This window comes from Podarcis vaucheri (assembly GCF_965113315.1).
Source record: "Podarcis vaucheri genome assembly, chromosome: 7".
In the NCBI taxonomy this organism is placed as follows: domain Eukaryota; kingdom Metazoa; phylum Chordata; class Lepidosauria; order Squamata; family Lacertidae; genus Podarcis; species Podarcis vaucheri.
The window spans coordinates 26,859,255-27,434,533 of NC_138765.1; the positions used below are offsets into that span (position 1 = coordinate 26,859,255).

Here is a 575,279-nt window from a genome sequence, read left to right on the forward strand (position 1 = left end):
AGGTGAGTGGGGCTGAGAGACTTCACAGAAGTGTGACTGGCCCAAGGTCACCCAGCAGCTGCATGTGGAGGAGTGGAGACGCGAACCCGGTTCCCCAGATTACGTGACTACCGCTCTTAACCACTACACCACACTGGCTCTCTCAACAGCTTGGTTTGCCATTCCTCTCTGCTAGGGACTTGGTCTTCTTTCCTTCTCTGGGCTAGTAGCATCAGTGCAGCTGTAGTTGCATACATAAAAAGTCTTTTCTGCTCCTCTGGGATATCGGTACCTACAATTCCTAATAAATTCCTAATAAAAAAGTTTTTTTTAAATACAGGTTATTTTAAACATTTTAAAAAATTCATTATATATCACCTCCCAGAATGCTTTTATTTCCTTACACGACCACCACATATGGTTAAAGGTACCTTCTTTCTCTTTACATTTCCAGCAGGTATTTGTACTTCAGAAGATCCCTGGCATCTCCATGTAGGGCTGGGACTATCCTCTGCCTGAACTCCTGGAAAGCCATTGACAGCCAGCGTAGACATTACTGATGGTCTGACTCACTGTAAGGCATATCCCTATGTTCCTAGGTACAAAAGGCAGCAGAATGTGGGACTGCGGTGGCGTAGTGGGCCGGGCCAATGCAAATGGAGGAGGTGCCGTTTTTGAACACTCCTTCATGTAAAAATTTACTGCAAGTAGAAAATGAGTCCATGAAGGAGAAGGGTTCTAGTTCTGTCCTCCCCCTGCTGTGCTAGGTTTCTATAGAATTATTTCTGTTTTTACATAGGGACACATTTGTATGCTTCACACCCACCCACTCCACTGGTCATTGGTACAGCATCACTAGCTTCTCAGGGGTCCCCCACCTCATTCTTCCAGCCGTAAGTGTAATCTGGCGGGTATGGTGCAAAAACACAGCCATGCACTTGAGCAGGTCAGCCAGAGCTTGGTTCACCTCTGGATTTCAGCGGTGTCCTGGGTGATTGGTTTTTCAGTGGGCTCCAGTCCTCTTGGTACCATGCTGCCCCCTCCCCTATGAGCCACAGAACCAGAATTTAGCATGTAAAACAAGCAAACAGAGGCCAATTTTATCTTCCCCCAGGCCCCTCTGTGAATGAAGTGAGAGGTGAGCAGCTACTAGGAATAGGCCTTTTCAGTGATGGCACCCTGCTTATGGAATGCCCTCCCCAGCAGTGGCGGAGCTTCAGGCTCAGGCACCGGGGGGGGGGGGGCAGAGAGCAGGCAGGGGTGGGGCTGGCACACATCCTGGGGGTGTGGCGCACCGCCCACAGGGGCGTGGTGGATGTCCTGGGGGCGTGGCACGTCAACCACAGGGGCGTGGAACACAGCCTACGGGTGTGTGGTGCCCAGCACTGGCAGGGAGCAGCCACGATGGCACTCCACCAGGATCATGCTGTCAGGGGTGGTGCGCTCCCCCCCTACTCCTCTTCCTCCACCACTGCTCCCCAGAGACGCTCACCTGGCAACAGGAAACCTGTGGCCCTGCAGCCGTTCCTGGACTGCAACTCCCATCATCCCTGACCATTGGCTATGCTGGCTGGGGCAGACGGGAGCTAGAGTCCAAGAATATCTGGAGGTTTGCCAGGTTCCCCACCTCTGGCTTACACTATGATCTTTAAGCTGCCAGCTTGAGGACCTTCTGGTTCTCCCAGGTTCTTTGCAGCACAATCCCACCCAGCTCTTCAGTTTCTGCACCAAGTTCCCCCTTGCTGGGATTTATGCTGCTTTTATTTGTTACAGTTGCTGTGCTTTATGCTTATTTTAGTTGTGCTCTGCTTTGCCAGGCTTTTGTTGGTTTCATAATTTATCTTGATTTTAGAGGTTCTTATTGAGAACTGTATTTTATTCCTTACAGAAACCGCCCAGAGCACTTAGGTGGATGGGTGGCATAAAGATGAAACGAATGAATGAATTGGTTTCATTTATACAGGTAGGAGGCTCCTTTTGCCACTGGATGACACATAATTGGGATTGCCTTCCCCCATAATTTTCTTTTTTCATCTCATCTCGCCTGTTTATTTGTATGTTGTTTCCCCATGAGATTGTGCCCAAAGTGGCCCACAACAACTCAAATAAACCGCAACAACTAAAAAACATGAGAAACAATTACAAATCATAATATAAATAAATGTGCACACACAAAAACCAATCCATGCAACATTTTGAAAAACAATGCAGGTAAATTACCATATTTTTCGCTCTATAAGACGCACCAGACCACAAGACGCACCTAGTTTTCGGAGGAGGAAAACAAGAAAAAAAAATTCTGAATTCTGAATTCAGAAGAATCTGAATCTGAAACATCAAACATTAAAAACTTCCCTAAACAGGGCTGCCTTCAGATGTCTTCTGAAAGTCAGGTAGTTGTTTATTTCCTTGACATCTGGTGGGAGGGCATTCCACAGGGCGGGTGCCACTACCGAGAAGGCCCTCTGCCTGGTTCCCTGCAACCTCACTTCTCACAATGAGGGAACCGCCAGAAGGCCCTCGGCGCTGGACCTCAGTATCCGGGCTGAACAATGGGGGTGGAGACAATCCTTCAGGTATACTGGGCCGAGGCCGTTTAGGGCTTTAAAGGTCAACAGCAACACTTTGAATTGTGCTCAGAAACATACTGGGAGCCAATGTAGGTCTTTCAGGACCGGTGTTATATGGTCTCAGCCGCCACTCCCAGTCACCAATCTAGCTGCCGCATTCTGGATTAGCTGCAGTTTCCAAGTCACCTTCAATGGTAGTCCCATCTAGAGCGCATTGCAGTAGTCCAAGCGGGAGATAACTAGAGCATGCATCAGTCTGGCAAGACAGTCCACGGGCACAATTCCCAGGTGGCGGGAATTTGGATGGTGCTGGTGATGAAGCTCACATTAGCCTCCCATCCTTACTGTCACTTATATTGCTTTCCACAACATGCTTTTCTTCCCAAAAGCCAGCCCAGGAGGATGGGCATGCAGTTCTTAGGCAGTCCTCCATACAAACATTGGCAAGTCTGAACTCTACTTAGCATCAGGGAGGATTTCATTAAGTGGTTTGAGGGCCTTCTCTGCACCTAATCTGCCGTGCAGATGGATGGGCAATGGACCAGCAGGAACTGGAGCTCCAAGCCCTGAGCACATCTCATCTTGAATGAGAGCCTTGTGCAGACTGCAGAGTAAAGCTCAAATCTGGAGCCCTGTGTGGATATTCACTGTTTCCATGAAGGGGTGGATGTCACAGACCCTCCAAGTGTCTCTATTTTCCAGAGACAGTCCCAAATTTACAGAAGCCATCACGGTTTCTGATTTGAACCCATTTTCCCTTAAGGTGTCCCTATTTTCACCGGAGAAATGTTGGAGGGTATGGAGTTATGCAATCTCCAAGCCAAGGAGATAAGGAACTATATATCCTTTAGAAGACACCTGAAGAGAGCCCTGTATAGGGAAGTTTTTATGTTCAATGTTTTATTATGTTTCTATATATGATGGAAGCCACCCAGAGTGGCTGGGGCGACCCTGTCAGATGGGCGGGGTATTATTATTATTATTAAAAAGGACTCATATTCCTATTTTCATAGCAGAAATGGGGGGTTGGGGTATGATGCCATGGCCCAAAAGGAAACGAAGGAAGCAAGGAGGAAAACAAAGGGCTGAAGTCAGAGCTACAATTCCCAGAGTGGTTTAACAGGCATTCCCACTTCCCATGGGAATTCTGGGAATTGTGCAGCTCTGTGATGGGGGAAAGGGTCTCCTAACATGTCTCTGCACCTTTAACAAGCCACACTTCCTGGGATCCTTTGGGGCAAGAAGCCACGGCTGTTTAAAATACCGTATTTTTTGCTCTATAAGACTCACTTTTCCCCCTCCTAAAAAGTAAGGGGAAATGTGTGTGTGTCTTATGGAGCGAATGCAGGCTGTGCAGCTATCCCAGAAGCCAGAACAGCAAGAGGGATCGCTGCTTTCACTGCGCAGCGATCCCTCTTGCTGTTCTGGCTTCTGAGATTCAGAATATTTTTTTTCTTGTTTTCCTCCTTCAAAAACTAGGTGTGTCTTGTGGTCTGGTGCGTCTTATAGAGCGAAAAATACGGTAGTTTAATACTGCTTTAAATGTATAGTGCAGATGGGCGCCTAAGAAGAAGGAAGCTGCTGATTGTAAATAAGAAGGCAGGCAAGCAGGCAGGTGGGACAGACTGAAGCTGGTGATTTCACCCTCAAGGATCAGCCACAGCTACTGCCCTGAGCTCTTTCCCTGCAGCCTGGGTGGAAATTACAATAAGGAATTGCATCCTCCTCTGGATGGCTTTTTGCTCAGCCTGGCTCTGTTCAATGGTTGTGGCTTTTTGTCTCTTCATTACAGCTCAGGCTTCTCCCTCCTCCAGATTTCACTCTTTCTCATCTCCTTTCCGCACAAAAAAAGGAGACTTAAATCAAAACAAAGGAGTTACGAGCACAATTAGCAGAGCAAATGGAAGTGAGGGAGAAGAAAGCAAGAGAGCTGTGAAGTAGGGGGTGTCTCCCCCTTTTTCTCTCTGCTGGCAAGAGTGTTATTAGGCACTCACAAAGATTCCTTATTAAATGCCTTTTGACATCAAGTAGGAAATTATAGGACGTGTGCATTCATTCACTCACTCAGGTGACAATTGAGCCCTGGCTGCCACACTCAGGGAGGGGGGGACGTGGGGGGAGGATAATAAAGGAGATACTGGAAGAAAAGCAAAAGACAGCAGGTTTATAAATCATGTTTCCAAAGCTTTTTCCCTCCATCGAGCAACAATACCTCTTAGATCCGAAACAAGAGATGGAAATGAGAAAAGCCGGTGGCGGCTTAAGCACAACACAGCATCTCTGTATTTATTTAATCCTTTCCAACATCAGATGCTGCCTTATGCATGGGGCTGCCCTTGAAGACTGTTCAGAAATATCGGTTGGTTCAGCCCTATTATCTGCGGCTACACACATCCCATATATTCCAACCACATGACTTCATGCAATCCTGGGAACTGCAGTTCACTCAACGCAGAGTTACAATTCCCAGCACTCTTCACAAAACAACAGGGTCCAAGATTCTTTGGGGGAAGTCATGTGCTTTAACTGCATGGGGCGTAGGTGCCAACTCCCTGGGGCCCTGGGTGCCCGAGCACCCACAAAGGTCCCCATGAAGGGACAGGGCACCCACAATTTTTGGTGCCAGGGCCATCCAACCTGGGCACACACAGTTGTGGGGCCAAGTTGGCACCCCTGGTATGGGGTATGAGCAGCAAGAGACTTGCTGGTCCAGTTCTATTTGGCCTTTGTCAAAGGAGCTTCACTGGCTTCCGGTGCATCACTGGGAACTATCTGAGGTGTTCGTTATAATCTCACAAACCCAAAGCCACAAGGGAGAACCAACCATTTCCCCTTTTCCATTTAAAAAAGGTGATCAGGGAGAGACAATGCAAGAGAAAGTCTACCTCCACCTGCCACCCAACTCCAGCAATGGAATGTTCTCTCCAGTGAGGCCTGCCTAACATCGTTTCAGCTCCAGGTTCAGACCTTTCTCTTTTCCAAGGCATATGGTGGATTGTGACAGTTTATCATGACTCAGAGACCACTGATCATTTCACTGGTGCTACTGCTATGATTCTGATGCTGTTATTCGTTAGTGCACTGATTATTGCTATTTTCTGTATTGTTATTCTGTTTGTAAGCTGCCTATAGACTATTTTTGTATTAGCTAATAAACAAAATAATAATCATCATCTTCTGTTTGGGACCTGGGCACTTGAAATAGCTAACATTAAAAAAGAATTATCTGCTGCCCCATGATTTTAATTGATCAATGAACCAACTAAATCCTGCAGCCTTTATTGTTATGTTGTGCCTTTTTTGGCCACTGCTTACAGATTTTTAAGTATTAAGCATCTTAGAAGCTTTTTTTAAATATAAGACCCCATCTTAGCACTATACATACATTTAAAGCAGTGCCACACCACTTTAAATAGATGTGGCTTCCCCCACAGAATCCGGTTTGTTAATGATGTTGAGTGTTGTGAGGAGAGCCCCTGTTCCCCTACAGTTGCCAGTTAAACCAATTCGGAGAATGGAATGGGGGGGGGGCAGCAGCCTTAGCAAACTACACTTCCCAGGATTCCTTGGGGAGCGTGGGAGCCCTGACTTTTAAAGTGGTATGACACTGCGTTAAATGTACAGTGCGGACGTGCAGTGGCGTAGCGTGCGGGGTGCAGGGGGGGCCGGCCGCACCGGGCGCAACATCTGGGGGTTAGGGTTAGGGGGCGCAAATCCACGGGTTAGGGGGCGTAAATCCACGGGTTAGGGGGTGCAAATTACTTGCCTTGCCCCGGGTGCTGACAACCCACGCTACGCCACTGCGGACTTGACCAAAATTAGTAAACATATGGTGTGTGTGTGTGTAAAAATTTCAAACGGTGAGGCGAGGGGGTCAACGAAAGGCAGAAAAGTAGGTAGCGATTGGGCTCCTGACGACGAAAGCACCGATTATGGAGCGGAGGCGGGTGGATCTCCCAGCAGCCCACCCCGCCCCTTGCGCCGCTTGAAGCTTCATCAGCCCCACCCACCAGTTTTACGTCACACTTCCCGCCCCTTGGCCCCGCCCACCTCTTGTCCCGTGCCTGAGAAAAAAGTGGAAACTGGCTACTTACTTGCATGTGGGTAGCGGTGGGGCGCCCCGTTGTTGAACTGCGACGCCATGCCTGGTCCTGTACGGATGCCCTCTCGGGAAGAGGCTCTGCTAGGCAGATCTGAGGCAATCGTAGTGTCAGGTACGGGAAGAGGGAGACCCACGCGTGTCCCTGTATTTTCGTGGGGTGGGTGCAGCCGAGGTGGGAGGGGGCTTAAGAAATCCCCACCCACCATCATCAGCTATGCTTTCTGCCCTTTACCCGCCCAAATCTATCTCACAAGGCACAAGCGCCTTCCTGCTAGGAAAAAAGGGAACGCCAGTCAGTTAAGGCAGGGAAGTTCCCCGTGGGGTTTGCTCCCGCGTAGACCTGCACGGGACCGGCAGAGAAGAGCAAGGAGGAAGGCATCCAACGCCGTGTAGCTCAAGAGGATCGTTAGATCCCAGGTCCTGAGTGCGGAGATTGCAGGAGGGATCCTGCGCGCGCACACGCGCGCACTCCCGTGAGAAGTTTTGAGCCTCCAGGAGCTCTTGGAATGTGCGTTGTTTCGTGGTTTGCAAATTGGCTCTGACGCATGACGCTCCCGGGGCAGAGAAGTCGGAAGCTGGGATTTGCACCCCAAAATAAGTTACGGGCGTGCAAGCTTCCCTTCGTTATCCAAGCTGCTCACGTGTCTGTGTAGAATAAGAGGCTGGGTGCATGGGCTTAGCCAAGAGATGGCAGGGAGGGGCAGCTGCCCCCCCCCATCAATAAAAATATATAGCAAACGGAGGTTCTGCCCCCACTAACAAAAGGTCTGTGCCCCCTAACAAAAATCCTAGCTATGCCCTTGGCTGGGTGTTGAGAGACTATGGTTCTTCCCAAATGGTGGGTCTAGGGGAGAGTGTGGGGGGCCCTCCTCCTTTTCCAGGCTGACTATTGTCCTTTGCATGTTACCTGCAAAGCTGAACTTTTTGGTGGAGGTGAATAGTATGAGATGTAGAAGACTTCTTCCTATAAAAGACTGATGAGTCAATGTGGTGTAGAGAATGTCTCACAGGTCACATTAGTGCCACCATACATTTAGAGCACATGACTCCCCCCAGTGAATCCTGGGAGCTGTCGTTTACTCCTCAGAGAACAGTTCCAGGAACTTTGAACAACCCAAAGGTTCCCAGGGTTCTTTAGGGGAAGTCCAATGCTATACAGTGGATGTGACCTCAGACTATGGCTGTGGGGAACCCAGGTCCAGATCTCCGTGCCCAGCCACAGAAAGCTCACTGGATGACTTTGGGACAAGCTACCTTACAGGGGTGTTGTGATATTAACACTGAGAACCGTGCATGCTGTGCTGATCTCCCTGGTGGAAGTGGGACAGGAATGGAAAGCAGTGTAATAAAGTGATTTTTGATAGGAAAAGTGCAAAAGCTGAAGTCCAAGGGAGACGGCATGCTTGACCTCATTGCTTCCTGAAGCTCACACAGTCTAAAGTTCTAGTTTGTGCATGCAGTAGATAAGATTGTAAAGCCTCCTTGTCTGTTGCATTTCTAATTAGCACTAAGGAGCTGCCTGGTTAAATGTTTCCCCATTTGGCAAAGAAGGGATTTTACACATTCGAAACAATATCAGGGAGAAGGCTAAGCTAGAACTCCTCACCCTGATTTCTAGTTTGGATCCCTCACCCAGAGAAAAGTAATTCATCTCTGTCCCACCCCCTGCCGCCATCTGAAGTGGTAGATTCCAAGAGTTGACCATAACATCAAATGCTTATTACATTTTTTTTAAAAAAATCCCACCTTTTCCCCAAGGAAATGTAGATCATGTATAGGACCGGGCAATATCTGGTTTTCAATATCGCGATATATCACCAGCTAAGCATCGCGATATACCAATAGATCATGATGTCGGAAATAAGGATGGAGCTATGTAGAGGCATTGGCTGGCTTCACAGTTTCCCCCACATTGTGATTTCTGCATAACAGCCTTGGTCCAGTATACCTGAAGGAGCGTCTCCACCCCCATCGTTCTGGACTGAGGTCCAGCGCTGAGGGCCTTCTGGCAGTTCCCTTGCTGCAAGAAGCCAAGTTGCAGGGAACCAGGCAGATGGCCTTCTCAGTAGTGGCACCCGCCCTGTGGAACGCCCTCCCACCAGATGTCAATGAGAAGAACAACTACCAGACTTTTAGAAGACATCTGAAGGCAGCCCTGTTTAGGGAAGCTTTTAATGTTTAATAGACTATTATATTTTAATATTTTGTTGGAAGCTGCCCAGAGTAGCTGGGGAAACCCAGCCACATGGACGGGGTATAAATAAAAAAAAATATTATTATTATAACACACATGCACACACCGTGATTCATGGTATATTGCTAGGTCAAAAATTATGAAACAGATATCAAGATATAGACTTCCTATGGACTGGTTTTGGATGAAATATTGCCCAGCTGTAATGGTGCTCATGCCCCCTTCCCTTCTCATTTGCTCCTCATGGCAACACTGCAAGGTGGGTTAGGCTAAGAGATAGGAAACTGCCTCATGCAAAGTGCACATCTAGCTCATTGTTTACACCAGTGGTAGTGAACCTCTGGGTTCAGCTATGCTCACTGGACCTCCCTGTTTGGCCCGCGAGGCCATTTTGGATAAACCGCACCCACCTGCCACACACCTAGTGTCATGTATGCTGTCAGAGGCAGAGCTGGTAGCGCTTTGTGAGACCGACTGATCCGCTGATTTTCAGGGATTTGAAGTGCCACAGAGGGCTGTATGCAAGCTCCGACCATCACCCGATAGTTGGGCTTAGACCTGCACAGCTTAGGTGCACATCAGATGAGCGAAAATGGATTGCTTGATGTTGCTGCAAAGTCAGGTGATTGGTAGGTGGGCAGCCTTGCAAGGGAGAGGGGAGATAAGGATCTGGTCTGTCAGCTGAATCCAGTTCCTAACCCCTGGCCAAACCCTCAATACCAAGGATAGGGAACCTGTGGCCCTCTGGCTCCCACCAGCCCCAGTCAGCATGGATGTCAGGGACGACAAAAGAGTCAAGCAACATTGGAAGGACCAAAGGTTTCCTAGCTCTGCTCTTCCTTGGCTGGTAGCTCTAAAACCCTAGAAGTCTTCCCTAGTCCTGCTTAAGGGATACTGGGGCAGTCTGCATGCAAAGCATGTGATTTGCCATGCTTACTCTGAGATGGTGTAGCCACTGTGCCACACTTCCTCTGTGCTTATAGAAGTTAGAACCAATTAGAAAGCAAAACTGGCCTTTCAGAGCTTGGTGCCCCAGTCTTCTTTTGTCTGTGCCTTTGTAGATTGGGTCTCAGCTTGCTTTCTGTTGAGGAAGGTGGTGAAAAGAGTGTGGCTTTTATTTTTTAATTTGCTCACGTTTCTATCCCGCCCTTAAGGCTATCCTAAGAGTCCTGATGGAGCCAGGCAAAGGCTTATCCAGCATTCTGTTTCTAGAGTGGGCAACCACTGGGTACTTGTGGGAAGACCCTAATAATAATAATAATAATAATAATAATAATAATAATAATAATTTATTATTTATACCCCGTCCATCTGGCTGGGTCTCCCCAACCACCCTGGGCAGCTTCCAACAAAGTATTAAAATACAGTGGTCTGTTAAACATTAAAAGCTTCCCTAAACAGGGCTGCCTTCAGATGTCTTCTATAAGTCTAGTGGTTGTTGTTCTCTTTGACATGTGGTAGGCGGGTGTTCCACAGGGCGGGTGCCACAACCGAGAAGGCCCTCTGCATGGTCCCCTGTAACTTGGCTTCTCACAGTGAGGGAACCGCCTGAAGGCCCTCAGAGCTGGACCTGCAGAATGATGCAGGGCGGAGATGCTCCTTCAGGTATACTGGACTGAGGCCAAGCAGGACATGAATATGAAAGCCCTCTCCCACTGTTGTTCTCCAGCAACTGGGATTCAAGAGGGATATACCGCCTCCGATCCAGGATTTGGTATGATGAGCCATTGTGATGAGCGCCCACCGATATAGCCTTGAGGTCCATGAATTTGTCTAATCCTCTTTGGAAGCCTTCCAAGTTGGTGGACATCACTAGCTTTTGAGAGGGCAAATTCCATCATTGAACTATGGCACTGTGCAAAAAGATGCTTTCTTTTCTCTGTCCTGAATTTTCAGCTTCATGGGATGATCCTGAATTCTAGTATTACGAGAGGGGAGGGAGGGAAACCACTCTCTTTCCACTTTCACCACACCAGGCACATTAGTTTTACAGTGGTACCTCGGGTTACAGACGCTTCAGGTTACAGACTCTGCAAACCCGGAAGTAGTACCTCAGGTTAAGAACTTTGCTTCAGGATGAGAACAGAAATCGCACAGCGGCAGCTGGAGGCCCCATTAGCTAAAGTGGTACCTTTAGCGGACAATATGCAGCTAGATGGACCGGTGTTCTGATTCTGTATGAGGCAACTTCCAGTGCTCTTAATATTTTCATAGCATTCATTAGCACTGTGACTGAGCAACATGCTCAAGAACTGTGTGTGAAAGTAATGTCATTATGAGCTGGACAGGGTAGATTGGACATGTGCTCTCAGTAGAGGAAAAGCTCTGAGCTACATTGCTTCAGATCCTGAAGGTCCAACTGAGTTCTTCTTACAAGCAATAAAAGAAAATAATGACTTGACCATCATTTGATGCCCTTTGCATTTCAGATAAGCTTTGTTGATCACCTGGAGATGGTGTGAGCATGTTTTATGCTCGCTCCATAACTTCTGGTATCTATTATTATTATTATTATTATTATTATTATTATTATTATTATTATTATTCTACTTTGTGCTGGAATGAATGGGTGGGTGGTTATATGCACCAGGGTGGGGGGAACTGCTTGCTGATTTCCCAGCTGCTCTTCCCAAGAGAGTGTCATCCCTGTTTACATTCTGAACATGTGCCAAGGGCCTGTGCTATGGAATGATACTGATTGGGGATGGGGTATACTGCACTCTCCATGGCAACAGATAAGTGTTGCTAGGAGACAGCAGAGGAATAAAAGGCTGGGAGGGATGCCCAGCAGCCTTCGTACCCCTCCTCCTCCTCGTCTTCCACTCTCTCTCCCCAAAGTGTCTTTTGGAACAAGATTATTCCTGAAACGTGGCAACTGTCATTGCAACCATCACATGGTAGCGTAAGGCGGTGGAGGAGTTGGGAGCATCTGAAGACTGGGTTTCTTTCTTTGCACATCTACCATGCAATGGTGTCAGTCGCCATTAACCCCTGTAGTCTTGCCTGGTACAAAGGCACTTGTCTGACCTTCTGCCATGTCTGTAAGAAAGGAAAAGGTGCTCATCACAGGAAGCTGCCTTCTGCTGAGTCCCATTGTCTACACAGGCTGGCAGTGACTTTCCAAAATTTGAGGCCTAGAGTCTCTTCCATCACAACCCAAAGATGTTGGGGACTGAACTGGGCACCTTCTATAAGCTGAGCAGATGCACACTTAAAGCACCCTTTAATATTTTTTGTTGGAAATTGTAGTTTATCCTTTACAGAGCTACAATTCCCAGTGCTCTTGAAGACTACAGTTCCTATGATTCTTTAAATGTATGATGTGTATGCAGCCTAAGTATTTGCATGGGAACTTTGGAAGCTGCCTAACCCTGAGTCAGACCATTGGTTCCTCTAGCCTAAAGGGACCCCTGACCATTAGGTCCAGTCGTGACTGACTCTGGGGTTGTGGCGCTCATCTCGCTTTATTGGCCGAGGCAGCCGGCGTACAGCTTCCGGGTCATGTGGCCAGCATGACTAAGCCGCGTCTGGCGAACCAGAGCAGTGCACGGAAACGCCGTTTACCTTCCCGCCGGAGCGGTGCCTATTTATCTACTTGCACTTTGACGTGCTTTCGAACTGCTAGGTTGGCAGGAGCAGGGACCGAGCAATGGGAGCTCACCCCGTCTCGGGGATTTGAACTGCCGACCTTCTGATCGGCAACTCCTAGGCTCTGTGGTTTAACCCACAGCGCCACCCGTGTCCCTATTCCTCTAGCTTAGTAATGTCTAAATTGACTGGTAGTAGCTCTCAAGGGTTTCCGGCATGGAATCTCTCCCAGTCCTACATGGAGCAGGCAGGGTTTGTACCTGGGACCTTCTGCATGCAAAATTAGATGCTCTGCCACTGAGCCACAGCCCCCTTGTTTTAGATTATGAATGCAATGCAGAAGATGATGCTGGGTGTTGCTATAGTTCCGTTGACCATAAGATGTACCCTACTGAATTGGAATGGAGGTCCATCCAGCCCACCGTGGCGTTAGATTATTCTGTGCTTTGCAATGGAGAAGATTCCTAGCTTTAGTTCCTGGCATCTATAGATAGGGCTGGAAAAGACCTTCAGTTTGGACCGCTGATCACTCACAGTTTGGCTCTGCCTCACCTTGAACTGCCCAAGTCAGAAGGGGGAAGATGAGGGTCTGCAGAGTGGATGTTTGCTGAATGCAAGGGGCATGGTGGTGAATTCAAGAGCCTTGCAGAGGATGTATGTATTGCCAGATTAAAAACTCTGGAGACTGATGGAAGGGGAGGCTGGTGAAGGCACAACAAAGCAGGCCTGGGAAGGTTTGTAGCTCAGTGGCAAAGCATGTACCTTGCATTCTGAAGCTTCCTTGCTCAACACTTGGTGGAAGCCTAGGCATGGTGACACAGAAGTAGGACCCAGGGTGGTCACTGAGACTTGTTCCAGGTAAATGTGCCTATGATTGCAGCCTCCAGTTTTTTGTTGCAGCTGACTAACACAGTCAACTCTCTGGAACTCATAATCTTGAAACAGCACCGGTGCTCTTTCTACTCAGATGGCCAGTTTGCCACCTCGACAGTGCAAGAAGATCTTGGAATGTGTCTCAGCTGAACTGGTTGCAAACTGACTTTGCTCCTCAGTCAGGTTTTTTCCCTTGCAAACAGACCCGGTTTTTTAAACCAATAACAACTCCCTATTCTGGTTACTCCCCTGTTTCTTAGAAAACCAAACCAAACTGCTACTTTACTCTCAAGCAAGTCATGGAGCGTTTTGTTTCATATGCTTATCAGTATTCCTAGACTTTGGAACTCCCTCCCTAAAGAAGCTGGGCTGGATCTCTCCTTGCTGTCCTTCTGACGGCAGGTGAAGACTTTTTTGTTTCCACAGGCTTTGAGGAACTGACTGCTTTTAATGACAGGGCTGGTGCTGTAGTGTTAACTGTAACCATCCATATGGTTTTAGATCCTAGATATTCAGCAGGTTCCCTCTGTGCCAACTTTTAAATGCCTGCCTTCTCTGTTCCGCCAGGCCTATGCAGGATAATACATCTCCCACAATAGTTGGCTTGTTTCTTTTTTCCTTTTTTCTTTTAACTAAAAAAAAACAACTTTTTATATTGTTTGGCTTTCAGTTTTTGCATTGTTGCAAACTGCTTTGATACCCCCCCCCCCGATACAGCGGTATATAAATGAATAAATAAATAAAGCAAGCTTTAATTCTACCAATGTTTAATTGTGTGTGTTTTTTAAATGATTGGTTTTCCCCCCTGTGTTTTGAGTTGTTCTAATTTTTACCTTCAGGTCCCGTATGGGAAAAAGGCGGGGTATAAAAAACACACACAAATAAACAAATACTTTATATTTCCTTCTGTTCCCCTGGGTACAAAACTTTGCAGCAGTGCCAAGCAAAACAGTGTTACTAGTCTGGGAGAGATTCATATCAGGCCCTTAGAGCAAGCAAGGTATGAATTTGTTATTGAAGCGGCCCCGGTCAGCGTAGCCGCCAGGGATCAGGAATGATGGGAGTTGTATTCCATCTGGAGGGCCACAAGTTCCCGACCTCTGCCTTAGGAAGAACTATTAGCAGCTTGGTGTTTTGGCTCCTTGGCTAATCCTGATCTCTTCTTCAGTGTGTGTTGTCTGGACACACAAAACACGCGTGCGCATCCTGCCGCAGAACTGGCATGTTGAATGTAAATTTGCTCATTGTCTCCCCTTCTCCTCCTGCCTTTACCGAGTTGTTCTTTCTCTCTCCTCCCTTTCTCTTTCTCTCGCTTTCTCTTGGTCCCATGATGCTTTGCACCTCAGCAAGCTGATGCCATATAAAAAGAGTGGCTGTTTTCCTGCCCGTTCTTCTGATGGCAGAAGGGGGGAAGCAACCCTGGCACCGTTTGGAGGCGAAAGTTGCCAGGCTTCCGACAAGGTCCTCCTTGTCTTGTTTTCTCTGGCGTTCTTTATCTCCCTCCCACCCCTTTCCCTGACACCCAGAACCTCTTGTGGATAGAGGGCACGAGGCGGGCACCCACAGGAGTCCAGGGCGGGTACTGGCCTGAAGGAATTGGGGGACCATGCACCAGAGGAGGTAAGCTTCTTTGCTTCTGCTCTGTTCTTTTCTTTATCTCTGTGGGTGTTTTTAAATAAATAAACTAGTTGCTGTGAATGTTTGGATCTGCCTACTTTTTTTTTTTTGGCTAGCTTTCTGGGTTCCGCCAGGCAGGCGTAGAGCGAAAAAGGGGGGGGAGGGTGGCATAGAACCACTCCAGTTGGGATGAAGGTTGGCAGGGAAGCCGTGAGACAGAGGGAGAGAGAGAATAAAGCTGCCACGGGCTGGAGGTCTGCCAAGGATGCTTGGCAGAGATGCCATGGAAGACTGGGGCAGCCTGGACGCGGCGATGTTGTATGGATGGGAGGTGAGGAAGAAATGGTGAAACGCAGAAAGGCAGAGAATAGGAATTGCAGGCTACTGAATTGGACATTTTCTTGCGTCTACATTTTTAATTTTTTTATTATTTTGGAGGGGGGATCCATTTCATATTTGATATTTTTCTCGTGGTGGCTGTTGGTTGGCTCGTTCTGTTTTGCAATATATTTTCAGGCGGAGGGGGGGGTTGCGTTTAGGGAATGTGGCAGTTCCTATGCTGATTGAATTGAATCTGGGCCAAGGAAATTATGTAGCCTGCTTGTTCCCGCTCGGAAAAGGGAGTGAGAGTGAGAGAGAAAAGCAGAGAGACAGGGAGGAGTTGGCTGGGAGCTGCCGAGCTGCCTGGCCACTTTGGCAGCCAAAACATCGAGCCGATCCAAGCGGGCCTCCGTGCCTTTGGACTCCTCCTTGGCTTATCTGCTATCTCCCCTTTTGTGGCTCCCCTGCATGGCCCCGGCTTGTTGGGCTCCTGAATGGGCAGCGTCCGGAGTCTGTGGCAGGTAGCTCGGGACAGGTAGGAAAATCGAGGACCAACTCACACATGATGGGACTCTACCATTTCTTTTTGTTCTGCATGCCAGATGGTTGGGTATATGATTGTGGGCTGGGCTGGCTGGGTCCTAGGAACATATGATGCTGCCTTGTACAGAGTCAGAATCTTGGTCCCTTCTAGCTCTATATTGCTTACACGGACTGGCAGCAGCACTCTCCAGCGTTTCAGATGGTGTTCTTCCCAACCCTACTTGGAGATGCCAGGGATCGAACCGGGAACCTTCAGCTTGCAAAGCAGGTTTTCCACAACCCTTCCCAAGCCTGCTTTGTTATTTCTCGACTGGCATCCATTATTCTCCTGATTTCTGTATTTGGCATTGCATTATCCTCTCCATGGCCCTTTTCCTGGGCAAATTCCACCTTGCAGATCCCTGATTTCCCAACCTTTCCCATTTGCTTTGTGCACTCTGAGGTTTAGGGGCAGTGGAGGCAGCACCACAGACATGGCTGAATCTTTTCGGGTTTTGGATTGCCAGTGCAATGCACTGCAAAGCGTATCAGGTGGGTGTGGTCCAGAAAGCCAGAGATAAAACGGGGAAATAGCTCTCTGCTATAGGGCAGCTTGGGTTGGCTGGAATTCTCCCAATGCAGACATGTGTTAAGGAGAACGTTAGAAAGAGAAGAGAACCACAGACCTTCCCTCAGCTCTTCTTTACATGTTAACACAGTGTTGATTTATTATATATAGCCACCACCCGGCTTGTATGCTATATCCTGAGGTACAGAGAGGCTGGGATGCTTTGAAATGCTAATTTCTCTTTCACTAAGTAAGGATTTAAGGAAGCTGGGCAGGCTATCTTTTTGGATGAGCCTTACCTTTCTGTGACAACGCTGATTTCCTGGTGCCTTTCTTGCCTCTGGAAAATCATGCTTCCTAGTTGTCTCTTTAAAATTTCTCCTTTACAATGAATTCCCGCATGCTGGAGGCCTCGTTTTTTGAGGTTTCAGCCTGCTTGTTTAGGTTTCTGGAAAATTAAATGGGTAGGTAAGGGAGCAAATTCATGTGAACTCTTTAATATTCACGTATGTAATTGCACATGCATTAACTCAAGGCATGGATGGTGAACCAGCTATCTATATGTCGATGGACTCCAGCTCTGATCAGCTCCAGCCCCTGTGGCCACGGGGTCAGGGATAATGGGCTCTGGAGTCCAGCAACATCTGGAGGGCCACAGATCCCATATCTCTGCATGAAGGCAACATCATCTCCCGCCTTGTACAGCGGGCCATTTCACACTCTGCAGCTGGCGAGTTTCCTTTTGAAGTGGGGCGTGCTGTGGCTTTGCAGTGTACACGTAGCCAAAAGGGAGTGCAGACAGTTCCTTTGTTGTTGTTGTTGTTGTTTTTTAAAAAATGGTATGACTAGACCAGGATGTGGCTCAATTGAAACTTTCTTAGCTGTCCAAACACACAATGGCAAGGCAGCAGTTTCCTACAGAGGCACACAGTGAATTCTTGTATTGCCTCTTGTTTTGGTACTCGGTTCATTTTGTTTGTTCGTTTCAGCCATTTGTTTTATGATTCATGCATAGAAACCATATATTTTCTTGCTCGCATTTCTTTTTGCCATTTCTTTCTTGTGCCACTTTTTTTTTTAACCCCTGCCTGCAGTGGCAGCAGCTTGGCTGATCAGGGAGGCAGGAGGGTGCCTGCTTCTTGCAGCCACTGATGTATTTACCCAGAATCCGCTGTGCTATGACATTGGCACAGGGAGGGGGGGAATTGTGGCAGGTGGTGTGGGTAGGGGTAGACCACTTTTGATGGACGGGGGGAGACCACTTTATTTACCTACAGTGCCTGGAATGGCACAGATGATGAGAAGCCTCCCCCTTTGCTGCCAGAGCAGGTGAGCTCTCCTACCTCCAACCGACATGAATGAAAGCGATGAAAAGAATATCCATTCATTCCCCAATGCATTTGCTTCGGAACGAATGAAAGACTGAAACTGATTATCCCTATTCATTGATTTCAAATATGCTTCCTCCCTCCCCCCCCAGTTTTCTTTTCATATCCCAGTACATTCAGTTCCATTCTGATATTTAATATACTTTTAAAATTAATAAAGCTTTTAAGCACAGTTTGCTGACACACTGCTTCAAAAGCCACTGCAGGTCAGTCTTAACATTGTGTGATCTTTTCTATAATACATAGTATTTGTTATTAGAATTGTTCTTTGGGAATTTGGGAGGAAAACACTATTTTATTTGTTACAGTTGGCATACTTCTCCTCCCTTCATTAAGCCCCACAACAGCCCTGTGAGGTAGGTGAGACTAGGAGATAGTGACTGGCCCAAGTTGACCCAGTGAGCTTCCTGGCTGAGGGCAGATTCGAACCCTGGCCTCCCAGGTCTTAGTCTGCCACTCTTAACTGTTATACCACACTGTATCGCTTAATATTTTACTATATAAGCCAGCTTGGATGAATTTTTATTAGGAAAGGAAGCATGCAGCTTTTTAGTTATGTAGTAACATTTAAATATTAGCTTTCCTCCAGGGACATTAAAGCAGCCGCTGTGGCCCTCTCCCCATTTTGTCCTCTAAGCAACCCTGTGTGATAGGTTAATGATTGGCCTCAATTTCACCCAGTGAACTTCATGGCTGAGTGAAAAAAGCTCAGAATGTGCTGTTGGGCAAAGGTTCTTAACTTCTTGAGAATTGTGTGTTGTGTTGTGTTGTGTGTGTTTAAAGAGTCCCATTTCTAGTGTTCTACAGCTGTGAAGATTTGCAAAGTTTGGTGGGTGGGCTTCAGACTCCTCCAGCAGGTCTCAAAACCCCCATGACTCAAAATCAAAATAAATAGTGCAAAAATAAGAGAAATCATGTATATTTTGCACTGATGTTTCTCAACCCACATCTCTTCCCTGACTACAATGTTTGGTGTTATTCAGAATGACCACATTGCGTGTGTGAAAGGCGAGCATTGCATGGACACTCAGCCTTCTGCTGTCTTTTTGGCTCCTGGAGTCATGGCCGTTATTAAGTGTAAAATTCTGTAAAACAGTTCCTATGATAATTTTTTTTTTACCTGATAACATGGGTGTATGAATTCCATGGACTCTGCTAATTTCATCCAATAGTTGTTTAAAAGTAGTGATGTAAGAAGACAGAGTTTTCCCTTCTGTCCTATATTCATCACATGCAGTCCTATTCCTTTTCCATTTCATCTTCCACCAAAACCTGTCTTGTTCGTCTCACAGTCTGCTGTGGCAACATTACAATTAATCACAGAAATCACACTGCCACTCAGTTTCAGTGCAAAGGGTTGGGGGGACGTGATCAGTTACATGTCGTTTGTAGACTGAAAGCAACAACAACAACAACAGTGAATGCCAATCACATTTGCTGGATTGATTGCTGTTCTGTACATGGGGCAGATGAAGAAATGCTGGCAAGTTCCCTTCCCATTTCCCATTTTTGTTGGGATTCCCCAATCTCCCTATATAAAATATAATTGGAAAACATTGGAATGCATGTTTGTTTACCGAACAATTATGGCTCATCTACACAATGCAGGTTATGAGACTGCAGAGCTGTGTTCTGGTTTGGGTTGACTAATCAGCTGTTTCCCTCTTACATGCCTGCTGCCAAACATTGTCGATCTTCGCTTTCTTCTTGCATATCCTCCTTCGGCCAAAGCCCATTCCCTCCCCTCCGTCCCCTCCACCATTACATTCTGCTCCTGCTGCTTGGGTATCCTAGAGAAAGACTTCCTGCTTCTCTCTAAGCAAGCAGGCATTGTGCCCCTTGGCACTGCCCCTTCTCCGCTGATCTGTATAATAACCAATGGCGCTTAAGGTCAGAGGAAGCAACGGGGATGCCCTAACTCACAGGGCTGAGTTATGTGTGGCTGCCCACATTGAGAACGTCCAGGCTAATCTTCCAGGAAGGTTTGCGGACTCCCCCTCCCTCCCGCTTCACCTCGGGAGGCCCCAGCAAGCAGCACTAAAGCCAAGGCAGGACTCGGCTGATCTGTCCCAGGCCGTCTATAAACATAGCCTGCTTCCATCTGTTGGGGTTGGAAGCTGCTCATGAAGCAAGCCTTCCTGCTGATTGATCACGTGCCGTTGGGTAGAGTCTTAAAATAGAGATCTGAAGCGGAAAGAGGACTGGGGCGGAGTGCAGGTGAGGAGAGAAACCAGTCCTGGGCTTTTGTAGCCTTAATCTGTGATAGAGGGAGTGTATAACTTGAGTGTGCATTCCCTAGAGATGCTGGGGTTTGCCTGTGGATTCAGATTAGCAGGAGGCCTAGTTTCTTGGGCTGTGCGGCTGCGTGGCACTGTTCTGACAGCTTTGTTCCCCAGTGGTGCAGTGGGTCAGTGCGTCTGGCTGTTAACCAGAAGGTTGGTGGTTCAAACCCTCCTAGGGAGAGCTGTGGGCAGGATTCTGCATTGCTGGGAGTTGGACTAGTTTGGTTCCTTCCAACTTCTACAATTCTGTGGTTCTATTCCATGAGTGGTCTGACCCCAGGCTCTTGGCATTGGGACCTGCACCCTCGTTCAACTACCTGCCAGTCCCCCCTCCTGCTGACAACCCCCTTTTAAGGAATCTTTGGGGCTTTTTTCTTTAAAGCAGTGGTTCCCAAAGTAGGTGCTGCTATCCTCTGGGGGGTGGCGGTGGAGTTACCTAGGGGGAGTGTTAAGAGGCAAGCAGGTGGCAGGGAGGAGGTGGAGATGTAAAAGTCTTTCAGACTTGGAAAGGTTGGCATCATGGGATCAAGGTCACCCATTTTGTTGAATAGTCTTGATTTGATTTTGAATAAACCTGAAATTAATTGCTACTGTTTTGGTTTTTTAAAAAAATAATATTTATTACTTTCCCAACAATTTAAACACTACAAAAAAGAACAATACAATACAAAGACACTACATAACACTAACACATTAAACTAACAAAACAAAACAAAAACCATTTAAAACACATTAAACAATTTCAATATCTTATCTTTCATTCACTTATTTCAACGACCTCCTCACACCTCCCTTTTTGTATTCCACTTCTGTTAATTGTTTCAGCAATTCCTTTCCATCTTCCTCTGTTTTCTATCCTATAATTATCTTGACACATTCTAACCTTATTTTTTCCTTTAATACTCTATTAATCTATTTATACTTAGTTCCTTATAACATTTCTGCTAAAGCCATATAACTTCATTCCAACATTTTTCTAACATTCATTAATTTTACAGTATTTCTGTAAATAGTCTTTAAACTTTTTCCAGTCTTCTTCCACCGACTCTTCTCCCTGGTCTCTGATTCTGCCAGTCATTTCCGCCAGTTCCATGTAATCCATCACCTTCATCTGCCATTCTTCCACTTTTGCTCTGCTATCTTAGCCAAGAGTCCAAATGGAAATGGTGTTGGAAGGGCACCACAGCATAGGGACACCCATGGGCACTCTGTGATTGAGAGCCCACAGAAAACGGCAACCAGCCCTGCTCCACAGAACCCAGAAGCGATCGGGGCCACTAATCGAAGGGCTTACAACAACTTATTCTCAGCAGGACTTTTAAAGGGATAAGACAATTAATGGAGGACAAAGTTGCCAATGGCTACAAGCCATTATGGCTATATAATACCTCTAGGATCAGAGGCAGCATAGCATTTCTTTGGATACCAGTCCCAGGGGAATAACAACAGAAGAGGGGCACTGCCCCCCTTGCCCTGCTGCTGCACTCCCCACAAAGTATATACTTTGCCAGCCATATACTTTGGGGTTGCGGCGCTCATCTCGCTTTACTGGCCGAGGGAGCCGGCGTACAGCTTCCAGGTCATGTGGCCAGCATGACTAAACCGCTTCTGGCGAACCAGAGCAGTGCACGGAAACGCCGTTTACCTTCCCGCCGGAGCGGTACCTATTTATCTACTTGCACTTTGACGTGCTTTCGAACTGCTAGGTTGGCAGGAGCAGGGACCGAGCAACAGGAACTCACCCCGTCTTGGGAATTTGAACCGCTGACCTTCTGATCAGCAAGTCCTAGGCTCTGTGGTTTTTAACCCACAGCACCACCCACATCCCTTCTGAGAGTTGTTAGGAGATACCTATTTCCTTCACAGCTACAGTTCTCAGAGTTCCCTGTGAAAAAAGGGATCAATGGCTAAACCATTCTGGGAATTGTAGCTCTGGGAAGGAGAACAGAGGTCTCCTAGCTCGTCTCAGCCCCATAATGAAGTACAGCTTCCAGAATTCTTTGGGAAGAGCTTGCAACTATTTAAAGAGGCTCCCCCACTTTCCAGTGTTCTGACAGACAGTGATCCTTGGATGAAGGGTGGTATAGAAATTTAATAAATATAAATTTCAAAAATTGGAAAGGGAACTGGGGAGATACCAAGCACTCAATGTAAAGGAAATCTTGCTGGTCCACGAGAAAAGGAATAATAACCATAATAGAATCATAGAATCATAGAATCATAGAATCCTAGAGTTGGAAGAGACCACAAGGGCCATCGAGTCCAACCCCCTGCCAAGCAGGAAACACCATCAGAGCACTCCTGACATATGGTTGTCAAGCCTCTGCTAATAAGAGATACATCCATGGAGGATAAGGCTCCGCTGTTGGTGAGCCTTTGGCCTGGTCTCTTTTTATGTTCTTCAGTACATTCTGCATGGCAGATCTTGAACTGGCAAAGCGGGTTGGAATAGATGACCCTCAAGATCCCTTCCAAACATATGATTCTATGATAGTAGGTGTATACTGCAAGGATAGCCAAGGTGATACCTTCTGGATGTTGTCAGAATAAAGTTGATCAACACTGATGATGGTCCATGCTGTCTGGGACTGTTGTGAGCTGGAGAGAGCAAGAAATAACAACAACAACAACAACAACAACAACAACAACAACAACAAACAACTTATAGTGGCGGGGCCTCCCCAGCCACTCTGGGCGGCTCCCAACAGAATATTAAAAACAAGATAAAACATCAAACAATAAAACTTCCCTAAATAGGACTGCCTTCTAAAAGTTAGATAGCTGTTTATTTCCTTGACATCTGATGTAAAGGTGTTTCAGAGGGTGGGAGCCACTACCGAGAAGGCCCTCTGTCTGGTTCCCTATAACCTTGCAGTGAGAGAACAACCAGAAGGCCCTCAGAGCTGGACCTCAGTGTCTAGGCAGAACAATGGGGGTGGAGATGCTCCTTCAGGTATACTGGGCTGAGGCCATTTAGAGCTTTAAAGGTCAGCACCATTTGCTACCCCTGCGTATAGGATTGCAGTGTGCAGTCTCAGTGGTGTAAGCCCCACTGCACTGTTTTGTGATCCTTGTTGTGACCCAGCTCCTGGAGACTTAGTGAGGAGATTTTCACATCTTTTTCTCTTTCCTCCTGCCAGCCAGCCATGCCGTCAACAAAAATCCAATGTACCCACCATTCCCGGAAGGAATGCAGATGGCAATATTTGGTACGTGACTGGTTCTTGCTTCGTGGCCAGGTTTGAGTACAATTTCTCTCTGCCCCCGTTGAGTTTCAGTACTGGCTGTCCTCAAATCTTGCCCTAGAACAGAAAGTAATGAAATGAATCCAGAAATCATTTGGCCCACCGATGGACAGCTATGATTTCCCTGCAAAGAGAACTGTAGCTTACCCTCGCAGTTGCAGTTCTTGACACCCATAATCAGTGATACATGCCCCAGTTTCTTTGGGGGAAAGCCATGACTTTTCAAAGGGCATAAGAGTCCTTTAAATTTATTGTGTAGGTGTGACCTGAGACAGCCATGGTGTGTTTGCTGAATGCATGAAGCATGCTCACTGGCCCTGCCCACTTCCTCTGCCCCTAGGTGTTGGCGCTAGTTTGAAAGGAGCCTTATGTGTATTGACACCCCCGTCATCCCTGACATTGAATCTGCCGTGGTTGGGGTGGAGCCAAGAGACATGGTCCCACCCCCTTCTGCATATTCAGTGAACACATTGCCTGGGGCGGGGAAACATCAGCACACACCCTTCATAGCAGTGATAAAATGCTGGAACAATTCAAAATTCCAAGAATTCTTTCTGCAGCCTATTCATAATGTTTGGGTTTTCTCCTACCTCTTTCTCTACCCAGGCATGGGGTGTTTCTGGGGAGCGGAGAGAATGTTCTGGAAGCTGCCGGGTGTCTTCTCCACCCAGGTGGGCTTCTCAGGAGGGTTTACCCCCAACCCTACCTACAAGGAAGTCCGCAGTGGTGAGTGCTTTTTCTCCCCACCTCTCTTAGTCCTTGTGGAGGGTTTTGGTTATGATCTTCTTGCCTAGTTAACCTGCGAGGTAACATCCCAACATGCAGTTGCAATCAAAATTATCCAACCTCCTTTGCAAATCCAACCCAATTTACATGCTTTCAACTGTTTGCAATAAGCAAATCAAACAAACGCAATTGAAATGAGCAGACCAGGTCTGAGACTCTAAAGCAGGAGACTTTAAATCTTATGGCCCAGCAGACATTGTTGGACTCCCATCATCCCCAGCCAGCATGGCCAATGGATGATGGGAGTTGTCCAGAAATAGCTGCAGGGCCACATGTTCCCCACTGCCAGGCAAGCCTTTCTGGGGAAGGCATTGTGTAAGCAAGATGCCAACAAAAAGGCTGTTTTCCTAGCAGCCACCCACTTCTCATTCCATTGGGCAAGGTATCTAAGGAAGATAAAACCAGCATATGTTTGCATGTTTTACGTACTTAATTCTGGTTCTGGAGCCCACAAGAAGTGGCAGGCTGCCCTTCCTCTGAGGTTTTTAAGCAGTGGTTGGATGGCTATCACTCACGTATGATCTAGTTCAGGCATCCCCAACCTTTGGCCCTCCAGATGTTTTGGACTATAATTCCCATCATCCCAGACCTGTTAGCTAGGGATCATGGGAGTTGTAGGCCAAAACATCTGGAGGGGCGCAGGATGGGGATGCCTGATCTATCTGATATTCCTGCATTGAAGTTGATGACAACCCTACAATTCCATGACAGTTTGGTACCCAGAAGACTGGAGCCCCATCTCCTGCCTATTGGTAACCAGTCGCCTGGGACACTTCTGCATTACAGAGGTCAACCAGGCAAGAATACCAATCTGCTAAGAACAGGCATAGGACTCAAAAGTAGAGGTGGGGACCTCTAGGGTTGTTGGGACTCTCAACTTCCATCAGTTCTAAAGTAGCACAGCCAATGGCCAGGGTTGATGGGAGCTGTGGTTCAACAACATCTGGAAGGCCATGTTTTGCCTCACCTCTGCTCTAACCGAGAGGTAGCCCTCTGGATATTCTTGGATGATAACTTCTATCATGCCTGACTGTTGGTCCTGATGGGAAACTAGGAACGTCAGGAGTGTGCACTTCACTGGCTAGTCCTGCTGGAGAGAAGAAGCTGTTGAGGTGCCCCTCTTCCGAAACATTAGCATCAACTTGCATGTTTGGCTTGGTAAAGGGAAGTCTCCTTGGCCTTTATTGGGCCTTCCCATCAGAATCTGGAGCAGCTGTGGGAGGTGTGAGGGCCCCCCGTTGTTAATGAGAGATAGCACTACCCATTTAGTAATATCAGTGCAGGATGTGGCTGCCCCATTTTCCCCTCGGCACGCCAATGCATTTATTGGTGAAGTTAATCCCCCCCGCCCACAACATCCCCAACCTGGATCAATCAGAACAGACGGTTTTGCAGCTTATCTGTGAAAACATTTTGAGTGCTGGTACAGGGGATTATCTGTCTGCAAGAAATATTATCCACGTCTGTTGTCTACATTCTGGGTATTAACACAATGCAGCTGGGAAAAGGAGGGGCTTTAATTATTTTATTTATGGGAAAGTATTTCTAGGCTGCTATATTATAAACTTTCAGGGCGCGATGTACTGTGAAAAAAACACGGTTTAAAACAATACAAATAACCATTAAAGGGACTGGCTAATTAAATGGATGAAAAGACCTATTGACATAATAATAATAATTAATAATAATTTTATTAATTTATACCCTGCCCATCTGGCTGGGTTTACCCAGCCACTGTGGGTGGTTTCCAGCAAAATATAAAAAAGAATGCTATGTCAGACATTAAAAACTTCCCTGAATGGGGCTGCCTTCACATGTTTTTTAAAAGTTGTGTAATTCTTCTATCTCCTTTTTAAAAAATGCTTTTTAAAAATGCCTGAAAGTCCAGAGGGAATATATGTGCTGAATCTCTGCTAAAGTTGTCTCCCACAGCAAAGGGTGGACCACACTAAATGCCCAAACTTTCAGTTGAGGCCATTTTGGTTTCTGTAACATGCACATAAGCTTACAGCGCTCCTCCGGATGATCTCAGTGATCGAGCAGGAATATAATGGCTCAGGTTTTCCTTAAGGATCTCTCTCTCTCTCTCTCTCTCTCTCTCACACACACACACACACACACTTACCCCCCCCCCCAGGAAGAAGTAATCTGAAGAGATTACAGTGGGTCATGCAGGACTCGGAGTGAATGCCTGACAAAATTTTCATGTAAACCAACGATAAATATTCGTTGGATTTTGGATAGCGTTCTGCCCACAGCTACTGCTGTCTGGTTGGCAGCCATTTTTGTACAAATGTAATTTGATTCTTTCTCTCCGGTTCCGACCATAGACTTGACCAAACCTGCCTATCATAGATAAACTATGGAGTTTGTTCCCACAAGAGGCAGAGATGCCCACCAAAAACATGGGCAAATCTATGGAGAACACGATGGTTCACCAGCATGGAAACCCATGCTCTGCACTGCTTTTTTGGGCAGAGCTGGGCCCAGAGGGTGCCCAGGAGGAGGCGGCGGCTCAGGCACCCTGCAGCCTCAAGTGCTGCTCAGGGGTGCCATGCCCCCCTTCCTACGCAACTGCGGTGGCTACTAAACCGCATGGATATGTTTGGAGGTCATGTGCGACTGAATACCAGCTGCTGGAAACTGCAGGAGGATTGGGTGCTGTGGCGCACAGGTCCTTGTGGGCTTCTCAGGGCATCTAGGGAGGTTGAATAGCAGAAGAATGTTGAAAGTACTTCTCCATAGATTTATGGAAATTGCTCCCACAAGAGGTTGTAGCGATGACCACCAAATTTGAGCAGCTTAGAACAATCTTTAGAACAATCCACTCCTGAAGCCAGCAAATACAGGACTCCTCATAGTATACTCACAAGTCTGGCAGGGAAAAGCCACCTCTTTTTCCTTAGTATCTGTTAACAATTTATATTTTATCCTTGCTTTCTTCCCCTGCCAGATAAATTTTGAAATATCTTTCTGCCATTGTTTGAAGTGTCCTGCTCCACTGATTACTGGAATTGACTGGAATAGAAAAATAACATTATTGGCAATACAATCATTTTTATTACTGATATCCTTCCCCACAATGATACATTCATCCTCCCCCATACCTCCAAATTTCTCTTTATTTCTTTCCAAGTAGCTATATAGTTGTGTTCAAAGATATTTATAGTCTTTGCTGTCAACCATACCCCTAAGTATTTCACCTTTTTTCTATTAACAGTTCTGTTTTTTGTCATAAGTCCTTTTTGTGTTGTTCTGTCATATTTTTTTACCAACACTTTTGATTTGTTTTTATTTAACTTAAAGAACGAGAGGATTAGACAAATGGAGGATGAGGCACTCTGTGGCTTCTACACACAATGGCTGTGTTCTACCTCCCCTGGCAGAGGGACAAATCGGAATCCCAGTCACTTGGTGTCAGAAGTGGGGAGGGAGCTGCTGCCCTCAGGTCCTGCTTGCTGCATCCCCATCGGCATCTAGTTGGTCACAGTGAGAACAGGATGCTGGTCTAGAGGAACCACTGGGCTGATCCAGCAGGGCTGTCCTTATCTCTTGCCCTCCTAATGAAACGGTAGTCTTGTTTGCTATTGCTGTGCTTGGCTCTTTGGGGTAGCAGCTCTTTTGCCCGGCCTTGCTGAACACACCCTTCCCAGTCGACTCTCCTTCTCTGCTGGTTGGCTGGCTGCAGATAAAAGAAGGCAACAGACTCTTATCTCTTCATCCTCCCCATACATACATACTGTGTTGGGCTGTAAATGTAGCAGAGATGCATCTGATTATAACCTGTCTCTGAGCTTAACCCTTCCCTAACTGGGCTGAGATGATGCATCTCCAAAGAGAGAGAGAGAGAGAGAGAGCGCGCGAAGAGTATCCCTCTCTTGCTTTTCAAATTTAAGTCTGTATCTGCTCCCTGGGTGCCATCTGGGAGGAAAGGAGACTAGGAGATCCTTTGGCATCTCTGGGGAGGAGAAGCGAGGCCTGATCTTAAGTAATACTGGTGCAGATGTTAAAATCCCCAGCTCAGGATTAAATGTCTTATTTTTGGTTAGGACTCAGATATGGGGAACCTGTGGCCGCCCCCTGGATGTTGCTGGAAAACAACTCCCACCAGTCGCTGCAATGACTCCACATATGGCAACCAAAAAGGGATAAATACTGTATTGTGTTAAGTGAGTAGGGAAGGAGGCTCAGTTGCCTTGCAGGAAACCACTTGGTGTTAGCACCCTATAGAGCTTTCTTATCTAAAGGGGTCAGTCGGCATCATTTCCCTTGCCCATATTTACAGTCAGTGTCAGTGTCAAAAGGCGGCTTCGTTGGGCAACTGCTGAAGCCCACCCACACCCCTACAAGGGTCCTGCTGTTTCCACCCAGGGCCTCACAGACCTGCTCTTCCTCCTTGCTTTTGCTACCTGGCTTATTACAGAATGCAGCCTATGCACAAACCAGATGATCTCGTCGCCCCAAGCAGGGCTGGCATCATGAGTTGGCACCTGGCAAGCCCCTCTCTAGTAGCAGGGCTGTCTCAGCTTAGCTCCCTATGGCCTGTCTTCATTGCCTCTGCTCCACATTCCTGTTCGACTGCCCTCTCCTGGTGCACAAGCAACGACAAGAGCAGCAAGCAGCCTCTGCTTGCTTTGACCTCTCCATCTGGATAGACTGGGCCTTGGAGGGTGAATTGGCAGTGATAACAAATGAATGGACAGGTGATGACAGGAGCAATAGTACTGGATTACTAGAGTAGAGAGGGCCTGTCCCAGAATCTGGGTTTGGCCCAGTTCTTTATTACCACTGCAAAATGGTCAGGGCATAACCCGGTGGTTTATTTTACCCCCTGCACCCCCAGTGCAGTGTACCGAAGGACCTTCTCCTTCATCCTTTACCTACAGGTAGTTTTGCAGCAAAGCTCAATCAGCACACCCAGGCAGGCAAAACTGGCTTAACTGTGGCTGTGCTTCAGATCATAGTGGTGACATCAGTTCCCCCCGCCCCACCCTGCCCTGGGCTTGTGCCTATCCGTGCTCCTTCTGCTTTTGCCTTTCAAGGCTGTTGGAGGAAAAGTTTTGCCAAACAGTGTAGGGATTCTGGCGTGCAGCTATGCAGTGCCTCCTTGGGTGCAGCAGAGGGCAAGAGATGCATGGCCGTGCGCATCGGCACGCTGCAGCAGCCTCGAGATGCAGGCCTATTTTGAGGCTGCAGCTGCAAATCCCTCTCTGCCGCAGGGGAGTGTGATTCTCAACACACACACACTTTTGTGTGTGTGTGCTGGAGGGAGGAGTGTTGCTTTACTAGCATGGCTGCTCCCCGAGCCACACATCTCCTTGCTCTGCCTGCAGACCTTGGCCTGCCAAGCAGGAGAGGACGGGGAGCAGGGATGGGAGTGGGAAGGCTTTGCCCTTCCCTTCTGCTTGCGGTCCCCACCTTAACGCATCCTGGGCAAAAGAGCCTGTGGCTGTTCCCCATCTGCTCCTCCCCATCCGCCTGTATATAGGGCAGCTCTCAGCAGGCGCTAGTGGCTCGCTCTGCTGCCTTGCTCATCACATTGCATGGTAGCCCCTCCTTTTCCTCTTAATTACCGTGTGAGGGGCAGCAGGTTTGCTTGAGCAAAATTAACTGGAAACTGCTCAAGGGAAATGGCCTCCCTAGAAGCATCTCCAGCCCTGTTGGGGTGGGAGGGGTGGGGGAGGTGTTGCGGTAGTGAGCACCGCTCTCCCCCATCCCCATCCCGACTTTTCAGCTACTACCAATAGGGAAGGAGGCTCCGGGTTAACCCTTGCAGCATTGCTTGCCGTGGTTCTGTCTTCCCTAATCTACCCGCATGCATAAAATTTTGCTCAGTACTGTTAAGGCGGATGCAGGATTTGTTTTGCTTTGGGGGGGGGGAGTTCAGCCATCAGTTGTTTCAGAGTTTGGAGATTTGGAGAATATCGGGGTGGCATGCAGAAATGCGATGCAAAACATAATGCAGATCATAGAACAGTTTGGTGAGGCTTACTCCGCGTAATGCAGATGCGGTCCTATACGCTGGCATAGCGGGAGAAGAAGGAGGGCCTGCTGGATCAGGCCAGTGGCCCATTAAGTCCAGCATCCTGTTCGCACAGTGGCCAGTCAGGGAAGCCGGCAAGCTGGACCTGAGCACAATGGCCACATTGCCTTCGCTGACCTGGATCTTGCGTAGCGCTAAGCCAAACTGTGCTGCTGCCATGCTGTTGAGGGCTAAGCTATGGTTTGGCTTACTGTCACGCCCGAAGCCAGGTTCGTGGTTTGTCTTGCTCCAAATGCCTCACAATCTGTAAGCGAGACTTGTCCTTGGCTTGCTTCTCATGGTTTGTTTTCGGGAGACCAACCATGAGCCTAAATTCAGATATGAAGCTAAGCCAAACCATGGGGTAGCTGTCGGTATCACGGTGGCAGCTGGACCAAGGGAAGAGCAAAGCGGCTATTTTCTAAATGTGCATGCTTGCACGTTCATGCTTCTTGGTGCTGATCCCAGCGGCCTTGCTGTAAGCTCTGGTCAGCCACTAGGGGCAGATATCAGCTGTTTTGGCCCACAGGCCAGACTTCCCAACTTGGAATTCTGTAGCGCAGCTGAACCCTGCCCAGAACAGGCTAGTTGTGAGCACCAGTCAGCTGATGGGCACTACAGCAATCCCTCCTGGGAACGGCGCTTACAACAAGCCACTGTGCTAATCCAAAGGAGCAAGGGAATTTTCAGGCTTACGGAATAACAATCTATTCCTCCACCTTCTTCGTTCCCAGGGATGACAGGACATGCGGAAGTGGTCAGAGTTGTGTTTGACCCACAGATCATCGGCTACGAGGACCTTCTCAGGTTTTTCTGGGAGAACCACGATCCAACCCAAGGTAACATCTCATGTCGGAGGAAAGGGAATGAATGAGAGCTCTAACTGGCCTAGATAGAGCAACTTTCCCCAACTCAATGTCAGAATTGTGTACCATGACCAACATCAGCTTGCAACAATTTCAAGCAAGAACCTTTCTCAGCCCAACCTGGAGATCCCTGGGATTGAACCTGGAGCCTTTTATGGGCAAAGCCTGTGCTCTTGTCACAGAGGTACAGACTTTCCATTTCTAGATCTGCAAGAATCTTAGTGGTCTGTAGTTATTTGCTGTCCCAGCACCATGAAGGGGGAAGCTGGGACAGTAATCTTGTAATGCTGGAGGCAACCTGTGGCCCTCCAGAAGTTGCTAGGCTGCAATTCCCATCATCCGTGACCAATGGCTGTGCTAAGTAAGCCATTTTTCTAAGTAGGGTGCCACCACAGAGCAGGCCCCGTCACTGGTTGCCACTCGCCTAACCTCAGGGTGGCGGCAGCCAAAGCAGGGACTTAAGGAATAGTCGGCTTCATGTGGGAGAGGGCAGATCTTTCAGCTATACCTTGCTCCCAAACCAAATAGAGCATTGTGCATAGAATGGCATGGAAGCTGATGAAGATGTCCTCGCCATGGTTTAGTAGTAGAGCACACCCATTGTCCCTGGTTTGACCCTCGACATCTCCACTTAGAAGAATCGGGTGATGTGAAAGACCTCTACCCGAGACAAAGGAGGGATGGAGCAATCTATTTCTGACATATGTCAATCCTGCATGTGTTAAGCCATAATCTGTTCTGCTCCACTCATCTATGATTTCCTACCCCTTTAAAAGAAGACCTGCATGAATATTCCCACTTAAATTTTCATTTTAACTAGTATTTACGTATTTTATTATCAAAATTGCATCTTTAAATGTTTATCCTTCTATATTGTGCAGCTTTGTTTCACCTTAAAATCACACATTTTAAGATTCCCCCCCCCCTTTTTTGAACAGAGAACTCTCGTTCCAGAATTCGGGAGATGTGACGGATAGTTGCATTGTGGTTTGCTCATTTGTCTGGGTAGGAGCAGAACAGGTTGGTGTGCATGAGGGTTCTATATCACTCGTAGATTCCTCAAGCATCCTTACCTGAGACCCTGGAGAGAAGCTGTCTGTCAAACCAGACACTAGTTGGGTTAGAAGTACAAACGATTTGACCCGGTCCATGGCAACTCCCAGCGTTCCTCAGCTTCCTTGGCTCTTGCTGGCAGGGGGACACGTGATGCGGCAAAGCTTGCGGATACTGTGTGGGTCTGGATCTGGGCAGAGTCTGGTTGGGCACTGCCTGGGAACTCCACCTCCGTCCCCTTGAGTCAGGCTATTCACCCAGGGAGGTTTTGCTAATGCCTCTTCTACGGGGTGGCTGTGTTTTGTTCGCAATCCTATAACGAAGCTTGTCAGGCTGCCTCCATTTTCAACCCTCTGCTTTTAAGGTAGTTGTCTCTTTAAGTGCCTTCCAGTCTCCCCCTCCCAAACACAGGGGTGAGGTGGGGAATGGTGAGGATGTTGAAGGGAGGGGGGCCATGGAAGGAGAAGGGAGATCAGTTGCAAAGAAGAGGGCAATGGGGACTTTTAATGTTCTCTCCCTCCCTCCCTCCATGTTAATAACCAGGAGGTGTGGGGGGGGAGGCCTGTTTGAAACCCGCCTCACGTCAACACTGAGTGACAGCAAGGGATAGGGGGAAGGGTTAGAGGCTTGGGGAAGGCTGAGCCTTTTTTTTTTTTTTTGTAATGAAGTGTAATTTTAATGAGGAGATTAGCATTCTCTCTGTGTCACCGGCAGGGCACTCCTCTGGGTTCGTAATTGCGTGTGGGTGCTTTAATGAGTTGTGTCTGCGTCGATGGCTTTATTTATTTTTTTAAAAAACCATTTATATCCCGCTCTTCCTCCCCAAGGAGAGTGCACACAGACACATACATGCATTAATATGTATACACATATATATGGTGCTTTTTTGTTGTTACAGTAAGTGCCACACTTTTAACATTTTTTGGGTGTGTGTGCTGGTACTACATACCTTTGAGTACCCCCAATGATATGATGATACGAGCATATGACATGACAAAGCTCACAGCTTATTACGGGGGCAGACAGTATTGAACTCAGACAGAGCCACTGTTGGACTTTGCAAGTTTGGAGAAGGTTACTGCCCACCCCGGCATCTCATAATGGTACCTTGTGACACCTGTCCACCACCTAACCACTAGGCAGCGCTGCCTCCAGCTTTGCTGACTCATCAGGGAACTTAGGAATCTGCCTTATACAGAGTTAGATCATTGGTCCGTCTAGCTCAGTATTGACTACACCGGTGTTTTTCAACCTCGGGGTCGCCAGTGTGGGTGGACTACAGTTCCCATCATCCTTTATTTACCGTTGCGCTAAGCAGACTGTGGATGATGGGAATTGTAGTCTACCCACATCTGGGAACCCAAGTTTGGAACTGTAGCATTGTAGAGTTGGAAGGGACCCTGAGGGTCATTTAATTCAACCCCCTGCAAACATAGGAATCTCAACTAAGGTTGCAGAACACTGCTCTACACTGAGAGGCAGCAGCTCTCCAGGGCTTCGGGCTTCCATGTTTATCTGTGATTCTCACAAAGCCTGCATTTAAACACATATTTTTGAATGTATTTTATGTCACATTTTGAAGTCATTTTGCTGTTTTTTTGAGTCAAGAATTGCATTGCAAAATTCAGAGCAGTATGAAATTCCCACTTGCCCGAGAAAGCTACATTCTGATCCACGCATTAGTTTAGGAAGTGCAAATGAGGTCATTTTTGTGCAGTATCAGGATTTGCAAAAAATGAATTCTTCAAGCAGCCGTCGGCATAAGAATGACTGATGTGTCCCTTAAGACATGCCTTAATAAATCCTTGACCATGAGGCCTAGGACGCTGTTGATATTCATTTAAAACTAAAACAAGTAAAAACATTCAAATACATCTGCAACCCATCATCATAATTCAACAAATAAAATCTTCTCCTTGAAAAACTGCATCAGATTAGCTGACCCAATTAAAATACCGGCTGATTTTTAAAAAAATCTTGGCAGTTAAAACAGAAAAAAACCTTCTTAAAAGTCTGGAAGGAAAGAAATGGCTTTGCTTGGTGCCAAAAAGAATTGCAAAGTTGGTGCCCAACGATCCTCTTTAAGGAGAGCATTCCACAAGCACGGGGCTACTACCGAAAAGACCCCTCTGCTTTTGCCACCCCCCAGATCTCAGCATGAACGGTACCTGGAGGATAGTTTCAATGCGGAGTCCAGGCTCCCTCGATATTCCACAGCCAGGCGGGCCCCGGCAGGCCCTCTTATAGCAGCAGCGGGCTCCGGTGGGCCTTTTGGAGGGTGAGACAGGCCCCTTTAGTCCTCGTCCCACCGTGTGTCTCACACACATGCTGTGTCCCCACCACCAGCAGCCTTGGGCGGTACCCAGGATGCCTGGTGTCCATGGATGACCTTAGGGCCTGGATAGCTTATATGGAGAGAAACTCTCCATAGGATATTGGGCCCTCATGCTGTGTTAAGACAGCACCTTGAATTTGGCCTGGGAATGTAATGGCAACCAGTGAAATCAAAGGCAGGCACAATACGTTCCTGTTGCCTAATCCCTGTGGGTTTACCTCGCTTGCCTAGGCAGATTTGTGCAGTAGCATCCTGGAAACGGCAACGCTGGTCCATGCAAACTGCCAGCTGATGGCTTCTTCCTCATGGAAGCTGTTTTGTAGGAGCGAGCCCAGCTCCTTAGTCCAGAGCTATAAGCACATGCCAGGAATACCATTGTTACATAATAAGAGCTGTGCTGGATCAAGCCAAAGGCCAGTCTTGCTCAGCATCGTCTTCTCACAGTGTCCAACCAGATGCCTGCAGGAAGCCTGTGAGCAGCAGCAACTCCCCCCCCCCCCACTTCTGGTATCTGGTGACTGGGATTCAGATCTCCTCTGCCAGTGGGAGTAAAACAGAGCCATTGAGGCTAATGGACATCAATAGCCTTGCCTTCCATGGATTTGTCTAATCATCCTTTAAAGCCACTCAAGATTGAGGTCATCACTGTGTCTTGTGAGAGCGAATTCCATAATTTAACTCTGTGCCTTGTGACAAAGTATTTTCTTTAATCTATCCTGGATCCTCAAAACACAGTCAGCTTCGTTGGTTGCCCCTGAATTCTGGTGTTATAAGAATTCTCCCCATCGTGCATCAATTTATTCATCTTTTGCATGTCCCCTCCTTCTTGCCTTTTCTCTCTCAACTAAAAAGACCCCAGTGTTGCAACCTCTCAAGTCACTTCAGTTCTTTGATCATTTTGGTTGCTCTTTCCTGAACCTTTTCTAGCTCTACAATATCCTTTAAAAAAAAACAAAAAACCATCAACTTTTCTTTAGAACTATGTATGGGTAGAAAAACAAATTCTAATTGTATATATTCTTACTAGAGCAAGAATAGTGCTTGCAAAACTTGGAAAAGGAATTTGAGCCCCAACAGCATTGGGATCAAACTTGAAATCGTTAAATTGCCTATATGTGTGTTTGTGTGTGAAATTATAGATTAAATTGGCTCAGCAGGGACTCAGTAAATCAGTTTATAAGGCTAAATTTGGCTTTAAAAGAAGAATTATATGATTGTGATAACGGGAAAGGTTGGGGTGTTAAATTTGGAGTTAAAATCTATGAAAAAGAAGAATGATACTGTGTAAATAGTTGCCAAGTAGTGTTTTTTGTCATACGATAATATTTTTTTAAATCCGCTTTTTCCCTACCATGAGCGATTGTATAGACCATTGCCATGTCCTTAAGGAGGAGTACCATGAAGAGGAGTTCAGGGGATTAAAAAACAATAATAATTTTACAAGTTGTGTGTCTCTGCTTCTCAATTTGTATTTTGTTATTTTATGCACTGTGACTTGCTGCTATTTTTATTATAGTCTAGAAGTTATTTATTGTAATTGTGAAGAGTGAATTTCTGTTTAGCTATTTTTGGGTGGGGCTGATATTTAATTTTACTGCGTACTCTTATATCCTAATGGATTATTGAATATTACTCATATCAAATAAAGCAATATGAGTTGTTTATTTTAAAACTATGTTTTTATTATGACGTCTCTGCATTGGATCGGAGGTGTGCAATCTTTGTTGCTTCTTCAGCTTGTAAAACTGCCTCGCACACAATCATACAGAGAGGCAGTGTACAAATTACAAGTGAAATGGAAGTGAAATGAAATGTCCTCCTTTATTGGCCTACAGTGTCCCTGGTCCAGATAGGCCAGGCATAGGCAAACTTGGCCCTCCAGATGTTTTGGGACTACAACTCCCATCATCCCTGACCACTGGTCCTGTTAGGGTTGGGGGTGCCTGATCTGTTTCATATTCCTGCATTGAACCTGGTGACCCTCAGGGTCCCTTCCAACCCTACAATTCTGTGACAGTTTGGTACCCAGAAGACTGGAGCCCCATTTCCTGCCGATTGGAAAACCAGTCACCTGGGACACTTCTGCATTCCAGAGGTCAACCAGGCAAGAATACCAATCTGCTAAGAGCAGACATAGGACTCAAAAGTAGAGGTGGGGACCTGTAGAGTTGTTGGGATTCTCAACTTCCATCAGCTCCCATCATCCCTGACCACTGGTCCTGTTAGCTAGGGATAATGGGAGTTGTAGCCCCAAAACATCTGGAGGGCTGAGTTTGCCTATGCCTGAGATAGTCAGAGGGCTATAACTCAGTGTTAGACAGCATCTGATTTACATGGAGAACGGTGTAGGTTCAATTCCCAGCATCTCCAGGTAGGCATGAAATCCTGGAGAGCTACTGCCTCTCCATGTAGACAGTACTGAGATGGACAGAGCAGTAGCAGCATCCTGGTTCCAGCACACCACAAGAGTCCTTCCCTGCCCCATCTCTGGTAACATTGATCTCTCCAGTGTGGTGCTCCCTCCAGGCACTGCTTTCTCCCTGGGCTCCATTCTCTGTGTTCCAGATGAGGGCTTCGTAATATATTCACATTACGCAGACACAGGATCGGCTGGGCTGACAAGTCACACAGTGGGCACAGTGGAGTTGTTGTGCCTAGGTGATTAACAGCCTTTCCCATGAGAGGAATAGCAATTGTTTGCTCGTGGCTGGGAGGCAGAGGGGGCAGGGGGAAAGTGCGTCTGCATGGACACATGGGGGCAGGCCAGTGTTTGGTGAGGACGGTCAGCCGGGGGAAGAGCACAACTCAATGGGAGAGTATGCCTTTGGTTGGCTGAAGGTCTCAGGTTGAAAAGGAACAGTAGACCAGCCTTCTCTAGCCTGGTATCCTCCAGATGTGGTTGGACTCCAACTCCCATCATTCCTTACCAGTGGTGATGCTGGCTAGGGCTGATGAGACCTGGAGTTCCGCAACATCTGGAGGGCATCTGAGTAGAGAAGGCTGCTGTAGAGAATCCTGGGCTAGATGAACCAATAATCTCATCCCACCGTCCCTGACAATTGACCATTCTGACTGTGGCTGATGGGAGGGTGCCGCAATGGCTGCCCCGGCTTATACCCACAGACTCAATAGTTGGCTTAAGTGCAGAACTCCAGTTTTTATCAGTTGCTGCTGAACAAGGGTGGCTACCTTGCAAGTCTGCTCCCTTTAACAACGGCTTTCTTTCCAGGCATGAAGCAATATGAAGATGTCGGCACCCAGTATCGTTCAGCCATCTATCCCATTGGAGCTGAGCAGCTGGAATCTGCCCTGAGATCGAAGGAGATGTATGAGAAGGTATGGGAGATATGGGCATTTGGATGGGGGAAGGTTGGAGGGTAAGGACACCTTAAGTTGCCTTATGTGTCTGTTTTGCCCCCGTGTTAGCACCCTAAGGTCTGAGCCTAGGACCTGGGTAGATCATCTGCAGCTCCCATCAACCTCAGCCAGCATGGCCACTGGTCAGGGATCATGGAAGCTGTAGTCCAGCTACATCTGGAGGGGCTACTCCTGGGTTTGGTTCTTTTGCAGCCCAGCTATCTGACATCTTTCAGGTAGAGATTCCTGGGACTGCACCCAGGACTTGCGGTATGCAAAATGTGTCCTGCTATTGTCCCACTGTGCTCATACTCCTTGAGTCTGGTGCTAATGAAGAAGCCTGCTTAACAGCGGTTGTGACCCATAACCCTAAAATAAAGAGCTCAGCAGCTATTCTGCAGCCATGAAGCAAACCCTGAGAATGTATCTCATTTATGATCAAGGACTTTGTATACACCAGTGCAGAAACCCATTCAAGTGCAAAGTAAGATCTTGGTTTCAACACCCATCTTGCTTGCTTGCAATTATAATTGTGAAGATGGTCTTTGAAATATACTCGGAGTCGAGAGTGGATTTCATGCTCTTTATTCAGCTCATAGTGGTGAGGAGGAATGGAAGTTCCCCTAGAATGACTGCTTTATATACATTATTTACACAATGGGCCCAACGTGATTGGCTAATTCCGGGATTCTCCTGTTGGCCAATCAGGTTTCGGATTCACTTACACCTAGAGCTGGATTGGGTGGCTCCTGTGGACCAATCAGACTGCTGCATTCTGGATCCTATTGTTCTCGGAACAATCAGACTTTTGCATTCTGAATCCTATTGTTCTAGGACCAACCAGACTGCTGCATTTTGAATCCTATTCAACTCAGTACATAACAGTCTTAAAAGTGTGTGGGAAGGGAAGTTAGTGGAGCCTTCAAAACATTCATCACTGTGAAAGGTTCTCAGTCTTTGGCCACTTCCTGATACACATCAACAATGCTGCCTCTGTGGCAGATGGACGGGGTCTAAATATTAATAATTTATTATTATAATATCTTCCTGCAAAGGACTGCCATTGCCCCACACTGAACTGCCAATGCAAGCATTCACTGGCTTCCTTTGAGCTTTGAGGCCGTGAGCCAAATGCGCCGACCCACACCCCAATTGGCCCATGTTATGCTGGATGGGGCTGCTGGGACCTGGAGTTCAAAAAGGCTGCCTTGAACTGTTTGTGTCCTGACTATCCTGGGAAAACACACTTCCTATCCAAACTGCCAGGAGACTTAAGATCAGCAAATAAAGCCTTGCCGAGAGAACCATCGGGTGCAGAAGCTAGGCTGGCTGCTGTAAGAAGCAACATCTTCTCTGCAGGGGTCCTGGACCACTTGGACAATTCTCATCATCCCTGACCACTGATCCTGCTGGCAAGGGATGATGGGAGTTGTAGTCCAAAGACAGCTGGAAACGCAAGTTTGGGAAACCCTGCTTTAGAAGCTTGTGAGAGTCCATCTGTTGTCTTTTCAGGAGGCAGGGGGAAGAGGTTTCTGTTTTGCTGTGCCTTTGAGGGGCGGGGAGCAAAGCTCCTGTTAGCAGGATCCTGGTGCTGGGATCCGCCCCCCCCCCATGGCTTGTTCGCTTGTTAATATTGCTTAATATTTTAATCCCCCTTATGTAGGTTGATGTTGCCACCTGTTTGGGAAACCGGTGTTGAAAGGCGGTTTATAAAATCCCGTAAATAAAAGGGTCCCAGGGGAGATATTTGCCCGCTGTTTTGTTGCTGACATTTTCATAGGACCTGAGATACCAATGGGGCTTTTTTGGGGGGGGGACACAAACATGCCTTGTTTCTTTGCCCTCTGGTGAATAGGACTTGCCCTCTGAGCCATGCCCACAACAAAGGCAGGCGGGAGTGCGTGCAGATAATTGCTCCTCCAAGGCCATATGTGTACTATGGGCTGGAAAAGAGGGGTTGCGCCGGGGGCGGGGAGAGAGAATATGTTGGTTTCCTTGGCAACTTGCCACCGCGGCAATTGGCAGCTAGGGTGCAAAGGTCAGCGGCACAGGCAGGTGTAGCCTCTCCACCCACCACCCCTTTCAATGTGATTCATTGCTGTAAGCCGTTTGCCACCCCCCCCCCGGCCGCCATTGCAGAGGCAATTAAGGGCAACCCTGCTTGGAATCGGCACGTGCTGGGCAGACGTCGGCGTGTGCCTGAACTGGGGGGGGGGAGTTTGCGAAGATAGATGGGGCGCAGGGTGTTGGTGAGGGGGGTTTTGTAGGCAGAGCTGGTTGAACAGCAGCCTCTGGTGAGGAAAGAAGCTCCACATTTGAGGGCTGTTGGGAAGAGGTGAGATCAAGGGCAACATGGAAGACTTTGGGAAGCTTCCGTCTTCCTAGGTGGAGCCACAGTGAGATGCTTCTGATCATGGATGGACAAAAATCGGCCAATTTCAGTTTCTTAATATTTTCAATCTTAAGGTCTGTTCCCCACATTTCCACATCAGCTTGCAAATTTCAGTTTAATGTCCTCTTGGGTAGGCAAACTAAGGCCCGGGGCCAGATCCGGCCCAATCGCCTTCTAAATCTGGCTCGCAGATGATCCGGGAATCAGTGTGTTTTTACATGAGTAGAATGTGTGCTTTTATTTAAAATGCATCTCTGGGTTATTTGTGGGGCATAGGAATTTGTTCACCCCCCTCCCCAAGTTTAGTCCGGCCCCCCACAAAGTCTGAGTGACAGTGGACCGGCCCCCTGCTGGAAATGTTTGCTGACCCCTGTCCTAAATATTCACATTTTTGTGTGTGGTTTTGCCAAACGTGCATCTTTTCAAACAGGTTTTCCCTAATACGATGCATCTTTGATCCCCCGCATCTTCAGGTAGAAGGGAGAGACCCTCGCCTGAAATCCTGGCAAGCCTATGCTCCTAAGTCATAGCTGTCAACTTTTCCCTTTTCTTGCGAGGAATCCTATTTGGAATAAGGGAATTTCCCTTAAAAAAAGGAAAACGTTGACAGCTATGTCCTAAGTGCCAATGGGCTGCATCGAGTTAACCCTAGCTATAATAGGTTGGTTATTCTTCCATGCACCCAGAATATCTTCTTTTTTCACGCGTGTGTTTGTTTGTATGTGTCTCTGGCTACTCGGCGGCATAACTTTGAGACCAGAAACTGTCTCCGTCTTGGTGATCCCAAATATGACATGTCGCTCAGCTCTGCACTGCTGGCAGGTTTGCTTCCAACGGCCCATTAGTCATGCTAAGATATACCCCACCGGGGAGAAAATATTCAATAGCCCCCGTCCCAGAGGGTAGTGGGACAGCATGCTGCCTCTAGGAACAATCTGTTATTTATATATTCTGTTCTCCGCGGAGCCTAAATACTAGGCACTTTGCTCCCTGCTCCCTGGAGGGGCCCCTAGAGCTTTGCTCATCTGAGGCCTGCATGTGGCAGAAGACACATCTTAGCATTTATTAATAGCTCCAAGGGCAGGGAGCCTCCTTGCTGTCCAGAGCCACCTGGGATCCTGTCTCAATAGCATTGCCTTTTCCTACGGGGGCGCCTTCCCAACCCTGCTCTCATTTGCTTACTTAAGACCATCTTTATGCTGCTTGATATACCAGTAAAATAAAATAAAATTCTAAAGTGTGTACTGCAAATTAAAACACACATACGCACATATCTTTCCAAAATTTACAATAAAAGCATTGTTACAAGTCACTAGGAATAGTAGTAAAAAAAAAAGTACAGAAAAGCAATAAAGCTTTCCAGTTTTCAGAGAAAATGCTTTTGGAGGTTGGAGCAGGAGGTGTGTCTTCAAAAGATGACCAAAGCAGGTAACTGATGCTGATGACAGAGGCAGCAGCATGGAGGCAGGATCTGTGTTTCCCATTGGCAGCTGCTTGGGTGATCACAGATGGAAAAAGACATGGATCTCGAACCTTTAAGTGGTTGGGCATAAAGGGGGCACGGAAACCTCTTGCTTCCACCAGCCAATCTTGTTTGGCTTAGGGGTAAAGATGCAAGATACATGTGTTCATACACCCCCCACGCATCTATGCGCCCCCACAGCCACATGGCTGTTTTGGTGTCTGAACCAGTGGTGCATTATGCTGTTGAGAGTGCTTAATTGTACAAGGGCTTATGGCAGTCATTTATATGCTGCTCCTTTACTCCCTATAAAGCAGGGATCAGCAAACTTTTTCAGCAGGGGGTCGGTCCACTGTCCCTCAGACCTTGTGGGGGGGCGGACTATATTTTGAAGGGGGGGAATGAATGAATTCCTATGCCCCACAAATAACTCAGAGATGGATTTTAAATAAAAGCACACATTCTACTCATGTAAAAACATGATGATTCCCAGATGGTCTGCGGGCTGGATTTAAGCAGCTATTAGGCCAGATCCGGCCTCCAGGCCTTAGTTTGCCTACCCATGCTATAAAGGGCCTCTCTTCAGCAATCTTTGCTGGTGGCTGGTAAGAGATAGGTGGGTGATGGGCAGACCAGCAACATTTTTAGCTGCCACCAGGAGCACTCAGGTGGGAATGGGAACTTTGCATAGGTTCAAAGAGTTGCTCTGGGATGTTCTAGGATAGCGATAGTGATGCACTCCCTCCCTCATCCCCAATTTAGGGTGTGTTCTGTGTAGGCTAAAATATGGATTGTTTGATTGGTGGATTTCAAGGCTTCTAAACTGATTGTGATGCATAAATGCAGGCCCTGCTTTCATGCCATTGGATACCAGTTGCTGGTGGGCATCCTTGAAGCATCTGATTGGCTAATGTGGGAAATGGAATGGTGACTAGCCAACTCTTTGATGTGGTCCAGTGGGGGGGGCTCTTCTTTTGAATCTGACCCTTTATAAGAAGGGTAGGGACCCTTGGCCTAATGCTTTTCAGAGGAGGAGTCTGGAGGTAGGGAAGAAAGGTTGCGGGGGGGGGATAGGAAACAGGCAAACATGGGTGGAGTTATTGGGGTGGGGGCAGAAATGCCTCTGCAAGCATCTAGTTCAGGCTTGAGACAAGAGCAATTTGTCCTTTCCCTGGTAGCCCATGGGGTGGGGAGGAAGAACAGGCATGGGGGAGAGAAAGCGGGTAGGGGGGGGGAGAGAGAAGGTGGCAGCGAGAGAGAGTCAGTGACACACAGAGAAAGTGGGTGGCAGAGCGAAAGAGAAAAGGGGGGTGACACACAGAGAGAGGCGGTAGGGAGAGGCAGCGGCAGAGAGTCAGCTAGCAAGCAGGGTGGATGTATCCACTTCTATTCATCTCCACCCACTATCAGCATCCTGAAATGTGGCCCCTAATAGTTAAAGGTTCCCCATCACTTGTTTATGCCCTAGTGGTGCTTGTATGGGAACAGATGTACCTCCCAAAGCGCTACAGAGAAAGCAGTGCTGGATGAGGGAAAGTTCCTGGGGGCTGGAGATCAAAGAGGTGAGCTTTTCAATTAGTTCCGCCCATGCCAATCCTGCTAATAGAGAGAACAGGGGAGCAGGTGGGGGGAGGAGGAAGAAAATAAATTCCTTAGGATCTATGACCCCTGTAACATCCACAAGCACCCACATCACCCTGCACATTCTCTCTGTCTCTGCAAGCCTGCTTTCCGCTGCTCTTTTCCCGCTGCAGCTTCTCTGCCAGCACCAGGCCCAGCTGGGTTCCAGTTAATTAACTGTGTTGTCTTATCGGCTCTCTTGCACGCACCATCCGTGATGCCTGTGAATTAACTCTGCCTGCGATAAGCCTCATTGTTCTGAGCCCTGGAGAGCCATGCGCCTCCCTCCTCGCCTGCCTCCCTCTCAGCTGTTACGCACCCCCGCCCACCCCCCCACCCCGCCCAAAACATGTGCAGCCCAGTGTTGTTGGCTGGAAGCCCTCCAGAGTTGGCAGAGCCTTTGAAGTGGGCAGCATCCTTAATTGCATTTAAAGAGATGGCTGGGAAGCTGGGCTGCGTCTGCCCTCTCCCCCCCCTCCACGTTTCTCGTGATGCAGATCCCTCCCACTACTGCTGAAGACATCCATTGGCTTCTCCTCTCTTTCCTTACCATCACCTCCCTACGTGAAGGCCGCCAACCAGGAGGAGAGGGGGAAGCTGTACTTGGCACCAAGGCTTAAGAGGCTCGCTACCTCTATCGCTAAAGGGGAAAGGGTAGAGGAGATGCGGGAGGAAGCAGGCCAATCCCTCCTAAGCCCATCGGACGGAAGTAATTCGTTTTGACAGCGTCTGTCTCCTCCTACCTCCTTGCTTGAGAATTCGCCTAGAAATTTCAGTGCCGCTGAGTGTCTCCGAGCTTGACAGGGAGGCCCAAGATGGAAGTGGGAGGCAACGGCTTGCCGCCACTGCCGTTCTGTGGTCTTGCGGCAGGCGGTGGCTGCGAGCTGCCTGCCATTTTAATTATCCACAATGGCATTTATGGGAAATTTAAAATGGCGGCCAGCTGCGGTAAGCCCCAAATCCAGAGAGGGAAGGGAGCAATTTCAAAGCAGGCGTCGGCGCTAGTGGGCCCTCCTGGGGCATCAGAAGCTGCCTGAGGATGCAGAGTGGTAGTGCCAGCCATGGGTTTGAAGGCTGACTGAAACTTCAGCTATTGCTCTGCCCAGGTGAAAGCAGGGCACAGAGCACCACCCTAAATTTGGCACTGAAGAGTGAGTTAGCTTGCAAGGGCTACCAGAACAGTGATGGTGCTCTCCAGGCTGTCAGTGGACCCATCCACCCTGAATTTGTCCAATCACCTTCTAAAAGAAACGTGGTCGACCTGTGACCCCCACAGATATTGATGGAGTCCAGCTCCCATCAGCCTCAGCCTGACTGGGATGGTGGGATGTTGTTGTCTGGCAACATCTGGAGGGTCACAGGTTCCTCACCCCGTTCTAAAGTGATTGGAGTTACTGATCATCACCTCACTTTGCCAAAGTCCATCCTTCCCTATGCATTCAAGGTGGTTTGCATTAAACTGACAAAAATACAGTGGTACTTCGGGTTACAGACACTTCAATTTACAGACTCCGCTAGCCCAGAAATAGTACCTCGGGTTAAGAACTTTGCTTCAGGATGAGAACAGAAATTGCACGGCAGCGGCGCGGCAGCAGCGGGAAGCCCCACTAGCTAAAGTGGTACCTCAGGTTAAGAACAGTTTCAGGTTAAGAATGGACCTCCGGAACGAATTAAGTTCTTAACCCGAGGTACCACTGTATTCAATGCAAAAATAATAATGTTAGTCTACAAGACCTCGATAGTTAAAACACAAATTTGTAATAAGACGAGACAGACATAAAAAAATATTAGGCAATACCAATCCATTAAGCAATTCATCAAAACGTGCAATTTATAATTACTAGATCATAACATTTCCAGGCAACGTGAAAACATAAGTGACAGGCCGAGAAGTAACTCAATTAATGCAGATTGCAGGAGAATCAATCATGTAACAAATCCACAAGCCCAAAATGCACAGGAGCCACCGAGATTAAAAATGATATTAACTTAAGATTCCATGCACAAACCCCAGCTGATTAAATGTGCCGTGATATCCTCATCTTTCCTCTGTTCTCACCAGACCCCAACCATGTGGCAGTGAGTTTCACTGACTGAAAATGTGTTCTGTGAACAACTTGTATCTTGTCTGCCCTCCATCTACTGCAGGGGTGGGAAACCCTCTCCAGAGTCATTCCTTTCTGGATAACCTGCCAGGGCCACATGCCAGTCTGCGACCAGAGGCCAACACTGAGCAGAGCCTGCAGGATCAGGGCAATGGCCCATCTAGTCCAGGATCCTCTTCTCAAAGTGCCTGTGGGGAACCCTCAAGCAGGACCTGAAAGCAGGACCAAGAGAAAACCCTCTCCCCTCCCATGGTTTCCTGCAGCTGGTGTTCAGAAACATATAGCCTCCAACCATGGAGGCAGAACACAGCCATTGTGGCTGGTAGCCATTAGACAGTCTCATCCTCCATGAATTTGCTCAGTCCTCATGAAGCCATCCAAGTCGGTGGCCATCACTGCCTCCTGCAGGAGGATCAGGGACGCAGCTGGCACTGTGGTCTAAACCACGGAGCCTCTTGGGCTTGCCGATCGGAAGGTTGGCGGTTCAAATCCCTGCGACGGGGTGAGCTCCCGTTGCGCTGTCCCAGCTCCTGCCAACCTAGCAGTTTGAAAGGACACCAGTGCAAGTAGATAAATAGGTACTGCTGCAGCGGGATGGTAAACAGCATTTTCGTGCGCTCTGGTTTCCATCATGGTGTTTTGTTGTGCCAGAAATGGTTTAAACATGCTGACCACATGACCCAGAAAGCTGTCTGTAAACAGATGCTGGCTCCATTAGTCTGAAAGCGAGATGAGCGCTGCACCACATAGTTGCCTTTGACTGGACCTAACACTCCAGGGGTCCTTTACCTTTACCTTTTACCTGCAGGAGGAACAGGCTCGATAGTTTAATTACGCACTGTGTGGAGTATTTTCTTTGGTCTACCCAACATTCCGCTTCATTTGGTGCCCATAAGTTCTAAATTTTATAGCCTTCTGTCATGTCACCTTTCCCCTAAAGTCCTAAATGTGGCAACCTTTCTTCATAAGGAAGCCACTCCCATCCCCTTGACCATTTTGCCTGCTCTTTCGTCTCTTTTCCAGCTGTCCCGTATCCTTTTTGAGCTGAGGCAGCTAGAACTGTGCACAGTATTCCAAGTGCAGCCACCTTCACAGTCACATGGGCCATAAACTTGTGTTCTTTTCACGTGTGGTGAAATTAGCATAAGCATCTCGATGTTTTATATCTCCAGCACCAAGCTTCCAAAATTTGACGGATGCTATGAAGGCAGTGGTGGCGTAGACTTGTAACTAAAGATCTTGCAGGCAGGTGGGGGAAGGTCATACATAGCTCATTAGTAGAAGACATGCTTTGCAAAGCAGGTGGTTTCAGGTTCCAGTACCCGGCATAGACTCATAGAGTTGGAAGAGACCATGAGGATCAACCCTCTGCGAAGCAGGAATATGCAACTGCCCCATACAGGGATTGAACCTGCAACCTTACTGTCCTCAGCCCCACGCTCTAACCAACTGAGCTATCCAGGCATCTCCAGGCCTAGCTGAGGAAGATCCCCATCTGAAATCCTAGAGGGTTGCTGTCAGTCAGTGTACTAGGCAATAGTGAGCTATGGCCCTGCAGATAATGGTTGAACTCCAAATCCCATCAGCCTCAGCCAGTACAGTCCTTGGTCAGGGATGATGGGAGCTGTAGTCTTGACAACATCTAGAACGGTGCATGTTACCTATCCGTGGTTTGCGTTATGCTCTAACCACCCTGTTGGGAGTGCTAACTACCTGAATGTCTCTTCTGTTACTGTCATCCTTTGGCAGGAGCTGTCTAAGAAGCAACAGGGACGGATAACGACCGAGATCCAGGAGGCCAGCAAGTTCTACTACGCTGAAGATTACCACCAGCAATACCTGCACAAAAACCCTGAGGGGTTTTGCGGCCTGAAAGGCACTGGGGTTGCCTGCCCCATTGGCAAATGAGAGCCCGCCTCCTCCAGAGGGGAGTGTTCTTGGGAACCATGGTGATCGGAACCCTTCAGCAGTTGCCATGGAAACCGAAGCAGCCTAGCATCCTCCTTAATTCAGCTGTAATTTAGCAATTGGGGCTGTCCTTTCCTTCCTTTGTGTTTGTGGGATGCTGCAAGATTTGGGGAAGGAGGCAGACAACGGCCAGCCTGCCAGGAGACCGTCCTGTGCCTTGGATAAGATACAGCTACCCACCTATACAGGCCTCACATAGGAAAGGGGTGCCTTCTTCCTGGTTGCGGCCTCTTCAGATGTGCAGTCCTGTCTCAGAGAGGGCCAATGCAGAAAGACGAGACTGCCATTGCTCTGAGGCTGTGTTCACACTGAGGCATTAACACATGCGTGGGCCGCCGTTTCCATGTACCTGTTGTCGCACCTTGGTTGTCCGCACACAAATGCCTTCGATTTTCTCTGCAGATGTTTCCCATCCACAATAGCTGGGCACTGCTAGCTGGGTTGTATTTGGGCTGTGTGTTGTTCTCTATGCCCTTCCATTAGCACTGCCATCACTTCTGAACACTTGCGGTTTTTGTGTTTTTTTAAAAAATAAATACATTATTGGGACCAACTGGGCCAGTTACCTATTGAAACCCTTCTGTATGCAGAGTCAGCAGCATTTGGCTAGTGAAAATTGGGCTAGAGAGCAGACTTTGTACCAGTTGCCATTGCCCACACAGAGGTGCTTGCAGCTAAGAAGGCAATGAAGTTGTTTGTTGTAGGAAATCTGTAACTTGGATAGAAAATGTTCTAGTCTAGAGAAGAATGAGGCAGCCCTCCAGAGGGGCAGAGAGAGGAAAAGGGTGGATGTCCATGGCACAATGCTCACAATCCCATTGGCCCTCACCAGTAAGGAGCCATCTGCAGCTCTTCTGGAGACAACCGAGACAACCTACATTGTAAGTAGGTGGTTGTAGGGAATTGGCAAAAAACCAATTCCAGTGCAGCTGCATTTAAAGAAATTCTTGACTTGTACCAAAAGTTGTCGGGAGAACTACTGGAAGCCAGACAAGAGCCATAGAGGAAGCAGGGCGTGTGGAAGTCGGAAAGGGATTTTTTCCAAAAAAAAAAGTTCTAACAAGCCAACCCACAAAAAAAGCCCCACTGCAGTGTGTCCAGCTCACTGATGGCAGTGAGGTAGCCTTTTCAGATTGTCCCAGGGATAGGGGGACTCTTAAAAGGAGGCTGGCATGTGGATGATGGGCCAAAAATGTAGGTTCCAGGAGCTTCAAACACATGTTAATTGCTACAGTGGTGAAGCCCGGAGTGTTTTGGCAATGGTTTTTGCATCAAATACTATCTCTCCTGTGCTTTCCTTTGTAGCGTTCTCTTTAGGTCACCGTGACTTAGAGAGGCTGCCAGGAACTATGAAATATTATTCAGGATTTTCCACATCTGTGACCTGTGACTAAAGCCAAGGCCTTGTTTTCTCCCTCCGCTGTGTCTTATGGGCACACAACAGGCCAGCTGCTATTGAACGCAGCTACGCAGCTACTTCCTCATTTCACCAATCTGCAGCGAGAGACAGCTGGCCTGTGTCTCTCCTTCCCATTCTTTCTACCCATTGGCTGTGGCAGGCTATGCCACACTCACAGGGCTCTGATTGGCTCCTCTCTGCTCCTGCCCCGATTGGCCACGGGACCATTTATAACGCCACTCTGTTTTCAAGTTGCATTTCACAGCCCAATGGTTAATGGCGATGGGAGTTGTAGTCCACCCACATCTAGGGACCCAAGGTTGAAGAAATGGCACTAGATCACAGATCAACTGCTTAAATGTCTTCAGTGTGTGTAGTGGGATTGAGAGAAGAGTCTCTCTCAAAGGTTAGCTATTAGGGTTGTTTGTGTGTGTTGGGGGACGGGACTCATAGTATCTCCATCTTATGGAAGTGTCGTCTGCCCTCTGATGTTCATGGTGGTACTGGGGCCAGTGTAGGCATCAAGTCACTGAATTCAAAGTAGATCACAACCGGGGGAAACAGCCCTACTTCATCACCCTCCAAAACATCATAGAGTAATGCTGCTAGCAACACAGGCGCTTTTTTCAAGTTGCTACTGCTTCCAGAAGAATTGAGGGGGAAGGGGAGAAGTGGAGCAGTAGCTCATCTGCATATGCTAATTGTACTGTTCCAGTGACTGGCGGTGCTTTAAAAAGAAACCCAACACCAGCCAGGCAGCTGTAAAGCAATCCATGTGTCAACATATACAGTGATAAATGCATTTAGTGGGGGAAAGCATGTGTTGTGGGGGGTGGGGAGGGGATATGTCTAAGGCTGCAATCCTACATAAATTTACATGGGAGCCACATTTAATTCCCATGTGTCCTACATGCAAAGGATTGGATTACATGGAAGCACACACCCATTTTAGAACATAGAAAGAATTGAGGTGCACAGGATCCTGCCTTATAACTGAATCAGATGATTGGCCTATCTAACTCAGGTCTGCCTGCGCTGGCTGGCAGTGGCTCTGCGTTTTCAGACATGAGTCTTTCCTAGCTGTACCTGGAGATGCTGGAGATTAAACCTAAATCCTTCTGCATGCAAAACGGAACTGATCTGCCACTGAGTTCAGTAAGGCAGCCTTCTTATATGCAGTTAACCCATGCTCCACTGAACGTAGTGGGACTTGCTCCTGGGGGAACCTGCAAGGGGTTGTGTTGCACATCCCACTGAATTCAGTTTAACTCCCCCCCCACCTTAATGAAAAGCAGCCTTAGAAGGCTGTCCTTTAAAAATAATTAATTAAACAAATAGGAGAAATACAGAACACTCTGGCACATCAGTGTTTCAGTGTATGTCCCTGTATTTATTTAGCGAGCTTATTTTTGTCCTGCCTCTCTGTTGGAAAAGGAGCCCAGAGTGCCAAGAATGATAACCCAGACTTTGTTTCTATTGTGCATTCATGACGATGTGCTCGTGGTGGTATAAAGGGGAGCTGGTTATATCCTGTTCTTCTTCCAATACTGTTTCTGCCTTCAAAAGTTTTGGGTCTGCCCTCTTTCTTTTCTGCCTTTGTAGCTGTGTTCCATGAGGATGCCAGCAGGGGGAGCTGCGACATTAATCAGAGCGTGCTGCATGCACCAAAATAAAAATAAAAAGGCATAACCAAATCAGCCTCTCCTGGTCAGCATCGATCTGGCGATTGAGAATGAAAGAGAAAGAAGTAATCCATGCAAAGGGGAAAGGGGTTTTTCAGGTGGGACCTGATGCAAAAGTGAAATGGCTGATACGAAACGGGTTGGGGCCATAAACCACAAACACCTGATCTGTGACTGGTGCCCATTGGGACACAAGAGGCAGAAGGCTCGGAGCCCAACAGTAGGTGGCGCCAGAGCCAACTAAACCCTAGTTTTGTCCCCATCCTCCCTGCTGAGTTCTACAAGGGCAACACTGAGATGGAGGAGGAGGAGGAAGTTGGCCTTCGGGGCACAGTGAGGTTAGTGGGGGAGCACCCCATTTGTCCTAATGGCCAGGATAGCTTGGTTGGTTAAAGTGTGGTGATGATAATGCCAAGGTTGCAGGTTCGATTCCCATTTGGTACATCTGAATATTCCTGCATTGCAGGGGGTTGGACTACATGATCCTCCCAATTCTACAATTCAATGGCTCTTGTTTAAGTGTCTCTGTGAACAGTGGCAGACCTTGGGGTCTCAAATTTCAGCTGTTCCCTGCGCAACACCAAAACCCAGCGCCCCCATACCTCTCACTTTCCATCCAAACAATAGTCCTGGACAGCTGCTGGCAATTCCAGATGGAGTCCCCACCTGTATTTTAAGTCAGGACCTAGCATGAACTTTCTATTATCTTTACCTACCTGGGTTACCCTGAAACAATGACTTTTGGCTCTGAACTGGGAAGCAGCTGTATGGAAGTGAGAACTGGACCATAAAGAAGGCTGGTCACTGAAGAATTGATGCTTTTGAATTATGGTGCTGGAGGAGACTCTTGCGAGTCCCATGGACTGCAAGAAGATCACACCTATCCATTCTTAAGGAAATCAGCCCTGAGTGCTCACTGGAAGGACGGATCCTGAAGCTGAGGCTCCAATACTTTGGCCACCTCATGAGAAGAGAAGACTCCCTGGAAAAGACCCTGATGTTGGGAAAGATGGAGGGCACAAGGAGAAGGGGACGACAGAGGACAAGATGGTTAGACAGTGTTCTTGAAGTTACCAGCATGAGTTTGACCAAACTGCGGGAGGCAGGGGAAGACAGGAGTGCCTGGCGTGCTCTGGTCCAGGGGGTCACGAAGAGTCGGACATGACTAAATGACTAAACAACAATCTTTACCTATCAGGGTTATCCTGAAACAATGACTTTTGGCTCTGAACTGGGAAGCAGCTGAAGAGCTATTAGAGCTGCATGTTACAAATTCTATTTTTGTTTTTGTGTTGCTGCTTTGTTCACTTTATGGCAGTGGTGTGGAAATGTTGCTGGACTCCAGCTCCCATCATCCCTGACCATTGGCCATGCTGACTGGGGCCGATGGGAGATGGAGTTCAACATAACACCTGAAGGGTCACAGATGTTTCCCCGCCTCTGCTGTACCGGTATAGGCAAAGGGGGCCGTTCCAGCCAATCAGAGATCTCACAACAATGAACAGGACAACTATCCATAAGCAATCGGATTTGCCTATGTGACGGTGAGCAAGGCACTGGGAATGAATAAGCTAATGGTTTTTCCCCCCCAGATAGGGCAACTTAACCACCTTTCTTTCCTCTCAGCCTTTTGAATAATTTTTAAATCTTTCATTTGTTAGTGCTGTTGGTATTGCTTAGTCTGGCTGATTAATTTTAGCGGCGGTGGTGATTACATGGTTTGTGTGTGTCTGGGTTGTTATTGTTTGTATTAAGTGGTTAGCGATGTTGTGTTTCCGTTTTTGATTGCTATTTACAGTGCATTGGAAGGTTTATTGCTTTTTAATTGTATGTTGCCTTGAGGTGCACCCACAGGCTCATGACAGTGGGTGAACCTGGGTGCACAGCAGAGGAGGAGCCATTTTATTTTTTTTAACCTCTCATAGTAATACATCTAAGGCCAGCCCTGCAAGTTACACCAAAATAATGAAAGTCAAAATTAATTAAAATTGTAAAAACCAGAATTCAGTTAAGATGCCTGCTGGAATTTTAAAAAGTATTCAGTAGGTACCAGTGATTCAACAGGGAGGGGCCCTTTCTGACCTTGACTGGAAAGGAGTTCCATAAAATTGGCCCCACCATACTGAACGCACAGCTCCTGGAGAGTACAAAACATCCATCTGAGCCATAGGGGACCAGTAACAGTGACTCTCCCAAAGATCTCAATGAATGGGCAGGGATATAAGTGACTGGTGGGTCTTTGAAGTATCCTACACCCAATTTGTTAAGGCCCTTGAACCTGGACTGGTAGTGTATGGACAGCCAGTGATAATAATAGGATTTATTTATTTTCGCTACTGAGAATATTTGTGAAGAACTAAGAGGTTGTACCTAACTAAGTTCTCCTTGTGAGTAGACCCACTGAATTATCGGACCTAAGTTCGTCATGTCCATTAATTCCAATGGGTCTCCTCTGAGTAATAATAATTATAATTTATTATTTATACCCTTCCCATTGGGCTGGGTTTTCCCAGCCACTCTGGGTGGCTCCCAACAGAATATTAAAAACACGATAAAACATCAAACTTCAAAAACTTCCCTAAACAGGGCTGCCTTCAGATGTTTTTTTAAAGATAGGATAGCTGCTTATTTCCTTCGCATCTGAAGGGAGGGTGTTCCACAGGGTGGGTGCCACTACCGAGAAGGCCCTCTGCCTGGTTCCCTGTAACCCCACTTCTCGCAGTGAGGGGACCACCAGAAGGCCCTCAGAGCTGGACCTCAGTGTCCAAGCAGCCTGTCTACATCCAGGGACGCGGACTTATAAAAAATATTGGGGGGGCCCGGGAAAGCTCATGAATAATAAATAAGCTCATGAATATGCAAATAAAGTGGCGCCGCCTCCTCGTGAGCGAATAGGGGAGAGCGTGCTGCGCCTATTAATCAGCTCCAAAGGAAATTGGGTGGAGCTTTTGCTCGGGAGGGAGGGCAGGAGGCATGCAGGCAGCCTGACCCTGTGCATTTTGGGCTGGGGGAGGGGTGGCGATGGCGCTCTGCTGGAGGGGCGCCGGAGATTATTGGGGGGCGGAGCCCCCCCAAACGAATTTTTGAGGGGGCTCGGGCCCCCTCAAGCTCCATGGAGTCGGCGCCTATGTCTACATCCTCGGAGATAACAGATTGGAATTGATCCCATGCAACTTGACCAGACAGGACTCTAGCACTCTCCCGCTCTGGCCCTGCTCCCACAGTAGAGTCTACCTCTTTCCAAATGTGAGCAACTTTATCCGAGTAAAAATAGCATTGGTTGCGACCCTAAGTTACTTCAACTCAGTGCCAGTTTTAGAAGTCAGTGGACATACTTCTTGGTTGCTGATGCTGCTGAACCATTTGCTGTGATGAATCACCATCCCTACCTCTGCTGCAGTGTGTGGAAGAACACATCAGGAGTCTCCAGATCCGCAGTCCGCATTCCCAGAGTGCCATGGGCTCCAGCCACTGTTTGATAAGATCTCTGGTGAACTCCTTTATTTCAAAGTTCAGTGGAGTGAGCAATCTGCCTGCCTTGAACCTGCAGGTGATTCACTGAGGGAAGTTATTTTAGAAACAGGTGCAAGAGGGTGGCTCAGGACACACAGGAACTGTGTGAGTCAGGCAGGGAGGGAGGGAAATGCCTGCTTCCAGCTGTCTCTTAAGGTCCTTCCTTGGTCCAGTGGTACCATCAAAACAAGGCCTGGGGGCAGAGGTCGAGGGCCCTGCTTTGCAGAATTAAAAAAGGGCCTTAAACAAACTGAATAATATTATAATTTTAGAATACCTAACTGTGAAGATACATAGAATGAAAGGGCTTAAGGTCAGTGAGAAAGAGGAGGATTGGTTTGAGAAGATATTGAATTATTTTGTTAGGTTTGAACAATTTGGGGCAATTCAAATGTTAAAAGTTAAACCTTGTGGAGGGAGGAGTGTTAAGGTATATAGAAGTGTACATATGGTCGATTTGAATATGTTATTAGCAAATATTATTGAAAATGTATATTATTGAATATGTATATTATTGAATGGGACGTGGGTGGCGCTGTGGGTTAAACCACAGAGCCTAGGGCTTGCCGATCAGAAGGTCGGTGGTTTGAATCCCCGCGACGGGGTGAGCTCCCATTGCTTTGGTCCCTGCTCCTGCCAACCTAGCAGTTCTAAAGGACATCAAAGTGCAAGTAGATAAAGAGGTACCGCTTCGGCGTGAATGTAAATGGTGTTTCCGTGCACTGCTCTGGTTTGCCAGAAGCGGCTTAGTCATGCTAGCCACATGACTCAGAAGCTGTATGTCGGCTCCCTCGGCTAATAAAGCAAGACGAGTGCCACAACCCCTAATGTCTGCAACTAGACCTAATGGTCAGGGGTCCCTTTACCTTTACCTTTACCTTTATATTATTGAATATTGTATACCCAGTGTATCAGCTGCCTGGGGGGGTTTCACTATTTGTGTTTTGGTGGTTGGTAAAAAATTATATATATTAAAAAGGGCCTTAAAAACACATCAGGGCTGGCTTCCCACATTGGGAAGTCTTAAGTCCTTAAGTCAAACTATGGAACTCGCTCCCACAGGAGGCAGTGATGCCCACCAATTTAGATGGCTTTAAAAGAGGATTCGATGAATTTGTGGAGGGGAAGGCAACTGATAGCTTCTAGCCATGATGGCTATGCTCTGCCCAGTGGCGTAGCGTGGGTTGTCAGCACCCAGGGCAAGGCAAGTAATTTGCGCCCCCTAACCCGTGGATTTGCACCCCCTAACCCTAACCCCCAGATGTTGTGCCCGGTGCGGCCGGCCCCCCCTGCACCCCCCACGCTACGCCACTGGCTCTGCCTCCATGGTTGGAGGCAGAAATGCTTCTGAATACCAGTTACTGGAATCCACAGGAGGGGAGAGTTCTCTCGTGCTTGAATCCTGCTTGTGGCTTTCTCTCAGGCATCTGGTTGGCCACAGTGAGGGCCGGATACTGATCCACATGGGCCACCGGCCTGATTCAGCAGGCTCTTCTTATGTTCTTACCTCACTGGAGAGCCAGCACCTGCTATTTCCCTCCCCGCGTTTTGCTGTTGAATCTGCTCTTGCATAGTTTCCTTCTCTTCTGATCGACTTCATCTCACGTGCTTTTCATTATTGGGATTTCCTGGACAAAACAACTTACCCACATTTTAAGAGGGGAAAGATAAGCTTCGCAAGAGCTGAAATGCTGAGTCAAAGCGGAGCTCTTTGCAAGCCCACAGAGAATGCGACCCTGCGCATGTTTACTCAGAAGATGGAATGGGGGAGAAATTCCATTTGGTTCTTGCTTAAAGGCAAACCTATTTAATCTGCACTTTCTGGAACAATACAATGGTGCCCCGCAAGACGAATGCCTCGCAAGACGGAAAACTCGCTAGACGAAAGAGTTTTCCGTTTTGGAGGTGCTTCGCAAAACGAGGTTTTGGAGGTGCTTCGCACCGTTTTGGAGGTGCTTCGCAAGACGAAAATGTCTTGCGAGTTCCTGCAGGTTTTTTTCCCTTCCCCCCCTTTTTCTAAGCCGCTAAGGGGACGCGGGTGGCGCTGTGGGCTAAAGCCTCAGCGCCTAGGGCTTGCCGATCGAAAGGTCGGCGGTTCGAATCCCCGCGGCGGGGTGCGCTCCCGCTGCTCGGTCCCAGCGCCTGCCAACCTAGCAGTTCGAAAGCACCCCCGGGGGCAAGTAGATAAATAGGTACCGCTTACCAGCGGGAAGGTAAACGGCGTTCCGTGTGCGGCTCTGGCTCGCCAGAGCAGCGTTGTCACGCTGGCCACGTGACCCGGAAGTGTCTCCGGACAGCGCTGGCCCCCGGCCAATAGATGTGAGATGGGCGCACAAACCCCAGAGTCTGTCAAGACTGGCCCGTTCGGGCAGGGGTACCTTTACCTTTAAGCCGCTTATCAGCTGTTCCGATAAGCCGCTAATAGCACTAATCCGCTAATCCGTCAATGGGCTTGCTTCGCAAGACAAAAAAACCGCTAGACGAAGAGAATCACAGAACGGATTCTTTTCGTCTTGCGAGGCACCACTGTATGTGAACTGAAATGCAGCCATTCATCAAAAGTTGCACTTCTCTGAATGTTGTGATACTTTTCTCCAGCCAAGGAATGGGTACAAAAATGCAAAAATGGTTATGGTGTGCATAGAAATGCATGTTAGGAATAGTAACATACAAAAATGCATTATACTGGGAGGAAACGCTTTGCAAAGATGCATTTATTAAGGCAAAATTGCATACAAAAATGTGTACATGAGGAGAAATCAAAAAAGGTTTATATGAGGCTTTGTTTTTAAAAATCACAAACTGATGAGAAAATGTGGAGGACCGAAGACTGGAAAATGAGAAACGGAGTGAAACTGAAATGGACAGATGGACAGTCAGAAGTAAAAATGAACCGTGCTCTGTGTGTGTTATTCCCTTGTATACTTCATTTTTACATTGAGGTTATTCATTGCATCTATCTCTAAAGAGAAAGGGTCACCTAGAAGCATTAACAAACAAAAACAAATTTGGGATTACAGCCCTGCAGCAAAGTCCTGTAAATCAGGAACAGGGAACCTGTGGCTCTCCAAAAGACTCCATTTCCCATCAGCCCCAGCCAGCATCGCCCAATGGTCGGGGGGGGGGGTTGGGAGTTGTAGTCCATCATCATCTGGAGGACCACAGGTTTCCCACCTCTGCTTTACACCACTACTCAGAAGCAAGGATCCTGCTTTTTAGGGGGGGGGAGAGAAGCATCTGGTAGGAAAGGGATTTTCTTTTAAACAAGAAATGAAAATTTGCCAGAATTTTTGTGTGGATTTTGCCAGCAAATTTTTGTATGGAATTTTGGCTACTATACACATTTTTTTTGCAGAGCAGTTTCACCTAATATGATGTGCTTAATATGCTATTTTCATACTATATGCACTTCTATGTGCATTTTGCTGAAGCACGTGCATTTTTTGCACGTATTACTTGACCAAAGAACCTCCCTTGCAAAATTTGGAGAGGTGCGGATTTTGAAGGATGGCTGTGTTTCAGCTCACATATTGCTTTAGAAAGCGGAGATAAGGTAGTTCACCTTCAAATGCTAACCGAATTACATTTCTCCCCCAGCCTTAATGCGGGCATATGTCTAGCATGTGATAAAATCCACAAGGCCCTTGACTTCCTCTAATCATTTTAGCTGAAATCCTGCCCTCCAATTAGCCGCCTAAAAACAGTAGCTAAGAGAGCCATCCCAAAAGGTAACAGTGCCAGGCCTTCTCAGGCACACACAAGTTTAGAAAAAAATGTAAGAATAGACCTTCTGAATCGCAAGGAGCCCACAGGCAAGTTATGAGCACAGGACCACTTTGCCCAGCTGTACATCCCAGCATCTGGTTTTCAGAGGCATAATGTCTCTGACAATGGAAGTAGAGCAGAACTTCCACATGGCTAGCAACCATTGATCGCCTTCTCCTCCATGGATTTGTCTGATCCTCTTTGAACCCATCCATGTTGGTGGGTCTCCCTGTCTCCTGTGGGAGCCAGTTCCATAGTTTAACTTTGTTCTGTGTGGAGAGGGACTTTATTTTATCTGTCCTGAATCTTCCAACAGGACAGGAGAGACCTGTCACAGTGGCTATGATCTGCCACCACTGTTGGAGGCCACAGGCCTCGGAAACCCAGTTGCTGGGAGCCACAAGTGAAGAAAGTTGCTCTCGCACTCAAGCCCTGCCTGTGGGCTTCCTCTGGGCATCTGGTTGGCCACCATGAGAGGAGACGGCAGGACTAGATGGGCCATTGATGCGACCCAACAGCCAGGCTCTTCGAATGTTCACACAGGGTTCTTTGAGCCCTGCCTGGGCCACCTGAGCTGAGGGAAGGAGAAGCATCTGGTAGCAAAGCTGTTTCCTTCCCCCACCGCCTCATGTCTCTTGTTGTCTTATCATCATTGGCTTGTGTGCTTTTTGCCCTCCCTGCTGCAACTGGGACATGCTTGGTCAGGTGGGCGGGTGTTAATGAGGAAACAACAGGAAGCATTTCGGGTCTTTTATTAGCTGCTGTGCTGTGCCTCGCAGCTGGAGGTGAGTAATCTGATCTCTGCGGTGTCCTGTTTGCCACTCCTGCTGCAAGCCACGTTACCCCATCCCAGTTCACCTGGTGCCGGACCAGCCTGCAGCTCACCCTGATCTCGACACCCACACCCGGGCCGCCCTTCCTCTCCTCTCCGCCCACGTTCCCCCAGAAGCTTTGTTGCTCGCTGTTAACAAGCCGCCGACCCAGCTCCGGCACCGAGAGCGGCTAGGTATGTTGTCGTCTCTGCCACCTACTCACGTCCTGTCTGAAGCACAAGTCCCCAGCTGCACATCTTAAAAGTGAGGATCATGCTTCTGGGCTGGGTTCAAGTGAGGCTTGTTTTGCTGAAACACCACTATGCCTCTGTGGCCCTGCATTCCAGGGGAACAGTTTCTGCTTTCAGAGCTTTCCAAGTAATCGGTGCACCTATTTTTGCATCCCGGTTCCTCAAAGCAACCCATTTATTGAGAATGCATCCGAATTTGCTGGTGCAAAAGTTACGCAGAGGTTAGATTATAGGTAAAGGTAAAGGGACCCCTGACCATTAGGTCCAGTCATGGCCGACTCTGCGGTTGCGGCGCTCATCTCACTTCATTGGCCCAGGGAGCCGGCATACAGCTTCCGGGTCATGTGGCCAGTATGACTAAGCCGCTTCTGGCGAACCAGAACAGCGCACGGAAACGCCGTTTACCTTCCCGCCGGAGCAGTACCTATTTATCTACTTGCACTTTGTGCTTTCGAACTGCTAGGTTGGCAGGAGCAGGGACCGAGCAACAGGAGCTCACCCTGTCGCGGGGATTTGAACCGCCGACCTTCTGACCAGCAAGCCTTAGGCTCTGTGGTTTAGCCCACAGCGCCACCCGCGTCCCTAGGTTAGATTATACCCACCCTCTTTTGGCTGCCTGTTAGCCACTAGGTTAAGTTCAAGGTGCTAGTTTTAGGAAACATAGGAAGCTGCCTTGTATTGAGTCAGACCATTGGTCCATATAGCTCATTACCGTTTACACTGACTGGTAGCAGCTCTCCCAAGGTTTCAAGCAGCCATATTTCCCAGCCCTACCTGGAGATGCCAGCTTCTCTACCATGGAGCTACAGCCCTTCCAAACCCCTATGCAGCTTGGGACCAGGATACCTGAAAGATTGTGTCACCCTGATATACCCAATCAAACACTGCACTACACCTCCCAGGATTCACTGAAGGAAGTCATGTGATCTTAATGTGCAATGGATGTGCTATAAATATATGGGGTAGATCTGCCCTGAATCTTTTAACAACCTCTAAATATGAGACAGAGGAGACCTATTATTAGGATGGATAAAACTGCTGTTTTTCATTCTCTACATTTCTCATTTTTCCTATCTTAAATTCAGTTCTTTACTTTTCTGAAAAAATGGCATGCATTAAAAAAAAAGTCCTCATGGAAATTCATTAGCATTTGAGGGCAAATTATTCACATTTTTATATACATATTTTTACAAGCAATTTCCCCCAGGAAGATGCCTTTTTGTATGTAATTTCACAAGTATTCTATACTCATATTTGTACTACATCATTGGCTGGAGAGCTACACCACAAAATTCTGAGAAGTACAGATTTCTTAGGATAGCTGTGTTTCAGTTTGTGAGTTGATTTGAGAAGGGCGAATGAAGCACTTTCTCATTAAAATGTAAACAAAACTTTCTCCTCCATCCCTCAGGTTTGCATAAAAAAACCAAAAACCCAAGAAACTTTTCCTCCCACATAATGGTCTCACAACCAAAATTCCCTCTCTGGGGCAGTGTGCAATACATTTTGCTGCCTGAGGCAAAGGAAGAGATGACACCCTCCCCCATTCTAGGTTCAGAGGTCAACTGGTTTGACATTTTAAACTTACTTTAGTATTGTTGACAAGGCAGCCTCCTCCACTGCAGTTTCGGGATGGGCAAGACATGTCATCCAGCCCAGCCAGCTCTGCCCTCCCACAGAGGGGAATTCCCATTGCGCTTAAGATGAAAGTTAGCGTGGTGTAATAATTAGAGGGTTGGACCTGGGAGGTCAGGATTCAAATCCCCATGAATGGGCAAGAGAAGAGACTCGTGTTCACCACCTTGAGCTCCTTGGCAGAAAAGTGGGATATAAACAATAATAAAAATAAAAATAACTCAGCACTTGCTTCCTCACTCTGCCTAATGACAGGGCCGGCACTAATCATCTCGTTGAAGATGCTATTGGAGAAGGTTCTGCTGGTGCCAATGTGTGGCTTGCTTTCTCAGCGCAAACAGTAGCCTTGGCAGGCCTATGGTGCAAGAGGAAGTGGGCGAACCTCTCCTACCCACATGCTGTGGTCCTGATCCTCCCCCCTACATACTATTGCATTTAGAGGTTGTCGCTTCTTTTAAAGGAGATTTATGTAGATTTAAGTGATGTGTTTTGCATCATGTGTAGCCAGGGCTTCAGCTATCCTTTCAACACCAGGAAAAAACAAGCACAAGTCATTCATCTTTCTCTTGTAAAGTCGGCTACACTGAACATACATGATCAACATGTCTTCCTGTACATTTTGGAGCATCTTGTGTGTTTGTTTGTGGGGAAACGAACAGCATCAGTGCCCATTCAACAAGTGGGATCTATCGGCAAGTATATCCATGTTTGCAAATGTATTGTCTTGCATGACAGAGACAAATTGCGCATCCCGGACGCAATGGGCTACCAATGCAGTTTTCAAAAAGGTATCTTCGATGTCATCTAGTCCACCCCCTTTCAATAAATTATCTGTACTGCAGAACACAACTACAGCACCTCTGACCAACAGCCACCAACCCTTAGTTTGAATGCCTCCAGCAAATGAGAGCCCACTAGCTCCCAAGGAAACCTGTTCTTATCAGAAGGGTTGACATGTGGGAAACAAGAGCAGGCTTGTTTTCTGTTGCCCTAGAAGGCAAGGCAGGGATCAATAGACTGGCATTGCAGGGTGGAAGATTTTGGCAGAGTATGAGGAGACCCCTCCTAGTGATGCAAGCTGCTCTTTCACTGGAGCAACTGAAAGAGAACAGGTGGCTGCCTGCCAGGGGTGCTGAGGTTGCCCCCTAAACTACAGCTCTGACAGTCAGCAGCAGTTTGGACTTGATGACCTCTAAGACATCTTCATATTCCATGAAGGAGAAAGGAGCAAGCAGCAAGGCTGGAGGCAGGTCAAAGGTTGCTAGACCATGGATAGCTCCCAGTGAGCAACTTGCTGCAAAGAAAGTCAGGGGCAGACTGGGCCTTTTAAGTACAGTGGTACCTCGGGTTAAGTACGTAATTCGTTCCGGAGGTCCGTACTTAACCTGAAAGTGTTCTTAACCTGAAGCACCACTTTAGCTAATGGGGCCTCCTGCGGCCGCCGCGCCGCCGGAGCACGATTTCTGTTCTCATCCTGAAGCAAAGTTCTTAACCTGAAGCACTATTTCTGGGTTAGTGGAGTCTGTAACCTGAACCGTATGTAATCTGAAGCGTATGTAACCCAAGGTACCACTGTATCAGTCTCCAGTCTAGCTCCTCCACACACACACACACACCCTTTCTAGAGAACTGCAGAGCCTTAAAGGGCCAACCCCCTGGCCTGAAGTCAGACACTCTTCCTCCGCCCCACAGCCTCCCTCCTGGTGCTCTCCCTGCAACAACAATCTGATAATGGGCATTAGGAGGCACCTGGTTCCTCAGGGGAAGGTGCTTGTGAGGGTCAGGGCTCTGGTCCCATAAGCCCTGGTGGTCTAGGAGGTTCCTCTGGGGGCTCCTGTCCAACAGACTCAGGTGCAATGGTCTCCATCCTTTCTGCACTTAGCTGGGAGCCATGAACCTGACCTGGTGAGCCTGCAGTCTACAACTCCATGCCTGGATAATAATAATAATAAAATTTATTTATACCCCTCCCCAGCCAAGACCGGGCTCAGGGCGGCTAACACCTGGTATAAAAACAAATTGATTGAAATAACTTAGAAGGAAGATTAAAATACAACATTAAAACATTAAAATACAGCTTCATTTCAATGGAAACTCAAATCAAAAACTTTTTGGGGGACGAAAACGTCAAGTCTTCACCAAGGCTAACTTTCCAGACTGGTCCTACATGGGCCAGAAAAAAGCCAGGGAAGTCCCCAAATAGGAGTTCCATCACAAGAGGGGAAAGGAAAAAAGAAGAGGGGGAGGGAATCGATTCCAAGCCAAAGGCCAGGCGGAACAACTCTGTCTTACAGGCCCTGTGGAAAGAAATCAAATCCTGCAGGGCCCTGGTCTCATGAGACAGAGCGTTCCACCAGGACAGAGCCAGTGTTGAGAAGGCCCTGGCTCTGGTTGAGGCTAATCTAACTTCCTTAGGGCCCGGGACCTCTAAGGTGTTGCTATTTATGGACCTTAAGGTCCTTCGTGGGGCATACCAGGAGAGGCGGTCCCATAGATACGAGGGTCCTAGGCCGTGAAGGGATCACTGCTAGATTCAGGGATCATGACAACAGCAGACTGGAGATCATAGGTCGGTGTCGTATCGTCTAGTTTGGCCATGAGTAATGCCTTGTTGTGAATATCTTATGCTATAGATCGCCCTGCGCATTGCCTACCACATCAGCAGCGTCAAAAATGATCTTCAGGCCAGTCTGCAGAGGGTTTTGTTTTGTTTATATTTTTAATTGCTGTTCTGGAGGGATCTTGATTTACAAAATTCCAGTTCCTTTGACTCACGGTAATTTAGAGTGATAAACCTGCAGGTGTACAATTGAATTAGCATATGCAAATGAGAAATGGCTGGTGGGGAGGCTTCTGTTCTGGGGCAAGGTCAGGCCCAGTCAAAGAGGCGTTGCATTGGCAGGTGTGCTGACTCACAGGAAGTAGCCCATTTGGTTGATTCATCAGCCCCAGAGGGTTTCTATCTTGCTGTCTGAGCTTTTCCCTGCCGCCTTCAGTTTGCATGCAAAACATCGCAAAAGTTCATGGCAGGCCCTGGAGCATGAGGATTGCTCCTGGGGCATGTTCTGAAGTCACGTGAAGCCACAAACTTGCTGCAGCGAAGCTGATCTGGTCTGGATCTGGTTGATGCTTGGTGGGAGACTGCCTTGGGCCATTACAGTTTCTGGAAGCTGCCTTATATTGAGTCAGACTGTTGGGCCGTCTAACACAGTGTTGTCTAGGCTGATGGGCAACAGCTCTCCAGGGCGTTCCCAGCCCAACCTGGAGATGCTCAGGAATGAACCCAGGAGCCTTTGCATCCAAACCAGATGCTGTGTCCCAGTTCTAAGGCAGTGTTTCCCAACCCGTGTTCCGCGGCACACTAGTGTGCCGTGGAACGTTGCCTTGTGTTCCGTGGGAGGGAGGCGGGCGAGTCGGGCGGTGAGAGGCGGGGCAGCGGCGGCGAGCACACGCGGGGCGGCGAGCGAGCGAGCTCCCACATCCCATCGCCGCTCGCTACTGGGCCTGCACTTCCGGGCCTGCCCCAGGAGGTGGGGTTGCGGGCATCACGCCCTTCCCCACGTGAGCGGGGAATCCCATCCGCCCCCACGTGAGCGGGGAATCCCATCTCAGCCCCCGCGAGAGCTGGGGAATCCCATCCGGCCACGCCTCCTGGCCAGCCAATCGGCTGGCTGGAGGGGGCGTGGCTTGCCCTATTTAGGGCCGGAGCGGAGGGGGCTCGCCCTCTCTTCTCCGGCTAGCCCCATCGCCGCTCGCTACTGGGCCTGCGCATGCTCGGCGAGCACACGCGGGGCGGCGAGCGAGCAAATCCCATCCGCCCCCACATGAGCGGGGAATCCCATCTCAGCCCCTGCGAGAGCAGGGGAATCCCATCCGGCCACGCCTCCTGGCCAGCCAATCAGCTGGCTGGAGGGGGCGTGGCTTGCCCTATTTAGGGCCGGAGCGGGTGTGCCGCGAGATTTTTTTCATGAAACAAGTGTGCCTTTGCCCAAAAAAGGTTGGGAAACACTGTTCTAAGGGGTCTCATAGAATCATAGAGTTGGAATAGACCACAAGGGCCATCGAGTCCAACCCCCTGCCAAGCAGGAAACACCATCAGAGCACTCCTGACATATGGTTGTCAAGCCTCTGCTTAAAGACCTCCAAAGTAGGAGACTCCACCACACTCCTTGGCAGCAAATTCCACTGTCAAACAGCTCTTACTGTCAGGAAGTTCTTCCTAATGTTTAGGTGGAATCTTCTTTCTTGTAGTTTAGATCCATTGCTCCGTGTCCGCTTCTCTGGAGCAGCAGAAAACAACCCCCTTCGCAGTGCAACAGCTATACCCAGTCATCCAATTTATTAAATATTTAATTAATATTTTTATTTCCAGCACTTCTTACCCAAAAAGCCCAGGCTGGGTTACCAAAACGAAAATGCTGTGCAAAGTAATACAATCGTTTGCAGTACCCAAGTGACCTACCTGGGGCACAAGCCTGGGCAGTGTGTGTGGAGGTCCTGGGCTGCCCAGATGGCAAGACCTCTCAGCTTCACTGATGTGGGCCAAAGGAAATCAGAGCAATGCATTTGGTACCAGCTTGGCTGCAGGAATTGCCAGAAGGAGGCGTACAAGGTGCCGTCCGACCAGTGGCGTAGCGTGGGGGGTGCCAGGGGTGCCGGCCGCACCGGGCGCAACATTGGGGGGGGCGCGTTTGGCTGGCCCTTTGCAAGACGAAAGTCCATAGGGAAATCTCCGGGACAGCGGGGAAGCGCAACGCGTCTTCCCCACTGTCCTTGGACCTCCTCCGAAGGCTGGCGGTGGGGCGGAGAGACCTCCTCCCGCCGCCAGGCTTCGGAAGCAGTGGCGTAGCGTGGGTTGTCAGCACCCGGGGCAAGGCAAGCAATTTGCGCCCCCTAACCCTAACCCCCAGATGTTGCGCCCGGTGCGGCCGGCCCCCCCTGCACCCCCCACGCTACGCCACTGTTCGGAAGGATGCTCCGAAGGCTGGTGGCGGGAGGAGGGCTCGCCGCCCCACCGCCAGGCTTCGGAAGGCTGCTCCGAAGCCTGGCGGTGGGGTGGGGAGACCTCCTCCTGCCGCCAGGCTTCGGAAGGCTGCTCCGAAGCCTGGCGGTGGGGCGGAGAGACCTTCTCCCCGTGCCAGCCTTCGGATGGCTGTTCTGAAGACTTGTGGTGGGAGCAGTGGCGTAGCGTGGGGGGTGCACCTGGCGCAACATCTGGGGGGGCGCGGAAGAGACTCGAGTGCTAAAATCCACGGGTTAGGGGGTGCAAATTACTTGCCTTGCCCCGGGTGCTGAGAACCCACGCTACGCCACTGCGTCCGACCATTTAAGGACTCCACTCTGGATTTGTGTAGGGTTTATTTCTTAGCATTTTCCTCTCCCAAAAATGTGAAACAACAACAACAATCACTTTGAGACTTTTTTGGGGGGGGGTTTGCAATCAAGCTGTATATCTATATCTATCGATAAAACGAAAATAAATTAGGCCATACAGTGGTACCTCAGGTTAAGTACTTAATTCGTTCTGGAGGTCCGTTCTTAACCTGAAACTGTTCTTAACCTGAAGCACCACCTTAGCTAATGGGGCCTCCTGCTGCTGCCGTGCCGTCGGAGCCCGATTTCTGTTCTCATCCTGAAGCAAAGTTCTTAACCTGAAGCACTATTTCTGGGTTAGCGGAGTCTGTAACCTGAAGCGTATGTAACCTGAAGCATATGTAACCCGAGGTACCACTACATGTTCAAAACACATTCCTTCCCTCAAAGAATTCTGGGCAGTGTAGCCAATCACAGAGCTAACAATTCATAGTAACCCTTAACAAACTACAGTCCTTTTGGTAATCAAGACAGGGGATGTTCCCACCCCATTGCATTGCCGTGCCTAGAAAAAGTGCACCATTCTTGATTCCTGCTTGTTAGGCAAACGCTGAAGGCACAGAAGCCCCATCCTTCTTGGAGGGGGGGGAAGGCAGAAGCATAAATTCCCAGTGGCAAGCATTGCTCCTGGGCTGTACAAAAGGAACAGCTTGCCCCCCACCCCCAGGCAACAACCGCAACATAGATCCTCCCTTCTGATTCCCGCCTGCTTTGTGCGCAGGCCTGCCGCCTCGGGCCGCTGGACCTGAAGGAGGACTTGGGGCTTGCTGGGGGTTGGTGGGGAAATCGAATACAAAGAACTGAAACCAGCACATTGGCAACTCAGCGCTTTCCCAAGGGAGAAGCAGCCAGCCCACATTCCCTTCCTCTGCCTGCACTTTCCCTTTCAAGGTTCTCAGGGTAATTAGTACTTTGCTAATGACACACCTTTCAAGCGCTTGCCCAGGTGCGAGGAAATGATTGCTCACTCCGCTGCCTGGGCCGTGTCCCCACAAGCCGAGGGGGAAGCAGGTTCCTTGCCTTTCAGAGCAGGGGTTGACGGGCTGTCATGCAAGCTGCTTTCTGGCGATTCCACCGCCATGCACAAAGGCACACAGAGAGCTACTTTCTTCGTGCACTGAACACCCATGTGTGATCAAGGCTAATAGTGCTTTTTTCTCTGTGCAGGGATGCCTCAGGTACACTGCCATGGGGAAAATTGGGGATGGGGGGGGTCACCTGAGTAGAGTGCATGCAGGTAAACTCATTCATGACTGTTCACACATGACCTTCAACTAAGGTCGGGCAAACTCCCAGTGTGTCCCCTTCAATCTGTGGCAGGCAGCACTCATTGGAACTACTAGAGTAAAAGCCAGGTGGCCAATAGGAGGTGGAACCAGAGCCTTTGACAGGTAAAGTGACCCCCTAAGTAGTTGTGTGTGCTGGATATTTAGAACGCTATTAGACACAAAGTGTGAAGTTGGAAGAAAATTGTGCTATTGGAAAGCTGATAATGTGCAGTTTGAAAAATGAGGCGGGGGTATTAGACTTGTTATGTGCTTATTCAACACTTAAATGACAGGTGGTGTCTGGGACAGGATGTACACAAATTAATATGCAACCCCCAATCTCAGGAAGTTTTAAATGTTTGATGTTTTACTATGTTTGTATATATGCTGTAAGCTGCCCAGAGTGGCTGGGGAAACCCAGTCAGATAAGGTGGGGTATAAATAATAAAATTGTTGTTGTTGTTGTTGTTGTTGGGCAAAACACAGTCAGTTCTCATATTTAAAACATCCCACTGAAATCATATTAAAACACCTTTTTTTCTTTTTGGTGAGAACTTCCTCTTCTTCATCTTCACCCCTACGCAGGTAACACTTCATCACATCCCAATAAAAACCCTTAAACTATTTCTTTTCTCTGTGTGTGTTTCTGTTAGTTACTGAACTAAGGCAGGCACAGAAACGAATCATTGCTGCATAGTAGGTTTCCTACTCCTCCATTGATGCAGTGGGTAGACCAACTACATAGATTGAAAAGACACAAGACACACATTTTAAATATATGATCCCCCCAAAAAAATATATATCCTGGGAATTGTAGTTTCCCCATAACAGTGCAACAGTTCTCAGTACCCTTTACAAACTACAGTTCACAGGATTCTCAGGGTGGGGGAAATCATGTGCTTTAAATGTATGCTGGATGTGCTGTAACTGTATGGTGTGCATCTGCCCATACAGTCAAAATGGTGGGTCCCAATTGAGAAACAGCATTGTAAACGATTGGTTTATTTCGCTTCAAGGCATGCTGCCCATCGCAGGAGACAGACAAGTCCTCCCAGGCCATTTCTAGTTATCCAGTTTGTCCAAATGTCTGATTGCACTGGACTGTATCGTCGACTTTCCACTAGAGGCCTCCCTAATAACAGCATTTGGAATTTGGGAACCTTTGCTCCACAGGGAGCAGGAAAGAACACAGTATGGGTAATCAGCTTCCATTGACATGCAGAGGATCTGGGGCAGCACAGTGAAATCTAAAGAAGATCCAAGGGGAGGTCATCCAGACCACCTGCCTGATTTCAACTGATCTGGAGAAGTTTTACATTGATCACACATGCAATTGCAGCATTTTGTACAAGGTTTCCTGGGACTGCTGTCCGTGAAATGTTATGTTTACGAATGTGCTTCAGAGGTCACATTCATACCCTACATTTAAAGCACTGTAATACCACTTTAAATAGTCATGGCTTCCCCCAAAGAATTCTGGGAACTGTAGTTTGTTCAGGGGTGTGTGAGTTGTTAGGATGCCCCTATTTCCCTCACAGAGCTACAATTCTCAGGAGTGGTTTAACCATCAGCCCTTCTGAGAAGGGAAGAGGGACCTCCTCACAACGCTCAGCTCCACTAACAAACTGTTGCTGCCGGCATCCGTCTGTCTTGGGAGATAATGGAAGAGTGGGGGCGAAGTCAGACCGTTGGAGAGTTACAGCGCCTGCTGTGGCTGTAGAGACCAACCTAGGAAAGAGATGTTTTGTTGCAGCTGGGGCAGATGACGGTGTCTGGTTGTGCTGCTGTAGACGCACCATGGCGTTACTTCTCTCTGCGCTCCTCCCAAATGTCATTCCTCCTCTGGCCGCTGCTGTGTTTACACGACCTGACTGATTGTCTTCAGGCGCTGTGGTCATCTGCAAAGGAGTCCCACATGGCGTGGTTGAGGTAGCCAGACTTCATGAAACATTTGCAAACATCTCTGTAATGCAGAGTGGGTCTACCAACTGGTCTGGTGGTGCCTGAAGCCAGCTCCCTTGGGGATCCTGCCATCTCATTCTGTGGACATGACCAAATCAGCATAGATGTCTCTGAGACAGCATTGCGAACATGCTGGGAATGTGTAATTGGGAGAGCACACCTTTTTTGAGACTCTGTCCTGCCATGCGATGCCCAAAAGATGTTGAGGGCAGTGGCGTAGCGTGGGGGGTGCCAGGGGTGCCGGCGGCACTGGGCGCAACATTTGGGGGGGGGTGTTTGGCCGGCCCTCCTCGAGGAAGCAGGAACCCCACTGTCCTCGGACCTCCTACGAAGGCTGGCGGTGGGGCGGAGAGACCTTCTCCCCGCGCCAGCCTTCGGATGGCTGTCCTGAAGACTTGTGGTGGGAGCATGGGGGGTGCAGGGGGTAGCGTGGGGGTGCAGGGGGGCCTGCCGCACCTGGCACAACATCTGTGGGGGGCGCGGAAGAGACTCGAGTGCTAAAATCCACAGGTTAGGGGGCGCAAATTACTTGCCTTGCCCCGGGTGCTGAGAACCCACGCTACGCCACTGGTTGAGGGCGTGGTGCTAACGACCAATAACAAGATGAAGGTCTAACAGGAATGCATGTTGAGCACACCACTTTATGGTAGTGAATTGTGGGCAATTTATACCCTAACAAATGACAACTCCTAGGATTTTTGCAGGGAAGGCAAACAGCAGTTGCTGTGTCATTTCCTGAGTATTTTAAAAATTGTTATTATTGTTACATATACTCAGTGCTTTTTTGGGGGGTATGCAGGGGTACGCATACCCCTAAACATTTTGTGAATCTTTGTACTGTATTTATTTTTCCCCATTTGAACTATAACATGGTGATGTTCTTGAGTCAAAATGAGAGTACCTCTAAACATTTTTTTTAGAAAAAAAGCACTGCATATACAGTTGTGCCTTGGATCCCGAACAACTTGCGAGTCGAACGTTTTGGCTCCCGAACGCCACAAACCCGGAAGTGGGTGTTCCGGTTTGCGAACGTTTTTTGGAGCCTGAATGCCCGACACAACTTCTGTGGTTTCTCATTGGCTGCAGGAACTTCCTGCAGCCAATCGGAAGCCATGCCTTGGTTTCCAAATGTTTTGGAAGTCGAATGGACTTCCAGAACGGATTCCTTTCGACTTCTGAGGTACCGCTGTACTGCCTTGTGAACCTACAGATAATATAAATCAGATAATTTCATAGCTAAGCTGTAAGACAGGCAGCTGTATAATGATGATCCATAACTGCTCACTTATACCACTGATTTCCGTGTGGATCCCTGACTTGCCCAGTGACCTATGTCTAGGCAAGCTAAAACAGCTGTGTGATTCAGTGTGACATTGGCTTTCATTCCGGTTCCAACTTTAATGCCAAACAGTTATATGTATATTCTTGTGACGGACATCCCCTTCTTTGCTCTGAAATATCTTGTCTTGGGGGGGGGGGAGTGTCTTTAAAAAGTCTCTAGTTGAGGCTTGCTCTTTCTCCATCCATCCGCCCAGTGCTTTGGATTGGGGCAGGAGATTGTTTGCAGACTGAGCAGGGCACAGCCCCCTTTCGAAGGGTGACATTCCAGCGGGAGCCTTTGGCTGTCTTTGATATGGGTTCCAGATGGCAGAACAGACTTGCTGGAGTCAGGCGGATGCCAAAGTGTTACAGTCAGTTGAGCTGCTCTCTTCCAGGTGGAAGTTCTCAAACTCCCCTTGCCCTTAAATAAACCTTTCCTAAGCTGCTTTGCAAAATTGCAAGCTATCAGTTTGGATTGTTGTCAAACAAAAGACTTTATCACCCACTCCCCAGTGTGTCGATGTGGGCTATTTGTAGGAAGATGTGGGTCCCCAGCAGCAACTAAAGGGTTTGCCACACCTGATCTCCCTTTTTCCATTTGGCTGCAGGGAGAATGCAAGAATTCTCTCTCTCTCTCTCTCTCTCTCTCTCTCTCTCTCTCTCTCTCTCTCTCTCTGTTCTACAAGGAACTCTGCATGTGCTCTGAAACCCAAGGCACTGTTGAAGCAGGCTCTAACAGAGGAACAGATGGGACTGCAGGGCCTCTCCATCAGCTGCACAGAGAAACCAGAAACTTTTGGCTCTCCTTCTCCTTGAACTATTTCCAATCCAGCTGCTCGTGATAAGAACTTTGTACCAAAAACTGATGTATGAATTTGCTTCCCCCACCAAAAAACCCCCACAACCCTCCATACACATTGCCTTTTTATTTATTTTATTTAGGAAAGAAGTAGAAATGATTCAATAAAATAAATAAAATATCCAAGCAGTGTAATGAAATGATACAAAAGAATGATCTGTAATATGCAGATAAAATCAGCAAATGTTAAACAAATACCGAATAGGCTTGCTGAAATAAAGCAATTGTTAAAGGCAGGTTTCTACAATGGCAGAGAGAAGGTGAAAGGAAAACTTATTTCTTTTTGTGGTGTTTGTCTTCATCTGAGTCCATATTTTAGTCTACAGCCCATGCACACTGAGGTCTTGGTTTGTTTGTCTTCTACCCAGTCCACGCACAAACTGGACCTATTGCCAATTTTATGACCTCAAAAAGTGCTTTCCCCTCCCCTGCAAACTTTGTTCATTCTAAAAAAAATGAAAAGCCCATGCAGGTTCGTTCTGCATCCTTTTCACCACTGGGATTGTCCTAAATGGGCTACTAATGGCCCATTGCTCCCTGGCACCATGGGTTCAATGACCCCATTGGCTGAGGGAAACCCAAAACTTATTCCTGTTGTCCCATGGCAAATGATCAGGGTGATCTCATTAAAAGCCCCATTTCTCTTTAGGCTCATCAGCATAAGAGTGTGTGAAGAGGGGATGGGCTGTGTGATGCCAGCTGGCCCATTGAGGCAAATGAGACACTATCCCACTGCCAACCTCCAAGCCCACCTCCTTTCTTACTTGCACCCAGCCCAGCGGGTGACACTGCTTGCCATCTCCCACCTTCATAGGCCAGATACTCGCTCGGCTAGTTTGGAAAGCAGCATGGCCACAATCTCTACCTATCCTGGTCATTTCTTGGGAAATGCTGAATTTTCAAAAGAGCATCTCTATTGAATTCTTAAATAAACTATACAAACATAATAAAATATTAAAGCAGACAAGGACAAACATACACTGGGTGTGCACCCACAAACTCTGACATGACCAGGAAAGCGAGAGAGTTGGAAATCGTTTTACATAGTCAAGTATAAAAATTAGCAGCACTATATAAGCCTCGTGACCTGATTTCATCTCAGCGCCTGTAGTTTTAAGCGAGCAACCAATAATGCATGGGAATTGTATTCAGCCACATAGAATTTTTTGGTGGCAGGTGGAAGAATCTGAACTAGTGGTTGGGTCAACTAAGTTATAGGACAGTATCCATGGACTATTGGTGTGACTTCCCTTAAGCAGCTGGTGTGTCCGTATGCAGGGCCGTAGCTAGGGGGTGGCAAGGTGGGCCCCCACCAAGGGCGTAGGCAATTGGGTGTGTGTGCAAAATCAGCTAAAGATATGTCCAGACTATAAATATCAATTATTGCCTCATAAGAAAGGTTTTTAATAGAGGGTGAATTGAATGGGTGGAGGGGGGTTGGAGGAAGAAGAAGAAGAGTTTGGATTTGATATCCCGCCTTTCACTCCCTTTAAGGAGTCTAAAAGCGGCTAACATTCTCCTTTCCCTTCCTCCCCCAAAACAAACACTCTGTGAGGTGAGTGGGGCTGAGAGACTTCAGAGAAGTGTGCCTGGCCCAAGGTCACCCAGCGGCTGCATGTGGAGGAGTGGAGACGCGAACCCAGTTCCCCAGATTACGAGACTACCGCTCTTAACCACTACACCACACTGAAGAGGTGGAAAGAAGAGCTAATTTGTCCGTGGCTAGGGGGTGCAATCTGCACAGTTCTGCCAGGATCGCAAGATCACCTAGCTACGGTTCTGTCCGTCAGCAACACTGACTTTTCCACTACAGCCCACCCCCAAACTTTGTTCCACCAACCTATGAAATAAAATAGCATATGGTATCTCCAGTGATGCACATTTTCTAATTGGGCTGCTCCTAACTGGAAAAGAAGAAGAATTAATTGCTTGTCAGTTATATTCTGCAAAAGGAAGTTCTGCATTTTGAAATGTCGGGGTTGCCCTTGTAGAGCTCAGCAGGGAGAAGGGCAAACAACAGAAGTAGGCTCTGCCTGCCATTGGCTCTGGATCCACCTACTGCTGGTCTCCTTGCTTTTGCCCCACTGGGCCCAACAACAAAGCCACTTCCGGACCTGGCCCAGCAGGTGGGGTTGCGGGCTTCACGCCCACCCCACGTGCGCGGGGGCTGGTTTCAGCCCCCGCGAGAGCAGGGGAATCCCGGCTGCATCGTCCACCCAGCCAGCCAATTGGGTGGCTGGGGGGCGTGGCCTGCACTATTTAGGGCCGGCGCAGCTGGGGCTCGCCCTCTTTTGCCGGCTAGTCTTGTGTCTTTATTTATCCTTGGTGGGGGGTGGGAACTCGCCACGCAACAACAACAACAACAACAACAACAACAACAACTTATTTATACCCCACCCATCTGGCTGAGTTTCTCCAGCCACTCTGGGTGGCTTCCAATCAAGTGTTAAAAACAATACAGCATTAAAGCACCGACCACCACTTTCTCTGTGTGTGTGTGTGTGTGGAAATCATCATCATCATCATCATCAAACCTTTTACTGGCATCCCATACAAACTTCCAAAACTAATCAATACATAATTACCACTTCCTCAGTGGCACAAAACATTTGCTAAAAGAAAGGAGGCAGAGCAGACTATCATCACATCTCTAGGTCTCCAGGGAGATCAGACCTCTGCAGTGTAGTTTGACGACAAAAAACCAAATAGAGATATTTAGCCACTAACTTGGTGAGTTCCTGATCATCCCCCAGTAATAGAAAATGTATGACCTCCGACTCTGATTTCCATTTGGGGATACAGAGTTGATCTAGAAATTGCTGACGGAGATCAGCATATATTTTACAATTGAGAACCATATGTGTAAGGGTTTCCACCAGGTGGTCTTCACATGGGCAAGTTCTTTCTCCTTCCACCCTGCCTGAGAACCTTCCCCAAAGGAGGTTTGATGGATTTGAATTAAACCTAGCCAGCAAAAACGCCCTTCCTTCTTGAGGGTTAAGCAGAAATTCAAGGTAATTGTGGTTAGTTTCATGTGCCCAAGGAAGTTGAAAATAAAGAGGGGAACATGTTTTCTCCGCTGCTACTGTTAGTTCTTGGCGTTCGATATCCCGTGTGTGGAAATGGCTAATAATGGATGCTGCCTGTCCTGTATGACCATTTGATCTGAAATGTCACTTAAGCTGCTGACCTCACACAAGAAGATCCCATCCCAGACCTTGGGTCAACCAAGAAATTTGACTGCCTGAGCATGGAGCAACAAAACAACAGCCCCTCAATGGTACAGAGTACCCAGGGGTGATCAAGTTATTCAGTCAGCTGAGGCAGAAAACCCCCCAAATGCCTCTTCCCCTTCCTGGCAGTAAATAGATGATGATGGCAACAAATTAAAATAGCCAATAGTTCCCTACCCTTTTGTGACACCAGGCAGCTGCCTCGCCTTGTCTAATGGTAGGACCGGCACTGCACAGGCCCTCAGGTTCCTGCCCTTGCATTCTAATTCAAACGTCACCTCTGCACGGGTGGGGGATTGTGGCATACTCCTGATATTCTGCTTTCCGCCTGAGTATCTAATTCAGGGTTGTCCATAGAGCAGGAGAGGAGACCCTCAGGCCTGGGAGTCAAATGCAATTTCCGAGCCTCTCTGTACACCCCTCTGAATGTTCCATAGACAACATATGCTTCCCAGGCCACCCTCCACACTGGACTGACTCAATGCCTTCCTCAGGTGCTTTTGCCTGGCTGGAACATGTCCTTGTATAGAACAGGAGTGAGGAAAGCTTTCCCACTTGGCCACATTCTCTCCTGTGCAACCTTCCAAGGTCCACATGGACATTGGCAAAAGCGAGTGGAGTGATGAATGCAAATTTAATCTTTGTATGTAGGCTAGTTTCTATGCATACTTGCACATGCCCTCCCTAGCTTCCAGCCAGAGAAGCATTATCAAAGTTTAAGGACACATTCCAGCCAGGTACAACCGCTCAGTACTGGCCAGTAGGAGTACTGGCTCAGATGGGCCAGTAGGGGTGTGTGGCCAGAGGTGTAGCCTGAGGAGAGTCTCAAGGGAGACTTGGAAGTAGATGACTGAGAAATTTGATTTGGATTTCATTGAAAGCCAAATCTATCAAATCTGCACTTGCAGAAATAATGTAGGGACTGGGACACAGCTATCTGTCAAAATTTGCACTTGCCTGAATTTTGTGGTGCAGTTCTCCAACCAAATATAGTTTACAGAACTGCATCTATTGGGGAAATGTCTGCATAAAAATGAATGTTTTCATAAAAACAATATTACACAAATGCTTTCTTTTAGGGGAGATTCCTTGCAAAAAAAAAGTGTACATGAATCAAGACTGCATACAGAAGTGTGTTTATTAGAAGAGATTGCATTTAAAAAATTGTGAATTGCTGCTGAAATGTAGAGAAATGCATTTAGCTTTGGAAAAATATGACACTAAGAGGACCGAAATTCAATGGTATTTCCATTGCTACTTGCAGGGAGGCAGGTGCAGTGTGAGATAATTGTGCGTGCATTCACTCCTGTTTAAAGTGGTACCGTCCACTCAACCACTTCATGATTCTACCACTGCACAGACTTGGGTCCAGCTCTATGGGCAGATCAACACTATCATTTTCCCTCTCACAGAGCTACAATTCCCAGCATCCTTAGCAAACTACCATCTCCAGGATTCGGGGGGGGGGAGAGAGTCATGTGCTTGAAATGCATGGTGTGACTCTGCCCTGCCTGCTACTGCAAAGATCTACTTCTCAGGGTCTCAGCCACCAGTTTGCATCTGCCAGAAGGCTTCTGCAGCTAGTACAGGGTGCCTCCAGTGAAGCCACAGCTGCACCGTCTCAGGTCTAGATTAAACTCTGATGGCACTTCTGCATTTTTTTTCCATCTTCCTCTTCCTCTGTTGTAGAGCATCACAGGTGCAAAGCAGTGAAGGGTAGCGACGGAGATGCAGGTTGTAGCTGTTAAAAGGCACATGCTGCTGAATTCTTTTGCAGGGCCACAGATAGTGGCCTCAGCAGCAATCTGTAGAGCAAGACTGATTTGCATTGGCCGAGGCTCTTCCCCATGGCTGTTACAGCTGCAAGGCAGTCGCACCTCTAGCAATGAGCCACAGATGTTCTATGCCAAGGGCCTAACATGGATCATATCCCCCATGCCTGTGGCACCATGCGCCATTGCTTTAATTTGTGCATGCTGTGTGTGGTTGCACAGTCGCATCTCAGCTCTGCCTCATGCTACTGTTCAAGCTCCTCTTCACATGGTATAGGGAGGTGGCTGGTGTTGCAGCCCAGGCAGATGAGCCAGGCACCCCATGCTGTCACCCATTGTACAGAGGCAAGGCTATAAATAGGTCCATAGGTCAGGTCAGGAGCATCCCAGACCCTGAGGCCACTGTAGAGGCAGGCTTGGGAGGGCAGATCCAGCCTCCAAGGAGCTCAAACCTCCAATAGCCCACACCTGAGACCTAAGGGAGGCCCCATGTGATGTCATGGAGATGGGCCCTGGAGATGGAGGCTAATTGGGAGAAGGGAGGAGGGCAGACAGCCTTAGTGTGTCTATGCTATTATTTTCAGCTGGCTCCTGCTGGGCTAAAGCTTGCAAGCTGTGTGCACAGTCTTCTTCTTCTTCTTCTTCTTCTTCTTCTTCTTCTTCTTCTTCTTCTTCTTCTTCTTCTTGCCCACCTGGAGATTCAAGCCACCTGGAGAGGACCAGGCAAACCGGGAGACTTCAGGTCAGACCTGGAGGTCTGGCAAACCTAACAGCTATCAATGACGATATAAAGGCTATATGCTACCTCCAGACAGGGCCGGTCCACTCATGAGGCAAGTTGAGGCAACTGCCTTGGTTAGCAGGATCCACAGGGTCAGCAGATCTGGCCTCCAATGAATGAATGACCTGCTGCTGCTGCCATGATGGCAGTGACAGCTGCTGTGAGTTCCTTGTAGGCTGGATCTGCCCTCCCAAGGCTGCCTCTACAATGGCCTCTTGGAGAATAAGAGGCACTGCTGGTCTCCTCCCAACCTGGTTCTCCATGTAGTTATTTATTCCCCTCTTGTTTCTAATGTAAACAGGGTGCCAACTTGAATAAAATGTTGAGAGAGGCACTGTCACAGTTCAAGGAGACATTCCCAGCCAGGAAAAAACTCTTGAGGAGAGTGCAGAATTCCAATGGGGAAAGAGAGAGGTCTGGGGGGGGGGTCACTGTCTGTCTGTCTGTCTCTCTCTCTTTCTCTTTCTCTCTCTCCCCATTACTGTATATGATTGCAATAAATGAATGATAGCATCTGCCACCTGCACTCCACAAATGTACCAAATGGTATAGATCACATGAAAATAGTTCACATATACATAAAGCTCTAGGGGTTTGGATCTGCACTGCAAGAGGATGGAGGCAATAGCAAAACCCCCACGCACATGCAGACGCAGATTACCTTCACCTGCCACCTGTTCTTGGGTGGATGGAAAACTATATTTCAGGAAGGAAATTGTGTCACAGAGGCCAGCATCATCTGCACCTCTCTCAGAGCATGCGCCGGAGGTCTCCTTACAGCCTTGGAGAGGCCGTCAAGAATCAAGAGAGGATGGGGTTTCAGCACCTTGAATGGTGGTTCGGAAGAGGAAGCCTGGGCAGGTGTCAGGGCTTGCAAAAGGGGCTTCCTGCTCTCTTGCGTTTAGCCCTTTGACAGATCACTGGAAGGAAAGGAAGCAGTTCCTGAGGAATCGTTATCAAAGCAGCACATATGCTGGATGGGAGAGAGGTTGCTTGCCCCCCACTCTGTGCCGCTGCCTCAGAGCTTGCAAATCCCATGCCCTGCCAAGCGAGCTATGGGGAGCAGATGGCTGTGGCCTGTGCATGGGGTGGCAATGCAGCCCACAGGGGTCTGATGCAAGTTGTTTCCAGGAAGGGGGCAGAGGTGAGAAAAGTGTCAACTGACAACACTTCCTTTTCTAAACTGCAATTTTAAAAACTCAGAATGTGGTGGTCTCATAGAGAGCATAAGACCTAAGAGCAGCTCTGCTGGATCAGGCCAAAGGCCCATTTAGTCCAGTATCCTGGTATTGCAGTGGTGGGCCAGAAGCCTATGGGATGCCTAGAAGCAGGACCTCAAATACCTGGGTATCAGCTTATCTTGGTGACTTCTCATCTTTTAAGTTGTTTCCTTCCTCCAAATGAAATGGTCTCAAAATAGATCACAACACAGAAAGGGAACACAGCAGTGGTGAGCAAACAGTAATCAATAAAAAAGTGTTGTTGAGTTCTGAGAGGGATGGGGAAGCAATGGCCCCACAAATGTTGGACTGCAACTCCCATCATCTCAGACCAATGGCCATAATGGCTGGGTCTGATGGGAAATGGTGCACAACAGCATCTGAAGACACCAAATTGGCTGCTCCCACTTTAAACCTTCAGGTCTGGGCATTTGAATCTTGAACGTGGGGAAGTAGGCCTTCATCTGTCAGAGACAAGGAACTTGTGGCCTTCTAGATGTTGTTGGACTAGGACTCTCATCATCCCTGACCACTGGCTATGTTAGCTGTGGCTGATGGGTATTGGGGTCCAACATCATCTAGAGGACCGAAGGTTGAGGAAGGTTGCTTTATGGTATGGGGAGAGGGTTAGCTGTGGTCCTCTGGAAGTTGCTCATCATCCCCAACCGTGGGCCATGCTGGTTGGGGCGGCTGGGAGTGGAAGTTCAACAATATCTTGTTCCTCATCCTAAAAGATACAAGAGTTGGTGCAAATGACTATTCCTGGGCAGAATATTCAACAAACGACACATCAACCCCCAAAGAAAGGTCTTATCTCTGGTCATCACCAAGAGCCCCAAACTCAGCCCTCTCTTCAGCATCTCCAGACAAGGGTGGGAAAGACTTCTGTCTCAAAAACCTGGAGAGCTGGTCAGTAGACAATACTGAGCTGGTCAGTTCAATTGCCTGAGTTGAATTTCACTGGCGGCTCTGAGAAAGGAGTAGCCCACAATGTGGTTAGAGACTCCCATTCTCTGAGGGCTAGTTTTACATTAATACAGTAGGCCTGCTTTGAGATTTATCCAGAACAAGGCAGGCCTCCTTGATTTGAACAATCAGGTCTCATTTGTTGAGTCAGGAGTGTTGGGGTTGGATCATCCTCCTTTGATGTAGACCAGAGGTTCTTAAAGTGTGTTTTGTGAGCTACTGGTGGTCTCCCATTCACATGGTTTAGGGGAAGTCTCAGGAACTGCCATGAAGATCTGCACATGGTCCTGCACTTGATTTGTTCTGTTTGATGATGGAGAATGAGTTTCTTTGGACCAGGGCAGAATGATCAAATAGCTTAACAAAACCCTGGTATAGGGCCAATTATTGCCCTACCATGACATTGGGGCGGTCTCCTCATCCCCTCCACAAATATACCACTCGAAATGGCTATACTCAGCTGCTTGGCTTACAGTTCATGAATTTCATAACACAGTGCTTGATACCAGTCATTGTAGCAACAGGTGCTACTTCATTGTTATTCATCAATCACATTTGAAGGACAAGACTGTGCTTAAACATTATATATATTATTTAATTATTTTGTGGTCTAAACCACAGAGCCTAAGGCTTGCTGATCAGAAGGTCGGCAGTTCGAATCCCCGTGACAGGGTGAGCTCCCATTGCTCAGTCCCTGCTCCTGCCAACCTAGCAGTTCGAAAGCACGTCAAGTGCAAGTAGATAAATAGGTACCACTCCAGTGGGAAGGTAAACGGCATTTCCATGCACTGCTCTGGTTCACCAGAAGTGGCTTAGTCATGCTGCCCACATGACCCAGAAGCTGTCTGTGGACAAACGCCAGCTCCCTAGGCCAGTAAAGCAAGATGAGCGCCGCAACCCCAGAGTCGTCCACAACTGGACCTTAGATATATAGTGATTTGTGAAACATTTTTTAATTACCAAGTGGTCAGTTGAGACCCCAAGAATTATTATTTTTTTCTTAAGGTTTGAGAACCAGTGATGTGTATGGTAGAATTTGGTTAGTCTCTCCTGATAGACTTGATATGGCATGGTAGACTTAACACCTGAATTGGTGAATTAGAAGGTAAAAGTTGGACCTTATACCTCAATTTTGTTCAAGAGCAACGATCTGCATGGACGCTCGCATTTTAATATATTTTTCAGTGAACTGTTCATTATTAGAGTTAGAGTGACACTCATTTTTTATGGTTCTGTACTTTCTTATACTTGCTTATATTTGTGAACTGCTTTGAGCACATATGAATTTCTGGGAAGTGCAGTATACCAGCAAACTGGTTACCTGTCTGCAATTGCCAGCCCCCTTTTATTCCTTTGGGGCTCAAGCAGAAGAACTTCCTGTTTGGCTTTTGCACTTTGGATGAGTAAAACTGTGGCTTCTGCACTTTCTCAGAATGTGCGAAGCTTCCGCTCCGATCACTTCTGGACACTGCTTTGGTGCAAGACACGGGCAGGAAACCAGGAGGCAACTACGTGCAGATGAGAGTGGAAACAAAAATAGTTCTTTTGAGATGGCTTGTGCCTCCTATCTAAAAATAAAAGTAGGTTATTAGAAGCTGATAAAGACTGAGATAAAGCTGGCACATTCTACAACCAGGGCTGCAAGATATGCAAAGCTAGCATTTGAGTGATGCTTGTGCCGTATCCTGAGTGCTAGAGGTGGGCAGAGCAGAGAGGCAAAGGGGAGAGTCCCCTGACATATTGATTCATATTGCCGAAAACTAACGTGTGGGATGTGGGGAAGTTGTGCCTGCCCAAATATTCCACCTTTGATCTTCAAGGCAATGGTTTACAGCACAATCCCAACCATGTCTCCTCAGAAGTAAGTCGTCTTACTCCCAAGTAGTGGGATAAGGATAGGGTTGCAAGGCCTCCAGGGCTGAGCTAAAGTCTCCAGGTTTGCCTGACCCACTTCAGGTGACAGGGAGAGGGGCTGAATCTCCTGGTGCGCTAGAGTGCCTTTTATAAAAACACTTTTAGAAAATAAAATAAAGTAGGAGGCCGTGCATACAGCTTGCAGGTTTCAAGCTTCAGCCCAGCACAGCCAGCTGCAAATTATTGCATAGATTCTCTGCCCGCCTCCCCTCTCCCAATTAACCTCCGTCTCCAGGGCTCAGTAGTGCGCCCTAGGGAGTCACGTAGGAAGTCATCTATTTGTATGTTAAAAGAAGATTTTAAAAACCCTTTTTTAAAAAAAGCACCTTAGCTCTGCCCCCCTGAATTATTTTGGGGGGTAGATTTGCGGTGCAATGGGTGACCTCTAGAGCATCACAAATCAAATAGGCCTGATCCGAGGGATGCAGATGGGGACCAAAGGGCAGATTGGAGCAGCAGGAGACAACGATGGAGCAACAGCTACCACAGGAGATACAGAAGCTGGAGGGAAGATCTCATGACCCAGCAGCTACTTGGGATAATCTTCACAGGCTTTTAAGGGATGCTGATAGGCTGAAGGGCCCACCTCTAAAGACAGTGGTTACGCCTTATATCCCGTGATTGCTCTGGCTTGACTGTTTCCAACACAATTGTATGTTTCTTTCAAGGGGCCACAGGACAGAGAGCATTGTGTGCCCTGTGTGTGCTGCGTTGCTCAAGCTGGAAACAGAGCAATTGGGATAGGATTTAATCCCTTTCTTTAAAAATTAACATTCTCCTTATTTATCTGGGTCAAATACCTCAACTACTTGAAAGCTGCCTGATCTCTTTAATTCTCCCTGGAATGTAATACTTCCCCCTTCTTCTCTATCTTAAAAAAACACACCCCACTATGTATTAGCTATGCTTTTGTTTCTTTATAAATTGGTTGAACTAAGTCTGATGTTGGTACCCAGTACCTGCAGCTGCCAGGCTCCAAATGCCTGGGCAAGGTTCAGTGGTGGCGATACCTGCCTTGAGCCTTCCCAGCAGAAGTCAAAGGTCTCCACAAGGCTTCAGCTTGCCTGGCCTGCTCTGAATGCCACATTAAACCATGGTTTGAAGAAACCCTAGTGGGTAAATCATGGCTTAGCATGACATCTGAATCCAGCACAGTGCCTTAGCTATGGTTTGTGAAAACAAACCATGGTTTGTTGTTGGTTTACTGGCCTTAACTGCAGCTTAGCAATACATGCAAATGCAGGCACCGTCTTAACTATGGTTTAAATGTGGCTTGTTTCATCACTGTGCCCAAATCAGCAGCTGGGGGGAAATGAAGCCACTATGGTTTAACGTGGCATGCAAACTGGTGCAAACTGGTTTCAAGAGGTGCCTGTTCTTCAAAGCAATAATTGCCCATTGGAAGGAGTGCAATTGACAAGCGCTTCACTTTGGCTGCCTTGTTCCTTAAGAGACCAGCTGCCAGAGAAAGAGAACACTTTTTCCACCACGGTGTGCACGGAGAAAGCACAGGTTATGCCCCACAACCAGCTGCCCATTGTTCTAATCTCTGTTAAAATCGAAAGACATTCTCCTCTGAGTGCTCGCTGCCCACACAGGTGTGTGTTTGTGGTCTGGAGTAGCAAAGCATGAAGAGTGAGCAGTCAGCTAGATCTAGTCAAGAGGTTCCCTGTTGCCACGGACACCAGCTCTCCTCTTTTGAGAGATCCCCATCCTTCAAAGCTCTGCCATAAGTTTAAAAAGGAGAAAAGTAGTGATGGCAGTCAGTTAAACTATCAATGGTGCTTACAAATTTGTGCTTGATTGTGGCTGATATCCTCAGAAGCTGCAGAAACCAAACATGTAAGCAGCCCTCCAAGCCAGTGTTATGAGTTTGGCCGGGGATGTGAGTCTGGATGATACCTTGGCTCACCTTCCAAACCTGGAATCCGGTAAGTGGGATAGAATCTATAGGAGTCCCTTTGTTACGGCGATGGTTTTGGCTGGCTAGTTAAGCACCACATTTTCCAAATCCAAAGAAGTTACTCTGTGCCATAGAACAAATACACCCTCCCCTAGCAGTACGAGAGCGGCTGGGGAAACCCAACCCAATGGGTGTGGCATTATTATTATTATTATTATTATTATTATTATTATTATTATTATGGTAGTTGTGCATGAGTGAGCTGGAAGCGGGATGGAAGCTGGAGACACAGAGACATGTTTGCTCTGTGCTGGACATTGAGGACTCCCCTGGAAACGTAAGGGGAAGTAAGATCTACGGGGGCATTAATGCTGTGAGCCCCTCCATCCAATGCTCTGGTTGTATATATGTGCAAATAAATCCATATATGCTAAAGTCACCAGAGCCTCCACTGACCTTCATCCCAAGGAAACCAAACTCTGGGTAACATGCTTGGAGCCCCCAAAGTCTCTCGCCACTCAGATATTGGGGCGGCATGTAGCAAAAGAACAGCATCCCTGCATTCGTACACAGCAAAAAGGCTTCTATCTCATTGAGGTAGTCATGCAGGAATAGGGAGCCTGTTGCCTTCCAGGTGTAGCTGGGCTACAGCTCACATCACTCCTGGCCCTTGGTCCTGATGGCTGGTTCTGATGCCAGCTGGAGTCCAACAACATGGTTTTATTTATTACATTTATATACCCCCTTTATCTTCTAAGGATCTCAAGGTGGTGTGCATGGTTTTCCTCCTCCTCCCCTATTTCATCCTCACAACAACCCTGTGAGGTCGGTTAGACAGGGTTTCCCAAACTTGGGTCTCCAGCTGTTTCTGGACTACAATACCCATCATCCCTGACCACTGGTCCTGCTATATTGAATGCACTCTAAATGGTGTGGATCAAGCTGAAGATGGGCTCCCATCAACAATGCACCCAGATGCTCTTGTAGGCATCACAACAACAACAACAACGTTAGAAGTGGGGGAGAGCAGGAGACGGAGTGCCTGCAAAACACTGGGAGCTTGATTCCCCCCCCCCAGCACTGACCACCCTCTAACAATGCCCCTGATCTCTTTGCCTGCAGCCTCTGTGTGAGGTAGCTGCTGCTGCCAGCGCCGCTGGCTTTTGAATCGATGGTTGCTGGTCCCCGAGAGAGGATATCGTAGGAGGAAGGGGACGGCGCATTCTGCTGCGCCTGCTGCCACTCAGTCAGTTACTTTCTTCTGAGTCACCCATGGGCCAGCACCTGTGCGTGACCTCAGGCGAAGATCTGGAAATAGACTAGCTGAGGCTAACAGGCAAACACCTGCAGGGCGCTTGGTATTTTCTCACTCTGCTGACACCAAAACCAATTAAAGAAAAATAGAAAAATAGAGGGCTCCTTTTCCCTCCACTCCCCCTCTCCCTTTGCAGCAAAATCCATCTCCTGTCTTTGACCTTATTCACCCAACTGCATTCTCAGGTACAGTCGGGGAGATCTGGGCCTGTAGAGCATCCCCTTTGTATTCTGCCCTTCTCCCGAAGCTATCAGGGCACCACACAGAGGACTAGCCTCTTCTCTTCTCACAACAGTCCTGTGAGGTAGCACAGCCTGAATGATAGCAAGCTTCATGGTGGAGCAGGGATTTCGACCTCAGCCTCCCCAGTCCGAGTCTAACACACCATTCCCTAACAACTAGTTTTACTAGTAAGGCCATTTTGAAGAAGGATGGCAGGCTGCGAAACCCCCACTTGGTAAGTTCCCTTGGCCAGAACTACTGTGTTCCCTACACGCACACACTTTTCCTCTGAGTTGGCTGCTGCATGGACCAATTGGCATAATTCAAGGGCAATATTTGGCCTTGGGCCTGCCATTTGCTAAACCTTACACTATGACACACCGAGTGTCTTATTTTCAGACGTCGGCACTTTTGCTCATTTCTCTCACCTGCTTGGGTAGGTGTGGTACATGCCTTTGGCACAATCAAATGCACCTTCACAACCCCCTTCTAAGGAAGAGGATAAGTAGCAGTGTTGCACTACAGTGCTTTTGTGCAACAAATCTTCTCTTCCCGCCCCCCAGCAAATTGACTTTTTTGTGGTAAGAAAAGTGATGGAGGAAAATGTCGAATAGCTACCACTGGAGCATGACATTGCATAACCTCTGTGCAAATCTTGTGCAAACAAATCAGGATTGGGGCTTAATGGGTCATCTGGGAGGGACTAAATTCAATGTTATTCCATTATTTGAATGGGAGGGGTACTTATATGCTTCTTGCGACATTCTGCATAAAGGCAGGGTAGAAATTAAATGAACAGACAGTTCTTTACCTGTGTTCCAGGCTCTCTCTCTCTTTCTAATTATCTGTTTCTGCACAGCTGGTACTTCATCTACAGCTCTATTTATTATCTTTATATTTTGAAGTTTTGGAACAGGCTTTATCCAAAGTACATTAGGGTGTGGGAAGAATCTTCAAGGTCTGCACTTACACAAAGCACACACATACCCCCCCGCCCTCGCTGCTTTACACACACACACACACACACACACACACACACAGTCTAGAACTGTACTGGCAAAGAAATCTGAACTCCTTATAGAGAAGGCAATATTTTCATATCTCTATTTATTTACAGTATTTCTATATTGCTTTTCAGGCTGATTTCACCAAGCGGTTTATGTAAGATTATTGCATCAAGATTTTTAACAGTAAAATGGAAAAGAAAACTCGCTTCGTTAGAAGAGGCTTCTGCTGCTGCTGCTTCTCACTCGCCTGCAGGACAAGATAGTTCTGCAGAAGCCCCTGTACTGACAGCTGAGGGAGGAAGCAGTCCACTGTGGTAGATAGATGATGGCAATCACCTCCCAAGTTTCTTTCCACTCTCCTCTAGGCAAGATGGTCCTTCAGGCATCCCTGTGGTAGCAGCTGAAGAGTGCCCATTCGATGAAGGACAGTCTACCTCCTTCTGAGATGGTCCATTCCACTATTAACAGCTCTTACAGTCATAAACGTCTTCCTAATGTTTAATCCAAATCTCCTTTATAATGTGAATCAATTGGTTCAGGTCCTACCCTCTGCAGAAGTAGAAACCAAGCTTGCTCCATCTTCCATGGGACAGCCCTTCAGATATTTGAAGATGGCTATTGTATCACCTCCCAGTCTTCTCTTCTCCAGGATGAACATACCCTTAATCATCTTGGTTGCCCTCCTCTGCACACGTTCCAGCTTGTCAACATCCTTCTTAAGTTGTGGTGCCCAGAACTGGACACAGTATTCCAAATGTGGTCTGACTAAGGCAGAATAGAGTGGTACCATTACTTCCCTTGATCTGGACACTACACTTCTGTTGATGCATCCTAGAATAGCATTAGCTTTTTTTGCTGCCGTGCCGCATCACACTGCTCTCATGTTAAGCGCTGCTTCACACCCTCCTTGAGTGCTTTTGCCTGGCTGGAATGTGCCCTTGAACAGTGGCAACATCTCTTGATTGGATGGAGCAGGGAGAAAGAGAGAGAGGTGTGTGGTCATAAGTGCAGAAAGAAAGTCGTCTGCTATACAGAGGGACAAGCCACATCTGTTGCTCTGCCTGCTTATCACTCCGGCCCTGCCCACCAGTAGCATGCGGCCCCCAGAAGATTTCCCATGAGGGACTGCATCCCTTGGGCTGACAAGAGATTCCCTCTGCCCTGCCCTGCTAAGGCACCTTAACAAACAGCGCAAGATCCCGTGAGATGTTCACATGTGAACATAGCCAAGATTTACAGCAGCAACATTCCGTCATGCGCTAAACGGCATCGCCCATTCAGGGGGATATAAATATATGTGCCCATGCTGCGTTGGGACGGCAGGTCAGGAAGATGGCAGAGACGGAGAGAGGGAGCAAAGAGTCATGGGAAAAAAAGAGGGCTGTTTTGCTTTGCGGTTTTCTGGGCTGCTCCAAATGCAGTTGGTTTTGAGGAGTCCAGCTGTCCCTCCGGCGGGTCGTGAGAAAGAAGGATCAGGCCAGAGTCCCGGTGCAGGAAACAGACTGCTCAGGAGGCAGAGGGGCTGTGGAGCAGGGGGGCGGTGTGCTGGTACCACATCCTTCAAGATGAGCACATGAGATAGCAGGGCTGCAGGAAGCAGCTGTTAGGGTGTCCCAACAACGGACGCTGGGAAAATTGGCCACCAGCTGCTAACATTTGCTTAGCCCTCTCTCCTCCTCCCCACCCACTCCCCAACCTCTCCCTCCTATTCTTTTTTAAACGGGAAGGAAAAAAAATGTGTCTGTGTGCGCAGAAAATAAATAAATAACATTTGTATCTGCTTCTGCATTCCCTGATGGGCCCATCTGTTTATTAGTTGCATGTGAGATATATATATATATATCATCCCTCGTTTGAGTCCTAGGCCAACAGATCTCGGCCTTGAGATGCAGGCCTGCGCATTAAGATGCTGTGAATCACCTCCCTGGCGCCAGCGATCTGCAGGGCTGAGCGTTTCACATCCTGCCCGTTCTGACACCTTGCTGGCCTTCCCGGATTTAAAAATGGTAACACTCCGTCTCAGGCCAGTCCAGAGTTTGGTTATGACGATTGTCCCACAAGCTGCCTTCAGGCCTTCTTCTTCCCATCCTTTATCCATTGTCAAGCCTAGAAAAGAGGTGCCTAGAAAAGCCAGTTGGGGTGCCCAGCTCTCTCGGAGGGCTGGTTGTCTAACTCCAGAAGCCCTTCCATTGGGCGAGCCTCTCGGAATAATGTCTTGAGTGGGCCTTCCTCCAAGGAGGTGGCTGCTTCTTCACACTGAAAGCTGTTCTATACAGTGGTGCCCCGCAAGACGAATGCCTCGCAAGACAGAAAATTCGCTAGACGAAAGAGTTTTCCGTTTTGGAGGTGCTTCGCAAAACAAATTTCCTATGGGCTTGCTTCGCAAGACGACAATGTGTTGCGAGTTCCTGCTGGGTTCCCCCCCCCCTTTTCTAAGCCGCTAAGCTGCTTATCAGCTGATCCGATCAGCAGATAAGCTGCTAAACGCCGCTAATAGCACTAATAGCGCTAATCGCGCTAATCCGCTAATCCGTCAATGGGCTTGCTTCACAAGACGAAAAAACCGCTAGACGAAGAGAATCACAGAACGGATTCTTTTCGTCTTGCGAGGCACCACTGTACATGGTGCAGAACGAGGTTTCTGGACTATTCCACTTCAGACCGCTGGTGGAGGGGAGCTGGGTTGTCGTATTTCTCTGGATATTCTCCCCCACACACACCTTGTAAAAAATTTGCCATGCATGTAGAAAATCAGCACATCAAGGAGATGACCATATGAAGAGCCTGCTGCATCAGGCCACTGGCCCATTGAGTCCAGCACCTTGTTTTCACAGAGGCCAGACAGACGCCAGCTGGAAATCCACAAGCAGAACCCAGGCACCAGAGCAGCCTCCCCTCGTGTTGTTTCCAGCAACTGGTATTCAGAAGCATTGCTGCCTACAACTGTGGAGGGAGAGCAGAACCATCATGGCTCCTCCATAGGTTAATAATAATAATAATAATAATAATAATAATAATAATAATAATAATTTATTTATATCCCGTCCATCTGGCTGGGTTTCCCTAGCCACTCTGGGAGGCTCCCAACAGAATATTATTATTATTAATAATAATAAACAATAAAACATCAAACATTAAAAACTTCCCTAAACAGGGCTGCCTTCAGATGTCTTCTAAACATCAGATAGTTGTTTATTTCTTTGACATCTGGTGGGAGGGTGTTCCACAGGGTGGGTGCTGCTACTGAGAAGACCCTCTGCCTGGTTCCCTGTAACTTCGCTTCTCACAGTGAAGGAACCGCCAGAAGGCCCTTGGAGCTGGACGTCAGTGTCCGGGCAGAACAATCAGGTGGAGACATTCCTTCAGGTATACTGGAACGAGGCTGTTTGTCCAGCCCTTTTTTGAAGTCATCCAAGTTGGTGGCCATCTTCGTTGACACTTCATCCCCTTCATCATTTCGATGGCCCTTTTCTGAACTTTTCCAACTCTACAATGTCCTTTTTGAGAGGAGGCAACCAGAACTACACACAGTACAGTCGTACACTGGAAGTCAAACAGAATCTGTTCTGGAAGTCCGTTCGACTTCCAAAACATTCGGAAACCAAAGCACGGCTTCTGATTGGCTACAGGAAGTTCCTGCAGCCAATTGGAAGCTGCGGAAGCCCCGTCGGACGTTCAGCTTCCAAAAATAGTTCACAAACTGGAATAGTCAGCAGCGTTCGGGAGCCAGAATGTTCAAGAACTAAGCTGTTCGAAAACCAAGGTATGACTGTACAGTGGTACCTCTGGTTAAGTACTTAATTTGTTCCGGAGGTCCGTTCTTAACCTGAATCTGTTCTTAACCTGAAGCACCACTTTAGCTAATGGGGCCTCCCGCTGCCACTGCGCCGCCGGAGCACGATTTCTGTTCTCATCCTGAAACAAAGTTCTTAACCTGAGGTACTATTTCTGGGTTAGCGGAGTCTGTAACCTGAAGCGTATGGAACCTGAGGTACCACTGTGCTCAAACACAGTTGCAGCATGGATTTTGCATAAAGGCATTAAGATATTGGCAGTTTTATTTTCAGCTCCTTTCCTGCTGCTGCGCTCTCAGTCGACATTTTCATCAAGCTATCTACTAATGTGAAACTTTTCTACCTGATATAAGTTTGCTACATACAAGCACCTCTGAATGGGGGAAATACCTGATTTCTCCCTACCTGCAGTCTGTAGTGGAGCAGTCCTTTCCAGCTGCTTAGGACTCTACCACTTCTCCCCATCTTATTCTGCTGCAAGAGTAGCTCCAGCCTCAGAGCTGCCTCATGCCATGCAAGCCACAGGTGACTGCAAATAATGAAAAGGGGGGGGGGAAGCACCCTATGGCGAGTCCTCCTTCTCCTGAGCATATTTATCATATGACTCAGTGTTATCAAACTGTGAATTTCCCCATCCACCCCTTGCAGTGTCAAGTGTGGGTGGTGTGGGTGGAGCACGTTACAATGAGCTGTCTCTATGTTACAAGGTCTTCTTCTTTGGTGATCACTCGTAGCCAAGTAAGATTGTCTTCCATAAACACCATTTTAACAATGAGTCCGTAAGTGACTGTGGGGGCCAATTCTGGATCCACATGTCCTTCCACAGTGGGGACATTGGTTTCCGGGCGGGAGTTGATCATGGTATGGATTTGCCAAGCGTGCCTTCCTCTTAGCACGTTTCTCCCTTGCGTCCTGAGTTCGAGTGTCTTCAAAGTCCATGATGGAAAGCTCTTGAATCTGAGCAGGCTGAAAGCAGAGTAAGGTTACTGTAACTTCCATCATAGAACTTCAGTATGCTGATGACAACGTAGTGTGCGCACGCTCAGAGGATGACCTCCAAACCATCCTAAATATCTTTGCAGAAGCTTACGAAAAGCTTGGCCTGTCGCTCAACATCCAAAAAACCAAAGTGCTGCACCAACAAATACAAAATAACCCCTCTGCAGCACCACAAATCCAACTCAGTGGTGTAACATTGGAAAATGTCGATCACTTCTCCTACCTAGGCAGTTATCTTTCCACACGGGTCAAGAATGATGCCGAAATCCAGCATCACCTGAGCTCTGCGAGTGCAGCTTTCTTCCAACTGAAGTGCAGAGTGTTTGAGGAACGGGACATTTGCAGGGAAACCAAAATGCTTGTTTACAGCACTATTGTACATGGTTACATGGTAAGTATTCCTAGGTCATACACATACCATACCTTTAAAGCACTCTAATACCACTTTAACCAGATGTGGGGGAAGCTGTGGCCATCCAGATGTTGCCAAACTACAACCCTCACCAGCCCCAGCGAACATGGCCAATGGCAGGAGGGCCAACGCTTTTTCACACCTGACTTTTTAAGTGGAAAGGCGAAACCTGGGAACTGCAGTTTGCTAAGGGTGCTTGGAATTGCAGGTCTGTGAAGTCAGCACTTTGAACAGTACCTAGGAGGGTTTTTTTTTGGGGGGGGGAGCCATGACTGTGGCATAAGAATGTTTCAAACATATATATTTATTTGTTTCATAAAATTTATACATCGCTTGTTTAAAAAAGACCCTCCTTTACAAAAGGATAAAACCAGGCAAAATTTACAATACATTACAACACGCAAGAAGTTCAAATACTAAAACAGATTAAAATTACTTCAGGTTTTTAAGCTTCTGGGTAGTCTTGCCTAAACAAGAACATTTTTAGCAGAGGCCAGGAAGAATACAGCGAAGGCGCTTGCTTGATCTCAATAGGCAGGGAGTTTCAAAGTGTAGATATACGATTGAGTTCTGTGGGCACCTGTGGTGTATGGCAATCTCATAGGTAAGCAGGTCACAAGTTATTAAGGGCTTTGTGTACTAATAGCAACACCTTGAACCTGGCCTGGCAGCAGATCAGCAACCAGTGCAGATCTCTGAGCATGGGTGTTATATGCTGGCAGTGCCTTGCTCCTGTCAGCAATTGTGCTGCAGCATTCTGCACTAATTGTAACTTCCGGATCAAGCATAAGGGAAGCCACACATAGAGCCAGTGTGGTGTAGTGGTTAAGAGTGGTAGTCTCGTAATCTGGGGAACCGGGTTCGCGTCTCCGCTCTTCCACATGCAGCTGCTGGGTGACCTTGGGCCAGTCACACTTCTCTGAAGTCTCTCAGCCCCACTCACCTCACAGAGTGTTTGTTGTGGGGGAGGAAGGGAAAGGAGATTATTAGCCACTTTGAGACTCCTTAAGGGGAGTGAAAGGCGGGATATCAAATCCAAACTCTTCTTCAACTTCTTCTTCTACCCAATGCATGAACTACTGTGGCAATAACTTTCTGGTCCTGGAATGGCTGTAGCTGTTGAACCAACCACAATTGGTAAGAAGCACATGCAGCCACTGAGGATGCCTCGACCTCCAGGGTCAGAGATGGATGCAGAAGCACCCCGCAAACTGCAAACCTGCTCCTTCAGGGAGAGCGCAACTCCATCCAGAGTAGGCAACTGGCCATTTTCTCAGACACGGGTGCTACTCACCCACAGTGCCCCTGTCTTGCCAGAATTCAAACTCAGCTCAGCTTGAATCCTCATCCATGTCATCACTGTGTCCAGACAGTGACCCAGGGACTGTGTGGCCTCTCCTGATTCAGATGGTATGCAGAAATGGTTGAGCATCATCAACATACCAATGGCACCTTGCCCTGAAGCCCCTAATGATTGCTTCCAATGGCTTCATGGTGATATTCAATAGCGCTGGAGATAAGACAGTCCCCTGCAGCACCAAAAAGCACTCTCCCCATGCTACTCTCTGGACTTGGTAGGATTGGAACCACTGTAATGCACTGCCCCCAATTCCCATTCCCTGGAGCCGGTCCAGGAAGATACCATGGTCAATGCTATCAAAAGCCTACGAGAGATCAAGAAGGAGGAGCAAGGACACACTCTCTGTCTCCTGCTGTCTGCAGATGTCATCCATCAGGGAGGCCAAGGCCAGCTCAGTTCTGTGCCCAGGCCTGAACCTAGATTGGAAGGGATCTAGATAATTTGTGTCCTCCGAAAATGCTTGCAGCTGCCCCACCATGGGGCCCTCTCCACCACCTTCCCCCAAAAGGGGGCATTGGCAACTGGTCGAAGGTTGTTCCAGTCCAAAGGGGCCAGAGTTGCTTTCTTTGGGAGTGGTTTCTTCAGGTGCTGATGCGACCCTAGATCAAGTTTGGGGAACCTTTGTTCCTGTAGATCAGGTTTTCCCAAACTTGGGTCTCCAGCTGTTGTTGGACTACAACTCCCATCATTCTGAGCTAGCAGGAGCAGTGGTCAGGGATGATAGGAATTGCAGTCCAAAAGCACCTGGAGACCCAAGTTTGGAAAACCCTGCTCTAGATGTTACTGAACAACTCCCATCATCCCTACCCATTGGCCATTCTTACTGGGGCCCATGGAAGTTGTAGTTTGGCAACATCCAGAGGGACACCTTTGCCTCCACGTTTATTTTAATGCTACCCATGGTTTTTTTGCATGGTAACCAATGCTGAGACTATGAATTGATGAAGGGCAGGGCAGGAATGGACATAATAAATAGATAAACCACTGTCAACCTGCACGAAGCCTGCAGAGTAAGAACAATTGCATATATGTATAAATAAGAAACTGTCAGTGTTGGCCCATGGAGGTGAGCTAGGAACCAGACGCCATGAGCCTGAACCTGCAGTCAAGACTGAAGGGCAAATTAGGAGTCAGGGGCAAGGGGCAAGGGGCAAAGGGCAAAGGCAGCAGAGATGAACAAGGAGCAAGTAAAGTCAGAAGTCAAAACCCAAAGGTCCACTGGGGATGGGCTGTAGCTAAAGAGCAGAGATCTCCTGTGCAAAGGCCCAGGAGAGGCCCCTTGTCTGGAAACCCTGGAGAGCTGCTGCCAGTCAGTGCAGGCAATACTGAACTAGGTGGACCAACACTATAAGACACTATGAGCTCATTCAAACTTCCTCTTTTCCTGTGGCTTTCTCCCAGGGAAACCCACTCTTTAACACTCAGTTGGAGCAAACAGCCATTTGGGTTTTCTCTGGATAGATGTTTGCTCCAACTTAGCACCAAAGAATGGGTTTTCCCTGGCAAAGGAGATGGGTGAGGGGGAAACTGCTCAGACTCATGCTTTGTAGACATGGGACAAGCGATAGTGTGACTGAGCCCCATGTTCTTAAGAAGTCAGAACCAAAGGACAAGGCAGTGGACCAGAACAAGCATATTGTAGTGAATAGACTAGGATCTCCAGGTTTTTGAGCCACAGTGCTCTGGTTCATTTTGTATTCTGTTTTGACCTTCTGCCTGCTTCCCCCTCTACCTTTTCTTCCTAATAAAGTTTCTTAATTTGACTGCTGAGCGTGTGCCAACCTCAGGACTCCAGAATCCCCACGTGTCTAGACGCTTGAAGTTCATGCTACTAAAAGTTTTGGAGCAGAGTTGTAAGAGAACAGCACATTCTTATGAGTATTGGTAAAGATGTGGGGATTGTGGGCTACGATTCTCAACATGGCTTAACAATCAATCTCCCCTCCAAAGGAACTTTGGAAACTGGGGTGGGGACAGGGGTCTTCTAAGAACTCCCACCACCCTTAACAAAACTACTGCTCTCCGAATTCTTTGGGGAAGCCATGACTGTTTAACATGGTATCACAGTGCTTTAAAAGTATAGTGTGAATGTGATCTGAATACATGACTATCCATTTAAACACAGTGAGATGAAAATTGATTTTCTACATAGAATAAGAGGGTGAGAGATTTTGGAGCATTATAAAAATGCCTCAGTAAGTTACAATTTATTTCTATTTACCATCCAGGGCTTTCTGTTGGACCCTGGATGGGTGTGATACAACTTCACAGGTCCTAGGCTCCAGGAGCCCCCTGTCTCAAATCCTGTATCTCACCAGGGTCCTATCTCAGTGGTAGAGCAGAGGACATGCCGGTGACCAGGAGGTCCCAGAATCCTTCCAGGCTGCTGCTATTTTCAGGTGGGATTCAAGCAGAGTCTGGGAAAATCAAGTTGTGCAATTAAAGTCGATTATTTGATGTTCCTGCACAACAAGCTGGCTTCCCCCTCAAAACCAAACTTTTTGCAGGTTATGGGGCAACGCACTGGAAAGTGTGGCATTGATGCAGCAGCATCCGACCTCTCTGCAACCAAATCAGAATGGATCCTCATTAAACACCCAAGCATCGTCAATTATCCCTGAGTAATTGGTACTCAGACCCAGGGTCATAGCCATCACCCCCAAACTCAAAGTTGTCCGATTTGCTCCAGACCAGTGCAGTTTGACAACAGTTTTGAAGGGAAGCTATAGATGTTGGCTTTGGCTGCTGGGAGGTTAGGCAGCCTTAAGTCAAAGCAAGCCTTGTCCCACACTTCCCAGTGTGTTTGCCCATCACTTTCCTTACTGCAAAAGGTTTAGGGTAGGTTTGCTGCGTAACAGCACAAAACCAACTTCTATTGTGCGATCTGAATTTGTCGGCATGTGATGGAATCGCACGACAACAGCGACGGCCCAGAAGCACCCTTAGAGGGGAGAAATCCTCTGAAAAGTTTGCCCCAACCACTCCCTCTGACGTGATGTCACAAACTGGGCTGGGACGAAGGGCCATGTCCTGTCCCTGGAAGGAGCCAGGGGCTCCTGGGCTGGACCGCCATGCCTGAGAAAGAGCTGGCCCCTTTCCATCGACATTCTATTTTCAGAGTTCCACGGCTAACGGATTTCCCTCCGGCATGCCTGGGCTCTGGGCGGCCTCCGTCAGACACTGATGCATTCCTGGAATGGGATTTGGGGAGGCGGGGGTGGTGGGACTAGGCCCCCTCCCCAAGCACATCAAGGTAGGACAAACACACACAGCACACATCTGTTCATGTGAGGCTGGCTAAGCCCCAAAGCATCAATGGAGCAGTTTTACACACACACCCCCACCCTTAGCACACATACACACACACACACACACACACACACACACACAAACACACTTCCTAAGCTTCTACATCTCTGGCAATATGGCTATTAAAACGACATTCCTTCTATTCCGCCCCCCACCCCAAATACATAGGGCAGTCTCAAAGACTCCCCAGACACTCGTGACGCTGCCTCTGAACCCCGCTCCTTCTACTCTTGGCCAGAGTGCCTCCCCCTCCCCAAAATCGCCAGCCCCTCCTTAATGCCTGAAAAGAGATGCTATTTTTTCACTCTCCTCTTTAATCTGTTGTTACCAAATAATGCTTCTTTTGTTTGGGGGGGGGGAGAGAAAGAGAGAGAGAGGGTTGGAGGGGAAGGATGGGGAGAGCAAAAAGCTTCTGTGAAAGCAGCCGAGGGGTCCTGATTGCTAATTATGCATGGTGAATGTTGATAGCTTGATTGTGTGTCCTGCAGCTGCATAGACGGCGAAAGGGCGGGGAGGGAGGGAGGCAGACTAGCTGACGCCAGCCTTAAAACTCTCCCACCCATTCGCCAGAGCTTCTGGTATTGTTTTCAATGGCCTTGCCCCAGCACCTGGGTTCAGCTTGCAAGCCCAGCAGGGACGGTGCTGGAATCTAAGTTGGGGGGGGGGGGGACAAACAGAATTTCTGTGCAGGGCGGGGGGGGGGGAAGAGAAGCAAACCTCTCTGGATTAAAGCTGTTAACCTTTTGCTTTGGAAAGAGAGCCGGGGAAGAGGGGCAGGGGCTCCTCCGGGCAACGGAGGCTGTTGCTGCCGCCGCTGCACCCTGGGCCCGGCATACCTTGAGAGGCGTTGGGACAATGGACAATAGCTGCGATTGTGCCAAGAAAGAGATCCACAAAAGTCTTAAGCACCTAGGTCGCTGTTTAAAGATGTTGGACCTAATGGTCTCATGTCCCCGCTTGTTTAAAGAGCCAGCAACATCATTTCACTTAGGGACCCTCTAGAATGGTGGACTCCCCTTGGAGGTGTTTTCTGCAAAGTTTCCCCCCAGCATAATACTAGGACATCCGAGGAAGCTGGAAGATTCAGGGCAGATAAAAGAAACGTATTCACACAATGCATGATTAAGCTATGGGACTCTCTCAAACAAGAAGCAGTGATGGGCGCCCACCTACATAGGCTTTCAAAGAGGACTAGACAAATTCGTGGAGGAGAGGGCTATTGATGAGCCAGTGTGGCCTAGTGGTTGGAGTGTCGGACTAGGACTTGGGAGTCCAGGGTTCATAATCCCCACTCATCCAGGATGCTCACTGGGTGACCCTGGACCCAACCTCACAGGGTTGTTGCGGGGGTTAAATGAGGAGGAGAACCACGGAAGCCACCATGAGCTCTTGCTAAATTCTGCAACTTTCCATACCAGGATTTGGTGGGGATTTTTTTTTGTTCTGCTATAGTGCAAGGGTATCCCTCCAGACAGCAACAGTGCAGTAAGGTTTGGGCAGCATTGCAGGACAAGTAATACAGTGGTACCTTGGTTCTCAAATGCCTTGGTACTCAAACAACTTGGAACCCAAACACTGCAAACCCAGAAGTAAGTGTTCCGGTTTGTGAACTTTTTTTGAAAGCCAAACATGCTCTGTTTTGAGTGCCACGCTTCCGATTTGAGTGCCACACTTCCGTTTTGAGTGTTACCCTGAGGTCTGTGTTTTTGCAATTTATTTTGCGTTTTTGTTTTTGCGGGGTTTTTTTTAGTTTTTGTGACAGTGTGGAACCCAGTTCAGCTATTGATTGATTGATTGTGCGACTGCAGTACATTGTTTATTGCTTTCATTTTATGGATCAATGTTCTCGTTAGATAGTAAAATTCATTGTTAAATTGCTGTTTTAGGGGTTGTTTTTAAAAGTCTGGATCAGATTAATCCAATTTTAATTACTTTCTATGGGAAAGCGTGCCTTGGTTTTGGAATGCTTTGATTTTGGAACAGACTTCCAGAACGGATTAAGTTTGAGAACCAAGGTACCACTGTATAGGGCAATGATGTGTGGACAGTCAGGTACAAATCACTGGTGCAGAGGTGTCCCTACCTGGAGATCCCATGGATTGAACCTGCGGCCGTCTTCATGCAAGAGATGCCCTGCCTCTGAGTTATGGCCCTTCACTGAAACACAGAAAGCTTCCTCATACCAAGTCAGTTCATGGGTCTGTCTAGTTTAGTATTGTCTACCTGACTGGCAATGGCTCTCCAGAATTTCAGGCAGAAGTCTTTCCCACCCCTACCTGGAGGTGCTTGGGATGGAACTCTACCACTCAGCTACAGTCCTTTGAAGCTCATGAGGACATTGATCTTGGGATGTCAGTCCCACATTCGATCTCTGGTATTTCCAGTTATTTAGCTAGTAGTTAAAATGTATGTCCCATTCTCTCCAGATGCAATGCAGCTAGCAGCTAAATAACAGCTAATTCAAAACAAGCAACCATAAAGCAATGCAAGAACAAACCCGAGAATTGCAATCTAAGAAAGATCAGGAAGTGGTCAATGGGAAATGCCTCTTCCTTAGACTCTGGAGAGCTGTTGCTAATTAGAGTAGGGCATGGACAAGGAACATCTTCCACCCCATTCCCTTCTGAGGGCTACATGTGAATGGTGGCCAGGTCCAGAGGCAAAAGGGGACAGTGCAACAAATACGAATTTTTCCACTGTACAGTTGGCTGCATTTGACACCCACAGCCCTCTCTCCTCCATCCAAGCAAGTGAGAAACATTATTCATAGGTTAAGCCAGCCAGGCAAGAACCATCAAGGAAGGTGGAAAGTAGAGCTGGGGTGGGATGTGGCCTGGGGAAAACCCCAAGGGTCAGATTGGGAGGCTTGCAGGGCGGCATGTGGCGCCCTGGCCTGAAGTTCCTCTTCCCTGGAGTAGACGGACAAAACTGGCAGGGTGGCCATAAAAAAAGGAGGTAGGCCATCACCAAAAATGAGGACATACACATGCATAAATAAAGTGCCTATCCTAATTTATGCATTCTCGCTGTAGTGGAGAAGACTCTGACCAGGTGATGTGCATGTCTGCTCAGCCTGTTGTCCAGAGGCTATCTGCAGATGGTCAGTGTCAAAGCCCCTTGCTGCTTTTCCTTTCGTAGGGGTCTTGATCTTTAAACATGACCTGGACCAGAGAGCCCTAGCAGTGGAGGGTGGCCGTCCTAGCCAACAACCTTCCAGCTCTAAGGAAATCAGAAACTGAGTACTAGGCTCTGTCGGCCAAAACAGCGGTAACAATATCGAATTGGGTACAACTTGTGGAAAGTACTACAGAGTGTGCACACTTACCATCATGGACCCAGGTGATTCTGACGTCGTTAGAAGCATGCCGTCGCAAACTAGTGAGAAGCAGACATTGCTGAACTTTAAATTTTGTGTAATAAAACTGGTTACAAATCTGAAAGGGAAAAAAAAGAGGGTCCTCTGTAAAGTAAGGCACATGACCACAAATACTGGAATATATTAGGGATGCTAGGTCAGGAGCATCCTAGAGCCTGAGACGATGGTAGCCAGGCTTGGCGAAAACCAAAAATGAACCCAGAAAGCTGCTCATATCTGGTTAGAGCACTGGTTCATTGGGTTGCCAGACCTCCAAGTCTGGCCTGAAGTCTCCAGGTTTGCCTAGCCCCCTCCAGGTCACAGGCTGGGGGCTTGAATCTTCAAGTGGGAAGAATGCTAATAATAATAATAATAATAATAATAATAATAATAATAATAATAATGGAAGAGAGTGTGCATGCAGTTTGCAAGCAACCCTAGACTAGATGGACTAATGCTCTAACCGGGTGTACACAGCTTTCTGTGTTCATATTTGGTCTTCGCCAGGCCTGACTACTGTCATCTCTGCCTTGGTGACCTTGAGATTAGACGACTGCGATGTGCTGTACAAGAGGCAGTCTCCAACACAAACCAGGTTCTCTGATACAGAGAGTGACACTTCGCCCACCAGAAACAAGGTCACGAGAACATTATCAGTAGCAGAAGACAGTGTGATTGTTTTAAATTGTTCAGTTCCAGCTCCGCGCTGCAGCCTGACGGATTCCTGACCAGCGCAAGGAGATAGGGAAGACAGTATCTTTGAGAAGATACGGGACAATCGAATTCAGCAAAAGGTTTTAACGCCAAAACACTTGAATGCTGGGGAAAGAGGGAGATAGAGATAGAAATGATGCAAACGTAAATAGTGATCCTTCATTGTACTCAGGGAGAAACAAGGTCAAGCCCAGGCAAGCCCAACTACTTTCCCCCTCTCCACCCACCTCAGCTTCAAGTCACTAGTAAGAGGTGTACCTTTGTCTGGCATGAGCTGGGTGCCAGGAGGAGCCTGAGGATGTGGGCAGCTGTGCCCCTCTCTAAGTCTAGGGGATATGGAGAAGCTGGAGGCAAAAGAAGTTCGAAGCTCCAAGTACTGTAATGTAGAATCTGCATTGCTGGAAGCAGTAGTTGGCCACTAGGCTCTAGGTCTAGCCAATCCGAAGGCTTCATACTGCAGTGGCTCCCAGTTGTATCCTCCTTCTCATCCATCCTGCTCCAGTGTTTTGAGACAGGGGTTGGGAATTTCTGGCTCACAAGCCAAATTAGATTCAGCACAGGTCCCAGTTTTGGCCCACAAGGCACAGGGAATTTGTAGAAGTGGTTTGGCTCCCAATGGTGCCTGCAAACAGACGTCAAGAGGATCGCTGTGGACTCAAATAGGCTCCTTTGAAGTTGTTCCTGATGTCATGATGATGTCAGCTGATTGACAAGTAGGTGGCCCACTCATCGGCCAGGGTTGCCTCACAGTGAGGTGTAGTTGGAGTGGGTAATGAAAGAACCTGGCCCACTTACTGGATCCACTCCCCCAGACTTGCTTTAAGAGTAGGACCCATTCTGGGATTTGTGTGCGAGGGGTCTTCTTTGGATCCCTGTAACATGGAATAAGTGAGGCATGCAGTCCTTTTAACACGAGCCTTCCATGAAGGCCTCCTTGACTGGTCTTAGCAAGTGACCGAGAGTCTGCTTCCAATGTTGCCACAGCTTTTGCACACACACCCCAGCCCAACCTGCAATATATTGACCAACACTGCAGGGTTCTTGTAAGAATGGCAAATGCTGCTCTGCATCTGGGCTGGAGATGGCAACTCCTATCAGCCCCAAACATTGCCCATGCTGACCAAAGCTGTTGGGTGTTGAGGGCTCCCCAATATCTGGAGGGACACAAGGTCTATGAGAAATGCATCAAGCACTTGAAAATTCCATTTACAGTGGTACCTTGGGTTACATATGCTTCAGGTTACATACGCTTCAGGTTACAGACTCCGCTAACCCAGAAATAGTGCTTCAGGTTAAGAACTTTGTTTCAGGTTAAGAACAGAAATCGTGCTCCGGTGGCGCAGTGGCAGCAGGAGGCCCCATTAGCTAAAGTGGTGCTTCAGGTTAAGAACAGTTTCAGGTTAAGAACAGACCTCCAGAACGAATTAAGTACTTAACCCGAGGTACCACTGTACTTCTTTACTCAAGCTGCGTACACACTATACCTTTAAAACACATTCCAAGTTCCAAAGAATTCTGGGAACTGTAGTTTGTTAAGGGTTACTGGGAATTGTAACTCTGGGAGGGGTAAACCCAGAATTCTTCAAAGGACAAAATGTGCTTTAAAGGCATAGCACGTACAGCCCCAGTGTCTCCTTTGACCCACATTTTTTGAGCTGTTTGTCTAAGTTGCTGATATGTATCATCACACAATGTATTAGATAAGCTTTTGGTGGGTTTTTTCTCCCAAGGTCTGTAGCACTTCTGAGTCATGCAACCTAGCTGAGGACCTCAAATGCTGAAGGTTCAGTTCCTGCCCTTTATCTGCCCAGCTCTGCTGGCAGAATGCAGGGCAGCCTCTCGGGTTGCGCCAAAGCCTTGAACTTCTAAAGGGGTTTGGACCAGAACCCTTGAAAACTTGTGATACATACAGCCAGTCAATAACAGTGACACCTTATTTCTAACTGGGGCAGCCATGGGGAATCTCCAGCCCATGGGGCAAGGCTGTTTTCCCCTCCCCCAGCCAGCCCTGCCTTCCCCCACATCGGACATTGGTTTGGAGGGCTACTGCCCATCAGGCCAGAGAGTGTTAGATCATATTAACTAATATTCTGACCTAGTGTAAGACAACTTTATACTGAGGCTGGGCTACTGTATTGCTCTCTGTGTGGGGCTGCCCTTGGAAGCGCCAGCTGATGCAGAATGCGGCAGCAGCCAGACTGCTGATGGAAGCTTCTGGTCAAGAACAGGCAACACCATTGTTAAAACAGCTGCACTAGCTGCCCATCTGCTAGGTTCCAAGTCCTTGTATTAATTGGAGGCCCTGAACAACTTTGGTCTAGGCTTCCCCGGGGATCACCTTAACTCTTATACCCCAGCTAAGTCTCTGAGATCATCTGCAGGAGCATCGTCGGCCATCCCCGAGTTGGCGAGCTTCCTTCGACAACAACAAGAAACCGAGACTTGAGTGTCCTTGGCCAAGTCCTCTGGAACACTCTGCCAAGAGAGATTCAGCAGGCGGCTCCTGTGCCAACTTTTATACACCCGCTGAAAACTTTCCTATTCCGCCCGGCCTACACAGGCAATTAGGGACACATCCTACCGCAATTTGTTTATTTATTCATTACATCTATAAAACACCTTTTTATAGGATCTCTAGGTTGTGTACATTGTTCCCCTCCTCCCCATCCCCAGTTCATCCTCACAACAACCCTATGAGGTAGGTGATTGGCTCAAGGTCACCCCATGAGCTTCATGGATGAGTGAGGGATACAAACCCTGGTCTCCATAGTCATAGTCCAACACAGTTTTTTAAAAAAATATTTTATTGCCGTTGGGGTTTTTTGTTTGTTTGTTTTAAGGGCATAGCAGTTTATAAAATATTTTTGTAAATAAATAAGGAAAGTTTACCCATTCACTGCTTCCACCTAATTTACCAGGTTGAAGATCCCACATTAAATCATCTCTAGGTAGGGCTGGGATATTCTGAAACCATGAGAAGCCACTGCCCATCAGTGGAGACAAGGCTGAGCTAAATGGACCAATGGCTCTGCCTCAGTGTAAGGCAGCTTCCTATGTTCCTGGGTTTAGGGTCAAGGACAGTAGCTCAGTGGTAGGGATTCTAAACCACTGAGCCTCTTGGGCTTGCCGATCAGAAGGTCAGCGATTTGAATCCCTGCGATGAGGTGAGCTCCCGTTGCTCTGCCCCAGCTCCTGACAACATAGCAGTTTGAAAGCACGCCAGTGCAAGTAGATAAATAGGTACCACTGCGGCGGGAAGGTAAACAGTATTTCTGCGCACTCTGTTTCCATCACAGTGTTCTGTTGCACCAGAAGCTGTTTAGTCATGTTGGCCACATGACTTGGAAAGCTGTCTGTGGACAAACGCCAGGTCCCTCGGCCTGAAAGCGAGATGAACACCACAACACCATAGTCGCCTTTGACTGGACTTTACCGTCCAGGGGTCCTTTACCTTTTACCTTTTTACCTGCATGCCAAAGTTCCTGCAAACTTTTTTCATGCAAAGCAAAATGCTCCAGTACTGGGCTATAGCTCTTCCTGGTTCCACAGCTTCTACCACTTCTCAGTACAACAGGATGGATGGATGGGAGAGAGAGGAGGAGAAAAATAGCTCACTCAGGAGAAGATGAGACTCAGGGTTATGGGTTTCAGCCCCACATTGGGCAAAGGTTTCCTGCATTACAGGGGGTTGGCATAGATCATCCTTGTGTTCCCTTCTACTTATATTTCTATAAGCCTAAACCACAGGCCAAAGAACTGGCTGGGTGCAGCAATGAGCATGAGAACAGACTGCGCACACGTGAGCCTTGCATTTAAAGGAGCGTACAGACTCTGCGAGGAGATGGCCTTCAGAACATGTCTCCCCAGATCCGAGGCCAGCACTGCCTTTCTTGTCCAGATCACACCGGCCAAAGGAACTGCCCTCGACTCTGCTTCAATCAAAGCGACCCACTGATCCCGGGGTGCGGTGGCAGTGGTGGTGGTGGGGAGAAGCAAGGAGAGCCAGAGTGCTGCCGCATTTGTGCCTCCCCGCCCGCCCTCGCGCTGCCCCGACATTTCCACAAGTGTTTTGTGAAGGGTTAATCCCCTCTTCAAACAAGCTGCCTGAAAACTCTCCCTGGGAAAAGATTTGACATTCCCCAAGGCTGGCTCCGGGTTTCCCAGAGACGGGCAGCCTTGGCCATCTTCTGGGCCCAGGGGAGATAATAACAAGAGTGGATGCAGCTGTGTGACATGGATGGGAATCGGTGGAGCCCGTCACAAAGAGTGCTGGACCACCCCTAATGAGAGGGAGAGGGAGAGGGAGAGAGACGGCTCTGGATCACTGCCGGGGCGGTCTTTGGATTCAGCAACATTTGCCAGCTAGGAGTAGCTCTTGATGGGAATCCGACTCCCAGATCTCCCTTCTCATCATTTACAGGAAGAGAAATTGCTCAAACCGACCAAAGCAGGCCAGCGGAAGATAAGGACTGCAGCCAGGGCTGGCGTCGACGGTAGGAATGGTTGGGTACCTGCCAAGGGTCCACCTCCCAGATGGGGTCCCACGGAGAAAGGACCCCTGAACCGGCTGCTCCTCTCCACCACTGCAGCCTCTGTGGTCACTTGCCTCTCCTTCTGGCCCAGAGGGGATGGGGGAGCCAACACAGTGGGGGTGAGAAGAAGCGGCTCTGGCTCAGGGCCAGGTAGAGATCTTTCGAGGCCCTCGGCACTGCAAAGGTTATGGTGCCCCGCTCCCCAATGTGTAATTAAAAAACCCCACAAAAACACAATACTCAACCGTAAAATGCAAAAATTATCTTTCGAAATGACACAAAGCAGACATGTATGGTGGAATCAAAATAGCTACTTTGCAGATTTTCAGATTGCAAAATTCTGGGTAAGTTTGAGCTTGTCAGCTGCCATACACAGTAGGGAAAGTGAGCCGAGTCTGTCCCCACAGAGGTCATATATTCTCTCATATATATATATATATATATATATATATATATATATATATATATATATTTTTCAACATACAGTGGTACCTTGGTTCTCGAACGTTTCAGATTGCAAAATTCTGGGTAAGTTTGAGCTGACTCAACAAAGCTTGTCAGCTGCCATACACAGTAGGGAAAGTGAGCCGAGTCTGTCCCCACAGAGGTCATATATTCATATATATATATATATATATATATATATATATATATATATATATATATATATATATGCTTTCGTAGATTTTCACGGGTACAGGAATGCAGGTTTTGGTGTCTTCGGGTGTCTTCCCGTGTAAGAGTCGGGGTGTCTGTGCGACGTTTCGACGAGGTCTCACTCGTCATCTTCAGGCTGGTGCTTTCGGCTTCTTGTTACTGGAACAGAGCAGAATCTGGTGTTTGAGTTCCTATAAATACTGTTGAGGGGTGTGGTGTATAGCCTCCAACGTTCTGGGCAGAGAGGAAGTTCCTAGATTAGTGTGCCTCTTCTTCTTTTGTTCCTTAATTACTTGAGGGATATCTTGAGTGATTTCATGAGTGATATTCTGAATACCACTGGGTGGGTCATTAAGTGTAGATTAGTTGCTAAAGCTTTTGTGTCTTGACCTCTTGAGCTTGTGAAGAGTTTTTCTGAGAAGATGGCTGTGCTGCATTTAGTTGTGCTCTGGCTTGGCTTCGTGTATAGGGGCGAGCTGTGGTTTTGTGCCTTGTGCCAGCCAGATCTGTGTAGGGATTGCAGGGGGGTGCAGCATCCGGAGGTGCCACTATAGTTTGGCTACTGGATGGAGTCTGTAATATGTCTGTGGAGAGGGTCTGGGTTTGGGTCTGGTGTGGTTGATTGGTGACGGCGTTCTGTGTGCCTCTGGTTCTGGTGTCGGTTTTTGTGGGGAGGGCTAATTTCCAGATGTCTGGCAGGCGGAACGTGTCGTCACGCTTGTTCATGTTGTGAGGGTGTTTCTCTATCTCGATGGCTTCCATGATTATTCTCTTGTGGTGATGTTCCATGTTAAAGAGCAATTTGGAATCTGCAAAATTAATTTCGTGTCCTGTTTCTTTCATGTGTTGGAAAAGAGAGGAAGTTTTTTCTTCTTTTTTGACGGCATTCTTGTGTTCTGCGATACGTGCATTTATTCGTCTGTTTGTTTGTCCAATGTACGTGGCTGGGCAGACTTTGCAGGGTATTTCATAGACCCCTTGGTTTTCCAGCTGGATTTTGTCTTTTGGGTTTCTGAGGATATTGGCTATTTTTTGGTTGGTGCAGAAGGCTGTTTTGATATTGTGTTTATGGAGGATTTTGCTGATTTTGTCTGTAGTGCCCTTGATATAAGGAAGGAGGGCCATGCCATTGTTTTCTTCTGTGTCTTGGTTTTTGGGGGGTGTTTCTTTTTGGATTAGCTTCGTAACCCTGTTTTTCTGGTATCCATTGGCGATTAACACATTTGAGAGATTCTGTAACTCAGTTGTCAAGTGGTCTTTGTCAGCCAGGCGTTTGGTTCTGGAGATGAGAGTCTTGGCTACGGAGTTTATTTGTGCAGGGTGGTGGTGTGATTGTGCATGTAAGTAGCGGTTGGTGTGTGTTTTTTTCTGGTAGATAGTGTGTCCTAGGGAGCCATCAGGTTTTTTGTAGATTAGGACGTCAAGAAAGGGGAGTTGGTTGTTGTCTTCTATTTCCATAGTGAATTGTATTTTGGGGTGTAGGCTGTTGAGATGTGTGAGGAAGCTATCTAGTTTTTCTTTCCCGTGTGGCCAAATTACAAAGGTGTCGTCAACATATCTGAGCCAAAGTTTGGGTTTGTGTTCTGACTTGTCTAAAGCATTGGTTTCAAAGTGTTCCATGTACAGATTTGCGATGACCGGTGAGAGGGGTGATCCCATAGGTGCTCCTTCTATCTGTTTGTATCTTTGTCCATTGTGGATGAAGTACGTGTTGGTTAGGCAGTGGTTGGTCAGGTCCAGGATGTATTTGGGGGGGTTGTATTTGTTTTGAATGGCTGTCAAGGCTTCATTAATGGGCACTTGAGTGAAGAGAGATACAACATCGAAGCACAAAATCAGCAAAATCCTCCATAAACACAATATCAAAACAGCCTTCTGCACCAACCAAAAAATAGCCAATATCCTCAGAAACCCAAAAGACAAAATCCAGCTGGAAAACCAAGGGGTCTATGAAATACCCTGCAAAGTCTGCCCAGCCACGTACATTGGACAAACAAACAGACGAATAAATGCACGTATCGCAGAACACAAGAATGCCGTCAAAAAAGAAGAAAAAACTTCCTCTCTTTTCCAACACATGAAAGAAACAGGACACGAAATTAATTTTGCAGATTCCAAATTGCTCTTTAACATGGAACATCACCACAAGAGAATAATCATGGAAGCCATCGAGATAGAGAAACACCCTCACAACATGAACAAGCGTGACGACACGTCCCGCCTGCCAGACATCTGGAAATTAGCCCTCCCCACAAAAACCGACACCAGAACCAGAGGCACACAGAACGCCGTCACCAATCAACCACACCAGACCCAAACCCAGACCCTCTCCACAGACATATTACAGACTCCATCCAGTAGCCAAACTATAGTGGCACCTCCGGATGCTGCACCCCCCTGCAATCCCTACACAGATCTGGCTGGCACAAGGCACAAAACCACAGCTCGCCCCTATACACGAAGCCAAGCCAGAGCACAACTAAATGCAGCACAGCCATCTTCTCAGAAAAACTCTTCACAAGCTCAAGAGGTCAAGACACAAAAGCTTTAGCAACTAATCTACACTTAATGACCCACCCAGTGGTATTCAGAATATCACTCATGAAATCACTCAAGATATCCCTCAAGTAATTAAGGAACAAAAGAAGAAGAGGCACACTAATCTAGGAACTTCCTCTCTGCCCAGAACGTTGGAGGCTATACACCACACCCCTCAACAGTATTTATAGGAACTCAAACACCAGATTCTGCTCTGTTCCAGTAACAAGAAGCCGAAAGCACCAGCCTGAAGATGACGAGTGAGACCTCGTCGAAACGTCGCACAGACACCCCGACTCTTACACGGGAAGACACCCGAAGACACCAAAACCTGCATATATTTTCAACATACAGTGGTACCTTGGTTCTCGAACGTAATCTATTCCAGAAAACCATCCAGGTTCCAAAACATTTGAAAACTGAGGCGCAAAGGGCTGTCTGCAAATTCAAATGATTAGATCTGCTGTGCTAGATGCTGTAATGATTTTAAATTGCATTTTTATTGTTTCTTTCCATCCCTATATATTGTATTTTATTGAATTATGGTCTGAATTCTATTGAACAATCTGAAAAACAAAAGAAACTTTAAAACATACAGTTCAAAATCAATGTGAATATTGAATGCAATGGACGTGCCATCTCCCATCTTCAACCACATTCCACTCATACAGTAGAGTACCTCACCAAAGCCCATGGACCAGAGTTTGATCCTTCCCCAATGGTTGGTTGGTTTGTTAGTTTATTCACTGCCTTATCACCCTGATCGGACTCAAGGCAGCTTACAGATGAGAAAGAACTGCTAAAAACATTATTAAAAAGCAATTAAGCATTGATAAACTTAAAAGGACAAGCACAGGACCACATGCATGGAGCATGAGACTCTTAATCTCAGGGCTGTGAGTTCAAGTCCCACATTGGGCAAAAGATTCCTGCAATGCAGGGGGGTTGAACTTGATGACCCCCGTGGTCCCAACTCTACGGTTCTATGATACAAAAGCAAGGACCAGTCTTGTATCTCTAGGGAGTTCCAAAGTCTGGGAGCAGCCACTGAGAAGGTCCTCTCCTGTGTCCCTACCAAGTGTGCCTGTGAGGGTGGTGGAACCAAGAGGTGGGCTTCCCCTGAAGATCTCAGAGCCTGGGTAGAAGGAATACAGCTTTTCAGATAGCCTGGACCTAAGCCATGTAGGGCTTTGTAGGTCATAGCCAACCCAGAAACAGACTAGAAGCCAGTGGAGCTGTTATAACCAAGGAGTCCTATAACCAGCCTTGGTCAACAATCTGGCTGCAGCCCTTTGAGCCAGCCAAAGTCCCTGAGCCCTTTTCAAAGGCAGCTTCACACGGAGAGCATTCCAGTAATCCAAACTGGATGCAACTTAAGGCATGTGTCAATGAGGTTAAGTGATGTCTGTTTTAACTTTTTATGGCTTTATTGAATGGTTTTATGGTTTGATTGCTGTAAAGTGCTTTGATATATTTTTTTATGGCACAGCGGCATACAACTATTTTTAGAAATAAAATACAGTCTAACAGGGGACCCTGCAAGAAATGACCGAAGGCCAGGCCTTACGCTGTTGACGGTGGAACCCAGGTCCGTGGAACGACACAACAGAAGTCAATAATGGTGACTGTTGTTTCCTGGTTCCGTTTGAATGAAGCTGTCAAATATTATCCTACTGGCACGCCCATTATTTTCTGTCTTTGAAATCATCCGGACTCTTTGGGTCTGCTTCTTCTCGGGCCTCCGCTGGCAGATATCCACCCATGTTTGCCTTGCCTTTCCTGCTTTGTACCAGCCTGACCAGAAAGGGGACTGGGGCCCTTTTGTTCCTCCTAGAGATTTATGATCCTTCACTAAGCCCTTCCCGTCTTCTCCTCTGTCACCACTCTTGATGACTGAACCACCTGCCTATCTCAGCTTCCTTGTCCTCAATGCCTTGACTTCAGGAGGAAGCCCATTAGCAAACAAGAGAGATACCTGAGACAATGGGACTGGGATAAAAATAAAAAAAGCTTGATAAAACCTGGTGGCAAACTGTTTCCCTGAGCCTCTACCTGTTGTAACGCAAACACTCCCTGGCACCAGGAATGTTTGCCTGTCTGAGTGACTGGTAACAGGATGAGCCTGAAGTGGAACAGCTTTTGAGCTAGTTTGCACTTGGCTTAAAGGTATTATTGGTCACCAAAGGAAACTGTTGTGGTGTTACTGCGCCCCTGAGAGGCAGTGGGATTAGCTAGAGGGGTGCTAAGACGTAAGGGGGTGGCAGTGGGAGAGAGCGCTGGAGGTGTAGATGACCATCAGGCTTTGAAAAGCTGGTACCACTGGAACAAGTTCATCAGCATTTTTGAATTAAACGAAATAGTTTGAAATGGATTTTGAATAAATTGCTACTGTTTTGAATTCTACTGTTTTGAATTCTGAAGAATGTTTTTTTTTTTTTTTTTTTTAAATAGGGTAGAGTAGAGGGCACTAGGAATGAGTTTATGGAACCAAGAAGGCAGCGGTCCAAAAAAGTTTGGGAATCACTCCTCTACAATTCTTAGAGAAGAAAGGCACACTTTAAATCCTCTGGATGACCTGCTTATTTAGCATGCATCCCCATTTCCTTACACAGCGCTCACACTGACGTTTGATTATAAATAGTCTTTACCAAGCATTTGTTCTGACTTGTTCGTGAGGAGGTTATATGGCAGCGAGCGTTTGGTGTGATTTCCTTGCAGAGTGTTTATAGGTCATCCCGTGAATCATTTGTTCATTGTTCACTTTTCAATGCATTCTCTGGTCCCTTTCCAGACTGCAAAAAGTCCGTTTTTTAGAGTGGGTATGTTGTCCTACCAGCCGTGATGACTATGTTCTACCTACATTATCAGAGGCAGTGATGCTTCTGGAAACCAGTTCCTGGAAACCAAAGGGTGGGGAGAGTGTTTTTGTGCTCAGGTCCTGCTTCTGGGCTTCCCATGGGCATCTGGTTGGCCTCTGAGAACAGGATGTGGAACTCGTTGGGCCATGGGCCTGGTTCAGCAGCGTTCTTCTAGTCTTAAGGCAATGGCCCAGGCCTCAACAAGGTGCAAAACCTTGTTCTGTACTATGTAAAATTGTAGCTGGGAACTCCCATGGTGGAATGCTGTATCTCTCTCTCTCTCTCTCTCTCTCTCTCTCTCACACACACACACACACACACACACACACTTCCTTATTATTTTCATTATCTATTCATTATCATATACAGTGGTACCTCAGGTTAAGAACTTAATTTGTTCCGGAGGTCCGTTCTTAACCTGAAACTGTTCTTAACCTGAGGTACCACTTTAGCAAATGGGGCCTCCCACTACCACCGCACAATTTCTGTTCTCATTCTGAAGCAAACTTCTTAACCCGAGGTACTATTTCTGGGTTAGTGGAGTCTGTAAACTGAAGCGTCTGTAACCCGAGGTACCACTGTTAGAAGGTTGCTCTCTGGGTAGCTCACAGAATTAAAAAAAGAAAAAGAAAAATACAGCCATACAATACAATAAAATAAATACTTTTTTTTTCTTCCAAAAAAACTAGTAGCAGCCATTAGCTCTGGGATAGCTCAGATGGTAGAGCACGAGACTCTTAATCTCACGGTTGTTGTGGGTTCAAGCCCCACGTTGCGCAAAAGATTCCTGCATTGCAGAAGGTTCTCAACCTGTGGGTCCCCAGATGTTGTTGGACTACAACTCCCATCATCCCTGAGCTCTGGCCTTGCTAGCTATGGGTGATGGGAGTTGTAGTTCAACAACATCTGGGGACCCACAGGTCGAAAAAGGCTGGGTCACTAGAAGATCCTAGTGGTCCTTCCAACTCTATGTTTATGTGATCATTTTGTTTCCCATGGTGCCCCAGAGCGATGCTATGTTAGCAATGCCCCATTATCAAAGTTCAATGAGAGATTATGGCAGGCAAAAGCATTGGGGGTGCAAAACAGGGCTGGGGAGGGGTGCTGTGACCAGGGGAGAGTTCTGAGGGCTATATAAGGAGGTCTGAAGAGCCACATATGACCCTCTGACCATGACATCCCCCCCACTCTAGATCAGTGTTTCCCAAACTTGGGTTTCCAAATGTTTCTGGACTACAGTTCCAATCATGCCTGACCACTGGTCCTGCTAGTTAGGGATGGTGGGATTTCTAGTCCAACAACAGCTGGAGACCCTGATCTAGATTATGGGAACTGCCTTTCTCCTTGGAATTATGGGAGAGGAAGTAGAACGCCACAGTCTTATCTCCCCATTTTCTTGAGGGGTGTCCTAAATACTGTATAAAATAGTATAAAGGCGTCCCTGCATTTTCCAGGGATGTCCCTGATTTGCGCCTTTCTATTTTTGTTATTATTATTTTTTTACGAAAGCTTCTCCCTCTGTTCCTTATTCTCCTTCCTAAGTCCATGGCTCAGCAGCTGCCCGTCAAATCGGTTTGAATTCTTTGGAATTTGCTCACAGCTGTGTCTAGATAGAGACCATTGTAATGACCATGGAGGTCACAGTGAAGAGGGTCTTCTTCACTCAGCTGCAAGCCGAGGAGCGGGACTGGGGGAAATAGCATGACTAGTCAAAAAGCACAATGGTTGCATTAGCCCGGTCCGGACAGTGCAAGACTCTGTATCACTCAGCCATCATTTTATTTAGTGTGAAGCAACCAGCCATCTCCTTCCTTAATACTGCACCATTGTGTCCCTTGATTCAAGGTCGATCTTCTCTGATCCCAGCCCCTTTTGACAGCTTTTGTTCCTCATTTGTAGAGTCAAAGTTTGAGAGTCATGAAGCACAGGCAAGGGAGTGCACTGTGTTGCTTGCAGGGAGGTCACTCGTGATCTGACTACTCCAGAAATAAACTAGGCAATGCAAAAACTGCAAGCAGATTCTCAGGGCTTTCTCAGAACGTTGTTGTTGTTATATTTGTACCCTTCCCATCTGACTGGGTTGCCCCAGCCACTCCGGGTGCCTTCCAACATGTTTGTTTGTTTGACTTATTAGTTACTTAAAGGTATCCCTGACCATTAGGTCCAGTCGTGGCCGACTCTGGGGTTGCGGTGCTCATCTCTACCTCTCTTTTAAATCAGAACCAGTGAAGGCGGTGAAGGTCCTGTGTGAGTGCCTGGAGGCGGTTGGAGGATGGATGGCGGCTAACAGATTGAGGTTGAATCCTGACAAGACAGAAGTACTGTTTTGGGGGGACAGGAGGCGGGCAGGTGTGGAGGATTCCCTGGTCCTGAATGGGGTAACTGTGCCCCTGAAGGACCAGGTGCGCAGCCTGGGAGTCATTTTGGACTCACAGCTGTCCATGGAGGCACAGGTCAAATCTGTGTCCAGGGCAGCTGTTTACCAGCTCCATCTGGTACGTAGGCTGAGACCCTATCTGCCCGCGGACTGCCTCGCCAGAGTGGTGCATGCTCTGGTTATCTCCCGCTTGGACTACTGCAATGCACTCTACGTGGGGCTACCTTTGAAGGTGACTCGAAAACTACAACTAATCCAGAATGCAGCAGCTAGACTGGTGACTGGGGGCGGCCGCCGAGACCATATAACACTGGTCTTGAAAGACCTACATTGGCTCCCAGTACGTTTCCGAGCACAATTCAAAGTGTTGGTGCTGACCTTTAAAGCCCTAAACGGCCTCGGTCCAGTATACCTGAAGGAGCGTTTCCACCCCCATCATTCTGCCCAGACGCTGAGGTCCAGCGCCGAGGGCCTTCTGGCGGTTCCCTCATTGCGAGAAGCAAAGCTACAGGGAACCAGGCAGAGGGCCTTCTCGGTAGTGGCGCCCGTCCTGTGGAACGCCCTTCCAGCAGATGTCAAAGCGATAAACAACTACCTGACATTCAGAAGACATCTTAAGGCAGCCCTGTTCAGGGAAGTTTTTAACGTGATATTTTACTGTATTTTTTGTTTTTATGGAAGCCGCCCAGAGTGGCTGGGGAGGCCCAGCCAGATGGGCGGGGTATAAATAATAAATTATTATTATTATTATCTCGCTTTATTGGCCGAGGGAGCCAGCATACAGCTTCCGGGTCACGTGGTCAGCATGACTAAGCCGCTTCTGGCAAACCAGAGCAGCACACGGAAACACCATTTACCTTCGCGCCGGAGCAGGAATCTACTTGCACTTTGACATGCTTTCGAACTGCTAGGTTGGCAGGAGCAGGGACTGAGCAACGGGAGCTCGCCCCGTCGCGGGGATTCGAACCGCCGACCTTCTGATCAGCAAGTCCTAGGCTCTGTGGTTTAACCCCCAGAGCCACCCGTGTCCCAGTTACTTACTACAGTACTGCCAAAAAATATGTCTAGGAGAGCAATCCAAACCACCCTGCGGTATGTGTGTGGTTTGTGCAGAGGTGTCCTTCCTGCCGGCTGCTTCTTAACAGGCCATCCATACCTCAACTCCTCGGACTGGTGAATGTAGCTCTACAATGTGAATTTTCAAAGCCCAGGAAATCTCTGAATTTAGGGAAGAGAAAGGGTAGGACAGCACTAGTTCGAAGAGGAGGAGAAGCCTTCATGGATGAGGGTGTTAACAGTCTGCATTAAGCTGAGATATGGACAGGCTCAGAATGACACAAATGACTGCCCACCAAACATGCAGGCGTGGGCAGTGGTATTGGTGCCCGCTGGGGCAGGTAAATCAGAAAGCAGGGAGCCGGACAGGAGTCAATAACAGGCAGGGCCCATCCTCCTCTCTGCTGAGTTCTGCCAGGGCAAAACTGAGGGGGAACTGGACTCTTGTTAAGCCACCCATTGTTAAGTAAGAAGGCAGGCATGCAGGGGTTGGTTGAGGGCAGATTGAGGTTGATGGGGCAATGCGTTGTTCACCCTAGCAGACCAGCCTCTGCTGGGCATGTGGAAATGCTGCTGGTGGGATTCCTATGCCCATTGACTAGCAAAAAGCCCCAGAATGTGGCATTCAAGGGGAGAAGGTGGGAAAAGAGGGTGAGGCAGCCCAGGATCCACTGGATCCCAAACCTCTTACACTGCTCTCATGGGACAGCATCACTGCCCTGTCCTAGCTAGGTCCTTGATTGCAGGGGACAGGGACACTCCAGATAACTAAGACTGCCATGGGCAAAGACAGCAGCAAAGTCAAAGGCCAGACAAGGTTCGCACAAGAAAGTCCCCGAGAGAGGTTGGGATGGATGAAATTGGGAGCAAATAATGCACTCTCTTAACAGGACGCGGGTGGCGCTGTGGGTTAAACCACAGAGCCTAGGACTTGTTGATCAGAAGGTCGGCGGTTTGAATCCCCGCGACGGGGTGAGCTCCCGTTGCTCTGTCCCTGCTCCTGCCAACCTAGCAGTTCAAAAGCAGAGCTGGTCAGTAGACAATACTGAGCTGGTCAGTTCAATTGCCTGAGTTGAATTTCACTGGCGGCTCTGAGAAAGGAGTAGCCCACAATGTGGTTAGAGACTCCCATTCTCTGAGGGCTAGTTTTACATTAATACAGTAGGCCTGCTTTGAGATTTATCCAGAACAAGGCAGGCCTCCTTGATTTGAACAATCAGGTCTCATTTGTTGAGTCAGGAGTGTTGGGGTTGGATCATCCTCCTTTGATGTAGACCAGAGGTTCTTAAAGTGTGTTTTGTGAGCTACTGGTGGTCTCCCATTCACATGGTTTAGGGGAAGTCTCAGGAACTGCCATGAAGATCTGCACATGGTCCTGCACTTGATTTGTTCTGTTTGATGATGGAGAATGAGTTTCTTTGGACCAGGGCAGAATGATCAAATAGCTTAACAAAACCCTGGTATAGGGCCAATTATTGCCCTACCATGACATTGGGGCGGTCTCCTCATCCCCTCCACAAATATACCACTCGAAATGGCTATACTCAGCTGCTTGGCTTACAGTTCATGAATTTCATAACACAGTGCTTGATACCAGTCATTGTAGCAACAGGTGCTACTTCATTGTTATTCATCAATCACATTTGAAGGACAAGACTGTGCTTAAACATTATATATATTATTTAATTATTTTGTGGTCTAAACCACAGAGCCTAAGGCTTGCTGATCAGAAGGTCGGCAGTTCGAATCCCCGTGACAGGGTGAGCTCCCATTGCTCAGTCCCTGCTCCTGCCAACCTAGCAGTTCGAAAGCACGTCAAGTGCAAGTAGATAAATAGGTACTGCTCCGGCGGGAAGGTAAACGGCATTTCCGTGCGCTGCTCTGGTTCACCAGAAGCAGTTTAGTCATGCTGGCCACATGACCTGGAAGCTGTACGCCAGCTCCCTCGGCCAATAAAGAGAGATGAGCACCGCAACCCCAGAGTCGTCCGCAACTGGACCTAATGGTCAGGGGTCCCTTTACCTTTACCTAATGCACTTTCTTTATTTGGTAACTACAGGGCATCTGGCAGTGCTTTTCTCCCAGCACATTCCTTGCGGAGAGCAGTTTCTTATAACACAAAGCAGTGATATTGTTGTAAAATTTGAAGTTTTGGACCAGGAGAAAGCTTAGTCATTTATTTGCAGAAGTATTTGTCTAACATCAGGGTGATGTACCAACAACAGAAAAACAATTAAAGCAATACCAAGCAATCATGATAATGACTGGCTACTCAAGAGAGATTTTAACCAATTGCATAGGCCTTAATTGGTACCCAGCACCTCCTGGAACAGGGAGTGGGATAGACACTTCCTGTCACCCCAGCTGATCTAGGTATCTGTGTGTGAAGCAAAACTGGAATTAGACACTGGAACTTTAAGAGCATCTTAGTAAACTGGCTGCAGAGCTCAGACAAAGGATCAATAGGTCTTGGCTATGTGTTGGGTTTAAACTCCACCTGTGCTCAGCCGACACATTTATAAATTTTGCAAATAATTTATTTATTGAGTTACTCTTTGCATTTGCTACCTCCCAACAGAAGTCGGCCAGGTGGTGAACCATAATTAAACCTAGAACAAAATGAAAACATAACATAGGTAACAATAAACATATTTGACCCTGAAATCCCAGAACCAGCACAGAAACTTAGAATAGAATAACACCAATGCATGCCAATAAGGCTGCAGTCCTAGCCATGTCTACTCAGGTAAGTCAACAGGATTTAGTCCCAAGTAAGTGGAGTCAGGATTGCAGTCTTAGCCCAGGCTTCCTCAACCTCGGCCCTCCAGATGTTTTGAGACTACAATTCTCATCATCCCTGACCACTGGTCCTGCTAGCTAGGGATCATGGGAGTTGTAGGCCAAAAACAACTGGAGGGCCAAAGTTGAGGAAGCCTGTCATAGCCTCTAGCAACCTCCTTCCAAGGGAAATCAAACCTGGACAAGAATTTCTCACTGCCCAGAGAAGTGGGATAAGGTAATATCTTGTTCTGAGAAAATTATCTATTCTTTCTTCTCCACACAGTGTTACAAAAATAAAAGCTACTGTACTGTCATATTTAGATTATCACCACTATTAGACCACAGTGGTCTACTGAAGTTTGTTTTTAATTATTTTGGTTTTAACTTGCTTTTAACTTGTTACGACTTTTACTGTTTGGTTTTATAATGCTGTAAACCACCGTGATATATATTTTATGGCACAGCGGTAGAGAAATATTTTCATAAATAAATAAAATAAATTGGTTAGCACCACTGGCTGCCAATTAGCTAGCGGGCTCAGTTCAAGGTTCTGATTCTGGTGTATGAAGCTCTATACAGCTTGAGACCAAGGTATCTAAAGGATCGTCTGACCACTTGCATACCTTGTCGGTCGCTGTGCCCTGAGGGAGAGGTCCCTCAGTTCAGGAGGTCCATTCAGCACCATATAGGAATTGGGCCTTTAGTGCTGTGGCACCTGTCCTTTGGAACTCCACCCTCCCTTGAATCTCTGCATTGTGGGGGGTTGGGTTGTGGGTCCCTTCCACAGAACTCTACTGCTTCTATGCAGTGCTTTTTTCTGGGGGGACACATACCCCTAAACATTTTGTGAATCTAAGTTTGGCCTCCTTGAGGGGCAGTATTTCAATATGAGTAGGAATATGAGAGTACCCCTAAACATTTTTAAAGGAAAAAAGCACTGATTCTAGGTACACTTGGGTTGCAAACACACTGCAAACACTTCCTGGATGGTGCTAGTGCACTTACTGACAGTGAGCAAAACAGCTCCCTCTCTCCCCAATTTTGTGAGCACAATTGACAGTTTTCTGCAGGGCCATGCCGGACGTTTATCCAGTGTTTCCCCACCACCACCATTCTCAATCAATTACAGTAGTGAGAAAAGAATTTACATAGGGGGAAAATCAAAAGTGTTGTTACCATTTTTGTTGTTGTTGTTGTTGTTGTTCCTGTTCTCATAGTTGTTACCTGGGCCTTCATCATGGTTGCCTTGCTTTTGAGGTGGCCAAGGGCTGTCTGTGAATATTCCTTTCACTCCAGGTCCAGTGCAAGAAGACCTTTTGGCACCTGAGACAAACTACAAAATGGCGTCCCCCTGCCACTGCCAGGGAAGAAGGGGTGAGTGAACTTCCCTTTCGGTCGATTTCACCCCAATCAACTGCAATTTATACATCCCAAGCCCAATTCCTGAAATGCCAGGGGAATCTCTGCAGTACAAGTCTCTTTGTAAACACTCAAAAGTTCAACGGCGCCTACTCTCTGGTGGAGAGGGTTGTGGGTATGAGAGTGAGAGGGTAAAGTTAGCCAGGTTTTTTAAAATAGTTTGTGCGGTTTCTCCTTTTATAAAAGCAAATGATACAATACATTGGGCAAAACCACCTTTCCTTTGCACCATACCCATTAATTACATGGGGAAATGGATAGCCCACGATAACGGATTTGCGGAAGGACCACACAAAGAAAAGTACTATTGGGGTATATTTTATGCTAGGATTGTTGCAAAGTCCTGTGCTGCCTTTTAGGATGTATTAAAAATAGCCAAATTCTTCTGATATTGCTAAAATGTTCATCCCTAAGCTCAGACAACCAAACATCAACTGCATTTAATTTATGCAAATCAAGGGAATCCGTGTTTTGGGCAATTTTTCAATGCAGCGCTGTCAACAACAATAAATATAATAAGGGACTTGATGGGAAAACACCATCGTGTGAGGTTCGCAGTGTTCCTTTTTAACTGTGATGGTTACAGCCGAACGTGGTTTAGGTACAGCCCAGCACTGAATGGGAATTCTCTGAGAAGAAAATGACATGAGATGAATTGGCCGAAGAGGTTTTATGTGTCCCCCCCCCCCCCACCATTCTTTCCCTCTGGGTTTGGAAAAATAAGTAAAATTTGGCCTGCCAGAAGTCGACAGATCCTTTGAAAGCCAGGCACTTTTTTTTCCAAGAGAGAAAGTTAATCCAGATGACTATGGAGGAAGAAGTTCCCTATTTAGAGTTTGCCAGGGCTGGAACCATTTCTCACTTGTATTTAGCATCATTTCCTTGGTTGCAAAACTGCCAGGAATCTTCAGTTTTTTGGAGCATTGCGAACAAGAACTCTCCCCCCCCACAACCGCCAGAGCAGGCATCCCTTTCCAAGAAGTTGAGGTTAGACTGGTATGATCAGCATCTGCTGAAGATATGTACTCCCACTTTGCTGCCCTCTCTTATTGTCTTCTGCTTTCCACTCCAAACCTGCCAGTCAAAACCTTCTGAAAGAGGGGGGGGGGGAGGGATTGTTGGAAGGGGGTGAAAAATCCATGATTGCATTTGGAATCCAACTGTCTCGAATGTGTTCATATCCTGCCCCCTCCATACTTTTTGCTTTTAAACATTTTAGGAGGCTCTTAAAAGTCCGCTTGTAATACAAGGCCCAGCTGGTCACTTTCTAGTAACATTTGAAAAAAAGAGATGGGGGGAGATTCCTATTGAGAGGCAATTTACAGAACATACTTTTTCAGAGACATAGTTGAGGGTAAAGAACAGGGCGGCAAATGGACTAGGGCAGAGAGTTTTAAGATTTTGAAAGGGGACGGGGTCAGTGTTAAAATATATATAGGGTGGAGAAATGGCCGGACAACAGGACAGTCAGCTGCCGGCTAGAAAGCAATTCAGAGAAAGGATCTGGGTAAGGGGGGAAGGAGTAGATGCAGATTGTGCTAAAGAAGGCTGCACTTATGTATACAGTATATGTATTTTAGCTAGTGGAGGGTCTTGCTTTCAGGACAAATCGCAGTTCTGCAAGCAATACAGACTCCTCTCCTGGCGAGGCAGCCTCGCTGTTCAGTCATTGTACCCTAAAGCCTTGGAGGCAATAGTGGGACTATCAGCATCACTCCAGAAGCCAAGAAAGCGAAGTTCACGCTTTGCCAAACTGACCTAAATTTGCGTGTGGTAAATGATAAAACTCATAATTCTGGAAAATATAGAAATAGATGCCCATGCTATCTGCCGGGTGGAAGAGATGCTCTCAAGGAAAAGGGAAAATAAAGCCTCAAAAAATGGTTTTTATGGCCCCAACAGACTGTCTAGCTTTTTTCCTTTATAAAAAAAGAAAAGAATTCAAAGCTTTTAAGAAGAAAGGCGCAAGCCATCTGCGAGAAAACCTCCCTCGACTTATTCCCGGCCACGCCTCTCCCGTTCTGCTGCTCCGGTTTCCTCCCCCCGCCCCGGGGAAGCCCCGCCCCTCGAGCCCCGAGGCCCCGCCCCGGCCTCTCCTCATTGGCCCTCGCGGCGAGGTTCCAGTTCGGTGCCTATGGCGGCGGCGAGGTTGCCTTGGCCACGCATCCCTGTGTGAACGCATGACGTTCGCAAGGCTGGCGCCAGGCTGTCTGGAGCTGCGAGTTAGATCAACACAGCTGGAGGGACAGGGACACAGCTGGGCAAAGGGAGCGGATTCCTCAACAAAAAATAGGATTGTGAGAAAAGTACTTAAACAAAAACAGTTCAAACAAAAGCCTTAATGACATCCTTTCATAAAAAAAGAGAAAGAAAGGGAGGGAGGGAGGGAGGGAGGGAGGGAAGGGGGAAACGCTTGCAGGATTGGGGGAAAAGGGAGCTGGCAGTGGGAACAGGGAGTTCAGATGCACTGAGAAGCAGCCTTGCTAAACAGCCAAACAAGCGCGCTCACACAGGCGCGCGCACACACACACACACTTCGGAGCGAAGAGGAGAGGAAACTTGGGTTTGGTGCCATCAACCCTGAGGAGATATTTCAATCTGATCACCCACAAAATTAGAAGCGAGTTTTATAAAAGATTTGAGGCCTCGATCCTATGCACACAGTGCAAGCCCCCTTGCACGTAGTGGAATCTTGCCTCCCAGTAAACATGCACGGGGTGGGCTGTGCTAAAAATAATAATAGGAGCATTGTGTGCAACTGCATGGGATTCCTGTCACGCTGCATTTGTAGGGCTGTTCTAGGCTTATGGATCAATTTCATTTGTAGGCCACCTTTTTCTCCCAAGGAGCTCAAGGTAAAGCACATGGTTCGCCCTCTCCTCATTAATCCACATGACAACCCTGTAAAGTAAGTTAGGCTGAGTGAGAGCAGTCGACTGGCCCGAGGTTACCCGCCGAGCTTAATGGCCAAGCGGGGATTCGAACCCTGGTCTCCCAAGGTCCGAGTCCGACACTATTAACCGCTACACCAAAGCGGCTGTGTGGAATGGGGTAGGTAGTCTTAAGGGTTTCAAGGAACAATGGACAGTAATGTGGGTGGGATAAACCCACATATAAAAATATGTAGCAAGTATTGTATGCCTGGGTTTAGGAACTGACTTGATTCGAAAAGCTGCAGGGCTGTAATCCTACGTCTGAGGAGCGACTTCCACTGAAATCAACAGGACTTCCAAGTAATCATGAACAGGGTTGTTATAAAATCCTTGTCCTCACAAGCGGAAGAAAGCGCTAGATTATAGTTTTGAAAGGTAACAAACAATGCAAGAGCATACAGAATTGGAAGTTGTGATTTCCACTTGGAGAGAATGAAGGACCTCTAGATATAAAATTGCCTCTTTGGTTAGGAGTTATACAAAAAACAAAAACTGGCAGGATCTAAGGAAAAGAATGGAAGAAAGAGGGATCTGTTGGGTTACCCCAAACCCATTCATTGCTTTGGACAGCAAGTTTGCATGCTAAACATTCTTTTAAAAGTTTGTCAGTAACACAGACCCAGTCATTTAGGAGGAAGAGTTTCTCTCTCCCCCTCCCCACTGCACCAAAGCACCCACCAAGCAAAACATGATTTTTTAAATTGCAAAATGTAAACAGGGTAAAAAATATAGAAATTGACCACGATTAATTGTATACACAATGTGGTCTGTGTGTGAGTGAGAGAGAGAGAGAAAGAGTGCAAGCCTGGCTAAAAGAGGAACTGAATCCCAAAAAGAAAGAAAGGGGGAAACTTTGGTTTGTTTCTTTTTTTAAAAAAAGCCAGCTGTGGGATGGGATAGGAGAGCAGTTGGGAAATTAAATTTGAGTTTAGGTATTCTGGTGAATGCTCTACTAGTGGGCAGGCATAATTTATTCCAGGTGCCTTTTCCTTCTTGACTCTAAAACAACATTTTCAAAAGTTGTCTTCAGCCAGAGGTGACTACCCTGTGTCTCTAATCCTGGACTACAACTCCCATCAGCCCCCGGCCAGCATGACCAGCAGTCAGGAATGAGGGGAACTCTAGTGCAACATCTGGAGGGTTGGGTTCCCTGTCTCTGGTTTAAGCTTCTTAAATTTCCAGATGCCTGATTTGTATTTATAGCCAGTCATGGTGGTACGGCACAGATGCATATTAATTATACCCAAGAGGCAAATGGCCTTTGGACACTATCCCTTAGTCTGCGATCTAGGATCGGTTCCTATATGCACTCTGGAGACCAGAGGCCTCCCTTAATTACATCCACGTGTTCTGGGAGTCTCTACTTACCAGCAGCACTGGCTGTCACTGCCCTTGAGACATTGACGCCCCCCTCCCACGGCTTATTATAATATCTACCCACCTCCTCCAGCTGTCATTTGGATGCCCAGAACCTGCAGGCTTCTCCTGCCAATGCACAGGAAAAACCAGCAGGAACTAAGGAACCCATGGACTTGTAGTTTGTGGGAAAAGACAGAGCTAGGGAACCTGAGATCTGGGGGCCAAATGTGATCCTTCGGGCCTCTCTGCCCGGTCCTTATTTTATTTATTTAGAGCTCTTTGACCAATATGGTGGTACCTCAGTTTTTGAACGTAATCCATTCAGGAAGACCATTCGAGTTCTGAAACGTTCAAAAACTGAAAACTCAGTACAGAAGCCTCAAAACGGAAGGAAAACTCAACACGGAAGCCGCATTTCCGGTTCAACTTCTGAGGCGCATTTGAAAACCGAAGCATTTATTTCCAGGTTGACGGCGTTCAAAAACCGAAATGTTCGCCAACGGAGATGTTCGAAAACCGAGGTACCACTGTAAAGTTTTCCAAAGTGCCTTACATGAAATCAAAACAAGACACTCCCTACTCACAAGTTTACGTTCTAACTAACTAACTAACTAACTAACTACAGTAACTAATTAGCAAGCAAGGGACAAGGGACAAGGAGGGAAGAGGAAAAATAAAACTCAAAATGCAGGCACTGATTTCTATATAGTTGTTCCATATAAACCAGCTGGCATAGTTCAGAGGCAGGAGGCTCCTGATGGGCTGCAGCAAAGTGGATGCAATGAACCCTGCTTCCTATCTCTCACACTGCGGCAGCCTGGTGAAAATGGCTGCCCCAGGTGGCAGTTGAGGGGAGAGGAGGCCTGTGGAGCCTAGCCTGGCTCTGCTCCTCAGCTTCTCAGTGCTTACACTTTAGTACCATGGATGCTGCTGCTCTGTTCAGTTAGGATTAAGCAGGGTCAGCCACAAAGAGGCAAACACAAAATCCAAACCCAGGACTCCAGCCCGCCCCTCTCTTCTGCTGCATCCACTTCCCCCAGACCAAACCCCATCACCAGCCTTGCTTCACTTCCCCTGGAGTGTTTTTGCCTGGCTGGAATGTGTCCTTGACTCAAATGACGACTGTTTCTTGCCTGGATAAAACATTTGCGGAAATTAGCCTACTGTATAAAGTTAAAATTTGCTATCATGGCTCCCTGGAATTTTGCCTCCCCTGCCATGTGGCCTCCCCGAAAGTGGATGTGCCCCTCAGGCTGTAAAAATGTTCCCAATTCCTAATGTAGGGAGTTTCGCTTCTCACTATCTTGTTGTTGTTTAGTCATGTCTGACTCTTCATGACCCCATGGACCAGAGCACGCCAGGCACTCCCATCTTCCACCTCCTCCAGTAGTTTGGTCAAACTCATGCTGGTAGCTTCAAGAACACTATCCAACCATCTCATTCTCTGTCGTCCCCTTCTCCTTGTGCCCTCCATCTTTCCCAACATCAGGGTCTTTTCCAGGGAGTCTTCTCTTCTCATGAGGTGGCCAAAGTATTGGAGCCTCAGCTTCACGATCTGTCCTTCCAGTGAGCACTCAGGGCTAATTTCCTTAAGAATGGATAGGTTTGATCTTCTTGCAGTCCATGGGACTCTCAAGAGTCTCCTCCAGCACCATAATTCAAAAGCATCAATTCTTCGGCGATCAGCCTTCTTTATAGTCCAGCTCTCACTTCCATACATCTCACTATCTCCCAGGTGACAAATCCTGGCATTTACTGCATCTATTGTTTAGGCCACTTTTCTGGGCGAATGCCCATCCTTGATGCGGGATCTGCTCATTGTTCAAAATGTGAACAATTAGGTATGGTGAGGTGGAGGCCTCAGGTAGCTGCTCTTAGGTGTCAAGACAGGTAAACTATTATTGTTGTTGTACAGGCAACTCCCCATTTGTGTGAGGGTTGCATCGTCCGGGTCATTGTGTGTGTCACACGTAAGCTCATTCCACCCCACCCGGTTCTGCCCCCTTCTGGGGCCAAAAGCAACATGTGCAGCAGCAGTTGCACGTCAATTGGACATGTGCAAAATGGACACCACCTGTATTTTTATCCCATGGAAGGTGTTTTGAGGGGTTTAGGAACATGAGAAGAGCCTGACAGATCAGCACCTGGTTCTCACAGTGGCCAACCAGATGCCTATGGGAAGCCTGAAAGCCTGCTTCATGTGGAAGTGAGTTCCATTGTTTAGCAATGCGCTGTGAGAAGAATTGCTTTCCTCTTGTCTCTGCTGGATCCTCCCAATTTTCAGCTTTAAGTTTTTCTCCCTCAACCTGGCTAGCCTTGTACCCTTATGAGGGTGCCAGATGCAAATGGGACAGGGATCTTGCATCTTTTAACCATTGCTATTTCAGCAGGTCATGCTTGTAAATGAACAACACCTACTAAAATTCCCCATTGCAAGTACAGTCATACTTTGGGTTACAGATGCTTCAAGTTGTGCGTTTTCGGGTTGCGCACCGCATCAAACCTGGAAGTACCAGAACAGGTTACTTCTGGGTTTCAGCGCTTGCGCATGCACAGAAGCACTAAATCGTGCTTTGCGCAGAAGTGCCAAATTGTGACCCGTGCATGCGCAGATGCGGCGCTGCAGGTTGCAAATGCTCGGGTTGCAGACGTGCCTCCTGCACGGATCATATTCGCAACCCGAGTGTCCAGTCTAAATGTTAGAAGGTGCCTGGTCTGCCCTAGGTGCAGTGTATCTCAGCTTCAGGGGGTGGCATCATTTGCTGAGCTGCCCTACATGGCCTGCACTGTCTGTCCCAATGCTGCTTCTGAACTAAAGGCTATACGTTTGTATCGACATCCTCAAGCAAGTTCTTCAAGAGAGTTGGGGGGGGCAGGACTTGTGGCCCTCCAGATGTTGTTGGACTCCAACACTCATCAGACCCAGTTACCATGGCCAATGGTCAGGGACAATGGTCTGACAGTCAATAAGGGTTCCCCATCCTTAATTCCTTGCAATAGTGGGCTTTCAAGTGAGGCTGAATTGACCCCATGCAGTGTGAAACCACTTAGAATCATAGAATTGTAAAGCTGGATGGGGCCCCCAAGGGTCTTCTAGTCTAGTCCCCTGCAATGCGGGAATCTCAGCAAAAGCATCTAAAGCACGTTAAACAGCCCCAATAATTTTGGGAGCTGTACTTTGTTAAGGGCACCGAATGTTGTTAAGAGACCCTTATTCTCCTCCCAGAGCCACAGTTCCCTGAGTGGTTTAACAATGAATCCCTCTTCTCAGGGAACTGTGGGTCTGTGAGGGGAATAGGGTGCTGGGAGTTGTAGCTCCGTGGGGTATAAACTACATTTCCCAGTTAAAAAAATGGGAGGGGGGAGAGCTTTCAATGTATGGTGTGTACATCTTAATTTGACTCACTTGGGTGCCTGGTGAAAAGATTTGTATGAGCTTGTGCAAGGTGGAACAGCTATTGCTGCAGATTCCCACATAATGGCCAGTTGGACCTGCTTGTTCTGTTGAAAACTCATGATGGCCATCTGTTATGGATGCTTTAGCTGAGATTCCTGTATTGCAGGGGGGCTGGACTAGATCACCCTTGGGACCCCCTTTTAGCTCTACAATTCTATGATTCTGTGAGTCTCAAATTCATTGTGACCCAAGTCCCACTGACTGGATACAACCCAATATATTCACAAAGCACCATCCTTTTATTTACTTTATTTAACAGAAGCTATATACAGTACCACTTGATTGTACATAGAAGCTCTACGTGGTCAACACGAGAGTTAAAATAGTCAACAAAGAAAAAGTTTAAAACATGTATTTAAAAATATGATTAAAATCAACAGTTAAAGTGAAAAGCAGATTTAAAAGCACCTCTCTCTATATATACCTGTCTACTTGGAAATAAACCCCTATGAGATTTACTTCCATGCAAATGTGCACAGGATTACAGCCTATTTAATGGGTTCCCAAACACATATATTGTTCAGGTATGTAGGACAGGGAATTCAGATGGGCCAAAGTTCCTCTCTCCTGCCCGCTTTTTCTTTTCAGTCGGAAAAATGATCCTGTTGTCCTAAAATATCTTAGCAATGTCTTGCTTGGATTTTTGTGCGCCTGTTTATTTGTTTATCAAGTAAATTATGACTTGTAAGTAATTTCCCCATAATCTCCTCCGCCACCCCCCTTTCCCTCACACACGTTTCACTACCATTATTGCTGGCTCAAATCTGCTTTCTCCATCGTAGCCTCAGCTTTCCCGCAATTAATTTTTTTTTTTTTTTAAACTTGGTCACAAGATAATTCCTGACGCCAGAAAGTCTGGAGGTCATATGAGTAGCAAATTGAGGAACAAGGCGGCACTAAGTCCTTACAAGATTCCCTCCCCCAAACCCTGAAGAGGAGGAGGAGGGGAAAAAATCTAAAACCTTGGGAAATTTCTCTGCCGTGATGGGATTTATGGCTCCTGAACGTTTTAAGGGCTGGGTGAAGGCAGAGAAGCAGTAATAGAAAAATGTGCCCTTTTCTTCTCGGCACAAGAGCTTTCCCTCCCTCCCCCTTTATAAGACTAATAATCATACCCAGATATAAGAATTAAATCGGACAAGGCGAATGGCACACATTTCGAATTTAACTCTGTTTAATTGAATGGAATAGAGAGAGCGAAAGGGGGAGGGAAGGAAGGAAGCGCTTTTGATAGCTGGCCCCTCCTTCTTTGTAATCAGAGCTTCCTCATTCCTTTGATGTCCTCTGCTATTCGGTGTCAGCCGAAGTCAATAGAAACCTGTTTTGCAGTTTAACCATCTTGTAAACGTTCCATTCCAACATTTTCGCTGTCATCAGAGCGAAGGGGAGTGGGAGGGGGAACGCGGTGGCTCATTTGCATCAGCGGGCGGGCTTGAGCGCTCACACTTGGCTATAAAAGCAGAGCGGGGTGACAGCCCTCGCTTTTTTGCAAAGAAGCATCTTCTGTGTCTGCACAATAGAGAATTAACCAGGCAAGCAAGCAAGCGGCAGTATCGCTCGCTCGCTTCTCCGCCTTAAGGAAGGAAACCTTGCCCTTCTGCAAAACCCTCTCTCCTCCTTCGCTGCCATGAAAGCCATCAGCCCCGTCAGATCGGTCAGGAGCTGCTACGAAGCCGTGTGCTGCCTCTCGGATCAGAGCCTCGCCATCACCCGGGGAACGAACAACAAGAGCCCGGCTCTGGAGGAGCCCATGAACCTCCTTTACGACATGAACGACTGCTATTCCAAGCTGCGGGAGCTGGTGCCGGGGATCCCGCAAGGCACCAAAGTCAGCCAAGTGGAAATCTTGCAGCACGTCATCGACTACATCTTTGACCTGCAGATCGTGCTGGAGGAGCAGGCAAAGAAGGGGCAAGATCCGTCCTCAGCCGAGACTTCCCTACTCTCTTTAAAAGTAAGGAGATTTCCCTTAGATGGAAGAGGGGGCGAAAACCCAGGGAGCCTTCGTGGGCGCACACGGCACGGGGGGGGGGGAGCCGGGGGAAATGCTGTTACTATAGACGCGCCATCTAGGCTAATTTGGGTTATGAGTTACAGTAATGGTCTAACGGGCGCCAGTGGGAGCCGCGTCCTGCCTGCGGTCCGCAGAGCGCTGTAAGGCAAATTGCAGTGGGTTGCGAGATAATCCGTCCTTTGCGCTATCCAGCCTTGAGCAAACTGCGCGCGCCTCTAAGGCTGTGGGGTCCTATCGCAAACGGGCTGCGGGAATACTTTGCTTGCTCTGGTATAGGCGCACAGTTGCGCTCTTCTCTGCCATATGCGTGGGGAGGGAGGGATTTATGGACGCTTTTGGTTCCGCTGACAGCTGTGCCGTCAGTGGGGTCTAAACTGCGATCCTAAACGTTTTACCTTCAAAAGAAGATCCGCTGTATTTATTTGTTGGGGGTGTTTTTAATTTTAATAATCTTTTTAATCTTAATAAAGTGCTTGGAATCATAACCAGTTTCAGTGGGACAACTTGAGCAGGATCCAAGATAGCAATCTTGGGTTCTGATCCTAAGGACCCCATGCTAAACACATTTGATGTAAATTGAATTGGCACTACTGTCCATTCAGGCTGCAATCTGAGGCATTTTCCTGGGAGTAAACCCTGTTGAATGTAGTGGGACTTCTGACTGGGCTAGGTTTGCATTGTCAGTCAATAGGTGTTGCTCAGCAGAAATCCCACTGAAAAGTCAATAGGATCATGGTGCTGTGTGCAGCAAACCCATTCTCAAAGACTACTCACTGTTCCCGATCTTTATTTTTTTTTGGTATCATGTGGCGTATATTAAACTGTGAACTCAGTATCTCCTTAACACTTCTCTCCCCTTCTCCTCTAGGCTGCAGAGCTGGCATCAGAACTTTGCTCAAAAGAGGAGAGGAATCTCTGCCACTAACCTCTTAAAACAGGTAACAGCCAAGAAATACCCAAATTATTTTCCCCCCATCCCCGATCTCAACCAGCAAGACACATCCCTGATCACCAAGCAGGTTTTTATTAAAAAACAACCACCAAAATATTTTTTAAAAACCCTACAGTCAGTCTAGAAATCTAGATTTGCACCCCAATGTTTACTCCAGAGTAGTCCTACTTGACTGCCCTCCCTGGAACAGATTGTGGTCTTTAGAGTCCCTTGTCACTGCTTGGCAATAAGGCAGCAGCCTCAGATGCCTCCATGCTTTTGCCTGTAAATGGAGTCATTATTTTTACAATGCCATTCTTTTTATAGCTTTAAGTCTCTGCAGCTGCTTAAACAGCCCTGTTGAAATCAGTGAATCAAGAGGCACTCTTCTTCTTTCTCTCTCCCTCTCTTCTCCCCCCTCTTCTTTCTTTCCTTTCTTTTTTTTTAAAGTCGGGAAGACACCACTGAAGAGTTTGTCCCCTCCCTCGGAATCTGTAATTTTAGATACATCTGCAGAAAGTTAGAAAACAGAAGGGTCCATTTCATTCCACCCTCTGCTGCCCCGCCTGCTTTAGATTTTTGGTGCCAATTAGCAAACCTCCAGCTTAGAGTGTTGGCTCCTGATTCCTTATCAGCTGGAGGTAAATAGAAGCTTCCTCCCTGGCGCCAGGATGTCTGCAGACCTGCCTCTGATCTGTTGCTGAAACTGACATGTCTTTCTCTCCCGCCTCCTCCCCCTCCCTCCCTCCCCCTTTTTTCAGACTGCAGGTGTGGGATCCTGACACTTGGTTCTCTCCAGTGAGACAGAAGATAGGAGAAGAGGAGAGAGAGAAAAGATATTGAGTGGGGAAAGGATCTGACGTTTTAACCCCGTGCATCCAGTAATGGAGAGACCTCCATCATTATCTTCCAGATAAAACTGTGGAACATGGGTCTTGCCTGGCAGTTTCAGATGCCTTGACTGGTCTTCCAGAAACAACTTTCTGCCCTCAATCTGTTGTTCTCTTCCAACTGCCTGAAAACAAAATTTGCAGGCCAGAGGAGGGGGGCGGGCGGGTTGAAAGCAAGCCCACCTTTTAATCCACTCTCAGATTTAACTATCGGATTGCTGTATTGCACAAGAAGAAACTTTGTGGGGTTTGTGTGTGTGTGTGTGTCGGGACGGTTTTTTTCTTTTAAAGCTCTGAGCCATCAGATTTTTCGCGTTGATCCTGGTCGGGAGATTTCTTAGTGAAATCGCACACTTCCAACATTGCAACAACTTGTGACACATGTGGACCGATCTGTTGTTTGCTCAGAAAAAAGGGCAACAAAAAAAAACTTTGCAGATATGCAGCTTGTATGTATATTTTGGATTATAGTTTTTTAACATCATTTTTTGGGGGGGTGGAAGGGGACTTTCAAGAACATGAAAACTGAGGTGTCTTGGGGCTGTTTCGCCTCATGGTTTTTATTGTTGAACTCTATAATAGAGAGAACACATGTACCTTTTTTTGGCAGGAAGGTTAATTTCTGCATCCATGAATTGTACTTCCTTTGGTTAAAAAAAAAAAACTTTTTATAAAAGTTTCTTACATAATAAATTTTAAGCTGGTTTTTTAAAAAAACATATCTGAAAACTTTTTGGGAGGGGGAAAAAACTTCTTAGACCAGACCACCACCATCACCTTTCACATCTCTTGAGGTATTCTGAGCCAGCCCTGGCCCAACCTGGTGGCCTCCAGATTTTTTGGACTACAATTCCCATCAGCTCTGGCCAGTATGGTTGTGTTGGCTGGGGCTGATGGGATCTGTAGTCCCCGAAATGGGACTCCCACCAGGTTGGTGATGGCTGATCTGAAGATCCTACAGATTATAATCCCCTTACAACTTGGAAACTCTTGTCTTGCAGCAACTGCCGTTTCCTAAAATAGGTGCAATGGCTGCTGCCTCATTTTGACAACTCCAGTAGCCTTTAACCACTACCAACACAAAAAGAAGGCAAATGTTGATGAGTGTTGAAGCCTTGGAGGAAAACATCCAGTTATCTGCTAGGTGGAATTGGCCGCACCAGCTATAAACAATATTGCAAATGTTATTGGTGGTGTTAAAACAACTTGTGTGCACTGTAGGCAGCAACCGAAGGTGTTCTCCACTGAAACTGTTTAGGGAGCTGCTGAGGCAGCTGGCGCTCAACAGAGATGCCATTCTAATGGAGTTGTGTGGAAATGGGACAAACAGGGCTGTAACAGCTGCACAAACCACCCACATAGTTGCTTACGGCACCAATATTTTTGGGGTGCAGTTGGGAAGCACAATTCACACAGCTCTCCAAGGGATCTTGGGATGGGTATTATAGAGTCATGGCTTGTGGAAGCAACATATAAACAACTGTACAGTTAATTCATATTTAATCCAGAACGCTTGATGGGTGAGTTAAACAGTGAGAAGTGTTAACAAGCAAGCATAAAAAAGGCAGTCTTGAGCTGGTGTTGGGTGATGAAAAAAAACGCTGTCAAGAAGTCCCTGGTTTGAATCTCTGAACTCACTAGGTAATCTTAAAACAATTGGGTCTCTGCCTCAGTCCTTGCATCTGCAGCATGGACATAATACTAAGTGATTGCATTTGACCACTTACACATAACACTCCAGACGTCAACATTGTATTTCTTTGCTTCTGTCCTCTACCTATGCATGGGTAAAACTTGATAATACAGCCTCTGTAAAGCAAAGTAATTTCTCTTTGGGGTGAATTCCACTGTGACCCCCCCCAAAAAAAAACCCTAGTTTGAGCTAGTAAATCATTCTCCCATGCTCAAATGGCAAAGCTGAGCTAGATCCCAAGGTAGCTGCCAGTTGCAGGCTGGGAATTTACGCCTAGTTGAAAGTTGGCAAAGCAGCCGGCAGTTACTGATCTATTGCAGTTCTTCAACTGAGCATCTGCCAGTCTTAGCCTGATTGTCTTGCTGGCACAGGCCAATGCAGAGCATACCTCTCTGCCTTTGCAACACTTTAGGTTATTGGAAGTCAAAGCTTTTTCACTGCTCTCTGTGGTACACATGATTGCTTAAGGTGGGGTGGTTTTGTTTTTTTTAATTAAAAAAATATCATCCAACCAGTACTTGTACTTGATATGCTTGTGATTCTCTGGAATCACAGTATATTCTGAAGCCACGATGGTCAGTTGTGCAAATAGATCTTTGTTCCAACCTCTGCTTAGCTAACATTCAGTGATTAGTGCTAAGCAGGTCACTCCAGTTTCAGTAGGGATTGTATATGTCAGGGATGTTCAACCTGTCGATCACGATCTACCGTTTGATCTCTGGGCGATCCTGTTCGATCACATGCTCCTGATTGATCCCCTCCCCCCCAAAAGCTCAACAACTTTGGGTCTTCCTCCCCCCAAAAAGCTCAACAACTGGTCAATCCAGTGTGTAGATCACTGCCAGTTTTTTTTATAGTGAGAGTAGATTGCAGTCTCTTGGGAGTTGGACATGCCTGGTATATATCAAGTGGGTAGACTGGGATCTACTGGTAGACTTCTCTGATTTACAGGGAATCTGCTTAAATTTATGACTCTTGACAGGTTGAACAATAGGGCCTTGTTTTGTTTTGTTTTCAATTAAATTTCTGGGATGGCTGATGTTCTGCTAATCACTTAGCCTTGGTGTTGCTCACCTGTAAAATGGGAGATATTGCAGCGCATTAGGATTACTCTGAAGTCTCATTGAATTTACTCTCAGGTAAGTGCAGCCAGGTAAGTGCATTAACTAAATCACATTAAGTGCTGCCAGGTAAGTGTTGCAGCCTTTCAGTTAGTCCTTGCACAGTTTTAAGAGTTTTGAGGTGGAATACCTGATCCGCAGTAACTTAAGATGTAGATACACACTTAATGTGTGCAGCTTATGGGATGTGGAAGGAAAGTCGCTCTGCCCCATTTGCATCTGTCTCCACCTTCATAGCCACTGTTTTCGCACCTGGATGTAGTTGGTGGACCTTGGTGTCGCTAGTGAAAACAGCAAAGCAGATTCTGTAGGCTGGTAAAGGAGACTCTCTGGGCCAATACAAAGGTGGTCACCAGCTAGACAACAAGTTAGTGCTTATGGACATGATATGGCCCCTGGGTTTAAAGCAGACTGCCCAGGTGGCCTTTTCAGAAGAGAGGGATACATGGTTAATGATGTGTTGGAATGCTGTTTCTCTGCGGCATAAAAGCTGCAGGACTTCAGAGACTGAAGAAGAATAATAAATAGGACCCTGTTCACATTTGTCTAGAGCAGCAGTCAGCAAACTTTTTCAGCAGGGCTCTGGTCCACTGTCCCTCAGACCTTGGGGGGGGCAGACTGTATTTTGAAAAAAAAAAATGAACAAATTCCTGTGCCCCACAAATATACCAGAGATGCATTTTACATAAAAGGGCACATTCTACTCATGTAAAAACACACTGATTCCCGCACCACCCACGGGCCGGATTTAGAAGGCGATTGGGCCAGATCTGGCCCCCGGCCCTTAGTTTGCCTACCCATGTCTAGAGCCTCTCCCACCCACTTCTACTCTTTACCAACTGAAGAACATAAGAAGAGTGCTGAATCAGGCCAGTGGCCCATTTGTTCTGCATCCTGTTCTCACAGTGATCAACTGGATCCCTATGGGAAGCCCATAAGCGGAACCCAAGTGCAACAGCTCTCTCCGTGCATGGGATTGCCAACAGCTGGTATTCCAAGGCAGACTGCCTTCCAACAGTAGAGGGAAAACAGAGCCATCAGCATTAGTAGCCATTGATAGTCTTAGTCTGAAGCCAGCGACATGCCTGCTATGTTATTTATACTCCAATGCAATTGGATTTAGATGGCATTCATGATTATTTTGCAACAGCCCTCGTGCCACTCAGCTGGGGGCAAGAGCAATGGCTAGAAACAGACATAGCTCGTCCCCCTTTATCTTATGTGTTCAGTGAGGGTTGATGAGATTTTGGCCGGTTCCTTCTTCTATCTTTTGATATAAGGTTTGCAGTTCAATCCTACACATGCCCATAATCGGAAATAAGTCACACTGCATTCTTGGATAATTAATCCCAGATAAAACAGGATTGCAGCACCCTTTCTCTCTCTCTTTTTGATGTGCCCTCATCTCTTCTGACACCCCTGAACACATGCAGAAGGTTCTCCCTCCCTCTTTCCATTGCTTTATCCCATTTCACCTTATTTCTCCTCTCCCTTTCTCCTCTCCTTCTGGGCTTCCCCATCCCACATAAAATTAGTTTGAGGTCTCCACTTGCCCCACCCAAAGTGTTGATTTATTTTGTGTAAGCTATTTGTCTGCCATCCTTCATAAAATCTTATCCCAGGGTAGTACAATTTTTTATTTTTATTTTTTAAAAATCATAATAAAATATACAATAAACTTCAGAAAATGGTAAAACTGCTTTTTCTGAAAAACTAGTTATGTGCAGAGACACAGCCTCACTGCTTCTTTTATTTTTTGGGAGGGGGATTAGACAGCAGTGTTGGGAGGGGAAAAATTTGGAACAGAAATACAACACAGAGACTACAGTGGTACCTCAGGTTAAGTACTTAATTCGTTCCGGAGGTCCGTTCTTAACCTAAAACTGTTCTTAACCTGAAGCACCACTTTAGCTAATGGGGCCTCCTGCTGCTGCTGTGTCGCCACCGCGCGATTTCTGTTCTCATCTGAAGCAAAGTCCTTAACCCGAGGTAATATATCTGGGTTAGCAGAGTCTGTAACCTGAAGCATATGTAACCCGAGGTACCACTGTAATTGCTTAATCCTTTACCCTCCACTCCAAATCCTCCCGCTGGCTGCTTTTCCCTTACAGCAGTGGTGTCCAAACTTTTTTCAAAGAGGGCCAGATTTGATGAAGGGCCATGAGGGCCGGCCAAGGGGCGAACCAAAGCTGTTGACCTTTTTTTAGGATTGAAGTTGTTGAGCTTCTTTCTGGGCTTCTCCATCCCACATAAAATCCAGTTGCCCTTCTTTCTGGGAAGAAAAGTAACCCACAAGTGGGTAATTTTGAACGGAGAGGTTGTGAGTGCAGAAGTAGTTAAGCGCCTTCTTGCTGTTGCTTCTCGACTGCAAACTTCCTCCCCAGGCTGCTTTTCTTCAATGTTTTGTAGATAGTGAGCACAACTGATACAGCTGCATCTCTGCTATGCACCCCGTTTTGCATGAACAGTTACCTGCAGCTACACTCCTTGTTGGCAAAGGCCTGTTGAGAGAACCACCTTCACTGCATTTCAGGAGTGCGTTGTTTTTCAAACCTGGAGCTATTAAAAAGATGATCAGCCAATGGAGGGACAAACCGTAATCCTGATACCTCTTTTCTACCTGGCTTTCAGGATTCCTTTTCTCTCTCTCACTGTCATAATTTCCCAACCCATGACAAGTGGGGAAGTTCTTCCCAGCTGTTTATTCTATAGTTAAGCACATGGAATTCGCCCGCACAAGAAACAGGCACCAACTTGGACGGCTTCAAAAGAGGATTAGGCAAATTCATGGGAGAGAAGTCTATCATGGAATCAGTGTGTGCCTCTGAATACAATTCTCTTGGAAAAGCTGCTGTTGTGCTGAGGTTTTGCTTCTGGGCTTCCCATGGGCTTCCCATGGTTGGCCACTGTGATAACAGGATGTTGGCATGTGACAGGCATTTGGTGAAGGGTCCTTCTCCTGTTCTGACTACCCAGCACCAAACAGGATAGGAATATCACCTGCTTCCTTTCCCAACTCTTCCTAATGACGAAGAAAGTTTAGGCAAACAGTGTACAAAATGGTACTGAAATCCAAGCAGCAATTTCTGCTTTGACACTTGTCACTTTGTTCTGTGGTCACATTCTCACCAGGGATTTAAAGCACTTGGCTTCTTCCAGCAAACTGTAATCTTACCCCTCACAGAATTGTAGATCTGGAAGGGACCGTGAGGGTCATCTAGTCCAACCCCCTGCAGTGCAGGAATTTTTCACCCAACATGAGACTCGAACCCACGAACCTGCGATTAAGAGTCTCATGCTCTACAAACTGAGCTATCCCTCCCTTAACACACTACAGAGCCAGTGTGGTGTAGTGGTTAAGAGCGGTTGACTCGTAATCTGGTAATCTCCGCTCCTCCACATGCAGCTGCTGGGTGACCTTGGGCCAGTCACACTTCTCTGAAGTCTCTCAGCCTCACTCACCTCACAGAGTGTTTGTTGTGGGGGAGGAAGGGAAAGGAGATTGTTAGCCGCTTTGAGACTCCTTCGGGTAGTGATAAAGTGGGATATCAAATCCAAACTCTTCTACAATTCCCAGGATTCTTGGGCAGAGGCCATTTTGTGCTTTAAATGGACATTCAAGATATAGTGTGCATGTGGTCTATAAATGGGCAGGACAGAGAGCATGCAGAGAACTAGCAGAGGAACCACAACAGAGCTCACCTCAGTATGAGCAAGTGAACCTATTTTCCCCCATCCATATTCATCTATTTTAAAGTATTATTACCTTAAACATTATCCTGTCTTTCCTCACTTAGCTGTCCAAGACAGCTAACGGCAATAAAGCACACACAGTTACAATAAAAATGAAACCAGCAGAAGGAAACAGTAGCCAACATACAAATCACACGTGACAAACAATAGATTCGTGCAACGTATCACAAACTGATGAAATTTGCTATTGCAAATGGTGACGCCTGCTGGCTTAAATGGTTTAAAAAAGAGATTAGCGTAATTCGTGGGGGAGGAGATGTCTATCATTCACGCTGTTTCCAATGTTCAGGTTGGAGTGCCAATGCCAATGGAGCCAAAATGGAACCACACACACAGAGAGAGGAGATTTTGGCATGTTTGGGGAAACCCTGAGGTTTGCAGAATACTGGAGGCAGGCAGGGAAGTAAGGAAAAAAGTCTTAAAATGAGGATTACAATAAAAACAACAACGGACCAGCAAGGACTGTCAGTGCTCAGTGGCAACGAGATCATGACCTGAGTCTTGGAGGGGAAATGGAAAACTGGAAGTGGGGGGTGGAATGGAGTATCACAGGAGGGGATGGCTGGCTGGAACTCTGGGCAAGAGCATTTCACACTTAAACATTCTGCTGCCAGTCCCCCTAGGAGGTAGGTTAGGCTGACAGATGGTGACTGGCCAAGGATCACCCATTGGTGAGGATCACATGGAGAGGGAAGGGAGAACCTGAAGGTATGACACCTTCAGTTCCCTGGAGGGAAGGTGGGATAGAAATACAATAAAATAATAAGCTCCCAAAATATTAAGGGAAGGCAACAGTGTGGGGAGAGGGCTACTTTTGTGCCACACTGGGTGGGCTTCCCAGAGGCACCTGATTGTCCATTGTAAGAGACAAGATGTTGGAGTGGATAGACCACTGCCCAGATCCAGCAAAGCCCTCCTGATGTTTGTCTCTGTCAAGGGACCCACTTGGCAACAGAGCCTGCAGGGAAAGAAAACTGGCTCAAATTAAAGCAACTCTCTCACTTTGGAGCGGAGAGACTGTCTGTTCCACCCACACTTTCCCCCAAACGTAGGCATGAAAGCTGCTTCCCGGGCGCAGATGTTGGTACCTTTGAACTCTTGTCTTCCTGTCATCAGTTGGATGCCTGGCGGGGTGGAAAAAGGAACATTAGCCTTAAATCTCTCCTCAAACAGGTGAATGGAGAAAACCTCTGTCTCTATAGACCTCTCCACAACAGGTGTCCTTCCTAGCAGATGAAGGACCTGCCACTGCCAAGATTTTGCCTTCTTCCGCTCCATCTTGGCAGTGTGGGTGTGGGTGTGGGTGTGTGTAACTCCCCCTGTGAATTTTCTGCAACTTAGATAGATCCTACATTTATATGCATTGACACCAGATAAAAGGAGGGCGGGCGGTATATGGAACCAGAAGTAATGCGCCTATTTTGCCTCTTCCTGACCTAAGAGCTATATTTCACAAGGGGTTTGCTTCAGAACAGGGCAGTGTGTTACAGATGAGCAAGCAAAGGAGACACGTCATTGCCACATATTCACATGTAAGAATAAGCCAGGGTCATGATTATGCCATTTCACTAAATGTTTAATTGCCTGATGATATCAATTGTTCAATCACTAGTGGTTAAATGTTTGTTTATTTTGAGTATTTCTACCCTGCGGTTCATATTTAAAAAGCTCTTTCAGTGGCTGACATACAATCAGTTGAAACAAAACAGCCTGTGCTCACAGGTTTACAGTCTAAGGATATGTAGACATTAGTGGCTGGCTTATGACACAGCAAGGTTGTTGTTCCCTCCTGCTGCATCTCAAGTCACATTTGCACTTGTTGCACACATCAGAGACGGAGGTGGGGTGTCTACACTCGATTCACATTACCCAATTTGTTTCCGCAAGCCTGCAACCATCCTGAGCTTCAATTCAAGGGAGTCGAAATCTGAGCATACACTCTCATCTGCACATGTGCAATGGCTGTCTGAACTGTATACACCTTGGCTTAACCTGAACCTGGAGTTTTCAAATCAAATGGAAGCTGGTTTAATGGGAAACGCATCAAACAGCGTTCTCAGGAAATGACAGCATGCATTATGGATTGTGGCTGGCATCATGTATAAAGGTAAAGGTAATGGGACCCCTGACCATTAGGTCCAGTCGTGGCCGACTCTGGGGTTGCGGCGCTCATCTCGCTTTACTGGCTGAGGGAGCCAGCATACAGCTTCCAGGTCATGTGGCCAGCATGACTAAGCTGCTTCTGGCGAACCAGAGCAGCGCACGGAAACGCCGTTTACATTCCCGCCAGATTTATCTACTTGCACTTTGACGCGCTTTCGAACTGCTAGGTTGGCAGGAGCAGGGACCAAGCAATGGGAGCTCACCCCGTCACGGGGATTCGAAGCGCCAACCTTCTGATTGGCAAGCCCTTGGCTCTGTGGTTTAACCCACAGCACCACCCGCATCCCGGCATCATGTATACTTGACTGCAAATGCCAGCGGTTGGGAGTGCACTGGAGCTGAAGGAAACGGGAATGTGTACATAGCTGAACAGACATGAAAGGAAAAGGGGACAGGGAGGGAGGAGGAGAAGCGGTTTTCATTATTTACCATTCTGTTACTGGTTTGTCAAAACTGTGCTTTCTTTTTGATTGCTACTTTATATTTAAACTTTGTATAAAATTTAATAATAATAATAATAATAATAATAATAATAATAATAATAATAAGCAAAGGCATTCCCCAAAAGCAAAATAGGAACAATGATTAATCAGGGACAGATAGAAGAAAATAGGGGCTTTCCCTGTTTAGTAAGGTAAATTGGGAGGGATGCAGATAACAACCCTTGTGGGTGAGATTCACAAGTCAAATGTTGCACTTTACAGGAAGGAGCATGACTCAACTTTGCTTCTGCTCTGTACACAGCATTTCCCAGAAACCCAGGTCCAGAGATACACAGCTGAACAGAGCAAACGCCTCAGAAATCAGCAGGGGAGGACTGCCACAATCCTGAGGGTTGGAGTCTAGTGGCTTAATTGTCGGTGGCTGCTGATTCAGGGATTGAGTGTCCAGAGGAAGATGGCATAAGGGCATTTCCACTGTTGTTATTTTCCAGTGGGATTAAATAACATCCTGGCAAATCCAGGTTGCACCATCAGAGTTGGAGTGTTTTGTGCACACACACAAAACCCCCCCAAAACCCCACACCTTATTAATAATGACCCCTCTCCATTCTGTCCTCACTGCAAACCTGTGAGGGAGATTAAGGTGAGAGACTGTGACTGTCCCAAAATCACCCAATGAGTTTCATGGTGGCCTACTAGGGACTTGAACTCTGGTCTGCCAGCTCCTGGTCTACACCCCAATTGCTGCACCACACTGGTTTATGATCTCTTCTATCTATTATCACGTCTTTTTGTCGAGGTCTTTTCTGAGCTGGAGCCCACCCTGCCACTTGATTGACTAATTGATGGGACATTGCAAGTTTAATAAGGAGAGAGTCAACCATGAAAAACTGACAATTGAGAACTGATTAACATGTTCATCTGGAAATGTGGCGTAGACCTCCACTGGACTATACCCCCTTTGCAATAAAGAGGAACTGTGAGTGTGTGGATGTGAGTGGGTGTTACGTACCACTGCCACTTCCCCCAAACTCAGTCAAACCCTTCCTGCAAACTTATAAGGAACACTAGTGCTATAACTCTTCCCTGGAGCAGGGAGGTCAACAGTACGTACAGCCAGAGCCAAGAACAAGTCAAACTGACTAATTCTAGGTTTGTCCATTCCACTCCTTGCTGAGTTCTACAAGGGCAAACTGGGAAGGAAGCTAAAAGGCCGGGCCACCCGCTGGACAGGTGATATGATAAGAGTTTATAAAAACTATGCATGGCATGGAGAAAGCAGACAGAGAAGTTTTCTTTTCTTTTTCTCATAACACTAGAACTCACGGGCATCCAGTGAAGCTGAATGTTGAAAGGATAATCAGGACATTAAGGATTTATACAATTTGGCAACATGCAGAGAATAGCATTCATAGAGAAACCAAAGATCGGAAATGAGGGAAGTCGGGGGGGGGTTATGGGAGGTGGGGGGGAGGAAGGAAAATGGGGAAAAATTAAGGATGTTATGTTTTCAGATATTATGTTATGTTTAAGTTTCTAATAAAAAATTATTTAAAAAAAGGAAGAAGAAGAAGAAGAAGAAGAAGAAGAAGAAGAAGAAGAAGATCAGGACAGATAACAAAAGAAAGAATTATCTTCCTGCGGTGCATTGTTAAACTATGGAACTCCCTTCCACTAGAGGCAGTGACGGCCACCCATTTAGTTGGAGGGCACAGGGGTATCAATAGCTCCTGGCCATGAGAGCTATGCTCTGCCTCCACAGCTGGAAACAGCAATGCTTCTGAAGACCACTTGCTTGAAGCCATGGGAGGGGAGAGTGCTCTGGTGCTGAAATCCTGCTCGCGGATTCCCCTGGTTGGTCCCTGCGAGAACAGGATGCTGGACTAAATGAGCCATTGGCTAATCCAGCAGGCCCTCCTTTTCCTTTTATGTTGTGAGAAGGGAGGCAAGTAGGAGCCGACTGAGGCAGGCTTGAGGCTTGTGGGGTAGTGCCCTGCAATGGACTAGTCCCACATCCCCCAACTGCTCCTTTTGCCTGCTCCCTCCTCACAGCCTTATGGTTTGGTCCTCGCAGAAGAGGGGAAGCGGTGAGAAGGACCTCTGTTGTAACTCGAAAGCTGACTCCTCCTGAAGAATGTGGTTCAGGAGGCAGAACGTCACGACAGTGCTTGCTTTGTGTAACTTTAGCTTCTGGGCTTAAGTGACTTAGTCAAAGTGAGTCAGGTGCCCAGCTGGGACTAGAACCTCGAAGTCTTGGCTGGTCTCCTGCAAGAACCTGAATGGCTGGTCCCGAAACTGCCCCTCCTCCCACATAATAACCTGCCATGAGCCAAGCGACTGAATCCACCCACTGTGGCTTGGAAAAGCACCTGCCTCTCTGTTTCTGCCTGGCGGCGGCGGGGGGGGGGGGAGTTTGAAGGGGAGGCTAGGTGCACACAGCCATCTCTTCAGCCCTACTGGGATCTCTCTCCGCCCCCCTTCTTACAGCAGAGGGAAAGTGTGCCCAGAGAGGAAGCAAGGTGACGTGGTGCGTGGGATGGCACACGCATCAGGCACAAGCGCCGCTGACGCAAGAAAGGTATCCACGTTCCCCTTGTTGTGCTTGTGGTGGGGGGCGTGGGATGAGACAGGAACAGGGGTCCCCTTGATCTCAGTGCTCTGAGGCAGCCTGGAAACCAGAGTTAAACAGTAAATTGTTTGCACTGAAAGCTGGGCAGGATACGGTGATGTGAGAAGGGGGTCTGTGTGAAGTACATTGTTTTGATTTCTTATGTGTTTATCCCACCCTGCCTCTAACGTCACTTCCATAGGATCGTAGAATTGTAGCGTCGGAAGGTGCTGATATAAGTAAAGTCCAACCCCCTGCAGTCTGGGAATTACAGATAAAGAATCCCTGCCATCCAATCTCTGCCTAAAAACCGCCACTTTCCAAATCCATTTGATAATAGAGAGAAGAATCTGTCCATTTCATTTCTCTCATTTTTTCCAGTTTCCAGTTACTCAGATTTCTGCAATTAATTCAGAAACTTAAAAAAACACACAACCCACACAACCCCATCATGAAAATTCTTCAGCATTTTAGTGTGGATTTCAACTAATTAAACACATTTTTGTATGCGGTTTTGACTAATGCACACATTTTGCCCGTTTCTCCGACTATACAGTGGTGCCCCGCAAGACGAATGCCTCGCAAGATGGAAAACCCGCTAGACGAAAGGGTTTTCCGTTTTGGAGGTGCTTCGCAAAACGAATCTCCTATGGGCTTGCTTCGCAAGAGAACAATGTCTTGCGAGTTCCTGCTGGTTTTTTCCCCTCCCCCCCTTTTTCTAAGCCGTTAAGCCAATTATCAGCTGATCCGATCAACAGATAAGCCGCTAAAAGCCGCTAAAAGCCGCTAATAGCGCTAATCCGCTAATCCGTCAATGGGCTTGCTTCGCAAGACGAAAAAACCGCTAGACGAAGAGAATCACAGAACGGATTCTTTTCATCTTGCGAGGCACCACTGTAATTCCTTTTCGTGTGTTATTTGCAAAGGCAGGTATCTCTGCACAGCCAGTGGACAAGCCCAGCTTCCTGGGCCATGACTCAGTGTTGGGGCCTGCAGAAGATCCCTAGGTCAGTCCCCCAACAACTGTATTCACAGCTGGGGAAAACATCTGCCTGAGACCCTGAAGAGCTACTCAGCATAGGTGATACTGAGCAAGATGGACCAATGGTCTGACCTGGTATATGGCAGCTTCCTATGTTCATGGCGATGGGACTGGAGAAGGTTGTGTCTGGCTGTTTGGATGGTGGGTTTATGGCAGTGGTGGGGAAGCTCAGAGCAGTGGACCACCAGGCCCACCTTGGGCAAATTTCCAAGCCAAAAGGCATTCCATCCTACCCAATCTTTGTCCTGCATTGATCAGCTGAGTCCCTGAATAAGTTAGCTAGCCTGCATTCCCATTGGAATGAATGGGACTTAAGCTGTGATTAAGTAGATTCGGTGATTTCTGTGGGACCTAAGTTGTTCAGCTAAGTCTGGAGCCAACTAAAGGACGTTTATGGGTACATTCCTCAACACTGGCACACATCTCTCTGTGTTTTAAGGTATCTCCTCTCTGTGCTACCCCAGGAGAGGTTAAAAGGCATTTTGTCTGCATATCAGACAACAGGAGCACATCCTAGTATCCCGAGTATTTAAATCAGGGGCTGCTAACCTGCTGTTGACCAACAACTCCCATCATCCCTGACTGTTGGCCGTGCTGGCTGGGGATATTGGGGCTTGGAATCCAACAAACATCCAGAGAGCTGCAAGTTAGAGCCACCCTTGTTTGAAATGAAGCACTCGTGTGATGATCTGCCCTTGTACTTTAGAAGGCCTGAGTTCAAATTTCAGTCCAACAGCAAACACTCCAGGTAGCCTTGTGTGCAAACTGCTGCCTCTTAATCTCTCCTGCCTGTTTGTCGCATGGAACTCTCTTTTTTTTGGGGGGGGGAGTTTTATTAAAAGGTTTTCTTGGGTAACAATAGAACATTCAGAGACTCTGTTTTCAAGTCACAGAATCATTCAAACAAATCAGTCATATTCAGAGTGAGACATTACTGTTACAGGGGTTGAGGGAAAAGAAAAATAGGAAGGGAGAGGGAAGGAAAGGAAAGGGCAAGACAGTAAAAAATCATTCTTCTACATAGTATATGAGCAAAGCTTTTGTGTCAGTGTCATATAAACAGTTACCTTATTCTTGTTGGTGGTGCAAGAGACCAGAGGGCCCAGGGCATGGTTGGTTGTGAGTTGGTTGCACCATGTTTTGTCTGTGTGCCAGAGGGGTGTGTGTTGTTGGGTGGATCAAGTTAACCATATTGATTTGTATGCTGTCTAGGGGTGGGGTTGGTTATTGTCTTGCTGGCTTGCATATGTAATAAAGGGGTGCCACATCGGGGTAAAAGTGTCCTCCTATGTTTGTCCCCATGTTAACTTCAATTTGTTAGTTAGCTTTTCTAGCTGGGCCATTTCCCATACAGTTTGTGTCAGGCTTTGGGGAATTGGCTTCCTTCCCCATGGCAGTAAATAAAAAGATCAAACGAATGGAACGTCTTACCAGATAAATTCTTTAATAATCACAGTGAGAGATAAAAGAACACGTCTACCTAAAAATGGTGGTGCTCCCAATTAAGGCTCACCCCCCCCATTAATCTACATCACTCCTATGTCTTGTAATCTGAGCTTGTTCCCTCTGCACTTTCTGTTCTAACACTTTCTGAGCTCTCCGTGTCTTTGGAGATGGGGGATGAATGCTGTCCAGAGACTGTGAGTCTGTTTACTCTCTCTTTTCTAGTGTTTCTTCTCCTACCTGTCCTCCATCCAGTATTCCCCAGCTTCTGCTTTCTGAACCATGCCCCTCTGCAGCGGCGTAGCGTGAGTTGTCAGCACCCGGGGCAACGCAAGTAATTTGCGCCCCCTAACCCGGGGCAAGGCAAGTAATTTGCGCCCCCCAACCCCTAACCTGTGAGTTGCCACTGGCGCTGCCGCCCAAACGACGCCGCTTGCCCGGAGGAGGAGGGGGGCAGAGAGGCGAGGAAAATGCAACGGCCCAGCAGCTGCAGCAGCACCGGCGGAGGCGGGGCTGTGAGGAGGGGCTGCCTGGTGCGTCCTCCGCGGCGAGCGCTGAGAGCCGCTGCCTGCCGGGCGCCTTCAGCCTGGACGCGCGCACAGCTCGTCGGTTCCGCGAGACATGCGGCTCCGCTACAGCCTGCGCCCGAGGTTCTTCGGCGACTCCGGAGGCAGCGAGCGCGCCCCCCCAGATGTTGCGCCCGGTGCGGCCAGCCCCCCTGGCACCCCCCACGCTACGCCACTGCCCCTCTGCAAACCACTGTTCCAAATCTATACTGTCCTCCTGCTCCTGGGAAGATTCAGGATATGGGGGAGGGGGTGGCTCCCACCATTCTTCCTCAGTGCAACCCTCCTCAGCATGGTCTCTGACAGTTTGGTACCAGTGGTCCATGTTCACTCCCAACAGATCCTTCCTGTGTCTAGTTATGACACTCCTAGCAGCTGAGAGTAAGTGGTTTGTGACTTCTTTGTCATGTGAGTGCACATAATTGTCTTGGAAGATATTAAGTAGGGCCAGTTCTGGAATTGTTTCTATTACCTGTTTTGTTATTTTGCAAATTTCTTGTAAGACTAATATCCGAAAGGATCGTATTTGGGGGCATTCCCACCACATAGGGAGGAATGTGCCCATGGAGGAACAACTTCTCCAGCACCTAGGTGAAGTTCCTGGATGTATCAATACTAGCTTTCATTGTGTTAGGTACCATCTATAAATAAGTTTCAAAGCGAGTTCCCTTCTTTTGGCTGAGATATATTTAAAGTGTGACTTAGGCCAAAGTTCTGACCATTGGGTTGAGTTTATTTTGTGTCACGTTCCCATTGGTCTTTGATTGTGGTGAAGGGACCTGTAGTGGTGTGGTATTTTTGTGTGTTGCAGATACCATCCCTTTGCTGAATCCCTCTGTTGTCAGAAGAAGTTTTCCAAAGTTAGCCAGCGGCCTGGTAGCTGCCGCCTTGGCTACCTGGTTCTTTAAAAGGCCATGTAGTTGGTGATGGGTCAGCCAGGGGATTTGGGTGTTTCCTAGTTTCACATGGAACTCTTGACCTACCTCGGAGGACAGAAAGAAAAAGATAAGGGAGCCCTATGTAATTAACGTAAGCCTTATTCCCAGAAGGGAGCAGGGAGCAGGAGGGAAATGAGCCACCTACGCACACACGCACCCAGCTGCACAGCTGTCTTGCTCTTGTTGTGAAACAACTCTTGATCGATGTCACAAGTCAGCCTGGAGCATCTTGAGACCGGGCAGTCATTTGCAATGCTTTAAAAAAAGAAAAGAAAAGAGGGATAGGAACATCAGAGCAATTTCTCCATAGAAAGGATTGCCGGTCTAATCAGCAGCAAATGGAATTCATGTTAGCATATATATGAAAGTGCTCTTCCTTCTGCCTATGCAGTAGTAGCATATCTATCTATATATGTATATTATGCACGCATGCACATGCACACAATCTAGGCATGTGACAGATTGCTGTTCTTAAAATCACAGATCTTCTGAATCTATAGCTATATTAGAGCTGCAACAGTTTAATCCCATGGTTCCCAAACTACCCCCTCCCCCGCCACAGACCACTTGAAGATCACTGAGGATCTTGGTGGACCACTTAATAGCTTTTCTGCTTGCTGTAGCAATTGCAATGTGCTGTGTGCTAAATGCCATATGATCTTTAATTGCATTTTTTATTCTTTCTTTCTTATATATTCTATTCTATTGTATTAGGAGTTAAACCACATGGAATTTAAATGACAACACAACAGAACACAGTGTAAGAAATAGAAGAAGCAATAAAAAATACAACTGAAAACCAGTTTTGGATATTTAACATTGGTGCGTTTTTTTCTGGGGGGACGCAGGGGCATGCATACCCCTAAATATTTTGTGAATCTAAGTTTGGCCTCATTGAGGGGCAATATTTCAATATGAGTAGGGAAAAAAACACTGTTTAACATGATGGGCATCATGTATTGTGTCTTCAACCATAAATCCACAGACCCGCTGCTGCGGACCACTTCAGTGAAGCTCACAGACTACAATTTGGTTTAACTGATTAATAAATTTTAGCTTTTTTCTCTCCATTCTCCTCTCTGTTGAGTCTTACAAGGGGAGAATTGAGAGGAGGAAGAAGCTGGCAGGTATTGCCACCCCCTTGGTCTGGACGGACATAGAAGGAAGGAAGATGGGGGTTGGCTGAAGGCTGGCTGAGATTCTTGGGGCAGTGCCTCACTTGCCCTAGAGAACCAACATCAGCTGGGGAAGGCACCTTCTGAGTCTAAAGATGACATGGCCACATCGTCATAAAAAAAGCCACGTTCAGAAGGTGTTCTATGATTCATCCTCATCCCCTTTCAGTTCTACAAGGCCAACCCCGAGACTAAGTAGGAAGCAGGGAACCTCTGCACCCCTTGGACTGGTCACAAGGAGGAGGCAAGCAGGCAGGGGCTGGCTAAGGACAAGCTGAGCTTGGTGGGGCAGGGCACCATTTGCCCTCCTGGACCAGCCCTCCTCAGCTCTCTTGGAGAGAGCTACGGTTTGCTATCACCTTCCGCCGGACCTGTGTGGAGGTTAGGGAGGTTTGATGGAAAGGATTCCAGAGTTCCTGAGCCGTGTTATGAATAATACTTTTATTACAGTACTTATATGCGCCCATCCAACTCCTTTCCCTCTCTCCCTTCAGGCCTTCTCCAGCTTCAAAGCAGCTCCCTGTGTAAATACAACAGGAAGTGCCCACGGGGATTCTCGTAGATCATCACCCTCTCTTAGCTCATGGCAGTGATGTATGTGTACAGGTGTCTCTTTCTAAACCCCTATATACCCAGTGGAAGAAGAGTCTGGCTCAGCATAACATGTGGGAGATATTAAGTGGGGATGAGGGGGGGAAGAGGGCTCGATGGGGGGTGCCTGCCGTACTGGCTGGGAAAACTCAAGGAAAGCAAGAGCCCCCACCCTGATTTCTCCCAGGCAGGAGCTGCTCCTGCTCCTGTGTACATAATCACTGGCTACGAAAGGCTCGTGATTGATAGCAAACAGCCTGGAAACACTCCCTCAAGAGCACCTGGCTTGAGGCAGGCAGCTTCCAAGCATGTTTGGTAAAAGCTGTGAGGCAGTCGGATGCAGGCCGGCATGACTTCCGGGAGAGGAAGAAGAAGCAGGGGTCTCCCAGGAGGAATGTTGGGTCCCTGGGCTTTCTGAACTTGAGTCACCATCAGGGATAAAAGGATCCTGGTGAAAATGAACAGGCGACGTTCCTGAAAATGGGCCTCATCCCTGCTCCATGCTACAGTGGTACCTCAGGTTACAAACACTTCGGGTTACAGACTCCGCTAACCTGGAAGTAGTCCCTCAGGTTAAGAACTTTACCTCAGGATGAGAACAGAAATCGTGTGGCAGCAGCAGGAGGCCCCATTAGCCAAAGTGGTACCTCAGGTTAAGAACAGTTTCAGGTTAAGAACGGACCTCCGGAATGAATTAAGTTCGTAATCAGAGGTACCACTGGAATGGAATTTAGCACAAGGGTGGTCACTTATGGATGGTGGAAAACGAAGATGCAGACTTTCCTGATCCATGTGGGAAAGTTGGGGTGGAGCAGGCATGCGCCCCCACACAATCTCTTCAGAACATCTATTGTGTTAGGTAGAATTGGTGGGCCTTTAACAACATACCTTCCAACATTTCTCAGATGAAAATAGGGATGTTGTTGTTGTTGTTATTACACCCATTTGACCGGGTTGCCCCAGCCACTCTGGGCAGCTTCCAGCATATATAAAAACATAATAAAACGTTTAGAAAACTTCCCTATACAGGGCTGCCTTCAGATGTCTTCTAAAGACTGTATAGTTACTTATCTCCATGGCTTGTGGGTCACATAACTCCATACCATGCAACATTTTTCCAATGGAAATAGGGGCGCCCTAAGTAAAAACCAGACATTTTGGGATCAAATCAGAAACTGGGACGCCTTTTGTAAATCTGGGACTCTCCTTGGAAAACAGGGACACTTGGAGGGTCTGTAGCAAGCCATGGCTGGTGCCCATTGAGACTTGTGGGGCATATGGGAAGTAGCCCAACAGTAGGTGGAGCCGGATCCAGACAGAGGCAACTAATTCTAGTTGTCCCCATCCTTCTCTCTGCTGTGTTGAGCATTATTTAATATTTATATGTTGCTTTTCAGCCCTCAGTGAGACTCCCAACGCTGTACATGAGCATGATCAAACCAGAACAACCCTTGTGCATTCATGATCGGGGCAGTTATACGCAATCCCACTTTCAATACCATTTCATCTGCAAAGGTTTTGGGACGGACATGCTGCTCTGTTTCCATTGGGACTTGTCCCATAGCATCCTAGTGAGATTCTATACCTTTTCAGGCCACAAATCTTCGTGTGTGTGTGTTGTTCTGCTTTTGCTGCACTACAGTGCCCAAGTGCCCTTGTGGACAGCAATAATGCAGTAGCACTGGGAAAGCAATGCAAAACAACTAATAAAGTGGGACGATGTGTGGGTAGTCCAATATTAATCCATTGCTAAAGCATTATTATTGCATCAACGACATGTTGCAGAAGATGCCTCCAAACAACAACAACATCAACGACAACCTATCAATCTGGATTGCTCCAAAAGCTCAACTACACTCTACTTGCCATCTTCCCTGAGTTGCATTCAACTAACTTTTACTCAGAGTAGGTCTACTGAAATCAATGGCCATGATGACTAACTTTAGCCCATCATTAATGTCAGTGTATCTGCTCTGAGTAAAATTAGCTGAAAGCATCCCCAGTGTGTCAATATTGTTGTTGCTATCTCCCTGGATTGGGGCCACTACAAAGATATATTGAGTCACAGGGAACTAGTTTTCATTTTGGGTTTCTGTCTTTTAAGCTGTCTCTTGAGGATGGCAAGAGAGGATTTGGTTTTGGGTGACTCACATATTGTGACCAGCATATCCTGTTGGCGTTCTAAAGGCTGGAATAAGGCTACAAGACGCATGCAAACCAAGCACAATAATCTTCCCACCCCCCACCCCACCCCAGCTGTAGTAAATGGGATGCCACAACTTGTGGCTCTTCTCTAACACGCTTGCACAATGGGGCAGGGTTCCAAATGGCAGCGCTGTTTATCATCCATTGAAGGCATCCAGCTCACTGGAAAAAACCAAAACAAAAAACCCCAACAAACCTCTGAATGCAGATCGTTATTTCCTGCATTATTGAGCTGGGAAACTGGATCCAGGCCCCGGCCAAGAATGGTTCACTAACCCGTAACATTATGCAGGGAGACAATGATCCTCCGGGAATGACGCATGAGGCTTTAGTAGTTCCCTGTCCTCTACTGTTACAGTGGAGACATCCATAAGGGCACTCACTGGCTCCTCTTCATGAGAACCAATTTCAGTCGATGGGCAGAAATTCAATTTTGTTTGCTTTTCCATGAGAAACTTGAATCAGAACGTGAACCCAAACACTTCCAAGTTCACACGTCTCTGAATTTGGCAACACGGTTCTCCAAACTGGCTATGTGGACCAAAAATGAGTGCATTTGGGGAAAGTGTGTACGTTAGTGAAAATATCATACAAGGGTTCATAATATGAGGGGAAATAGTAAGTACATTGGTCAATACTGCATATAAAAAATCTGTTCATTAGAAGAAATTTGTACTAAAATACTGACAGCTGTTTTGAAGGGGGGGATCTGTAGTAATGTGCAAAACTGAGATTAAGATTGGAAAATTGAGAAACTGGGTGAACCAAAGCTGACAGATTTGCCAATCGCTAACCATGGTATAACCTTATATTTCAAGGGCTGAAGCAAGTGTAGGGGCAGCAGAGGTGGCCAAGGTTCGTCAACCATGCATGGCATTTTGAAATCACAAGACGTACAGTCAACATGTGGATATACATCGATCTGCAGTGCAGTGGTAAGATTTGGGTTGGGAAGGCTGGATTCCAATTTCTGGTCAACTCAACCTTGAATCTCACTGGGTGGCCTTAGGTCAAGTACTTTCTCTGTGACCACAATCCCCATGTAAACTTCCCTTGGGGAAAAGGCAGGATACGACCGCGAGAAACAAATCAAGAAAAGAACCATACATTTAATGTTCAGGAATGATTCTGCTAAGTGGCTAGAGGGACATTGGTTTGAAGATGTGGTAAGCCCTGCAGCCACATCCTATGGGTGCCTTCTAAGATTTGCCACATCAGCAATGGCAGGAGTCAGCGTTGCATTCCTGGTCAACATCCTGTGCTTAATTTTGGGCTGTGAGCTTTTATGTTTGGTTCTATGAGACTCAATATGCACTTTTTTTCGCTCACAACATTGAATGGGCTTAAAGGCACAGCTCAGCTTGATGTGTTGCCATACTGCAAAGGATTCTGGGGCATGTGCTAGAATGCACCATGGATGGAAGGCACTGCTGTGCCCAGTTGCTCTCATCCTGGCTCCTATGTCAACCAAGACTGCACTCTGTACTTTGCCTGATATTTTTGTACAGCTTCCTAAAATCCTAGAATTGTAGAGTTGGAAGAGAGCATAAGGGTCCAACCCCCTTTTTGCCCAACATGGGGTTCAAACTCCTAACCCTGAGATTAAGGAGTCCTGTACTCTACTGACCAAATTTCGAATGCAGAGGATGATTGGGAGCAGTGGCCAATGCTCCCACACCACTTCAGATTGCAGAGAAGGATCAGAATGGCAGTGCAACCATTCTCAAAGGGCAAGCATTCTCTGCGACTCTGCAAGGCATGGACGCTAGCCCTGGTTGCCATCCCATCAGTTGCAAGCAACATTCCCATGCAAATCTGAATTGTGGGGCAAGAGTAGTCACAGGGAGTGCTGTGGAACACTCCCAAGGACTCTTGAGAACTATATCAGAAGGCAGCCCTAAAACTCTTTTGTAGGGCAAGAGTGATAGGGATGCACAAGAGAAGGCCAGGAATGTTGGGCAACACTCCCTTAACCCCTTCAGATTCCCAAGGAAAGATCAACATTGGCAGGCAAGAACTTTTAGGGAGATTTGCACACCCATGTCTGAACCTCAGAACACTAAAGAACGTCCGATAAACACTCAGTAACGGACCCCTGCTCCCCTCCCAAAAACACAGCTTGGAAAACCACCAGACAACATCTAAGGAAGAAAGATAGTCAAAAGTCCGATTTTATTATTGCACAATTGGTAGCAGCCGTCTCTGCTTTCACATTCAGAGGCGGGAGTGGTTTCAGGTTCAAGGGCACCTGGGCAAAGCAAATATTTGTAAGCCTCTCTGGATTCACCTGGGAGAAGCAGTCACAGCATTGCAAACAAGCCACACTGGGTGGCTGCGCCTGGCAGCCATTTTAATTGCCCACAATGCCCTGGAACAATGCTGTCCTAGAGCACTGTGGGAAATCTGACATGTCCGCTCCACCCAGCCCACCAGTGTTGTTCAGAAGGCTATGGTGAAGAGGGGTGTGTGTGTGAGAGAGAGAGAGAGCGAGCGAGAGAGCGAGAGAGAGAAATTAAAAGGGGTGGGCAGGGCTGGTATCAGCAGTGGTCCGCGCTACAGTGCTGGCAGCCCAAGGCTGCTGGGCACCAACCCAGCCCTGCTCTTCGGCAAACCTAACCCTGCTCTGATCCACTGCACTGCAAGGGCACCAGAAAGGGCAGGAACCTACTAGTTGGAGTGTGGGGGGGCGCTCAGATCGATAGCCCTCAAGCTGATCCGGCTTGGCTTTTATTCGTTCAGCCAGTGAGACTCTTACTCTGAAGCCTCCCCCCACCTGTTTCCCTCCCCCTCCCTTTTTGTGCTGAAAGGGGGGGGGGAATTAATGCAAAGTTGCTTTAAATTAGAAAAGGAAAAAAAATCCTGACACAGAGAACAACTCTGGCCGGCTGCTGGCTGGTGGGTCTTGGCAGGCTTTGGAAACTGATGCAATCAGCCGTGATTAACAGTGGGGAGAGGCCTGGCTTGACAGCACTCCCCCACCTGCGTTTGCCATTGTGTTCCTGTTAGCTGCTCGCAGGTGTTTGTTGGCGCCAGGCTGTCTGAGCTCCCAGCCTCGGCTCCTTCCCCCGCCCCTCCCTGCCGGCTGATCTCTGCCTCTCCGCTTCCAAGTCCATTCAATGCGCCTCTCTCTCTCTCTCTCTCTCTCTCTCTCGCTCATTCACACGTCTGCAAACAAGGCCCCACATAGAAAAGGCCCAGCCGCTTGCTCTCGCGCTTAATAGCCCCATTCCAAAAAAGAAAAAAGCACCATCTATTGCTCTCGAAACGCCAAAAATCCTGCACAAATTCCTGCCTTAATTTCTCTGCAAGTTCTCTCCCCCGCCCCTCCCGCCTTCCTCGCGCGTGGTGGTACGGGGAATACTCAGAAGTCTTCTCTTTGGTCCTCCACCCCCCTAGCCCTTTCCCCCTGTTTATTGCTCGCTCTCGATCGGGCCAAAGGGGGCTTTTGACCGCGAAATAATTGAAAGAATTTCATTCCTCTCATCTCTCTCCCTACCCCTCTCTCCCCCCCCCCGCCCGTCTTTCCTTTCTCTTCCCACCCGACCTTTATAGAGAGGAAGAGAAACGTAGAGGCCGCTTCCAGTTTTCCTCGTGCACTGAGATCTGTTTAATCGCTCCTGGAAACCGGGTAGTTGGGGGCGGGGGGGGGGGAAGAAATGTGCCGAGCCCTGCCCTTAAGTGATTTAAAATCATTTCCAAGAAAGGGGGGAGGGGCGGTATGTAAAACAGGGTTGCTAATAATATTGCTGTTGTTACTTTGGCAGGGCTCCTGTGCCTTTTAACAGCTGCCCAAGCTGAACTCCCCACAGGTAGTATTTCCCCCCAGGGTTGCATGTGCGGGGCAGGGAGCGAGGTTAGGGGTTCACTTGTTGAGCTTGTGCTGGGAGTTGGGGTGGCACCGGCCACCCTCTGTCAACACGAGTGTGCGGTAGCATTTGGGTGCAGAGGAACGTAAGCTGCGGCTCGGGGGTCTCATCCTTGCCCCCCTCCAGCTCAGCATTTTCCGCACTGAATAGCAGTGGCTTTGCAGGATTTTTAGACCTGGGACACTCCCAGTCCTATCCAGAGATGCCAGGGATGGAACCAGGGGCCCTTCCACCGACCTATAGCTTTTCCCCATGGAGGAGGCCTGCCTGTGAATCACCTGTGAACCTGTGGCCCTCTAGATGTCTTTGGACTCCAACTCCTATCAGCCCCAGCCAGTCTGGCCATAGCTCAAGTATGGTGGGAGTTGGAGTCCAGCCACATCTGGAGACCCACAGGTCCCCCATCCTTGGTCTGTTCTGACTGGTAGCAGCTTTCCAGGCTGAGGTTGTTCCCAGTCTCTGCTCCCTGGCTGTTTTAATTTTCTATGCCAAGGATTGATCTTGGGACCTTCATGTTCTCTGCCACTGAGCTGTGGTTCCTGCTGCCCTTGAAAGCCCTGCTAAAGAGAGAAAACATGGGATATCAACCCATCAGGCAAGCTCTCCTCTTCCTCCAAAATGCTGTGAAGAAGAACCACCCAATCTACATAATGAACTGCTGTATATAATGGCAACATGCTGGTCCCTACTGCATCTGGGGTGAAGAATCTATGGATCTCCAGATGTTGCTGGACTCCCAACTCCCATCATCCATGACTATTGACCACGCTGGCTGGGGCCAATGGGAGCTGCAGTCCAACCACATCTGGATGGCACCAGGGTCCCCACCCTAGCTGCAGCAGTTACCAGCATGCTGCCATTACATGCTGTAGCTTACTCTATACTTCAGACTTCTCTGTCGTTGCAGAAAGACCAACACAAAACAAGAGGAAATGGCGTTTGTGTGTGTGTTGTGTGTAAAAACACACTTAAGAACTTCGTAAAATTTCCCAAACCTAAAATAGACTGAAGGAGGCCTTCAGAACAGAAGAGTCGACTCTCAAACAAATCATTCACATCTTTTACTTACACTCACTACCAGCTTTTGGAATCAGGCATAGCCAGTGGAGAGGGGAGGATGGGAGTTGGATGTCCAAGAACCCCTGGAGAACACCGTATTGGTTCCCCCGATTTAGAACATCATCTCCAGGATCACTGATTTGGCCTGCACCACAGCTTGAGCCTTCTGGTGTGGCTGGTGTGCACCATCCCAATCAGGTTAAGGCCAGATCTGGGGGTTGGGGTGGTTGAACAGCCTAAGAAAACTGCATGCACACATAGCACTGAAAGTGAAAGATGTCTAGAAGAGGCCCAGATCTTTTATAGGGCATTCACCACTTTTCTCCACTGCTACAATCTCATCCACCACTCCGCCTGCCTCCACCCCCGGCATTCCCTCCATTCTCACCGAACGGCAGAGTCTTAGATAACTCCTGCTGCTCTCCAGGCCTTTCCCCCCTTCTTCTTAAAGGTTGCCAGATGTTCACTGTCAATAGGAAATGGACATGATTTCAGAAACACCTACGAAACAGCCAGCTCTATCCTTATCTCAGTAGAGACCTGTAACAGACAGACACGCACATGCCTCCACAACGGACAGGCCTCATAAAAGGGAGACACCCTGCCCCCACCTTCGATTCTTCCAGAGCATGGATGGGCAATTTGTTTGATGCTGGAAAAGCAACCATGACCACAAGGACTCCAAGCAATTTGATGCCTGTATGATTGACATAGTTTGCACAAAGCTGGCGTGTTCAAGCCCAAAGCTGATGAACACATAGCATTTCCTCTGTGCACTTACTTGTGCCATTTTTAAACTAGCCTGCACATACCCACTCTCACAAAAAGTCCTGAATTTGTTCTTTGGAAAAATCATCAGCTCAGATCCTGATTTATACTTAAGACACAGTAACGGGAATCCTTCCTGGCAAATAAAAGATAGCTTTGGTTTTCGGAAACTGCAAGCCTGAATAGCTTTAGGAAACGGGTTTTGTTTACATTAGGAAATGTGATGAATCTCACCAGCTTCAATCTCCCAGCCAGCTGAGATAAGCAGGAGTTGCGTGGCGAGTTCCCGCCCCCCACCAAGATAAATAAACACACGAGACACCATAATTAAGGTTAATTGGGCGAATTAGGCCACAACTTTATTGAATTCAGGAATGAGAGGCATTGGCTTAGGCATTGGTCCTAACGACTATCCGGCTCCAGCCCATTTGCTGGAGACACGGTGAAGGGTTAACACTGCGGGGGAGTCTCCCGCTGAGGCACGTCGGCTAAGAGCTCCCCCGGGTCACCGCTCTGGGGCGTGCCTTTGGCCCACACCTCCATAGGCTTCGGACAGGGCCACGCCCCCCGGAGTCCTTTAACGGACCACCCTTCGTTCACTGGGGGGAGGTGATGGCGTTCCTCCCCCCCCCACATCCTCTTAACCCCTTCTTACCAATGCCTACCGCCAATGCCGAAGAGTTGTGACGAGTTGCTACGAGGTAGGCGAAAAACCAAAAGGCTGGAAATTGCCAATTGGGAAAAATTCCTACCATGCCCCTTGCGGCGACAGGCCGAAGCCCATAGCAAAGTCAGACCTACCTAAAGCCCAACTAAAGGGAGGGAGGGTGGGGAAACGTGGGGCTAGCCGGAGAAGAGAGGGCGAGCCCCCTCCGCTCCGGCCCTAAATAGGGCAAGCCACGCCCCCTCCAGCCAGCCGATTGGCTGGCCGGGAGGCGTGGCCGGATGGGATTCCCCTGCTCTCGCGGGGGCTGAGACCAGCCCCCGCTCACGTGGGGAAGGGCGTGATGCCCGCAACCCCACCTCCTGGGGCAGGCCCGGAAGTGGCTTTGCGGAATTGCTTAACCCTGAACCTCAAAGAACCTCCTGGGTCAAAACAAATGAGATCTGTAAGGTTGGGGTCTACATGCCAGTGGTGGGTGGGGCCATGGCTACATCATCATCATCATCATTTGTTAAATTTACATTTGGTCCATGCAAAACCCAGAGGTTCCTGCACACGCAGTAGACACAAATGCCTCTCCATCAAAAATCACCTCTCCAAGAAGCATTCTGGTTACATCAACACCTTCCAACTAAAGCACATTTATGCCACTTTTACTGTTATGGCTTCCCCTTAAGAATATTGGGTACTGTAGTTTATCTCCTCATTGAGCTACAATTCCCAGTGCCCTTGACAAACTGCAGTTCCCATGGTTCTTTGAGGGAAGCTGTGTGGTTCAATGCACAGGGAGGACGCAACCTATGACAATTAAAAGGCGCATACCAGCCAGGCAAAAAGCACTGAAGAAGGGAATATAACGGCCAGTGAGGATATGTGGTTGAGGAAGAGCCCCAAGGGTCTGCGAGAAAGGCTTGGGGGGCGGCTCATATACATCCTTAGCATATGTCATGAACTGGCAGGATGACAGGGAAGAGGAAGAGGATCCTGCCAAGAGGTGTAGCTGGGACTGGGAAAACACCTGGGCAAGCAGGGGATGGGGAAGGAAGTACTCACAGGGTGATAGAGGATGACAAGGGGATGGGGGTCAATGCACAGGGACCAGAGAACAGGACCCATCACCAGAAACAGAGGAGCCCCTGTCTCCACAAACACACAAGGGGCGCTCTAGGAGGCTGAGACAGGCAAGGGCCCACAACCCAGCACACTAGCTGGCTAGGTGGGGCTTGCTAGCTCTGGGAAGAGGTGTGATTCCTCAGCTGCTGTAGGCTTGGAACAGGTGAAAGGCACCTGCCTCCTCAAGCCCAGATGCTGCAATCAGCATGCAAACTACCAAAGGGAAGCAGAGCTGAGGTGCTGTGTTTGCTCAACTGCCCATGTCGATGGACCTTGTTTTGGATGCTCCTGGACCTCCATGGGACTGCACTTTGGGTTTGACTCTGGACTGTATCCTGACTGCTGGACTTCAGCCTTGGCTACTTGGATTGACCCTGGCCATTTCCTGACCTTTGGACTTTGGGTTTTGGACTTTGCTTGCGTGGGTTGATCCTTGCACTTTGAACTTTTGACTTGGCATGCTGACTTGCTGCCAGGTAGGCCAGGGGTTCAGAACAGCTTAGTGTGTGAGAGATCCCAGGCATCTCCAGTGCTCTCTCTTCTAAAGGAAACCTGCCCTGTAAAACGGGGGTCCAGGAACCTTTAGCCTTTGCAATGTGCTAGACTATATCTCTCTGCATCCCTGATTGCTGGTTTGCCTGCTGGGAGTTAGAATCCACAAACTAAACAACTCTGTATGTAGTTTATAATATAATAGTGCCAAAATAATAATGGCATGTGCAATTCAGTATCTCAAAGTTGTGCATGCCATTATTATTTTGGCATTATATATATTATTTGAGATTTAATGTAACAGAAGGTGTTGAAATGCTGTATATTATTGTTAATGGGTTTTTGTAAACTACATACAGAGTTTGTGATTTATCTCTCTGTATTCCTTGGGTGTGGTATGGGAGTTAAAGTCTGGCACCTTCTGCAGTGCTACAGGTTCCCCATCCCTGCTGAAAAGACGGGCTTGCAGTTCCTCTTGGGGGCACGCAAGACCCAGTTATTTATTTATTCTAAAGTTTTATATCTTGACCTTTTCCAAAGCTTTCCAGGACTGTTTACCAAAAAAAAAAAAAAGCACCCCAAAAAAGCAAGTCACACAGGCAAAACATTATAAATAGCAGCATGCAAAACCAATGCAAAATTGTTGGGGATTTGCATACGGGAATTCATTGATGTGTGATGGTATCTTAACAGCTTTGGCAATCCAGCTGTAAGGTCTTTGAGCTGATCTCCAAGCTGAAGTTTGACACGCAGAGGAGTGTGATGGGCATGTTAGGCTTGCCGTACGCCAGGAAAATGTCCTGGTTTTCGGGCGTAAAAATGGCGTCAGGGGGGAATTTTGCTGAATTGGTAAAATGTCAGGGGAAATCTGGATGTAGGGCAATGCGATGGAAAAAGCAGCGAAAACAGCTCCAAAATCTTAAAATCATTATTGTTGGGGGAAGTTTCCCCCCCAAAAAAAAAGCTCAACAATTTAGGTGGGTTCCTGGTGTCAGGAATGATACTTTTTGAAACATGGCAACCCTAGGGCACGTTGCCTGATTTGTAGCTTGCTCATGGCTGCCTGTGCAAGATCTACTCCTGGCTGAGAAATCTCACCACCCCATAGGCAAAGCACAACCCCTGAAATGCAACGTACGGATGCAACGTCCATCTTTCGCCAAGCTGAAACATCACCATAATATGACATTAATAACATTTATTATTTTTATTTCATTTATGTCCCACCTTTTTCTCAAAGGAGCTCAAGGTAGAGCACGTGGTTCTCGCCATCCTCATTTAATCCCCACCACAACTCTGTGAGGGAGGCTAGCCTGAGAGGCAGCGAATGGCCCAAGGTCAGCCAGTGATCTTCATGGCCCAGTGTGGGTTTGAACCGTGGCCTGCTGGGTCCTCGTCTGACACTCTAGCCACTACACCACACTGGCTCTCAAACTCAGCCGTCGGAGAGTGGGGGTGGTGAAGGAATTTTAAAATGTGTATCTTGCAACTTGATGTTCAAACCATGAAATGCAAATTTAATGTCAAACTTGTATCTCTGTGTCATCTTGAATGACGGCACCCGCATTCCGTGGCTAACCCTAGATTTGGTGATGGATTTCACTCTCGCCTGAGACAAAGAGGCTCATTCAGGAGATGAAAAGGAAGAAGTGCTTTCTGCCTCTGATGCAGAAGAGTTGTTATGGTCACAAGAAAAGCCCTGCTGCATCAGACCAGAGGCCCATCTTAGTCTGGCATCCTGCTGACCACAGCAGCCAACCACAAACAGGACATGAGTGCAGCAGCTGATTGCGTTTCCCAGGAACTAGTATTTATAGGAACATAGAATCATAGAATTGTAGAGTTGGATGGGACCCCAAGGGTAATCTAGTCCCATCCCCTGCAATGCAGTAATCCCAACTTAGAGCATCCATGGCAAATGGCCACCCAACCTCTGCTTTAAAAAACCCAAGAAAGGAGAGTCCACAACCTCTCTTACTGCGAGATTATTCTTCCTGGTGTTTGGTGGGAATCTCCTTGGTTTGGGGGGTGTTGTTGTTGTTAAGTTAATTAAATTTGTATACCTTCTATAAAGGGACGCGGGTGGCGCTGTGGGTAAAACCTCAGTGCCTAGGACTTGCCGATCACATGGTCGGCGGTTCGAATCCCCGCGGTGGGGTGAGCTCCCGTCGTTTGGTCCCAGCTCCTGCCCACCTAGCAGTTCGAAAGCACCCCCAAGTGCAAGTAGATAAATAGGTACCGCTTTATAGCGGGAAGGTAAACGGCGTTCCGTGTGCTGCGCTGGCTCGCCAGAGCAGCTTCGTCACGCTGGCCACGTGACCCGGAAGTGTCTCCGGACAGCGCTGGCCCCCGGCCTCTTAAGTGAGATGGGCGCACAACCCTAGAGTCGGACACGACTGGCCCGTACGGGCAGGGGTACCTTTACCTTTACCTTTTACCTTCTATAACCATAGATCTCAGGGCAGTTCACAACATAAAATTGAGATATTAAATACATAGTAAAAACAAAAGCAAAGACAACCCAATAACCCCCAACTTCCACAACACATTTTTAAAAGGGCATCAGAAGTCATTCACACAAAGGCCTGGTTAAAGAGAAATATTTTTGCCTGGTGCCTAACGGTGTATAATGAAGGTGCCAGGCAAACCTCCCTAGGGAGAGCGCTCCATAAACAGGGAGCCACTGCAGAAAAGGCCCGTTCTCATGTTGCCACCCTCCAGACAAAGGAGGAAACAAGCTTGCTCCATCTGACAGCCCTTGAGATATTTGAAGATGGCTATCATATCTCATCACAGTCTGCTCTTTCCCAGGCTAAACATACCCAGCTCACTCAACTGTTCTTCAGAAGGCTTGGTTTCCAGACCCTTGATCATCTTGGTTGCCCTCCTCTGCACACATTCCAGCTTGTCAACATCCTTCTTAAATTGTGGTTCCCGGAATTGGACACAATATTCTAGGTGTGGTCTGATCAAGGCAGACTAGAGCGGGACTATTACTTCCCTTTATCTGGACACTCTACTTCTGTTGATGCAATCTAGAATAGCATTAGCTTTTTTTTGCTGCTGCATCACACTGTTGGCTCATGTTAAGACTGTGGTCTACTAAGACTCCAAGATCCTATTCAGATGTACTACTGGCAATCCAGTACTGGTAGAGTGAGAGATTATTTATCTCCTTAGAATCATAGAATTGGAAGATTGGAAGGGGCCCAAGGGTGATTTAGTCCAACCCCATGCAACACAGGGATCACAGCTAGCACAATGTGTTCAGATTAATGTAACATTCTGTCTTTATATTTCTCTCTCCAAACTTCTTCTTTCTAAAATGTCACTTTTTTATTTATTTGACCTATATTATTGAAATGTAAAGTGTGATGTTTATAAAATAAAAAAGAAAGGAAATTGAAATATGTCTTAACACTGACTCTAACCATTGACCAGTTGGCTAAGTGCTGTCTACACTGGCTGCCAGCAGCTGTCCTGGGGTGTCAGACAAGGAGTCTTTTTCAGACCTACCAAGAGATGGCAGGGATTGAACCTGTGTTCTTTGGCATGCAAAACAGGTGCTTGCCTGCACCATGCTGCCTCTTATTCTAAATGGAATGGGAAGATGATGACTAATAGCCATTGATAGTCTTGTCCTCCTTGAATTTGGCTTAAAAGTCATTAGGCATCACAACAGAAAACTGGAGGGCCTTTTGTAAACAAATTATACTGTTTCCTCCAGTACTTTGTTCGCTGTGCCTCTTTGTCTCCCACAATTGCCCTGCTGGATTTTCACTAAACTGCTTCCCCCACCCTTATAAATGCTCAAAATGGTTGTCTGTGCACCATGCATTCAAAGCATGTTTAATGCACCCCACACAAAGAACATTGGGAACTATAATTCTCACAGAACAATGATTCCCAACACCCAGTGCGAGCTGTAAATGCATGGTGCGACACAGCCAATGTGCAGCCAACAATTTGTGAGCATGACTTTCTCAGGTGCTGGTGGCCTTTTGAGTTGGGATTTGAAACCTCTACATTCCAAACTTAACTTGGTGGTGTTTCTTCAATCAGGACAATGGCCATGTTTTGGCTGGGCGGAGTCGTGGTGCTGCTTACTTACCACCCTCTCCTATGTGGATCCATTGGCTTCCACCTGGGCTTAGATTTGCTGACCCACTCCAAGCAGCCCTATAAGCAGGGAGGTTGTCAGCTATTTAAAAAACTGGGGGGGGGGGCACAGGTCCAAATTTGCATCAAGTGACACACATTGGCATAAATTGTGCATATGCTAGTTTCAGCAGGGGCGCGTAACCTCAGGCCTTGGGAGCCAAATGTGGCCCTCCAGACCTTTCTATTTGACCCTTGCAACTTTCCCTAGACTAGAGTTCAGCAACCTTTTTCAGCCATGGGCCAGTCCACCGTCCCTCAGACCATGTGGTGGGCTGGACTATATTTTTTTTTGGGGGGGGGAAATGAACGAATTCCTATGCCCCGCAAATAACCCAGAGATGCATTTTAAATAAAAGGACACATTCTACTCATGTAAAAAGACCAGGCAGGCCCCACAAATAACCCAGAGATGCAGATTAAATAAAAGGACATATTCTACTCATGTAAAAACACGCTGATCTGTCCATGGGCCGGATTTAGAAGGTGATTGGGCCGCATCCGGCCCCTGGGCCTTAGTTTGCCTACCCCTGCCCTAGACCCCATCCCTCAACTGGCGCAGCCTCACGCCCTGAGTGTTATGCTTGGCTGGAATGTGTCCTTGGACTCTGATAATGCCTCTTGCTTGTCTTGTTGTTGGCGCCCATCTATCTCGAGAGAGTGTGCCTTCAGAGACGAAGTCAAACTGCATAGTAACCTCTCTGGGGGTGCAAGCCTGGGCAGTGTGTGTGGAGGTCCTGGGCTGCCCAGATGGCAAGACCCCTCCCCTCTCAGACTCGCTGATGTGATCCAAAGGAAAGCAGAGCAATACATTTGGCACCAGCTTGGCTGCAGGAGTTGCCAGGAGGAGGCGTACAAAGTGCCATCCAACCGCCTTAGGGACTCTGCTCCAGATTTGTGTAGGGTTAACTCCTTAGCCTTTTCTTCTCCCAAATATGTCTTGCTTGCCTGGATGGAAGATAAAGAAGGGAGTTTGTGAGTGTATGAAGAAGCTAGCCTACTGTACAAAGGTGTTGTTGTTTAGTCGTTTAGTCGTGTCCGACTCTTCATGACCCCATGGACCAGAGCACGCCAGGCACTCCTGTCTTCCACTGCCTCCCACAGTTTGGTCAAACTCATGCTGATAGCTTCAAGAACACTGTCCAACCATCTCGTCCTCTGTTGTCCCCTTCTCCTTGTGCCCTCCATCTTTCCCAACATCAGGGTCTTTTCCAAGGAGTCTTCTTTTCTCTTGAGGTGGCCAAAGTATTGGAGCCTCAGCTTCAGGATCTGTCCTTCTAGTGAGCACTCAGGGCTGATTTCCTTCAGAATGGAGAGGTTTGATCTTCTTGCAGTCCATGGGACTCTCAAGAGTCTCCTCCAGCACCATAATTTGTACGCGGGTGGCGTTGTGGGTTAAACCACAGAGCCTAGGACTTGCCGATCAGAAGGTCGGCGGTTCGAATCCCAGCGACGGGGTGAGCTCCCGTTGATCGGTCCCTGCTCCTGCCAACCTAGCAGTTCAAAAGCACTTCAAAGTGCAAGTAGATAAATAGGTACCGTTGTGGCGGGAAGGTAAATGGCGTTTCCGTGTGCTGCTCTGGTTCGCCAGAAGCGGCTTAGTCATGCTGGCCACATGACCCAGAAGCTGTACACCGGCTCCCTCGGCCAATAAAGCGAGATGAGCGCTGCAACCCCAGAGTCGGTCACGACTGGGCCTAATGGTCACGGGTCCCTTTACCTTTACCTTAACATGTATAATAATTGTTCCACCCACCTTTGTCTCTGGCCCCGCCCAGCACTGACATGTGGTTCTCAGAAAGATGAACAGAAGGGAATGTGGCACATAAAAGTTCCCCACCTTAGGGATAGGAGATCTGGGGGCCTGGCAAGAAAGACCACCTGGTGTTTGGGCCCTTGGACTACCCCGTAGTAACACCCCAGCCTACAAGCTTTTTTCTGCTTGGGGGCAAAAGATGATTCATGCTGCTGACTGATTCATTTCCAGGCCCTTCCTGGCTATTTTCCCACCTCTCAATCCCATCTGGTTTCCAGCGCTTCTTCCTAATGCTGACATCCACCCCACTCTCTGTCCCAGCAAGAGTTCCTCAGGTCGAGGAGAAATGCTTGGGGGATGAGTCGGAGAAGGCGATAAAACTGTTCAGACAAACCTTTTCTCTTTCTTTCCATTTTTGGCATTGATGCTCACCAGAAGAAAAAGGACCTGCTTCTTCTCAATGGTTCAGCCAGACTAGAATATAGGGTGTGTTTTTTATTACAAAAATTTAGGAGGCTGTGCTTATTCCCTTTCTAATATGGTCAGCCAAGCAGGAATTTCATTTCAAAATGGGTCATAGCTCCATAGTGGAGGGAATGTCCAAGATGCTAGAGATCTGAAGTCCATCTTCGGGTTTTGTTTTTCTGTAAGATCAGGTAGTGCAGGGGTGGGGAACTTGTGGCCCCCAGAAGCTGCTGGACTCCAGCTCCCACAAGCCCCAGATGGCATGGCCAATAGTCAGGGATGACGGAAGACGTAGGCTTTGTACCCAGTATCGTTGATGCACTCTCACTGCCAATGTCAGAAGCAAAGTACACATGACATCGCCCACAATCCTTATATACATCTTATAGTTTCACCCCATGTCACACGTCCAGCTTCCCAAATAACTAGTGTGCACAGTTGCTCCTTCTGATGCCCTTGTCTCCAATGAGAAATTGCATACACCATGCATCAGGCAACATTGCTGCAATTCCTTGGAAGGGCTTTTTTTTTTTGTACTTTCCTGATTCCAGAAGCTATCAAACTCCTGCAGAACCACTTTCCCATTGACAGGGCTTTCTAGCCAGTTCTGTACAAGTTCGCTTACCATCCTCTCATCTAGGCTGTTCTCTATTTTGATGAATCAGCGGTGAAATGGAAACAGGAGGCCCATTTCCCAAAGCTGTGGACTTCATGAGAGTCAACCAAGTTTGGGCCCCTTGGAGCTTTTTGGTGGGCCAGAGCGTAACTCTTTGTCACCATCTAGTGGGCGAAGCAAACAGTTGTCTCCAGGCCAGGGCAGCATCTCATGTGAGGAGGCTGCATTACAAAGCAGTCCCAGCGCATCTTCAAACAGGACGTCAGCTTGCCACAGACCCAGTTCCTCCCTAAATGGCCTCTGTCCAGTATATCTGAAGGAGCGTCTCCACCTCCATCGTTCTGCCCAGACACTGAGGTCCAGTGCTGAGGGCCTTCTGGCAGTTCCCTCACTGCGAGAAGCCAAGTTACAGGGAACCAGGCAGAGGGCCTTCTCGGTAGTGGCACCCGCCCTGTGGAACGCCCTCCCACCAGATGTCAAAGAGAAAAACAATTACCTGACATTTAGAAGACATCTGAAGGCAGCCCTGTTTAGGGAAGCTTTTATTGTTTGATGCATTACTGTATTTTAATATTTTGTTGGAAGCCGCCCAGAGTGGCTGGGGAAGCCCAGCCAGATGGGCGGGGTATTATCTATCTATCTATCTATCTATCTATCTATCTATCTATCTATCATTATATCCCACCTTTCCTCCAAGGAGCTCAAGGTGACATGAACAGTTCTTTCCCACCCCAATTTTATCCCGACAACAGGCCCTGCAAGTTGAGAGGCGGTGACTGACCAAAAGTCACCCCATTGGAAGACCAGGGTTCAAATCCATACTCAACAGCAGGACACAATGTGTGCCGGGAAGAGTGTGACCTAACCACCTGTGGGGTTGGCCCGGCCTATAATACTTTTTCAAGGGTCTCAGTCTACCACAAGCTTAACATGAGTCAACAGTGTGATGCAGCAGCAAAAGATGCTAATGCTATTCTAGGCTGCACCAACAGGAGTATAGGGTCCAGACCAAGGGAAGTAATAGCACCACTTTATTCTTCCTTGAATCTGGAATCCTGTGTTCGATTTTGAGCACCACAATTTAGGAAGAATATTGACAAGCTGGAATGTGTGCAGAGAGGGGTGACCAAGATGATCAAGAGTCTGGAAACCAAGCCTTAGGAGAAAACAAGCTTGCTCCATCTTCCATGTGACAGCCCTTGAGATATTTAAAGATGACTATCCTATCTCCTTGCCAACAAAGGTCCGTATAGTAAAAGCTATGGTTTTCCCAGTAGTGATGTATGGAAGTGAGAGCTGGACCATAAAGAAGGCTGATCGCCGAAGAATCGCCGAAGAATTGATGCTTTTGAATTATGGTGCTGGAGGAGACTCTTGAGAGTCCCATGGACTGCAAGAAGATCAAACCTATCCATTCTGAAGGAAATCAGCCCTGAGTGCTCACTGGAAGGACAGATCCTGAAGCTGAGGCTCCAATACTTTGACCACCTCATGAGAAGAGAAGACTCCCCGGAAAAGACCCTGATGTTGGGAAAGATGGAGGGCACAAGGAGAAGGGGACGACAGAGGAAGAGATGGTTGGACAGTGTTCTCGAAGCTACCAGCATGAGTGTAACTAAACTGCGGGAGGCAGTGGAAGACAGAAGTGCCTGGCGTGCTCTGGTCCATGGGGTCACGAAGAGTCACGAAGAGTCGGACACGACTAAATGACTAAACAACAACAACAACATCATCCTATCTCCTTTCAGTCTGCTCTTTTCCCAGGCTAGTTTTCTCCTGCTCTGGAGGGTAGGACCCATACCAAATGGATTCAGGTTACTACAACAGGAGATTCCGATTAACTTTCTGAAAGTTCCGACGAACTTTCTGAAAGAGCTGTTCAACAGTGGAACAGATTCCCTCGGGGTTGTGGATGTTATATTCTTATTTCATGGAAGTTTTAAAGCAGAGGTTGGATGGTCATCTGTCATGGATACTTTAGCTGAGATTCCTGCATTTCAGGGGGTTGGACTAGGTTGCCGTTGAGATCTCTTCCAACTCTACAGTCCTATGATTTTATGATACTCCTGTTATGATTATTACTATTAGTTTATTAATTGCCTTCTACACAATAGTCTCAAGGTGATGTTCAATAAAACCAAGAAAAAACACTTGAAACCACACAAAAACCACAGATACCTTTACAAGAAAACAAAAACAGTACAAAACCGACACTCATGGCATAGACCCATTTATCCAGCTGGAACTGCCTGTCAGAACAAGAATGTCTTCAATTGTTTCCGGAAAGTGCAAAGAGTGGGAGCTTGCCGTATGTCAAGAGGAATGCTATTCCACAGAACAAGGGCAGCCTGGAAGTCCCTGTTTGACAAGCTTCTGAGATCTTTGGAACTTGCAGGATATGTTCCTGCAGACCATAGTGATCTACTGACTATTTAAGGGGTAAAGCGGTTTATTAAGTAATGGGCCAGCCACCACTGTGACCCCACACAAAATGCCTCTGCTAAAGGACTCTGTACATAACATCCTTCTTGGGTCATTGCTGGGAGAAACAATGGCTTGGGGCAGCCATTTTGCCACCGCCCATGTCCCTGGCAGGTCCTGACTTTTGTTATAACCATGAAAGCATATTATGTTTGAACGTTCCATTGCAGTTTATCAGTAACGGGTTGGGGGGAGAGCAAGTAACACCAGCGGCGTAGCGTGGGTTGTCAGCACCCGGGCCAAGGCAAGTAATTTGCGCCCCCTAACCTGGGGCAAGGCAAGTAATTTGCGCCCCCTAGCCCCTAACCTGCCGCCGCTGCCAGCTTCTTCTTGCTGCTGCCTGGTCTGGTCTGGTGTGGTTCTCTCACGCGCTCAGCGCTGCGCTGGGGGGCCACTGCACTGTCCTTCCCCCAGATAGTCCCTCGCTCTCTCTCCGCACCGCACGCCTGGCACCCACCCCCTCCACAGTGGGCGGCGCCCCAGCGGCTCAGATCGGATTCGCACAGCCAGCACTGCAGTGAGAGAGAGTGAGTGAGCCAGGTAGGGGCAGAGAGCTGCGAGTGCGAGCGCCCCCCCGATGTTGCGCCCGGTGCGGCCGCCCCCCCTGCACCCCCCACGCTACGCCACTGAGTAACACATCTGCCTCGAACAATCAATGACTCAAAAGCTGTGTCAGTTTTCGGAATCCGTAGAATATTCCAACAATCCCCTCTTACATCAGCATGCTTAAGACTTTGCCATTTACCTGTGCCTCTTTTTAAAAACTGGCATTTTTAATTCCTGCCTTCTTGTTTGTCGGTTGGTGTCCTGCTGTAACTTTAAAACAACAACAACAACAACAACAACACATTTTTATTTATACCCTGCCCTCCCTGGCCAGGGCTGGGCTCAGAGTGGCTAACACCAAATGTGAATTACAATAAAACGTAATAGAAAACAACAAACAAACAAACAAACAAACAGTTAATTAAAATATGGCTTAAAATACAGCTTAACTGCGATTCTCGGCATCTGCTTCAGACTGACTTGGGGAATTTGCTTGCACCATTCTGCTATTTTATAACGGGAGCAGCTAATAAATCGTTTCAAGGAAATGAATAAAAATAGATGCCATGGACTTTTAACATGCCCCTTGAGAAGAACTGGGCCCCAAATGGCATTCGCCACATGCAAAATGTGGGATAAACTGTTTGCATTCCACTTTGCCATCAAGAAGACTCCTGAGAAGTGGCTCTTCTGTTGGGTGGAGGGCTCTGGTTTGCTTTTTGCTGTTTTAGGGAATGGGGGGGAGGGGGTGGTGTTCAAAGGCGCTGTTGAAGCCCCATGAGCTGGAAGATGCAGTCAGACCGTAAACTTGGGTGGTGCAGCTCTCTGCAGCTGGGACACCACCCAGGCTTATAATTATCTCTAATTCCTCCCCTGCTGCTGCCACTGTGTTAACGATGCCCGCAGCTGCATGCTGAAGGGGCAATTAATTGCCTAGCCCACGTAACCGTGGTTACGGGAGGGATATACAGCCGGTGGGTAAAGATGGAAATCGGTTGATCTGAAGCAGCAACAGAAAAGACCGACTGACTCCAGGACGGAGCTGGCAAGAGCTGTTTATTACCAACGGGAATCCTTGCGCAGGTTCTCAGCCTCCCTTTGAGGGAAATCGAGGTGGCAATCAGGTGAGGCTGTATCGTGTCCAGCTGGTGTGGACGGGCTCCGAGCATCTGGGATCCACGTTCCTTTTTCCTGGGACCCTGAAATCCACCAAAATAGTGGCTTGGGGCAGAGCCATGTGCAAGCTGGTGGCTCAGGGGGTGGGGTCAATTCCCTACTGCAGTGTGCCTTACAAACCATGGCGCTGGGATGCTTTGCAGATACAGGATGCTTAAAACACTGCCTCGCTCCCTGCATACCCTAAGAGTTCCTATGTTCTGCAGGAGAGGGCCTTCACAGATACCATCAGGAGGCCCATTGCAAAGTGCTGAAACCAGGCCTTCGGTGTGCTACAATGGCAGATCTTGGCGCCTCAAATTTCAGCAGTGCCTGCCCTGTGCGATGCCAAAATCCGGTGTCCCCAGCTTCTCGCCTTCCATTGGAGAGCCCATCAGACAAATGTTTCTCCTCCAATGCACCATCTAAAACTTTCTCCCAGTTGGTATCTGTCTTTAGTCTGAATCAATTTTATGTATGCGCTATTGTTGTTTTAAACCACAATTCTCTTTTTTAAAAAAAAGAAAGAAAAAGTTTTCCATATGCAGTTGTTTTACGTGTGCTATTGCACATTGCTTTGGGATGCCTCACGGGAAGTGATTCATAAATGAAATCATCTCCATCTATTACAGATCAGGAATTCCAATCGCCTCTTTTTGCCCTGGGGGAGGGAGGGGGCTATTTGTAAACAACTGGAAGTCAGAACTCCTGGCAGAAAATCCCCCTGCCATGTACCAGAAGAAGACAATGATCTGTCTCCTGTACAGCGCGTTGTGCCATTCTCTTTTATATATATATAATGTGCTTTTTTCACATATGCTGCAGGTGTGGTGGTCTAAGGGAGAATTTCTTCAGAAAAAAGAGCTGATCCCAAATCAGAGGGCTAAGAGTGGCTGCTGGAAGCCCCCTAGCCCCCTGTGCCACCTTACAACTGTTAATCTAACAGTGCAGCAAGCAAGGTGCCTAGGTATGGTTGCCAGGGCAGAGTCTACTATCCAAGCCAGGATCTGATTTCCTTGCATTATTTCAGCCTTAGTACAACACCCCTTAGGGGATGCGGGTGGCACTGTGGGTTAAACCACAGAGCCTAGGACTTGCCGATGAAAAGGTCGGCAGTTTGAGTCCCCATGACGGGGTGAGCTCCTGTTGCTGGGTCCCAGCTCCTGTCAACCTAGCAGTTTGAAAGCACGTTAAAGTGCAAGTAGATAAATAGGTACCGCTCCAGCGGGAAGGTAAACGGCGTTTCTGTGTGCTGCTCTGGTTCGCCAGAAGCGGCTTAGTCATGCTGGCCACATGACCCGGAAGCTGTACCCGGAGGCTCCCTCGGCCAATAAAGTGAGATGAGCGCCGCAACCCCAGAGTCGGCCATGACTGGACCTAAGGGTCAGGGGTCCCTTTACCTTTACCTTACAACACCCCTTGGCTTAGGTGGGTATAAGAGAAGTGGAAAATTGGGGAGCAGTGTGCAGTGGTGTGTAAGGAAGTCTAACAAAGTTCTGATTTCCCAGCTGGGATAGCTCAGTCAGTACAGCATGAGACTCTTAATCTCAGGGTTGTGGTTTTGAGCCCCACGTTGGGCAAAATATGACCCTGGTGGTCCCTTCCAACTCTACAATTCTATGCCTCTGTGATTCCCCCCACTGCTTGGATGCTGGTCAGTAAGGCTGGTTAGAAGTGTGGCGTGGCTTAGGGAGATCGAGAGGTCAGGAGGCCAAATTTGGTCCCTGGGGCTGAAGGTCCCCAAACCTTCTTTAAATTAATATGCTGCTATGCCCCCTTTCTGGGCAGCATTAGAGCAATTGTACTCCAAAGCTGTTTCTGCAGAAAAGCTTTAGATTCAGCACTAAATTAGAGGCAGTTTTTGTTGTTTTGTTTATTTAATAAATGTATATCTCAAGTTTAAAAAAGAAAGAAAAAATGAATTATTCATATTTTGCAAAGCGCATACAGTGGTACCTCGGATTAAGTACTTAATTCGTTCTGGAGGTCCGTTCTTAACCTGAAACTGTTCTCAACCCGAAGCACCACTTTAGCTAATGGGGCTTCCTGCTGCTGCCGCGCCACTGGAGCCCGATTTCTGTTCTCATCCTGAAGCAAAGTTCTTAACCCAAGGTACTATTTCTGGGTTAGCAAAGTCTGTAACCTGAAGCGTCTGTAACCCAAGGTACCACTGTAATTCCTTAGGATCTGTTGTTTTGACTGTTGTTATGCCTTCCAGCCATACTGCCACAGGCTGTGGGTCATGAGACTCTTAATCTTAGGGTCCTGGGTTTAAGCCCCACATTGTGCAAATGATTGCTAGATCATGGTCCCTTCCAACTTTACAATCCTATCATTCTGTCATGTGCATGCTGACAGTCATATGATGCACTCCGCAACTGAGTTGTTTCTGGTTAAAGAAATGTGAGCGAGGGAGAGTGGTGGCTGGTGCCCATTGGGGCTAGTGGGGTGGAACATAGAGGGGCTAAGAGAAGGTGGAGCCAGGGCCAAAGATAGGTGGAGCCAGCTAATAGGTGGAGCCTGCTGAGAGCAAGGAAGAGGAAGCCTATTGGCAGTGGTACCTCCCTGGGGAGGCAGGTGGGGGTTGGCTGAGGGCAGATTGAGTTTCGTGGGGCAGTGCCCCTCTTGCCCAAATCGACCTGCCTCCACTGCTGGCACCTGACTGCCGGCAAAGCTAGCTGAGCCTATGGCAGCATTGACAAAACCACCAGGGCCTGGTTGAAGAGGAATGTTTTCTCCCTGTTTTGCACTCGTCACTTTTTTGTTGTGAACTGAGATCCACAGATGAAGGGCAGTATACAAGTTTAATAAATAATAAAATTAAAAATATCCATACATGCACTCCCCCAGCCAATTACTGTACCTGTTTCTTCCATCCTTCCTAGTCTTTTCTATTCACTACTTTCTTTTTATCTCATTCCTTTCTATTTACAGCTTCTTCACTTCTTCATCACCACCACCATCGTCAGGAGCAGCAACAAATCTTTGTCTCTTTTCCAGATTGCCTTTAATCCCTCCTCTGGCTTTTCCCCCTCAGAGCAGGGAGACTTTGCTCTCCTCCTTGACCACAAACTCCTCTGTCTCCTGGCTACCTTTACTCAGCATAAAAGGGGCTGTTGGTGCTGGCATTAGTCCAGCCAAAAGGCTGTGGCACAGCCCCAGAGTGTCAGGCAGGCAAGGGAGGAAGCCCTGGGCAGGCTGTGGCACTGCGAGGCCCTTGCCCCCTGAAAGTGGGAAGGGTGAGGTCAATGAAGTATTTAATTCACTCTTCATGGGATCAGACGGATTTGCCTAACAAGGCTCAGACAGCCCTGGAAAAGCGGCTTCCATATTATTTCTTGGTCTCTTGCCTCCCCTTTGTGGTCAAAAGGTGCAAGTGCAGAGCTGTCAAATCTGGGAGAAAGCATGCATAATGACGAAATGTTAGGCTTCAGATGTGCTATTTTAAAGCACACCTGAAGCATCATCATTCCCTCAAAGAATTCTGGGCAAGGGAAGTTTACCTGTTCACCGAGTTACAACTCCCAGGAACCCTTAACAGAGCTGGTCCACCTCCTTCACTTTGGCGTTGGGGAAGAGGATGGGGTCAAAACTAGAATTAGTTGCCTCTGCCTGTCATTGGCCTCCTCCCTTTCCATCCGCCCTGCCAGCCCCGTAGTGGTGGCTGCTCTGTTTGCGTAAATGGGGCTCTACCCCACTAACCTCACTTGGCCTTCTGCCAGCACCCACCTGCCTGACTTCCTACTTACCTCCAGTCCAGGGGGGTGGGGCTGGTTGCAATCTTCCTCCTCCTAAGTCTCAGCATTGCCCCTTGTGGACTTCAGCAGGGAGAAAGGGGACAGAGACAAAACTAGAATGAACTAGTTCTGCCCGCTATTGGCTGGGGCTCCACCTGCCATTAGCTCTGGCGCCCCCTACAGTTGGGCTCCCTGACTTCTGCCCTATCAGTCTCAATGGGCACCAGCCACTGTTGATGTTCCTCCCACCTGCCATTTTCTCTCTTATCCCCCTCTCTCCTTCCCCCTCCCCCTATAGTTTCCTGTTTATTCCACGTAGCAGGAGAGAATGGAGGCTTCTGTGATGTCATGCTTACAGCCAGGATTTCATGATATTAGAATGCTGAGGTCACAATGCAAGAGGGAGGAATGGTTTCGTAGGTGGTGGACTTGACGCTGCAGGCACAATGGTTGAACGTCGTAAGAGCTCTCTGGTGAGATCCTGGGGGTTGATTTCTCACAACTTCAGGAAGCCGGCGGGGTTTGCCCTCCTTCTCTTTGTGGAGCAGCAGAAACCTTTCTGCCCGCTGACCTTTCTTCTCCCCAGAGAAGCAGTGGCAAATTTTGACTGCAGGACCTCATCTCGAAAGCTGCTATTGCTGCAAGGATTGCATGTCTCCTTAGGTTCGAAGCTAGACTAAAGTTGAAATTAAAAGTTTTCCTCATTTTTGTGGCATGACTGCAATCCGATGCTTAGTTACCAGGGAGAAAACAGGCCAAGCTTTCTGTTAGGAATGCTAAAAAAACCCCTCAAAACCCTGTTGCAAGGAGGTCTCACCACTTACACTGCTAGCATGAAGCAGGAACCCCATCAAATAAAAGGAAATCAGTATCCGGCTTCTACTGGATTGCTTGCTTATTCTGTGACTTTGAGCACTTTCAGACTGCAGTAAATTTGCAGGTGGGATTCAGTGGCATGCCAGCACATTCGGGTTCCACAGTTAAGGTGAATTTGCAGGCCTTGTGCAACCAATTCACTTCCCTAAAAATAAAATAAAACCCAGATCTTTTTGCAGTAAGGAAAGTGGCAGGGAAATGCAATGGGAAAATGCTCAATAAAGAGGTGATCTGGAAGTGACCTTTCTCTGTGCTAATCTGTCACAAGCCATAGCAAAACTTGAAGGCCTCATTAGCACCTTCTTCATTTGCTAGATAAAGGAGGGCCTGGCAGTTGGCCTGGAGATCCTATGGATGATGCCTTCACTCTTGCTCTGGAAACAAGTCCTGGAACTGCAGTTCCAACACATTTCCCTTCCATTACCCCAGTTCTCGGCTCCCATCCCAGCACAAAACACATTTGATATAGCTGAAATCCTTGTATCTCACTCACCTTCCAGTCCTTCCATCTTTCTGATGCTCCCCATGAGGCCAAATGATTTTTGTCGGGCTGGAGCAATTTGGAAAGAGGGATGTGAAGTTCAAGCATATCCTCCAATGGATGGAAATAGGGGCACATCCTTGTAATAATAATAATAATAATAATAATAATAATAATAATAATAAAATATTTTATTTATATCCCGCCCTCCCCAGCCGAAGCTGGGCTCAGGGCGGCTAACAACAATCAAATAATCAAACAGTCAAATAGTCACACAATCTAAAAATATTTCATTATAAAAATTAATTAAAATCAAATTGATGGCAACCAATTAAGCAAAATTCTGTGCAGGTTGCCAGAGGAGGGAGTCAGGCTGCGCCCTGACCAAAGGCCTGGCAGAACAACTCTGTCTTGCAGGCCCTGCGGAAAGATGTCAGGTCCTGCAGGGCCCTAGTCTCTTGTGGCAGAGCATTCCACCAGATTGGAGCCGCAGCTGAGAAGGCCCTGGCTCTAGTTGAGGCCAGCCTAACCTCTCTGAGGCCTGGGACCTTCAGGATGTTATTAATATGAGGATTATTTTATTATTAATGAGGATTATTATGTTATTATGAGGATGTAACATCCCAGTTCTCATTTTACCAAGGATCATTTCCTCAACCCCCAGCATATTACACATCACAAAAAACCAGGTCCTGTCTGTTGTATGCTGCATATATTGACCCTACACTTGCCTGTTCTCCACTGACATAAAAAACCAACCAACTCTGTGCTTTGCATTAGAGATAGGTCAGAAAAACAAAGTCTTAGTAGATTGATTAGAAGGTTGTCATTCTCCTAGTAGGGATGGGGACCCCCAGGCCCAGAATGTGGCCCTCAGGACCTCTCTGTCTGGCCCTTGGGACTCTTCTCTGCCTCCCTGCCGCCACCACCCGCCACTGGTCCTGTTTTGCAACCTCCTTGAGTGTTTTCGCCTGGATGGATTGCAACCTTGAACACTGGCAGTGCCTCTTGCTTGCCGGGATGGAGGGTAGAGGTGTGTGTGTGTGTGTGTGTGTGTGTGTGTGTGTGTGTGTGTGTGTGTGTAAAACTCACATTCCTTCCCCTGCCTGGAAGGAGGATGTGTGTCAGTGTGTGTAAAACTAGGCCACTGTTCAAAGGTAGAAATGGCATTTATTGCTCCCACACACTTTTGCCTCTGGCCCTGCCCTCTACTGGCATTCACCCCCCATCAGGAATGTGACCCCCAATATGAAAAAAGGTACTCCCCTTATGATACGCACGTTCAATATGTTTAGCCTGCTCCCACAAGAGTCTCTGTGTTTTCCTGTCTCCCAGGTGGCTGACGTAGGCGGTCAGGGACTTATTACTGAAGCAGAAGTCCCCGAGATCAACTGCAGATATGTCACTCGTAGTCAGGTATTCTTCTTTCCCTCCCCCCCTCCCCTGCCTCTCCTCTCCAAGGCTCAATCTCTTTGCTTGTTGTTTGACTTTATTCCAGAGCTCCCTGAACTTTCTTTTCCCCCCAGGTTTTGTTTTTTAAAGTTTTTATTCAGTTTTATTCAGCATTAATACACACATATTGCGAATATACAAGCATACATTTCAATACATTTCAATAAATTACAATATACAAGCATACATACAAGCATACATTTCATACAGTCCTTAAAAATGTTCAAACATACCTACACTCAATCGCACAGATAATTCCTTTTCCCATCACCATCTACCACCCCTCACCCCACCTTTGTCTTAGACTTCCAATCTACTCAATTGCAATTTCTTTCCACTTCTATTGCTTTCTTTCACACACCTTTAACCTAATTTCATGCTTCTTTTTCTATTACACATTGTTATCCATCTTATTTAGTATTTCAGTATTTAAAACGGAACTTGTTTATTCTAATAGGAGTTCTGATTTTTCGATATGGTTTTGCAAGTATCCTTTAAACACCTTCCAGTCCCTGTCTATCTTCTCTTTTGAGATCCTTCCAAATTCTCCCATTGTTTTGGATATATTGTAGTACTCCAGTAATTTGGCAAGCCACTCTATTTTTGTCGGTATAATACCACTTTTCCAATTTTTCTCAATCAATAGCCTTGTTGCTACTGTTGTGTATAAATATAATGTCTTGTCTTCTTCCTTTAGACTTCCTGGTACTATTTCCAATAGAAAACCTTCTGGTGTTTTCCTAAATGAATATCTGAACATTTTTTTTCATTTTGTTATATATTGTTTCCCAAAATTGTTTGATGTTTAAACAATTCCACCATATATGTATCATAGTACCTTTTCCAGTGTTGCATCCCTGAATTTTCATAAGAGCTCTGCTCCATCTGGTCCAGTATCCTGTTTTCCACAATGGCCAAGCTGTTGGCTATTTTTTTCTAAGTCCTGCAGAGTGATTCAGCAGTTTTACCCTCGAAGCCCTAGGGATGAAGTAGATGCCACACACAAGACTTTGATGATGACTCTTTACTTGCAGGATGGCATCTATTTACAAGCAGTGTCATACATATATACTAAGTCCGATGCAATGCCTTTTGCTCTCTTGAGCCCAAGAGAGTGTCTTCTTGCTACTTACTGTAAACGCTTGTGAAGCAGTCCAAGCTATAAATTACTGTATAGCTCTTCTGTCCTCACCAACTCCTCCAGACACAACGACTTCACACTCAGAAAAACATTGGCAAAACGGGGGAACAACCAGCCTTCCTCCAATTCCCACACCTACCTAAGACACACACATGCTCACTTTTAAAGGGAGTTAACAAACTGACAAGGCAATGATTCAGTGTTTCTGTGACCTTAGTTGGAGTCACAAGATTTTGCAGCTGTTGCATTGCATTGAATTGGTTTTCTTTCCCCCGGTACAATTTATTCTTTGTAAAATACATTTTCTAATGAATACAGTACAAATACTAACAGTGGCCAAGCCAGAGTCGGCTCAAGATGTTTTGCTGCTTGAGGTGAAATAAAAGGTGGTTCCCTTCCCCAAGGCACAGACAGAAGCCAACTGGGTTGGTAAAAGGTAAAGGGACCCCTGACAATTAAGTCCAGTTGTGAACGACTCTGGGGTTACGGCGCTCATCTCGCTTTACAGGCCGAGGGAGCCGGCATTTGTCCACTTCTGCAGACAGTTTTTCCAGGTCATGTGGCCAGCATGACTAAGTCGCTTCTGGCGAAACCAGAGCAGCGCACTGAAACGCCATTTGCCTTCCCACTGCAGTGGTACCTATTTATCTACTTGCACTGTGTGCTTTTGAACTGCTAGGTTGGCAGGAGCTGGGACCGAACAACAGGAGCTCACCCCGTCACGGGGATTTGAACCGCCAACCTTTCAATCAGCAAGCCCAAGAGGCTCAGTGGTTTAACCCACAGCGCCACCCACATCCCTCAATGGGGTTGATAGCTGACTATTATTCCAATAGTGGGGAAGGGCAATGCCATCTACTGCGGTTGATGGCAGCAGTCTAGCCTAGGGGGTACATAGCACTACAGCTCTGGACACTGCACAGACATCAGAATCTGCCACCTGAAGCTGCTGCCTCACTCTGCCTCATTGCAGGGCCAAGCAGATGTCCATGGGAAGCTTACAAGCAGGACATGAGCTGGTGTTCCCCAGCAACCAGCATTCATAGACATGCTGACTCAGATACTGGAGGTATTGCACAGCTATTGTGGGATTTTAATAGGCTTCATAAAACCAGAAACTCAGTGCAGGAGCCCCCCAATCATCTTCAAATGCAATGTCTGTTGAGTCATGCATGTTTCCTCCAGTGTAAAAAAAAGAAAATAAAGGATATAAACAAACCTTTTCAAGGACCACTTGGTTTGATCTCTGGATTTGCTTTACAGTAAAATCTCCTTTTTTACCAGACCAGCTGGAATCATTTAACTCTTTTGCTAATACCAAGGCGGTTCTGTTGCCTTCCCTTGCTGTGTTAAGAGCTAAACTCTTGTCAACATGCCTATTATTCTGGGAGACATATTATGCAGCAGATTACATTGATGATAGGAGCAAATATTAGGCTTTTCCCAATGTTGATAATATTTAATTGGACTGAGGACGGTGTGTCTGCACAACAGATATCTTAAAAAAAAGAAGTCTTATTGAAGTTAGAGTACTATGGGTGAGAAAATGGAAACACCCTCATGTCGCATCTATATGGGATGGCTACTGAATAACCTTGAATCAACGGAAATGGAGAGGCTGAGTTAGTCCATCAGAGGAATGACACCGCCTATACAGTGGTACCTTGGTTCTTGCACTCCCGAAACTGTTTGAAAACCAAGGTGCAGCTTTCTATTGGCTGCAGGAGCTTCCTGCACTCAAGCAGAAGCCACGTCGGACGTTCGGCTTCCAAAAAAGTTCACAAACCAGAACACTTACTTCCGGGTTTGCGGCGTTCAGGAGCCAATTTGTTCAACAACTAAACCATTCAAGAACCAAGGTACCACTGTAATACGAACTTGGTTGATTGGTGGTCATACTTTGTAAATTATTGTAACACAAATCTGAGAAATATTAGGCTTGAAATATGTTCATTTATGTACATAAGATTTGTGGAACTCTCTAAATAAATAAATAAATAAATACAATAAAGAAGAGATCTTCTTTATGCAGCTCTTAAGTGCATTGCACTATTTTGTTTTATTTATTTTTTAAAAAAAGGTTTGCTCAGCTTCTAGCTGTTGTTGGACCCAATACGTCAAGTTAAAAACAAAACAAGTTAAAAACAAAACAAACCTTGGACTGAGAGGGTGAGGCAAATAAAACTGTTTTCAAAAATGCTTTACAACCACTCTTGAACAAACCAATTTTTGAGTGAAATCTAAGCAGACCACCTTTCTCGTTTGTTTGTTTATTTATTTATTACACTTATAAACCTCCTTTTCCTCCAAGGAGCTCAAAGTAGCACCCATGGTTCTCCTTTCCCATTTTATCCTCACACAAACCCTGTGAAATAAGTTAGGCTGTGAGGCAGTAGCTGGCCCAAGGTCAACCCAGTGAGCATCATGGCAGAGTAGGGATTTGAACCCTGGGTTTCCAGGTCAGAGCCCAGCACTCTAACCTTTACACCACACTGGCTAGCGACAAAGGCTACATAGGCAAAGAAGATCCATGTAGGTAACTAAACAAGATTCACTGACGCTTCAAGGTTTCTGTTTTGTTTGTAAATGTAGCCATTAGGACAAATCTTGATTCAGGGAGAAGTTCTACTTGGTGCGAGCTCAGTTGTCATAATCGGCTCTTGAAGAGTCTCCTAAGGTCTTCCCTTCCCAGGAACCGCTGCAGCCTCCACCTGTGCTGTAGTATCGCCGACCTTCTGTCTCCACCATCTCAGGAATAGCCACAGCTCCACCCGCTGCCTCCAAAATAGCCACCTTTGTATCCACAGGAAGGTCTCCCTGCATGATCACCTCTGATCTGAGGCCCATCACCAGACTCTCCATCGGTAGTGCAGTGATAAATTCAGAAGGGACCATGCTACAGAGGAAGACAGAATCAGGCAGAGAGAGACGGGAAGGTGCCGTTCCTATGTTTTGAGTTCCTATGCCCAGCCTGACTGACACCCCCACAATTCTGCTCCTTCCTCCAACAGGATGACTGGGACGTGGAAGAGTTTATCTCGAAAACATGCATGGGGACATTCCTCCATCATCCAGCCTTCAGGCTGCTACTGGCCAGCTTCATCATCCTCAATGCCATCACTATTGCTGTGCGAACAGAGCCAACGTTAGAAGAGGTGAGTTTTGACACACCAATCCAGTGCAGGGCCAAAGGACCACCGAGTGTTAAATGGGCACAGCACACCATCGACTCAGCCTTATTCCCTCTTCGTTATCCCTTTGACTCTCTATTTCAGTGGTAGGGAACCTGTTGCCCTCCAGATACTGCTGGACTACAACTCCCATCATCCCTCACCGTGGGCTAAGCTGGTTGCGACTGATGGGAGCGGGAATCAAATAATGTCTGAAAGGCCACAGGTTCCTGAACCCTCCAGTGGACTGTATAAGTTGCATCCAACTAGGGCTTTCTCAGAGTAGGCCCATTGCAATTAACAGAGCCCCCTATTGGCACTCTACGTTTAATGCAGTCTCATGCCACTTTAAACATGTATAAAGGTAAAGGGACCCCTGACTATTAGGTCCAGTCATGGCCGACTCTGGGGTTGCGACGCTAATCTCGCTTTATTGGCCAAGGGAGCCAGCATACAGCTTCCAGGTCATGTGGCCAGCATGACTAAGCCACTTCTGGCGAACCAAAGCAGTGCACGGAAACACTGTTTACCTTCCCGCCAGAGTGGTACCTATTTATCTACTTGCACTTTGATGTGCTTTCGAACTGCTAGGTTGGCAGGAGCAGGGACCGAGCAACGGGAGCTCACCCCGTTGTGGGGATTCAAACCAGCAAGTCCTAGGCTCTGTGGTTTAACCCACAGCGCCACCCGCATCCCTTTAAACATGTATGGCTTCCCCTGTATGGCTTCCCCCAAAGCATCCTGGGGAAAGTAGATTGTCATGGGGGCTTCTGAGAATTGTCAGGAGATGCCTATTCACCGCCCAAAGCTACAATTCCCAGAGTTCTTTAACAGTCACACCCTCTTCCCAGGGAACTGAGATTTTAAGGGCCAGATAGAGAGGTCTGGAGAGCCACAAATCCTGGGCCTGAGTTTCACCACCCCTGAGCTACACCTTCTGTTTCCATGTTGTACCTGAGGCTTTAGGGCACAGGTGGGCAACCCTGTTCAATTTGGAGGCCATGTTCCCATTTTGGGCAACCTTCCAGGGAGCACACAGCAGTGGTAGGTGGGGCCAGAGTCAAAAGTGGGTGGAGCAACAAATGCAAATCTTCTAGACAAGGTCACACCCCCTCCATCTAGTTCAGGGGTCAGCAACCTTTTTCAGCCATGGGCTGGTACACCATACCTCAGACCATGTGGGGGGCAGCGGACTATTTTTTTTTGGGGGGGGGAATGAACGAATTCCTATGCCCCACAAATAACCCAGAGATGCATTTTAAATAAAAGCACACATTCTACTCATGTAAAAACACACTGATTCCTGGACTGTCCACAGGCCGGATTGAGAAGGCAATTGGGCCAGATCCATCCCCCGGGCTTTAGGTTGCCTACCCATGATCTAGACAGGCAAGAAAGCTCAGGGTTCAAGGACACATTCCAGCCAGGCGAAAACACCCAAGGAGGATGTGAAGGAGGGCTGGCAAGGGGTGTCATCTGGAGAGAGGGGTTGTGGCTGAGTTGTGGCATGGGCTGAGTCCAGAGGGCCAGACTGTGAAGCTTGGAGGGCCACACCATACAGTACAGGGTCCTGCACCATACACCTCACAGTGAGAATGAGAAACATGACATGGAAAATGCCTATCTGCTGCTGCCTTTGTGTTGGAAGAAAGACCTGCTTCCTGCTGCAAGGCCCATTTTCACCTGGCCTAGGGGCCCAAACTCACTCTGAATAGCTAAAAGAAGCTCATGGGAGGCCACTGGGACATTGCTGGAACAAACCTTAGGTTGGGGCAAGTGGCTAAAATGTTTTCAAATGTTTTAAACGGTTATAATTTTGGTTCCTCTGTTCCATTTTTGTCAGGTTGGTGTTGGTTAAATGTTTAGTTGGGATTGGTGGTTACTTTATTTTGAATATACAGTGGAACTTTGGAAGCCAAACACCTTTGAACTTGAATGTTTCGGCTCCCAAATGATCAAAACCCAGAAGTGATTGTTCCGGTTTCCGAACAATTTTCGGAAGCCGAACGTCCAGTGCAGCTTCTGATTGGCTGCAGGACACTCCTGCAGCCAATCAGAAGCCACGCCTTGGTTTTCAAACTGTTCTGGAAGTCGAACGGACTCCTGGAAAGGATTAAATTCAAAAACCAAGGTACAACTGCAACTGTAAACTGGTTGTTGCTGTTGGTGGTGGTGGTTTTTATTGATTTGTTTGTTGCTTGTATAAGATATCTTGTTTTTTAATGTTTGATATTTTGTTGTGTTTTATATGTTGCAAGCCACCCAGAGCCAGATGGGCACGATATAAATTATTATTATTTAATTATTATTATTTAATTATTATTATTATTATTATTATTATTATTAATCTAGGGAGACTGCCAACTTTGTTCTTTCCTTCCTCTACTGTAGAAATACTTTGGGTTCTTCTCAGCCATAGATATGATTGTCATGTCTCTCCTTTTCTGCGAAGTAATCCTCAACTGGTACTATGGCTTCTCCTTATACTGGAAGGTGAGAACAGGGCACCTGCCTCAGTGCATAGATCAGCTTTGTCTGCGGGTGCTTAGTTACTCTCAAGAGAAAATAGGGTGTGGTGGCTGCTTGAAAAGGCAAATTCCATGCTAGGGATCCTTAGGAAAGGAAAACAAAATGGCTGACACCTTAATGCCATTGTACAGATCTATGGTGCAACCATGTTTGGGGTACTGTTCTGGTCGCCTCACCTGAAAAAGGATATTGTGAGTTTGGGAAAAAGTTTCAGGAAAGGGCAACGAAAATGATCAAGGGGACTCCCCTACAAAGAATGGTCTCAATGTTTAGAACTTTTCAGTTTAGAAAAAGGGCCCGTAAGAGGTGATATGAACCCTGGTCTCCCAGGTCCCAGTCCAGCACTCTAACCACTAGACCACACTATGGCTTTACACTATGCTAAGGCGTGCAGAAAAATGCATACTGTATATTAGAGGGAAAATGCATTTAAAATGCATTATAATAGGGGAAATTGCAAAACTACATATAAGATGTGTGTATTAAGAGAAATTTGTACTTAAATGCTGGCGAATTTCACACTGACTTAAAAAATAATAATCACAAACTGATGCGAAATGTGGAGAGCTGAAATTAAGATGGGGAAAATGACAACTTGAGATAAACTGACATATTATCCCACCCCTATGCCCAACATCATCCTGAGGTTCTTCAAGGAAGACAGGTATCACAGGAGTGTGCCGGTCAGTAATAAAACAGTTCAAAGATAGAGTAAATTCTTTATTAACAGATTTGATTGAGTGTCAGGCCTAATGAGCAGAGCAGCTCATTCCCGATGGCCTTCCTCCATGAAAATCAGTTGTCAAGACTTTTTCCAAGCAATCAGAGACAGCAGCTTCATGCAGCCAATCTCGCCTCCACCCTTTCCATGTCCCTTCCGGTTCTGGGAGACATGGGGGTGGGGGTTCGCCTTATAGTAGGAGAGGGAGACACCCCTGACTCTTTGCCAGCCTGACTCATCTCTGCCTATTGGCCTCCCACATCCTACTCTCCTGCTTCAGCTTCTGCTTTTGTTTCTTGACTGCTCTCTGCCACAGACTCTCCCAGCTCACTAAGCCCTCTCACTTCTCCAGCTTCCAACACATCTTCTTCCCAATCTTCTCCCTCTTCTCCTTCTGACCACTCACTCTGAAACTTCTTCCCTAAGGGGTTCCCCAGCTGGTTCCCTCCACCATTCCTCTGCATCCAACCATTCCATGACAGATGGGATATAAATGTGGGAATTAAAATAAATACATTCCTTTGAGATCTTCCATATGACAATTCATTGTTCCCTGTTTCTTAACTCAGGATGGCTGGAACATAATAAATTTTTTCATTATGCTGCTTCTGTTCCTTGGCCTGATCTTTACCGCACTGAATGACAGAACAATTGTCCACATGCTCAGGTAAGAATGGAGGGCTGCCTTTGTCCCCAAAATTCTTAGGAGGTGTTGTTGTTGTTGTTGCTGCTGCTGCTGTTGCTGTTCTTGTTGTTATACTCCTAAAGGAGCCCAGAGCAACAAAAAAAGGGGGGGAGCAGCAAAACAATATTATTAGAAATAAAAATAAACATCTAAACATGTTTAAAATCAATCGTACATCCTTGCAGCTTGAGATGTAAGAAGGAACCATCATTTTCTGTTCTGCCCTGTTGTCACTGCAAACAGCTCCGTTTCTTTTCTGCTGCAGTTTATATTGTGCTAAAAATGACGTTATGCATCTTGCTGCTCACTGTGCTGAGCTTCTGTAACTTACACTGTCATTATATTACAGTGGTACCTCAGGTTACATACGCTTCAGGTTACATATGCTTCAGGTTACAGACTCCGCTAAGCCAGAAATAGTGCTTCAGGTTAAGAACTTTGCTACAGGATGAGACCAGAAATCATGCTCCGGTGGTGTGGCAGCAGCGGGAGGCCCCATTAGCTAAAGTGGTCCTTCAGGTTAAGAACAGTTTCAGGTTAAGAACGGACCTCCGGAACAAATTAAGTAATTAACCCAAGGTACCACTGTATTCTGCCTCAGACATTTTCAGTGCCAGATAAATGCAGCAGAAATGGCGGGGAGGGTAACGTAGTCCATGATGCATTGCTTTCCGGATTGGAAGCCACAGCAGCAAATGCCAAAATTTGGTGAAATGCGTTCACCAAATTGAGTTCTATCCTGGACAATGGGATGAATAAGCGAACACCAGCAGTTTCTGCTCCTGTTTCCATTTTGGGCAGAGTTCTTCCACATGCCTACTCATGTCCCATGATTTCAAGGTTTCAAGGTTTTTGGCTCAGCCATTAAGTACCTGGGTGAACAGGGGAGCTTTTCAATTTCTACTGAATGTTAATCATGAGGGACACAGATGCGCCTTACCAGGCAGGGCATTCCACAAACAGGCAACTGCCACTGAGAAAATGCGGGCTGCATGCTCCATTCATCCTCTCTCATGAGGTCTGCACTCTGCACATGGTAGAGAGAGGATCCAGGTTGGTCAGATGATTTGGCCTAACACTTAATTTAGCTCTTCATCTAGGGGTTGCCCATAGTGAGAAGTTGATGTTGGACTCAATGGGTCATTGGCCTGATCCACCAGGCTCTGCTTCTGTTCTTACATCACTTCTGAGCAAGTGAGTAGTGAGATGTACGTTTCCAAGCACAATTCAAAGTGTTGGGGCTGACATTTAAAGCCCTGAACGGTCTTGGCCCAGAATACCTGAAGGAGTGTCTCCACCCCCGTCGTTCAGCCTGAACACTGAGATCTAGCTCTGAGGGCCTTCTGGCACTTCTCTCACTGCGAGAAGTGAGGTTACAGGGAACCAGGCAGAGGGCCTTCTCGGTGGTGGCACCCGCCCTGTGGAACGCCCTCCCACCAGATGTCAAGGAAATAAACAACTATCTGACTTTTAGAAGACATCTGAAGGTAGCCTGTTTAGGGAAGTTTTTTAATATTTGATGTTTTATTGTGTTTTTACTATTCTGTTGGGAGCCGCCCAGAGTGGCTGAGGAAACCCAGCTGGATGGGTGGGGTATAAATAATAAATTCTTCTTCTTCTTCTTCTTCTTCTTCTTCTTCTTCTTCTTCTTCTTCTTCTTCTGTCCTGCATGCAGTCTGTGTGCTCTGCCCCTGAGCTTTAAATGCAAGCACATCATTATTATTCCTCTGCTTTCCAGAGTCATGAGACTGATGCATGTTTGCACCATGGTGAGTGGTCTGGCACGGATGATCCAGGTGATCCTGCAGTCCATTCCTGACATGGCTAACATCATGATCCTGCTTTTTGCCATCATGCTGGTGAGATGCTGTCAAATTCCTCTTAAGTCAGGTTGCGGTGCATGGGAATGAACTGAGATCCCTTCTGTCTCCTACATCTTCCTGCACCCACTCAGTGCTCCTTCATTTTGTTCTTTCACCGCTGTCTTTTCTTTTTCATTTTGGCAATCCAGGCATATGTATGATGTAGGAATGAGGGATAAAACCAGTTCTGTTTGCTTTGAAGTTGACCCGAACCAATTCACACTTTGCAAAACAATACGCAAACTGAAACAAAGGCAACTTTGAAAGTTGCGTTTTTCTGAGTTTTTCAGTGCGGCTCACCAGCAGAGGAATGTGTACAAAAATGCCAGTGCTAGGGTAAAGTGTGCCTAAAAATGCATATGTTAGTGCAAATAAAACCCGGAAACCTTCCTTATTTTTGCATCACCGTTGCTTTGTCCTTTTGCAGGTCTTCTCTGTGTTTGGTGTTACCCTCTTTGGAAGCACGGTCCCAACGCATTTTGGGAATATGGGGACTGCTTTGTACTCCCTGTTCATCTGCATAACGCAGGATGGGTGGATTAACATATATGACGACTTTGAGTGAGTAGCTTGCAAACCATGCTCAGCCACAATGAACAAGGGTCACTGGTCTTTCTCGGTAGTGGCACCCACCCTGTGGAACACCCTCTCTTCAGATGTCAAGGAAATAAGCAGCTATCTTATTTTTAAAATGCATCTGAAGGCAGCCCTGTTTAGGGAAGTTTTTAATATTTAGCGCTGTATTGTTTTTAACACTCGATTGGGAGACGCCCAGAGTGGCTGGGGAAATTCAGCCAGAAGGGAGGGGTATTATTATTATTATTATTATTATTATTATTATTATTATTATTCCAACAAGAGGAAGTAGTGAAACCAGATGCCTGCAACTTCTCCAGCTGCAGTGAAACATGCATCTCCCATTTTGGTCTCTACAGCCACAGCAGGTGCTGTGAATCTCCAACAGTTTAACTCTACTTCTGATGGTGCACACTTCTGCTGTCTCTCGAGACAGGCGGATGCCAACAACTGGTTCTTCATTCCAAACGAGAGGAAGGGCATCATGCCAATAAATGATGTTCTGAGTTGCAGCCATGTTAGGCTCAGCATAGTCTATGCTGACTGGTAGCAGTTCTTCAGGGATTCAGGCAGGGAGCATTTACAGCTTTACCTGGTAATGTCAGGAATTGAACCCAAGACCTTCTGTGTACAGAGCAGGTGCTCTTCTACCAAGCCCTTCCTCAAGCTTACTGTCCCCTATGGTCCAATAAAATCAGAAGAAATCCTGGAATAAGCCAGCAGGTGGGACCCAGACTAGGTTAGTCCAACCAGGACTGGCCCTATCATTAGATAGAGTGGGGCAGTGGCCTCACATGGCAAATAATGGTGATCATGGATTGTGAGATTTCTGCCAAAGAAGCCAGGTTTTTGCCCCCATCATAGGAGTCAATTCCTAGGGGCCGTGGGGTCTTATGATAAAATATTATAATTCATTATATTATAATATTATATAATATATAAATACATTCGTACCTTCGTTCTCAAATGGAATCTGTTCCGGAAGTCCGTTTGACTTCCAAAAATGTTCAACAACCAAGGCACAGCTTCCAATTGGCTGCAGGAGCTTCCTGCACTCAATCGGAAGCCATGGAAGCCCTGTTGGACTTCCAACAGGTTCCAAATAACTTTTGCAAACCGGAACACTCACTTCCAGGTTTGCAGCGTTCAGGAGCCAAAACGTTTGAGTTGCAAGGCGTTCGGGATCCAAGGTACGACTGTATATTATATTTGAGGCGGTCCCCTCACATATTTTATTGTATTCTAATATACTATATTATAATACAATGAAATATATGAGGGGGCCACCTTCCCCCAAGTTGATGAGCATTGCTGTTCAAATGGTATGTGTGCACTGTGTCATGTGATCAGTTATGTGGGGCAGGGCTTACCTGCCTCCCCCCATATTTTGTTCAAGCTGGTACCCCTGACCCCCATTGATGGTGGCTAGTTGCAAAAGAGGGACAGGGCTTCTGCACATTTAATAATAAGCTATATCTGCTGAAATTCTCTCTTCTCAACAACTTAAAGGGGCAGGAGACCTGTCTTCTTTTCTTCACCAAGCCATTCTAAATGCATCCCAGATGACATTTAGGCTGGCAGTGAAAACATTCTCCTCCTGGGTGGCCTTGATGTTCATAAAGAGATGACTGAAGGCCTTAACTCTGCTTCTTTTGATTTTAAAGTTTTTAAAACTTTTAAAGTATTTGCTTTTGTTACTTGATGGCCATTTGACTTGCTTTAGTTCTTTTATGTAAATTGCTGCATTTTTTGGAGGGAGTTTCCTTTTTTTGTGTTAGAAAAAGAAGTATAAAATTGATTTGATGAATAGTAGAGCACTGGTCCCAGGCTCATCCACACTGATCTTTTGCCCAATGCTTTCTAGGCACAAGTCTGTGCTTTCCTGGTGCACGCCAAAGTGCTCTTCTCTCCTTTTGTCCCACTGCTTTCCCCAGGAAAAGCTGCTCTTTAATGCTGAATCAGAACAAACAGCAGTTGGGGTTCCCCATGGATTGCCGAGAATGTTGAAGAGCTGGTCTTCACTGGGAAGTAGGGGAGGTGGGTGAAACTCTTGGACGCAGATCGGAAAAATACAGACCTGCGCCTAGGAATCGCAGAGGAAAATTATTCTGCATGAGCCTTCAGACTGACATCAGAGCCCTAGATCAGGAATGAGGAGCTTGGTGCTCCCCAGACACTACTGGACTCCAAATCTCATCAGCCCCAGCCAGCATGGCCAGTAGTCATGGGATGATAGTCTAACAATATCTGGAGGGCCTGCAAGGTCCCCATCCCTGGCCTAGAGAGAAAAGGATATGGGAGCCATGGCCCCATCCTCAGAGTAGTGGCAAAGGGTTCCCGCCCACCCGCTTTGGTGATGAATGTTATGTACTGAAGTTCTCACCCTGGGCCAGCAGGGGGATACTGTAGATAGTTTTCACTCAGGTCCACATATGCAAATAAGGGATTGAAAGTGACGTTCAGTGATTGGATGCTTACAGAAAATGGTTACTGTTGCGTTCTAGTGGAGCTCTATATAAGCAGGCTGGCTGAACCCTTCAGTTCAGTTCTGTTCTGGCCTGTGAATAAACAAGAGCTGTTTGAAGAATCGCTGTGTCTTCTGATATGTTCACCGACAACTTAACAATGGCATTCCTTCTTTCCTTTACAGAAAGGAAGGTCTTGCTTTGGAGATAGGTGGGGCTCTCTATTTTTTCATCTTCATCACATTTGGGGCCTTCATCTTTGCAAATCTGCTTGTGGCTGTGGTGACGACGAACCTAGAACGGTCTGTAAGTGAATACAAAGAGAAGAAGCAGACGGAAGCTCATATCCCTGTCAATATGACCGACGCTGGAATGGATGTGAGTATTAATTCAAGGGCTGGAGAGGGAAGCCAGGTGGGAAATTGGCACAGAAAGATGCCATTTAGGAGCCTAAAAAAGTAAAAAGGCCTCATTCACCAGCATTTTACTAATACAGTACAGTGGTGCCCCGCAAGACGAATGCCTTGCAAGACGGAAAACTCGCTAGACGAAAGAGTTTTCCGTTTTGGAGGTGCTTCGCAAAACAAATTTCCTATGGGCTTGCTTCGCAAGATGACAATGTCTTGCGAGTTCTTGCTGGTTTTTTTCCTCCCCCCCTTTTTCTAAGCTGCTAAGCCGCTTATCAGCTGATCCGATCAGCAGATAAGCCGCTAAAAGCCGCTAAAAGCCGCTAATCCTTCAATGGGCTTGCTTCGCAAGACGAAAAAACCGCTAGACGAAGAGAATCACAGAACGGATTCTTTTCGTCTTGCGAGGCACCACTGTATACCTATTTTGGCATGGATTTTTGTTTAATATTGATTTTTTTTGTATGCTTTTTTTGCATGTATACACATTTTGCTTTTTTTTGCAATATAGAAATTTTGGTATGCAATTTTGTTTAATATAGACTTTTTTTGTCTGCCTACTATACTTTTTTGTATGCAATTTTGCCCAACGTACACAGTTTTGCCTAGCCACTTCCCCCAATGTAAAACATGTTATTTTCACTAATATATCCATTTGTAGGCACACTTTCCCCTCAAAGATGCATTTTTGTACACATTACTCAACCCGAAAAGTACATTGAAAAATTCAGAGAAGTGTGAGTTTTGAAGAGTTGGCTATGTTTTGGATTGCATATTATTTTGGAAAGTGCAAACTACTTAGTTTCAACTTTCATGTGAACTGAATTTCAGCCCTATCCCAACTCTCAGCTTTATTCAGTTTGCCCTTCAACATCAATAAAACAGACACAGTTATATTGTCTGAACCATTTAAAAAAATATTTGCAATCAGTCCTGTGGAATTCTTTGATGAAAACCCTAAGAAGGAAGACTTTACCACTATATGGTTGTTCCCTCCTCAGGGTTCCAAGTTCTGGTGTGTGATTCTCATGGCTGCCAGCCAATGTGGTGTAGAGGTTAAAGTGTCAGATTAAGACCTGGGAGACCATTGGCTCCCAGTACGTTTCTGAGCACAATTCAAAGTGTTGGTGCTGACCTTTAAAGCCCTAAATGGCCTCAGCCCAGTATACCTGAAGGAGCGTCTCCACCCCCATTGTTCAGCCCGGACACTGAGATCCAACACCGAGGGCCTTCTGGCAGTTCCCTCACTGTGAGAAGCCAAGTTACAGGGACCAGGCAGAGGGCCTTCTTGGTAGTGGCACCTGCCCTATGGAACGCCCTCCCACCAGATGTCAAAGAGAACAACAACTACCAGACTTTTAGAAGACATCTGAAGGCAGCCTTGTTTAGGGAAGCTTTTAATGTTTGATGCATTACTGTATTTTAATATGTTGTTGGAAGCCGTCCAGAATGGCTGGGGAAGCCCCACCAAATGGGTGGGGTATAAATAATAAATTAATAAAAATTAATTAATAATCAAGGTTCACAGCCTCACTCAGCCAGGAAACTCCCTGAGTGACCTTGGACCATCCAGTGCCTCTTAGTCTGACTCTACTTCATAGGGTTGTTGTGAAGATAAAAATGGGGAAACAGAGACCCACATATGCCACTTTGAGCTCCTTGGAGGAAAGGTGGAATACTGAATGGAGTTTTGAAAATTTTTATTTCAATCCAGGGAGACACCAGGGGAAAAAAGCTCAGTGGATTGGGATGGCCCCTGTCATTTTATGACACTGGAACAAATACAGGGACCTAACTATATTCCTCCTTGAGCAGGAAGGCAGTGATGATGATGTTGAACCAAGTCACCAAGAACCTCTGCATGTAAGAGAGGTCATGCGTGCTACACCCATGGTGCACCACCAGAATTTGCTTAGCCTTGGAAACTTGGGCAACCTGAATGAAGGCACCTGCGAAGAACTCTGCGTTGTCCTGGAAGCAATCCACGAGAACCTGAAGGCATACCGGGTGATCCGGGATGAGATTGACCAGTAAGTCTTGCCTGTTCTCCTGAAGGTTGAGAAGCACCTCAAATGTCACTTCCTAACTGGAAGAGCTGACTTGACCCCATCCCCAAAGCCAGAGTAAGGCAACCTGGTGGCCTCCAGGTCTTTGGTGGACTCTAACTCCTAGCAAACCCAGCAAGCAGGGTCAGTGGTCCAGGATGGTTGGAGTTGTAGTTCAGCAGCATCTGGAGGACACCCCACTGACCCTTCCTGAAGGGGTAACTTTGCCCCTGAAGGACCAGGTGCGCAGCCTGGGAGTCATTTTGGACTCACAGCTGTCCATGGAGGCGCAGGTTAATTCTGTATCCAGGGCAGCTGTCTACCAACTCCACCTGGTACGCAGGCTGAGACCCTATCTGCCTGCGGACTGTCTCGCCAGAGTGGTGCATGCTCTGGTTATCTCCCACTTGAACTACTGCAATGCGCTCTACGTGGGGCTACCTTTGAAGGTGACTCGGAAACTACAACTAATCCAGAATGCGGCAGCTAGACTGGTGACTGGGGGCGGCCGCCGAGACCACATAACACTGGTCTTGAAAGACCTACATTGGATCCCAGTACGTTTCCGAGCACAATTCAAAGTGCTGGTGCTGACCTTTAAAGCCCTAAACGGCCTCGGCCCAGTATACCTGAAGGAGCATCTCCACCCCCATCGTTCTGCCCGGACGCTGAGGTCCAGCGCCGAGGGCCTTCTGGCGGTTCCCTCATTGCGAGAAGCAAAGCTACAGGGAACCAGGCAGAGGGCCTTCTCGGTAGTGGCGCCCGCCCTGTGGAACGCCCTCCCATCAGATGTCAAAGCGATAAACAACTACCTGACATTTAGAAGACATCTTAAGCTAGCCCTGTTCAGGGAAGTTTTTAATCTGTGATATTTTACTGTATTTTTGGTTTCTATGGAAGCCGCCCAGAGTGGCTGGGGAAACCCAGCCAGATGGGCGGGGTACAAATAATAAATTATTATTATTATTATTATTATTATTATTATTATTATTATTATTCCTCTTGAGCTCTGGCCCATCCCGGGGAAATCTGTGATCCTGTTACTTTTTTCTTTTTCTTTAAAGCAGCTAAAGTGGGTGGAGCAAACTGGACCAGGAGTGCAGCAGAGGGAGGGAGACTTTTAAATTCCTCCCTAACTGCTTCCCTGGCCTCCCCTTCCCTGCCTCCCAGGAGCTGCTATTTGTCACACATCTCAGGTGTCAAAGGCCAAGGTAAAGAGATATGTCTTCAGCATAGAATTGAAAGTATAGTGAAGGTGCCAGGGGCACATCTTCAATGGATGAAGCAAGTCTCCAGCATTCTTTCTTCTGTGGTTACTCTCCACAGAATAGTCGATGAAGTGAGGTCCATCAAATTCAATGTAGATCAGGAGCAAGAGGTGGTTCTGCGAAACATCCGTGGATCTAACATCTCGGAGAGTATGCTTAATGCGGATCCCATGCAACCAAAGGGTGGCGATGTTCTCAGTGCAATGTTTAGCCTGGAAAAGGTATGGTTGCTTTTTCATGCCTTTGAAGGCAATGCGGGGAGCAGGTCATTCCACATCAATCAACATTACTTCTATCACAAGTCATTCTCCTCGCTCAAGGGCAGCCAAGGTGCTGCCTTCCATTTGTCATTGGGCTCCAACTCCCATCAGGCCCTGTCAGGGCCAGCCCACCCATAAGGCAAGGTGAAGTGACTGCCTCAGGTGTCAGGATCCACAGCAGCAGCAGATCTCAATATAGATACTCATGCCCTCCCTCCTTGTTCCTGATGTAGATATTCACTCACCCCTTCTTCCCTCGGGGGAGAGGACACCGTTTTGTGGTCCACCTCAGGTGCCAAAATGTCTTGGGCCAGCCTTGGGCTCTGTGGTGGGTCTCGGGAAACTGATAAAAAAAAACAGAGCTTGCAAGCCCAAAGTCCTAGAGGAGTAGAAAGGAACAGGTTGTATGTCTTGCACTGTTGGAAAGGGACTGGGAAGCACTTTTGTCTGGTGAGCCATTATGCCAACAGGCTCATCTCTTGGCATCACACAGCACAGGTAGGTTCAAGCCTATCAGAAAGCAGTAGGGCTTGAATGCGCTCTGAACAGAAACAGTGTGGAAGGCAAGAGCTGCTACCAAGGAGCTATCAGGAGTGCATGGCTTAGAACACATTCCCAATTGTCGCTTTGCACAATTGGGGCTGTTTAAATTTGGCGCCCTGTTGTTTTGGCCAGCCTTTCAGGCCGAATTTGGCCCATGGGCTGAAGGTCCCCCTCCCCTGTGGTAGAGATCCTGTCCTCAAACCCAGTGGGCTTCAGACAGCCTGCCCAACCACTTGCCACACTCTTTGAACCCATTTGCACTCTTCATCTAGAGCAGTATCATACTGCTTTAAAGAGTCATGGCTTCCCCCAGATAATGATGGGAACTGTAGATTGTCACGGATGCGGAGAGACACTTATTCCTCTCATGGAATTACAATCCCCTGAGTGATTTAACAACTAGTCCCTCTTCCCAGGGAACCCTGGGAATTGTAGCTCTGTGGGGATTTATTGGGGGAAGCCATGGATGTTTAAAGTGGTATGAAGCCAAATCCATCTAAATCTAAATCTCAGGTTCATGGGTTTGAGCCCCACGTTGGGCTAAAAAAGATTCTTGCATCGCAGGGGGTTGGACTAGATTTTATTTTGGGGAGCCAAAGACCCCCCAGGAGTTGGCTCCTATGCACAGACCTCTCATTTGCTCCTGCTCTGGCTCACCAAAAACCTCCATCTCTTTTACACATCGAAATGGACACAGGTACATGTTCTGGGTCCCCAGTCTAGACATGGCCACTGTACCTCTGTGGCCCAAGCCAACAACACACACACACACACACACACACACACACACACACACACAATTCTCTCTTAAAATTGCCCTCATTCTTTGCCTTCTTTCTCTGGCAGATGAACCCGGACGTGGAATTCCAAAAGGGAGGGGTGAAATCAGCTGCCATGAGAGTACGGCGCCAGTCTGTGACTCCGGTAGGTAGATCAGCAGCTTGTGGTCCTTCTCATGTACCGCAAAAGAAACAGGTCCAAGGGGAACTTCTGCACACAGTGCAAAGTTAGACTGTGGAATTCCTACCTCCTCCTCGCAAGAGGCCGTGACGGCCACCAGATTACATGGCATTAAAAGAGGATTTGATAGTTCCAGGCTATCAATGGAGACGAACTTTGATGGCTATGGTCTGCTTCCTCTGTCTGAGCCAGTAATATTCTGAATGCCAGTCGCTGGACGCCACAGCGGGGGAAAGGGCACTTGAGCTCAGGTCCTGCTTGCAGGTTTTACACTGGCATCTAGGGCTGGGCAGTTTTCAATATCGTGATGTATCGCAAGCTAACCATTGTGATTTACCGATATAACATGACCTCAAGGTCTGGGGCTGTGGAGGGAGGGAGGGAGGGAGGGAGGGAGGGAGGGAGGGAGGAAGGAAGGAAGGAAGGAAGGAAGGAAGGAAGGAAGGAAGGAAGGAAGGAAGAAGAGCAATCTCCCGGTTGGGCTGTCTGCCCTGGCATACCCAGCAATCGCCTCTTGCAGTGGCTGGGCATGAATGCTTTGTTTTAAAGCTCTGTCTGGTGATATATTGTCATTCTGAAACAGTCGTTGCAATCTGAACTTAAAATCAGTTTCAGACAATTTATTGATATACCACCCACTCTGGTCGGTCACTGTGAGAAGAGGATCCTAAGTTAGGTGGCCCATTGGCCTGATCCAGCAGGCTCATCTTAATTTCCCTTTTCGTGTTATGCTCTAAGTAGTTTTCATACTGTGAAATCACAACATATATATATTATTATTTATATACCACTTAATTCTCGAAACCTCTAAGCTACATACATAAAATACTCATTACAATACTGATATAATCAGATGTGCTGCTCTGTCCCAGTTCCTGCCACTTGATCCAGAAGCTGCAGTTAGTGCAGCTCTTTTTTGGTGGTTGCTAAAAACATTCCTTTTTTGACAAGCCTGCCAATCAGAAGGCCAGCGGTTCGAATCCCCACAACGGGGGGGGGGTGTCCCTGCTCCTGCCAACCTAGCAGTTCAAAAGCACATCAAAGTGAAAGTACATAAATAGGTACCACTCCGGCGGGAAGGTAAACGGCATTTTCGTGCGCTGCTCTGATTCGCCAGAAGTGGCTTAGTCATGCTGGCCACATGACCTGGAAGCTGTACACCAGCTCCCTCGGCCAATAAAGCGAGATGAGCGCCGCAACCCCAGAGTCGTCCGCAACTGGACCTAATGGTCAGGGGTCCCTTTACCCTTTACCTTTACCCAGATGCTTAGAAAGCTTAAGCAATTTTAATCTGCTTTAGTATTTTAACTTTTGTATGTTTTAAAGGAGAGTTGTAAATTTTTATTGATTTTACTGTTTTGTTTTTTGTAAAACACTTTGAGGGGTTTGGGTTGTTTGTTCATTTTTTACAACTGAGTGGTGTACACATTTTATGAAATAAATAATAAAACAGCAGGTGGAAAATGTATGCAGATTTATCTTCTTTTTCTAAAGGCATTTCTTCTTTTCTGGCAAGCCACAAACAGTGACCCTGGAAGAGGAGAACACCAAGCTGGGATTAATTGGTCATCTCCGGATACCATTTAAAACTCTCCCCCCACCCTCACCCACAAATAAGCTAGTCAGGGTGCATAAAGCTTAAATAATATTCCATCAGCTGCACTCTTTTCCCTACTCATGTTTCATATTTTTCTTGTTTCTCCAACAAGGTGGAGAAGGCAACAAGACCTCCAAAGCCTGAAGCTCATCGGTTGAGTTTGGTAAGACTTAAGAAACCTATACTGTGGATGCTATAACATTCATTATTCATATCAACATACAGCTTTCCCATGTGTTCCTGTGAGTGACAGAGAGGGTTTTCAAGCTGCTTGCTGAGGGCCCCCTCTAGACTGGAGTGAGGGTGTTTGTGGGTGTCTTCTGCAACATTTCATTGCTTCAATAACACCGCATTGTTGTTGTTTAGTCATTTAGTCATGTCCGACTCTTCGTGACCCCCGGACCAGGCACTCCTGTCTTCCACTGTCTCCCATAGTTTGGTCAAACTCATGCTGGTAGCTTCGAGAACACTGTCCAACCATCTCGTCCTCTGTCGTCCCCTTCTCCTTGCGCCCTCCATCTTTCCCAACATCGGGGTCTTTTCCAGGGAGTTTTCTCTTCTCATGAGGTGGCCAAAGTATTGGAGCCTCAGTTCAGGATCTGTCCTTCCAGTGAGCACTCAGGGCTGCTTTCCTTCAGAATGGAGAGGTTTGATCTTCTTGCAGTCCATGGGACTCTCAAGATTCTCCTCCAGCACCATAATTCAAAAGCATCAATTCTTCGGCGATCAGCCTTCTTTATGGTCCAGCTCTCACTTCCATACATCACTACTGGGAAAACCATAGCTTTAACTATATGGACCTTTTATATGGCACCATCAGCACATCATTCCACTTTATCTTAAATGCTTCTCTGATGATACTCCTTTATTGCCACCTGGAGGGGCACTGTGGTTATAAGTGATCACACATTGCAAGATCTCCCACGATGGGAGAGCAGCTGCCCGTCCTTCGCCATGGGTTCTGACAAGATTCACAAATTGTGCAGAGTGATCAGAACGGTGACAGAAGCTGGCGGTTGTGCCCTAGTGTCTCTCCCCCCCTCTGGAGGTTACATTCACATAGAGCTTTGAGGACCAAAGAGGGCTTGTACTCCAACATGCTCTGTAGGAAAATAGGTAAGACAGTCCCTGTTTAAAAGACAGCCTCCAATGACCTCGGAGCACAGGAACCAGACCGAGGCATGCAAATGTAAAGAAATGGATAAATGAAATAGAACAGAAAACCTCCACTCCTTCAACCACATCCCTGGCCTTGGTTCTTACTTCCCACATACAGTAACCCTCTTGGAGGGTGCTCCCAGTCTACGTGTCTGGAAATTGTGTGACTGGAAAATTGGGACATTCGTGCCAGCCTCATACCCCAATGTCCATATGTCTACACAATGTCTAAAGGGGAGCACGTTCAGCTATAAATGCATAGGCTCCTCTTTTAGTCATTCATTCATTCAATATCCCACCTTTCTCCCAGTGCGGGATCCAAGGTGGCTCACAGCATAAATCAAAACAGATAACTAAATACAAACAATTTGAATATATATATATAGAGAAAGAGAGAGAGAGAGAGAGTAACCCTATTAAAAATTGAACAGAAAAACCTTCCTCCTCCAAACATAAAATTAAGAATATCATCCACCTGCACGAGACACTGCTACAGCAGCCAGTTGGTGGTCAAAGACCTTCCAGTGAAAGGAAAGCAGAGAGGGCCTAGCTTACCATGGAAGGGAGCTTCACATTCTTGGAGCCACCACCAAGAAGGCCCTTGCATTGTTGCCAAATTTTCCTGTGAAGGTGGCGGGGCTGAGAGAAAAGCCTCCCTGCAAGGTCTCAAAACCCAGGTGGGCTCCTATAGGGAGGTATAGTCCTTCAGGTAGCTTTGGCCCAAGCCATGTAGGGCTTTGTAGGTCATCCCCAGCACTTTTCAGATGGGGGATGTGCCGTGGTGGAGCCAGCTGGTGTGGTCCAGGCTTTTCCCTCCACACACTCCTTGATTGTAATGGGTTGGGGGTGGCTTTAAAAGGTGGTTGTGGCAGAGCCAACACAAGTTTTCTTTGGCGGCACACTTTCCCTTATACCTTGTGTTTCTCTTCTTTGCTCCACCACACTGTAGCCATCAGAGGCTCCACCGAAATCTCCGATCCATCGGTTGAGTTTGGTAAGGCTGTAGGAACGTATAAGTTAGACGATGTACAGTTGACACCTTTTTGGTGCATGCCTGTGAATGGCACAGTGGGATATTAAGCTGTTTGGCTTAGGGCCTGGAAGGGACCAAGTCAAGCTCGGCGCCAACAAGTGGTGGCATTTTGGTCAACTTGAGATCCAGTGGATCCAAGCCCACCATAGTCACTCCCTATTCCTGGAGTGCCCAGCTGTGGGGTGAAGTCTCCCAGCAGTACTTCACACACACCCCTTTCCCTGGTAATACTTCCAGGTGACTGGTGGCGGCTGCCGAGACCACATAACACCAGTTTTGAAAGACCTACATTGGCTCCCAGTACGTTTCCGAGCACAATTCAAAGTGTTGGTGCTGACCTTTAAAGCCCTAAATGGCCTTGGCCCAGTATACCTGAAGGAGCGTCTCCACCCCCATCGTTCTGCCTGGATGCTGAGGTCCAGCGCTGAGGGCCTTCTCGGTAGTTCCCTCATTGCGAGAAGCAAAGCTACAGGGAACCAGGCAGAGGGCCTTCTCGGTAGTGGCATCCACCCTGTGGAATGCCCTTCCATCAGATGTCAAAGAGATAAACAACTACCTGACATTCAGAAGACATCTTAAGGCAGCCCTGTTCAGGGAAGTTTTTAATGTGTGACATCTTAGTGTATTTTTGGTCTTTGTGGAAGCCGCCCAGAGTGGCTGGAGAAACCCAGCTAGATGGACGGGGTACAAATAAATTATTATTATTATTATTATTATTATTATTATTATTCCACCCAGTACTTCTGCTCCCTTTCAGCAGGCAGAACCAGGAACTTCACACCAGTGGGAAAACACCAACACCAGTCCATGGGGCCGTGGAGGCTAGTGGAGCTCCCTTCACTGGGTGAAGGGAAACCTCTCCCTCAATCAGAGCAGTGAATTGAGGGTGTTGGATTGCACCCTTACTATATGATTTCCCTCAATACCAGGGGTGGAGAACCTCTGGCCTGCCACCAGTCCATCTTGGGCAAACCTTGCCCAAGAGGTGCAGACTAGAAGCCTTTCCTTATATTTCGGATGCGACTCCCCCATTTTACAGATAATGAAGGTCTGGTGGAAGTGGAGGCTGCTCCATTAGGGAAAGAGGGGCATGCCCCACGAAGCTGCCTGCCTTCTTACTTACAGCCAGTCAGAGGGTAGCTCTGCCTGTGATTGGCTCCACTGACCAATGGTTTCCCCGCCTTCTGCCCTACCAGTCCCAATGGGCACCAGCCAGTACTGACTGGGAAACGGAGCAATAAACGGACAGGTTGGGGGGAGCAGAATTCTGTCGTGCAGACAATACTGAGCAAGATGCAGAGGTTCTGATTCTGCATACAGCAGCATCCTATGTCCCCATGTTTTTGGATATTCACAACATGTTGGATTGTCATATCAGAGTTGTCACATGTGAATGTCAACATCTAACTTTGGATGTACCGTCATATCAGAAATGGTGTGCTAAGAAAAGGGTGTGAAATGTTTTGCAAAACCTTTTACTGGATTCTTTTTTTTACTACATTTTTATATTGTGCATTTACGTTTTGCTTGTGGTTTTCCTATTGTAATTTAATGGTGTTGTTATATCAAACAGCATATACCGGTAACTTAAAGCCATAATAATAAAAGAGGGGTGTGTGTTTATGTCTTCAAAAGGCGGCTGTTCCACACGAGAAGCCAAAATGAGCTTCCTTTGCCTGCACGATTTTCCTTATTTAGGTTTTCCATTTTTCTCTTCTTTTTTTTCTCCACACCCCCAGCCGGGACCATCTGTACCAAATGTTCCAAGTACTCAGATTAATTTGGTAAGTCTGTAGAAACATATATTGCAGAAGATACCACTTTCATTATTTACCCCCTTGGCAGCCTTTTAGTGCATGTGGATGAGTTGATGAAGAGGAGCTTAAAACTGTTTGGCTTTGTGGATTAAACACAGGGCGCAATGTCCTGCTTGAAATGTCCTTTGTAACCTCAGACTGCAGATGAGGAAGGGAGGCGGGGAATCACAATTTTGTATACTGCCCTAGGTAAAATAAATAAAAGCCTTCAGCAAAAAACAAAGGCACCCCGTTTGTCACATTTCCATCCCCTCACATGAATTTCAAATTCTCACCATTTAGATAACACAACGTCAGGTGTGGGAAAGCTTTGGCCCTCTAGACATTGCTGAACTACCACTTCCCAGCATCTCTAGCTGTTGTCCATGCTTGCTTGGGCTGGTGGGAGTTGGGAGTTCAGCAACATCTAGGGGGCTAAAGCTTTCTGGCACCTGCACTAAGGGCCCACCCACACCCCCAACGTAATGTGGATTGTGAACCCCTTGCACCTCCTTTTGTTCCCTCTCTGCCATGTGGCATTCTCCTCCAACGACCGCTGTCCTCCATTTTCATTCTGGGGGTATGGCAGGGGTGGGACCAGAGAGGTGAGGAGACTGGATCCTAAGCCTGTTCCGCTCAGGTACATGATTGAGCAACCTGGCCTATTTTAAAGGCTTAGTTTTCCCTTTGCCAGGCTTTAGGGAACAGGGTTTGGGTCTTGTAATGTGTATGGGTTGCTCGTGCGTAAGTTGCCGCCTCTCCAGGCTTTGTTGCCTTGCTAAACCTTTCAGTCTGGGCAGCCCTTCACTTCGTGGCTGCCTCAGTCGCTAGCAGAATCCGTCAGTAGGCGTTTCTTAAATCTTTTCCAACATAAAAGTTGTTTGACACCCAGTCTCCTCCTACTCTCTCTGCGCGGAAATCTTCTGCGCAGGGTGGGCGTGGGTAGCGGAGGACCCGTGCTCTCCCCGCTGGTGTCCGGTGAAGAGTCCTGGAGCCCTCTTGCCGATTCCCCCATCAGCCCCTCTATATCCCTGGTGTTGCGCTGATTTGCTTCCCCATCTGCGGAGCTGCCTCTCTCCCTGCTGGGCCCTTCTCCAGCATCATTTGAGAGCCTTCCCTCCGCCTCTAGCTCTGATGTCGGTTCCCTGACAGGTCTGGTGTAACATTACACTGGATTAAGTTTCACCAGCTTGGTTTATGCCAGTTTCTTGCACGTAGGATTGCTCTCTTGGTCAGTGTGAATTCTGTTCTATGCCACAGGCACTGGGATGAGGGAGTAGAATGGACTGACTTGCTTCAAACACAGGCGGGCAGCCACTTATCCCACAATGTAGCAAACAAGAAAAAAACAACCACCCTGCAAGTAGAAAGCTGCTTCATTGGGAGCAGCTTGGTTGCACTTTTTCTCCCTGCTGTGCTTGTTCTTTACTTGCATGGAGACACAATGCTCCCCCATGTCTTGTTTTGTTTTCAAAGGCATACTGAGAGATGGCGAAGCAACCAGGTGCTATTGAACTGCAAATCCCATACCACCCCTAACCGCTGGGCACACCAGCAGGGGCTGATGGGAGTGCAAGTCCAACACGAATCAGTATGGCATCGTGGTTCAGGTGTTGGCCTGGGACAGGTGTGGGGAACCTTGGCCCTCCAGATGTTGCTGAACTACACTTCCCATCAGCCCCAGCAAGCCTGGCCTGGCCTAGTCTCAAGACTATTGTAAGATCAAACAAGTATTAGATGGGAAACAGCTGCTTTTAGAGATCTTTCAAAACATGTGTTTCCCCTAGCTCTGGGAACACAATGGAGGCTGGTTCCTTTGGGTCAATGGAACACTGCTCCAACTTCAATATGCCCCCTTCTGCCTGCCTTCTTATTTACAACCAGCCCAGGATGGAGTGGCAGCACTCCTGTTAGCTTCCTCCTCAGCCTAAGTGTCACCCTTGGAGAAATCAGCATTGGGGTGGGGGGGTGGGGAGGGGACTAGAATCAGTTGACTCTGCCTGTCATTGGCTCTGGCCCTACCTACCACCCTGTCAGTTCCAAAGGGCACCAGCCAATACCGCAACAATGTGAGTTGTAGTGCAAGGGATGGTCTCTGTATGAAAAGAGCATTTGGAAGCCTCTGATCTTTGACAGCCCTGTATCTTTGATGGCCTCTGGTGGCCACAGGAACTAGATTTTATTGGGTGTGGGGGGGGGGGGTAAGAAAGTGCAGGGAGGGGTGCAAATGCAATCAGATGTATTTAACAGAATCCAGGGAGCCTCTGGAGTTTCAGCCCCATTCCAGCCCGACCCTCAGTGTTGCACATTAGGAGCCAGGAAGAACCATTGTTGGAAGGGATCCCAAAGGTCATCCAACCCCCTGCCATGCAAAGAGTTTTATTGCTGCCTGTACACATTCTTACTGGTGTTTTGCATTTTCTTCCTTGCTTCTCCGTCCCCCAGCCACCAAGGTCGGCGGACAGCAGCCGCAAGCTGCCACCAAGGTCTGAGGACAGCAGCCGCAAGCCGCCACAAAGCTCAGAGGACAGCAGCAGCAAGCCTCAGGATAGCTTGGTAAGAATGTAAAGCCAAACACTGCAAGATGAAACAACATTGGTCAGCAATCCCCTAAGCAGCCTTTAACAGTGGATGCACATCTCCATTGTCATATTTATCAAAGGAGAAAGATAGGAGATAGACTATTTTTTTCAAAAAAATAAAATAGCACAGGGAAAAGTATAATAACAGCACCCACTGTCAGCTCGCATTGAGAATGCAGTAGCGACCAGTACTTCCAGCTAAAATTGGACATAAAAATTGTTATAAGTCCTCCAGATGTCCAGAGAGGAACCCACGTGAAACTGGTTTTTACAAAAATATATTCAAATGTAGCAAAGGTGGTGAGGTCCTCAGACTATTGCCTAATGGATGGTGGGCATTTATCCTTCCAGGCTCAAAATTTAAGTCTCCTGGCAACCACAAGACCTCACCACATTCACTTTTGCTGTCTTGCTGTTTATCCTCACACAACAGGAATATAGTTAAAAAGAACACGGTCATCCTCCAAATGTCAAAGGTTTGGCCAGTGTAAGATTTATATGGACAATAGCTTCAGACCAAAAATAATATATCACTCGAGATGCCCACATCATATGCCTTGATGAGGCCTTGTCAGCGCTGAACTTCCAGCACATCTCTGCACGAGAAAGTGCCTTCCTATACAAATGTTGTGAAGTACAAGCTACCAGAAACAACCAATTTTGCCTGTTCAGTCTCTGTTTCATATCTAGAGAAGCCACAAAGCTCACCAGGTGACTTCCAGCCCATTGCTGTATCTCAGCCTAAGCTGCCTCACAGGGGCCTTGTGGGGATAACCATGAAAATTCAGAGAGCTATGGACACCATCTTTAGCTCCTTGGATGGAAAGTGGTATATCAACGTAACAAATGTAATACATAAATAAATATCATTATAATCAATCAACCCATGCCACTCGTCCCCAGTGCAGAATGGGACCACAGCAGATGCAAAGGGTTAAAAATGTCCAGAAATATAATTTTAATCTTTATACTGGCAGCATCTCAGAATTCTGGTGTGTGTTTTTTTTTATTATGGGATTACTGTTGCCATTTGTAGGTGTTTGTTTTTCATGCTGATACTGTATTATTTAATTTTGTGCTCTATTTTATTTTTTAAACTGAATTGGACATAGAATCATAGAATTCTAGAGTTGGAAGGGATAATGAGGGTCATCTAGTCCAACCCCCTGCAATGCAGGAATATTTGCTCAATAAAGGGCTCGAACCTGCCTCTCTCAGATTAAGAGGACTAAATTAGTACGTGACTAATAATGTAAAGAATAGATCAATTTTTAAAATGAAAGCCCCACCACCACATGGCCTGGGGTCTAGCTGATGGGGAGGAGGAACATCTACAATTCTAAATCCTGGACAAGCCCTATATTTATTACAATACTAAACGATGAGTGAACGTTCCTATAGTGTCGGGTTTTATTTCTTTAGAGAGCCAGTGTGGTGTAGTGGTTCACAGCAGTAGTCTCGTAATCTGGGGAACCGGGTTCGCGTCTCCGCTCCTCCACATGCAGCTGCTGGGTGACCTTGGGCTAGTCACACTTCTTTGAAGTCTCTCAGCCCCACTCACCTCACAGAGTGTTAGTTGTGGAGGAGGAAGGGAAAGGAGAATGTTAGCCGCTTTGAGACTCCTTAAAGGGAGTGAAAGGCGGGATATCAAATCCAAACTCTTCTACATTGTGAGCTTTCCACCCAACTGGCAAGGTCAGGGAGCTGTCCAGTGAGCTAGTGATCAATAGGTTTCAGATAGCAATGGAGCTGTCCAGCACAGCAAGGTAAGAAGCTGCATCAGCAGTGGTTAGACCCCCAACTAAGCAGCCCTACAGCTAGCTCTGCTGTTCCATCCCTAGTCTTGTGGCCAGAATGAGAAAAGGCTGCCTAAATCCATCTGACATCAGGACCCATTAAAAGCAGAGGAGAGCAGGAATATGTGAGATAAATTAAGGTTACCTGATTTTTTTCCAATGAATCTGGGGACACTTTTCAACTTCAATAGGAATGATAGGATTTTGTCAGGAGACTGATTTGTAAATCCAGGGACTGTCCCTGGGAAACGGGGACGTCTAGTAACCTAAAGATAAATGCTTTGACCCATGGACACTTTCCCAGTTGTATAGGGAAGTCCAAAGTGTGCCTCCTTGCTTCGGAGAGGCATTCACCGGCTTAAAGCAGGACTGGGGGACCTGTGCCTCTCCAGATGTTGTTGGACTCCAACTCCCATCAGCCCCAGCAAGCATGGGCAGTGGTGAGGCATGATGGGAGTTATAGTCCAGCATCTGGATGGCCGCATCCCTGGCTTAAGTATGGAGGTGTAGACTGGAGGCAGGGCAGTGGGTTCCTGATAAAGCTATCCTAGGCATGTCTACTCAGAAATCAGTCCTATTGAGTTCAGTGGGGTTGGAAACCTGTGGCCTTCCACTGGAAAACAGGAAGAAATGTGGTAACTGCCTTATACTGTCAGGCCAATGGTTCATTATAGCTGACACTGATTGGCAGTTGCTCTTCAGGGCTTCACATGGGGAACTGTCCCAAGTCTACCTCGAGATGTTGAGGATTGACTTTCTGCATGCAAGGCAGACGTTCTACCACAGAGCCACAACCCTTCCTCTATTATCCCCCAGATGCTCTTGGACTCCAGTTCCCATAAGCCTCAGCCAAAACATCCAATGGTCAAGGATGATAGGCGCTGTAGTCCATCAACATCTGGAAGGCCACACTTCCCTGTCCCTGCAGCAGAGGATTACAACCAGAAGAAGCTGTTTCTCATACTTTTAGGGGAAGGCAGGTTCTAGGATCCAACAAGAGCTGTGAGGGAGGAGGGGGAATTTGTTTTTTCAATCCCACCTGCTGTTGAACCCAGTGGAGTTTTGACTATACGCAGTTTCACATATACCTGAGAACATAGCCCCTGCAAAAGTGGGGAGATTGTATTATGATGATTTTTGTAGTGCAATTGAAAATGAATCTCCTGCTGTTTGTCTTTTAGTATCCCTTAATTTCAGTTGATTTTTCAGTAATAGCTACGGACCAGAATTGACAAAGCCACACAAATCCTTATTTATCCCTTTAAAATATTTCTGTTTTCTTACCATAACCATCCTGACTGAGTTAGTTATGAATATAAAACCAATGCTTTATCCAAACTGTGTTCATTTGGCTCATCCTATATCCCCAGTAATGCTAACAATGGGATTGGTATCAATTCTTGTTTGTTTTTCATTTCCATGAACACCACCTCCTAAAAAGAAAGGGTTTCACGTATTCTGCCTCCCCCCCCCCATTTAACCTTTTCTTCTTTACTTCTTCACACCATAGGCTGTCAGGCCAGGACACAGGGCTCGCAGGCGTCGGGAAAGCATAGTAAGACTTGATAGACATATGTATTTCAGATGTATATTTTTATATTTACATAATTATTTTTATATTATTTATATTGCTGCACACCATGATGTTATATTGTATGAATTGGCAGTATATACGCGGGTGGCGCTGTGGGTTAAACCACAGAGCCTAGGGCTTGCCGATCAGAAGGTCGGCGGTTCGAATCCCCACGACGGGGTGAGCTCCCGTTGCTCGGTCCCTGCTCCTGCCAACCTAGCAGTTCGAAAGCACATCAAAGTGCAAGTAGATAAATAGGTACCGCTCTGGCGGGAAGGTAAACGGCGTTTCCGTGCACTGCTCTGGTTCGCCAGAAGCGGCTTAGTCATGACCCGGAAGCTGCACGCTGGCTCCCTCGGCCAACAAAGCGCGATGAGTGCCGCAACCCCAGAGTCAGCCACGACTGGACCTAATGGTCAGGGGCCCCTTTACCTTCAAATTATTTTATAAATAAACTCCCTGCAGGGTTGCTCTGCGAATTGTCTGTTAAAGAAAGAATGAAACAAACAAACAAACAAACAAACAAAAACAGAGTCTCCTGTGCCACTTTAAAGATTAATGAATTAGGCATAAGCTTTCATGGACTAAAGTCCACTTCATCAGATGTTCTCTGCTGGCAGCAATATATGTTGGGAGGGTGGGGTATAGAGAAAGAAAAAGGTTAACAGTGGATTCAAACGGCTGTAGAATGTAGAAAGTACAGATTGTGACAATTGAAAGCTTAATCATCTGTAAAATAAGCACTGTGATCAATGGGTGATACACAGTTATCCTAGCACTGGAAGGACAATAAAAACAGTACTGGGAGTGGAAACCATGGTCTATATTGATGCCCAGATGAATATAATCAAACTGTATTTGCAACTCCAGCTCATGCTGGAGTCTGCCCTTTGAAATAGCTCTGTAGGTGAATGGCAGCAGTTTTATTCTTAGTCATATTTTGTCTTCTTCTTCGTTTCTTCACCACCAACATCCCCAGCTGGGAGTAATGACAACAGGATAGACTTTCTGGTGCACCTGGGGGCAAGATGATGGTTGGGGGGGGCAAATAGCACACATGGGGTTGTGTCCAATGTTAGTCCTACTCTGAGTAGAGCCACTACTAATACAAAGAACATGAAAGAACACGGCTAACTTTGGTCCGATAGATAGATAAATAGATAGGTAGGTAGGTATATTCTGTATGGAACTTCACTGGATACGACTTGCAGGTCTGATCTCCAATAGCTGGGGAAGCAGTAGCTGCTTCCCCAGCTTCTGCATCCTGTAGTGGTTGCCTCAGTCACTTTGCCTAACAGTAGGGCTGGCCCCAGTTGTAACCCTGCTGTGAAAAAGGCAAATTCCGTGCTGGGGATCTTTAGCAGAGGAACTGAGAATAGAACTGCTGGCTTCATAATGCTGTTGTAGAAATCTGTGGTGCAAACATATTTGGAATACTGTGTACAGTTCCGGATGCCTTATCTCAAAAAGGATATTGTAGAGTTACAGAGATGGAAGAGCTTCAGAAAAAGGAAGCCCAAAGGATCAACTCCCCTATGGAGAAAGGTTGCCATGTTTGGGACTTTTGCTTTAGAGAAAAGGCCAATAATAATAATACTGTATACTTTTTGTACCCTACCCACATCTGACTGGGTTTCCCCAGCCACTCTGGGTGGCTTTCTAACAGAGCATAACAAAAGCACAACAAAACTAAACACTACACTACACCTTAAAAGAGGCGACATGATAGAAGTTTTTTTAATAATTAGGCACGGCATAGAGAAGGTAGATAGAGAAAAGTTGTTCTCCCTCTCTCATGACACTAGAACTCACTGACACCCAGGGAGGCTGAATGTAGGAAGATGCAGCACTTTCATGCAGTGCATAGTTCAATTATGGAACATGCTTCTGCAAGAGGCAGTGATGGCAACCCGCCTGGGTGGCTTCAAAAGAGGGACAGGCAAATTCATGAAGGCTGTCGATGGCTACAAGCCATGTTGGCTATGCTTCTGAATACCAGTTGCTGGAGACAGTGGCCTTGTGCTTGTGGGTTTCCCATGGGCACCTGGGCAGCTGCTAGGAAATGAGGAGGCTGGAATAAATGGGCCAATGGCCTGATCCAGCAGGCTCTTTTTACTTTCTTGCTTTTTCCTTCAGGGGACTTTCTGAAGCCTCTTGATCATTTTGGTTGCCCTTTTCTGCATCCTTTACAGTATCCTTTTTGAGGCCTTTTTGAGAGATCTGTGAGCCTGGGCACGCACCCCAGGTTATTAAAAGTTTCCAAACTAACCACACATTTTTATTTTAATACCAGAAACCCCCTGAAAAACCAGGAGAGTGAGGAGAGACAAATACACAATCAGGACTACAGAGACTTGCATATCATGGGAAAACAGCATCCAAGCGGAGAATGCAAAAAGCAGGAGTCAAGTGGAGGGAGAGGCTTCTGAGTGGAGGCTGCATCTGAAGAAGTGTCAAAAGGGGAAGGGAAGAACAGCTTCAGCACTCATCACCCGGAGAAGGAGCTATCAGCATACGTACCAACCTCCAGTGATATCCCTACTGCTAGAGCATCATTCCTTGGACGTGGGCCACAAAGGAACTTCTCTTTGATCCTCAGTGTGTTCACACTTTGCTTCAAATTTCCGGCCCTTTCCATGTTGGCATTGAGTAGGAATTATGCCCAAGGTAGTGCCAATTTGGAGGACATGCCCCTGGCAGCAGCCCAGATCATGGCATAGCATTGGGTTGCTTGAATTGTGGACAAGTCCAAGAACAACATACACAGCTTGGCTCTGGCCCATCAAGAAAGAACCCAGGACACGTTCCTTAGCCAGGTTCTGGGTCATTTTTTCTGCTACATACAGAGATGCTAGCGGGTCTTTTCAGTAAGACCTTTTGATTCCAAGCTCTTCTCTTCCAAAGCCTCAAGATGTTTGTTATGCTCTCGGCCCTGCATTTTCCAATGCCACCTAGGATCGCGTCACACGCAGAGGAATAAGGAAAGCTCACTTGCTGCTTTGCATTCTCTGGATTTGGGGATGCCGCCTAGTTCAGTTGCCCTTTAAAATGAACTTTGCCCCAAAGAACTTTGTGAACGTCACAAAATAGATGGGGGGGGAATAGATGCAGTATGTTAATCAACTTTCAGAATTGTGCTGGCTTCAGAGTCGCAATAGAAGAATAAAATACTGAATTGAGTGTTAGACCCTTTATGTTTATGAAAAATTGCTGCTTATGCACCAATGTGTGTGACTGGATCCTGGCCTGTATATTTCGAATGGAGGTATTATAATAAGTTTTTTAATTGTACAGTAAACTATCACAGGATAACATGTTATGCAGAGTGGTATACAAATACTTCGAATACGATTTCTACTACTACTGCTACTACTGCTACTACTAATTAAAACAGAGTTTCCCAAACTTTGGCTCTTCTGGATCCTCCAGAAAACCTATTTATTGAGCATTCATGGCAGAACATTTTTTTCCTACTTACTGTAAAAGGGAACTAGCAGAACTTCAGCCAGGCAACATTACGGTAGCAAAAATAAGCAGAAACTTGAATGAGAGCAAAGGTTCATTTCTTGCCTGCTGGTCTGCAGAGCAGTTAAAGAGCTACAGTTTTAAAGACATGCATAGACATGAAAAGAGGAAAACGGCACCTTTGAAGTCCACAGTGCAAAGAGCAGCTTTGAGGGAGGGCTTTTTGGCAGGAGGAGCAGGGGGGAAAGTTACCGTACGTTCCCTCTCCCTGCCTGCTGTGATCCCGATATTGCTCAACACCTCCCCTTTCCAATAGCTGCTATTTGCATTTTTGAAAGAAAAGGAAAAAAAGACCTTCACATTACATGCAAAAAGAGATATTCACCTCCTGTCTAGTATGGCCCTCAGTGTCCCTTGTGGAAAGTCCTCATTCAGAGCAGCACAAAGAATAGGGAACATGATTGTTGCAACCAGCAGAGGGCAGTAGTGCCATTTGAGTCTTGCTTACAAACAGGCCAGGGGGTGGCAGTGCCTGTCAGCATCCTCAGTCTCCAGTGTTTGGTTGGCATCCGCTTGGGAGACAACGGAAGAGTGTTGTCCTGGTATATCTTAGCAGGGAGGAGGATGGGAACCAAACTGGACTTTGTTGGCTCTGAACATCAGGGGCTCTGCATCCAGCTTTGGTGGTCTTCCTACCAGCCAGCCACAACCACCACTTGGCATTCAGGAGTGCAGCTGCAGAGATGGATAACCTGTGGTCCTCCAGATGTTGATGGACTCCAGCTCCCATCATCCCTGGACCTGATGGCTATGCTGGCTGGCACCGAAGGGAGTTGGAGTCCACCAACATCTGGAGGGCTGCACGTTCCCCACCCTGCTTTGAGAGCCCACCCACTCAACTTTCCTCAAAATGAGACCTATTGTGGCATAAATGTATCAGGATAGATAGATCAACCACAAAGTCAAACCCCACTTCCCCATATTGACAAATGGAAGATGGAGCCCCTATAGCTGAACTTCAAGTGGTGCAGGGGCTCACATCAGAAGTGGGATGTGAGGGGGGCAACATAGGCAGCTGTCAGATAATGAGACAGACCACTGGGCCCTGGCTTAGTAGTCTATACACGGGCTGGCAGCAGCTCTCCGGTATTTCAGACCCTGGAGATGGCAGGGATTGATCCTGCGACCTTTTGCACGCAAAGCAAATGAGCTATGGGAAGAACTTCGATAACCCAGCTTTTCAAGCCCGTTTATGAGCGTGCACCCCCTCACCATGGGCCTCTTCTTTGTTCAGAGTCCACCGGGCGGTCCAGCGCGCCTCTCTTCCCCGGTCACCTTGCGGGTTTCGAGGGGCTGGCGGGGGAAGCGGGTAGACGGAAGGCCTCCCCCCCCCCAATTCGCAACAGGTAAGATGCGCCTGCCTCCCAGGGAGCCCGGCACCGGGGATCCCCACTGCCAAAGCCTCCGCCGGCCGCTTTAAGCGAGAGCAAGCAAGGCGTGCAAAGGGAGACCATCCCAGGGTCAATATTTGCATAGCCACGCCCACGCGCCGTGAAGGGCGGGGGGAGCCGGAGCTAGCGGCTGGCTGGAGGCTCTTGGGGAGCGCGGGCCGCCACGCGCTTCCCCTTTAAGAGCAGAACCTCCGGTCTCGCCCCTCGCCTGGCAAAATGTATCAAATCCGGTGGGCGGGGACGGGTTGGCGCGGCGCGGACCAATGGGAGCGCGGGGTTTTCCGCGGGAGATCCGAATTTCGCGGCACGTAGTTTGGCGCTTAAAAAAAAAAAAGCGAGAGAAGGAGGAACGGAAAGAGAAAGGGCTGGGCAGCCATCGGGTGCGCTCTTGCCCCAATCCAGATCCATCCTTGCCCCAGGCGGCCCTGGCAGCGGCCCGGAACCTGGCAGCGGCCCAGCCGGGAGCCCCAAGGAGCCGAGGGGGCCAGCATTGCAAGTCGGCGGCAGCTCCATGAAAGGCGCCGGGGCCGCGAAAGGATCCAGGGCCCGGACTGGCTGCTTGAGCCCGGCCAGGATGCTTCTGCCGAGCCCCTCCGCCGGCCCTGGGATCTAGGCACCGGGAGCCGGAGCGGGGGGCAGCCAGGGAGAGAAATCTTCCGGGTGGTGTTTTGCAGAAAGAAAGAAAGAGCAGAAAGAAAAAGCACCCGAGCTTTTGTTCCCCCGATTCTCCGGCTGCGATTTTTTTCCCCCAGCCACAAAAGCTGCTTTCTTTGCTGGGGGAGGGGATGTGCAAAGCTGATCTGTAACCTTGCAAAGTCTCTCCAGAAATCCTTTATTTTATGTTTTTGGAAAGAGGGCCAGTGCAAAGTTGATGTGTCTCTTTTTTTATTCTCCGCGCTAAGCGTGCATCATTTATTTATTTATTTTTGAAGTCGAGAGCTGGGGTCATTCATCGGTTTGGAGGAGGAGGAAGTGGGGGGGGGGAAGCCTGCTTGGCCGCCCTATGGCTCGCTCCCCTAGCAAAGAAAGGCTCTGGAAACAGACTTTGATGAAAAGAGGGAAATTGGAGTCTGCATGAGCCATTCCTCCAATACCAAAAGTCAATATTGCAAGCTGTTTCTTCCAGGTTTCTTTTTCTTTGAAGGATGAATTTGTGATTATTATTTTTTTTATGTTGCATTGGGGCTTGACCCCTGGGGAGCAAGCCAATGGCAGTTTTTTAAATGGCTAAGAGTACATTTTCCAAGCTACCTCTCAGGATCTCTCAAAATAAGAACAGTTATTGCCACCATCACTTGTTTTTGAAGCTCTGCTTGTTCCTTTGTGGCTTTTCGGAGAAGGCTCAGCCATGTTGAGAATCCCCAAAGTTGGGCCTCCTGCCCCTGGACGGGCCCCCCCTGCTCTTGGACCCCCCCAGCAGCAAAAAAAAGTCATGCCTGTGATCACCTCTGCAGAACTGGTGGTCTCCAACCTCAGCAGCCCCCAGATGCGAGCTCTCCCAGCTACCTATTTCACTCAGGTGTACCCTCAGACTGCTGTGGTTGCCCCATTGCCTAGGGGCAGCTGCCTTTATGCCACCCCCCATGGACCCGAGATCAAAACCATGCGATCCGCTTCCACTGGAAAACTGCCGGTAATACCGCTTTCCTTTTTCTCTTACTTTTCCTTTCTGTTTCTTTACCAGCTCGTTGGCTTCTGACACCACTGTTGCACCTTTATATGGATGCAACAAGGTGGGTAGGGTTGGGGGGCTGGTGGTTGGCCCTGGGTTGCACCTGGCTGTGCAGACCCAAGGAACAAGGTGTACTTCTGCCAATAGCTCCAAAGCCAAGGCTACCTTATGGAAACCTTGATTGCTGGGTGGGCTTTGTGGGGTTATGCTGTATGGGGGCGTGTAGATGGAGGTGTCCTTTGGGCTAATGCCCAAAGATTCGTGAATCTCAATACAGTACATTGTGGCTCATGCAATTTCTTAACTTCCCTGTACTTTGCCCTACAACACTTCTCCTTTTTGTTATTGCAGAAATCCTAAGGCTGCTACGTCATGCAGAATGCCATCTGTGACACTAAAAGGATAGGGGAAGCATCTTTAAAAACAAGATGCTAAGGAGAAGAATTTCATGTTGCAAAATTCCTCTCCTGCTTTGACATGGCAGTTTGATACATTTCATCACTATTTCAGCCGACTTGAGCCAGGCCTCAATGAATCAGTTCCAGCAGCCTTAATCTTTCCCCCCCTTTTCCTTTGATCAAAGCCTTGTCTCTTCCGCCACTCACTCTCTGGGAGAGTTCTGATTTTGACAGAGCTTTTATCTGATTCGATAGCCTCCTGTACATGAATCTAAAGAGCCATGCCTAAGTTTGATGCCTCCTCTGGCAAAGGAATCCTAGTAAGCTGGACCATTCGCCCATCTAGCTTAGGATCGATTAGCAGGGGCATTTCCCAGCTCTACCTAGATATGACAGGGATTGGATGTGGGACCTTCTCCATAAAAGCCAGATGCTCTTCACCAAGCTGCTCCCCAAAGGGGAAAACCAGTTATAAGGAATTAAGGAAAAGTCCAAAGGCCCGCCTAGTCCAGCACCTTTTTTTCACAGTGGTCAGCCAGGTGTCTTTGGGAAGCACACAAGCAGGAACTGAGCGCCACATCCCTACTTTCTTCACTTCTGATTCTCAGCAACTGGTATTAAGAGGTATTCTACCTCTGGCATTGGAAGTAGTGCGCAATCATTGTCACCATTTAAATAGGGGATGTTCAGCCATGCAGGAGTCTTGCGCTTGGCGCTGTGAACGATGAGGATGTTCTTTAAGAAAAAATTAGTTGTTTCAGTGCGTTTTTGTGAGCTGGGGGTTGTGCCCTCTGTCCAAGTTTTTCCGCACTTCTGGTGTGCGCTGCTTTTGTGTGGGTGTGAATTGACATCGGAAGCACTCTGGTCCCAAGACAGGGCTGGACGGAAGCACCCAGCATTGCCAGATGGACCCTGAGGACCCACGGGTGCTTAAGCCAGGTTGTTTCCCTTGTCTTTGCTTTTCCAGGGGATCTGGGAGTTGGGTCTAGCAGAATTAATCTGAACCTTGAGAAGCTTGTAGAGCAGAAAGAGGAAGTGGGGGAAAGTGTTGCACTTCCAGCTTCCTCCTTCAGCTCTACTTTCTGGTCAAGAGAGAAAAAGGTAAGCAGCTTCTGCCCGATGACTGAGAGGGCAGTGGGGTGAGGGCCTCAGAGAGTTCATGGGCGCCATGGAACAAATTCAAGGGGGGTATTGCACCCATGAGCACTGCATTGGCAACCGCTGATGTAGGAGCAGGTGGGTTAATCCAGGTGAGCAAAGCATTCATCTTAGAAACAGAACACCCACCCAGATCAACCTCTTGGCCTTTGCACGGTAGATCTAATTGCAATCATCCTGAAAGCGGTTGCTGATGTAGTGTTGTGGCTTTGACTTGGGTTCATGGGCCCCAGTTTCAGTCTTGTCTCTGACATGAGTTCAGTAGGTGAACATAGGAGCCTTGCTGTGTTGGGTTAAAGCAGCTTTGGCCAGCCTGGTGCCCTCCAGATGTTTTGGACTACAACTGCCATCAGCTCTGACCATTGGCTGTGGGACTGATGGGAACTGCAATAGAAAAAGCCTGGAGGACACCAGGTTGGACTAAGAGATGGCTTCATGGGTCATGGTGTTCACTAACTCCTTCAGTTCATCACTAGCCATTTCCCACAACACACAATGAAAAAAATAAGACTAGCTCAAACCAAAGGCCCATTCAGTCCACCATCTTGTTCCTCACAGCAGCCAACCAGATGCCTACGAGAAGCCTACATGCAAGGCTTGAGGGCATGAGTGCCACTGTTGTTCTCCACCTGGTATTCAGAAGCAACGTTCTTCCAATTCTTGAAGCAACATAGAGCCATTGGGACTAGTATCCACTGATGGCCTCATCCTTCATGAAATTGTCTGGCTTTCTTTTCTAAATGGGAATCCATCACACATCTTGTGATAGCAAATTGCATTGCATAACTTCAAAGAAGTACTTCCCCCCGTTGAGCCTCATTGGATGAGCCCAAGTTCTAGCCAGTGTTATTCCCATTTGGAATATGGAAGATAATAGTAGCGGCTTGCTTAAAAGCAGCAGTGGAGGCACTGTGCCCCTCCAGATGCGCTGAACTACAGTTCCCATCATCCCCGGCCATGCTTCGTTGGGATGATGGGAATTGTAGTTCAGTAGCATCTGGAGGGCCATAGGTTCCCCACACCTGCTTTAAAGGGCCACTGTAAGGATTTACAACCAGATGGTGCATGTGAAGTTCTTATGCCTTGATTAAATATTGTTATTAATCCCTGCATGGCAGTGCTGTCTGAGCCTGTACATTATGTGGGATGGATGAGCCACAGGGTGGGGCATAGCGTGGAGTGATACCCTACATGATGGCTGATAAGGCAAAGGTGTAGAAATGCTCATCATTCTGATTTAACCAGTGCTGTTGTTAGTAATTGTATTACCTGTGTTTTCAGGTACACTGGTACCTCAGATTACATACGCTTCACGTTACAGACTCCGCTAACCCAGATATAGTGCTTCAGGTTAAGAACTTTGCTTCAGGATGAGAACAGAAAACGTGCTCCAGCGGCGCGGCGGCAGCAGGAGGCCCCATTAGCTAAAGTGGTGTGTCAGGTTAAGAACAGTTTCAGGTTAAGAACGGACCTCTGGAACGAATTAAGTACTTAACCCGAGGTACCACTGTAGAACTATAACCCCCTGCTTTCCTGTTAGGGACTTGGGGGCGGAAGGGAGCACCAAAACTACTCCTGTACCATTAGTGGTACTTGGCTTGGCCATATACTAGAAGCAAACTGGATGTCTCCATTGGCGCTTCCACACACCTTTCTCTCCCTGCCAATCTACAACCTTACGCATGTTTACTCAGAAGTCCATCCTGCTGTGTCCGAGGAGACATATTCCTTAGTAAGTGTGTTTTAGGAGTGCATTCCAGTGCCCTCTGAGTCTCAGGCTGCTGCTCTAAAGCGTATTATCTTGTAACACCCCCCATAATAATATAAGAAGGACCTTGCTGGTTCAGACCAAAGGCCCATCTATCCCAGCATCCTAAACTCGCAGTGACCAATCAGATGCCTGTGGGAAGTCCAAAAGTAGATTTACCTTAGTGGCATGTGTGGCACTTGATCATCCAGTCCCATGGTGAGCTTGCAGCTAGCTATTGAAAACCTGTCTTTCTAGGAACCTCTTGGTCCCAGGTTGGACTTAGTTGTCTGGTAAGATTCTGATGCTATAAATCATGCCTCTGAACACCTGTTGTTTGGGAGCACAAATGGGAGAGTGTTGCTGTGCTGGCCTCTACTCAATAATGCACACCGAGTGGCAGTGGCTCTCCGGGGTCTCTAGGACTGAACTGGAGATATTTTGTATGCAGTGCAGGGTATGAGTTCTACCACAAAGCTATAACCTCTGGCCCAAAGGGAAGTTGAGTTGCAACCGAGGTGAGCGGCAAGGCAGAGGCACCTTAAGGGCTTCCATACCTCTAAGCACCGCATGGAAAAGGGCATTTTGTCAGACATAGCAGCTTTCCTCATTGCATTGCTGTGATGCTTATCCCTGGAACATAGGAAGTTGTTTCATATTGAGTCAGATCGCTGACCCATCAGTATTGTCCAACAGAAACTTCTCAGGGGTTCTTCCATGGATTTAACCAAGTTTTTCCCATCACCTGCTGCCTGTTCATTAGAACTGAAGATGCCTTGGAGTGAACCTGTGGCCTTCTGCATCCAAGGCATTGCTCTAACACTGAGCTATGCCTTCTCTCATTCCTTCCACGGAGCTGTGGCTCTTGTCCCTGCTCTGACATCCCTTGCGCTGCTGTTTCTGGAAAGACCAGAAAACTCATCTGGGCTTGTCTGATAGTTCTCTGCCTCTGGGGTAGAGGTGATGTTGATGTTTCTGCTTGGGGCTATGTCTGCTCCCAGGGAATTTGCGAATTGCACTCCTTCCCTATAGTGCCATGGGGAGGACAGGAGGGCCATCGCTCATTGGTAGAGCACATGACTTGCCTACAGAAGGTCCCGGGTTCAGTTCCAGGCATGTCCAAGTAAGGCTGGGAAAGAGTCCCATCTGAAACTCTGGAAAGCTTCTATCCGTTAGTGGCTGGGTATGCACATCTTGCTAAGCCAAACTATGGCTTGCTAACTTGCGAAGTGGAGATCACAGCTGCCTTGCTCCTCTCCAGTACTTTTAGCTCAACACGCGGCACTTAAGCCAATGTTTGGCTCAGCGTGTCATCTCAACATGGAGTTGTAGTTAAGCTCCCTCCTCCTTAGCCATGACCTGTAACCAGGAACAAACCTTGGCTATAGATTGTGGTTAATCCCCCATTCAGAGGACACAATGAGCCAAACCTTGGTTTAGCTGCCATGCTGAGCTGCAAGGATCTGGGAATGAGCAAAGTGGGTGAAATCGCCTCCTTGGGAGCCAGCATGTTTGCGCTAAACCATGGTTCATCTTAGCATAATGTGTGAGTGCGGATGGTGTGTAGACGGTGCAGAGTGTGGCAGACTGATGGGTTCAAGAATACCTTCCTCAATACAATCTTGCTCCGCTGTTTTGCAACTGTTGATGCTAGGCCTCCATGGCATGCTTGCTGAAAGCTTTGACCAATGCTCCTAATTGGCAGAGAAGCCTGGAGTCATCACCCCCCCCAACTTTCCCCAAGTCCTGGGAACTATTCCAGCTTCTGCTGTAACCCTCTGTCCTCCCAAGGGCTGAATCGAATTTCAGATTTCTCTATCTCCCCTGCTGAGTGTTTGACGCCTCCTGACAGGTGTGGGCTTTGGGATGAACATCCCCTTGTGGGTCTGTAGCTCTCCCTCTCCCCTCCATACTTTCTAGTTCTTGGAATTCCTAATCTGGCTGAGCAACTAGGACCTTTGTGCTTAACAGGGGCCGAATGCCAGTTTCTCTAAACAGCCTCCGCCTTATGCTAGAATAATATCACCTGCTTTCTCTTTCCTGCTGCGCATCTGTGCCTTGCATTGCTCTCAGAGATGCTTTCCCTCCCCACCCCCAAAAGAGGGAAGGCACCATCTAAACCCCTCCCCTCTTTTGTTTCCCAGACTCCTTCTGAAGGCATGTCTCTGTCAGGGGCACCATGTCCCCCGTGTTATCTGCGCAGAACAGGAGCTCTGGTGAAATAGACTCCTCTTGCATTCGAGGAACAAGATCTTTCCAAACTTAAGTCCTTTATGATTCTATCCTGACTTGCATAGGCATGTCGCTGCACCAATATAGCCTTGTCTTTTACAGCTTGTCTGGTACTTGTTTATATGTGACCATAGGAATTCCATGCAGGTGAGTGAGTGGATGATGGATAATGGACACATTGTGCCATCCCTCCTCTGCTAGGCTCCTTGGTTTCTAGGTTAGCTGTAGAAGATGAAAAATCACCATGACCAGCACAGCACAGATATGCAGTGGGTTGGTGAGGAAGAATGGATCATCCCATCCCTTTTCTATTAGTTTGCTTGGTAAAAGGCCTCCCCCCCCCCAGCCTCTAAGTCAGGCATCCCCAAACTCGGTCCTCCAGCTGTTTTGGGACTACAACTTCCAGTCATACCTAGCTAACAGGACCAGCGGTCAGGGATGATGGGAAATGTAGTCCCAAAACAGCTGGAGGGCCGAGTTTGGAGATGCCTGCTCTAAGTGGCTAGTGGACAACCTTTGGCCCTCCAGATGTTGCTGAACTACAGCCCCCATCATGCTAATGTTAATTTCTAATGCTTGCTCTTAGCCTGGGCGTATGCCCCATTAAGTTTCTATGTAGACATGTATCGGATTGCACTGTAAATATGCTTGGTAGTTGCATCTGAGAAACTTGTTTCGGAAAGCCACTTCTAATATAAGCTTGTGCGTAATTTTTAAAGTGCAGGTTGGGATAAACTTGCAAGTTGGGTCAATGTTGTTTTGGCTGCTCGGTTGATTATGGCACAGCAGTTTTCTTCCGGGCTTCACAAGCAGACTGTGGCTATGATTCAACTTCCAAACAAGCTACTCCATTTGTTTTGCTAAGACCAGTTAAGGCTGCTTCGTAAGCCCCACCCAGGTACCTGAGCTCACAAAACAGGGGCACTGCACGAGTCAAGTCAGATATGATTGTGCTGGGGTTGGCAAACTAAGGACCGCGGATCGGATGTGGCCCGCTGGGCTCATTAATCCGGCCCGCAAACCTTGCGGACCCTGCCGCCCGCTCAGTCAGTCCCTGCGCTAAACCAGTGCGGCGCAGAGGCCTCACTGTGCAGGGACTGACTTACGCGACGCGGCTTCTGATTGGCTACAGGAAGCTCCTGGCAGCCAATTAGAAGCCGCTGACACCTGGGCTGCGTCCTCCTGCTCAGCCACCTCAGCAGGAAGGAAGGGGTGGCGCCCAGAGGCCGCCAAGTGGGAGGGAGCGGGAGGAAGCGGTGGCGGCGCGGAGGCTGCCTCTGCCGCCCAGGCCAGCGGAGACGAGGCGGGGGGGGGGGTCCTTTCGGGAGAGGGAGTGCTTTTCGGAGGGGGGGTCCGGCCCTTCACAAGTTTGAAATTTGCTCTGACTGAAAGCCCACCCAAACTTTTACTGCATTGCTTGATGATGCAATCAGATGCAGATGCCTAATGCAGGTTACTTATGGCACATCAGGTGCCAAAAAGGTGGCAGCAGGGCCCAGCTTTCTTCCAGTGACAAGCAAGAGGTTGTTGAAAAGCCTGGTGTATGGTTTCAAAAAGAAAAGCCATTCTCTTCTTTTTGAAACCATAGCTGTGGTGCAGAGCTCCCAGTAGGTTTCCAGGCACAATTCAAAGAGTTGGTGCTGGCCTGTTGTTGTTTAGTCATTTAGTTGTGTCCAACTCTTCATGAACCCATGGACCAGAGCAAGCCAGGCACTTCTGTCTTCCACTGACTCCCACAGTTTGGTCAATCTCATGTTCGTAGCTTCGAGAACACCGTCCAACTATCTCGTCCTCTGTCGTCCCCTTCTCCTTGTGCCCTCCATCTTTCCCAACATCAGGGTCTTTTCCAGGGAGTCTTCTCTTCTCATGAGGTGGCCAAAGTATTGAAGTCTCAATACTAGGTCAGTATTGGTGCTGACCTAGTAAAGCCCTAAATGGTCTCAGCCCTGTATACCTAAAGGAGCATCTCCACCCTCAGCGTCCAGCTGAGATCCAGCTCAGAGGGCCTGTTTAGTAAGTACAGCAGTGGAACACCCTCCCATCATATGTCAAGGAAATAAATAACTATTTGACTTTCAGAAGACATCTGAAAGTTTTTTAATGTTGGATGTTTTATTGCGTTTTTAATATTTAGTTGGGAGCCGCCTAGAGTGGCTTGGGTGACCCACTCAGGCTGCCAGCATATAAATAATAAAATTATTATTAGTATTATTGCATGTTTTGGCTCTGCTTATTAGCCAGACAGCCCTACCTCCGAGACACATCTTACAAAAGTTAAGTGCAAAGTGTGATCTAGTCTCACTCCAAGCCCCTTTCCCAGCTCACAGAGAACATGTGGGAAGGATGGTTGCCACCAGCATCCTGGCTAGTGGATTTGAGGAGCTTAGCTCTGGAGGGCAGGGAGAACACTGAGCTGCTGCTTCCAAGCATTTTGAAGGGATAGATGCCTAATCATACATGATCGTAGGTTTGAGCTCCAGTTGGGGCCAAAAAAAAAAAAAGATTCATGCATTGCAGCTGGTTGGACTAGATGACCCTTGTGATTCCTTCCAACTCTGCAATTCTATGAATGTGGCTCCTTCACAACATCTGGCCATCTTATAAATCTGCCTCTAGTTTCTGAGGTTCAGCAGGTATTGCCCACAAATTCAAGCATGCTTTTGTAGCCATGAGGGCTAAATACTTGCCTTGCCGGGTGTGTGTGTGTGTGTGTTTTTATTATTAGGAATCTTTGGCAGGATCAAGGATTGTGCTGAATTTTGGGGAAAAAATTCTTTTAAAAAAATATCAAGTAAGGCACACCCACACTCAACATTTGAATGGCTGTTGCATAGATCACAGAGCAGATTCACTCCCTTGTTGCCCCAGAGCAGGCATAGGCAAACTCGGGCCGCCAGATGTTTTGGGACTACAGTTCCCATATCCCTGACCACTGGTCCTGTTAGCTAGGGATGATGGGAGTTGTAGTCCCAAAAAACACCTGGAGGGCCGAGTTTGCCTATGCCTGCCCCAGAGGGTAAGACCTGAACCAACAGCTTCAAATTATTAGAAACTAGATTTCATCTAAACTTTGCAAAGAACATCCTGATGGGCCGAACTGCTTGACAGTGGATCAGACTGCTTGGGATAAGCCACCTATCAGTGATGCCCTAGGCTGGATTTTCCTGCATTGTCTTGTGGGGGGTGGTGTTGGTTGGTCGGGGGAGGGAAGAGAGAACATTTCCAACTCTGATTCATAGGCCTTAATCTCATTCTCTCTGTTTGCATGCATGTACCCAGGCATGATTTCTGGGACCCTTGACAGGTTAGAACCAGTTACAGATGGGTAGCCGTGTTGGTCTGCCATAGTCAAAATAAAAAAAAATTTTCTTCCTGTAGCACCTTAAAGACCAACTAAGTTAGTTCTTGGTATAAGCTTTCGTGTGCATGCACACTTCTTCAGATACACTGAAACAGAAGTTGCCAGATCCTTCTATATAGTGAGAAGGTGGGGAGGGGTATTACTCAGAAGGGTGGTGGGAATCGGAGATTGGCTGATAGGTGAGATGAGCCTGATGAGCCCGTTGACGACTCTTAACGACTGTAGTAGGTCTTACAGGAAAAGGCAAGGGGTGAGAAGGTGAGAAGTGGCTTAGTCATGTATAATGAGATAAGAATCCAATGTCTCTGTTCAGACCAGGTGTCTCCATTGTTTTAAGTTTGGTAATGAGTTGCAATTCAGCAGCTTCTCTTTCCAGTCTGTTTCTGAAATTCCTTTGTAGTAAAACAGCTACTTTGAGATCTTGTATAGAATGTCCTGGGAGATTGAAGTGTTCTCCTACTGGTTTCTCTGTTTTGTGATTCTTGATGTCAGATTTATGTCCGTTTATTGGTTAGAACCAGGTAGCAGAGACCTTTAATCTTATTGCCTGGGCTCTCCCCTCCCCACCCCCATTTCACTCTTGTTCCAGGCTGCCCTTTGAGATGATGATTCAGAGGACTTAGCAACACAGAGTTCTTACAGGAAATTGTTTGGTCAGCATTTGAAGTGCAAGTCACTTCGCTTTAATTGCACAAAATGCAGCTGCCAGGATGGGCGTGGTTTGAGGGACAGTGAGTTCATCCTTTTGGGCTTCTTCCTGAAGGTGGCTGCAGCCTCTTCTTCCCTGGGGCCATATTTCCGCACATCTGTGGAAAGGGCGGACCATGCACAACTCAAGTGGACGGCACAGAACATTGGCATCCCGAGAGCCTTGGCTTAGAGAGAGGGAGAGAGGCAGAATGCTAACTCTGCCTTTCAGCAGTCAAGATTTGGTGGTCTAGCGCTGCAAAGTTGGTGTTCACACACTTCGCTCATCATAGCTTTCATTCTTTCTGCTCTTTCCAAAAATCTAAGTTTTATTTAATAGCCTGAAGAGGTATAAATGCACTGCGTCTGCATTAACACATTGGTACTGGGAGCCTAAATTCATGCAGAGCCCTTTAAACGTCCCGACTCCTGAAATGTTGGTATCCATTATTAGTATTATTACAAAAAGTGGTCCTGGAGCGCGGACTGTTTCGATTCAGGGTTCCAGCCAGCCATGCCCTGTGCTAGGAGATTCCATTCCATTTCCCCCTCCCCTTTTGAAAATGAGTATAATAATAGTTCTGCTGTAGAAGGCTTTATGCAGCTCATTGCAGAGCTGCCCTCTTGGAACTGGAACATAATGTCCTGATCCTTTATCCACTCCTTGTGGGCTGTTGCCTTTCCCCCCATGCACTGTTATCAATGGACATTTGGTCCATTTGGATAGGCAGTCAGATGCAGTTGGGCGTGATGCTCTGCTCTGTTACTCTTTAGGGTGTACTATATCATAGCTTAGTGGTAGAACACGTGCTCTGAGTGCAGAAGGTCCCAGATTAAATCCCGGCATTCCCACATAGGGTTGGAAGCAGTGTTAGAAATCAGCCAGGTGCCAGGCACGTTGCAACTAGCACAGGTCCAAGTGTGACCACATGGAGATCCCTTGGTGCCAGATTGGGGACTGACATCTCCATCTAGCTGTCCCCTCCAGCTTTCTTAAGCAGAATAACTTATTTATTGTATTTATATCCCACCATCCCACATGGTTCACCCTCAGTTAATCCCTACAGTGACCTTGTGAGGTAGGGTAAGAGACTGTGACTAGCCCCAGGTCATTCAGTAAGTTTCATGGCCGAGTGAGGAATTGAACCCTGATCTCCTAGGTTCTGTTCCGACACTCTAACCACTACACCACATTGGCTTCTTAGAGTACTTCTGCTGTGGGGCAGCTATATAAATTAAGCAGATAAATGAATATGGGAGAAGCAAAATGTCACTTAGCAAAGGATCTGAAATATTTTCCTTTGTTTTGTTCTGGATTGTTTGATTAGATGTTTTAACGTGTTGTAAATTGCCTTGAGATTTTTTTTCCTTTAGAATATAAAGTGGCATAGGAATGAAATTAAGAGTAATGATAACATTAAATGTCACTGCAAAAAAGGGGGGCGCTCCTAGGCATTCCATTGTGGCGACTGTAACCTAGGCTTAAGGTGCCATTGGGCAATTGACTTACAGTGGTGCCCCGCAAGACGAATGCCTCGCAATACAAAAAACTCGCTAGACGAAAGTTTTTTCCGTTCGCGATTTGCCTCGCAAGACGAATTTCCCCTATGGGCTTGCTTCGCAAGACGAAAACGTCTCGCGACTTTTTTTCTTTGACTAAAAACAAAGACATGTTTTGTTTATAAAGTTAATTTATTTTCCCTTAAATTTTTGAACTGCTCTTTACAGTATGTGTGACTTTAAAGAGCAGTTAATAAACTGTTGTTGTACCAAATTTGGCTTTGTTTGGACTTTTTTTGATCATAGGAACGCATTAATTGATTTTCAATGCATTCCTATGGGATTTCGTGCTTCGCAAGACGAAAAATTCGCTAGACGACAAAAATTGCGGAACGAATTAATTTCGTCTTGCGGGGCACCACTGTATATTTTTGAGTTTCTAACACTGGTTGGAAGAGAGCTCCCTGGAGAGCTGCTGCCAATCACGGTAGACATTATTGAACTAGATGGAACCAGGGGCCTGACCTGGTGCAATGCAGTTTCCTATGTCACTTAAGAGGCCGTGGACTGCATCGGAATACAAGCCACATTGTTTGGGGCAGGCAGGCTTTGATTTGAGGGCTGCTGTGCAGATGGGCTTCAGAACGTGAAAAACACTTCCTGCCTTTTCTTTAGGTTGCCGATGTGTGCGCTGCCTAGTGGGACCTAGCTTTCAGGGAGAGGCCCCGACCAATGTGACTCTGCAAATTTTCCTATCTATAGCAGGAGAGGAAACTGAGGGCTGGGCAGGCAACTCCCAAAAGAGAGTCTGATAAAGTGTGAGGAAAAGCCATCTAAGGACATTCGAAGCTGTATGTTTTCCCATCTTTGCAGGATGTCTGTGCTGTGACCAGTCGCTAGTTTTGATACTGCCTTATGGTTCCTGCCCATTGAGCTTAGTTTACAGCATGTAGCTTTTGTGGGTTTCCTCTGCCATTTCGTCATAGAGCATCTTTCCCAAGTAAAGGTCTTTGCAAGTAAACTCAGCAATGGAGAGAAGGTCCCTCTGCCATCACCAGTCCTCCTGGCACCTACAACTGGCTGTTCTTTAGAAAGTAGCACACCATATTTCAAAAAGTAGGAAATCACCAAAACTGTTGAGAATTTTTTTAAACCCCCCCCCCAAGTGATTGTCTTGCCTAAGATCCAGGACAAAGTGCCACCTTTAAGAAATCCCCCCTGGACATCAATTCCGCCTTTGAAATCCTGGCACTGTCCAAGAAATTCTAGCGTATGGCAACCCTATGCTAGGTCAGTGGAAGAATGAAGATCTGGGGTGGTGTGACTTCAAGAAAAAATTAGATGATATTTTGGTTGTGTTTTGTTAAAAAAGCTAACTAACATGTTATAAGCCTTGCTGTTTTTCTAAAAACAACAACAACACACCACTATATCCATGACCTGTCAAACACTTTTGGTTAAACTAGCGGGCATAGGGGGATCACCAGGCTACCCAAGCTATGAAGGGAGTTTTTATGGTGGGATGTTTGTAGTGTCTATTTGTTCTGCTCCATGTTGCCAGATGGCGATCCTGCAAGGAGCCATGATCATTTGGCTCGGAGTCACAGCTATGGCTGCAGTGGAATGCCAGGTTTTCACTGCTGGAGAGAACTGTGCTCCCTCGTGCCCCTGCCAGTGCATGATGAAAGCTCGCCAATGTCTGGCTATTTCTTGGTCACAAGGATTCCTCCATTCTGCACAATGTACACTTATTACGTGTCTTCTGCAAGAGGGACACTGCTACCCACTTGGCAAAAAGGTCCAATTTTCAGTTATTAATATTGCAGAGAGGTGCAGGGTATAGGAGGCACCTGCAGCAATTATACTTTGAGGATATGGTAGAATATAACCTCTCCTTATGGTAGAACATAAGAGCCTGCTGGATCAGGCCAGTTGCAGAGGCAGAGCATAGCCATCATGGCTAGTAGCCACTGATTGCCTTAGCATTAATGTCTAATTCTCTTTTAATGCTATTCAGGTTGGTGTCTCCCACTGCCTCCAGTGGGAGCAAGTTCCATAGTTTAATTAATTGATGTGTACTTTTAATTAAGCGCTGAAGTACTTTTATCTGTCTCGAATCTTCCAATATTTGCTCCATCCCTTGATCACCGGGTTTCCCTTTTCTGAACGTCTTCCAACTTGGCAATATCTTTTTTGAGGTGAGGCGACCAGAGCTGTGTTCCAGATGTGGTTGCACCATAGGTTTGTATGATGGCCTTATGCTATCTGCAGTTTTATCTCCAATTCCCTTCCTGCTGATCCCTCGCATGGGATTTGCCTTTTTCACATCTGCTGCACAGTGGATTGATGCCTTAATCAAGCTATGCACTATGACCCCAAGGTTTCATTCCTGGTCAGTTACTGCTATTTCAGACTCTATGGACATATATGTGAAGCTGAGGGTCTTTTCTTGCCCTGGCATGCATTACTTTACACTTGCTTACAATGAATTGCATTTGCCATATTACAACCCATTCATGCATTTTGGAGAGGTTCCTTTTGGAACTTTTTGCCATCGCTTTTTGTGTTAATGATCCTGAACCAATTTAGCATCATCAGCAATCTTGGGCACCTCACTGGCCACCCTAATGTAAAATTATTTATGAACAAGTTAAATAGCTCAGGTTCCAATACTGATCCTTAGGGGACTCCACTTTTTACATCCTTCCATTTGGAGAACTGTCCATTTATTCTTACCCTCTGGATTGGTTTCTGCTGAACCAATTCCTGATCCACAAGAGGACGTCATCTCTTAGTTTTTGTGGAGATGCCTTCTCAATAATGTTTTGAAAGTCTGAGTGCACTGTGTAATCTGTGGGCACATCCTCATTTGCTGGGCATTTGAGTGGAGTCCTGAGATGGAAAAGCTGGTCATTAGTGCAATATGCTCTTCCTATGCTTTTTTCCCCTGGGGCCAAGCTGCTTGTATTCCCTATTTGCACCAAAAATTTTCCCATTACAAAAGTTCCTGCTTGCACACTTAAAGCTTACTTGACATGGGGACCAGAATGATACCAGTAATTGCCTTCTGTTATGTACCCTATCCGAGTGTTGTGGCTTCCATTGTTGATATGTTTTAATTGGCTGCAGAGTTAGTTGGCATCCTGTGCTCAGTTGTGGCTGAGTGGGAAGCAGCCATCTTGGTCTCCCCATTGAGCCAGTGACTGTGTAGTTGCTTACAACAGCTCTTTTGCTGTTTTAATGTTATGCTGGTGGTGGAGGCAGGATTTTGGCCGGTGGAGGCTAGGATCTGTGCTAAGCTGCCCTTTCTGTCAACTTAACCAGGGTACTGTAGAACTTCACATTGGCATAAAGTTATACTGCTGTCATGACGCTGGAGATGTACGTTTGAACTTTGTCAAATAAATCAATTGTTTGGAACTGGCTGGGAGCCCGGAGTCTTATCTATGGCCAGCTGGACAGCACTAAGCCTCTGACATGGCCCTTCAGATATTGTAGGCTTACAAATCCCATTTACCTGACTATTGGAGTTGGAGTCTAACAACCTTGGTAGAGCCAATGTTGGTTTAAACGAAGTTTATTTACTTTTATTTATTTATATAAGCATTTATATACTGGCCTCGCAGAACATCAGGGTGGTATACAACAGCACAAAAACATTTAAAAACAATACAAAGCAATAAATAAAACCAGTTCCTTCTGATACCCTGGTGCCCAAGTTGTGTAGGGCAAGTAGTAGCTGGGGCCCATTGGGACTGCTAGGGTGGAAGGCAGAGTGATATGCAATAGATAGAGCCTATTCTAGCCCTGTCTCCTGTCACAAATCCTCCTCCCTGTTATTAGGTGCAGCGCCCATCAGGCTGGCCAGTGTTGCCAATGGCCAGGGATAACTGGAGTTGTAGTTCAACAACACCTGGAGGTTCCACGGGTTAATCACCGCTGAATGGGCCCCGTGCATAGTTTTCAGGGGGTATAAAGATTTCTGTAGAGGGCTGGATTGCCTTGGGAGGTGCTGTTCTTGTTTTTTCATGGTGGAAATCCTGTTCTGTCTGTGCATGAAAGAGAGAGAAGGAGAGAGTGGGTGTGTACCATAAACGCTGTGGTATTCTGTGATAATGTAGCAGAAGGGTTCCCACGCCCTGGAGAGGGTGTGTGCATGTTTTGGGGAAAGGATCGAGGGGGGGTTGAGTTCAGGGCATGACATATCTGCCTGGGCAAGGCTAGAGCGTGGCGGGGCTCTGTTCACAGTTCTGCTACCAGAATCCTCTCTCCTCCTCTTTTTAAAGAAATGTAGGCCCCCTCGGGGCTGGGTTTGGCCTTCGTTTTTGGCTGTAAATGAAGGGAATGCTTGTCTTCCGACCAGGGTCTTTTCACCTGTTTGAGGCTCCCGCTTGTCTTGCCATCCCTCCCGTCCCCTTGCCCCAAGGGATTGTGGGAAATTTGCCAAGGAATGCCTGGCTACGTTGAGGCCTAGTAGTCAAATAAAACGTTCGTTGATAATGCCATTTGCTGGGAATGAAAAGGTGGGGTGCAGGATCCTGTTCTCCACCTCGTCATTTTTTTTTTTAAAAAAAGAGCCCCTGAAAAAGGAACTTTCACCTTCTTACATACCTATAAATCAATCAATAAATGCAAATGTTTAATAAGAACTATGCCATGTACAAACAGGGCAGGGCATTGAAGCCTCCTTGGCTTCCCACTCCGACCCACCAGCAACTTCCTTTGCCTTAGCACCAGCCGTGGCCACTGCAGAGGCAGGGCATTTCTCTCTCCCCAACTCGGCTGGCTTCTCTCTCCCTCTCCCTCTCCCTCTCCCTCCCTCCAGCCCCTGACACCCCCAATTCCTTTTGGCTATGGGCCTGTCAAAGCTGAGGAGATGGGGAAAGGAGGAGGACTCTTCTATTCCATTATCAACGTGGCAGCTTGGGCGGCCAGCTGTCGTGCGGCTAATCCTGCTGGTGGTGGGGGAATGACAGGATCGCGCTAGGTTGGGCCAGGCAAAGCAGCTGCTCCCTGGCCTGCTCTGCTACTTCCTTTTGTCCTTTCCCCACCAAACGCCCTCCTCCCCTCCTTGGGGACTTGTGAATGCATCCTTCTCCCTGTTTCGGAGGCGGCGGAGGGGAGCGGAGAGGCGGGCGCTGGGGACTCTTGCCTTGCATACATGGTGTGTGGATGGCTTGTGCAGTCTTGACCCCTCCACCCCCTGCAGATGTGGGGAACTTTTCCTGTAGGGCTGCCATACGTCGAGGTGTGTGTGTATGTTTCCCAGAAGGAGCCGGGTTGTCTTGGATCTTCAAGTAAACCAAGAAATCATGGGGGGGGGGTTTGGGGGGGTTGTCTACTTCTTGAAATATGGCAACCCTATTTTCCTGTCTCCCATTCTTTCCATAAGGCTGCCGTGGGGACAGGCCATAGCTCAATGGTGGAGCTGCTGCTTTCCATGCAGAAGATCCAAGGTTCAATCGGGTTGGGAATGTCCCCAACCTGAGACATCAGAGAGCAGCTGCTACACAGCATAGAGAATTACAAAATGAGGTTGGCCCATGTTCTGACTCTTTATAAGATGACTTCCTATGAGGGCCTTTCAGCTCTCCATTCTTTGAAAGCACTATCGTGCTACTTCAACAACCCCAAAGAAACCTGCCTGGTGAAGAGAGTGCCCAGGCAGAAGGCAGAACCCCTTCCCAAGCTCTCATTTGCTCTTGTTGGAACCGGTGAGGAAAGACAATCAGACGCATTCTCTTGCCACCAGCAGTTGAAAAAGCTCTAGCTTATACTTAATCTCTTCAGACTTGGGTGCAAAAATGGCCCTGCCCCTCTCTTCCTCTTGTGTTTATTTTCTGGAACTCCCATCACCTCTGACCACTGGTCCTGCTAGCTAGGGATGATGGGAGTTGTAGTCCAGCAATAGCTGGGGACCCAAGTTTGAGAAACACTGCATTAAGGGATGCCAACTAGGGCTTTAAAAGTATGCAGTACCCACACCAGACATTTAAAGCACTATGAAACTATTTTAATAGTCATGGCTTCCCCCAAAGAAACCTAAGAGATGCAGTTTGGTAAGGGTGCTGAGACTCAAAGAAGATGCCTATCTGCTTCAGAGAGCTATAATTCCCAAAGTTCTCTGGGAAGAGGGATTGACTGTTAAACCGTTCTGGGAATTGCAGCTCTGTCAGGGGGATAGGGGTCTCCTAACAATTCTCAGCATCCATAAACTACAGGTAGACATGCAGCATTTCAGCTACATGGCTGAAACTACATAAAAACCACCACCTCACAGTTTTGGATGCCACACATTCATTCAGCTTTTTAAGCAGCTAAGCTACTGGTTCCAACTATGGGGAAATGCCAGCATACAAGTATCATGTGGCAGTCTGCATTGCTCTAGACGTCTTAGTTTTAGGGGGTGGGTGAGATGGCTAAACTGGGGGTTTCCAACATGGGGACAGAAATCCTGATTGACCAAGTTTCCATTCTCCGTGTTGGAAACACTTCCTGAGTAGAAGCACGTATTTCAGATTAATCCTGATCGCACGTTGGCTAGGGGTGTGCCCATCGTGCTTTGCTGTTGAGCGGCTGGAGCTTGCCTTGCACATTCTCACTTTCCCCATAATGTGCTTGCCCTTGAATTCCTTCATAGGGCTAGATGATGGTCTCCCAGTGTAGCTTTGAGTGCCAAGCAATACAGTGTCCGTTGCAGGGCTTTTGGCTTTCTGGATCTGCCTTTGATGGGTGTTGCGTTTGGGGCCAGGTCAAGGGCCATGCTAAGCTGATGATCTCTTCCATTTCTCATGACCTTACGACAGGAAACGAAAGTGCGAGCAGCGGCAATAGCTCTGCTCTGCACGTGCCCCACCACCTTTCTGAGCCTTCTGCTCTTGACTGTTACTGTTTTGCAGCTGGGATGTGCAGAACTTTGACCACAGCTGGTGTGGCGTGCAGCTCCTCTCCAAGCAAATTAAATGTAGGGCAGTGCTATGGTAGCGGGCAAATGGCTTCACGGCAAATGCTCTTTGCCTCTCAACTGCTCACCTGGGAGCCGTTGCTGCCGTTGCAGCTGCCAGTCCGCTGGTGAGTGTTTTGTAATGTTTACTACGATCTTAGATGCCTGTTATATTCATCGCATGAAGGGTTGCCATGTGTAAACAAGCAGTAACTGAATGTTGCAGACGATTCTGAAGGAGGCGAACAGAGAAAGCCAAAAGGGGTCACATCATTTGTCTCTGCTTATGTTATCTGTCCTTTGGGCGGCTAGCTCTTTAGCTGCTTAAGAAGCGGTGGCTGGTGCCCATTGGCATGGGGGGGGGGAGGAAGACAGGGAGCCCAAACAGTAGGCGGAGCCAGAGTCAATAACAGGCAGAGCCAAACATGTGTTTTGTCCACATCCTCCTCCCTGCTGAGTTCTTCAGGGGCAACACGGAAGCTAAGTGGACAGACAGAGCCACCTCTTGACCTGCTGTAAGAAGGCAGGTAGGGGTTGACTGAGGACAGTGCCCCATTCACTCGATAAGGGAGCAGGCTCTGATCCTACTGAAATAAAGACAAGCATTGATAGATCCAGGAAGACAAGTGATAGTTCTGTGGTCCCCATTGGATTTATTTGCCTATGACTGGGTGGGGGACCCTTTAGAAGTCACAACAGCCTGACTTACACATGGCTAGTTCTCTCTGGGGTGTGTAATGTTTAGCCAGGGTCTGACCACCTTCCCTCTTTTTCACCTTCTATAAAAATCATACTGGCAGGAGCATCCTAGAGTCCAGAGGAGGCCGCCGTGGGGTCATCAAATTGCAGAATTGGAAACAGTGCTAGAAACTCAGATATAGAAGCTGGGAACCCACTAGAGCAGCCCTTGATGTCCCTGCATTGATTCAAGCACTTTCAGGTGTCTTGAAGACTTAAAAAAGAAAAAGAAAAGCTGACCAGCCAACGCAGTTGTCAAATTTTGTTTTTGGGTAACTGGTCATTTTGTTGGTCTTCATTGGCTTTTAAAGGTTTTTTACGTTGCTGTATGAAGCCTTGATGTTTTGTGAGAGGGAGGGTAGATCAATACTTTTATTAATTGATTGGTTTTTTTAAAATGCAGCCGTTTGCAGCAGGGCCTCGCTTGTTCGCAGATAATATGCATTTCTCTCCCCTGGCTATCAGAGACTAGCGGGTGGCAGGAGGCGGGGAGGGGAGCAGAATAACTTTGCAAAAGCATCTTTCTATCTCTCTCTGAGTGTGAGAGAGAACAAGAGAAGCACAGAGCCCATTTGTCTCGCCTTGCACTGTGGGAGGAGGGTTGGCATCTTGACTTGGCGGGCTACTGGACCCCTCCCCGGATTGTCTGCCCTGTCAAAGCCACCTGTTGCTCTGCGGCCTGCAAGTTTGTGGCTGACAGATGCACCGCATGGGGAGCAGAGGGAGCAGAAAGCGTTGAGACCCCAGAGAACCCTCCTTGGCTCTGATCTGCCAGGCTTGGTTTTTTTTAAAAGGCAAGCAGGAGAAGGTGGTACAGTGGATTCTGCTGCTTGGGGTGATGCTGTTTGCTTTGGCAGGTGTTTCCCGTACAGCTGGGTTTAACCATATGGGTGCCCACAGGGACTTGCTGAATGAAAAAGAGGAGGATATCCGTATCTCGGTTCGCTGTGTTCAAACCAAAGTGATATAAAGAAATCTGCAAGCCCGCTTGTGCAGAAACCTCTGTGCATACTTTATTTTAAATATTAGGATTTCTTTTCAAAACATAGAGAAAAGAGCCAAATATCCATCCTGGCGGCAGGAGGAATTATTATATTTAGTTTTGTGTGTTTTTTGTCTAGCCCTCTCTGTGTACATCGAAGACAATGTTAACTGAAAGCTGCACCGTGTATCCATGCAGAACACACAAGCCTGACCTGTAGACTCGGGACACTATTGTGTGTGTGCATTCTTCACTACAACCATGCTAGAGTCTTGACCCTTTTTTAAAAGAAAAGGAAACGAATTTTGCAGGAATCAAATGCTGCCCTATAGCTAATTTCTCTCTGAAACTGCAAGACATGGGTAGGCAAACTAAGGCCTGGGGGCCGGATCCGGCCCAATCGCCTTCTAAATCCGGCCCACAAACAGTCTGGGAATCGGCGTGTTTTACATGAGTAGAATGTGTGCTTTTATTTAAAATGCATCTCTGGGTTATTTGTGGGGCATAGGCATTTGTTCTCCCCCTGCCCCAAATATAGTCTGGCCCCCCACAAGGTCTGAGGGACAGTGGCTCGTCCCCCTGCTGAAAAAGTTTGCTGATCCCTGCGTAAGACAAAACAGTGGCAAATGTGGGTCCCCAGAACACTGGGGAGCTGGTGCACATGATAAGCCGAACATATTGCAGAGCCAAGTCAGAATTCCTGTGTCTTTTAAAGGCTTCTACAGAAGAGGGAACTTTAGCCAGTGGCACTAGTTGTACTGGATTGAGAAAAGCAAATCTGGTGTTGTGTAGGGGTTAAAGTATTGCACTTTGACCTGGGAGACCAGGGTTCGAATCTCAACTTGGCCACGAAACTCACTGGGTGATCTTGGACCAGTCACCATCTCTCAGCCTAACCTGTATCACAGGGTTGGTTATATCCATTTATTTGCATGTGTGTGTGTATATATATATATATATAAATTATATACCGCTGTGTCATAAAAATATATATATCACAGTGAACCTGAACGCTGGAAGATTCAGGACAGAGAAAGGGGGTATCTTTTTCACACAGTGCATACTGCCTCAAAGATGTGGGCATGGCTGCTCCCTTGAATGGCTTTAGAAGAGTCTATAAGTCATAGAGAACAAGGCACTCAGTAGCCACTTTGCTCCATCTTCCTCCCAGGGACTGGCTTGCCCTGTTCTCTGCTCCCATGGCTCCCATTGGGCCGAGTGATCCAGTAGCAGGGAGGAAGCACTTGAGGAGAAGGGCAGGCAGCATGGGAGCAGTCTGGCTGCTAGGCAGGAAGTGGGCAGGAAGCGATAGGGGAGTTGGCTGACTTGGGCCACTGCTGCCTGCCCTTATTTTTCCTGTCGGCCGTCTTTGCATATTGCTGCTGCTTGCATTTTGAATGCGGTTAAGGACAGGTGTCCTCCCATAAGTTGGGGTTCATGCCTGCGGACCCTTTCTTCATCTTTTCGGTGGCCAGCCCTTAGCTGAGCAGCTGTGAGATTTCAGAACCTGCCTTTATAACGACTGTAAATTCTATGTCTTGATTCAACCTCTCTCTGGTACTAGAGAAAATGCTTTGTTTGCTTGCTTCAGTTACATTTCCATCTCTGCAGAGCTCTAGGAGGCAAACATGGTTCTCCCCCATCTCCTTTAAGCCCCCCACGACAGCCCTGTGAGGTAGATTAGGCCGAGAGGCGGTGAGTGGTTCAAGCTCACCCAGTGAGCTTCATGGCTGAGTGGGGATTTGAACCCTGTTCTCCCAGGCCGACCCTCTAACCACTACACCACACTGGCTGTCTCACACAGTCTTTGTTGGTAGACCTGGCCCTGCCGTGCTAGCGTCACAAAGGTCTTTTAACCAGTGTTAGAAATTAGCCTGGTGCCAGGCGTGTTTTGCAACATGCTAGCTGTTGCAACTGCCCTTCTGCTCATGGTAACTTCCTTTGCCAAAATAGCAAAAAGTCATATTTCTGTGCTCTCTGTACCTTCTAAGCCTCATGGACTCATTGTACACATTCATCCTTGTTGCATTTCCTCTCTTCTCTGTCTGTTCTCCCCCTCCTTTTTTTTTTTGGCAATTCCCCCATTGGGATTCCCCCACTGGAAAACCAAACTCCACCCTCACCCCAATACTAATAGCAGCAGCCAGGTGTCTGCTTGCTTTCTATTTAAATTGGTCCCTCTCCAATGTGGTATAATAATTAGGTTGCCTCAGACCAGTAGAATCAGCTAGTTGCTGCAAGCTGGGAATTAGTGCTACTCTTCTTTGTAGGAACGCTAAAGGAAATGTCTCCCTTCCTTTTGCTCAACAAGGTGCGTTGTGTTCTCTTTGAACTTAAAACTCGCTAGTAGCAACCTGCTTCAGCATTTAAGATCTGCTGCTAGCAACTTCAGCTGGTCCGACTTGGTGTCTTTTGCCGTATTTCCATAGGTGTCTCTCATCTTGAACTGCTTGACTACCACCTTGTTATGACGGGGACCCTTTACCTATGTTCACTGGCAGAAACTTGCAGCAAAGCTGCTCTGACCTCCCACTCTCCACCCCCACCCCACCCCCCAAAAAAACCTGCTGTTTCAGCAGACATGTTTCTCTGCAGGGTTGGGCTGAAAGTCATATAGAAACATGTAACAATCCATCAAGCAGTCAGTCCTAAAGCCTGCCCTGATAAGATCAGGCCTTTTCCCTTTGCTTTGGCTGCTAGCCAGGTTGGTAGCAAACATCTCTCAAGAGAAACACTGTATTCTTGAACCACTTGTGTTCTTTGATAATAAGAACGTACAGCCCGTGGCATGTATGTCTCAAGGCAACTTTTCCAATGGGTTGTCGACAAGTGGTGGAGCCAGTGGTTGAAACTCAGGTATATAAGCTAGGTTATGGTTGCGACAGCAAGGCCCTCTTGGGCCCTTCCAGTGCTACAGTTCTATGATCTCGGGTACATTGCTTGCTACTTGCTCTTTCAATAATTCACTTGTTCCAGTATGCAAGGAGGAGAAATAGACACAGTGGAAATGGTATTAAAGCAGAGGTTTTAAAACTGTGGTTGCGAACCCGGCACCCAGAAATCTCCACATAGTCCCATACCAGTTGCAAAAAGCGCCTGGCACCTGGCTAATATCTAACACTGAGTGAGAAGGGCAGCAGGAGTGAATTTCTTCTTCCCCTTTTCTGTCCTTGGCCTGGTTAACAAAATGAACTAGGCCTGTCCATGCACTGAGATCAGCAGAGGAAGCCCTGTTTTGGTTTGAACCATGAACCATGGCTTAATGAACTAGAATATGAACAATCAGCATGTACCTGCAAGCAGCTGCCTTGTTCTACACAAGCGAGGAAACGAGCCAAGCAGTTGCTCTTAACCATAATTAGGAAACTATGGTTAACAGCTTCAAAACGTGAGGATTTGCATGCCAGCTTTAAACCACGATAGAAGTTTATAGAGTTATGCATGGCATGAAGAAAGTGGATAGAATTCTCCCCCCCCACGCCCTCTGTCACTGGAACTTGTAGACATCCAATGAGGCTGGAAGTTAGAAGAGCCAGGGCAGATTTTTTTAAAAAGTACTTTTTCTTGCAGCGCAGTTAACTGTGGAACTCACTTCCACAAGAGGCAGCAATGGCCACCAACTTTGATGGCTTTAAAACAATATTAGACAAATACCTGGAGGAAAAGGCTTTCGGTGGCTACTGGCCATTAGGGCTATGTTCTTCCTCCACTCTCAGAGGCATTACATTGCTGGAAATTGCAGGTGGACAGATTGATGTTGTGCTCATGCCCAGCTTGCAGGCTTCCCACTGGCATCCAGTTGGCCGCTGTGAGGACAGGAAGCTGACCTGCATAAGCAGGCCTGGCTCATGTTCTTATGACGCAGGTGTCTTTTGTTGAATTATTCTATTATCTCACTGTATTTCTGCCCCACTTTTCTATGAACTATTTTCACAGCAGCTAACAGTCTGAAGGGACACGGGTGACGCTGTGGGTTAAACCACAGAGCCTAGGACTTGCTGATCAGAAGGTCGGCGGTTCAAATCCCTGCGATGGGGTGAGCTCCCGTTTCTCGGTCCCTGCTCCTGCCAACCTAGCAGTTCAAAAGCACATCAAAGTGCAAGTAGATAAATAGGTACTGCTCCAGTGGAAAGGTAAACGGCGTTTCCGTGCGCTGCTCTGGTTCGCCAGAAGTGGCTTAGTCATGCTGGCCACATGACCCGGAAGCTGTACGTCGGCTCCCTCGGCCAATAAAGCAAGATGAGCACCACAACCCCAGAGTCGGCCACGACTGGACCTAATGGTCAGGGGTCCCTTTACCTTTACCTATAACTGTCTGAAATGTGGTCATACTTGAACAGAGGAAAACCAGAGAGAAGCTCCAATGGGCTGCTCTTAAATTAGGAATCTGCCATACACCAGGTCAGACCACTTGGCCAGTATTGTTTCGGTCAGTATAGTTCACACTGACGGGCAGTGGCTCTCCAGGCAGAGGAGACTCCCAGCCCTACCTGGAGATGCCAGGGATTGAACCTGGAACCCTTTGCAGGCATTGTACTTTCTCTGCCATTGAGCTGCAGAGAGGGCTCTTCCCCAAGGCTCTAATCATCAAGAAGTTCAACTCTACTCATTTGGGTCCAAATAGAGACAGTGGTATGGTTTCCCACTGCAGATGTTCTTTAACTCAGCAACGCCAAGCTGATTGTTTTGTCCCCTACGTTTGTTAGTGGCCACCTGTTTGCTTGTGCCCTGTTCTGTTCTTTGAGGCCAAGGGACGCTGGTGGTGCTGTGGTCCAAACCACTGAGCGTCTTGGGCTTGCTGATCAGAAGGTCGGCAGTTCAAATCCACACGATGGTGGTGAGGTCCCGTTGCTCTGTCCCAGCTCCTGCCAACCTAGCAGTTCGGAAGTGCAAGTAGATAAATAGGTACCACTGTGGTGGGAAGGTGAACGGAGTTTCTGTGCACACTGGTTTCTGTCACAGTGTCCTGTTGCACCAGACGCAGCTCAGTCATTCTGGTCGCATGACCCAGAAAGCTGTCTGTGGACAAACGCTGGCTTCCTCAGCCTGAAGCGATATGAGCGCGGCACCCCATAGCCAGCTTTGATTGGACTTAACTGTCCAGGGGTCTTTTACCTTTTGCCTTTTACCTGTTCTTTGAGCTCCTGTTGGTAACTTAGCCATGGCAATCTTTCTCTCCCTTCTTTCTAGGCCAAAAGGAAGCTGGATCTGGAAGGAACAGGCCAGCAGTGCATCCCAGAGTTCCGAACCCCAAAGGGCAAAGGAAGGACGCTTCCACACATCCCCAGTCCCAAAAGTAAGTGGAAGCAGAAGTCCTGGGTGGAGAAAAGGTTGCATTCTTTTATTTTTAGTTGCCATTTTTTAACATCTAAAAATCAAGTTTCTAGCCCTTATGACTGATTAGCTTGGAAGTCATGTGGGCAGCGTCCCAGAAAGCTGAGAAGCTAAATGTGTATGTACTGATGAAATAGAAAAAGGTAACTCAGTGTACAAAGTCACTTTTTAACACACATGTGGCTGTACTGTATTGCAAATCATAGAATTGTAGAGTTGGAAGTGACCCTGAGGGTCATCTAGTTCAACCCTCTGCAGTGCAGGACTCTTTTGCCCAATGTGAGGCTCGAACCCACGACCCTGAGATGAAGAACGCTAGTATATGTCACCGCAGGGTGTGGAAGAAGAGAGATCAAAACCTACAGGTGGATTGGCGGGTGGTTTGTGGCTGTTTAATAACAGGGATAACAGAAAGCTGGTTTCCCCCACCCCTTGTCTAAATTAGGCTGTTAGAATCTCTGGTCTGTAGTAACTCAGATGCAGATTTATGCCTGCAGGTGCAGGTCACTCCAGTGTATGGCAGCAAGTAGATGTTTGGCTGCTCCCCGCAAGCTACCATTTCCCACCTAGCCCCGCCCCTGCTGTGATTTTGCACCTGGCAGGGAAATTGCAGCGCTCTTTCCTCGGCGTCTCTCTGTTGAAAGGCACTTCCCTTCCCATCCGTAGCAGAAGGAAGAGGAGGCAGCGATGACAAAGGAGCAAGCAAACGGGGAAAGCAAGCACTCCTTCCTTGGGCAACTAGATAGAGGGCACTTTCCAAAAAAAGTGAGGAGATGCCATCTGCCAGCGTTGAGTCAGGGAAGTCTTGCATTACTTTCTTGTAGCACACAAGCGGCTTAGATCTTGGCAGATCTCAGGAAGTTGCTTTCGCAGAGTCGGGCTATTGGGCAGTGAGTGAGGGGCAGCTGCCTTTCCCTCTCCACATACAACTGTCCTTCCCATTGGGACATTTTATAGGACTCAGAAGGGTCGAGCGAGAGGCTCATTGTAGCTTGAAGCAGCAGCAGAGCTTGTCCCATTTTAAAAGGAAAGGGTTTATATTCTCTCCTGCCACATCTCAATGGGATGCTTAGGTTCATCTTAGGTTGGGTAGTTCGCAAGTCTCTGTGGCTTTGTTTAATGTTTTGCATTTTTCTCAGAAGGTTGATAAAGTATGTATAATTATTGTTCTGTGTATATTAATTGCCAGCTTGTTGCATGAGTCGCACTACATCTCAATGGGAAGCTACCAGGGCCCTGTCAAAATTTACAAGAATTCAGTTACAAGAATTCTGTGTGCAGGCTATGGCAAATCTTCTCTTTTGCATTTTTAGCCCCTAAGTCACCTGGGGAGAAGACCCGCTACGACACGTCGCTGGGCCTGCTAACTAAGAAGTTCATCCACTTGCTCAGCGAGTCAGAGGATGGTGTGTTGGACCTGAACCGGGCTGCCGAGGTGCTGGATGTCCAGAAGCGGCGCATCTACGATATCACCAATGTCCTGGAGGGGATTCAGCTCATTCGGAAGAAATCCAAAAACAACATTCAATGGATGTAAGTGTGTTGGGGAACTGGGAGCAGACCCACGCTGCCCAGTGCCTTAGCTGCTGGACCCCTGGTGAAAAATGACAGCTAAGGGAATTGCAGCCTTGCGCAGTGAGGTTGGCAGGATACGATAGGGACAAGAATAATAACCCTCCCCTTTCTCCCCAAAAGGGCTAGAAACATCATTAGGGGAATACATTACACCATAATTGTTTTGTGAGTATGTGGTGGTGCTGTCGTTTGAGAAAGTTATCAACAGATGCCATATTTCAGTAGTCATCCAAGTTTCACCCAATACGGCAACCTTGGTTTGGACATAATTTACTTTTAGGTGTTCTTTTCTTTTTCTTTTTTTACACAGTTGACCAAATTTGACCAACATCCTTCTAAGTCCAGTTTTGTTCAAAGAGAGCACACAACTAGGTCATTGGCGTAAAGCAGAATGGACACTTGCCAAGAGAGGGAGAAAAGTCCCAAGTCCCATTCAGGACTTTAATGCGTTTGGCCAATTTCTCTACCAGCGGCACTGTCCATACCATTTGTCTCTTTAGTGAAAGCTGCAGAAGATCCAAGTTTTAACTTCTTTTTAATTACAGTCGTACCTTGGAAGTCGAACAGAATCCATTCCGGAAATCTGTTCAACTTCCAAAACGTTCGAAAATCAAAGTGCAGCTTCAGATTGGCTGCAGGAAACTCCTGCAGCCAATTGGAAGCTGCGGAAGCCCTATTGGACGTTCAGCTTCCAAAAATGGTTCGCAAACCGGAACAGTCATTTCCGGGTTTGCGGCGTTCGGGAGCCAAAAACTCTCGAGAACTGAGCTGTTCGAAAACCAAGGTACGACTATACTGGTTCTAACACACTTTCTATGTAAACTGCTTAGAGCTATTGACGATGAAGTGGTATATAATAAATCCTGTTGAAGAAATTAAAATAATGATAAAGTTCTCGTTTGAATGCAGCAAAGTGCAATTCTGCGCTCATTCAGTGTATCTTTTTATTTGCTACCCAGGGGAACAGGGATTTTTGAGGACTCCTCTGTGGCAACGAAGCAGCAGGCATTGCGGCAGGAGCTGACGGAGCTCTCCAAGACTGAGAGGATGCTGGACAAGCTCATCCACGAGTGCACACTTCAGCTGAAGCACCTGACAGATGAAGAAACAAATCAGAGATATCCTTTAGAGGGCCGGCAGGTTCTGGAGAAGTTGGGTGGGAGTCTGGAGAGCTGGCTTCTGTCCTCAGTGAACAATGCGGCTCAATGTGGCTCTCATGAGAATTGTTGGATTCCAGCTTCCATCAGCCCCAGATAGCATGGCGTCAAGGGTGCTTCCCAGCCAAAAGAATACTCATGGCAGATGGTCAATAATAATAATAATAATAAATTTTTATTTATATCCTGCCCTCCCCAGCCGAGGCCGGGCTCAGGGCGGCTAACAACAATAAAAGAATACAACATTCTAAAATCATTTCATTAAAAAATTACTTCAAATCAAATTGATGGCAGCCATTGGGCTCGAGTTCTGTGAAGATTGCCAAAGGAGGGAGTCAGGCTGTGCCCTGGCCAAAGGCTTGGCGGAACAGCTCTGTCTTGCAGGCCCTTCGGAAAGATGTCAAGTCCCGCAGGGCCCTAATCTCTTGTGGCAGAGTGTTCCACCAGATTGGAGCCACCGCTGAAAAAGCCCTGGCTCTGGTTGAGGCCAGCCTAACCTCTCTGTGGCCTGGGACCTTCAAGATGTTTTTGTTTGAAGATCGTAAGTTCCTCTGTGGAAGAGGAAGGTCCCGTAGGGTACAAGGGTCTTAGGCCGTATAGGGCTTTAAAGGTTAAAACCAGCACCTTAAACCTGATCCTGTACTCCACTGGGAGCCAGTGCAGCTGGTATAGCACTGGGTGAATGTGATCTCGCAGCGAGGACCCCATAAGGAGTCTCGCTGCGGCATTCTGCACCCGCTGGAGTTTCTGGGTCAGTCTCAAGGGCAGCCCCACGTAGAGCGAGTTACAATAATCTTATCTGGAGGTGACCGTCGCGTGGATTAAGCCTTTATTGTCAAAGATAACACAGTCACTTCTACAGCTCTGGATACCTATGCACCCCAATCCAGTTATTCCCGGGTCCTCACTCTATAGAGCAGTAGCATCAACATGGGTCCACTCCCCTCCACCAGTTTATATATCTTCCCCCGGTGGGCTGCATGCATGCAGCCAGAGACTGTGCCTGTGTGGCAACTTCCTCTGCTCCTCTCTTTTCAGTTCCCTCCTGGTTCTAGGGACAGTGGTGCAGGAGAGGGTGGGGAAGCACCTGGCCCTTCACTTGCCTGATCTGCCGCTTCCTTGTCTTCCGACCCATCTTGTGCTCCACCCTCCAGCACTGAAGCTTCCCCTGCCTCTTGTTTCTTGCCTCCTGGCTGGTACAGGTGCCCACAGATCACTGTGTCACTCTCCTGCTAGTACTCCCTGATGCATTGCCAGGCATGATGGGAGTTGGAGTCACGTTACATCTAGAGAACATCATGTTGGCTTACCTCTGCCTGAGCTGATTCTGGGTATGGGTGCCTGGTGTTTTCTTTAACTTCTGCCCTGCCCTACGCTAGCATATGTCACGTATCAGGATATCCGTGCCATCAGCAACTTCAACGAGCAGACGGTGATTGTGGTCAGAGCCCCACCAGAAACCCGGCTGGAGGTGCCAGATGTTTGCGAGGTGAGACTGCAAGACTGGGTTGTGGGGCAAGAGTATAAATAATGTAAGAAGAGCGTGCTGGATCAGACCAATGTCCCATCTAGTCCAGCATCTTATCTTCAGTGGCCCCACCAGTTGCCCATGGGAAAGCCCTCCGGCAGACCTGAGCAGTTTCCAGCAACTGATATTCAGAAGCATCCTGCCTCCAGCTGTGGGGCTAGAGATATCCCTCAGGGCCAGTAGCCATCAATTGCCTTATCCTTTATGAATTTGTTAAGCCCTATTTTCTTTCTTTTATTAACGTTCTCATGTCACGTTATTATATTAATTATATTATATTATAACATCATATTATATTACATATCATATTATATGTAATATCATATTATATTACAGGGCATATTATAATATAATATAATTTCCAACATGCATACAAAGTTTATATACCAAATTTATGTACCTAAAGATAGAAAAAAGAAAAAAGGACATAAAGCCATTTCAAAATAATATTTGTACCAACACTACGGACTTCCTGTCAGTCTCGTCGTATATATTTTTTTAACAAATGAATGCACTCTTATTATTGTATATTTCTTTACATTTTATCTAATACATTCCTATATCAATATATACCCTTAATCTTGTTTCTCAACTCAATTTCTCTCCAACGTCAATCGAATGCTAGCATAGATAGCGAACCTTTACTATATTTTTGAACATATATCTTATATCTATCCCATTTTTCCATAAATTTTTGTTTTGAATTTCCTCTCAGGCTATTTGTCAACTGCTCCATTTCAGCAAATTCTTGTAGTTTATTATGCCAGTCTGTTATTGTCGGGGCTTCTTCCTTCCACGCCTTTGCCACCAAAGTCTGGGCTGCAGCCGTTGCATATAAAAATACGTCTCTAAAGGCCTTTGGGATGTCCCTGCCAACAATACTCGTTAAGCCCTTTTTTCAAACCATCCAAGTTGATGGTCCCCACTGGCTCCTGTTTTTTTGCCTGCCTCTTGGTAGCATTAGAATACTAGAATTGTAGAGTTGCAAGGTACCCTGTGGGTCATCTAGTCCAACCCCCTGTAATGCAGAAATCTCTACTAAAGCATCTGTGACAGGTGGCCAGCCAGCCTCTGCTCGGAAACCTCCAATGAGGGAAGAGTCCACCACCTCCCGAGGAAGTCCATTCCACTTACTGTCAGAAAGTTCTTCCTGATGTTTAGCTGGAATCTCCTTTCTTGTAACTCAAACAGTGGCTTCACAAGATGAGAGCTAGCATAGCATTAGTGGCTAAGAGACTCCTCTGTGCATCAGGAAGTCCTGGGTTCAAATCCCACCTCTGTCATGAACTTACAAGGTGACCCATAGGCATGCCACTTTTATTTCAGCCTCAGTTTCTCCTCCTCCCTTCCGTAAATGCAATATCAGAATAATGATGCTTTCCTACATTGCGGCATGGACCCTATTACCATGTCATTGACAGCTTGGTAGGGCCCTGTTGCCTAAGTAAAACGTAGCCTGGTAGAACATAGGAAACTGCCTTGAACTGCCTATTTGTCCAACTACCCTAATGTTGTCCACTCTGACTAGCAGCTTCTTCCTGGGTATTGAAGCCTTCCCCATGTAATGTGGCCTCCTGGGGGAGGGGTGTGTGTGATAGCTTACCTTCCTAGCCTCTGCCCCAGATCTCAGTGAGTTGTGTTTGGCTTGGTAGGTGACAGGTTGTTCTCTAGTCTCACACCGCTTTCCTCTTTTCTGGCCAGGAGAACGTCCAGCTGCATCTGAAAAGCAACAACGGCCCCATTGAGGTATACCTCTGTCCTGAGGAAATCCTGGAGGAGAGCCCAGCCAAGGAAGGCAGCTTCCCTGCTCCTGCTCCAGCACCCCAGGAGAGCAGCAACCCCCCAACAGTGAAAGGTAAAATCTCAGGGGTCTGGATAACCAATGCCTTGGCACTTTTGCACCAGTGGATTGTATTTTGGTTTCTGCAAGGTGTCTCTGCAGGACCCCCTCCTTTCCAGCAATACTCCCCAAACTGGCTTGCTTGCTTGTCTCAGGGCAGAGCACCCTGGGCCAAAGCATCCTTCCTTGGGTCCCTTCCTGCTTAACCCGGCAGCAGTACCCAGTAGTTGGGTCTTGTGGCCACCTTTTTCGTTTCCTACAATGCCCTGCACTCTCGCACCACCCCAGAGCCTTGTGAGGAATTTAAACAGCAGCTCCTGAAACTGCTAAACAAGACAAGGCAAGGAGATGGGTTAGGAGTCTCCAAGGAACTCTTGCCTGATAGCAGAATCCGCATATAAAGTCAGACAGTCTACAGATCAGGGAATAACACAGAGCCAAGGGTCCAGATGGAGAGCAGGAAGCAGCAAGGTAGGGCCGGGAACTACAAGCATTCCAGCGTCTGACTGTTGCTGTAAGCTCTGCTTCAGAAGGCTGAAGCCAGCTGGTTCTCAGCAGTGCCTTCTCTGAGTCCTTGAAGGCTGATCAGCTGCTGGTGGAGTCACTCTGCCTTCTCCCCCTTCAGGCTGCTGTTCAGCAGGTAAGGCTGACTACTGGCCCATGACAATTACTGCCTCCGATCGTGGAGACAGAACATAGCCATCATAGTCCATAGCCATGAACTTGTCCTCCTGTGTATTAGTCTGATCCTCCATCCAAGTTGGTGGCCATCCTTGCCTGTTGTGGGAGGAAGTGCCATCATTTATGTGCTGCAGAAAGAAGGACTTTTATCTGTCCTGAATCTTCAGCTTCACTGGATGTCCACGAGTGTCTTGAGAGAGGGAGAAAGCCTTTTCGCTCCCCATTTTCTCCATGCAATGCACAATTGTATAAACTTTTCTCATGTCACCTCTTGCCTAAAAAAGCCCCAAGTGCTGCGACCCTTCCTCATAGGGGCATTGTTCCAACCCCTTGAAACTGTTGGGGCTCCCTGCCTTCTGCTCCTCCCAATAATAATAATAATAATAATAATATTTTTTTATTTATACCCCGCCCTTCCCGGTTCAAAAACTGGGCTCAGGGCGGCTAAAAAACAAATTTAAAACACTTAATTGTAAAAGCAGCATAAAACACAGTATAAAAACATGAATAACAATAAAATTCAAAAATCAATTAGATAATCCCTGGCTAAATTGGTCCTACTTGGGCCAGCTAGGAGGCCAGAGGAGAATTAGCTGTGGGGTCTCAGAGCGGGTAATCTTCATAAAAGGGGAGAGGGAGGGAAGAGAAGGGTAATAAAAGATCGGGCTGAGTTCAAATTAAAGGCCAGGCGGAATAGCTCTGTCTTACAGGCCCGGTGAAAGGAGGTTAAATCCTGTAGGGCCCTAGTTTCATGGGACAGAGCATTCCACCAGGTCGGAGCCATCACTGAGAAGGCCCTTCTCCCAGTGGGTACCAGCCACCACTCCTCCCTTCTCTTTGTGTCTTTCCCCAGTCGAGACTGTGAAGACTGAGCTGCCCAGCTGCCTGATGGAGGGGGAAGACGGCTTCCTGGAGCTGCCCCACCACCTCCTGCAACAGACCGAGGACCAACTCCCTTCCGCTTCATATGGTGACGTGGGGCCCTTTGTCACCTTCTCCCCTCCCCTCGACCAAGAGGACTACCTGTGGGGGCTGGAGGAGGGCGAGGGCGTCAGCGACTTATTTGAGGCCTACGACTTGGGCGACCTGCTAAAGAACTGAGCCCCCAGGATCCCCAGGCCTTTCTCATGGTGCTAATTCCCTCCACTCCAGAGCCTCGGGGCTTTTCTGCCTTGGAGCACCTGCTTGCATTTGGGCCCAGTGGAACCTGGCTGCCAAGACCTCCACAAGCAGCTCTCCGAGAGATCCTTATTCATCTCAGACTTTTCTGAAACCGTCGTGGACGTTGTGCGTGACACTCTCCCCCCCCTTTAATCCAATGAGAAGTGCCAACAGCTGCCATAGGGGGACCCCCCTCCCACCCCTTTTCCTTCTGCAGAGGTTGCAAGCTGGATGATTATCCCTCCACTCCACTCATGGTGCCAGCAGCTAGAATAGCCCATGTCTGTGACTTTCCTAGGGACCCTTGAAACCTTAACCCCATGATGCTTCCTTGTTTTGCTCCAATTTCTCTCCAAGGCAGAAATGGTCCATTTAGGGCCGTATCGGTAGCACCAGGTGTGATTCTGGCTGGCAAAGCAACTGCGCTAATCCCAGGAGCAGGAGATGTGCAAGTGAGCCCTTTTCCTTGGCTTTGGCACCCTGAAATTATGGGCCAATCTGCCGGGAGAAGTAATATTTTTAACAACTGCTTGGCACAGGGTACTCTCCTGCTACTGCTGCGATTCCTCTCCAAGTATCAGTCCTGTGGCACGATGTGTCTGAGCTAAAAGCCCATCCTGGTGAAGCCGATTAAACTTGAAACTTCCTTTCCAGTGCACTCTGGTATGAAGCTGCAAGGTCGCATGCTTCCTCCTGAGAATGCACCATGTGATACTCTAAATCTGAAATGTACGGCTGGGGAACCTGTTGGACTGCAGCTCCCATCATTCCAGGCTGGCTGGGGCTGATGGGACTTGTTGTTGAACACTGGGAGGACCACAGGTTCTCTACTGTATCAGGAGGGTAGGGGAAGGTTTTCTTTGTCTCCTACGGTAGCTAGAACGTGAGGTTGGCTTATTTTTTGCAGGCTGAGTTCTAAGTAAGCCGTGCACATGCCTTGCTAAGACGACTATGGAGAGGCTAAGCTGCACTTTTTGGACTTAAGCCATGCAAAGTGATCTGTCCTCTTCATTTCCAAGGGTAGCCTCATCCTTGGAAATGGAGCCATTTTCTTCTTGGCAGAACCCTGCTCCTTGTTTCAGACGGTTCTGCCTTGGGCAAAGCATTCTTTCTTCCGCTAGAGTTGTCAACTCCTCCAGACGTTGTCAGACTCCAACTCCCACCAGCCCCGATCAGCAGTGTTATTGATGAGGGATGATGGGAGTTGGAGTCCCAGGAACATTCAGAAGGCCAGAGGGTTCCGCATCCCTGCACTGTAGCCCCCCTCCCAAATTTAGGTACACCAGAGGATGTAATCTCTCATCATTCATAATCGCCAGATGAAGTAGCTCAACTTCTTTGAGGTGTTGGAGGAACTCAGCTGGAAAGATTGGAACTCTTAAAGCAGGGATTGGGGTACCTTTGGCCCTCCAGATGTTGTTGGACTCCCAACATCTGGAGAGGACTGCAGATTCCCCAACAATGCCTTATTGGTTCAGTTCAATTTTAATCTTCAACCTCACCATTGTCACCAAATCCTCCTGCCTAACAGAGCCTTATTGTATTGGGGCTCGTCATCTTTGGGTATCAAAGGTGGCTGTCCAGTTCCTTAATTTGGCTTAGTAAGTGAGCGAGCAAGGCCTTTTCCTAAGCTTGTCCCATCCATGACCAAGAAATATAAAACAGGGAAGCTCCTTTGGCTGGACCCATTGCTGTAGGAGCCTAGGAAGCTTTGGAGCTGCATAGAATTTGCCTGGCAAGCACAAAATCTTGCTGGTTCTTCTTGCTGTGTTCATTGCCCTCTAAAAGTTGATATCCCGCCAGCTCTTGTTTTTTTATGTCCTTGCAGAGCTAGACAAGACACAGGCCAGTCCCTGAAAATACCATCTTTCTCTTCTCCCCAGAAACGTTTAGTGAAAGTCTCTGAACATCACATTATGTGGGGAGCTTTCCCACCTTCGCTTCATGCATTGTCAGCTGCGAGTGTAAAATAGCAGCATGATGAACCATCAAGCCCAAGCATCCAGTTTCTCTAGATGATCTATGAGAGAAAGTTGGGGTGCAATTTAGATGCATCATTCTTGATGACTGACCTTGCTGTCTGGGTCTGGTGGGAGTGGTGATCCCAAAACATCTGGAATGGCCACAGGTCCCCCATCTCTGCTATAGGGGATGCATACTTTCTCAGGGAACAATGGTTTCATTTGTTCTGATGCTCCTGACCAAATAACATGCTGCCTTTGGAGGTGCTGCTGCTCTGAAATGTTCCTTGTCTCTCTCTCTGCCTCTCTCTCTTTGTCTATAACACACACACACACACACAGAGAGAGAGAGAGAGAGAGAGAGAGAGAGAGAGAACTTCTTTGTGGAATGAATCAAGAGTCTTGGAACCAAACATTTTGCTTGGGTATTCATGGTAAGTGACAGTGCTGACCGTGGAGATTTGGAAACACTCCTCCTTGCAGCCTCATTTACTCTGAATCCAGGATTAGAGGTGTAGTACTTTGATTGGAGCTCTGTCACCATGAGTGCCGTTCATTCTAGAGAGCTGTTCAGGGAGAACTGGGCAGTTGAACTTACAGCAGAGGGTATACAGCCATCCACCAACATGTCTGGTGCCTGCCTGATCTTCAAAGCACAAATTGCATCCCAGTTTGAACAGATCCTCAATCTCACATACTCCTTGTCCTCATGGTGCATGACACCAAATTCCACGAATAAGTTAAGCTGGTCTTTAAATCATAGGATTTGAGCCATGGGTTTGCCTCCTGATGATCACTTCTTCCATGGCTGAATTAGGCTTAGTTTTACTGGGGCAGCAAACCTGCATCAGGTCTATAGCACTTCAGGCTGCAGGAGGAACTTGCATAATACATATTGTTCTCCTGTGTTTATTTTTAAAAGTTCCTGCATGTGGAAAATGGGATGTTAAGGGTGTGGGCCTGCCCTTTTCTTCTGGCATGCTAATTTTCTGCTTTCAAAGACTTGTTTTGTTGTTGGAGCATTATGTCATGGCAGTCCCCACCAGCAGTTTGCCATGTTGAAATCTAGGCGGATGGAAGTGCAATACCTCAGTAAGGACTAGGAGTTTGTCGTAGCACTGAATAATCAAGCAATAGCGTGAAGGTGTGGATTGCAAGAAAGTGAGACTGACTAGTTGCTGCCTTGGACTGTGTGGCCTGCTGCTGATATCTGCTGTTTCCACTAGCAGGGATCAGCTTGACACAGTCCCTGCACGACAACAAGTGTGTTGAGTGAATGCAGCCCTCCTTTGCAAAACATTTTTTCCTGATACAGCACATTAAAATATCTGGAAAGTGTTCCATTCCCTAATTCATTAGGGAAACATAAAAGGGTGAAAATTGTGCTTTGAGGAGAAGATTTCATGTACATTATTTATCTTTTTCAGTGAGTTGTTTCTTCCCTGCAGCTACTGTAAAGAAAGAAAGAAAGAAAGAAAGAAAGAAAGAAAGAAAGAAAGAAAGAAAGAAAGATGGGCTTCATCCTAAGGTGGCCCAGCCAATTAGGGCTTACTTTGCATTTTGAAATCACACCATCATGTGACCAAATACACCAGTTGCGTGGAACACCGTTCAATTCTTAGTACCCTCCCAAATTAACGGGACACAGAGCATGAATTCATCCTGGATTCAACCACTGGGTTGCCAGTTGCCAACCTCACTTTAAACTCTGGTAGCGCTTTAATATGGTATAGATTATTTTGAGGTTTGTCTGGAAAGCTGGGGTGGGGGTGGGGGTGGGGAATGGGCATGAAAGCCTTGGGTAAGAAATGCCACAGTGCTATTTTTTTGGGGGGGTAGTCATTCCTTTTCTGCGACAGAAGGACACTTAAGGGCTATCTGTTATATACCTGTTTGAAAATAAGCTTTTGGAACTGAATTGTCTTAAGTGATTTATTTGCATAGACGAGGTTCTTTACTTTGTACATAGCAAAATGAGTTGTGAGTTTGGGGCTTCATCAACCCTTCTGGGATACCAAATTTCTGCAGCATTCAGTTGCCTGCAATTGTTTCGAAACGTGGTCTGGTGTAGACCTGCATCTTCTAGGTGTTTTGAACTACCAGCACAGTTGTTGTCCAAAACATTTGGAGTGCACCAGGTTGGGGGAGGCTGTTTTGTAGAATAATTATTTCTCCATGTTCCTGTTTCACTGGATGTTGTTGGGTTTTTTTAACCAGTTTCTGAATCTAGATTGTAATATGGGTTGAGCATGTGCCAACAATGAAATCGCAGCTCAACTTTAGTCTTAATTCACCATATGTTCAGAGAAGAGGGAGGCCTGTTTTGATTCTTCAGTGCTTCCCCCTATGTACAAGGCCTTTAACATGTTATTTGGGCCCAACGTCGTCCCTGGTCCTGTCTTAAATATTGTAAAAAGTTGTATATAATCATTGCACTGTATTTATAATGGAATCCCTCTTTGACACTGTTCTGCTGTGTGGCTTTTGTTTGGGACTGAGTATTTAAAGACTTCTAGGTTTTCTGTAACTTTTGGCCTGGTGGGTGGAGATGTATGTGAGGGTTCTGTTTTGTTTTGTTCTAAACTTGAGGCACTTGGTGATGTGTGTTTTGTGAACAACAGCAAAAAATGAAATAAAATGTTTGAACCAAGCAGGGACCTATTTTGAGTTCTATTTCCATGGTCATTAGGCTTTTTTTGTATTTTGTTGTGGGGGAGAGGGTAGATATTTCTAAGCATGCCAGACTAGGACCTGGGAGACCAGGGTTCAAATCCCCACTCAGCCATGAAGCTTGTTGGGCGACTTTAGGCCAGTCACAACCTCTCAGCCTAAACCACCTCACAGGGTTGCGGTGGGGATTAAATGAGGAGGGAGAGAACCATGTGGGCCACCTTGAGACTCCATGGAAATAAAGGTGGGAGATAAATGCAACCAATAAAGAAATGCATTACTATGTCCCAAACTTTTAACTCAGGGTTCACTAACATGATGCCTTCAGGCACCAGTGTAACTCTGGTAAAGGTAAAGGGACCCCTGACCATTAGGTCCAGTCGTGGCCAACTCTGGGGTTGCGGCGCTCATCTCGCTTTATTGGCCGAGAGAACCGGCGTACAGCTTCTGGGTCATGTGGCAAGCATGACTAAGCCACTTCTGGCGAACCAGAGCAGCACACGGAAACGCCGTTTACCTTTCCGCCGGAGCAGTACCTATTTATCTACTTGCACTTTGACGTGCTTTCGAACTGCTAGGTTGGCAAGAGCAGGGACTGAGCAACGGGAGCTCACCCCATTGCAGGGATTTGAACCGCCAACCTTCTGATCAGCAAGTCCTAGGCTCTGTGGTTTAACCAACAGTGCCACCCGCGTCCCTGTGTAACTCCTGTAGGTCTCTGTAAATGCTAAAAAAATCCACAGTACATGAAAGACTGTTGGCTCCTCCTGTTCAGTTCCTGGTTGCAGTGGCTCAGCCTCTCCTACACTGAACCAACCCCATTAAACATGCCCACACATTGCGGGACGCTGACATTTGATGACCACCCTCCCAGTGCAAACAGAGGATAGGTGCAAATAATTTCTTTCCATGAACTGATGTGATAGTAATTGATATAGGTGCTTTTCCCACCCCCCATTTATTTGGGGTTGGGCAGCATGCTGACACCATTTTACAGTCCTGCCTCCTGTTCTGCTCTTAAATGTGGCAACCATTATGCCACACTTCCCCACAGGCAGCCATGTTGTGATCTGGGACACTCCCTGTGGCAGCCATTTTGTGATTGCCACCCATAGCACTGACTCACTCGCTGCTTTTGCAGGAGCTGCTGGGCCGAGAACAGAAATCTTCAGCGTGTGTCCCTTGCCCATACGGCAAGCCACCAGGACCGCTGTTTCCTGGTTAGCCGACTGTTTTCAAGTGCCATTTCCAGGCTCCTTCCTCACTAGAGTAGCCATTAGGTCCTCCTGGTCGGGAAACGTTTAACCAGCCTTCCTATTTGGCTGGGACTAGTAGTGGCTGGTTCCCATTGGGGCAGAAGGCAGGGAACCCAAATACGTAGCAGATAGTAAACAGCTAGAGGCAATGACCGGGAAAGCCAATTCACCCCCTCTGCTGATTTTCCTACAGGACAACACTGACAGTGCGTTCAGACACAGGGATTGTTCTGCTAGCTTTCCTGATTGGAAACGCAAGAATTAATGATCCTTGCCAACCTAGCAGTTCGAAAGCACAAAAGTGCAAGTAGATAAATAGGTACCGCTCTGGCAGGAAGGTAAACGGCGTTTCGTGCGCTGCTCTGGTTCGCCAGAAGCGGCTTAGTCATGCTGGCCACATGACCCGGATGCTGTATGCCGGCTCCCTCAGCCAGTAAAGCGAAATGAGCGTCGCAACCCCAATGTCATCCTTGACTGGACCTAACGGTCAGGGGTCCCTTTACTTTCTCACCTGTTGCCTTATGGGACTATGGCTTTTGAATCAATATACAGTGGTGCCTCGCAAGACGAAATTAATTCGTTCTGCAAGTCTCTTCGTCTTGCGAGTTTTTCGTCTTGCGATGCACGGTTTCCCATAGGAATGCATTGAAAATCAATTAATGCGTTCCTAGGGAAACCGCCTTCAGACCAGGTCCGGGGACAGTCTGTCCCCGGACCTCTTCTGAAGGCTGGGGGGGGGACAAGGGCTTTTCTTCCCACCCCCAGCATTTTAAAAAACCCCGGGACAGCGGAGGACTTCTCCGCTGTCCGGGCGATCTTAAAATGCTGGCGGGCGGCATTTTAAAATCGCCCCGGGACAGCGGAGGACTTCTCCGCTGTCCGGGGCGATTTAAAAGCCCCTGGGGAGGCAGGCAGGGGGGACAAAGCCTTTCGCCCCTCGCCCGCCTTCAGAAGGTGTTCCAGCCCCCCCCCCGCCCAGCTTCGGAGCAGCGTTCCGAAGCCGGGCGGTGGGGGAAGGTGTTCCCTCCCCCCCGCCCGGCTTCGGAGCACCGTTCCGAAGGCGGGCGGTGGGGGCAGGTGTTCCCAGAAGCGACTTTTTTTACTTTGTGTGAAAGATCACAAAACCTGAAAATTTATCAGGAAAATGGAATAAAGTGCTGTCTGAATGCAGCCTGAGACGAAGCTGGCAGTCAAAGCCACTTTCAAGTCCACAGAATCCTGAACAAGACAAACAAATCCCCCCAAACTACTGAGGCTTTTTGGAGAAGTATTTGGGATGTATTGACATAGGCTGCCCCCATGTGGCTGTCTGCTGAACAAGGAAGAACAGAAAATACTTTAAGGGCAGAGAAATGGCTGGATTTACAGCTACTCCAAGGAATCTGCTTTTTAATTTACTTCCGGGGTGGGGTGGGGGGATTTCTTGCTGCCACTTGCTATCTTATTTGTAGGTGTTTTGTATGGATTTTTTTTTTAATGATATATTGTATTAATGTTAATGTTTTTCAAACATTTTGTAAGTCCCTTGGAGACTTTTGGGCAGGAAGTGGTTAACCAGGTTGCCGCTGCTTCATCTATAGATTATTATGTAGATCAGGGATGGGGGGCAAATGGTTGGCTAAATATAGGACTCCCAAGTCCTGTCAACCCCCTGCCAACCTGGCCAACAGTCAGGAATGATGGGAGTTGTAGTCCAGCATCATCTGGAGGCCCACAGGTCATTAACGCAGACCTGCTAATCTTTCTCATTCTCATTCTCTTTTTCTTCTTCCTCTTTCTCTAAGCCATGTCAGGCAATGATGAAAATGCTGGACTTGCCAGTGGCCTCTCCCTCAAGGGAGGTCAGCCATGGGTCAGGGTTGCTATCGCTTTGGGTTTCCTGCATTCAACAAAAGGTTGGACTGGATGGTCAGCAGGCGTCACTAATGTGGTGCCCATGGGGGCCAGTGTGCCCACCAGTACCTTCTAAGGTGCCCAGGTAAAGGGTAAAGGGACCCCTGATCATTAGGTCCAGTCGTGGACGACTCTGGGGTTGCAGCGCTCATCTCGCTTTATTGACTGAGGGAGCCAGGGTACAGCTTCCGAGTCATGTGGCCAGCATGACTAAGCTGCTTCTGGCGAACCAGAGCAGCACATGGAAATGCCGTTTACCTTCCCGCCAGAGTGGTACCTATTTATCTACTTGCACTTTGACGTGCTTTCAAACTGCTGGCAGGAGCAGGGACCGAGCAATGGGAGCTCACCCTGTTGCGGGGATTCGAATTGCCGACCTTCTGATCGGCAAGTTCTAGGCTCTGTGGTTTAACCCACAGCGCCACCCGCGTCCCTTCAAGGTGCCCATGAAAAGTCTCAGTAAATACCTTCTAAAAAACCCACGATGTCTGGGAGACTTTTTGCTTTTCTTTATCAGCTCCTAATTGCAATGGCTTGGTCTCTCCTGCATTACACACACACACACACACACACACACACACACACACACACACACACTTAATCCCACCCACATTTTTTGGGGGGGATGGCAGGATTGAAAATCCACCTTTCCTGAAGGGAGGTAAAACAGCGTCATTCTTGGAATGTGGTGGTAGTTAATGCAGGTACCTTCTCTCTCCCCCAATGTGGGTGGTTGATTGAAAGGAGGGTCATACCTACAGCATTTTCTGGTTCTGTCCCTTTTTCTGCTTTTTTATACATCTTGCGTTATGTCACACCCCACAGCAGCCATTTTGTGACTTGCACCCATGGCACTATTCCAAAATACATGTGCCCACTGGCATTGAAAAGGTTGGCGCTTCCTCACCTACAGGGCTGCCTCCAACTCTGCTATGCTTCTATTTCTGTTCTTGCCGTTTTGAAGAGATTTATATCTGCAGCTTGCTAGGAATCCTCTAATTGTACCTGAAGTTACATTAGCAGAGTCCCTTTTGAGCAGCTGAATTAAGAGGCTTCCTCAAGGGCAGGAGCTGCCCTTTGCTACAGAGTCTGGGCCAAGTGCCATAAGCAGGGGGAATTCCCCAAGAAAGCCCACAGATAAGGCCGGGTCCATGCCTGTTAAGTGTTACGGCCTTTTTCAGCAGCAGTGCTTCTGAGGGAATGCTTCATGCTAGCACTTTTTGAGTTTACAATGCTTAGATAGCATCAGTGTACGTGCCGCATTCAGGCAGTCCTGGCTTGCTGCACTATCAATTTAAGGATTCAAGAGCGACCTAAGCTGAGCAACAAACTTGAGTCATACTCAAACGTAATCTGCTGTGGAGAAAGTAGATAGTGATAGGTTTTTCTCCCGCTCTTGCAATGCTAGAACTCAGGGCCATCCAATGAGGCTGAATGTTGGAAGATTCGGGACAGATGAAAGAAAGGACTTCTTCATGTGGAACTTGAGATCACAAGAGGCAGTGATGGCCACTTGCTTGGATGCCTTTGAAAGACATGACTGGTAAGGCTATAGTTGCTAGCCAAAATGTTTTGTCATTGGCACGGCCAAAAGCAGCATCCCCTCTGGATGCAAGTTGCTGGGAATTACAGGTGGGGAGAATGCTGTTGCACTCAGGTCATGCTTTTTGGCTTCCCATTGGCACCTGGTGAGGATGCTGCACATAACCAATGAAAACAGGGACATCCTATTCCATCATATCATCCTTGTTGTTATACCCCACCCATCTAACTAGGTTGCTCTAAGGCAGCCTTTCTCAACCTGTGGGTCCCCAGGTGTTGTTGAACTCCAACTCCCATCACCCCTAGCTAGCAAGGACAGAGCTGAGGGATGATGGGACTTGTAGTCCAGCAACATCTGGGGACCCACAGGTTGGGTGGGAAGTGGGACATTCCAGGATCAAATCAGAACTGGGACTGTCCTCGGAAAACAGGGGCACTTGGAGGGCCTGCCAGCAGGCTCTGTCTTATGTCAGGGGTCAGCAAACTTTTTCAGCAGGGGGCCGGTCCACTGTCCCTCAGACCTTGTGGGGGGCTGGACTATATGGAGGTGGGTGGAATGAACGAATTCCTATGCCCCACAAATAACCCAGAGATGCATTTTAAATAAAAGGACACATTCTACTCATGTAAAAACACACTGATTCCCGGACCGTCCGCGGGTCAGATTTAGAAGGTGATTGGGCCGGATCCGGCCCCCGGGCCTTAGGTTGCCTACCCATGTCTTATGTGCTTATAAGGTCAGATAGAGTTTGATCATATAGCATTTCCGGTGAACCAGAGGTGCTATGCAATGTGTTCCAGCACCATACTAGCATTGGACTAGATGAGCCATTGGCCTGATCTAGGTTCGTATGTCTTTATGTGTTTGTGGCACATAGCCCTCACATCTTTGTTAATAATAATGGTTTTATTTGACCCTGCCCATCTGACTGGGTTGCCCCAGCTACTCTGGACGGGTTTCACAGTAAGGCTTTCAATTGCAGAAATAATTTGCTTCGAAAGCATCACGCCTGCTTCTTGTGAGAAAAGGAGACCACTCCAGATGTTGTTGAACTCTAGCTCCCATCATCTGTATCCAGCATACCCAATGGCAGGGGACTGTGGGAGGCAGGGATGGTGGAGAAAGTTGATTCAATTTGCACGTTGCCTGATTTGCACCTCCTGAAACAATACGTGACCTGAAAGACAACCATCCTTTGAAATTCAGAGTTCTCCTAATTTTGTAGTGCAGTTCTCCAACCAAGGAATGTGTATAAAAATGAATGTACAAGGGTAAAGTATGCATTAAAATGCATACATTAGTGAAAACAGCATACAAAAAATGTATTGCATTAGGGGAAACTGTTTGCAAATATGTGTATATTCGTAATATGCACTAAAATGCCACCAGATTTTCATGGAAATATTTAATAATAATAATAATAATAATAATTGCAAACTGATGTGGAAATGTGGATTACTGAAGAGAAACTGAAAGAACTTCAAACTGACTGTTCGCCCATCCCTAATGGGAGTCAAACTCCAATAACATGTGGGATTCCCCATTCCTGTAATAGGCTGAGGAGTTTAAAATCTCCCTAACCAGAGAGATGCAAATGACAGAAGCAGGCTGGGAGGTCTCCCTGTTCTTTCCCCAGCTCCCTTTTTACATTTGGAGGTTGTTGGGGTTCCCTCATCCATCCACCCAGGTGGTCTCGTTCCCCCCCCCCCTTGCCAGAAGAATGTGATGAATCCAGGGTTTTTGTGCAGCATTTTCTGTAAATCCAGACTGGCTGCCCCGTCGCCTTCCCAGAACTCAGGTTTCCCCTCATCTCTCCAAACAGGAATTTCCATCTGTAATAAATTAGCAGCGGAGGGTTTTTAGACCAAGGACTTTTGCTGGAAAGCAGCAGCAGTAACCAAGGGGAGGAACTTGCAAGCAGCATTCCCGGCATCTGGGAGCAACGGCACCGAGTAGAAAACTGCCTCTTTCCCCCATAATGCCCCCAGTTGTTGAGCTACGGAAAATGCTACCATCTCCTCCAAGTCTGGACCTCTCCTCTCAACCGTGCCCTGGTGATCCTCAGATGCATGCAAAAGCAAATGTTAGGATCCACCAGCCTCCTATGCATAATTTTAGCAAACTGACCATAAAATGAGACAGTGCTGTATACACATCCAGCTACACAAGCCAGGGCATCACAGCTAGGGCTGGCACCTCGTCAACCTGTAGTGCTTGAATGCCACTTTCTTTTGTTGTTTTTTTAATTTTGTTTTTATTCAAAATTAAAACAAAACATGTTATCCAAAAACACATCATCCTTCTCCCCCCCCCCATTTTTCCTCCCTCCCCTCACCCTCCCACACAAAACCCACCCACTCACCCCCCTGACTTCCCTCTGTTCCAGTCTTTGGTTTCTCTGAGACTGCTGTTTTCTGCATGTTACAAAGTTGTATAGATCCTCAAACTATTTAGCTGATTATTATCAATAAAAGGTTTGTGAATGTTTATTCAAAACCTGCCAAGGAGACCAGTTCACTTTGTTGCATCTTCAGATACTTTGTAAAGGGTTCCCCTTCATCTTTAAAGTCACAGTTATCCTTGTCCCGTAGCTTATATGTCAGTTTTGCCAGTTCTGCATAGTCCGTCATTTTTTCTTGCCATGATTCTTTAGTTGGGGTTTCTTCAGTCTTCCATCCTTGTGCTATAAGAACTATTGCAGCCGTTGTCGCATACATGAAGATGTTTTTCAGCTTTTTTGGCAGGTCTTTCCCTACAATCCCTAACAAAAATGCTTCAGGTTTTTTAACAAATGTTAAATGGAACATTTTCTTCAATTCATTGTATATCATTTCCTAAAATTGAATGCCACCTTGTCAACTGACCTCTAAGTATACTTAAATGCACCCTCATCAACTGTCCTCAAAGGTTACTTCCACGTGACCTGCTCAGTGAGCATTTGGTCTGATTTGTTTGCAGAGAGATCAGATGACCTTTGCCATTTAACAAGCGTTCACCCTGATTTGTTGATGGGGAGGATGTTAGATGACGTTGCGTTATTTCACTCTTCCTAGTGCATTTTTCTCATGCTTTCCTTTTCGCAAAATGTCCAGTCTTCTGGGGAAACGGGATTGTTTAGCGAGAGCACCCAACTCAGCTTTAATTGTGCAGCCTAGATTTGCCAGGATGCGACTGAATCCCACCCGAAAACTGACCATCAGGAAGTGCCCCAAGTACACTTGAATGGAGAGTATAGAGGAGAAGGTCCCTGCCCTGAGGAGCCTACAGTCTAAAACTTGATGTCAGGGCTGCTTCCAGATCCCAGCTCACAGAGGATCACGCTAGCCAGCGTTCACTTTATAAAAGCCTTTATTAAGTTACAGTTTCCAATTCCAAGCTGCAGCGTGCAGCCCTACGTCTTAGAAGCTAGACCGGCGAAGCTCCGTCTGAGTCCCCGCCTCCTGTACACCAACTTAATACCCTAGCCTTACTCCACCTTTTCCGCCTGACCGTTCTTCTCTGGGTCCCTCTGCCCCCTGTGGTCTCTTCCTTCCGGGACTCTTCTGACGCTGACCCCCCGGACCCTTCTGTCTCCTTGCGGCGGGCTTTAGGACCTGGCTCCCTTTCCGGGCTGCTTACTGTGCCGCCTTCCTGTGCATTTGAACTTGGCGCGCGCGCCCAACCTTCCACTTTCCGCTTGACCGTTTCTTCGCTCTCCGATGGAGGCGTGGCCACTCCTGACTCATGCCCTCCCCCCTGCGGCAAGCCGCCGGATCCCAATGCCTGGCGCCCTTCCTCCCCACTGCGCTCTGTTGGGGACGTTGGCCCCGATTTCCAACTGCTGCTCTCTGAACCCCCTCTTGTCCCTTCTTCCTGGGGTGTCCCCCTAAGCTCCCCCCTTGCTCTGGTCACTGGCGCTCCTTTCTGTGAATCTTCCGATTCACTGGACAGACTCGGAGACCTCGGGTCGTCGTCATCGCTCATCTTTCCTTCGGACTCCTCCCCCTCGCTCTCTGTTTCCTCCCTTGCCCTCGCCTCTGCTCCTGAACCCCTGACACTTGATGATAAAGGAAAAGTGAGGGGTAGGGACACAGGGTTAAAAAGAAATGCCATAAGTTGCTGTTTCGCCTGTTCAGGCTTAGCTACCTCATCCAGCCTTGGCTTCCTGATACAGTGGTACCTCAGGTTAAGTACTTAATTCATTCTGGAGGTCCATTCTTAACCTGAAACTGTTCTTAACCTGAAGCACCACTTTAGCTAATGAGGACTTCCCGCTGCTGCTGCCGCGCCGCTGGAGCACGATTTCTGTTCTCATCCTGAAGCAAAGTTCTTAACCCGAGGTAATATTTCTGGGTTAGTGGAGTACGTAACCTGAAGCGTTTGTAACCTGAAGTGTATGTAACCGGAGGTACCACTGTACTGTTGTAACAGTGTGGCGTCACACGTTGCAAAACCAGGAGAGCCCAAGAAAGAACAGGGGGAAAGAGTGATAGGAAAGTTGGCAGGAAATCTGGGTTTAAGAGGGAACGTAAGAGGAGAGAGATAGAAAGTTATCTTTCAAAACAGAAACCACAAGTAATGGCTATTAATCTTTCTGTATAAACATTAACATTTCCTCCTTCCCGTGCTGGCTTCAGCCTGCAAAGCATTTCTGGGAGCTGGAAGTGAGGCCCATGCAGAAGCACAAATGAAGAGGAATGTAGGCTCCATTCTGTATTTGTGCTTCCACAAAGTCTACCTTCCCTCAGTTACTGTGGAGCGTCAGACTCCTGCGTTCTTGCACAACTCTCTATCCTGCAATCATTTCCCCGAAAGGCCTGTGGGAGAGGGGGAGGGGGGAGAGAAGAGGAGAATGCAGCAGCCAGCAGGTCCCAAAGTGATCTTGGCAGTGGGATCTCAGCTCACATACAGTGGGATCACCTTCCCTTCCCTTCCCAGCCCAAACCTCATACGATAGCGAAAGCCACTCTGGCAGTGGCAGTGAGCCCAGAATTCCTTGGAACTGCTATGGAAGAAAAGCCCAGTCATCCTTGCTCAGGTTTTGTTGTGTTTTGTTTAATCTTTAAAATCTGCATGATAGGCTCACTTGCATAGTGGTGGCAACAGGACAGGACTCTGGGACAGAGGTCGAGGGCTCCACTAGGCAGAATGAGCAGGAGGAACACAGAAAAGAGCAGGAGCCAGATGTTTTGGACCACAACTCCCAGCAGTTCGGCTAAAGATGGGAATTTTGATCCCAAACATCTGGAGGGGCAGCAGATTGGACAAGGCTGAAAGTGCCACTGCAGTCAGGCTGGCAAGTACCAGGTTAGAGAGATGGATAATTAGTTTGACCTGGTATAAGGTAGCTTTCAGCATTCCTATATTGGATTGTTCAGCCCTCTTAAAGCTGATTGAATCCAATAGGATTGTTAAGCGCGTGCCCTTAATCCTTCTGGAATAATATTTAAGGCCACATTCCAAAGCAAGACTCATTTGGAAGTAGTCCAAGGGGAAGGGCTTCTGAGGAAACGTGATTACCCACTGTGAGGAACATGGTCAGTCCAAGTATGTGGCATACAAAGGAAGAAATAAATAACTAAAATGATGAGGAACAGACTAAAACTCTTTTTCTGTTGCACCCTATTAGCAAAGTCACTTCAATAACACAGACACAAGCCCAGTGAGAAAAGTCTTTAAAACACTTTACTAAGCAAACAGAACAAAAGCAATGTATAATTTGAGGAGAAATAACTAGAGAGGTTTTGTCTTTCTTTGTTCAGGCCTTGCACATAGCAGGGTGACACTCAACCAAACATACAGAAAAAAGTTCCCTCAGAACTATGCAGCCAATCAGAACACATGTCATCTAATTGAAGATCGCGCCACTCGCCTGGTTGCTAAGCAAACCTAACCTGTCCCCCTCTTTTTAGTTGACTTTAACACTAACGTGCTTAACCCTTAAGTTGCATGCTGAATGACCTCTCTGCTGCTGTACTTCCATCATCTCCGGTGTCTGTGTGTGTGTGTGTGTGTGAGAGAGAGAGAGAGAGAGAGAGAGAGAGAGAGAGAGATTGTAGAGTGGGCAAATATGAATGGGGCAATATGTCCTTCAAGTAAATCAGTCCCGAGCTGTTGAGGGCTTTATATACCAATAGTAACACCTCGTTTTCTGGTCCATAAACAGCTGCATAACAGGCAGAAACTGAACAGCTGGAGATTTTCCTGGTGGAAGATAACATGGTTGGGAGAGCTTTCCCTGGTGAACTTCTGCCTCTTACCCAGCTGTCAGAGGCCTAAAGAGCAGGGGCAGTGAATCCCTGGCAGACTGTTTCTGTCTCTCCTTGAGAGTCATTTATTTGGGTCCATGCCAGAGTCATCCTGTCTTATTGATTGGCTGGGCAGGGAGACCTTGAGAAGGCGCTCTGTCGTCCACATAGTACTTTTGGCAAAAAGAAAACAAAAACCCAGGGCATGTCTGGGGATTTGCCCTTGTAGAGAAAACTCTTGGGTGCAAGATGCAAATGCAGGGAGAAAGGAGTGTGAGAAAGGAACAGGGGAGAAAGAGATCCTGGTTGCAGTCTCCTGACCTTTTGCTCTCTCGCACAAGCTGCAATGGCTAAAGAGGCCAAACTGCCTTTTCCACTTTAGAAGAGCCTTTTAAAGGAGGGAGGACAACAAAGCCAGGTTAATGACTGAGAGACCACGCCCAGGCTTGTTTTGCCCACAGGAAACAATGTCCTGTACAGAGTGATTACACACCCTTTGGTTCAAGGAGACAAAACAGTCCCAGATAATCTGGAGGCTTGCAGGAATCGACTGTGAGTGGCATGCCATCAGCACTGGCACTGATACAAGTCTGGCAGCATCATATTCCTAGTTGGCATCCTGTGGTCCTTCTAGACATAGCCAGAAGCAGAGGCTGGCTGATACTGAGTCTACAGATGAAGTATGTGAGGTGGGGTGGGGGCACCAAATCAACTTCACCACAGTGTTGTCCTCAGAGTATTTGCACCTGGTAGAAAGAATCCTCTTATACAGCTAAATCCTCTTATGCATGTTTACTCAAAAGTAAGTCCCCTGGAACTTTATTGTCTGGAGCATAGGATGGGAATTTGCTAGACTACAGGTCCCATCTACAGGACCATAAAGAAGGCTGATCGCCGAAGAACTGGTGCTTTTGAATTATGGTGCTGGAGGAGACTCTTGAGAGTCCCATGGACTGCAAGAAGATCAAACCCATCCATTCTTAAGGAAATCAGCCCTGAGTGCTGACTGGAAGGACAGATCCTGAAGCTGAGGCTCCAATACTTTGGCCACCTCATGAGAAGAGAAGACTCCCAGGAAAAGACCCTGATGTTGGGAAAGATGGAGGGCACAAGGAGAAGGGGACGACAGAGGACGAGATGGTTGGACAGTGTTCTCAAAGCTACCAGCATGAGTTTGACCAAACTGCGGGAGGCAGTGGAAGACAGAAGTGCCTAGCATGCTCTAGTCCATGGGGTCACGAAGAGTCGGACATGACTAAACAACAACAAGGTCCCATCATCCCTGAGCATTGACCATGATGACTGGGGCTGATGGGAGTTGTAGTTCAAAACATCTGGAAGGCACCAAGCTGAGGGATTCTGGGCTACAAATACGTGATGGCATTGTTTTCAATTGCTGCAGTTTGTATTGTTACTGTTTTGCTCTAGGTTTTTATTTATCTGAGGTATTTCTGAACTGCCCTTCACTAAAAGATTCCAGGACAGCCAGTGTGCAAATGGTGGCAGCTGTTAGCTGACCTGGGAATGTTTTTGACACTGAAGGGCAGTGTTCTAAATGGATTGCACGAGTTCCCCGTCTGTTTCTAGGCTCAAGTCAAGGAGCTCACACTAGTTTAAACCACAAACTTCTCAGGCCCCCAAAACCTGAAAGATTGTCTCCTTCCCTATAGACCCTCTTAGGAGTTAAGAATGGCAGAAGAGGACGTATTGTTTGTTCTACCACTTTCAGAAGCTGTTGGCCTGGGAGAGGGCCTTCTCAGTGGCAGCTCCAGAGTTGTAGAACTCCCTCCCCACTGAGGTGTGTTAGGAATCTTCATTATACAGTGGTACCTCGGGTTAAGAACTTAATTCGTTCTGGAGGTCCGTTCTTAACCTGAAAGTGTTCTTAACCTGAGGTACCACTTTAGCTAATGGGGCCTCCCGCTGCCACAGCGCTGCTGCCGCCGCACAATTTCTGTTCTCATCCTGAAGCAAAGTTCTTAACCCAAGGTACTATTTCTGGGTTAGCGGAGTCTCTAACCTGAAGTGTATGTAACCCGAGGTACCACGGTACAGCTTTGGGCAAAGGCTAAAGAAACACCTCTTTCGGCACACTACAGAGCCAGTGTGGTGTAGTGGTTAAGAGCGGTAGACTCGTAATCTGGTGAACCGGGTTCGCGTCTCTGCTCCTCCACATGCAGCTGCTGGGTGACCTTGGGCCAGTCACACTTCTTTGAAGTCTCTCAGCCTCACTCACCTCACAGAGTGTTTCTTGTGGGGGAGGAAGGGAAAGGAGATTGTTAGCCGCTTTGAGACTCCTTCGGGTAGTGATAAAGCGGGATATCAAATCCAACTGTTTTCAGCATAGTGTTTTAGCCGCTGTAACCTGCTCTAGGACATTAGTGTTGGCACTTAATTAATTAATTAGTAAAAATAAGAACAGAATGAATGGACAACTTGTTCTTTTATAGATAGGTAGCCGTGTTGGTCTGCCATAGTCAAAATAAAAAAATTCCTTCCAGTAGCACCTTAAAGACCAACTAAGTTAGTTCTTGGTATGAGCTTTCGTGTGCATGCACACTTCTTCAGACACACTTTTTCAGATACACTGTATCTGAAGAAGTGTGCATGCACACGAAAGCTCATACCAAGAGCTAACTTAGTTGGTCTTTAAGGTGCTACTGGAAGGAATTTTTTTTATTTTGTTCTTTTATATTTGCTACTGTGGTAATGGAGGCTGCAAATGCTATGTTCACTGTCCTGAAACAGGGTCCCTTTGAACTGAGAGGGGAGGGCTTTACTTTCATGTTTGTTCAGGCTCTTAACCAATAGGCAGGTAGGTAGTTATCCATGAAGGTTGACAACTATGTATGTTTTCTCCAGTATAAATGTGCCTGCGCTCAGTTGAGCTTCTTCCCAGTTAAGCATGTACAGGGTTGCTATGGCCGGCACCTATATATTTTTTGTACATTATAGACATAGCAAACTGATTCACACAGCATTTGGTGGTATCAGCTGGCTGGAAGGAAATTGGGAGGTGATATTAATCTTTCTCTTTTACACTGTTGAAACATATATATATATATATGGACTTGTTTGTGAAGAAGAGGACAGGTGTGGGGAGTACAGACACTGCCTAAAGCAGCACTTGCCAAATTGGTGCCCTCCAACTGCTTTGGACTACAACTCCCATCAGCACATGCTGGCTGAGGCTGATGGGAGTTGTAGTCCAAGCAGCTGGAGGGCACCAGGTGGCCAAAGTCTGGCCTAGAGTGTTCAGCAACCGGCAATGAGATAACTAAACGTTTAAAAGAAGACAAGAGCTTTGCAGTGCTGGAACAAGCCACACCTCTTAAGTGTATGTGTTTCTCCTTCCCTATGAAGGGATCCAGATTTCAAAAGCTGTAAATATTCTGTGCAGGAGAACTGGCTTTACGTACCTGGGTGCGCACTATCCCTTTTAAAGCACATTCAAAGCACATGCCGCGCCTTCAAAGAATTCTGGGCACTGTAGTTTGTTAAGGGTTGAGGGGGAATTGAAACTCTGCGAGGGGTAAACTGTGCATAAAATGGGGCGCCTTTTCCTGAGCAGAATCGCGTGGCAAAACTTCAACATGTTCCTTCTGGCTCTTTGAAACGCTGAGCAGCTCTTGAGAGCGTATGTGAAACCGGCAGTTAAAAAGCAAAACAAAACTGGAGAACCACCAAAGCAACAGCAAAAACGCTCCAGCCCTGAGCTCTCTTGGAGAGTAAAGCCCCGATCGCTAGGGCTGCAACTGCAAGAAGGCTGCGCCTTTGCAAACTGACTCGGGAGTAAGCCCCATTAAACTCGACGGGAACTTACGTGCGCGTAAAAAACGTGCTGGATCAGGCGCACCGCCTTAGCTCTGCGTTGATAGGCTGCTCGTTTTTCCAGAGAGGAGGATCTCCGCAGCTTGGGGAGAAAGGGAACAAGGGCAACTGGGTGCACTTTGTCTTTAACAGGCTCCGGGCCAAAAATCCGCGCTTGCAGGCTCGCAGGCAGCGGCGGCGTAACAATATCCCCACGTGACTGCCATGAAAGCCTCTGTTCCAACCAGCCAGGCACCGAGGGAGGGAAAGAAACTTACAAGAGGTCGGAGAAGAGGCGCCGCTCGTCATTTACGCACTAGAGAGAGAAGCCAAACCTCGGGGATGTGATACGAAATTGACCAGAAAGGGCTGGAAAAGACGGATTTGGCCACGCTTCTGCCCTCCCCTCTTTTCTCTCCACTTCTCCGCTGTTTCGCTTCGCTCTCCTGTCACTCTTAACTTCTTCTTCCTCCTTCCTTCGAAGGCTCCCTTTCCCTCGCCGCCCTCTGCCTTACTTTTGGATGACTTTCTCCCCCACAACCCCATCTCCCTCCCTTCTTCTCCCCGGCTGCAACTGCGCCCCGATCTCCAAGGTTACGCCTCTCGCAGCAACATGCCGGAGCAGATCAGCGTCTCCGAGTTCGTGGCCGTGACTTCGGAGGATCTCAGCTCGCCGGCGGCTTCCAGCTTCGCCTCCAAATTGCAGAAGTGCCGGGGGGCCGTGGTGGCGCTGGAAGAGGTGAGAGGGGCGGCGGAGGAAGTGGGGCTTGTATGGGGGGGGAGGAGAGGAAAGGCTCTTTCGTTGGGGGAAAAGGCTGGAGAACCGAGATGGTTTCCCTACACCCCCCCCATCTAAAAAATAAAATAAAATCGCGCCTTTCTTGCGCGTAAAAGTGGGCGCGGTTGTCTCCTCGGCGCGGCGCGCACCTGAGCCTTAACGTATTTACTAAGAAACAAGCCGCCCTAGTGCTCAGTAGGGCTTGCTGGCAGGTGATGATGCAGAAGGCGGCAGCAGGTTTAGTTCCGCGTTCCTAGCTCTCGCCACTTTCTCTAAATTTTACGGCTTCCTTCAGTTGGGGAAGGGCCCAAACTCGGCGGGGGAGCGTCAGTCTTTGTGCGCAGAGGATCCCTGGGTCCATCAGGCTCCAGGTCGGATCAGAAATGGCCTTCGCCAGAAACTAAGAGTGCTGCTACCCGGCATTGTAGACCACATCCAGCTAAGTGGCTCCAACGTCTGCTCATCTATGTCCTCCAAGAGAAGGGGGGTGGCCAAGGGGACTGCTGCCGCCTGCCCCTCAGCAACTGTCATCTGAGGCAACCACCCACCTTTGTCTTATGGTAGGGGGCCAGTCCTGAAATCAATGGTACCGTAAACTTTCTGCCTGAAAGGTCTTGAGTTCTGAGGCAGGCGCTCACAAAGTATGGCACAGGGAACATCTGTAGAGCCAAGATTGCCCCTGATCTGCGCCAACCCAAGGGACACCTGATGCAGCCCAAATGCAGCCCCAGATAAATGTGGGTGCAAGGCTAACGTTCCATTAGGGGTTTTTAAAACCCCAAATAAGCATAGGGTTAGGAGGGGTGCAGGAGCAGATTCTGTGCCAACCCCCTCCCTTCAGGAACAGGAGGGGGTCAACCCTGCAGGCTGCTTCTTTGCAAGTGCTGTTGCTGTTGATAGAGCATGAGACTCTTAATCTCAAGGTCATGAGTTTGAGCCCCATGTTGGGCAAAAGATTCCTGCATTGCATTGCATGGGGTTGGGTTGGGCTAGATGAGCCTTGTGGTCCCATTTTAAAGCACTGGCAGAAGTAGAATATGAATTTGCTGAACTAAATTTAAAAAGGGATACAAAAATGGGAGACGTGAGGAAGTCAGGAAAATAAGTTAACTAAAGTGGAGATAAGAAAGAGGGAATTTTTGTTCTTTTATATGTGTTTTCTTTTTTCTTTTTTGTGTTTAATTTTTGTATTTTGTATTTTGTATTTGTTTTGTTTTTGTTTTGTTTCTCCCCCAACTTTTCTATCGATAAAATCTAACAAAATATTATTATAAAATAAATAAAATAAAGCACTTGCAGAAGAGCACCCTGCAGCCTGCAGGATTGAATCTGCCACTCACCAAGAAGGTGAGTGGAGGAGGATTAAATTCTGAATCCCTGTGGAGAGCACTCAGGGAAGCAGATGCCTTGCAGCCTTCTCACCTCATGCCCTGCCCCCTGACAGTCCCAATTCACTCTGGACAACTCAGTCTGGCCATGGCTGTCTTGATTTGGCCCAAGCTGAGATCCCCACAAGTAGGTTTGGTTTCGACTGGGCTTTGTCCAAATCAGGCCCACTTGCCCTACTTTGTACTTGACAGATTCAGAATCCATATTTATCCTCCTTGTAATTATCACTCCCAGCCATGCAAGTTCTTCTTCTGCTCAGAATGTAAGACAAGATTCTGAGAGTGCACGGTCAGCATTCAGGAGGCCACTCTTCCCAAGCCAACCTGCTTCATAGGTGCTCAGGCTATGTAGCCCCGTACTTTTTCTTGTTTGCTGTGACCCTGCTAGGTAGCCGTGTTGGTCTGCCATAGTCAAAATAAAAAAAATTCCTTCCTGTAGCACCTTAAAGACCAACTAAGTTAGTTCTTGTTATAAGCTTGGTGAAGAAGTGTGCATGCACACGAAAGCTTATACCAAGAACTAACTTAGTTGGTCTTTAAGGTGCTACAGGAAGGAATTTTTTTTATTTTGTTTTGTTGAGCCTCTTCTCCACTTGGATCAGTACTCCATCTGCATTTGACATGATATCATAGTTGTTCTCCATCCAGATGTCTCTCTCTCTGCGTTTGTTCTGGGAGGGGGACTGTGAGATTTCCAAGTGACTCTTCACCAGGATGCTAAGATGCATGCATTTGGAATGATTACTTCACCCATTTCTATATTATGAACCAGGAGAGAATTCCTGGGAATGGGGACAAGAGATGAGTACCATTTTCGGAAGGCTTATCATTAAGGCAACTACGTATCCTGTTTTACAGAAGACAGTTTTTTGTTTGAAGGCACCCTCCATTGGAAGGGCTGTCAAGTCCCAGTCTAGCTAAAACATAGGAGAATAAGAGGAGCTTGGCTGCTGGATCAGACGGTGAAACATCTAGTTCAGCACCCTCACTATGGCCAACCAGACTCCCTAGATTAGGGGTCAGCAAACTTTTTCACTGTCCCTCAGACCTTGTGGGAGGCCAGACTATATTTTGAGGGGGGAAATGAACATATTCCTATGCCCCACAAATAACCCAGAGATGCATTTTAAGTAAAAGGACACATTCTACTCATGGAAAACCACGCTGATTCCCAGACCGTCCGCAGGCTGGATTTAGAAGGTGATTGGGCTGAATCTGGCCCCCGGGCCTTAGTTTGCCTACCTATGCCCTAGATTTTCCAGCAAATGTTATCCAGAGGCATAGCATATTTGACGGTGGTCAAACATAGCCATTGTGGCTATTATCCGATAGCTGTAGAAATGCCCTGTTATCAGTGTGAGATAAGTAGATTTTTCTTTTTTTAGTTTTTATTGTTAAAACAATTCAGCATTAATACACACATATTGCGAAGGTTGTTATTGTTTAGTCGTGTCCGACTCTTTGTGACCCCATGGACCAGAGCACGCCAGGCACTCCTGTCTTGTTCTGATGGTAGCCTAAGGTTATTTCTGCAGCCCTCAAACTCTGAGTGTTTGACACATGCCAGTAAAAAGTTCCTCTGATCCATGCTTATTCCAGATTGTTTGCAGAGATGAATGTTGAGGTAGACCAGAAATAAGAAGAATCAGTTTTGGAATAGGCTAGCAACCCCAACATATGTTTTATATTTGCAGTCTAAAAGCAGGAAATTCAAAAAGTGGGTTGTCATATTCAGACTATATCTATTTAAAATCAAAGGGCAAGTTAATGGCTAACCTAAATCCATTAAATTCAGTGGGACTCCTCTGAATTTGACTTATCTGGATACAACCCAGTATGCTTTAGTCTTGGTTTTTTTAAAACACACACTCTTACACAGAAGTCTTTCTAAAGAACATGGTTAGAGGCCGTTTCCACAAACGATGCTTTTCTTACAATGTTGGAAGTGAAACATCCTTCAGCCAGAATTGATGCCTTCCACACTGAGTCACACACTCTTTATTAAAAATGATATTTCTTAATCTCGCTTGTTAAAGAATGCTTTGATTTCTGTCCCCACACCTCGTCCAAGAAACCACAAGGCGTGTAATCTTGGATGATAATGTGAATTATCTTTTTGTCAGAATTGCTGCCTTCCACACTGAGTAATGCACTCTGGATTAAAAGGCAGATTTGTTAATTTGTCTTGTAAAAGTGCTTTGATTTCCAAACCATGAGAACTGCAGTCTTGGGTAACGATTCCATTGCAATTCCTCAATCTGACATTATAGATACCTGTTCACTTTCTGAATTCTTTACAATCCCCAAGGCAGCTCTGAGAACTCTACATAATGGAGACACTGCAGTGCTGAAGTTGGGCTGGAGACCTCTTCTGCTCCAAAAGTCTCTTCCATTATGCTGCTGTGCTATACAGTGCCTTTTCTTGTGCAGCACCATGCAAAGTATCTGATGAGTTCTGGGAAATGGGAAAGCTTGCATGTATACACTTTGGTCCAAAAAAACCAAAAAATTGCTTAGACTTTCTTAGTCTCTTTGGCTGTGTTCTTAATTTTCTTTCAAAACTGCTTGTTCATGTGACCAATCTTGCATCTGCATAGTTCTCCCTGAGTGTCCCCCAGAGATGGAGTCAAGCTGACTCATGTATGTGATGACTCCCCACCCCTAACCATAGGGGCAGTTCTCAGGAATCATCTATATTTGGGGGTTGGGAAGTCGTGGTCTTCCAGATGTTGTTGAACTCCAACTCCCATCAGCCCCAGCCAGCATTGGCAATGGTCAGCGATGGGAGCTGTAGTCCAGCCACATCCAGGGAAGGTCTCACATTACCCACCCTGTATATAATTTTATAACTGTAGATCCTGCCTTGTTGCTAAGTCAGAGGCAGTAATGCTTCTGAATTCCAGCTTCTGAATTGCAGGGGGAAGTGCTCTTGCACTTGGGTCTTTGCACAGACACCTGCTTGGCCACTTTGAGAACAGGGTACTGGACTAGATGGGTCATTAGCCCAATCCAACAGGCTCCTCTTACATTCAAGGAGTGTGCTTGAAATGGATCTTGGATCCCTCTCCAGTCTGAAATAGTTGTTGCTTTATGATTGGAAATAGCTCCATGGGCTAATTTTTGAGGTCACCGGGAAGCAGAATATAAAGGATATTAGTAATATAAACAATGTTAGCAATGCAAAATAATCATCATCATGCTGTTGGGTTGTGTGCCTTTGAGGATCATTTGCTACCTGGCTGCCTTGCATATCTGATTCATACACATTGGATCCCTACACCTCACCCGTGATCTGCTGCTTTGTTGCCTCTTATCAAATGCCAAGCTACACAGCTGGTGGTCAAAGGGCACCTGCATGTTGTCCTGGCTTATGTGTATGTTTCCACACTCCAGTAGCTTTCAGACTCATATATATGCCTATAAGGCTCTCAAAGCATTTTTCAAAATGAGCAGAAATCTATTTGTATTTATTTTTAATTAGTAGACATTTCTGTACTGCCCTACGCCCAATTGGTCATGGGTAGTTTACAAAGAAATAAGGTAATATAGAAACGGATTAGAATACATAATGAACAAAAACCATTCTCCTAAGTTCTGTAAATAGCATAATTTAAAAACACCTTTAAAATGACACTATCCCATCATCTGATAAAAGCTCAGTGAAATAGGTGGGCTTTTAATCTGGTGCCTGAAATAATACAAAGTTGCTGTGTGACACACATCAGTGGGGAAGCCATTTCAACACCAAAAAGGGGCTTCCGTGGATCCCTGCAATATACACCTCGGTCAACGCAGAAATCACCAGGAGAGTCTCTTCCACTGATCTTACAACAGGGTCAGGTTGATAGGAGAGAAGGCCTTGTCTAAGATACTTGGGCCCTCGGCCAATTCAGGGCTTTAAATGGCAACGTAAGAGACTGCATGAGATGGACGACTGGCTGCCTGGGACTGGCGTGAGGTAGAGTCCATCATCATCAGGATAGCTTGACCACAGTTGCCCATGCACTGGTACCCTCATGGCTGGATTACTGCAATGCCCTCTGTGTGTGTGTACCTTGGGGGTTGGCCTGGAAGCTGAAGCTGGTACAGAACATGGCGGCTAGGTTGCTTGTGGGGGCAAACTATGGGCAGCATATACACATTGTTTTCAGGATTTGCACTGGCTGCCGATCTGCTATGGGGCAAATTCAAGGTGTTGTTACAACACATAAGGTCCTGTTAAGCTCATGACCAGGTTACAGGTCACCTTATCCCTTATACACCCAGTAAATCTTTGAGGTTTCACTTGCAAGTTCCACAGATATCAAAAGCTTGTCCTGCAGTAACTCAGAGCAAGGCTTTTAGTGTGGCTGCTCCTGTTCTGTGGAATTGCAATCCAGCTGAGATATGACAGCTGCCCACTATCTGCATTTTGTTGAAAAAAAATGAGGACATTTTTGGTCCAACAGGCTTTTCCAGCTGTTTTAGTTTTTCTTTAAATGTATCAGCTGCTTGGGGTGTTTCTCACTGGGTTTTCTGCTGCTTTTATTGTATATCACATTGAAACAATTGTGTAGAAGGTGATGAATAAATTGATCATGATGGCAATAATAATGTCTAGGGCCACAGACTTTCCATCCTTGTTCGAAAGCATTTTATGGATGACTTCATGCTTCAATTTCTCCTACTTGGATTGCGCGGTTGGATGAATTTTAGTTGGTTTGGATTTTGTTACTTTTCCCTGTGTCTTTTTGGTAAGCTGTATTGAATATTGGTGGAAAATAGTTGGGCGTGTGGTCTAAGCCACTGAGCCTCTTGGGCTTGCCGATCAGAAGGTCGGCAGTTTGAATCCCTGCGATGCGGTGAGCTCCCATTGCTCGGTCCCAGCTCCTGCCAGCCTAGCAGTTCGAAAGCACTCCAAAAAGTGCAAGTAGATAAATAGGTACTGCTCTGGCGGGAAGGTAAACGGCGTTTCCATGCGCTTCTCTGGTTTTCAGTGTTCCGTTGCACCAGAAGCAGCTTAGTCATGCTGGCCGCATGACCCAGAAAAACTGTCTGCAGACAAACGCCGGCTCCCTCGGCCTGTAAAGCGAGATGAGTGCACAACCCCAAAGTCGTCTGCGACTGGACTTAACTGTCAGGGGTCCTTTCCCTTTCGCTTTATACTTGTTTTAAAGAGAAGGGGCTTTGTGGGGCAGACCAACTTGATTAAACCCTTCAAATACATTTGTGGCCTGAACTCTGTGAGGTATAGAAAAATCTGGAGGTGAAACTTTAAAAGTGCTTCTCTCTTCATTACATTTTTATTTTGCTACATGGGGCTGATCTTCTTCCTCATTTTATCCTTGCAGCGACCTTGCAAGACAGGCTGTGCCCGTGAGGTGGGAGAGTGATGACTCAAGGTCATAGAATCATAGGGTTCCTTCCAACTCTACGTTTCTGAGGGTCGTCTAGTCCAACCCCCTGCAATGCAGGAATATGCAGCTGTCCCATATGGGGATCAAACCTGCAACCTTGGCATTATTAGCACCATGCTCTAACCAACTGAGACAGGTTAACTTCATAGTGGCTGAGTGGGGATTTGAACCCGCCCCTTCCGTCTGCCGCCTTCTGACCAGGATGCCACTGGGCACAAGCTTTCCTGTTGACTAGATGGAAACTTGCTATGCTACACTGCTGTCTGTCATGTCATTTGTGCAGAATAGCAGGAGGCTGCTGTCCGTTGTATTGCTGGTCGTTCCTGTGACACTTTTGCTAATGCAGCCAAAGTATCAGTTGAACTCCTTCCAACATTAGCATCGTCCATAAAAATAGAAGCCGTGTCCAAATGGCCATCCGTAATATAGAGCCCTTGATACTTTGTTGCAGCTTTTTTCTTCGAGTGGGCCGTTGCCTTAAAAACAACAACAACAACAACAACAACAACAACAACAACACCAACACCAACTGCTTGCTACTGTGATCTGGCACTATTCAGGGTGGAAATGAAGCAATAGGATGTTCCTGAATAGGCAAACTGCGGAAGATGAGGAGCTTAATTGCCCAACAGACACGTTGTGGCCCAAGAACTCTGCAAGATGCACATTGTGGTGGCAGCCTCCCCAGGGCGGTTCTAACACTATTAGAGTACAGTTCCTCTCTTCAGTATGGTGTTGACACACATTTGGAGAGGCTGTTGCATTGCACCTGTGGTTCACCAGAAATGCTTTGTAATTAAACTGTCTGACCTCATGAGAGCCAAAGAAAAGCCCTGCTGGATCAGCCACATCTAGTCCAGCATCCTGTTCTCCCTGTGGTCAACTAGTTGCCTGTGGCAAGCCTCCAAGGAAGACCTGGACACAATAGCAGTCTTTCCTCTTGGGATTCCCAGCAACCATCATTCAGAGGCATGCTGCCTCCAAAGGTGGGCGTAAGGCCCTAGCCACTGAGTCTGCTAGCCATTGATAGCTTCATTCTCCAAGAATTTGCCTAATCCTCATTTAAAGCCATCCAAGTTAGTGGCTTTTGCTGCCTCCTGTGGGAGTGAGTAAAGGTAAAGGGACCCCTGACCATTAGGTCCAGTCGTGGCTGACTCTGGGGTTGTGGCGCTCATCTCACTTTATTGGCCGAGGGAGCCAGCGTACAGCTTCCGGGTCATGTGGCCAGCATGACTAAGCCGCTTCTGGTGAATCAGAGCAGCGCACAGAAATGCTGTTTACCTTCCCGCCGGAGCGGTACCTATTTATCTACTTGCACTTTGATGTGCATTTGAACTGTTAGGTTGGCAGGAGTAGGGACCGAGCAACGGGAGCTCACCCCGTTGCAGGGATTCGAACCGCTGACCTTCTGATCGCTAATCCCTAGGCCACCTGCTTCCCTCACATGGGAGTGAGTACTGTAGCTTAATTATGAAAAAAAAGCTTGCTTTTCTGTCCTGAATCTTCCAACATTCAGCTTCATAGGATGGCTCCTGGTTCTAGTATTATGGGGGATGGGGAGAGAGAAACCTTTTTCACTCTCTCCACACTTCACAACAGTCCCCTCTAGAGTAGGCTGGTTATTCTTCATTTGTACAGAGCTAGAAACAGGTTAAGAAGTCACAGCCACCCTGCAATTTCATTCCCAGACAAAGCTTTGCAATTCTTCCAGATCCACTCTTCCCATGAGCTCATGCTGACCTACTTCTAGATCATGCTTGGAATTCTGTCTTGGCCTCATGACCTCGTATAGTTTCTGTTGGTTTCTGCTCTCTTCACTGTGCAGCGAAGTGCTTGTCACAAGACAATGTTTACATTCCACAGTCAGAGTACTGTTGGGTTTTCCCACGGGAATGGGAAGCTGGATGTGACGTACACTGGTTTCCTGTTTTTCACTGTTCTCTCGGTGTTTCTTCATTCCGAGGAGAAGGACGGTTGCTTCTCTGCTCCCGCAGAGGCAAGATGCATGTTTGTAATTTCTCAATATTGAATTGAAAATAAAGCAACTTTAAGCATGTGGCACGTACTGTTCGTCATTCCGTTGTGCAAAGGACTCTGCAATCACAACATTTTGGTTATCGGGCCCAGAAAGACGTAAATCAAACTGAAGATTAAAGACTCCAGCAGTCGAGTCGGAATGCCGGCAGAGGAACAGAGGAACGGATCGCGTTATCTGCTCTGCGCGTCAAGTTTGATTGATGAAGGTATGTGCTCATGCTGCCCGGAGCAGCCTGCCAGTTTCTAATTTATGGCTTTATGGCTGGACTTTGAACTTTTAAAGCCGTTTTGCCGCGATACAGGCTATGAGGCACAAGCTCACAGGCTTGTGGTGGCTGGGAAAACGAAAGTACTTTTTACAAGTGCTTTTGGAAGTTGCTATACAGTGACGCAGCTTGATTAAAGCAGCAATAATGGCTAATGCAAAGCTGATTGAAGCTTTTGGGATTCCTAAGCTCAATAAGAAAAATTACACGGAGTGGGTGCAGTATGCAGAGGCAATTCTGCGGAAAGAAGGTCTGTTTAATGTTATTACAGACAACCCCCCCAGCTCCAATTACGGCTGAATGGACTGCTAAGGATTCCAAAGCAAGGGGAACGCTTACGTTGATAGTATCCCCAGAGGAGCTCTGTCTGTTGCGTGGCAAGACCACAGCCAAAGAAATTTGGAACACTTTAAGAGAGGCTCACTTGAGGACAGAAGCTGGTTCCTCAATGTACTACTATGCCAAGCTGCATGGTATGGCTCTTGCTGAAGGTGGAGATGTGCGTAAACATCTGATGGAGATGCAGAATCTGAGACACGAGTTGCAACAGAGAGGACTCAACTTTCCAGAGGCTGTGTATTCCTTCATGATACTACATTCTTTGGGTCCATGTTGGGAGTCCGTTGCCACTCAGATTGCTGTTCAACCAACTGCTCAGTTCACAGTAGCCTACGTTACTGCCGTGATCCAGAATGAAGCAGATCGCCGGGGTGCTAGCTGCATGGATAAGGGGGAGTCTTCACAGATGTCATCCCAGAGTGCAGTGGAACCACCAGAGGGCGCCAAAGCTTTGAAGGCAGTGAAATGCTACTCATGTGGACGTCTAGGCCATATGAAGAGGGAATGCAGATATCCCAGGGCCAAGACAGAGCAGCGCAGCGGAAGTTCATCGCGTGGAAAAGGCAAAAGCAAAGGCAAAGGTCCGGTGTCCAGGACAACGCAGCACAAGGCAATGGTCTCACGCTTCACTCCAAAGGTCGCGAAGGTCCAGAAGACGTCCAGATCTTTCTTCGTTGTTGATTCAGCAGCTACCCACCACATGTGCAACGATAAGCGACTGTTCGTGTCTTTTACACCGCAGGAAGGTGCGATTCATCAGGCGGATGACCACACGATCCCCAGTCAAGGCTACGGAACTGTTGTTCTTCACAGTTTGGACTTAGAGATACATGATGTACTGTATGTTCCGGATGCCACACACAATCTTCTAAGTGTGATGCAGCTGAATGAACGCAACATTGACGTTTCCTTCAAGAACAAGAAATGCACCATCACAAAGAAAGACGATTATGTATTGCATGCTGAATGTGTTGATCGTTTGTTTGTTTTGTATTATGATGATGTTGTGCAGAATGATACTTGTTGCATTGCAGGTTCTAACAAAAGTTTGCATGCAGGATGTATTCATGATTTTCACAGGAAATTTGGTTATTTGCATTTTGAGGCAGTATCTAAAATGCCTACCTTGGTTGAAGGTATGACTATTAAACCCTGCAGGTACCACATGAAGTGCAAGGCATGCGCAGCAAACAAGGTGAAAATGGCTGCGAAAGGTAAGGTGTCTAGTAGGCAAGCTACAGAACCATACCAGGTTGTTCATGCTGATTTAGTTGGTCCACTATCGCCCTCTTTGGGTGGCAATAGGTTCTTCATGGTTCTCATTGATGCATTTTCCAGGTATATTTACGTGTACAATCTCAAGCAGAAATCAGAGGCTTTTCCAAGGTTCAAGGAATTCTGTGCTTGGTTGGAAAATGTGCATGGTAAGAAGATAAAAATTCTTTTCACAGATCGCGGGGGAGAATTCACTTCTCAGCAGTTCGAAGCTTTTCTGACTGAGAAAGGAATTCAACACGATTTGTCCAGTCCTCGCTCGCCATGGCAGAATGGGCTTTGCGAAAGGGCAAATCAAACATTGCTTCAAGGGTTAAAAACCTTGCTGCATGATGCCAATCTTCCAGAGAGTTATTGGGCCGAATCTCTCTCATGTTTTGTTTACAGTTACAATCGCAGGTTATCTTCAGCGATTGGTTGTACCCCGTATGAGAAGATGTTTGGCAAGAAACCATACATCAAACACATGAAAATTTTTGGTTCTGATATGTGGATTCACTCACCACAAAGCTCCAAATTAGGCAAACGTGGATTGCATGGTATCTTTCTAGGTTATCAGAAAGGTTCTTACAGAATAATGATGACTGACTCTAAGACAATTAGGCTCACAAGAAGTGTTGAGTACAATGCCAAGTGGGGGGAGAACGTGGGAATTTTCCAATGTTATCCTGATGACAGTGATGAGACTAAGGATAAGCAACAGCAACCCACACCCACTGATGAAGGTTCTGATTCTGAGTCTGAAACTGAATCGGATAATTCAGAGGATTTCAAGAGTGCGAAAGCCTCTATGCGACCCTCTGAAAGCTCTGATCAGGAATTGGAAGAACCATTGTTCACAATAGGTCACTTTTCTCCTAAGAAGGAAGAGGAAAGTGTTGAAGACCAAAGGCTGATTCGCAGGTCACAAAGAGCCACAAAAGGCAGACCTCCAAAGAGATTTGCTGATGAATTTGCTAAGACAGCAGTAGCAGCTGTTAAAAGTTCCAAGAAGGTATTTGAACCTTCAAGTTTCCAAGAAATCCAGGATTTGGATTCTAAGGAAGCTGAGCCATGGTTAAATGCTATGAAGGCTGAGCTTGATTCCTTAGAAAGGAACAAAACTTGGGAGCTAGTTCCAGTAGTTCCAGGAATGAAACTGCTTGGAAGCAAATGGGTCTTCAAAGCGAAGACTGATCAAAATGGCAAGATAGTCAGACACAAAGCCAGATTGGTAGCCAGAGGTTTTGCACAGGTACCAGGTGAAGACTATCACGAGACCTACTCACCCACAGTGAGATATGAGAGCATTAGGCTTATGCTCAAGCTAGCTGCAGAGGAGAATCTACACATTAGTCACCACGATGTAAATACAGCGTTTTTGTACGGATCTCTAGGTGAATCACTTTATATGCTTCCACCTGATGGCGTACAGGTAAAACAGGGATTTGTTTGTGCTCTGAAAAAGTCCCTTTATGGTCTCAAACAAAGTGCACGGTGTTGGCACACAAAACTCACTGAAGCATTGTTTTCTCTAGGTTTTCAGCAAGGGAAAGCTGATCCATGTGTATTTGTCAAAGAGGAGGGGCAAAAGAAGCTGTATTGTTTGTTTTATGTTGATGATATTTTATTCTTTTGGAAAGATGTCACAATGTACAATAACGCCCTAGCTCAACTGAAAGAGCACTTTGACATGAAAGATCTTGGTGAGGTAAACAACTACCTATCTCTGGAAATAGAGAAAGATCAAAGTGGTAACATTCTAGTACACCAGTCAAGGAAAATTGCTGATGTGTTAAGCAAACTAAACCTGATGGATGCTAACCCTGTAGACACACCGATGACAACAGGTTATCAGGTAGAAGACACTGAAGAAGCATTTTCTGACACTACACTGTACAGAAGTGTGCTAGGCAAGCTAAACTTCATTGCCAGATGTTCAAGACCTGATATTGCTGTTAGCTGTAATTTGCTAAGCAGACAAGTCAACAATCCTACTATTAATGATTGGAAAGCTCTGAAACGCATAGCGCGCTATTTGAAAGGCACTATGCATTACAGACTAAGATTTAACAATCAGAAGTCTGGTGGTCTTGAGATTTTTGCAGATGCAAGTTTTGGAAGTGACACTACAGACAGGAAAAGTACGTCTGGAGTTTGCTACATGTACAATCAGGGTCTATTTGATTGGTCATGCAAGAAGCAAACAACAATTAGCTTAAGTACTTGTGAAGCTGAACTGAATGCACTGTCTTATTCACTTAAGGATTGTGAATGGTTGTTACAATTGTGCAAAGACATGAAAATTCCTGTCAAATGTCCAATCCAGGTTTACCAGGACAACAAAGCATGTTTGGCTTTGCTGAATTCGGAAGGTTGTAAGCAAAGCACGAAGCACTTGCAATTGAAGTTGCAACATGCTAGGGAACATATTCAGAAGGGACTCGTAACGGTGTCCTATATGCCACGTAATGAAATTCCTGCTGATGTATTGTCCAAGATTGTATCAAGGGATCAACACTGTACCTATGTACAGAAGTTGGGTTTGTACTGATATTGTACGAACACGCTGCCCAGTGATGTTCACAGAAAGGGGGAGGATGTTGGTTTCTGCTCTCTTCACTGTGCAGCGAAGTGCTTGTCACAAGACAATGTTTACATTCCACAGTCAGAGTACTGTTGGGTTTTCCCACGGGAATGGGAAGCTGGATGTGACGTACACTGGTTTCCTGTTTTTCACTGTTCTCTCGGTGTTTCTTCATTCCGAGGAGAAGGACGGTTGCTTCTCTGCTCCCGCAGAGGCAAGATGCATGTTTGTAATTTCTCAATATTGAATTGAAAATAAAGCAACTTTAAGCATGTGGCACGTACTGTTCGTCATTCCGTTGTGCAAAGGACTCTGCAATCACAACAGTTTCCAGGTCAGGTGCTGGAAACAAAAGAGCTACACCTTCCATTGGTTGTACAGTGCTGTATTTTTTAAGTTTAGATTTGCTGGGAGCCTAGTGATGCTACTCTGGCACCCCATCTGGGAGAATCCATTTGACTTGGGGGAACTGTTTTGCCCCTGAAAGTTTTGCCTATAGAAGTATATACTGAATTGTGCTTGCTTTTATATCACTGCTTTCTCGACTCTTTTGGCCTGTTGGTTGGCTTGTGTGCATGTGCCCTGCATTAAGCAAATGAGCTCCGCTTCCGCATAGTTATGTCCAGAGCGATACATGACCTGTACGTTGCCCATTTTAGCCGGTTAGACAAGATCCCAGGAGACACAGCTTGCAGTTATTTCCTGTAGTTAAGCAAAGTGCCATTGGCCTACATGCATGTGTTTGGGAGACGTCATTTCCTCTGTATAGCAAACTCAGGCACTGAGTGCCAGTTGGATTGTAGCCAAATTTGGGACACTGAGGAACAAGAGAGGATATATCATTATGCAAGGTTTGCAGAGGGATGAAAATGTATGTCAATCATCTGAAGTCATAACGACACTCACTTGTCAAAGTTGGCCCACAGGGATGGGGATCTGGCCCGTTGGTCTAAAAAGGTTCCCCACCCTCCACCGGAAGTGAGTGAAGTGGTTGAGGATGCTAGGACTGAATTCAGTGAAAAATAAGCTAGTGGATATTGCCCCATGCTACAAGAATGGATTTCAAAATTTGGTTTCCTTCCTGGGCCAAGGTCAGAAACTCTCCTTCACCTCCATCCACCCTATTCTGGGTCTGCATAGGCTGGATTGAAATGTTGTTTTCAGGAGAGAAAGAAAGTCTCATCATGGAGGAAGAGGTGAAGTGGAGGAGGGACACTGCACAGACATGTCTGGGCAAACTTCAGACACTGAAATGGAGAGCTAATTGAGCCTTGTGACAAAATTTTTCAAAACGCTTGCAAAAGCAAACAAACGTGTGTGTGTGTGTGTATAGGACATCAACCTTGGCCTCCAGTCTATGAAAATAATTGAGAAATCCAGGATTTTACTGTAACTCTATCCTGGGCAGTAGTGAGTCCATCCTAAAACAAAGGGAGGGAGTGAAAGATAGTTTTAGGCTGTTAAGTAGATTGCAGCAGTAACTGGGGAAGGGGTGATTAATTGCTTTCCCGCCCATGGTGGATCTCAGGGTGGGTTGTTCCTGATAGTATGAATGTTTAAATGTGTATATTTTATGCAACCCTTGCATAAAAGGGTTTGAAACCCTTGTTATTGAGAGAGAGATGGGTGTCTGTTCTTACCTGTTGATAACATTTCTGTACTTGCTACGATGGATAAATAATGGCTGCAGTCCTTAGAATACACTGCTCACTTTTAATCTGGAATCAGTCCAAGCACAGGGATCTGAATCTTAGTCGCTGTAAATCTGAAAATCTTTTGACCCCCTACCTACCATCTGAAATAACGGTGCCTGGTCTTTCACTGAATGTAGTGCAGTATTGCCAGCTTGAGGAACTAATGAAAGATCTACAGCAGGGGTAGCCGACGTAGTGCCCTCCAGCAGGATTTGACTACAATTCTCATTAGCCACAGCCAGGATAGCCATGAGCGACCATGTTGGCTACCCAGGATCAAGACTTTACGACTCACGAAACTAGAGTTATTTCCACAGTTTAAGGTCATCAATGAGGAAAAGTGGGGCTCTTGTGCCTTGAATCGGGCAGAAAATCAACTGATTAAGCCTTTTCTAGTATGGAAATAAAATTGCAGGGAAAACCTTGCCTGTTGACACTGCCTGCCAAGCATCTTAGTACTTGACATGTGACCCCCCCCTGATTTAATTCTGAGCCTTCCACGCCACCTGCAAGGAATATGCAAATTTGCATGATGCAAAGTACATACATTATTTATGCAAATACATGCCCTCTTTTGCAGGTAGGGCAGAGGGCCCAAATCCACAGACAGTGTATTGGCCTCAGAAAATCTTCTTGGCACCCCTGACTGAATATCTTTTTTTATACTCTGCTGCTCCTAATTTTAGATTTCATAGCTGCCCTTTTCAGGCTGGGCTTCCTTAACAGTTGGCTGTGTTTTATAGCCGTACCAACCAGTTCCCACTTCATTGAGCAGCTCTGCAAAGTGGAGAATGGCTCTCATTGATCTTACTTAACAACCAGCGTGCAAAAGAAAGGGCGATTTCCAAAGAGGCACTCTCTTTCTGACAGCCAGCAAAAGATTCTGTCTGGCTAGCAGGGCACATTTGGAAGGAATTCAAGGCTGATTTTAGAATGCAGGGTGTAAATTAGACAATTGCACAGAGAGGCTCCGTGGGGTCAGTGATGGGGTCTAATGCAGTCACAGATGGAGGCTGTGTGAGGTCACCACCAGCTACAGGTGCAGAGCTGTCTCCTCTCTCTCATTCTGGAGACATTTCCCCCTTGCATCTCTGCATCTGTGGCTGAGCTGATTATCCTCAAGGAGGGGGTGTATATCTCTCAGAGATTTTGGACTGCAGCTGCAGAAGTCCAGTGGGGCGTGCATAGCTGCCTGGCTTGGCTTCTGCTGGCATGAGCTTGGGGATCTTAGAAAGTAAAATAAAAAGCAGTGTCTTTGGGCAATTGTGGAATTTGGTCTGTAAGATGCTACAGTATTTTGCACACCAGGAAGGCTCTTTTTGAACTGTTGCTAGACCTAGGGACATAGGTAGTTACCTTGGATGGAGTCAAGACTCCTGGCACATCTAGTTTAGTACTGTCAACACTGATTGATGGAGATGCTCCACAGCTTCAGAGGGGGACATTCCTAGTCCGTCTTGGAGATTCTGAGGATTGAACCTGGAACCTTCTGCTGGCAAAGCAGATGCTCTGTTACTGAGCTGCGGTTGGATTGTTGACAGTGGGTTGTGGGATGGTGATTCTTCCTAGCACTTAGTCAACCCATGTGTGGGGAACCTAGGACCCTCCCGATGTTGCTGGACTCCCCTCAGTCCCAGCCAGTATGCTGAATAACCAACAGTAATGGGAATTATAGTCTAGTGCACTGCTTCTCAAACTCGGGCCCCTAGCTGTTGTTGGACTACAACTCTCATCACCCCTGATCACTGGTCCTGCTAGCTAGGGATGATGGTATTTGCAGTCCAACCATAGCTGGGGATCCACAAAAGGTTTCCCCACACTCTAATCTAACTTCCTTGCCTTAAAAAACAAAGGTACAGGAGAAGTTGCTGGAGAGTGGTAGTGACGTCCTCTTGATGTTGTTAGACAACATCATCCCCTGACCATTGGGCATGCTGGCTGTGGCTGATGGGGATTGTCCAACGACATATGGAGAGCACCACATTGCGACTCCTGCTGTAGAACAAGAGAATGGAATTCAGTACAGGCGACTCTCAAATTATGCATGGGTTATTTTCCGGACAGTGTTCAAAATTCGGCAGGAGCCAGGCACATTTTGCACCTGGCTATTAACCACTTAGGGACGCAGGTGGTGCTGTGGGTTAAACCACAGAGCCTAGGGCTTGCCGATCAGAAGGTCAGTGGTTTGAATCCCTGTGACGGGGTGAGCTCCCGTTGCTTGGTCCCTGCTCCTGCCAACCTAGCAGTTCAAAAGCACGCCAGTGCAAGTAGATAAATAGGTACTGCTCTGGTGGGAAGGTAAATGGCGTTTCCGTGTGCTGCTCTGATTTGTCAGAAGCGGCTTAGTCATGCTGGCCACATGACCCGGAAGCTCCCTCTGCCAGCTCCCTCTGCCAATAAAGTGAGATGAGCGCCGCAACCCCAGAGTCGGCCACGACTGGAGCTAATGGTCAGGGGTCCCTTTACCTTTACCTATCAGCCACTTGCAACCAAGTGAAGATGCCTGGGCACTAGGATGGCACCTGACATCTCCAGCATCTGGAGGTGATGCCTGGGGATCACTGGATCTTGACTGTTTTCACACACTAGCAACACAGCCTGCAGAATTCTATCTGTTATATTTTATCTGGACAATCAGAATGAATTCCAGGAACCAAGAAGTCACATTGAAAAATATGACTTTCAAGCTGTCAGGCCCAACAATAACAACTAGGCATTCAATTTTGGGGACTGGTTTAAGGAGCTGTATGCCGCCTAGCTTATATATCTGAGTTTGTAAATGTGAATATGCACAAGTTGCAAGTTACCTGTACACGGTACAGCAGACAGGTGAGCTTTCATTGTTGATTGGAGGAGTGGGGCATAGGTCTTGGCTTGAGAATAGGCATGTTTACATATGTTTCGACTGAACAATGCTAGAATGCTTGCAAGAACTTCCAGATCTTTGAAAATAGGAAAGTGAAGGAAGGGGATGTTTCTTCTGAGATGGCAACAAAATGCAAGGGTGTGGCCTCATTCTTAGCTTTTTGAAAAACAAAAAACAAATCTGTTTGCTGCAATTGAGAATCTCGTGCTACTGCGTATAATTAGCAACATGCAGTCTGCCTTTCACCTGTGTCTGGTCTTCCAGGAACAACGTCGGTGTTTGTCCCTCCTGCAGCTCCCGAGACAGGCTCAGGCCTGCCTAGGACACTGTAGATGCTGGTGGAGCCCTGCTTCCGTGCCTAGGTGGATTCCTGACTGTGAGGTTCATGCTGTTTTCAGGGAGCAATCAGAGGCTGACTCAGGGGGCAAATCCAAGCACCTTTGATGGTTGCAGGTTCAAATTCGTTTATTTGCAAAGGTATAACCCACACTTTCACAAAAATATAGCAAGGTGGAGTACAACATCTAAAGATAGAATCAACGAAAAGATCCATAAAAACAGAAATGGATATCAGTAGATACTGATTGGTTAAAAGGAAACCACCCAGAGATTAAGAGCTCTACGGACTGAGCTATCCCAGCTGTTAACATCAGGTTTTAAAGAAAGAGCTACGGGTGTCTTCCATGCATGCTGAGGGTTGTGTTGGGATCCTCTGGGTTGTGTGTGCTCTAATGCAAGTGCTGATGATGTCCCTTCCCTTAAGAAGACCCCTTTCCCCCAGCCAAGCTCCCCTCCCCTCCACGGTTTTCCTCTGACTCCATCCCATTTTAACAAATGTTATCCCTTGCTTGACCCTAAACAATTGCTTTCTCCCCATCCAGATGATTACATCCTCCAAGTATTTTTCCAGCACTGTTATCATGACTGAACCTCAGCCAGGCTTCAGGTTAACTCTTTGCTGCTCCGTCCGTCTCTGCAACCTGTTTGATGGTTTGTGGCAGTGCTGCTCTCTTAGATGAGCAGGTAAACAAAGACCCTGGCAAGTTGGGATGCGGGAGAAATAAATTCAGTTTGCCGTGAAAATCTGGCAATTAGCCCTGACAGAAAAATTAACCACCAAACTCTCTCCTAAAGCAAGTAATAAAACTGTTAGTCTTAACCTTAATCCCTGTCCCCTGACTTGCACTGACTGGCTAAGCCAGGCTTTCTGATATTTTCCTTCCAATCCCATTCTAAATATACCCATCCCATGCCAAAGGCTTGGAGTGGTAATATCTACAGGGGAAACATGTTTATTGCTACATCCCAAGCTTTGATTTATACAGCCAGGGCATCACATCCCATTTGCCGCTTGAGGTGGAACAGGAAGTGCCTCCCTGCCCTGCTGCTGCTGCTGCTGCCGCTGACGCCAACACCATCCGCTCTGCTATCACTGCTATCACTGCTAATTTCAGTGAAGATCACACCAGTTTTGGGTGAGATGGTGCCACCACTTCTCTTGCTTCTGGAGGAGGCAGTGGGGTAGGTGGGGTGCCTGCAGGAGTGCTGCCTGGGGGACTTCTGGCACCTGAGGCAGCCTCCTCCCCCTGCCTAATGGCTCTGCCAGCTGCATACAGCTAAGGTGAAAAGCTACAGCGTGCCGGCATTGCTGATTTAGGGTCAATAGCTTGTGGTCAGGGCCGGATTTAGGTTTGATGAGGCCCTAAGCTACTGAAGGTAACCGGGCCCTTTATTTGTCCAGCTGTCCTTTGTCAGCAACAAATTGTCACTGTTTTTTTGTGTTGGATATATGCTATATGGTAATTTATGGACCTAATAGGTATCTAAAGCCATTTGCACATAACAAATAGGAGCCTACACAACACAAAGCACTGTTGCTGTATGTAGGTTTTGTTTTATTTGTTTTTTATCTTATATTTTCCTGCCAACCTAGCAGTTCGAAAGCATGTCAAAGTGCAAGTAGAAGGCGGGAAGGTAAACGGCGTTTCCGTGTGCTGCTCTGGTTAGCCAGAAGCGGCTTAGTCCTGCTGGCCACATGACCCGGAAGCTGTACGCCGGCTCCCTCGGCCAGTAAAGCGAGATGAGCACCGCAACCCCAGAGTCAGCCACAAACTGGAACTAATGGTCAGGGGACCCTTTACCTTTACCTGTCTTATATTTTGGAAATGTACATCCAGTTGTTGTTTTTCTTTTAATTTTTTTGGGGGGCCCACCCAAGAGAGTGGGACCTTAAGCTACAGCTTGTTTAGCTTATACATAAATCCAGCACTGCTTGTGGTTGTTCCTTCTTAGGGAAGAGCTGTGCGGTAGGGGCTGCCCTGATCTCAGAGGTGGAAGGGAAAGAATGCTTCAGGAGAGCAAGACAGATGGAACCACTGCTAGCTTCATCTGTAACTTGAAGAACTTGCTTTTCCTTCCTCCCTCTCATTACTTTCCCCCTGTGTGTCATATCTCTCTTGAGTTGTGAGCCTGAGGGCAGGGGCTGTCTTAGTATTGATATTATTATTTTGGTCTTGAGAGACTTTTTGGCTACAGGGGTGGTGTGGAATTGCTCATTAATAAGAATAAAAATGCAAAACTCATGCAAATTTGCAAAGCAGCTGATCTCTGGAGACCCTCTGGGTGTGGATGAGCACTTAACAGTAATGGACATTTTGCCTCAAACGGCCAAATAGAGAGATGTTGAGGCTGGTGCCTCTCCTTTTTACTGTGGCAGAAAGGCGTCTTTAAGATCCTGCTTTGTATTATGATTCTTTGTTTGAATCCCTCCCAGCAAAGGCAGAAGGAAAGTTGCTTTGGATGGAAAGGAGGGCTCAGGAGATGGACCTGTTTCCACATTCACAGAGGCTCCTGTTCGGCTGTCGGGGGCATTTTACACTTTTGGTGCCTCAGCCCCAGCTGCCTTCTTTCTGTTCTCCATGCATGCCAATAGCTTGGTCGGTAAAGCATGGGTTTACATCAGTCAGGGTCATGGGTTCGAGCCCCACACTGTGCAAAGTATTCCTGTATTGCAGGGTGATGGACTAGATAACCCTCATGATCCCTTCCAACTCTACATTTCTATGATTCTACGATTCAGATACCTTCTGTGTGCATTTGTAAGGACACAATTCAGCAGAGATCTCTGCCAACCTTTTTAGCCTCAGTGGCTAGCTGCTTGACTTCTCCTTTTGCATGAGTGAGGTGAAACAAACCAAGCAGTCTTCAGTTAACCATAGTTTCCCATTTTCTCTGAACCAGGAAAGATTGTGACATCTGAATTACACCACTGACAGTTGGTTTCTAAACAGTGAAATACCGGTACTTATGCACTAGGAAGTAATAGCATGCACGACAAAAGGACAAAATGCTTTGCTTTCTTTAAAAAATACAATTGACTGACCTTCTTTGGATGACCTTGGCTATCATTTTATTGGGCAGTATAAAATGTCACTGGAATGGATGCTCTTAAATCCCACTGTAGTTTCTCTGGTGTTGCAATTTAAGTCTTGAATATCTCCTCGAACAGGCCTTTTAAACTTTACTGTGAACCATTTCTCCCCCTCACTCCCTGATACCTGAAATTATACCCCTGGATGGAGAGGCACCTTCAGGGATACTGTAACCATGGGCAAATGACTGAAGGGGGAGTATTTGGCCTCCAGAAAGGAAATCCCTTCCTACTATTAAAGGTTCCTAGTCTTGATGGCTATTTGCTGCCAGCCAGGATTAGAGACAGGCAGCATGCCTGTGAATTCCAGAGAGGGCTATGATTCTCCTGCCTCCTGCTAGGCAAAAAGGATACTGTAGATATTCTGATAGGGCAACTAAAACGATCAAGGGGTGGAGTGCAGGGCTTTGAACTTTTTAGCTGAGAGGAAAAAGTGAGCAAGAGGTGACATGACCGAAGTTTCTAAAATTATGTATGACATGGAGAAAGTGGAGAGAAAAGTTCTCCCTCTAGAGACCCTGGGGACGTGCAATGAAGCTGAATGTTGGAAGATTTGGGGCAGATAAAAGAAGGCACTTCTTCACATAGTGCATAGTTAAACTATGGAACTTGCTCTCATGGGAGGGGAGGCAGTGATGGGCACCACCCTTTCTCACCATGTCTTTGATTCAAACGGATGTCTGTCTGTACTCTCCCTGAGCGCAGCCCAATTCTGTAATCGGCTGTGTCTTTTGAAACATACAGTGGTGCCTCGCAAGACGAAATTAATTCGTTCCGCAAGTTTTTTCTTCTTGCGAGTTTTTCTTCTTGCGAAGCACGGTTTCCCATAGGAATGCATTGAAAATCAATTAATGCGTTCCTATGGAAACCGCTTGCCAGGCTGGCGGTGCGGAGAAGGGCTTTTCTCCCCACCGCAAGCCTTCAGGACAGGTACGGGAACAGAGGGGAAGGGGCGCAGCGCTTCTCCTCTGTTCCCGGGGCTTGCGGTGGGAGGAGGCTTTTTCCTCCCCACCGCCAACATTCAGAACAGCATTCTGAATGTTGGCGGTGGGAAGGAAAACCCTCCTCCCACCGCAAGTCTTCAGGACAGCCATCCGAAGGCTGGCGTGGGGAGAAGGGCTTTCCGCCCCACCGCCAGCATTCGGAGGAGCCTTCCGAAGGTTGGCTCGGGGAGAAGGGCTTTTCTCCCCACCGCCAGCCTTCGGAGGAGCCTTCTGAAGGCTGGTGCGGGGAGAAGGGCTTTCCGCCCCACCGCCAGCCTTCGGAGGAGCCTTCCGAAGGCTGTTGCAGGGAGAAGGGCTTTCCGCCCCACCGCCAGCCTTCGGAGGAGGTCCGAGGACAGTGGGAAAGACGCGCTGCGCTTCCCCGCTGTCCCGGAGATTTCCCTATGGGCTTTTGTCTTGCGAATGAAGCCCATAGGGAAATTCGTTTTGCGAAGCACCTCCAAAACGGAAAACCCTTTCGTCTAGCGGGTTTTCCGTCTTGCGAGGCGTTCGTCTTGCGGGGCACCACTGTAGTGGTGTTTTGACTTTGACATCAGAGCCAACTGCTAGGGGCCGAGGTCCCTTCACACCCCCAATAAAATATTTGAGGAGGCTGGGTCCCTCCAAACCTGATGGGCGTTGCCATTCAGATGGTGAGTGTGTGCTGCATCTTGTGATCAGTTACGCAGAATGGTGCTTACCTGCCCCTCCCCGCCTGTTTTGTTCAAGTTGGCACCCTTCCTTGCATAGTTTTGCTGCTGCCTTTGCTGTGCTGCAGTGCAAGACTATTAAATAAGTGGATGCTATGCTTAATGGGTTGTTGCCTGGCTCTTTTATTAAGAGGCAAACCAAGAGGAAGCCAGATAACTTTCATTAGGTGGAATTGCTAAAAAAAGAAAAAAAATTCCTTCCAGTAGCACCTCAGAGACCAACTAATACCCAGATATTTATCTGAAGAAGTGTGTATGCACACGAAAGCTCATACCAATAACAAACTTAGTTGGTCTCTGAGGTGCTACTGGAAGGAATTTTTTTCTTTTGTTTCGACTACAGCAGACCAACACGGCTCCCTACCTGCTCAAAAAAGGAAAGGCTTCGCAACCTCGTCCCAAAGCTTCAATTTTCGTTGCCAAGGATGGGGTTTTAATACTCTGCCTAACTCACACGTGTTGGAGACTGGAGAGATAAATTGTATGTAGTATGTCCTCTCCTAGCCATCAATAACCCGTCCCACAGACACATCAGAAGCTCCTGTATACCAAGTCAGACCATTGGCCCATTTAGCTTGTCTGCAGTGTACAGAGCACACTTGAGTGGTGCTCTCTATACTGGCTGGCAGTGTCTCTCTAGACTTTCAGACCCTACCTGGAGATGCCGGGATTGAACCTGGGACCTTTTGCAAGCAAAACCGTTGCTCTACTGCTGAGCTGAGCTCCTCAACAGACCACATTCCAGTCTCAAGACAGAATGCAAGAGAAGGCAGCAGACATTCAAATGAGGCCCTGCTAGGTGCTTAGGCAGGTTTCAGGTTGCGCCAGGGGCTGCCTGAATGTCTTGTGCCGAGGTCTTCCCCATCATTTGATACCTTTGATCCTTTCAAACTAGAAGCGCCTGTGATCTTCTGCATGCAAAACGTGTTCTTTGCCACAGAGCTATGCCCTTGTTGCAGCCAGGGAGGAGCTGGCTGGAAGCCACACCTCCTTTTCTGCGCTGTTCCATCAATGCATTTTCTCTCTTTCACTCTCAATCTCTGCACAGCCCACCCACCCCCTCCCCATGCTTGGGATCTCTCCACTCCAGATTCGGGTAGCCTGGCAGCTGCCTTGCACATCTGCCACAGGCCGGAGCTTCAAAGAGACTTTGTGTGGCCTGGCAATTCCCTCTTCCCGCCTCCCGGCTTGGCACTGCCCAGCAACTCTGACAAACCTTTGTGTCTTTTTCTCTCTCTCTTTTGCCTCGCAGAGCCTGGATGGAGACCAAGCCATTCTCCAGCGGATCAGGAAATATGTGAAAGCTATTCATGCTTCTGGGCTCAGTAAGTTAATGCTCTCTGCGTGCTGGTGTGGCCGCCAAGGGGTGGGGAAGAGTGGGGGGACACCTTGGGGAGAACGGGTAGGTTCTGCCAGGTGTGTGCAAAGTGCAATCTGACTCCCCTGTACAGTGTGAGCAGTGTCATTTGAATAACCCAGAGTCGAGAGAGAAAAGAAACTTTACTGGGCAAACTGAACAAAAGCAGTGCATAACTTGAGTTGAAATAATCAGGGTTGTGGTTTTTTATGTCTTTTAGAACAGGCCTCCTTCAAAGCAGAAAGATATTCAACAGTGCATACTGAGGGAAGGCGCCCTCAGAACTCCCACAACCAATCAGGGCACAAGGATCATGCCATTCTGATTGGGTGCTAGGCAAACTCTTCCACTACCAGCCCCCTCTTGATTGGCTGTCTTAACTGTCATTAGAATGAACCCTTAGGCTACTAACCGAATGATCCCTGCTGTTGTACTTCAAACAATTGGGGAACTTGGGAAGCTGCCCTACACAGTCAGACCATTGGTCCATCTTGCTCGGTATTGTTCATGCTAATAGACAGTGGCTTTCTACAGAGTTTTAATGCTGGACTATTTCCCAGACCCTGCTTCTCCAGCTTCTTGGTTTTCTGATTTAAGCTCTGCCACCAAGTTGTTGCAGCCCTTCTCTTCTTCTGGATTTTGGAGAAAACCCCTTTAACCTCTTTCTTAGCATTTCACCCTGGTCTAGTTCACAGTCCGTCACCCGCAAAATCTGGTGACCTTACAAGATGACTCTCTTTGGTGGAATATATGAATTGAGATCTGGATTTGACTTCTCCCAGCTTGCCCCATCACCAGACTGACCTTTTGCTTTCCCCACAGAAGCTGTGCTGTTAGTAAACATTCTGTGACAGCCTCCTTCGCAGCTAAACATATTTGGCGATTTTATGAGGTTGCGCTGGCAGCAGGAAGGCAATTTGCCTTGGTGCATGGTTTAGCTGACGTCAGCCTTGTGCAATCCGCTTTCAAAATATATAAATTGCAACACAAGACTTCTGGATTAGGATCTCTTTGAATGCGAAGGCATAACAAAATCTGCACTGAGCATTCTTGCCCTAGAACAGCACATGTGAAGGATTTAGAACCTGCGGCTCTCCAGATGTTGCTAGACTACAACTCCCATCCTCCCCAAGCTGTCTGGGGCTGATGGGAGTTGTTGTTCAACAACATCTGGAGGGCAGCAGGTTGGTGAAGGGGGGCCCCTAGCCCATGATGATGATGATGATGATATATATGCCGCCCATCTGACTGGGTTGCCCCAGCCACTCTGAGAGGCTCTCAACAAAATGCTTAAAACACACCAAAACCTCAAACATTAAAAACCTCCCTAAACAGGGCTGCCTTCAGATGTCTTCTAAAGGTCAGATAGTTGTTTATTTCCTTGACATCTGATGGGAAGGCGTTCCACAGGGAGGGCGTTACTACTGAAAAGGCCCTCTGCCTGGTTCCCTGTAACTTCACTTCTTGCAGTGAGGCAACCGCCAGAAGACAGTTGGAGCTGGACCTCAGTGTCTGGGCTGAAGGATGTGGGTGGAGAAGCTCCTTCAGGAATACTGGCCCAAAGCTATTTAGGGCTTTAAAGATCAGTACCAACACTTTGAATTGTGCTCGGAAACGTACTGGGAGCCAATGTAGGTCTTTCAAGACCAGTGTTATATGGTCCTGGTGGCCACTTCCAGTCATTAGTCTAGCTGCCACATCCTGGATTAGTTGTAGTTTCCGAGTCACCTTCATAGGTAGCCCCCAGTCCCTGTATATGCCACACATGCACCTCAGATTCATTCAAGGGGCCTAAAGGATGGTGTTGGAGGCAGTTCAGGTTTCTCTCGCTGCTAATATTCTACGACCCAGGAGCTCACGGACCACAGTGTTGGGCCGTGCCCTTTACTGTTGTAAGCAGACTGGAAGTGCTCAGGGCTGTTTTTTGCCTGAGGCCTCATTCTAAATAAAGCTCGCTGGATAATCTTGGGCCGGTCACAGTCTCTCATTCTGATTTGTTGTGAAGGTAAAATGGGGAGGAGTATGCCACCTTGAGCTACTTCAAGGAAAGAGGTGATATACAGTGGAACCTCTACTTATGGACATAATCAGTGCTGGAGGTCCATCTGTAAGTTGATCCGGGTCGCTGGTAGAAGTGCCGTTGTGCGCAGGTGCATTCAGCGGCAGCGCACTTCTGCGTGTGCGCAAACAGCAGAAACCGCTTCTGCACGTGTGTGAATCACAGGAAAGCCAGTATTTACTTATGGGTTTGGCGCGGTTGCAACTTGGATCGGGCCCAAGTAGAGGCAGTCGTAGAGGTTCGGCTATAAATGCAGTGCAGTGCAATGAAAGGAAGGAAGGAAGGAAATAAATAAATAAATAAATAAATAATCTGCAGTGTGGGTGTTGGATGTTGCTGGAGATGCAGTGGAAGAGGCACAAGTATGCACCACACAGCCCTCTCCTCACAGCTGCTGGTGCACACCCAGCACTACTGCCACAAAATTGCTTTGCACAATTCAGCACATGCCTACATAATGCCTGCCAGTTGGTGTTCCTGCTGGACTATTAATGGGTGCTGGTCATGATGGATATATATTACCTCCAGGATCAGAGGCAGCATGCCTCCAACTATTCGTTGTTGGGGAACATGAGCTCTCTTGCCCTCACGCCCGGCTTGTTGGCTTCCCAGAGGTGTCCGCTTTGCCACGGTGAGAAACAAGACGATGAACTACGACAAATTCATACTATACATTTAAAACACGCTGGCAGCACTTTAAATAGTCGTTGCTCCCCCCCCCCGGTGAATTCTGGGAACTGTGGTTTGTTTAAGGGTGCTGAGACTTATTTTCCTAACTGAATTACATTTCCCAGAGTTGCCTAGCAAAATGGTTAAACTACTCTGGGACTAGTAGCTCTGTGATGGCAGCTCTCGGCTCCCTTAACAAATGACAGCAGAAGCCACGACTGCTTAAAGCGGTATCATAGTGCTTGAAATGCATGGTGGGAATGTGGTTCAATATAAAGCTCTTGTCTGATCCTGCAGGGCTGTCTTTATGTTCAAATTCCACACACTGCTTTGCTTCTTCCCTGACTTCTGTGGGTATCTGGATCTGGCAGAAACCTTCCTTTCTACTGATTTTTGTGTCGTCTTCCTTAGCGCATGTGGAGAACGAGGAGCAGTACAGCGAAACTCTGGAGAACTTTGGCAACAACCACCTTTCTCAGAACAATCATGAACTTTCCACGGGATTCTTGAATCTGGCTGTCTTCACCAGGGAAGTGACGGCACTTTTCAAAAACCTGGTAAGGGGCGGCATTAGGTCTGCATTTCTTTTCCGTCAAAGATCTCCACTACATTCTTCTTCTCAATCCAAATGTGTACACCACCTATTTAGAGAGAGGGGATATTCAACCAGACTCGGCATTTTTAATATGGGACCCGCTTCTTTAAAAGAAATGAATATGCCAATCTTCCTTAACCTCTACAACTCCCATAAGCCCCAGTCCAGTGGTTACTGTTGCTCACTAGGGCCACATTTGCAGCATACCTTTAAAGCACCATGGTGGGAGAAAACCATGACTTTTTAAAGTGGTACCACATTGCTTTAAATGTACAGTGCGGATGTGGCTAGAGTCTTTTCTGCAGCCCCTTTAAAAAGATCTTTATTATTCTGACATTAATGTCGGAGGCTTTCAGTCCTCTTTCTCATGCGCATCTGATGAGGTGGATTCAGACCTGCAAAAGCTTACGCCATAATTAATGCAATTACGTTCTTCAAGACTTTAAGGGAATCTGTTTCAGCCGAAGCAACACAGATAACTCCCTCTCTGGAAGGTGATGCAATTGTGAAGGTGCCGGTCTTGTTTGGGGCAATAGGTTCCTATATTTCAACCACTGTATTTCCGTAAGGTGTGTTTTCCTTACTGCTGTGTTTCCAGCTATGTGTCCTCTGTTGATGCTGGGGCCCATTATCACAAAGCGGGCTGCTGCTACGAGGCGGTCTGTTTGAGGGAAGGATTTTTATGAATATGGTGGGAACTTTTGAAAGAGCTAGGAGTGAGTGAATCTGTCAATTTCTGTTTCAGTTGTTTATTTTTACAATCTACAGTTCAGTTCTCCATTTCCACATCAGTTTGCATGTGTGTGTGTGTGTGTCTCCTCATGAAGATTCATCATCATCTTAGTGAGAATTCATTGTACAAAATACAAATTTTTATACAGTGGTATCTCGGGTTACATACGGATCAGGTTACAGACTCCGCTAACCCAGAAATAGTACCTTGGGTTAAGAACTTTGCTTCAGGATGAGAACAGAAATCGTGCTCTGGCGGAGCGGTGGCAGCTGGAGGCCCCATTAGCTAAAGTGGTACCTCAGGTTAAGAACAGTTTCAGGTTAAGAACGGGACCTCCAGAACGAATTAAGTTCTTAACCAGAGGTACCACTGTATGCAGTTTTGCCCAACATACACAGTTTTGCAAAGCTATTTCCCCTAAGGAAAGCATTTTATTCCATTATTTTCACTAACTTAGGCATTTATATGTGTGTGCTTACCCTAGTATATGCATTTTTGTACATATCACCGGGTTGGTGATACTCGAAGTACTACAACCTTTGGAGGGTGGCTGTGTTCTGGTGTGCAAATTGTTCGAAAAGTTTGCCTTCAAATGCAAACTCAACTCTTTTCTCACCTGTCCCTAAAAAGGACCATTAGTGTTTGTATTTGTACTGGTTGGGCAGAGGGAGAAGGAACGTAGGCTGCATCTGTGTGACTTTGCTGCTTGTTGCCACTAATGGTGGTCTCTTCCTGCCCCCCCCAGCTTCCCCCTTTAACGTGAATCGGAAACCTCTGGGCAGTGGCTGTGTTGTTTATGGCTGGGGACTGAAGGCACTGAGCAGTGGGTTCTGTGTGCTAGAGCAGGCTCTGGCTGGGTATGTTTGGTTTAAACAGAAGCCCCATGTCTCATATTACAGCCCCCTTGCAAATGTGGAAGGAAAGAAAGAACAAATAAAGACGTGGAAGGAAAAATGTGGAAGGAAGGAAAGGGGGGAAAAACCTGTTTGATATGGCCCTAGCGGAAGAGCACATGAAAACAATGCTTGGGTATGTGCCACTTTAGACTAGGGTAGCTAATATGAGGCCCTCCAGATGTTGCTGGAAAGCAGCTCCCTGACCTTCCAGCTTCTAACCCTGATGGTTGTGGTCTGCTTCCATTGTTGGAGGCAGTAATGCTTTTGAATGCCCATTGCTGGAAGCCACAGGAGGGGGAGAGTGCTGTTGTGCTCAAGTCCTGCTTGCAGGCTTCCCATAGGCAATCTGGTTGACCGCCTTGAGAGCAAGTGGCTTGATCCAGCAGTCTCTTAGGATATGTTGTTATTTTTCACTATGCTGGCCAGAGTTGATGGGACTCCAGCAATGCTTAAAGGGCACCATGTTGTCTACCTAGGGGTGAACCTGTGTCCTGCTTTAGAGAGGACAGCCCTGTAGGTTTGAAGAACTGTCCAGTCCCAAGCTTGTGTCACAGGCATGGAATGTCAAGAATTAACTCTTTATTGTCAAAAGGACACTTAGAAGTTAGGAAAAGGCACGTCCATCAATCCTACACCTCTCAGCTACCCCTAGGTGTGTACCTGATGATGCAGTTGCCGCAACAGAGAGGCCCACCCACCGACCTCAGCTTATGTATCTCCTCCACCCAAGCTTCGTGCAAGCAGGTGAAGACTCCACCTGCATGTGACCTTTTGCTCCTCCTGTTTCATTTGTCTTCTGGTCCTAGGAAACAGTGGAGCAGGAGAGGTGGGATCAGGAGGAGGAGGAGAAGGTGTGGAAGCCCTTGAGTCTACACCAGCTTGACCAATCTCTCCTTCCTCCTGCTCTTGTTCTTCATTCTCCAATCCTGCACTTCTGACTCTCGTCTTCCAGCTGTTACAGGTTCCCCCAGTTCCCTTCTTCCAAGTCAGTCTCCAACCTCCGCTTCTCCCAGTGCCCACGCCTCAATAGCCAGCCAGCACTCCTCAGTATCCAGCCAGTCCCTGACGTCTTGGTTTAAATATCAAGAGCTCTAAGAAAAGGAGAGCAGGAGGGGCCTTGAAGTCACTCTTCTGCAGTTAGATCCTGGACAGCAGACTTGAGCTGCTGTGCTGGACAGCACACAGGTCATATGCTCAAAGTCTTATGGTGTGATGGATTGTATTTCTATTTAGATTATAGTAGTTATTTCTAAACTGGCACACCTAGGCCTGTAGCTCAATGACAGAGCATCTCCTTTACATGTAGAAGATCCCAGGTTCAATCCCTGGCCTCTCCAGCTCAGGACATCTGGCCTGGTGTCCTGTTATCGCCATGACCAACCAGATATCTATAGGAAACACGCAAGCAGGACCTAAGTGCAACAGAACCTCTCTACTCTTGCAGTTTCCTGCAGTGGTATTCAGAAGCGTTTCTGCCTGTGACCGTGGAGGTAGGACTGGGAATGTCCCCTGTCTGAAACCCTGAAGAGGTGCTACCATCCACTGTAGGCTTTGCATTGAGTCAGTGTTTCCTCAAACGTGGGTCCCCAGCTGTTGTTGGACTACAACTCCCACCATCCCTAGCTAGCAGGACCAGGGGTCAGGGATGATGGGAGTTGTAGCCCAAACAACAGCTGGGACCCAAGTTTGAGAAACACTGATAGAAGGACCCAACAGTCTGTCTAGGTATAAGGCAACTTCCTGTGTTCCCATCCATATTCATATTCAAATTTTGTTGTTGCATAAGTGGCCATCCTATGACTACTCCCGCCTTAGGCAGACCCAGCATCCTGATGCAAAACGGTGACATCACAGGAGTGGCTGTTGCCTTCTGTAAAGTTCTTTGAACAGGACTGGTCCTACCATGAAGCAGAATTGAGGCAGCCAGAAATGCTGGTTGTCAGGGAGTGGCAGCAAGGTCCTGGAGGTTACAGAGCCTGCCCTGCACTCCCTAACCTAGCTGCCCACCCCTGGGGGCAGGGGAGGAGAATGCCTCACCAGGAATACTGTTCTGCAAGGTTCACCGAAACAAGCTGAGCACCCGATGGCCCAGGAAGGGCCGTAGCTCAGTGGTGGAGCATCTGTATTTGCATGCAGTATAAGGCCGATTCCTATGCTCTTCAGAGCTGCGCTGTGGTTTCTTCAGCTGTGCCTGTAGCACATCTGTACTTGATCACAATCTACAGCCGTGGTTCCATTTTGCTTTTTCTGAGTCAGCATGTCAGTGGGTGGCACTGATTTAGTTTCGTGTGTAGGTTCTTCAGCACAGCCACATAAAACTCGCAGGGTGGATTTTCTTTATTTTCTTCGCTCCTCCTCTTCCCTCCCAAGAGAGGTTGGTCCGAGACTTAGAATCATAGAAACTTAGAGTTGGAAAGGGACCCCAAGGGTCATCTAGTCCAACCCCCTGCAATGCAGGAACCTCAGCTAAAGCATCCTTCACAGATGGACATCCAACCTCTGCTTAAAAACTTCCAAGGAAGGACTTCTCGTGGGAGTCTTTTCCACTGCTGAACAGCTCTTACTGTCAGAAATGTTTTCCGAATACTTAGTCGGAATCTCCTTTCTTGCAACTTGAAGCCATTGGTTCGAGTCCTATTCTCCAGAGCAGGTGAAAACAAGCATGCTCCCTCCTCCATGTGACAGCCCTTAAGATATCTGAAGATGGCTATCAGATCTCCTCTCAGTCTCCTCTTTTCCAGGGGCAAAACATACCCAGCTCCTTCAAGCGCTTCTCATAAGGCTTAGTTTCCAGACCCTTGATCATCTTGGTTAACCTCCTCTGCACACATTCCAGTTTATCAATATTCTGCTTAGATTGTGGTGCCCAGAATTGGACATAGTATTCCAAATGTGGTCTGGCTAAGGCTGAATAGAATGGTCTGGACACTATGCTTCTGTTGATGCAGCCTAGAATAGCATTAGCTTTTTTTGTTTTTGCTGCTGCATCACACTGTTGACTCATGTTAACCAAGACCCCTAGATCCTTTTCACATGTACAGTGGTGCCCCGCAAGACGAATGCCTCGCAATACAAAAAACTCGCTAGACGAAAGTTTTTTCCGTTCACGATTTGCCTCGCAAGACGAATTTCCCCTATGGGCTTGCTTCGCAAGACGAAAACGTCTCGCAACTTTTTTTCTTTGACTAAAAACAAAGACATGTTTTGTTTATAAAGTTAATTTATTTTCCCTTAAATTTTTGAACTGCTCTTTACAGTATGTGTGACTTTAAAGAGCAGTTAATAAACTGTTGTTGTACCAAATTTGGCTTTGTTTGGACTTTTTTTGACCATAGGAACGCATTAATTGATTTTCAATGCATTCCTATGGAATTTCGTGCTTCGCAAGGCGAAAAATTCGCTAGACGACAAAAATTGCGGAACGAATTAATTTCGTCTTGCGGGGCACCACTGTACTGTAGTAAGCCAGGTGTCCCCCATCCTATATATGTATCTGGTTCTTCCTGCCTAAGTGCAGAACCTTATGTTTGTCCCTATTGAAATTCATTTTGTTAGCTTGCACCCAGTTCTCCAATCTGTTAAGGTCATTTTGAATTCTGATTCTGTCTTCTGCGGCCTTCGCTACTCACCCAGTTTGGTGTCATCTGCAAGTTTGATGAGATTCCCCTCAATTCCTTCATCCCAAGTCATAAAGACATTGAACAACAACAGGCCCTGGACAGAACCCTGGGGCACCCCACTTGTCACTTTTTCCGGGATGATGAGGAACCATTAATGAGTACTCTTTGGGTTCGGTCAGTCAACCAGCTACAAATCCACCTAACAGTTACCTTGTTCAATGCACATTTTACCAGCTTCCTTGCAAGAATATCATAGGGGACTTTGTCAAAAGCCTTACTGAAATCAAGATACAGTCATACCTCGTGTTGAAGTAGCTTCGGGATAAGTATTTTCAGGTTGCGCAGTGCAGCGACCTGGAAGTAACGGAACGTGTTACTTCTGGGTTTCACCACTCGCGCATGCACAGACGGTCAAAATGACGTCACGTGCATGCACAGACGCGGCGAATTGCGAGCTGCGTGGATGTGGGCTGCATTCGCTTCTGTATGTGAACGGGGCTCCGGAACGGATCCCGTTCGCATCCAGAGGTACCACTGTACATTATGTCCACAGCATTTCCCTGATCCACCAAGTTTGTAATTTCATCAAAAATGGAAATCAGATTGGTCTGGCATGACTTATTTTGGAGAAACCCATGCTGGGACTTAGTAATCATAGCATCCTTTTCTAAATACTCACAGACTGAGTTTTTGGATGCTTGGGAGATAGTCCTGTAGGCTGTCAGGTCTCCAACTGAACCAGGCTTGTTCCTTTTGCCTCTGGTCATGTTACGGTTTTGGCCATGCGATGCTCTCACCTGACTCCCCCCCCCTTCCGCTTTCCAGCTGTGGGTTGTGGCTTTTGCAAGGCGGGGAGAAAGGGCTGACTTGCCTGTGGTTTTTGTGGCAGTGGAGGAGTAGATGTGGCTTGTGGGCAGACCAGACATTTTTGTGCCTTGCAGCCATCTGAGGCTGCCCTGGAGTCTCCTGCACAGGAAGAGGATTATCTTGCCGTGAGACAAATTGGAGGAGATTTAGCATCTTCAGTCTGTCTCCCCACCGCCCACCCCACAGTCTCTCCCCCCCCCACTGTTTCCATATCTGCATGCCATCCCAAATCTGGCCTGCTTGAGGAGTTGGGGGGAGACGAGCAGGAAACAATATTTACCTTAGTTGGAGTGAGGCTTGCATAGTCCAATAAATAAGAGTCCCTTTCTGGACCTGCCTCTGCAGATAGCAGGGGTGGGGAACCCCAGACACAAACCCCACCTGGCAGGGAGAAAAAAAATCTGGGGGGTGGCACAGAAGGGGCAAAGCATATTTCTAGTTAAGTATGCTGTGTCCCACATGCTAAGATCTCTGAAAAGAACAAGTGTTAATGACAGGATTCCAGCAACGCAGGATGTAAATAGGGGTGTAAGCTCTTTGGTTTTGGGGGGCCCCTCACCCCCTGCCCCATCTTGTGCCACACATGTTCCCCATCCACACCCCATCTGCCCAAGCTGTGTCCCCCACCAGCCCTGATTGCACCCTGGTTGAGTGCATTTGCTTGCCTGGAATAACAGAACCATACAATTTTAGGCTTGGAAGGGTGACCCCAAAGGTCATTTAGTCCAACCTCCTGCAATGCAGGAATCTTTTGCCCCACATGGGAATGTGCCCTTGGACTCCGATAATGCCTTTTGCTTGCCTGGATGGAGGACAGAGAGGCGTGCATGTACCAGCCTAATGTACAAAAGTAAATTTTTTAGATTCGTTGCTTTGCCTGCTTTTGCTTCTGGCCCCAGCCACCACTATCATGTGGCCTCTAGGTGTTAAGTTGTGGGTGAACATATCAGACGACACAGCGATTCTTCAAACAGGTCTTGTTTATTCACAGGCCAGAACAGAACAGAACTGAACTGAAGGGTTCAGCCAGCCTGCTTATATAGAGCTCCACTACAATGCAACTGTAACCACTTTCTGTAACTATCCAATCACTGAATATCACTTTCAATCCCTTATTTGCATATGTGGACCTGAGTGAAATCTATCTACAGTATCCCCCTGCTGGCCCAGGGTGAGAACTTCAGTACATAACACTGGGAGACTGCCCAGAAGGTCATGTGACCCACAGGCTGTAAAATGTTCCCACCTCTGGCACATTTGCTGCATGCTTTGGAGGGAAGAGTGGGACTGTGCACCTTCTCTGATGTCACTGTGCCCTGCAGGCTCCAACGCCAGTTAGCTGTGAGGGCTAAAAGGGATGCCTAGATATGCATGTCGGACCACACTCTGTGACAGAGATGGGGAGCCGTGGCCTTCTGGATATTGTTGGACTCCCATCATGCTTTGCCAGTGGCCGTGCTGGCTGGGGCTGATGGGGATTGGATTCCCAATGACACCTGGAGGGCTGCAGGTTCTCCAGCCCTGCTGTACACCAGTTGGAACTCCAGCGTCAGTGTGGCATACCAGTTGGAGTGTTGGACTAGGACCTGGGAGGCCAGGGTTTGAATCCCTGCTCAGCCATGAGGCTCTCTGGGTGACCTTGGGCCAGTTACTATCCCTCAACCTAACCTCCCTCACAGGGTTGTTGTGGGGAGAAGAGTTATGATGGACTACATGGAATTGGCTGAAATGACTGGCAGAATCCGAGACCAGGGAGAAGAGTCGGTGGAAGAAGATTGGAAGAAATTTAAAGACTATTTACAGAAATATTGCAAAATTAATGAATGTTAGAATGATGTTGGATTGAAGTTAAGTGGTTTCTAGCTGTAATGGTATAAAAGAATATGAAAAAAATGGATTTTTAACAGGTAAAAATTTAATACTATAATATATTAAGATTAAAGATCAGGATAAAATAAGGAGGGAAAGGAATTGCTGAACTAATAAATTGAACTGGAATACAAAAAAGGGAGGTATGAGGAGGTCTGGGAAACAAGCAAATGAAAGATAAGTGACAAAAAGATGGAATTGTTTTTAACTCTTTTTTATTTTTTATTTTTTATTTTGTATTTTTTCTTTTTTATTATGTAATATTGTGAAAACTTCAATAAATATTTATATAAAAAAAGAGAAGAGGAAAAGTGGTATATATGTGTAACAAATCAATAAAGGGCGCATACGGTCCACATCAGATGATAAGCCTGCATGTGTGTAGCTCTGCATATAAGGCATTCACTGAGAGAATGTGTCGGGCGTGGGGAGTTATTTAGCTCTCCCAGCAATGTTTGGTGTTGGCGTGAAGAGGCCTCCTGCACATACTGATGTATGCTTGTAGAACTTCTGCACGTGAAGGGAGTGGCATGGAGCCATTTGACACACATGCACCTTGAAGTGCACAGGGCCCCTGCGCATGACTGCCAGCTGTGGGTCAGTAAGGCCAGTGTGCAGAGATGGGGCTATAAACAGCATGACACCCACCCACCCCTCACCCATTCCTTTTAAGACACGAAGGACTTCGTGAACTTAAATCGGGAACGTTCATTCACTGAGCACAGCTTCAGAATCCAACACAGGAGTCTGGGTTTTTCTTCCAAATACAGTTCTCTGAATTCCTTGGGGGAAGCTGGGAGGCATTCTAACCAGAACTGAACTAAAAACCCATATATAGCAATGAAATGAAATGAAATGAAATGCCGTGTGTGTTTAAAAATAATGACATGAGCTTCATTAAACTTTTGCTTCAGCTTCTGACTGAGATTTGGTTCCTACGTCTGTGTTAGAAGCTGAAATAAAAACGCATCACAGATGAATGCCAACCTGGGTAAAAAGGCCTGCCTAGCTGAACACTAATGGCTGCCTATGTTTTTATTTGTGGCTCTTCCAGGTGCAGAATCTGAACAATATCGTCTCCTTTCCTCTGGACAGCTTGCTGAAAGGGCAACTTAAAGATAGCCGGCTGGTAGGTGTACTTTAAAAAGCGTGTATGCATGGTGTGTGTTCAAGGGTGTAGTTGGGGAGATGTGTCCAAACAGAGGTGCCTGGGCCCACGGTTTGATGTCCCAACACATCGTTTGTTCTGTTGTGCCAGTGTCTTGACAAACGCACCGAAGAATGGAAATCTCACATAAAAAGCACCTGCAAAATGTGTGCAGTTTAAATGTGGACTTTTCTTGCATTCTTAAGAAAAAGGAAATGCTCAAAACAGACCTATGATGTAGTGCCTGTGTAATTAAACGAATTGGGATGCAATTTACTGATTTATTATATTGCATTTATACCCCTCTTATTTACAAATGATCCTAGGGTGGCTAACATTCTGTGATTAAAAAAGAAAAATACAAAAATGAAATAGACTTATTTAAAGCATTTTAAAAACTGTTTAGAAAGATCTAAAACCAAGAAACCACAAACATCTAAAACAAATTTAGGAGCAGATGTAACCAAAGTTTTCGGCAGGTGTCTAAAACTGGGCAGTGATCATCTTTGGCCAATATTAGCAGGCAAGGAGTTCCGAAGTATAGGTTGTTGCCATGCTAAAGGAATGGCTCCTTTCAAACACAGAATGAACATGGCACGACACTTGCAGAAGTGCAAGATTGCAAGAAGTGCAGTCTGCCGAAGATTCTGCAGACTGGAAGAATTGAGTCAGCATGTATGGGGTAAGGCGATCCCTTAAGTAATCTGGTCCCAAGCCGTTAAGTGCTTTGTACCAATAGTAACACCTTGAACTCAGCCCAATAGCAAATTGGCAGCCAGTGCAGATTTTTGAGCACAGGTGTGCAATATGCTGACTCTCGCTCGGGCCAGCAATCATGCTGCAGCATTTTGTACAAGGGAAGCCCCACTTGGGGTGCACTGCAGTAGCCCTGCCTTGAACTGGACCGCTTAGCCCATCCCTGCTAGCGAGTAGATATTATGTTATGCAGAAAACCCAGGCATGCTGCTTTTTTATTTTAATTTTTTTTAGGAGAAGACTGTATCAGAAAATGTTTCTATGATGTAATGAAAGAGTGGTAATAAATTTAGCATATTCAGCTAAACCTCATAATAGTATATCATTAGGGTACAGTGGAATTGCACACATATGCATATTTTATTGGGAGCATTCACCAAATGAGCTGGACAGGACTTTCTTCTGCATAACTGTGCAGAGGAGCCGGCTGCCAGTGTCCACAGTAGCTGTGGAGAGCCTAGATCTCCTGAATTCATATTTAAATTCCATTTACATTGCTCCATACCTATACAATATATTTCTCAGGATATTAGCACAATATTCTGGATCAGTGTCAGGAAAGTGTCACTTTCTCGCTTTCTGTCTCTCGATAGGGATGGGCGGGAGGAGGAGGAGGAGGAAGTGAAATGTCCCAATGATACCCACAGCACTCACTCAAAAAATGTGGACATCAGTAATTGCAAGGAAGTGAGCAGGCAGGCAGAGGAGGGATGGATCAACCTCCCTCTCTTCCTTTCCTCAACCCCATTCTGGGATTTTACCAACCTTTGGGCATAGACCCATGAGCACCAGATTCTTGCTGCTTTTCGTTTTCTTTTGATGAAAGCTCATTTTAGCAGTTTGCTGATTGCACCCTTGCAAGGCACTCTTGCCCAGGTCACAGAACCATGGTTCTCTGTGGCTTGGGCCATGGGACACAGGAAGCTGCCTTGTTGTTTAGTCATTTAGTTGTGTCTGACTCTTCGTGACCCCATGGATCAGAGCACGCCAGGCACTCCTGTCTTCCACTGCCTCCCGCAGCTTGGTCAAACGCATGCTGGTAGCTTCAAGAACACTGTCCAACCATCTCATCCTCTGTCATCCCCTTCTCCTTGTGCCCTCCATCTTTCCCAACATCAGGGTCTTTTCCAGGGAGTCTTCTCTTCTCATGAGGTGGCCAAAGTATTGGAGCCTCAGCTTCATGATCTGTCCTTCCAGTGAGCACTCAGGGCTAATTTCCTTAAGAATGGATAGGTTTGATCTTCTTGCAGTCCATGGGACTCTCAAGACTCTCCTCCAGCACCATAATTCAAAAGCATCAATTCTTCGACGATCAGCCTTCTTTATGGTCCAGCTTTCACTTCCATACATCACTACTGGGAAAACCATAGCTTTTACTATACGGACCTTTGTTGGCAAGGTGATGTCTCTACTTTTTAAGATGCTGTCTAGGTTTGTCATTGCTTTTATAAATAAAATTTATTATTATTATTATTATTTATTTATTATTATTATTATTTTATTTTCTACCAAGAAGCAGGCGTCTTTTAATTTCGTGGCTGCTGTCACCATCTGCGGTGATCATGGAGCCCAAGAAAGTAAAATCTCTCACTGCCTCCATTTCCCCCCCTTCTATTTGCCAGGAGTGTGTTAGATTCTGACGTGAAAGACCTGGGTGCAAATCTCCACTCAGCCATAAAGCTCACCGGGTGGCCAGTCACTGCCTCTAAGTCTAACCTCCTTGCAGGGTTGCTGTGGAGATTATATGAGGGGAAGAGCCATGTATGCCACCTTGAGCTCCCTTTCCCTTTGCATCACACCCTGGGATCCAGTTCATCAGCCTTTTCCTTTGACACCTGGGGCTCAGAGCAGAGTGATGTCATCAAGTCCTGGTCTGTGGTGCAACCCTGAAGGGTGGGGTGTTTGTCGAAATAGCAAGCCAGAGGCTGCAACTGCAGATACACCATAAATCTCCTTGACTCCTGCCTTTTCCCTTCTCCTGCACAGGGAACCCTTGAGCTTCCCCCTCTTGTCCTTCCCTATTGAGGTAGGCTAGCTACTCCACACCTTTCACACCATACATTTGAAGCGCTTTGATGCCACTTTAAAAATGGTCGTGGCTTGCCCCCAAAGAATTATGGGAGCTGTAGTTTCTCAAGGGTGCAGGGAGTTGTTAGGGAAAACCCCTTTCCTCCTTCTAGAGTTGCAATTCCCAGAGTGGTTTAACAACCAATCCCTCTTCACAGGGAACTCTGGGAACTGGAGTACCTTCTGGATTGGTTGTGAGTAAGAAAGCAGGAAGTTGGGTGCTGACTGAAGGTGGACTGAACTTGGGGGCCAGCTCTCCACTTGCCCTAATGGTCCAGCCTCAAACTTGCTTTTACTTTCCTCTTTTGCATGACTGGTGCTGTGTTGGCAAGGATCTCCACTTGAAAATTGAGCTTGACTATGTATGTATGTGTGTGTGTATGTATGTATGAATGAACGAACACCCAGACTGTTTTCTGCACAGTTGCCAAGTAAGAAACCAACTTGGTTCCGAGCAATGAATGCAAAAGACGTTGGCGTTAGGGAATGATGCTTAGGTGCTTGAGGCACTAAAAAAATAAACAAACCCAGACTTTTGTTTTACTAGGCTCTTACAAGAATCCCTTAGCACTCTCCCCACATCCACTCCCCATAGCAGAATTCTGGCTCCAGGCCTGCTGAACAGATGCCCTTTCTGTCCCATGGCCAAATGGCCCTACAGTCCAGAAATCAATTGAAGTGCAGAGAAGCGAAGACTCGGATTTTTCAGCCTCTGGCCTGGGGAATGCTTCCGTTGAGACGGCTTAACAGCTAACAACTTCTCCTTGCTGTAATCAATATGTTCTGCTTCCCTGGCATTGGCAGGAGGAAAGGTTTTGGTGGCTCGCTAGGGGGTGGCTGCCCCCTCTTCCCATCTCTCTCCCCCCCCCACTCCGCCTTGGGGAGTCCCCTGCTAACTCTGCCCCCCTCTTGCTTGGCAGGATTCCAAGAAGCAGATTGAAAAGGCCTGGAAGGATTATGAGACCAAAGTGTAAGTAACCCCTGCTGCCTCTGGCTCATTTCCCCATCTCCTCTCAAACAAAGGTGTTTTGTTGTGGGTTCAGCGGCATGGGAGGTGGCAGAGCTAGCGTCAGCCAATGAGACGGCTATTTATTTATTTGTGCTGCTGTGCTGTCCAGTACCATTCTGGTGGCTGTGCTAGAACTTGTAGCTTGCCAGCGGAAGGTCCCCAGATTCAATGCGTGGTGTTCTCCAGGAGGGACTGTAAAATGCTGTTTTCTGATATCTTGAATAGCTGCTATTTGTCAGCATAGATCAGAGGTGGACCTGTGGACCCATCACATGCTATTGAACCATAACACCTGTCCCCATTAGCCATTGTCCTTGCTGGCTAGGGCTGGTGAGACTGTATGGGCACAGCAGGTTGGGCAAGACAGTTCTAGGTCCTCTGAAGCCTCCAGATCTGACTTGGAGAGGAGGATGAGATCTACAAGGGGCTGATGGGAGTTGTAGTCTAGCAACATCTGGAAAGCTGGTTTCTCCATCCTTGCATGGGTAATACTGAGCTAAATGGACCAGTAGTTTGACTCTTTGTGTTTCCTAGCTCTGATCTCCATTATATTTCTGCGGGATCTCCCCCCACCCAAATAAAATAAACGGAAAAGTGTTTAGTTGTTGCATTGGTCCCAGAGGTAACTAAATGGACCACAGCAGTTGCATACCATGGGTGAATTTTTAAAAACACTCCTACTTAACACATGGCAGATTTCTCTGCCATGTAGCTGCTTGCTTGCAGCCTGTATGAATACAACTGCAGTAGGATCACCACTTACGCACCACCAAGGTAAAAGAGATAGAAGACACATGCCTGTGTAGAATTGCATGCTCTAATTTGTATGTATGGGCGCCAATTTAGAAATAATTACTATTATGTAATTAGACATATGGGACGCGGGTGGCGCTGTGGGTTAAGCCACAGAGCCTAGCACTTGCCAATCAGAAGGTTGGTGGTTCAGATCCCTGCAACAGGGTGAACTCCCATTGCTCGGTCCCTGCTCCTGCCAACCTAGCAGTTCGAAAGCACATCAAAGTGCAAGTAGATAAATTCCCGCTCCAGCAGGAAGGTAAACAGCATTTCCGTGAGCTGCTCTGGTTCGCCTGAAGCGGCTTAGTCATGCTGGCCACATGACCCGGAAGCTGTACGCCGTCTCCCTCGGCCAGTAAAGCGTGATGAGCACCGCAACCCCAGAGTCGGTCATGACTGGACCTAATGGTCAGGGGTCCCTTTACCTTTACCTTTAATTAAACATATAATATATAGTGCATCTTGCCATAACAGGAAAGGCTGTGAGTTGTGTTAGAACATAAGAAGAGGCCTGCTGGATCAGGCCAAAGACCCATCTAGTTCAGCATCTTGCTCTCACAGTGGCCAAACTGGATGCGCCAATGGGAAGCCCACAAGCAGGGCATTGGGGTGCAACAGTGCTCTCCCCAGTTGTATTCTCCCCAGCACCTGACATTCGGAGGCATACTGGCTCCTAGTACAGGTAGAACATAGCCATGGAGCCTAGGAGCCTTATCTTCCATGAATTTGTCTGAAACTCTTTTAAATGCACCTAGGCTGGTGGCTGTCACAGGCTCATACACAGTCGCCATCATCTCTAAACCATGGTTGGGGATGGGGAACCTGTGTCCCTCCAGATGTTGTTGGACTCCAACTCCCATCAGCACCCCAGTCAGCACAGCCAGTGATCAAGGCTGATGGGAGTTGTAGCTGTTGCATTATCTTTGGCATTCCTCGTTCCCCTAGAGCAAAGATGGAAAAGGAGAAGGAGCGAACCAAGATATCTGGAGTCATTCAGGCCGAACCATCGGCTGCAGAAATCGCCGAAGACCTGCAGAAGGAGCGCCGCGCTTTCCAGCTTCAGATGTGCGAGGTAGGAACTCCCTGAAAATGGTGGTGTTTGTTCCTCCTAGGACTGGATGCTTGACCCTGACAGCAAAGCCTTGGCTTGGCCCTGTGTGGGCATAGGCACTTGGGGTTAACTGGCGCTCAGCAGCTACTTAGGCCCTTTGGCTGAAACCTAAAAACTCTGGGAGACTTATTTGATACTTTCTGGCTGTTCTTTTGACCCAGGAGTAGAAAACTTTTTCTTTTCTTTTCAGAGGACACCTCCTCTTGGGGGTAATCTGTTGGGGGCTGGATGCTATTGGTGTATTGCTATTATTATATTGCTATTTGTTGCACTTACTAATCGCTTTCTAAAATGAAAAAAAACAACAACACCACAACAAAAAAGTAGCACATAGATTAAAACCAATGTAAAACTGAAACAAAGTAAAAGCTAAAAACACATTCATATTTATAGAAAAGGCACTGGACGAGGCCACAGATATCAAAACCCCTGCAAATTAAAGGCCAAACGCCTGGCAGGGGAGAACACAAAGCTTTTGCCTGGCTCCTAAAAATAGATAGTGATGGCACCAGGTATGCCTTCCAGGGGGAGAGTGTGCCATAAGCAGGGAGCCACCACTGAGAAGGCCTGTTCTTGTGTTGGTTCACATGGGGAGAGGTAGTCCTTGAGTATACAGAATGTGCGCAGAGAGACCAATATAGCTACTGTTCTGGAAAGCAAATGAGAGCAACTCCTTTCTGACTTTAGTGTGCCTCCTAAACACACAATGCACGCATGTACACATGCCTACAAGTTTGTTCCTGGGAGCCTGAGGAAATAACCTTCTTTTTCCCAAATCATGCATCCATGAAAAAGGAAAGAAAGTTATTAAATGGGGGGGGGGGAGAGAGATGTTAAAACTGGTGGGGAATCCATTTGGCCTGGTGGGACACATCCTTACCTCCCATCCCCTTCCACAGGGCCAACTCTGAGAGGTGGGCATGGCCATCTCAGACATCATGATGGTGTCAGGTGAGTGATAGGTGGGTGGTCCCTCCCACTTCTCAAAATTGACACACAGTGGGGGGGGGCAAGGTCTGCTTTGCCAGCACATTCCCTGGAAGGGGGGGGGCATGCTGGCATAGTAGCACCAAGCACAATTGAAACCAACCCCCCTTCCCTTCAGCTGATGTGACCCAGTGATGCAAGCTGTAGTTTGGAGAAAATTGCCTCATGGGCCAAGATGGATGCCCTGGTGGGCCAGGATTGGTCCACAGACCAGACACTCTCTGCCCCTGCTTTGAAAAGCCAGGGCAAATAAGGAAAAAATTAACAGGATGGAAGGAACTCTGATAGGATAGAACGGGAATAATCAACGTAATGCCCTCCAGATGTTGCTGAATAGCATATTCCCCCATCCCTGAGCATTGGCCATGTTGGCTGAGGCTGTTGGGAGTTGGAGTCCAACAACATCTGGAGAGAACCACATTGGCTATGCCTGGGATGGAAAAATGGGGCAACTTCAGGAGGCATCAGGGCTTAGAACGTCTCCTCGGCTGGAGGCCCAAACATTTCCCTGTTGCATTTTTCACCAAAGGCCAGGGTAGGACTGGGGGAGACACAATAAAGCTAATGATAACAACCCCTCCCATGTAGGAAGGAATCCAAGCAGCTGGAAATGTTTTCTCATCGCTACACATCTCCCCTCCCTACCCCCCGCCTGTTGCAACTCTGCTGTTCTCCCAGCCAATCATACAGCACTGGATTGTCCCAAAGGTGTATTAAACACTTGGTGATTGGACGGTGGAATCCACAAATTTATGGAAACCACATACCTCTGGCAGCCTCTCCGCAGCATTGCTCGGCTGTCTCCGGAGAACATTTTTTCCATTGCATTCTGAGAGATTCTCTCTGGCTCCGTGGAACTTGTTGCATATGCTTAAAGCCGGCCACCTGAGCCCTAGACCTGCCAAAGAATGACTTGGACTTGGCAAAAGGAGCTTGTCTTTCTTACATGTTGCAATACGCAAGGGAGCCTTGCCTAGCAATACGGTGCTGGTTAGTTCTGTACATTTCCTGGTTGTTTGCGAGGCCCGCAGCTGTGGACGCGTCAAGACTTGTTTGTTTCTGTTACCAACATCTGTCGTGTGTGACTTGCATTTGTCAGAGCAATATGTGCAGATATCGTGAAAAGGTGCGTTCATAGGGGCATCCAGACTTAGTTGTGCTTCTAGCAGACCTACTGAAATCGGTGGGGCAGAATGGATACAACCAGGTAGATGTGGAGGCAGATCATAGCTTTTGTGACTAGTAGCCATCAGCAGCCCTCTCTTCCATGCATTTGCCTAATCCTCTTTTAAAGCCATCTTTGGTTGATGGCTTGGTCATTGCCTCCTGCAGGAGCAAGTTCCATAACTATGCGCTGCAGCCTTAGTCCCTGACACCATGAGAGACCAGGCACAACCCCCCTTTCTGTCTACTACAGCAGGAGGTAAGAACACATCTGCTTTTCTGGGTAGCCAAGTTGCAAGGGACACATTTCCCTTACTGCTGAAACAGCCCTCTCCAGCTTTTCAGAGCTGGAGGAGAAATCAGGGGCTCCGACTGCCAACCCCAACTTTCTGCTTGGAATTGGGGATAATTCCCTGTCCCTTGTTCTAAGCCAGTATGTGACACCCCTGGCTCTGGGCCCACATGTGGCTGGGATTCCCCCAACTGCGCTCTGTACTCTCACCTAGTGCTTTTGCTGAATATGTATCCTTGGTGAGGCTTCTTGCTTCCTTCCTTGCTTAGATGGAGGCTGAGTTAAGTGTGTTTGTGAGTGTAAAGCCCTGGCATTTGCACAGGCTACTGTACAAAGGTGAGAGTCCAACCTGTTGCTTTGCCCACTGTTCCCCTCTGGTTCATGGTGGCAAGTGACCACTGAGTTTGGTGGGGCAGATGGTAGGGCGGCTAACAGGAAGTGGAAACTGAGCCAATGATGAGCAGGGCCAACTAATACTAGTCACGTTCCCGTCCTGCCTTCTGAATTCTGCAAGGGCAGCAACGTGGGAAGCTGACAGCTAATGCAACCCTTTGGACTGTAGGCTCACAACCACACTATCCATTTAAAGCACATAGTCTCCCACCCAAAAAATATATCACAGGAACTGTAGTTTAAGGGTGCTGGAAATTGTAGCTCCGCGGTGGGAAAACTATAGTTCCCAGGATTCTTTGGGGAAAGCCATATGCTTTAATATGAGCCATATGAGGGACGTGGGTGGCGCTGTGTGTTAAACCACAGAGCCTAGGACTTGCCGATCAGAAGGTCGGCGGTTCGAATCTCCGCGACGGGTGAGCTCCCGTTGCTCGGTCCCTGCTCCTGCCAACCTAGCAGTTTGAAAGCACGTCAAAGTGCAAGTAAATAAATAGGTACCGCTCCGGTGGGAAGGTAAACGGTGTTTCTGTGTGCTGCTCTGGTTCGCCAGAAGCGGCTTAGTCATGCTGGCCACATGACCCAGAAGCTGTACGCTGGCTCCCTTGGTCAATAAAGCAGGATGAGCCCCGCAACCCCAGAGTCGGCCACGACTGGACCTAATGGTCAGGGGTCCCTTTACCTTTATATGCTTTAAACGCATGATGTAGATGTGATCTAAGAAAATAGGCAGGTGATGGCTGATTGACAGCTGACTGAGGTTGGTGGGGCAGTGCCCTAATCGCCCTGGTGAACCAGCCTCCAAGAGTCTCTGGCTAGCGCTGGTTGCTTCTGGAGCTGCCAATCCTTGGCTTGCGAGGTTGCCCATGGAGAGATGCAGCCCTCCATCTGAAACCAAAAGGTCTGTATAGTTAAAGCCATGGTTTTTCTAGTGGTGATGTATGGAAGTGAGAGCTGGACCATGAAGAAGGCTGATCGCCGAAGAATTGATGATTTTGAATTATGGTGCTGGAGGAGACTCTTGAGAGTCCCATAGACTGCAAGAAGATCAAACCTATCCATTCTGAAGGAAATCAGCCCCGAGTGCTCACTGGAAGGACAGATCCTGAAGCTGGGGCTCCAATACTTTGGCCACCTCATGAGAAGAGAAGACTCCCTGGAAAAGACCCTGATGTTGGGAAAGATGGAGGGCACAAGGAGAAGGGGACGACAGAGGACGAGATGGTTGGACAGTGTTCTCGAAGCTACCAGCATGAGGGAGGCAGTGGAAGACAGGAGTGCCTGGCGGGCTCTGGTCCATGGGGTCACGAAGAGTCAGACATGATTAAATGACTAAACAACAACAACAATCTGAAACCAGGTGCCTCTTGTTACTCTTGCCAAAGAGCCATAGACGCTTGCCGTGGCGAGGATGGTGAGCGCTGCAGAATGGCGGACTCCTGCTTGTGAGTGCAAGACTTGCCTTCCTGTTGCGCTCAGGGTCCTGCTTGGCGGCTTCCTTTAATGGCACCTGGTTGGCTGTCCTAAGAACCAGGATGGGGCTGCAGGGTTCTTATGTTCTTGCAGTAGTTTCTGGCCGTTCTGTCTGTGGGGCCCCTTGGTGTAATGTTATGTACATCTATTGGGGGAAAGAAATACCTTCCTCACCCCCAGCTGCTTAAGGCAACAGTCTTTGCAGGTCAGTGAAACAGGTTAATGTGAGTTTTGGCTCCTGAGGGGCATTCAGCCATCTTGATATGTGGGGTTTTCAGCTGTGCGAGAAATCGGGAGAGGAGGCTGACTGTTGGCTCCTTGTGAGCTGTGAAGGGTTGGGTTTTCCAGAAGGGTTAAAAGAGCTCCCCAGTGTTGGGCGGGTGGCAGCTTCCCTCTTCCTTTGTGTGGTTTCCCCCCCTTTTCTTTCTTCCTTGATTTGGGTGGAAGGGTTGGGGCTCCGCCAGAGAGTGAGTCATCCCTTTGAATAGCTTCACTGTTAAATAAATAACAGCACATGGAAGCACTCCTTCTTCGCTCACAGCTCTGTGCCAGAGGAGCAATAGCAGGAGGGGAAAGATATGAGGCGTGTCTAGTATATCTAGGGAAGCAGGCGCCTGTTTTACTTTTCTTTAAAATATATATATATATTTTACTTATGCAAGTTGTCTGCTGCTTTCCACCCAAAGCGGCTGATGACACAACAAGAATGCAAACTGGCACCACAGCATTCAAAACACAGTATGCCAGTCCAAATAGATTCATTTTGATACTGTAAGCACTATGAAATTTTAAATTCTAACATAAAATATTAATGTGCATCAGTCAATATTGAATTACAGAATTGTAGGGTTGCAAGGGACCTCAAAGGTCATTTAATCCTAGAATTGTAGCGTTGAAAGGGACCTCAGCGGTCATCTAGTCCAACCCTCTGCGGTGCAGGAATTTCAACTAAAGGGAGAGAGCAAAGTAGTCATGCAACTTTACCAACAACACCATTTTGAAAAATCTGTTATCATTAGATCCTGACCGGGCATTTTCTTCTTTTCTTCCCCTGTCATCTAGTATCTTCTGAAAGCCAACGAAAGCCAAATGAAGCAAGGACCAGACTTTCTGCAGAGCCTTATCAAGTTCTATCATGCACAGCACAAGTAAGCGCCTCAGGAAGTCCAGCTTTCTGGCCAGTTGCCCACATTACTTCCTGTGAAGGGGCTTCTTAAGTGACAGCTGATCACTCATGTTTTGCTGTGGCTCTCTGACAATGCAAGCTAACTTCACAATGTCCTCTCTCGCCCTCCCTTTTTGAAACATTTCTTTTGCTGATTGAAAACGACAACACATTTCCAGTTTCTTCCAAGATGGCTGGAAGGCATCTCAGAGCCTGTACCCATTCATTGAGAAGCTAGCAACGTCTTTACATGCAGTAAGTCATTAAGGGATCTGTCTCATCTAAAGCATTTGCAAGGGACTCTTAATTGCACCTGCAGACTAAAGCATTGGCTTACTGCAGGTTGGGGAATCTCAGGCCCAGGGACCAAATTTGGCCCCCCCAAGCCGCTCTATCTGGCCCCCGAGACTCTACCCAGGACACACCCCTCACTGGCCCTAGTTTGCACCTCCTTTAGTGTTTTGCCTGACTGGAAAATGTCCTTGAATTCTGACAATGCCTCTTGCTGGCCTGGGTGGAGATTAAAGAGGGGCTTGTATGAGTGTGTGTATAAGGAATTATTTAAGTATGTGTGACTGTACTGACCCATATTCCTCCTCTCTTCTGTTGTTCTTTCCATTGTGAAGAGACCCGTGTGGTTTTTCGCCTCTGAAGCTCCATAAATAGTTAGGTTTGAGGGTAGGGCTGAAATCTTTAAAAAAAACGAAGCGCAGATTTGTACCATGTGGTTTGAGGGAGTCCATTGTGACAGAAGGGGTAAAACTGTCTTTCCTCCTTTCAGGAGAATGTTTTGTCAAATAAAAATGTTTTGCATCAACCCCTCAAAGTTTGTAGAACCCTACAGTGAGATAGGTTTGTTCTGTGGGAGACTTCACTCTTGATATGGCACCCCCTTAACTCCCTGGGATTAATAGAACAAGTCTCAACAGCAAAACAACGCCTAAGAATGTTGTTTGGAGGTGGCTGCTGCAATGTTAGTGATGGGGCTGGACCAGGTTTCTGCAGCCTGCATCTGATTTGCCTCTTAGCATCTTCCTCCCTTTCTAGCTTCATCAGGTGAAGGAAGAGGAGGTCAAGCAGCTCACTCGCATCCGCGACTCCCTCCGAGGCATCCTGCAGCTGGAGAACAAAGGGGTGAGTTTCCTGTGAGCACTTTTTGTGTGTGTGTATGTGAAAGAGGCTGCGAACACCTTCAAGATCCCATTCTGTTTTAATTTGAGGCTGGATGGCTTTAAAAGAAGATGAGACATTTGTGGAGGTTAAGACTCTCAGTAGCTGCTATTGTTGATCATTACATTTATTTCCAACCTTTCCTCTAAAAAAGACCTTAAGGGTGGCAAACATAATTCTTCTCCTCCTCCTCCAATTTTATCAAGATTAAGCTGAGATGTTGTGGCTGCCCTAAGGTCACATTGCAGAGTGTCCTGGGGACGTGGGTGGCACTGTGGGTTAAACCACAGAGCCTAGGACTTGCCAATCAGAAGGTCAGCGGTTCGAATCTCCGCGACGGGGTGAGCTCCTGTTGCTCGGTCCCTGCTCCTGCCAACCTAGCAGTTCGAAAGCACGTCAAAGTGCAAGTAGATAAATAGGTACCACTCTGGCGGGAAGGTAAACGGCATTTCTGTGTGCTGCTCTGGTTCACCAGAAGCCATGCTGGCCACATGACCTGGAAGCTGTACGCCGGCTCCCTCGCCAATAAAGTGAGATGAGTGCCGCAACCCCAGAGTCGGTCACCACTGGACCTAATGGTCAGGGGTCCCTTTACCTTTACCCTTTTCCTGTGTCCTAGTCCAACACTCTTAGCCACTATGCCACACTGACTTTCCCCACAATAGCTGTGTTCCACCTCCACCATTATTGGAGGCAGCATGCCTCAGAATACCAGTTGCTGGGAATTGTCAATAGGAAGGCTGCCATTGCACTCAAATCCTGCTTTCAGGAACTGCTTCTTACAGGCTGCTGTGAGAACAGGATGCTGGACTAGATGGGTCACAGGCCTTCTTATGCTCTTATATCACTTGATTCATGAAATCATAGTTAATCATTTATGTTTTGATTCATTTAAATATGGCTAGGTGTTTTGTATTGAAACAAGATTTTTGCATCACGCTTTGGTCATGCGGCTGATCTTGCTTATACAGTGGATGCTCGGGTTGTGAATGTGATCTGTGTGGGATGCACGTTTGCAACCCGCAGTGTTCTCAACTCACGTCTGCGCATGCGCAGGTTGCAATTTGGCACTTCTGCACATGCGCAAAGCGTGATTTAGTGCTTCTGCGCATGCGCAACTGCCAAAACCTGGAAGTAAGCTGTTCCAGTACTTCCGGGTTTCAGCGGTCTGCAACCTGAAAAAACGCAACCTGAAGCGTCTGTAACCTGAGGTATGACTGTACATACCTTTCACCTTTAGTAGAATTGGCAGCATCTATACTGCTCCACCCAAGTCCTTGAGCTAACCTTGCTTGTGAGAATAGATTGCCTCCCAAAGGGATTTTGAGCCAGCGGCTATGTATCTGTGTGTGGAAGGAGGAGGTTCACAATGGGACATCCCATGTGTAGAATCGCTATATATGTTTCACATGTCCTTGCAACTCTCAGGAAAACCTCAGCAGGAAGAACTCCGGCAGTGGCTACAGCATCCACCAGCACCAAGGGAACAAGCAATATGGGACCGAGAAATCGGGCTTCCTGCACAAGAAAAGCGATGGGTGAGAACGTGCAATTGTCTTTGTGTTGGATCTCCAGAAGGTGGTGGCCCAAAGCGATGCAAATGTCTCTTTGGGAGGGTTCTTGCATCTCACTTGAGCTCCAACAGGTACTGCGTGCACTTAGAGAGGTCTCTCCCCACCACCCCTTGGAATTAGGCTTTAAAGAAGTATTCTGTTGTGGTGCATCTGTGTGTTTGGTGACCCCAACAATTTCTCCAGTTTGCACATGAGGCCATGGACCCCAAAACGTCAACACCACCTGCTATACGGGATGGTTTGTCCGAACTGTATTAGTGTTAGGATTGAGCTGGTGAGAAGCCAGGAAGCTTCCCGGCTGAATGGGAATCTGATCCCTGATATCCTCATTCCTAGTCCCAACACTCTGACCACGATGCTGTGCTGGCTTGTCACTGCTTCCTGATGAAAGCTTTCTATGTGACGCTAGTGACCCTCAGACCTGCAGTTTTTTGCCTTGAACTTGACACGGCACAGTCTAGGAACAGCTGTTCCTGCGTTTGATAGCTCTGTAGCCTTTCCCGGGATCCACCTTTAACCAAGCGTGCATTAGGGGATCCATTCTGTATATTTGCCTGGTGGTTAGTCCTGTTGCAGCCACCTTAGATCAAGTTATGGACAAGTGTTTTAATGAGCTCAAGCGTTCAGTTTCTCCTGCTAAGCTTGGTTGCTCCTGTCTGTGTGTATATGCCTGTTGCAGATAGAGTGCTGTTAAATGACCTTTGAAGCCTTAATTGTATTTCATGGATCACCTGCTCCATATAAATAAGCCAAGACCTGGAGATTGGCTTCAGAGTCTCTGCTCTTGACTCCATCAGATTGGAGGGCATAGCAGATGGGATCTTTTCAGTGATGGCCCCATATTTTTAGGGTCTCCCTCCTGCGGGAGATTCATCTGGCTCCATCAGTACAGGCTTGAAAATGAGCCTTTAAAACCCCATTTCTTTTCATAGCTTTTAGCTGACATGCTGAGCTGAAAAACTTATAGTGTTGCTGCATTTTAAGTTGCATGGTTTAATCATTAAATTTATTTTATATGAGCATGCTACTAGTCTATGAATTATTTTAAGCAACTGTATGTTTATGTGAATGGAGTTTTTGCTGTCTTGCGCTTCTGTTTATTTTTCTATAATAGGCTCTCTTGCAAGGGCTTTCCCCAAAAAAATAATCTAGAATTATGTAAAGTGAATGAATAATTGAGAATAAATCTCTCTCTGTGTGTGTCTGCATGCTCATGGATGGGCACACACCCATGTTTCATCCAGCTGACTTTTTCTGTCACCTGTTGAAGATTGGCCTTTAAAAGCCTGCAGTGATCCTACTGCAATAAAATTATTTAGCGTTTAGGGTGCAAAAGTGCTTCCCCACATACAACCATTAACTTGGTGGTATCCTTTGCCAAAAGAAAATGTATGCCAAGCCTCTAAAGACAGGAAGTCCAGCATTATGCTATTTGTGACTTCCAGGGGAGATAATCTGGGATATAAAACTGCATTTGCGCTGCCTTTCTTTCTTGGTATCCCAGGATTCGGAAAGTGTGGCAGAAGAGGAAGTGTGGCGTGAAGTACGGATGCCTCACTATTTCGCACAGTACGGTACGTAGGGCTTATGGGAGGTGGGTGTGGAAATTCTTGCCCAAAGAGTTGCCTCCTTGCCTGAATGCTACAGGTGTGTCCGCACTGATGTGCATTAAGGTTTTTTAAAGGAATTCCTTTGAGGCTTTAGCGAATGTGCGATGTCCGGGGTGGGGCAGGTGTGCGTGGTTGGGGAAAACCAACGGGCAGCCCAAATGTGGAGGCTTGCAGGATAGACTTGACCTGTGGCTGGAGGTTCCCTAACTCCCTTCCAATAGCTATCCCCACACAAGAGCCACTGTGTGGTGAAGAGGTCAGAGTGGTAACCCTAGAATCTGGGAGAGCCCGGGTTCAAATCCACACTCAGTCAGATGAAACCCACTGGGAGTCTTTGGGTCCATCCCTATCTCTCAGTCTCTCCTCCCTCAGAAGGCTGAAAGGGAGAGGGCGGGAAAGTGTCTACGCCACCTCCAGCTCTTTGGAAAAATGGAGGGAAGTGAGTGTAATACAGTGGTACGTCGGGTTAAGAACTTAATTCGTTCCGGAGCTCCATTCTTAACCTCGAACTGCCCACTTTAGCTAATGAGGCCTCCTGCTGCTGCCTCGCCGCCAGAGCATGATTTCTGTTCTCATCCTGAAGCAAAGTTCTTAACCTGAGGTACTATTTCTGGGTTAGCGGAGTCTGTAAACTGAAGCGTATGTAACCTGAAGCGTATGTAACCCGAGGTACCACTGTAATAACGAAATGAAATAAAATCATTTTGCCTCTCTCGGGTTCTTGCTGTCTGGGCAGCCCAGGGTCTCCATATATACGGCCTAGGCTTCCATCTCGGGGACATCACTTCAGTGCTGCTAATCCAGCAGTTTGACTTCACCCCCAGAGGCGCACTCCACTGTCTCTCAAGACAGATGCGAAGCCAAAAGCAACGTGTTTCATTTCTTTCCGCATCCTAACTCGTACTGTTTTCTTTTTGTTGCCTGTGTGGTCCTCAGACCTTCCTGTGGTGGTCATAACCACTTTCCCCCCTAGTGGTTATGGATTGCTGCTTGTGTCAGGTCTGGTTTTGTAAATTGCACTTTGATGTGGTAAAATAAAAACAGAAAACCCTAAACCCACAAGGTGATTTGACCAGGTTTCATATGTGTCTAATTTGTGGTTTGAATGTGCCCTCTTGTGGTTACAGTTGGTATTTTCTGTGCCAGAGAAAATCCTATAGCAGGGATCAGCAACCTTTTTCAGCCGTGGGCCGGTCCACCGTCCCTCAGACCATGTGGTGGGCCGGACAATATTTTGGAATTAATTCCTATGCCCCACAAATAACCCAGAGATGCATTTTAAATAAAAGGACACTGATTCCCAAACTGTCCACAGGCCAGATTGAGAAGGCGATTAGGCCACATCCGGCCCCCAGGATTTAGGTTGCCTACCCCTGTCCTATAGCCTCCATTCTACTCCTATGTGGTACATTGTAGGTACAGAAGAATCTTGCCCATTCCACTTCCATAGTTTTCCAGTCTGAAGCTCAGGGAGCTCGGGGTGAATAGAGGCCATAGGGAAGAGTCTGCTTGCTACCCCGCTACCATTTCCCTTTCCTTTTTTGCAGATAAATCGGCCTCCCGTCAAGTTAAATCTGTTGACTTGCCAAGTGAGGCCTCATCCAGAGGATAAAAAGTCCTTTGACCTTGTGACACGTAAGTGAATTTAAACCTTCGTACCTCATGCACCCTGCAGGCGGGATTGAGCGGGCGAGACTGAAGGCGGGTCCGACGGTCAAGAAGGCAGTTTCTGCACAATGCCATAGAGGAAAGGGAGGGGCAAAGGGGGGTTGTCAACGTTGGAAGATAGCTCATCTAAGGGAAGGGAAGCTCTGATCCTAAACCTCCACTGGCTTGCAGGATCTCTTTGGGAGAAGAAAAGGCTAAGGAGCCGTCTAGAGTGGCTGGGGAAACCCAGCCAGATGGGCGGGGTATAAATAATAAATTATTATTAGTAGTAGTAGTAGTAAATCCTACACAAAGTGGAGGAGTGGAGTCACTAGGACAGTTGGATCGTACCTTGTATGCCTCCTTCCAGCAGCTCCAGCAGCCAAGCTGGTACCAAACTTATTGCTCTGCTTTCCTTTGGGCCACATGAGCGAGGCTGAGAGGGGGATCTTGTCATCTGGGCAGCCCAGGAAACTCCATACACACTGCCCAGGTTTGTGGCCTGGGGAGGTCACTGGTGCTGCTAACATAGTGGTTTCAATTCACCCCTGAAGGCGCACTCCATTGTCTCTCAAGGCAGACAGATACCCCAAACCAACAACAACGGGTGGGATTCAACTATGTTGTTGCATGCATGGAATGAGGATGTGGTAGCATGGCTAACATCAGTTTATTGGAATTTACCTAACTCTTAAAACTCATTTACCTATGGGTTGTTGTTTTTTTTAAAACAACCCAATATTTTCCTAAATGTTATCAAGAGTATTGATAACATCAAGCAGTTTTTCTGAAGCAAAACACTTGCTGCTCTTCAGATTGAGATGAACTTTGCCCCAGAGGTCAGCTGCAAGTCAGTTTCATCTGAAACTCTGAAAAACAAACATTTAAATATGTTCATTTTTTAAATAGTGACTTGCAGGGGGTTGTAACTTTTTTAAAAAAAATATACAGTTTATACTAAACCTGCAAACATTTTCCATTCTTGTAATTCATATAAATATCATTGCCCACTCCACAATATACAACGATGCATAATAAATAAGAAAATGCAAACAGTTGAACTGTATCTTGGAAATCTGTTGTTTCAAAATATCACAAACCATATCATTTCTTCATGAATCCTTCAGAATTTGCCTTCCTGGAATTGTTGTAATATATTTTTTAACCTATCATTGAGAACTGTGAACTGATGTGAAAGCTACAAATATATATACCTGACTTGGTATGTATTAGTTACATGTAAAGGGTTTGTTCTTAACTATTTGTTGGTCTTTGGTTGATTTGCAGTAGATCACCAAGAACACATCACTCCCAGTATTCTAACAACAGCAACAACTCTTACCCATAAACAAAAACAAAACGAAAAATAGAATTCTGAAATGAACAAAACTTGGGTGGAAGAAACCAGGACTGTATTTTTGTGTGAAAGGACTGTGAGCACATTTCTGCTACCAAATACAAATTCCTGAGACAACACTCACAGGTGCCCTGTGTATGCCCACCCACTTTATAAGTCTTCTTTTTTTGCATGAAGTTTCACATATATGTTTAACATTTCTGCTCTTTGCTCTTTATGCATAGAGGCTGGGGACTATGCAGGGGTTGTCCCAGCCCTAGATTGAGGGACTGTCCAGGATTTCGCTTAATGCAGACGACAAACCCCTTTAATTTCCCCTGATCCAAACAGCATTGTCCTACAGCTACTGCTGTCCCACAACTTCTCCTCCATAAATCCAGAAATTCCTTATGCAATTGATATAGATCTCCTATTCGGATTGTCAAAGTGTAGGGAATCTCCATATTTAGGGAGGAGAAATTAGGGGCTGCAGTAGCTGGAGGAGGGTTTGTAGTCTGCATTAAGCCGCAGTATGAACTGGCCCTGATATTCAGGCAGCTGCCAAAGAGTCTAACGCTACCTACCATTTGGGAACATGCATTAGGGGGAAGTTCTTTGCAGCTGAGATTGCAAGATTCCTGGACTGAGCAGCTGGATGGCCACTGAGCTCCCTTGCCATTTTAAAATACCATGAACTCTGGTTGCTGCTGCTGCTGCTGCTGCTGCTGTTATGATGCTATAAGCTGAGGGAAGTTTCATGCTTCTTTTTTACTCTTTCACCCATCCAAGTTTCCTCTCCTTGCAGATAACAGGACTTACCACTTCCAAGCAGAGGATGAGCACGAATGTATTGTGTAAGTCCCTTCCTGCTTGTTCTCTCTGCCTTAGGCCTCCTGCCCCTCTGGTTGGGGAAAACTGCTTGTAGCATTAGTGAGGGGAACAAGCATTTGCTAAGGGGGAAATAAATATGTTCTTACTTCTGTTCCTGCTGTTACATCCCTGGTTTGGTTTGGGTTTTTCTCTTCCAAAGGGCCCATTGCTCAGTGGTAGAGAATCTGCCTTGCGTGCAAAAAGATACCATGTTCAACCCCTGTCATTTCCAGATCCTGGTCTGAAATCCTGGAGAGCCGCTGCCTGCCAGTTTTCCCCAAAGTATCCTGGGAATGATAGTTCGTTAAGGGTACCCAGAGCTGTTAGGAGACCCCTGTTCCCCGTACGGAGCTAAGGTTTCAAGAGTGGTTTAACAGGCCGTCCCTCTACCCAAGAAACACTGGGAATTGTAGCTCTCTGATGGGAACAGTGGTCTCCTAACAGCTCCCAGCACCCTTAACATGCTACGGTTCTTGGGAATCATTTTGGGAAGGCTGTGAAAGTGGCAGGACCACTGCTTTAAATATATAGTGCGGGTGGGATGTCAGTGTGGACAATATTGAGATAGGTGACCCCAGTGGTCTGCTATTTCGAATGCCTAGTAACTTTTCATCTTTAGGTAATGGTATCATAAGATCTGGAGGGCAATATCCTGATATTTATAAAGCAAATCTGTTTTGAAATGTTACTACCTCCCAACACCGACAATTATTTTTTCCATGAATGAAACAACCCAAATTTTATGTTTTGTGTGTCCGTGTTAAATTCGTATTCACCTGTATTGTTTTTATTATTATTATTCTTGAATGTTACTGAAGTATGCACTCTTGTTTAAAGAAATGAAAATATTTCTTTAAATGTGAAAAAGCCTTTCCTTAGTGACTGCAGTCACGAAAGGCATTTGTCACCTGGCCTGCGAATTAAATGGTTTCCTGATGGTTGCTCTTTCCCACGAACCAGGTGGGTGTCGGTGCTCCAGAACAGCAAGGACGAAGCACTCAGCAACGCTTTCAAGGGGGACCCAGGGGGGTGCGTGTCTTCGGCCGGCAGCATGGCAGATGGGGGGCTGCAAGAGCTGACCAAACTCATCATTGGCGAGGTGAAGAACATGCCAGGCAACAGGCAATGCTGTGACTGCGGAGCCCCAGGTAGGTGCAGCAGGGATGGGTGCTGCAACACAGCATGAAAGGATGTGGATGCCATTGCCTTGTCCAGAGTTTTCCAGTACTTTCCCCGCCTTAAAATCGCAGCAGGGAGAAGAGGAATGCTTATCTGAGCAAAATCCACCTTTGCTCTGCAAAGCACACCTGCATTTTCAGACCCTGAAGTCGTAATTTTCTGGAAGGAAGATTTTAGAAAATCTCCAGAGATTGCTGCTTTTGTGTATGTGGTAGCCCCTGGCTAGAGGATGTCATGCACGCTACATGGTATACTGTAAACTGTGAAATAAAAAGGTAAAGGTAAAGGACCCCTGTCAGTTAAGTCCAGTTGCGGACGACTCTGGGGTTGCGACGCTCATCTCGCTTTACTGGCCGAGGGAGCCGGCGTTTGTCCGCAGACAGTTTTTCCGGGTCATGTGGCCAGCATGACTAAGCCGCTTCTGGCGAAACCAGAGCAGTGCACGGAAATGCCATTTACCTTCCTGCCGGAGCGATACCTATTTATCTACTTGCACTAAATACTTAGGCAAAAATATTTAGAGAAATCTTTAGCAGTGATATGGATATTACTACATATCTGGTGTTTGGTACAGACATATCTGTAACGTTTAATGCCACTAAATTCGCAGCAAAGCCTCCTCAGCTTTAGACAAGGACATGCGTCCATGCTCGAACCTAAGATTTTGTTCTTTATGTACAGGGGTTGACCGTTTTGCACACGTCCAATTGACATGTGGGTCCTTTTGGACCCAGAAGAGGATGTGGTGGGCTTATGGGTGCTCCACCAACACATGCAGGGGCCAGGAATGGACCCCCTATACAAAATGTTTGCCACTTGTATGTTTTTATTTACTGTGTGGGTCAAGCTTGTATTTTTGTTAAGAAGTTCAGTTCTTAAGTTGTTTGACTGCAACTGTATTTGGTTGCCTTAAAAAGGAGTTGATTTGATGCAACCTCTTACAAAATCCAAGGCCCAAGTCTCACTAAGCTTTCTGATCCAATGGGAATATTTCCTTTTTTATTATTATTAGTTTTTCCTTTATTACTCACAAGTATGTCTTTACATCTTACTTTATCTTACAATTATACATATTCTTGTTTTTAGAGTATGTTCGTACTTATTACTGTCATAGATCGACAAGTATTACTGTACACAAAAAAGATGCAATTTTATAATCATAATATTCCTCATAAATGAATGACTTCTCTTCCATTTTGTACTAATAAACGTATTGCCTATATTTGTCCAATGGGAATATTTCCATGTCAGCCCAATTGAAATGGATGAGGGCTGTGCCAGGGAGTCTTTCAGCCATTGCCTTCACTTCCATGGGGCTTCCAACAACTTGTACCCACTGTCCTTTTGTAACCTGCTTACATGTCAAGGTGGGAAAGGAATGAGTCTTGGCGGGGAGAAAACGCCTTTTTCATGTAGCATCTCTGTACTTGGCTTCTCTCTCAGATCCCACGTGGCTCTCCACCAACCTTGGCATTCTGACATGCATCGAGTGCTCAGGGATCCACCGTGAGTTGGGGGTGCACTACTCCCGAATCCAGTCTTTGACCCTGGATGTACTCAGCACTTCTGAACTGCTGGTAAGCACAAAGGCTGTGCGTTGGAAACAGAGTGCGCCCTTCCCCACTTCTGTTTTGCCGCCTCCTCTCTTTCGTAGCGACACTGCCAAAGTTGCTTCCTCCATGGTGGCATCAAGTTCTTTGGCATCCTGAAGTCACCGGCACAGCAGTGGGAAGCTAAATCTGGTGTAAAACCAGGTATTTTTGTGCCTACAAACGGATTTTAAATCTAGCAGGAACCAACTAAGTGCCCTTGGGGTTGGTTTAGATGAGGGGTAGGGGATCTCTGGCCCTAAAGGTGTTGCTGGACTCCCAACTCCCATCATCCCCAGCCAGCCTGGCCCAGTGGTCAAGGATGATGGGAGTTGTAGTCCCAACAACATCTGGAGGGCCATAGTTTCCCCAGTCCTGCTGCTTTAGATCTCTTCTTGCATGACAGTAGCTGCTGTGTCCCTAAGAGCAACACATTGTAAAGTGATGCCGCCGGGAAAGGCAGAAGCTTGATAGCCCAAAATAGGAATAGGGAACCTGTGCCCCCCCTAAAGCTGCTGGACTCCAGCTCCCATCAACTCCAGCCAGAATAGTCAATAGTCAGGGGTGATGGGAATTGTAGTCCAACGTATGTTCCCCACCCTGGCCCTAAAATAAGGAAGGAAAGGTTCCTTGTGGAGAATTAATCAGGGACCCCCTTTCCTTTTCATACTCTATGCCTTTTCATACCTTCAGGGTGGTTGTGAGGACTTAAAGTATATATTGGGTTAAAATGCCGTCATTTTCTTTTAGCATAGTTTAGATTTTAAAGGATAAGAGAAAGTAATCAAAATGCATAAACATATTCTAGAAATGTAGCCAGAGCAAATCATCCCATCACTGGTGCTGCCCAAATGTCTGAGGCAACAAATACAGAAAGTTAAGCAGCAAAGAGTTTCCTAAATCCTGTTATCCCTGTCCTCCTCTAACGGCTCCCTAAACAAAATAGATTTCACTTGCTGTCCGGAGTAGAGAAGGGCGAGGGGAGGCCTTTTGCCTTGGATTGCCTTACCAATTAGTCAAATGGACACCTATGGGAAGCTCTTCTACCTACAGTATTATTATTGTCACATGGCATCCTTAGGCAGCACTCCTCTGATGCCTGCCCTGGGCCTCCTTTTCATTTTCTACCCCCCTGGCCAGACAGTTGGGTCTAGGCTATGTTCCCATTTCCCACAATGCCCTATTTCCCTGGGGCATTGTGGGGAGTGTTTTTAATGGTGCGCTCTCATCGCTTCTCAGAGCACCACTGATCCTCCCAAACCATTGTCAGGAAGCCTGGGAAGACCTCTTAAAACAGAAGAGGGGGCCCGGCAGGGAGAGATTTTTGCCCAGGACCTCTCCTCACCCACCCACCCAAAGCCTGTATGTCCTCGATGCTTCATGGAGTTACGTCTTCCCTCCAGTAACACCGGTTCCTTTCCTTGTTCTTACAGCTGGCAGTCAGCATTGGCAATGCCAAGTTTAATGAAGTCATGGAGGCCACTTTGCCAGTCCCCGTTAGCCCGAAACCCTCCTCAAGCAGCGATATGTGAGTAGAAACTGAAACGGGGGGGGGGGGAGTGCATTGGTTGTTAACCAGAAGGTTGGCGCTTCGAGCCCACCCTGGGACAGCTGTGGGCAGGGTTCCTCCATTGCAGTGGGTTGGACGACAGGTGCTGTGTTTGAGACCTCTCCGTCTTCCCTCCATGCAGGAATGCCCGGAAGGAATTCATCATGGCTAAGTACATGGAGCGCAAGTACGTTCACAAAGTGGCCAGGGATGAGCCTTGCCGCCTCTGGGAAGCAATCCGGAGCAGGGATCTCCTGGCTTTGCTTCAGGCCTTTGCAGAGGGCCACGACCTGTCCAAACCTCTAGCCAGCCCCGAAGGCCAGGTGAGCAGAATAAAACTGAGTGTGTGTGCAGGGGAAACACTGGAACGAGGTGTGAGCCATCACTTAACTAGCTGGAAGCATTTCGGCATCACAAGACCCCATAAATAATGGCCTGCCACATTATAGTGGCTGGTTTCCCCAGCCACTCCAGCTGGCTTACAGCATATATAAAGATAAAGGGACCCCCGACCATTAGGTCCAGTTGTGGCCAACTCTGGGGTTGCGGCGCTCATCTCAACTTTATTGGCCGAGGGAGCCGGCATACAGCTTCCGGGTCATGTGGCCAGCATGACTAAGCCGCTTCTGGCAAACCAGAGCAGTGCACGGAAACACCGTTTACCTTCCCGCCAGAGCGGTACCTATTTATCTACTTGCACTTTGACATGCTTTCGAACTGCTAGGTTGGCAGGAGCAGGGACCGAGCAACGGGAGCTCACCCCGTCACGGGGATTTGAATCACTGACCTTCTGATCGGCAAGTCCTAGGCTCTGTGGTTTAACCAACAGTGCCAACCGTGTCCCGGCCACAGCATATATAAAACATAGTAAAACATCAAACATTAAAAACTTCCCGATATAGGAGTGGTTGGTAGAGGCAGGGAGCCCAAACAGTAGATGTCGATCCAGAGAGCCAACACCCAGGCAGCTTACACAGGATTTCCTTTGACTTGTGGTTGGTTGGTTTTTGTCCTTCCCCCACCTCATCTGACTTGATCTATCAGAGCAGAGCTCTAGCACAGAAAGGATTGCAAAGTATTGCCTCTTTGCCCTTCTCATAGGAACCAGGTGAGCGGGCTTTGCATCTGGCTGTGCGCTATGCCAACAAGACCTCCCTCCCCCTGGTTGACTTCATTATACAGAACGGGTAAGGCTCAGCGTGGAGAACTCTCCACGACCTATAGACAAGGAAGTATTCGGGAAGGCAGAAATCTGCACATATAGTTGTGCAATCAGGTTCAGTTGGATGTGATATCACTCTGCCTAATAGTGGGCACAGCTGGTGGGTGCTGATAGAAATGGGGCCACTGAGAAATCAGGGTCACCGCCAAAGAATCCTGGGAACTGTAGTTTATGAAGGGTGCCAGGAATTGTACCCTTGTGCCAGGGAACTGCAGTTCCCAGGAGCCATGTGCTTTTAATGTATGGTGCAGACGTGACCAAGGAGGAGTTATCAAGCTTGCTTAAGGGAATCTTGAGTTTTGCAAAGGTACAAAATCTTTAGACGCAAAAACTTTAGACACTGCCCTCCCAAATAGCCTGATAAGAACTGAGCATGCTCAGTGGGCACAGAATGTGAGAAATGTTAGAAATATAAAACTAGAGGCGTGGGGATAGAGAAATGGAGTGTCCTGTTTGGAAGGAATGGCTGGCAAGAACCCTGAACTTAGAGCAGTGTTTCCCAACCGGTGTTCCGCGGCACACTAGTGTGCCGTGAGACACCGGCTGGTGTGCCGTGGGAGGGAGGCGGGCGAGTCGGGCGGCAACTGAGGCGGCAGCGAGGATCCGCGTCGAGCCGGGGGCGGCTCCGCGGTGGTGGTGCCGAGCGGCGGGGCAGCGCGCGCAAAAGGGAGGAGCGCGAGACAGCGGAGGAGGAGGAGGCCGGCATGTCCGGGCAGCAGCAGCAACAGCAGCAGCAGCAACTCCCGGTGACGGCTCCTCCTCCGCCCGCTATCGCCGCCACCACCACAACAGCCGCCGCCGCCTCAGCTGCCGCCGTCCCTCAGTCCCTCGCTCTGCTGCCTCCTCCCACCCCGGCAAGGGGAAGGGAAAAAACGTTCACTTTTGTGCGTCCCTCCCGGCGTGACGCTGCGCGCTGACGTCACGGGGCGGGGCTTTAATGGTGGTGTGCCGCGAGATTTTTTTCCGGTAAACAGGTGTGCCGTTGCCCAAAAACGTTTGGGAAACACTGACTTAGAGGAACATAGAAAGCAGCCTTAAAGGTAAAGGTACCCCTGCCCGTACAGGCCAGTCGTGTCCGACTCTAGGGTTGCGCGCCCATCTCGCTTAAGAGGGGGCCAGCGCTGTCCGGAGACACTTCCGGGTCACGTGGCCAGCGTGACGAAACTGCTCTGGCGAGCCAGCACCAGCGCAGCACACGGAAACGCCGTTTACCTTCCCGCTTATAAAGCGGTACCTATTTATCTACTTGCACTTAAGAGTGCTTTCGAACTGCTAGGTGGGCAGGAGCTGGGACCGAACGACGGGAGCTCACCCCGCTGCAGGGAGTCGAACCGCCGACCATACGATTGGCAAGTCCTAGGCGCTGAGGTTTTACCCACAGCGCCACCCGCATCCCACAGAAAGCAGCCTTACGCGAGTCAAATCATTAGTTCTTCTAGCTCAGTATTGTCCACACTGACTGGCAATGGTTCTGCAGGGTTTAAGGCTAAGGTCTTGCCCATTTTTACATGGAGATGAGGCAGACTGAACCTGCGTCCTTCTGCATGCAGCCTCTGAGCTGTGGTCTCTATACCCTCATTAAGTTTAGTGTGTTGTTGTCGATGCAGGTCCCATTTGCAAAACGTATAGGTGGAATTCAACTAAAATTTTGCATTAGTGCAAGGGGATTTCCCCTCTCCTCTCCACCTCCATTCCATGCACACAATATGCCTCCCCAAAATCTGCTCTGGAGGGTGGAAGGAACCCCTAGAACAGATTTAGGGAGAGACTGTTCTGTTGCACAAGTAGAATTTCTGGTGCTGATGGAATTATCTGCTTAATGCTGCGTTGCACACAACCCCAAGACTCTGAATTTCTGGCTAATTCAGACTTCTTTTCTAAAATAAGGACAGGAAGGGGGTGACTGAAAAGCCTGGAGAGAGATGGGCATGAGGAAGATTAAGGAGATCTCCCCTACAGCCATGAGAACTGACAAACTAGGCTTTGTGTTTTCAGTTTCTTTTTTTAAAAAAAACCTGGATTTTGCCCTTTGTTGTCTTGTCTGTGTTCAGGGGAAATCTGGACCGGCCCACTCCAGATGGGAGCACAGCCCTGCATTACGGGGCCCAGTATAATCAGCCCAACTGCATCAAGCTCCTGCTGAAGGGGAAAGCCTCTACAAATGCAGGTAGGATATGGCCCCCAGGTGACTTCCTCTAAGATGTGCAAATACATAAGCACGCTTCTCTCCAGGCATGCACAAAATGAGCCTTGGTTTGGTTATTTCACACACTTTATACACTGCTTGATTGCAAAAAGTGTATGTAACCCGAGGTATGCCCTCTTCCCCCCTCCACACCTTATACAGCCTTGCTTTGTTTTTCTCTCTCTGTTCAGTAAATGCAGCTGGCGAAACACCTCTGGATGTGGCGAGGAGGTACAAGCATGCCGAGTGTGAAGACTTGGTAGGTTGGGGGTGAAGCTAGGGGTCATCTGTGAAGCATTGAGAGCCAACATGGTGTGATGGTTAGAGTGATGGACCTGAGACGCCAGAGCTCAATTTCTCATTCAGCCATGAAGCTAGCTAGGTGATTTTTACAGCAGGCACTATTTGCTGCCCTAGCCAACCCCTTGGGGTTGCTGTGGGGGTTAAATAGGAAGGAGACAATCTGATATGTCATCTTGAGCTTCATGAAGGAAACGTGGGCATTATCACTGCCCACGGCCACATTCCAGACAGGCAAAGGCATTTGAGGAGGGTGTGGCAAAGGACTGGTAAGGGGTGTGGCTTGCGGAGGGTCCTTGAGGTCCAGGCAGAGGGGACCCTGCAAACAGTGCTTGTTAGCGAGCTGGAATTGACTGGCTATGGCTACAGTCCTAAGAACATTTACATGCATGCCTACTTAATTTAATCTGTATGCCACCTTTCCCTAGTTCAAGGTGGCGTGCAACATGGAGGAAAAAAATACATAATCACAACGTAACAAGAATGATCACAAACAATAAATAAAACATCAAAAAATATGCAACCAAATTGAGCAATTTCTACGTAAATTATAAGATATAAAATTAAGATATATAAAAAATCAGTAACAGCAACCATGTCCCCCCCAACAATACCCCTGCCCAAGAGTCCGTTCAGCAGCCTCAGCTTTTGTAGCTGGAGTCAGTCAAGGTTCCATCTTCCCAGGCCAGATGGAAAAGGCCTGTAGGGAGCATGTCTTCTGGGAATCACAGCCAATATGGTTTCTGGCCTCCACATTTCCTTGGTTGTTGAATCCATTGAGCTTGGTGGGACTTACTTCTGAGTAGATATGGTTTGCACTGTTAGTAGTAGATCCATCGTTGCCTTTGGAAGGATTCCAGTGCATGATTCCTTGGGGGGGGTAAGCCCCATTGTGTCCTCAAGCGTGTTAGGTTTTGCAGCACTACAGCACTTGCAGGAACTAGAAGGGTATTTCTCATTGGTAAACTGACGACGAAGTCTCTGTGTCCTGTTTGTTTACAGCTGGAGCAAGCCCAGGCGGGGAAATTGGCTTCCCAGATACACTTGGACTACGACTGGGAAACCCCTCAGGAGTTTTCTTACGACAGTGAAGATGAGCTGGATGAGAAGGTGCTGTGTGTTAGGAGCTCTGACTGTGTTTGTCCTATTTCAGAAGTGGGAAGCCCAGCTCCCATCAGCCCCAGTCAACACGGCCAGTGGTTAGGGATCATGGAACTTGTACTCTGTCCTATGCAGTGTAAATCCTCTGAAGGTATTTCTCTGCAAACCAAAGAACAGAAGCTGCTGTAAGGATGTCTTGCCCTCTGGTTGCCCTGGTAAATGATGTCCTGTGGTTGGGAAACCAGAGGGCACGTGGTTATGAAAGTTGTTCTCACAAGATGCTGTGAGGGTTTTAAAAGATGGTCAGGCATTCATGGAGGGCAGGCTATGTTCTACCTCCATTGTCTAAGACGGAATGTTTCTGAATACCAGTTGTTGGGAATCACAAGTGTGGAGAGTCGCTGTTGCACTCATGTCCGACTTTTGGGCTTCCCATAGACATCTGGTGGGCCACTGTGAGAACAGGATGCTGGACCTAATGGGCCTCTGGTCTGATCCAGGAGGACTGTTCTTGGGTTCTGAGGGCTGGATCTGCATGGCCAGCCTGGGGTTGTACAAGGAAGGAGCTGGTAGAAGCCTTCAACAGGTTCATAAACATTGCATCCACAGTCACAGTTTGACTGTAACTTCATTGCAAAGTCCTCCAGCTGCCTAGACTGGCCCGTTTCTCTCACCCCATTGCTTTCTCTCCAGCCACGCAACCTCATGGTTTGAGGTAGTCTTTCTCCGATACCAGCTGGGAACCTCAATGGGCATCATGTTGGCCGCTGTGAAAAGTGGAGTGTTGAAGTAGACGGGTCTTTAGCCAGGGCTCTTCTGGTTCACTCCTATGGCCTTCACTCTTGCTCGTGTCTCACAAATCTCTTCAGATGTGCACCAATTTCGACACCATTTGCTGCCTCAAATTGGAATGTGCTTTTGCGCCATGGAGAGGCCCTTAAGACTCAGAGGAAGGGTTAGTTTCAGGAACTGGTCCTGAGTGCAGTGAAAGAAGGGAATGAGCATCTAGTACAGTCTTCTTCTGATGTCATGCGCTCCAGATGTTTTGAGACAACAACTAGTATGACTCAGTGGTGAGAGATGAGGGAAGTTGTAATCCAATGAAGTCTGGGAGACACTAGGCTGGGGAACAGTGAGCTAAGAGGTATAGGGATATTGAAACAGAGCTTTGCTGCTTTCTCCGATAGGTGAGCCCACTGCAGCGGTCTTTTGGGTCTTCATCGTCTCCGACCACAGGCCAGCCTGCCCTCTTCCCTCCAAACAGGTGGAGTTGCACAGGTATAGACATCAGCAACAAGACCTACGAGACCATCCTGGTCCCCTCACGGCCTGGCCTGCGAAGCTCAAAGAGTGAGGAGACCCCACCACCGCTGCCAGTCAAAAATCCCACCAGAGGGAATTCCAAGACAAAACCAGGGCAGAGTGCTTTGGGTAAGTAGAACCAAGCAGTGACAAGGCTGAATACATGCTTTGCACAAAGGTGTGCATCAGAGCCCTAGTAGAAAAAGAGCAAGTCTGTTGCAATTGGAAAATGAAGTGTGTATACACACAGAGAGACACAAATTATACAATATCTAAATTCAGAATGTGGGTAAAACCCATGTATTATATTTACGTATATTATACATACTGTATGTGTGTCTGTATGCATTATATTTTAGATTATAGCCAAGACTTCTACATGGACATTTTCTTGGGGCACATTGGCTGGAGAATTGAATAAAATGGAACCCATCTTGTGATTAAATAATTTCCCCTCACAAAAATATTTATTATGTTAAGTTTATGTGTACAGACATACTTTCTGATTCTTACATTTTGATGTTTGCATATCTAGCAGATGTTCTTGCCTTCAGTTTTGCAGTCAGTAATGCCCTCCCTGTAATCGCCAAACTCCTAAGCAGCTGCATCCATTGGGAGCTTGTATCCAGTATCTCCATTAAGCACTAAAATCATTGCCTGATACCTTCTATTTACTGCTCACTCCTTCCAGGTATGAAAAAAGTGTCCAGGATATACCCAACTAGGTTTTACTCCTAATAGACCCATTCAAACTAAAGGGCCTAAGTTAGTCATGTCCATTAGCATTAGTTACATCCATACTATACATTTAAGACACATGGCTTTCCCTGAAGGATCTTGAGAACTGCAGTTACAGGTGCTAGGTATAGTTCTGTGGATATAGATGACTCTGAGTATGGCTAACATTGACTACAACCCTCCATCCTTCTGTTTACTTAGCCAATGTAACTCTGAGATCTCTGTTTCTGCTTCAGTAAGTAATCCGTTTCCCATTTCTTTCTAGACCCCTCAGAGTCCTTGCCTCAGTCGCCAGATGTCCCTGAGGGGCGGCACTCGTCCACTTCCAGCGTTCCTGGAATGCCAGATGGGGGCACGTCCCGGCAGCCGTCGAACTTCCGCAATTCTGTGGAAGTCAAAGGCACAGCCTACTGGGAAACCTGCTCCGAAAAGGAAAGTGGATCCCTGCGCAGAAGATCGGACCCCAGTCACGCAACAGTGCTACAGCCTTCTCCTGGGACCTCTCCAGAACAAGGACAAGCCAACCCAGTCAAGTTCAGGTGAGACCAGGAGGTGTCAGTTGTGGAAAGGCCTGAAAGCCAAGCACCTTGTAGGTTAGCAGTGGCTTCAAGGGTCTAGTCCAAGGTATGGTTACCATAAATGGCCAGGGGAAAACTGATTTTGGCACCATCTGTACTATACTTTTAAAACGGTATCGTTTAAGCAGTCATGGCTTCCTCCCAAAGAATCCTGGGAAATGTAGTTTGTTAAGGTTGCTGAGAGTTGTTAGGAGACACCCTCTTCCACTCCCAGAGCTGCATCTCCAAGAGTTCTGCAGAGAGAGGGATCAATTGTTAAAGCACTCTGGCTTCCCAGCATTCTTTGGAGGAAACCATAGCTGTTCAAAGTGGTAGGATGATGCTTTAAACGCATAGTGCAGGTGGAGCCTTTGCTCCCTTCTGTCCCGCCTCAACCAAACTAATGTTATTTTTAGGTCTGAACTGAGTGCAGACCACCAGGCATCTATTGCTACCCTTGCTCTAGGGCTAGGCTGGAAAACCTCGGGCCTGGGGTTCAGGACTCGCACTGGGCCACAGCGCTTACCAGCCTTGATCTGCACCTCCCTTGAGTGCTTTTGCCTGGCTGGAATGTGCCCTTGAAGCCTCTTGCTTGCCTGGTGGGGAGATGCGTTTCTGGCTGGAGTGTACAAGGGTTAGAGTCACATCTGTGGCTCCACCCACTTTTGCCTGTGGCGCTTCTTCCCTTTCCTGGCATGCAGGAGGTTCCTTGGCTACCCTTTGTTTACATGCACTTTCTCTTCCCTCTACAGCTCTGAGAGCACCCGATCCTATCGGCGGATCAGTAGTGGCTCGGTGGGCAAGCTGCCTGGCACCCCACTTTCCCCTCAGAGCTCTGGTTGCCCAGAAGAACTGCCTTCCTGCAAGTCTCCGATGCTAGCCCAGACGCCTCCCCCCGTGCCAATGCCAAGAAGGTTTGCCCCGGTGAGTTCTGTGAGATGGTGATGCTGTGGTTCAAACAAGTTTTCCACGTGGTTTGGGATTTCCTCTTGAACACAACATCGGTGACCACTGTCAGCATTCGGTATCTGGGGCCAATAGTCAGTGTGCATCCATTTCAGTAATCGAGTCATTGAGAAGTAAGTTCAGATGATAAAGGCTGTTGTGGAAAGAGGTTGTGGTTGCCCCTAGAGGCTTCAGGCGAAGAGCATGTATGGCTGGTAGGAAAGAATGATGGACCTCTTCTGAGCTTCAAAGGCAGGATGAGGCGTAGAACTTTCCTATGGTGATATGTGCAGGCTATAGCACAGGGAAAGGCAGGACTGCATCAGCTGAGAGCCCAGAAACCTTTGGCTTCTCTTCCTCCTTGAGCTGTTTCCATTCCAGCTGCTTGTTAGAAGAAATCTGTAACTAAGGCCTAATACCTGAGTTTGCTTTTTCCCTCTTCCCTCCCAACCCCTTTTCCTCTTGAGTTGTGTCTTAATTGCAAGCCTTTAGGACAAGAACTCTCTAATTACAGATATTGAAAAACCTCTCCAGGAGGCTTTCCTTTCCTCTCTATCTTTTTTTCCTTTTTCTTTTTTGGTTGAAGAGTGGGCAACACATGCTTTAGTAAATAAATAAATTTATTTACTAAATAAAATAAATAAGTAAATAGACATGAGTAAATACTCAAGTCTAATGTGCCATCGAATCTAATGCACACCTTGATTTTTGCAGTGTAATTTGGCCAAAAAGGTGAGCATTAGATTCGAGTAAATAAGGTAAAGGGGTGCCCAGCAGAGATTGCTAAGAACCCTAAGGCTAAGTGTGAAGATTCAAAGAAGCTTAACCCACCCCTCCCCCAAAAAAATCCACAATAAATATGCATATCAAGGATGATGTAGTCTTACAACATCTGGGAGGGGGAGGTGTCACAGGTTCTCCACTGCTGGCTTGCAGAATGGGTGACAAGGCTTTCGGCAGGGTTGGGTAACCTGTGGCTAGGGGTGGGTGACTCTGCACCCTTTCATCAATGAGGTGCCTGTCTGCAATTCTGTTTAGGCTTCACAGAACCATGGAAGGGCTGTGGCTCAGTGGTAAAAGGGAAAGAGGGTTGTGTAGAACTGACAACTACCGTTTTTCATTTTTGCAGGCTAAGGGACGGCCGAAGAGAGTCATGGCCTTGGTTGACTGCAAGGGGGACAAGGCTCGGGAGCTGACTTTCTCCAAGGGTGAAGTGATTGTGGTGACGCGGGAAGAGGATGATCAAAGTTGGGTGAGTGTTGCTTGCTGCTTCCTCCATGGGACAAAGTGGGGGAACACTGTTCCTTCTAGCTTGGGAGGGAATGAAGGAAGGCAGGAGGACGGTACTATCAAAGGCATGTTTTTTCCAACACAGGTGTGTATTTGCAATGGACCTTCTGCACCACTATAATCATTTCCTTGCACAATTGCGCTCTTTCCCTTCTTTACGAGTGATGTGTTGAGGCTCCTTACATCATACCTCTCCCCTTCCCTTTTCCCTCCCACTAGTGAAATCCATCTTTATAAGTGTGCCCGGTATTCCAGAAATGCTGTTCCTGACATTTCCCCACAGCAGACATCAGAAACTTCTTGTGCTCATCATAATCAGCAGTAGATACTCTGGTCGCTCTACTCAAATTTTGTCTGGGAAGTACTGATGGTTGCTACGGACATGTTGGTTAAGTAGAGATTAGGAGGTTGTCATGGTCACCACTGCTATCGAAAGAGTGAGCCTCGTTGCAGGCATATCCCATCAATTATACAGAAGGAAAAAGAGCGCAGTCACACTCAAAAACAATGAAATGATTGCGGTCATGCGGAAGGTCCGTTGCAGATTTGCACCTAAGAATGTTTTTTTTTGGGGGGGGATAATAAAGCAGATGCTATGAAAAGTACATTTGCAAGAGCCTCTCTTTCATCTGCCTTCCCCCACCCCTTTTGATCCTGTCTCCCTCTTGTCCCCCCCCCCCAGATTGGTTTCATTGAAGGCGATGGCACAAGAACGGGAGTTTTCCCTTCCAGCTTTGTTCACCCGTTGCAAGACTGATGGGACCATTTTGTTCACGTTCCAGCTGCAGAGAGGAGTCTGCCTGAGCTGCTTTGCAGACCTAAGGCGGACTCGCCCCATCTCCTTTGAGCCTGCTCTTCTCCATAGGATGCCATCTGCGCAATCACTTCCTTGATCATATCCTTGGGAAGAAGCCACTGGCTTTGGTTTGCCTACTGTTTTCATTGCTGTTGTTAAGCAGGACCAGGAGAAAGACCGGGAGCTCTGCCGATGTTGCTTGGTTGACTTTTTCTGGCTTCTTTTTGCAGCCTCACGCAACTGAGGTATCTTCTTGTTGGCTGTGGAGGCTCCATCTCCAAGTCATCTCTGCCTCCGTTTGATTTTCTCGCTCGAGACCAAATGTACCCTTGGGTGGGATGCAGACTCCTAGTGCAGTGTTTGTTTTCGTAGCAATCTCGGCTTCTGTTACGACAGTCACGAGGGATGAGCCCGGCTTCCAAGAGAAGTCTGAAAACATGCAGCAAATGCATATATGCTGGAGACTTGGAAAACCAAGCTAGGCCTTTGGCAGGGCTTCAGAGCTACTGCACATCCTGTCCCAGACCCATGAGGATTCACGTTGCCCTTCCCCCAGTGGAGGTCAAATACCCTACCCTCATGGATCCATTTCTGCATCTCTTCATCCAGTGCAGAGTATCTTCACATCTGCTGTGTGCAGAGGATTCTGGGAGCCTTGGTTGGTCCCAACTGGCCTAGTCAGTTGAGAGTGTCCTTTAGGGGGAAGGGCTGCAGCTCAGTGGTAGAGCATCTGCTTTTCATGCATAAAGTCCCAGGTTCAGTTCCCGACGGCATCTCCAGGAGGGGATGAAGAAGGCCCCTGCCCGAAGCCCTGGAGCGCTGCTGCCAATCAGTGTCAACCGTGCTGAGCAAGATGGGCCAGTGGTCTGACTTTGCATAAAACAGGTTTCTGTGTGGCTATATCTGTTAGGCACCAGGTGTGCGCTGCTGGAGAAGTTGGATAATGGTGTGCAAACTCCAGGGCTTGCCTCCGCTATTCAACTTTCAGGGACTGCATTCTGCCAGGACAACCACAGCTTCCCCATGTCCCATGGAAGTCACTGCCCTCCAAATGAAGAAGATTGATGAAGGGCAGAACTCATGTCTGATAAAGCAAAGCTTTTCAAAGTGTTGGGCGCTAGGGGGAAGTGAGGGCATCTGTAGCTCTTCAGGCTGCAAAATGTCTTGGGGCCCATATTGACCAGCCTGTCTGCCATTATCACTCATAAAATTACAGAATCATAGACTGTTTTAAGTCAGAAGGGAGCTTAGAGGTCCAACCGTCTGCACACTGCAGGAATCTTGCAACTGCAGCATCCCTGGCAGAAGCTGGTTGCACCTCTGCTCAAATACCTTCAGCAAAGGAAAGACCACCACCTCATGAGGCCGTCTGTTCCTCTGTCGAACAGTTCTAGCAATTAGGACATGTCTCCTATTAGCCAAAATCTGTTTCTTTGTGACTTCCACCCTTTGGCTCTACTCTTGGAGCAACAGAGAACAAATTGATTTTCTACATTATGGAGCTCCTGATAACTTCCTGTGGAATCTCTGAGTTCTGTAATGTTTTGAAACTACTGCTGCTCACACTTTGGAAGCTTTTCAGGCTGAATCCAAACTTCTTGTTGTTTGGATTTGGGCACCAGCCACCCCTGGGAAGGCAGGGAGGCCAACAGTAGGAGGACCTAGAGCCAAGGGCAGATGCAGAAAAGTAATTCTAGTTTTCTCCCTGTCCTGTTCCCTGCTGAGTGGTACAGGGGCTATGGAGGAGGCTGGGAGCCAGGACTGGTTGTCGTTAAGAGGACAGGCCAATGTGGGCTGGCTGAGAGCAGACTGAGGTTGGTAGGGCAGTACGCCATAAGATCCAGCCCAATATTTTTAGAACAGCTCAGCCAGTTTGGGAAGTGCCCTTCTCCTGTTTTTGATCCTCTCCTGCCAAGCTATGAGAAAACCAATTCTGCAAGTCTGCAGAATGGTTAAATTTTGAACAAAAAGGAAAGCAGCTGTGGGAGTTGCCAAATTGGCAGTTCTCCCCGACAATGAAATCCCTCCCCAAATCCCACAATTACGTTTGCAACTGTTTTTAAAATGTTACTTTTTAAAAAAATGAATAAATGTGAATGTACCACTTCAGACGTTTTAAGAGGTGGATGGCCCATCAGAAAGATGAGTAGATGTCTGAACCTGTGGGGTTGTCTTGCTGATAGGTATATCTGCTGTGGAAATAGCAAATCCAGTTTGGCTCTCATGGGTGAAGAACTCACTGTGACTGCCCTTTTAAATACCACGTCCGTCCTCGCCTTCAAATGCTCCAGTCTGGTTTGACCAGTTTTAAAGAGAAGCAATATCACCATACATGCTCTGGCCCTTTCCCCAGGCTGTGAAAAGTTCAGGGCAATCTTTAAACAGCTGGTTCTTTTCCGCAGTGAGCACCCTGCAGATTTCTTTGCAAAGGATGAATGAATAATGTGGAGGCATCGGCCAGCGAAAGCTTTGCTGGTTCCAAAACGGAATCAAACCAGGCCCCAGATGTAAGATGATTGAAACAAGCAAAGTTGTTTTAAGCTGCTTTTTCAGCACCAAGAACAACCAGAGCTAAATTTATTATTTTTGCTCGGCTACCAGCTGTAGATGAGTAGCTTGGTGGGGAGAACATCTGCTTTGCATTCAGAAGGAGGTCTCAGTCCCTGGCATCTCCAGGTACAGATGGGAAAGATTCCCTATCTTAAACCCTGGAGAGCTGCTACCAGATAATAAACGATCCATCTAGCTTGGTTTTTATCTGGCTCAGTCAAGGCAGGCTTTTATGTTCCTTTTAAGTAAAGCCTAGTACATTGGGCAGAAAGTCTACCAGCATAGTAAGTATTGTTCCCTCAGCCAACCCCAGCATACATTCTCCAGGAAGAAGACGTGGGGACAAGGGGCATTATGCAGTTTGCTGTGTTCATGTCTTTCTGCTTCGTTGTCTTGTGCCCGACAGTCCTGTGGAACTCACTGACACAGAATATGGTAAGGGCTAATAGGTCAATTAAGGCCTGTTTCAGTTTGTGGGGTTTCTGACCAAATACATGAATGGAATAACCATTGAGGTGATTGGATGGGGCAAACAGGAAACTCCCATTTTCATTCTCAAACCTGGATTTATGTGTGTATTCTGCGCACAGAATCTGACTTCTGGCACAAAGTATGCCTACCTAAGTATCTCAGATCTTCTACTTCTTTAAAAGATAGGATTCTAATTGTCTCAAAGACAAAAAAAAGAGGGTGATATAAGGGGGCTGCAACAAAACATTGCAGTACAAAGGGCTTGTTCATGATTCCAGCCACTGGCATAGCAATCCTTGTACTCTATCCCAAGTCATTCCTTGCTGCCCAGCAGCCCTTTAAGATCACTCTGTAAATATGTAATTATTATGTAGTACAGGGGTTGCCAACCTTTTTGGGTCAGTGGGCTACATTTAGAACTTTTAAAAAAAGTGCCTTAGGTCACAAAATGGCTGCCATGGGGGGCATGGCATAATAACTTTGCTGTACTAGGGAGAGGCTGAGCCAGTGGAAACAGGAAGAGCAAACAGTATCTCTCACACTGTTGTTTTTTTTGAGGCAATGTGGCACCCTTTTGTGGGTGCCATGGAAGGTACTAGGGACACTGGCACCTATAAGGTGTCATCTTAGAGGCTCCTGGTATAGAAGTTTACATGTTAGCTAATACTTTGAAGCTATCTCAAATTGAGTTCAGCACTCGGAGCAGGGGGGCAGGACTGTGCTTCATTTCCCCCCAATTTCCCAAACTAATGAAAGCAGGGCCAGTCCCATCGGTGGGCAGAGTGGGGTGATGGCCTCTGGCAACAGACACTGGAGGCAGCCCTCTCCAGCCATTCCTCCTGAGAGTGCGCCACAGGCCTGCCATATACCTCTAAACTAGATTGCTTCCCTCAGAGTGTCTTCCCAGGAACCTATCTTGGTTTTGTTGCAGAAATTTCCAACCCGGTTACCCCCTCCAAAATTTGTTTGCACTGAGTTTAAAAGTACCACACCGGTATTTGGATCTGTGATTGTTTTCTTGGACCAACATAACCCTCGTCTGGTATGGGGCTGATACCACAAGTCTGCTGCTCTCTGAAATACTGCATTTTTATATATAAAAAAGACAAAAAGTTGTTGGGAGATAAGTTGAATATGCCATCTGAAAATGTACTGTTTTTTGTTCCTTTTTTGTTTCTAATAAAAGTTCTGATTGATGATTTTTTTCTTTTTACTAGTAATACTTTGGTGTGATTGATGCCCTAGTTGGCTTCCCAACACCATAGCTTTTTTTATTTCAAATATTTGCATATCAACTCCTTACACAAGGATCTGGAGTGAAATACAAACAAACCACAACCATCCTCCTAGTCCTCATGGGCAGTAGCAAAGGAGCAGTAGGTAAGAGAGGGGGAGGGAGGGAGTTGGATGAGTACCTGGCAGTAAGCCTCTAAACTGCTTAAGGTTAAAAGTTCCTGGAAAGTGGAGAACTTTTGGCCCTCCAGATGTTGCTGTACTACAGCTCCCATCATCCCTGGCCATTCATTGGGCACGCTTGCTGGAGCTGATGGGAATTGCAGTGCAGCAACATATCCCACATCTGATGTAGGGCAATAAAAAAAGATATTCACCTAGTGTCAAAAGGACAATGTTGAAAGTTTTCCTGGGCAGTGCATGTTTCCCCAGATGGGGCTGAGGTTCATTTGATTTACTACTCTCTCGTCACATAAGGTCCCAAAGCAGCTCCTAGCAATTCAGAAATACAGCATTAAAGATTGTTTAAAACAAATGACAGTCACAGGAATTGGGAAGACACTGACAAATAGGAGGAATTCAGTGTCACACTATGATGATTGCTCCCTCAGTGCAAAGTACAGTATTATAGCTTGCCAGATGGAACAATCTGCCCCACTTGGAAGAACTCCTATACAAATACTGAAATTGTTATGTATGAATGCAATTAATATGCAATTAATATACCATATTTTGACCAAACTGTGGGAGACAGTGCAAGACAGAAGTGCCTGGCGTGCTCTGGTCCATGGGGTCACGAAGAGTTGGACACGACTAAACAACAACAACAATATACCATCTGCCCCACAACATACAGCTCTGGCAATTCTCCCGGGATGATTTTGGGCTGGGGTGGGGGGAAGAATTGAGGGGAAAGTCTCATTGCACTGGCTGCTGCTAGTGCAAGTGTTTAGTTGACTGGGGGCCAATATCTCGGGTGTCAAAGCGCACAGCAGGAAGAACGCAATGAAAGTCCCAGTTGCAGAGGAGGGAGTGCCACAGTTTAGGAGCTGCCACAGAGAAGACCCTCTCGCCGGCTGTCTTTCACACACACCAACTTCTGGGGGCAATGAAACGACCAAGAGAGCTCCCTCTGCTGATCTCAACACCCAAAAGTTTTGTGGGGAAGAAGGCAGCCTTTCAGAGTTGGTTTTTTTTTTTTTGGGGGGGGGGACACACAGCATGAATTGAGTACGGAAACGAACTGGCAACCATTGTTAGTGGTTTCCTTCTGCAGCACCCCGGAACCTTTGCGCCATGGGCAAAAACAGACAGGCTTTTCGGCGGGCAGTTTTACGCACCTCTTTGCGGGCGAAGCCAGTACCTCCGCCAACAAACTTTTGCAGGTGCAAAGGAGACTGAAAGCGGCGCCCATCTCCGGGGACGCCCGAGGGAAAGGGCGCCTGGAAGGTCCCCGAGAAAGCCTCTCGCTCCCCGGGCCCTTCCAGCCACCTGCAGGCGGCCTCAGTATCCAGCCCACCCCGCACCCACCCGCCTGAAATCTTTCCACCCCTTAATCCTCGGCTCCTATATTTAGCCCAGCCCCCTAGTGCTATTTTGATTCCACGGCCGTCATTTGTAAGTGACCGAGTGGCCCCTCCCCTCTCCAGCACGCCTGCGTTATTTCGCCCTCTTGCCTTCCTTCCGCGTCAAACTTCTCCAGTGAGTGCGAAAACTTTTACTTTATTCCGCAAGTACGTTCCCGCCTCTTAAAAAACACCAAAAGTCACCCAAAAACCAACAACTACAACTGTCATAAAACCAGATCCGGATCCAGCTGGGTCCGTTTCTTGCCCCCCCTCCCCCGCGACTCCCCGTTTAAATATTTTCAGGCGCTCGCCTTCGCGAAGCGTGGCATAGGTTTGTTTGTGTTTTTTTGGGAGAGGAGAAGCCATGGGGCAAGCGGAGGAGCTGATCCGAATAGGCAGAAAGCTGGATAAGATGGTGTCCAGGAAGAACATGGTAAGAGAAACGGTGTGCGTGTTGTGTTTTCGCTTTGCTTGTGTGCTTTCTGTTTTAACTCTGCTTGAATTCGCAGGAGTCTGTCGCTGGCACTGGAAGGTCCCTTTCGGGTTTGAAGAAACAGTTGCTTTTAATGTGGTTTCCTGTGGTTTTCTCACTGATCAGCAAACTTTTTGCAAAACCGTCAGAATCGAAGGAGGTGCAGCTGCAGCGCTCAACAGTTGCGGGGCGGGGAAATCAGGTTTTAAAAAAACCCTTGCAGGGTTTGCGTTACAGCTGAGAATCGTTGTGCTCTTTAGGTGACCCGAGACAAGCAAAAATGTATTATTTCCTGTGTTTGCTTTGCTTAAAAGCTAGGTTCCCACCCCAAAAAATCTGGGGAGTAGTTTTGTTTTCTCTCTCTTCCTCACCCCGACCTCAATCATTTTTGTGAGAGCTTCAGTTTTCTTTCAGGGACAGTATCCCCCCCCCCTTGCTCCTGCAGATCTCCAAGTGGCCAGTCCCTAAGAGGATTTGGAGAGAAGGTATGTAGACAACAGGTGTTTGGCAGGAGCCTGGCAATGTAAATTTAATCTTTGCCTGGTGTCTTGCTGAAGGAATGGCAGCAGAGAAGTAAAAATAATGTATGTTGTGCAGGAACAGGGGAGGAAAAGAGGACTCCCAGCTTTGCCTTCCTCCTTCCAGCTACATGGGAAGATATGTGTGTGTGTGTGTGTGTGTGTGTGTGTGTGCAGGTGCAGCCACAATTTAAAGGCTGAGAAATAAAGTTACACGCCACTCCAATCTGCAAGCGGTGAGAGACTCCAAGAGTTTCAGGGTTTGGTTTCCTTAGAATCATAGAGTTGGAAGGAACCAACTTTTATTTTATATACTGTGATCTTTTTATGTGAACTGCTCTGAGACCTCCAGGTATAGGGCAGTATATAAATTCAAATAATAATAATAATAATACAATGCATGAATATACAGCTGTCGTTTATGGGGTGTGGCTCAAACCTGTGACCTTGGTGTTATCAGCCCCACACTCTAACCAGCTAAGCTATCTTTGGAATGAAGGTCAGTAGAGATGGTGGTGCCTTTGGGACATGTGGTTTTATTTGCTCATATATGCAACCTGAGCATAAGATAGAGGGGCTCATGACATTAGCACCCCGGCAAATTTTACTTAAGAATAAGTTTGCTTTGAATCCAGGGCATCCTAAACATCCTTCTATGTCTCCAGCTTGCTTCCAGCTCACTCAAACAACACTGGCTGTGGTGGTGGGGAGAGGCCCAATGATTTGTTCTATGGCACAGAACAACTTCTTTGCTTATGCTAATTGTGGTGCTTAATTCGCCAGCCAAAGCCATTACCAAGACGAAGGGGCTGCTTTGGCAAGCTTGCTCTTGGACATTACACAGACACAGAATCCCAAGGATTGGAAGGGATTCCGGGCATCATCAAACTCATAACAATTTATTAGTACAATTGCAAATGCAATTGGGGGGTTTATGTGCTATGTTGTACCGTATTGGGTAGATGCGTCACCTGTGATGGACATAGGGTTATGTCTTTAATAGTAACATTTGATTAGGTTATCTGTATTTTGGAAGTGAGCTCCCGTTGTTTGGTCCCTGCTCCTGCCCACCTAGCAGTTTGAAAGCATGCCAAGTGCAAGTAGATAGATAGGTACCACTCTGGCGGGAAGGTAAACAGTGTTTCCGTGCGCTGCTCTGGTTCGCCAGAAGCGGCTTAGTCATGTTGGCCACATGACCCGGAAGCTGTCTGCGTACAAAACCAGCTCCCTCAGCCTATAGAGCGAGATGAGCGTGCAACCCCAGAGTCGTCCACGACTGGTCAGGGGTACCTTTACCTTATTTTGCAAGTCATTTTGAGACATTCTGGGTCCATTCAAATAACCGCTTACTTGAAATCCAGCTGCTGTCTCGCTGCTAGTTTCCGAAGACACATTCATAGACACAATCCATATTGACCCTGTTGCTTCTTGACAAATGTTGCTTGATTTGTAAACCCCTCCCCTTTGCCCAAATCAGCTTCAGTGCAACTAGAAAACCTACGCTGAATTCACTTTATTCTTAAGAACAGCATGTTCAGTTAAGATGGCTGTTGCCCATGCGCAGACGAGAGTACATGCAAAAATGCGTGCGCATGCGCAGATGATAGCATCATGAATAGAAGTTCCATGTTGCAGGGGTGGGGAAAGGAAGAAGGTCTTGTTCATTGGGTGAAGACACCCCCCCCCCCGATGTGAACGCGTTGGGTTGGGAGAGAAACTTTCTGTATTTTAAGCTGCTAATGTGAATGTAGAATGTAGAGTTGGGACCCCGAGAGTCATCTAGTCCAAGCTCTGCTTAAAAACCTCCAAGGAAGGACTTGTTCTATTTGGTGGGAGATGCAAGCTTTCCCATATCACTTGGCTCTCCAAGGCACAGCTATGGAGTTGAAAAGCTAGACAACGTCACCGTCAATGCTTGTTTACTCTGCCATGTGTGGCAATTGCGCATTGGCTTCTGAAGCTGGGTGTGTTGGTCAACCTGATTGTAGCATTTTCCTTTTTAATGATTAGGTCACTCACATGCGAGAAGGGAATTGAACTGAGTGCTAGCTTTGTTTTAAAACGCACCCCAATGGGTAAAATAGGGATCTAATGGGGAGAGGGAAGGCTAGAAAACGAGGGGTGTGCTTTGTGGATTAGGGACAACTAGAGGACATGTTCTTGCTGAGGAGTTTGGGACCCCTCCCAGCAAAATGAGCAGGAGGGTCCCTGAATGTGGCAGGGCTGGTTTACCACTGTGGGTGGGGAGCCTCAGAGCCGGGGGCCAGACGTGGCCCTCTCTGCCTGGCCCTTGGCTGGCTCTCCCCAGGGGTCATGCCCTCTCTCCCCAGACCTCACCCCTCATCGGCCTTGCTTTCACACCCTCCTTGAGCATTTTTGCAGGGCTGGGATGCTGATAATGACTGCTCCTTGCCTGGATGGAGGATAAAATGGCCTCTCTGTCCAGCCCTTGGAATTTGGACCCCAGGCCACCCCCCTCGCCTGTCCTTCTGCACACCAGAGTGTGTTTGCCCTGTGAGATGTGTGCTTGAACTCCAATCAAGTCTCTTGCTTGTCTGCACAGAGGACAGAGAAGAGTGTGTGTTCAAAGGAAGCTAGCCCCCTTGTATAAAGGCAAAATTTGCATTTGTTGCTCCACCCACTTTTGCCACTGGCCCCGCCCACCCTTGGCAGGTCCCTTTGGAAGGTTGCCCAGGAGGAAATGCAGCCCTTGGGCTCAGCCCTATAACACCATATATGCCCAGAGTGGAGAGGACACAAGCCCACACAGTGCAAAATTCTCTAAGTGCACCGCTGTCCTTGCATTATCTTCCTGTGGACAGGTTCTGATGCATTTACTCGAGAATGGACACATTCTTTTTTTTAAAAAAAATTGTATTTATATCCCACCTTTTCCCCCAAGGAGCTCAAGGTGGCATAAGTTATTCTCCCCTTCTTCCATTCTCCACAAGAACCCTGTGAGGGAGGTTAGGCTGAGTGGGGATTTGAACCCTGGTCTCCCAGGTCCTAGTCCGGCACTCAAACCGCTACACCACCATAGAGTTGGTGTAGGTCAGTGGATGTTTTGCCATTCTTATTTCACTTGAGCGGTCTGAGGATTTTGTCCTTTGGCTCCCTGGCAGTACTCAGCAGAAGGTGAACCACGGAGCAAGATTTGCACCTTGAGTTGAAGTTAATGTTTGACTTCCCTTGCAAACTTTGCTCTAGTGTGCAATGACTGTGAATAACTCCTCCCTACCCTCCTCTGCCAGATCTCCTTCAACACCCACCCCTCCACAGACTTAAGGCCAATATTTGAAGGTTCTGCTGCAACCACTGTAATTGTGCAGATCATGCTGGCATAGAGGGGGAAAAGGCTTTCCTGCTTTAGGGAGACTCTGACCTGGGAAGGGAGCATGAAGAAACAGGAATCTGCCCTATACTGTGTCAGACCCATTGGTCCATCTAGCTCAGTATTGTCTACACTGACTGGCAGCAGCTCTCCATTTGGAGCCTTGACATCTGGAGAGAGGGGATGTGGCTTAGGGAGAGACCCAAGGGCCAGTTTGAGAAGCTAGGTGGGCCACATTTGGCCCTCAGGCCTGAGATTCCTCACCCTTGCCTTAGGGACTAGAAACCTGAGCACACAATGGGCAATTTGAAAGAAAGCTCAACCCCACCACCAGAAGTATTAAGGGTGCACTCACCCCTATTCTAACTATGCAGGGATCTAGGAGTTTACTGATGTCTTCCCTTCCCTGTATAGAAGTATTAACAGCAGAGAGAGGCACCTCTTTGTCAATAATAATAATAGTAATAGTAATAGTAATAGTAATAGTAATAAATTTATTATTTATACCCAGCCCATCTGGTTGGGTTTCCCCAGTTGCTCTGGGCGGCTCCCAACAGAATATCAAAAATACAATAGAACATCAAATATTAAAAACTTACCTAATAGACGGGTGCAGAAATCAGAAGCTCTGCAGTGTAAAATGTTTGCAGTATGTATGTTTGTGACATCATCTTGGAGAGCAATGGAAATCAATTGGTGACTCCCTCACCCACCCATCACCTGCGAGAGAGTTTTTGTTTTCTCAAAGGCGAGAGAGCCCATTGCTGCCTGCTTGGGCTGCTGCGGCCAATTGCAGAAGTTATTTGAGACGCAGACAGACGTTCCGTTGACAAGGAAACAACACTTGACTTTTGCAATGTCAGGTTTCCACAAAAACCCATGGTGGTGTCAACACTTTCCCCTGAAACGAATTTCCAAATAAGGGTCTGCCTGCTGGTGGGGGGGGGGACAGGGACATGTTGCCCCATGTTCTTGCAAATGGTACGTGTTGGCCACAGATACCTCCAGCCCTAATAATTATTTAATAATAATAATTTATTATTTCTACCCTGCCCATCTGGCTGGGGTTCATTCATTGCAGTGTGCCAAATTCAAGCTTGGGCTGTGCCACTGGAAACCTGCCACCTAGAGTTGATTTGTATTGGCATGCCAAAATATGCATAAGTTGAAAGGTGGGTAGCGCTGTCATGATGCATGCAGTCATTGCAGTCTGGCTCCATGGCAAGCACTGGCTGGTTGTCTGTCTGTGGCTCCCTTTTGACAACCACAGTCAGACACCAAATTGGCATGGTCTCAAGCAGTGTCAGGAGTGAGCCAGCAATATCATCAGATCATCATCTGAAGCCCATCTTCATGTCCAAAATGTGGCAACACTATAATGGGCCTTTTCTGTGGTGGCTCTCCAATTGAAGAATGCTCTCCCCCAGGGAAGTTCACCTTTGTTCCATACCTTTAGGCACCAGGCAAAAACAATCATTTTCTCTCAGTGGCAAGAAGAGCAAGAGCAGCTCTAAGGGGCTCGGGTGGTTTGTTGTGGGCCTCTTGCTTGAGCCATGAACCTTAGAGTGTGTCTGCTGACTCCTGGCTCCACCCTTAGTGACCACTGAGCGCATCCTCCCTTCAAGCAGGTATGGGGGGCCTTTTTCAATTCTAGAGCACCACCTCCCCTTCTGGGCCGCCTTTCTGGCACCAGCAATCAGCAGTGAGCAGGGGTAAAAGTGGGTGGAATGGAACAAACGCTCATTGGGCTGACATTCCCTTCTCTGTCCTCCATCCAGGCAAGCCAAACTCACGATCTGAGTTCAAGGATGTGTCCTAGCCAGGAAACTCCCAAGCGCCAGATACAACGGTCTTGGAGGGCTGCATCTGGCCCCTTGGTCTGAGGTTCCCCACCCTTTCCTCAAGAGATTGTCACTACAATAGGCATATTGCAGGAGACAAGGAGAACATATTTTAAGGCTTTCTAATATTCCCTGTGTGTGTTTGTTTTCCCCCTTCTTAGGAAGGAGCTCTCGACCTACTGAAGAAACTGAACAGTTGCACAATGACCATCCAGCTGCTGCAGGTATTTGAATTCTGGGGCATAAATACTCTGGGCCAATGAGGTGCTGTCTGGACATTTGCCTCATCTCAAAAAGGGTGTTGGGGGAAGTTCAGAAAAGGGCAACCAAGATGATCAGGGGGGTGGAGCAGCCCCACTATAGGGAAAGGGTCCAGCATTTGGGACTCTTTAGAGAAAAGGTGAGGAAAAAGGTGGCATGGTAGATGTTTCTAACATAATTCATGGCCTCGAGAAAGTGGATGGGGGAAAGTCATTTCTTCCTCTCTCATAACTTGCATTGACATCCCATGAAGCTGAATGTTAGAGGATTTGGGACAGATACAAGAAAGTATTTCTTCGTGTGGTGCATAGTTAAGCTGTGGGCGTCATGCCCAGAAGGGGCAGTGATGGCCACAAAACTGGATGACTTTGAAAGAGGATTGTGTGGCAAGTTCCCGCCCGCCCCCCAGTGGAAATAATGACACATGACACAATTATTAAGGTTAATAGGCTAAATAAGGCCACAGCTTTATTGGTTACAGGTGATGAGTGGTATTGGCGTAGGCATTGGTCCTAACCGACTATATCCGACTTCAGCCCATCCGCTTGAAGTCCGGGAAGGGTTAACCACCAGTAGGGGGAGTCCTGCTGATGCACATCAACTAGGAACTCCCCTGGGGTCACCGATAGGGGGTGTGCCTTAGGCCCTCCCCTCCCCAGGCTTTGGACAGGGCCACACACCCCGGAATCCTTTATTGGACTACCTTTCAATATGCGGGGCAGGTGATGGCGCTACCTCCCCTCTTCCATCTACAGAACTATACCAATGCCTAACTGCCAATACCAAGAAAGATGTGACGATTTGCTACGAGGTAGGCGAAAACCAAGTGGCTGGTGCCAATTTGCCAAGTGGAAAAATTCCTGCCAGGCCCCTCAATGGCGACCAACCAAGGTCCATAGCAAGGTCAAGGAATGAAAACCTTATAGGGCAGGGAAAGCAGGAAGTGCGTCCTGCTTTAAATAAGGCAGGCCACACCCCCAGAGCCTTCCAATTGGCAGGCCAGGAGGTGATGCGGCCGGAAATCCCCCCAATCGCGTGCGGGGAGGGGCGTGAAGCTCGCAACCCCACCTCCTCCATATTGCGGAAGTGGCTTTGGACAAGTTCAGGGAGGATGAGGCTACTAGCCACGATACCTACACTCTGTCTCCATGGTCAGAGGCTGTTATGCTTCTGAATACTAGCTGCTGGAAACCACAGTGGGAGAGAGTGGGTTGGCTGCTGTGAGAACAGGATACTGGACTAGATGGATCATTGGCCTGACCCAACAGGCTTTCCTTATGTTTGCTGGAGCACAACTCCCATCATCCCTGTCACGCTGGCTGATGCTGAAGGGAATTGTAGTCCAACAGCATCTGGAGGTCACTGCTTTGGCTTTGCAAGGTCAACTCTGACTGACATGGGCCCCTGAGTCCTCCAGCTGTTCCCTGGTCCCTTTTAAGTTGGAGACGTGGCAAAAGCGTTTGCTCTGTCCCTGAGAGCTCTTGCATAAACGGCTGCTGATCCCTCTTCTCTGTCTCTCAGACCACAAGAATTGGCGTGGCTGTCAACACAATCCGCAAGCACTGTGCTGACGAGGAGGTGGTAACTCTGGCGAAAATCCTCATCAAGAACTGGAAGAGGTTGTTGGGTAAGATTGCATTGCTGTGGGTGGCAAAAAAATGCCAGCAGGTTCTCTGAGTATCACCATTAGAAAGCTGCTTAGACTTCAAGAAAACCGCATTAGCTGAGGGTGCTGGGATTTGTGAGGCCTTGTGCCCCAAGGGAGCACTGTAGAGCAACGACAGGGAATGTGTAGTCCTCCAGATGTAGCTGAACTTCAACTCCCATCGTTCCTGGTTCTTAGCCATGCTAGCTTTGGATGACAGGGTGATTCTGGGTCAGAGAGGCAAGAAAATGAGAGCCCCGGCGCTTCCATATTGAGACATTGGGGACTAGTAGGATGCAGAGTATACATAGCTGGGGTGACTCTCGGCTGATACTGTGTGGGTGTTGCACATCATACAGGTGATGGTGTGAGAGTGAGGCCCAGGCAGGTAAGTGTGCCTATTGCCTTTCTCCAACACCGTCTGTGCATATGTAGCCACTCTCTAATAGACAACCAAATAGTACCAGTGGGGCTGTGGTTTGCCCTTTTGACCATGTATGTTTCTTCCAGGGAAGCAAAATTGGAACTAAGAGCTTCTCTCATAATCAGTAACTAACTGGGTGCTGCTTTTACAAACTCTCACAGAGACAGTATGACACACCAGTGGCGTTTGGTTGGTTAAATGTGTACAGGAGTGTTCCATTACGACTCAAGAGCATAGCATTTTCTTATGCAACTACAGTAATAACAGCTATTGGAGAGTTTGGAAATGTGTGCTATATTCTTGTAGGAGTTAATAGACCTGACGGTTACTGCTGGAAATACTAGCGAAAGATAGTTGTTCATCCCACACTTTGTTTTGGAGAGTTACCTCCTGGTTTCTTTTTCTTTTTTTATTCAGCCGGTTTATTCCGACCTGAAAAGACTGGTTGCAAAGGATTTAGTTTGTATTTTAAAGTGTGGCTTGCTTTCAGAAGCTGAGGGTCAAAAAAGGGATCTAGGTTTTTAAAGAAAACAAACAAGCAAACAACAAACAGAACACCCCATTTTAACAACAGCAGTTCTCGCCACTTGCGATTCCCGGGCACTGGAATAATAATAATAATTGTTGTTGTTATTTATTTATTTATTTAACCCTGCCCATCTGGCTGGGTTGCCCCAGCCACTCTGGGCGGCTCCCAACAGAATATTAAAAACACAATAAAACATCAAACATTAAAAACCTCCCTAAACAGGGCTGCTTTCAGATGTCTTCTAAAAGTCAGGTAGTTGTTTATTTCTTTGACATCTGATGGGAGGGCACTCCACAGGGTGGGTACCAATACTGAGAAGGCCCTCTGCCTGGTTCCCTGTAACCTCACTTCTTGCAGTGAGGAAACCTCCAGAAGGCCCTCGGAGCTGGACCTCAGTGTCTGGGCAGACTGATGGGGGTGGAGGCGCTCCTTCAGGTATACTGAGCCAAGGTATGCATTAAAATTTGAACTGAACTAAATTTTGTTCCCCTCCTTGGTTAGGCTAGGGATGGTTGTGATTCAGTTTGTGCTTTGTTTCAGAAAGTACGAAACCAGTAAGTTTGACTTTATATGCGTGCTGAATCAACTCCCCCCCCCCCAATCCCTACTCTTTTGTAAACACGCACCAACACTTTGAATTGTGCTCGGAAACGTACTGGGAGCCAATGTAGGTCTTTCAGGACCGGTGTTATATGGTCCCAGCGGCCGCTCCCAGTCACCAGTCTAGGTGCCGCATTTTGGATTAGTTATAGTTTCCGGGTCACCTTCAAAGGTAGCCCCACGTAGAGTGGATTGTAGTAGTCCAAGTGGTATACAGAGGTATACTGCCTCCAACAGTGGAAAGCATCACTGATGATTTACAAGTCCTGTCTTACCAAGCAGAACAACAAAGGAGACTGATGATAAGCATGCAAGGAGTTGGACATGATTGTTCTTGTTGTTTTAAATGGAATTATAGCCATGGGGCAAATCTGGATCACAGCGGGGAGCTTGTTGTTGTTGTTCCTCTCTTCTTCTTCTATTTATAAAAACCATTTGCCCTTGTTGTGGTTCTGATCAAAATCCCCAGCCCCAGCTGTGACTGCTGTTGACTTTTTAAAAATCATGTAATTATTAACTTTAGTTATCAGCATCTCTGCCTTGGTGTGTGCTGTTAGGGGTTTGGTGGAATTTAGTTGCAACTGCTTCAATGTAAAAATCCACAACTCCTCAAGTCCCGTTGAATTATTACGATTTCAAAAACATTGCCACCCTCCAGTTTGCAAGCATATTTCCCCATTTGTGGGGACTTGAAACTTTTTTTTTTTGGTGGTATTGTAGTAAGGTTAAAGCTTACTGGGATATGATATATAATGAATTGAAAAAGATGTTTAAAATAACATTTGTAAAAAAAATAACCTCAGAAGCTTTCCTTTTGGGAATTATAGGAGTAGAACTACCTAAACAGAATAGAAATTTATTCATGTATGCGACTTCAGCGGCAAGAATGTTATTTGCCCAAAAATGGAAAGAAGAAGTCCTGCCGAAAGAAGAATGGATACAAAAACTTATGGAATATGCAGAAATGGCAAAACTTAGCAGAAAAATAAAAAAATCAAGATAACAAACTTTTTATAAAAGAATGAAAATAGTTTATTGAATATTTACAAACACACTGTAAGATTGGCAGGATTATTGTAATAACCTGAAGTTTCATAACAGTATATATTTAAAGTAGATGAATAAAAAAAAGTTAATTTGGAATATGCAGGAAATGTAAGAAATAAATTTAAGGAACCGCAGAAAGAGGAGGAAGGAAGTTGAGTTTGGAAATGTTGGAATGATTGTAAAACTATTGAAATGCATATAACTGAAAATCAAATTATTATTTTTAATGAAAGTTTTTTTAATTGAAATTTGAGATGCTCACAAAGCAAGTAGAAGTGTGAGGGTGCTAGAAAAATATCGCAGGACTTACTGTATATGAAACTACTAAGGAAACTAGAAAATATAGAAGACTTTACAATATTTGATTGTACCTGGATGTCCCATTTTCTCTCTTTTAGAGTCGGGGAAGGAGAAGAGTAAAAAGGGGAAAGAGAGAGACAAAGGGATTGATAGCCCTGGCTGGAAAACCGAAGACACCATTTCCCACCCTGTGAATCTCTGCAAAAGTTCTAGTGGAAAACAAAAAGACCGGTATTCACATGTTAGGGCCATTCACAGCTTTTAGTGCAAGGAGGTGCAAATGTTGATTTGAATCGGGTCCAGTTGTCTTCCCTCTAAAAAGCGATTCTGTTGTAGATATCACATTTCAAAGTCAACACATATTGTTAGTGGTAAAATTCCTGCTACACCCCCCCTCCCAGTTAGCAGGTAACGAAAGGAAAGGGAGTTGAAGGCACTGGATGCAGGAAAAGCAACAGAAAGAACAAATTCTCAAAGTACCAAAAAGGTTACATACCGTAATTCGCAATGCGTTAACAGAATTAAGAAATTTCTTCACCAGGAGCAATACTTCTTACCACCACTTCTAACTAGTTGCAAAGATATACCTCTGTAGCCTTCTTTGCTTCTAGAATTTAGCCAAATTTTTAAAGTATATATGATGATATAATTTGCTCTATGCTACCCTTGGATTCCTTTGATATGGAGGGCAGTCTAGAACCGTATATGTTGATGACGAGCAGCAGCAACAATAGCACAATATTATTATCCCTAAGAGTGACTTTTAGCATCTGTGGCTGGTTTGTATTAGGGAAAATTGCTTTGCAAAAATCTGTAAACAGTCGTACCTTGGTTTTCAAACAGCTTGGTTCTCGAACGTTTTGGCTCCCGAAGGCTGCAAACTGGAAGTGACTGTTCTTGTTTGTAAACTATTTTTGGAAGCTGAACATCCAGCAGGGCTTCCGCGGCTTCCAATTGGCTGCAGGAGATTCCTGCAGCCAATCAGAAGCCGCGCTTTGGTTTCCGAACGTTTTGGAAGTCAAGCGGACTTCTGGAACGGATTCCGTTCGACTACCAAGGTATGACTGTATTTGGATGAATCTGTTGATGAAATTTCGGGATGCTACAGGCTGATGTGGACGTGGAGAACTGAGTTTAAGATTGGAAAATGAGAAACTGAAATGGACAGGTTTCCCCCATCCCTACTCAAGAAATTTAAGTTTTATATGAGTCTCCAGGTGGAAGGCTTAACCAGAATGAAATCACTTATATGTCACTCCTATCTATTTTTAAATGGGATAGCCTTGAAGGGCAACTGTAGGGACATTTAATTGGGCCTAAGCATATGCAAAAGTTCCTGCCCAGTTTCTAGGGTGTTTCTTGTTTTAACCTAAGAGACTACATTTTGTTAAGCAGGCCCTCCCTTCACCACGGTGTTCTCTGCTTGTGCTTGGAAAAATGCCCAGCTTGTTTGCCAGGCCCTGTTTAGTTTCACTTTCCACTTCAGCGCCTGTAAAAGCAACTATATCGCTTATTCTGTGTCATTTGCAAAATGGTGGGGTGAGCCAGGATTGTCCCTGGACCTTGTTAACCACCGTTTGACAGATGGCAGAGCTGCTCTGCACTGATAGATTTGGGGAATGCTCTGAGCTCCGTTAAACAGAGAGAGGTTCCAGTGTTCTTGCTGCTACCCAGTTTGCTGCATATGATGAGCATCAGATAGGTAAAGCTTTGTTTTACAATTGTCTTATGGCCGGTAACCAGGTGGCATAGAAAAGATTCAGGGCATGGATCCACAGAGCTTTATTTGCAGGGCTGTGGCTGCCATGTTGGGATTCCAGACACGCACGAAGACTAGGGTGCATTCTTCTTATGAGCTGCTCATTTTATCAATTTCCACAGGTGCTGCAATGTAATGCGAGAAAGGCATGAGCCATTTTAAAAAAATAAGATGAAGATTTCTGGCTAGCCATATGCTTGCGCCTTCTTCCTGCCCCATAGCAATACTGCTTTTCGTTTAGTGGTAATGCCAAGGCAACACTATATTGCTCTGGGGATTTTCATGTTAGGACGGAATAGTGCATCATTAGCACTATTAAATATCAATCAAAGGGGAAAATACGCATGTGGGTTCCAATGCCACAGCTTGGGAGTCAGAGGTGGGTCTGGGGTATGGACCAGTTGAAAACCACTGTGCCAGTGTACATTTAATGCACGTTACTGATATAAAGTACTAGGGATGCGGGTGGCGTTGTGGGTTAAACCACTGAGCCTAGGACTTGCCAATCAGAAGGTTGGCGGTTCGAATCCCCGCGACGGGGTGAGTTCCCGTTGCTCGGTCCCTGCTCCTGCCAACCTAGCAGTTTGAAACCACGTCAAAGTGCAAGTAGATAAATAGCGGGAAGGAAAACGGTGTTTCCGTGCACTGCTCTGGTTCGCCAGAAGCGGCTTAGTCATGCTGGCCATATGACCCGGAAGCTGTACGCCAGCTCCCTCAGCCAATAAAGCGAGATAAGCGCCGCAACCCCAGAGTTGGTCACGACTGGACCTAATGGTCAGGGGTCCCTTTACCTTTACTGATATAAAGTAGGTGCACATTTAGAATTCATATGTTGTGGAAAGCAAGCCAGCTAATTTCCCCATCCAAATCAACCCAGATAAATTGTTCAATTATTTTGCACCCTGTTCCAGATCACCCCAAATCTGTTCCTCTTCTATTCATTTAGCTCCAGTTAATTTCCCCAAAGAGCATCCTCCATATCAGTTCAATTCTCTTTCAATTATTTCTTTTTTAAAAAAGGCATTTATGTACTGAACATGCTCTAAGCAGAGAATAATCATACAAAGGCTAAAGCAATTTGAAATTCCTCATAAAGCTGAACATAAACCTTAACACCACCTTATGTTGCCTGCTGGACTAAGAAAGTCTTTGGCAGGGCTCAGAGTTAGCTCCCCTTATAGTCTATGATAGGTTCGGGAGGTAAATTCTGCCAACTGGAGAAGCTACCTTTACTGCCAGCACAGACACTGAAATGCATGATGCTGGAGATGGCAAACTGAAGAATGCCAAATTCAGGCAATCTTACATCATGCTATGTCTCTCTATGCAGAGATCCCAGAAGTGCTTCAGCTACATCGAAAAAATCCCACTTGGAACCTAAAAAAGAGAGGTACGTGTCCTTATCTTTCTTCAGTGGATCTCATAATATTTCAATTTCCTGGGAAGCAATCTTGCCAGTGGAGACTGATCCCTTAGGGCAAGGGGCTCACTGCCCCACCTCCAGTCTACCATCAGCCAACCCCACCCAACTGCACTCTTACCTGTGACCAGTCCAGGGGGTGGCACTGCCTATTGGCTTCTTCCTCCTCCTCCTCTTCGGTCCCATTGTTACCCTTGCAGTACTCGGCAGGGAGGAGGATGGGGACAAAACTAGACTTGGTTGGCTCTGCCTATCCTAGGCTCTCGCTCCACCTACTTTTTGGCTCCACCTACTTTAGAGGGACGCAGGTGGAACTGTGGTCTAAACCACTGAGCCTCTTGGGCTTGCCAATCAGAAGGTCGGCAGTTCGAATCCCCGCAACGGGGTGAGCTCCCAATGCTCAGTCCCTGCTCCTGCCCCCCCAGCAGTTCAAAAGCACATCAAAGTGCAAGTAGTTAAATAGGTGCCGCTTCTGCAGGAAGGTAAACGGCGTTTCCGTGCGCTGCTCTGGTTCGCCAGAAGCGGCTTAGTCATGCTGGCCACATGACCAGGAAGCTGTCTGCGGATAAATGCCAGCTCCCTTGGCCTATAGTGCGAGATGAGCGCGCAACCCCAGAGTCGTCCACGACTGGACCAAACGGTCAGGGGTCCCTTTACCTTTACATCCTACCCCACCAGTTCCAATGGACACAAAGTCCAGGCATCCATTTCCCATGTTAATGTTAGGGGGTGGAGATTGCATAACTCTGCAATAGGATACGTGCTTTACCTGCAGGAAGCCCCAGGTTCCATCCCCAGCACCTCCAGTTAATCGGGTAGGAGATGATGGGGAATAATCTGCCTGAGACCCTGCCAGTCAGAGTGGACAACACCAGGCTAGATGAACAACAAAGTCCAGTCTGGTGTAAGGCAGTTAGCATGTGTTCCAAGCTAACAGTCTGGCAATTCATAGCTCTCTTTTTTGCACTTTGTACCCTTTTTCCCCCAAAAAAGAAGAGACTCCGAAGACTCAAGATCTTCCACCTCCACTGCTGCTTCCTCCTCCTCTCCCAAGAGGCTGTCAACGGACAGGTAAGCTACTTGGTCAGCTTTGCTGACGCTGCATAGCTGGCCTTTTACATGGCGCCATTGCTAGCTTTGCAAGCCCAGGAGCGCATTTATCCCTGCTCTAGTCCATAGTGTTCAGAGAAAGTGTTTGACTGGTCCCCTGAGAGGATGGGCGGTTTCCTAGTCTAGTCCTTCCTGGTTCTTTATTTCATACGTTACCCTTCATCTTCCTTGAAACAGTGAGCCAAGAACTGCGCTAATAAACAGGATCCCATCCGCAGCATACATTTGAAGCACAAGTATACTGCTTTAACACTCATGACTTCCTCAAAACATCCTGGGAGCTGTAGTTTATCCCTCACAGAACTTCACTTCCAAGCACCTTTAGCAAACTACAGGTCCCAGAATTCCTTGGTGGAAGTTTCACGTGGTGCAGTGCTGCTTAGTGCAGATGGGGCCATTAAAAAGAACTAAACATTGTATACTGAGGATAGCGGCCTGGGGTTAATGTTAATAAAATTTAACTGTACATGGGAATTCCCCCACTCCCATTTCAGTGAGTGTGTTTGGGCATCTTATTTGTTGCACCTCTTTGTCTTCCTTACAGGAGGGCCTCCACTGGTTCCAACCCAACTGCATCTCCTCCCGGGTCTCGGAAGAATTCTACCGATAGCAAAGAAGAGAGGTATGGCTGGGTATTTGTGTGTCCTCCCCAAGTGGGGAGGGGGAAGATGAAACTGGATATAAAGATCCCCTAGTGAGCTTCATGGCTGAGTAGGGATTTCAACCCTGGCCTCCCAGAGTCTAGTCCCACATTCTAACCACAACACCACCCTGCCATGAATTTGAGCCATGAAGAAAACATTAAGGAGAGGCTGGCTGGATCAGACCGATGGTCCATCTGGTCCATTATCATTTCCCCAACAGCTATTAATCAGATGCCCCTAGGAAGCCAGTTATTGCTTCTCCTCAAATGGTATTTTTTGTGAAATATTCTGCCTATAGAGATCTTCTGTTTCCACCTTTAAACAGCTGTTGAAAACGTTTCTGTTCTGCCAGGCTTATGTTGGCAATTAAGAATATCTCTCTCCATAGTATTTACTCAATGGTCTCTGATTTTAAAATATTTTAATGTATTTTTATTATATATAAATATTATTGTATACGACTTTGATATTTTTTTTACACTATAGTGGTATAGATATTAGATATTTGTATAAATAAGTAAAATAAATATACCAGAAGGATGCCTATGTCCTTCAGGACTAATAGCCGTTGGTAGCTTTGTCCTCCATGAATTCGTCCAAACTCCTTTTAAAACCACCCAAGTTAGTGTCCATCTGTTGACATACCTTGTGGCAGCGAGTTCCATAAGTTAATGATGCACTTTTTTGAAGAAGTGCTTCTTGTCCTTTCTGAATCTCCCAGTTAGTTTCACTGGGTGGCTCCCCTGTTCTAGCAATGGTGGGGGATTACGTTATTGCTAGGAGATTTTTAATAATAATAATAGAGAGGAGCATTTAGTTGTTCATTTTTGTGTTTTTATATTGTAATCCTCCCTGTGATCCTTGGATGAAGAGCAGTATAGAAATTTAACCAATGAAATGAAATGAAATGTTATGTAAGCCCCCTATCTCTGGTCTGGAGTGGTCCAGGCTAGACCACAGACTGCCTCAGTAAGAACTAGGCTTAAAAAGAGAGCCTACCTTAGGTAGGGGGGACGTTCTTCATGGTGATGAACGTGCATGGTTCATCTTTTGCAAAAGACCTGTTGTTTTCTGCCCTCTTCAGATCCCACAGCAAAGCTAGGCCAGATGTGCCCAAGACCCCAACCAGCCCCATCACTCCGACATTTTCATCTTCTACCTGCTTCTTGGCATCGTGCTACCTGACAGGAGACTCTGTCCGGGACAAATGCATTGAGATGGTCTCCGCAGCTCTGAAAATGGATGGTGAGAGGCCAGTATATACCTCTGTGGCTCAGGAAACTTTCCAGCTGGGATGGGGAAGCAGAGGGCCTTCAGATGCTGTGCAGGTCGGGGCGATTTTTGTTTTCACATTTTCACTTCTTAAAATATGGCAACCCTAGGTTAGGGAAGCAATGGGGAAATGCAGATGGAATCCAGAGAGGAAAATATTGAGCAAACGCCTCATTGAGCAAACTGAACAAAAAACAGTGTGTAATTCAAGTAGAAAAACAAAACCTCGAGAGAGGTTTTGTCTTTCTTAGTGCAGACCTTGTGCAGAGGAAGGAGACATTAACACATACACAGAGGAGGAACTCCCTCAGAACTACCAGGGCATGAGCTGCTTCAGCAAAAATCCTGCCACTTATGCTAACAAGAATTAACTCCTAAGTTGCACACAGAATGATCTCTTCTGTTCCGCTTCCTTTTCTTCTCAGATGATTACAAGGAGTTTGAAGTCAATTGCGACAAGATGGCAGCTGAAATTGAAGATCATATCCTTTGGATAGGATGGGTTCTGTGGGCCAGAGCAGTGTTTTGCTATCACTCACTCCGGGGCTGTCTTTTAGTCTTACTTTCCCATCTATAAAATTGGGATACTGTTGCTGATCCCAAGGGTTCTACCTTACAAATCGGTTTTATATCTATATATATAATATGAATATGAAGTACTGGAAGCGCTTTGTAAACGGGCTCTATGCATAACAGTATTGATTCTGGGCTCCAAAACAGATGAATAATAATAATAATAATAATAGTATTTTTTATTCGTATCCTGCCCTCCCCGGCCAAAGCCGAGCTCAGAGCAGCTAACAACAAGTAAAAATAGCACAGCGTACATAAAATCACACAGCCAATTAATTAAAATACATTCTAAAATCAATTCAGAATCGACCATTGGGTTAGAGTTCTATGAGGATTACAGAAGGAGAGAGGAGGTCAGACTGTGCCTTGGCCAAAGGCCTGGCGGAACAGCTCCGTCTTGCAGGCCCTCCGGAAAGATGTCAAGTCCCGCAGGGCCCTAGTCTCTTGTGACAGAGCGTTCCACCAGATCGGGGCCATGGCTGAAAAAACCCTGGCTCTGGTTGAGGCCAGCCTAACCTCCCTGTGGCCCGGGATCTCCAAGATGTTTTTATTTGAAGACCTTAAGGTCCTCCGTGGGACATACCAGGAGAGGCAGTCCTGTAGGTGTGAGGGTCCTAGGCTGTATAGGGCTTTAAAGGTTAAAACCATGAGAGATTGGATCTCGTGATACACATGTGCAGTGGAGGCTGGCAATCAGGGTTTGGGGCAGAGATCTGTTTCATTGCCTCCTACCTGAAATCCTTTTCGCTAGCGATGCTGAGGATTGAACCCAGGGCCTTCCCCACACAGAACATGCGCCCTGCCAACTGAGCTCTGTGACCCATTTTATTCTGTGTATTATCCTTTTTGCCCTTCTTCCTTGACGCCTCCACATATCTACCAGGAGCTGAAGGGCACTGATATGAAGTACCGCAACCGCGTGAGGAGCCGCATTAGCAACCTGAAGGACCCCAAGAATCCTGGCTTGCGCCGAAACGTGTTGTCCGGAGCCATTCCGCCCAGCCTCATTGCCAGGATGACGGCGGATGTAAGTTGGGAGGAGAAGGAACAGGATGGGCTATAACTTTTTACATCCGTGGCGGGGAATCTCTGTCCCGCAGGCCTCCTTAGGGGCATGAGGCCATTTTGGCCAAGCCTCACGTTTCCTTCTGCACACCTGGCATATATGGGATGTCAGGTGTGAGCAGGTAAAAAGATGTGACTGGGCTGAAATGGGGATTTGCAGGGATGTGAATTGATCTGTCAGCCTCTGCAGTCTCCTGTGTGTTGGTCTTTGCTAGCCCTAACAACCAGCTGATGGTTTGGCCTTGCAAAGCGCTGTGGCAAGTTTAGGACTGGTAAGGCAGAAAGTCTGCTCTATCTAAGTAATTAATTGCAGGAAATGGCCAGCGATGAACTGAAGGAGCTGAGGAACGCCATGACCCAGGAAGCCATACGAGAGCATCAGATGGCGAAGACTGGAGGCACCACAACTGACCTCTTCCAGTGCGGCAAATGCAAAAAGAAGAACTGTACCTATAACCAGGTGAGGAGAGGTGGGCTAGGCTATTGGGCAAGACCTATCAGGCTGGGCACGTTCACATGGTAAAAAAACAACAACGAATCCCTCTGTGCTTCACAAGAGATCTCTGCAGTCAGCGAGAAAAGGAATGCTAATGATGTTAACTTACACATTGTACTGTAGATATAGTCAATTTCAGGAACCGCAGAAGAATGTGAGCAAGATCTCTACCCCCCTCCCCACACACGTGTGTGTGTGTTCAGTGTTTTTTTCTGGGGGGACACATACCCCTAAACATTTTATGAATCTTTGTACTTTTATCAATTTACTGTATTTATTTTCCCCAAGATGAACTATAAAAAAGTGATTTTTCTTGAGTCAAAATGAGAGTACAGTGGTACCTCGGGTTAAGCACTTAATTCGTTCCGGAGGTCCGTTCTTAACCTGAAACTGTTCTTAACCTGAAGCACCACTTTAGCTAATGGGGCCTCCTGCTGCCGCCCTGCCGCCGGAGCCCGATTTCTGTTCTTATCCTGAAGCAAAGTTCTTAACCTGAAGCACTATTTCTGGGTTAGCGGAGTCTGTAACCTGAAGCGTATGTAACCTGAAGCATATGTAACCTGAGGTACCACTGTACCCCTAAACATTTTCCGGGGGGCGGGGGGAGCACTGTATATGTTTACGTGGCTATTGCCATTTTGGCTATTGCCTTCATTTGCTGCTCTGGTAACAATGAATGGATGCTGTATCCAAGGTGGCAGTTATAGAGCTTTGAGGATGGCACACTTAGAATGGCTTCATTCATCAGAGCCAAGCAGTGCTGGTACCGTCCTCCAGGCTGAGGCCATGCGGTCTTAAGGTGCCTGGTGTGTACACCATAGTTGTATGCTAACATAGCTGGATCTGTTGGGATCTCTGCAACTATTGATAAGACTGACAGGCTGCGGTTCTCAGAACTGAAATTATTTGCTCCGTTGTTTTGGTCAGGATTGCAAATTTGTGGTTTCTAAAACGTGTGTAGATGGGTTGTAGTTTTACCCATGTACTGGATATGACACCCCCCTTTTTTGCACTTGGATTATATTGTACGATGTGTAGGTGGTGTTCTCTCTCAAGTATATCGTCTTTATATACCATTTAATGCAAAAAATGGGCTTCCAAGTGGCTTGCAGATTATAAAAACCAGTTACACAAACATATAAAAATCCATCATTCCCTTTAAAGCAACTTTACAATTAGAACAGGAGTTTTGGGTTGAGAGATCAAGGGAATGTCTGTGTAAACAGATGCAATATAATATAGATTGATATATAGCTATAGGCATTCTGTGTGTGTTCCCTGCCAGGCTCTTTGCTCTGTCTTTGGACTAGCAGAAGGGGCAGAATGCATAGCGAGCAACTGTGCTTAATTTATGTAATTTATGCAAGTTGCAGAATCCTGCTTTCCTTAGTGCAAGATTGTGGCTTAAAGCTTAATGTGCCCAAATTTGATAGTGGCAATGAAAATGCTGGGATTTAGTTGTGAGGATTAAATTTTGGAAGCTGGGGCCTCTTTGCTACTGGAATTTGTGCTCCAGTTTGCTCCGAAAGGCAAACACCCAGCTCACAGCTGACTTTCTCCTTGCAGGTGCAAACACGGAGTGCTGACGAGCCAATGACGACCTTTGTGCTGTGTAACGAGTGCGGGAACCGCTGGAAGGTAGTATTCCCACCCCCACCCCACCCCAAATAAGTTTTTATCTTTGCACATTTTTGTGTGTACACATCATGCCTTAAAATAGGCATTCATTTTACATTTTGGAATTCTCTCAAAATCTGGCTAAAATGGAAGGATAACTTCATTGTGATCCATGTATCGATTTGGGAAGTTGGAATGAAGTTCGCTTAAAATGCAGGCAGAACAAAATTCCTGAGCATCGCTACTCATGCCACAAAGGGAAGGGGTGTGTATGCCTTCCCTTCCTAGCATACCAGCTTTACCTCTGTTGTCCCTTCATGTCCATGCGAGGACAACCCATTTAGATATGGCCCAGGACCCCTCAAATTAAATCCCAGTGTGTGTAGGTCAAAATCTCGCGGCCCAATTCCTCAACCAAATCTGGGGAATGACCATGTTGGTGCTGGTGAATTTGTCTTTGTGTGGACACCTGGGGATGTTGAAGGTGAGGCAGGTGGGGCTTTCCTGCATGCAATGTCCCAGAAGATCCAGCAAGGTTCAGAGAGTGTCCTTTCCCCTTGCAGTTCTGCTGATGTTCCTTGATGGATGTTCCAGTGATGGAAAGATGATGTCCTGTCGCAGTCGTTCAAAAGAAACTTTGAACTATTCACTGAAGAAATAACAGCAGGAAAGTGGAAGGGGTGCACATGAAAGGTGGAAATGCTGGACCCTTAGGGGTGAATTACTTAAAAGGAGTGGTGATGGTCTGTTGTTAATTCAGGTGATGGAATGATGCCACTATTAGGAAGGCCGTGTTCTGCGAGCATACTGGGCTAGTGCAGAATTTTGCTTGAGTGCGGAATTCCACCTTCTGAGACTCCACATTTTCGTTATTATAAAAAGTTTATACCCCTTAAGCTTTGAAATTGCATGTGTGGGCAATATATAATGAAAATCTCTGAAGCCCGGGAGTGGATGAAGATTCTTTGTCTTCAAGATATGGCACATCAGTAGCCTGCAAAAGGTCTTCCTTCCTCTGCCCAACTTGCAACACTTCCTTCAGATCACAGAACCCAGCTTTTCACGATACATAATTTAGATCATTTTTTATCAGCGTAGGATACAGTTCTGACTGCAGCCCATTAGCTTATCGTGTGCTGTTGGGGGATGACCTCTTTCAGAGGATTCAAATGTCAGATGTGGCCCTCTGGGCCTCTCCATGTGGCCCTTAGGCCTCCCCCTTATTGTGCCTCCTTGAATGCTTTTGCCTAACTGGAGTGTGTCTGGAACTGTTAAATGCTCTCTTGCTTGACAAGATAGAGGTTGGGGAACCTTTGGGTGGCTTTCTGTACAGGAGGATTAGCCTCCTTTACTCCTAGCAGAAGAGGGAATTTTCAGCAGACGTAGTTTCTCCCTCCCCTGTATGACAAGCCGTCACCTGCCAACATCCCCTCATTCCCTCTCCTATGAAGCTGCCTCAGACTGAGCCAGACCTTTGACCTGTCTGGCCAGAGGGCTGCTTCTTGCTTTGGCTGGCAGTAGCCACTTAAAGGCTTTCCCAACCCTTTCTACTTCCAGGGTCCCTTTAACGGTGATGGTGGGACTGTGCATGTAAAGCTTTGCTCTGCTGCTGAGTGGCGGTTTCCCCTTGCGTCTGGTCACCATGGAAGCAGGAAGGTGGACACATAATGCTTTTTCAGAAGGGTTCCAGGCTCTAGCTCTAGGGCAGAGGTTCCAAAGTGTGGCACCTGAGGGTGCCGGTGTGCCAGCCGTTGCCTCCTATAGTGCCCACGAAAGGTCTTTGTAAATATCCTGTAAAAAATAATAATAATACCACAGTACACTAGTGATTGCTTCCTCTTCCTGCTCACTTCCTGTTTGTACAGGCTCGGCCTCTCTTTTACTAAACGCACCGCCTTAAACATGCCCACTTGCCATTGGATGCCTGATTTCCTATCTGTTCTGAATGGGGTGGTTGAATGCTCTTTTAGATGTTGAGGCCATTTTGCCATCCCTCGGTGGCAGCCATTTTGTGACGCGACGGGCCCCCATGGCAGCCATGACACTGTCTCAAGATTTGTAATGTACCCACTGGCTGAAAAAGGTTGGTGACATGTACTCTAGGAGAGGTAGCCATTGTGGATGGGGTCAGTCATTACACACGGCAGATGGCGTTGGCTGAAGATTAGAAGCATCTTTCGGCAGAGTGCCCTGTGTCAGGAGCCCACTCATTCATTCCCCCAGTCATGAGAAGGGATCCCAGAGAATTCAGCTGGAAATGGATGTGGGAATTTCTACTGTTTCTTGGCACGTTTAGAGCAGAAATAAATCCAGCGACTACAGGTGGTTTTCATTCACAAAGTTCCGGTTTGTTTGTTCTTAAAGCCCGCAAGTGACAAGTAATTAATGACTTTAAAAAAATATATTTTGTTTTGACATTTCCTGTACATTGAAATGATGTGGAAAGTAATTATATAGTTAATTAAATTCATAATGTAAAGGATTGTGTAAATTACATTAATTAGCAAGACAAATAACATAGAATTGGGCAGAAAATGAACTGTAGTGGAAAGGAAATAGCAGTGTTTGCAATAAAGGTGGGTTGGAACGCAAACTACTGCCTTCTTGCGTCCCTAGTCCTGAGCTTAACTGGGAGCAGCCCATTTTGATTTCCCAAAATGTCCCAAATCGATGCTGTAACAAGTGGCCTGGGGCACTGAGGGGAACCCAAAATGGCAGGTGACACCACAGTCAATCCTGCCAGATAAGCCTAGGACAGGTGAGTGGACTGCCCTTGGAGTGCTTCTGGTTCTGATGCCAGAGAAATGAAAACTGCAACAAACCTGGGAGTGGGAATTCAGGGTAATCCATTTCCTATTTCTAAGAACGTTTGATGTGTCCTTAATGCTTTTGAAGTGGAGCAGGTACGTAGCTTATACAAACCAAATGTTAAATGATGGCCCTTGTACGTTAGTAAACTCTTGAATGCTCACGCATTGCTCTGTGTGTCCATTCTGGGATGGAAACAGAATATGGTGTTTCTCCAGCAGAGTCATACCAAAATTTTTGGGTTACAGCAGGGGCAGGGAACCTGAGGCCTGAATGCGGCCCTCTAGATCCCTCATTCTGGCCCTTGGGCCTCTCCACAGGTCACACCTCCCCCCACCCTTGCTTTATACCCAGAATGCCTTTTGGCTGCTGGGATGTGTCCTTGAACTCCGACAATGCCTCTTGTTTGTCATGGAGGGAGAGGTGTTTGTGTGTGTGTGTTTGTGTGTGTGTGTGTGTGTGTAAGTAAACTAGCCCTCAACTAAAATGCCACAGGTTGATGCCAAACGGGTGTTTGCTAGAGTCTTGAAGTCTTCTATAGAAGCTATATGGGGCTCTTCTGATCTTTCTCTCATGCCTGAACTGGGTGATATGTTGTGCCTGAGCCACGAGGAGGCAGTCCAGGTCTGTCGGCTGCAATTTTTATTCTTATGGAGAATATTGTGAGAGGTTTGTCCCACACTCTGTTTTCCATCTCCACCTCTTGCAGAGCAGGTGTGCTTATAATAATAGTAATCATGATATGATGGTCATGATATGATTTCATTTGCAGCCCACCTGCCTTCCAAGATCCCGCACAAAGGCAGTGTGTGTTGGGTCTGCATTGCCTCATCCCATCCAGGCACCAACCAGCTCTAGACCTGCTTAGCTTCTGCAAGGTTGCGGCCCCAGGTGTCTTAAGACTATGTGATGATCATCAACCACAAGCCACCTTATTTCAAGCCGGACCATTGGTCCATCTAGCTGAGTATTGTATACACTGACTGGGGTTCCCAGCCCTACCTAGAGATGTCGGGGGTAAAACCTGGGACCTTTCTGCAAGCAAAGCAGACACACATAGTCACTGAGCTATGGTCATTCTTGCAATTCCTCAATTCATATCTCTGCCCCCTTTAGTGATCTTTTTCTGCCTCCACCCCACCCGAGATCTCTCAGGTACCTTCTCATGACATGTGTGCCATCCATTTAAAGCACATTATGTCCTGCAGGGAATCCTGGGAATTCTAGTTTGTCATCGTCCCCAGGAGCTGCAATTTCCAGCACCCACAGCTAACTACAGTTTCCGGGATTCTTTGGGGCAAGTCAAGTGCTTTAAATGGGATGTGTGTACACAGCCTCTCTCAGGCACACATATGTATTTTCAGTGACAGATGGACCCACGTTGACACATTCCCATCTCTTGAGGCAAAAACAGTTTTAAAATTGTTTTCTCACCCAGCTCTGAGACTACCGAGTAAGCCAACTGTGTGGTAGGTGGTAGAGGCAGGGGGCAAATGGATTCCTTCTCTCTGACTCTTCCACTCCACAAGCTGTATGTTTTTGCACATAAACCCATAGCAGATGTGCATGTTTTTACGTGTGCGTGACTGTTTTGTGGCCTGTGTCCATGTAATTGTTGGGTTCTATCCAGTTAAGTCCCAGGGATGGAAGGATCTGTCAGTTCTGGGTCTCTTAGGCCACATTCACCACCATAACATTTAAAGCAAATATTTTACCCCTTGAGAAACAGTAAATAAAAATCCAAACTTTCTGATCCTCTGTTGGGTGGATGGATTTATATTGTGAACTGTCCCAAGAACTCGGGATGAAAGGCAGGAAAAGAAAGAAAGAAAGAAAGAAAGAAAGAAAGAAAGAAAGAAAGCTCCATTGCACAGGAAATTGCCCATCTGCTAAAAGTCTGCAGCTGAAAATGAGAAACTACACGAGAAACAAAATGGAGGGACACCCGCCACTTGCATTCAGGGGCCACACATGGCTCTCTTTATTCCATACAAAGTGGTCAAGATTACAGCTTGGGTCCGACATACAACCTGTAGGCCCTGAATGCTAGGCCCTTATTTCGCCACGCTGAGGTAGATAATTGACAGCTCTGTTGTGCATCTGTGCTTTCGTACAGAGCAGCAATGCCAATCCTTCGTAGCTTTCCCCTTTCGATCGCTGAAGTGAAGCTCCGTGTCTGGTGGCAGTCTACCCACAAAAGATACTAAGCAGCTGCGCCAGCAGCACCACCTGCAGCCAGTGGCAGGAGCCTCCACCTCCACCCCTAACTTGGTGCGTTAGATCGTCACAGCTAAGGACTTCGTTTAAAATTTAGTAGAAAGCGAAGGTAGACAAAATACAAGTGGAGTGGGATGGAAAAGGTGAGTAAGCAGCTGAAACCCACACTTGGCTAACAATGGTGTGCAACATAAACTAGATTCCGCCCCGCCCCCCCCCAATAAAAGTTGTTTTTTAGGGCATTTTGGAGGTGTGGAGGTCTGTGCTTAACCTACTGCTGCTATGACCTACATGGCCTCTGCGAGTTACTTTTTCCTCCCAGGAGGTTGCAAAGCTGTGGTTTTGAGGGTAGCCACGCAGTTTACAAAAGAATTACAGTGGTGCCTCGCAAGATGAAAATAATCCGTCTCTTCATCTAGCGGTTTTTTCGTCTTGCGAAGCAACCCTATTAGCGGATTAGCGGTTTAGCGGCTATTAAAGGCTTAGCGGCTATTAAAGGATTAGCGGCTAAAAGGCTATTAGCGGCTTAGAAAAGGGGGGGAGTGAAAAAAAATTGGAACACTCGCAAGACATTTTCGTCTTGCGAAGCAAGCCCATAGGGAAATTCGTCTTGCGAAGCAGCTCAAAAATGGAAAACCCTTTCGTCTAGCGGGTTTTCCGTCTTGCGAGGCATTCGTCTTGCGGGGCACCACTGTATGTCAAATAAAAATGGCTAAGGACATTAAGATAGACCAAAGCTCTAACTTAATTGCTACAGATAGCTCAGTTGGTTGGAGCATGGTGCTGATAACACCAAGGTTGCAGGTTCGATCCCTGTATGGGACAGCTGCATATTGCTGCATTGCAGAGTTGGAATAGATGATCCTCAGGATCCTTTCCAAGTTTACCATCCTATGGTCAAGTCATTGTGCTAGGATGGCATAGATCCAAGAGTTAAAAAACCTCAAGTATAATTTTTGGATTTTTTTAAATAAAACCTTTTTACCAAAAAATGGCCCATTTACCAGAATATTGAAAAGCAGTCTGTGTAACACCAGTTTACAGGTGAGAGTTGTGAAATTACCAACCTATAAACCTACCTTCCATCTCGCATAACTTGGTGAAGAGAACGATTAAAGCTAGAATGATTAAGCATTATAGAAGAACAAGCCTGGCAGATGAAGAGTCAGCATGGCTTCTGCAGAGAAAAGCGCTGTCCCATCACCTCTTGGGCTTCTTTGAGAGTCTCAGCAGGAAGATAGGGGTGATTCAATGAGCATTTTGGTCTTCCAAAAAAACCTTTGGCCCTCCAGTGGCAGCTGTGGCGTCCCCCTCCAGGGCTCTGGCCCTTGTGTAATCATGCTGTTTTCTGACCTGATTACAGAACTGAAAATAAGTTATGTTTATCACAATATGGAAAATGCAAGGTTTTTTGTTTGTTTATAATATGACCTACTTTTATCATTCAAAACATTTTGACTTTCCAAAAAAGGGGGGGCTGTACTTGGGGGCTGGGCAGGTTACTTGAAGCAGAGAAAGGCTTCTCCTGCCCCCACCCCGTAGCCTTTTGCATGTAACTCTTATTAGGGCCTCCATGCTTATCTTTAACTTGTCTAGTTCCGACATGCAGTTGCGACTGAGAATGGCAATGCCATTTCTGCTAGCCAAAGTGTTGACCAATGAGAAGGCCTAGTGGTAAGGAGAGAACAAGGCTACTTTGGCTCAGAAATGTCTGCAAAGAAGGTTTTTGTTTTCATTTGGCATCGTCTTAGAGCTCAGACCTCTTCCCTCACAAAATCACCACATGGTGGGAATGCTAAAAAGCCCAGTTCCACAAATCCCTCCTCCACCAGAGGCTGGTTCCACATTCTTGAATCCTGCATACCCGTAGGAGACAATTCCTATCAAATCCTTCAGCACAAAGAAGTGTTGTTGTCTAGATCCCATGAAGCTCTAGTGTGGTCTCTAGAACCAAACGGCTCCTAGTTAACCTGTGCTCTAGAACATCCTGGTTGGGCTCCACACCTTGGAAAGCAGTGATCTCATCCCTTCATCTAGAATACGTCCTTGAATTTGCTGTACGTAAATGCCAGTGATGGAATAGTACATGGCTGTATGGGACAACTCAGCAGATGGAGGAAGAGGCTCATATCACACAGATTGTTCTGTACACCTCAACCCTCCAAAGACCTCTTGTCACCAAGCAGTAGGCAGTCTGAAAACTTGGCATCTTGAGAACTGAACCTGGGGTCCCTGTGTTTGGGTTAGGTGTCAGCAACAGGCATAGTCAGTCTCTGCTCCAGCGATTTGTAGAGAGGGGACTTCAGGAACCTGGGGTAGGAATCCCGGTGCATGAGAGCATAAACTTGCGCTTGCGCCTCATCAAACATGTGAGCGCCGGGTGACGGCAGGGAGTTGTTGATGGTCTCGCGCACTGCAGCATCAATGCTGACCTGCAAAAAGAAGCAAACACACACACACACACACACACACACACGGTGCTGTCTCAACTCATTTTGGCAGAATCGGTTCTGGAAAAGAGGTGGTGTGCAGGCAACTCATCTCTGCATTTCCTGGAGTAAGGATGTCGGACGATTCCATCAAAAATGGAAAGAAGAGTAGAAATTATGGATGCTCACTTATTCGACTCATGTCCAGTATGGAAATCAGCACTCACTGTTGTTGTTATCAAATTATTTCCTGCATTTGTGGAAATCGCACAGGTCCACACACCTGCAGTGCAATGGATGAGCCTCACCCTGGGAAAACCACCTTCATGATCACGGTGTCTTAGGCAAATGGTACAAAATAGATTATGTCACACCCACCTGCCATTTGCAATATGTTCCCTTTGCACTGAAAGGATCAGAATGGAATCATGTAATGGCAACATGGTTTATGCAATTAATTATGTAAGTTGCATAAGTTCACAGCTAGGGCTGATGGGATTTGTAGTTGAACAACATCATAAGGGCCGCTGGCTACTCACGCCAGTCTTAGGTCCTCATCACCTGCAGTTTGCATTTATTTATTTTAAATTTGTGGACTGATTGAACCGTGGGTTCCTTTTCAGCCAACCAAAGTGTGCTTCCAACAGATTGCCCGATTAACTGTTGGGAATAGCAGTGATTTGTTCATTCCCCTAGAAATGCCACGAATCCAGCAAATCTGAAAAAGGAAGAAGAGTGGCTGCTGCAATGCAATGCTCAGCTTTGGATAGCTGCTTCTTGTTCCACTGCGTCCCTTTCCATAGTTCTGCCTCCCACACCCCAATCCTGACCCAGCCTACCTCTTTTGGGGAGAGGATGGAGATGTAATCCATGTAGATCTTCTGGGCTTTCTCCGAGATCTGCTCTGGGCTCTGCTCCCTTTTGAGGTCCTCACAGGCGAGCCAGAAGGACATGTTCTCTTCGCTGTGCTCAGTCTGCAGGAACTCCATGAATATGCGCCGGCCGGCTGGACTGGTCAATATGGAGTCAAAGGACCATTGCCAAGAGGCAGCTTCTTCCGCTGTGAGCCTGAAAAGCAAGGGGTGGGAATGGGAGGGTCTGCTCTTTCTTCCTCCTGCTCTTGAGGCAAAAGGTACAACTCTGTATACTGTTCAGGACACAGCAGCTGCATACATGTCATAAATATAAAGCACATTTCACCCCACAAAGAATTACAGGAACTGTAGTTTAAGAATGCTGGGAACTGTAGCACCGTGAGGCATAAACTACAGTTCCCAGGTTTCTTTGGGGGAGGGATTTGTGGGGATTTTAAGAATAGTAGGAAAGGATATACAGTGGTACCTCAGGTTACAGACGCTTCAGGTTACAGACACTACAGGTTACAGACTCTTCTAACCCAGAAATAGTACCTCGGGTTAAGAACTTTGCTTCAGGATGAGAACAGAAATCGCATGGTGGCGGCAGCAGGAGACCCCATTAGCTAAAGAGGTACCTCAGGTTAAGAACAGTTTCAGGTTAAGAACGGACCTCCAGAACGAATTAAGTTCTTAACCTGAGGTACCACTGTATTGAATAAGTTATCCTTCTTTCACTCACGCTAGTAAGTGATGTAGCAGAGCAGATTCCCCTCAATATAGCTGGGAGCTCGTTTGCAGCTTCATTTGAATCTCTTAGTTAAGATTATTCCTAGTGCCCCCTTTTGTCCCTTTTAAAAGAATAAAGACACAAGAGTCTTTCTGAGTAAAGTAACAAAAAGTTTACTCACATTTCAGATCATAATTTGATCCCTGAAAGGCAGGCTTTACTTGGTAATTGCACAAACAAACCGTGAGTTTATCTCATATGGAGACTGAACTCGTGCTGCTGGCTGAGAGCCAGCAGACAGCAAAATTACATTGAGATAACAAAATGGCTGCAGGAGATCAACATGGCAGTAAAAGATCAGGCAAGACATGAGAGAGAACAAAAGACATCTGAGAAAATGACTACATGACTCGGCTCTTTTATGGCGTCAGCCAGAGCCATGTCCATCTGCCAGGTCACATGCAGGGAAAGGAGGCTCCAGGGACCAGTGGAACAGGAAGTTACACTGACTGGATGTCCTCCTGCTTGTGCCCACTCTAGGGAAATAAGGAATGTTGCATTTGACTGTACTAATAGATTACATCCAACAGGAATATGCTTTAAATGTACAGCGTGGACACAGCCATCATGACTGTTTGCCACTTGCAAGAAATCAGTCATTCAGCATGGCAGTCAAAGGTGGATCTCAAAGGGGTGGGAGTAAGGATCTAGTCAGCTTGTCAGCTGGATCTAGTCCTCTGCTGGATCCAGTCCCCAGTCCATGTGATAACCTTATCCTCCACAAATGTGTCTGGATCCTTTTAAAGCCACTGAACAACATATGCAGCAAGGTGCACGGTTCTCAAAAGGTATCATAGCCACCTTCTTAGATCAGGAATTGGCCATAGTAAGTTCAGGTACTTTAGCCCACCTCTCCTCCAGGTTTAATGGGCTTTCCAGGTTGGAGATGCTAGACACTTTACATCCCACACCGTCTCGCCGCCTCTTCCTTGCCAACCGGTTCCTGCAACAGACAACGCAAGGAGAGCATTTTTCTGCTGGCCAATGGAGGAACAAGGCAAGGCAAAAGATCCCTGCTGGTAAATATCATCTCTACTCAGGACTGGTTAGTAGGAGGTATTTGGACTTTATAAGAAATGGGACTTGGCAGAGCCGATGTGGCTTTAGCATCTGTAACTGGGACTAAGCAGCTGTGCATCAAAAGCATGGTGGCTAGTGCCCATTGGATCTGATAGGACAGAAGGCAGGGGTGCCACAGTAGGTGGCGCCAGAGATAATGACAGGTGGTGCCAACCAACTCTACTTTTGCTCCCCTCTTCCTTCCTGCTGAGCTCAACAAGGGCAACACTGAGACTAAGCAAGAGGAAGGTGGCAGGGGGTGGTACCCCCTGGGCTGGTTGCAAATAAGAAGGCAGGCAGGTGGGGCTGGCTGGAGGCAGACTGAGCTTGGTGGGGCAGAGCCCCATTTGCCCTAATGGACCAGCCTCTGCTGGTCAAAGGTAGGTTTTGAGAAAGGGCTATTGGAAAGGGTGGAGAGAGGCTGCATAGACTGGAGTGAGGATGGACTGAGTGGGATTTGGGTTCTGCCTGGAGTAACAACATCCAGACAAGCTGGGCTCCCACTCAGCCCTGCAGAGGCATTTACCATGTGCAGCAACTGCAGCAGCACCAGCAGAAGCAGCAGTGTCTGTGACGGCAGCAGCGACACAGGCCTCTCCTCGTAGTCTCTGAAAGCTGACGGCCTTTCACTGGGGAGCTGGATTCCATTACCTTGGGAGGGAATGGAGAGAAGAGACCAGGTGTGTTTTGTATTTACTGCACTGCATTTGTCTCTCACCTTTGTCTCCAAGGAGCTTAAGGTGGTGTGCATGGTTCTCCCTCCCTCCATATTTAATCCCCACAGCAATCCTGAGAGAGGTAGGTTAGGCTGATTGGCCGTGTTTGGCCCACGTGACCCAGTGAGTTTCATGGCCAAGTAGGGATTTGAAGCCTGGTCTCCCGAGTCCAACACTCTAACCACCACATCAGTGGATTTTCACATCCTCAAAAGCTTCAGACAGATTTTTGCATGTGTACAGATCTGCGTGTACCCTGTAATTCTGCAATTTCACTGCATGCAGATACCAGTTCATCACCCTGAGTAAATACATCCGGTGTTTCCTCAGAAAATAAGTTTCTAGCCTTCAAGACTGCAAAGGCTAAGGTACGTTCAGAAAACAGAATGCATCAAGGCTGTGGTCAAATACCTGCTCACCTGAGAAGAAGTCCCATGGATGACAGTAGGGCTTTACATCTCAATGAACATGTACAGGATCAAGCAAAATACAAAGCAGACCACTGGATGTATATTTTATAAATCTGTGCTTGAATACTGTTTGCAGAATTATGCTTGTCTCGCTGCAGATTTTTATTTTGTAAAGCACAGAATACACTCAGCTTTGGCTACGGAACAGGGAGCAAATACATGGACTTTAAAAGCGAGTTGACATGATGGTAGAAAAAGAGGGCTTTAAGAGAAGAATTCTGAACTTGCTCCAAAGGAAAGACACGGATAGAGATTCTCATCCTGTCTTATTACTAATATGATAGCTACTTTCTACCAAACCATTTGGTCTGTCTAGTTCAGTATTGTCTGTACCAGATGTTGCCCAATCCAGATGTGGCAATCCAGATGTTGTTGGACTCCAACTCCCATCAGCCCCAGCCAGCCTGACCATTGGGTCAGGGAAAATGAGAATTGCCGCCTGACAACTTATTGAGGCAAGGCTGGCCCAGGACACTTTGGCACCCGAGAAGAACCACAAAACGATGCTCTTCCAGCCAGGGAACAGGTGAGAGAATATCTACACCAGGAGTACCAGGGAGGTGGCTGATTTGGCCTCCAAGGAGTGCACCACAGCTGCAATGATGGCGGCAGCGGGCAATGCATCCCTTGGAGACCAGATCTGCTGCCCCTGTGGATCCTGCCAGCTGAGGTGGTTGCCACACCTTGCCTCCTAGGTGAGCCAGCGCTGCTTTGAGGAATGCATCTTGCCCACCTCCTCGGGTGCCCTCCAGATGTTTTGCTCTGCAACCCCCATCAGCGCCAATCAAGGTTCGCTGGGGCTCATGGGAGTTGGAGTCCCAAGCAACTCTTCAGGATGGGGGAGGCTGGTTTATCGTGACTGACAGCAGCTGTCCAGGATTTCAGAGGGGTTTTTCCCAGACCTACCTGGAGGTAGCAGGGATTGTATCTGGAACTTTTTGCGTGCACCAGTGGTGTTAAGGAATAACATTAGACTACATTAAGAGAGCCAATGCCCTGCCCTACCTTTGAGGCTTAAGGTGGGTAACACTCTGCTCCGATCCTTCCCAATTCCCAGATGCCAATTTGGCTGCAAATCTTTTTAATTCAAGGGCTCACAGCTCCCATGCATCCTTTCAGCCTTGGCTATGCTCACTCAGGAAAGTGAGAGATGCTCTGAGTTAGAAGGGACCATAAGGGTCATCTAGTCCAACCCCCTGCAATGCATGAATCTTTTGCCCAACATGGAACTCGAACCCACAACCCTGAGATTAAGAGTCTTGTACTCTACCAACTAAGGATCAGAGGCACTTGATTACACTCGCAAGTTACAGAGTTGGGAGACTGAGGATTTCCTTTGAACCTGGAAGCTTTCCACAGCCGTCTCCCACTACCCCGCCAAGCGTTTTGAACCGAGCATGTGCAGAGTGCCTTTCTTCCTCGCTAGAGAAAGCCAGCAGCAGCCCGGGGGCGGGGGCGGAAGCGCTGCAATGCTCCGAAGGGTCGCTAGGGGGCATCCTGCCCTGTCCACACAGCGGGCGCCGAGTTGCTGCGCGCGAAGCGGTACGATGCGAGCCAGCTGCCTCCAGCAGACTGTCTGGTATAGAGGGGACCCCTTCCTTGCCCCCCGAGGGCTACGGGCGCCTCCCTGCTCCCAGGTCTTTCTTGATCAATGACCCCGGGCGGGAGCTCAGCCTTGCCCTAGTCCTGCAAAGCCAAGATGCTGGGGGAGCCCCCGCCGCGCTCCGCCAGCCGCACCTACCTGGTCCCACCCGGTGGCGCCGCCGCGCGCCGGAGCCTGTCGGCCACCTCGCCCGAAGCTTCGCTCGTCGCCCCTGCTCGGAGAGCGCAGCGCTTCCTGCGCGGCTCAGGCGCTTCCCTCTCTCCGGCCACCAGGGGGAAGCAGACGGCCGCCGCGGACCCGAGCGGCTGCTCCGTGCAATGCGAGGCGGGCCGGATTGCCGCCCACAGGTAAGGCTCGGCCGTCCACCCCGCCGCCCAAACCATCAACGATCCCGAGCCTCCCTCCCTCCCATAAGCTAGTCCTAGGAAAGAGGTGCTGGATCTCCACGATTTCCTCTTTCCCGGGCGGCTTCACTCGGTGCCATTTGCTTTTACACACAAAAAATCACCTGGACCTTCTATAGCTGTTAGTCAGCTGTTGCAGCTACTCGGAAGTTCCACTAAGTTCAACGGGGCTTTCTCCCAGGTGAATGTGTTAAATGTGCAGGAGGAGGAGGATATCATCTGATGGAACTGGAAGTAAGTTCTAGCCTACAAAGGGGCACTGCATAGTAGATCTATTAAGATGCTCTGGAGTTATATTTGTGGTCAAACAGAACTACCCAAGACTTGGGTCTTCAGCTGTTTTTGGACTACAAACTCCCATCATCCCTGACCACTGGTCCTGCTAGCTAGGGATGATGGGACTTGTAGTCCAAAAACAGCTGGAGACCCAAGTTTAGGAAACCCTGCTCCAGAGGTTACTGGACTCCAGCTCCCACCTGCCTCCACCAGCATGGCTGATGGATGATGGAAGTTGTATTCCATCATCTGGAGAGCCACAAATTAGCCATTCCTGGCAGAGTAGGGATGGGTAACCTGTGCTCCTTCAGATATTGTTGACTCCAGACTCCCAGCATCCCTGACCATTGACCCTGCTGGCTGGGGCTAATGGGAGTTGGAGTCCAAAAGTCCCTGGATGGTTCCCTGTTTTTGTGGTTGCATCACAGCGGCAAATGGCAGGGCTGTAGCTAAATGGTAAAGCATCTGCTCTGCGTGCAGAAGGTCCCATGTTCAATCCCCATCATCTCCATGTTGTTGTTTAGTCATTTAATCGTGTCCGACTCTTCATGACTCCATGGACCAGAGCATGCCAGGCACTTATGTCTTCCACTGCCTCCTGCAGTTTGGTCAAACTCATGCTGGTAGCTTTGAGAACACTATCCAACCATCTCATTCTCTGTCGTCCCCTTCTCCTTGTGCCCTCCATCTTTCCCAACATCAGGGTCTTTTGCAGGGAGTCTTCTCTTCTCATGAGGTGGCCAAAGTATTGGAGCCTCAGCTTCATGATCTGTCCTTCCAGTGAGCACTCAGGGCTGATTTCCTTCAGAATGGAGAGGTTTGATCTTCTTGCAGTCCAAGGGACTCTCAAGAGTCTCCTCCAGCATCTGCATGTAGGATGGGCAATGGATGCTGTCTCTAATCCTGGAGAGCTGCTGCCAGTCGGTGTAGACAGTACTAAGGTAGATGGACTGACACTCCAATGCACTACAAGGCAGCTTCCTATGATCTTTATGCTCCAGCCAAACCACATGATGACTATCCAGGAGTCTGGATGGTTGCTGTCTCCTGATGTTCAAAATCGGTGGGGGGGGGGTTAGCAGGCCCCCCAAACTCTGAGATTGGTCTTTAACAACATAAAATGTGGTCATTTGCAATTATTTTAATAGGTTAAGCATTTAAATGGGATGCTGTGCACTGGGAAACCAGTGTGCCCCTCCAAATGTTGGACTCCAGCTCCTATTTGCTGCAGGCAGCATGGCCAGTGGTCAACATTGGTGGGAGCAGAAATTCAACACAATTTGGAGGACCACAGCTTCCCCCATCTCCATCCCCTTGACACAGTTATTAGCCTACAGCCTCGTCTTAATTCCTAGAAAGAAGTCTTCTTGATTGCTATGGCGACTGCTTCATCCTAGTAAAGAGACTTGGCCTTATTTGCCCCCTAAGCAATGATGTGACCATGAATGAAAGATGGTTAAGGGAGGACTTGAACCCGAGTCACACAGAAGCCACCCCTGACGCAGCACAGCACACCAATCCTTCCTGTCTGAATTCACAGCCATCTGGGGTGGTTTTCTGAATTTGCAGTGATGGGGGTATTAGCAACGTGTTGGCTTGTTTCCTTCTTGCTTGTACAAAAAAATGAATCTGAGTTGTTTATGGATATAATAAAGTGTTTTGAGGGAAGTGCTCCCTTCCCTGTCTGCTTTTGTCATTCTTTACAGCCTTATTGTTAGCAAGTTTTCAATAATAATAATAATAATAATAATAATAATAATAATAATAATAATTAATTTATACCCCGCCCATCTGGCTGGGTTTCCCCAGCCACTCTGGGTGACTTCCAAAAGAATATTAAAATACTGTGATACATCAAACATTAAAAGCTTCCCTAAAAAGGGCTGCCTTCAGATGTCTTCTAAAAGTCTGGTAGTTGTTGTTCTCTTTGACATCTGGTGGGAGCCGCTGTGACAGCCGCCGTGTTCCGTTCGGTAAACTGAAAATGACTGATCTCTGTAGATTCCGTGTACCTGGGAGACTGCCTTGTGTTGTTTCAGACCATTGGTCTATTTGAGTCCAGTGTTGTCTACATGACTGGAACAGGGTATCCAGGGTTTCAGATGCAGAATGTTCTCAGGCCTATGTGGAGATGCATTTTTGGGATTGAACCAGACATATCCTGAATGCAAAGCCAGTGCTCTGCCACTGAGCTACATGCTGATAAGCAATTTTTTAAAACAACAACACAGGCAAGTGTGATTTTAAGGACAGGCAACCCAGACAGTCAAGTTGGGGCTTCAGGAGCACCCATCTATGCAACTATTCCACAAGCCAACTATTCAACTACTCCCTCAACAGCTGAAACAGTGTATGACTTCTCATGTGAAGTTAACCTAGAAACACTTATCTGTGCAGCTGGCGTTGCATTGACATTCAAATGACCGCTTTGAGGGTTTGTTTGTTTTACAGCCAAGCGGTATGTAAATTTTATGAAACAAATAAATACATGTTTATTACTTATGAGTATTTGTGGTGATCATGAGCAGGGGACATGTGAGTGATTGTGATCAGATCAGATTGTGTGAGCTGGTGTAGCAGAGTAGCCAAGAGACGGAGCTATGAATCATGAAGTCTCTCGTTAGAATCTCATCTCTTCCATGAACTCGCTAGGCGGCGCTGACCACACCTCTCTTTCTCTCCCTCAGCCTCAGTCCTTCCACCTGCAATATGGGGGAATAATACTTCAACTTACCTTACAGCAGGGGTAGAGAATCTTATGCCTTCCAAATGTGGTTGAATTTCAACTTTTGTCACAATCCCTCTCCTGTATCAAAATGTGTTCATTTTTGTGTGTTGTTATATTTTCATTTTTCTATGTTATTAAGAAAGTGCTACTGTGCTATTGTTTTGCTATAAAACTGTTTTGTAATGTTGGTTTGAAATGCATTGTTTCTTTGTTATCAGCCACTTTGAGGCTGGTGTGTGTGTGTGTGTGTGTGTGTGTGGCATACACATCAAATGAATGAATGAACATTGGCCCATCTAGCTCGGTTTTTTTCTACACTGGTTGGCAGCTGCTCTCCCATCACTGCCTGGAGATACTGGGGACTGAACCTGGAACTTTTGCGTGCAAAACAGATGCTCTCTCACTGAGTCATGGCCCTTTGCTCTCATTTGTGACAAATACCGTACAAAAATGTAAAAATAAGATATGCAGAAATTGAACAAATGGAGGAGGACACTTATTTTAAGGCTGTCTGTCCCTGACAGTACATGTCTAGTTTAATGAGCCACTTAGATGCTTTCATTCTAGAGATACATTGGAATGCGTCAGTCACAGCCAGGACAAAACTGGTTCATTTGGAAAGGAGGTGGGGCAGCGTTGCTGCTGGAATGGGGAAGGGGCCACAGCTTGGTGGTAGAGCATCTGCCTTGCACGCAGAAGGTTGCAGGTTCAATCCCCAGCATCTTCAGTTAGGTAAACAAAACAAAACAAAACGTGGAGAGCTGCTGCCAATCAGTGTGAACAGTACTGAGCTTAGATGGTCTAAGCCAAAGCAACTTCTTAGGTTCCTACATTCTGAAACAGCTCTGCATGATGAAGAGGCCACTGGAACGCTGTGACATTAATGCAGCCTGCTAAAAATAAACCAAAAGCCTTAAGAAAAAAGAGAGAGCCTTGCATAATACAATAAATATTTAACCATTCAGAAAATGCAAAGATGAGGAGAAATGAAATACTGTATCCATTCATTCAGGGAAGTGCCATTTAAGACTGCAAGTGGGAAATCTGCAACACATCTGATTTCTAGGGGAGGTGGAAAAAAAGATTGTGTGTGAGTTTTTCTTCTTCTTTTTCTCTTCTCTGCCTCCATCCTCCTCCCCATCATCTAGGAGTTGGATACTTTAAATATATATATAAAGAACAAGTTAAACAGCCAGTTCAGTATTGCCATGTAATATGGTCAGAATGGAATTATAAAATTCTGCAAGAGAGCTACATAATGTATATGAACGTGTGCATCTTGATACCTTAGCCCTCTTTAGATGTTATGCCCCCTCATGTGATAAGGGTGAAAGGGGAAACATGCAGGCCTTGGAGTGTAGAGCAGGCATAGGCAAACTCAGCCCTCCAGATGTTTTGGGACTACAACTCCCATCATCCCTAGCTAGGAGGACCAGTGGTCATGGATGATAGGAGTTGTAGTCCCAAAACATCTGGAGGGCTGAGTTTGCCTATGCCTGCTCTACACTCCAAGGGAAGCCTTTCATGGCAGAGGTGAGATTTCAGACAGTTTTCATGCAGTAAGCAAATTCAGACATTGTCAACCCTTCAGTTGTTTGGGACTACAGTTGTACCTCGTGTAGTGGTTGGGAGTTACTCGTGCGTAATCCTGCCCCGTTTGAGCATTGGATTGCCTGGTTAAACCCTCCGGACTGCACAGCCCATCTCAGCGTGGCTGCCCTTAGTCACTCGTAGAATCTGTCTGTGGGCATTTCTTAAAGCGCTGCCAACATAAGAGCTGTTTGACGCCCAATCGTCTCCGCCTCTCACTGCGCAGGAGTCTCCTGCGCAGGGTGGGCGTGGGCAGCGGGGTGCTTGGGCTCTCCTCACTAACTTCCAAGGAAGAGTCCTGGAGCCCCTGCACCTCCCTGTCCCGTTGCTCTCCTGGATCCCTGGTGTTACACTCATTCTCTTCCCCTACTTCCCAGCTGAGTCTCCCCCTAGCGCTGGGACCTTCTCCTGCAGAATCAGAGACCCTCTCCTTCTCCCGTGCCTCTGATGTCAGTTCCCTGACACCTCGGGTTAAATACGCTTCGAGTTGAGCGCGTTTGAGTTGCGCTCCTCGGCAACCCGGAAGTAATGGAGTGCGTTACTTCTGGGTTTTGCCGCTTGCGCATGTGCAGACGCTCAAAATGACATCGCACGCATGCGCAGAAGCGGCAAAAAGCGACACACACGTGCGCAGACATGCCATCGCTAGTTACACTTACCTCTAGATGCGAACTGGGCTCCGGAACAGATTCCGTTCATATCTAGAGGTACCACTGTACAACTCCCATCAGCCCATGATGACGACGACGACGATGATAATTTATTTATACCCCACCCATTTGGCTGGGTTTCCCCAGCCACTCTGGGCAGCTCCCAACAGAATTAAAAGCACAATAAAACATCAAACATTAAAAACGTCCCTAAACGTCCCTTCAGATGTCTTCTCAAAGTCAGAGAGTTGTTTATTTCCTTGACATCTGATGGGAGGGTGTTCCACAGGGTGGGTGCCACTACCAAAAAGGCCCTCTGCCTGCCTGAAGCTGACAGGATTTGTAAATTGCCCAGAACAGCTGTAGGAAGCCGGGTTGTTGAAGAATCCTCAACATTTCCTCTCTTGATAATGGCTGCCTTTACAGCATCCAGCAGATTAATTACCATTTCTAGGTCATTGCCTTCAACCAATTGATATAAATAGTTCAATCACACACCCAAGGGATTGGAAAACATTCTCAACCCAGTGATTTCCTCCTTGGGTGACAAAACAGCCATCTAGAATGTTGTGGTTCCTATCGTCTTTCCAAAATATAGTCAGGAAATCCCCATAAAGTGCCTTCAGCGATCCCGGGTGTCGTCGTAAATTAATCTAAAAGGATCACTAGAGACGGATAGAGAAAAGTGCTTCTTCTTCTCTCATAACATTGGAACTGGTGGACATTCAAGGAAGTTGAATGTTGGGGGAGATTGAGGACAGACAAAATAAAAGCCTGTCCCACACAGCACAGTGGGATTTGCTCCCATATGAGTCAGACATGGGCACTAGCTTTGATGGCTTGCAAAGAGGATTAGACAAGTTCGTGGAGGAGAAGGCTCTCAAGGGTTACTAACCACGAAGACTGTCTGAGGCTGTCCACCTCTGAATCCCCATTGCTTGGGATCGCAGGTGGGCAGAGTCCTGTTGCTTGCTCAGGTCCTGTTTACTGTGGCTTCCCATGAAGACATCTTGTTAGCCACTGTGAGAACAGGATGCCGGCCTGGTCCACCATCATCGGTGTGATGTACTGAAGTTCCCACCTTGGCCAGCAGGGGGATACTGTAGATAGTTTTCACTCAGGTCCACATATGCAAATAAGGGACTGAAAGTGACATTCAGTGATTGGATAGTTACAGAAAGTGGTTACAGTTGTGTTGTACTGGAGCTCTATATAAGCAGGCTGGCTGAACCCTTCAGTTCAGTTCTGTTCTGGCCTGTGAATAAACAAGAGCTGTTTGAAGAATCGCTGTGTCGTCTGATATGTTCACCCACAACTGAACAATCACTTTTTAAAAAATAAAATAAAATTGTATACCGTCTTTCTATCGTACAATACTCAAGGCAGTTTACAAGCTGAGGAAACAAAGAATGTACACCTTATAACAATCGAATGCAATACAAAAGTGTGTTAATAAAACGTAGCTTTAAAATAAGCAACCTACATCGAATAAAGTAACATTCAACAATCATTAGAATTGTATAAAATAATAATATCAGCATATAAAAATTAAACAGAAATCTACTCTGAACAATTAAGATAAATAATTTCTAAACTACAATGAATAAAACAATGGCAAGCCACAGTGCATAAAATAATACAATACAAATTGAGAAGCAGATGCTGGAGGGTGGGGCAAGGCAGGTGGAAGGAGGCCTTGCCTGATGAAGTCTCTCCCCTCACAGTTCTTCCTCCAGGCACAGCACCCTTATGAGGACTCTTATGTTCTTATGATTTCTTCCCCAGAGTGGCTGGGGAAACCCAGCCAGATGGGCGGGGCATAAATAATAAATTATTATTATTATTATTATCTTGGAAGTTTGGGTGCAGTTCTGCTCGCAGAAGATGAGTTTGCAAAGAATTAAGACAGACAGAGTGGGGGACATCCACTTTCCCAGACTGTTCCTGTAACTTTGACCTTAATCAACTTACTTCTCCACATCACTGATATTTAGATACATGGCATTTACAACCTCCTCCTCCCTCCACTTCTCTCTCAGATCTCAAGATGAGAGGTCACCTTTGTCCTCTGAGATAACAAAGGAACAAGCACAGCTGCCTTGTTCTTCTCTAGACTAGTTAGATAGACTGGAACAAGCAATTATTCCATCCGGGTTATGTACTTCCTACAAGAAACAACTTTATTATTTTCATAACTACAAGCATTTATCTTGTGTGTGACTGCAGCAAGTAAAGTCTACTCCCTAACTGAGATTTACTGGCTTTAATGCAACTCACTTTGCATACCAATAGGGTTTCAAGAGGCAATCGGACCCAGTTATCCCAACAGATGTGGTGTGAAGTACCATGGAGATTTTTTGAAAAGATTTTCCATCGTTTGTTTGTTTTTTGCTGAGAACAATGTCTTTCTTTTCTTTTTGAAACTGTTCCATTTATTTGTTACTTCTATAAACTGCAGCGGATGGTTGACAGGCCTATTAAAAGTACAAAATACAGTCCAACATTTAATCAATAAACCCAAATTATAGGCAATATAAAACAGAAACTGTCTAAAAGTCAGCCTAGACACAGCTGTATAAAATCCATTTTAAAAAAGCATAAACTCAAGCAAAGGGGGGAATAACTTGGTGCAAGGATTTAAAGCAGGGGTCAGCAAACTTTTTCAGCAGGGGGCTGGTCCACTGTCCCTCAGACCTTGTGGGGGGCCAGACTATATTTTTTTTTGGGGGGGATGAACGAATTCCCATGCCCCACAAATAACCCAGAGATGCCTTTTAAATACAGTGGTACCTCAGGTTAATTCGTTCCAGAGGTCCACTCTTAACCTGAAACTGTTCTTAACCTGAAGCACCACTTTAGCTAATGGGGCCTCCTGCTGCTGCCGTGCTGCTGGAGCCCGATTTCTGTTCTTATCCTGAAGCAAAGTTCTTAACCTGAAGCACTATTTCTGGGTTAGCTGAGTGTAACCTGAAGCCTAAGTAACCTGAAGCCTATGTAACCCGAGCTACCACTGTAAAAGGACACATTCTGTTCATGTAAAAACACGCTGATTCCCGGATTGTCCGCGGGCCGGATTGAGAAGGCGATTGGGCCAGATCCGGCCCCCGGGCCTTAGTTTTCTTACAAATTATTTAAAGGCACCAGGTGTATCCCTATCATAATGGAAAAGGCCCCAGGTGAACGAAATGGGCTTCACCTGGTGCCTAACTTTTCACTTATTTATTTATTGTTACATTTATACACCAGTTTTCCTCCAGGCAGTTCAAGGTGGTGTACGTGCCTTGCCTCTTTCCCATTTTATCCTCACAACATCTCTGTGAGATAGGTTAAGCTGATGGACTGTGGCTGACCTAAGGCCACCCAGTAAGCGTCATGGCTTAGTAGATATTTAAAGCTCAGTCCCTCAGTCCCTTGGGGCCAGCACTCTGCCACTGCACCAAACTGGTTCTGTGTCAGGTAAAAGGTAAAGGGCCCCTGGATGGTTAAGTCCAGTCAAAGGCAACTATGTGGCATTCATCTCACTTTCAGGCTGAGGGAGCCAGCGTTTGTCCACAGACAGTTTTCCAGGTCATGCGGCCAGCATGACTAAACTGCTTCTCGCACAACGAACCACCGTGATGGAAACCAGAGCGTGCCGAAACGCTGTTTACCTTCCTGCCTCAGCAGTACCTATTTATCTACTTGCACTGGTGTGCTTTCAAACTGCTAGTTGGCAGGAGCTGGGACTGAGCAACAGGAGCTCACTCCATTGTGGGGATTCGAACCACCGACCTTCCAATCAGCAAGCCATAGAGGCTCAGTGGTTTAGACCACAGCGTATCAGGTAGGGGAATCAGGAGAAGGGCCTCTGAAGAAGATCCCAAGGACCAGGAAAGTGTGTATGTAAGACAGACAGAGAGAAAGAGAGATTTGTCAAGTAACCTGCCCTGAAGCCATTTAGACAAAGGAGTGTGTGGAGCCTCAAGTCTGGGGGCCAAAAGAGCCCTCTTCAGACCTCCCTCGCTCCAACAAACCTTTTAAGTAAAGATCTTTACTAGTCTGCACCTGCAGTGGAACTGTTTCCAAACGTTTTATTGTTTGTGTGTTTTCTGGTCTCCTTTAGGAAGAAGGGCAGGCTAGAAATTTAACAACAACACCAGTTTCTTCTTGGAGACACAGGAGGTCATTGCACCTCGGACACACTCAGGACTTATTGCCAATAAGGAGTTAGCTGTATATGTGGCAGACAGTGTAAAAACACTGAAAAGCCTCTGCACCCCTCCTGGCATTCTACCTGGGTAATTGTTTTTGTAATTTAAGTTACTTTATCGAGTGTTTGGGTTTTCTTTAGGGCAAGGAAAGGAGAGCCAGAGCCTTGGCTTCCTTGCCCTGCTGCCGAACTTGTACGTCTGCCTAACTCGCCTTGACGCTTTGTCAGCTGAGGCCAAGACACTTCACCAGCTGGGGCTCCCTGTATCTCCTGGAGCGAGACTCACTCTAGCCAGGCAAAAGGAAACAGCCACGGAGGGCTGGGTAAGGAGTGTGGCCTGGAAATCATCCCAAGAGAAGGCGAAAGGGCCACAAAAACGAGCCAGACACTCAGTATGTGGCATAAGGGGAGGCTAATCAGAAAAGACTGCATAAACTGCAGCTGCACGTGTCAGAAGATGTTGCTTATCTCTGAAGCAAGCTGAGAAGTAATAGAAGGAACAGCTGTTCAGGAGAAGGCAAGAAATGTAAGGCGCCCGGGGACACGCTGGGAAGAATCGATCAGAAGCACAGATTGTAAATATAATGCAGCAAAGACTCAAAGAAGCATGTAATATATATATATATTTTTAGGTATGCGTAAACAGTAGAGGAGGATCACAAGGTGTTGTGCTCTTGGAAGGAGCACAAAAACTCTTTCCCCCTGGTGCTACTGGAAAGCAAGCAGAATGCTAAACAGAAGGAAGAAGCCCAGCAAGACATTCTACTCCCTACGGTGGGATTTACGGTACCCATCATGCATTGCCTGTTGGAGTGATGAGAGCAGAGATGGGAAGCCTTGGAAAAATGAATGATGGCACCGAAGGACTACCCAAATGAAAGGCTGTGTGCTAAGTCCTCTCTGTGGTAGCAGTGTTTTGCTGGAGGAACTACCTGCCTGGGGGCAGGGAGCATGGAATTATTATTACTATCATTATTAAGATTACTGCAGTGTGTTACATGGGGGGCTGCCTTTGAATATGGTTCGGAAACTGCAGCTGGTGCAGCATTCAGTGGCCAGTGGGTTGGACTAGATGATCCTCAGGGTCCCTTCCAATTCTATGGATTTTGGGTAGGCAGAGACTAGGCCATTGGCCCATTTTGTCCAGTGTTCTTTGCTCACAGTGGCCAACTAGTTGCCCACAGGAACCCCACAAGCAAGTCCTGAGCCCCACAGCACTCTCTCTGCATTTCTGATTCCCAGCAACTGGGATTCAGAGTCCCAATGCTTTTGACACTGGAGGTAGCTACCACTTTGGGCACCATTTTTTAAAATTTTATTTTAGATGCCAGATGTTTTCCTATTCTAAAATGATAACTCTTGTTCTCTTAAGCAGAAGCTGCCATGTTACAAATATAAAAGCCCGTCATTGTTTGTTTTCCAAAATGTCAGAGTGGGAAGGGGACAGCCCACCTGGCTTTGGCACTCTTTGCTGTTTAAATATTAAATCCTGGTTTTTTGGGGGGGAATACAGAAGCAGAATTTGAAACGATGCACTCCTTTTCATCTCCCTCTCTTCCCCCACATTTGTCTCTCTCCCCCGATCTTCACTCCCAGTTCAATATTAAATCAAATAAATGTCCCCTGCTGGGTTCAGGGAAGGACGGAGTTTCAGGCAAAGTGGCTTTTGAAATATTAAACGAAGATGAAATAGGCTGGTGTGAAATATGATTGTTCATTCCTAATGGCGGGCTTCCAGCCATCATTGGCTGTGGGCTGTTCCCCTCCTCCCATCAAAACTCTAGAGAATAATGAGTGGGGGCTGACAGAATAGACAAATTATTGTCTTCATTATTATGTGTTGATCTACGAAGTGTTCCCTTGCTTGGGTCAAAAGGATTTCTGTCACTTTATAATTACCGTAGATACTGGGAAGAGGAGAAGGGATCCCTCTCTGGATTGCTGGCCTAAGGGTGAAGGGTGGGAGAGTCTAGGCTTCTGGGATCTGCTATATATTTTTGTACTGGTGCCCTGAGAGCCATTTCTAAATTTGTGGCTCAGTATGAGAGCACAGAATCGTGGAATCATAGGATTGCAGAGTTGGAAGTGACCAGCTGAAGGAGTTGCACCAGCTGTCTACTGTTGTTGCTGTTACAATCATTATTTGTTAAATTTATTGGTTGCTTTTTCTTGCCATAGGCCAATCGCAACCCCCCCCAATAATATTCAATTAAAAGGGGGCGGGGACTTAGCTGCTAAGTTCAAGGTACTGGTTTTGCCTTTCATGAAAGAGAAAATGAACTTGTAATATCTGGATCTGAAGAGTGAAAAACTACTGGTTTATAGAATCAGGTAGGTAGCAGTGTTGGTCTGACAGAGTCGAAATAAATTAAAAAAATTAAGAATTGTCCAGTAGCACCTTAGAGACAAACTAAGTCTGTTCTGGGTATAAGCTTTCGTGTGCATGCACACTTCTTCAGATACACTGAAACAGAAGTCACCAGACCCTTATATATAGTGGGAGGGTGGGGTGGGGTTCACACCTTATAGGAATTGGTGATGTAGTGCTGTGGCACTTTCCCTCTGGAATTCCTTCCCCTCAAATATTAGACAGGCATCATTTCTGCTGTCATTTCGGTGCCTCCTGGAGACCTTCCTCTTCCAACAAGACTTTTTAGTCAAGATCTTTCCCAGTCTCCACCCCAATCGCTCAGCCTGGACACTGAGGTCCTCCTCCAAGGGTCTTCTGGTGGTTCCCTTTTTGAAAGAAGTGAAGTTACAGGGAACCAGGCAGAGGGCCTTCTCAGCAGTGGTGCCCTCCCTGTGGAACGCCCTCCCATCAGACGGCTAGGAGATAAAGAACTATACAACTTTCAGAAGACATCTGAAGGCAGCCCTGTATTGTGAAGTTTTTAATATTTGAACATACAATCGGCAGAAAGCCCAAGAAACGTTCACAATTGTGTACTAAGATGAAGCTGTAACTCAAAAGACAGTGTATGAGTGGTTTAAGTGTTTCTGTGAAGGGCGGCAAACCATCGAAGATGACCATCGGTCTGGCAGGCCCTCAACAAGCAGAACGGCGGCAAATGTCAACAGAATTTGTGAGTTATTGATGCAAGACCGGTGTTTGTCCTTCCGACTGATGGCGGAAGAATTGCATATTCCGCGTGAAATCGTTACTGAGATGTCCCACCCTCCATATTCTCCTCATCTGGCTCCACTGGATTTCTTTCTTTTTCCAAAACTGAAATCTGCACTGAAAGGGCACAGATTTTCCAACATTTCACACGTCCAAGCTGCTGCGACAAGGGAACTGAAAGCAGTACAAAAAGAGGACTTCTCCAGAAGTTTCCAACAGTTCTACAAACGGTGCCAATGGTGCATTGTATCAGAGGGGGCCTACTTTGAAGGCCTGTAAGGTATGTATGATTGAATATTTCTCACTGTCCGATTTCTGTGACCATTCACCAAATTTTTCGGTCACACCTTGTAGTATTATTATTAGTAGTAGTAGTAGTCTGCCACTGTATTGCGATTTTTTCCTGATGATTTAATTATTGTGCTTTCCTGGGTCAGGATGGCAGACCAACTCTGCGTTACAAAGATGTCTGTGAACATGACATGAAGGCCGGCAATGTCAACCCTACTGTGTGGGAATCCCTTGCAGATGACCACAGTGCCTGGAGACAAGACAGGCAGGTTGTGTATCCACAGCAGTGAGCAGAGGAGAAATGACCACTGGGAGGAGCGCAGAGAGAATAAATGCCATGGTGCATCTGCAGCAGCACAACTGGACGCCTTCATCTGCCCCAGCTGCAACAAAACATGTCCCTCGTGTATCAGTCCCTACAGCCACAGCAGGCGCTGTAACTCTCTAGCCGTTTGACTTCACCCCCAAAGGCGCACTCCTCCATTGTCTCCCAACAATGCCAACGACAGATAAATAAATTAGGACTGGGTGCCTCTGAATAGAGATGCAGGAAGAATTCCTTTGCACTTCCTGAACCAATACACCAGGGACTAGGAAGCTTTTTCATCCTGAAGTCCCCACTGACTGCTGTGCAACTTTGCAGGGCCTGCGTGCCAATGGTGGGCAGGGCCAGAGACAAAAATGGGTGCAGGGACAACTACAGCTCTTACCCATCTACAACAGGCTATATACCAGCTGCTTCAAAGTCAGAGGTTTCCTTACCCATGCCTTTCCACACGCCTCTCAGCACAAGCAAGCAAGAGGCACTATTGCAATTCAAGGACAGCCAGGCAAAAGTCCTCCGAGGAGGACCCAGAGCAGAGCCAGTGAGGCCCAGACCTAGAGAGAGAGGCCAAGATGGACATTTGTGGCCTGACTGCAGTAAACAAACTGGGACACAGCTCTCCTTCGAAATGCACACTTTTGCTATGCCCTGCTCCTGTTTCTTCTCTAGGTAAGAAGGAACACATTCTCTATGTGCCCCAAAGTCCTTGCTTTGACTTGCAATAAAATTGAAGAGAAATTCATCTGGTGGAAGAAAGGCGAGCGCAAACCAACAGAAGTTATAAGTGGACCAAGAATGAGATGGTTTTTATTTCTTTTCAGAGAAAGAGGTGATCAATCACTGGGGTAGGCCTGCTACCAACGGGGATGGATTTGCCATTGCTTTTGTTTTAAATCAAGCGCTGAACAGAGAGATGTTGTACATACAAATCTGCTGTAAACCCTGGAACAATTTGGCGGGGTTCTAATTAGAATGGCTCGAGGGAACAAATGAAACAATGCAGGAAATTATGTTGAGCCTACAGACGAAACTAGTAGGACCTTGGAGAGTGTGATGGAGATTCAGGAAACAAAGAGCTCAATTCAATCCATTGCATTTATAATCCAGCAACATGCTGCAGTTGCAAACATATACACACTTTACCTGGAAAGCAAATCTAATTGAATTCAGTTCAGTTTATGAGTTGACATGGGTGAAGTGGATCATGAGTTGATTATGGGGGAAGATTAGTTCCCCCTCGTTCTGTTCCTTCTCCTCCCTCCCAACTTCTATTGTTTTGAGGTCCCTTTATTTACAGAAGCGAGTCACTACAAGAGTACCCTGGGCACAAAGCAGTGAACTATGGTTTGTCCCACAGAGAAGCAAACAAACCATAGCCTGTTTCTCCAAAGGTTGTTTGTTTTTCAGCTCTCCTTGTCCTTTGATGCCTTTGTCCCTTGGCGGGTGTCTGGAGTGGAATAGCTGAGTTGTAGTTACAGCAAACTGATATTTGTAAGCCAACAACAAACCATGGCTTCCTCCTAAAAATCCCTCCTGCTGAGAGAAGAGAAATATAACTGTTTCTGAGCAATACAGTCCAAAACCCACAGAGGAGGGTGCAGTCACCCTAAACCAGGGTTAGGCAACCTGTAGCTGACCTGATGCTGTTGGACTCCAACTCCTGTCAACCCCATCCAGGATGGACCATGGCCAGAGATGGTATAACAACTGAAGAGCCACAGATTCCCCATCCCTAGCCTAAATGATGATGCTTCCGTTTTTAGAACCAGCAACACACAAGCTGTGGGGCTCCATGGGATTGTATGAAAAAGATGGGGAAAGTGAAACCGATCACTAGTTTTCTGCAAAGCCCTTCTCCCTACAATGCCCCATTACTGGGCCAAATGTCCATATTATCTGGTGGCTGAGGATGTCAGCCCATCTTTAACGAGGCAACACAGCCTTGTCATTTATAAAAGGGAAGAGGCTTTCCTCCCTTTGTTTACCTCCGATTGCAACGTGAGCATGGGGGAAACTCTCATTTTGAGAAGTGCTGCTTGACTCATTCAGCATTTGCATATGAACCGTCTCTGGCTACTCTCTGAAAGCTTCAGAGGCACTTCAGATTCCAAAGTGAAAATGTGGAATATGCGCCAGGAGGAGTGCGCTCAGCTCTTGCCTTTATTCTGGCTAATCAGAGTGATCTCTTGAACTTTGAGTGAATGAGCACTTGAGTGATATGATTGTCCCGAATTGCTGTTTTTGCCTCAGAAATAGTGATAGGAGCTAAAGCAGCTAACTCTGCTGTTCTGTTTTGAACTAGGCCATTTTAGGGACAAATTGCACTTTGGACTGGTGGTTTGCGCATACAGTGGTACCTCGGGTTAAGAACTTAATTCGTTCTGGAGGTCCGTTCTTAACCTGAAACTGTTCTTAACCTGAGGTACCACTTTAGCTAATGGGGCCTTGCACTGCTGCTGCACAATTTCTGTTTTCATCCTGAAGAAAAGTTCTTAACCTGAGGTACTATTTCTGGGTTAGCGGAGTCTGTAACCTGAAGTGTCTCTAACCCGAGGTACCACTGTAATGCAAAGCCTTGGGCTAGCTCTGGCTTGCTTGAACATGTGAACCCTGTGGCAAACTCCCTCCATAATGATGAGAGGGACATAACAAGACCAGGTTTGGTCTGCTTTAAAACTTGGACTGTCAGCAACACTTGAGATGTCTGAGATTCTCTGCATGTGGTAGCATTTACTAATACCCCACAGCAAGAACTTTTAATTATGTGAAAGGAAAACCTGTGACCATTTACCCCGCAACTAGAAAGTTAAGGATGTGGCATTGTGAAACCCAAATTGGAATTTTATTTATACACACTCAAGGAGGGTTGAAGCTTAATGGTTACTTTGATAAGGCACAACATTTCATTTCAGTCAAAATCACTTTACAGAAGGAATTAAGAACTTTACTTACAACTTCCACTGCAAGCCTGTTTCTAGTTAAACCAACTGGATATGAAAAGGCATTTCTATAAGAATAGCATCATGTGAACATTGCAAAAAAACAAAATGAAACCTTGCTTCCACAATCAGCAGCGAGCACACCACAAATTGCTGTGTCTACAAGAGCCCTTTGTTTCTGAAATCTGGTTTCAATTATTATTTGAGCGAATTGTTTGCTTTAGTATTTGATTCTTCCCGGAGTGCCTTGGCAAGTGAGTGTGTCCCACATGTTCCACAAAATGAATGCCATAAATCAATTGGCAGTGGCCAATCTTTGCAGCGAAATGTCCTTGCACAACCAGTTCAACTAGGAGAACATTATGTGAGCCCAGATAGAAAACAAGCAGCCCATTGCCCTTTGCAGGAATCGAAGTTCTGAATAAGAGACCTGAAAACAAACAGCATTAGAAAAAAAGAAGAAAAAGATTTGTCAAAAGATGTCATAGAATAAAAGGTGTGGGTAGGAATCCCACCACTCCTGGTTTCTATGGAGAGATGCCTGCTTCTCTCTCTCCCTTTCTCTTCTGCTCACTGTTACGAGAGAGAGAGAGAGAGAGAGAGAGAGAGAGAGAGAGAGCAGCAGCATCTCAGTATGACAATTTTCTTCATCAAAAGGGCTCAGAAATAATTTAGGGACTGCCTGCCTGCAGATTCAAATCCTTTGGAAGAGAGCGGTATTAAAAATGGATGCATCAGCCTTTGCTGCTTGGGGGTCTTATAACAGTCCAGTCCCTGGTCTCTTTGAACTTGACAAAGAGCAAATGATAAAGAACAAATAAATTATACGTCACCAGACTGAATCTGGATTCCAAAAAGAAAAGCTTCACACTTCTTGGAGAGTTTTTTAAAAAAATTGATTTCACAGCATTGATCCCCAGACCTTTTGTCAAGAAAGGCTTTCAGAGCAGCTGACAAAAACCAGTTCTAAGACAGTTCCTGCGTCAGGCTTGGCATCTAAAAAGACATGACACGTGAGGAAAAAGCAACTGGAGGGAGGAGGAGAAAGCAAACTCGAGCACCAGGTTGTAAAAGTTACAGTTTGTAAAGTCACCAGTGATATCAGAGGTGCCTCTGGCTGCATTTGGGAAAGCACAGTCCCTCCCCGAAGCAGCCCCACCCCCACCCCACCCCAAATGATCAGATCCAGGAGCAGAGTTGGCGACGACACCCAGACAGTTCTTCCAGACAGCTGACCTGATGGCAGCTAGAACCACCATATTTTGTTAATAACGTCAGTCAGTTCCAACAAAACTTGTGGAGCGTTGCATGCTTACCTCAGTCACCTATCAGGAGAAAACTTAAACAGGGGCACTGCCATATAACTGAATCATTGAGGCTTAGAATCAGAGAATTGTAGAGTCATCTAGCCAACCTCCTGCAATGCAGGAATCACAGCTAAAGAATCCCTGACAGCTTCAACTATCTATGACATAGCCTCTCCATGCCTGAGTGGCTGGTGGTCTAACATTAGCACCACTTCTGTTTACATAGCTGAGAAAGGAGGACCACAACTTGGTATAATGATCGTGTTTCCTTTGGCCTCTAACCACCCTGCTGTGTTGTGTTAGATGCTGCAGAAAGAGCCATGTCCCAAACATTCCCTTGCCATCCCATCAGGGAGGAACCATTGGGTTTCCGATTGTGGGAATGTTCAGGGAGGCAGGAGAGGATATATTGTTTATTAATATCCTTCCTAACTTGTGCTAGCAAGTTCTATAACTTGGCCGAGTTTTACATTCCCCTTTTAAACACACAGCAGATAGCTGGTGGCAGGCTTGTTTAAGCCTCTCAATATTAGATTCCTGGTAAGTTCCCTTATATCCCTCTTAAAAGAATAAACATGCCACAATCTTGTGTAAAGTATATAAAATAAGTTTACTCACATCATCAGTTCACAGTTGGATCCCTGAAGGCAGACTTAGTTACAAAGTATATACATGTGGATCTATCCCATATGGAGATAATCCCAGTGTCCTCTGTTGGCTGAGAGCCAACAGAGCAATTCTAGCTAAAAGCTGCTCCAACAGCAAAGGAAGGAAAAGAGAGAGAGGTGCTGTGTGACTTGCCCTTTTGTTACCTGGACAGCTAAGGTCACACCCACCTCTAGTCACATGCAAAAAGGAAGTCTTCCCCAGCCAGGAGTTTTACTAGCTGGACCAAACATTCCCTCGCATGTCCACTCTAGGAAAACGAGGAATGTTGTACTTGACTGCTACTTAGGTATCACATCCCACACCAATGGCAGCTGGGTCCTTATGCATAAGGGGAGGGTCTAGATTAGCATCTAGCGACAGAAGGGTTTGGGCTCAACAGTTGACCGATAATGTCAGAAGACAGCATCGAAAATGCTTGGCCCAAACTCAGAAAGCTAGTCACATGCCCACCATAAATGTATGAGGGCCCCTCGCTTCTTGCAGCCCTGCCAGCAGTGGGATGAAGTCACAGAGGTGATGTAAGGGAGCTTGGCCAGGGTTTACTGCCAGCAAAGCACAACCTTGAGCACTGCCTCCTGGCTGAAATGTTCTTTATCAGAGCCTTTACCCATGTTTTAGCTCAGGCTTCTCCATCTATTGTTATGCTTAGGTTGCATTCCCATCCTTGACACACTCAATCTGCATTCCACATCTCACTGTCAATCAGGAGTTGATAAATGGAAGAAGCAGAACCCTTCAAGGGTGAAGCAGATGGGATACCGCAATGTTCTTGCTGGAGCTCAGATTAGTCCCTTCCCTGAATAAGCCTTTAAGAAACATCCTAATCTGTGACAGCTGAAACCAGGAGTGTTTAGCACCCTGGAGCATGCTGCAAAAGATGTCGGCAGCTAGAATCCTCTGAGGGACAAGCTACCTATTTCCTACAAATGCTGGGATAGCTCAGTAGATAGAGCAGGAGACGCTTAGTAAAGCTACAGGGAACCAGGCAGAGGGCCTTCTCGGTAGTGGCACCCGCCCTGTGAAACACCCTCCCACCAGATGTCAATGAGAACAACAACTACCAGAGTTTTAGAAGACATCTGAAGGCAGCCCTGTTTATGGAAGCTTTTAATGTTTGATGCATTACTGTATTTTAATATTTTGCTGGAAGCTGCCCAGAGTGGCTGGGGAAGCCCATACAGATGGGCGGGGTATAAAAATATATTATTATTATTATTATTATTATTATTATTATTATTATTATTATTATTATTTGCAGGATTGTAGGTTTGAGCCCCACATTGGGTAAAAGTCCTGCATGAGTAGATGACCCTTGTGATCCCCTTCAACTCTACAATTCTAGGTTTCTATGTAACTAAGCTCTGACAGATGGGGGAGGGATTCTTCTTGGGCATTGAGAGATGTTTGTTGGCTTACATCTTAGCATAATTCTATACATTAATCCAGGTGTAGGGAACCTTTGGCCCTCCAGATGTTGCTGAAGCCTGACCACTTGTAGTCCATGCACTAGTAATTTTGACGCTGGATTACTGCAATGCACTGTATGTGGGGCTACCCTTGAATTTGGTTTGTAAGCTCCAGCTGGTACAGAACAACATGTGACACCGTTGTTAAAAAGCTGCACTGGCTGCCCATCTACCACCAAGCCAAGTTCAAGGTTATCAAAGAATTGTAGAGTTGGATGGGACCTCATGGGTTATCTAGTCCATTGCAGGAATCTCAGCTAAAGCATCCATGACAGATGGTCTTCCAACCTCTGCTTAAAAACCTCCAAGGAAGTAGGGAGACTGTTCCACTGTTAAACAGCTCTTATGACTAGAATTCCTCCCCCCAACCCGATGTTTAGTTGGTATCTCCTTTCTTGTAACTTGAAGGCATTGGTTCAAGTCCTACACTCCAGAGCAGGAGAAAACAAGCTCTTTCCCTCTTCCATGTGGCAAATACCTTGAGATATTTGAAGGTGGCTATCATATCTCCTCTCACTCTCCTCTTTTCCAGGCTAATCAGGTTCTTGTCTTAATTTGCAGAGCCCTGAATACCTCTGGTCCAGGGCACCCCAGGAACCACCTGAACCTTTACAATCACAGCTTGATCATCTGCAGGAGCATCAGTGATTGTTTCCCAAGTTGGTGAGACTCTTTTAACAACAACAAGAAACCAAGCCTTGAGAGTTATCAGTCTGGTGGAACACTCTGCCAGTAGAGATTCAGCTGGTACCTTCTGTGCCAGCTTTTAGCACCTGCTGAAAACCCTTTTTCTATTCTGCCAGGCCTATGCAGAATATAAGGATAAGAATATATCCTTCCACAATGGTTAATTGGCGTCTGTTTTAATTTTTTAAAATATGGTTTTTATTTTATGTTTTATGTATTATTGCCGTAAACTGCTTTGCTATTTTCTTCTTTTTATGATATAGTGGCATATAAATATTTAGTAAATATAAATATTTTAGTAAATATAAATATTTTAGTAAATAAACTTCAGTTGCCATCATCCCTAGCCATTGGTCATGCTTGCTGGGGCTGATGGGAGTTGTAGTTCAGGAACACCTGGCAGGTCAAAGGTTCCCCACACCTGCATTAAGTGATTATACTAAGCAAATAGGGAACCAGCATTAAATAAGGGACATACAAAATTACACTGTGCTGTGATAGTTTCGAAAAAAGGTTCAGTTGGTGCATTTCTGCTTGAAAATGGGAGACAGCTCCTCCATTGCATTCAATATTCATATTGATTTTCAGTTGTATCTTTATTGCGTCTATCATTTCTTAGATTGTATTTTATTGTATTGCGCTCTAGATTTTATGGAATTCCGATTGCCATGCAATAAAATACAACCTAGCACAGTGCGCTGCAATAGCTACCGCATTGCCGTGGTCTGCAGCAATTTTCAACTAGCTCATGGGAAACATAGTCTGGGAATTACTGGTTTAGAATACAAGGACATTTATTTACTTGCGACTAGGGGTGGAAGAAGAATCTATCAATTTCAGATTTCTCAGTTTCTCGTTTTTCCAATCTTAAATTCCATTCTCTACGTTTTGCAGCAATTTTCCATTTTGTTCTCTTAAAAAATTCTCATGAAAATCCCTCAGCATCTTAGTTGAAATTTCTCTCAATTAACACATGTTTATATGTAGTTTGACTAATGTACACATTTCCGCTTCAATGTACAGTCAAACAATGGTACTTAAGAAGTCCTGCAGATGTTATTTATTTATTAGCTATTCATGTTTCCTCCAAGGAGTGCAAGGTGGTGTATCTGAGTCTCTTAGTCTCAGTTTTATCCTCACAACACTCCTGTGAGGAAGGTACAGCTGAGAAACTGTGACTTGACCGCAGTCACCCAATGAGTTTTGTGACTGAGGAGGAATTTGAACCTTGCTCTTCCAGGCACTAACCCACCCCTCTAACCACTGCACCACACTATCTCTCTCTGGCTTTTAACTGCTTTCAGCCAAGATTTGTGCATTGCAGAATTGACACACACCCAGCGGCATCTTGGACAACTTGGCCACAGCTGCCATTTAAACAACAGCAGCCAAAGATCCAGCGTCCTGCAGCCTGGAGGCAGCAATGGGTATCTTTCCAGTAAAAAGCTGATTACTGGCTCCGCTCCCTGATTTTGACATTTAGAAACAAAATGGTATGTAGTCTTGCGGCACGACTGCTTGGGAAAGCTTATGACTAAGCAGGATTGTGCTGATGATGTTTGGTACTGATGTGGAAGCAAATGTATCATTAGCCCCATGTGAGAGCTGTCGCTGATGCTCTTAAGCATCACTGCTTGGCAATGGAAGGTGGTCCATGATGGCAGGGGTTTCCAGATCTTTGTCCACAGACCACCAGTGGTCCACAAGCTTCTTTCAGGTCGTCTGCAGGAAGGTGGCACAGGTGAGGTGCAGGCTTTCGCACCCAATCTCTCTTTCTTCCCACCTGATGCCCTCACCCCTCAAGCTGAACCGTGCAGGATGGAGTCTTCTGCTTACCTGCATGGTGCAGGTTGCTGCTGCTTTGCAAGCACCGTGCAGGATCAAACCCTCCTGCTCTTGGTCAAGTGTCTCCTCCTTCCTCCTTCCCAATCCTAAATGTAATCAGGGTTTAATAACCCCAATTAAATATGATGCCCAGCCCCCCTGAATTGATCCAGGGCTGGATCTGGGGCAGGTAGTCCCCATGGCAGTATGGGGTGGGGCAGCTCAATCTGGGGGCCTCAGATTGGGGTCCTGGGGAAGAGCTAAAACATATAGAGACAATGGATAGGGAAAAGTTTCCCTTTCTCTCTCATGACAGAATTGCGGGTCCCACAGTGAATGGGGATCAGGACAGACAGAAGGAAGTACTTTCCCCCACAGGGCACCGGTAAACTGTGGAACTCATTGCCACAAGATAGTGTTGGCCACCCATTTGGGGTTAGAGCCAGAGGTTAGGAACCTGTGGCTCTCTGCTCTTAGACACCAACTCTCATCTACTCCAAGTAGCACGGCTAATATATAGTTCAACAGCATCCAGAGGGTCAAAACATCTTGGCTTTTTCTTTAAAGCATGCTCTTCCTGGTGCCAGTCGTTTTATGGAGTATTAATGGTACAACTGTAGAAAAGGTTTTACTGCATTCAATACTATGATCTTTGGGGTTATATTTTATCTTATTGGATTCTACTTCGGTTGTTTTTGGTTCTGAAGGGATTTATAAACCTACAGACAAACAAACAATTTTAAATACCCTTTTGGCACAAGGCTAAAACTGCCCTGCGCTCTCACGCCTGTGATGGCAAATGCTAGGGAACGGCTTATTTATTTTCTAACTGCTGTGACTGCTGCTGCTTTGCATATTTGAGGTTTTCAGGCTGCATATCATCTCCATTCCTCCCATTTATTAAAATGTATCCCTGGCCACTCTCCAATCACATTGTCAGCATGGCTTGCAATAAAATATTTAAAGTGCAATAAAAGAACCGAGGGGTAAAAAATAAGCTGAGAAACAGAGAATCTACCAAAGTGGCTGGGGAAAACAGCACGTGAACTAGAATATAACAGATCAACAAAAGGTCAAAAGCCTATGAGAACAAGAAGGCGTTTAGCTGTATCCTGTCAAAAAACCCCTTTAAAGCAATTAAAGTGAGTGACCATCACTACATCAGAGTGGACACCCAGGTGATCCTATTGAGTCAGAGTGCTCCAGAGCTGGGGCCCTTTCCTTGAAAAGGTGCTTTGTCTGGCGGGCATCTGTCGTATCTCAGATGGTGCAGACAGCCAGAGAACATCACCTAGTGCTGATCTTAGAAGCTGAGCCCTTCAAGTATATTTTCCCCAAGCTATGAAGTTTTTCAAAGAGGGATAGGGAACCCGTAGCTCACCAGCTGTTGTTGGGATATGGTACCCACCACCCCGATCACTGGTTAGAGCCACAGGGGAACTGAAGGTGCTGATCTGATCAGCTAGCAAATACATATGATCAGATAAGTGCAGGTGTTGCTCATATTTGTCCCTGCATCAGGCCAATGGCCCGTCGAGTCCACATCCTGTTCTCACAGTAGCCACACAGAAGCCTGTGGGAAACCCGCAAGCGGAGCCGGTGCACAAGACCACCCTTGTGGTTTGCAGCAGTTGGTATTCAGAAGCATTACTGCCTGTATGTGAAAGCATAGTAGCCATAGATAGCCCCTTCCTTCTTGAATGTGGCTGAACTACAACTCCCAGCATTCCTGGCCATTGCTGCTGGGGCAGATGGGAGTTGTAGTTCAGCAACCAATCAAATGGATTCAGTTATGGCTATTGGGTAATCTAGCCCTATTTCATTGTTGAATCTGCCTAGCTGTACTGGTTGGGGCTGATGGACTCTCCAGCAACTGCATTGAAGGGGGTTGGAATTGATGACCCTCTATGATTCTATGGACTTCTGGAGGGCATTAGCTCCCCCCACCCCGGCTTTAAATACCAAGACTAGCACTTTCAGTTGGACCTGGAAGCAGGTCAGGCTCCACTGGCAAAGCACCAACATAATATAGCCATAATGCCCAGTCCCAGTTAGCAATTTAGCAGCTGAATTCGGAACTAATTGCTGTTTCTGAGCACCCTTCAGAGGCAGCCTCCCACACGGCACATTACATTGCATTGTTTACGAAGAAGAGTAAGCCATCTGGAAAGCAATGTTTGCTCATCTGCTTGTTTAATTAATACATAGCAATAATCCTTAAGTCTCCCGTTCCATCCAGAAGGAGACACGCCCCCCTCACCCCCTGCAGGGTTAGTCAATGTGGTGCCCTCCAAACGGACCCCAACTCCCCATCAGCCCCAGACAGGCCAAGGATGGTCAATGGGCTAGGCTAGAACCTTTCTCCCTGCTTAGGGGTGGAGGAGAGATTCAATTCAGTTTAAATGTACCTAATTCCCGCTTCCTGAAGCAATATGCAGACAAAAATGCAGCCACCTTCTAAGCATGCTTATCTGGGGAGAATCTCACTTCATAATAAGTGCTCAGTGGAGGGTGTGTTGCCTTCTATCAGTACAGTGGTACCTCGGGTTACGGTACCAAAATTACGGTAATGTAATTTTGGGTTGTGTATACTTCCGGGTTTCACCACATGTGCATGCGCAGAAGCGCTCTATTGCGCCACGCACATGCGCAGAAGCAGCACCTCTGGTTACGGACTTTTGGGGGTAAGTACGGACCCCCGGGACGAATTAAGTTCGTATCCAGAGGGCCCACTGTAATATATATTGCACCCTGTTAGGATTCCTGCTCCGTGTTTGCAGTCATGAAATGGTTGCCTATCACATGATGGTGTATGTTTTCATTCCACAGTGTGGGAAGTGATGGAGACAGGATGTTTTGTACTACTGTGTTCTGGAATGTGGGACTATTGTCCTTTGTTCTTTCTCTCTTTGCTGTCTAATGAGAAAGAGGAAGGAGCTAAGTCAGAATGCTCCGAGTGTGTTATATGTAAGTAAAGTAGATTAGCCAAGATGCTGAGCTATTGAGTCTGTTACGCGAACCGCCAATACTCTGCAGGTTCCTAAGTGTGCTGATGCTTTTTGGTATCAGTCGCTGTGATGTTCGGGCAGAAGAAAGCTTTTGAAGCTCCCGAACAACCGACCAGGAGGAAGAGAACATGCCAGTCGGGCATGTGTCTCTACCAGGGTCCAACATGAGAGTAGCATGATCCTAACACACCCAACCCCAACCTTTGAGTAGCAAAAGACATGTGCTTACCCAGTATCAGGAGTGGGTATCAGGAGCAGGTTAGCAGTAGATCATACAGTGTCCGTGAAGTTAACTCTTTATTCAAGGAAACAAGGTTGACTCAGAAGGCCATGCCTAGTGAGCACAGCAACTCGTCCCGGTAGATCTCGCCCCTATGCGGCAGTTGTGGGGATTGAAGTTCCCCGCCTTGCCACAGTTGCCTAAGTCGTCTCCTCCCCAGATTCCCCAAGGAATCTGAGACTCTGTTGTTGTGCCTATATTTGCTCCTCCCTCTTCATACCTCTCCTGGTTCTGGGAGAACAGGGAGGAGGAGAGCTGGTTGCAGCAGGATAGGGACAGTGGCGTCGCAAGGGGGATGGGGGGCAGTGTGCCTCAGGTGCCATGTCTGGGGGGGGTGACAAGTGGGCACCCTGCGGGTGAACACTGCCCCCAGGCGCAATGTCGCAAACAGCCACTGCGCCACCGCAGCTGCATGTGGAGGATCCTTCGTTCGCGGCTGCAGACGCAAGCAGAGGATCCCACCACTGTCCATATGGTGTTCGAGCAGCGCCGTCGGGAAACCGCTACGTACAACGCATGCGCAGTGTCGCATGCATGTGCTGTACGTAGTGACGTCATGCATGCGTCATACGTAGTGACGCCATGCATGTGTCGTACGTAGCCGTGCAATGTGTGTGCAGCCAGCGGTTTGCCCTGCCCTGGATGTCGGTTAGCCTTTATTTGTCCCTGGATAGGGAGAACCACGGGCTTCTTCACCAGCCTGGCTCATCTCTGCTTCTTGGCCCCCCTCCTCTCCAGCCTCTGCTTCTGCCTCTCTTTCCAGACTGCTGTCTGCCACAGACTCTTCCTGCTCACTAAGCCCTGTTATCTCTTCAGCTTCTAACACCTCCCCCCCCACCCAGTCTTCTTGATCTCTCTTCTCCCTCTGACCATTCATTGTCGCCCCATTGCCAATCCCCTGGGCTCTGAGCCTTCTTCCCTTGGGGGTTCCCCAGTTGGTGCCTCCCACCATTCCTCTGCATCTAGCCAGTCCATGACACCCATGGTTTGGTTACTTTGGAATGAAGGCCAGTGGAGACTGCAGTGTCTTTAGGATAGATGTCTTTTGTTGACACATTTATAGTAGGATGAAGGGGCTCAAAGCATTAACATCCCATTGCCAGGGCAGCCCCAAATCCCAGTGCTGTGCAGGGCTAAATGTGCCTCTGCCCCAGCCTCTCTCAGCTTTTTCTCCAGCTTCCATCTCATTCACCAGCAACTCCACAGGCCCTCTGCTCATGGCCCCTTTTTGTTATTCGTCACTTGGATGAAGCTAATTGCAACTCATCTCATCCCTTTGAAGTGAAGCAGAGCGTGTATTTATATTCAGTTGTATTGATCCTCGCCTGGTAGAGAAAAATCAACATTTCTCTCCGAACAATGACATATTTGCATCATATGTGGGGAAATTGCTCTGCAAAAATGTTTGTATTACTCCAAATGGCATACAAATTATATATAAAGTGCGAAGGTCCGGTCCCAAATGGTGTCTCAACATACCTCAGAAGGCCAGCACACACAAAGAAAGTCTTAAAAGGAAGATATTAAATACCAGGATTTTTTTTCAGCTGGAACTCACTGGAACTCAGTTCTGGCACCTCCCAGGTGGGTGCCATTGCTATTATAAGAGAACAAGGATGGTGTTCATGGTGAGATCTGGCACCTCTTTTTCTAAAAAAGCAGCATTGTGAGATACTAATCTCCTGGTTCACTCTATTGCAGAGATAGAAACCTTGGGCCTTCCAGATGTTGTGGTTCAACACCAATTCCCACTGTCCCTCACTCTTGGCCACAATGGCTCGGGCTGATGGGAATTGTAGTCCAACACAAGCTTCACGTTTGTACTCTTTTGATAACTACAGGTACATTTCCAGGAATTCACCATAAATTAAAGAGCCAGTTAAGACTGCTGGACTATGTTTAAAAGTACCTTCCCCAAAAACCAGAGTCCTTTTCGTTGGGGAAAATTCAGACAGAAATTCCCAGGTGTCAAAAAAGGTTATTTATGCGGCCTGTGTTTTGTTAGGCCCAAAAAAGGAAAACGAGTGAGGTCCCAACTACAGAAGAATGGCAACTTAAGCTGATGGAATATGCACAGCTTGCAGACTTAACATACAGAATAAGAGAACAAGAAGAACATACATACATTTAAAGAAGATTGGAAAAATGTTTACTGAATATATGGAGGGAAATTGTGTGCACTTGAAAATGCTGGCAGCATTAAGATAAATTCAACAGTGTAAATAAGTTTTGATGGATGTAATAATGGAATACTGAATGGTTTAGTTTATGTAAAATATGCAGAGATCTATGGTATGCAAGGGACTTGCCGATCAGAAGGTCAGCAGTTCGAATCCCCACGACGGGGTGAGCTCCTGTTACTCGTTCCCTGCTCCTGCCAACCTAGCAATTCAAAAGCACGTCAAAGTGCAGGTAAATGAATAGGTACCGCTCCGGTGGGAAGGTAAACGGTGTTTCTATGCACTGCTCTGGTTCGCCAGAAGTGGCTTAGTCATGCTGGCCAAATGATCCGGAAGCTGTATGTCAGTTCCCTCGGTCAATAAAGCGAGATGAGCGCTGCAACCCCAGAGTCGGCCAAGACTGGACCTAATAGTCAGGGGTCCCTTTACCTTTCTATGGTATGCAAAAAGAACCATGGAAAGAGAAGAAGGGAAGTCACTGATATTGTAAGGATGTTTACATGAGTATTTAAAATTGTAAAACAGAAAATCAAATAAAAATTATATACAGTGGTACCTCGAGTTACAAACGCTTCAGGTTACAAACTCCGCTAACCTCAAAGAGTTACTTCGAGTTGAGAACTTTGCCCTAGGATGAGAACGGAAATCATGTGCTGGCAGCAAGAGGCCCCATTAGCGAAAGCATGCCTCTAATTAAGAACAGTTTCAGGTTAAGAATGGACCTCCGGAACGAATAATAGTAATAATAATAGTAGTAGTAGTAGTAGTAGTAGTAATATATTTGTACCCCTCCCATCTGTCTGGGTTTCCCCAGCTACTCTGGGCGGCTTCCAACAAAGATAAAAACACACAATTGAGTTCGTAACTGGAGGTACCACTGAATATAATAAAAGACTGTTAGACTATGACCTGGGAGACCAGGGTTCCAATCCCTGCTCAGCCACTAAGTTCACCTTGGGCCACTCACAGTCTCTCAGCGTAACCAACCTCTCTTCTACCCCAGATAAAATGGGGAGGGGAGAACCATGTACACTACCTTAAGCTCCTTGGGGGTGGGGAGGTAGTATATAAACTGTAATAAATAAATAAAATTTCCTTCCCCTCCACTTTAAATGTTTATTCTGTTCAATTAATTTCATTTTTTAAAATGTTAGTTAAAAATATTTTTAAAACTTTTTTTTAAAAAATCAGCAAGTATGACTTCTTATGTTTCACCCTTGTTTCAAACTTGAATAACTCAGGCAGTCTTGGTTTACAGAAGATTTATAGGTCTTTAATGGTCTGTTTTCCCTCTTATTCAAGGCAATGGTCAATTTCCATTTACACAGGATGCAGTCTCAGCTTCCAAGGGAGAAGATAATTAGATCTGATAGTGCTGAAAACCATCTTCAAATGGTTTTTCTGATCCTTGCTTGGTAGAAGGGGGGCGGGGGGGGGCGAGGAACGCTCCAACATTTATATCTCTTCTGAAGCAAAATAGCCACACTGACTTGAGGATCTGGGTTAAGAACAATGCAACTTGCACACTTAATACTTTTTGGTTACTCTGCAAGCTCAGTCACTTGAGTCTCACAGCATCAAAGTGGATTTATTAAATTGGCTCAAAGTCAGGAGTTAGTTCTCCTTTTTTGCTACTGGGTTTTCTTTTCCTTCATTTCTCCCTCTCTTTTTTTTGCAAAGCTGGGCATTTAAGCCAAGCCCGCCGGGTTAAAGTTGCTGTGGGCACAAAACCTTTAAACCTCTGATGCATTAAATTAGTAGAGTTTGCAATTAACTGGATGTAATTAGATTGGGGGTGGGTGGGGGAAATTCCTAGGAGAACAAAAAGACGAAACAAAACTGATGTAGCCACCACAGCTGAATTTCAAGACTTATATACACCCCAACCTGCACAAGGCTTACACCAGGGGTCAGCAAACTTTTTCAGCAGGGGGCTGGTCCACTGTCCCTCAGACCCTGTGTTATGTACTGAGAACAATAGGATCCAAATTGCAGCAGTCTGATTAGTCCTAGAACAATAGGATTCAGAATGCAGCAGTCTGATTGGTCCTAGAACAATGCAGCAGTATGATTGGTTGGCAGGAACCACCCAATCCTGCTCCAGATTGAAGTGAATCCACAACCTGATTGGCTTACAGTAGAATTCCGGAATTAGCCAATCATGTGCAGCCCATTGTGTAAATAATGTATATAAAGCAGATACTGTGAGGGGACTTTCATTCATTCCTCCTCACCACTATGAGCTGAATAAAGAGCATGAAATCACTCTGCGACTCTGAGTATATTTCACTGGCGACGAAGGTGGGATCCCGCTGAGCTGACTGCCACACACAGCACCGCAGCACCGCCACCTGCCGCACCGCTGCCTCACACCGTGTATCCAGGCTTCAGCTCCGGGACACAAGGAACTCAGAATGGCAGCCAACAGCAGCTTCTCGCCATTCAACCCAGCATCTGGAGACTGGGAAGCATACGCCTCCCGTTTCACCTTCCTCCTAGAAGCCAAAGGGGTCACCGACGAAGAAGACGCCAAGAAGAGGGCGATATTCTTCAGCGTCTGCGGAGAGGAGACGTTTGAAATCGCCCGGGCTCTCCTTGCACCTGAAGACGTCGCTACTGTTCCATACAAAACAATAATGGAACAGCTGAAGGGGCACTTTTCGCCGCAGCCCTCAGTGGTGGCTCGTCGAAATGCCTTCTACGCAAAGCGACAAGCCCCTGGGGAAACCATAACTGGGTTTGTGACCTCTCTCCGCCAAGCCGCCCGGTTCTGCAACTTCTCAGAGCTGGAGAACATGCTTCGTGACCGCCTCGTCGGTGGCCTGAAGGATGAGAAGCTGCAACGACACCTCTACGCTAAGAAGGACCTAACGTTCCAGGTCGCTCTGGAGGAGGCCCTGGCAACGGAAGCTGCCGAGAGGTCGACGCAAGAGGCACGGCCGAGCCTGCCATCCCAACCGAGGGTCCACCACGAAGACCTCACCGACGACTCAGGATCCGACAGGGAGGAGGTGCACCGAGTACAGCAGCGCACTCAAGCAGCGCACAGACCACAGCTGCCTCGACGAGAAGGAGGAAACTGCGCAAGCTGCGGGGAGAGTCACGAGAGGAGGACCTGCCGTTTCCGCAACGCAGAGTGCAGGCAGTGCAGAAAATCGGGACACATCGCCCGGGTGTGTCGGGCTCGGCCCACCCGACACCAGGCATCAGATGACCAACCCAAGAGCCCCAGGTCCCGGGGCCCAACGCACCAAGGCAACTCGACAGAGCTCACGGACTGCCAGGTATACCAGTTGCCCCACCCCAATGTAGAGAAAATTTATGTAGAGGTACAGATAGAGGGGGCCCCATGCCGCATGGAGCTTGACACGGGTTCAACTCTATCCATAATCTCGGCAAAGACTTTAAGGAAACTGTGTCCTACTGGGGGTCCCAAACTCAGGCCGGCCCCATTCACCCTCCGGGACTTCCAGAAACGTAAGGTCCCCACAATGGGGGTGGGGACCTTCAGGGTGCAATACCGAGGGCGGACGCGGCAACTGGACTTGCTTGTGGTCAAGGGCCCCTACATTAGCTTACTGGGATTGGCATGGTTTGGACCACTGGGGCTAGCTGTCACCGGGGTGAACCACACTAGCTTACAAGTGGACGTGGACGCCATATGCAAGGAATTTCCAGGGGTTTTCGACGGGAAATTGGGACAGTATACGGGCCCCCCCATTGCACTACAGCTTGACCCCGCAGTACGACCGGTCAGGCTCAAGGCCCGCCGGGTCCCGTTCTCCTTGAAACCCCGTATAGACGAGGAATTGGACCGACTCGTGGAGCAAGGAGTGCTGGAGCCGGTGCCTAATGCCCCCTGGGAAACTCCAATCGTCACACCCGTCAAGCCTAATGGTTCGGTCCGCATCTGCGCAGACTACAAATGTACCATAAACAAGGCCCTCACGGCCCACGCATACCCAGTGCCAGTGGTCAGCCATGTCCTTGCCACCCTGGCTGGGTCGAAAATTTTTGGCAAGCTGGACTTGGCCCAAGCATATCAACAGCTGCCAGTAGATGAGGCCACAGCAGAGGCACAGACGATTGTGACACACAGAGGAGCGTTCAGGGTAAAGCGGCTGCAATTCGGGGTCAGCGTGGCACCAGGCATATTCCAGAATTTAATGGACTCTCTCCTTAAAGGGATTCCTGGTGTCACCCCCTTCTTCGATGATGTGTTGATTGCCGGGCCCACACCAGAGGAGTTTGAGGACCGCCTCCGCACCGTTCTGCACCGTTTCCAGACGGCGGGTCTCAAGGTGAAGCGGGAAAAATGTCTACTAGGAGTGCCTCAGGTGGACTTTCTGGGATTTATGGTGGACGCAGAAGGGGTCCACCCGACTGGGGACAAGGTACGGGCTATTTGTGATGCCCCAGCGCCCAAGAGCAAGACTGAACTTCAGGCCTTCTTGGGACTATTGAACTTTTACCATTCCTTCCTTCCCCACAAGGCGGCGGTAGCGGAGCCCCTACACAGACTCCTGGACAAGCGGGCCACTTGGGTGTGGGGCCAGCGCCAGGAGGCCGCATTCCAGGCAGTCAAGGACTTGCTTGTCTCAAACTCTGTCTTGGCACACTTCAACGAGAGGCTGCTGGTGGTGCTAGCATGCGACGCCTCACCCTATGGCATTGGCGCTGTCCTGGGGCACCAACTCCCGGATGGAAGAGAGGTACCAGTGGCGTACTTTTCCCAGACACTCAACGCAACCGAGCGGAACTACTCGCAAATCGACAAGGAGGGTCTGGCAATCGTGAAGGGAGTAAAAAAATTCCATGATTTCTTGTACGGGCGGCCCTTCACCGTGGTGACTGACCACAAGCCGTTGCTTGGCTTGTTTGCCCCCGAAAGGCAGACCCCCCAAGTGCTGTCTCCTCGCGTCCTCAGGTGGTCAATTTTCCTTGCCAGCTACCAGTATGCACTGATTCACCGCCCGGGGAAGGCGATGGGCCATGCGGACGCCCTCAGCAGGCTACCACTACCGGAAACAGGCCCTGACCCAGCACCTGCACAAGAGGTTATGAGCCTGGAGCTGCTTCCCGACCGCCCCATTCAGGCACAAGAAGTTGCACACCATTCCAAGAAAGATAGGGTCATCTCCCGGGTCCTGGACTGGGTGTGGAGGGGATGGCCCAGCAGCAGCCCCGGGCCAGAATTCGCCGGCTACACAACCCGCAAACATGAACTGTCGGCCCACAAGGGGTGCCTGTTATGGGGAAGCAGAGTCGGTGTTCCCCAGCCCCTCCACAAAAGGGTCCTCACAGCCCTACACGAGACACATCCAGGGGTAGTAAGAATGAAGGCCCTTGCCAGGAGTTATGTGTGGTGGCCGGGGATTGATGGAGAGATAGAGGCCTGGGTCAAACACTGCCAGGCCTGCCAAGAATCCCGCCCAGATCCCCCAAGGGCCCCAGTCCAGTCCTGGGAGTCCGCCCGAGCACCATGGTCACGCCTGCATGTGGATTTCGCTGGCCCCTTTCAGGGGAAAACATTCTTCATAGTGGTGGACTCCTACACCAAATGGCTGGAAGTTGCACTGGTACCGTCCACTTCCACGTCCGCAGCCATCCGGGTACTACGCAGGCTGTTTGCAACCCACGGGCTCCCTGACACTCTCATCTCAGACAACGGGACTGCATTTACGTCAGGAGAATTCCAAACCTTCACAGCACAGAACGCCATCCGCCACATCCGTTCGGCGCCGTTCCACCCTGCCACCAATGGCCAAGCAGAATGCATGGTGCGGACCACCAAGGACACCCTTCGCCGCATGACGCAAGGGGACTGGGAGTACCGCCTTGCCACATTCCTTCTAGCACAGCACAGCACCCCCAGCTCAACGACTGGCCGGAGCCCTGCTGAACTACTAATGGGTCGGCGCCTTGCAATCAGATTGGACCGCCTTCACCCCGATAGAGCTCAGGATGAGGTAGTGGTGGGGGAAGGCAGGAACCCCCGGACCTTCGAGGCCCAGGACCCAGTGTACGCAAAGAATTTTGGGGCAGGCCCAGCATGGGTACCCGCCACAGTCACCAGGGTCACTGGCCCCGTGTCGTACGAGGTGCTAACGGATGGGGGGCAATGCTGGCACCGCCACTGCGACCAGATACGGCGACGATTCCCGGGAGAAACCCAGGAGGAGGACAGGTCAGAGGAGTCCCAAGGGAACAGCGGGGCAGTGAGACCCATAGAGCAGGAGGGGCCAGCAGGAGAGGCAGAATCAGTAAATACAGAGAGGACCCGTGAGGCCGAAAGGACACCAGAACCAGAACCACGACTGAGCGAGCCGGTTGCACCAGACCAAACAACCCCATCACAGCCAGCATCCTTGGAACACGAGCCAGAACCTGGAGCCCGGACCAGGGAACACCCCAGGCCGCAACGCACACGTAGGCCGCCGGCATACCTTGAGGACTATGAATGCGACCTCCCGGGCAGGACTGGAACTTAGAGGGGAGGGGTGTTATGTACTGAGAACAATAGGATCCAAATTGCAGCAGTCTGATTAGTCCTAGAACAATAGGATTCAGAATGCAGCAGTCTGATTGGTCCTAGAACAATGCAGCAGTATGATTGGTTGGCAGGAACCACCCAATCCTGCTCCAGATTGAAGTGAATCCACAACCTGATTGGCTTACAGTAGAATTCCGGAATTAGCCAATCATGTGCAGCCCATTGTGTAAATAATGTATATAAAGCAGATACTGTGAGGGGACTTTCATTCATTCCTCCTCACCACTATGAGCTGAATAAAGAGCATGAAATCACTCTGCGACTCTGAGTATATTTCACCCTGTGGGAGGCCGGACTATATTTTTTTGGGGGGGGGGAATGAACGAAATCCTATGCCCCACAAATAACCCAGAGATGCATTTTAAATAAAAGGACACATTCTACTCATGTAAAAACACGCTGATTCCCAGACTGTCCACAGGCCAGATTGAGAAGGCGATTGGGCTGCATCCGGCCCACGGACCTTAGGTTTCCTACCCCTGGCTTGCACCCTCTTGCTTTGAGGCATGGGAAACTTGGTAGCAGGTCCAGAAAGGAATTTCTTCTTTCTGGATGGAAGAAGGAAGGGAATGCCTGGTTTGCATTATTATCATGCTCATTCTTTTCTCACGCAACACAATGCCTTCATTGCTTGTTGGGAGCTGCTGGATTTATGTGAAGCTCTCCCATCTGGAGGGACGCGGGTGGCGCTGTGGGTTAAACCACAGAGCCTCTTGGGCTTGTTGATCAGAAGGTCGGCGGTTTGAATCCCCGTGACTGGGTGAGCTCCTGTTGCTCGGTCCCTGCTTCTGCCAACCTAGCAGTTCGAAAGCACATCAAAGTGCAAGTAGATAAATAGGTACCGCTCCGGCGGGAAGGTAAATGGCGTTTCCATGCGCTGCTCTGGTTCGCCAGAAGTGGCTTAGTCATGCTGGCCACATGACCCGGAAGCTGTATGTTGGCTCCCTCGGCCAATAAAGCGAGATGAGCGCCGCAACCCCAGAGTCAGCCATGACTGGACCTAATGGTCAGGGGTCCCTTTACCTTTACCTCCCAACTGGTGAACCACTGAACTGTAGGTAGCAGTGTTTGGATGAAGCCCTTCCAGGTCCTGGACCAAATGTCCACCCAGAACTGGCCATTGGACTATGTGAAGAACCAGGGCTGGCCCTGCCATGAGACAGAGTGTGGCTGCTGCCTCAGGCGGCAGATTCTGAGGGACGGGGAGCGCTTTTCATCTGGTAAACAGAGTCTTTCAACCTGCAGGTTGCTGCTCCTTTACAGAGAAGCCTCACAATGGAGCAGCACCCCACCGGATGATGATGATGATGATGATGATAATAATGATAATAATAATAATAATAATAATAATAATAATAATAATAATAATAATAATTTATTCATTCATGCCCCACCCATCTGTCTGCTCACAGGGGGCAGGGAAAGGAGACAATCTGTCTCATTAGGGATTAAAAACCCTAATTAAACATTATCCCCATCCCTTGTATTGTTCTGGGGCCAGATTTGGGACAGAGGAGTTGATCCCTGGGTTGGCCTAATCTGCCCCCCACTCGCCTGGATTGAGGCCCTGACACAGGGGGTCTGTACACCAGGGCTCGTCTTACCTGTGCTTTGAACTGGGGCTGAGGCAAACAAGCTTGCATGCCAACATTCCTCAACCCGGAGCCTTTCAGTTGTTTTGGACTCAAAATTCAGCATGGCTCAACATTCAGGAATGGATGATGAGAGGTTGCAGTCCAATGGTGGGGGGCAGCGGATTGGGAGAGGCTATTTTTGATTCTAAAACACAGATACTGCATCTCCCAAGGGGGCTGAGTTTATGGGCTCTGCTCCTCTTGAGCTTTGATTGCCTGTCTCCACATTGGTCCGGTTCCCATTTGCTTGGAGATTAGGCGAAACGGTAGCAGCATTTAATAGAGTCTTGTTTCTGTGTCCTATTCCAGCACTCCTGATTCCCACTAATGAGCGTTAATAAGCATGCAAAGGCCCTTTGCGTTTGCGGAATGACTAATACGTCTTCTTTGAAGAGCTCATTAGAGCCCAGATGAACATTTGGGCTGAGGTCAGACACAATGCCTGATGGCGGTGTTGAGCTGAACAAATTGGAACACTTTGTAGGATGGGAGTCTGTCTTTGTCTCCAGCGAGCTGTGTCCTTTCACTGAAGATTCACCGAGGGTTCATTGAAGGTTTATGGGGGAGATGAACACCGGAGCCAGTTTGCAATTGCAGCACGCACATCATCTGGGGAACCAGATTTCTGGGCTAATGCCCCATCTCACAACCCAAAACCCCGTATTGTGTGATGGAAATGCAAATCAGGTGTATTTGCATTCAGAATTTGCATCATTCATTTGTCACAATTGGTTGAGGAATTTTATTTTATATATATATATAAATCCAGATGAGTCATCTGTGGGATAAGCAGCTTCAGATTACCAACATGCAAAAGTTTAATTAATGCATGAAGGGGTTAATATCATAGAGTAAGATGTCCTGCCAGGCTTAGCTATGTTGGGGGCCTACATTTGTCCTCCCTACTTTATCTTCCTTGGTCAGGGCAGATCTTGCTTTCATAAAACACAGCTGCATAGGCACATTGTTGGATCAGTGCCATGGATTCTGATAGGGGCCTTCCCATTATTTACATACTTCTGTAAATAACCTTGGCTATCCTGGCTTAGGCTGATGAGACTCCAGCGACATCTGGAGGGCTGGAAGGCAATTCCCCTTTTTACAGAGGGAAGCAGCTTCACAGTGAGGTTTTTGCTCTGATATTATTCTTTGCAGGGTACACTGACAAATATTCCAAAATTCCAAGGTCTCTTCTACTTCTTGGCCTTCAAGTTCTGAATGAATTATGTGGGATATATATATATATATACATTTGTACTTTGGATGTCAAGTGTTTAACTCTCCTCCCTCCCCCAGAGTGCTTTATGCTTTTGACATCTTTGCAAACTTGTTGGCAGGCTTCAAAAAGAAATCTCATAAGCTGTCAGCCATCAAATACTAATTTGTTTTTGCATTTTATTTGTCAAATTCTGCCAGATCCTCCCCCCACCCCCCAGTAACGGCCCTTGCAGTGTGCATTCATAGAAGGAAGCTGAGAGTCTGTTGCAGGATGCTGTTTGGGGACCATGTCACACACCTTTTTTTTTGCATGTCACACACCAGTTTTTTCAAAAAAAGGTCCAACCTCCTCTCCAGCCTCTGCTTCAGCGTCAGAGTCTGTCACACTCTCCCTGCTCATGAAAACCTGTCACCTCCGCTGCTTCTGGCACCTCCCCCCCCCAATCTGCTCCTTCTTTTCACTCTGACCACTCATCTTCATCCCACCACCAGTCCCCTGGCTCTGAGCGTTCTTCCCCTGGGGGTTCTCCAGCTGCTGTCCCCCCTCCTCTGTATCCAGCCAGTCCATGACAGCTGGGAATTCCCCCCACACCATGAAAAATTCTATACACTCCTATTATGCCCCTCTTATTCACCTTTCCCAGTTTCATAAAGAAACCTCAAATATTGCCAATGTTGGGGACATAGGTATCTGCCTTGCCCCAAGTCTAGAGTGCAAATTTGTGAAAATAACATACCAAATGCAGCACATTAGGGGAAATTGCTTTGCAAAAATGTGGATATCAGGCAAAATTGCATTCAAAAATGTGTATGTTTGGAGAAATCCATACTAAAATGCTGCTGGATTTTATTTATTTGTTGTTGTTGTTGTTGTTGTTGCTGCTGTTGCTGCTGCTGCTGCTGCTGCTGCTTTATAATTACATCATCACCATTATCACAAACTGGTGTGGAAATGTGGAGAATTGAACTTAAGGATACAAGAAAAACAAAAGCTAATGCATTCACCCATTTCTTGCTCCAGCCCCTTGATATATTTGGTTGCCTTTTACTCGGTTGCTCTCTTCCTTCCTGCCTCCTGCTTTTTGCTTGAGGGAGTCTTATAACACACCTGAATTATAGCAGCTTTAGAACCCAGAATAGGAATTGCCTGTTCATTATTAATCTTTTGGCTTGCTCTGCATGAGAGAATGATGTAGGGTTTGTATCATCCTCATCTATGCTAAGGTGTACTTAGATGCTTGGATCAATTGCCAGAAGCAGGGACCACCAATCACTATTATTTTTGTTTTCAGTGATAGTGATTGGTGGTGTGTGTGTGTGTGTGTGTGTGTGAGAGAGAGAGAGAGAGAGAGAGAGAGTATTGTAGTGACAAAATGCAGCATCCTAACCAACCATCTCTAACCTTTACAATGCAATTTTCACTACAGTCAGACTTAATTAAAAAAACCTGTGGAACGCTTCCTTGTGGGTCCTTCCTTGTTCATACTAACAGCTGTTTAGGAGGCTCCCTATCAGCCTGGGAGCAAAATGAGGCAACTGCAAAATAAGATAGTATTACTGAAATTTCAGGGAGCTCCCCTAGAGATACAGAAGGATATAAGTTTGTAAATCTGAAGACATTAAAACAAAACACAAGCACATCAGCCTGACAAAGACCTGTGAGCTTCCAGGATGTACAGAATGTTAAGGGGTCAGTTGGAGGGGAGAGGAAATAGGACAGTTGGGGTGGGGGGTGGGGACATACAATGATGCTAAATGTGGGAAGGTTCAGAAACAGTATAAGAAAGTCAGCACATTGTTAAACAACAGAACTCACCCGCAGTGATGGCCACCAACTTGGATGGCTTTAAAAGAGGAGTGACAAATTCAGAGGAGAAGGCGATCAATTAGCCATATGGGTTATGCTCTGCCTCCACAGTCGGAGGCAGTAATGCTTTTGAACACCATTTGCTGGAAACTGCAGGAGGAGAGATGGTTCTGGTGCCTGAGTTCTGCTTGTGGGTTTCTCACAGGCTGGCCACTGTAAGAACAAGATGCTGGACTCGATGGGCCATTGTCCTGATTCAGCAGGATCTGTTAGAATTCCCGCTCCTTGATTGCAGTCATGGGATTGTTGTCTATCACATGACGGTATATGTTTTGACTCCACAGAGTGGGAAGTGACGGAGACAGGATGTTTGTGTTACTGTGTTCCGTGAAGTGGGACTATTGTCCTTTGTTCTTTTTCTCTTTGCTGTCTGATGCTAGAGAGAGAGGGAGCCATGTTGCAGTGCTCCGTGTGTGTTTATATGTAAATAAAGTAGATTAGCCAATATGCTGAGTTGCTGAGGTCTGTCACGCAAGTTGCACAAACTCTGCGGATCCCTAAGTGTGCTGGTGTCGGTTGGCATTGGTCCCTGTGATGTTTGGGCTGAGGAAAGCTTGTGAAGCTCCTGAACGATCAACCAGGAGGGAGGGAACATGCCAGTTGGGCATGTATCTCTGCCAGGGTCCTTCTCGAGTGTAGAACTCCTGACAGGTTCTTCTTATGTTCTTAATAGGGAATTGGCCTGCTCAAGTGCCGAGTATTTTAGAGCAGTGATGGGGAAATCTGTAACCCTCCAGAGGTTGCTGGACTACAACACCCACATCCATGAGCATTGGCCATGCTGGCTAGCCTGATGGGAGTTGTAGTCTGAAGGGCCACAGGCTCCCCATCCCTGACACAAGCCTTCGGTTTGATTCCACAGTTTAATTCTTTTAAGTCCTCTCTGTATTTTGGAAAGTTGTGTTCTTATGTGGGATATATATATATACATTTGTACTTTGGGTGTCAAGTGTTTGGACAGTTCTTGAGATTGAGGAGCAGAGTGTTTTTTGTTTGGGGCCTATGTTTGAATACCATTGGACACCATTTTAAATCAAGATGGCGGATGAAAGCTTTCGAAACTGCACTGGTGTCTACAGCTCCTAAGAGAGTGTAACCCAATTTATCATGATGGCTCTTGAAATCAAGGAGCAGGTTTGTATTGTTGTTTGGGCATGATGGGATACCACCTTGCATCAAGATGGAGGATGGCACTGGTCTCTCCTCCCCCCCCAACTTAGAATTCTCAAGTGATGCTGGGTATGAGGCTGCTGGTATACAGTCAACAGGGGCCACAAGGCATTTTGTCTGTAGATGACTGTAGTGGAAAGCTCAAATACCTCCTCCCCACACATTTGGGACTGGTAGGGCAGAATGCAGGAAGCCTAACAGCAGGTGGCACTAGAGGCAATGACAGGCAGGGTCAAATAATTCTAGTTTTCCCCCATCCTTCTCCCCTGAGGGAGATAATGAGGCAACAATTAGCCTAAGGAGGAAGAAACTGCGAGGCAACCCCCCCCCCCACACTGGTTATAAGTAAAAGGGAGGGCAGGTGGGGGCTCACTGAGAACAGACTGAAGTTGGTGAGGGAGTGCCCCATTTTGCCCTAATGGACCAGCCACAAATGCTTTCCTGCCCCACCCTGCAAAAGGAAAAAGGCTATTGAATTGATATTTATGCAGAACCCAGAGAACATCAAGAGCTGATGGCAATGATTGAACGACGAAGATGATCTGTATCGCGGAAACATCAAGGGATGAACTTGCTCTGTTCTATGGATACTTTTTTTAAATGAAGCAGAACATAGAGGTAAACGCAGCGCACAAAGTTCTTAAAAATGATGATTGCGAACTGATAGCAGTGCAGAGATGATGCAGAAGAAAGCGGGGGGGGGGGGGAGGAGAGGGGGAGAAGACAAAGCTGTTTATGGAAACTCATTCACCCAGGCAATGGATTGGAGAGACCACGTCTCTCCCTTTAAAATAATAGCAATCTATCCTCCGGCAAAGATTTTGCAAATAGAAGATCTTGATAAAACATGAAAGTGGCTAATAGTTCCAGATGTGACTGGAAATTTAAATTATTCTTTGGAGGGGTGGGGATGAGTCACTGTGGAGCTGTTTGAAAGAATAAATCGGCAAGGGTTGCTTATCATGAAGCAAGCAAGGGAGTTGCCATTAAATATCAGGGACCTGTTTGATCGCTGAGCAGAGCATCTAATTGCAGACATGCTACAACTGAAGGCTACCTCTTAATTTCCTTTTAAATTTTCAGGATTGCTGTTGCAGGTGCCTGGTGGAGAAATATTGCAAATGATTGTATTCTCAGTTTGGTTCTCACTTCCTTTTGCTTTGCGCTTTCAGTTAAATATAGCAGCCCTTTCCCATCTCTGTAGCTACATTTCTTCATGCAGACAAGAAGGGCTGAGAAGGTCATGCACTGACTTTGGACCTAGTCATATGGGCCTACTGAAATTTTGTTCCAATAATAGTCCCATGCCTGCTTTGATTTGGGAAGTGCTGCTACTAAACTATCCTTAGGTAACATAGGAATCTGCCTCATACCAAGTTGGGCCATTGGTTCATTTATCTCAGTACATGCATTAGGTACACTGACTGGCAGTGGGTCTCCAAGGTTTCAGATAGAGGACATTCCCAGTCCTACCTGGAGATGTTCTGCCACTGAGCTATGGCCCTGCACCACATAATTGCTCATGTAAATGTTTTTCCCCATGTAGAGTATGGGATGAACTTAGGGAAGCGTCATCAGGTTGGGAAAAGCTGGTTAGAGCAGGACTGAGAAGTTTTAGGACAGAGAAAAGAAAGTATTTCCTAAGAGAAACTTTTCTCCAAACTGTATAATTTGTTATTAAAGTGGGAAACAAAAGATGAGCTTGTTAAAGCCTCAATGACACACTGGGCAATAGATATTAGTCACAATATACATTTTAACCTCTGGAAAAAGTGATTTGAAGTTCACAGCATGTTATCCTTTGAAGGAGAACCACTTGAAAATTATTTACAGATGGTATTTAACTCCAAGTAGGCTTGATAAGATGTATAAGACTGAATCAGATAAGTGCTGGAGGTGCAAAGAGGTTGAGGGAACGTTCTTTCATATGTGGTGGACTTGTAAAAGGGTAAAAGAGTATTGGGAAATGATCCATAACGAATTGAAAAAAAGTAATCAAAAGTACTTTCCCCCAAAATCCAGAGTTTTTTCTGTTGGGGATACCAGTAATTCAGACTGAAATTCCCAGGTGCATGTTTTTTTGACCCCAAAATGGAAAACGAGCGAGGTACCAACTAAAGAAGAATGACAACTTAAGTTGACAGAATATGCACAGCTTGCAGACTTAACATATAGAATAAGAGAACAAGAAGGGCATACGTTTAGAGATTATTTGAAAATGTTTATTGAATACATAGGATATAACTGTGTACAGCTGAAAACGCTGGCAGCATCAAGATAAATTCAACAATGTAAATAAGTTTTGGTGGATGTAATAATGGAATGCTAAATGGTATAGTTTTTGTAAAATATGCAGGGATTTACGATATGCAAAATGAACCACGGAAAGAGAAGAAGGGAAGCCATTGATATCTTAAGGATGTAAAAATGAGTACTTTAAATTGTAAAACAGAAGATTTAATACAAATTACATATAAATAAAGAAAAGAAAAGAAAGCATTTCTTCACGCAGCACACAGTTAAAACTATGGAATTCATTCACACCAGAGGTAGGGATGACCCGTGATGTTTTGAAAGACTAGAAAAAATCATGGAGGGTAAGGCTATTACTAATGGCAACTGGAAACTAGGACTATGGGAAATGCAAATGGAGCTTGCTGGCTTCCCTGGGCATCTGGTTGGCTACTATGAGATCAGGGGGCTGGGCTACAGTAGATGGGTCTTTGGCCTCATCCAGCAGGGCTGATCTTGTGTTGGGATGACAAGTCCCATCAGGCTCAGCCAGAATGGGCAGTGGTCAAGGATGATGGGAGTTGTAGTCCAGCACCATCAAGGGCCACACGCTTGCCACTAGAGTAATTTGTGTCCAGGCACAGATAGCTATGGGATGAAAGCTGCTAGGCAAGGGGCAGGAGCACAGCATGGATCTGAGAAACTGCTCAACACCTACATCTCTAAGGATCCCTCCTTGGAGGATATATATGCATATATCTGTAGTGAGCAGCTGAGGTTTTCCGCCCACCAGCAGTTTCAGCGGAGCAGAGGTGATGCGTGCAGCGCTGACTTGCATTGATTACTGGAGGGGAAAAGGAAGGGAGCAGATTGTGTGTTCTGAGTGTTGCGAGACCTGCTTCGGAGAGCCGCCGAGGCATGCCTCATTTGCTGAGATTGTACAAAAACACCAGAATGCAATCACAGCTAAGATCTCCCCTGGCACAGGTACTGATCGCAGGAGGGATATTAAACGGAGAGCATGATTGCAAGTCACCTCACACAGGCAACCTGTTTCGACTGTCAGCAATGCTGCCGAGTATCCTTGGACCAAGTTTGAGATGGCTTGTTTGAGTTCCCTCTCTGCTGCTGCAGTTGAAGCCCGGGCCTCCCTCGCCACACCAGAAACAGAGATAGACCAGTGGGGAACCTGTAATAGAAAGGTCGCATCGCCTCCTCACCTCCTCTCAGGGATGTTCCTCATCAATGTACCTGTTGCCCATGGCTTCCTCCAGAATATTAATTACACAAATTCACTCCTTTTCATTTTGGTGTTTTTTAAAATAACATCAAAACAAAAATGCAATTAAAGTTACAAAACATAGGAGCGGTACAGAGGTTGGATCGTGCAGATAAATAGAGAGCAGATCACATAGAAAAAGCAAAGCAGAAAAATACATCACAAAAGCCAAATTTTGCAATGTGGTGGAGGAAGAGAGCTTTGTACAGTACAGTGGTACCTCGGGTTAAGAACTTAATTCGTTCCGGAGGTCCGTTCTTAACCTGAAACTGCTCTTAACCTGAAGCACCACTTTAGCTAATGGGGCATCCTGCTGCCGCTGCACCGCCGCTGCACAATTTCTGTTCTCATCCTGAAGCAAATTTCTTAACCGGAAGCACTATTTCTTGGTTAGCAGAGTGTGTAACCTGAAGCGTATGTAACCCGAGGTACTACTGCATATCTGAATTTGACACATAAGAAATGAAATCCAACCAAAAGGCACAGGAGTGTTCCCTGTCTTTCTTACATTTAGAAATGCAAAGTTTGCAAGTCCCCCCCCTCGCCCAAAATAGCCAGAGTCCTCATATTTCTTGTCTGCAACAAGAAGTTTAAGTCCTGTAGTGTCTTGCATTTTGGGGCCAATGCAGCCAGCACAAGAAGTTCCTTAAAGTGGAAAGTTGCTATTTGCTCACCCCACAAGTTCAAAAGGTCTCAAGTTTTCATTTACAGCAGGCACTCAGCATTCCACTGGTGACCCCTAAGCATGCCCAGTCCTTCTTCATCCTTGGATTTATTTATTTTTAAGTGTCTGTATTTCTGTAAAAGGGACGCGGGTGGCGCTGTGGGTTAAACCACAGAGCCTAGGACTTGCCGATCAGAAGGTTGGCTGTTTGAACCCCTGCGACGGGGTGAGCTCCTGTTGCTCGGTCCCTGCTCCTGTCAACCTAGCAGTTCGAAAGCATGTCAAAGTGCAAGTAGATAAATAGCGGGAAGGTAAACAGCATTTCCATGAGCTGCTCTGGTTCGCCAGAAGTGGCTTAGTCATGCTGGCCACATGACCCGGAAGCTGTACGCCGGCCACGACTGGACCTAATGGTCAGGGGTCCCTCTACCTTCACCTTTATTTCTGCAAAGCTGAGTCCCCTCCCCCCAGCATTCTGATGCCATCTGCTTTGGTACCATATATTTTGACGCAGAGGTACTGTGGCATCTTCCCTGACAGTACAGCCCTTTGACTATCAAAGAGAATCACAGAAATGCAAGAAGAGAGTTGCTGGAGGAGGATGAGGATTTTCCTTATTAAATCAAGTGCTGTTCACAACTGTTGTAATAAATGGTAGCTGCTGCCAAGTGCTAGGTCGGTCAAAGGGCAGTGTAAACATTGTTAGAAATGGAAATTAGTCATATACTGCACCCGGCATTCCTGTACAGAAGCTGACTAGACTGGCAGCTGAATCTTATTTCAATACAGGTAACAGCATAACGTTCTCCCCAGCACCTGATGGCGGCAGACAAGTTATGAGGGATGTGGGTGGCACTGTGGTGTAAACAACTGAGCCTCTTGGGCTTGACAATCAGAAGGTCAGCAGTTCAAATTCCAGTGACGAAGTGAGCTCCCGTTGCTCTGTCCCAGCTCCTGCCAACCTAGCAGTTTGAAAGCATGCCAGTGCAAGTAGATAAATAGGTACCACTGTGACGGGAAGGTAAATGGCATTTCTGTGTGCTCTGGTTTCCGTCACGGTGTTCCGTTGCACCAGAAGCGGTTTAGTAATGCTGGCCACATGACCCAGAAAACTGTCTGTGGACAAACGTCAGCTCCCATGACCTAAAAGCAAGATGAGCGCTGCAACCCCATAGTTGCCTTTGACTGGACGTAACCCTCCAGGGGTCCTTTACCTTTTTTTACGAGGATGTGGGACAGATAACATAAAACTAGGGATCCCATGTCATATTGTGCTGTGCCACTCTGAAGATCCTGAGATCCAATGTGGTGTAGTGGTTAGAGAGTTGGACTAGGACCAGAGAGACCAGGGTTCAAATCTCCACTCAGACTTGAAGCTCCCTGGGTAATTTTGTGAATTCACTGGCACTCTGCCTGATGGTTGTTGCGAGGATAAAACATGGGGAAAGAGAACCAGGAATGCCACCCTGCAGGAAAGGGATATAAATTGTTGCTGGCATCAGTTTGTCTCAAGAGAAAATAGAAGAGTGTGCCATTGCAGGCAAAGTCAAACTGTTGGAATGGCTGTGGAGAATGATACAGGAGAGACATGTTTTAAGGCGGCTGGGGCAGATGAAGGCATCTGGTGGTACTGATGCAGGTGTACGATGGCGTTTCTTATCTCTGTGCTCCTCCTGATGGTCATTCCTCCTCTGGTCACTGCTGTAGATACAGTCTGTCTCCCTCCAGATATAAATTTATAATAAACAGGGCAAACACAGAGGACCCTTCTTTTAAATCACAAATAAGCTGCCTAATACATTTAAGGGAAGAGGTAGCCCCTTCTCCTCTTATAAGGGCTGAGTCCTCTCAGCCCCCTAGGACTGCATGGACCCCGGGAGCTTGGTTTGCTTGTCCAACCCCAGTGGTACTCATTTGTATGCCTCCTGGACATCAGGCAAGTGCTGAATAGTTTTAGGCACCCACTGAAGACATTTCTTTCCTCAGGCATTTGCTGCCATTATTCCCTTGCTTTGAATATCGACATTATCCGCTGTGGACATTGTGCATTTTCTGGTTTGATTGTACTGATTCTTAGGTACATTACTTGACATTGCCTTGGGATTTCTAATGCACAATGGGATACAAATGTTCAAACATTGTTCTTTGGTTTGGGAACCTGAGAAAAATAGAAAAGCTGGTTGCAAAGTCCTTTGATAAATGTTCCCATCTCCACCCACACTTGACTCAGAAATAAATGTCATGGCTCTCTCCCTTGGAGTAGCTGGCAAAAGCCAAAACTCTGAGGGCACGGAGTGTGAGTTTTCTTTTCTACTGTGGGCTTCCCATGGGCATCCCATTCACTGATGTGAGAATAGGACACTGGGCTTTGGTCAAATCCAGCAGGACTCTCCTTATGTTCTTAATTAGGCTGTGCTAACTTCCTTTCTCAAGGATGAAGAATTGTTCTCTCTGCTGTGTGTCATGTTTTCCATCAAGAGTTTGGGACACACTTCTCATTTTTTTCCATTCTGCAGGTGTCAGCGGTTCAGGTTTGTCAGGGAACTGACATCAGAGGGAAAGGAGGTGGTAGGGCTCCCAGAGACTGGGAGAGACTCAACAGCCAAAGCAGGGACCAGCAGGGGGAGCACGGGGTCTCTGGAGGGGAATCTCAGTAATACTGAGAGAGACGCAGCAACGCAGGCAGGAAGCAGGGGAGAGAAAGGGGTGAGAGACACTTCTAGCGAAAATAGTGGGGAGGTGTCAGAAGCAACTGCAGGGAGACCCATGCTTCGTCGGAAGCTGTCACGTCGTGAGTCCAGGAGACGTGTTTCCGTTAAGGAACTTCTTTGTTGGAGGCGTTTCCGCAAACAGCCACTGTCGGACTCCACCAGTGACTAGAGCAGACATGTCTGATGAGCTCTGTCACGCACAGAGACTTGTGGGGCCGCACAAACTCTGAAGGGGCACACTTTTAAGCACAAGCAGCTAATCAACCCCCTGACAGCAGTCCGACAGTCTTTGTACGCTGCCTGTGCAGGAGAAAGCATCATGAGCGACCCAGCAGGAGCCGGAGCAGGAGGAGCTGATCCAAGCTTGGAGGAAAGATACCGAGCATTGGAAGTCCAACTTGCGCTGCAGACGGCGAGGCTGGAGGAGAGGAGGGCGCAGGATGCTGACAAGAAGGGGAGAACCACTCAGTTCCCCAGAAAGGTACCAGGATTGGTGCAGAAGTTTGGGGGGGACCCCAAGGACTATCATGCCTTTAGGACAGAGATGCAATATGCCCTGAATGTGCAGTTTGATGAGTTCCCTGATGAGGAATCGCGAGTTGCTTTCGTAATTGGGCATCTTGAGAAGGGCGCGCGTGATTGGGTTCGGCCCCTGATGGCAACGCACAACGATATCCTAAAGGACACTATGAAATTCTTTCGTGCAATGGATATCATGTTTTCCAGTGATATTGAGGAAGGGTTGGTGCGCAGACAGCTGATGGCTTGCAAGCAGGGAAGCAGATCTGTCCGTGAGTACTGGACTGAATTTACCATGCTGATTCACAGATTGGGGTGGGATTTATCGGCAGCACCCATTCAGATGCTGTTTGAAGAAGGTCTTTCTTCAGCTGTGAAAGACGAGCTGTCCAGGAGCCCCAGGGCTGTGTCGATGGATCAGCTGACCAAGTCTGCGCTGACCATTGGAGCGCGCCAGGAGGCAAGAGCCTTGGAGAGGCGGGAAGGGAGAGGGGAACGTTGGAAGGAGTTACGCATTCCAGACATTCCTGAGCCAGCTTTCCCGCCGGCAGAGCCGATGGAAATCGGAACAGCCCGCGCGCGCGCAGTTTCAAAGCCCAGTGAGGGGGCGAAGAAGGAGGGAAAGGGAGCCCGGAAATGCTATCTCTGCCAACAGCCAGGCCACTTTGCCAGAGTCTGCCCCCAGAGGAAGGAATGGCAAGGGATGGTGGGGGCAGTGGAGGGAGGAGAGCAGGGAGAAACGGAGCAAGTAAAAGCCAACGCCTGGTTGCCGTCAGGGCACTGCAACCAGGCTCAAGAGCAGTGAAAGTGCCCGTACCAGAAGCTCCTCGACCTGCCCTAGTGATTGAAGTGTCGCTAGAGCTGCAAAATGGACACCCCCTACAAATAAAGGCGCTGTTGGATTCCGGCAGCTCTTGCAATTTTATGAGCAAGGAGTTTGCTGCTGAACATCAGATACAGACTATCCCTTTAAGCAACCCCCTGCAGGTGACCACAATCGATGGCAGGGAGCTGTTGGGAGGAGGAGTCAGCTTGCAGACCGTCCCAATGATAATGAGGGTGGCAAGGCACACAGAACTGATAGCGTTTAATGTGGCCACCTTGGGAGGCGCTCCCATTATTTTGGGAATGAGCTGGCTAGCCCTACATGATCCGCTGGTGGGCTGGCATCAAAGAGTGGTTTCCTTCGGTTCAGCACATTGCTTAGAACACTGCAGGGGGGAAAGGGGTTCAGCAGGGACCCAAGCCACCCTGGCAGGGACTGAAGTGATGGAGAAAGGGACGGTGCCACCACAGTATGCTGATTTCAACGATGTGTTCAGCGAGAAGGAAGCTGATCAACTACCCCCGCATAGGCCCTTTGATTGCCAGATTAATCTACTCCCTGGAGCCCAGCTTCCTGTAGGCAAGCTGTATGCCATGTCAGACAGGGAGATGCAGGAGTTGAGAGCGTTCATTGACAAGAACCTGAAGAGAGGCTTCATCAGGGAGTCTAAGGCAGCGGGGGGTAGCCCAGTGTTTTTTGTGGATAAAAAAAACACGGACAAGCCGAGGCTGGTATGTGACTTTCGACAGTTAAATGCAGTGACTGAGCCTGCGGCTTTTCCCATGCCCAGGATTGATGATATTTTGACCAGGGTGCGAAAAGGAAAGATTTTTACAAAGCTGGACCTGAGGGGGGCGTACAACCTGATACGTATAAGGAAAGGGGATGAATGGAAGACCACCATGTTCACCCCTTTGGGGGCATTTGAATATCTCGTGATGCCTTTTGGATTACAAACAGGCTCCGCGTGTTTTCAAAGTTTTATGAACCACGTGCTGGGGCCTTTGCTCTACAAGAATTGCGTGGCCTTCCTGGATGACGTGTTGGTGTATTCGGAGAACGAGGAGCAACATGTGAGAGACGTCAGGGAAGTGTTGAGCAGGCTGCAAGCCAACAGACTGTGGGTGAAACTGGAGAAGTGTCAGTTTCATACCAAGGAGGTGGAATTCCTGGGGTACCGCTTGTCCGATAAGGGGTTGGCTATGGACCCCAGCAAGGTTCAAGCGGTGCTGGAATGGAAAACACCCAAGACCAAGAAGGATGTGCAGAGGTTCCTAGGGTTTGGAAACTTTTATCGTAAGTTCATCCGGAACTTCGCCCACCTGACGGCGCCCATCACGGACTGTCTTAGCGGCAAAAAGAAGTTTGTTTGGACGGGGGAGGCGGAGAGAGCGTTTGATGAACTGAAAAAGGCCTTCGCCTCTGACGAACAACTTCTACATGTGGATTTACAAAAAAAGCTGAGGGTCGAAACAGACGCGTCGGACAGAGCCATAGGGGCGGTGCTTCTTCTGCAGCCGGGGAAGGAGGGGTCAGAGTGGCGACCGTGTGCCTTCTTTTCGCGAAAACTGAACAAATCTGAGAGGAACTACACGGTGTACGACCGGGAACTTCTTGCCATTTATGAGGCCTTCCGGAGATGGAGGCATCTACTAATTGGTGCACAACAGAAGGTGCAAGTGTGCACGGACCATAAGAATCTAGAGTATTGGAGAACTGCGCGAGTGCTCAACCAACGGCAGTTGAGATGGGCCCAGGAGTTCTCCAAATTTAACTTTGAGATTTGTTACGTACCAGGCCCGGAGAACGTTAGGGCTGACGCTCTCTCACGCAAACCTGAATATTTGGAGGGAGAGGGTGCACCCGAGGAGACCCATGTCATTCCCGAGGACCGCTGGGTGTGTGGGGCGGCATTGGTGGGGCAAAGGGAGCTGGTAGAGGGAACGGTGCAGGATGAATACGCCCAGGACAAACTCAGGAGTCTCAGGAGGGAGGGAGACAAACCCGGGGGTTTTGAGGAGAGAAATGGGGCATTGTACTACAAGGGAGCGTTATACATACCTGAAGGGGAATTGAGGGAAAAGGTACTCAAGCAACTGCACGATAACCCCACAGCCGGGCATTTTGGGCAACACAAAACCATGTGGCTGGTCACCAGGGAATTCTGGTGGCCCAAGGTCAGGGAAGATGTGCGGGAATATGTGAGAGGGTGTGACAGATGCCAACGAGCCAAAGGGGAGAGGCGGGCACCGGCAGGTTTATTAGAACCACTACCCACGCCGGAGAGGCCATGGGAGGCAGTGGCAATAGATTTCATAACTGATCTGCCCAGGTCCAAAGGGAAAACAGCCATCATGGTGGTGGTAGACCTGTTAACCAAGATGGCCCACTTTATAGCCTGCTCACATGCGGTCACAGCAGAAGAAACCGCCAAATTGTTTGTGGAAAATGTGTTTAGGTTGCATGGCGCCCCCTTGAGGGTGGTTTCGGACCGAGGGAAACAATTTACTTCCAGGTTCTGGAGGAGGCTCATGAGCTTATTGCATGTAGAGGTCAATTTCTCTACTGCCCGTCATCCCGAAACCAATGGGCAGGCGGAAAGAGCCAATGGTGTCCTCCAGCAATATTTGAGGTGTTATGTTAATGACAGAGAGAATGATTGGGTGGAGAAGCTGGCGTTGGCAGAATTTGCCTACAACAATGCAGAGAACGTGTCCACGGGGATGAGCCCCTTTTTGGCCAATCACGGGTGTCATCCCCGAGCCTTCCCAGGGGGGGAGGGGGAGAACTGGAGCGTTCCAGCCGCAGAACAGTTCGTTGAAGAAATGGAAGCTATCCACCGCCAACTTCAACTTAATTTAAACCGGGCGAAGGAGGAATATAAGAGGCAGGCAGACAAAACCAGAAGGGAAGGGGAAAGCATTAGGGTGGGGGACCAGGTGTGGCTGTCCACCCAAGGGTTACCGTTTAAAGGAGGTTGTAAGAAGTTAAGACCCAGAAGACTGGGTCCATTTGAAGTCACGCAACAGGTCAACCCAGTGGCTTTCAGACTCCGGTTACCGAACCACATGAAGTTGCACCCAGTGTTCCACAGATCGTTGCTGTCACCGTATATAGGGGACAGAGAGGGGAGGGTCAATAGGGGACCAGCGATGGAGGAAAAAGAACAAAGCTACCATGTAGCGGAGATTCTCGATTCCAGGTGGAAGGGAGAGCAAGTAGAGTACTTGGTAAGGTGGGAAGGGGAACCGGAGTCGGAAAACACCTGGGTCAGGGCAGAGGATGTAGATGACGAGGTTCTGATTGAAGCCTTTCATCAGAGATTCCCTCGTAAACCCCAGCCAGTGGCGAGGTTCCGGAGGGAATACTTCGCCACCACCGACGAAGAAGAAGAGTTGGAGGGGTTCGCTGATTCCGAGGTGGAGGAGGATTCAGCGAGTCGGAACGAAGACCGATGGAGGGAGATGTTCGAGACGTCTGAAGATGAAGAGGATTCGTTTCGGGGTTTCAGCTCCTCACCGCCCAGAGGAGAGGGAGGGGGCGGGGGGGAAGGGGGCCCTGGAGGGGAGGTGGATGTCAGGGAACTGACATCAGAGGGAAAGGAGGTGGTAGGGCTCCCAGAGACTGGGAGAGACTCAACAGCCAAAGCAGGGACCAGCAGGGGGAGCACGGGGTCTCTGGAGGGGAATCTCAGTAATACTGAGAGAGACGCAGCAACGCAGGCAGGAAGCAGGGGAGAGAAAGGGGTGAGAGACACTTCTAGCGAAAATAGTGGGGAGGTGTCAGAAGCAACTGCAGGGAGACCCATGCTTCGTCGGAAGCTGTCACGTCGTGAGTCCAGGAGACGTGTTTCCGTTAAGGAACTTCTTTGTTGGAGGCGTTTCCGCAAACAGCCACTGTCGGACTCCACCAGTGACTAGAGCAGACATGTCTGATGAGCTCTGTCACGCACAGAGACTTGTGGGGCCGCACAAACTCTGAAGGGGCACACTTTTAAGCACAAGCAGCTAATCAACCCCCTGACAGGTTTCTCCTGGTCAGAGAGCAGAATTCATTTCCAAAGAGCCACAGTTGATGGTTTCTGCTGCTCTTAGAGGTCTTATCACTGATCCAAAAATGTCTAGATTCATTTATGAAGCACATCCATTATCCTTTTAAGAGAACATGAATCTTTTCTTTCCTGGTCCAGAAGCCACTGTGACTCAAATTACTATTTACTCATATTCACCAATTACCTAAATGTTATCAAAGGATGAATATGCCAGTTTTGTTTTTTTCCTCATTTCTCACAGAATCAGAGAATTGGAAGGAACTGAAGGGGCCATCTAGTCCAACCCCCTGCGATGCAGGAATCATGAAGGAGGAGGAGGAGGAGGAGGAGGAGGAGGAGGAAGAAGAAGAAGAAGAAGAAGAAGAAGAAGAAGAAGAAGAAGAAGATGATTTTGGACTTGATATCCCACCTTTCACTCCCCTTAAGGAGTCTCAAAGTGGCTAAAAATCGCCTTTCCCTTCCTCCCCCACAACAAACACCCTCATAACACCTCTGCTGTCTTGCCTATGAGAGTAGCCTGCTTTACTCTCTCTTGTGAATAAGGCAGAATCTTTGCCTCTGAGTTGCTCGTATAGAAGAGAACATTAAACTCTTGGACTCAAGTATTAATGAGTACCTAATAAAGTGTGCATTGACCCCAGGATTTACCTTGTGCCTGTATCTTTGCTTATTTTTTTAAAAAAAAAATGAATCTTGTTTTTGAGTCACCCTGTGCTTTGATCTGTAATTAGTGATCTGCATAAAATGGAACCTTAAAAAGAATGGCTGTGACTATTTTTAAGCTTTTGGCAGAAGCAGATAAAATTTGCAGGCACAGCAGCAGTGATGTCAACTTGCTTAATCAATCATAAGGCACGGCACACACAATTTGAATGGAAATGCCCATCACTTTTTGGGGAGGCAACCCCCTCAAATATTTTATTGGGAGGGGCAAAGGGACCTTGGCTCCTCAGAGTTGGCTCCTATGCACCAGAGTGGATTAATTGGAGATCCAGGGGTGTGTGGTTTTTTTTTTTGGGGGGGGGTGAAATGGATTCACATTCCTCCATAATCTGCATTAGGGCAATACATTAATTAAGCTAACTAAAATGCCAAAATCCATAACAGTTTCATATTTTCAAGCGGGGAATTGTTTTTTTTTTCCTTGTCTTGGTCTTTCTGACTTTAAAATAATTAACAAGTGGCCTTGATGGATGGATACCTACTTGCCAGGACTGTCTTTTTGTTGTTGTTATTGTACTGTTAGGGAATGCAGGTGGTGGTGGGGACACACAAAAAGCATACACATTAAAGGAAATGTTTCCTAAAAAGCTTGTATTAGAAAAAATCATGTACAAATGTATTATTAAATAATTGCTTCTTTTATTATTTAGATTGATTAACAATGCATTATAATAGATGCAATTCCTTGCAACATTGTGTGTGTTAGGCAAAAATGCCTTCAAATGTGTACGAAATTTCACATGGATTTTTAAAAATCACAATGGCAATGGGGAAAACTGAACTTATTAGTGGGAAAGAACAAGACCCTGAGAGAAATCAGTCAAGGCATCTCTATTTGAAAAGCAGGACATCTGGAAACAAAACAATACCACAATATCCAGGAGGTCACGCTGGCAGAAAGAATCAATTTGCTTTCTGGAGTTAAAACCTGGTCCCTCAACAGTTCAGCCCAATCCAGCATGCACAACCCGTATCCTCTCTGCCTCCTTGAGTAATAGCTGCTGTTGAGTGCAAAATGACCCAGAGCAGCCAATTATGCCAAGTTTCTGCCGGGTAAGCAATTATCCAGGAAACAAACACTAATTAATTAAACACTCTCCATAACAGACTTGTCTTCCATCAGGCAAATAATTAACAGGCATGGATCATTTGGTGAGCAGGCTGAACGGCGAGGCCATCCTTGAAAGGCATGCGTGGCAAACATACCTCTTGGCTCGACAAGGATGCCAGTTGCTGCCTTCCTTCCTTATCCTCTTCATTGATGGTGGTGTGTGTGGAACCGCAGCTGACATATATTGACTCCACTCGTCACCCACCTTTCTGGTAGCAAACCTTTACGTTATCATGGAAGGCAAAGATGTGGAGTGATGTGAAATGAGGGAAGGAGAAGACAAGCTCTCCTCTCTTGTGATGTTGCTCCACCACCCTAGAGAGAGGCACGCTGGCCCCAGCTACTGAGATGTACCCACCTGACTGTGGAACCATGAGCGATGATTGATGCATTGATTTACTTTATACGTCACCCTTATCGGTGCTTAAAGCAGCTTACAATGAACAGCCACATAACAAAATCCAAGGCACAGGGTGGGGGAAGTCGGTTGACCAAACACCAGTCAATTCAAATAGGACAAAGACAAACTATTTAGCAAACATACAATGAACTCACTATCAAGACTTCAATGCATACATTCAGTTGTCCATGCAGGGCAATCTTGGGGATGGTTTGGAAGCTGGAGTGTGTCCTTGCACTCTGATAATTGTCACTTGCTTGCCTGGGTGGGGGACAGAGAGGGATATGTGGATGAGAATAGAAGGAGATCAACTGTACAAAGGAAAGATTTACCTTCATTGCTACACCCACTTTTGTCTCTGACCTTGCCTGCCACTGGGTGGACCAGGGTCAGTGTAAGCCCTGCCCCCATTACTCCAGTAGGGGGGGTATTGCTGAGCTCCAAGAACTCCCTGGACTGCCTGGATTGGATGGCGTGGGGTGGGGCAGTTCACAGCCCTGATATGTACAGCTACAATCGCATCATCTGGAGAAGGTGGCTGTAAGACATGGCTACTATGCTTAGATTTGCAAGAACAGCTCTGAGCACAGCTTGCCGTTGTCACAGCTCCCATCTCAGAAGCTCTTACCTGCAGATAAGTAAGAGATCATTATTCAGGAAAACCACAGTACAGGCAGCAGTCACAAGGCTCAGAAGTGATGGTTCAGAAGTTCAAGAGCAAGGTAAGATGTTCAGGCCTGGGTGGAAGCAATGAAGATGTCCCAACAAGTGGTTCTGCCCCTCTCACCAAAAGGGGAGGTATGGCGTGCTCACTAACGAGACTCGCTCACCTTGCAGGAACATTGGTGTTACAAACATGGGCTCCTTTGGGCTGGGTAAGGAGTGCTCCCATTTGTGAAAGCGATACCTGATTCGCAGAACCTTCCTTTCCAGGCTCCTATTCAGTCTCTGCTGCTTCCAGCTGTACCTTACCCCCATAGCTGCTCCAAACCCTCCTCCAAGCCAGCAGAGGGGGGGAGCCGACAAACCTGCTCCCCCATCCAAAGTGGCTGAAGTTACAGCAGAAAGGAGCCACCCCACATCTTCTACCCAGGTTCCCACCATTCACCATCACCCAATAATTTCTACCTCCTGTGTTGGTGCCTGCCAACGCAAAGATGATCCTAACAGCACTGTGGGGCTCGAGACATCCCCTTTCCTTAATTTTATGCAGCTCTTGAAAAGCCCTACAAGATAACCCACTAGTTCCAATCAGGAGCAAACAAGGCAAGGCTAAAGAGAACTCTGGTCCCTAATGGGCGTTAATGCTCTGCTTTCATGCAAGGGGGCTTTGCAGCCATTAAAATGATTTCTTTGCTTTGGAGAAAGGGTGCAATTACCTTTTGCTGGCAGCTTGCTTGTTTGCATTTCATCTGGCTTCCTGGAGAACCCAGGAGCAAAGCAAAGCGCTTTACTTGGAACCGGTCACAGATTCCCCTCTGTTTAATGTCCCCTCCATTCTCTGCAGAGCGGCATCAATGGGATTGTTTCCTGATCAAACCCAATGAATCATCGGAATTAACCCTGGAGATGTCACACCATGTTAACTGCACCAGAGATGTTATGGGCCCAATGATCAGGCCCAGATCGGTGCAACGGATTGTATGCTACTGCAACTAACAAATACAGTGAATGAATAGCTGGATAAATAATAAAGGCAAATCTGTCAAATTCATGCTTTCCAAAACAAAATGCAAACTGAACTACAGCTACCTTGAAACTTCACACATATCCAAATTTTGCGATGCAGTTGTCCAATCAAACCATGTTTTTTTAAATGCACATAATAGAGGAAAGCGTTTGTAAAAATGAATGCGTTTGTAAAAGCAACACAGAAAATGCATTATTAGGGGAAATTACTTGCAAAATTGTGTACACTGGAACTACCAGCATAAAAGATGTGTTAATTAGCAGATACGCACACCAAAACACAGATAGATTTTCATGATTTTTTTTAAAATCACAAATTGATGCAGAAATTTGAAGAACTGAATTTAAGGCTAGAAATAATGAGAAACTGAGAGAAGTGAAATTGACAGATTCTTCCACCCCTAGGCTCAAGTGAAGCCTGTAGCTGAGCTGACTGGCATAGCATTCTCACCTGACTTCTGTTTCCACTTTGCTGATTTATTTCACAGGCTTTGAATGGTGTCAGCAGTTCCAGCCTTTGCCTCCCCTCTGCTCTGGACCTCATTAGAGAAGGAGACATTAAAAATACATGCTCTGCTTAAGACCAGGAGCAACAAGAAGAGTGTCAGGCAGGGAGGGGAAGGGGAAGGGAGGCAAGAGAGGGCCTTTGGTGGAAAGGCTGAGCACATCATTCCACATGACTGTGCTGTTAAGCTATTGTTTGTCTAGGCTCAGGCATATGAAAGTGAGCAAGAGGATCCCCCGTCTTGCTCTGCTGCTTGTAAGGTTGCTTCGCTTCTCGTTTAGCTTGCTGCAGGTGTGCATGAGCATAGCTCAGAGCCCCATCGATGAATTTCCTTTTGTACTTCTTGGGAATCCAGCTGATCAACACAAAACAAAAAAAGGCCTTTGAGCAGAGCAGAGATGGAAATGGCAGAGGAGAGGAAGCTGAAGCACGAAGCACCTTCACAAACAGCTAAAAAGAGAATAATTTATTATTGCATGGCCAACCCTTTTTTGAGATCAAACTATTTGCGAAGCCCTGTGCAAACGGATCATGGCTGATGTTTCTGGCTTTTCTTTCTGGCTCCGTCCATTCTAACACTTCAGGTGGTAAGCTATACCCCTGCTGCCCTAGTTTAAATTGTAAGCTCCATGGGGCAGAGACTTTTGCTTTGGTATGCAACGTTCCATGTACTGGGGACACAGTGAGTTTCCTTATACTGAGTCAGAGCTGTAGGGATGTGCACAGATGCCAGGAAAAGATATATGCATTGGATTTTATCCTTCCTTCCTCATGTTTGTAAGTTCAGCAGAGTGCCATCCCTTTGCAGCTTAAAAGGGAAGCTTAGATAGGCTAGTTTTAGCCTTTTAGTTTAAGTAATCCAAGGTGCTTTAAGGCAGACTGGATTTTCCTTTTCTCCCCCTTTAGAACAACAATCACACAAACAGTTATTGTAAAAGGTGAAAATAACATTGACTCACCCAGAGTTTCTGTTGCAGAATGACAGATGCAGCATCTTTCTTCAGGCAGGTTAAAATTGTAATTTGGTTACACAGACATATTTTAGTCTAACTTGAAATGGAGTCTGAGCTTGGCAGTTGTTCTCACCTTTCTGGCTTGGTGATGAGATGAAGAGGTAACAGTGAAGAGAGGCAAAACAGGATGTACTCGGGCAGGTAAGAAGACTTTATATGACTAGAGCCTCCCCTAGTCAGAGCACAGTGGGAGTGTCTCACAGAGGTCTCTCTAGCAAGCTTACAGGAAAACCCTGTGAGCTCCAGCTCCTATCATGTGCTTATCTAGCAAGGCAATGAATTGTTGGTTTGACTGCCCTTTGACTATCCCCCACAAGCATTGGCCTCTCTAGCCCTGTATTGTCTACACTGACTGTCAGCTGGTTCCCAGGGCTCCAGACTGAAGACATTCCCAACCCTGCCTGGAGATACGAAGGACTGAACCTGAGACATTCTACACAGAAAGCAGGTGCTCCATCCCTGAGCTATGGCCCTTCCTCTAATTCCAGATAAACAAGGGTTGGTTTTGGTTGGTTTAAGCACAATTCTATGGATTCTGTTCATTCACCTCATTGCTATTCACATATTCCAGGTGACTGGGTGTCTTCCAAGGCCATTACCCTGGTCACCACGGGACACAGCACTGAAAGAGGGAGAGAAACCACAGCAGGAACAGTTTGCTCTGCCTTCCTGTTTCACTCTCATTTAACCCACCACACAGACACACTCGCTCCTCCATTTTGTGCCAGACCCCTGGATTTTGAAGAGACAGGCATGTCATTCTCCGGCCACAGGGGTGCATCACCTTCCAAGCTTAGGACACTTGAGAGAGACCTCCAGCCATTTCCCAGCCATTAAGGAAACTGCCTACCCCCTTTTCTGAGTCATTAACATGCCGTCTGCCTGGCAAAAGGAATAGACAGTCATTTGTAGGGAAAGAGGAGGAATTTGGAGTTCAGCTTTGAAAGCAGACTCTGCTGATTTATGCGTTCTGGGCTAATGTGTAGGTTGGATGTGGGTCTGCATGGAAGAAGAGGAAGAAGAGTTTGGATTTGATATCTCGTTTTATCACTACCCGAAGGAGTCTCAAAGCGGCTAACATTCTCCTTTCCCTTCCTCCCCCACAACAAACACTCTGTGAGGTGAGTGGGGCTGAGAGACTTCAAAGAAGTGTGGCTGGCCCAAGGTCACCCAGCAGCTGCATGTGGAGGAGCGGGGACGCAAACCCGGTTCCCCAGATTACGAGACTACCAGTCTTAACCACTACACCACACTGGCATGGAATCCACACTGCAGGGAGAGTCCAAAACAAGGTAGCCCAAGGGCTTGCCCTTCCTTCCTTCCTTCCTTCCTTCCTTCCTTCCTTCCTTCCTTCCTTCCTTCCTTCCTTCCGAAGTAGCTGCCTCGGATGGCTAGCATGCAAAACTCCTGCCATGCAGGTTGAAAATTGCAGGGAGATTGGGGAAGAGAGAAGGTGACTGTTCCCAGGGGTCCGTATTCCATTCCATACAACCCTCCAGAGAGTGGAAGGACATCATTGTGTCCCTATGGTCCTGGGGGGAATTGGAGATGGGCTTCCAACTCAATGCAGCAGGAACCATCTGTGCCAGCCACTGTGGTCATCTAATACCAGTAACAAGAAGGAATCAGTGCTCAGACCACCTTGTAAACATTTCAATTAAAAATGACAACTACTACATTTTCCTTTCAAAAAAATCCTCCTGGAAATGAGATGCAATAGACATCGGGTGGCTCCAGTTGTTCTGTTTATTGTGCTTGAGTAATGATTTGTGCTCATGATGCTATCAGGGCATCCATACACCATACGCCAATTGCCCCCGTTTCCTTGGATGCATGCCAACACCATCCTGCTTTTAATATTGTTTATGCATGCAAAAAGTTTGGGGTGGTTGCATTGCTTTGTTTCCAATCAGTACAAAGCCCATAGCCTTCTGCTGAAATCCCATAACGTCTTACACCACAAATGTTCCAAGATATTTTTGTCCTGCTTTTGTGCTATGTGACTCCTCTGGAAAGCAGTAACATGGTTGCATTGAGGAAGCATCACATAACAACTAATAATGCAGAATTCACGACTAATACACTGCTATTGGAGAAGTTGCTCTATCCAGGGCTTTTGTGTGGTGGTAAATAACTCGGTTTTGGGATCTAACTGCCTCTCCCAAATCACTAATCAGACTGTTCTCAAATCTCCTTCTTTAGCCTTACTCTCACTTTTCACTGGTCCCAAATTGCTCCATAAAGACCTCGTTATTCTTTTATTAGCAGCTGTCAGAATAGCAGTGGTGGGAGGATGGAAAACGTCCTCAGAATTTTTTGCAACTGGTGTGATTGCATTTGAAGATCAGCCTCCTTAGAAAATCCAATCCACAATTTCAAAATTGGCTAAGGGTCTGGCTAAACCTGAAGCATTTACAAATGTATGGTTCCTATTTATCAGTTCCTTGTCTGTAGGTCCCCAAACCACCAGCCTTACATACTGATTTCTGGAGAGATTCAACAAACTAGTAATGTGATTCCATCTTTCTTTGCGTTCCTTGTTTCTGTCTTCCCTGTGTATGCATGTATCAGTTTATGGAACATATTGCAAGAGACCTGTATTTATTTGGTTGTTACTGTTGCTCTTTATTGTACCATAGGTGCTTGGGAACCCCAGGTGGGTTATGAGGACATCCCAGGTGGGTCAAGGCAAAGCTGCTGCTGTCATGTTGGACTCCACCTAAGGCTGACCAAACTAAAGGTTGTTTTTTTACCTGTTGCTATCAGTGCAGCAATAACAATGTTACCTCCCTGTATGCTAGACAGCCATTCACAGGGGCAAAATAACACAAGAGTGCATTTGCAGTTCCTGAATAAAATGGGCATTGTTTAGACCAGAGTTGGAGAACCTAAGGCCCTGTAAAAATTGCTGGATTACAACTCCCATCACTCCTAAGATCATTGGCCAAATTCCAGAGGGCCTGTGAGTCTGTTAATAGCAAAAACTTTAAAACCCCAGCAGTGTCTTGCAGCACCTCAAAGACTCATAATTGTGTTTATGTATGGCATAAGTTTTAATGAGACGGAGCTGACCAAGCAGTCTCTGGGCCACAAAGAGGCACGCAGCAATACATTTGTCGTTGCTCCAGGAGTCTATTTTGATTAGCACAGTGCAAACACTGCAAAAATTAAAATATATATATATATCCTCAAGCATCCAGAGGCAGGAAGGAAAAAAAATACCCAGTCCATTTCACATGGGATAAAGTTTATGTACAAATCTGACTGTAGGGTTTGACACAGCACTATGAAACACACACACACACACACACACACACACATACACACACACACACACAGACCCTCATGCCCCCAAAGTCCTCTGCAGGGATGAATTTTCCACTGCAACAGTTTTTCCAGGGTCCAGCTTTTGAAAAAGGTTGCTGTCGATTTCTGGTCCAATGCTGGAAACCCAGGGAAAGTAGCAAGGCTGAAGGACCAGGGACAGCTCCAGGTGAGCAACTTGTTCCAGCCAAAGGTTGGGAGCAGACTGAGGCAGACAACTTCCTTCAGTCTCCACTCACTTGAGAGAACTTCCGAGCCCTAAAGGGCCAGCCTCCTCCTCCTTCTTTCCACGGCCTTCCCCCTGGTGTGCTCCTGGTGCTGCCAGACTGGTGATGTGCACTGGGAAGCATCTGTTTCTGCTGGCTCAGGGGAAGTTGTCTGTGAAGGTCCAGGCTCTGGCCCCAGAAGCCCTGATAACCTGGGAGGTTCCCTTGAGAGTTCTTGTCCAACTTTGTCAGGTGCAATGGTCTCTATCTGCAGCAGTCAGCTCCGACCCAGACCCAGTTCCCCATTTGATGCCCCTGCAGCCTCCGACTCTGGGTCCCAAGCTTTGATGGATACTGGTCATACTAACTGCTTTCTAACATTACCTAGAAAGAATGAGAAAATTCATGTTGGTTCAGAAAACAGCTGAGCTACTTCTCAGTGTTTGGGGGAAATAGCTCAGCTCATTTCCAAGCGAATCTGATGTGAGCTGTGGTGGGAAATTCTCTCCTGCTATGTGGGAATGTCCCTAGAGCCCCTGATGCAGATTGCAGCAGAAGAGTGGATTAATAATAATAATAATAATAATAATAATAATAATAATTTATTTATACCCCGCCCATCTGGCTGAGTTTCCCCAGCCACTCTGGGTGGCTCCCAATCAGTGTTAAAAACAGTACAGCGTTACATATTAAAAACTTCCCTGAACAGGGCTGCCTTAAGATGTCTTCTGAATGTCAGGTAATTATTTATCTCTTTGACATCTGATGGGAGGGCGTTCCACAGGGCGGGCGCCACTACCGAGAAGGCCCTCTGGTTCCCTGTAGCCTCACTTCTCGCAATGAGGGAACCACCAGAAGGCCCTTGGCGCTGGATCTCAGTGTGCGGGCTGAACGATGGGGGTGGAGATGCTCCTTCAGGTATACAGGACCGAGGCCGTTTAGGGCTTTAAAGGTCAGCACCAGCACTTTGAATCGTGCTCGGAAACGTACTGGGAGCCAATGCAGATCTCTCAGAACCGGTGTTATGTGGTCCCGGCGGCCACTCCCAGTCACCAGTCTAGCTGCCCATTCTGGATTAATTGCAGTTTCCGGGTCACCTTCAAAGGTAGCCCCACGTAGAGCGCGTTGCAGTAGTCCAAGCGTGAGATAACTAGAGCATGCACCACTCTGGCTAGACAGTTCGCGGGCAGGTAGGGTCTTAGCCTGCGTACCAGGTGGAGCTGGTAGACAGCTGCCCTGGTCACAGAGTTAACCTGCACCTCCATGGACAGCTGTGAGTCCAAAATGACTCCCAGGCTGCGCACCTGGTCCTTCAGGGGCACAGTTACCCCATTCAAGACCAGGGAATCCCCCACACCAACCCGCTCCCTGTCCCCCAAAAACAGTACTTCTGTCTTGTCAGGATTCAACCTCAATCTGTTAGCTGCCATCCATCCTCCAACCGCCTCCAGGCACTCACACAGGACCTTCACTGCCTTCACTGGTTCTGATTTAAAGGAGAGGTAGAGCTGGGTGTCATCTGCATACTGATGAACACGCAGTCCAAACCCCCTGGTGATCTCTCCCAGCGGCTTCATGTAGATATTAAAAAGCATGGGGGAGAGGACAGAACCCTGAGGCACCCCACAAGTGAGAGCCCAGGGGTCTGAACACTCATCCCCCACCACCACTTTCTGGACACGGCCCAGGAGGAAGGAGTGGAACCACTGTATGACAGTGCCCCCAGCTCCCAGCCCCTCTAGACGGTCCAGAAGGATGTTATGGTCGATGGTGTCAAAGGCCGCTGAGAGATCCAGCATAACTAGGAAACAGCTCTCACCTTTGTCCCTAGCCCGCCGGAGATCATCAACCAGCGCAACCAAGGCAGTTTCAGTCCCATGGTGAGGACCTTCACAAGCAGGCATCTGCAATCTATGCTTTGCAGTTCCAAAATGTGCAGTGAATTCATTTGGGGTACCATCCTGGTACTCCTCCCTAGGTGGCAGACGTGGTCATCTGAAAAATCACTAGGTATTGGAAAATGTTGGTTTCTCACGGTTCCTCATTTTTCCAATCTTAATTCAGTTCTCCATTTTGCCACATCCTCATGTAAATTCATCCATGAATTTTTCCTGATAGACCCATGTTGGCATGTAATTTTGCCCAGTATACACATTTTTGCAAAGCAATTTCTCTTAGTGCTATTTTCACCAACAGAAGCATTTTGATGCGCTCTTTATACCCTAGTATTTGCATTTCTATGAATGTGACTTGGCTTGGGAACAACATCGCAAATCCAGGGAAGTGCACATTTTGAAGGGTGGCTGGCTGGGCCTTGTTTCAGAAAGTGCGAATCAGGTAGGTTTGCCTTTAAATGCAAACTGAATTGAATCCCCCCTTCAAATCATGGCCATATAACGTCACCTGACTAAAAGGGCACTTAATCAGCTGCAAAATTAATGGAAGTTGACGCTGGAGCACTACAATGTACTTTTGCCGCCGGTGAATATGTCATCTGAGAGCAATGAGAGCTAAGCTTAGACTGATGAGCCATCCGTCTTGCTGTTTTAATACAATTAGATCCCATGCCTTCTTTCAGATAAAACCCTTGTCAGTTACGCAAAGCTACCTTATGTGGATTTCCTGTTTTCCTAAGGGCACTTTCACATCAGGGCTTCATTGCAGCCAAGGCACAGCCTCGAACCCATGCCAGAAACAATGACTCTGTCAAGCAGCGAACTCAGCTGCTGTGGGCCAATGGTTTTGGAGTGAAAATGGGACACAGAGAAACAAAAGAAAGGTATCGGCATGCAACGAACAGTCTTTGGAGGTGGGGGGGTGAACAAAAGGGGAACACCCTTTCTAATGAGGACTGAGCATGTTCACTGGTAACAGAATGCTAAGTGTCTGTAGGGTGGGGGAGGATGGAAAACTGGAGTAGGGGAGGAAAACTGGAGCAGAGTATTTTGAAGAGGACATGTGCTGGCTGGCTGGTTGGTGGGAACATACATGCATCTCACTTGTGTTAAGAAAAAGTACTGCCAAGAGTCCATTGCCCTAATTCAACATTTCCCAAACTTGGGTCTCCAGCTGTTTTTGGACTACAACTCCCATCATCCCTAGCTAGTAGGACCCGTGGTCAGGGATTATGGGAATTGTAGTAAAAAAATGGCTGGAGACCCAAGTTCAGGGAAACCCTGCCCGGATCCATTGTGTGTAACCACAGTATATTTTCCTCCAAAGGCTGTCAGAACCCTGAACAGAAAGACTCAACACAGCAATGTTCTTAGTCATTGGCTCTGGTTCCATTTGTCACTGGTCTCTCCGCCTTCCACCTTAGCAGTTCCAATGGACACCACCAAATATGATGACCAAGTAGACAAAATAACACTATGGCAACACAAGAGGAAGGAATCAGCATGCCCAGGGTTTGCAGAAGTAGGAAGCGTCTTTGCAGTGGAGTGGGGGAGTGGGGGAAACCAAAAAGCAAACACCAAACAGTCCAGTGAAGACTGAGCATGCTCAGTAGCCACAGAATGCACCAAGTGTCTCTTGGTGGTTGTGCTAGGAATGGAAAAAGGCAGGGAAGGGAAATAGAATGGAGTATGCTGAAAGAAAGCTAAGCAGGGTCCAGTATGGTTCCAGATTGGATGGGGTGTCGAGATTCCTGCCTTGCAGGGAGTTGGACTAATTAACCCTTGGGGTCCCTTCCAACCCTGCAATTTGACGATTATGTGAAGGCATAGCTGGCTCACTGGAATACTGAACAGGAGAGTTCCATACTGCAACATTTTGTTGCAGGCCTCATCCACAGTGCTGTTCATCTACACACACACACACACACACACACACACACCAGGTCCCACTACCCATGAGGTGCACAGTATTGTTGTTGTTGTGTGTGTAAACAGGCACCCACCCAAATGTCCATCCTTTATTTTTAAAGTCACCTGTGCAAGCACAGCCCTTTTGTAGCAAAACTTCCACAACTTAGTTCCCCTCCCCTCACTGATTTCTGCAAAATCACCACAGGAAAACATAATTTTGCGCACTCCTGGATTTTCCAGCAAGTTTCATACACCTGCACAGCACACAGCCCCAGGAGAGGATGCTTCCACAACTACCTTCCCCCTGGATTTGTTCTGTATGGCAACAACAGTCTTTCACTCTGTACACAGGGAACAGTTACTCATCCCCATGACTGAATCTGGCATTGGGCTCTGAGCCCCTTTGCCAGCTGCCAAATCTCTACCTGCAGCTGTTGCTTTACACAGCGGCTACTGGTATCGGTGCAAGAAGTGTTTACAAATAGCAGTGGAGAAGGCGTTTTCGGCTTGCCATCTCTATCAGCTGCCTCTGTGCCTTCGCCAGGACACCTCTGCAATCTGCTGGAGAAGTCACGCCTGGGTTCTGCACATAAACCCACGGTCGCAATGGAGGATGTCATGCTAGTGATGGTGGTCTCGGCTAGTGATGACTAGAGGCAGAGGCCCCTGCTCCAGATCTGGGATGATCTAAATTGGACCCAGGATTCCTGCATGAGCAAAGTCATGCTTCTTGAGGTTGTAGAGCAGTGGTGGGAAAACTTTTTTTTTTTTTTAATGTCAAGGGCTGCAACAGCCTAATAACATAAGAAAAGCTTGCTGGAACAGACCAATGGCTCATCTAGCTCAGTATCCTGTTTTTACAGTGACCAACTAAATCCCTGTCCAATAGATTTTTTGGGTGTTCCCCTCCCCAGTTCCATTTTGGAATCCTCACAAAAGCTTCAAATTCTAGAATGAGGATAAGGGGTCCAAAAAGGACCTCTGCAACCACAATGCTGTGTGAATCAAGGGTAAGGAATCTGTCCATTTCAGTTTCTTTCTATTTCTCATTTTTTCCCCAATCTCAAATGCAGCTCTCCACATTTCCACATCAGTTTGCATTTTTTACAAGTTCTTATGAACCTTAAGTAGAATTGTAGTGCTAATATACACATGTTTATATGCAAATTTGCCTACCATAGGCATTTTTGCAAAGCAGCTTCCCCTAATATAATGAATGCATTCTGCATGTTCTTTTCACTAATACATGCCTTTACACTTTATCCCAGGATATGCGTTTTTGCACCCACATCTTGATGGGAGAACTGAATTGCAAAACTCAGAAAAGTGCAAATTTCAAACAGTGGCTACGTTTCAGCTTGCATATTGTTTCAAAAAGTGCAGCTCTGCTGAGTTCCCCATTAAAGGTTAATTGAGTTGAATTTCTCCTCTATGCCTACCTGCAGGCGGGACCTGGGTGCAGCATTCCTGGGACTGAGCTCCAAGAAAAAATCCCCTTTAGCTTTGCATCAGTATCAGTGACCTATACGCCGCCACTGCATCTGAGGGCTGCTGAAGCAAGGATAATTCCCAGCTGCCTGGAAGAATTTGAAGTCAAGCTTCACCTCCTCGTCCATGTTCAAAAAAGCAGGGTGAGTCATTGTGCCTCGGGGCTCAATGCAAGCTTGGCAAGATCAAGCCAAAAGGAGTCTGAAATATGACATGTGGGATGATATACCTTGTCATATTGATGTGCTCACGGGTATTGCAGAAAGTGAGGCTGAAGCACAGAAGAGATCTAAGCAGTTCAGGGAGGTGGCACTGCCTGTCTCCTTCCCCCTCCTTAGTTTCGGTTTTGCAGTTGGAAAAGTTAGCACAGAGGAGGATAGAGAGAAAACTAGACAGGCTCTGCCTGTCATTGGCTCTGGTGCCACCTACTGTAGGGTTCCTTGCCCTCCACCCTACCACCAGCCACCACTGGGAAAGGTTGAAAGCTCAGGAACTAGAGAGGTCTTAGGATGCAGCAGTTCCCAACTATAGAAACTATATGTTGTTTCCCCTAAATCTGAGCCCCAGGTCTGGAGTGCGCTGGTGGGGAAGCTGGAGAAAAGAAGAATTCAGAGGGATGGGGAGCTTTACCTGAAAATCAGCATCGGTGGCAGAACAGGCATCATTCCAGGGTATGGTGGTCACCCCACATGCATGATGGGTATTAGCCTAAGAAAATCCTGCCAAGTGATCTTATTTTCTAAAACAAAATCTAGAAAGGTGAGCAATAGGGAAAAAATCTTTTTCAGGAAAAATGCCTTCTGATTCATTTCAGCTGAGAACTGATTTGAAGCTGGTTCTCCCCTGACCTAGTCCAAGAACCAACCCACCACATCCGTCTCGCAATTTGACCCATTTGCTCCACAGTGGTAGTGCTTATTTCAGTCTGGACCAGCCTGTCTTGGTAGGAAAAGTATCTGAGGTTCTGTTCTCTTTACTGTGATTGATGAGAAATGGTTAGATTTCCACCATTGAAATGAGGTCACCTGCCAGAGGCAACTAAGACTTTGGAGAACCTCGTCATCTTTCAGTCATCCGAAGACGATGAAGCTGCTGTCACTTCTCATGGGACTCAGCACAGCCGAATCCATGCTTGATGGAACAGCACTCTTTGTGAAATTGATGAGCTGGGTCAGAGTAGGGCAAGACACAGCAAATCGTAAGTGTTCCACTACAGCTGGCAAGAGTGCTGAACCTGGAATAATTCCATTTGGCACCTCTTCAAGAGAAATGCATACACAGGTAATCTTCCCAACTGATGGCAATTGCTTGCCATTATCCTCTTCCAGTATTAATGATGTGTGCACTCACAGCTATGATAGTCAATCCATCAGCAGAGGCAGAGCTTTATAACTGGGTTATAAATACTGTAACATTAAGAACACATGCTCGAGCTTGCTTTTCCCTTCTCCCTCCCTTTCCTTTTTCCTTGTGTGTCATTTCTCTTTAGATTGAGAGCAGAAGCGGATCACCGGGTGGGACAGAGCTGCTAGGCTAGCTACCCAAGCAAGTGGGTTGCTGTTGCTTACCTGAAGGCTGGGGGCTGGGAGGTTGGCACAGTGCAAACACACAGGTGGAGCCAATCTGGCACCCCTGATGCTGTATTTGCACTGTACTGACTTTCTCACCCGTCCCAGTAAACAACAGCGACCCAAATGCCAGGTGGCTATGTCCCACCTGGCAAGCTGATTCTGATTATGGACCTGAGGACAGGTGTGAAGGATGCCCTGTGTCCATTTGTACCTGAAGGAGCATCTCCACCCCAATAGTTCAACCCAGACGCTGAGGTCCAGCGCTGAGGGCCTTCTGGAGGTTTTCTCACTGCGAGAAGTGAAGTTACAGGGAACCAGGCAGAGGGCCTTCTCGGTAGTGGCAACCACCCTGTGGAATGCCCTCCCGTCAGATGTCAAAGAGAAAAACAACTATATGGCATTTAGAAGACATCTGAAGGCAGCTCTGTTTAGAGAAGTTTTTAATGACTGATAATAATAATAAATAATAATAACAACTGTTATTTATACCCCGCCCTCCCCAGCCAAGGCCGGGTTCAGGGCAGCTAACAAGCAATAATAAAAACAAGTTGAATGAATACAACTTAAAAACAAGATTAAAATACAACATTGAAACATTGAAACATTAAAATGCAGCCTCATCACAGGAGGAAAAAGGAAAAAAGAAAAAAGAAAGAGGGGGAGGGAATCAAATTGACTCCAAGCCAAAGGCCAGGTAGAACAACTCTGTCTTACAGGCCCTGCACAAAGAAATCAGATCCTGCAGGGCCCTGGTCTCAAGAGACAGAGTGTTCCACCAGGCCGGAGCCAGTGTTGAGAAGGCCCTGGCTCTGATTGAGGCTAATCTAACTTCCTTAGGGCCCGGGACCTCTAGGGTGTTACTATTTATGGACCTTAAGGTCCTCTGTGGGGCATACCAGGAGAGGCGGTCCCGTAGGTATGCCCCACGTATTAATGTATTTTTAATCTTTTGTTGGAAGCCACCCAGAGTGGCTGGGGAAACCCAGCCAAATGGGCGGGGTAGAAATAATAAATCTGAGGCAAAATGCTTAGTTTCAGGCTAACATTCTTTACAGAAAATTTCCAAAACCTTAAAACTATCCTGGATAGACTATTTCCACTTAGAATATCTAGTTTTACTACACCAGGAACTGACCGGATGCTGTCAGTGGCTCCTGGCTGGTAGCCCAGGGAAGTACAAAGCCAAGGAAAAGTTTCTTACCGTCCTTTTTTATTTCAATATTACAGAGAGAGGCTCTAGAACTCAGCCTCTTGGATAATGGCATTGTCCCAAGTGACTCTCCATCACCCGTCTTTCCCACTTCCTCATTCGTCACTTTACGGGTGCTGCTATATGCCCTCTGTCTTTGAGCTCTTTGCTCTCCTACTTTTAAGGCTTGCTGGATTCTGGGGTGGGTGGGTCTGGAGTGCTTTCTAAAGACACTGTGTCAGCCACCTGCCACTCTGCTTCTGCCCCCTCCTCTCCCTCTCCCATTATTTCCCAACTTTCCCCCCTCACCTGCCTCTGAGCTGTAGCCTCCTGCAAACCACTGTTGTAAATCTATACTGTCTTCCTCTTCCTCCTCCCTGAAAGGTCAGGATTGGGGCGGGGAGGGCAGTCTAAAGCACTCCACCTCCTCTACCCAGTCCCTGACAGGAACACTCTTCTAGCACCTTCTCGGATTTTTACTTTCCCCTTAAGGAATCATACCATATTGCCCTGCCTAGCTAACCCCTAATCCCATCATTACAGATTCCTTTCCCCGCAGGTCCCAGAGAATCCCCTAGCTAACCATTTAACTGTCAAGTACTGAAATTTTGACTCGCCAGTCCCTCCTGCTTGGCTGATATTCTAGTTGCTGGGTCACCATGAGGCTAGCCCAGGCTCTGTCCATGAAAACTGGCATTCCACAATAGAGTGTCTCGTGATTCTTGGCGTACTCAGATCTGGACAGTCGTTCTGGCAGAGAAAACGACATGCCAAGTCCAAGCAGCCAGGAATGGAACGAACCCATTGTCTATTGATGTCACCTGGCAGCCATTTATTTCACTTATGCATCATGAAGACCATACAATACAACCAGACCAGACTCATGGCAAATCTGTGGAGACCTAAGGATTTCAAGGGTGCCAAGTTGCATAATTTTTTTTGGGGGGGTAAGCCCCGCACTGCGTAACCGATTACAAGATGTGGCACATGCACACTATTTCAGCGGCAATGTGTATCAACTTTGGGGAGTCCCTGGCCTCCTCAAATATTTTATTGGGGTGGGGAGAAGGGACCTGGGCCTCTAGAAGTTGGCTCCTATGAAGGATTTTGACTGATTGTCATGTACCTTTTTATATGCCTGCATAGCTTTTAGCTGCTTTGGCTCTCTCTTTATGGAGGAACAATTATTAGCTTCTTTTCTTTTTCATATTTTGCTGTTCATTTTTGAAAATACATTTACAAAAAGAATCTGAGATATTGGAGTCAGGGTCTGGAATGAAAAGTGCTGGGGGTGAGCCTGCACCTGCTATGGCAGCCCTTCTCCACCACATTGGCAGCACTATTTTCATGTCACATAATTCAAAGTTTTGGTGCTGACCTTTAAGGCCCTAAACGGCCTCGGCCCATTAAACCTGAAGGAGCGTCTCCACCCCCATCGCTCTGCTCGGACGCTGAGGTCCTGCGCCGAGGGCCTTCTGGCGGTTCCCTCACTGCGAGAAGCCTCGTTACAGGGAACCAGGCAGAGGGCCTTCTCAGTAGTGGTGCCCTCCCTGTGGAATGGCCTCCCACCAGATGTCAAAGAGAAAAACAACTACCAGACTTTTAGAAGACATCTGAAGGCAGCCCTGTTTAGGGAAGCTTTTAATGTTTGACGCATTACTGTATTTTAATATTTTGTTGTAAGCCGCCCAGAGTGGCTGGGGAAGCCCAGCCAGATGGATGGGGTATAAATAATAAATAAATAAATAAATAAATAAATAAATAAATAAATAATCCCACAGCATAAGAACATAAGATGTGTCCCATCTAGTCCAGCATCCTGTCAGAGTCCTGTGGAAAACCTGTAAGCTGGATTTGAGTGCAAGAGCACTCTCCCCATCCTGTGGCTTCCAGCCACTGATATCCAGAAGAGCACAACCATAATGGTTAGTAGCCATTGACAGCCCTCTCCTCCACATAATCAAATAATTTATCTGCCCTCCAACCCAGCTGTTAAATATCTTGGTTCTGGCAACATGGAGACAGGAAACTTGAGGAGACAATTGTATTTCCTCCTTGCAAATTCCTTTCAAAACACCCACACACACAAGCCAGGGGAAATATATGAGTGGTTGGTGTGCTGCTGCAAACAAAACAAGAAAAAAAATTAATAAGCAATGCTCTGTTACAGGGTCTATGGAAGGAATTCAAAGGGAGGATTAAACACTCCAAGCTCTGGATTTATCTTTTTTTGCAAAATCCGGGGGACGGATGCATGTTTCTTTTCATCTAGTGTGTTCCTTCTGATCTTTCTCAATTATTGCTTTTACAGAAGAGGAGCTAAAGAAAAGGGAGTGGGTGCCTCTTATGTGCAAAGTTGCTGAAATCGTGAGCCACAGGATGTGACATGACCACCCCTAAGGAGACACAAGTAATGGGCACAACTCCTTTGCCTCTTTCCCCAGAACATTTTTGTATGTTCCTTCTGTGGGATGTGAAACACAGGAGCAGACAAGTACAACATTCCTAGAGTGAACATGTTTACACATGGGGAGGAATATTTGTCCAGCCAGCAGGTAAACTTTCTGTTTCCTTCTGGGATGGGACAGACTTCCTCTGCATGTGACTAGGGGTAGGTGTGGCCTCACCTGTGCAGGTAACGACAAAAGCACAGGGCAGGGCAGCCATCTCTCTCTCTTTGACTACATGCATCGAAGAAGCAACATCTGCTTAGCCAAAGATGCTCTCTTGGCCTCCAGCCAAGAGAGGACAAAGGGACTGTCTTCTTATGAGATAGTTTCTAGGTATATGTTACTTTTCTAAGCTAAGTCTGCCTTCTGGGATCCTATTGTGAACAGAATGATATGTGAGTAAACTCTTTTTATACTTTTATAGAAGACTGTGTCGTGTCTCATCTTTTATGAGGGAATAAGGGGAAAATACCAGGACAGTTATTATAGAGGCTTTAGTTGTAGATAGGTAGCCGTGTTGGTCTGCCATAGTCAAAATAAAAAAATTCCTTCCAGTAGCACCTTAAAGACCAACTAAGTTAGTTCTTGGTATGAGCTTTCGTGTATCTGAAGAAGTGTGCATGCACACGAAAGCTCATACCAAGAACTAACTTAGTTGGTCTTTAAGGTGCTACTGGAAGGATTTTTTTTATTTTGACTATAGAGGCTTTAGCGAGCCTGAGCAAACGCATCCACTGCAAGTTTAAAAAGGGGGATGTTATTCTGCTAAATTGTGAACTTGTTAACACAAGTTGGAAAGGCTATAATCAGACAACATATCCTCTCCTGCATCCCTGAACATTCCCACACCTTCATTGGGCTGGGCGATGGAGAGTGCCAGGCCTGAGTGGCTGGTAGGTGTCAGGGATACACAGGCAAACGAGTCAGGGTTTTAGAACTGAGAACCACAAAGCGTTTCATGGGTTGGACTAGATGACCCTTGGAGTCCCTTCCAACTCGACGATTCTATGATTCTACAAAACACATCAGAAGAAAGCCTTGTTTTCACTTGTGTGTGTCCCCATCGTTTTGATTTTTGGTCATCATGAGATGATCAGTGATGACGGAAGCTGTAGTCCAACAAAATGTGGAAGGCACCACATCGGCTACAATTGTTTTAAAGTGTCAGCCCAGGAGCCTGCTGTCGGGCCTTTGAACCAGGGAGGAAAATGACTTGTCCAGCAGTTGTTTAATCACTGACAGAGGAGAATGAGTACTAATGGAGAGTTGGATGCTCCAAGCACTTGGAATGCAAATTGCAAATGCCTGCCAAAGGCAAGGGCTGAAACCAATTTTCCTGAGCCGTATGAAAGAACAGTTGTGGATTCTGGCCACTAAAGAGGCAGCCTGAGTGTGCGGCAGCAGAGCCGCAATCGCTTTGGGACCAGCACTTCTGGTGTGCATGATTCAGTATCCTCGTAAATGCTTGTTCATCCTCTACATTTACATTACACATACACACCGCAAGTCTCCCGGGCGTTTGGCTTCCAGGGAAGCTGCCATGGAAGACTGCCCTGAGCTTCCTGGTCTTCAGAGATGTGGAAAAGTGAATATGTGATTGAAAATGCTGCTGGCTTTCTTGCAGCGCCCAACGAAAGTGTCCTAGATTGTGATAAAAGTCAAGAGGGATGGAGAAGGGCTTGATGTTTCCTTTTTCTTCTCAGAGTGTTAAGCTTGAGCTCCCCTGTCATCTTCTGCAAAACTGCTTCTGTGAAACTACGGTGTTCAAAACAGGACTGAGCTGAAGTTTTCAGGAGATATTTTCCCAGCATGCTTCATGGGTAGGGCATATTTATGTGTGTGCACACGTGTGAGACTGCTGTATTAGGGCAAATGGGGCATTGCCTCACAAACTTTAGTCTCCTGTCAGACAGCCCCCATCTGCCTGCTTTCTTACTTATCAGTCCAGAGGATGGTGCTGGTTATATGCTTCCTCCTCCTTAGTTTCAGTGTTACACTTGTAGAACTCTAATAATTATTATTATTATTATTATTATTATTATTATTATTATTATTATTAAATTATTTATACCCACTCATCTGGCTGGGTTTCCCCAGCCACTCTGGGCAGCTTCCAGCAGAATATTAAAATACAATGATTCATCAAATGTTAAAAGCTTCCCTAAACAGGGCTGCCTTCAGATGTCTTCTAAAAGTCAGATAGTTTATTTCTTTGACATCTGATGGGAGGGCGTTCCACTACCGAGAAGGCCCTCTACCTGGTTCCTTGTAACTTCACTTCTCACAGTGAGGGAACCACCAGAAGGCCCTCAGTGCTGGAACTCAGTGTCCTCACCTGAATGATGGGGGTGGAGATGCTACTTCAGGTATACTAGGCTGAGGCTGTTTAGGGCTTTAATGGTCAGCACCAACATTTTGAATTGTGCGGGGAAATGTACTGGGAGCCAATGTAGGTCTTTCAGGACCGGTGTTATGTGGTCTCGTCGGGAGAATGATGAGGACAAAGCTAGAATTAGTTGGTTTTGCCTATCACTGGGTCTGGCGCCACCTACTGTTCAGCTCCCTGCCTTCCACCCTACCAGTCCCAACGGGCACCAGCTCTACCTGTGTGCGAGCAGGGTGGCGGCAGGGGGGATGATTTTGAGGGGGAGGAGCAAAAATCAGTATTCTTATTTTATTTTGGAGGATGGTAGCCCCTTGTTTAGACAACTTTTCTATGGTCTGGAGTTGCTGGGAGACAGTGGCCAACTGTATCATGATAGCACCCATCTCATCAGCCCATTGTGTAGGAATTGCAGCTCTGATACTGTGCTGAAGCAGTGTGTCAGCTTTTTGTCGAAGGAGGGAAAAGGTGTGTATGTGTGGGAGAGACCTACTCTTACCTTAGTAAGGTCCCCTGAATTGTATTTGATTTTGGCCTAAAATAAAAATTGCAGCCTGCAAAAGGGACCACAAAAGAGATGCCACATTTGAAGCTCTTTGCCAGTTTCCGGTTCCCCTCCTGTCCAACCTTATTATTACAGCCAAATGTATGAGTCTCCTTCTTCCTAATTCTGCTATATACACAGTGTCCTTTGAACTGGAACTCGGAGCATTTCCAGAGTTAGAACAGCTGGCTTTTTTAACGACCTCTGGAGGCAAAAGTGGTCAGTTTCCTGTTCTGCTGTAATGAGGTATAAAGAATATGATCATACGGGACGTTCTCTGAATCCGCAGCTAATTAACATCTTCTCCTTTCTTGCACAGGCTGTCCCTTAATGGCTGAGGTTAGGCACTCATATCTCATTGAATGTGCAGACAAGCCCCAAACCATTTGACTACAGCAGGTTAGAAAGTAGAGAGAGAGAGAGAGAGAGAGAGAGAGAGAGAGAGAGAGAGAGAGAAAGTAAAAGTCATTGGGAGGACTGTATGGCCTCTTGTATTTTAATGGCCTCCCTTGGGGATTACGTAAGTGCCCACAATGGACTCCTGAGAGCCACTTTTTTTCCTAAGTAAAAGCAACTTGGGGATGTAGCAGTTTTGCAGTGCAAAAGTAATCCTTTCCCCACCCACTACTTTTCTACTCTAAGTTGCTGCTTCATGAAGCTGGAGATTGTGTTCAGCAAAAAGCCGTATTAAACTCTCCTTTCATTTTGTCAGCCCATGAAAACACATCGGTTTCACAATCATTGTTGATACCCTCCTCTTCATCATCCTCTTCCTGCAGCAGCCAAGGTGATTTCTGTGGCCACTTCTGGTAGACCCCTTTTAATTTTCCCACAATGCCTCAGGCCAAAGGGCGCCAACACAGCATTCACTAGCGCCCATTTGTAGCATACTACTGCTACTACTACTACTACTACTACTACTACTACTACTAATTTTATTATTTATACCCTGCCCATCTAGCTGGGTTTCCCCAGCTACTCTGGGCAGCTCCCAACAGAATATTAACAATATAATAAACATCTGTATTGTTTTAACACTCGATTGGGAGCTGCCCAGAGTGGCTGAGGAAACTCAGCCAGATGGGCAGGGTATAAATAATAAATTATTATTATTATTATTATTATTATTATTATTATTATTATTATCAAACATTAAAAACTTCCCTAAACAGGGGTTGCGGTCAGATGTCTTCTAAAAGTCAGATAGTTGTATATTTCCTTGATGTCTGATGGGAGGGCGTTCCACAGGGCAGGTGCCACTACCGAGAAGGCCCTCTGCCTGATAGCATCCTTTGGCTACTCTTGATATTTGCTGTGGAATGAATGGAAATCAAATCTGAATGCTTGAACGGGCCTCATTTGGCTTAAGTTTTCATCCATGCCAATATGACTGCATACCCCTACTGAAAATAGCAGCTGTCAGGATTTTCTTCACATAAGCTTGAGCAGAACAAGGAGTCAGGTTCTTATGACATGCAATCATAAATGTGGAGAGGCTGAGATTCTATGGCTTTCCATACTGAAGAAATCTAAGGACACCCACATACCCACATACCCACACCCCTCTCCATTAGCTGTAAAGAACACCCCAATTACCCAGCTCTAACTTTTCCATGTTAGCCTTACCAGCATTGCAGCTCTTAATTCGTTGCTCAGCCAACCCCATTTTCCCCAGCAGTTTCCAAGATCAGACAATGGCGGCACGATGCAGCTTTGTCTGCTGGAGCCTTTTATTAAATCCCTCAATTTATCCACTCTTTTTTCTCTGCATGATTTAATAAAGTGCCATCTAGACTACATTTCAAGCACTTTATTAAAGGCAGAAGGAGCTGAGAGAGCAGGCGGCAGCCTCCTTGTGCGGAGAAGCTCTTGCAGCATATGTAATTCTGAATTAGGCCTAATGGAACCGCATCCTGAATACCAGGGACCAATCAAGGTGAAACGCTTGCAAGTTCAGCGGCTCCTGCAGCAGACCAGCCATTAATCCTGGGATAAGATACTCTCAGGTACTCCTCAGCTGCCGTAATACACAGGCTCATTTCTCTCTGAGGCTCCTTGTACTGAAGCAACATTCCCGGGGCAAGATTTTGGTGCAAAAGTAGTACTTGCTCTCCTGTGGGGGGGACACTAAGATGTTGCTTCAGCAGCCCTTGCTCTCAGACTAGGGCTTATATAGAAGCTCTGTTGCACTTGCAAGCTCCAACTTCACTGAGAGGTGCCTCTTCATTTAAAGGGCTCCAACCTTACTCTTTACTCTGGCAAAGGGAATGGGTGGGGTTCAACCAAGCTGTCGCGTGCGTAAAACAAGGACTGCCCATGCAATGGGACTTTTCCCCCTTCTTCTTGCCCCCTTGATTTGCTCTGCAGGGTTGGAAGGGGGAACCCAGGACATGTTTAGGGGGTGTACCAGGGGGAGGAGAGAGGCAGGCGAAGTCCTGTTGCACAAATGAGTCTTGCTCCAACTCGCATACCCCACCTAATGCTAATTTGAATTCCATCTACTGGACCCAGGATAGTCATTCTCGGTGTCTTTTTTTCTGGGGGAACGCAGGGGTACGCATACCCCTAGATATTTTGTGAATCTAAGTTTGGCCTCATTGAGGGGCATTATTTCAATATGAGTAGGAAAATGAGAGTACCCCCTAAACATTTTTTTAATAGAAATCATAGAATCATAGAATCATAGAGTTGGAAGAGACCACAAGGGCCATCGAGTCCAACCCCCTGCCAAGCAGGAAACACCATCAGAGCACTCCTGACATATGGTTGTCAAGCCTCTGCTTAAAGACCTCCAAAGTAGGAGACTCCACCACACTCCTTGGCAGCAAATTCCACTGTCGAACAGCTCTTACTGTCAGGAAGTTCTTCCTAATGTTTAGGTGGAATCTTCTTTCTTGTAGTTTGGATCCATTGCTCCGTGTCCGCTTCTCTGGAGCAGCAGAAAACAACCTTTCTCCCTCCTCTATGTGACATCCTTTTATATATTTGAACATGGCTATCATATCACCCCTTAACCTCCTCTTCTCCAGGCTAAACATGCCCAGCTCCCTTAGCCGTTCCTCATAAGGCATCGTTTCCAGGCCTTTGACCATTTTGGTTGCCCTCCTCTGGACACGTTCCAGTTTGTCAGTGTCCTTCTTGAATTGTGGTGCCCAGAACTGGACACAGTACTCCAGGTGAGGTCTGACCAGAGCAGAATACAGTGGCACTATTACTTCCCTTGATCTAGATGCTATACTCCTATTGATGCAGCCCAGAATTGCATTGGCTTTTTTAGCTGCCGCGTCACACTGTTGGCTCATGTCAAGTTTGTGGTCAACCAAGACTCCTAGATCCTTTTCACATGTACTGCTCTCAAGCCAGGTGTCACCCATCTTGTATTTGTGCCTCTCATTTTTTTTGCCCAAGTGCAATACTTTACATTTCTCCCTGTTAAAATTCATCTTGTTTATTTTTGCCCAGTTCTCTAATCTGTCAAGGTCGTTTTGAAGTGTGATCCTGTCCTCTGGGGTGTTAGCCACCCCTCCCAGTTTGGTGTCATCTGCAAATTTGATCAGGATGCCCTTGAGTCCATCATCCAAGTCGTTGATAAAGATGTTGAATAAGACCGGGCCCAAGACAGAACCCTGTGGCACCCCACTAGTCACTCTTCTCCAGGATGAAGAGGAACCATTGATGAGCACCCTTTGGGTTCAGTCAGTCAGCCAGTTACAAATCCACTGAGTGGTAGCATAGTCAAGACCGCATTTTACCAGCTTCTTTACAAGAATATCATGGGGCACCTTGTCAAATGCCTTGCTGAAATCAAGGTAGGCTACATCCACTGCGTTCCCTTCATCTACCAGGCTTGTAATTCTGTCAAAAAACAAGATCAGGTTAGTCTGACATGACTTATTTTTCAGAAATCCATGCTGACTTTTGGTGAGCACAGCATTCCTTTCCAGGTGCTCACAGACTGTTTGCTTAATGATCTGCTCCAGAATCTTCCCTGCTATTGATGTCAGACTGACTGGGCGGTAATTATTTGGGTCCTCTCTTTTCCCCTTTTTGAAAATAGGGACAACATTTGCCCTCCTCCAGTCTGCCGGGACTTCGCCTGTTCTCCAGGAATTCTCAAAGATGACTGCCAGTGGTTCTGAGATCACATCTGCCAGTTCTTTTAATACTCTTGTATGCAGTTCCTCTGGCCCTGGAGACTTGAATACATCTAAACTAGCCAGGTTTTCTTGTACTATCTCCTTAGTTATTCCGGGCTGTGTTTCCTTTGCTGAATCATTTGCTCCAAATTCTTCAGGTCGGGCATTGTTTTCTTTATCGGAGAAGACTGAGGCAAAGAAGGCATTGAGTAGTTCAGCCCTTTCTGGACTTCCGGTTCGGCGCCAGCGCTAATGGCTGCTCCCTCTCCGAGCTCCGGAGAGAGGACGGCTCTGCGAGTTCGGGTCTGACCCGCTACGGCAAGCGGGGGACCCCTAAAATCACAGGAATGGAGCCTGTGAACAAGGAGATTCGGTGGGCACCTGAAGCGCCCCCCTTTACCGCAGAAAGAGCCTTTTTAAAGGCTCCGGAACGACAACGGGGAGCGCGGTGCTGAGAATCGCTACCCAGCCCGCAGGGTGAAGCCGCGTCGCCATTAGTGGAGAGCGCCGATTCCCTTCCTGAACAATCTGGACAAAAAAGACCCGTGAGTAAGATTGAACCTCTATTCGTGCCAAAACTACCTGAAATTAGGCTGAAAACGGGAAAGGCGAAAATTAAGGAAGTCTGCCTTCCCCCGACTGCATGACAACTAAAGCAACGAAAGTTACTGAGCTGCATCCGTATGGGATATTGCTTTTAACTGCTTGAATCCGACATTTGGACTTTGACTATCCCCTCTAGCTTGCAGGGCAGAGGGGAGGAATAAGTGACTTTTTAAGCTGCATGACCAATTTAAAGGAAAGGGAACTCTCTGCAGCCTTCAACCTGGCACAAACTGCTATTAGAACAAAGGAACACTGAACGGACTTTAGACTCTTGTGAAAGTAACAAAGTGGAAGTCTCATTGCTTATTTGATACAAAGTTTTGGGACTTTGTGGACACAATATAGCAGGGAAGGCTGGGACTTTATTTAATGGGAAAGTGTTGCAATATACATATAGAAACCTCCCGATAAATTTGCTTTTCAAATACTCCTTGCCTTTGTTTGCGGACATTTTGATTTGCTCCCTCTAGAGGGTAAATTAAAAGTTGCTACGCTTTGGGACAGTGGAATTTTCCTTTAGGAGAAGGCTCTCGTGGGAAACGACCTTGGGATATGAGTGGCCCAGCAGACGAGATAAGCACGAGAGCCAAGACAAGGCAATATCAACAACAGCTACAGCAACACAAGAAAAGAGGTTCGATCTCAGGCATAACTCCTACAGTGACAACAGGACAAGAAAAAGGTACAGCAGTCTCCATGGATGCAGTGTCGCAAGCCCTTCTTAAGATAAACCAGTCTCTGGAGAATCTAACAAAGCAGACGGCAGAAAATACCAAGAAACTGACAGAGAATTCACAGAAATTGACAGATTTAACAACAAGACTTGACCTGAATACAGAATCTATAAACAGGCTTACGCAAGAAAATTCTGCCACACGACAAATTGCGGAGGAAGCCAGAACTATTGCTGGAGAGACCCAGGAAAAATTAGAACCGATTGCCAGGAAGGTCTATGACCACGACGCAACTCTGGCATTGTGGGAACTACAAAGAAAAGAAAGGAATTTGAAATTACGATCAATTCCAGAGGACGAAGGAGACAATCTTACGGACTTTTTAACGAAAGAGTTTGCTGATTCCTGGGAAGACCTAGAGGAAGACGAATTTAAAATCACAACAGCATTTAGACTGGGCAGAAGACAGAACAGAAAGGCGCCGAGAGACTGTCTGATTACCTTGAGATCGAAGGAGGAAAGAGACAAAATTCTAAGACTGCACTTTGAAAAGGCCTTACAAATTGGGAACTCACCGATACAGATCTTTAAAGACATTCCTAAACATATTTTGGACTTGAGAGCTTCTTATAAGGATTTGGTCTACCTATTGAAGAAGAACACCATTCTCTTCAGGTGGGAATTTCCACAGGGACTGTCTTTTGACTATAGAGGGAAGAAGGTGAAAATAAAGACGATACAGGATAAAGACAGGTTCCTGCAAAGAAATCAGGAAGACTTACAGAAAGGAACTGTAGACCCAATTGCTGAGCAAAGGAGTGCAATAGACATCCTGAACCTTTCGTTTGGACAGAACCTTCCACCACCAACAGAGGAGGAACAACAACTGGGAGCTGTTGGAGGAATACCAGAAAAATAACAAGATGGCCCTGCAATTCCTTAGTTGGAATTGTAATGGGATGAACAGCCCTTTGAAGAGACGACAAATATTCCATATTTTGAACAGAGAACAACTGGACTTGATTTGCTTACAGGAAACCCATATAACCAGAGCACACAGGAGACTGCTTATGAATAAAAAATTGGGACAAGAATTTATTTCGTCGGACAAAGTTAAAAAAAGAGGAGTTGTGATTTATGTAAAAGAGAAGTGGGCTCCAAAAATGATGTTTAAAGATGAACAAGGAAGATATTTAGCGGTGGAGATTCAGGTACAAGGAGAAAAATTTTTGATAATTGGGATCTATGCGCCAAATGAAGGTAAAGCAGAATTTTTCAAAAAACTTCATGAAACTTTGACGGATTATTTGGAATATAATATGATAATTATGGGAGATATGAATGGTGTAGTTTCTACAAACATGGACAAGACACAAAGACTGACTCTTACTAAAGAAGGGAGACTCCCGAAGACTTTCTTCGAAATGACTGAAAATATGGACTTAATAGACATTTGGAGAACAAGGAACCCTCTTGAAAGAGAGGGAACCTTTTTCTCCCATGCAAAGATGACCTGGACCAGAATCGACCAAATCTGGGTTACTAGTGGAATGGCTCCGAAGATTAAGAAGGTAGAAATCTGCCCAAAAACCTGTTCCGACCATAACGCCGTGAAGATGGAAATGAAATTTACAACAACTGGTCAGTTTAGATGGAGAATGAATGACACCCTATTTCGAGATAGAGAGATCCACATGAAGGCCCAAAAAACTCTAAAGGACTATTTTGAAATCAATCTAAAGGGCGATGTGGAAAAAAGAGTGATCTGGGACGCAAGTAAAGCTGTGATGCGAGGATTTTTGATTCAACAAAATTCAATAAAGAAGAGAAAACAGAATGAGAAAAAGGAAAAAATTTTGGAAAAGATAAAAGAAGGAGAGAAAAAATTAAGATCAAAACCAAAGTCCCAGGAGATTTTGAGGGAGATTAAGTTGTATCAAACACAATATATGGAATTGATGAACCAAGAGATAGAATGGAAAATAAAGCAAATGAAACAAAAGACATTTGAGTCGGCAGACAAATGTGGTAAACTTCTGGCATGGCAACTTAAGAAAAGACAGAAATTAAATACAGTCACAAGTCTAGAAGTGGATGGAAAAAATATATCTAAACCCAACGAGATAAGAAATTGCTTTGTGAGTTATTTTAAAAAACTCTATTCCCAAGGATTACAAAATGAAGAGGACATAGATAAATTCCTTAATAAATATGGATTACAAAAAATCTCTCATCATAGCAAGGTGGAGCTAAACCAGAGAATAACAGAACAAGAGATAGAGGGTGCCATCCAGGATATGCAACTGGGCAAATCTCCAGGGCCAGACGGACTGACTTCCAGATACTACAAATCTTTAAAGGAATGGCTAATACAACCGTTAAAGGAAGTTTGTAACGAGATCTTAGAGGGAAAAAAAGCACCCGAATCGTGGAAAGAAGCATATATCTCACTCATACCAAAGACAGAGACTGAAAAGACTCAACTGAAGAACTACCGCCCAATTTCGTTATTGAATGTGGATTACAAAATTTTTGCAGACATTTTAGCAAAAAGATTTAAAAGAGTACTGATGGAGAAGATTCACAGAGACCAAGCAGGCTTTCTCCCAAAAAGACACCTCTCAGACAATGTTAGGAACATAATAGACATTTTGGAAAAGTTAGAGGTGAATATAAATACTAAAGCAGTTTTGATATTTGTGGATGCGGAGAAAGCCTTTGACAATATTTCGTGGAGTTTTATGAAAAAGAATCTTCATGGGATGGGGGTAGGACAAGGATTTGAGAATGGTATGGGTGCAATATATTCCGAACAAAAAGCGAAGCTGATTGTAAACAATGTAATAACTGAGGAACTTAAGATAGAAAAAGGAACACGACAGGGGTGCCCAATTTCCCCATTGCTTTTTATTTCGGTCCTGGAGGTGTTGCTGAATATGATTAGAGATGACCAGCAAGTTAAAGGTGTACAGGTCGGAACTAAACACTATAAGTTAAGAGCGTTCGCAGATGACCTTGTATTGACTTTGCAGGAGCCAAACACTAGTACAAAAAGAGTGTTGGAAATAATCCAACAATTTGGGCAGGTAGCCGGATTTAAATTGAATAAACAAAAAACTAAAGTCTTAGGGAAAAACCTAACAGATATGGAAAAGAATAAGTTTCAAGAAGAGACAGGTCTGACGGTGGTTAAGAAGGTGAAATATCTAGGGGTTAATTTAACATCTAAAAACTTGAATCTGTATAAGGACAATTATGAAAAATGCTGGTCAGAAATTAAAAAAGATCTAGAAATATGGTCAAATTTGAGATTGTCAATGTTAGGCCGAATTGCAGTGATTAAGATGAATGTATTGCCTAGAATGTTATTTTTATTTCAAACTTTGCAGATTATTGACAAGATGGACTGTTTCAAGAGGTGGCAGAAAGACATTGCGAAATTTGTCTGGCAGGGCAAAAAGCCCAGAATAAAATATAAAATATTAACAGATGCAAAAGAAAGAGGGGGATTTGCCCTGCCGGACTTAAAATTGTACTATGAAGCAGCAGCATTCTGCTGGCTGAAAGAGTGGATGCTCCTCGAGAATACAGATATCTTGGACTTAGAAGGTTTCAATAATGCATTTGGCTGGCATGCATATCTATGGTATGACAAAATCAAAGTGCATAGTGCCTTTAAAAATCATATTGTAAGGAAAGCGTTGTTTAATGTTTGGATGAGATATAAAGATCTGTTGGAAAACAAAACCCCTAGATGGTTGTCACCCTTAGAGGCTAAGGCCCACAAGAAAGTTAATATGGAGGACGGATGGCCAAAGTATTGTGAGATCTTAGAACAGGATGGAGAGAAACTGAAATTAAAGAGCCATGAAAAACTAAAACCCAAAGTACAAGATTGGCTCCACTATTATCAAATAATGGAGGTTTTCAAACAAGACAGGAAAATTGGCTTCCAGGTGGAAAAATCAAAACTTGAGACAGAATTGTTAGAACCCAATACTAAGAATTTGTCAAGAATGTATAACTTGCTGTTGAAATGGAATACACAAGACGAAACAGTTAAATCAGTTATGATTAAGTGGGCACAGGATATTGGTCATAATATTATGTCTGCTGACTGGGAAAGGTTGTGGAACACTGGTATTAAATTTACGGCATGTAGTGCTTTAAAGGAAAATGTTATGAAAATGGTCTATAGGTGGTACATGACCCCAGTTAAGCTAGCAAAAATTTACCATTTGCCTGATAACAAATGTTGGAAATGTAAGGAAACTGAAGGTACTTTTTATCATCTTTGGTGGACATGCCCGAAGATTAAGGCTTTCTGGGAGATGATATATAATGAAATGAAAAAGGTATTTAAATATACCTTCCTTAAGAAACCAGAGGCCTTTCTCTTGGGCATTGTCGGCCAATTGGTGCCAAAAAAGGATAGAACCTTTTTCATGTATGCAACAACAGCAGCAAGAATATTGATCGCAAAGTATTGGAAGACACAAGATTTACCCACCTTGGAAGAATGGCAGATGAAAGTGATTGACTATATGACATTGGCGGAAATGACAAGCAGAATTCGTGACCAGGGAAAGGAGACTGCGGAAGAAGATTGGAAGAAATTTAAGATTTATCTTAAGAACTATTATAAACTTGATGAAGCTTAGAATGTCGAGATTTTACAGAGAGAAAGGGTTGCAGTAATATAAGATCAGATTAAGAAAGGACTATGATGAATTAGGATGGGAAAGAACATTTATAAGTTGCTATAAAATTTGGACATGAGGATGCAGAAAGGGGAGGTATGGGGAAGTCCGAGGAAAGAAGTCTATGAAAGGACATTTTGAAATTATATTTGTTTGTTTGTCTGTTTTTCTTTTATGTTTGTTTGTTATAAAAACTTTTGTAAAACTAATAAAAATTTTATAAAAAAAAAAAAGAGTAGTTCAGCCCTTTCTGTGTCCCCTGTTTGCATTTCACCATCTTCTCCTCTGAGTGACCCCATTGTTTCTTTGTTCTTCCTTTTGCTACGAACATACCCATAAAAGCCTTTTTTGTTGCTTTTAACCTCTCTAGCAAGCCTGAGTTCATTCTGTGCTTTAGCTTTTCTGACTTTGTGTCTACACGTGCTGGCTATTTGTTTGAATTCCTCTTTGGTGGTTTCCCCCCTTTTCCATTTTTTGTACACATCCTTTTTTAATCTTAATTCAGTTAAAAGTTCTTTAGATAGCCACCCTGGCTATCTAAATGCTTATTAATTTTAGTGGGTGACCACTTGAGTAAAGACTGGTGTTGGATAGAACCTCCCATCTCTTAATCCTAATGCTACAGTTCTAGTCCACTGAGGCAGCTGTATCATAGACTAAACCTTAAAGGTTTTGTAGGATTATGATCATTCTGTCTTGACCTCCACAAATTAGATTGCATGTAGAAGGAAGAACATTGTTCCCTTTTTTCTTTCTTTCCAGTATTTCTGCTCTATCCAGGAAATAATACAAACAGCTCAAGGCAGATTAGTCAGCAAGCGGCTTTCCGTCTGTTAGATAGACTTGGATCTGTTGTTGAGTTCATGGAGTGAACCCTTTAGAAGATATGGAAGCCTTGTCAGCTGCTTTGATATTGATATTGTTCTGGCTGTTCATGTGGCTGGTATTATGTGGGGGTGTTGTGTATCACAGCTTTTCCTAGGGATTCACAATTGCAAATGTGCATTTAGAGAAAAATGTTCCTAATGTTCAGTCTCGGGCAGTCAAACTGCTTCATTTACGATCAGTGCATATCCTACAACTTCTCCCTGAAATCCCATAACTTTGCATACAATAGTTGTTGTTGTTTCCAGTGGCGTAGTGTGGGGGGTGCAGGGGGGGCCGGCCGCACTGGGCGCAACACCTGGGGGTTAGGGTTAGGGGGCGCAAATCCACGGGTATGGGGGCACAAATCCACGGGTTAGGAGGCGCAAATTACTTGCCTTGCCCCGGGTGCTGACAACCCACGCTACGCCACTGGTTGTTTCTGCTCAATTTTTTTTGCACAAATGTTTTTGTTGGTTTGTAGCCCCGCTGGATAGCAAGAATGTGGCAGCGCTGGAGAAGCCAGGCAAAACAACCAACAGAACAAGGTACACCCAATGCTAATATGCTACTATTGTGTCAAGAACAAGTTACAGAATACTTTTTGCAATAAAACACCAGTCTGGAGGGACCCCTTTCTGATTTCATGCTGTAATTTTTGTATACCGCTTGGAGATTTTAAAATATGAAACAGATTGGACATACTTTTAAATCAACCCAGCGATAAAAACAATTGTGATTTTTTTAAAAAAAAAGAACAGGGGAAACAAATGGAGACTTTAATAGTGAAAATGCAGGAGATGTATTTGTGTGTGGAGGATTCTTGCACACCCCTATGAATCACGACAGCTCGTGTCAAAAAATACGGCGCCCTGACAGGTCAGGAAACGAAGGAGAGCGCAGGAGGTGTTGCGGCTTCCTGGCCCTCTTGGTTGCCATGCCATCCCGGGGATGGAGAATCACGGTCTTGGCTCCAAGCTTGTCACCCTCGGAAGATAAAAGTCCTCGCACTGGAAAGCAGATGGTTGCAGCAGGAAGCATAGCAGTGATGGCAGATTTGAGAGCTGAGCAGCGAGCAGGATGCTTATTGGGGAATATGTCACAACTGCTTCCAAGTGAGAGCGGATGAGCTGGACCGGGCAACGGAAGCATCAAATCACATCAAGCCAGGCTGTTCGGAGAACCAGAGTGTGCCAGCAGGGGCCATGCTGAGCTGCATCCTGTTGCCTGGGCATCCAGGAACCAGAATGCTTAGAGCTGGCAGCTACTTGCAGAAAGGAGACTGGCTGTTGCTTTGCATCCTCGTCGCTGCCATTCACGGTCGCCCTGGTGAGCTCATTGAGCAGGACCAAGCTGCTCCTTGGGGAGTTGCTATCAGCATGGAGTAATTGGCGGGTGCCCCCCAGACACTGCAGAACTAAGAAGAAGAAGAGTTTGGATTTGATATCCCGCTTTATCACTACCCCAAGGAGTCTCAAAGCGGCTAACATTCTCCTTTCCCTTCCTCCCCCACAACAAACACTCTGTGAGGTGAGTGAGGCTGAGGGAGTTCAGAGAACTGTGACTAGCCCAAGGTCACCCAGCAGCTGTATGTGGAGGAGCAGGGAATCGAACCCGGTTCACCAGATGACGAGTCCGCCACTCTTAACCACTACACCGCATATATGCCCATCCCGAGACTAGGGGCAGAGAAGAAATTACATTTTCTTTGTGTTTGAATGAGAAACTACACAACTCACACTTCTTGAGCTGGTGTGTCAACTGAAACGCCCTGATTGTCAGCTAGTTACTGGGCTAAGTTCAAGCTGCTGGTTTTGGTGTATAAACCTCTATACAGTTTGGGACCAGGACACATGTAAGATCATCTCACCCCTTTTATACCCAGTTTATCAGTGTGCTTTCTGCAGATACCAACTTATTGGGAGAATGTTGGAACGGGGCATTTAGTGCTGTGCCCCTTACCCTTTGGAATTCCTTCCTCTTGAATATTAGACAGGCGTTGTCTCTTTTATCTTTGCCTACCGGAGACCTTCCACTTTCAACAAGCCCTTCCATCTGAGACCATCCCGAGTTTGCATCTTTGTTGGGATCATTTTAAAGATGCCTTTAAGATGTCTGGATTGTTTGGTCCCTTGTTTGCCACCCAAAGCTCCTTTAGAAAGAGGGGCAGGTATAAATTCGGCAACAGTTACACTGCCAGAGCACTTGTAACCTCAGCAAGCGTCATGCCACTCTGGTTGCTAAGCAACACCAGCTCCACTATCTCTCTTGGTTAGCTGACCTGAAACACCGACAGAGTTAACTCTTAAATGACAAAATGAATGATCTCTGTTGTTGTCCTTCCAGGAGCAACTGCACTAAAGGCCTGGTTCCTGTATCGTACCCAACAGACCTCCTGCTAAGAAGGTATCTGCAGGCAGCTGCCTCTTACAGAGTGCAGTGATTGGGCATATAAGAGGTGAGCAATCTTTTTGGCAATTTCCCAAAACGCTGTCACATATATTGTTGTTACAGCTTGAAACAAGCTGCAGCGTGAGGTGAATCAACCATGTTGAATCAACTGATTTAAGCTAGGCTTGCTTGAATTAGTCAAAGAAATTCACTTGAATCAACTGTACAGGCCACTGAAGTGAAATGATCTCAGTCGAGTGCTTTCCCTCAGTAAAATATGAGGTGAAGGGGAATGGGGGACAGCTTTGCACTAAGGCCTGAAGTATTTATGGTGGTGTTTAAATAAAATAATGCAGTAGGCCACGGAGGTCAACATTACTATCACTTTTTCACGAACAACAAAGCCCAGGTTTTTTCTCTGATAAATGCCATGTTATTCTGTTGCAATGAAAACAGCCTCGGGGCATTATAAAGGCACACAGATTGATTGTGGCATACCCTTCCATTATCCAGAGCCCACTTCACCAGAGCACATCTACTCTCTTTTGGCGGCCATTCCTAAACATGGGGCGGGGGGAGAGAAGAGGTGTGTAAACAGAGAAGAGAGTGTAAACAGTGTGACCCAAAAACCATGCAGTGCAAAAGTCTATGACATTTTTGACAGAAGGTCAACATTAGTTTGTTCTTCAAAGCTAGATCATCTTGTGCTGAGACCCTCAGCATTGTGATGTACTATACTCCAAATATTTTCAACAGTTTTGAGGATGACTATGATCACCTCTGTCAGATAGCCCAAAGTCCCCTGTTATGCACCAGTTGCTAAAAGTCCTTCGGCGAGATGCTCTGCAAAATCCTCTTCAAACCACAGATGGAGAAGCAAGGTGCAAAACAAGGATCTGGGTCTCTCCCTTGGCACAGACACCTGGTAACGGTCTGAATAGGTCCCTCATGGGCGATGAAGAAGCACATTATGACTCTGGACAGCTTGCTAACAGTGCAGAGCGTGTCTTCATGTGCTGCTCTGCGAAAAATAAGTGTTCATGCTCCAGATGTTTAAAGCAGGTAGAAATGGGTCAGAGACTGCGGCAGTTTCCTTAGTGTGGAATCTTTATTTCAATTTTTTTCTCCCTCTGGAGCAAAAGTGAGACATGCTAATACAAACCTGATCCAGAATGAGGAAGAGGAAGAGAGGAGGAGGAGGAGGAGAGAGAACCCTGCGCAAAGCATTTTTGCGTGGTCGTTGTCAATCTGCTCCTCTCTGGTAGCCTCTAATGAAAAAAAACTCATCCTGGAAGGTCTGATAACTTTTGGGCTGGACCTTTTTTCGAGTGGGAGAGCAAAGGAAGAGAATTCTGCTGCTGGAAGAGAATTCCTGGGCACCTGAAAGCAAGCTTGTGCTACTTGGGATCCAAGCTGCAATCAGAGTCATGTTCAGCCCAAGAGTCACATTCTTTTTTGAGCAACCTCCCAAGGAATATGTGGGGCCAGAGGCAAAAGTGGACAGAGCTACTAATTTCCTTATTGAATTTATATCCCACCTTTCCTCTCAAAGGAGCCCAGGGCAGCAGACAACAAAAAAAGTGACTTTAGTACACATTGCTTAATTTTGGGGGGGGGGGGTCTAGTAGACCCAATTTGAGTCACACAACTCAAAAACTATAAGGCATAGAAGATGTTTATTCACACCAGTGACTGATGTGTGGGATAATCCAATACAGCAATTTTAACCAAAATCTGAGATGCAGTAGCTATTCTTATTATTTTAAATGTGTTGATCTGCCATGGAACAACTTCACTGAAGAAGACCACAGTGTTTACCCAGATCTTGCTGCTGGTTGTGAAGGAGGCCCCCCATAAAAATTCAAGCTTCAGGGCCCCCCAAAATGTAGGTCCACCACTGGCAAATAAAGTTCTTTTTCTTTTCTTGTGCTTGAAGCTGATAGGAAAAAAGAATCACCGGGCAAGGACACACTTCAATATTCTAAGCTCCACTAGCTAAGATAAATACCTGCCTGTAGTATAAAAGTGCATTCATGTCCTCATGGCAGTCAGACATAACAGCCCATTCGCAGTCTGACTTCAAAGCATTGATCTGCATTTTAAGGGACTAATTGAGGTACCCTCCGGCACCTGAAATGAAACTGGACCTGTTTGGAATGATAACAATGGATCTTGTTAATAACATACAGGGTTTCATTAAACTGTTCTATAGAAGAGTCTGCTCTGCTTTTGTCTAACACCAGACAGGAGCCACAGATTCTTCTCTAGGCATTAGAATGGCTCCCAGTAAGACCAGGTGAGCTTGCAGCCTTTCAGTGCAAAATGCTGAAAATCAAGGCTGCTACTCTTTGTTCTTGAACAGGGAGGAAGCAGACTCTTAAGGGCTTCTCCACACTTCCTCCTGTACTGCTGCTTTCCCCTTGGGAAAGCTGCTCTTTAGCACTAAATCAGAGCAAACAGCAATTCGTGTTTTCTCCAGATGGACATTTGCTCCAACTTAGCACTAAAGAGAAGGCTTTTCCTGGGAAAGGAATGAGGCTGGGGAAAACCTGCTTGGACCCATGCCTAGAAAATGTATGGGTCAAGTAGAAACCCACTTGGACCTGTGCTTTCTCAGCATGGGGCAAACGAGCCCTCCATGAAGGTTTGTGCAATGCAATTTGAGGAAGATTTGGGAGTGGCTGTTTGATAAGACAGCGTTGGTCTTAGAATCCCTGCTGACGAGGAACTGGCTGCCTCTGTTTTGCAAGGCAGTGTGCACTGCTCGCCTTCCTAAACCTGGTGCCCGCCACATGATTTAGACTGCAGTTCTCATCAGTCCCAGCCAGCATGGCTGTGTTGATTGGGGGTGAAGGGAGTTGTAGCCAAAAGCACCTGAGAGCAGCAGGTTGGGGAAGGATGGGCTGGACTTAAAAGACCCCTTTGATTCCAGAGTAGGCATGTTCCCAATACCTTCCCCTGCCACAAGGGACATTTTGGGGCCACTTGAGATGGGGTGGAGACAGGCAGTAGATGCTGGTACACATTTGCACCTGGATCCAAGAATGGATGGAGATTCACAGCTGATAGGCCACCTAGTGGACTATCATAATCAAGAGTGGAACCTGCAACAAAATGGTGCAGTATAGCCTTACCCTCTTAGAGTAGCACTCCATCAGCTGTGCCTACCTCCTGGACAATGTAAGCTACAAGGGACTAAAGAAGGCCAACTCTCTCTGTCCTTCTGTCTCTTGTCACACCAGCATGGCTTCACTGCCTCTGTGGCTCCTGGAGATCTTTCAGTAAGCTTAGTTCTACGAGAGAGGTGACCCTTTTGCTTTGTTTTTTAAAAGATTCCCCCCCCCCTCTTCTGCTTACCCTGAGATTCTCTCAAGTGGGCTGCTACCTTCCTTTTGTTTCTCAGCGACTTCATTTTGGCTGCGGTCCGGTTGGCACGCAACCAAATGAGTTCAGTAGTTGAGGGAGCAACAACATAACATTACCGTCTCTTTACAAAATAAGCTGCAGACAAAAGAAATGATCGTGGGGAAGAAAGCGTGGAGACAGACTCAATTTTAGTTAGTTTTTGTGGTCTGTGACTAAGAAGCCCCTATAGGCTTTTGCAGAGCTGTAAAGAGGTGGTTTAAAAAAATAATCAACCCATTAATCATCCTGATATGGAGTTCAGTTACTGACTGCAGACACAGATCTCAGTCCTTGCTGTGACCTGCACCAGCTTCCCCTGATTGCTGATAGCAGCAACCTGCACTAGAGATAGCTCCAGTTACTTCAGTAGGTGAACAGACAGAGAAATCCTGCAGTCAGCAATGAGCCATCCATCAAACCAGGGATGAGGAGGTATCTGTAGACCTCCAGATGCACTCAACTCCCATCATCCCTGACCATTGGCCAAGCTGGTCAGTGCCACATTAAACCCTGTGAAGCCCCCTAGGCAGTTGAAATCTTGCCTCTCCCCTGCTCTAGTGTGATCAATAAATCAATATTGTTTTGATCTATTGTCGTGGTGCCCCTATAAGGCATGGGGCCCATAGGCTGGTACCTACTTTGCCTATTTGGTAATTCAGTGCTGAAGCAGGCTGATGTTGATGAGAGTTGGAATCCAGGAAGAGTAGCTCAGTTGGTAGAACATCAGACTCTGAATCTCAGGGTTGTGGGTTCGAGCCCCATCTTGGGTGAATGATTCCTGCACTGCAGACTAGATGATCCTTGTGGTCCTAACTCTACAATTCTGTGATTCTGTTGTCACAGTAGTCCCCTCCATTCCTGCACTGATCCAAAAATGATGCTGTAAAAAGGGGGTAGCTAATTTGTGGCCCTCCGTATATTGTTGAACTACAATTCCCATAATCCCCTTATCTTGGCCATGTTAGCTGGAGCCAATGGGAGTTGTAGTCCAGAAACATATGGGAGGCCACAAGTTAGCCAACCCTGCTGTAAAAATGAGTGGCATCCCTCATCATTGAGACCTTTCTCACAACCTTACCTGTGGAGCACAGCTAGGCATAATTAGTTCAGGATGCCATTTGGGGGAAGGAAAAAGGTGTTGTATGCTGTGCTGTCCTTGTTGGCCACCATGTTGCAACATCCTGGGATTTTGGGGGGAGGGAGGTGTTTTCAAAGTTTAGCCACCAACTGATGCTTTCCCACCGGTGTGTGTGTGTGATTAATTACAACAATTAGGGACAAAATTAATGGCAAACAATGTTTGCATTTGACTCGAAGCATCAGTTTGGTTTGTGCATGAGAGTGACGATCAAAGTGAAAGGAGCAATAAATCACGCCGCCAAACTGATGACAGGACTCAGACACTTTCTACGAAAAACTCCTACCTGTCTCCATGTGATAAACCACAGCAGCTTAATCAAAATCAGGACCGTGTTGAAGAGCTAGTCCTCAGAGTCATCTGCCAGAGGAATTTGAACACATCCAGAAAGCTCTTTCAGGATCAGGACATCAGAAAAACAAACAAAAGAAACACAAATGGGTGTGTGACTTCTAACTCATCAGGTATGCTCAGAGTTCGAATGTCTGAGTCCTGCCTCAAACGTGGACAAGACAGGATGGTGTAGTGGTTAGAGTGTCAGACTAAATCCCCGCATAGCCATGAAGCTCAGTCACTCACTCTCAGGCAAAACTGCCTCACAAGGTTAATGTGAGAATAAAAGCGGGGGGGACTATGAACACCACCTTGAGTTCATGGGAGGAAAGGTGGGATGCAATTGAAATGGAAGCAATAAAATGTTGAAAGCTGCAGAGAGTTAGAGTGCCACCAGTGACAGCGAAGGTGGATTAGGGATGGGGGAGAATTTCAGTTTTGTTGGCATTCTAGCAGGAAAATGCCCATTTCACACTTCTCGAACCAATATGCAAACTGAAACACAGCAAACCTCAGCATTCACGGTTCTTCAAGTTTTGCAATGCAGTTCTCCAACCAAACAATCTGTATGAAAGTACATATATTAGGGGGGAATGTGTGTGGAAAATGTATTCATTGGTGAAAATAACATGCAACATACATTATAGTAGAGAAAATTGAAATACAGGCACTTTGCTTACTTTGCCAAACCTTTATTCGGCATTACCAATATTGTTGTTGTTTAGTCGTTTAGTCGTGTCCGACTCTTCGTGACCCCATGGACCAGAGCACGCCAGGCACTCCAGTCTTCCACTGCCTCCCGCAGTTTGGTCAGACTCATGTTTGTAGCTTCGAGAACACTGTCCAACCATCTCGTCCTCTGTTGTCCCCTTCTTCTTGTGCCCTCAATCTTTCCCAACATCAGGGTCTTTTCCAGGGAGTCTTCTCTTCTCATGAGGTGGCCAAAGTATTGGAGCCTCAGCTTCAGATCTGTCCTTCCAGTGAGCACTCAGGGCTGATTTCCTTCAGAATGGAAAGGTTTGATCTTCTTGCAGTCCATGGGACTCTCAAGAGTCTCCTCCAGCACCGTAATTCAAATGCATCAATTCTTCGGCGATCAGCCTTCTTTATGGTCCAGCTCTCACTTCCATACATCACTACTGGGAAAACCATGGCTTTAACTATACAGACCTTTGTTGGCAAGGTGATGTCTCTGCTTTTTAAGATGCTGTCTAGGTTTGCCATCGCCTTTCTCCCAAGGAGCAGGCGTCTTTTAATTTCGTGACTGCTGTCACCATCTGCAGAGATCATGGAGCCCAAGAAAGTAAAATCTCTCACTGCCTCAATTTCTTCCCCTTCTATTTGCCAGGAGGTGATGGGCCCAGTGGCCATGATCTTCATTTTTTTGATGTTGAGCTTCAGACCATATTTTGCGCTCTCCTCTTTCACCCTCATTAAAAGGTTCTTTAATTCCTCCTCAGTTTCTGCCATCAAGGCTGTGTCATCTGCATCGTAAAACATCCACATATAAAATTTTAAAACATATACAAATAAACAGCCATGTAAAAATATGTAATAACAAGGATTTTCATTGGAGTTTCTTCCTGCTAAAGAGTGCCATTCACCACTCTAAGAAATACTATTGATAAAAACTCAGCCACCTTTGCAGTTACTGCTGGGTTAATGTCAGAGAAATAGAATCTAATATTTTCATTGTGCCGTGATCTTAGACTACCCAGAAAAGAGGATAGCATGTGTTGTACAATGGACAGTAGAACAAAATATATGTTCTACTGTATTCGGCACATTCAGAAAACATCCGCAATGTCTACCATTTCTGGGAATGTTTAAATATCTGCCCTTGATAAAAGCTGAGGGGAAAAGTTTCAGTTGAGCTAACATAAAGGCCCTGAGTTGGACTGGAATTATTCATTTTGAAATGTAATGATATCTGTTGGATTTAAACCATAAAGCTTGGGGGAGCAAATTTTATTTACAGCTGACTCGATGTTTTGTTTTTCAGTGTCCCTGAATCTGATTTGAATATTACGATAAATATATTGCTCGCTTGAATTATACAAGAGTTTCAAGTCAATGCCAATAGATCTGATTTTGCTATGTAAGCATTGGAACCATCTGGACTTATAAGAGTCCTTAAGTAAGTCAGAAAGCAGCCTCAAAGGTTGGCAACAGAAATTGCAATACAACCAGTATTTTATAGAGCTAGCCCACACCCAATATTCCATCGTTTGTATATCTAGTTCTGCACACATCGCCTCATACTTGATTGAACTTGAGAGCCACAGGATATGTCTCAAGAAACTCAAGTGTATCTTATTTAAATCACTATTATATGTTTGTATCCATATTAGGACCCGCAAAAGTAACTGGGAAGACACTTTAGCTTGAAAAATTTGAATAGCAGCTGGTATAAATTGGTTACCTTTCTGAAAATAAAAGCGAGCTACAGCTGAGGAGGTACCGGTACTCTTTGCCTCTATTATAGCACTTGTGTGATGGTTTGACCAATCTGAGTTGCTCTGGAATTAAATTCCGGGATATCTCTGCATCTTTACTTGCTGGATTTCTTGTCCACTTATTTTCCATTTCTCTAATTTGTGGGAATTAGAGAAGACCAGGATTTTTGTCTTCTCATAATTTATTGAGAGTTTATTGGTTTCACAATAGGAAATCATGGAGAGTAAAGGACGATTCAGACCTATCCTCATCAGTGATAACAAGGCAGCAGCATCCGCATACAGTAACAGTGGGACCGAGTTTTGATTGATTTGGGGGGCATGTGATTCAGTTTTTTTGACAGTGCTCTGGAAGACCTGATAAAAATAATTTAAAAAGAAAAGGAGCCAGAATACACCCTTGCTTTACACCTTTCGTATTGGGGGTGTTGGAAGAGTGGTGACCTTTGGCTTTGAGTTTGATTTGGCAGATATTAAAGAAATATAATTTCTCTATTAAGATCAGCAAGCGTTGATTGATTCCTAACTCTACAAATGATTAACAGGAAGATGTTATTTAAGAGGCCACTGCAAGCAGGTGGAAACATTGGCAGGATTCTGATTTCACTTGTAGTGTAACAATTACCATGGAAAATACGGGTTGATATAATAGTGAGAGTTTGGAAGAAGATGCAGTTTTAAATGTTTAAAATGGAACTCCAGGGAGGGGTTGGGGGAAAGTCCTGAGATTCGGAGGAATCTCTGTATATTGATATGTATTCAAATTTTTATAACTTTGTATTGTAAAAATCAAATAAAAATGATTTCACACACAAAAAACGATTAACAGGAAGATGCACAAGCACCACGTAAGCAAACCAGGATAAATGGTCACTGTGATATAACCTCCCCACAAACAAATCAGAACAAATGCCCCTTAAAGATCAGATGTGGTCCAACTACCACGTACGCTTTGCACAAGCAAATTCAGATGAATGCTCAGCTGATTGTCTGGAGGAGTTTTTATAAACACTCAAATTAAATGCTCGTTGTCATATAACCTCCCCACACACAAGAGAGAGCAAATGCTCAATAAAGATTGGGTGTGGTCTGACCACCATGTATGCTTTGTGCAAGCAAATCCGGATGAATGCTCAACAAACAGATTGTCTGGAGGAGTCCTTTTGAACACTGTAATTAATTCAGCCAAGCTCCACAGTAGATGCAGATGCCTTTTGATCTCTGGAAGTCTCTGTCTTTTACAGGCTAAGAGTAAATATCATTCAATATGCCCACAAACTCACAGGGCTGCCTGGGATCTTTTGCCATGTGCTGCAATCCTGATGATAGCTGTATCCCCTGCAGATTCGCTCACCAGGCAAATATTTGAGATAAAGTAGTAGGGTTGACAGCATCTTAAAAAGCAGAGACATCACCTTGCCAACAAAGGCCAGTATAGTTAAAGCTATGGTTTTCCCAGTAGTGGTGTATGGAAATGAGAGCTGGACCATAAAGAAGGCTGATTACCGAAGAATGGACGCTTTTGAATTATGGTGCTGGAGGAGATTCTTGAGAGTCCCATGGACTGCAAGAAGATCAAACCTATCGATTCTGAAGGAAATTAGCCCTGAGTGCCCACTGGAAGGACAGATCCTGAACCTGAGGCTCCAATACTTTGGCCACCTCATGAGAAGAGAAGACTCCCTGGAAAAGCCCCTGATGTTGGGAAAGATGGAGGGCACAAGGAGAAGGGGACGACAGAGGATGAGATGGTTGGACAGTGTTCTCAAAGCTACAAACATGAGTCTGACCAAACTGTGGGAGGCAGTGGAAGACAGGAGTGCCTGGTGTGCTCTGGTCCAGGGGGTCACGAAGAGTTGGACACGGCTAAACGACTAAACAACAACAACAACAACAGTAGGGCTGAAGAAGCACAGCTGCTATTCTCCACCAAAGGCAACACAGTGTTAAGTGAAATTGCAGGCAGGGCAACATATAGCTAGAATGAGTTGAGAGTGGGAGGAAGAGCAGAAGTTCAAGTTCAGCTTGCGAAGATATATATGGACCCAGTGCTTTAATATGACCCCAAGAAACACCTGGTGTACTGCAACACTAGGTCTGAAGAATATATGATGAGAACAGTCAACAATTCTAGCCTCATATAACCAGCATGATTAACTCTAATTAATGCATGAAGGGGTTAAGACCATAGAGTAAGCTGCCCTGTTAGGCTTAGATAGGTCACTCCCCCGCACCTTAGGAGGAAGGGTTACCATGCTCTTTTTTTCTTTCTCTTACCACCATATGAACCCTACTCGTAAGGAGGTCTAAGCTGGATGCTCCAAGCTTAGACCATTTGACTTAAGCAAGCCATCTTCGTATTTCTATACAAAGAATTTTGGAAACTAAGTCATACTCCCTATCTTTTCTTGCTGCTGTATGAATCTGATCTTTGAAAAGTTTGTAAGTAAACCATTTTTAACTTACCAAATGTGTAGCCTCTTTCTGTGCTAATGGAAGTGGGGGACTCTGGAAGCAACTGAGAAGGGGGTATTTTAAAGTATATTTTAACAACCTATATTTCCATGCTTTACTTTGCTGCATATTTTGTGAATTCAGATCTCAGTTGCGGCTAGTTCACCAAAGAGTACTTGCCCCAAAGCTGGGTCTAGGCATCCAAGGAATTCCCCTTTTCTTTATACCAGAATTTCTTTTAACCAAAACTCCAACCAACCAACACTTTTATGATATCTTGTTCCTTTCCCATGAAGTCTTCAGAAGAAAAAGAAAGAAGACAAATATAGCTAGACAAGCCTTCATCAATGGGTCATGTTTGCCTTCCGATATTTGTGTTCTTTCTTTTTCTTCTCTGCCTACATGAATTTTTCCAATAATGTAGGTTTTATTGGAATACATCACATTGCTGTGTGTGATGAACATGGGGGAGGGGGGAGAAATCGATGCCTTATTATATCTTTCATTATCGTATCTGTCTGTCACTTTTTTTTGCCCTTGCATTTGTCTCTCAACTGACACCCACTGCCATCCACTCATATATAATACCCATTTTAAGCACGATTCACCAGCACCATGAATACAAAGCCAGAACGGAGGTGCACTGCATATAAGGATAGGAAATGTATGTGAAATGCTGCAGAACCTGTGGCTTAGGGTAGGAATCTGCTCTGCTCTCTTCTAGGCTCTGGAACATTCAGTTTGTTGCCGGAAGAGTAAATTATTGCATGCTTCGTTTTCATAAGCCACATGTCCACCTGCCAACCAGGTGATGTCACCCTGATGCTTGGTGTGTGTATGTGTTGACTCTTAATTGGTTTGGCTGCGCTTGCTAGTCCCACCCACTCACATGAACTAATGCATGATGCAGCCAAAACCTGCAGAAATCAGGATGGATGAGCAGCTGATGGACAGGGAGTTCAATCCTGTCAAGTTCAGGTGCATGAGAGAGTCGACTGCAGGGAACTCCCTTGTGCATGCAAAGAGTGCAGAAAGCAGGATTGAACTGCCAGCATATCAGATGACAGTTCAATCTTGCTCATCCCTACAGGCAAACTCTGACAGCTTTCAAAGTTGGGCCACGGGGTATTGGGGAGAAGATAAAGATCAGACCCGCTGGGCCAAAAACATTTCCCACTTCCTGCTATACTGGATCTGATGTTTGTGGTCTGTGAACCAAATAAACCAAACTGCTGGCCTGATGCTAACATAAAAAGTGACTTTTGTTGTGGCAGAGGGCATTCATCCACAAACCTAAATTTGCAGTATGTGATCGAATCCCTGAGACTGGAGCTGCCCCTGGCATTTGTTAAAACTAAAACCCCAAACACAGCCGTTCAAAGGCTAAAGGTGTAGCTATGTGATTGATGTCACATCTAGTTTGGCCAAAGGTTTTTAATCTGCCAGGGAGATCCCCCCAGGAGATGGCTCCGCTACAGGAGTTTGCTCACCTAGATTGTCAGAGGTGTGTGGGTCAGCCTGCCTGCAGCGCAGGGGTGTCGCGGGTCAGGAGAAGGTGCTCAGCTGGAGGCATGAGGCCACGCGGGAGAATCTTGCACAGAGTTCGCCCACACACTGCCTGGGGCTCCGGCTGACACTTGCCAATCTTGCAAACCTCCAAACCAGGATCGGCTTGACAGCATTACAGAAAGAGGGGGATTGTTGCTTCTACATTTCCTAGGATCTCACATTCTCTTTAAAATGAAATTTCATTTTCTACATCACCTCTGAGCCCTTCAGGCCAGCAGGAATGCAGAACTCAGCTGGAGACAATGTTTTCTGAACACAGAGCATAGATCTTCATTAGTGTTTGGTTACCACTAGCTCTCAATTTGTTTTATTGGTTGGGTGTTGGTTTATCTTTTTGCTGAGGTTTTTATTTTGAGGAAGGGCATTTGAAATAAACAAGTGAATAATAGACACTAGATGTGTAAAGATTCTGAATATGTGCTGGTCGCCATAATGGTCAATATAGACGTATTTTTGTTGAAATGACATGATCTATTATATAATATTCATATTGCCTGATAACACCCTGGGTTCTTACCACACCCTTAGATGCAGCCAGTGAAGCTCATGCCCTGCTAAGCATCTTAACACATTTTTCACTGGCAAATTACCCTTGCTCCAAGCAGCTCCTCCCCATCCATCAGCTATCCCCATCCTAGTTTTAAAGGGGCACATTTTTCCTGTGAGCACAGTCTGCCCCTCCCCGGTTTTCAATCCTAAACCTTTCTCCACCCACAGTAACTGTCAGGGAACTGACATCGGAGCTAGAGGCGGAGGGAAGGCTCTCAAATGATGCTGGAGAAGGGCCCAGCAGGGAGAGAGGCAGCTCCGCAGATGGGGAAGCAAATCAGCGCAACACCAGGGATATAGAGGGGCTGATGGGGGAATCGGCGAGAGGGCTCCAGGACTCTTCACCGGACACCAGCGGGGAGAGCACGGGTCCTCCGCTACCCACGCCCACCCTGCGCAGAAGACTTCCGCACAGAGAGAGTAGGAGGAGACTGGGTGTCAAACAACTTTTATGTTGGAAAAGATTTAAGAAACGCCCACTGACAGATTCTGCTAGCGACTGAGGCAGCCACGAAGTGAAGGGCTGTCCAGACTGAAAGGTTTAGCAAGGCAACAAAGCCTGGAGAGGCGGCAACTTACGCACGAGCAACCCATACACATTACAGTAACCATGACAACTCTGATTTGCACAGACCCAAGGATTTTTCTGAGATGGGCCACCAACACCTTTTGTCATGCTACTTATCTCAGGTGAGGTCCTGGCTTAGTCTGTATTTTTACACTGGCCTGGAATCTTCCCTTTGATACTCCAACTACAGTAGTACCTCAGGTTAAGAACTTAATTCATTCCAGAGGTCCGTTCTTAACATGAAACTGTTCTTAACCTGAAGCACCACTTTAGTTAATGGGGCTTCCCGCTGCCACCGCACCACTGGAGCACAATTTCTGTTCTCATCCTGAAGCAAAGTTCTTAACCCAAGGTACTATTTCTGGGCTAGCAGAGTCTGTAACCTGAAGCGTCTGTAACTTGAAGCATATGTAACCCAAGGTACCACTGTACTATCTAAACTCTACTGTTTATTAATTTCTACTGTTCACTAAAAGACTCTGGTACCCCAGCCATAACAATATTTTATTTTTCAGATTCTCAACTCAGATATTGCCTGTCCCTTTTGAAACTTACTTCTTTACCTGGTCACTTTACCGGTGCATTTTGTTGCACCTTTGTTGAAGATGCATTTTCATCAATGAAGCCTGTTAATGGTTTTTTAAAAAATAAATCAGTTCAGAAAAGCAACAAAGCGACGCCGCTTTTCAAATCATGCCCTATAACCCTTAGATTTGTCCAACCACCTGGCTAAATGTCCTGCAGAGAGACCTTGCCGATTCTTAATACCGCAGAGGAGGCAAAAGTTTGAGGGAGAAAAACGTGTCTTCCATCCTTTTGTGCACAATGGTGATGGGTAGAAGAATCCATTCTAATTTTAACTCCAGCGCTGGAAATGTATTTTCCCCTGCTTAGCAGATGGAGCGCAAACTATGGAAGGGGGGGACAACACCCATGGTGAGATTTTCTTGACGTGTGGAAACAAAAACAATACACAGGCTCATTTTCATCTTTGGTAATGTGCAAAATCCAGAAAGAGCAAAGAATTCAGACAAGTAACCTGTTTTAGAAATTGCTGGGGCTTTGAAGGCAGCAGAAAGGTGTGCTTACAAGTGTGTTGCGGGGGGGGGGAGAGATTTAATGTATTTATTTTTAATGCTGTCAAGATCAATTCTTAGTGTAGTTAGACTGGCATCATCTGCTGATGTTCAGGGACTCTGGGGTCTGTGGATTGGCTCCATCTTCAGAGAGCCCCATCATTGGTATTTTTCTTTCTTTTTCAATGGAGAAATTCCAAACAGCGCTGCTGCAGTAAATGGTTATGGACAGAAGTTTGCCATAAATTATTACACATATCTATTTTATTTATTATGGACTGTATCAGTGGCAGCCCCAGAAAAAAATATGGGTGGGGAACATAGAAGGCATAGGGTATATTTCTCAGTGGGTGAGCTGTGTCCCACATGTTAAGATTGCTGGGGGAGGGGGATAACAGTATATGTTAATGACAAGAGCCCAGTCCAGGGCACTGTAACAGGGCTTTGCTTGCAAACCCCTTTTAGGCCTAGGATAACCAGCCTCACATAACCAACATGCTTAAGTCTAATTAATGGATGAAGGGGTTAATGCCATAGAGTATGGTGTCCTTACTCTAAGGACTTAGCTAAGTCACTCCCCCTCACCTTGGGAGGAAGGCAATCAAGCCTATTGTGGTACCTTTAGTCTACCTGAGAAGCTCAGCATGTGAAGAGACTATGCTCATTGCTCCCACTTAGTTGCATGGCTCCAACAAGTTTCTCTTTAATTTCTATAACAACAATTTAGGAACTTCCACCACTTTGCAAATATACCAAATCTTCTTCATGCACAACTTTTTCTGAGTGCTGCATGGAAAAGCACATGAATCTGACCTTTGGAGAGTTTGTAAGTAAACCCATTTTTACTTTTTCTATGCTAGGGGAAATGGGAAGCTTTGGCAATCACTTTGAAGGGTATATTTTAAAGAACCAATATTCCCACACTTTACTTTGTTGCATATTTTGTGACATTAAAGAGTACTTGCCCCAAACGTGGAGATTGGCATCTAGGAATTCTCCTTTTTGTATACTAATTTTTCCATGAACCAACAGTTTTTACCTGCCTCACACCTGGTGTCAATTCAGGGATGGGGCAGCTCAGCTTGGCCAAAATGGCCTAGTGGGTAAAATTAGATCTGCAAATCAAAGGTCCCTCTTACGTTCTTTACACTCTCTACCATTTCTTGGTTCTGTTAAGGGCTAAACTGTTTCTTGTAGGTCAACTAAGTTCAGTATGAAGAGTCCTTTCAATATTAGATTAGCCGCTCATGACAAAATCTCTTATCCCTCCTTTTGAATCTAAGCAGCTAAAAGTACTTTGGAGTGAATGCTAATTGAAGACATAGATTGCAATGGCAGTGCTCAGGTGGCGTTCCTTTCAGGAGCTTTTGCTACTGGATAATGCTCATCTTGGAATAATGCCATAAAGTGATGCCAAAGAGTCCTGCTAGTCTTACTCCCCTTCTCTTTCTCTCTTTTTGCATAGGTTATCTGTCTCCTTTGATTACATATCAGCTTTGACTGCTTGTTTGTCTCTCATCTCATCTGCTGTCAGGTTTTCTCATTTTGACTGTCTTCCTCTATTTATATCCCATCCCTATGGGAAACTAAGGATGGATGAGGCGTCCATATGGAGTAATGAATTTGTAAAAGGCTTGAAAGAGAAAAGGTCTCATAGGGCTGGTACACAGCTTTCTTGTAGAATTCATATTCTACATGAAAAGATGGAAATGAACCAAAATAAAACTTCCCACTCTTCAGGGCTTGGTTCAGCAGACTTTTTTGAGCAGCTTAAACACATAAACAAATCTGGGTTGTAGCCAGTGCTAGTTCTACTCGGGGTGGACTCATTGAAGTTAATGAACATTACTAACTTAGGGAACCCCTTGCAGTGAATATCTCTGTCCCTCTGGAGAGGGAGTTAGCTCATCTAACTCAATATTGCTAATACTGACTGACCACAACTCTCCAGGAATTCAGGCTGCAGTCTTCCCCCAGCCCAACCCGGAGAAATCAGCGATAAACTCTTTGCACCTTTTACATACAAAGTAAGTGCCTCGCTATTGAGCTGCGGCTCTGTCCCTCATAAATCAAAGCAGCTGAGGGTGTGCAATAAATCTAGAGGTGTCTTCACATAAGAGGCTTGCAAAGCCCTTTGCTCCCTCTTTATGTTTGAGTCTGATCTTTTTTTTTTTTTGTGGAAGGGTAAGTGGATGGGGTCACGAAGAGTCGGACACGACTAAACAACAAGAAGTGGATAAGCATTTGTCCTCTGAATTGGCATCCCAGCCAATGTAACTTGAAGGGGGAAGGGGAACAGGAGGGAAAATAGTGGCAAGCAGACTTTGTAGTCAGCAAACACAAGGTCAATTGCTGGTGCCACACCTGGAACCTGAATTGAAGCTTGCACACAAATCCCTTTGCTCTCCCCTGCATCCCCTTCCCACAAGCCTCTTTCATTTATGTTAGTGGTCTCATTTAAGAAGGGAAACAAGCCTTTTCTTGTCACTATTGTTAAACCCCTGCAGGTCTGCAGTTCATCCATAGCTGTATCAGCAGATCCAGATCTGTCTTCTGTCCCCTCCCCATTTTAGACGGTAAGTTTTAAAATAAGCATTTTAAAGTTGAGCTTCTTCCACCAGATGAAGAAAGACAAGTTATAATGATGGTAGTCTGACACTGCTGCTGCTGCTGCTGCTGCATAGTCTATTGTTAGAAATATGCTCACCTCTTCTGGAGCTAGAGCTGCAATTAAGGATGGATGGATCTGTCATTTTCAGTTCCTCTTCGTTTCTCATTTTTTCAACCTTAAGCTCAGTTCTCTACTTTTCTGCATTAAAAACAAAAACAAAAAAACACAAGAAAGTCATTGTGGAAATTCATTAGCATTTTAGTGCAAAATTCTTCTAATGTACATTTGTATGCATTTTTGCCCGATATACATGTGGGGTTTTTGTTTGTTTGCTTGCTTGTTTTGCAAGCAATTTCACCTGTTATCATGTATTTTGTGCATAATGTGCACTACCATAGGCATTTTAGGCACACTTTAGTACATTCATTTCTGTACTCATAATGTAACTGGAAAACTGCATTGCGAAATTCAGAGAAGTGCAGATTTTATTTTTTTTTATTTTTTTTATAATATTTTTTTTTATTGCTTTTTTTCCAAGGTCAGAATACATCATCAATAACACAACAAAAGCGATTTTACAGAAAAAAAGAAGAAATTATAAAAGAAAATTCACTTTTTCAAATCTATTTTCATGATCAACTAGACTTCCCCACGTCCTCCATCCCCTGCTTTCTTTACAATAAAAATAAACAGCAAATTGATACCTTATTTTATGTGTTTTTGTACTTTCATTTAGTTATATAATCTGTAATTTATACTTTTCAAAATCATAACTTAATTTCCATCATTTACCAATCTCAATACTGAAGCTTGTTTTTCCCAAAAGCTTAGCAAATTCTCAACATTCATATAACTTATAATGTTTTTGTAGATAGTCCTTAAATTTTTTCCAATCCTCTTCCACTGCCTCTCCTCCCAGATCTCGGATTCTGCCGGTCATTTCGGCTAATTCCATGTAGTCCATCAGCTGCGAATGCCATTCTTCCAGCGTGGGTAACTCCTGTGCCTTCCAATATTTGGCTATAAGGATTCTTGCTGCTGTAGTTGCATATAAAAAGAAAGTTCTATCTTTTTTTGACACTCTCTGGCCTACAATGCCCAGGAGGAAGGCCTCTGGTTTCTTATGAAAGGTGTACTTAAACACCTTTTTCAACTCATTGTAAATCATTTCCCAAAAAGCCTTCACCCTCGGGCATGTCCACCAGAGGTGAAAGAATGTTCCTTCAGCCTCCTTACGTTTCCAACATTTATTGTCAGACAGATGGTATATCTTTGCAAGTTTGACTGGGGTCATGTACTACCTGTATACCATTTTCATAATGTTTTCTTTTAAGGCACTACATGCCGTGAATTTCATACCGGTGGTCCATAACCTTTCCCAGTCTTCAGACATAATGTTGTACCCAATGTCTTGTGCCCATTTTATCATAGCTGATTTAACTGTCTCATCTTGAGTATTCCATTTAAGCAACAAGTTATACATTCTTGAAAGCACTTTCGTCTTAGGTTCAAGTAGTTCTGTCTCTAGTTTTGATTTTTCCACCTGGAAACCAATTTTTTTGTCCTTTTTAAAGATCTCTAAAATTTGGGCATAATGAAACCAGTCTCGCACCTTTCCTTTCAATTTTTCAAAACTCTGCAACCTCCAGGTATCACCATCTCTTTCTATTATCTCACAGTATTTTACCCAGCCACTCTCCATATTACGTAGTTTTATGGCCTTAGCCTCCGTCGGTGATAGCCACCTCGGGGTCTTACTTTCGAGTAAGTCCTTATATTTAGTCCAGACAATGAATAGAGCTTTCCTGACAATATGGTTTTTAAACAATTTATGAAACTTTATCTTGTCGTACCACAGGTATGCATGCCACCCAAAAGCATTGTTAAACCCCTCCAGATCTAGGACATCAGTGTTTTCTAACAAAAAACAATCCTTCATCCAGCAGAAGGATGCAGCTTCATAATACAATCTTAAGTCCGGCAGGGCAAACCCCCCTCTTTCCTTTGCATTTGTTAATATCTTAAATTTTATTCGGGGCTTTTTGCCCTGCCAGACAAACTTCGTGATGTCCCTCTGCCACTTTCCAAAACATTCCACTCTGTCCACGATCTGAAGGGTTTGAAACAGAAACAACATTCTTGGCAATACATTCATCTTAACTGCTGCAATTCTTCCCAACAAGGAGAGTTTCAATCTTGACCAAGTTTCTAAGTCCTTTTTAATTTCCGACCAGCATTTTTCATAATTATCCTTGAACAAATTCAAATTTCTCCCAGTCAAGTTGACCCCCAGGTATTTCACTTTTGTAACCACATTTAATTCTGTTTCCTTCTGAAACCCATCTATTTCTGAAGGTGTCAAGTTTTTTGCCAAAACCTTAGTTTTTTGTTTGTTCAACTTGAATCCCGCCACCCGACCAAACTCAGAAATTAGTTCTAAAGCTCTTTTTGTGCTAGTTTCTGGCTCCTGTAATGTCAAAACCAAATCATCTGCAAAAGCCTTCAGTTTATATTGTTTTTCTCCGACCTGTATTCCTTCTACCTGCTGGTCCTTCCTAATCAAGTTCAGCAGCACCTCCAGGACAGAAATAAATAAAAGGGGTGATAGGGGGCACCCCTGTCGTGTCCCTTTTTCAATTTTAAACTCCTCTGTCACCACATTATTTACTATCAATTTAGCTTTTTGTTCTGAATAAATTGCTTCGATACCATTTTGAAACGCCCCTCCCACTCCCATCCCTTCCAAATTTTTCTTCATAAATTTCCAAGATATATTGTCAAAGGCCTTCTCAGCATCTATGAAAATCAAGACTGCTTTCGTATTCAAATTTGTCTGTAATAACTCCAAAACATCGACAATATTCCTGGTGTTGTCAGACAAATGCCTACCAGGGAGAAAGCCTGCTTGGTCTTTATGAATTACTTCATTTAAAACTTTTTTCAGTCTGTTTGCCAAAATATCAGCAAAAATTTTGTAATCCACGTTTAGGAGTGAGATGGGACGGTAGTTCTTAAGTTGAGTCTTTTCGGATTCCAATTTTGGTATCAAAGTAATGAATGCCTCTTTCCACGATTCTGGTGCCCCCTTCCCTTCCATAATTTGGTTACATACCTCCATTAGTGGCTGAACCAAATATTCTTTCAATGTCTTATAATATTTGGAGGTAAGTCCGTCTGGGCCTGGGGATTTGCCTAATTGCATGTTCTGAATGGCACTTTCAATTTCCTGTTGTGTTATTTTATAGTTCAGGGCTGTTTGTTTATCTTGTGTTAACTTTTGCAGGCCATAACTCTTTAGAAATTTGTTTATCTCTGTCTCTACTTGGGGTCCTTGAGTAAACAGTTTTTTAAAATATTTCTGGAAACACTTTCTAATTTCTTCTGGTTTCTGAATACACTCTCCTTCAACCTCCAGGTTGGTAACAAAGTTCAGTTTTTGTCTCTTTTTCAGCTGCCATGCCAGCAGCTTCCCACATTTATTTGCCGATTCGAATGATCTTTGTTTCATCTGTTTGATTTTCCATTCAATTTCTTGATTTATCAATTTCGCATATTGTGCTTGATGGAATTTTATTTCTCTTAAAATTTCTTTTGATTTTGGATTTAGTCTCAGCTTTTTCTCTCCGTCTCTTATCTTCTCCACAATCTTGTCCTTTTTACCATTCCAGAGTTTTTTCTTAATAGTATTCTGTTGTATCAGGAACCCTCTCATAACAGCTTTGCTCGCGTCCCAGATTGTTTTCTTTTCCACCGAAGTATTCAAATTTATTTCAAAATAGTCTTTCAACGTTTTTTGGGCCTTCTTCACGATCTCCTGATCTCTAAACAAGTAGTCATTCATTCTCCATCTGAAGGATCCAGCTGGTGTAAGTCTCAGGTCTATTTTCAAGGCGTTATGGTCGGAGCAGGTTTTAGGGCAGATCTCTAGTTTTTTTGTCTTAGGTGCCAGTCCTCTAGATGTCCAGATTTGGTCGATTCTTGTCCAAGATAGATGGGCCTCAGAAAAGAATGTTCCCTCTTTACCTAGAGGGTTCTTTGTCCTCCAAATATCAATCAAGTCCATATTGTCTGTAAGTTCAAAGAAAGTCTTCGGAAGCCTGCCATCTTTGGTCAAATTCTGATTTTGTGACTTATCCATGTATGTGGAGACAACCCCATTCATATCACCCATCAGGATGATGTTAGTATAGTCAATGTAGTCCAACATTATCTCATGCAACTTCTTATAAAATTCCGATTTCCCATCGTTTGGTGCGTAAATTCCTACTATCAAAAATTTTTCTCCTTGTGATTGAATTTCGATCGCCAAAATTCTTCCTTGTTCATCTTTAAAGACCAACTTTGGTGCTAGGCTCTCCTTTGCATAAATCACTACTCCTCTTTTTTTAACCTTGTCTGATGAAATAAATTCTTGGCCTAGTCTCTTGTTAATTAACACTCTCCTGTGGAGCCTAGTCACGTGTGTTTCTTGGAGGCAAATGATGTCTAATTGTTCTTTTCTCAATATGTGAAAAATCTTTTTCCTTTTTTCGGGAGAATTTGCGCCGTGAATGTTCCAACTAAGGAGCTGCAGAGACATCTCGGACTAGTTTATTGGCCTGTGGGGATGTCTCCTTTGTCTTTTTTGTCTGGAGGTGGAACCGGATTCAAACCAAACGAAGGAGGTGGCCAGGCTCCTGCTACTCCTTTCCGAAGGTCCTCCCCGTGATCGTTTAGGAACTTTTCTTGCTCCTCTGCTGTTCTGATTCTTACCTTCTTCCCTTTCAAGGTAAAAGATAGTCCTTGAGGAAATTCCCACCTGTAAGGGATTGTGTTGTTTCTCAATAAGCTTGCCAGGTCTTTATATGTAGCTCTTAAATCCAGTAGCTGTTTTGGTATGTCTCTGAAGATTTCTGCCGTCTTTCCCTGAATCACCAATGAATTTTTAAAGTGCAGGCCGAGTATGTTATCTTTTTCTTGCTTAGATCTCAAAATGATCAAGCAATCTCTTGGTTTGTCCTTCTTGGCCACTCTTCCTAATCTAAAAGCGGTGACAATTTTAAAGTCCTTCTCTTCTGCCAAACCCCAGAACTTGGATATTTCTGTTGTCAAAAAGCCAATCAAGTCCTCTTTTTCTGATTCTGGGATGTTTCTAAGCCTGAGATTGCTTTCCCTGTTTTTCAGTTCTGCCAAGGACAGGTACGCTTGCTGTTCAGTAACCTGTATACTCAGTGGTCTTACTTCCCCTCTTAATTCCTCTATCCTCTTTTTATTTTCGTCTGCTTTTGTGTTTACTTCCTCGACTAGCTTTCGATTTTCTGTTGTAGTCTTTTCAATGTTACCTATTGCCTGTGTATTTTTCGTGACTTGGTCTGTCAATTTATTAATTGAAGCTGTCACCTGGTCAAATTTAGCAGCTTGTTCATCAAATCTAGCTGCTTGTTCATCAGCTTTCTTATTCAATGCTGCCAGCTGGTCCAATATTTCTTTAGAGACAGGATCTAACCCTCCAGCAGCCATCTCCCCAAGAGCTGGCTGTATGGATTGTCCTTCTTGCAGACCTGTCACAATTGGGACAGATGATCTGCGTGGCTGCACAGGCAAAGTTGATTGCAAGAGTTCAGTTTGTTTTGCTTTCTTTCCAGCCCTTGTTTTTGCTGCACCACTCATTCCACAGCTGTCCATGTGTCAAGGTCAAATTGTAAATCCCATGGGAAAGACAATCCAAAAAAAAAGTAAACATCCAGACATAAAAATTCCAAGTCAAACAGCAGTTCTCAGAGACTAATAATTCTACAATCCAGCAGGGGGAGCTCCCCAGAAATTAGGGAGAAGGATAGAAAATTTCCACCATTAAGTTCCCACAGAAAAAATTAAATAAAATCCAAAACAGGGGGGAGCCCTCCACATTTAGTTTTAACTGCAGAGAGTAAAAGTTCTTCACAAAGGTGCATGCAACAGTTCCTTTTTACAGCTTACAAAGTAGCCCAATGTGACTTTATATTTTTATATACAGTTACCGCAGTCCGATGTTACTTGTATCCAGACAGACCGAGAGCAGGGTTTCATAACTTTGTAATCCACAGGAAGATAGAAAGAGGAATCACAGTCTTTGTCCACTTATAAAACTGTTATAACTTTTCTTTAGCTTTTAAACAGTCAAAACCGAATTTGCAGAGTAAATTCCAACTTCTTTTAAACTCCTTTCAACGCTTCCGCTTTAAAGAGTCTTTGCTCGATGCTTTAAACAGAGCCGGAAGACTGACTTCCTTTTTAGCGTCTCCCGCTTTCAGCCAAAATTCGCCAAATTAGGTTCAGATAAAGCCTCAGATTCCTTACTCACGAGTAAGTTGTTTCAATTCAGTTGTTCAAAGAAGAAAGGTCAACGCTGATCAGCAGCAGCCGCGCGGCTTCACGTCCGCGGAAAGAGCGATGGATTCACAGCACCGCTACCCCCTCCACGTTCCAAAACCCCTTACGGGGTCTCTTCTGCGTTTCCGAGGTCGCTTCTGGTGCCCGCCGAACCCCACGGCCACGGGCTCACTCTACCCGTGGTTTCTCTAAGTGGGTCGTCGCTGTGCCGCAGCGCACGACCCTTTTCCGCGGAGCCCCTCTTCAGCAGCTGAAGAGGACCGCCATTGCTGAACGCGCCGCCTCCGGAAGTCGAGAAGTGCAGATTTTAAAGTGTGGCTGCGTTTCAGTTCACATATTGTTTCTGGAAGTGTTAATTAGATACTCTTTTATATCTGAACTTACTGAATTTTCCTCCCATCCCTACTCTGTTTGCATTTATGATTTGTAGCAACAGGTGGAAACATTCTGCCTATAGGAGAGGCCCTGGAACAATGGCTCCCAAACTCTCACTGCATCAACTAGAAAATTACTGAGGGTCTTGGCAGACTACTTGAAAATTACTGAGAGTCCTGGCAGACCACTTAAGATTCCCACCCCTCTGCCTTTTGTAGCAATTTTAACGCACTGCATTATATGCTGTATGTTTTTGAAATGATTTTTGAGCTTCTTTTGTTTCTTATGTTGTATTTTATTGTAATACAATTTCAGCTCCATAGAATTCTATAGAATTCAAATTGTAAGCGGTCCTCACAGATTCGCCGCAGACCACCTGACTGAAGGTTGTAGACCCCCAATGTTTTAGACCGCAACAAAATAATGCCAGTTTGACTGGCAGTTTCTAAATCACACACACACAAAGTATTTATTACTGACCAATTTTCACCCCTGCTGGCATCATAGCCAGCTTATTAGGATTAGCTATGATCTGAGTGGCAAAAGCACAATGGAGGCTTTTGCAGGGGATTAAATTGCAGTGAAAGGGAAAATGCTATGATCCACTTTCTCTCCAGTCTCTTCTAGGTCTTCCCAACCTGGGCCCTAGCAGGGCATGAGTCAGGGTGCCTCAACATCAGTACAGAACTAGGGACAGCCAGCTTCAAAGCCTCATCTCACCCTGAAGTTTTCCCTGGCTGCCCTTGGACCAGTCACAATTGCTCAGCCAAACCTACCTTGCTGGGCTGTTCTGGAACTAAAATGGTCTGGGAGAGAACTATGTGCCCTTGCCCAAGCTCTCTGGAGGAAGGGTGGGATAAAAATGCTACAGTCATAATGAAGCAACACAGACTTCAAGCCTAAACCCAGCAGCACTGTGAGACAGATGTCCAGACACCCCTTCGACACTCATTGGTGGGATAAATGTAGCCGAGCTGGCTTACCACGGAGTGAAGTAATGGGACCATCATCTAACGCAGGGGTAAGAAACATACCGGTAGTTCCTTCTAGATGTTTCTGGACTCCAGCTTCCACTAGCTCAGCCAACCTGGCCAATAGGGTTGATGGTAATTAGAATCCAGTGCCATCCAGAGAGTACCATGTTGGTTTTTCCCTAATCTAAAGAGCAGTATTGGTCAGGGGAGTAGAGGGATATCGCTCACCTGGCTTGCAAATGCAGAACAGGTAACAGAGAGGGAGATGTGCAAAGCAGTGGGAAGGTTGGTGCACCGCAGGCGCAGCAGCGAGAGCATCAGATTGGCTCTCTTCCGGGTTGGTGCCTCCGGTAATGGCGGAATTCCTCTGATCAGGAGGAATTTGCCCCGTGGGAATCTGGGTCTGGCCGCCATGGTGAAGGCGGAGACCCACAAAAAATCACAGGCGGGAGAAGCCTGTGAGCGTGGGATTCAACGGGCACCCTTTGCGCCTCCCCTACTCGCGGGGAAACCCGGTTTCGGGGGTCCGGAGCGATGTGGGGTGAGAGGCGTGGTGCTTCGAATTGTCTGCTTCTTCCACGGGGCGAAGCCGCATAGCTGTTGCCAGAGGGCACTGACTTTTTCCTGTGGACAATTTGACTTCAAAGTAATTACCCGTGAGTAGAGCTGAAGTGGGAGAATTGGATTTTTAAACGTTTAATTTGGTATCAAAACGGGGAGGCTCAATACAGGAAGTTCGCCTTCCCCTTTTGTAAATAGACTGAAGCAATGAGGCTGCAAGCCTTTTGTAAAAGACTAAATTTCCATCGGCAAAGAACATTAAACTCCCCCTTGGAGGCAGGAGAAGAGGGGGGGGAGTTGTGGACTGAGTATGCCTGTAGGAGAGAGCGAAGAGAGCTAAAATACTGCCGCTCTGACCCTGGAAACAGGCTGCTAGCAGGACTGACGTCTTTTGGAATGTTCATTGACATTGTTTAGAACGTTCATTGACAGCTAGCTAAATAAGAGAAATATATTGTTTCTACGGTCTCCGGCTGCTTTTAAAAAGGAGTAAAAGTAACTGAAAACTGAAACTAACTTTGGATTGTATGAACTGTGTTTAAAAGAGGACATTACTGACTAATATAAATAGAAACTGTTTCCCCCTAGTGGAAGCCTTTGAAACTGGTTGCTTTATAAGAGCTGGGCTAGGGGAATTTCCAGCTGCAAGATAAAAAACTGTGAGACTCTGGGACTGACCTTGAATCTTTTAAGAGTTATGGCAAATGGAAAGGAAAAAACAGACCAGTCAACTGCTGAAAAAACATTAAGGTCTGGGAGGACTTGGCAGCAACCCAGGAGAGGCTCAACATCAGGCCCCCCTGCTTCTGCTGCTGCTGCCTCTGCACCAGTACACTCAAAACCAAGAGGAATGTCAACAGAAGAGGTCTTAGCGGTTGCATTAAATAAGATAAATGATTCACTGGAACAGCTTAACAAGAAAACAGACGCAATAAATGCGAAAGTGGATGCTGCAACTATTAAAATCGACTTAAATACAGAAAGTATAAATAATCTGGGACAAAAGGTGAATACCAATACAGAAACCATCCAGAAATTGATACAGGAATCTACTTTGATACGGCAAACTGCGGAGGAAGCCAGGAAGAAAGCCGTTGCTGCTGAATGTAAAGTAACACAACTGGAGAGAGAGAGAGTCCCAGACCTACAGAGGCAACTTGATGAACATAAGTTGACGCTTGCTATGATTGAACTTAAAGAAAAACAGACGAATCTGAGGATCAGAGCCCTACCTGAATTGGAGAAGGAAAGCTTGACAGACTTTCTCACACAGGAATTTGCTGACTTTTGGGACTTGGACTTGGGTCAAGAAGAGTTTAGAATTGTGAGGGCCTTCAGACTTGGAAGAGGAGGGGAAAAAGAGAAGAATAGAATAAGAGACTGCTTGATCACCCTTCGAACTAAAGAAGAGAGAGATAGAATCTTGGGTTGGCACTACCAGAAGAACCTAGAAGTACAACAGTCAAGAGTGGAAATTTTTAAAGACGTCCCGAAATATCTTTCGGATTTTAGGCCTAACTACGGAGATATTGTTGCCCTGCTGAGAAGGAATAAAATCATCTTTAGGTGGGAGTTTCCCCAAGGTCTATTTTTCAGTTTCAAAGGAAGGAAAATAAAAATAATAAATGTTGGAAATGTAATGAGACTGAAGGTACATTCTTTCACCTTTGGTGGACATGCCCAAGGATTAAGACATTCTGGGAGATGATTTATAACGAAATGAAAAAGGTATTCAAATATACCTTCCTGAAGAAACCAGAGGCCTTTCTCCTGGGCATGGTCAGCCAATTGGTGCTAAAGAAGGATAGAACTTTTTTTATGTATGCAACAACAGCAGCAAGAATACTCATCGCGAAGTATTGGAAGACACAATATTTATCCACCCGGGAAGAATGGCAGATGAAGTTGATGGACTATATGGAACTGGCGGAAATGACTGGCAGAATCCGAGACCAGGGAGAAGAGTCGGTGGAAGAAGAAAAAAGTTTAAAGACTATTTACAGAAATACTGTAAAATTAATGAATGTTAGAAGAATGTTGGAATGAAGTTATATGGCTTTAGTAGAAATGTTATAAGGAATTAAGTATAAATAGATTAATAGAATATTAAAGGAAAAATAAGGTTAGAATGTGTTAAGATAATTATAGGATAGAAAACAGAGGAAGATGGAAAGGAATTGCTGAAACAAAACAACACACTGACAGCACTCACACTTCACCCCTTCCTTTGCCTCTCTTGATTACCAGCAGCAATTTCCGCATTGGGAAGATAGGTTAGCAATACCGTCCCACCTCATTCAGTCTCACCAGAGTAATGGAATGGTAAAGACCATTGCACGGTAATCAACAAGCTGTTTATGTGCTTGCAGAGATTTTGTGCAACTCTGCCTCCCACACCTGCATGCCCCCCCCCAAATCTGCTCTAGAAGGTTGCAGGGGAAATCCAGAACAGGTTTAGGAGCATGCAGGGTGACATGCGAGAGTGAGGATGATGGAACTTAAGTCTTGGAGCTATGCTGAATGCTCATTAAGTCCAGAGTCCACAAATGACCTACAGCACCGCTGCCAGCACTAAACCACACTGCGCTTACCTGACCTTTATATAGCTGAGTCCATGCCTTTAGCAAGGACTTCTGCATGCTGGTGGGATGCTTGTGTGAGACAGGGACCAAGTGCTAGCATGTCCTGGTATGCCCCACAGAGAAACCTACGGTCTGCAAATAATAACATCCTCAAGGTCCCAGGCCTCAGAGAGGTTAGGCTGGCCTCAACTAGAGCCAGAGCCTTCTCGGCTGCGGCTCCAATCTGGTGGAATGCTCTGTCACAAGAGACTAGGGCCCTGCAGGACCTGACATCTTTCCGCAGGGCCTGCAAGACAGAGTTGTTCCGCCAGGCCTTTGGTCAGGGCGCAGCCTGACTCCCTCCTCTGGCAACCTGCACAGAATTTTGCTTAATTGGTTGCCATCAATTTGATTTTAATTAATTTTTATAATGAAATATTTTTAGATTGTGTGACTATTTGACTGTTTGATTATTTGATTGCTGTTAGCCTCCCTGAGCCCGGCTTCAGCTGGGGAGGGCGGGATATAAATAAAATTTATTATTATTATTATTATTATTATTATTATTATTATTATTATTATTATTATTACCACTGAAGGTGGTTAGGTGAACATGGAGGCAGTCATCATACCTTGTGTCAGAAATGTTTTGGCTATTACTTTGTTTACAGAAAACACACACATGAAGCAAAATACCCTTTTGAAAGCACATAATTGCTTCTGGGCTGCAAAACTGCATCTCGGTTCATATATTGCTAATTTGCTCCAAGCAGTTGATTTATTAATAGAGCATTCTAGAAATTTGCATATAACTGTGAATGCTTTTTATATGGTGTGTGTGTGTGTGTGTGTGTGTGTGTGTGTGTGTGAGAGAGAGAGAGAGAGAGAGAGAGAGAGAGAGAGAGAGAGAGTCAGAGTCACCTGGGGTATTTTATAGCAAGGCGGGACTGAAATCTTCTTAATAAATAGTAAAAGTATACAACTTCATTCTCCACTTCAGCCTTCCCCCATCTGGTGCCCTCCAGAAATTTGGAACCCTGATTCCATTCAAACCCAGCCAGGACAAATTTTGCTGGGAAATGTGCACTATATTTTCAAAGCACACTTGCACCACTTTAAACAGGTGTGGTTTCTTGCAAAGAATTCTGGGAACTGTAATTTATTAAGGGTGCTGAGAGTTGTTAGGAGACCTTTAGTCCCCTCACAGAATTATGATTCCCAGAATGGCTTAATGATCAATTCCCCTTTCCAGGAAATTCTAGTGATTGTAGCTCTAGGAGGCCCATTGAACACTGTGAGACTGCCAAGTAAACAGGCATAGGATTGTACTGTTTTTATTTGTGGATGTAACAGAAAGAAAGGAGAGAAAAACAAATAATAATAAAAGAAGAGTAATCAACAACAACAACAAAACCATTGCCAGCTGGCATTAACAAGAAGGAACACGACAGGGGTGCCCAATTTCCCCATTGCTTTTTATTTCGGTCCTGGAGGTGCTGCTGAACATGATTAGAGATGACCAGCAAGTTAAAGGTGTAATGGTCGGAACTAAACACTATAAGTTAAGAGCGTTCGCAGATGACCTTGTATTGACCTTGCAGGAGCCAAACACTAGTACAAAAAGAGTGTTGGAAATAATTCAACAATTTGGACAGGTAGCTGGATTTAAATTGAATAAACAAAAAACTAAAGTCTTAGGGAAAAACCTAACAGATATGGAAAAGAATAAATTTCAAGAAGAGACAGGTCTGACGGTGGTTAAGAAGGTGAAATACCTAGGGGTTAATTTAACATCTAAAAACTTGAATTTGTATAAGGACAACTATGAAAAATGTTGGTCAGAAATTAAAAAAGATTTAGAAATATGGTCAAATTTGAGATTGTCAATGCTAGGCCGAATTGCAGTGATTAAGATGAATGTATTGCCTAGAATGTTATTTTTATTTCAAACTTTGCAGATTATTGACAAGATGGACTGTTTCAAGAGGTGGCAGAAAGACATTGCGAAATTTGTCTGGCAGGGCAAAAAGCCCAGAATAAAATATAAAATATTAACAGATGCAAAAGAAAGAGGGGGATTTGCCCTGCCGGACTTAAAATTGTACTATGAAGCAGCAGCATTCTGCTGGCTGAAAGAGTGGATGCTCCTCGAGAATACAGATATCTTGGATTTAGAAGGTTTCAATAATGCATTTGGCTGGCATGCATATCTATGGTATGACAAAATCAAAGTGCATAGTGCCTTTAAAAATCATATTGTAAGGAAAGTGTTGTTTAATGTTTGGATGAGATATAAAGATCTGTTGGAAAACAAAACCCCTAGATGGCTGTCACCCTTAGAGGCTAAGGCCCACAAGAAAGTCAATATGGAGGTCGGATGGCCAAAGTATTGTGAGATCTTAGAACAGGATGGAGAGAAACTGAAACTAAAGAGCCATGAAAAACTAAAACCCAAAGTACAAGATTGGCTCCACTATTATCAAATAATGGAGGTTTTCAAACAAGACAGGAAAATTGGCTTCCAGGTGGAAAAATCAAAACTTGAGACAGAATTGTTAGAACCCAATACTAAGAATTTGTCAAGAATGTATAACTTGCTGTTGAAATGGAATACACAAGATGAAACAGTTAAATCAGCTATGATTAAGTGGGCACAGGACATCGGTCATAATATTATGTCTGCTGACTGGGAAAGGTTGTGGAACACTGGTATTAAATTTACGGCATGTAGTGCCTTAAAGGAAAATGTGATGAAAATGGTCTATAGGTGGTACATGACCCCAGTTAAGCTAGCAAAAATTTACCATTTGCCTGATAACAAATGTTGGAAATGTAAGGAAACTGAAGGTACTTTTTATCACCTTTGGTGGACATGCCCGAAGATTAAGGCTTTCTGGGAGATGATATATAATGAAATGAAAAAGGTATTCAAATATACCTTCCTTAAGAAACCAGAGGCCTTTCTCTTGGGCATTGTCGGCCAATTGGTGCCAAAAAAGGACAGAACTTTTTTCATGTATGCAACAACAGCAGCAAGAATACTGATCGCAAAGTATTGGAAGACACAAGATTTACCCACCTTGGAAGAATGGCAGATGAAAGTGATTGACTATATGACATTGGCGGAAATGACGAGCAGAATTCGTGACCAGGGAAAGGAGGCTGCGGAAGAAGACTGGAAGAAATTTAAGATTTATCTTAAGAACTATTATAAACTTGATGAAGTTTAGATTGTCGAGATTTTACAGAAAGAAAGGGTTGCAGTAATATAAGATTAGACCAAGAAAGGACTATGATGAATTAGGATGGGAAAAAACATTTATAAGTTGCTATAAAATTTGGACATGAGGATGCAGAAAGGGGAGGTATGGGGAAGTCCGAGGAAAGAAGTTTATGAAAAGATATTTTGAAATTATATTTTTTTGTTTGTCTGTTTTTCTTTTATGTTTGTTTGTTATAAAAACTTTTGTAAAACTAATAAAAATTTTATAAAAAAAAAAACAACAAGAAGAACCACCAATCCTGATCTAAATGCAGAAATTAATATAGGCAGTCCAAATATCCAAAGAGGTACCTAAATGAAATTGATAATTATAGGCCATGCATTTAGTTAATAATAGTAGTAATAATAAATAATTATTATTTATATCCTGCCCCTCTGCCTGGGTTTCTCCAGCCACTCTGGGCGGCTTACAGCACATATAAAAACATAGTAAAACATCGAACATTAAAAACTTCCCGATGCAGGGCTGCCTTCAGATATCTTCTAAAAGTTGTGTAGTACTTTATCTCCTTCACATCTGATGTGAGGGTGTTCCACAGGGAGGGCGCCACTGCTGAGAAGGCCCTCTGTCTGGTTCCCTGTAACTTCACTTCTTGCAGTGAGGGAACTGCTAGAAGACCCTCGGAGGAGGACCTCAGTGAGGGCAGTGAGATGTTCAAACCACTGGTAGCAGATAGTGGGTGTTTGTCCTTCTGCCCTTGAAGAATAATGATGGCCGACAATATGAAAACAAAGTTGTGATAAACCCAGTAAGCCCTGAAACAGAGAAGGTTTTCATGTGTTCCTGACAGCCATACTGCTGATGGTGAAAGGATGCACAGATTTAAGGTTTAATGCACAGGAAGCTGTCTCCTACAAGCATGCAGAAATCCCAGCATGGCAGCTGATTTTTGCGGGACACAGGAAGCTGCCAAGGAGACAACTCATTGGTTCATCCAGCTCAGTATTGACAACTACACTAATCGGCAGCAGCTCTCCAGGGCTTCAGGGAGAGGAGTTCTTCCCAGCCCTACCTGGAGATTCCAGGGATTGAACCTGGGATATTTGTATGCAAAGAGTGTGCTCTGACATTGAGTTATGGCCCTTTCCTTGGGGGAGAAAGTGGTTCTTTAAGCATCTTGGCCTTCAGCCTTCTATGGCTTTAAAGGAAATAAGAAGCACTCATTGTGGAAATAGGTGGCAGTAAATCCATCCCAAGTCCCTGTCTTAAAAAGAAACTCGTAAAAAAAATAGTAGGTCTTCTTGGGATGTGAGATTTATAACCATGGGAAATGAAAAGAAAATGAGGATAGCGGATTGTTTTGGGTTGGTACAGAGTGTGTGTTTGTAGTTAGTGATCTTGAGACCGAAATAGAAAATTGTACCTGATTGATTTAAAAAGCGGATTCTGAGAAACGGAGAGGAAGGGCCTATTAATTAAAAAATGCATTCAATTCTGCCTAATGGACACAGTTTTGCAAAACAACTCCCCCTAATCATATGCATGTTCTTTTCACTAATACATGGATTTTAATGCACATTTTACCCCAGTATATGCATCTTTATTTGTGTGACTTGGCTGGAGAACAACATTGCAAAATTCAGAGAAGTGAGAGTCTGTTTTGGTTCATGTATTGTTTCAGAAAGTGAGGATTTTTCTAGAGTTGCTTTTAAATGCAAGCTCAGTCAGATTTCTCCTCCACCCCTACATTGGACCGGCTGCGATCGCTGCTCTGAAACTTTAATCACTATTCCGTTCAACAGCCCTCTTTTGATGAATGTCCCTTGCAGGCCAAATATGGTGCCAACACATCTGTACCTGCATTGTCTTCCTATTACCTTCTGGACATAGTTCAAGGCACTGGTTTTGAACTATAAAACTGCAAAAATGCCTTGGCCTAATGTTCATTAGAGACCTCCATCTTGGCTGTGCTTTACAGTGACCTTTAAGATCAGCCAAGAATGCTCTCTTCTTGACAACACAATTTGTACACTGGGAGATGAAGACCAGAGCTATAGCTGTGCGGCAAAGCTGATATTCCACAGCCATTTCAGAATTTATAGCTTACACTTTATATTTTAATTCCTGGAATTAAAAGGAAAATTATTCTGGCAGTATTCTTTCCCATCACTGAGTAATGTTAACTTGCTCCCACCCAGGGATGCCAACTTGAATAAAATATTGGGGTGGGGGTGGGGAGGTAAGCCCCACCCCGCATAATCGATCATGTGATGCTGTGCACACGAGGGGGCTGAAGACCCCTCACCCCCCAGGAGTTGGTTCCTATGCTCCCACCTTCCAAACATCAAACAAAAGAGTTGCATCTAATGTTAGTCCTACTTAAACACATGACTAGCATTAAATCTCAATGGGTCAGAAGATTCAACTAACCTGGTGCACTAGGGAAAGCAAGGGCAACAGGCACAACAGGACTTCCACTCTCTCCTTCCCCCCATGTGCCACCCACCCACACCCCCAATCTGCTCTGGGGAGTCAGGAGAATCTCCAGAATAGTGCTGGGAGGGAGAAGAATTGGAGGAATTGGGTGGATTTCAACTCCCATTAGCCCCAACAAGCACATCCATTAACTTGAATGGGTCTACTCTGAATAGGATTAGCATTGAACACAGCCCAGTGTGCACAAGGTCTAGTTCAGCCCTGACTTTGTAAGGAGTTAAAAGCAAACACGTTCTAGGAATGAGCCAACAGCAGGAGTTACCCGCCTTGTCAACCTGGTCTGATGAATGCTGCTGACCACACAGGCAGATAAAGCAGGTCATCATCTCAAACGTTCCTTATTAATTTCAAGCAGAATAAGAGCTGGCAGGGGGTTGGGGGGCAAAGGGCGCCTAAGACTTGCAATAAATACTGGGACGCCAAGCAGTGAAAAATCCAAACTGTGACTCCATTGTTTGCTCATGTCATCAGCATCCGTAGAAGCAGGTCATGACTTTGTCCTCTTTGCAGCTGGGGAGCTGAGGCTGCTGGAAGCGGCTTGTACAAACAGGCCACTCTGGCATTTGAACCTTAAGGCCAATTATCTAGCCTAGTGGTGGGGAGCCTTGGGCACTAGGGGTGTGGGAAAATGTGACTCTCCAGACCACTGCAACTGTCCTCAGGACTCTCTGCAGGCAATGGTCCCTTCCAGGCCACACTTCTCACTAGCCCTGTTCCTGCCCAACTAGTGGCAGACTTTGGGCTTTCAGTGGCACCCCCTGCAATGCCAAAATTCAGCACCCCCCCTCCTCTCCCCTCCTATTGTTCATCATTGTTGCAGCGCCCTCTCAGCTTGGCACCCAGACTGGGCGAACCAGTCAAGCTCTCTTCAATCCTCCTCTGATCCAACTTTGAGTGTCCTGGCACTATGACAATGCCTCTTGCATGCTTGGATGAATGGATAGAGACGTGTTAGCATAGAGACCTCTGTTTCCTACATGGCTGGAATATAGATTATTGTACAAAGCTAAGTGACACATCTGTGCCCCCCGCCACCCATCCATTGCCCCACAAGATTGCACAAGTGGCTTGCTTTGATCACCATCCAATTCCTTTTGGTAGTGAAGCTGGCAAGGAAAATGAGTGTCATCTTTGGAAGCAGGAAAGGGGAGGGCACTAATGGAGTGTGAAAAGAGGGGATGCCTTATGGCACTATCCAATGCAGAAGCAGCAGCTAGCCTGATGCCAAGCTGAGCTGCTGGGAAATCTCCCCAGAGCTTTTCAATTATAAATAAACTGGAGGGAGCTTTGAGCAGAGGTGAGGGGAAAACACAAGCAAATGGATATAGTGCAAACATCTTGATCCCTAACAGCCTCTCCCTGTCCTGCAAATGAACCAATGTTTCCTTCTCAAGAGAATGATTTTGTTGTGAAACCCTCTTGCGCAAGATCTGTCAATCTTGCGCTTTGACACACTGTGAGCTGGTGTGGTGCTCAATGAGGCAGCAATTTGACATCCTCTTCGGTGATCTTCACTCATGTGTTCGACCAAGCAAACTGATTACTTCATCACGGCAGCAGTGGAAGGTGCAAAGGGACAGGAGGGGAGGGGAGGTGGGTGGAAAAGGTGAAAAGGAATTTTCTGTGGTCCATGCATAAGAAGAGCTTTTTTGGGTCAGGCCCAAGGGATGGGGAAGCTGTGGCTCTCCAGATGTTGCTGGAATACAAGCTCCCATTATGGTTGACCATTGCCCACGCTAGGTGGGGCTGGGGTGATCCAACAAAAAATGCTGAGGAAGGGCACTGGGCAGACCAAAATTTATCCCCACTCCCCGGTGTTCTCACTGGTTGGTTGGGCCTTTTGGAATGCCTGACCAAAGACTGCCGGCATTGGCCAAATACCGTAGCTGGCAACTGGGCGATCCAACCTGCATTCGTAGGGGCACCTGGCATGGCCCAAGGCCTGGCCACAACACTGCCCACTATAGAAAGTGAGTGGATTTATCACTGACCATTGCCCATGCTAGGTGGGGCTGGGGAGAGCTTGAGTCCAGCAGGTACCCCACCTAGCTTACCATCCTGCCTCTCAGAGTGGCCAACCAGATGCTTCCAGGAATCCTGCAAACAGAGCTTGAAGTAAACAGCCTTTTCTCTCTGTTGTTCCCAGTGACTGGACATATGAACAAAGGAATCTGCCTTACTAAGGATCAGACTGTACTGGAAATTTAGGTGCAACTTGGCTGCTCAGAGGAATTTGCATGGATTAAGACACATAGAGTAAGTGAGCTTTCTAGACTATCCCTGTACCTTTAGCTCCATGCTGACTTCTGCTTATCTTTTTCATGTTCAGATTGATATTTCTTAGGCTGCATCCCATTGACACCTTCCTGTTCCTCTTCACATACTTTTATCTGGACCTTGAGGTGAGAGGCCTTTCTTCTGGATTTGTCTTCTGAGGACACAGCAGCAAACATAGCTGTTGGGAATCTGAATACATGCAGCTACACACACAGAGTCAATTAGGGTTTGGCCGACAACCAAGGCAATGTGAAGGAGTAAGTCTGCCTGGTGATACAGAGGCATGGAGACAGCTCCATGATTGGTCAAGCTCTCTCACGGGAATAATGATTAATGGCCTACTAACTGGAATGTGTTAGTACCAGTTTGAGTGTAGGAGTTGTGAGTCGTGTAGGAGAGAGCTAGCTGAGATCCGTGTTCTGTTTTGTTCTTGTAAATAGTCCACTGTATATAATAAACACCTAACTTCATCCTGCTTCATCCATCCTGTCTGCACCTAACTTCATCCTGCTTCATCCATCCTGTCTGCAGCCAAGTTGCCAATTGCTTTCATGGACTCTGTGTTTGCTAGGTCTGGCTAAGGTCCTGCAACAAATCAGAAAGTTGCGAAACACCATTAGGTTTTCTCTATTTTTTCAATTAGATAGTTACCTAGGACTATAAAACTCTTTCCTGTCAAGAAAGTACTTCATTTCATAAACGTAATCTTGCTTGTTTTATACCAAGTCACAGTCTGAAAACCTTTCAGCTAAAGGGGTGTTCCAAGCAAGGATTCATTTAACTAAAGTTAGCTTCTGCTGCTGCATATAAAGGCTGTTGACAGACCATTGCCCCATCTAGCTCAGTACTGACTGCACTGTCTGCATTGGCTCCTCATGGCTTCAGACAATATTCATTTCCAGCCTTATCTGGAGATGCTGAGGATCACATCTCGGACCCTCTGCATGCAAAGCAGATAGTCGCTATGCTATGGCCCTTCATGGGTATTCAGCAATATGCTTCCTCTGCACGTGGAGGCTCAGCTTGGCTGTCTTGACATACCAGTCCTACCTCTTAAAAGCCATTTGTGCTAGGGCCCATCATCACACCTCTTCTCATTGATTTCCATAAATCATCTGTGCATTGTGTGAAGCTGTACGCTATTCTTTCTGTCCTGACTCTACTGCCAATCAATTTCCCTGCAAGGAGCTCAAGTGATTGATGAGGCAGGGAGAAAAAGGTCTCCTTATGCATGTACTCCACAGTGGCATGCATCATTTTCTAAACCCTTCAACATATTTATTTCCCCACTAAGCTAATGTTCTAAACTGGGGGTAGCCAAAGTGCTGCACTCAGGATGTGGCTAGACTACAACTCCCATCACCCTTGACCGTGCTGGCTGAGGCTGATGGGAGTTGGAGTCCAACGACATCTGGAGGGCAGCACAATGGCTAACCCTGTTCTAAACCTTTTGACATCTCTCCCCACCCCTACCCCAAAACTAACGTTCCAGATCTTTAGGCTTCCCTTTGGGGAAAGTCCAAGAATCCAACGTCTGTCAGATGATCCCTATTAATATACTTGTTCACAATGCTGAAGAGGTCCACGAGTTTGGCGAGACAAGATTTCCCTCTGCAGAAGCCATGCTGATTCCTTCTCAGCAATTCTTCTATATGCTTGATAATCATTCTCTTAATTTCAGGCATTCAATTATGAGTGTGTTTGTGTATATAGGGCCAAATAGCTCTGCCCATGCACAATGGGAAGGCACCAGCAAGCACTGGGAGACTTGTGAAGTAAAACAAGAAAAGCCAGAGGAGGGGAGAGAAAAACCTTAGAGGGGGAACCTGCAAAACAACAGCCCAAAGCATATTCTCATTGACCATGGGATGCCAACTGCTGTGGTGTGTGGGTAATAATAATAATAATAATAATAATAATAATAATAATAATATTTACTATTTATACCCCGCCCATCTGGCTGGGCTTCCCCAGCAGAACTATAATGGAAGAGTGCATGGATAACTGATGGGAAAACAGTGAATAGGAATCCTCCACGGTACAACATTTTGTTGCAGTAGCCACCTATTCTATCTCTAATCCTACTTTCCACCAGTTTCTCAGGAAGGAACAGCTATTAAGCTAACTGAGTCACATCCACACCATTCGTTTAAAGCTCATCTAACATGCATTTAAAAGCACATGGCTTTCACCAAATAATCATGAGAACCATAGTTTGTTAAGGGTGCTGGGCACCGTAGCTCTGTGAGGGGTAAACAACAGTTCCCATGATTCTGTGCAAGAAACCAAGCTCTTTATAAAAGTATAGTGTGGATATCACCTTGGCCTGTCATTTCCCAGATCCTTGCATTTAAAAAAAAAATCAAATTATGTAGACTCCCTTCTAATCCTCTATTCAGAGGCTGGTTTTAGTGACAACATGCATACTTGTGTGCGAAGATCAGCAATTTCAGATCTGAGTTCTTTCCTACAGAATTCTCAGCTGGTTCAGTGAACTGTCCAGTTTTAATTTGTTGATAAGCCCTGCCACTAGCTGTATCTATTTTACTCAGTTTTCAGATGCCCAGAAAAAGTTGGCTTAGTGCAGCAACTGTCCTTCACCAAGAAGGCAGATGCAAAGAAATGATCCAGCTTATCTCCAGTCTGGGCTGTAGCTCAGTGGCAGAGCATCTGCCTTGCATGCAGAAAATCCCAAATTCGGATCCCGACATCTCTGGGTAGGGCTGAGAGAGACTTCTGCCTGAAACCCTGTAGAACAGCTGCCAGTCAGTGTAGGCAATACTGAACTAGATGGACCAATGGTCTGGCTTCCTATAAAGCAGGCTGCTATGTTCAATCTTCACCATGACTTCTAGTAAAGGTAAAGGGACCCCTGACCATTAGGTCCAGTCATGACCGACTCTGGGCTTGCGGTGCTCATCTCACTTTATTGGCCAAAGGAGCCGGCGTTCAGCTTCCGGGTCATGTGGCCAGCATGACTAAGCCGCTTCTGGCGAACCAGAGCAGTGCATGGAAATGCCATTTACCTTCCCGCCGGAGCGGTACCTATTTATCTACTTGCACTTTGACGTGCTTTCGAACTGCTAGGTTGGCAGGAGCAGGGACCGAGCAATGGGAGCTCACCCAATCGCGGGGATTCAAACTGCCGACCTTCGGATCGGCAAGTCCTAGGCTCTGTGGTTTAACCCACAGCACCACCCACACTTTTAATTCCTTTGCTGCTACTTCCTTTGTCTGCTTCTGATGTATGTAAATAAATTGTCATGTTTAATATTTTTAGCCATGTGCTCTTCAGATTCTTCTTTGCTTGCCTCTCTCTCTCTCTCTCTCTCTCTCTCTCTCTCTCTCTCTCATTGCCAGAGTTTGTCCTGCTTCCTGTTTTCCTCATTTTCCATTTGTTTCCATCCCTATAGCTGGACGTCTGTAGATACATGAAAGAAAGGCACTTTTCACTTGCAAATTATAACTGAGTCATAGAGTAGATGTTAAAATGAGACTGTCTGTTTACCTGAAAGTTCACTCCACTGAAATAAAAATAACCTACTTCAGAGAAAATATTTTCTAGAAGGGAGATCTGAAACACACACACACACAACGAAAGGTCTTGTGTCACCTTAAAGACAAACACGTTTATTGTGGCAGAAACTGTCTACTTCAGGAGTGGGGAATCTTCCTCACCCCAAGGATTGCTTTCCCTCATGGGCAACCTTCTAGGGAGAGCACTTGAAAGAGGTGGGAAGGGCCTTGAGCAAAACTGGGTATAGTATTGGCTGCGACTTTTACCTTTGCACAATAATCTATATTCCAGCTGCCATTGACTTGTTGGACTCAGAGAAACAGTGGCAGGAACCAGTTGTGGAACCACCAAGAGAAGGCAGCTCAGAGCCCAAGGACAACAATGAGCGGTCAGAGAGGGAAGAGGGAGAAGATTGGGGAGGTAAGCTGGGAGAGTCTGTGGCAGAAGCCAAAGCCAAAGCAAGAGAGTGGAAGGATGGAGGCCAAGAGGAAAAGGTGAGTTGGGCTGGTGGAGAGTTAAGGGTGTCTGCTCCTCCTGCTGTGACAAGCTCCTCTCTCCCTTGTCTCCCAGAACCAGAAGAGGCATGAAAGGGCAGAGCAGAGGTTGGCTTCATGCAGGCACTGTCTCCAATTGCTTGGGGGGGAAACCTGGAACTTAAACTGTTGTGGAGAGGCAGGGACTTTCAGTCTCAGCAATGGATGGGCATTTGTTTTTATACACTACAAGTGTTAATGAGCAACTAGTGCCAGGGTGTTTGGGTTATTGCCAATGCTGGCTTGTAAATTGGCCACTATGATGATAATCAACACCACCTGTCCTTTTTTTGTGTTCCATTCCCTCCAATCCACTCCAACCCTTTGTTAGCATAGAGAGTTTATATGCAGCAGCAGAAGTTATTTTTTGTCAAACGAATCCATGCTTGAAGCACCCCTTTAGCTGAAAGGTATTCAGACTGAGACTTGGTATAAAATAATTATGTTTATGAAAGGAAGTACATTCTTGATAGGAAAGAGTTTCATAGTGCTAGTTAACTATCTGGTTGAAGAAACAAAGATGCCATGTTTGTCACTTTGTCCTCAGAAGAGAGATCCAAGGTGACCTCTTGCTTTGAAGTTCAGAGAAAGAAAGTGAGGAGGGCCAGGAAGTTGTAAACAGGCTGCAACTTAAGATGTAAACCATCTAAACATCAAAGAGAAAGAGAGAAGTCAGCATAGTGATAAAGGTAGAGGGGTAGTCTGGAAGTCCCTTCATCTATCCATCTTAACCCATGCAAAATGCTCTCAGGAAGCTGTGTTGCACCCTTCCAACACCCTTTGTGCATATACACCTGCCAATTCAGGATTGCGCTTTGTGGATCTGATGAAGTGGACTATGGCCCCCAAAACCTTGTGCCACAATAAACACCTTCATCTTTAGAGCATAGTATGCATGTGTGCTGGAGGAGGGTGGTGGGTCTTTTTAAGCCCAAGAGGAACATCAACTTGTGGGCAACCTTCCACTTGCCACATGCCGGGTTGGGAAGGGAGAAGGCAAAATTAAGTGGGGCAATGGATGTGAGTCTTATTCAGTAGGCTACACTCCAGCCATGCAAAAATCAGAGGTTTTATCATACACACAGAGACACCTCTCAATCCTCCATCTAGCCAAGCAAGAACTACAACCATAGCAGAAGGAAACTTTTGAACCAGGCAAAAGCACTCAAGAAGGGTATAGAGAGATGCCTGAGGTTCACCGCCCTTGCTTTAAGGTGTCACAAGACTCTCTGATACATTTTTATTTTGGGGGGGGGGTGGGAGGAGCGAATGCTTCAGATAAGAGCACCAATGTGAAATTTACCATTAATTGTTTTTCAGAAACTGAGCATGTGATAATAAGACCTCTTGGCAAGGGCACTTTATCCTAACTCCCACCCCCATATCTATTTTTCCCCCCTGGTATTGTCAGTGATGGGGTCTGAGACCAGTGTTTTTGCAGAAGTTTGTGTGTTTGTGAAATGCCCAGTTTGGCTGAGGAAGAAAATCAGGTGAAGATGTGAACGAGGTGAGCTGAAGCATCCTTGGTACAGTGGTACCTCGGGTTACATATGCTTCAGGTTACAAACTCTGCTAATCCAGAAATAGCATCTCGGGTAAATAACTTTGCTTCAGGAGGAGAACAGAAATCATGCTCCGGGGGCGCGGCAGCAGCTGGAGGCCCCATTATCTAAAGTGGTGCTTCAGGTTAAGAACAGTTTCAGGTTAAGAACGGACCTCCGGAACGAATTAAGTACTTTACCAGAGGTACCACTATATTGTCTTTGGAGAGCTGGTGCAGGCTTAGCAGCTGTGCGATCTGCTGATGGCGGTGTATATGCCTCCACTGCCCCCTGCTTACATGCTTGTCAGTAAAGCAGATATCACAGAGGCAGCATAAATCATTATTTCTCTCCCAGCCAAATGAAATGAATGGTGGAGGCTGGTCCATTTGGGCCAGGCATAGGCAAACTCGGCCCTCCAGATGTTTTGGGACTACAACTCCCATCATCCCTGACCACTGGTCCTGTTAGCTAGGGATGATGGGAGTTGTAGTCCCAAAACATCTGGAGGGCCGAGTTTGCCTATGCCTGATTTGGGCAAATGGGGCGCTGCCCCACCAAGCTCAGTTTACTGCCAGCCTGCCCTTATCTGCCTGTCTCCTTGCTTGGATCCAGTCCTGGGGGTGGCACTGTTTGCCAAATTCCTCCTCCTTAGTTCTCAGCTGCCTTTGTAGTACTTATCAGAAACCTAGAATTAGTTGGCTGTGAGTGTCAGTGGCTTGGGCTCCACCTACTATCGGTCTTATTGCCATTGGCTGCAGCAGCAACCACTGAAAACAAACAAAATTCTTTAGTGCTACCCCTGGAACCTCTCACTACTTAGAACTGGAAAAAGGCAAAGTGATGCTTTGGGGGGGGGGGGAAACAAGACAAGACAAAACATCCAGCTATGCAGCAAGCTTTTGAGTGGGACAGAACTCTTCTTCGGGAGAGAAATGCCAGCTTTAGGTGAAGTCCAGATGCTACTACTCCACCTTTCCCTGCATTTCCGATATCTGGGCTGTGAGCGCTGTTGTAGCCAACATGGCATTATCCATTCACAAGTATAAGCAGACTTCAGGGAGACCCAAGATTTGCAGAAAGAGCAAAAGGATTTAAGAGGGGGGAAATCTAAGGAAGAGAAAGAAAGCCCCCCCCCATAGCCCAATGTGCATGCTCGGTGGGCATGGAATGGCAGCTTATTCTCGAGGGAGGAGGAAAACTGGGGGACAGTGGATTGAAGTGTCTAGAACCCTGAAAAACAGCATTCCACACCGCATCATTTTGTTGCAAATCCCCTTTGTGATAGATTGCAGGTGCAATCTTGCATGCATGCAAACAGCAGCAACAGTGTGAAAAACATAACAGTGAACAGGAAAACCCCAAATGTATACTATTTTTTATTTCTCTTGGGCTTTGTGATTGTAAGCCTGTTTCCTCAGAAGTACGTCACATCAAACTCAAGTGGCTTTCCCCCTATGTGCCTTAAGCATTGCTGCTTTAATTATGGCAGGGTTGAGAGACATGTGGCCCTCCAGTTGTGGTGAGAGTCCAGCTCCCATTAGTTGTAGCCAGCTTGGCCCATGACCAGGGATGGTGGGAGTTCCAGTACAGCAAAAACTAGAGGGCCTCAATTTCCTTATCCCTAAATTATGGGATGGCAAGATGCTTGAGAGGCAAGTGTACAGACGTGATTGCTGCTGACAGACAAACAGACAGGCAGGCAGGCAGGCAGACAAACAAACAAACAAACAGGGAAAGTAGAAGAGAGGATTTTGGTAATAAGGGATTTTTTAAAGTAATAATTTTTTTTAAAGTGAATTACTAAACTCCGAATGTAAAAGAAGTCTTCCTGAAAATGCTCTGGCTGTGTACACATTATCAGCTTAAAACGTTGCTAGGTTCTTCTTTTTTCTCAATTCAGTTTGATGCTGACTTGAGGGAAAATGCACCAAAATGCAGTATTTCATAAGAAACAGCAGGATAGATATGGATTGTGGTTAACATGCACACTGCTTACCAAACCAGTGGTGGGAGTGCACTGGATGCAGAGTAAATGGACATGTGTACACAGCCTCTGTCAAGAGGTAAACATTGATGAAAGTTTGATTCCATTTCCTCATCTTCCTCATTCAGACCATTTCTTTTTTTCCTGAATGTGGGTGTTAATGGAGGGGAGCTGGGTGATCAACCCTGACGCATCTTGGGAGCCCCCTGTGGCATGGTGGAGCATAGATCTGACATGGTACTTAAGCAAACAGATGTAGCTTGGCAAGAAATAGAAAGGTGGGGAGGTGTGTGTGTGTGTGTGTGTGTGTGAGAGAGAGAGAGAGAGAGAGAGAGAGAGAACAACAAGAATTATAACAGAATTTAATAAAAAAATTAAAAACAAGCAGTTGGGTGTCATTGTGGAAGACTTTAAGACTTCAGTTGCATGGGTTCCAATTTTCATCCCTTCGTAGAATATCTGGAGGCCTAAACTGCTTCTTTTCTATTAGCAAGGGTGGGAGGAGGGTTGGGAATCAAGCACACTTCTTCCCATCTGCTTCCTGGTTTTATCTTGTTTAATGTTGAAGAGGTGGTCTCTAATCTAATACACACAGATATTTCATATTCTCCATATATGAGGATATGAATTCAGTTACATAACTTGTTGGGAATTATAAAACAGAACTCTTCCTGTGCAAGATCTAATGGCTGTCCTTGATTAAAATATTACCCAGTTATCAATAGGACTGATTTGGAGAAGGGGGGGAGACAGGCAATTTTTGAGAGACTAGGGTGTCCAACTAACAATGCATCAAGAAAATCTGGGTTCAAATTCCCACCCTGTTGCAAAGCTTACAAAGTGTTATTGGACCTGTCACTGTCTCTCAGCCTAACTCTAGGGTTGTTATGAGGATACAGTTGGGGGGGGGGAGAGAACTATGTATGCTGCCCTGAGCTATTTGGAGGAAGTGTAGGGTTTTTAAAATTATTCTTATTATTGAAATCATATAGATGTAAGGATTTTGGTTTTGGTTTTTTAAAAAAACATGTAGAAGAGGAGTTGAGAATAAAAAGAGGGTACTCAGGAAGGAAGGCAACAAACCCATATTTTATGCAAAGAGAAAGCACTAATGCAATTAAGTAGTGGAAATATGTTTACAGATAAAATGACTGCCATTTTTTTAATGGAAAGCACGCAAGCCTCCTCTTTCTTTGTAACTATTGGAAGATAAGGTCTATCTGGTGCTTTTAAAACCTCTATAGATGGACTCTGTTCAGGCACAAAGCTATTGAACTGGCCAGTGTTTAAAGTTGTTGTTTGGAGCAATTATTATTATTATTATTATTATTATTATTATTATTATTATTATTATTTGGACTGATAGACACCCCATGCCAAAATGACTGTTTAAATAATGCTAAATTATCCTGTGTAGGAAGCCTACTTATCTCGAGTCAGACCATTGAGCCAGCTGACTCAGTGATGGCTGCACTCGCTGGCAACTGCTCTCCAGGGTTCAGACAAGAGTCTTTCTTCTCCAGCCCTACTGGAAGACACCAGGGACTGAGCCTTCTGCCCACATTGCATGTGCTCTATACAACTGAGCTGTAATAAGGGGAAAATAATTCTAAAACTGGTGGGCTGCCGTGGACAATGCCTCTCTGGGTGCTTTTGCTATTCCGACGTTGTGTGCTTAATGCTAACCAATTCCACTGCTTCTGGTGGAATATAGTGGCTGCTTCTTCTGTCTATAATTAGCCTTAAAAAGAAAGAAAATAAAGTGGCTGTTTTGCTTGGATGTTCCACGATAAATTCACTGGAAACCTTCTCCAACCCTCCCCCCCCCATTCAAATGCAGTTAAACATCTCTAATAGATGCCTCCATTGTCAACGTCTATTAGAGATCTCTAATGATATCAGTAGCTCCCTAAGAAACACGCGTTAGGCAGGGGCACCGCATTTCCAAGGCAGCTGAGAGCAATGTGTAAAACTGCTCTCCCCACCAATCCTTAAAGGGTTTTGATGGGCAGCCCCCTCCCTTTAATCTGCAGCCCCGTACGTCGTTCCCGACGTCCAAGAGAGATGTCAGATATCCCCTCCTTTAAAAAAAAAAAAGAAGAAGAAGGGGGAAAGAGAGAGAAAGAAATCACAACCATTAGGAGAGCTTGCAGATTCACGGTTTCTCGTGCTCAGATGCTCAGCAGCAGACCAGGAAGGGAGGGAGGGCAGTGCTGTGTCTGTAACAGTATTTGCAGAAAGACTAGAGGAGATGTCAGACCTTTCTGGCAAGCATAGTTGCTACTGAGAGAGCCCGTCGTTACCTTGGTAGGCAACTCCCCACCTCACCCCCTGGTTAAGTTTTGGTTTTATTTCGATGCGCTTCGCTTATTTCAGCACCACCAGGACGGGACAGCTCCCAGGAAGCCTGTAGTATTCCCCGTCTGCCCGACCTCGGGGTGGGATCCAGACGCTCCCGGCAGAGATGGAGCCGTCCACCTTTCCCGGTGCTGAACCCTACCCCGATTTCCCTTACAACAGCACCTTTCAAGACTTCGGGTCGACTTCTCTCACGACGTCCAACGCCACGAGTCAGTCCCCGATCAAGAACACGACTTCAATCATCATCGCCATCGCCATCACTGCCCTGTATTCAGTCGTCTGCGTGGTGGGGCTTTTGGGGAACATCCTGGTCATGTACGGCATTGTCAGGTAAGGGCAGGATAGCCGGGATCTAAGGGGCTTATCCCTAGATGCTTCCACGGGAAAGTCCTATGCACGTCTCCCCTTGGGTGGGCGCCCCAAGGAATATAGAGGCAGCGAGGATAGCAAGAGGCTATGCTGTGTATTGTGTAGGGTGATTGGTAGAAGTGTATGTGGCACTAACTTGGAGAGAAAAGTGTGTGCATGTGTGCGGGTCTGGGGAAGAAAGACATCACGTGCATGTTCACTGAACGGTGTGTAATACAATCATAAAGATAAGTGGGCGGAGAGAGAATGTATGGGATAATGCAGATTGTGTCTGGGAGAGAATGTAGCATGTTGCATCAAGTACAGCACACCCTCACCTAAGAAATCCAGATATTTTCGGATTGGCTGAGGACCCTACCTTGCCTCTGCGTTAAGCAATATATTACTACTATGTGGAAAGGGGCAGAGCAGCAGGATGTTAGAACGTGGGGATTTCTTTCAGCTTCAGGAGACAGTTTTGTCTTGCAGCTCGATCCTAGGCAGGTCAGCTTAGAAGCTGACTTCAGTGGGGCTTGCATACTAAGCATAGGATCGCAGGCTTAATGTGTGCATTTGTGAATGCAAAACAACAAGAGGACCATATGTTATTATGGGGGCTGGGACAGGCAATTCCAGTTCATTGCATGGGACTTTGATTTTATGTATGGGCTCTATGATTCTGTCCATTCTGTGGATGTTATATGTGGGTGCATTTGAGTGGAGGGGGGCATTTCATAACAGGAAATGCATTGCCTTTGTAATGGAGTAGCTTCTAATCCGAGAGACCAGCTGCACAATGAATACTAGTTATATTGATCTGAGTGTTTATGAACTGGGCATGGGGGGAACATGATTTAGTTATTTCACATTGACCACATGTTCCTGCATGCAAGAGTGCCAACTCTGATTTCATTGCAGTGCGAGTATACTGTACATACACAATGTGTGTGTCGTGCATGTATAAGCACCTACTTATCTTGAACATGGCATGTTCCTTTAACTCTTGGATTGGTTCATAATAAATGAAATTGGAAGTGTTTTTTCTATGCGTTTTTATGGTTAAATCACTTTGGGATGCTTTAAGGGAAGCGATTCATAAATGAAATGAATAAACAATGCAGTCTTTTTATTGTAGGGAGACATTTACAGCAGCAGGTGCCTCTTGTTGAAGTGGCAGGGGTAACCATACTCAGCAGGACTATCCATGAAATCACAATCTTATGTAATAAATTCTGCCACTGGATCAACAGAATGAATTCTGCTCCTTCCTTAAATGCTTACTCTGTGCCATCAAAATGCTTCCTGTCCTGTCTAATAAATATAGGAAACTGTCTTGTACACAAAAGCAAATCATTGCTCCATCCAGCCCAGTATTTTAATTTTGAGTGGAGGTAATTAGGGGAGCACAAGCAATGGTTTTACTCTCCTGCTTAGGGTTATGGTGAGAGCTTCGCTCTCAAAATTGTGTTTTGCATTAACTGTTTTCTAGCATCGCTTGTGCTCATATATAGCCTCCATGAAAGCAAGTTCCTCAGGTGTTAAGGGGTTTGGGCAAACAAGAGAGTGACTCATAGTGGCTTTTTATTTCAAGGTACTTGTTTTGCAACACATGTGTACATCTGCACAGACCCGCATCCTATGAAAATCATGGTTCGTTGGGAGGCTGTTACCATTCACACGTTTGGAGGGGAGGATTGCAGAGAAGAACACTCATCCTAGTGTTCATAGAGTCATGGAATTGTAGAGTTGGAGGGGACACTGAGGGTTATCTAGTTCAACTCTCAGCTAGATAATACATGACAGATGGCCATCCAACCTCTGCTTAAAAAACCTACAAGCAAGGAGAGTCCACCACCTTCCAAGGGAGTCTATTCCACTGCTGAACAACCCTTACCATCAGAAAGTTCTTCCTGAAGCTTGGTCAGAATCTCTTTTCTTGTAACTTGAATCTATTGGTCCTACCCTTTGGAGCAAGAGAAAACAAGCTTGTTCCCTTTTCTATGTAACAGCCCTACAGATATTTAAAGATGGCTATCATAGCTCCTCTCAGTCCCCTCTTTTGCAGGCTAAACATATCCTACTCCTTCAGCCATTCCTCTTAAGGTTTAGTTTGATCATCCTGGTCACCTTCCTCTGCACATGTTCCAGCTTGTTAATGTCCTTCTTAAACTGTGGCACCCAGAACTACACACAGCATTGCAGGTGTGGTCTAACCAAGACAGACTAAAGCAGTACTATTACTTCCTTTGATCTGCATGCTACACCTTTGCTGTTTTTCTATGGATTTTTCTGAGTCATGCTTTGTGTAGAATATCCAAGATTGTAGGCAGACGTGATCTGTACTCATGCATACAACAATCTAAAAGAGAGAGAAGAGTCATCCTTAGATTCACATCCTCCCTCTGTATTTGGCAAAAGTGGAAGCTCTGGCAAGCCTACAAGATTCCTGGAGTCAGAAGATTCTAACTTTGCATAACAAGGTCATCAAATTCTGTGGTTAGAAAATGCAAATTCTACTTAGGTTGGGGGGGGGTGTTGCATATCTGTCCCCTGATTTTCTTCCCCCAAACTCCCAAAATTGCCTGGCAATGTGTGACCAGTGGTAGTTATTGAGGTGAGATAGCAGTGTCAGTGGCACAAGTACAGCAACTTGGAGCCCTTACAAGAGGGGTGGGGAGCTGAAGGGCCAAAGTTCCCCCACTCCTATTTAGGTTTACTGGCTTTCCCATTCCAAGAATGTTGCTTTGGGATGGGACAGAGGTGCAGCCTAAGAACCAGTGGGTGGAAATTGCAGGGATACATATTCTAGCTAGACATTAGCAGACACTTCCTAATGTCGAGAGTTGTTTTGCAGTGAAACAGAAGCGGCGAGTTCTTCTTGACTGGTGGGATTAAAGCAGAAGCTGGGCAGTCATCTGTCAGGGATGCTGTGGTTGCAGTCAGGGGAGGCTGGCTCATCAGGGCAAATGGGGCACTGCTCCACCAACCTCAGCCAACCCCCACTTCTTGCCTTCAACAGTCCAAGGGCGACTGTGGCTCAGTGTTGCCCTTGTAGAATTCAGCAGAGAGGAGGATGTGGAGCAGCACTACAGTTGTTTGGCCCTACCTGTCCTTGGCTCTGACTCCATCAGCTGTTGGTCTCCCTGCCTTCAGCACTACCAGTCCCAATGGGCACAAGCCACCACTGGTTGCAGACTGTACTGCAGATCCTGTGTGGAGCAGGGGTTGGACTAGGTGAACTTCATGGGATTTTCTGAACATCTAAATGTCAAGCTGGTCTGCATGGATTTTCTTTAATTCCCATATGACTCTTTGCTCTCCGTGTGAATGAAGATGTTTCTTTACTGGTTCTGCAAAAAGAAAAAAAGAAAAAAGAGAGAGAACAATTCTCACTTTCTTATGCAGGCAATATGATGCTCATCTACACTCCAGGTTTCCTAAAGTAACTAGCACATAAACAGATGCAAACAGCAATGCGTACAGATGTATAAAAATTCTCATGTAGTAATACTTGAAAAACGATGGTGCAAAAGAGTAGAATCACATAACTCTTGGCTCTTTATTGTTGTAAGTATAATATACTTCTTTGGCATATAATTATTCAGACTTTTTTTAATTTTTAAAAAATGAAACAAATTCTGGCAATTGAGGTATAAGTGGGTGCTTGATGTGAGAGGCAGTCTATAAATATATATTTTGAAGTGTGACTACCAGAGCTATACACACAGCATTCCAGAACTCTTTGCACTCTCTACCTTTATTTGAAGACAGAGAAATTCCAGTGAATTTCTCCAGAGGTTGTGGAAATTCTCCAACTGTTCCTTGGGGATGGGGCTCACCATTAGAAGCAGCAGCAGCAGCATCAAAGTTTTAATTGTTTTCTGCTGCAAGTACCAGCAACAGCTTTAGGAATAGAGGAAGCTGCCTACACCACCTGCCCATCTAACTCAGTATTGCCAACACTGAGTGGCAGCCAATCTCAGGGGTTTCAGGCCTTGAAAATTCCCAGCTATGCTGGAGATGCTGAGGATTGAACCTTATGCATGTAAAGCAGATGCCCGACCACTCAGCTGTGGGCTTGGCAGCACTGCCACCATTTTGCATCCTGCACTATGGCCCAGACCTAGTATTGTTCCAGGGTAGTGCTGGGTGGAACACTTGGTGGAATGGAAGCAACTAACCTCCCTCTTCCCCCACCCCCAATGAATGGCAGAGAGTATTCGGGTTGGGGGGGGGTGGATTTCTGCAAATTGCCTTTCTTTTCCTAGATGAAAGAGCAAATCGTGGAAAATTTCTCAGGTGTAGGGTAGGGAAGGGCAAAGTACCCTGTGACAATTTGGTTCTACTCTCATTGAAACCCCTGCTGGAAAAGCTGCACAAGTCGGAAAGCTATGGTTAAGCTGTATATGATGATCAGAACTGGCAAATGTAATCCTGAGCATGTTGAGAATTGTAACAAATCCCCTCCTGCAGAGTCAGCTTTCTCAACAGCAGCAGAATGACAGAGATCCCAGTTGCTGCGGAGGAGCACAAATGATTTCTTTTAACAACCACCAGGGAGACAACCAGAAAGGATTATATATACTCTTCAGACATAATATTTTTAATTGAGTTTGAGTTTTGGAGTGCTGCGCACATTTAGAGTTGCCTAGTAACTACGAGAGCTAATTGGGAGCTAGGGATAGTGTCTGGTGGCTTTATCCCATAGGTTCCCTGTTCTTCAACCAGCAATGGGTCATGACTTACAATTGAATCCAGTACCTGGAGTCAGCAATGTGAGGCATCTGCTGAGGCCCACATCCCAGTAGAAGACCAATAGTCAATCCCAAGAGTTCCCTGGCACTCCACCTTCTTGATGTCACTGCCTGTTTATTTGCTCTTTCCAAACATGTGAGCAGTTACCAGAACATAAGAAGCTGCATTATGCTGAATCAAATCATTGGTCCATTGGACTTCCGGGTCAGCGCCATCGGTGAATGGCGGAGTTCCTCCATTCGGAGAAACGGGCTCCATGGAAACTGGGTCTTCCCGCCGCGGCGAAGGTGGGGACCCGCTAGAAATCCCAGGTGGAGGAAGCCTGGGAACGTGGGGTTCGGCAGGGCACCAGGAGCACCCCCCTACTCACAGGGAATCCCATTTAGGGGCTCCGGAGCGAAGTGGGGTGAGAAGCGCGGTGCTGCGAACTGACTGCTACTTTCACAGAGTGAAGCTGCACAGCCATTGCCGGAGAGCGCTGACTTTTTCCTGTGGACAATTGGATTTAAAACAAGTACCCGTGAGTAGAAACGGAAAATTGGATCAAGAAATTTCTTAATTTGGTAACGAAGCAGGAAGGTTCAAAACAGGAAGTCTGCCTTCCGCTTTTTGTATATAGACTAAAGCAAAAACTTTGTAAGCTAAAGCCTGGAAAGCTGTCAAAAAAGTCTAAATTTCCTTCATTTAGAATTACTAAAACCCCCTTGGAAGCAGGAGAAAAGGGGGGGGACTTTGTTCAACCCTAGCAGGAGAGGGAGTGAAGAAGGATAAGTTTCCACCGTCTCTAACCTGGGAACGGGGTGTCAGAGACAGAAATTGTTGGAGAGGTTCATTGACTGTCAATGGAATATTTTGACAGATAGCTAAAGAAGAGAAACAAGCTGATTCCAATGTTGCCTTTTGCATTTCAAAGAAACAAAATATCTGAAAAATATCTGAAAAACGAAAGTATTTTTCCTTTGTTGGACTTGCCTAAAAAAAATGGATACAAATAGAAATTGCCTCCTCTAGAGGGAGCTTGTCAAATTGTTGCTGCAGTACATTTGAGGGCTCAACAGATGTGAGATTAAGACTGTGGGAACAGTCTTTTCTGACCTTACCTAAAGATGAGTTGGAAAGAAGAATGGGTGCTTGCCTTATGCAAGACAAGTGCCCTGCTGGAACAGATGCATGAGAAGATGGACTTGATGAATGAGAAAATGGATCTGACTGTTGCAGTTAATAACTTTGGGCAAATAGGGAATATTGATACAGAAATTATCCAGGGACCAACTCATGAATCTGTACTGACTGGGCAAGTGCAGAAGATAATGGAGGAGGATGCGGTTGCACCCCAAATAATACAAATGGAGAGTCCCGAGGCCCTACAGGAGTATGAGCCGTTGTCATTGAAGATTGAAGTTGGAGTGGGCCAGGGGGCGTCTGGAATTGAGGAGGTTCCCAACGTTGGAGAGACCTTGGAATATGCTTTTAAATACTTTTTGGACTACATTGAGGATTGTGGGGAGTGGGACTGTGGGGAATGGGCGTGTTTGATGAAGGGAGATGGAGACAATTTTGGCTTGGAATCCCCCAGAGGCCTACCCCTCAATGAGAAAGGAAAGAAACTAAGAAAGAGACCAACAAAAGACAAGGAAAAGGGCAAGTATAAACAAGAAGAAGAATTGCAGAAGGGACATGGAAGAGACTTAAGGGCCTCGGACATAAGGCTTCCAGGTTGATGGACTAGATGGAATGGACAGTAAGGACTGACACAATCCGAGACCAGGAAGAAGGGACGTTGGATGAAGATTGGAAGAAAATTTATAAAGAAAATTTTCTATTTGGCTAATTGGCTAAAAATTAATGAATACTAGGGAAAATGTTGGAATGAAACTATATGAATTTAGCAGAAATGGTATCAGGAGTAATGTATATTTGATAACTAAGATTCAAGCTTTAAGGTGTTTTAGGGTAAGATAAGGTTAAATTAATTAAGGTAATGTGAATAATAGAATATGGGGAAAGATGGAAATGATTGATTGAGTTAATTATTAGATTAAATTAGGTTAGGATAAATTTTTTAACAAAAATTGAGAAAGATGGAAAGAATTTGCTGAAATACCGGTAACTAATTAAACCAGAATACAAAAAGGGAGGTGTAAGGAAGTCAATGAAACAAGCAAATGGAAGTTTTAGATATGTAATCTGGGAGTTGTGTTGTTTTCTTTTTTATATATATATTTTTGCTTGTATTGTTGTATTGGTTTTTGTGTTTTTTCCTCTTTTTCCCCCCTTGTCTATTACAGTGTTGCTTTTAAATGTTCTTTTTTCTTCTTACAATTCTGGAAACTACTAATAAATATTATTTAAAAAACAAAAAACAAATCATTGGTCCATCAATATCTCTATTGTCTACACTGAGTGGCTCTCCAGGCCTTCAGGCAGGGGACATTCCTAGCTCTACCTGGAGATGCTAGGGATTGAACCTGGGTCATTCTGCATGCAAAGTAGATGATCTACCACTGAGCTATGACCCTTCTCCTATGTGGAATGAGAGGATAAGCTTCTGCTCTCTCTTTCTCTGGGCAGTGGTATAGATTGATCCTGGAAGGATAAGGCCACCTTAAACTTCTCAAAGAACAGGCAGAATAGAGATGGAAACATAAATTAAGAAGGTTTTGCCCAAGGGAATGCAGCCTTCAACAAGACAAAGCATTCCTCACCCCTGGCCTATAGCAATGAATCCCACAGGTAACTTGTACATTTCTTGGAATTTTTGATTCTGCAAACTTGTCAGACAATAGCACTGATTAACAGTGCCACTTCAAGCAAGTCAAAATCATTGGATTACAATATGTTGACATTTACTTCCCTTTGCAATCTCCACATCATTCACAATTTTCACAGCTCTCTGCCCTGGCATGCCCAGCTTGCTTCTTACCCAAATGAAACATTGGCAGCTGCTTAATGCAGGCGTGGGGAAACTTTGGCTCAGAACTACAACTCCCATCAGCCCAAGTAAGCACGGACAATGGCCAGGGTTTATAGGAGTTGTAGTTCAGCAACATCTGGAGGACCGAAGGTTCCCCATGTCTGGCTTAAGCCTTTCTTTGTAAGGAAGATGCTGATCATTCCCTGTAAGCAAGATGTGATCCTTTTTGCTGGGCATTTTGTGTGTGTGCATCTTCTGCAGCTCTCGCAGAACATTTTAAAAATGCGGTAATTCCAACAGCACAGAGTGTTCTGCAAACACTCTTAGACTCTATAATGGAGCTGCAAGGCCTGCTGTTTTCTTTTAAGTTCTTTTCCCAACAGAGTGACATTTTCCTTTTTCACAGTTGCAGCGCATTATGCTGAAAACTTTCACTGGCAGCCTGGTCAACCAAAGCTTCTGTCATCTCCTGGGAATTACTCTGATGGTCTCTTTGATAAATATAAACAGTAGCCTATGTTTTAAGAGAAAGAGAGAGAAGTGTTCCCACCACTTTATTCTTCAGTGAACAAACACACAGTATTATTTGAAGGGGGTTTATTCCATGGAAACAGGGGGAAAAACAGCTGTCCAAGAGCCTTGATCAGTCAAGGTTCCCAGGTGTCCATTTACCAGTAGAGGCTGGCCTGTCAGGACAAATGGGGACACTGCCCCACCAACCTATTTCTTCCCTTCGTCAGCCTCCACTTGCCTGCCTTCAGACTTCCATCCAGTTCGGGGAATAGCACTGACTGTCAGCTGTTTCTCTTCCAGAAGCCAGCTAGAATCATCATCTCTTTAAGATATCTGCATAGGTTGCTTTCTTCCCCCACCCTACAAATTCCATCCCTGCACTGAAATTAATGGGACTTTCCAATCAACACGTTTTAGCAGGGGAAATCTGTGAGCCTCTGGAGCCCAGCACAGAACCCAGTTCTTTCTACCTTTAACACAGGGATAAGGAACTGGAGACCCTCCAGAAGTTGCTGGACTACAACTCCCATCATCCCTCGCTGCTGGCCGGGGCTGATGGGAGCTAGAATCCAACAACATCTGTTGAGCCTCACGTTCCCAAACTCTGACTTCTAGGATGGGGTGAAATGTTTTGTTTTGCTTTTTTAAGGACAGGAATTATATAACTGCCCTGTATCTTGCTTCCTGCTACTTTGCTGATGCCTCTGCTATTTCAGGGTCATTTTCTTCAGTTCTTCCCAAGTGCCAGTTCTATCCTTTGAAATGCCAATTTCACACATTTACAGTCTCAGTGGTTCTAAATTGTGCCAGCTGTTATCTTTTCCCACCCCTTAGGCTAGCTGACTAACGTTTAGCACAGAACGTCTGCGCTTCTGATTTCAAAGCACGTCATAGATAGGATTCTCCTTTTATACTGTTACGGAAGGGGGGGGGCATGTCTTCTTCACTACAATATATTTGCTCAATTTCTCTAGGACTCCATCACCCCTCCCCTGTCCTCCATAATCTCTCAAGTAATCCTGTCAAAATCACTCTGCCAAACCTTTCCTCGGGCAATGCCAGGTGACAGACTATGCGTACATGGACCATTGTCTTCTCAGGATGTGCTTATCTGCGCATATCTCCAGCTCTGCATATTCCCCCTCCCTCCTCCATATGTTAATCCAGTGTAACCCAACCTCTCCTTAATGTATTCATGATGTAATCTGTGTAACCCAACCTTTCCTTAATATATTCGTGATGTAACTGGGAGGTATTTTGCACTGTATTCTGGGACATGGAGGGAAATTTCAAAAGTTCATGTCACCCCCTTTCTCGCGGTTCAATCTCGCCTTGAACCTGTTGCGCAATAAACTTGGACCTTCTGCAGTTGCTCCTGTGTCCAGCTGAGCTCATTTTCTTCCGCAGGGACCCACGGACTTAGTCCGATGAGCTGGGTGGCAGAGTAACCCCGCACCCAGATTTTAGCCGTAACAGTTGGCTGCCCAACGTGGGGCTTGCGGTTCTCCCGAGCTGCTGACTGGGGGCCCCGAAATCTTCAGCCGGCTCCAGGCCATTTTGCCTGGGAAGATCCTTTTGGACCCCCAGCCATCTTCTGGGCGGTAATCGAAAGCCCTAGGAGTTCAGCCGGGGAGCAAAAGAGGGATCCAGCCGGCTTATTCATCGATCGCGGGATCATCATAGAAGACGCGTGAGTATAAGGAAAAAGGAAAATCCAGTGCACTGGTGGGAAGGGGGTGGAAGTCTCCTGGCAACTGAATTCTCTGCCCTCCTCTCTATCGCTCCTTCTTGCCTTTCTCTTGGTCCGGTTAGTGAGAGAGACCGTGGACCGCTGCTCAACCCGAAAGGGGGGTTCTGAGCTCTATCCCTTTTCCTTAAAATCTCCAGCCAGCCGCACCAATTGGGAGCCCGAAAGTAAGACGGAGAGACCCGACTTGAAAGATAGCCGACTCTCTGCAACGGGCATCCCAGTTGAAAGCAAGGGGTTGGAGCTCTCTTTCCGAACTTCCCGAGCGTCCTTGCTAGGGGGCAGGAAGTGGTCTTGCTTTCTATCCCAATCCCAGCCGCACCGGTCGAGCTACATACCACGTGTACTGTAAGCTCGCTTCCGAAAGCAAGGGGGATTTTCGACCCGAAATTCTATCCAGGGACCACCCGATCTGGCACCGCATGGCGCGGGCGTCCAGTAGGGCCCCTTTTCCTGAGATGTGACGATAGGTAGGAGGTTGCCAGGAGGGATAGCCCATGAGGAATTGGGCAGGACCGGCAGAGTGGAAAGAGACCCCAGGTTACAGGAAATAAGGAAATAAGGAAATAGGAAATGGAACGCAAGGAACCGGATAGCTAGAGCTCTCTAAAACCCACTAAGGAAGTTGCCAGGCAACTAGAAGCCCCTTCTCCTCTTTACTATACGTCCCTGTACTAAGCATACCAAACCCCTAGACATACCAATCCTAATCAACCCCTCTTTTTCCCCTTCTCTATCCCAGACACCCCCCCAAAAAAAGGAAAAAGCAAAAAAGCAACAACAGCAACGCATGCTTCTATAAAGGGGTACCCAGTCAACCAAGCGTTGTGAGCCCTACCAGTCTGATTACCTGGTGGTGTGTTTGAAGAGGCAAGGAGGCTCATAAAACCATGTGGGACCTTCCTACTAATTTCACTTAATGAAGCCAAAGGTAGTGGCCCATCTCCTTGCAATAACCAACTAAAGGATGAGAATATATATGTTTACATGTTGTCTGTTATGTGTGTTGTCTGTTAATACATATATGAGAAGATGTATGTTTACATGTTGTCTGTTATGTGTGTTGTCTGTTCCTTCTGTCTCTGGCAGACTGCCTTTCTTAAGTGTGCATAGTTTAAACTGCAAGCTTGCTTCAAAATTTAAATCTAAGGAAGCCATGCTGGATCTTAGCAGTCCTAAATAAGACAAAAATTGAGAATGAAGTGTGCAAATGTTTACCCCACCTCTTGCTTTGCCCCAACTTTTGAGATTGTGAGTCTACAGTCTTATTTTGGAAGGTGCTGATAACCTACCGTATTTTTCGCTCCATAGGACGCACCTGACCAAAAGACGCACCAAGTTTTTAGAGCAGGAAAATAAGAAGAAAAAATCCAACTCAAATGTTGTACTAAACTATTTAAAACAGCAAAGTGGGTGGCTCCTGTCCACTTTGCTGCTTTAAAGCGAGCCACAATATATAATGAAGAGAATGGAAAAAGGACAGACATTCCATTATAATGTAGCTGTTTTCATCATCACTGGGAAGTCAGTATTGGCAGCAGTCACAAAAATTAAAATTTGAGCATTTTACTGTTATTAATCAAGAATATTAATAGTCAGGGAGAGAAACCAGGGCTGTGCAAATGAGAAGTGCTTGGTGTATGGAGGAACAGCAAAGAGATCCAATGATTGCGCTCCAGATCCTAAATCTCTGAAGTTTTCTCAAAACAGGCCTGGTTGTTTTGAAAGGAAGATTCAAAGAGTGGGAAATGGAGTGATTGAGCAAAGAACAGAGGAGGAAAAGAGGGCAGATAAATAGCTCCCATTTAATAACAAGAGAACACAATGTTTTTGGTTTGGTATAGGTGGACTGTACTTGTAAGAATTTGTATAATGAATTATAGATTTGGAGTGGAAAATCAGTGCCTCTTTTCAGCAATAAAGATTAGCTGCTAGGAATATGGTCCACACACAAACACACAGGATGTCTGGTTATAGTTGCAGTTACAGATAGGTAGCCGTGTTGGTCTGCCATAGTCAAAATAAAAAAATTCCTTCCAGTAGCACCTTAAAGACCAACTAAGTTAGTTCTTGGTATGAGCTTTCGTGTGCATGCACACTTCTTCAGATACAGAGCAGTGTATCTGAAGAAGTGTGCATGCACACAAAAGCTCATACCAAGAACTAACTTAGTTGGTCTTTAAGGTGCTACTGGAAGGAATTTTTTTATTTTGGTTATAGTTGTTTAGTTTAAACTGTTACTGAGCCAGATGCCTGCTCGGTTTTAGCTGAGCTCACTAATACTGAATTGTGGAAATGCTTTGCATGTATTTATGACTATTTCTGCAAAACTGCTACCTGAAGAAATCCCCAAACTTAGTATTTTTAAACTTCAAATGGAGCTCAGAATCCGGTTAGGCAATCCTTTGCAGTTGAATTAGGAGGCACTGAGAGAAAGCAATTTGCTGCTCCCCACCCCAGGATCACACAGCCTTCCCTCTGCTTGCAAACCTTGTCGGAGCTTCACGGGGAATGCGAACGCTATAGGCAGAGCAGTGTGGCTCCCCCCCCCCCAAAGCACCCCAGGAGCGCAGGGCAAAGACGCACAGCCTTCCCTCTGCTTGCAAACCTTGTCGGGGCTTCAGGGGGAATGCAAAAGCTATAGGCAGAGCAGTGTAGCTCCTCCCCCCCTCCACCCCAGGATCACACAGCCTTCCCTCTGCTTGCAAACCTTGTCGGAGCTTCAGGGGGAATGCAAAAGCTATAGGCAGAGCAGTGTGGCTCCCCCCCCCAAAGCACCCCAGGAGCGCAGGGCAAAGACGCACAGCCTTCCCTCTGCTTGCAAACCTTGTCGGAGCTTCAGGGGGAATGCAAAAGCTATAGGCAGAGCAGTGTGGCTCCCCCCCCCCCAAAAGCACCCCAGGAGCGCAGGGCAAAGACGCACAGCCTTCCCTCTGCTTGCAAACCTTGTCGGAGCTTCAGGGGGAATGCGAAAGCTGTAGGCAGAGCAGTGTAGCTCCTCCCCCCCTCCACCCCAGGATCACACAGCCTTCCCTCTGCTTGCAAACCTTGTCGGAGCTTCAGGGGGAATGCAAAAGCTATAGGCGGAGCAGCGTGGCTCCTCCCCCACCCCCAAAGAGCACCCCAGGAGCGCAGGGCAAAGACGCACAGCCTTCCCGCTGCTTGCAAACGTTGCCGGGGCTTCAGGGGAAAGCGGAGGCAGCCGGCAGAGCACCGTGGCTCCTCCCCCCATCCCCGAAGAGCACCCCAGCAGCGTAGGGCAACAGCGATTTGGCTCTAGGGACCACACATTCGCTCCATAAGACGCACAGACATTTTCCCTTCCTTTTTAGGAGGAAAAAAGTGCGTCCAATGGTGCGAAAAATACGGTAATGTTTCTGCTGCAAAAGCCTAGTTGAGCCAACTGCTCTCTCAAGCTAAAATGCAGTGTATGTACTTCATTAAGCATATGCCTATAAAAGTATGGTGTTCATTCAAAGAAAAATATTTGAATCCAGTTTTAACTTTGATTTGGTTGGACAGAAGAGTTATTGTAAGGCTCCTGATATCAGTCTCTATAAGACTTCATGGCCTCTTTTGTTAGAAAATGCCCCCCCTCCCCCTTGTTTCACTCTGCCTCTTTCAGTTGTTTTCCCCCTTCTTACTTCTGTGCCAGGTAAATTTACTCCCGAGTAAGCTTCCTTTAAAGGAAACTGCAAAGAGGGGAGGGGGGCAACACTCGTGTATTCCCTTAAAAAAAAAATCAAATCTAGGGCTGCTTTAACTGTGCTTTATAAGAGATCCTCTCCCTATCTTACGAAAACTGTTCACTTCAATCTTCCTTAAATATCATTTCAAACTCACTCAAACTATCTCAAGATCTGCAAAAAGGGTTCTGTGTAAAGTTATGTACTTTTATTTTCCTCTTCCTTAGTACATGATAGGAGCATAGATGTTTCCTTTCCCAGCTGTAAATCTGTACTTAAATGTGTATGCCTCTTTGGTAGTACAAATCTTGCTGCAAAATCTTGCTGTGAACCCTATATTTTGGAGGGTTGGACTAGATGACCCCAGGGTCCCCTTTCAACTCTCCCGATTTGTGGCTGTGTGGAAGGACATGTGTCTGCAAGCATTGGAGGGTACTTCTTAAATTCTGGTGACGTGATGGAGTTGAAATTCAACCTAGCTATGCTCTTTAGTTTTAAAAGGTGAGAGGTGAAGCCCAACTGGTAATATCAAGCATTTAAGTGATTACAGTGTTCATCATTTTGTCTATTATTTTTTAAAAAAAATCAAACTTAAAAGTCCATTAAAAGTTTAAGCACATAAAAATTCATATAATCAAGTAGAATTAGCCTTGACCATCCATCCTGTAAATAAAGGGCAGTAAAATTTGTCTGCAGATGGTAAGGCTGAGAATGTTAAAAAAAATAAATAATCATATGAATTCTAACTCTCTGGCCATTTTACTCATAGATAAGAGAGCGGTTGATTGTTCCGCGAATGACCAGATAAAATGACCAATAATGATAGTCCTTTCCTGTACATAAAGGAAGCACTCCTGTTACTTGGGCTGAAATTGCTAGCTTTGGTGAATACTTAAATTGCTGAGTTTCTCTTTTTTGTTGTTTTAAAATCTAACCCTATTTTTAAAATCTACTCCTTACCTTTCCCTTCCTTATTCTAATTGAGCCAAAGGATGCAACATTTTCAATGGTATAAAAGGTTTGCTGAGACATGAACTCTGCACATGCACAGAGGCTAGATCAGCTTAAAAAAAAAAGAGAGAGAGCGAGAGAAAGGAGGGGGGAGAGAGAAGGTTTGGAGAGCGTGAAACCTATACAAATTTCCTTATGTAAAACTTGGAACCATTGAGCGAAATCATCCTTAATGTGTTTTGCTCCAGGGCTACTTAAGACAATAGAGTTAAGTACTGGACATGCCAAATTCTTTTCACAGGTAAATATCAAAGCACTCCCACTGTGAGTTCCTCTCTTGAGTAGTTTCCCCCCCCCCCATGGGATTTAAATTTTATAACAGTTTTCTTGTGTGTGTGTGTATGTGTATATGCCTATGCATTTTAGGAACAGCATTTCCTGACAGACCTCTCACATGAAATAATTTTCCCTTTTAACAGAGTGTCCTTTCTGAGGGGATGCAAACAGTGATTTAAATACTCTATAAAAAGTAATTGCATTTGTTTTCCTTTTGTCTTACTTCCCTTAAAGCCAAACAGTCACTTTCTTTCTGTTCAGCAAAACAAGTCTGAATCCCTGCTATATTAGTTGATTTCCTTCTATCTCTTTGTGGCTTTGACATTATTTTTTAGGTTACAAATAATCTGTTTTCCTTTATTAAGTTCGTTTTATCAGTTCTTCCATTATATATATGAAATTAATCGAAGCACAACCAAACATTGTTTGTGGAATGGTATTTGTTTACCTTTTGCCTGAGCATTTCTTAATTCTGTCATTTTGGCTAGTGCAAGGTACTTGCACAACTTTAAATTGCCATTCATTTTCTTGGTATTAACTCATTTCCCAGTATTCCACTATTAACATTACAGCTGATGTCACATCAAGAAACACTTTTATTTTCATTTGGGATGTTAGAATGCCAAAACAGATTACTTCAGGTTACTTATTAATTGTGTGTCTTAGCATTTATTTATTTTTGGTTCCTCATAGCTCATTTTGTGTGTTTGTGTTTTACTTTGGGGACATGTTCATCACATGTTGAAAGTCAGTTTCATGAAGTTCTTTTATCAGATAGCACATGGTGAATTTTAAGTTTTTCCCCATTGTTTTCCCATCTTTTCAGTCTAGTGGTTTTGATAATATATTTAATAATAATTCTTTTCTAAATCTGATGTCCTTGTGTCAAGTTTGTTTTCATCTGACTGGTAATCTAATTTTTTGCTTTCTTTTGTATTTTTTAACCTTTGTATTTTTTCAGTTCTCTTTCTATACATGTGGAGTAATTTTTATTTTATAATATGAAAAGAACAACAACAACAAAAACTAAGTGAAGGAAAGCAAACAAACTTAGCAGATAATAACAGTAATTATATGGAAATGTGATAATAAATAATACTAAATAGTAAATTTTATTTCTATCCTGCCCTCCCCAGCCGAAGCTGGGCTCAGGGCGGCTAACAACAATCAAAATAGTCCAATAATGATAATGAATAAAATGTTTAATCCACTAAGATTGTTATTATTTGCAGCTTCCCATGGAAACTGGAGGACATCCTTTTTGCCTTTTGCCCCTTCCTTGTCTAACTGTTTTTAAGTCACCCCAAAACCCTGCCCCTTACAGGATATCACTTCTACAGATGTGCAATGATGAAAAGCAGCAACAACCCCTCAACAACCCCTCAACTCAGTTCTTCGCTATCACAAGACCTGCAACACCAGAGTTTTCAAAGTGGCCACAGCTATCTCTTTAAAATGATATAGACTGACGGGGGGGGGGCTGACAAAGGGGGGAGGAGTTGAATTGCAAGGACATTTTTTCACTTGAACCTCAAGCCTCTGCTCCAAGATTCAAAAGATACATACGTAAAAGATCACAATGGTGTCAAGATATGCAACAGATATTTAATTATTTTGTTTTGTATTATGTGTTATTATGTAAGAATGTTGAAATGTGTCTGACAGTGTGATTTCCACAAAGGGGGGCAATTTATTGTGTGTAACTGTTTTTATGTTTAATGTCTTTTTCCTTACACACCAGTGGAGAATTCTCATGCATTTTATACTTTCTAATAGCTCACACTATTGTGTAGTCCAATGTTTAGATAACCACAATTCGTTGTCCCACCTGGCACTATGCCAACCTTCCCTACCCATTTTAAAAATGTGCTAAAACTTGCTTTACCAAGGAGAAGCTTCTAAGAAACATGAAGGTGGATATGCTTTGGTTTAGCAGGAATGATTCCTTATAGACTTAAATTGACTTATTTGGACAACTGCCCTTGTTAAGAATGGTTTTCTTTTAACAGATTGGTTTGAAGAGTTGAGAACCATGGGGCAAGATAAATTCAAATTGGACTCAGTTTGAATTGGGCACGTGTATCCAGGCTGCAATTAGCCTTTTGGTCCTTTAACTGCAAGTGAGCAACCCCCATGCGTGCAAAACCACAGCCTATAATAAAATCCCATAGCTAAAGGCCAAGGCGAAGACATCTCCCTCAGAGATGCCCAAACCTGTGCCAGCTATGGTGAATGCCAGGCGACATGGTTAAATGAAAGCCCTGAGGGGATTCAACAGACAGGATGTGTTGCTGTAGCACTATGTCAGTGTGAGACCACAGAAGAGCTACCTTGACACCTGAGAACACAAAATGGCGGGGGGGAAGCAAACTGCACTTTGCAGTCATTAGTGGACCTTCCTGCCTAAATGTAAAGCATAGATCACTATTGAGAAAATATTTCTTCCAAGGTGCTAGAATACCACAAGTAACTGAGCAACAAAATATTAATTTACGTGATATCCTATGTCTAGCTATGTGTACTGTTACACCATTATATTTCTGTGCAAATATCCTTAAAGCAGCATGATATGCAAGTCCCTTTCAGGTTTGCATAAACCCACACATCTGGTACGGTAGATACCAAGTTATTATTTAGCGCATATATATAACACGCGTGTACATTGTATTCGTCCGTGTTGCTCCCTCTTTTGCTGCCCTGCTCAACCCACCTCCTTTCCATTAGAGCGTATTCCCACTCACAGGGAAAACCTACATTCACCGAGATTTAGGGTGCGGAGAAAAGATTTGCAAGTTCTTACAGAACTTTAATGCAAATCTATCTCCGAATGGGGGACTGTTACGGAAGGGGGGGGCATGTCTTCTTCACTACAATATATTTGCTCAATTTCTCTAGGACTCCATCACCCCTCCCCTGTCCTCCATAATCTCTCAAGTAATCCTGTCAAAATCACTCTGCCAAACCTTTCCTCGGGCAATGCCAGGTGACAGACTATGCGTACATGGACCATTGTCTTCTCAGGATGTGCTTATCTGCGCATATCTCCAGCTCTGCATATCCCCCCTCCCTCCTCCATATGTTAATCCAGTGTAACCCAACCTCTCCTTAATGTATTCATGATGTAATCTGTGTAACCCAACCTTTCCTTAATATATTCGTGATGTAACTGGGAGGTATTTTGCACTGTATTCTGGGACATGGAGGGAAATTTCAAAAGTTCATGTCACCCCCTTTCTCGCGGTTCAATCTCGCCTTGAACCTGTTGCGCAATAAACTTGGACCTTCTGCAGTTGCTCCTGTGTCCGGCTGAGCTCATTTTCTTCCGCAGGGACCCACGGACTTAGTCCGATGAGCTGGGTGGCAGAGTAACCCCGCACCCAGATTTTAGCCGTAACAATACATATAGGGAAACTAGGACACAGAGTAGTCAAGCTAGCAGGATGAGTGTGCATGCAGTAGGTGGCAGATCTGGGTTCAAATCCTTGATAAGGCATGAAGCTCACTGGGTGGCCTGTGCAACTTACCAGCTCCCAGTGTTAACCTGGGGATAAAAGGAAATAGGTCTGTAAGTGCTTGACCTATGCGCAGGATCATGGGAGAGAAACATCTGTGATATCTCAGAACTACAAATGGGGAGAGAAATTTGATTTTTGCTTGCATTTGAATGGCAAACTACCTCTTTCACACATTTTAAAGCAATATGTGAACGGAAACAAAATGATCATGGGAGAATTAGTGGAAGTGGCATATAAAATGCATTATATTAGGGGAAATCATTTGCAAAAAATAGTACACTGTTATGAGATGGGGAGGAGTGTCTGTCTGGATGATACCCAGTGATCTTCCCAAAACCTGTTTGTTTGTGTGTGTGTGTGTGCTTGCGCACGTGTAATATATGAGCAAGCTTGCCAAACCAGTTCCATTGTCTATGTAATGGCTTTTCCTTCTAGTTAAGTACCATGATTATCATACAGCAAGCTCCCTGCCAGCATAGGTTCTACCCCTCCAGGCAAACCATTTCTGGTGATCATTGCAGAAAGGGATAGGGACATAGGAAGTGGCCATATACTGGGTCAGACCCACCTGGAATGGGACACTTGTAACCTTGTGCCCAATTCCATGGAGCCCCAAACAGAGGGCAATGGAAGTAAGAAGAGAAACCCTGTGTAAGTGGAAGGAGGCAAAGGAGGGAGGGAGGGAGAGAGAGAGAGAGAGAGAGAGAGAGAGCGCTCATTGGTACTAAACATTTAAAGCAGTATCATCCCGCTTTAAACAACCATGGCTTTCCCCAAAGAATTCTGGGAACTGTAGTTTGTTAAGGGTGCTGTTAAAAGGAAACTCTTTTCTACCGCTTCCTGGAAATGCCAAGGATTGAACCAGGGATTTCTTGCATGCAAAACAAGAGTGTGCTGTGCTCACTGGGCCATGGCTCTCCTCCAAGGCATGGCCAAGCTCTTTGCCATGATCTTGCTTCCCACCCACCATCCATGTCAAGCTCACTGGTTGATAGTTACCTGGGTCTTCTCACACACACACCTTTTTTTGGAAGATGGGGACATTTGCTCCCCTCCAGTCTGCAAGGACCTCGCCTGTTCTCCAAGAATTCTCAAAGATCCTAGACAAAGGCTGTGAGATTATATCCACAGGAACTTGCTTCTGAGTAGACTTTCAATGTGTTGCTTTGCATGAGGCCCAACACCTCTTTTCTCCGGTAGCCAGATGCAAAAGAAGACAAGGCTCCGCACTTTAGTTGTATAGAAGAGTGTTCCTGAATCTCCCCTCCTTCCTAAGTCTGTGATTTTAGGCCTGTTTACATGGAAAAGAGCCCCACTGTCTCAGTCTCAGTCAGTTTTATTGCACATAGCCAAAGGCTGCCGCAATGTACACAGAATTATTTGACAATTAAAAGAAAATATACTGAATTGATAAAAAAGACTTAAAACATTTATATTATTAAAACATTACGTACTCTAAACAGAGCTATAAAAGTACCCCAATATACAAATAAAAACATTAAACAATAAAATTCATAAGCTAAAATCATCACATGGTCACTAATGTTAAAAACAATATTAATTAATACAGTGTGCAATTTATACTCAGAGTTTGGTGACAAAGATATAGCATAGCCTGAGGCAGATAGATAGGATCAAATAAATTCATCTCCTTTACATTTATTGGCTACCTTGGCTATATAATTTGCTCTAATTTTCCTAGGAGCAGTTGCAAAAAGTGCCAGTGTGGTGTAGTGGTTAAGAGCGGTAGTCACGTAATCTGGGTAACCGGGTTTGCGTCTCCGCTCCTCCACATGCAGCTGCTGGGTGACCTTGGGCCAGTCACACTTCTTTGAAGTCTCTCAGCCCCACTCACCTCACAGAGTGTTTGTTGTGGGGGAGGAAGGGAAAGGAGATTGTTAGCCGCTTTGAGACTCCTGAAGGGGAGTGAAAGGCAGGATATCAAATCCAAACTCTTCTTCTTCTTCTTCTACCCGCCAGGTCACATACTTATCTGTGTCTGAAAGGAGATATAAAATCATGTCAAGGGTGTTCTGGCCAGGGGACCCTGTCATTATAGGTACCAAAAATCTTTTTCTTGCATCATTATATAACGGACAGTGCAAGATATAACGCATAAGGTCCTCTGCTTCAGAACATCCCCTAATGCAAACACGTTCGTTTTTTGGTATGCCTCTATGTCTACCATCTCTATAAACAGAGCTTATTGTATTTAGTCGTAGCTCTGTAAAAGCTTTTCGAAGCTGTGCAAAAGTCAATTCATTAAAATAAGATATGTGTTCATTGACCTCTCTAAGTTTAAAATACAATGGGGCGCATGTAGATGTGCACATAGAGTTTAGATCGTTTTTAGTTGCCACTGCCCTTATAGTTTGTTTAAAAATAATTTTCTGTGAATATAAGGCGAGTTCTTTAATCTCAGTCACTGAGAGGTCATATTTGTCCATCAGTTGGGCAGCATGATGTACCCAGTTTTTAAGGGGTAATCCATTTGAGAGCTCAATCAGGCATTTTTTTTGGTAGCCTAGTGTTGTCCATCTGTTGAACTCTAAACCAGTAACAGAGAATTCTTTTATCTATTTGGCTCTCTATGCTCAACACGCGAGTTTCCAACCTGACCATGGCAGATTCCACGTCTTTGGGTAAACCTAAAAGAACTCTTAAAAAATAATTCTGCGGGGGTTCCAGACCAGAGACCTTTGAGGTACCCCAAACCTCTGCACCATATAAAATCTGGGCCATTGTTTTTGCTTTATACACAGATAGAGCTGGGTTGACCAGATTTCCACCTTTACAGGCAGCGAATTTCAGAATGGCTTTTGCTGATTTAAAGGCTTGCAATTTAATATTGGATAGCTGTGTATTCCAAGATGCCGTTTCTGAATAAATTAATCCCAGATATTTAAATGAAGAGCCCCACTGGACTCAGCGAGCCATTGCCAGAGTATATGTCAAATTTCCTTCCAAGAAAAAAATTCCTTCCAGTAGCACCTTAAAGACCAACTAAGTTAGTTCTTGGTATGAGCTTTCGTGTGCATGCACACTTCTTCAGATACTCACTTCTTCAGATACTTCCTTCCAAGAAGTCTGCATACCAGGGCAGAAAGAGTTTGGTCACAATTATCTATGCCCTGAGGAACTTGATGTTGGACTACTGCAATGGGATCTTCATGGGGCTGCCTTTGAAAATGGCTCAGGTACCGCAGTCAGTTCAGAACACATCTTCTGGTTGTTCCCCGACTCAGCTGCAAACCACTAGAAAGGGTTTGTGAGAAGTCAAGAAAGACCCCCAAAGAAAACCGCTCCCCTCCCACTACCACCCATTCTGTCCAGAGCACCCATATTCACTGATAAATGAAGAATGAAGTGCACATCTATGAAGTGAACTGAGGTTAATGACCAAAACAGTTACCTTTTAGAGGCTGTTCCGGAATCGTTGCTTTCCAGGAAGGCCAAAAAGATGACAAATGTTAGTCTAAGTCTAGGCAGGGTGGTACACTAAATGGCAATCCACAAGTCCTCTCGTCCTGCTGTTTTCCTCCAGGGAAAATGGCTCTTTAGCACTCAATCAGAGCAAACGGCAATTTGGGGTTTCTCAAGTTTGACATTTGCTCCAATTTAGCACTAAAGAGTGGGTTTTTCCCTAGGACAGGAGATGGGCAAGCAGGAAACTGCTCAGATCCTTGCTCCCTAGGCATGGACAAGTGGGAGTATGGATGAGCCCTAAGCCCTGTGTTTAGGTATGCACAGCACAACCCACAGGATAGGGAAAGTTTAGCCAGCACAGCTGAATTTTACATTTTAGCCTGTCCCAATTCTCTTTATTCACCTTTCCAATCTTCCTTCTTTCCTCCTTTTCTTCTTTTACTATCACACTTAGAACATAGCAACCACATCACAAGGTCATTCTGGCTTGGCTTTGGCTGAGAACGAAATCGGCAGTGACTCACCAGAGGAAAATAAAACCCACCCTATAAAATGCTGCCTCTATTGAGGCTGTAAACAACCTTGCCTGCTTGGTGGTTGAGCACTTATTAACCTTCTCTCTGGTCTAGCTCCCAAAGGGGACTAACATCCAGGGCCAGAGTTTTATTAGGAAAGATTAATCTTGCAGGTACTATGTATGGCACAGTGGCCAGGTGCAATGGGAGCCTGCCTTTATTTACCAAGGTTTGTGTTTTACTACTTCTCAAAAGATATGGCTCTTCTAAGCACATCAGGTTTATGTACTGTAACAAAGGGCAGTCAACCTGTGGCCCTCAGTCACTTTTTATGTGGCCCTCGTAACAACAGCCCTCTGTGGTTCAGTATGAAAATAATGGCTAGTCTCTTAGAAGGTTAATAAATTTGCCAAGCTGCCTTATTCAGCATCAGACCATGGGATTACCTATTGTTACTCTGAGTATTGTTACTCAGAGTATTGTTTACTCTGACTGGCAGCAACTCTTTGAGCTCTCAGCCAGAGGCCTTTCATTTCCCCTGCTACCCAATCCTTTTACGATGCCAGACAATGAAGGTGGTGTCTTCATTCTGCATGCAACGGATGTGTTCTACTGCTTTTGGATGCCTATTCCGTCACTTTTGTGGTTTGTAAACATGCCACAAAGCTGGAGAATGTGGGCAGAAGTCTTTACATCTGCCTAGATAGTAGTGGAAGAAACTATAGAGACTGTGGCAATCACATTGGGAAACTACAGAGTGGAACTATTGTGTCTTTCACTGTGTTTCTCTATGAAGCTCTGAAATCTATACCATCAAAGATAATCAACCATGCTATTGTTCCTATAATCATTTCCCCCAGGTCACACTTGCGCCGTACTTTTCAAGTGCTTTAGGCTACCTTAACAGCCATGGCTTCCCCCAAAGAACTCTGGGAACTGTAGTTTGTTAAGGCTGTTGAGAGTTGTCAGGAGCTCCAACTCGCCTCACAGGGTTACAAGTTCTAGATTCCCCTGGGAAGAAGGACCAGTTGTTAAAGAACTCTGGAAATCGTAGCTCTGTGCCACTCTCAGCACCCTTAAAGGTAAAGGTAAAGGTACCCCTGCCCGTATGGGCCAGTCTTGGCAGACTCTAGGGTTGTGTGCTCATCTCACTCTAGAGGCCGGGAGCCAGCGCTGTCCGCAAACACTTCCAGGTCACGTGGCCAGCATTTCCGAAGCTGCTCTGTCGAACCGGCACCAGAGCAGCACACGGAACGCTGTTTACCTTCCCGCTATGAAGCAGTACCTATTTATCTACTTGCACTTAAGGGTGCTTTCGAACTGCTAGGTGGGCAGGAGCTGGGACCGAACGACGGGAGCTCACCCCGCCGTGGGGATTCAAACCACCGACCATGCGATCGGCAAGTCCTAGGCGCTGAGGTTTTACCCACAGCGCCACCCGTGTCCCTAACAAACAACAATTCCCAGGATTTAACAGGCCATGCCTGTTAAAGTGGTATAAGAGTCCTTTAAATGTATGGTGTAGATGTGGCCCTAGGATTTGCCAAGAGAGACCAATCAAATGTCACTGTTCTTGCCAAGGTTGTGGACTTCCAGCCCTGATTCACTCCACGAATATATAAACACGTATCAGAGTTTGAAGTGAGTTCCTATCCCAATATTGTTTCTTATTTAAGTTTTATCCTCCAGTACATTTCAGTGCATTTCATGTGCATCTCATATATCTGTGGGAGGAGAGAAAGCAAAGAATATGGTATTGACAGCAGAATTCATCTGGAACCTCAGGTTTCATTTTTGAAACGGCTCATTTCTAGCCCTTATGATGAATGATGCTTTTTGAAACCACGGAAGCCAGAGAGCTTCAGTGTCGTGCGTGCCTCCTTGCCCTTCCTCATTACCAGCAAAACCGGAATAAATTATGCAAAATAAACATAAATTATGCAAATGTGCATATTTCCCCACTGCACATTTGCAGACCATTTCTTTCTGCACGGCACCACAATGCATTTACCAAACTCCAACAGGTATAAGACGGCTTCCTATTACCACAAGAACCTCAGGGTGAAAATCTGCCATTGTTAAAGCTTCTATAAGACTCATGCAGCTGAGAGAGGTCACTGGCTTTTATTTACCAGCCCTACTATTTACCAGTTCTCCAAATGGAGAACTTACAGAAGCTGCCTTGAGGGACCCAGCACATATCACTCTCAACACTGCTCTAGGCAGGGTGGCCCATCCCATTAAGCCACCTGAGGCAAAATGGGAAGGTGTTAACCTGCGCTCCTACCAAAACCTCACTTCCAAGGGTTGTGCAGCTGCGGGGGGGGGGGGCTTTTAAGTTCCAGCAAGATCTGACGAGAGCCCCACGAGATCTTTGCAGGGCTCTTTTGAGATTTCACCAGAACCTGGGAGCCACCACTGGTTCTCCTCACTTGCCTGGTGATGGGGGATCCCACAGTGATGCCCCTGGGATTTTGCCACCTGAGGCAGCTGCCTCAGTCCCCAGGCTGGTCCAGGCTCTAGCTTAAGGTGACCTTTGGCATGCACAAAAATATGTAACAGGTCATACCGTTGGCTGCGAGTCCCAGGACGTACAGTACTATTTGATGGCTTGCTAGCTGTACCAGTTTAAGACACTTGCTACATTTGGAAGGACAGACCGAGTTCTTTCAGAGCCTATTTGACTGGGCAATGTATTCATATATTTGTGTAAGCTGCTCAAAGGCTAGATAAATATAATTATTACTAGCCCCAGCTGGCGGCGTTCCTTGTGTTCTGTGAATATATAAATGGTCTTATTTGTCGAGCCACATCTGCCATGGTCCTCAGAGTCCACTGAGGAAGACCAAGGCTGAAACGCAGTTGGGTTCTCTGATGCTTTGTGAGCTGTAGTTGTTCCCACTGCTGATGTTGTGTCAGTGCAGACTGTTCATTTTTGAATTACTTTGCTGTAGAAATAAGTAGATATTCAGTGTTTGCGTTTAAGTGCCCTTAGATCCCATAAAATTGTTGGCTGTTTGCAGTATGGTAGCGCTGCAGAGAGCTTGCTGGGGAGACCATGCATTAAAAAGGGACTCAAAAAGTACTTAAATAAGGTTTTAATAACAAAAACAAAAACTCCATTTACACTAAATACATCAACAAACCAGACCCAACCACCAACCCATCCCCCAGGGTAATGGGAGAGCTAGGTGCTGCTCCTTATATACTACACCCAATTGCTGACACAGCTTAATCAATGCAACTCAGCAGCACCTGCTATGTTTCACAGCTGTAAAGCTGGGTCTCGTTATTTTGCTCTGGCCCTTGCTCTGGCCCCTTAAAGGCATACACATCGGGTGGAACAATGATGAACCTTTACATTTAAAGAAACCATTCAACAAAAATTATTTCACATATCAAATTTATTTATGTTGGTTTGTAACAGGATTTTTTTCCCACCAATTTGTTTTTTTCCACCAACCCATTTTTTAAAGTTATTATTGATGCACTTATATGCCACCTTTTTCTCTAAGGAGCTCAAAATGGAGCACATCGTTTCCCCCCTGCTCCCATAATTTTATCCTCACAACTACCCTGTGAGATAGTTTAGGGTGAGGGGCAGGTACTGGCCCAAGGCCCCCTCAGTGAGCTTCATGCTGAGTGGGTATTTGGTTCATAGTACAACACTCTAACCGTTACACCACACTGGCTCCATATTTTGCTACTGGAAGCAAAGGAAAAGAAGGTGCTCCATCACCACTCCTTGAAGAAAAACTGACTGGGCAGGGGCCAACTGAATCTTACTTGTACCCTGGCAATGGGCACTTGAGGGAGCAGGCCAATTTCTTTGCCTCTAACAGGGGTGCTTGGAGTAGGCCCCTCAAAATCATATGCCCATGCCAACTGGCCCACACACTTCTGTTCTGACTTGCACGTATCACACATAGCTCTGATCTTCAACTAGATATGGCTGGCTCTGTCAATTTTCGTTCTCTCACTCTCTAATTCCCCCTTCCCCTAGTCTTAAATTCATTTCTCCACAAATTTTGTTTTTCTAAATTCTCCTGGATAGGAATTAGCATTTTAGTGCACATTCCCCTCTCACACTCTTTTCTTTTTTTTCTTTTTGCAATTTTGCCTCACATATGCATTTTCGCATAAAAATTTTCCTGAATATAATGTGGTTTTGGTGTGCCATTTTCACTAATATGTGGACTTTTGTGCACACTTTCCTTTAGTCTATTCATTTTTGAACACCTTACTTGGCTGGGGAACCACTCTGCAAAATTCAGAAATGTGCGAATTTCCAGTTTGCACATTGTTTCAGAAAATGCTAATTTAGTAGGTTTGCTTTTCAATGCAGATTTAATTGCATTTCTCCCCTGAACCTGTTTCCAATGGAGAAAGAGGACTGGGGGACTCCAACTCCCATCAGCCCCAGCCAGCATGACCAATGATCAGGAAGGGTGGGATTCGGTGTCCAACAATGCCTGGAAATCCATATGTTCCCCACCCCACTGAAGCTCTTTCTAGCCTGGGTGGGGCTGTATCAAATAACCTTTGAGCCAAAAGGCTTTTTTAAAAAATGTAGCTCAGTTTTATCTTTGCAAATCTTCGAAGCATTGGCAAACTGGGCACCAGGCAATCGTACAAGAGGCGTTCGGCTCTGGTGGGACTCAATTTGTTGCTAGGATTCGGGCTTTGGCAATTATCTCTGATAGCACCATTAAGTGGCGGGCAAATCAGAGTGAAAATTCCTCCGCTGCCAAATGGTTTCCAAGGGTATTGGTGGAAGCTGGTGTCAATAGAATTGTAATTGCAAAATCTGAAACGGAAGTGTTAATGATGCTTCTGTTGGCACTTCACTGTCTGGAAGAGATGGAAATGCTGCCCCAGATCTATTTAGGCCTGGTGCTCATTGAAGTGGCGTATCTATCTCAGAGCTATATTACTTCAGACTCCTGGGGGGGGCTGCTATTATGATGGAATGCTCCCCCATGAAGAATTAGGAGCAAGCACTGCATGTGTAAAGCTAGCGTTTCAGGAAGAAGGCTGGAGGAGAAGCATTGAATCATAGAACTGTGGAGTTGGAATGGGTGCAAAGGGATCACAGATGAAGTATGCCTGGCATATGGTCATTCAATCTCTGCTTAAAAGCCTCTAAAGAAGGTGAGTCCACCTTCTGAGGTAGCCCATTCCACTGTCGAACAGCTCTTACTGTCAGAAAGTTCTTCCTAATGTTTAGTCAGAATCTCCTTCCTTGGAATTTGAACCCATTGATTCAGGTCCATCTTCCACAGCCCTACAGATATTTGAAGATGGCTGTCATATCACATCTTAGGCTTCTCTTCTCCAGGCTACACATACCCAGCTCCCTCAACCGTTCCTCATAAGGCTTGGTTTCCAGATCCTTTATCATGTTGGTCACCCTCCTCTACACACGTTCCAGTTTATCAATATCCCTTTTGAACCCTTCCACCTGGCATCTTGTTTTCTGTATGTGAGGAATGCTTTGCATTGGGGAACATCCAGTCACAGGACTGACCACCTGAAAAGTGGTATGGTCCAGAGACAGAGAGAGAGCTAAGCATATAGGATTGTACCACTGGCATGAGGGGAGGGGGATGATACTGAACATTACCTGTAGCATTATGTTCACCCCTGCCCCTAATTCCCACACAGATGCATAGTACATGTATGATAGGGATTATATTTGTGCTTAGTGAAATCCACAAAATAAGATTGTGTCATGTTATGGAGAGAGAAGCGGTGGCTGCAGATGGATGTTTCTTTATGGCAGGGATGGAAAACTTTTTTCCAACAGGAGGGCCACATTCTTTCTGGGTAAGCTTCCAAGGGCCACATACCAGTGGGGGGCAGAACCAGACATAAAAGCAGACAGAGCAGCAAATATAAAGTTTTACCTTTGTACACAGAACTAGTTTCTGCACACACACCTCTTTCTTTCTTTCTTTCTTTCTTTCTTTCTTTCTTTCTTTCTTTCTTTCTTTCTTTCTTTTTTAAAAAAATATATTTATTAACTTTTCAGAGGGTATACAAAAAAAGCAAAAAACAAAAATACAAAAATAAAAACACATATAATTTCATTCACTTATTTTCTTTTAACTTATTTCTCGGACCTCCTCATACCTCCCCTTTTTGTATTCCAATTCAAATTATTCATTCAGCAAATCCTCACCCTTAATTTACACTTAATTTTACACCTTTCTTTCTCTCCCCCCCCCAATTATCTTAATCATTACAGCTGGTAACCACTTAACTTCTTTTTATCCAACATCATTCTAACATTCGCTAATTTTATAATATTTCCCAAGATAGTCCTTAAATTTCTTCCAATCTTCTTCCGCCGTCTCTCTTCCCTGGTCTCGGATTCTGCCAGTCATTTCTGCCAGTCCCATGTAGTCTATCACCTTCATCTGCCATTCTTCCAAGGTGGGTCTTTCTTTCTTTCTTTCTTTCTTTCTTTCTTTCTTTCTTTCTTTCTTTCTTTCTTTATCTAGGCAAGCAAGAAGTATTGTCATGGTTCAATGACATGTTTCAGCCAGGCAAAGACACATGAGGAAGGTGCAAATCAGGGCCGGGGTGTGGAATAGTGGTTGTGGCCCAGGGAGATTTCTGATAGCCTGGATGGTGGCACTTGGGTGCCCAGGCCTGAGGTTCAACCCCCTCATTTGTGAGTGTGGTGTAGTGGTTAAAGTGTCAGACTATGACCCAGGAGACCCTGCCTCTCAGCCTGACATATCTCACAGGGTTGCTGTTGGAGGTTAAACACCTCCTTGGAGAATAAACAAATGTATTTGTCTTTTTCTTCTCTCTTTGGAACTCTTAAGTTCTAGGGCAGCCTATAAACAATGCAAATAAATGAGTATCATCACTCTTCCACTACCAAATAGACGCCATGTTCTCCCACAGCGCCTATTCCAATGGTACCCACCATCCCCAAAGCAGCGCTGCCATGTACACACACACACTGGGGAGGGGAGAGAGAGAAAAGGCATAAAACTATTGGGATGCAATTGAATTGGATGTATAATTCACTATTTATTATTCTGCCCATTATATGCTGAGCCAAGGGGGAAATTCTTTGCAAATATAATTTCCCAGTACTGGAATAAATAAATAAAACACCCCAAGATATATATAGGCAGAATTTTTAATATTTAACCAGGATTATATTATATATAGGATGGTTTTATGTGCAGCAGCTGCTAGGAAACAACTCAGCACATGGTGGTGGTTGTTTTTTAAAAAAATGAATTCTGTTAGCGATTTTACCTGAATTGATTTATAGGAGTAGCAAATATGGTGGGTACAGATTTTATGTATGTTTTTCTTATATTCTCGGTCATTGTTTCCTGTCAATCATTAGTTTGTTGCAAATGTATGGCCATAGTGGTCTTGCATAGGCCATTGGGTTAGATGCATTAAAATGTTACTATATCACACACAAACACACACAGGATCTCTGGAACAACCCTAAACTGTTACACAGCATTATGCCTCTGAATATCTGTTCCTGGGAGAGTGCTGTTAGCCCTCACTTCCTGCTTCCCGGCTTCCCATAAGTATCTGGTGGTCCACTGTGAGAACACAATACAGTGGTACCTCGGGTTAAGTACTTAATTCATTCCGGAGGTCCGTTCTTAACCTGAAACTGTTCTTAACCTGAAGCACCACTTTAGCTAATGGGGCCTCCTGCTGCCGCCGCGCCACCAGAGCACGATTTCTGTTCTCATCCTGAAGCAAAGATCTTAACCCGAGGTAATATTTCTGGGTTCGTGGAGTCTGTAACCTGAAGCATATGTAACCCGAGGTACCACTGTACTGGGCTAGATGAGCTTTTGGCCGGACTCAGCAGGGTTCTTCTTGTGTTCAACCTGACAAAGTGTGGAGAACATGAAAGTTCACAGGTAGCCACAAGCAGCAAAGTTTCATTAGGGGTAGGGAATGGGGAGGAACCAACAGCAACCAGAAAAATCCCCAGCCTCATCAAATTTATGAACTTCCCCCCCAAAAAACATGCTCAAAATGCACCTCTACTGCAGCAGCCCATGAAGACTGCACGTTGTGCATATTCTGTCAACTTACCGTATTTTTCCGTGTATAAGATTAGGTTTCGCCCCCTTAAAAATAATGTCGAAAATTAGGGGGCGTCTTATACACAAGGCCATCTCCCCCCATTTTCTTAAATCTGAGTTCCCCAAAATAAGGGCCATCTTATACATGGGGGCAACTTATAGACAGAAAAATATGGTAAGTTGCCATTCTTCTTTGGTTGGTACCTCACTCGTTTTCCATTTTGGGGCTAACAAAACATGGGCCACAGTAGTAGCATACATAAATAACCTTTTTTGACACCTGGAAATTTCAGTCTGAATTATCCCCAATAGAAAGGAATCTGGGGTTTGGGGGGGGGAGTACTTGTAAACATTTTTTTTTCAATTCATTATGGATCATTACCCAATACTCGTTTACCCTTTTACAAGTCCACCACATATGAAAGAACGTTCCCTCCACCTCTTTGCATCTCCAGCACTTATCTGATTCAGTCTTATACATCTTAGAAAGCCTACTCAGAGTTAAATACCATCTGTGAATCATTTTCAGGTAGTTCTCCTTCAAAGAAAAACATGCTGTACACCTCAAGTCACTTTTTCAGAGAGTTTTCCCCAGAGGTTAAAATCTATATTGTGTCCTATATCTATTGCCCAGTGTGTCATTGAAGTCTTAACAAGCTCATCTTTTGTTTCTCAGTCTAATAACAGATTATACATTTTAGACAAAAGTTTCTCTTTGTTTTGTAGAAGTTCTTTTTCAAATTTGAGATTTGGTCTGAAAAACCATTTTTTCTATCTAATTTAAACATTTCATGTAACTGATGGTATTGTAACCAATCCGCTAACATGGCTCCTGACATTTTCCATTGACTTCAGTTTAGGTCCCGTCCCCCCGTCCGCAGTAAAGTGGAGCAATTCCCTGTAAGTCACCCACTGTCTATCCATATTAACTCTCTTAATTGTAATAGCCTTCATAGGAGATAGCCGTAAAGGTGTTTTCCTTTCCAGCAGATTTTTATATTTCTCCCAAACGCTATACAGATTCTTCCTAAGAATATGGTTCATAAAACTTTTATAAAATTTCACCTTCCCATAGGCATGCATGCCAGCCGAATTTTAAGTCATGACCTTCTAAGTCCAGGATGTCTGGGCAAGGGGAGACAATCGTGCCCTTCTTTGTTTTTCCCTCCAAAGGTGGGCACACTGCTTCATTCCAAAGCAGGGCAGGGCCTATAGCTTCCTGCCGAAATTTTGTAAATATTTCATGCCACAATTGTTCCAAATCTTTTTTTATCTCTCCCTCTTCTGTTGTCCTGTAGCGCAAGGGCACCCCACTAAACGGCAATAATACAATGACATTAGGGAAGCACTGCAGAGCAGCTAACCAACCAGAATGATGTATGGATGGTCCAGTATAAATCCACCGCTAATGAACTATTATTGTGTCAATGACATGCTGAGGTATACATCCACAAAACAATCCATTGATCTGGAGGTACCGAAGGTGCATTTTCTTCTGTGAGTGAAGGACACGAGGCAAGTAATTCATCTGTGTATTGCATAATTACTGAGAATCTGTAGAGAGTGAATGAATGAAAGAGAAGCAGTCAGAGTAAATAAAATCCAATCCGATAGCCACCATGTCTGATACATTTGCAAATAGCTAAGAACGCATGTCACCTTTCTCTCTCTCTTTCTCTCTCTTCACATTACTTCTAATGTGGTTGATCTTTCCGTCTAGGAACCTTTGATCATATCGAGACCCCTGCACAGACACTCAACTGTTCTTTCCATCTCTTCTTATCTTTTTGGTCCTGCTTAGCTAGCTGAGAACTTTCATGTTTTCCAGAAGAGTCATTTCCGTCGCTTATAGTGCAATCAGAACATGATGAATGAGCTGGGCATGGGAGGGAAGGGGCATCTCTGTCTTCCACGCAGCTGCTCAAGGCACAAGAGCCTTGTTAGGAAACGTCAACACTTGAGGAGAAGGAGAAGGGGGAAATGCTCACTCCTTATCTTCCGCAGTGTTTATCATTAGCAACAGCAGCAATGATGCAATTCTGTTCCATTTTATTTCCATGTTAACAGCCATGCACAATACAAAGTTGCACAGCATGAAATGAAATAATAAGCATAGCAGCCAACTCCTAAGTACGGAGGTCCCTTTGGTGCCCCCAATAATTTTTTTAGGGGGCTAGACCCCCCCCCCCAAGTTAATGAGCATTACCATTCAAATGGTGCGCATGTGCTGCATCTTGTGATTGATTATGTGGGGCCGGGCTTACCTGCCCCCCACCCCATATTTTATTCAAGTTGGCAACCCTGCATTCAAGAGTATGGGGGGGAAAGAAAGAGTATGGGCTGGATGGACCTACTTTGGGCCACACCTTCTGGAGCCATATTTCCCCCACCACTGCTTAAAAAATAAATAAGTAAATCGTTGCCTTCCTTCATCCTTGCACTGCCTCCTTAAATCTTAAATCCCTTCCAAATGTGCCTCTAAATTCACTGTGTCTTTAACTAGCTGCTTAATCACTACAAATCATGATACATCAGGGACACACCAGTTACAAGGGCAGAGCGGCTCCATATGCTTGGCAGTTCTCGAAGTCTTCCATCATAAGAAACTGCCTTTTCGTCTCCTGCCCGCCTTGTCCTTCATATTGTCCTTGGCTGGTATAGAATTCTCAGCTGCCAGGAAATAGACCTGACACCCAAAACAACAGTAAAATTCATGAAGGTTTCCAAGGCAGCTCTGGATAGCAGCCCATCTCGTCGCTTCTAGCAGGAAACCAAGCACATATGCTTCAAGGCTTATACTGGTCCCCAGTCAAGTCGCTTCCAGACAACCTGTTTATCCTGATTTGTTTGCAGAAAGTCTGTGGGGAGGTTTTGTGATGACGGTTGTTTATTGGAAATCCCGTTTTGATTTGTTTGTAGGGAGGGAACACAATACCACATCAAGCACTTGGTGTTTTCCAGCACGTCTTTTCCCCAGTGGCGTAGCGTGGGGGTGAAGGGGGGCCGACTGCACCGGGCGCAACATCTGGGGGTTAGGATTAGGGGGTGCAAATCCACGGGTTAGGGGGCACAAATCCACGGGTAAGGGGGCGCAAATCCACGGGTTAGGGGGCGCAAATTACTTGCCTTGCCCCGGGTGCTGACAACCCACGCTATGCCACTGCTTTTCCCCCATCACTTTCCTTACTGCAAAAGTCTGCTGTTTTGTTTTTAAACAGAAGCAGGTCTGTTGCACAAGAGGGCAAGAAATGCAAATCCAGAAGGTACCCTCAGTGAATCCAAACATAAAAGTATGTGACTCCATCTGTCAGGGATTCTTTAGCTGTGATTCCCTCAAATATCCATGCATCCATTCGTTACCTTTTCTGGTACACGGACAAAGGTTTTGCAAGGTCTAGCTCATTTTTTTAATTATTATTATTATGCTTGAGCCCATAGCCTTAGAATAAGAATGCCACTGAACTGCAAACAGCTGCCAACTATCCTTTTCATCCAGGAAAATATTGTGGAAAATGTATTCAGTGCATGTACCAAGATATTAGCTCCAACTCACAATCTGTTTTTCGATGCACACATCAGCACTGAACATTGCTCACTGTGGCCCTGAAGAGTTATTTGGCAAATAATCTTGCAGTTAGGTGCAGCAAGCTGGCTCAGCCTGATTGTAATCTCTGTGCTCCTACTAATCTTGCCTCTGCTTACTCCACAAGTTTGTGATATCAGCAGGGTTTAGCTCAAACTAGAGATCTGCCTGGTACGGAGTCCTGAGCCAAAATATCCCTCTGAATCAGATCATGTTAGGAACTTAGGCAGCTGCTGCATGCCAAGTCAGGTTCATCCCATCTCACTCTGTATTGTCTGCGCTGACTGGCAGTGGCTCTCCAGGGTTTTACATAAGGAACATTCCCAGCCCTGCCTGGAGATGCCAGAGATTGAACCTGGAACCTTCTGCACACAAAGCAGACCCTCTGCCACTACATGATGGCTCTTCCCACATTCAGAGCATCATCACAGCTGGACTCATACCACAGCAATTTTAGGGAGGGTTGCCAGATGAAAGAGCATCATTCAAAGGTACCCTGCCAATTCCATATTCATGGAGGCCCTTGGGCAAGTGTCCTGCCCCACTCCTCCTTGCCACAGCCAGCCCTGCCCATCATTCGTTTGCCCTCTTCTTCTTGGGTCTAATGTGATTGGCCACCCAGAGGCAAAGGCTAAAGCAGAACAGAGACAGCTGCCTGCTCTCTGTGCTCCTGTCACTGCACATTCCACTACGGAGGAGAGATGTGCAGGCAGAAGTATCTGTAGGGAGGAACAGCAGAGCAAGAGAGCTCTAAGGTTAGCAGTGGGTCCCTTGCTGGGGCACAGGCCTTGGCAGGTGCCTGATAATGTCAACTCCTGAGCCCTATCACAAAAGCTTTCGACAAACATCACCTACGCACATTTTTCATTGCATTCTTAAGAACTAGGAAATTGCCTTTAAAATCAGCAGCAGTAAAACTCCAGTTCTTAGCATGCCAGATTAAAATTCTGCTTCCCATATGAAATCCTGCATGGTGTAGTGGTGCGATCATAAAATTGCTTGAATGCAAAAAATATATATGAGCACTTTTCATTTTGGAGATAGGAGGGGGAAAGCACATAACACCCCCACCAAAAAACAACAACACAGAACCTGGGAAGTGTTATTAAGGGTGCTGAGAACTGTAGCGCTATGTGGGGGAAACTACAGTTCACAGGATTCTTGGAGGTGTGTGTGCACTAAATGCATGGTGTGTACACAGCCTCGGTCTATTTGGTCTGGGGTTGCGTATTTCTCAAATAGCTGCTAGCCACATGCATTCTGGTTATATGAATTGCACAATTGCATGGTCACATTGGAAGCAGCATTTATTATTATTATTATTATTATTATTATTATTATTATTATTATTATTATTATTATAGCATTCTAAGAATTCCAGTTTGGTTTAGGGTGGTTGGCATAAATATGGATAATTTTGTCAATTCCAGTTTCTTATTTTTTCCATTCTTTTAAGTTCAGCTCATCACACTTCCACGTCAGTTGTCAAATTTTGGGGTGGTTTTTTTTTAAGTCCTCATGAAAATTAATCAGTGTGCTAGTGCAAATTTTCCCGAATGCATACATTTTTGTAAGCAATTCCCCCTAAATTTGTGTATGCCATTTTCATGAATGCATTTATAGTCAAACTTGGCACACCTTTTTTTGTTGCTGCAAAACTGCATCATTCAGAGAAAGGTGAATTCTGAAGGATAGCTCTGTTTCAGTTCACATATTGCTTCGGGAAATTTGGTAGGTTTGTATCAGAATGCAAACCAAGCTAGAATTCTTCCCCAGACCTAGGAAGCAATATTCTAGTCCTCATTAATGACAGATTTGCAAGTGAGGAGGAAATGTTTGTTGACATTTCAGAAGCTGCAGAAACTAATGAGGAAGACATCAGTGTCTTGAACAAGTCTTTGCTCCTTTCCATAACTAGGAGTAGAACAAGTGATACAAGAAGCCAAATAGTTGCAAAACGACATGAGTGACATGATATAATGCACCTTTTCTTGGTGGAGGGTTGATATTCCCTTAGCATAACAATTTAACATGAACATTTTCACATGGGTAATTAAAAATAGATTTGGACCACAAATCCTTTAAAAATAAGTTATGAAACTTGATGGTAGGATCTTTTATTTTTCCATCTCTGACAAGTCAGACAATCATTTCCAATCTAGTTGCAGGTGTTAATTGGGCACATCTGTCTGACAGCTTAAATGTCTCTAGCTAACGTCTACAGGTGGATTTTCACCTTTTGCAGAGATACTTTCATCTCTGAGTCCCTATTAAGCAAAGAAGCACAGACAGGAACCAATAAGGAGTGTACAAATGGAATCTTTTAAGACAGGTGTTTGCAAAATCAGAGAAAGAAAGAAAGATTCTGAACATAACAGGAATATTTAAGTACAGGCTGTAAGTTTATTTCAAGCTGAAAATATACCCTAAAAATTAAAAACCAAAGTTTTAAAAAATGAAAAGCAATGTTTTTAAAGATTAGAAGGGTAAAACTTGAAACTTTCCATCATATATGAAATTTGGGAACTGTGAAAGTGAACTCTCTCATTTGACAGGACCATTGATAGAAATGTCTCCCGGAGGAGTCTCTAAATTCCAGTTGATTACGGAAGGATGAACAGAACAGGAAAGAGTGTGGTGATGAGATTTGTCGAGGGATGGGGGCTTAAATAAAAAGCTTGACATTTCACTCAGTAGGGCTAAGCCAGAGGTCAGCAAACTAAAGCCCGGGCACCAGATGTGGCCCACTGGGCTCATTAATCTGGCCCACGAACCTTGCGGACTCTGCCGCCCACCCGCTCAGTCAATCCCCACGCTAAACCGGCATGGTGTGGAGGCCTCACGGTGTGGGGACTGACCTCCATGCCACTGCTGCGGCTTCGGATTGGCTGCAAGAAGCTCCTGCAGCCAATCCAAAGCCACAGACGCCTCTGGGCGACACCTCTTCCTTCCCGCTGTGGTGGCCATATATGGCCAAGAGCTGAGCGGGAGGAAGTGGCGGCGGGGAGGCTGCCTCTGCTGCCCAGGCCAGTGGCATGGACTCTGCACCCCACAGACCCCTGGCTGAGGCAGAGGACGATGACAATGCTGCCAAAGATGAGGCGGCATCAGTGGCTGCGGCATGAGTGGCAGCGGGGGGGGGTGTCCTTTCGAGAGGGAAGTTGCTTTTGGGAGAGGTGAGTCTGGCCCCCCACAAGGTTTGAGGGACTGTGGACTGGTCCCCTCCTGAAAAAATGTAGACCCTTGGGCTAAGCCCTAATGGATCAGCGCCCACTGGGCACTGCTGGGCACAGTGAGACTTCATAGAATCTGCAAGCCTGCCGTCAGCTTTGGAATGGGAAATTAACCCAAGGCATAGGTTAGTTAAACAGAGAAGCAAAGCTTAGGCTTTCCAAATATTGCTTCAGATTTGGGGGGGGGGTGACCCAAGGGGTGAGCAAAGGCCCCCTAGGGAGCGATCCAGAATTCATAGAGGCCACATCCAAAGTGTTTAATTGGACCCTGAAGTAAAGTGTGGGTGAGGGAGCTCACACAGCCCTAGCCAGCCCTGCAGTTCTCATCATCTCCAGAGAGCATGGCCAACGGTCAGGGATGATGGGAGTTGTAGTGCAACTAGGTCTGGAGAGTTATAGGTTCCCCATCCTGCCATACCAAACTAACCAGAAGTAAATCATGTTCAATTCAATGGGGCTTGTTTTTAAGTAATTCTGTGTAGCTGGGATGGGGAATCTCTGGCCCTCAAGATGCTGTGGAGCTACATCACCCCTGAGCACTGACCATGTTGACAGAGGCTGATGGGAGCTGGAGTCCCACAACGTATGGATGATCATGGGTTCCTCACTCCCAGTTTATGAGATCACACTGTTCGGCGCCTATCAAGCCTTCCTCTGACATCTGGTATCTTTACTGCCATGCAAACAAAAGAACCGCTAGACTTTCATCTCTGCATCCTGTAACTGCTGTTTCTTCAAATCGCAATTGCATGGTTCTGGTTTCTACCCTACTTGTCTCACTCTGAGCAGCGGGAGGGAGGGAGGACGATCAGGTCAAACCGGGAGGAGGTGCTGCTGCCTTTATTGCTCTGAGGCTTTTCATTACAGGAGAGACTAATTGCGACTCAAGTTCAACTCTGCGGTTTGGAACTTAACCTTGATGCAGACTTTAAATGCTGCCTGTGTTGGAGGGAATGTCAGGGAGGGAGTTCTACCTATCGGTGGCACATGGTGGGTAATAGTCAGGAAATTAATTAGAAAGATTGGCATATTAGACAAAAGGAAAAGCAACTTTAGGTCCTTTGAAACCTGTATGCTTGTGAGCATAAGTTTAGACATCTCTGACAGGTCTGGAAAATTGATGCTGCTATGTAAGAACTTAAGAAAAGCCCTGCTGGATCAGGCCCATCTAGTCCAGCATCCTGTTCTCACAGTGGCCAATGAGATGCTGGCAGGACCTGAACTCTCTCCACTTGTGATTACCAGCAACTGGGATTCAGAGGCAAACTGCATCTAGCAGTGGAGATAATGTTGAATTAAAATGCAGGTGATGGTCCAGCTGGGTTGGAAAGCAGGGAGATGGGACCACTTTGTCCTTTACCTCAAGCAGAAACAATGTCTTGGGCATCTAGTATTTCAGGGGTATCCAACATGGTACCCTCCCCAGATGTTGTGGATGACAATTTCCATCATTCCTGATCTTGGCCATGCTGGCTTGAGTTTGATGGGACTTGTTGCCATCCATCAACATCTGTTCCCCCCCCCCATGCTAGTTCCATTCAGTGTTAAAGAGAAGAGACTGGAGAGAGAGAGAGGTAAAGATGAACAAAGAAGATGACAATAATATAATTATGATCTCTTCTCTTGGTACAGTTCAGAGATAGGTTGTGTCCCAAGTGTCAGGTGTTCTTTTCTTCCATGGCAATTGACTGATACTTTTCATAGTATTAGTCTGATAATATCTCACCGGAAAAGCCTTCAGCCTGGATTTCAGCCAGCAGGACTAATGTCTTCTACTAGCCTTGGGCGGAAGGCAGCGATAGATAAAAGTCAAGCTGTCACATAATCCCTAAAGGAAGAAGTCCAGCCATGATCAGTTGAGTCCGTCCCCCCCCCCCCCGCATTGCTTGTCAGCAAGATGTTTCTAAGACACCAGAGAAGAGTTTCCCAAAATGCCACTCAGTGACATTGATTTGTAGTGGAATGCATAAATTGCCTCCATGGACAACTTTATTGTTAGATGACGTGTCCTCCTGAGATGGCAAAGCGGGAAATGGTTATAGCTGTGATAGAGCACCTGATTTGCATGCAGAAGGTCCTAGGTTCCCTCCCTGACATCTCCAGGAATATCTGCCAGTCAGTGTAGACAATACTGAGCTAGATGGGCCAATGGTCTGACTTGGTATAAGACTATGTCTGCCTGCCTGTCATATTTCATTACTGATGGCTGTCCTGCATATGCAAAACTCTATGGGTCTGCCCCATTGCTTCCCTTTTCACTTCTCACTAAATGTGTTGGAGTTTCTGTGCGCAGTGCTTGCTGCCTCTGGATCCTCTCCCTCACTCAGCATCCAACCATTCTGCCCCCAACTTCATCCTCTGACCTGTCTTCCGTGTCTCACCCCCACTGCCCTGGCTCTGATCCTTCCTCTTCTGAGGCTTCCGGGGGGGGAGGTCCTCCAGCTAGAGCCTCCCACTAACCCTCATCATCCAGCCAGTCCCTGACAAACTGGTGGGCACCCCACAAGCAGCACTTCTAGCATTTCCAACTACCGTATTTTTCGCTCCATAAGACGCACTTTTTCCCTCTTAAAATTGAAGGGGGAATGTCTGTGCGTCTTATGGAGTGAATGTGTGGTCCCTGGGGCTGGGGGGGGGGCCTGGACTTCCCTCGCCAGCCCCACAAGCTCAGGGAGCAGCAGAAAGGCTGCTCCCCGAGCTTGTGGGGCTGGCGGTGGGGGAAAGCCGTGCTTCCCCTACCGCCAGCCCCGGGGAGCAGCGGGAAGGCTGAGCTCAGCCTTTCCGCTGCTCCCCAACCTGCTCTTTGGGTCGAGCAGCTCTGTGGTAGCCTACAAAGCCTCCGCAGGGCAGTGGGGAGCCTTCATCCCGCTGCCCTGGGGAGGCTTCGCGTGGCTATCCCTGGCTTTTGCGGGAGGTGGGGGAAGGGACAGAGCGAAGCTCTCTCACTTCCCCCACCTCCCGCAAAAGCCCCCAAGAGCCTCATATTTTTTTTTTCTTGAATTCCCCCCCCAAAAAATAAAAGTAGGTGCGCCTTATGGACAGGTGCGCCTTATGGAGTGAAAAATACGGTATTAGGTGGCTGGAAGAGCACGCTGTGGTGGTGCAGTGGTTAAGAGCGATAGACTCGTAATCTGGGGAGCCGGGTTCGCGTCTCCACTCCTCCACATGCAGCTGCTGGGTGACCTTGGGCCAGCCACACTTCTTTGAAGTCTCTCAGCCCCACTCACCTCACAGAGTGTTTGTTGTGGGGGGGGGGAGGGAAAGGAGATTGTTAGCCGTTTTGAGACTCCTGAAGGGGAGTGAAAGGCGGGATATCAAATCCAAACTCTTCTTCTTCTTCCTGGCATCGCTCTGCAGGTAGCTGGAGGCCAGCAGAGCCGGGCAGAAAGAAACCAGCACCCAATCCAACCTCTTGCTCCCCCACATCCTGCTCCACATCCCATCACAAAGGGGGTTTGGACCTCTCCCTTATTTGTGCTGTCTTGGTTGTATTTGTTAGCTGTGTGAGCCGCCCTGGCAACATTTACAAGTAGGGTGGCACATTCATGTTAAGATTAGATTTAAACGCAAACACTAAAAGACCAGAAGCTGAGCATTTGGAAGGAACAAGTCCCTTCTGGTTTTGTTACTAGATTCAGCAATAACACACACACACCCCAAACCCGTCTGCTTGCCTGCCCCCCTATTTCTTTCTTGCAGGCAAAACAATCAGAATGTTGTGGGCTTTGTTATGCAATGCTTGTAACATCGTTGGAGAGAACTGTAAAACTTCAAGCGATTATTGTTAATCAGGAAATTTCCAGGCGATCAGTTCCCCATGGTTACCAAAGAGTTTTCTGAAAGCAAACCTGGCAGACAATAAAACAATTGATCATAATTATTTAGTCATGGGGAATTAGATTAAAAAGAAGAGACAAGGAGAGCAAAAATCCGTATGAAGGAGGAATGTGTGGCTGGTGCTGCAGCTGCAAAGATAGAGGGAAATTGATTTCTTTTTTGCCAAAGGAAAGTGGGGGCGGAGGGAAGGGGAGATAACTCTTGAAGCAATTTTGATGCTTCTTCCTTATGAATTCTCACACAATAGCCTTTACTCTCCCCTAAACATAAAATTCTATAAAAGGATCAGTCTTTCTTGTACAGATAGTGCTATTGGAGTGCTATTGGATGCGGGTGGCGCTGTGGTCTAAACAACCGGGCCTCTTGGGCTTGCCGATCAAAAGGTTGATGGTTCAAATCCCTGTGATGGGGTGAGCTCCCATTGCTCTGTCCCAGCTCTTGCCAACCTAGCTGTTCGAAAGCATGCCAGTGCAAGTAGATAAATAGGTACCACTGTGGTGGGAAGGTAAATGGTGTTTCAATGCGCTCTGGTTTCCGTCACAGTGTTCCATTGCACCAGAAGCGGTTTGGTAATGCTAGCCACATGACCCGGAAAGCTAACTGTGGACAAACGCTGGCTCTCTTGAGCTGAAAGCAAAATGAGCATGCAACCCCGTAGTCACCTGTGGCTGGACTTAGCCATTCAGGGGTCCTTTACCTTTTTACTTTTCTTGAAGCTGAAGTAGCTTTTGTGTAGGGGAAGGTTGGGGAACCTCAGGCTCAGGGGTCAGATGCAGCCCCCCAAGCCTCTCTACCTGGCTCTTGAGGCTCTCCTCAGGTCACACACCCTCCCCTGCCACACCCCTCACTGGCCCTGTTTCTCACCTTCCTTGAATGTTTTTGCCAGGCTGGAATATGCCTTTGAACTCTGCAAGTGCCTCTCGCTTGCCTGGGTGGAGAGGGCTGTGTGAGTGTGTGCAGAAACCACACACACACACCGTACCTTGCTACTGCTTTGGCCTCTGTTCTTGCACACCACTGGCATGTGGGCCTCACCAACAGTCACCTCTTCAACAGCAGCAGCATGCATAGAGGCCCTTGTTTGTGTAGTTGTGCAAAAACTGAGGGCTCTCCAAGGACAGAAAAGGTGCTTTCCGTTAGGGGCAATTGTAGCAATGCATAGAAAGGGGCAGCATGCAGATGGCCCTTTCTTCCATTCCCCTGACATTTCCTTCCCTGTTCACTTCTACATTTTATGTTATCTTTTACATAATGGGAAAGCCGCTTCTGGAAGCCTGGTGAAATCTATTGGAAGTTTAGCACTCGTTTCTGTGATCATTGTTTCCAGAGGAGGAAATATCAGTTTGCAACCCTGTTAACTCGGAAAAAATTATTTTGCAATTCCACGTGATGAAATCTGGGGCCAGTCTCGCAACAGACAGCTCTTTCCGACCGTTTGAAATGCAGCGTGGCATGGCAGTATAGCTATCCAAAGGCTACAGTTCTATAATGCAACAGGTAAAAGGTAAAGGTAAAGGTACCCCTGCCCGAACGGGCCAGTCTTGCCAGACTCTAGGGTTGTGCGCCCATCTCACTCAAGAGGCCGGGGGCCAGCACTGTCCGAAGACACTTCCGGGTCACGTGGCCAGCGTGACATCGCTGCTCTGGCGAACCAGAGCCGCACACAGAAACGCCGTTTACCTTCCCGCTAGTAAGCGGTCCCTATTTATCTACTTGCACCCGGGGGTGCTTTTGAACTGCTAGGTTGGCAGGCGCTGGGACTGAACGACGGGAGCGCACCCCGCCGCAGGGATTCGAACCGCCGACCTTTTGATCGGCAAGCCCTAGGCGCTGAGGCTTTTACCCACAGCGCCACCTGCGTCCCTAAATGCAACAGGTAGTGCAGCATAAAAGGAATGTGGTGTTTCTTGTGTTTGTTTTCTAACATCTGGATTCAGCCAAGGGACCCCCCCCCCCAACACAACAGGTGCCCACTTGTAGGAATGAGAGAGAAAATCAGTTTGGCTGACATTTAAAGGCAAACCTACCTAGTCCCCATGTGTCTAAACCAGGGGTTGGCAAGGCTTACCAAATCACTCTCGCAGAGATCCTCTGTGGGCCGGACTGGCACAGCACGATGCCGAAATCATGTCTGCACATGTCTGTGGCGCCGGAAATTGCTTCTGCGCATGCCCAGACGCTGAAAATCATGCCTGCGCAGAAGCGATTTCAGGAGCTGCGGAAGAGAGTCCCCACGCCACGCTGCACTGGTTTAGCGCAGCGCGCGGGGACTTGCCGAGTGGGCAGCTTGGCTCGGGGGCAGCTCACGGGCCAGTTAAGCGACTCTCATGGGCTGCTTCTGGCCCATGGGCCTTAGGTTGCTGCTATTTCCCCCATCCCGAATTTCCACTTCTCAGAATTTTGCAAAAAAAATCTCCTTCTAATGTGCATGTGCAAGAATGCATATATTAGGGGAAAGTTTGTGTATAAATACAAGCATTCATGAACATGCATTATATCAGGAGAAACTGCCTGCAAAAAAAAAAGCTGACACATTTCAATGAGGATTTTTTAATTTCGAAAATCGCAAACCAATGTGGAAGTGTGGAGAGCTGAATTTTATACTGGCAAAATGAGAAACTGAGATAAACCTAAACTGGCAGATTAATCTATCCTTCCTTGCATGCAGAGGATTTTGGACTATTGGTGTCAGGACAATGAATGTGGCTATTTGATGAGGGCAGGGGAAGTCCTCTTGTCACATGCCCATTGGAAGCAAGTTGTTGTTGTTGTTGTTGTTGCTGCTGCTGCTGCTGCTGTTGTTGCTGCTGTTGTTTAGTTGTTTAGTTGTGTCCGACTCTTTGTGACCCCATGGACCAGAGCACGCCAGGCACTCCTGTCTTCCACTGCCTCCCGCAGTTTGGTCAAACTCATGCTGGTAGCTTCGAGAATACTATCCAACCATCTCGTCCTCTGTCGTCCCCTTCTCCTTGTGCCCTCCATCTTTCCCAACATCAGGGTCTTTTCCAGGGAGTCTTCTCTTCTCATGAGGTGGCCAAAGTATTGGAGCCTCAGCTTCACGATCTGTCCTTCCAGTGAGCACTCAGGGCTGATTTCCTTAAGAATGGAGAGGTTTGATATTCTTTGTAGGAGTTATCTATGCTAATACTGATAAGTCTTAAGATGAATGCCTTTGGCAAAATGCAGCAAACCTATCTGATGACTGTATGAGTGGGCTTGAATGGTGGAACAGTACTTATTTATTTTTCTGTTCTAAAGTGTATCCCTGATGGTTGGTGGGCATGTGTTTCAAGATAGCCTAGTCATTTTGTCACAATGTACAGAGAGATCAATATTGTTATCACTCCCCTCTTTGTGTAAATAACTGAGATACATGCTGGAACATTCTCATATGTGTATCGTAAATGCTGCCTTTCCAAAAGCAACTGAATCCTGGGTTTTCTGCTTTGCTTTCTAACCGCTCTGGTGACGATGCTTTTGAAAACCGATATCCAGGATTTAATGGGCCCTTAACAATATTCATGGGAAGAAGGAACAGGGCCAAAAAAAATTTAGACAAATGAAAGAAAAAGAATAACTGATGCAGGATATAAATCTTTTTTTAAAAAATTCTCCAAGGTTTAATGATAATGACAGTTTTCACAATGAAACTGTGAAACAGACTGCATGGAAAGTGATGTTTCTCATTGGACATTTCTCAAGCAGAAGCTTGAGGGCCACCTTTCAAGATTGCTGCAGCAGTCAGCTTCCAAAAATAAACAGTGGGTTGGTTTAGTTGACCTCTAAGTTCTCTTGCAATTCTATGCTTTACTTTCGAGTAGTCCAGCTGATTTGCTGGAAATGCAAAACTATCCCTTCTAACCCTCTTAAAAATGCCACCCAGATTTCGGCACATACTTACCGGCATTTAAGTCTTAGTGGTTCAGGCGGCTCTTAAGTGTGCATATTGGCATAGAATAACAGAAAGCACTGGTTCCCATGTGACAGCAAAAACTACTGGGCATGTTTGGCGGCAGCATCTTTGAGATGTTCAACTTTTCCCCTGCAATGATGGAGGGAAAACTAGTCACTCGTTTGAGCCCTTTGCTTCCTTGAATAATTTAAGCATTCAAATCCATATTTAATGGATAAGTTCTTGTTCATCAAGACAGTAAAATGAAGAAAATGGATCCTGGTGGTAAAAAAGAGAGAAGAAAATCAAAGTTCTGGTCAGATATATTCCCTCTAGGAGAGATTAATGTGGGAAGGAAGGATATGAAAGAATAAAGGCGAAAGATGAGGGAAGGAGGCAGAACAATAAGGAGTCTGCTGAGGAGAAACTATAGTCATTTCTTCGCTCTCCTTCCCCATGTTTCAATAAAAATATATATTGCATTTTCATTCCATCATTCTTCCAAAGGGCTCAGTGGCCTCCCCCCCCCCCGATCTTTCCTGACAGCCCTGTGAACAAGTTTGGGCTAATAAACAGCAACAGTCTCCAGGTCTTCCAGATGGTTTCATGGAGTAGGGTCTTCCAGCGCCAACATTTATTTATTGCATTTATATCCACCTTTTTTTGTACAAGGGGCTCAAAGTGGTGCACACAGTTCTCCCTCTCCTCATTTTATCCCCACAACAACCCTGTGAAGTGGGTCAGGCTGAGAGGTGACTGGCCCAAGGTCACCCAGTGAGCTTCGTAACCAAGTGGGGATTTGAACCCTGGTCTCCCGAGTCCTAGACCAACACTCTAACCCCTGCACCACACTGGCTCCTTATTCTAAAGGCTACTTCAGCTTTTCCCAGCCTCGGGTCCCCAGATCACCCTCCTGTCCTGTTTTTTCCAGCAACTGGTATTCAGAAGCAAACTGCCTCCGCCAGTGTGGGTACAACATAGCCTGACCATGGTGGTCCACGTATTGGTAACCTCAAGGCTGGTTTACTGCAATGCACTCTGTGTGGGGCTGCCCTTGGGTCTAGCTGCTGCAGAATGCAGTGACCAGACTGCTGATGGAAGTTTCTGGCTGAGAACGTGTAGCAGTGTTGTTAAAACAGCTGCATCAGCTACCCACCTGCTACCCAGCCAAGTTCATAGTCCTTGTATTGACTTACAAAGTCCTACCGAAAGAGTTTAGGAGGGGAGGATGCATATGGAATTAATTCTTTCCCAAGTTCAGTATGAACTGACCTGGCTGAAACCTCCTGAACTAATGAGCAGGCATGAACCGCAGAGCTATCCTTGCCATTTTGCACTTCTCCAAACTTTGTGATGCAGTTCTCTGCTTTAAAAGGTAATGAGACGTATATTAAAAATGTGTACTGATTTAGCAATGCAGCACTTGTGGAAAAAAAATATGGATTTTCATGCATTTTTTTATTAGAAAAGCAGATTAATGCTATTGGATCAGATGTATAAATGAATGCATTTGAAACTGACAGGGACCAGAGGAAGAATGATAAATCCATCCCCAGAGGTGGGGCCTGAATTTCACATAGTATTTTGAACTAACTGTATCATTAATTGCAGGCCTCTTTCTTTTTTCACATCAGCTAAACAAGGGTACAACAACACAGCCGAGAAATCTGATAGCTTGGGGGCCTTTGTTCATCCAGACCAGGAAACATCCATGCTTCCTGGGCAGAGAGCAAGCATAATCTACAGTTGACACGCCTTTCCCTTTGTCTCCTCCCTGCAGATACACCAAGATGAAAACAGCCACCAATATCTACATCTTCAACTTGGCCTTGGCAGATGCCTTGGCCACTAGCACACTGCCCTTCCAGAGTGCTAAGTACCTGATGGAAACCTGGCCTTTTGGGGAGCTGCTCTGCAAGGTTGTCCTCTCCATTGACTACTACAACATGTTTACAAGCATCTTCACCCTCACCATGATGAGTGTGGACCGGTACATAGCAGTCTGCCATCCAGTCAAGGCCCTGGATTTCCGGACCCCAGCAAAAGCGAAGTTAATCAATGTTTGCATCTGGGTTCTTTCGTCTGTCATTGGGGTGCCCATCATGATCATGGCTGTCACCCGATCTCAAGGCAAGTGTCTTGTTGCCACATTCCAGTCAATCCTCCTTTGTGTGGGCTTTGGAAGGCAGAGACACCACTTTCCTGCTCTCTAGACCACAGCCAGAGATGCCCATATGTAGATATGTGTGATTTTATCAGTGAGTCTGCTGTAAAAGTTCCCTCACCACATTTTGGACACACGTAGAACCTTCTGACTTGAACTAAGCATAGGGAACATTGGATCTTTCCGTTTTCAGTGGAAGGCATATTAGCACAGCACTGTTTCAAGCATGAGGCCACCTCCCCACACCACAATACTAATTGGCTAGTCCCTGTGTCAGTCATGAACCTCCTCCGACTTTTCAGAGCACTTTTGAACCTGTTCTGCCACAAATAGCAGCTTCTTTCCTGCAATAGATAGAAAATGTCTCCCTCCCCAAAATAGTTCCTATGGGACCTTGGCAGAGGACAAAATAGTGTTTGGTTTTTCAAAAGTTAAAGAACCCTTCTCTGCACACCATATCCCCAACCTTGTTGCCTATTTAAAACTATATATCACCTATTTAAAGTAAATTCAACCATCTAGTCATCAGGAGGTGGATCTGAAGAACCACCAAGAACAACAAAGCAAAAAAAAAAGTAGTTCTAAACCACAGGACACTAAATACCACCACCTTGTCTAAACTCCAGGAAAAGGAGCTATCTAAAAGCATGGTTCCAGAGACTCCTATTTCTGGAATGGGAAATGCAAGTCTCATGGGCTTATACTGTTCCACCTCAAAGACAAAGCACGTGTTGAAAGTCCCAAATTCTTCTCCATCTCAGATTTTGATTCTGAGCCAGAGAAGATTCCCCTACTGGATGTGGAGGGCACAATGAGTCACATGCCTGAGATGGCGAATTGGGAGTGGCAGCTAGCTGGCCAGTTGATTGGTTAGCTCGCTAGCCCTGCCACCACTTCTCCCTACCAACTTCTGCCCCACCCTGCTGCCTTCCTCCAACCTTCATGGTAGCTGCCAACAAAGGCATGAGTGCTCAGTGCCTCGCTCTGAGAAACGGGTGAGGCACTGTGGGTCAAGTTGCTTGGAGTTACTGTTTAACATTTACCTTAAGTCTTTAAAGCCTCTTTGCTAGCAGCGAGCAAGCAACCAGGCCAGCAGGCAAGTTAGGTTGGAGGAAGCAGCAGGAAGATAGGTGGCGGAGGCAGTTTCAGGAGCTGCAATGTCTTGCAGTGACCCTGCCTTTTGTGTGCTGGAGCAGTGAGAGGTAAATGTCCCTTCCTTCCTTGGCTGGCCACAGCCAGAACACCAGAAGAGGGCTGAAAGTCTTTGAAAGATCATGACAGGGAGGCAGGCTTGGGTGGTGAGGGAGAGAGCCTGTAGGCTCACGGAGAAGAGCTTCCACTTGCATTATTGTTGTTGCTGCTGCTGCTGTTGTTGTTGCTATTAATATCAGTAGTAGTATTACTTGTATTATTAATATTACTATTAGTATTAAAAAATGAAATCTGCTTTATTCGCTTTGTGAGTTCCAGTTAGTTGATTGAGTCATAAAGAAGACACACTTAGGAATACTCCATTATGTTGGCATGAGTTAGGAGTTACAAGATCAGCAAGTCCTGATATTCCTACATTTGCTTCAATGAACAGACGGCAGTGAAAATCAGCATCTGTGCTGATGGAGCCTTGGGAAATAATGTCCAAGCTGGACACCTCTCTATCTCTGTATCTCCATCTGCTGAATGAAAGTCACCTCACTCTCTTCCTCTCCTTTTGCTGCAGGTGGCATTGTGATGTGTCTCCTGCAGTTTCCTGAACCTCAGATCTACTGGGACACAGTCACCAAGATCTGCGTCTTCATCTTTGCCTTCTTGGTTCCCATCTTGGTCATCACCATCTGCTACGGGCTCATGATTCTCCGCCTGAAGAGTGTCCGCCTCCTCTCAGGCTCCAAGGAGAAGGACCGCAACCTGCGCCGTATCACACGCATGGTGCTGGTGGTGGTGGCTGCCTTCATCATCTGCTGGACACCCATCCAGATCTTTGTCATTGTTTGGACCCTGGTGGGCATCGACAAGAAGAACCCCTATGTGATGGCCAGCCTCCACTTTTGCATTGCCCTGGGTTACACCAACAGCAGCCTCAATCCTGTCCTCTATGCTTTCTTGGATGAGAACTTCAAGAGGTGCTTCCGAGAATTCTGCCTCCCCTTCCGGTCACACAGGGAGCAGAGCAGCTTCAGCCGGGCCAGGAACACCACACGAGAGCGTGTCTCAACTTGCACTCCTTCTGAAGCCCTCAATAAGTCGGCATGACTAGACATGGACAGCCACAAGAGGGGCTCCCGTGGACGCAGAGTGGATGAACTGCAGTCAGAAGTGACCCAGGTCACAACTACAGAATTTTAGCTGAACTGTAGGAATGGCCAGAAGGGGGAGAAAGGAGCAGTGCACAAACATTGTGGACTTTTGCAAGTAGTTGCAAATGTTAAGTCCCCCCTACAACCATGAACAGAGTACCCACAAGAGAGGCATCAATTGCCAAGTGATATTTGGGTGTGAATTTCTTTGGTCTGAAGTGAATTCTTAAGACTGGCATTGATTGAATGTCTTTTACAGGGTTGATGTTTTCTTAATCATCCTGTGTTGGCTTTAAGTAATTTTGAAAAGTTCACTGCACATATCTTTGTTATGTTGTAGATGGTTGGGCCATTGATTAACACATCAGTGTTCATTCTGTTCCTCCATTCATTATTTGCTAGTATTTTGTAGGGATCTACGGTGGCTCTGTATACTTCCTGGATTACCAGACTGCACTGTTAAAGAGACATCTCAAGTCAGATCACTGACTCTCTAAACTTGCAAGTTGCTCTGTGGACTCTGTGTCCCCACTCAAAAATACACACTGCATTTCTTTTTTAATCAAAGCAAAACGAAACTGGCTAGGGAAATGCCCTGTAGAGGCAATTATTTTCCCAGAACCCTCCATTCACAGTGATTTGGAGCGGAAATGTTGACTAAATATTAAAACAGTTTGTTCTTCACATGGATCATGTCCCGTTCCACCCGTTGCATCACCCCTTCTTCTATACAAGTCAGTGGTGATATCTCCCTCCCTGAGGCAGAAGGGGTTGTATCCCCAAAAATCCAGCAGGGGAGCAAAAGTCCAACAACACATGGGGTAGTAAGGTTCTAGCTGGAGTGCATTGGCAGTTCCCCCTTCCTAGTATTTCCTGAAGGTTCTTGCTCTTTTCCCCACCCCTATTACCCCCTATGCATACTACTGTATCCACTCCAAAACGGTAATGCTTCCCTTGCAGGGGAACCAGCTCAACTATCATTCTGAAATTTGGTGTGCTTCATCCCATCACAAAGGCCGACTATGCCTGCAAATTGCATCACATGTTGGCTGAAAACAAAATACATTTTCTTTCTTTTCTAAATCAAACTTTAAAAGTGTCGTTCACACACACACGCACACACACACACGCGCACACACACACACTAAACCCTAGTTGTATCTCCTAACATTTGGCTGGCTTAATCCACTCTGGAGGAACTAATGTGCCTGCAAATTTCATCCACTCATATGGGAAAAAAAATATAGATAGTCTTTTCTTTTAGATTCGTCGTTTTAGTGAAGATGGGGGAGCTTCATTCTCAACAAATATAATTTTGTCTCAAATTATGAGTCAAACTGGAAAACTACAGAGTGGCTCCAAAACTGCTGCTTCCCAAAGCTACAGATAAAAACTGAATCTTGTGGCCAGTGCACACCCTGAGGGTTTTGACTCCACTTTAACAGATAATGGAAGCATTGAAGTGATGAAGTACAACACGTTGCATAAGATAATGTCTTTGTTTCCTTTTGTTTTTTAGTGAACATGCCACTGGCTACCAAATTTAAATTCAGTTATTCATTCAGAGGAACAGATATTTGATTTTGATTTGCAGATTTGAAACAGTCAATTTATTCCAGCTCTTGCCAGGTGAGGAGAAGGGAATGCCACAGTACTGGGAAAGGACTCTAGACCTCCGCTGGTAAGAGCTTAATCACAAAGTAATCAGTACTGCTCAGCAACAGAAATGGGAATGTTGTGCTTTTTCATGCACTGCTCATCTGTGTTATTACAGTTTTATCTCTCTGTGATAAGCAAAAATTGGTAAACCCATTAACTTGCTTCTCTAATATGAGCTGCCCTTCTAGCTCTGGGCACCCAATTGAACTCTGGACAGGGAGACAGAAATGAAAAGTTGGTGGCACCTCGTGCATGGGTTGCCTTTGGATCCTCCTCATAATCAACAGCAAGTTGCACCACTGCAGGGAGAGTCACTCTTTACCCTCGTTGCTCCACTGTGCCAAAGCAACACAAATCCAAGGAAGCCTGCAAGTTCAAATCAGGATTCTCCAATAGCACAAAAGCCTTCCTTCAATTGTGAAGGCTCCCTTCTCTTTTGTATTTCCCTCGCCGTTCTGACATTGGAACCCTGGGGAGCCAGCTAAAGCCTTGCTACATCCGCTCAGGAACTCCAGCAGCGAAGAAAGGCACACATTGAACTGCCCCTTATTGTACATATCAATGTCCCAGGAATGCCCCAGTGTTACTTGGGCAGCAGTTCCTGCGTGAACAAGCTTTGGGACATCAGCAACTGAGGCCTGTGTGTCATTTTGGTGTGTCTGGTGTTCAACCGCTTTCTGCATTGTTGTTTACTACTGCCTTACCCCCATGTGAGTCAGATGGCCCCTCAGCTTCTCCGGTGTGATATCTGACCTACCTAGGTCACAGTATCTGGAGGGGGGGGGAGAGATTGGTGGCAAAACACAAATCTAGACAAGGAACATTTGTATTTCAAAAACAAAACTGACTCAATAAAAGGGGTCAATGAACTGCAAAGTATTTGATATTTATTTTGATTTATTTCAATCTGCCGTACCTCAAGGATTTAGTGCAGCACCCCAGAATCCTGTTTTGCAATGCTCATCACTTTGCATCCCATTAGGTAGGCACAGTCACAGCAAGTGCAGCAAGGTAGTGAACCTTTTTCAGACTAAGTCCTACTTTCACCTTGTGGAAACCTGTTGGGAGCAGCACTCCAGTAGTGGGCAGGACTGAACCCAAATGTGGACTGAGGCACAGACACAGAGCTATTTCCCATGGAAACGGTGTCATGCCATTTCACTCAAGTGTCACCTCCCATTTTTGCCATAGATTTTCTTTTCAAAGTTTGTAAAATAAAGAAATAAAAATGATCTCCAGCAAACTTTATTATTTGAAAACATTTATAAATGAGTAAATTTTAAAACAAACAAACCTCTCAGGGGTCCTGACTGCACAAAAGGCAAAAAAAAGGGACTCAGCAGTCACAGCAGAAGGATGTAAATAACACCAATGCACAGCTGAACTGCAAACCCTGTCTTGCAGTTATTCACAAACCTCAAAATTCAAAATGCAATTGTACTTTAAAAAAAAACGAAACAAAAAAACCCTGCATGTATGCAACTACAAAATGGATTAATGGCTTTCTGTAAATTTATTAGGAACAAAATTTTCTCTCCGCACTGAGAAGCTTCCCCTTGTGCTTTGAACTCCTCAAAGCAGATCTTCTCACAGAGGAAGGAGACAATTGCACACTTTGCAGAACATCCAAGCCCCTTTTCCCTTTCTGCTGCTCCCTTCTAAACAGTAGGTGTGCCTGAGGGGAGGGCCTGAGGACATGCAGGTGGAATCCAGCCTCATCTTCAGAGGCTCTCCACCCCTTGGGTATAGTCACAGTTGCCTGACTCTACTTGCCATGTCCAGTAGTGAGGGCAGATACAGGCACAACAGGGATAATCAAAAAGCTTGCCTTACAAATCCAGGCAGCCTGATCAGCACCTCGGAGAGCTCCCAGTGAGTCTTGGCTGGCTGAGGATGCTTCTTTCATTAAACAATATGAGGAGAGAGGGACACCGCAAGGAGCTGGAAAAGTCTGAGGGCTTAAGATGGCACATGAGGCTTGTTCAGTTTTAAAGCACATTGGACTCCTTAAAGCAGGCATGTCCAAAGTCCGTTTCAGCCCACCGGCCCCTGTGGCAGTTTATTTCCTGGAGTAAAATCCTAAAAAAAGGTCACCCAACCAAATGCTTACATCTTCAATGTCTGGGATTACTTGCCCACAATCTCTCTCTAATGCTCAGATTGGCTGCTGGCCCCTTGACCTTTCCCTAGAGACTTTCCTGATGCAGTCACCAAAGTGTAGGAGTCACCACCAAGTCACACTGGGAGAGAAAGTTGCTATAGCAAACATTATTCTCTCTCTAGACAATGCTGTGCCACCTAAAATTCACCTTGTGGGAACACCAGCTCTGTACTCAAATAGTCCAATTGTTCATCCAGAAGCAAGTGATGTCTGGGCCAGATGCATTGCAGTCTGCAACAGCGCTGCATAAATAAAAGCCACAAGTCTAACGAGCTGTCAGGGACCATGCTGTGGAGGGCTGCACTGAGGAGAAATGGTGGGAGCCTCTGCCTCCCCATGCTCCTGATCCAGATCCTGAATCTTCCCAGGAGCAGGAGGATAGTATAGATTTGGAACAGTGGTTTGCAGAGGGGCATAGTTCAGAAGGCAGAAGCTGGGATATACTGGATGGGGAACAGCTAGGAGAAGGAACACTGGGAGAGAGGGGATTAACAGGTTCACAGTATCTGGACAGCATTTTCTCTCTCTCTCTCTCTCTCTCTCTCTCTCACACACACACACACACACACACACACCTTCTCCAAAACAAGGAGAGCTCAGAAAATGGCAAAACAGAAAGCACAAAGGGTACAAGCTCAGATTACAAGACTTAAAGGTTACATAGATTAATAGGGACGACAGGGGATGGGTTCCTTAATTGGGAGCACCGCCATTTCTAGGAGATGTGTTCTTTGTTTTCTTGCTGTGATTATTAAAGTTTCTAACCAGTAAGAAGACTCATTTTCCTTTGTTCTGCTTATCTACTGCCATGAGGGAGGAAGACAATTCCCTGAAGCCTGACACTAGCCCAGCATCCTGTCCTCACAGTGGCCAACCAGATGTCTGAAAGCAGGACCTGAATGCAACAGCTAGGGTCAGATGGACCCATTAAAGTCTGGTCTGTCCTTGTTCTGCCTAGGAATGTAGCAAAGTCCACCCCTTTCATTTCTCTGCTGATTTTAAAGTGGAAAGAAATGTGGATATGTAGAAATATTAAGGTTTTTTGTTTTTAAAAAAGTGCTTACAAGGTGGTTCAAGGGCTAAAAAAAACCTGCCTTTGTATAGCAACATTTTTTCAAAAGCTGCTGAGTAGGTCACCCAGCTGTCAAGAGCCTCAAGGAACTAGCATGAAGGGCTTCTTTCCACCATGCACCTTGAATACAGTACAGCAGGGCAACTCACCTGTAAACCACATGATGCCATTATGATGTTGTACGATTGTCAGGGGTTGTCCCACCCACCTATCAAAATCTCTTTCATGAAGTTCACAAGCACCCAATATCCATGGGGTCTTGAGTGCTTGGGAACCACAGCACAGGTTGCCAGCCTTATGCTCAGTGTTTTGGGAACTGCAACTCTCAGGTACCTCATAAAGGGATCCACAGGGTTGTGGATTCTGAAGGGGACTCATGATTCAATCTGGGTTGTGATCCATATCTGATTCGTATCAGGTGAGTCTGCTTTGGAATCCAGCATTTGCAGATTCCTCCTCCATTCCAAGCAACATCACTCTCTTCCTTTGTGATTCCCAACAATTGTTATTCGTTTCACAAAGGTGTCTCTGTACCTCCCCCCAGCTCTGGTCTCTCCATGGTATCTCTTCTGTTGCTTCCATAGAACATTTCCAATTGAGAGGCAGAAGGGAAACTTGTATTTGCAAAAGCACACCGATTCCACTGAAAGGATAGTTGTTCACTTCAGCCCACTCACAGAAGCTGGCATTCCTGAGAGCAGATGCATCTTGCTGATGACTGAGGACTGCAACATCAGGAAACAATTTGCAAGAGTAAATGAGACATCACAGGCACATCACCACAGATGGAGCCATCCAAGCACATCAGATGCAGCACTTCTACAGTAGAGTCTGTTCATACATTCAGCTCCCTACCAAGTGGAAAGAAACCAAATGATCTGCAAGCATGCGTGAAGAAGCCCTAAGCATCTCAAAAACCTGGAGAAACCCACATGTCTGTTTTCCTGCTAGCATTATACTGACGGGCTCCATTACACTGATGAGTTGCATGCATGACCCAGATTCCCCACCCCCAATAGTCAACATGTACAGGCTCATCAAAGGCCTGGCCTACACACACAGCAGAATGCGCTAGAAGAGATTTGAGGTGGTAGAATTAAAGCTGGGCTACAGATTGAGCTCAGATTCCCCCCCCCCTTCACTTTCAATGAGCGAAAATGAAGATAGAAACACTTTTTGGAGGTCATTTTTGTTGGGGAGGCTTCCCATTAACCTCAGGCCTTATAACTGTGCTTGGCATATGTGTTTTTGCAAGCAATTTCTCTCTAGCTGAAGTCCTGTTTGTACATTATTTTCACTCTGATACTCACTTTTGCATTCACTTTTCACTAATCTAGACATTTTCTGCACATTATTTGGTTGAAGGGGTGCATCGCAGAATTCAGACAAGTGTGAATTTTGAAAGAGAGTTGTGTAATCGGTTCACGTATTGGCTCAGGAAGTGCAATATTTTTTGGAGGTTTGCATTAAATTCCAAGCTGAATTTTCTCTCCCAGCCCTAGTCAGAAATCAGGAGGCTGATGGGAGGGGAAATGGTGCTGCTCTCCAGCTACTTAGCCTCTGAAGAACATCAACACTGTAATTGCCAGGACTGTAAAATACATTGTGGTGGGAGCGCACACACACAAAAGCACTGGGGATGAAGTCAGGCAATCTTTTCCCCAAATCCTTTCAATTCTAGTTGAACAAAATTTTGCTCAGCTCTATATCTGATTAAAACAAAAACAAAAAAACCTTTGGAAGTCCAATGTACCGTATTTTTTGCTCCATAAGACACACTTTTTTCCTCCTAAAAGGTAAAGGGAAATGTCTGTGTGTCTTATGGAGCGAATGTGTTGTCCCTGGAGCCGAATTGCCCAGGGGCAAAAAGCAGGTCGTGCTTTATTTTTTAGAAAGATGGAAGTGGGTGTTGAAACAAATCCACTGAGCAGCTGATCAGCAAGTGATCAGGAGGGGAGATAAGGGACTCTAGCGATAAAGGAGGCTGCCTGGGAGGTGGGAGGTAAAGACAGTGAACTTGCAAGGAGAGGAGACAGGAAGATTAAAGCAATGAGGAGAGAAATTAGAAGAAAAGGAGGAGCAAAAAACTGCTCCAGCTAAGGAAAAGACACTAAGGCAAACAAGAGGGAAGGGGGTGTCGAAACAAAGCCGCTGAGCAGCTGATCGGCAAGGGATCGGGAGGGAGATAAGGGACTCTAGAGATAAAGGAGGCTGCCTGGGGGGGGAGGTAAAAGCACATGGATCCTCAGGATTTTTGCACTGGGTCACCCCAAATTCAGCATCAGATCACATAGCATGTCCATGGCTACAGCCTGCACACATAAAAACATGCACCCACTGTTTCATGGGACTGTAATGGCACAAAAACCTAGTTACAAAGCACGGATCCACATGGATCCTCAGGATTTTTGCATTGGGCTACCCCAAACTCACCGTCAAATCAGATATCATGTCTGTGGCCACAGCATGAACCACAAAAATCATACATCCACTGTTTCGTTCAGAATATATTTTTTTCTTGTTTTCCTCCTCTAAAAACTAGGTCCATCTTATGGTCAGGTGCATCTTATGGAGCGAAAAGTATGGTAATTGCAACAACTGCACTGGCAGAGTTTAATTGATGCAGTTTAACACAGCAAAGTCTCTCTGCCCTGGAAGGTTTATGGCATATTCCAAACAGATTGTTCCCACTTTCTTATTTTTACCAGCTCTAAAGCAAAACACCAACCCTCCTTGATGCATTCTTTAATATCTAAGCTCTTTTCTCGGGCTTGTTGAATCTCTGTTCCAAAAAGATGCTTTTAAAAAACAGTACATATAAAAACCCACAAAAGATGCAGCCACTAAGCTGTTTCAGATGCTCTTAGAGATAAAAGCTTTTCTTTCACCACTTCTGTAACCCAGCACTTTTAGAAACAAATGCAGAATGCCAAAGTTCCCTCCTCCACCGTTTTAAAGGAAGACCCATAACTCCAGGGTGGAGTGCATGTTTTGTGTGTACAAGGTCCCAGATTTGATTCCCAGCACCTGTATAGATTTGCTGCCTGTCAGTGTAGGCTACCCATAGTTAAATGGACCAACAATCTGATTTGATATAAAACAGATTTCTATATTTCTGTCCTTCATGAGAAACTAGAATTAAGTGTGAACAAGCAGGGCCTGCCCCAAAATGTTGGGAGTGTAGACTGTTCATGTCTACACTCACGCAGCTAGCCATGCCCTTTCCAGGCTACTCCATTCCATTCACCATACCCTGTTTTCTGTTTTTTTTCCACCCAACCCCAATTATACATATATAACACAGATTATTTTAGAATAGTAAATAGAGTATTTGTAGATTCCATTGTATTACTCAAGGTCCTTTGAAAGGGCTATAGCCCGAAATCTTCCTGATGCAGCACATGTGGAAGGTGCTTATGTGTCCCTCCTGGTGGTTGTAAGTTGCCCACAACTCACTTCCATAAAGCAGCATGCTCAACATGCAAGCCTAGTAGACCTTCATCTTTGTATTGGACATTAGCATCACATTCCCCCATAGCCTTTTGGAGAGGCAAATCATTGCCGTACCTGCCTTGCCAATACGCTCATCCAGCTCAGCGTCGATGGAGAGGTTGTTGATTATGGTGGAACCCAGGTGTCAGGGAACTGACATCGGAGGAAAGGGAAGTGGTAAGGCTCCCAGAGACTGGGAGAGAGTCAACAGCCAAAGCAGGGACCAGCAGGGGGAGCGCGGGGTCTCTGGAGGAGGATCTCAGTAATGCTGAGAGAGACGCAGCAGCCCAGGCAGGAAGCAGCAGGGGAGAGAAAGGGGTGAGAGACACTTCGAGCGAAAATAGCGGGGAGGTGTCAGAAGCAACTGCAGGGAGACCCATGCTTCGCCGGAAGCTGCCACGTCGTGAGTCCAGGAGACGCGTTTCCGTTAAGGAACTTCTTTGCTGGAAGCGCTTCCGCAGACAGCCACTGTCAGACTCTACTAGTGACTAGAGCAGACATGTCTGAGGAGCTCTGTCACACACAGAGGTTTGTGGGGTCGCACAAACTCTGAAGGGGCACAATTTTAAGCACAAGCAGCTAACCATCCCCTGACAGCAGTCTGACAGTCTCTGTACGCTGCCTGTGCAGGAGAAAGCATCATGAGCAACCCAGTCGGAACCGGAGACGCAGGGGTTGGAGCTGGTCCAAGCTTGGAAGAAAGGTATCAAGCTCTGGAGGTCCAACTTGCGCTGCAGACGGCGAGGCTCGAGGAGAGAAGGGCTCAGGATGCTGACAAAAAGGGGAGAACCACTCAGTTCCCCAGAAAGGTACCAGGATTGGTGCAGAAGTTTGGGGGGGACCCCAAGGATTACCATGCCTTTAGGACTGAGATGCAATATGCTCTGAATGTGCAGTTTGATGAGTTCCCTGATGAGGAATCGCGAGTTGCGTTCGTAATTGGGCATCTTGAGAAGGGGGCGCGGGACTGGGTTCGACCCCTGATGGCAACGCACAACGATATCCTAAAGGACACTATGAAATTCTTTCGTGCAATGGATATCATGTTTTCCAGCGATATTGAGGAAGGGGTGGTGCGCAGACAGCTAATGGCTTGCAAGCAGGGAAGCAGATCTGTCCGTGAGTACTGGACTGAATTTACCATGCTGATTCACAGATTGGGGTGGGATTTATCGGCAGCACCCATTCAGATGCTATTTGAAGAAGGTCTTTCTTCAGCTGTGAAAGACGAGCTGGCCAGGAGCCCCAGGGCGGTGTCTATGGATCAGCTGACCAAATCTGCGCTGACCATTGGAGCGCGCCAGGAGGCAAGAGCCATGGAGAGGCGGGAAGGGAGAGGGGAACGTTGGAAGGAGTTACGCATTCCAGACATTCCTGAGCCAGCTTTCCCGCCGGCAGAGCCGATGGAAATCGGAACAGCCCGCGCGCGCGCATTTTCAAAGCCCAGTGAGGGGGCGAAGAAGGAGGGAAAGGGAGCCCGGAAATGCTATCTCTGCCAACAGCCAGGTCACTTTGCCAGAGTCTGCCCCCAGAGGAAGGAATGGCAAGGGATGGTGGGAGCTGTTGAGGGGGAAGAGCAGGGAGAAACGGAGCAGGTAAAAGCCAACGCCTGGTTGCCAGCAGGGCACTGCAGCCAGGCCAAAGAGCAGTGAAAGTGCCCCTTCCCCAAGTGCCAGTGCCAGAAGCTCCTCGACCTGCTCTAGTGATTGAAGTGTCGCTAGAGCTGCAAAATGGACACCCCCTAAAAATAAAGGCGCTGTTGGACTCAGGCAGCTCCTGCAATTTCATGAGCAAGGAGTTTGCTGCTGAGCACCAGATACAGACTATCCCTTTAAGCAACCCCCTGCAGGTGACCACGATCGATGGCAGGGAACTGTTGGGAGGAGGCGTCAGCTTGCAGACCGTCCCAATGATAATGAGGGTGGCAAGGCACACAGAACTGATAGCGTTTAATGTGGCCACCTTGGGAGGCGCTCCCATTATTTTGGGAATGAGCTGGCTAGCCCTACATGATCCGCTGGTGGGCTGGCATCAAAGAGTGGTTTCCTTCGGTTCAGCACATTGCTTAGAACACTGCAGGGCGGAAAAGGGGTCAGCAGGGGCCCAAGCCACCCTAGCAGGGACGGAAGTAATGGAGAAGGGGAAGGTGCCACCACAGTATGCTGATCTCAGCGACGTGTTCAGCGAGAAGGAAGCGGACCAACTACCCCCGCATAGGCCCTTTGATTGCCAGATCAATTTACTCCCTGGAGCACAGCTTCCTGTAGGCAAGTTGTATGCCATGTCAGACAGGGAGATGCAGGAGTTGCGAGCGTTCATTGACAAGAACCTGAAGAGAGGCTTCATCAGAGAGTCCAAGGCAGCGGGGGGTAGCCCAGTGTTTTTTGTGGATAAAAAAAACACGGACAAGCCGAGGCTGGTATGTGACTTTCGGGCCCTAAATGCAGTGACAGAGCCGGCGGCTTTTCCTATGCCCAGGATTGATGATATTTTGACCAGGGTGCGAAAAGGAAAGATTTTTACAAAGCTGGACCTAAGGGGGACGTACAACCTGATACGTATAAGGAAAGGGGATGAATGGAAGACCACCATGTTCACCCCTTTGGGGGCATTTGAATACCTCGTTATGCCTTTTGGATTACAAACAGGCTCCGCGTGTTTTCAAGCCTTTATGAACCATGTACTGGGGCCTTTGCTCTACAAGAATTGCGTGGCCTTCTTAGATGACGTGTTGGTGTATTCGGAGAATGAGGAGCAACATGTGAGAGACGTCAGAGAAGTGTTGAGCAGGCTGCAAGCCAACAGACTGTGGGTGAAACTGGAGAAGTGTCAGTTTCATACCAAGGAGGTGGAATTCCTGGGGTACCGCTTGTCAGACAAGGGGTTGGCCATGGACCCCGGCAAGGTTCAAGCGGTGCTGGAATGGAAAACACCCAAGACCAAGAAGGATGTGCAGAGGTTCCTAGGGTTTGGAAACTTTTATCGTAAGTTCATCCGAAACTTCGCCCACCTGACGGCGCCCATCACGGACTGTCTCAGCAGCAAAAAGAAGTTTGTTTGGACGGGGGAGGCGGAGCGAGCGTTTGAGGAACTGAAAAGGGCCTTCGCCTCTGACGAACAACTTCTACATGTGGATTTACAAAAAAAGCTGAGGGTCGAAACAGACGCTTCTGACAGAGCCATAGGGGCGGTGCTGCTTCTGCAGCCGGGGAAGGAGGGGTCAGAGTGGCGACCGTGTGCCTTCTTTTCGCGAAAGCTGAACAAATCTGAGAGAAACTACACGGTGTACGACCGGGAACTTCTTGCGATTTATGAGGCCTTCCGGAGATGGAGGCACCTACTAATTGGTGCACAACAGAAGGTGCAAGTGTGCACGGACCATAAGAATCTAGAGTATTGGAGAACGGCGCGAGTGCTCAACCAAAGGCAGTTGAGATGGGCCCAGGAGTTCTCCAAATTTAACTTTGAGATTTGTTACGTACCAGGCCCGGAGAACGTTAGGGCGGACGCTCTCTCACGCAAACCTGAATATTTGGAGGGAGAGGGTGCACCCGAAGAGACTCATGTCATTCCCGAGGACCGCTGGGTGTGTGGGGCGGCTTTGGTGGGGCAAAGGGAACTGGTAGAGGGAACGGTGCAGGATGAATACGCCCAGGACAAACTCAGGGGTCTCAGGAGGGAGGGAGACAAACCCGGGGGTTTTGAGGAGAGAAACGGGGCGTTGTACTACAAGGGAGCGTTATACATACCTGAAGGGGAATTGAGGGAAAAGGTACTCAAGCAACTGCACGATAGCCCCACAGCAGGGCATTTTGGGCAACACAAAACCATGTGGCTGGTTACCAGGGAATTCTGGTGGCCCAAGGTCAGGGAAGATGTGCGTGAATATGTGAGAGGGTGTGACCGATGTCAACGAGCCAAGGGGGAGAGGCGGGCACCGGCAGGTTTATTAGAACCACTACCCACGCCGGAAAGACCATGGGAGGCAGTGGCAATAGATTTCATGACTGATCTGCCCAGGTCCAAAGGGAAGACAGCCATTATGGTTGTGGTAGACCTGTTAACCAAGATGGCCCACTTTATAGCCTGCTCACATGCGGTCACAGCAGAAGAAACCGCCAAATTGTTTGTGGAAAATGTGTTTAGGTTGCATGGTGCCCCCTTGAGGGTGGTTTCGGACCGAGGGAAACAATTTACTTCCAGGTTCTGGAGGAAGCTCATGAGCTTATTGCATGTAGAGGTGAATTTTTCCACTGCCCGTCATCCAGAAACCAATGGGCAGGCGGAAAGAGCTAATGGTGTCCTCCAGCAATATTTGAGGTGTTATGTGAATGACAGAGAGAATGATTGGGTGGAGAAGCTGGCGTTGGCAGAATTTGCCTATAACAATGCAGAGAACGTGTCCACGGGGATGAGCCCTTTTTTGGCCAATCACGGGTGTCATCCCCGAGCCTTCCCAGGGGGGGAGGGGGAGAACTGGAGCGTTCCTGCCGCAGAACAGTTCGTTGAAGAAATGGAAGCGATCCATCGCCAGCTCCAACTTAATTTAAACAGGGCGAAGGAGGAATATAAGAGGCAGGCAGACAAAACCAGAAGGGAAGGGGAAAGTATTAGGGTGGGGGACCAGGTGTGGCTGTCCACCCAAGGGTTACCATTTAAAGGAGGTTGTAAGAAGTTAAGACCCAAAAGACTGGGCCCATTTGAAGTCACGCAACAGGTCAACCCAGTGGCTTTCAGACTCCGGTTACCGAACCACATGAAGTTGCACCCAGTGTTCCACAGATCATTGCTGTCACCGTATATAGGGGACAGAGAGGGGAGGGTCAATAGAGGACCAGCTATGGAGGAAAAAGAACACAGCTACCATGTAGCGGAGATTCTCGATTCCAGGTGGAGGGGAGATCAAGTAGAGTATTTGGTAATGTGGGAAGGGGAGCCGGAGTCGGAAAACACCTGGGTCAGGGCAGAAGATGTAGATGACGAGGTTTTGATTGAAACTTTTCATCAGAGATTCCCTAGAAAACCCCAGCCAGTGGCGAGGTTCCGGAGGGAATACTTCGCCACCACCGACGACGAAGAAGAGTTGGAGGGGTTCGCTGATTCCGAGGTGGAGGAGGATTCAGCGAGTCGGAACGAAGACCGATGGAGGGAATTGTTCGAGACGTCTGAAGATGAAGAGGATTCTTTTAGGGGTTTCAGCTCCTCACCGCCCAGAGGAGAGAGTAGGGGCGGGGGAGAGGATCTCAGTAATGCTGAGAGAGACGCAGCAGCCCAGGCAGGAAGCAGCAGGGGAGAGAAAGGGGTGAGAGACACTTCGAGCGAAAATAGCGGGGAGGTGTCAGAAGCAACTGCAGGGAGACCCATGCTTCGCCGGAAGCTGCCACGTCGTGAGTCCAGGAGACGCGTTTCCGTTAAGGAACTTCTTTGCTGGAAGCGCTTCCGCAGACAGCCACTGTCAGACTCTACTAGTGACTAGAGCAGACATGTCTGAGGAGCTCTGTCACACACAGAGGTTTGTGGGGTCGCACAAACTCTGAAGGGGCACAATTTTAAGCACAAGCAGCTAACCATCCCCTGACACCAGGTAGGCAAAATCGTCTACCACCATAATACCCTAAACGGCCTTGGCCCAGTATACCTGAAGGAGCATCTCCACCCCCATCGTTCAGCCCAGGCACTGAGGGCCTTCTGGCGGCTCCCTCCCTGCGAGAAGCGACATTACAGGGAACCAGGCAGAGGGCCTTCTCGGTGGTGGCACTCGCCCTGTGGAATGCCATCCCATCGGATGTCAAGGAAATAAACAACTATCTGACTTTTAGAAGACATCCAAAAGCAGCCCTGTTTAGGGAAGTTTTTAATGTTTGATCTTTTATTGTGTGTGTTTTTATTATTATTATTATTATTATTATTATTATTATTATTATTATTATACCATAATACTACTTTGCGGGACGCGGGTGGCGCTGTGGGTAAAACCTCAGTGCCTAGGACTTGCTGATCGCATGGTCAGCGGCTCGAATCCCCGCGGCGGGGTGAGCTCCCATCGTTTGGTCCCAGCTCCTGCCCACCTAGCAGTTCGAAAGCACCCTTAAGTGCAAGTAGATAAATAGGTACCGCTTTATAGCGGGAAGGTAAACGGCGTTTCCGTGTGCTGCGCTGGTGCTGGCTCGCCAGCTGCAGCTTCATCACGCTGGCCACGTGACCCGGAAGTGTCTTCGGATGGCGCCGGCTCACGGCCTCTAGAGCGAGATGAGCACGCAACCCCAGAGTCGGACACGACTGGCCCGTACAGGCCGGGGTACCTTTACCTTTATTTTAATACTACTTTAAAAATGGCTGCCCACAGAGAATTCTGGGAGCAGGTAGCTTGCAAAGGGAGCATTGTTTCCTGGGATTGGTTGTTAAACCACTATGGGAATTGTAACTGTAGGAGAGGAGTCTCCTAACAACCCTCAGCACCCTTAGCAAACTACAGCTCCCAGAATTCTTTGGGGGAAGTGGTATCATGGTGTTTTAAATGTATAGCATGGATATGGCCTCAGTACAAGCACTTTTCCTATGTCCCTCTGCTGGCTGAGATACCAGTTCCTCTCCTTTGGCTGAAATGCCAAGGACCCAAATGAGACGTACCTTTTCCACATGTGCCCTTACTTTGACGATTGAGCTGGATTTGAGTCTCTCTGCCATTCCTACACAAAGGAGGAACAAGCGCCCATAAAACGAAGGCATATTTGCCGTTCTGTTCCCTAGCCATACTTTATTACCTCTATTCTAATAACGTGAATGGGAAGCCAGGGATTTTAATAAAACAAAACTGTAAAGCAGCCTTGGCCCTAACTCTTAATTGTAACCAAGTAGAAACGAGAAGTAACAGGGCGATAATAAATCCAGCATTTGTGAAGGCACTAATCATTTGCAAAATGCTTCTGGATGAGAGCAGGGAGACGGTTAACTGCACATGGCGATTCCCAAGCCTATCATCAGTTATGCAATGTGTCAGGGCTGTAGTGATGCAGCCAGGTTTTGGGTAACCCAAGTCGATGGCAGGCCTGGCAACAGGGGTCAACATCAACAGCCAATTCCCAATGGCCTAAACCAGTGATGAGGAACCTCTCTATCAAGTCCCTCAGGACTCTCCACAGGCCATACCCACTACAATAGGTCACGCCCTTGACAGGCCCTTCTTCACACTCTCCTTGGGTGTGTCTGTCTGACAGGAATGTCTGCTTGGATGCTGATAATGTCCCTTGCTTGCTTGGATGGTGTCAGGAACTGGGCAGAGGAGGGATGGTGGAGACAACCTCCCCAGCCTGACCCTTCTAGAGAAGAGGAAGACAGTTCAGAAGTACAACAGGGGCTTGAGGGAGGTCACAGCTCAGAAGCAGATGAGGGGGACAGTTGGGAAATAATGGGGGGGAGGAAGGGGGAGCACCAGGGAGGTGACAACTGATGGACACAGTGTCTTTAGAAAGCATTTCAGGTCCACCCTCCCCCGGAACCTGGCAAGCCTTGAAAGTAGGAGAGCTCAAAGGCAAAGGGCCCTTGTCAGCACCCATAGAGGTGATAAGCAAGTGGGAGAGACGGGTGGGGGGTTTGTGGAGATTAACTCAGGACAACACCATTATCCCAAGAGGCTGTGATCCAGGCCTCTCTGTGTAAATATTGAGTAAAAAGCAGATGGTAAGAACTTTTCCTTGTCTTCTACATTCCTGGCAACCCCCTGTGGGACTTGCTTACTGCCGCCTGACAGATGGAGAACAGAGAGCAGTCTGTGGATATGTGTAGAATCTAGCCTACTGTACTGAATCTAGCCTATACTGCCTAGGCCTTCAGTGAGTCCCACCCCAAATGCCAACTGGAGCCACTTGGGCTTTGCAGTGTTCTCAGCGTTGGGTAACCCCCAGTTTTCCTTTGCCCAGCCATGGAAGCAGGGTGGTTCTGGCTGGTATTCACCATTGTAATTTCCCACCATGACTCTGGGGCATGACAACGTCATTCCAGAGCAATGCTTCACCAGGGAACTAGACTCATCCTGGCACTTGACATCTAGACTGTTTTCGCATTTCCTGATGGTGGAGGGTGGGGTATGCATGTTGCTCTCTGAATGTTTTGAACTGCAATGGCAATTAGTCCCAGGCAGTGTGACAAATGGTCAGGGAGGGAAGGATGTGAAATTCAGCATCATCTGATAGGTGCCACATCAGCTGTTTTTGCTGTACAGTGGTACCTCGGGTTAAGTACTTAATTCATTCCGGAGATCCGTTCTTAACCTGAAACTGTTCTTAACCTGAAGCACCACTTTAGCTAATGGGGCCTCCTGCTGCTGCCGCGCCACTGAAGCACGATTTCTGTTCTCATCCTGAAGCAAAGTTCTTAACCCGAGGTACTATTTCTGGGTTAGCGGAGTCTGTAACCTGAAGCGTATGTAACCTGAGGTACCTACCACTGTATACATTTGCCTAGGAATGGACATGCGCAGCATGTGTGGGGAAACTACAACTCCCAACAACCAAAGCAAGCATGGCCAATGGCCAGGGTGATGGGAGTTGTAGTTCAGCAACATCTGGAGGGCCAAAGGTTCCCCGCAGTCTTTGTAACACATTGGCTACCCCTCCTCTAATACCTTGTATGACTATCCAAAAGCAAAGTGGCCTAGAAAGA

At 46.6% G+C, this 575,279-nt stretch overlaps 9 protein-coding genes and 3 long non-coding RNA genes across 30 annotated transcripts; 7 read left to right on the plus strand and 5 right to left on the minus strand.

Annotated features, from left to right (window-relative positions):
* Positions 1-6,605: 6,605 nt before the first annotated feature.
* On the plus strand, positions 6,606-47,768 carry LOC309537285 (mitochondrial peptide methionine sulfoxide reductase-like). Of its 6 annotated transcripts, XM_082232105.1 has the most exons (7): positions 6,651-6,763; positions 14,653-14,926; positions 23,145-23,213; positions 23,856-23,975; positions 30,792-30,896; positions 37,541-37,647; positions 46,997-47,768. In XM_082232105.1, exons 3-7 carry the CDS (start codon positions 23,171-23,173, stop codon positions 47,153-47,155), a joined length of 534 nt encoding a protein of 177 aa, XP_082088231.1. In that variant the 5' UTR covers positions 6,651-6,763; positions 14,653-14,926; positions 23,145-23,170; the 3' UTR covers positions 47,156-47,768. The 6 variants fall into 6 exon arrangements, with proteins under 6 accessions (XP_082088229.1, XP_082088232.1, XP_082088231.1 ...); XM_082232103.1 differs by lacking the exon at positions 14,653-14,926 and having other exon boundaries at positions 6,606-6,763; XM_082232102.1 differs by lacking the exons at positions 6,651-6,763; positions 14,653-14,926 and adding an exon at positions 15,105-15,254.
* Positions 47,769-126,762: 78,994 nt separating this feature from the next.
* ID3 (inhibitor of DNA binding 3) lies at positions 126,763-129,849 on the plus strand. The gene is made up of 3 exons (XM_082233596.1): positions 126,763-127,251; positions 128,180-128,249; positions 129,004-129,849. Exons 1-2 carry the CDS (start codon positions 126,925-126,927, stop codon positions 128,234-128,236), a joined length of 384 nt encoding a protein of 127 aa, XP_082089722.1. The 5' UTR covers positions 126,763-126,924; the 3' UTR covers positions 128,237-128,249; positions 129,004-129,849.
* A 1,871-nt stretch (positions 129,850-131,720) lies between these two features.
* Positions 131,721-172,022, minus strand: LOC309537346 (uncharacterized protein). Of its 8 annotated transcripts, none has more exons than XR_014221818.1 (5): positions 171,762-172,022; positions 154,187-154,264; positions 145,060-145,157; positions 136,788-136,823; positions 131,721-131,899 (listed from the first exon to the last, which is right to left on the minus strand). XR_014221818.1 is itself a non-coding variant. In XM_082232223.1 (4 exons), exons 1-4 carry the CDS (start codon positions 171,815-171,817, stop codon positions 134,915-134,917), a joined length of 330 nt encoding a protein of 109 aa, XP_082088349.1. In that variant the 5' UTR covers positions 171,818-172,022; the 3' UTR covers positions 134,208-134,914. The 8 variants fall into 8 exon arrangements, 1 of the variants encoding a protein (XP_082088349.1); XR_014221819.1 differs by lacking the exon at positions 131,721-131,899 and adding an exon at positions 134,208-134,968 and having other exon boundaries at positions 136,645-136,823; XR_014221820.1 differs by lacking the exon at positions 131,721-131,899 and adding an exon at positions 136,372-136,657.
* Positions 172,023-172,106: 84 nt separating this feature from the next.
* On the plus strand, positions 172,107-207,912 carry CATSPER4 (cation channel sperm associated 4). Of its 5 annotated transcripts, none has more exons than XM_082231687.1 (17): positions 172,107-172,222; positions 174,442-174,522; positions 178,711-178,854; positions 181,261-181,362; positions 182,689-182,786; positions 184,543-184,663; positions 185,094-185,227; positions 187,893-188,085; positions 189,930-190,144; positions 191,486-191,648; positions 193,077-193,154; positions 194,900-194,950; positions 196,895-196,939; positions 198,718-198,770; positions 201,261-201,330; positions 204,663-204,707; positions 207,019-207,912. In XM_082231687.1, exons 1-17 carry the CDS (start codon positions 172,196-172,198, stop codon positions 207,043-207,045), a joined length of 1,647 nt encoding a protein of 548 aa, XP_082087813.1. In that variant the 5' UTR covers positions 172,107-172,195; the 3' UTR covers positions 207,046-207,912. The 5 variants fall into 5 exon arrangements, with proteins under 5 accessions (XP_082087813.1, XP_082087815.1, XP_082087812.1 ...); XM_082231686.1 differs by having other exon boundaries at positions 172,108-172,222; positions 198,718-198,762; positions 201,220-201,330; XM_082231689.1 differs by lacking the exon at positions 196,895-196,939.
* A 2,061-nt stretch (positions 207,913-209,973) lies between these two features.
* Positions 209,974-248,946, plus strand: E2F2 (E2F transcription factor 2). The gene is made up of 7 exons (XM_082231792.1): positions 209,974-211,274; positions 236,250-236,355; positions 237,707-237,926; positions 238,928-239,086; positions 240,500-240,614; positions 242,355-242,508; positions 244,028-248,946. The coding sequence occupies exons 1-7, from the start codon at positions 210,990-210,992 to the stop codon at positions 244,273-244,275; spliced, it is 1,287 nt and encodes a 428-aa protein (XP_082087918.1). The 5' UTR covers positions 209,974-210,989; the 3' UTR covers positions 244,276-248,946.
* A 14,984-nt stretch (positions 248,947-263,930) lies between these two features.
* On the plus strand, positions 263,931-339,626 carry ASAP3 (ArfGAP with SH3 domain, ankyrin repeat and PH domain 3). Of its 3 annotated transcripts, XR_014221802.1 has the most exons (27): positions 263,931-264,434; positions 288,676-288,748; positions 291,920-292,065; positions 301,143-301,217; positions 304,979-305,028; positions 306,808-306,934; positions 312,342-312,427; positions 312,624-312,699; positions 313,492-313,578; positions 315,043-315,152; positions 316,693-316,762; positions 318,346-318,433; positions 320,587-320,635; positions 321,612-321,799; positions 323,274-323,407; positions 324,853-324,947; positions 325,111-325,291; positions 326,070-326,155; positions 328,242-328,357; positions 328,567-328,634; positions 329,678-329,785; positions 330,964-331,207; positions 332,082-332,355; positions 333,126-333,297; positions 334,448-334,570; positions 335,291-336,657; positions 336,793-339,626. XR_014221802.1 is itself a non-coding variant. In XM_082231525.1 (26 exons), exons 1-26 carry the CDS (start codon positions 264,309-264,311, stop codon positions 335,363-335,365), a joined length of 3,027 nt encoding a protein of 1,008 aa, XP_082087651.1. In that variant the 5' UTR covers positions 263,931-264,308; the 3' UTR covers positions 335,366-339,626. The 3 variants fall into 3 exon arrangements, 2 of the variants coding, with proteins under 2 accessions (XP_082087651.1, XP_082087652.1); XM_082231525.1 differs by having other exon boundaries at positions 335,291-339,626; XM_082231526.1 differs by lacking the exon at positions 263,931-264,434 and adding an exon at positions 283,273-283,323 and having other exon boundaries at positions 335,291-339,626.
* LOC309537428 lies at positions 320,641-341,092 on the minus strand. The gene is made up of 3 exons (XR_014221918.1): positions 340,999-341,092; positions 328,529-328,662; positions 320,641-320,731 (listed from the first exon to the last, which is right to left on the minus strand). It is a non-coding gene; the product is annotated as an uncharacterized lncRNA (long non-coding RNA).
* A 237-nt stretch (positions 341,093-341,329) lies between these two features.
* Positions 341,330-365,125, plus strand: TCEA3 (transcription elongation factor A3). Its single transcript, XM_082231838.1, has 13 exons — positions 341,330-341,659; positions 347,550-347,612; positions 349,171-349,276; positions 352,293-352,425; positions 355,284-355,343; positions 356,367-356,444; positions 357,028-357,105; positions 358,212-358,372; positions 358,825-358,880; positions 359,844-359,999; positions 360,351-360,497; positions 362,100-362,171; positions 362,714-365,125. The coding sequence occupies exons 1-13, from the start codon at positions 341,591-341,593 to the stop codon at positions 362,720-362,722; spliced, it is 1,188 nt and encodes a 395-aa protein (XP_082087964.1). The 5' UTR covers positions 341,330-341,590; the 3' UTR covers positions 362,723-365,125.
* A 2,749-nt stretch (positions 365,126-367,874) lies between these two features.
* LOC309537305 (regulator of G-protein signaling 17-like) lies at positions 367,875-375,332 on the minus strand. Its single transcript, XM_082232144.1, has 5 exons — positions 375,235-375,332; positions 372,834-372,958; positions 372,099-372,191; positions 370,444-370,672; positions 367,875-369,607 (listed from the first exon to the last, which is right to left on the minus strand). Exons 2-5 carry the CDS (start codon positions 372,953-372,955, stop codon positions 369,419-369,421), a joined length of 633 nt encoding a protein of 210 aa, XP_082088270.1. The 5' UTR covers positions 372,956-372,958; positions 375,235-375,332; the 3' UTR covers positions 367,875-369,418.
* Positions 375,333-430,557: 55,225 nt separating this feature from the next.
* LOC309536694 lies at positions 430,558-433,318 on the minus strand. The gene is made up of 3 exons (XR_014221706.1): positions 433,142-433,318; positions 432,129-432,210; positions 430,558-430,616 (listed from the first exon to the last, which is right to left on the minus strand). It is a non-coding gene; the product is annotated as an uncharacterized lncRNA (long non-coding RNA).
* Positions 433,319-469,123: 35,805 nt separating this feature from the next.
* LOC309537433 lies at positions 469,124-508,687 on the minus strand. The gene is made up of 3 exons (XR_014221923.1): positions 508,607-508,687; positions 479,783-479,879; positions 469,124-469,887 (listed from the first exon to the last, which is right to left on the minus strand). It is a non-coding gene; the product is annotated as an uncharacterized lncRNA (long non-coding RNA).
* Positions 508,206-560,762, plus strand: OPRD1 (opioid receptor delta 1). Its single transcript, XM_082232247.1, has 3 exons — positions 508,206-508,774; positions 555,557-555,906; positions 557,658-560,762. Exons 1-3 carry the CDS (start codon positions 508,548-508,550, stop codon positions 558,188-558,190), a joined length of 1,110 nt encoding a protein of 369 aa, XP_082088373.1. The 5' UTR covers positions 508,206-508,547; the 3' UTR covers positions 558,191-560,762.
* The last annotated feature ends 14,517 nt before the right edge of the window (positions 560,763-575,279 follow it).

Excerpts from the sequence above, each read along its gene's own strand:
- E2F2 (XM_082231792.1), top strand. The coding sequence starts at position 210,990 with ATGTTGAGAATCCCCAAAGTTGGGCCTCCTGCCCCTGGACGGGCCCCC. Across the intron at positions 236,356-237,706 it reads ACACATCCCCAGTCCCAAAA|CCCCTAAGTCACCTGGGGAG; the intron begins GTAAGTGGAAGC and ends TTGCATTTTTAG. Across the intron at positions 239,087-240,499 it reads GATGAAGAAACAAATCAGAG|GCTAGCATATGTCACGTATC; the intron begins ATATCCTTTAGA and ends GCCCTGCCCTAC.
- LOC309537285 (XM_082232102.1), top strand. The coding sequence starts at position 15,113 with ATGAAGGTTGGCAGGGAAGCCGTGAGACAGAGGGAGAGAGAGAATAAA. Across the intron at positions 23,214-23,855 it reads AATGCAGATGGCAATATTTG|GCATGGGGTGTTTCTGGGGA; the intron begins GTACGTGACTGG and ends TTCTCTACCCAG. Across the intron at positions 30,897-37,540 it reads GAACCACGATCCAACCCAAG|GCATGAAGCAATATGAAGAT; the intron begins GTAACATCTCAT and ends CTTTCTTTCCAG.
- LOC309537305 (XM_082232144.1), bottom strand. The coding sequence starts at position 372,955 with ATGGAATCCAGCTCCCCAGTGAAAGGCCGTCAGCTTTCAGAGACTACG. Across the intron at positions 372,192-372,833 it reads TGCTGCAGTTGCTGCACATG|GAACCGGTTGGCAAGGAAGA; the intron begins GTAAATGCCTCT and ends TGTCTGTTGCAG. Across the intron at positions 369,608-370,443 it reads CCATCCTCTCCCCAAAAGAG|GTCAGCATTGATGCTGCAGT; the intron begins GTAGGCTGGGTC and ends TTCTTTTTGCAG.
- CATSPER4 (XM_082231686.1), top strand. The coding sequence starts at position 172,196 with ATGGTTGAACGTCGTAAGAGCTCTCTG. Across the intron at positions 185,228-187,892 it reads AACATATATGACGACTTTGA|AAAGGAAGGTCTTGCTTTGG; the intron begins GTGAGTAGCTTG and ends TTTCCTTTACAG. Across the intron at positions 190,145-191,485 it reads ATCCGGGATGAGATTGACCA|AATAGTCGATGAAGTGAGGT; the intron begins GTAAGTCTTGCC and ends TACTCTCCACAG.
- TCEA3 (XM_082231838.1), top strand. The coding sequence starts at position 341,591 with ATGGGGCAAGCGGAGGAGCTGATCCGAATAGGCAGAAAGCTGGATAAG. Across the intron at positions 358,373-358,824 it reads CGCAGCTCTGAAAATGGATG|ATGATTACAAGGAGTTTGAA; the intron begins GTGAGAGGCCAG and ends TTTTCTTCTCAG. Across the intron at positions 360,000-360,350 it reads TTGCCAGGATGACGGCGGAT|GAAATGGCCAGCGATGAACT; the intron begins GTAAGTTGGGAG and ends AATTAATTGCAG.
- ID3 (XM_082233596.1), top strand. The coding sequence starts at position 126,925 with ATGAAAGCCATCAGCCCCGTCAGATCGGTCAGGAGCTGCTACGAAGCC. Across the intron at positions 127,252-128,179 it reads CTTCCCTACTCTCTTTAAAA|GCTGCAGAGCTGGCATCAGA; the intron begins GTAAGGAGATTT and ends CTTCTCCTCTAG.
- ASAP3 (XM_082231525.1), top strand. The coding sequence starts at position 264,309 with ATGCCGGAGCAGATCAGCGTCTCCGAGTTCGTGGCCGTGACTTCGGAG. Across the intron at positions 288,749-291,919 it reads TATTCATGCTTCTGGGCTCA|CGCATGTGGAGAACGAGGAG; the intron begins GTAAGTTAATGC and ends CGTCTTCCTTAG. Across the intron at positions 292,066-301,142 it reads CGGCACTTTTCAAAAACCTG|GTGCAGAATCTGAACAATAT; the intron begins GTAAGGGGCGGC and ends TGGCTCTTCCAG.
- OPRD1 (XM_082232247.1), top strand. The coding sequence starts at position 508,548 with ATGGAGCCGTCCACCTTTCCCGGTGCTGAACCCTACCCCGATTTCCCT. Across the intron at positions 508,775-555,556 it reads GTCATGTACGGCATTGTCAG|ATACACCAAGATGAAAACAG; the intron begins GTAAGGGCAGGA and ends TCCTCCCTGCAG. Across the intron at positions 555,907-557,657 it reads GGCTGTCACCCGATCTCAAG|GTGGCATTGTGATGTGTCTC; the intron begins GCAAGTGTCTTG and ends CTTTTGCTGCAG.
- LOC309537346 (XM_082232223.1), bottom strand. The coding sequence starts at position 171,817 with ATGCTGAGACTTAGGAGGAGGAAGATTGCAACCAGCCCCACCCCCCTG. Across the intron at positions 136,824-145,059 it reads CAAGACAGCTGTGCAGCTGG|GCATCCAACTGATGACAGGA; the intron begins GTGCGTGTGTGC and ends CCACCCCGCCAG. Across the intron at positions 134,969-136,701 it reads GACAGTCTCTCCGCTCCAAA|GAAGAGTTGGGAAAGGAAGC; the intron begins GTGAGAGAGTTG and ends CTTCGTCATTAG.